Source organism: Dermacentor silvarum, chromosome 8 (genome assembly GCF_013339745.2).
Source record: "Dermacentor silvarum isolate Dsil-2018 chromosome 8, BIME_Dsil_1.4, whole genome shotgun sequence".
In the NCBI taxonomy this organism is placed as follows: domain Eukaryota; kingdom Metazoa; phylum Arthropoda; class Arachnida; order Ixodida; family Ixodidae; genus Dermacentor; species Dermacentor silvarum.
This window is the reverse complement of record NC_051161.1, coordinates 33755584-34164015: the sequence shown is the minus strand read 5'-3', so window position 1 is coordinate 34164015 and position 408432 is coordinate 33755584. Positions and strand designations below refer to the sequence as shown.

Genomic DNA, 408432 nt, shown 5'->3' with positions numbered 1-408432 from the left:
AGGAGGCAATTATTTGATAGACTTTTATTGCATGGCATGTACACTGCTGGACAGCTTTGCAGCTCTGACACGACCCGTCGATGACCAATTTCAGGACAACCGAAATTTCAGGTACCGTAAATTGCGCCGTTGGATAATTTGGATTCTTGATGCACGACCCCATGTTATTCGACCACGCCTAGGAGGAGTAAGACATATCGAGCCGACACCTCCTCGAAAGCTAAACAAAAAGCGAAGCCCAGTTATTCCAGTGGCCGTCGATGACGCCCAAATCACAGGGAAAACTACGTGCTACATAGACTTCATTATCGTTAACATGTCTAACAGTGTTAAGAGGCTCTATGACATATAGTTCAAGTACCTCTGCACGTTTCTCTGTAAATGGAACTCCTCCTAATCGCAACATATTTAGCCAGTCCCTTGAGGTCCCGTTTATTGAACTTCATCTTCATAAGATAACATATATGATCGCAGCCAGTTCCTTGTGAGGCTTAGACCTTCGACCGCTAATACCTTATTATCAGAGAACATTCATAAAGCAGCAAATTTTTCCAATTAGATATACGAGCTATGATTGCACCTGAGATAGCTGTAAAAAGCCTTGGTTGTCTTATTTATTAGTTATGTTGTTCAATCAATAATATCTGTCGGAGTAAAATTTACATAAGAGAAAGAAAACAAGGGAAAACAGGGAAATTAACAAGAGAACATAATAACTTGTTTTGTTGTTGGAGCCAAGTTTTGAGCATGAATACGATGAGGCAGATCACACAGAGGTAACGAAGAGGAAATCGAAATCTATAACGATGATGATAATATACAGGGGAGTACAAAGTGCATAATAAATGGTATGATATGGTAAAACTTTATTATGGTTCTTCAGAACGCGCGTCAACACGCAGCGGGCCGCTCCCACGACGGTACAGAAAGGTGGAGCCACTCTGCTGCGTCGCGGGCCCGATGGAAAACCCATAGCTCTGCTTCAAGATCGGGGCTGCTTAGGGCAGCCTACCATTCAGACGACATGACGCCGTCGCCGTCGCCGTCGCGTAACGCGGGGCACCGCCAGAGCATATGTTCCAAGTTAGCTAGGCCTTAGCATAGCTCGCAAACATTGAACGATTGTATCTCTGGATAGATTCTATGTTACAGTGCGGGGTTAGGGCATGCCCCGACCTGGAGTAACCTGAGTGTTAACGCCTGTGGTCTGCCTAGTTTCCCATGTAGCGGAGGATATCGTCTCCGCCTCGTTTGTTGCTCACTTCTGGCACTTACCCACTACGATCACGGCACTCGCGCACCTCACACAACCCAGCAGAAGACAGTGGCAGCCACGCCAATCCCGGAAGTGTGTGCAAGGAAACCTTAGCTTTAACAGAAAATACAGCACACTTCAGCAAATCCTTCGGCTCTGAACTAAAATTTGATCCGTTCTCTTACACAACAGTTTTTCTGTAGCCTGAATAGGCGCCATATGTCATGGAACTTCACGCACCCACCTTCGTTTCTCAGTTGCTATGGCGTTCTGCTTCTGAGCACAAAATCCACGATTTGCTCTCCTCAGCAGCGGCCGGAGTCTGTTGCAGTGTAATGTAAAAATGGTCGTGTACTTGGATTTAGAGGCACGTTGGCGAAACCCAGGTGGCCGAATTTACCGCAAAGGCCCACATTATGCTGCCCTCATCATAGCTCGTGTTTTGCTTTAAGACGTTAAACCCCTGTTATTGCTTTCATTTGAACTTAACGTTATTTTCTTTACACCACGCACGGTCGAGCACACATGCATAACGCCGTGTAATATGGTCTGCTCTTCAGTCACCTAATGAAAAAAGAAAACAAATAGGTGGTGCATCCATCCTTCAGAGATGATTCGTGACTTCAACGATATATTGGTAATCGATCTGATGGTTAGTGCGAAATTGTTGATCATAAGTCTTATATAATGGTAACTATGAAAGGTGGCCCATAACCTGTGACACGCACCCATTGACACAAGTTGGCATTAAAGATGTTTATTCAAGAATGGAACATACCCTGTGGAACATGCATACTGATCAAAGTTGGCGTCAAAGAAGTTCATTAAACAGCAGCCCATAGCAGTGGTGCATATCCCGTGACACATGTTTGCGGCAAACAGGTTCATTGAAGAGTGGAACATACTCAGAGTTACACACCCATGCAGTGACCCAAATTGGTCCATGGGTTGGTTTCGAACTTGGGTAACCAGCTGTGTTCCACTGCGAATGTGCCGCTCAACGATGGCCGTAAAGGTCCTTTAAATTCATCCGATGCTGAGCGGAATCGAAGCCACGTCACACTGGTTCCTCAAGGACAGCAACATGAGCACGTGGCACCACAAATACACTGGGTGTGTGCCGCTTTTCAATGAACCTCTCGACAACTTATATGCCACTGAGCTTGCGCCAAGCGAGGGAACAATTCTCAGCGTTCGCAAGCACGTTGAGAATTGGAGGCACTTCTCGTATTGCAGGTCACGCGTGGATTTCTCGGCAGCGCCTCGAAGCTGCAGCGTGTCCATAAAGGAGGAGGAGAGATGAACCCGGTTGCGGCATGACGCGTTCTTCGGAGTTCGCACGCATCGGCGCGCCATGTATTTCACAGGCCGCACGCAGGCTTCGACGCGGCGCCGTCCTAGATGACGCCGAGTGTTCTTATAGAAGCACGCAATTGGAATTCCACTATAGTCCGCGCTCCACCCATAACTCGTTTCGACAGTGGCAATACGATGCGTGGGTATACTGATTGAATGCTAAACGCATTATCGCCAACAGTAATCGTGCGATGGGTTCTGCCAAAGGTTTGCATTGTAATCTCGTAATTATGGCCTTCTTTCTGCTATTTCTGGCGTCTTCGTGACAGCTTCAGTGCGTCATGATTTCAAAATAGCAGCAACGTTGTCCGGAGTAACCTCAACAGCTTCAACTGGACATTTTTTTAAACTGGGGGAGCTGATTATATCCATTGGCACAGCCACGGAGCATGAGCTCAAAACAACTTGTAGAAAGAACAAAAATATACTCGGCGTTTCCTATGCTAACCACAGACGGGGGCAAAACAGGAGCCCTATACCATTGCGGGATCTCTATACACGCCGGAACGTACGCACACAAATCAGAGGGCGCTCGTTCGCAGAATGCTACGAGTCAACTACAAATATTATTCGAAATATATTCTAAGCGAGAAGTCATTACGACAACACAGATATAAAGCACTATTATGACAGTAATAAGCTGAACTCGCACTAAGAGTCCCAAAAGTCACTCTGCCTTCGAGACGACTGCGAATGGTTGGACCTTTTACTGTCGCAGCTGGGTCGCCTCTCGTCTTGTTTGCGGTAAGCTTGCGGCTCCAGCGTCATCTTCGTGTGATCCACACTTTGGCTGCGTGTGGCTGAGATCCTTCGTAGGTTGATTGTGGGGCCCATGTTTTTGCCCGGCAACCAGATAAGCGCCGTCAGCGAGAGGAACATCAGGCACGCCGCGATGGCCAACGCGGCGTCCTCCCGACCGACGCTCCTCAGCCCCGATGCGAATGTAGCGCAGACGCCACCCACTCTGCCGATGCCGATGCGCCAGCCCATTGTTGTCGCACGTACAGGAGTCGGGAACACCTCGCACACACAGACACCCGCCAGGACGTTGACCGCCAGTGGCTTCGGCTGGAATGAAGAGCAGCTGGGCGAGCACCGCGATCGGGCCCTCGATGGTCGCACTGAGTAGGCAGACGACGCCACCGAGGAGATCGCAGCTCCATATGAGCAGTTCGAGAGGCTTTACCCGACCTATCAGTATGTATGCGAGCATAGTCGTCAGTAGGTTTGTGGGTAGCGACAGCCAGCGTGCCCACGAGGCGGGAGTCTTCAGCGATGACTGGAGCAGCACAATGTACGTGAATGTGGCAGAGAAATATGTGACGAACATGATGGGCGCTCGAATAGGTATGTAAGTGGCCCACGAGTTCTCGCCGCGAATCACCGTCGTTCTCGCACGCACATCGCTCCTGAGCCCCTTCGCCTTTAGCTTGTTCAGCAGACAGGCCGCAGTGGGCAGCGGGACGCTGTTCATCTTCGCGGCCGCCAGCATTACTGCTTCCGCTGACGCCATTTTTCTGCTACAGATGAGCCAGCGTGGAGACTCGTCTGCGAACCAGAACGTGGTGAATGCGACGGCTGTGGGCGCCAGGAAGATCGCTTGGAGCAGGAACCTTTCCAGGTTGAGTTGCCTGACCATGTCGTACCACAGCTCGCGAGAGCAAGACGGCCGAAAGAGTGACCGCAACATTGTACGTCGTTCGGTACTGGTGTCTGGTTGATGAACCTGAACGCTACGTACACGACCTACGTGTCGGCAAAGCATCCACCCAACGTGCCCACAATGAGCGTGGCGGCGGACACCAGGAGCACGGGCCGGCGACCGACGCAGTCCACCAGGTAGCCGGCAATGGTGGGCAGCACGACGGTACCGGTGATGTACACGAGATCTATAACAGCGATCAGAGGCCGTCGGTAGCATACCAGGTTCCAGGCGCTCACGATGGTCCTTTTCTCATTCTTCGGATCGTAGTCCCAGTGGTCGCAAGCGACCACGTCGGTGTCGTTCGGGTCGCCTGGATTTTTGTAGACGGTGCACTGGCAGGGTCTGCCGTCGCCTCCAGAGGAATGGCCGAGTTCCTCCAGGCGGCGACGGACAGAGTCCAGTCAGCAGGCGGCCGGCACCAGTGGTCCACGTCGTCTGATATGAGATGGAAGGACAATATGTTGACATGCACGAGGAACGAGAGGACGAAAGTGAGAAAGAGCAGGCGCTGCTGGTACAGGCCGTGCCCAATCGCATCGAAGCAGTCAAACGATTCGCTTATGTCGAGGTCGAGGGCAGCCAAGCGTCTTCGAAAGAAAAGCGCCATCTTCGACCTTTTAGGTCACGGGTAGGCGCGTGTCGCGTGTCAGGAGACATGCCTCGCGAAACGTCGTTTTCGTTCACCGATTCAAAAATTAACTCCAAGGCAAAACAAGCCCGCTACCTAATTAGGGTGTTGGGGTGACAAAGGAATGATGAAACTGGGATAAAGCGAAGGACGTAGCTAGTCATATTTGAATATGCATAAGAAGCATTATGCAGCGTTATTTTGGGGCGATTACTTTTTACGCTAGAATGAGCATAGAAAGCATGGGCTAAACTGTCGGGCAAATGCGAGAAAGAAGCTCTCATTGGCTCTCGTGGGCTGAATCTCGCGAAATTTTACGAAAGTGAAGCTATTGACGAAAGTGAACACCCGGGATTACGGCCCCTGGTATGTGGTCTCCTAGAAAGAAAAAAAAATCCAGCGCGTGTTGCATAAGCTCCGTTGTTAAAGTGAGAGAATTCAAGCCGGATACAAAGCCATGTGTTGCAATCTCAGCAGGTAGAATTGACACGCACGTCCATACTTGCTGCTGATGAAGCCCTGAGGGCACGCCACAGCCCTGCATCTCTGTTGTGTGCAGAAGGCTCGCTCTAGGGGGGCGCCACTAATCGGCAATATATATATATATATATATATATATATATATATATATATATAACACTTCCCTACTCCAGATAGTTTCTAGGGCGAGTAACCAGACACTGGCTTCCTCACACGTTGAGATCTGCGTAACAACGGCGAAGAAGCAGTGGTTTGAGGCGTCTCAGGGGATGTTTGTGCCTTGGATACCGGCGTCGCTTCAAACTCCATTGGTGATCCCTCCCTGCTCACTTGTTCAGTCTGCGTATCAGGCGATAGCTGCGTTGGTAGCATACTGTCTGGTGGGCTAGAGTAAGGAGGATGAGAACGATCATCCGGTTGGAAGTGATCACCATGCCGATTACTGCTTGACCCATCTGCGAGTTCCACCTGAATGGAAGACGAACTTGTTGGCCTAATAACAGTGGCTGGCAACCAAGATGGGCCTGGTCTGAGATTCTTGTCCAGGCCGTGCGAACCACGTAGTGGCAACTGAGCGTCACGTGCTCCTTTGTCCTGATGTAATTTCTGCTTCGGCTGCTTCAACACAACACGACCTCGATGATCTGGGCACACGGCTTTGAGTGGTGTTCGTAGTGTCCTGCCCATAAGTAGTTCTGTTGGGATTCTGCCCGTTAGGCTGTGAGGTGTCATCGTCGACACCAGGCCCCCCACACATGGCTTCGGGCAAAAGTTTTCATTTTTTCGAGGCCAATGTGACCCTTATGAAGGATTTCTATTACTTCTCGTATAAGTAAAGTGGGAATGACCATTCCCATTCCCCACAGAAGGGAGCCATCCTGCAGGCTGAGCTCATTTTCACTAATCTTGTAATGTCTCCATTCCGGCTCATGGGGCAGCTGGCCACCATTCAGCAAACTGCCACGGATCCTTGACAAGACGGGATCTTTGCATGATGCCTGGTCAATGGCTGTGAATGGCAAAGCGCGGGGATATTTGCCTTCCAACGTAAATACATCCGCAGGAGCTTCCACGGGAAATTCTCATTTTTAAGGGCAACCGGCTCAGTCTGTCCGCATGACCTATGGTCTGTCCTGGGTGATATACCAGGGTGTAGTCGTAGGCGGACAACATGAGGGCCCACCATATAATTCTCGAGGAGCAGTGATCTGGAATCGACTTGTCATGGCTGAACAGTCCGAGTAACGGCTTGTGGTCAGTGACAGCTTCAAAATGGCTTCCCCAAATGTACTGCCAGAACCTTGTGAAGCCAAAGATGAGTGCGAGTGCTTTTCTGTCCAGTTGAAAATAGTTTTTTTTTTCAGCTGGCTATAGGCTCCTGGATCCAAACGCAATGGGACGCTCCATACCATGAGCATCCCGCTAGGACAGCACAGCTCCAAGCCCAAAAGGGGAAGCATCGCATGTGAGTACAAGTTCTTGCTTGGGATCATAATGCTATAGGACTGGGGCTGAAGTGAGAAGTCGTTTGGCTTCAGCTACACCGCCCTCTTGTTCTTTCTTCCAGTACCACGAGGCACCAGCTGACAGCAGTTGAGGTAATGGATGAAGTACCGCAGAAAAGTTGGGAATAAACTTCCTGTAATAGTTTACCAGCCCTAGGAAGCTCTGTATCTCCTTGACAATGGTTGGCACCGGAGCCTTGATGACTGCTTCAATCTTGTGTGGTGCCGTGTGTAGTCCACCAGCGTCAATGATCTGACTGAGGTACTCCACGCTATCCATCATAAACTTACACTTGTATTTCAGCTTGAGTCCTCTTGCTTGCATTCTTTGGTAAACCTTGCCAAGGTTGTTGAGGGGATCTTTGTCATCCATACCAGTCACCAGGACATTATTAAAGTATACCACGACGTGACGTAGGCCCTACAGGAGGGTCTCCATCTCTCGCTGAAAAATGGATGGCGCTGCTGAGACTCTGATAGGTAGCCTTTTGTATTGAAACAGCCCCTTTGGTGTGTTGATGGTAGTGAGCTTCCTCGAAGTGGGCTCCAACACTAATTCCTGGTAAACATCCTTGAGATCAAGTTTGGTGAACTTGACTGCAACCGAGAGCCTGGCCCACACCTTTTCTGCTTTAGGGATTGGGTACTTATCAACAACAGCAACCGGATTAACTGTCACCTTGTAATTCCCACAAATGCAGAGGCTACCATCATTTTTTTAACACTGGCGCAATCGGTGCTGCCCATTCAGATGAGGTGACTGCCTCCTGAATGTCTTCTCGCTGGAGTCTCAACAGCTCTTGATACACCGGGTCCACTAGTGCAAAAGCAAATGTACGACCCTTGAAGAAGCGTGGCTTTGCTCCCTCTTGGACTGACAGCTTAACTGACACACCCTGAAATGTTCCTAGACCACCTAAAAACAACATGGAGTGTTCGTCAATTAGTTGCTGGACGTCACTCAAAGCACAGACATCAGCGACATTGAAGACGGGTATGTTCAGTGCCTCAATACAATTCCTTCCTAGAAGTGATGGGGCTTCACCTTCCGCAATAAACAATGGAAGCACTCGAACGTGATTGTTGTACTTCGGGGACACAGTCACCTTACCAGTCACAGGTTGAGGTCACCACAGTAACTTCTGAGTTGAACTTTGGATGGTTGACAAAGTAGCGACGGAAATTGACAGCGCAAAGTTGATTATCCAATGACGAACACACTCGCCCCAGTGTCAAGTTTCATTCTGAATGGACGCCGCTGTACTTCCAGCTGCGCCGTGAAAGGTTTAGGTGCAGGAACACTGGGCCTTGGGACCAAGTTTCTTGGTCAGATAAAGAAACAGCGCTGCACTGTACTGACTTAGTTGTGCTGTTGTGCGAGTCGGCGACTGCATGTACACGAACCTGCTTGTTAGTGTTCTTTTTCTTAAATTGTTGCGTGGATGCTCTGTGGTTCTTGCCAGTGGCTCTGTGGTTCCTGTCTCGACTGACACACCTTTGCTAGGTGAATAAACTTTCTACTGTAACTGGAAATTTTACGAATGTGCGAGCATTCCGTGGCGTAGTGGGTGTCACCACACCGATAGCAGGTCACATGTTTTTTATCCGACGTCATAAGCGCATTTACATTCGCAGAAACGGCCCTTTCGCTACGCAGAACGACGTCAAATATGTTGTAATCTCAGCATGTGGAATTGAGATGCACGACCACACTTTTGGCGGTGAAGCTCTGAGGGCCCGCCACAGCCCTACATCTCTTTATAGCGTGCACAAGGCTCGCTCTAGGGGGGCGCCACCAATCGGCTGCATACCTGTATATATAACACCATATGTGAATTCAATTTGGCTTCACAGCCTAAGTATGTATATCCCGCACAAGCATTGCTCGAGCCGATCGCTCCAAAGCGATTCATTGGTTTTGAAAATTCGTTCATTCCTGCTCTCTGTTGCGCTGCTGATCATGAGATCGCGGGATCGAATCCCGGCCGCGGCGGCCGCATTTCGCTGGAGGCTAAATGCAAAAACGCCCATGTGCTTGCGTTGTAGTGCCCGTTAAGAACCCCAGGTGGTCAAAATTATTCCGGAGCCCTCCATTACGGCGTACCTCATAATCAGAACTGGTTTTGGCTCGTAAAGCCTCAGAAAGAACAAGAAGCGCAACCCGCGTTCACCTATAATAAAGTGCGGTATGTGTGAATAGCAACCACGACCTTAAATGTGGTCTTTCAAAAGTCGTTCAACAGTGATGTGTTGTCTTTTGCCTGTGTAATTCTCGCAAACGATGTTACAGTCAGTGCAATTACCAAAAACATTATACGAAAAAATTGTTTTTCTAGTTGTGGTAGAGCAGCCGCTTCAGAGGCCTAGGATACTTAATTCGAGCCCACGTAAATTCGTGAGCAATGTTCTCCCATTATCTTCCTTTCAGAGACCTCAAACGTTACGTTACAAGGACGTGTAATGTAGCAGGGGTGCCTGGGTACCATATATATATATATATATATATATATATATATATATATATATATATATATATATATATATATATAAGCGTCAGCTCCTACTTTATGAAATGCGAAGCATGTTAGGGTCCCGGGCTGTCGGCGTCGTCCTTCGCGATCACGCTCACAAACCACTGCTCAAGACAGGGTCAAAACAAGTGCAGATTTGCTTAAACCCGGTTCAAAATAAAGTAACATGATTCAGAATAATTTAAAAGACAAGAATACTCAAGCATTAAGCGGACTACTTTGCAGAAACTCGTTCAAACCGGTTCCGATACGCCAGAATGGTACCAGCGCAGCGCAAGAGACGGCGCCACCACTTCACAAGCGCTCGATTGCTTCGCACTTCCCCAGGATTCACGTAAGTGGAGCTGCATTGGCGCTGGATTTGAACTACACAAGTGCAGGATTTGAGCATAATTGGAGCTAGATTAAGCGCTGGAGTTGAGCAGAACTTGAGCAGGATTGGAACTGCATTTGATTTGGGGCGCATAATGATCTTGAAGTCGTTCCGAGGTAGCGGCGGCAGCCGGCGACTCTCGGGGACAGCTCTTGGCGGTCGCTGCGGACGCGGCGCGCGTCGCTGGCTTTTTTTTTTTTTTCTTTTTGACCACCGCCCATTGTCAGAGCATTTTATATCGGGCACTTGGCGATCCTGTAGATACAGGGTGTTTTACGTAACTTGGGTCAAACTTTAGAATATGAAAATGCCACGTATCTGGACAGAACCAAGGTAATGTTGTTTGCCGTCGCTTGGAAATACTCAGATCATTTTTTTGCATTTCACTGTATAAATGGTCTTAATTTAATTCATCAACTTCTTAAAATTATCATTAGATGAAAAGTGTCAATGAGAAAATTGTAGAGAAACATGAAAAACTCCCGATGCAGCTTTCTGGTGCTCTTTACGTGCAGCTTAAAAGTGTCCTTCCGAGCGTGAAAGAAGCCCGCGAATACACGCAAAGTGCCTCGAGTGGCCAGTCGCGCGGCAAATAATTTTGCGTGTATTTGGACCCCTTACATTACGCCGTTGGATAAAGACTCTTGATGCATGACCGTTGGTGTTTCGGCCACCCCTTGGAGAAGAAAGACACGTGTTTTTCTTTTTTGTTGTTGTTGTTGTTTTCGGACGTCGGCGGCGCAACCTCGAACGCCAAACAATCGAAGCCTAGTCAATCCGGTGACCATCGATCTAGACCAAATCACGCGACATGCTATTGTTGTTGTTGACCTGATTGGTCCTGGTGTATAGCCACAGTGGGGGATCAGCCATGAACGGGGCGGGACAAACTAGCTGCTACATTCATTTCATGATCCTGATGATATCTCATCTAGCAGTGACATATCGTTCATGTACTTCTGCACATTTCTTAGTGAACTTAAAATCCTGCTAGTTGTAACATATTTCACCAGTCCATTGAAGTTCCGTTTAACGTAACTCTACTTCATAGGAAAAAAATACATGATCGCGGCCAGTTCCTTCAGGGGCTTAAATCGTCGACCACTATATAATGCAACCTTTATTAACCTACAAAACTTTACATTTAAATATACCAGCCATGATTTCACATTAGATAGTAGCAAAACCCTTGGTTTTGTTGATGTATTGGTTCCCTTCTTCAATTGATAATATCGGTCACAGCAAAATTCACAGAACATATAGAAAAATCAAGCAAAAGCAGAGACATTAACAAGTTAGCCGAATAATTTGTTGTTGTTGTTGTTGTTGTTGTTGTTGTTGTTGTTGTTGGAGTCATGTTTTTAGACATCATCAACAACAATAACAGCAACAACACCAAAGACAAGAACAACAAGGTATTCGGTTATCTCTGAGCTTCAGGTGTAGCCACTATCAGTGTGAAGTATCGCTTTCTTGAAAGGGCATGTGTTTAATACATCATCTTGCCACGAATGAAGGCGCACATTTACAATACTTTTCGTACACAAATGCTTTTCCCGATTAGGCATCACCGCAGTGACTGCCGCGTTAACAATCTCAAGGCTTTCAAAGATCTCTTACAAAATAGATGTTTTGTTAAAATGGGCCAATCATTTGAGATTTAGCAAACTTGCCTCCACCAGCAGGACTTTCTAGCCATTGTTTGTTTTTTTTATGTACGCGTGACAAATTTAACAGTTATGGCAAGCGATTTGCACGAAATCAGTTTTTCGCAAGTCAAACGGACAAAACATTCCGCGCTGAAGAAGCGCTAGGGAACCGAAAAAGAAAACAGAATTTTCGTTACTGTTGAGCTTGCTCTACGATAGGTGGCGCAACGATACAACTGCTTGAAGTCATTCACTGCCTCAACGAGGAACGGGGTTGCGCCAACGGGCAGGCTAACAGGAATATTCCATTCGGACCGTTGCAATTTAAACACTTATGCAATCAAGGAATGCTCCCATAAAACAACTGCTGAACCGATTTAAATTAAATTTGTTCATAATTAAAGACGTCAAATTCTGTCAACAAACGGTCCCAGAATTTCAGTTGAGGCCCTGGAGTAGTTTAACTAAATAGGACGAAAATCGGAAGCGTTAAAAGAAAACATTACTCAGCGATTCAGTTTAAAAATACAAAAGCGGCCGCCGATTTCAGAGAATAGCAGTAGCGGAGGGCTCCAGAATAACTCCGGCAACCTGTAATCCTTTAATGGGCACAGGCTAATGCAAACTGCACTTGCATTCTTGGATTCCCTCGTCAAAGAATGCAGGTAGTTGCCTGCCGCAGGCAGGAGTAGAACCCGGGACGTTCAGATAGCACAGCATAATGCGATAACCATATGAACCAATTAGGCTTTATGAAATCGAAACCAACATCCTAATATCTCAACTGCGTACATCTGCCACAACAGAAATCGCAATTCTGTGAGCTGCGGCTAAGACAAAACCCATCAGAGAGCTTGCACGTGACGTCACGGATGAAGCTGCTCACCGTGATGGCGCCTAGGATGACGTCAGGTTATCCGCGGCAGTGATAGTCACTGCCGCGGATAACCCAATTTCATGTTGAAAGGAAAGCATAATTATGCGAGGCCCTTTCCCTACCGGCTGTGTTGGAAAATGTTGGAAACGGACGCATCTACTAACCGTGCTGGTTCACCAGAACGGCGCCTTGAATGACGTCAGTGGAAGTTCGCGCAAGAAAGATCCTTACATTGAGCACATGAGCTCTAGGAAGTTTTATGTACGGCAGAGCGATATGTATTAAATTTCTTCGCCCTTAAACACTGTTTCCTGTGGGGTTTACAGAACCACAAAATTCTGTTTCGCCCCACATTCACGTATTTCTCTCAATCTCTCTTTCCTTGATACGTTTCTGTAAACTTCGTGCCGCATTATTGTTAGAGTTTCTGTATTCCAGCTGAGTTTATAAGACATTTCACTCCAGATGTCATCATTCCAGAATTAAAGCTTACTGGAATTTGTCGTTTTCTTATAAATGCACGAAAGCTCGTTCCGATAAGGTCAGCGATTACCTATTTTGTAATTTCTGTGCTCCACATGTATATAAATATGGAATGCCGGAACGAAAAAAATACAATAAAGATTGTGCCGAAACTATCGAAGGTGATAGTAAAACGCAAGCGAATCGCCGAAGGCTTTTACAACACTGTTCGCTTTAGTGAAAGAACGTTGGCTTGAAGGCTCTGATCTTCACGACAAGTCCAAGTGGGACGCCCTACTGCAAAGCGCGGACTTTACGCACCAACGACAGGCCGTCCAGAGGGCCCGCTACGTCGCCGAGAGCCACCACTTCTCGGTTCCGTCATGGACGGAGCCACCAACTTGGTTGGGGTGGCTTCGGCTCCCCCCAATTTTTTTTCCTCAGGACCTTTCAATAAAGTTCTTGTCAACTGTCAACTGAAGGTACATGTTTGTTGCAGCGAGGATATGCAAGTGGCGTTTGTTGTTTTTGATGGCGGAATTACGCAGAGAACACGGCAGTTAATTAGCACATCTGTAGCTGAGGCATAGAGTGCTTTATATACATACAAGTGATTCGTTATACGTGTATTGTCTTCATTGGCATGAGCGCTGGCGTCGAAGGTGCCGACCATCCTTCTTTCCCGCCACCAACCCAGGAAGTGAGTGCGGGGGCGCGAGCAAACGCGCCATTTGCATCGGCGCCTTTGTGTTGGCGGTGAATGCCCGACCACCGACCATCACGAACATGGGCGAAACAGCCAAAGAAAGCTGCTTGATTAAATGCAGGCAAGATACATGGAGGCGGAATTGTCGCTAGCATAGGTAAGTTTACAAGATGAACCAGATGCATAGAGAGCCAGATTGCGATCGGGCAGGACGTAAGTAGCTTACAAATGCTAGGTGATTATTTGACGCCATCCCAATTTAAAACGGACGCCATCAGCAGTAATCATTATCCTCAACAGAATTGAGTCGAGGTAAAATGCTGAGTGGAAAAACATTCCAAAATGCGGCGATGAAGCTTTCTAGCTCAAACTTCCTCCAATCGCACAAAACGTTACTTGACTACCAAGTTTCATTAATCAATTATCTTTATCTGCCACGTAATGAAAAAAAAAAGTTGAAGACCACTGATGAATGATCCAACGCGTATTTTCCTCGTCGCTAACTTTGATCTGCGGTGGCTCGAACCTCTCGACCACTGCTGCCACGGCGGGATGCTGATTAGGAAAGGATAGCAAAGCATTCATTGGGTTATGTTACTATATGCGCGGAAAACAGCGATTCCACAACTCCTATAATGTAATCGGAGACGCATAATCGAACTGCCCACATCTTTCATTGAGCATTCGCCGCATTCACCTATACTTCGACCATATATTCGACGTTAGGTGATTGTTCTATCTTGCTAAATGCGAAATTCTCTTATAGTTAGCATGAAATTAAAGTAACCAGAAAAGCTAAGTTGTTATCGAATGTCTTGTATATTGGCACGCACCTACCTCAGTGTCGGCAGTACTACTTACTTGGAAGGCGAAGCAACCCAGGGCTAGGAATTATTTAGATCTTGTCATGGGCTGATTGGCGACCAATTGCAGGGCAGGAGACATGTTTGTCGGTACTCTTGAGATTCAGCATTCCGAACCGTTGCTGCGTATAGTGGGCTTTGTAGTATAACTTCGCCAATGACCAAAAAGAACTGTGTGAATGAATGACAAAGGCAGTAGAGCTTTGCGACCGTCCCGGGATTGTTGTCGCCGGAGACCGGACTGCTTCTTTATTGTGACAAGCTTCACCACCTTCCTCTTCCGGGTGAGAAGAGGTGCCGCATGGATTGCATATATCTTTCAACAGGCATTACGCCTTAAATTTTTGGGTATTATGTACAGGAAACTATTGATGAAAGGTATCAGGAATGAGAAATACCCCCCCAACAAAGCCTCAGCAAAGCAGACAAAGCTACCGTTCTTATACCAGTAACGAACAGGTGCATGAACTTCAAAACAAACGCTCACAACTGCTTGAAACATTCACAGGTTGTCTCGAAATGCACTAGAATGACAACTCTCTTTCACGGAACCTCCGCTTACGACAAAGTTTACGTGTATTCACCTCGGGTTCCAATATAATTCAAACGCATCTCCTGCAGTGGTAAGCGGAAAGCAAGATGCATGAAATTCTTATTGGAAGCTTCTTGATGCCGAAAATGAGGCAGATCAAAATTTCTTGCTGTAATGATAAGAGTAGAACATCCGCAAAACGTCAGTGCGTAGAACAGTGAATGGCAATTGCAGCGTACTAGATATAAGAGTTAATGATAACAGTAACAGTTCAGAGCAAACTTTTGCTCTGGTTCAACTCCGTATTACCTTGTATTACCTATTATTGCAATCATTGGAGAACGGCTGAGGATTTGTATACAATTTGAAAAGTTGAATGGAATTTGAGAGCTGAATAATTTCAAATAAAGTGAAATTCTACCATATTTTGGAAGTTGACCTTTTATTCGTTGCCTAAAGCTTTTTCCGAATATTGACGAAAATATGCGTAGTGAAAAAAAAAAAAGCTTGACCACCGAGTTTTGAATTTCGAAAATGAAGCACTGAAATGCGGTACATTTGTTAAAGGTTCAACTGAGATTGTTAGATTGCGTGCTACAGTTTAGCACAAGCCCTGTTGAGAAATCATTTGTATAAGTTAGGCTGGCGTTTAATACGCACATTCCATCAGCTGGATGTCAAAATTGAGGCAGTTTAAGCATCACCATTTTTTTCTTCATAATTGTTACCATGATTACCTTTTAACTGTTCATTTTTCTGCACTCTTTATAGACAAAAATGTTTGCTCCAAACAAAACTTGATTTTATTTTTCTCCTTTATATGCTGCAAAGCTTAGTAAATTGCTTTAGTGAATTACTAGCCATACAATTTCTACGTTCCATAGTATATAAGTAGGATCACACGAGGTAGAGTTTCCTATAGCAGAACATGGCGCTATGAGTAACCGCTTTGGCTGAAGACATGGTAGGCATTCCTCGTTCTGCAAACGACTGCAGCGTTTTCATTCGAGTGTTTCCTTATGGTACTGAACTCCTAAACGGAACTAACATTGGAATTCAGCAGTGAGGAGAGAGAATAAAAGGAAGCTTTTGCTGATGCTGTCCACAGTCGAGCTCGCATTACAATGCAGGAACTCAGCTTTATTATTTGTTCAGCGGCACTATGCCTTTATCTACTGGAGGCGATCACTGCAGCAGGCATCGAAATATTGAAAATACAGAATGTGCGATGATTGGAAATGTTATCAAGGAGATATGAATATTTTTCAGCAATGTTCGACGAGTTTAGTTCCGGTGAGTGACAATGCGTAAATGGCTGCTTTCGGCCTATGGAGAAGTAAATGCTGAGATTGTAAATTTGCCCACAAATATAAAGGAGCAAGTGTGCTATGTTCTTATAATATTGATTGACAAAACAATGGTCTTCGGGAGAATATGAACACATATCCGAAGATATCTGAAAATAGGGCACGAAGGGTTCCGTAAAACTTGTCGGAAAGAGCATTCCGGAGTTTTATCTGACCTTCGTTCAACCTGCGAAACCGTTACGTATACTTAATGTTCTCGGTGCCGAGTTAAGAGAACGCAACAGTTTTGTATTGAAGATAGGGTATTTAAGCTTGTAATATAGAACCGGTGTTGTATGACCACATGACAAGTGATAAAAAAACTAAACGTATAGGATCTCCTAAGGAGAACTTGCGTTTCACGAATAAGATATAAAGGGCATTTTCTTATTGAAACGCCTTTCTACATACTTACTGAGTAACATACCGTGTCGAAAACTGTCAGACGAAGAAATTCGTCAGCATTGGCCGGAATTGAGTTACGTGTTAATCAGAGAGATCATATTTGTCCTGCACGACAACTACACAGAGATTTCTATCAGAGATGACTAACTCCTGGCACAGATGACCATAGTACCAGCACAGTGTTCCGATCTTTACTCGTCAGCGTTTCTTAAGTAGTCTTCCGTAAGTCGCGAATTGGCTCATAAGTGACGAGTCGCTTGCAATTTGCATTCATTTGTTAACTGGTTAGCGTTATGAGAAAATACATCGCAAAAACCTGGAACTGTCCTCTTGGACAGGCAGTAGACTTCAGTGCTAGGTTTAGAAGTGCAAAACAGAGTTGAAATGCGAACTGCAAAGCAGTAATTGCAGCCTTTCCTGTAAATGCCGTGTAATTTTGCGAATAACGTTCATACGTCAGTTTTCGAAGGACTAACCAGAACATGTTGCTAGGATAGTTGATGCATGACAGTAAGTAAGAAGCTTATTGCACGAAATAGACGGTCACAAAGACAATGCACGGACAGACTGGGGCAGCGCCTTTTCAGTTCATGCGTCTATTCTTTTGTGGTCGTATTTCCCGGTACTAATCTACCAGTTTAATTTAGAAGAATTGTGGACGCATATTAGTGAAATCGAAATAATCGATGTTTGCGGCAACCGGCTAGGATCCTTATTTCGAAGTATTGAACTCAAAGTTACATATATCTCTTTAGCTAAGTAATTTTGCATTTGAAAAAACCTCTTCGTTACGCACCAACTATTGCCCATACCATAAAAAGTAGATATGCTACTTTGTTAATAAGGTTAAAGTGTAACCATTCCAATATACTCGTTTGATATTACTCGTTACAGTAATACTGGAGTAGCAATTGTGTGTATCCTAACAATGGTACGACGTGGCAGTTAAGAGATATCAACGTGTGGCTTATTTCTCCACTTCTTGTGGCGGAACAGATAAAAATACCTGACGACTGCACATCTTGCTCAAGATTCGCCACTTAAGCGCAGGCCTTTATAAGAAAGGACGTAGTTGTGTTGCACAAATGGTCATGAGTCATTAATGTGGCCGGAGATGATTTGACATTAGATGTTAATAAGCAATGCGAAATGCCACTTCACTAGCTGTGCAACATATGTCCTATTACACAGTCTCACAGCCACGAATTTCTTTCAGTCATAACAGAAACACAACAGTACACGGCCCGCCTATGCCGGGACATTGCTATATCCTGCGCAATATGGCAACAACTGGAACTATTTTCGTGGCAGGTTATCTGTCTTCGTGACAGCTTTGTCACACGGCCCCTGCCGGAGTAGAACATGGAGACAGTGTAATCATGTATGTAGGGAAACAAAGTGACCCTTCATAGCTTTCTCAATCCGAAAGCCCATTTTCCTTCCCCAACTAGAGAAAAATATAATCTTGTGCGAACTCCTAGACATCTTGAAGGGTTTACGGTAACGCGATTAAAGGACAGGACAAAGGAAGACACACAGGGACACACACGGCTCTATGTGTGTCCTGTCTTTTCATCGCGCTACCGTAAACCCTTCAAAGGTGCGTTACCAACAAGCCCACATTGCAACTCTCGCCTAGACATGACGCGCGAACAGCTCTGATCCAGTATGTGCAATTCAGCGCGGAGTTTACATGTTTGTTATAACGGGTACTTGTGCAAAGTGTCCCGCAGCTGAAGAGCAGGCCTCAGATAGGAAGAAAAAGTTTAACTCGGGATCACCGAATTTAAATAGTATGTAGCTAACCCCTGAAAAAAAAGTGAAATTGAACACGTGAATTGCATTCGAGAGATCATAGTGGCTAAACAGACTTGCGCTGCTAGATGTGTTAAATGATACGAAGTATTAAACGTGAAAGCTACTCCTTACATGCTAATATGTCAGATTAGAATCGACACATCGCGAATAATTTGTGCTTAAAAACGAATTGGGTGTTCCCTCTCATTTTTATCGCTATTGTATGCGCAAACAGAATATTGCTTACCTTCGGCCATTGAACTGAGTGTCATAAAACTAGTGCCGTTGAATAGAGGAAGTCAGAATATATCCACCATTACAAGCGAAGTGAAGGAATGACCTCAAATACTCTTCTCAGACAAAAATTGCCAGCAATTATCATTTTTTCTTTTGAAGTACGCTACCATGCTGGAGGCGAAGCGAATGCACTCGTAAAGTGAAATACAAGATTTATGCTGCGCATCCACATTACGCGATAAAAAGTTCTTGCGGATTGCGTGTTCACGCAATCATTACGAAGGCCGTCTTCTTAATCTTCATTTTTTTTCCACGATACACGCAAACAACACAAGAACTTGAGTGTTCCATGATATCTGAGAGCTGCTCGCTTTAGGTAGAACGCATCGGCAGCTTGTACAGCTCTGAAAGTATAATGTCAGCAGAACAAGGAGCCCATTTTCGCTTTATGCATCTAAAACAGATAGTGGCGTGTGGTCAATAATCCTATCTTAGTTTCAACGTACGTTATACGATAATGGACGTCTGGAAGTAAAACACTATCTCTTGTTCTTCACGGAATCAATGACACTATGCCCTAAAGAATCGTAATTGTATTTCTTGTACCTTACGTGTTCGTATTCTTCGTTCTGTTACCTCCCCAGCATCACTGACACGATGGCAGGCATGGTCCAAATTTCCTAGCCGAGGCTTTTCACAGTTTTATCCCTTGCCGCTTCGCAGGAAGCCCTACGAATTTATTGCGCGCGGATCACAGTGCAGCATGATGAGAGAATGACAACAAGTAACCATACGCGTTTGTTCTTTGTTTCATGACTCTCCTTGAGTGCCAAAGCAGTAAAAGGGGAGAAACACTGCTCGGCATGGCGCTTAAACCACTTATTGCACCTGTATTACGTGCAAATTCGCATGCGGCTCCTGTTCGCCTTTAAAGTTTGCAGTAATGAGTGCGTCCACTATAACGTCACGACAGAGAGTTGTGGCATCAAGTGCGAAGACGCTCTAGAAACCTCTAATACCTTTTATTAGTGCTGTAGCCAGTACCCGCAGCCAGTACCAGCAGCTAGCCCTTCAGGGGGAACAACCGCCTAAAATGATCAAGTGGTAGATAACAGTTTTCTATAGAAAACAAGAACGTCAGGCATTGCGCCGTAGAACTTAAAAGAAGCTAGCGCAATGCCAACGGTGTCCGTTCGATGGCGCTTGTTACCGATCCTCAAAGCGCATTCTTATACCCTAATCCTAGAAGAAGCTCATTCGGACTGTCCTCGTTTCATGGAGAACATTTATTATAAGTGGTGGTGTTGTACTGGAAATAACAAACCGAAGGTGCTATCTCAGTCATGGGTGTGTCGAACTGTTTCCTACGTACAGCCATTCGGTAGCCAAAAATATCTCTGCCGTGCTTATTAGACGTACTCAGCAACGCTAAGCCGTATATCAGGCGTCTGCAGTATTGCGCATTTGAAGAAGAAAGAAAGTAATGCCCTTCTACAGCAGATAGCTACGAACATTTCTTTTGGTGTTCATATTTAACGAAAAATCTCGAAAAAGAAAAAAAGAAGGTGAAGAAACAAAAAGCAAATACTTTGCGTGTAATGCGTCAACAGTGATAAAGGTATTGTATGTACATATATGTGAGTCTTGAGAGTATTGTGTATATTAAATAGTATGGGTGATTGTTTTTTCGTATCTGCTTCAAATGGTCCTATACAGCCCAGTGAGCGTGACGTTCAACAAAGAACATCTGTGCCTTTGTCACGCGAAGCGCTTTCACGTGCAAAGCTGCCACGAGTGGCCGGCAAACAACGTTTACAGTAGATGAACCTTCACGTCATGCAACAATATTTTCTTTGACCATTCTAAAACACTTCTTTAGCATATAGTGGAGGGAAGGAGTGTATTTTTTTCTCCCGTTATAGATTTCAAACAGGTTCGACCGCGATAAATATTCTTCGTCTCGTCAGCTCCTCGCATAGACGTTCAGAAACAACGGATTGTAGTATAGGCCTAATCAGACGAGAGAGCACAATAGGCGTGAACTAAGTCAAACACGCGAGCGACTCTCGCTGTTGCGACTACAGCAATTTTGGCCGGTTTTCTGTTAAAGGAGCTCTACAATAACAGATCTTGAACTACACGCTTGCGAGTTCGCGTGAGCTGCCGAATTCGCGTTCGCAAACTTCGTAACTTTATAGCGAGGCTATACAGTGATGCGCGTAGGAGAAGCTGAGACATCTCACCAGCTTCATTTGTGCGGCATATATTTAGCGAGTCACGGTTGTCGAGTTCTTACTGTTCCGCTCCGATGTTCTTTAGCAACGCACCAACAATTTTGGGCACGTCAGGACTAACGTGAAACTCCACATGCATCTGCAGGTTGAATGCGTTACCACAGAACTAGCCTTCATTTTGCCTTTGCCTTTTCCGGTTTCTGAAGATTAAAGCTTCTTTCAGATTTCTTGCTATAGCCACGTGGAGCTTAATATATTTCGTGACTGCTATAGCCTTGAAAGGGAACAAATTCCATTGCTTGTTCTCTGCAACGACGAATGACGAGCACTTGAATGTCACCTGCTAGAGCGTAACCTGTGCTAAAGCTCCTACCTAACCATCTAAAACATCTTCGCAAAGCCTTTTCAAGAGGCACCGATAACTGCGTTGTTAATTGTGAGCTTTGAGGTGTGTTTTAGGTGAATCTACTTAATCTACAGACATTTTTTTCTCTTAAGTCAGTTCTGCCACTTCAAGCATGTTTTCTTCTATTAACAACCGGAAAGATAAGATGGCAAAAACGATGAGATCAAGTTGTATCTAGATTCAAATTTTCTAAAAGTGTTTTAGTGCAAGGATGCTTTGCAATTTAGCTCAGATATAGTGATGAAGAGAAAAAAAAATGTGACAGAAGTAAGTGCAAGTCTAAACGAACAACAACACACACTCCTGCAAACGACCACAAGTCCATCCGTGGCAAATATTCCGTCGCTGGTGCTTACGATAAGGTACACCCCATCGAATTCGTGCCACTGGTGACGATCACACACACACATCATGAAGTGCCATACACAAACAGATTCGAAAGTTCCAAAGGTTCGATAGCGTCCGGTGACCAAGAAGGGAATAATATTCGCGAAATGTCTTTCAGTAAGCTATGTTAAGAAAAAAAAGAGGGAATTAATGAGAAGACAGAAAAAGCTGCATGTCACTCAGAATCATGAGTGCATCATGCTTGATTTGTCCAGACTGCGAAGCATCTAAATACGTCCACACACGTCCTACACACGCTGTGACCAGTCTGACAAATAAGCTAGACAAAAGCCGACGAGAAACTTGGAGTCACGAGCAAAATTGGCGTGCAGGCGAGCGAAAGAGAACATACGAAGTGTTCGTTCTGAAGAAGAAATTACCAAAGCGTTTCCGGTTAATGTTGTACCACTCACAGTCAGTAATTTCGTTTTGTCATCTTTCCTACAAGCTGAAGCCACTATATTGTATCCCTAGCCTAACACATTTTGTTCTCAGTGTACTTTATGCAGATCTTTATGCTGAGTCAGTGACTACGATATAACACAGTAAATGCGCGTTAGCACTACAGAGATTTTTGCCGTCATAAAAATATACAATGCACATGTCTGAATTTATCCCTTCTACCGCGAACAATATGCCCGGAGATTAACATGTGTAATGCCGCCGGCATGCTGTGAACTCCTTGTTCCACGTTGGCTTTCTCACTCAGAATTCTCATGTATATGGGTTAAACTTGACTCCAGACAACCACGTTGACATTATATCAATGGATACCTTCTCATACGACCAGTCGACGAGCAACACTACTTCATTCAATAGATGTAAACCATCACGTGCATTGACAACAATGCAGCTCGGTAATGTAGACTAACCATAATCGATCTTCGAAACATTCTTCGGTTGGCATTCGCAACACCGAAAACCATCAGCTAGCGAGTCTGTTTAGGGGCGTACCTTTCAACCAAAACGTTATGAACAAAAACGTGCATCGTAGCAGCATTTCAGCCGTTAATATCGCTTCTTTGTCACCCGAACGTGCGTGTCCACTATACCACGTCACCACAGGTGCCTAGTCATTGTCACCAAGATTGCTTGTGTCACCAGTGGCGACAACTCTTGTTGCCAAGACACGCTGTCCACGTTGTGCGGGTGCTGAAGACATGGCTCTGTGCACGCAGGCACACACACACACTGCCCGCAGAGGTGTAGCCTCGAAGTACGTACATTACGTGGCGTCCATGAAGCCATCTTCGTAACTTTTACCTCCGCGGGAGGCAGATAGTCCACTGCCAGTTGTCAAGGGAACAAAAAGAAGTCCCTGCCACGCGCGTAGCGAGACCATACATCGAAGTCCAGAGTGGATCACCTCGCTGGCGACCCGAGTCTCACCAGCGCCGGTGGCGGCACGGCGAGCGGGGAGAGACGTCGTCGCGGTGACGTCGGCGGTGGCGACGTCGCCCTCCACCCGCGCTCGCCGTCGTCGCCGCCACCTTCCGTCGCCCTCAAGACGGCGAGGGCCTGGGCGCCGCCGCGGGGTGGTGGATCGGGCAGCGACCACCACCGAAGTCCGGCTGCTGAATGGTCGACGTGGAAGCCGAGTGCAAGCTCGTCGACGGGCGCGCGCCCAGGTAGCACAGCTGCGGCACGTCGTAGTTCGAGGAGGAGGCCAAGCTGCTGCCGCCGCCGCCGCCTCCACCAGCGCCACCGCACTGGTGGTGGGCCCCCTCCGCGGCCCTGTGCTAGGAGTCGGTGCAGTCGAAGTGCAGCGGCGACTTGCGCATCTCGAGCATTTGCATGATGCCGTTCTCCTGCGCGTGCAGGTCCATGGCGCTCGGCACGTACGTGTTGGCGGCCGTCGTGGTCAGGCACTTGGAGCACTGGCGACGCAGGGCCGGTCGCTGGCGCGATGCCCGGCAGCGCACAGCGAACCGCAGCTCTTCGGCCATCTCCGAGCAGAGCGATTGCTGCGTGGAACAGAATAGCAAGTTCTGCGCGCCAGAGGGGCGTCCCGTTACGACCTGGCAGTCCGCTCGCACGGCCGGGGTCACGGAGCAAGAGGAAGGCAGCCTCGGCCACTGTCACAACGCTCCTTGAATATAGTGCTGCCCTAGCTGTCTCCCATAACCTTTGTTTTAGTTTGGCCTTTCATATATTGTTGTCACTTGGCGTACATTTTTACCTCCTTGAGTATACGAAATCACGCGTGTGGACCTCTTGGTGACCTTACAGGGCTTACTAATGTTTGTCTCTCAAATTTAGAGTTATCTCTAGCTTAGTTCGTAGCAGTTGGTCCAGGGGATGGTCATTACTGCGTTTTGTAGCAAAAGTGAAGGCACACACATTCAACGTGACAAACTTGGATATTGATTAAGGTACTAGTAGGAGGCTTAACATGACCCATAAACGCTTCCTCTGACGTCTATGTTAATTTTACCAGTTACCCTGATGACTGGTACAAGTGCTTGAATATGAAATAGCAGCGTGGTTTGTGGAGAAACATGAAAGCACATGCACCAGCGACGCAAAACATAACAGTACGTGCAGAGGGTAGAACCTAGTGGAGGCTAAGGTAGGGCGAAATGTCGGGAGAAGGTGGCTCGCAACGCTTTTAGTTAGCGGGACGCGGCTGATGCATTAAACATGGCGTGAGTTGGCAGTCCTGCATATCTTGCTCCGTGGCCCAAGCAAAACGCAAGCGAGAAAAGAAAAGCATGCAGCAGATTTGATATCACAGAGCATGGCAATGTTTGGTATTCTGAAGTACTTGGAAATAAGTTGTCCTTCATATTTGATGAGGAAAAACATGCCAATGTCACATGTTTCATGCAAATACATGCGAATAATTTGTCGTCGGTATTGACAGAGCTTTCTTTTTGGAATAGGCAGTGCAGCAGGATAAGTTCATCGTGATTGCATCCAGGAACATCATGTGTGGTTCTTGTGCAGCGCACTTTCTTTCAAACAAAAACTTTGTGTTGCACCATATCTGTTGATACAGCTAGTCTCTGCAAATCAAGGTCCTTCACAACACTGCTCTACTGCAGCAGTTGAGCTGTCACATTGCAAGCTTGGTGGTTTGCTTGGGATGCTCATACATGCAGGAAAAGGTGTACATTTCTTGCTTTTCATGGTGCTATAGGCTTGCGGAATCAGCTCAACCTTTGTGCACTTTTACAGAGTGGCAAATGCGGTACCTTCAGAAAATAATTTCTCATTACACGTCCCGAATAAGTATAATAGACTTATTTTTCTTCAACCCAAATAACTCTACCCTGATAATTAAGAGAACACTGAAGCCATGAGAAAAAGTATATTTTTTTAGTGGTATGTGAGGAGGCTCGCATCGGCACAAGAACAGCGGCGCTAGCACACAGGAGTATGGACTCCATATTACACTAAGATGGGTTCATTCATGTCAGGCTGCTTGATAGTTACCATTTTCCGGAGGTTTCTCTCGACCCATCTATCCCGAGGTAAATGTTCAATTTCGCTGCTCCGTTTCACCCCGGTTAAATGATATGCGTAATTCCATAAGTCAGCTTCCCAATGCATCTATTTGAACGCAACAAATATAGCGGACATGACATTACCAGTGGAAACAAAGCGTGATTACGCAGCGAAATGTCGCTGCCAGATCCACACACCCCATCTGTATTCTGTTCCTCACTATCGATAAACACAATATGTTTCTTTAGTACCACGAGCGTAAAGCCAGACATGTTGTTATGACAGTCAGAATGGACAAGGAAGCCTGCTTGAGGAATTTCGCGTATCTGGCGAAGCGGTGCATAAATAGAACCAGAAATGAGTGAAAAATTAAGGCTGACCATACCCTGTCTGTCTGAGCATGCTTGCGAGAGTTGATGCAGAATTCCATGATTGCGGTGAGGATGGCGACGGCGAGCCCGCAGAGAAGCACTACGAAGACTCCGCCAATGTTGGCGAGCCCCAGCGCGTTGGCCTTGCCCTCCTTGTTCTTGTCGTCTCGGTTGCAGGTGAGTCCGGGGCTTTTCCACCACTTGTTGTACAGCATTTGGATGACGCCTTTCTCCTGAAGGTCTAGGATGGCCAGAGAGATCTTGTCGCGCCAAGGTGAGCCTGAAGGTGAAGCAGCGCGCGCGAGATGCGTCAACTTGCTCCGCACAGCGTGCGGTACATGCAGATTCACTGAAGAAAGCAAGTTACAGGTAAAAAACTGGCGGAGCTTGCGCTGGAGGCGCAATGCTAAAGAGACAGCAGAGCTGATGGGCACCTAGCTAGTCCTGGCTTTTGGTCTAGGCTAAGCCCTACCAAGTAATCCCCAGCAATTTCCGGAATTTATTGATAATTGATTGATTATCGATTAGGTACTGAATGGCTACCGATTGGCTATCGCAAAGTATTGACCATGCATTTGGGATAGGCTTAGTACTACCAAGTCATCCCCAGCATTTTACAGGATTTATTGATTATTGATCAATTATCGATTAGCTATTGATTGGCTATTTATTGGCTATTGATTGGCTATCACAAGGTATTGGCCACGTATTTGGGCTAAGCTAAGCACTACCAAGCCATCTCTATCATTTTCCGGAATTTATTGATTATTGGTCGATTATCGATTAGCTATTGATTGGCTATCGATTGACTATCAATGAGTGAGTAAGCTTAAGTAGTGCCAACCCTGCTTAGCTAGACTTCGCGAGGCTCAGCTGCGCTAGTTCACAGGGGTATGTGCCGTTGCGCTTGGACCCTTTCTGCACGACCGCCAGGATCGGCCCACATTTTTGTGGACGGCTAACGGAATAACGGCAAACTTAAACAGCTCCGCTGTTAAAAAACTACAAGGAACAGTGGCGTCACCGAGATCAAGGTTTATCGTCTTGCCATTTATGCCAGTGCCATTCTACACGGCTTACGAGAGATCGTAAATAAGCTACGCTAAAGTGCTAGCCCAGTAATATTGATTTCAAGCAGGGCTTTTACAATGACAAAACATTTACACGAATAGATTTGTCTCCCGAGCGCTGCCGCCTTCGTGCTTTGCATGTGAGCGATGCACTCCCGTTTGTTCAAGACTGAGTAACCCCTCTCACGCCTTGTAACGAAAGGCCACGCTCGCCACTGTAACAGTCCAGATTACAATTCGTATTTCTCGGTACAATACTGAGTTACCTCGAACTCTTTTTTCGGACTTCACAACCAGCAAAGCCTCACTATGTGGGCTTGGAAATGTCTTCGGTATAGGCTACATACCCATAGGCGTGGCAATGCCGTATCCTTTGGAGTCTAGCAGTCCACCAACTTGAGTGAGGTTGCAATCGCGCTGGACCATGAAGTCGAGCATGGTCGACTCCATGAGGAAGGCGTAGTTGCCCTGCAGTACTCGCTGTACTCCATCCTCGTAGGAGCTGACGAACACTCCGGGACGGTTCTCCATGAACCGCCACATCTTCTGATACGTCTCAATCTTGGAATCCTGCCGCATGATAAAGGGTAACGTTAACGCCATCTTCAATATAGCGCAGCTACTTTTGCGCGTATAGGACACACCGACAACAGGAATAGCTTAAAGGTAGTGAGCATAGATGCAGGAAAAAGAAAACACATTAGTGAATTTTCTGTGAAAAAAGCATCATGTTTTTTTTTTTTTTCGATAACCTTAAGTTTAAGCACGTGTTAACTTTGCTTGACAGCTTTCACAAGCCGGCCTATAAGTGTCTGTGACGGGAGACGTTTTCAAAACAGCATTAACCAGCAACACAAATTCGATGAAGGGACCGTTCCTTAAACTTCTTAATAATATCTGATGCATGTCATATCTGTTCTTCTGGGTGCCAGCATCAAAATATACCTAAAGCAATTTCAGTGTTTACATTAGGAAGTGTTGCCAGCAATTCACAATGACCAACTTTTCTTGAACGTCTGCTGTTGTGGTAACGTTCTTGCTCGGGACAGCTTCACTACAACGGCTTGGAAGGTTTTCTACCTTGTTTCAATCAACGCAACTATGCAAAAAGCTACATTGCGTATGCCAATGGCAATTGCATACGATTTTAAAATAAAGATTAGTTGATAACTTAGAGGCCATGTATCCGTGCATTATACAGTTACTTCACCCAATCCTTAAGATTAGTAGCCTATTAGAGGAATGAAGAAACCATCTTTGTTACACTGCATCCATTCATTCTTTAATTTCTTCCATTTCCCTGCTACTACTGCCTTTACTATAACACGCGGCATATTATTAAATGGAGCCTACACGGCACATTTTCTGCCTTCCACACAGACCCCTTTGAAAAGTTGCCTTCGCGTTGTTGCGCGTGTAATTTGACATGCAAGAAGCAGAGCCCCGGCCACCACCCACCCTGAAGAAGGTCATGGTGGAGCCCGAGTCCAGGGTTCCGTAGGAGATCTTGCTCTGCTCCGCCAGGTCCTCGACGCTCTCGATGGGCGTGATCATGCGCTCGACGGTCAGGAAGGCGGCCAGGTTGGCCGTGTAGGACGAGATAAGGATGAGCGTGAAGAACCACCAGATGGTCCCCACGATGCGCGTCGACGTAGCCTTCGGGTTGAGGTCGCAGCCCTGGTGCATTAGGGTTACGATGGTGAACCAGAAGCTGTTGCCCAGGCTGAACTGGTTCTCCATGACGCCGGCGTCTCGCACGCACGGGTGCGGGGTGCGCCACTCGTAGGGGCTGAACCGCGCCACGATAAACATGGTGAAGGAGACGAGCATGTAGGCGGCCAGCACGTATAGCCAGATGTCCACGTCCAGGGGGCTCATGAACGAGAATAGCTTGACGGGCATGCCCGAGGGCAGCATGAAGAGGATGCCGATGCCTAGGTTCATGAAGGGCTTGGTGAAATCAATGACGGACTCGCGCGCGTAGTTGATGGTCATGGGCGCTACGGCCAGATCGGCGTTCTTGTCGATGATCTCCCGCACCATGCCGTTCCACTCGCCTGTGGTGGTGTTCTCGACGCCGAACTTTTTGTCGGGCACCAGGTAGAGCTCGTAGTTGAAGCCCAGCAAGTCGGCAATGGTGCGAAGGAGGTCGATACAGAAGCCGTCGAAGCGGTCGTTACCCGTCAGGTTCTTGTTCTGCTTCATCATCACGTACGGCCGTGACTGTGGGTTGGAGCCCCCGGATGGATGACGAGCAGCGTGTGAAATTGAAAGAAAAAGACACAACAAAGACATTGTAATTAATGGGCGTAAATTAGCGACGCGCGACACGAACATTGTGTCTTGGTTACACTAATATGTTCACTGGATGAAACAGTTAACCAGCCTCGCTAAGTTGATTGTTCCCATCGCCAATAACAATGAATGTTACCTGTTTTTTTTTTCGGTGGGGAACACTGAAAATGAACATAGCTAAGTCACGTGGCTTGTTTTACTGATTTAATGCTTACTTGTAAAAAATGGTACATGCTTCAATATACATCCTGTATATCGAAATCATTTGCCCAATTTACTTTTCAAAACCAACACAAAAGGACACTATTGCTTCTGCCTTTCAACGAGCGCATTTACATTTACAGTCAGCATTTGAAATAAGAATGCTTGTGAACAAGAACTTGAACAGCCTTTATAAAGCTTTCTAAGATTGTTTGGGGGCACCATGGCCCTTATGGTCAACAGAGAGAGTCATCACAGAGACTTGGATCGACGACCCCCGGCTGTTGACGTTCACAAAGAAGCTCTTAGAGGGCTGCCGCTTCGTCGAAAAGCGCGTCAAATCGGCCTTTGCGTTCCTCAGGGGTTTACTTGAGAAGCTCGAGGATGGCGTACTGCTGGGGTACTACTTGGCGCAGACCAAGGGAACCGTGTTCGCAATGATCGAGCACCTAGGAAAGCGCACGTTCTTTCTGGCGCTAAGCGTGTTCGAGATCCACAATGAGGGCCTGCTCGGACTCTTCGAGAAAGTCAAACAGCTGGTTGAGGCGCGCCGCCGCAGGGTCGGCGTCATAGCCTGCAAAATGCTTCGCATAACTTCGGTTCTCACGGTACGTGGGGTCTGCATAATATTTCGCACAGCGGTTTCCTAACAATTCTGTGTGATCGATCCCCAATGCAAAGATATTACCACAACATGAGTTTATTGTGGACGTCTAGAAGGAGGCGAAATAAACATGAAAAACATTTTAACTGCATAATCAAGTCGCCCAGTCCCTAAACTTTCTTTAGTGAAACACAGTGTCAGTTGCATCGTTTTCGTAAAGAAGAGTGTCATCAAATTTGCGTTTTTTTATCCCGTCTTTTACGTTTCAATACCTATTCTGCTGGAAAAAATGAAAGTACACCGATCTTACGTGCCACTCGTTCTTCTAGTCAACTCCATAAAAACTTGCCTGCGGACAAGATTGCTGGACTCAAGAGTGTTTACGTGCTGTTGAAGGAAGATTACTGCTTTTAGGCAGCCCTATTAGGAGCGTGGGCTAGCGCTACTAAATACGCGGGTCACCGATAACTGGCTTTTTACGCGCGCAGCGTCCCAGTCAAACCAGTCTAGGTTCAGGTCACGTCTATCAGTAGCCTGTCCCCGAAACGAAGCCCTGCCTTATCACCGCCCACTGAAGGGGTTAGTTTTGTTATAACGCTTGAAGCGTGAGTAGCTGCGGCGTGCCCTAGATTTGCGAGAAAGCCGATTCAATCAAACTGCCTCCAATAGAATAGATGTAGTACTGCAAACATATGCCGGGTGTTTCACGTAACTAGAACCAAGTTTTAAAAGTATTGATAACCTTAGACAACCAAGACCCACAACAGATTGTTCGTAGACGTCTTTACTTGCTCAGACCACTTTTTTAGTCCAGTTAAATTAGTTACGTTTAAACTAAGCAATTTTTTTAATATTAGTTGTATGGCATTGGTCGCATCTGAGAAGCTGTAATCGGGCTCAAAAAGACTCAATTAATCGTTTATATGCCCGCGAAATATGAAAAAAGAAAATGACGTGAATGAGTGCTTGGCGCATCGGGATTGCAGCACTCTCAATCGCATTTCTAAATGACGAAGCCCCTACACCCATCGAAAAACAAGAAAGCTAACGATCAGCCGTGGCGTCCAGCATACCTCCGTACCTTCGTAGTGAAGATATAAATTGGCCACGGTCCCAAAGGATAAATATAGGCAGGCGCTGAACAGGGATGCAGATATAGTCGTCGGCTTTCAATGAGCATGCTGGCTTCTTTCTTTAGAAGCACGATTGAAATTACCGCACTTCAGACGCGCAAGCACACAGTGACATTAATTGTTTCATAATTCGTGGGTTTTCATCAAATCTCGTGGGTTTTCATCAAAGACTCGCCTAGAAGGTAACCGCATGAAAACGATTTCATTAGGCGTTTCTCAGCACGCTATACAACTCCTCTATCGCAAATTACGTCCTAAAACTAATATTTAAAAAAATGCCTAAGAGAGGGAGAGAGATAAACGAGGTGGGAAATGTTAATATAGCAGAACTAATTTACCGACTAATCGCACTTCCACGAAAAGTACGAGTAAATCAAGAGGACTGCGGGCAAAAAAAAAAAAGAATTTCCGCCTTCCATTCACCCTGTGAAATTGGATGTACAACGAAGCTGTTGCCGACGTTACACAAGCGCCACCACCACAAGACGTCGCGCCGTCGAGATCAACGTAGCGTCCACGACCTCGTTCGCGCCCTTTCCATTGGTGCTTCGACGCCGCGGTGCAGGTTCGCCGCGTCCATACGCTTGTGCGTAACGCGCGTTCTCACAGTAATCGTGAATGTAATTTTTGTCATTTTTTAACACTGTTGCCCTGATATCGATTACGGTCACAGCTCACTCTACGCGACCGATGCAACGGACACAGCGCCCACTCATCAAGGACAGATACATCGTGTGCACACGTTCGTCACGCGCGCACGCATGGTGTGCCGGAGTGCAGCATATATCCTCATTCTAGTAGACGGTGCGCCTGGCTCAAGTGCGTTATTGAGCTAATTCAATTTCTCAAACCAAAGCCCGTCACAAAATCTGTAACGTACGTCTTACACTACACCTGCAGAACATATGAGGAAACATAATTATGTCATGCGGAAACTCAAAATTACGCTAGCTCTGGAGACGAAATTTTTCTTTGTCGACGCGGTGGTAAACAAAATTTAATTAAGTTATGGGATTTTACGTGCCAAAAACCACTATCTGATTATGCGGCACGCCCTAGTGAGGGAGTCCGGATTAATTTGAACCATCTGGGGTTCTTTAACGTGCACCTAAATCTAAGTACACGGCTGTTTTCTGAATTTCGCCCCACAGAAATGTGGCCGCCGTGGTCGAGATTTGATCCCACGGCCTCGCGCTTAGCAGCCCAACACCATAACCACTAAGCAATCACGACAGGTGCAGACGCGACGGTGTGCACGCACGGCCGCAGAAAATTTACTGGGGTTGCCATACACAGCTTCGCTGTAGTATACTTTTGACCTCGTTCGTCTAATGTACACCATTTTATTTTTATGGTTTGGTTCTACTAACGTCAAACACATGGTATATACCACAATATCAGGAGACGCAAGTCGGATGGAAAGAGCAGTGCAGGTGGATATATCCTCAGACGCTGTTATCAAGCAATGTACCCGGCGTCCCTACGAAATGAACGATTATATCTCACGGTATTTTGCTCGGCTATAGTTGGTGCATATGGACCGGTTCGACTAGCCAGCATAACGTTTCACGGGGACGATAGAAAGATAACGGTGTTCTCGTTTCCTATAAGTCGCGTCGTCCCCTTGTAACGTTATGCTGGCCGAACCTGTCGATAATATTTTGCCTATCTACTTCATCAAACATATCCGCAATGATATATAAGTATTACGGAAGTACTTTCTTGTTTTAAGCAATAGACTCCCGCAACTGAATAGCGTGTATGATGCATTGTGGTATTTTTTATATATTAGCGTTCATACAACTTTTCATATCATGACTGCTCTGTATTTCTGTTCTTGCCCCCCCCCCCCCCTTATGTAATACCCCGAAAGGGGCCTTTAAGGGTTATTAAATGATGATTACGATGACGATGAAAAAATCGTGACAAGATGTCACTTAACCTCGTGAGAACCGGCGTCTATCAGTGTGGACGTTTTTTAATAATTTTTAGAAAACAAACGGCACTGCCAAGTGTCCTGAACGCGCGTCCAGGACCGGTATTTTGTAGCGATGCCTTATGACTTATTCTATACTAGTCTTATCATCCACCGCTCACGGCCGGCTGATCCCATTGATAACGCGAGCGGACCGTCGCTCTGACCACTGACAAAGCGCGATAAGCGCGAAAAGGTATTAGCAGAGGAAAGGCATCAATACAAAATACCGGCCCAGTGGTGTTTGAAAGTAATTGCTGCCATCTAGCAAAGTTTGGGCCCAATGTGGCATAACTGAATAGCATGACCTCATTCCGAAAGAGCAGCTTAAAGCGTGAACACGTTTTACGGCACAGGTCCACTTGATTGTCGGCATTACATTCTTTGCACTACTCATCTCAATGTCTCATGGAGTGACGGTGTTGTTCCCCCTGAGTGGAAGCGTAGCCGTCTTGTACCAATCTTAAAGCAAGGAAAGTCTCCCCTTGAACTGAAATCCTATCGGCCTATTGCTCTCGCCAGCTGCGTTGGCAAGTTTATGGAAAGGATGATCCTCACGCGCCTCGAGTGGTTTCTTGAACATTACAATGTTAATCCAGACGCGATGACAGGTTTTCGACGTGGTCGTTCGTCGGTTGACAACGTCATTGATCTCGTGTGGTCGATTCAACAACAAAAATCATCCAAACGCATCTCGGTAGCGCTATTTTTAGACGTGAGGGGTGCTTATGACAATGTCTCCCATGAAGCAATTCTTGACGCGCTCGTGGCTGCTGAAATCGGAGGCCGCACTTTTCGGTGGATTCGTAGCTACTATGACCCAAAGGAGCTTCTTTGTAGTCACTGAAGATGGTCAAACTACCGACCACTATACCAACCGTGGGGTTCCACAAGGTGGCATTTTGAGCCCAGTTTTGTTCAACCTGGCTCTGATTGGGCTGCCGGAATCCTTGCCACAGCCTGTCAGTCTATCAATTCACGCAGATGACATCTGCATCTGGGCTTCCGGAGTAACTCGCCCGCAAGTTCGCGCAAGTTTACAAAAGGCTGCAACGATGACGTCTACTTATCTTCAGAGACAAGGTCTCAGCGTTTCAACAGAAAAATGCGCGTTAGTCGCCTTCACGCGAAAATCGATGGCCGAATATCCTGTGTCTATTAATAGCCAGCCTATTTTGTACAAAAAGAACCATCGGTTTTTAGGGATCACTGTTGACCGCAACCTCTCCTGGAGCCCCCATGTATCCTACCTAAGGAAAAGACTCCTCTCGATCAGTCACCTCTTCAAAGCCATCGCCGGAAAAGCATGGTGATCGTCGGTGCGTTCTATGCTGCAACTGTACAAAGCGCTTTTTATGGGTTTCTTGCCCTACAGCACTCCGGGGTTGTCAAGTGCCCGGAGGACTAACCTCAGAGTGCTTGAGAGCATGCAAGCTCAAGCACTTAGAACTTGTCTTGGCCTACCGCGATGCGCTTCAACAGCTGCAACAATTGCCATCACCAGGGAACATCCCATCAGAACGTATGTCGCCACAGACACCCTTCGAAATCATCTTCGACAACTTTCCCGACTACAGTCTCAACGCCTTGCTTCTCTCTCGGAAAGTAGACCAGATGCAACTTTTTCGGGCATTGTAACCTCCTATCGATCTTCTCTTCCATCGGACTTCACGCCTACCGCAATACCACCTTGTCCTTTGTGGTGTCTCCGGCAGCCACAAGTGCGGCTCTCCATTTCAGGAGTTACAAAGAAGTCCGACTTGCCAACTTGCGCCCTGAATCAAGCTGCTCTACATATGATGCATGATTCCTACTCTGATCGAATTCACATTTATGCAGATGGCTCTTCGACTCTGACCAGCTCTACTGGAGCGGTAGTTATTCCGTCGGCATCATTCTGCAAGAAGTTCAAGATCAGCCACGTCAAAACATCGACAGGGTCTGAACTTGCCGCCCTCCGTAGCGCAGTACTTTATGTGCACGAACAATCACGAAATAATTGGGCTATATTCTGTGACTCAAAGGCAGCCCTACAGTCACTTTTATCAGCTCTGCGCCGCAGCCCACATGAACAATTGGTAGCAGAGATACGAGTACGCTACCATTAAGCGGTGGTCAGAGGCCACGACATTGTATTTCAGTGGCTACCTGGGCACTGCAACATCAATGGCAATGAATGTGTGACAAAGCTGCCCGTGAAGCACATGACGAATATGAAAGAATCCCAATACCATTGTCAAGAACGGATGCAGCGCGGAACCTCAGCAGTCTTGCCCATACTATAACTCTAAGAAAATGGCATACACCAGAGTTTACCAACCGGCCCCTATATGCCATGGACCCACAGATGCAATTACGACTTTTACCCGGTTTTGAACGACATGAAGAAACCTTACTGTGCCGCCTGCGATTAGGAGTTTCTTTTACAAACTCCTATTCATTCCTAATTGGAATGGCGGACAATGCCAACTGCAGCACATGTGTTGTTGAGGAAACCACCAGACATCTCTTATGTGACTGCCCTAGATACGAAGAAGAGAGGATTGCCCTTCGGACTGCTTTGGGGCACTTAGACGACAGGCCTTTTACGGAGGAGAAGATCTTGGGCCCGTGGCCTCGTGCGTCTTCTATGTACAGGGCTACAAAGGCGCTGCTGCGCTTTTTGAAGTGCACAAGCCTGCATGACCGCCTGTGACGAAACTTAGCGATGAACGCTTGAGTGTAAATGTGCAAAGTGTGAACTGTGAACTTCTCTCTTCCTTCTCCTCTTTCAATCTCTTTTCCCCCTTCCCCAGTGCAGGGTAGCCTACCGGGCTCAGCCTGGTTAACCTCCCTGCCTTTCCCTTATGACTTCTCTCTCTCTCTCTCTCTTGCACTACTCGCAGCTCAACTAAATATATTGCAATGTGTTTTTGAAGGAAATCAGGGAAACTCAAAACAGTTTGTTTGGCGATCGGTGCAACTGTGTCTTTTGTTTACTACCACGTAAATGCCTTTGTCCACTATGGTAGATACTGGGACTCTATATAGTGTTTCTGAACTTGATTTCGGCACGCATGACTTAAATTTTGGTGCGTACAGATAAGTGGCTGCTCACTTCACCGCCCGAAGGGAACTCAGACTGCAGCAAAGATGACGATCCAGACGTCCCCGTAAATGATGTAGATATGTAAATAATGTAAAATGTAAAGTAACAATGTAAACCACTCCCAAGTACAACAACCCGAACGTTCAAAAACACTAATTTAGCCTATAGATGACGTCCTTTAGGTCTTACAAAAGAACGCTGTACGATGTCATAACTCGGACTGCTCCATGAAGACTCGACACCGTTACACATCCTGTGAAGTCCATCTCTGTATTGAGGTTGATCGAAGCTGTTTCCTGCAGTTTCACTTAAAGTGAACACCATCATGTGTCAGTTTTAAATATGTCTTATCTAGAGTAACAAAACAGAAAACATGTTGCATCAAACGGGTAGGAAAAAAATATGCGTGCAAAAAAAAAGAAAAAAAAAAAGAGGGCAGCTTGCACTAGTGACGCAAGGCTGAAGAAACAGCGTAGTTGGGGGTCGACCAAGGTTTACGAAGTTTTGCTAAGTTTTTGCTATACATTACTATGTTATGACAAGATTTTACCGAGTTTTGCTATTTATTGCAATGCTATGCTAAGATTTTACCGAGTTTTTGCTATTTATTGCTATGTTATGTTAATATTTTAACGAAGTTTTGCTATGTAATGCTATGTTATGCCAAGAATTTTGCAAACCTTCATCTCTCCGGGGTCGTTCTCGGCGGGAAACGCTTGCATGGTAACATTGCGCTTCTCAGTCTCGAACTGAGTTCAGAGTAGACAGGTTGACGTCAAACCACAGCCGATCGCAGACGCGGCAGCCGTGACCAAACTCGACGTTCAAGAACTGTCGCTGAAATCGGCCGTTCGCGCCTCCCATAGACTTGTAGGTTTGACGATGGAAGTTACTCATGACACAGTATATAGCCAGGATCCCTTTCTCGGCGCTTGCGATCACTCAGACAAGAGCGTTCCCTGCAAAGGGCGACGTACTCGAGATCTTCCGCTCTTCGCTGTCACTTTGACGAAGATTCGCCAGCACGGTATTCCGGGTTCGATCGCAGCAGTTGCATTCGTTCACGAGCAGCGGTGCGAAGGGCTTCCCTTAGAGCATCTTCTTCCTCGGGGGTTGCGTACTTCTTCGCCCAGCCCATGTTTTTAGGCGACGGAAGCGATGTGCTCGGCGCAGAAACACTAGGCAATGTGCCGCTGTCGTGACGTCACGGAGCTTTATTTTTATACGAAGGCCTCGAACGAAGCGGCGCGCAGTGACATCATGGCTTTTTTTTTTTTCTCCAGGAAAATTTATCCAGTTCCTAATAAGGAGCTATCCAGGGAACAGGCCACGATTTTACGTCAGATACAAACTGACTCTTTCCCCTGCCCACACAGATTGGCATATATTACGTCTTCCTCGCCTACACGGCTGTGTAAGCTTGGCGATGTACAGGAAGCGGCGGTACAGCGTGGCGCGGCCGGGCGCAGACATGCCAGGTGGTTGCTAGGCGACGCATAGTGACGTCCAGAGCTAGGCGCAGCGCGAGCCAGGCGGAGCTGTGCCAAGTGGTTGCTATAGGCAACGCAGTAACATCATAGCTCGGCGGAGTTTCAGCGAACGATTTGTAGCCGAACCTCGAGCTTAAACAGCTACGCTGTTAAAACGACTTTTTTTTTCTGTGCCACTACCTTATAGTTCCAGTGTCTATGCGGATAGACCTTGATTTCTGTTTGATCGGCAAGCAAGTGGCTGAACTAAAAGGAAGTGACTCTTTGAATCACTAATTACGGCTCTTCAAGGAGGCACTCATTGATGTACTTTCGTGGCATGTAGAGTGAATTTCACGCTACAACCTATGCAAAATAGATGTAAATTTTTCCGAGCTCGAAGCAAAGATATCCATCGTGGACAAAACTATAATTTAGTCCAAGAGCCCCGTGAACAAACAAGAACTCGGCGTTTTACGTTTTTGTACCGAAAGCGAGGCAACGAATCTGAACAAACTAACAAAGAAATATAGCCCGGAAACAACCCTCCTCCCTATTTATTTATTTATTTATTTATTTATTTATTTATTTATTTATTTATTTATTTATTTATTTATTTATTTATTTATTTATTTATTTATTTATTTATTTATTATTTATTTATTTATTTATTATTTATTTATTTATTTATTTATTTATTTATTTATTTATTTATTTATTTATTTATTTATTTATTTATTTATTTATTTATTTATTTATTTATTTATTTATTTATTTATTTATTTATTTATTTATTTCAACATACTGCAGCCCCGGAAGGCTATCGCAGGAGTGGGGAAATACAATACATAGAAAAGCCTAACAAAGAGTACTGAACGTCAGTGATTAGTAATATACAATAAAAATTCATCGAGTGGCAAAGATCTTGCGTAACCAGGCAGAGCATTCCACAATTCTATAGAACGGACAAAAAACTGTATTTAAACGCATCGATGTGATGGCGAAAAGTGGACATATTCAACTCATGGTGACGTCTGGTGATTGTAGGTCTAGCGGGCGCGATATATTTGCTAGGTAGGGGGAAGCGTGGCGAGTTGGAGTATAAAGAAACTTAAAGATTCAACGCGACGACGAGAAGAGATAAGTTGAAGACTAAGAAGATGGGAACTGGGTGAAAAATACCTGTCAAAGCGCGACGATAAATGAAGCGTACAGCTTTCTTCCGGACAGATTTAGTTTTCTTGATGTCAGATATTTTGTGTGGGTTCCATACGATAGAGCTATACTCCAGTATTGGACGAACCAGCGTTTTGTAAGTGAGGAGTCGTATGCTAAGTGGGGCTGAAGTAATGCGCTTTGGAAGTAGCCTAACCTTCTAAGTGCACGGTTGCACATGAATTCGATGTGATGCGACCAAGGTAAATCCTGAGTGAATAGAAGACCTAGATATTTATATCGTGAAACATCTCCTAGAGGGCAGCCATTCAATGAATAGGTAAATCGCGAAGGGAAAGAACGTTTGGTAAATGACACAGATACAGTTTTCTGGAAATTGATTTGCATCTGCCAGGTCTCACACAATGATTTAAATGTTGCAGATGAATCCTTAAGGATAACGTGATCATGAGGAGTTTTGACCGTATGGTACAAAACACAATCATCTACGTACATGCGGATTTTAACAGGAATACTGCTTGGCAGGTCATTTATGAAAATCAAAAACAGAAGCGGACCTAAACAGAAGCTGACGCCCCCCCCCCCCCCCCCCCCCTTCTCTACGAGAAGTATACTCTGCTTGATAAATTGACCAGGTGTTCAAATTTCAACTGAACTTTGTAAAATAGTTTACGAGAATAGCTGGCCATTTCCAGCTTTTTTTTTTCTTTTTTTTTTTGTTTAATTATTCTGATGTACCATGGCCCTTTCGCGAACTGCTATAGCATACTCAGGCGCGTACTCATAGACAATGGAAGACCAAGAAAACACAGCAACAGTTTAATCATCGCCACAATGGAAGCGAGAATTCCATTACACTCTCGTGAGGCCAAAAGGAATACGGAGAGCCACGTGGACCATGAGAAACATGCATATAATATGCGTTTTGTTGATGATTGAAATGGCTGTACTGGTATATCTGCATGCAGCTTGGTCGAGAGGGTATGTGCTTTCCTCATATGAAATGAGGGCTTAAAATCCTCTTTCGCAGAACCCCGGTCCAAAAATGGAGAACCAAAAAGGTGAACAAACATATACGTTCTTCCCTAAAGCTCATGCCCAAATTCGTTTTTCCAACTTCGGCCAGAACAAAAGAAGCGCGTGCAGGAAGCGAGAGATAAAATGACATCATTTCGTTACCCATCTTCTTCTTTGACAGGATCTAATTAAGAGAAGAGAATAAGTCCCGCGTGTTTCCATTTGCAGGACTAAATTTCAGAATGTACGCTGCGCCGCCGGTCAGTGAATGTCTTTTGTTTCGTAATTTACGACATTGATGCTCTCTGTAGCTTCGGCTTAGCCGCGGTATTACATAAATGGTCCAGATAACTTGATAAAAAAAAATAGGATAGAGAGGGTTTCCGTGAATCACATTATAAGTTTAGGAACCTAAAAGAATGTGCCACTCCTTTGTACCATCGTAATTAGGCTTAGCTTAAAGATAAAGAGAGAGAGAGAGCACCGGGAGCACACAGCAGGACGCATGGCAGGACCACATACACAATCGCTGAGGCGAGTTCACTACTAAAACTGCAGTTGCGCATAAATTGATTTCTGCGCCAGGGACGCATGTGACCGTGGTCCAGCAAATTTCGTCTCATAAAATATTTTCATTCCTCTACCAAAGTGTATAGGGTAGCAAATCAGATGGTCGTCAGGTTGACCTCCCTAACTTGCCGCTTTATTGGTGCACAGATTATTTGTCGCGTCGTTTTTACTGTTTCTCTTCTCCAGGCGCTGCGCTTTCGGAAAAGAACTCAAAATCCAAAGCACTAATGAGAATAATGATGCCTCCAACCCGTGGTACAGCACACTGCTCTAATATTTATCAAGATGCGCCGAGTGCGTTACTAAAAAAAAGTTATGGAATAGACGTCTGAATGTGTGTTGTGAAGCTAGCAGGTTGTCGTGTAACAGCTTGTCCGCTTTTTCTTTTTTTTGACAGTCATTATTTGGTTTAAGCAAACGTCTGAAGTGTCTTGGTTTTCTAAGCCGAACTCGTGCAAAATAGTTAATACACTCGCGCATCCCAGAGAGAGAGTGAGAGAGGAAAGACAGGAAGGTTAAGCAGAAACAAGTTTCCAGTTTGCTACGCTACACTGGGGTGGGGGATACAGGGGTTGGAAGGAGTGCAAAGAGAGAGAGATAGAGGGAATAAAGTATTCTCAAGAGCTAGGGAGTGTAGAACACCTTTTGTGGTTGCTACAAAACTCACTAACCAATTCAGGGAATCAATTTTTTTTTCTTCAGATGCATGTCAGCAATGACGCTGGATAAACAATAAATGCATGAATATTAAATTTTTAATACAAATCACCAGATAGCCCATATTAGGGTTACTTTATGTGTGTATTCTATATTTGTTGCCGATGTCGTCCTTGCCATAGCTCTGTGTTTGTACTTCAATACCCGTGAGGACCTTGTTTTAGCTATGAGGAATTGTTTTTTTCCTAGGTGCTTTTGCGTATTGTAGCTTACTCCACTGTCCCATAGTGAAAAAGATGTAGTGTGGAATGGAGGCCTGCGAGTGAGCAAGGCCATGAGAGGGTTTTGAAGAGGGTAATGTTCATCAGCCACCATATCCGTGTTTTTCCTTTGTTAACTTCCAAACACAGACCTATAATGAAATCTCAATCCGAATTTTGCTGCAGTCAAGGTGAATCGAACGTTCAACAACAGCGCAAATCTCGCACCCACAATCTGGCTATGGGACTACCGAAGCTACAAGCGTAAAAACGGAGCACTCAGAAATACAGATGTAATGCCCACACGCACCACACCGGATGTCATCACCATGCAAGAAAGAGGAACAGTGCCAGCTCAATGTGGGTAGAATACATACGCACCAACCCCTGGCAGCCGCATCGCTACACTCTTTGTCAAATCACTCACCATCATAGAGGTCTTTATTGATGGTTGTTATATTGATAATCACTTACAATAAGTCCTACCGAGCCAGAAGTGAGGACGAAGCCTTCAGATACACAATATGTATGATTGCGTATAGATACGGCTTTTGTATACAGCCCCCCCCCCCCCCCCCACCTTCCCCTAAAACACAGTGGGCACAATTCGACAATATCTTCACAAAAGCAAGCGCCATCGTCAAACCAAATAGCCTCGTTGTGGGGTACTTCAATGAGGCCCAGCCAGCCAGGGGCTACACAACCGCGTCCTACAAAGGCACAACACTGTACAACAACACTGGTCGTTCTTCTAGACCCACATAACACCCCCCTCTCCCCCCAAAGTAGCAACAATGTCACTAGCGACACCTCCCCAGAGCACACCTTTATCAAAGAGGTCCAACACGCCACTTGGAACAACTCGAAGGAAACCCTGGGCACCGATCACTGCACCCTGATCATGACGATACACATGGAAACAGCTCCCCGCCAGTCGCTTAGAAAGACCTAACCCACGCACTGTGACGCCTTCCGTAAGCAATGGACTGTCGCCCCATCCACAGGTATCACGGATCTTGAACAATGATCCATGAACTGCAGGCAACTGTAGATAGACATTCTCGGAAAATAACACCCAACACAGAAACACCAGCCATCCACCTACACCTTCTACACCTCTGGGAAGCAAGTCGCAGTCTCATCCGGGGTGGAAAGCGCCGAAAACATAACAAATGCCTCAAGCTTCTTATTGCCAAAATTGTGGCCATGGTGGAAACACATGCCACACAACTCACACACCACGTCTAAGCTGCAAGGTAGTACTCTCCTCACAGCCAGAGCATGAGCACTGGTAAGCCACCTCCTCGAGCCCAGGCAGAACAAGAGCGCCAGTAGACAAACGATCCAGCGCATCATATATTCCCATTCCGGCACAAACGATGATATCCTGGATGAACTACGTGATCACATAAGGCCCCCTCCTACTATGACTGTAAGCCCTGTGCCACACAGTGGCATCGAGAACACAGAAATGGATCAACCCAATAGCCTTCCCGAAATTCGGCAGGCTCTTAAAACACTCACAAAAAATACCACCACCGGAAAGGAAAAAGTCACTAACACAGTCCTTCAGAATTTGGAGGAGCCCTCTGTCCGAACCCCTTTCCACCGCCACAGGGAATAGGCACGCTTCCCACCGAATGGAAGCATACCAACATCGTCCTGCTTCCGAAATCAAGCAAACCTTCTAGTTTTGCCAATCTGTACGCCATATTCTTCACCTCATTACTGGAAAAACTATTCGAACGTGTTGTTCTTGATTGACCAGAACCTTACCTGGAATCCTCCAACATGCTCCCCAACACCATGTTCGGCTTCGGGCCCCACCTATCCACTCAAGATGTCCTCCTGCAACTGAAGGAAGAAATTCTAGGCCAGATAATCCCACGCGACCGCAGCGCGATACAAGCTCTCGACTTCAAGGGAGCCTTCGACAACGTCGCTCACCACGCCTATTTTCATAAATCTAATTTCCACAAACTGCGGTCACCGTACATAAACTACATTTATGCTTTCTTGAAAGATTACACGGCTACAATTGGCATTAACTGCAATCGTACCCAAACCGTCTCTACGCCCAACAAAGGCACAGCCTCAAGGAGCCGTTCTTTGACCCGCACTGTTCAACATAGCAACTATGGGACGTCCTGACAAACTCAACACCATACTCTGCATCAGATACGCACTTTACGCGTACGATATCTACATTTGGACCATACAGGGTTCTGTGGGAGAGAACAGGACGCCCTCCTACAGATTGCACAGGTCGTCCAACAGAACGATTACGAGAGTAGCGTCCAATGCTCCCCCGAAAAGTCTGAGCTCCTAGTCATCAGATAGAAAGGCAGACGAAAGAGCAAAACACCTCCCATCACACTCTCCCTAGAAGGTCAGATCATTTCCTTAGCTGCATCCACATCCTCGGCCTCCACATAAAGAAAGATGGCGACGGGACCCACACCTTCCGATGCCTCACACGGAGCCGCGTCACATCTCGCTACCTTAAGGAGGCAGGCATAGTAACACTCGTCCAAAGTCTCATAGCCAGCCGAGTGACCTACGTGGCCCCTACCTGCCACTCACAACACGAGAATTTGACAAGGTGGATATTAGTCATGGTAAGGCACACAAACAGGCCCTGGGAATCCCACCGGGCAGAGCCACCTCTAGAATCCTTCTAGAGTCGAGGCCCTCGGCATCCACACCACTGCACGAGATACTATTAAAGCGCTCCTGACCAGCCAGAGAGAGCACCTCACTCTAACAGGGCCAGAACCCCCCCCCCCTCCCCCTATTTCTAACCCCAGTATTGAGCAGTAGGATGCCCCGCTGTCCAGCTCCGACCCGCGGGTTCAGCAGCAGCTAGTGTAGTGGGCCCGGGAGGCAGGTAAACCCGCAGGAGCCCTAGATTGAGTGCCGCTTACCAGGCGCAAGCAGGAAGACCAGTAGGCTAGATTTTTCCTTATTTTCAATAAATTAATTTCCTCCTCCCATAATATATGCTGTTGTATAGGATATTTTTATATTCCTCAGCACTTTGCTTTACTTGCATAGTTTTCTTTTTTCAAAATGCGAGGGGCAAAAACAGTAAAAAAACACCAGTAGGACGTGCTCACCTCTATGGTAGTCACTCGAAGCGTGATGTTGGAGGTACCAAAGTCGTGGAAGGCATTGTGGTTGGTAATGTTGAGACCATCGCTAGTAGACCACTCACCTACCTGAAAAATTACGGTTCAGTAACTCAGTAAAAATCCCAGCGCCATGACATTGGTAACCTATCTATGTGAAAAAATAGAGCGTAAAAGGAAAAAAAAAGGCTGTCACCACACGTAAATCTATGAGGGTTTTCCTCTCCACTAGCTCCGTGCAATGGAGCGAGAACTACGGGCGGCGTCTATGAACTATCAATTAGAGCCAGCGATGTCTCTTGTCAATTGTTCGCTGTTAATCCTTCTGTGCCCAGATGGTAATGAATGGAAGGATAACGGAAAGATTAGCAGAAAACAATAGAGCAGTCTACTTTCTTTGACGAGACTCGAGTTTAGTTCTCGATCTTTAATGCTCGACGGCGACCATTATTGGAAAGTCTTATGCGAGGACAGCGTCAGAGACAAAGACATCAGCAGTTTAGTAGAGAGTTATGGCTCACGCCCATTGACTAGGTGACATAGTCGGTATAACATAGTGAAAGTTAGGGACGCGTTCAACTTTGGCGGGACAAGCAAATGCAACACATTACTGGTTCTTCCGTTGCCTCTCACACCTTCATCAATCTGGTGTTTCTTTAAAACCCTGGAGAGCATGTACGACAGCTATGTTGGTTTCCCTGCTCTTGGGGAGACAACAAACAAAATCTGCTATGGATGACCGCACTTGCCGTCAGGAAGATCAGCCTACTTGACTGAAATGTTAGCACAGAAGCGAAAACACAATCATCTTGTATTTTCGTGACTCTAAGGGAAAAAATGTGAGATAAATAGTACGAGTGCAGTGAGGCTAATACGACTAACTTTCGGTCTACTACCCTACATTGGGAGAATGGATGATAACGTGAAGATCAGATAACGTGAGAAAAAATGTCGCAGTTTCGCCCGAAAGGCGAAGCATCAATTGCGATAGCAAATTGGTAGAGAGCTATTCGGAGTAGGGATAGTAGAGTAGTTTTATCGGCCGCATAAACTTGGACACATTCGCTTTCTAACTGAATTGACAAGCGTGGTGTCATCGCGCACAAGCAAACATGAATAGATCACACTGAGTGACCGCAGACAACGACTGTCAAAACGCTGGCGCGGCCGCTGCAGCGGGCGAAGAATCGTGCGGTCTATCGCTTCAACGGAAACTGAGCGGCGAATGGACAGCGCATAAAGGTCAGAGCCGTGTGGAGACACGGCCGGGCTCGACTGGCGCGCGCGCTCGCTCGCTTAAGAAGCGAGTGCGCGCGCCAGTCGAGCCCGGCCGTGGTGGAGATAAAGAGACGGTGCGGGCGACGGCTACCACAGCCAGTGCAAGCGTATTTGTTGGCAGAGTAGAAGCTGCTCCCCCCGTCCCTCCCGCGCTGCCTCCCCGCTTTTTTTTTTTTTTTTTTTTTTTGCTTTCGCGTGGGAGATTGCGTTGCCAGTTCTCCTTGCGCTGGGTTGCAAGATAAGCATTTGGTGCCGTAGCACAGCGTCGCCCCGCCTCCCTCCCCCCCATACCCCCACGGCCTTTTGGGCGACAATCGCGTTTGCTTTCCGCCGTGCGTTGGCTCTCCGTGATAGCGCGCGTCCCCCGCGCGCTTTTACTCGTACGGCGCGCGGCGACGATTTTATCGCCCTTGGAATCTATACGGAACCTGACGGCGACGGCGACGGCGACGGCAGAAATCCCGTTGAAGTGTCCATATAATTGCTATCGCAATAAAAATGCAGAAGAGCCAACGAGACAGCGAAGCTTTGTGTGAGTCCATAAAGAGCCGCCGAAACACATACGGACACACAAACACACACACATACACGCACACACAAATTATACCGAGCCTTTTGTTAAGCGGAGTTGCTGACTACTAGTGAGTACGACAGACGCCTTAAACGCATCATGGTTTTAGAGGCAGCATAACCATACGTACGTGGCGCAATTAGAATTCATTCTATCCGCAATATACAGTGATGCAGCCTCAAACAGCGACAGCCTCCGCGCGCGCTGGGAGTCTGCGTTGCTCAGCTCGGACCTGCATCAGCAACTCTGGGCCGTCCAGCGTGCCGAGGAAGCCGACAAATGCCAACAACCCTTGGCCGAAGCCTAGACGGGGTCCAGGCCCACCCCACCAAATTGCAGGGCACTCAATAAAGTTGTTTGAATGAACGAATCCACAAGAAGCATTTACTTCCTCATTACCGTGCAGTCACGGATGCGCGAAGGCGAACTTTCTGGTTCTCTGCTTTTTTTTATTTTCCCCCACACGGCTGGCGCCACTGCTGCCATCTGGTGGTGGTGCAAGGAATGAGCAGCGCGCGTGCTCTGCTGTGATTGGTTGGCCTTTTCGGCAAGAAAACAGGCAGGCCACAGCCACGGTCACGAGACCTGGCGGGGTTCGCAAAAAAAAAAGTGGCTTTTAAAAAAAATGTACTCGGTAGACATGTCAGCCCACAGAAACCCCACTGCGTAGTGACAGGCGCAAACGCAATTCCGTGTTCCTACGAAAACCCAACAGCACCGAAAAGTGCGGTGCTTGTTAAAACAAACTTTATTTGGCTACACCGGGTGCTGGATAGCAGCGCAGGTTAAAGCACCCAGTGAACCTGCTATTGCTCTGATACTGCTTGTGTACATGTACTGCGGCGTGTAACACTTATATCATGATTTCGATTAACATCCCGGCATTTCAGTGGCCTGAAAATTCACAAGTGATATCGCACACGCGTATTTGGCTAACGTTACCTGGTAGTAGCCAAAGTCCGCGCAAATAACACTTTTCATGGATGATTCACACATGCTGCACAAAACGTTCCTTTTGTGCGACTTACTTTTTCTAAAAAGTTCTGGCGAAGCTTGAGCAAATCTAGTTTCAGGCTCGTCCGGTTCCCCTCGTTGAACCGGATATTTCCTGTCAGGCCATAGAAATCTACCTGTATGGGAGAAAACATAGCGGGGTTAAAGTAGGTTTCGGGTTGCAGAAAACTCAACTTGCATCGTTAGTGCCAATGGTTTAGAAATGCTTAGTTTACTGATCATTAAACCAAACCTTCAGCTCCGTCCCCTCCTTTTTGACGAAGGAAAAATAAAATGGAATGAATGAATGGGTAAGCGTGATATGGCCCCACCAAATGAATGTTTACCCTTTATTCGAATGCTAAGTATGCTTGGCGAAGCAATTATTTTATAATGAACCTTCTACGCTAAATAGGTATAAATCTTCAATAAACGAGAATAATCTTTTGACTAGCTGGAAATTATTAATAAAACAACTTAACGAAATAGACAATACAACCACGCATTATTAATTAGGACATTGGTAATTTCGCAGTCGAGAGCTAGAAACGATTATCGGAATAACAGAGAACCACATAAACATCAACATCAATGAAATGCAACTTGTTTTTGCCTGATTAATTTACCATTGCGCTTGAAGAAATGAGCATAAATCGCCACAGTAAAAAGTCCTACAGAACGTTTCCTGTCATCCTGAGGAAACTGCTGCTGTTTTGTAATGTAATTGTTTTTTGTAATGGCTATACTGCAGCATTTGATGCAAGCCTGACGTCTCACATGTGGCAGCAAAGCCTATTGCAAGAACCGGAAACTCCCGGTACAAAACAAAACGTTACGCTCACCACAGGAAGTTTTTGACCTATCTTTAGTCATAGCCTGCTGTCATTTAGAACAGGAGTATCTTTCTTGGCTTTCTCCTGCTTGGTGGTGGTGGTGAAACTTTATTTCCGAAAAGGGTCCTCAAGGACACCCGACTGTTTGTCAAAGTGTATGGGACACCTCCCACGTCGGGACGGGAAGCCCTAGGCTCTCCGCCGCTTCGCTTGATTGATTTACTAATTATGATTTTTACATACGTACCTTCGTACATACATTTACACATAGGGTGTTTCAGCGAACACTTTCAAAAATTCTTAGAAGTTGCCTGTGGCAGATAGCACAATTCTAGTCCTTGAGCCGGGTCTACTCGAAAAGGTGGACATTACATGCACGATAATAGGGTTTCTAACTGGTTACCTTATGGCACATATTGCAATTTACAAATTCTAGCCGGAGAAATACCAAGGCGGATCCACTTGGAACGTATTCTTAGGATGACACCAGTTTAGAGATATCAATCCCCGAACTTTGCCGAGAAATGCATTGGCGTTCCAGTTACTTTCTTAACAAAACGTCGTTTTATGCATTGGAACACAAACGTAACTGGAACGCCAATACATTTCTGTGCAAAGTTCGGGAATGAATATCTAGAAACTGGTGTCATCGGAATTCGTTCCAAGTGGATCCGCCTTGCGATCTCCCCAGCTAGAATTTGTTAATTACAATATGCCCCATAAGACAATTAATCAAAAACTTAAGTGAATTTTCATTAGTCGAATATGCATCTCAAATTGTTGCGCAAGTATAATGTCAGCCTCTTCAAGTAGACCAGCTCATGAACTAGATAGAATTGTGCTGTCAGCTGCCACAGACAACGTTTAAAAAAGTTTGAAAATGTTTGCTGAAACACCCGGTATGCATTAAGCTGGAGACGTTGCTGGCAGCGCGTGCCCCCTATAGGGCCAGCGTGGGCAAGAACAGCTCGCTCACCATGCTGATGAGGTTGAAGAGGCTGGTGCCTTCGGTCCACGAGACCTCGTCCTCGCATGAGACGTTGGCCGGGCGCAGCGTGGCGCTTCTTTGCAGGTCGTTGAGTCCGTGGGCGAAGGCGTACACAGCGTCAAACATGAGGGCGGGTTCCGTCTGCAGGTGGTGCGAAGGCAGAGGGTGTCTATACAATGCCGCCGGAATAGCAAGTGCGCATTCCCAGACGCTCAGAGGCTATGATGCTACGTCCCTGAGCAGGAAGCTGCTAGATTAATCAGGGCCCTGGCAGGCAAATTTAAACGCGGAATAAATACCGAGACACTCGCGTACTGAAATATGTGAAGCTCCGAATTGTCAAAATTACCGCAGTGCAGAGCCTTCCGCGACGCCCACCCCCTTCACAAACAGCCTTGGGATGTTAAACTCGAGTAATGTGACAGCTTTCTTGGATGCCACAGATATAATAGAAAACGAGTAAAGCAAATCAGCTGTCAGCAAGAAAAATTGTTTTGAACACATGCTTGACATATCTTTATAATATAAACACCGTGTAATACTCGTATACACAGTGATATTCGACGATTCGTTCGCGCGATCGAGTTGCGGCACGACGAAAAACGTCTCGCGCACGAAAATGGCAGCTAAATGGCGGGTATCTTGCCTGTCATACAATTTTGTATACCTTAATCTACTAGTCAACCACGCACCCACCTCTCAGATCGTCTACAGCATTTATAATTTCAACAATTTATGAGCATGTCTCGTGCCAGTGAGTATCTAAGGGGACACATCTCGCGAGAGAATCGACCATCTTTTTATTTCGGAGAGAACGGGCGCTGGTAAATACTTTGTGCAAATGAAACCATCGTGTGCATATGGGCTGTGGAGAATGGAACCGCTACAGAGAAGAAAGAGTAGAATTCTCTAAACGTGTTCTGGTGGCGTTCAATAAATTTCAAATGCCGGTCACTCTGTGAAAGCGTAAAATTTTGGCCGAGTCTGCCGCTGAAACTCTATTACGACTCTAGCCAGCGCTTTGTGCCAAAGCCCCCCGGGCTTCTTTCCTTGCTAGTTTAAGCAAAGGACACTTATTGAAGAGCCTTGTGGAAATGAGACTGGCTGACAGCATGATGAAACGCGCGAACAGTGCCGCCGGCGCTTTTGTAAGGGAAGCGGAATTCTATTACGGGATCGAAAATGATGGATTTCGAACTCTATTTGAGATTCTCCTTGAAAGTCCGCGGTCGCAAAAACGAAGCGCTCTGCGCCGGCGGTGCTATGGACGACAGATGACCAGGCTGCGTTAGTGACTCCAAATTTAAACATCTGCTTGGAATGCGTGGTTACAGAATAAATTATTGAATTCATTGGCAAAAACACAGCACAAAAAAGACACGCTAAATGATTGAAAACGAGAATAGCTCCACTACGGTACGTGAATGCTAGCCCTGTTTGTTCTTTCTTTTGAACCTCTAATCGTAAGTAAGACATTTACTCTTAAAGGCAAGCATATTTATGCTCAAGTTGGAACACAATTAGACGATGAAAGAAGCAATATGTCTATAACAACAGAGACCACAAGTCCTTGAGTGTTCAGCGCTTTGCATAATAATGAGCACGTGCATAAAAATGTGATATTTAAGTAAGCAGGTGCTAATGTACTACTTTTAAAAACAATTTTGGCCAGGCAATGTTTTCACACTGCAAGCCGATGTTGTAGAGAGAGAGAGAGAGAGAGATAATGAGATGGGAAAGGCAGGGAGGTTAACCGGAAGGTAGATATCCAGTTTGCTACCCTGCACCGGGGAAGGGGTAAGGGGAGACAGAAAGATAAAGAAAAATGCACACACATAGAAAGAGAGGGAGATCAGAAAAAAAACACACACACAGGCACACACACGACGTTGTAACTGTGGTAAATCCTTATGAGAGCAATATATTAGCAAGATCTTTCCAGAAAGGCCTTCGGTTTTAATAACACGGTTCTCCCATTAGAAACAGCAACTTCAACAACGCCGCTGACAAAATTACCTTCAAGAGAAAAAAACATCCCTCATCGCAAAACCGGTATACGAGTATTCTAATTGGTTCTCAGAAAACTTTCATAGTCAAATAAAAAAATAAACATTCTTTGGAGAAAACACTATCAGCATGGTAATATTTTATTGCTGTCGAATTTGTTCTTTGTATGTTAATTAAGACAAAGCAAAACAAAGAAATCTGATGAATAGTAAGGCGATCAGATACTTAGCTTGCGTCTTAGGCCACTTACTCTCTGTACATGACACGATTTTCTCAAAAACCGGAGCAGAGCTTTGTAGAAATTTGTAGAAAGTGCCACAATGCAAAATTACATGCTCGTCGTATATGTTCGTAACACTAATTAAGGTGAAAGTAAGTTATTCGATGGCACACGCCTCATATGCGCGAAGTTGCAGGATTTTTTGGGTTGAAGTAGTATGTAAGATATGGGCCAAGGAATAGCCTACACTGAACAAGGAGCCTTGGCGTCGTTTATGACAGGGTTACTATGCTCAGCTTATATCTCATACCCGGAAAGACTGTTTGTTAGCTTAAAGCCGCGGGTGCTAAGGTAATGTTTATAAACTTTGCATATCACGGTTAGGTATCGCAATGATTTAATGTTGAAATGCTAAACAAAATTCTGTTCATAACAGGTCGCCGACTTTCATACCGTATTTGTACCTTTCCCTTCAGCAAATATAAAAATAGCCTTGTACTTACGATTATCACGTTAGTACGGTTGAGGATGTTCTGCCCGAACGGTTGAAATTTTTCCATGTCTCGGAGTATGTTCCGAACTGTCTGGTTTTCCGAGTCAACCATTCGGTAAGCAGTGATGTTGACGAAGTTGTACTGGAAATCTTCTAAGTTGTAGGCTTCGATGTCCTGTGCAAACGGTGCAAGAACTTTTATAAGAGATTCAAATGCGAAACGCTGACCTTTTGAAATGGCAATGGTGTACGCTTTCCGAATACAGTCAGCATAGATACACGTGATAGCAAATGCGACGCCAGAGCAATTCATAAAATGTTACGCGTTCGAACAAAAATGCGATGCATATATTTTCAAGTTAATATTTACCGCTTATCCGAGAGCATATTCTCTGACGTGAGAGCAGCACAATTTTATCTTTTCACGGATGATCTATGTTCACGTTCGGTATCGCATTAGTGCTTTGTTTCTCTCTCTTGTATAGCTTCGTGTGTTAAATTAACGAGTAATTTACTGCACGAGGTTTTACGCAAGGATTCGTGAAACCTTGTCGCTAGCAAAACTTCATCCGCATGTTTCTAACATAACCAGAACATTATTATTTTTGTATCTTGCGTCTTATGAGGCATAACTAAACGTCTTAAACAGTCTTGCTGCTATCAAATGTTACGAGCTCCAGAGAAATTGACTGCGAAGTGCCTTCACACTCAAGCAACGCGTCACTTGAAAGTATTGAGCAAACAGCGCCGACTTGATAATTTTGTAAAGTTCTATGTACATCGCGTAGATAAAATATATCGTACAAAACTGTTTCCATTCTTAATTTGTGAAGCTATACTGAGACTAACGTCACACTTCGAAATGAGTTCGAAATGAGAAAGAAGGAACGACACGTGTGATAGGCATGCCTAGTTAACAGGGCTGAAGTTTTCAGTGCGCTCGTGTTTCTGAGGTCCACGGGCCTTAACAAAACTTTGTAAATATCTCTATTGCTTATGTGTGTGTTTGTGACAGCATGTGCTATATGTGTGTTTACGCGACCCCTGTGTATATCATGACTGTCACCCTGCACCTGGATTTGCCTGCTAGGCAATCAGCCACACTAATATCTCAAGCGTAACCTAGCATAACTTTAAGGTTGGTATATATATCTTTCAGTGCGCTGACGGTTAAATTTCTGTCATGCTGTTTTAAAAGCAGCAGGACATCCCGGCCACCAGCAGCGCATCGTTTTCATTTTTGATCTTGGTTTTAAAGTGTGCTGCCAAACGCCAGAAATAACTGCAGTATATAATAAACTGCCATAATATAAGCTTGCTGCTTATACATTCCTCTTGTATCCCATAGATGACTATGGCATGCTATTTTAGGCAATCGAAGCGCGTAATAAAGCGTCTAATCAGCCAAGCATCCCGTTTATGAAGAGTTGTCTGTGACTGCTACGACAAGTTTTCCTCGTGCAAAAAGCTAATGTGCATATATGAAAGATTACATTGTAACACGTATTAAAGGACTCTAAAAAATTATATGACTATGCCCTGAATTTAATGGCTGCTCTTTATGTTGTGGGAAAGCGATCTTTTGAGCACATAGTGGCTTTAAAAAGCAGCATTCCTGCAACTGAAATAAAAGTCACCAAGGCAGTTTTCGGCAGTCATCTACAAGCAAACATGTGTTCACCGAGCCACTTGCAAATTCATATTGTGTCTGCTGACCTGTATGATGTCAATTTTTCTATTAAAGATACAAAACAGAGCTTTTTATATGAGAATGTTCATTAGTAAGTTCGATGATCTCTTTAAGTGTGCCTACATAAAGCAGCCTGCCCGTCTGTTTAAAAAAGTTTTCTCTATTTTATTCTTGCATTGGGCACTGCAAGCATGCCTTCGTAAAACGATGGTTATCTTATCTCCTTTTACCCCCAGGCCATTCCGCGCTTTGTACACAGTGGGATACATGCTTAGAGTTGTTGCACGTGACAGGCGTTTCATGTGTACTTACGTAAGTAGCAAAGTGGTAGTGGTATTTGTAGTCGTTCATCTGGATTTGCAAAATCTGAAAAGAGAAACGAATGCATTGAATACCGAGAGAGTGAAGGTTGTAGAAATGACACCCGAAAGCTCCCCCGTAAGCTCACACATTGTCTCATTCATAAAGCTTTCAACACAACGCTTTCACAGCGCTGAAGGGGCGCGCAGTTTCGGCAGCCGGATAGCACTAAGTGCTGACTCCCTCCCAACATTGTCTGCTTCAATGTGCTTGTGGTTTTCAGCGCCTAACGGAAGTTCATTCGTGAAGCTATGTTATATTTTGCATCGTGAATATGGCAAATGTTTAAACTACTGCCACGTAAGTTGCTTGTCCCTTATAAGAGCAACACCACGCATTTTATTTTCGCATTCCTTTGTCACTATAGGATATGAACCGTTCTGCAATGCCCGATGAGCAATCACTTCGGGTTTCAGGAATAATTAAACGATGCAACACAAGAGTTTATATTCTGACACATCGAAAGGATACCTCAATAAAAATACAATGGAATGTTTTCTTTATTTTAGTTAAAAACTTGCCCTGAGGCATAAAACGAGGAAATGATCTTATATGTAAATTTATGGCTTCTTTCCTTCGATAAAGTCCCGCAAAGACATATGGTGTGACCATACTAGCGCAGGTGGTAGTCAGGTTGACGGCTGGGAGGCAAAGTCAGACATAATGTTAACACAGCATCTAATGGGGTCTTACGCCCTGAATTTGCAGATTGAGCTATTGAAGGATGCCGCACAGCTTCGGCGTCTGATGGCCTGCCCTTCTTTCGATATTCTGCCCTTCTAAAGTTCACCCACATCTAAGCACAGGGGCGCTTTTGCCCTCCGCACCCATAGGGATGCGACGGCGGCGGCGTTCTGCAATCGATCCCACCGGGTCGTGGCAGCAGCAAAAGGCCAAATCCACTTAGCAAACAGCGGAGGGTAAAGTTAAAAAGCAGAAGTTACATAGCACTCGCAGTTAAATGAAAACGATGATCCGTATGGGGCCGAGCGAATGCGCTTTTCAAGAGCAATAAAAAAAACTCTCATCGAAGCTAGAAGAAGAAAAACATATCCGGAACCGCAGGAACGATTTCTTCGAAGAGTGCGGTTGCCTTAGGTGCTTCTTCAAGAACAAGCTCGGTGTCCCCGCCGATGCCCGCCTTTGGTGACTCTTGGAGAAGCCCGTTCGGCAGTGGAGCGCGGTTGCTTCAAAGAACCGCGCTTTCCACTTGAGCCGGTACGAGAACAGAGTGCGCTCAATTGATCTAGTCAATGGCGAGGCGCGCGTTGTGTGCGCGTGGGAAAGAGGGGGGGGAAACGACATACGTGTACGCAATAAAAGTCACAACGCTGTTAGGAAGTTTCGCTTGGAGACCAGTCGTCGTCGCGAGAAAGAAAGACGGCGTGGAGAGCAAACGCCTAATTAACTTGACGATTGCCGTCCTAATTGCTGGCTGTGTAGAGAAGAGCGAAAGAGGAGAGAGCGAGCCACGTATGAAGCAAGCCTGAGCACTGCGCGGCTATAGAGTGGGATTCTAAAGGCGCAGTTTAGCAAGAAAGAAGACAGAGAATCGGAGGGAGTATGAAGTAAAAGAGAGAAGGGCAAGGGGGTGGGGTGGCGGTGAGAGAGCGCGAGTCAAAACATGCGAGGATTAAAGCGAAGCGAAGTGTTCAGGCCACAGGCACATGAACTGCCAGTAAGGTTTCTCGCTTCCTGTGTTCCCAAGTGTGTAAGTTAAATGCATACGCGTGTGTGCGCGTGCGTAACTAACGCGACCGACCCCCGCCTACGTTTGAAGAGCAAACTGCCCCAAAAGAAAATAAAGAGAAGGGCGATTCGGGGGCAATTAACAGGTGCCGTACGGTGTCGGGAATGCCAAATTAAGTTCCCTTGTTTTCTTTTTTCTTGTTTATTTTATTTTTTTTTTTTTTGGGGGGGGGGGGGGCGAAGTCACAAGCTACAGCTGGCTCCCTGCTTTTACGTCCACAGAGTGAGGTCGTTATTCCTGTTTGTCACCTAATCAAAAACGCAAAAAGTGAGAGCGAGCTCAGAAAGTGGAGGCGTAGAGTGGATACACATGTACTAAGGTTTTGTTGGTTGTTTGAATATTTTTCTCACCGGCGTCTGTGCGAATCCTGATACTTCTAGCGCCACTTCCCAGAACACGGACCTGGTTAGGTTACTGTCGCACATTTATATTCATTGAAGTGACATCAACGATATATATTATCGCCCCTTTTGGAGTGGTGTAGATAGCCTGTTGCTTCATGTTTTCTTTTAAAAAATTTATCTAGTGTTTGCTGCTGATTGTTCCTACGAGCAGCTGTAAAAAACGGGCCGCTTCGTAGACAAGGACACAGATGCGCCACATAACTTTGTTTATGATATGTGTCCCGTTTCCACATGGGGACGCTACCCTAGCTTTTCCAGCAATTTGTCCTTGCCACTGCTGACTTTAGTAAGCTGGGTGCATGCAAATGATTAGAAAATTGGGAGACAAATTTGATTTTTTCGGAAAAATACAGCAACGCCAGCACCTCAGCGATTTTGTTATTTTGGCTAGAAATTGATCGCGGAACGTTTCACAAGTGCACATGTGCTGCATTTTCATCTTCATTTCTTCCGCGCGCAGCATCAGAATGGAACGGCCTTTCCCACCAAATTGCAGCAATCTCTTGTCCATCAACTTTCCTGAATGGTGCAACCGATTTTATTTGTTAGTGACGTCATGTGGCTATATTGTAAACCCACCACTTATGTAATACTTTAAGAGGTCTTTAAGGAAATAAAGTGATGTGATGTGATGTGGTTACGGAACTGTGAATACGCTTGAAGGTTGTTTGAGTGCATTTCGCTAAACGGCAACTTTAACGCATTGGTTACACGTAAGCTATTACAGCGAATATGTCTTTGACTTTCCTTGCATCTTCGTCTGTTGTTGGTTATTTGCATGTATTGTCATCGCTAGAAAGTTGAAATCAGCCCTGGTATTCGGTTCACTTAAAAAAAAAATAGAAACAGACTCGGCCAAACTGAGTCAGTGACTCCCCTATGCAGCTAGACTGCAATTAGCCCCCTTCGCAGGACTTAACCACTCAAGTCATTCAACCGAACACGACACCGTTCTGAACGCCCCGTTCTTTCACGATTTTCCAATGCCAACTGAACCAATCTTTTAAGTCCACTGCAGGAAGAGGACGAGAAGCAGGAGGAGGGCTGTTGCCTGCTGCAGGCGGGCCTAGCCTTGCAAAAACTACCGCCAACTGCTCAGCCTGAATGCTACCTATCAACCGCGATACGGTCTGAAACACTTCGCAGTACAACTAACAACACCAGGTACCGAAATACGTTGACACGGAGTCCAATTCGCTGCGTGTTTTCTAAACCACCACGACCCATACGGCTCACCATTCACTTCCCAACCCAGTATCCGCAAAGGAACTTTAGGAGCAGCCGAAGCGCCTCCCTCCTAAATATCCATTCTCTTCGCGGGAGCAAGATACCACTTGCATTTGTGTGTGGTGCCGTCTTGCGCTTGAGTTCATCGATTAATTTCTTACGTCCTGCTTGAATTCCAGGACAGGTTAGTATGTAATGTTCAACGTCACCACTGCAGTTATTACGATGTCACGTGAACTTTAGGCTCGTCATTCGCAGAGAGAATATAGAGACGCTTGCGTAAATAACGCAGGCACTCGTACCGCTCTGAGGAATGCGGTGAGGTTTTCGGGTCGCACGTCAATGATCATGCTGTAGATTCCGCGGCTTTTGATGTCCATCAGCGTCGCCGTGAAGTTCTCTGCTCTTCGAAACAGGTACTGCACGTTCTTGGGTGGAAACGGCCGCACCAGCTCCTGGAGGCTGATGAGTGCTGCGAATTCAGGCGAGAGAGACGCAGTTATATTCTCAGCAGCTACAGATGACAACAATGATTAGAGGCACAGTTGCGGTGTTTGCTACTAGGTCAAGGTGCAGACAGAAGTGTACAATACAGGTGACGAGAGGTTATACGTGTCACCCGACTCATGAAGCATGTGAAAGTATCCCATCAAATAATTTCTTTAAACATTTGGCCACTTTCTTCCTTTCCGTTCTTTTTTTATTTACTCCTTCGTTCATTCGCTCGCTCGTCCGCTCGCTCGTTCGTTCGTTCACAAATATGTGAAATGCAAGTGGCAGTATTCGCATAGCAAGCAAAAGGCAAGGAAATTGCAATACGTCTTACGATTGCTTGCTAGATGTAAGGCAATCCTTTTTGTGTGCCTGATATTTGCTTTTTCATAATATTTCTAAATATTTCTACATCGTTCACATCGTACGTAAACAAGGATGCGCAGTTTTTCTTAGAAGAGAGCAGGGGCTAGATTAATTTTTCCCTGGGAATGAACACGACTGTTATTCACGAAGATATGACAGACAGTCAGTATGGCCAATCGTTAGAGAACAAGCATATGAAAAGTCGAGTAGATTCAAATAGTTGGGTGTGATTGCAAGAACTAAATGTACTATGTAACTGCTCGTACTGCAGTAAGCAAATATGAAGCAACGTTCTACCCACAGGCGATATATGCTTCGTGCGAACCACCGCATGTAGTACATTGAAGAGGTGAAGCACCGCTGATCGTGATCATTACATCTTTCGGTCGCATAGGCTCCCGGAGCCGGCCACACGGCACTGGAACTCTCATTTACCACTCTAGCGCACTCGACGACAGCCGAAATGAAAATAAATGAAAATGCCATGGATGATGGAAAGAAGTAGGAAGGACCATTGCGCCACACAGTTGAAGCCGAGAGAGCCGGCCCAACACGTGGTCATGTCGCGGTAAGCTTTAGTGTCTTCCACCGCTGCGCTAGCCGCGATCAGCGCACGTTCTTCCGAATAGGCAATGCGGGAGACCGCAACGTGCGGCTGCCGTATTTGCACGTTGCAACGAAGATGATAAATGCATGCGCTGCACCCGCCGCGGTGGACTCAGTTAGCTAAGGCGTTGCGCTGCTGAGCACGGAGTCGCGGGATCGAATCCCGGCCGCGGCAGCCGCATTTCGATGGAGGCGAAATGCAAAAAGGCCCGTGTGCTTGCAATGTAGTGCACATTAAAGAGCCCCAGGTGGTCAAAATTAATCCGGAGCCCTCCACTACGGCGTGCCTCATAATCAGGATTGGTTCTGGCACGTAAAACCTCAGAAAGAAGAAGAAATGCCATGCGCTGCAGTAAACGAACGAAGTTCTCAAGCATACCAGGACAAAACGTGCACAGAGTGGTTGGCAAGGGACCCAGACAATTTCGCGTCAGTTAAAATCTACCGGGAACCAAGAACAATGGGCCGAGTCCACCGAGCCTTGTCACGTGTTGGGCCGACATTTGGGGAGAGAAAAAAAAAAACACCGCCCAAGCACTCCGTACAGATGGTTAACCAGCGAAGCTGAAACGTGCGGCCCCGTTGTTTAGCAGTGGGTTAATCCCGACGCTGTATTGAAGCGTTTCTCAATTATTGGTTACATGTTTGTGTTTCTAGTGGAGCGTAAGTGCCAATGGCGGTTGGATGCTGCTAACCACGACGCCGAGCTAACTCGAGATATCGAACGCATGCGACAACGGCGAGCCGATAAGGCGACGTTGCGGGCAGAGCAGCGTCAACGTGGCAATGGCGGGAGCGCGTTCGGCGGGGCGAACGCCCACCTTCGGCGGGAGTTTCTCGAGCGGCACTCTGGCACTTTGGCAACGTCCACGTTGAAATCGCGAAGTGGAACGCAAGCGCCAATGGCGGCGGATGCTGCTAACCACGACGCCGAGCTAACTCGAGATATCGAACGCATGCGACAACGGTGAGCCGAGGAGCCGGCGTTGCGGGTAGAGCAGGTACGACGCAGAGAACGACGTCACTAACGGCGCTGCCAATGGCGCGCGCGCTTGCGTGCGACGTAGAGAACGACGCAACTGACGGCGCAGCCAATGGAGACGAACGCTTTTTCGTTTCGCCTAGCCATATACAGCTTGCGCTGTAAAAGTGAAGGGGATAACTTCACGGAAAGTTTCCTTGCAAAGGCAGGCTTCGTGACATAATGCTCCCTCCAAGATTATTTCCTTCCACGATAGCAACACTCGTAAATAAAGAGATAAGGCAACATGAAAAGACCCAAGCTTGGCGATAGTTCGTACCTGCTGGCCCGTTCGAGCTTGACCATGCCTGGTCATCGCATTACGATCGCCGGAGTTTACTATTTGCCGATCTCGGGCACATTTTTCTTGTGATAAGCGGCCGGAAGCGTCCTCGCGAATGTGAATGGCACCTTTCCAATTATCAACGCCATTCTACATCCTGCTCCTCGCAGCATGCCTACCCCTTCAAAGACAACATTTTGTTTATTCCTAGCTCATATAAGGCGAAGAGCCATCCTTTGCATTTCTTCAATCAATCAATCAATCAACCAGTAAATCAACCAATAAATTTATCAATTCATTGCGCCGCGGCCACGCTTAAAAGCCATTGACCGATGAAATATAATGTACATTCCCGCTATCGTGGCAGTTGTTCAAATATAGATCCTCTGTGCACTAGCCTCTTTTTCCTGAAGGTGCCATCATCTGAGAAAAGTTTGAAAGCAAAGTGCCTATCAGGTTTGATAACTCCACTCCTATGGTACGAAAGCTTGTTGTGAGAGTAGGTGTATTCGCGTCGCCGGCGCCGCCGCCGTTGTGTGGTCACGGTATCAAGGTTGTGCATGCGCGGTCCACGCGTATAGGTTTAGACGCTCTCCAGAGACGCGAAGTGTTTTTGGCTGCAAAAAACGACAAATCCAGGTCCCTTACAAAGGTTATACATGACATTCAATTACATCTCAACAGACCCTCTACTGGGGGTAATAAACGGTCAACAATAACGCAAGAGAATTCCTCTAACGATTTCTGTAAGGGGTGGACGCACGATGGCGCTCCGCTCAATCGCCTATGGAGCGCAGCTTTCCGCCTTCCGCCACTTATAATAATAATAATAATAATAATAATAATAATAATAATAATAATAATAATAATAATATTCCGCTTGCGCCACTTGCATCAAAGATGTGCGGACAAACTGCTTTATCCCTACATCCCATCCCCCACTGCAGGGTAGTAAACCGGACGTGCGTCTGGTTAACCTCCCTGCCTCTCCTCTCTTCTATTTCTCTATCTCTCACCCACACATCTGCGTCCTGCTGAATAGCTGTGTACACGTTCTGATATCGGGAAGGCTACGCACTTGAACAATGGTGGCTGCACAAAGAGAAAGCACTAACGTGTCTTTGACTCACAGATATCGTCCTGGTAGAGGACCGCGATGCGTGTCCAGTTGAGGTACTGGACCAGGTCTCGCATCGACTTGCCGGTGATTTGTGGGTCTGGGTGCAGGTTTACGGAGCAGTCCTTGACGTCAGGCTCCAGGTCCAGCCGACTTTCAATGTGTGGGATGTCCAGCGAGTCCGAGAGGGACTGGATGTGCGCGCCAATCATCGGATCGTTGGGCCCGAACATGGCCACCACGCCCGAGCTGATAAGGTTGCAGGCTGCGCAAAAATGCGACGAATGCACGGTGAGCAAAGTTGGCTATCTATGACGTGCAGTTCAGTTTCACTCGAACTAACCTCGCGAAACGTTATCTATAGGCAGTCTACTCAACTGATTAACATTCATGTTACTTGCCATTCATTCATGCCATAAAGCTGACAGGACAAGTTATCACTCATTGCCTTGTCATTATGCTATATCCTGACTGTTCAATACATTCTTCCTTCCACGTCTCCGAATATGCATGTATTATAAATTCATGTATCTAAAAACTATATTTCTTGCTTTTTTTCTTGTGTGGATTAACTGTCGTTCTTTCCGATGCTAGAATGTGATTATCGCTCTAAAGCGCCAACTAGTCATACAAGTCATATTAGTATATTGTTATCCTATGGGATTCGTGGAAAGCAAACTTATTTTTGTGCATACTTCTTTTTTGCATATGAAATATATCAACTTTACACTGATTCATGTTACTGGAAAGTATATTTGAAGAGTTACTTTATGACTGGTAAGCTGTCGAATTGTTCATTGTAGGCAATTTGTAGGAAATAACAAAACAAAGTGTAGAACCATTAGGTTTCTTATGTATAGATGCCTTGTAGACTCCATAATTAATGCCCGTGTATGCAGTTTTTGACAAGGATCCCTAACAATTAGCACAATTTTTTGTGAAAACCCACTTTGCAAGAGTTCCCGGAAATAACTGGTGAGTCAGCTGGTGAGAAAAGAGGGGGGGGGAGGGGGGGAGGGGGGGGACTAAAGGCAACAATTTGAGGACGAGAACAGCTCTAGCAACTGTACAACAAGCTCTAATAGTTCGTTTCTCTGTCTGAGCTGGAAAATAAATGACTTTGCCGTTTTGACATTTCGCAAGGGCTAAACTTGCATTTAATAAAGTAACGACCGAGACGGGCTTCACTGGTGGCAGTGATACATTTCCAAGTACCAGTGCGCCTAGTTGCATATTAAAGAACACTTTCGACAGAAGGTACGGACCCGCCAAGAAAGAGCATTGTGCAAAACAAGCCTATCACAACAATCAAAAATTAGCTGTCAGGGCAAGCCACGACACCCGAATGGTGTCGTAGCTATTTCAAAGAAAACGTTTATTTATGTGACGAGAATTATTCCCTGTAATATTTAACAACCGGAAGCTTCAGCAAATATTTGGTACAATGAAATGAGCGTAGGAACGAAGAATGAAAGAAAAGAAACATTACCGAATATTGAAGCAAGAGGGTTTCTGTTTTCCTTCAGTTAAAAACAACGACAGTGATATGTTTCTTTCTCCCCATCGTCAATCGGTGCAAATTGAACCGCTAAGAAATAAAAAAGCTGCACAACAACTTGAGTTCATCCCTACACAAGACAGGTTTAACGAAGCAAAGGCTCAAAAGCAGGAAATGGAGACGTACACGAAGACCATGCTGGCTGGAGCCACTAAGCCACGAACGCCGTCTAAGCTGTTTGTAGGGACGAGGATGCCTTAAGGTCTTTTGAAAATAGCTTCCTAATCCTCAGTGCCAACATACTCTTGGCGCATTCAAAAGAAGACACCAAAGCTCAACTTCCCTATGCAACAAAACAAAGCGAATTGAGACTTGGAAAAGAGACACCAGCATCCTATTTGGCCCGCTTGATGCATGCGACTGCAGTGTCCCTTCGTATCCAATGGCTCGGCATGTGCGTTCTTTCAAAATACACATGATCGTGCCAGAAACACACGCACACACACAAAGAAAAACAAAACATTTTATTCAAGTCCGACGGTAAGCTGTAGAGAATGGTGTGATGAACATAAAGGATTACGTTAGGAAATCGGAAGGGCCAACAGAATGCGCCAGCAGCCACTATCTCCTTAGTTGCCGACGTGAACTGCAAACTGAATTGATCCAATTCTTCGGACGAAAGCGGCGAGGATTACGTTCCTTTCCCACTTGAACGAGGCAGCCTGACTAACTGGCCCATATTTCGCTCCCCTGCCGAGTTCATTTCTTCTTTTTTTTCCTTAGCCTTAGTTACGACCACGTTTTTGTACGTTATATCTTCTGTTACGGCACACGTTTTTATACATTATCTTCTGTTACGGCATTCAAAGACAAGCGAATATTGCACTGCCGTTTTTGTAAACGAACACTTCGTTTTCTTTCTTTTATTTTTCTGCACCAGCTGATCTGCTTCCACGCTCGCAGAGTTATAAGAGTACGTCAAATGTCTTCAAGTAAATTCATGCTCTCTAAGAAGAAAGCAAGAAGTGCGGCAGCTCGTACAGAGTGCACAAACAATATAGTACGTAGCATACTCATCACAAGTCAGTGCTAAGTAGACGTCGTAATAAATTTAACGTAACGGTTGGACTAAGCGCTGACAACCCAAGGGCCGCGTCAGAGAGAGGACAATGAAAAGCAATAAATTTTGGAATGACTGTTCCACAAGGCCATCTGAAAAACGCATAGCACCACGGAGAGGAACAGCGAAAAGAGTACGATCGGCTACTGAAAGTTTGAAACGCAACGACTCTTGTGGTGACGACAACCCCATCAAAAAAGAAAAATCTCGCATCCACTCCGTCAATTCACGCAAGAAAACATGCATTTCTTATATATTGCGTTTGGAATAGTTTGCGCACTGCCTTGCCCATTTACTACGCATTTCCAGCGGCGACATATGCGCACTATATGTAGAGTTGTGCCTTGCGGGCGCGAAGTGTGCTGCAGCTTGCCTCTTGTTTACCAAAACCTCCGTGATTTGCGCGCACCAGCCGGCGGGCGCAAATCTCGGAAGCTATGATAACGACGCGAGAGCACCGACAAAGCTGTCGCACGAGATGGCTAGATGGCCTCTGCCGCTAATTCATGGATCGTTTGTGTACGAAATGTAGAAGTAAATTGAAATTCGATAAAGAATGCGATCAGTGATTGGCTGTTTAGACTCGGAATATCGCTCTAACCAGCGATCGGCAAGGAAGAAGAAATCACGCGTTCGCCTTCCTTCCTCGTTCAGGTCAGCGAGACCTTGCCAAAGCGGGATGCAGCGAGGTAGAAAGAAATTTAACTTTATTTAGATGATTAGAGCCCCTACTGCGCGCCTCCTACGAGTCGAGATAGGAAACTGGCAGGCCACTAACCCTTCGGTGAGTTTCAGAAAGATAGGAGTTCGGACGACAAAGGACGTTTAAGCGTGAAGGCGTGTTTGCTACGTGTTGAATGGCTGCAATCAAGGTTGTGCAACGTTCACCCAGCAGCCGCCCTTGTGCTTATCGCAGGTCATTAGAAAGTTGATTTAGCCGAAGACTAGAGATTCGCTTTGTCATAACTTGACAGCCAGAAGTAAGCAACTAAAGAAAAACACTCACACTCTGTTATCTTCTGCTTACAGCTAAACCTATATGTATAATATCCATATGCATCTTAGTCGGGCACCATGGAAGGTAGTGAGAGCCCCATCGTGAATTTAAAATTATATGTTTTAGTTGTGTATCTCGAAATGCGTCGTTGCTTTAAACTACGATATAGACTTGAAACAAAAAAAAAATCGAAACTCGTTAAAGACCCTTATAGGAGAACTCACGAAGTCACTTTTCATAGGTCAAACTAGCGGTTGCGAGAGTGCGACGCTATTTGTGTGAGAGCGACGCGACGCACGTCGAAGAAGCAGATAGAGCTGCTGTCGCATGGAAATGGCCACGACATGCGTGACCACGCGCGTATAGTGCACAGCTACAAATCTCTGCAGCGTTAAAAACATGTACTTAGGCCTTTCGTAACAACGGCCGCTTTTTCTTGCCTCCGAAATCCACGCCCATTGCGTCTTGTTGCGCAACCTTTCTGCGTAAGTGCTAGAAGGGATGGTTGTGCGAACTTTTGATAATTTTTTTTCTGGAACTCCATACGATAGCAGACGTGAGCCTTTAAGCTCCCTCCTGAATCTTCGCTCGAACCCTTTTCGGTCGTCGAAGAAGGGACCAAATCCTCAGCGAGAAAAACACTTTTGGTTGCGTCACAACTCTGCAAGCCTCGAAAGAAGGAAAGCGAACAAAAATAAATAAGGAAGAAAGAAGAGCGTACACTCTTTTCAGCATTGCACGCATCAGCGGGTTTCGATTGTGCACCAAGTCGTCGGCATCCCGCGGCGTCGAGTGTCTCTCGGCTGCTTCGCGTCGAGCTGCTCTTATACGATTCGAAAGGCGTTCCTTTCCGTGGTAAGGCGCACGCCGTGATTTGCATTCGGAACCTCGAGGGTGCCCTCTTGCAGGCTTGTTACCTTTCCGCAAGAGTCAGCATCCTGAGCACCTGATTGCTGTCCGAAGGACGCTGGTGCAAGCGGGAGGATTTGTCCCGTCGGGAGTAACACGCACATGCGTAAGGCTCCAAGCACGCGATAATCCGGACACTAAAGAGAAAACCAAAGCTCCAAATCACATGCCTTTTTTTTTTGGAAGCGAAGCTGTATATGGCTAGGGTTCCATGTATTTTTCGTGTTTGTGCGTGAACAATAAAAAAAAAGGAGCGTGGGCCAATCCCGGAGATGGCCCAATACCGGGTCGACCGCGGCGGAGTTGCAGCAGGCTTCAAGCACTCATCCTCCACTAATGATAATAATAAATAACAATACATGAAATAAATAAATCAAGATGCATTGTTTCAAGTCGATGGATATACTGGAATCGTTTGTCAGCAGCACATGGATCTCACAAGCAGGACGCTCTGCCATAAACGCAAAGGACAAAATGTGTGTACAGCCATACATCCTTGACTCGCAAGAGGAAAATGCCACCTGACTGTGGGGATGGCTGTGCCGTACAAACGGCAGACAGAATAGCGATATCCACTGTATATATATATATATATATATATATATATATATATATCCAGGTACACCCAAGTGTGATATCGAGAAGTTCACGACCACGCACTCTGCATGGGTTAGCCGTGATGGCACTGCCCCTGTGATCACCGTTGGAGGCTTCAATGTGGTCGTATCTCAAAACCAGACAGGAAATAGTTCACTCAGTTTGTGCTAGAAGAGTTTGGTTTGCCGCACCAATCCAAGTCACTCAACTACTCAACAGTAGTCGTGTATAGATCAACTTTGGCCAAGAATCTGTTATGGTTGTAACCAAACCAATCGGTGTATATCACGGTAATCACAAAGCTATCGTCACTGCCATTCCCAAATTACCAAAATAAATGCATGTACCCTTATCTAACCCTGTGTGATGTGATATAGCTTCAGTGGTCATCCAGCTTCACAGAGTGGAATGGCTCCTCAATTTTTTTTATTAAAATAAAAATAAACAGAGGAGTTGTCGTCGTTGGCTGGCGACGGCTACCGCTTTTTGCTTGATTGATAATATAGGATAAAAATAAATAAATAAAAGTGAAAATTAAATAGCTAGAAAGCTAAAATAGTAAAAAAGTGAAAATGAAAGTAAAAATAAAAAACTAAAAATAAAGAGACCTGTTACACACTAAGACTGATAGTCTCTTTTTAGAAGTTCTCATTTGCAGCGACGTCCGTGGATGTCTGGTGCATACGATTTAAATGCACGAATGAGCCAATTACTGACGACGCAGTAGAATAATAAATAATCGTCACAAATGCCGGTGTCTTCAAAGAAGCGTTCAAATTCTTTCATAGCTTTTCGATGCACTTTTGAAGGCCGTGAGCCTAACACCTTAACAACTGAGAAAGGTCGGTGTGGGTCAAATGAAAGCAGTTCTTGGTCAAGATGCTGTCTATCTGTGGTGCGCTTGGGAAAGTCGAGTAATAGTTGGTATACATCCTCGTCCTCGTGACCACACAAACATGTTGGAGGGATCACAAGCTTAATTCGTAATACGAAGTGCCATGTGTAAGAATTTCCGAGGCGAAGACGATGTAAGAGGGTGTCGATGCGTCGTGAAATCTGAGGGTCTAGCTGGTACTCAAGAGGTGGGCCAACTGCATATAAGATTGATTCTGTTGTGCTCTCTGTGAACCAGTTGGACAAACCCAGTTCTCGCTTGAGGCCTCGTAAGACGCGCCGGGTGTCCAACTGGGATATGAGAATAAGGTGAGTTTCAGAATTTTCGTGAGCCGATTTTGCCAACACACCTGAATATCATGACCCTAACATACCACGGTAACGTACCGCGTATCACGCAAAGCTAGAACCATTCATAATCTACCTCCATTCTCTACCTCTACCTTCTCTACCTCCACTACCATCCATAATGGAGCAAACGTTCAGCACCGTACCAAACATACGAGCTTTCTATTAAAATTGATCCATTATCCGTGTTAAGTACGTACATTCTTTTGGGCAACTGCGTCTATTATCTGGTGTTCCATTAAGTGAGCGAACACTATTTCTATGTTTCCATTATATCTGGGTATTGCATTCAGCGACGCACACTACTCCTCGATATGGAATGAACGATAGCGCCGAATGCAATGACTAGTGGCGAAGAAACTAGAGCACCTTCTATGCTGCTTCCCGTCCTTCGAAAATTAAAGGCTCCCACTTCGCACCGCTCTAAACCAGTTAGACCGAAGTCCTTCCTCGATGGACAAAATCTTGGGACCATGGTCTCGTATATCACAGCCGCAGAAGGCTACAAAAAGCGCTGCTGCGATTCCTGAAGGCAACCGGACTGATCGACCATCTGTGACGCAGCGTTGATAATTTACATTACGTTGGCAACCACAGTGCAGTTCAACTCGTGACATTCCCTCCTTCTCTTGATATTTACCTCCCCGTTTCCCAGTGCAGGATAGCCAAAAGAACTCAGTCCTAGTTAGACGTCCTGCCTTTCGCTTATCCTTCTTTTTTTTTCCTCCCTCGCTTTCTCTCTGTCTCTCTGCAAAAACTTTCCGACAATTCCAACAGCCGAGTACAAATCACGCTGTTCCTACAACAGCAACAAGCCAAACTTTCAACCCGACGACTGCACAAACGACCTCACTCCGGGATCGTTGCATTTCTAGCGGCATTCGCACGATGCTTCGCAACCACGTACACACCGCTTTGCCAGACGCTCCGTTCCGGCACCTGGCAGCAGATATAGGCAGATGCGCTCACACAGGCTCGGAATGACAAAAAAAGAAAGAATAGAAAAACGCGAAAATCGCGAAAAGAGCGGCCGACTTCCGTGGAATGCCGGTCACAGTGGAAACGCATCCTCTCGCTTCTCGACGCCCAGAACTGACTGCACTTTTCAGGCGCCTCACAGAAAACGCGCGCTCAAGCCAGGCGGGGGATTGTCGAGCGATGCGTCGAGAGCGACGCGGCGTCTTCAATCATCCATAATGGAAATTTTTCACCCCCCCCCCCCTCCTCCCCTCGCCGTGAAAAAAGAAAAGGGCGCAGGACTTATGCTACGGGGGGAGGAGGCGAAATAAAAACACAACAGCCCAACAACAGCGATAGAAAAAGACGGTAAACAAAATCATGGCACACAATAAAGCGCCCAGATCTCGGTAATGCGGAAGGAATGAACCGGGGTGAACACCATGGGAAAAAAACGGCGGGGAATAGCAGGGAATTTTTCGCGCGAGAAGTTGGGGCGTGCCGTTCGGTGTGATAGCTGGCGGAAGCTATAGCCTCCTTTTCATGCCGATGCCAGCTCTACCCAAGAAGTCCTACCCTTCCTAAATCAAGCACCTAACTCGTACTGCCTTCTTCTCTATCCCTCCCTCTTTTCCCCTTCTCCTTCTTTTTTTTTTTTTTTTTGCTTGGCGTTCAAGACACCGGCACCTTATCCTTTAATCACTCGGCAATTTAAGGGCAACTTCGGCTCTACGGAACCAAGGCGGTTGAGTAAGCCAGTGAGGGAGGGCCTTTATGAGCGGGCTGTTTTGGCTCTATAGAGTTCTTCTCTACCTCCATTCTCTACCTTCTCTACTACAATTACCATTCATAATCTACCTCCATTCTCTACCTCTACCTTCTCTACCTCCACTACCATCCATAATGGAGAGGCCGACAGAAACTCATGAAGTTTCACGGGAATGCAGAATCTTAGCCAGAATGCACTCGCTAATGTTGGCAAGCCTATCTTCGCAAGTTCATTTCTGGTATTGATCCGTGGTTTATTTCACATAATTTCTCGTTTCTGTCATTTTACTTTTCTCCCGATGGCAATGCCGATGACGAGCAGGTAAGACAGTATGCTTTGCATTCGCCCGCGTATATTCATGCTTGTTTGGTATGACCGGTAGCGCCGAATGCAATGGCTGTGCTGGCGAAAAAACTGCAGAACGCCTTTTGTGCTACTGTACCGTTTTTTAGCACAAGGAAAGCTTGCCATCTGTAACGCTCTAGACCAGCTAGACAAAAAAGGTTTCTCGCTGGCCGAGTTTCTAGGATCACAATCTCGCATAACCCAGCTGCAGACGGCTGCTAAAGCGCTACTGCGTTTCCTGAAGGCAAGCGGACTGAGCGACCATCGAGTGGCAGAACGCAGAGAGTATTTCATTACGTCGGCGGCTACGTACCTATTCACTTTCTCTCCTTCTCTAATCATTTTGTTTCATGTTTCCCTAGTGCAGGGTATAGCCGACTGGACTCAGCCCTGTTTAATCTCCCTGCCTCTCAAACACATTTCTGTACTTCTTTTTTATACATCGTTTGCTCTAAAGAGTTTAAACCCACTTATTGTGAGCGTGAATGTAAAGGTAAGGAACGGTGAATTACGCTTCGTTGACGCGACATAATAGAAAGTTTTAGATTAGAGGACGCAAGCCGCTTGCTTCCCCTAGTCTAAAGCTCTCTAATAACTACCATGTTTTTGCCAGCGTCTTGTGTGGTACCGATATTACTGTAATAAATTCAGCCTGTCTGTGGGCATGTGCATCCATCACTCTTTTTATCGTCCGCGTCAAATTCAGAACAATACAGATGTCGTACGAGGGAAATAACCCACGATAGTCAACAAGGAAAAAGCGACAAAGGAAAAAGAAAACCTGCAGCGGAACACCCAGCTTGGGACATCAATCACATTGAATGAAGCTAATGAAGGCGGAAACGGTGTTCCAACTTTGTTTACGGCACTTTTCTGTAAACCTTGCATAAATGCTTCAGTAATAAGATGAAATAAGATGAAAATATTTGGCATGGCGCCAGCATTACAAGAGGTTCAGAATGGATAACAGAAGCTCCGTCTCTTGTATACCTGTCAACTACACGCGCCTTTTTACCTAACATCAGGAACTAGCTGAGCTCATTTCGTCGACATACTTTTCTTCTATTAAGAGAGGCTCAAAATGAAAACCCAGCGTGCGCTGAAAAGGAGGTTGAGTCGCGTGCAAAAATTAGTTCCTCGTAGGACAACGCTGTCCCGCTTTTGGTCGGCGAAGAAGCAGGTTGAAGCTTAGGCTCACGGGAGCTTGGGCTTTTCTACATTGAAAGCTTACTTGCGTACCTGCGAAGAGCGTCGAAGCGCTTACTTCGCCGAAACGAGGGGCTTCCTTTATGCGCACGTCAAGAGCAGCACGAGAGGAACACGTGAAAGTAAAAAAAAGAAGCCGAAAGGCTCTCCGCACGACACGACTCCGCGCGTACAGCGCTCGACCCATACGAAAATTAATCGACGTAAATTGATGAATCTGAGCGCGTATTAGAAGAAAACAATTGCTTTACAGTAGCCTGTCGCTGTGCGTATGGCACATTTTCTTCCTTTTTGAAATTTTCTTCCTTTCAACGTTAGAATGTTCAAGGCGCATAAGCTGCATTATTTTGCCGAAATGAGCGCTCGCGCTTTTTACAGTGTTCAAAATGTTTTCTAGCGTCTCCATTTTATTAAAGCATAAAAAAAAGGTACCCGGTCGAAGTTGCTTACGAAGCGCTTCGAAGGTCGCTGCAAAATGACTTTGGTGACAGGAGCCTTCGCTAAAAGTTTTAACCTCACAAGAGCACGTGAAGAAGCTACACCGAGAGCTCGCCCTCCGCGGTACCCGCATCCAGCTTTTGTCATAAGGATCAGCTGAAACCGTAAAAAAGAATTAAAACAGAAAACCGAGTCCTGTCCACCAAAACAAAAGGAAGAAAAAAGAAACAATGCCTCGGTTTATACGTCACTCCGTAGGGCTCACCGTGCCACCCTAGCGGAGAAAGAATGGCAATTTAATTTAATTTCAAGACGGGCCGGATATCTCCATTGGTGGATCGTACATCACAATCAAGAGCTAACGGTGCGCCCATTCCTGAAGTCAGCGGGTCGCGCACGGCCGAGGGGCGGAGATAGATGTTCTCTCTTTTTCCGGGTGGATGTGTCTCCTTCCATCTGCTTCGGTAAACAACACAACGAAAAGAAAGCGAGGAAAAGAATACAAAAGTATAGGACGTGCACACGTACCACGTAAAAGTCGAAGAATAAAACAAAAAGAAACCTTCACAGGGAGTAAGGAAGCATGGCGGAAAACAATTGCAGGCTCGGAACAACGCGACAAAGAAAAAGAAAAATATTAGAGAGCGGTGAGATGCACCCATCTGGCCCCAACAGGAAAAAGAATGCACATCAAGAAAGCAGCCGGCTCTTGCGCGATCCGCCCAGTGAAACAAAGATTTATACGCCGGCACCAGTAAACCGTGGAAGCGGGGAAAAAAATACCGGCGAGAATTTGTCCGTTCACGCTTGGCTTAAGCGTGACTTGAAAGAAACGAAAAAAAATAACCTAACGGACGATTGAAGCGTGTGTTATGTTCGGTTGTTGGTGCGCAACGCCAAGATGGGTAGAATCGGTACACTCCTCTCGCAAAAAAAAAAAAAAAAAAAATCCGGCTTTCTATAAGGTACCGTGGCACATTACACCACCTTGCATCTTAACTATTTCCAACCACCTATACAAAGCCCGCTCTACGGTTCTGCGAGCATTTTGCCCCGCCGTCTACACAACACAGGAGAAATAATTCCGTTGAGTGAAACCGATAAAGGCATATTTCACTGCCTTATAGTTCCCTGTCCTGAGGCGGGGCGCGCAAGGCGCGAAAATCAAACTAGCTCCGCAACTCTAAGTGGCAAATATGTCATCGTTTTCAGCCGCTCACCGAAAGCGAGGAATTCAACTCATCAGTGCAACCGCACGCGCTTCTGCGTGCGTGTGTGTGTGCGTGTGCGCGTGGATGTGTGGGTGTGGGCGTCTTGGCTTGTCCGTGGGCTACAGTTCTCGGGTCATGCCTTGATTGACCTCTGAAATTGGATGAATGTCTCGAATTAGGTGCGATTTTCAAAATCATTTAAAGATGATTGTGCACGAAAATGTCACCAGCCTCCAAATTTGCATTAGGCAACTGTCCCCAAGGCCCTAATAAAAAAGATAATTAATGTACTTTGTTATTCAGTCTTCTGAAGCTCACGTTACTAGCGGCAAAGTAAGTCCGCCTCGCTTAGGCACTATTCTGCAAAAATGTTTGCTGCGCTCAATACTTTTTTGTAAAATATCTGTATTGTCTAAAAAAAAGACCTTATATATGAATATCCAGCTCCATTAATTATTTGAACTCACTCATCTTTTTATTTTCACGGTAAACTTTTCTTTTGTCCTTTCTCCAGCGGATTAATTCTTCTGTAGCTGCTTTTTGATGCTCCTTGCTATTTTTTACAGCTTTAGCGTTAAGGGCTCCGTGTCGCAGAAAATTCGGCGTCGGCAACCGGCGTCGGCGTGCGATGCCGACTCGGTGGCGGAAAAAATCATCACCAACCACCTCAACCACCCCAACCACTCCAACCGCGCAGGCCCTCCACGTGGTGCAAGGTTTCGGTGAACAAAAATTGAATTTCTCACAGTGAAATCCGTTAGAAAAATCGTAAAATACGACTTTACCATTCAGCCTCAGATTCGCCGTCGGATTGTTTACCAATCGGTGTCGGATTGTAATTTGAATGTACGAGAAAACTTAATTCTGCTACGAGGAAACTCAAACACAAACCCCTTTTCCAGCATTTCTACCAGACCTACAACCGCGCGTTCGTGTACTTTACTTGCGAAAATGATATCCAGATGGCGCTCGTATCCTAGGCAGGTCAAATTGGGACTTCGCCTGCTAATTCGTTTTGGACACGCGCGCGCCGTCGGGGCAATAGCAAACAATTAATAAAATAATAAAAAAGGTGCTACGGCCTTCACATTTTAATATTAAGATCACTTATATTGCCCCTGGAAAAACGTCTTTCCAGCAATGCATTTCTGTTTAAAAGTGAAGCCGACTTTAAGGGGATCGGTGTAAGCTTGGTCTTTGTAAGCTGGCTTTCCCACGTTCAGTGTTGCAGTGAATGAAGCCTACTTGCCGTATGCGAATGATGCAATGCGAACGGGTCCCGATAACGCTATCGCATTCTACTCTTAAAGGCGAAGCTTAAGCGTCCTCCAATTTTTTTTATTCTCCGACAGCAACAGCTAAAGGATGTCACAACCGTTGACACCTGAAAATCCCCCCCCCCCTCCTATAGCAACTCTATTACAATCGATAATTCCGTTGTAGGGTGTGCTAACTCGTGTGAACGTCAAGCTGAAATAGACCTGGACGGGAATAATATGTCGACCGAATGGGGGGAGGCGTGGGCATGAGACGGAGAGCAGTACAACTGGCTCCGCCGAATCGCTGCTTCATACCGCCTTCCGGAAGCCACGTAAGACTACCTGTGCGCCCGACCACAAAGCCGTCGACGGAGTGTTACGGTGCAGTCAGGCTCGAAAACGCACGGTGGAGTGACAGCTCAATATTCGATTCCCTTCCTTCCCTCGAGCGCCCTGTCTACGCTCACCGTATCCCTCGTAGCCCCAGTTCCAGTCCGCTTTGCAAAATCTGTGCAGTTTTACCGAAGCTGTCGCCTCAATCGCACTTTCAGCGATCGAATTCGGAGAGCCTCTGGCATGTTCAGCTCCTTCTATTGGCCAGAGCTCTGGGTCTGGCCATTACTTAACTATGCGTATTGGCAACCCGTGGGCGGCTGTTTTGTTGTGTTTTACATCAGCTACTGAGGAGAGCTTTGGGTACACCCATGCCTCGCCTGCACCATTTCTCGGTGTTCTACGGCAAATAAATAAACAAATTATTAATACAACAAAAATAATAAATATATATAAAACGTTGATGGGAATTTTAATAATGAATGCAATGTCGAAGTGGAGATTATGCTTGACGTCTGACGCCTGACCGCGCCGCTATCCACATGCTTTATGCACTTTCGTATCGGTAGGTTCAAGTTAGACGAAAGTAAGTTATTTCGAACACATGTACCACGGTAACGTTCCAGTTACAACGTTATAAACGTGACATTATGAATTAGGGAGCAAGTGCAGGTACATGTGACGTCCGAGTTGCTGAGTAGGGCACGTAATGTGAAGAGAGGTAACGTGGGGCGCGTTAGAATAAAAGAATGCAACCGAGTGTCGAGTCAAGTCGAGTCGAGTTGAGTCGAGGGTGGTCAAATCGAGTAAAATGCAAAAGGACTAGATGGAGCGATCAGACGAGGAAATTTTGCAACCATTGGATGACTTCGGCTCACAAAGTTCAGATATAATTAAATATCTCTGAGGTAGATAAGCCTTGGACTAGAAGTGACCTAAGTTAGGTTGGTGATAACAATGAGGATGACGACTAATTCTTTGAATGCATACTTCCAAAGAATAATAACTGATATGCGGCGTATATTAATGCTCTTTTCTTGTTTGTACTATTTTCTGAAGCTAAGTGCTAAGTAAGGGTGACATCAATTTTAAGAGTGTCTTTAGTCCGACATAAATGTCAAACTGTTGTATGAAACTCCTTATCTGTATGCGCGTGAGAACGTGCACAGTTACGTTATTAGTAACAATTACTATAGTAAGAAACAATCAATCGAACGCCCACACTGTTTTTCATATGTTTGTATATGTCGGCTGATCTTGTCACTTACGCCCACTCTTTTGACCCTCCGTCAAATGTGGGGACTCTGCAATGGGATCTCCGTCGTTGTATCGGTTAACCTTAGCAATACGTTATGTACATTTGTCCTACGCAATTATGCGATATTTCAGCTATTAGTATTCTGCTTCTCTGCATTTTTTTCTTAATTCCTCGATATGTATGTATGAAAAAAATACATAAATAAATCAGTAAATCACCTCTACCTACCACTTACTCAATGATCCCTCCGAAGAGCCTGTACGATATCGTAAATTAATAAAAATATATAAACAAAAAGAAAGCATAAGCAGCACGCCTGGTGTTTACGTTCCTGGTTAGTTAACGTCAGCACTACCGTGTAAAATAACTTAAGCCCTTAAAAACAAGCAAGTGTGCAAATCGATAAATCGATCTACAACTCACAACCTTACAGCCCAAAAGGCTGTAAGGTGTGAGCTTGAAACCGATTTGCACCCTTATTCGCTTTTAAGGTCGTAAATAATTTTGTATTTATATAGCTTTCAAAGCACTGCACTGTTTTAACGAGGCGCCTCCGCATAACGGCTATCTTCACCCTTTACTGGCGGCGAGCAGGGGTGACGGCGCCTGACTTCCCGATTCCCTCGTCGACAGCGAAGCGGGAATCGAAGACAAAAGCTCTCGGCTTTTCCCCTCTCGACGAAGCACGCCACCGTCTGGGACATCTTCTCCAGCAGGCTTCTCTAAGAATCCCCAGAAGGTATCGAGGAAGGGGGATGTACGGGGAAACCGAGTCCAGTTAGGGTGGCCGGGGAGTATCGAGGGAAGCGATGAAAGGGAAAGGTACTGTGAACTGGAAGTTCGGGTGGGTGGGATGAGGACGCGCGCAGCTCGACCGAACAGTCATTATCTTCAGAGCTGCGGTCTCGGAGCGTTGCGGTGAAGCCGGATCGGAAACGTTTCGAGCCGGATCAAAGACGTTCGCTACAGCGCCGCCGCGCTTGCGATCGAGTATGAGACCGTCTGTTTTCCCGTTTCTTTCGTTGCTTTTGTTTTGCCATTTATTTCCTCTCCTTTTGTCTAAGTCGCCACGTCAACATTCGACATACGGCATTCGTTCTCATTGTAGTCTGTTTATTTGATGCCCCTTCGTAACCAGGCCTACACTTTCTTGTGTGTGATCTTTTTCTAAACGCCTTTTAGTTCCGTTGTTACAGCGTTGGGCACACATAATATCAAGAGCCAGAAAAACGGAGGAATTGCCTTTTTCTCTAATTTGAGAGACTAACTTTGCGACCTTTAGCTCTTTCCTACGCCAATATTATTCCTAATCTGTATCCTTCGTTTTTAGCTGTTGCACCCATTTCGTCTTGAAGAAAAAAGAAGTGACGGCTGCTTTGCGAGTAATTCTGCTGAGATATTGTGAATCACGAAGGAAACAAGCATACTAAGCAAACATCAAACGAAATACTCTATCTGTGTAATTGAAGAGACCGCTGTAAAGAAAGTTGGGGTGGAAGTTGGCGGGGTTTGGAGGACAGAGGAACTCAGCACAATTTATGGAAGAGCGAATAGAGTGGCGGGATTTCATTGATATGCGAGACAAAATACGTGGTTTCTACGGCAACAATAATAATTCGAAGAGAACGAACAGACGTGGGGCTGCTACGCTTGAAGGGTCCGCCACCAATCATACCGCACGCGTTAAGAGCGATTCTAACAAAGGCGATGTTATTCCCGAACTGAATGGAAAAAAGAATCAGCGAAAAACCAGCGCCACCACGTCCGAGAAAAGTGTTCATTATCGCTGATTGGCTCTATAGATACATTTAATGGTCGATTAGTTATTTTCTTTTAAGCTGTATCTTTTTCTTTCTGCAAATGCAGAATCTTCGGGAAGACGGTGTTCTCTTTGTTCTGAGAGCCAGCATGCGTGCAAGCATGCAGTCTTATACCAATAACGATTGGCGGGCTGGTTCGCTGGGCAGGACATCGTCTTTGCTTGGTCGTCCGAACACGGTGTTTCTTCTACATCATGCACGTCTCACACGGAACTTGTTTGCGCACAAATGCTCCGGCGTCTAAACATAGTCGTGCATTCATAGCCTGTGAAGCCGCCCTTGTTTATATTCTTTTTCTTTTTTTTTCTGCTTTCACTTTTGTGAACTTCGACAACATGGTATGGTGGTATGGTGCGTAGCAGTGTCTTTAGACAATTACTTTATCTTCTTCTCTTCCGTGTAGTAGACTGTATGTTGATACATGATAGACTTGCGGAAGCTGAACGAGAGAAGTCTGTGCAACGCATGCTTTAAAGAAGAGGTATGTGAGGGGAGGGAGAAAGTAGGAGAGAAAGGGCGTGCTAGAATACCATACCTAGAGGACTCTGCGATTGTTCTCGCGTTTTGAAATTAACTTACTGAATTACGTTGAATCACAATAAGTGCTCAAAGAGACTAATATTCCTACTGTTTCCGAAAAGTCTCACGTATAAAAAAAGCAAGCATCGACAATTAGCAAGGCGAGAAGGAGAGGTCATCGTTGTAAGGGGTTCGACACCACCATGAGGAAAACGAAGTACATATGCAGCGCCAACTGCATACGAAGCCGAAACAAGAAGCTATTGTTGCGAAAGAGCTGAGCGGAAGCTGAGATGGAAAACATGATTATGTGGCCGCATTTCCACAGTTAAAGATAACATACTACAGATGTGTATAGTGAAGATAACCGAAGGGGCCTTTGTGGAACTCCAACATTCAGGACATACAAAGGAAAAAGAAAAGAAAACACTGCCAACCCGCATCCTAATTTCTGTGATGTAGACCGAGGCCATCCATTTCCCCATGTTCACAGAGCTAGTCTCAATTCGGCTTCAGTAAACGAGCGTGTTTGCACTCAAGAACAGCAGTTATAGTTTCCACCGTCGAATAAACGCGCTAGGTATAACTGCCCCGAGGAAAAACAAGAAACTAAAGAGACAGAAAAAAAAATCTGTCACATTCCCTCCCTATCTTACGTGGCATCAAAAAGAAATCTCCACATTATCAGATTATTCTAATCAGAGGCGGAGCGTTATTCCATTGGCTGGTGGAGATAACCGAAATAAGTCTTTGTGAAACTCGAACATTGAGCACAAACAAAGGAAAAGAAACAGGAACATGAGCCGCAAGGTTAGGACGGCGCCCGTAAGGTGCGGGACGAGAGCGTGACCCGCACAGAGACCAGCGAAACAGAGGCAAGCCGGCAGAGCGATTACTTTTGGGTGGTCGTAAAGCATTTCCGGCACGAAATTAAACGGACGCGTTCCCACAAGCGCGTCGCAATTACGCGCCAGCGCATCGAATCGCCTACACGGTGATACAATACCGAAGCAGATTGCTCACGTACGCGCAGGCCTATGCTGCAGTTCGCAGTAAACACAACAAACGCGCAGCAGAGAAGAAACGGAACAACACAAAAAACAGCCCACTCTTCGTGCTGGCCAACACAAATACAAAAACAGGAATGGGACACAGCATGTGCAGGCGACTCCGGTCCGATACAGGAACTTTCTTTCTTTACAACTACCCACCCACGAGAGGAAGCGAACCGTGGCGTAGAAGACGAATCAGGGAACGGCGTAGTCGTTAACGCCAGAATAGTTTTAGGGGAAGTGAGGGTGGTGTTGGCGGTTCCGCGTGTTTGCTTGTTCCTCTCTTCCCCAACCTTCTATAGCGAAGAGCTGGCTTACAACGGCGTTACCTCGACACCCAGCCAGCCTCTCCACACGTATAGTACCTCTGCCGCTCACATCGCGGTTCCTGTCTACGTCGCGACAAAAGCGGGAGGGATCCAACACACACACACACACAAAAGAAGAGATATTGCTTGCGCAAGGCGGAAGCCGGGAGGAAGCGTAAAGGAGCCAGGAAAGTGGTCTTTATTTCCGGCCACCCTTCTGAGCACTCTATAAAAACCTGCCCGCGGAAGCGGCGGTGGCCCACCGCGGAACCACCCACGCCTATATACGTCGCCTGCCTGCAGGGTTGTGGTGCTTCTTAGCAGACAAAAAGAAGGAAATGGTTACGAGGACAAGAAAACAAAATGAAGGCAGAAGAAAGTGGAAATGGCGCGTGGGACTACAGTGTGCCGGTGGTGCGACCTTTAACACACGTGGCTGGCCACCACGGTTCTGGCGACGTATAGGTTGTGTGGGGAAAAAATGTAGAGCGAAACAACGGCTGAGGCGACAGTATGCCACTAGACGGGGTGTTTGTTATACGACGAAAGACGACGCGAAACGGCGTGGAACACGGTTCGGCAAGCGCGAGCACCTTAGTGGGCCTTTCTTCGGGCGGTGCCTCGTAAAGAGAGGCGCGTTTTCTTCCATGCTAGCGGGGCAATAACGGGCCCACTCCCCCCCCCCCCCCCCTGGCAACCTGACACCTTCTTTAGTGACCCCCCGACCTTACGCCTCTGACCTCGGAGGGACGCTACAACGCGTCTCCTCAGGCCGGCCAGCCGGACGAGTGCGCGCACTAAAGAAAGAGAAGTGAGAGGTGATGTCCACTTCGGTTTCGCTGGAGGTGTCTGGGGGCCACGGAGATAGCCCACAAGATTTTTGGAGCAATTCCTGTTTTGTTTTTTCCTTTTCTTTGTGGCCCGAAATTCCCTTTTCCCAGGCGAGGTGTCTCCGGACCTGCGCTGAAGTGGAAAGCGATTGCTCGCTTTGTTTACGAGCTGCGTTACGCTGTTACACACTCCGCCAGAGCTGCTCAGGGTCCAGAGCGCTGCCGGGCAGTATATATATATATATATATATATATATATATATATATATATATATATATATATATTGTGGGTGGAGGAAAACGGCTTTAAACAAAACACTGCTCGTCCTCTGGCACGTGATGCCCCTTACGAGAGCTCGTATTCTTCGCGTCGTTATCTCTCTTCGCGTTGTAACTCTGTCGCAGCCAACACTTCTACGCATAGCACCTTCCCTGCATCGTGCGTGTATTGCGCCGTCTTCGTTTTCCACTGTGCGTCTAAACAAAATTTACGCGTTCAACCTCTGCGTTGATTGGTGTTCGTTCCCTTGCCGGGCAGTGTGACCCCGCAAAATGACCTGCTGTCCCGGGCGCCTAGTGGAGGGCATCGAAATCAGTGCCGCATTCAGCTCGAGCTAATGAAAGTAAATTCTTTCCTCCCATATCCTGCCCTCTACGGAGAAAGACACCGTGCACTAACACATTCCAGTGAGCCGACAAAGAAGTCTGGTAAGTAGGTTCCCTAATACATTCCAGGCACGGAGACCTAGGCTAGGTAACGACGTCATGAAGTACCACGACAGAAAACAACTAGACAAGCCGGCGTGTCAGATGTGCTGTGTAGTGTAGTTAGGGTTAACTGGGTGATCAGGAGAAGGGGTTGGAAGCGCAATCTTGCCGCTACGCCATTTCACTGCCTCGTGTGAGCATGATTTGTGGTTATTCGAACTTGATACAAACTTACCGGGAGTTTTTCGAAGCTGTTTATTTAGCGGAGGTCCCGTTCAACCCGCCATGACGCCGTCTTTTCATCCTCTTAAAGGATGTCTGCCCTTCCGCATTAGAAAGCTATGATCCGCTTTACGACCACTACTGGTGACCCACGTAAGGTCATACCGCGACTCAACTGTCCTCACGCAAGAAGGAACAAGCAAGTGTTATTGTACAGAGTAAGAACAAACCATCTGCGTTTGGCATTTAGGCCGTTCGTTTCCGGTACCGCTGTGCGATAGCGCTTCCCGCCGAAGTTCGATACGCTGAATTAACTTTCATGAGCCTCCGCGTAGATTTCTTTACCGTTCTTTCGTACTTGGAAATGGAAATTGTTATTTTTTTTTCCTTGGAAGCCTAGTGGATTTGTGAAGTAGGGTCATAGTATGAGATTTTGGTCAGGAAATTTCAGTAGCTTAATGTGTTTTACTCCTATCTCAAGGGCACTCACATCTCTTAAATCTGAGTGCGCTTGTCTTGTGTAAGCTTTACTGACAGCCAAGACAAGTGCGTGGCAAAGGGTTAGAAAAATAAACATTTCGCCTTGAGGTTCTAGTCGTTCGGCACTAGAAGTACCCGTTAACGTCCGTGGATGTTTGTGAGCGAAAAAAATGCTTTGAATGTGGGTAAGTGTGGCGGTTTTCTCAAGGCTTACTTTTTATTTTGTATGTTTTATGTCCGTGTTTTCGATTTTTATGAAGTGTAAAGTGCCATTAGGAAAGATGGCAAGGCACTGTAAGGAAATTTACTGTCTTTATTATTTCAAGCAATTTGGCAATGCACTATTCACACTATTTATTTTCCCCTTCTTCCTCTTGTTGAGTTTTCTGGGCGTGCCAAGCCCGCGCCTTTTGCCGGACGCTTGGCCCGACGCTTGGCGACGACATTGTGGTAGGCCGACTCGCGCTCAGCCTGCCGCTGCTTGCGTCACTGCTCCTTCCTTCACGCTTGGCGCTCGGCTTCTCGATCACGAGACAAACCCGGTACGTCCATAGCGCACACAGAACCCGGGCCAACTGCCTGAAGAGGTTAACCCAGCGCGCCTCTGCCTACCCTCCTCCTCCTCCGCGACGCTTCGCCTCCTTTCTCCTTCCCCGCTTCGCTCAACACCAGCTAGACTTTCCTCTAGGTGGCGTTGAGCGAAGACCTAGATTTTCGTAGACCTAGATCTAGACTTTCCTGCAGTACGGAGGAGTACGCTGAGCACGCTCCTCCAAACTTTCCCCGGCGCGCGATTCTCTTCTCCACCTCCTGGCGCCTTCCTCCTCCCACACTCGCTTCCCTTGCGGCAACACAAATAATATCGCCCATTTCACAGACGGGGCATGTACGCTTGCGCGTAGAAAACCTTTTCAGATAGCTCAATCGAAGGTGCGCTAGCGCGCGGGTCACCAAGCCAACCAATTTTTGCTGCTTCAATAGCGCACCTTCCATTGAGTTATCTGAGAAAGAACAGTTTTTCTTTTTTTTTTAGCCACGCGCAGAAGCGGGTTTAGATGGGTGGCGTCCCATGAGCTTCGCCACACGTGGTTGTTCCACGCCTCGTTAATGACACATGCATTTGTTTTTAGCTGTTCTTAGTTTTAGAGCGATATGTCTACTACTCCAGGTATAAACCCAGAATACGCCTGGTTCCGTAAATCTGACCTTCAAGCTCAGCCAAGGTCAAACTTGGACGTAGCCTGCCACTACCGGCGGCTGCTGCGTACGCCGCGTGGGCGGCCATATCTTAAAAGCGATCTGCGATGTGTACAAAGTGCGCCGAGTGCTGGTAGCTTCGTATGCGCTGTGCTTAGTTCGCGTTGAAGCATGACGCAGCATGAAGGTAAATTTGCTCGCTGCTGCTGCTGCGCTGAGCAGCGTCTGTGTCTTTCCCCAAAGCAAGCAAAACCATGCTATTGCTCGATAAACTTGGTTTAACCGCGTTCAACCACGGCAAATTTTCTTTTTTTATTTTCTTCTTTATTTCGTCTGTTTCACCTTACGTGAACATTGAGATGGCTCACCACCACGCGTGCGCAAGCATTAAAGTGCACATATATTCGCACCTCATATTACCAAAATCTTGTTGGAAGTAACCAGCGCCTCGACCTGTCTAATTATACTTTTTCCTCTGCTCGCACTGTTCAATTTTAATATGAAAAGAACGTGCTGTGCGTTTCAGCCGAGATGAAAACTAAAATGTGTCAATTAATGCACGCTTATTGTAGCTACAATCCTGCTCAAATCCTGCGCTTGTGTAGTTCAAATCCAGCGCTCACGCAGCTCCACTAACGTTAAACATGGGGAAGTGCGAAGCAGTGATGCGCCGGTGTTTTCCTTATGTTATTCTTGTGCTATTCTTGTGGTATTGCTGTGTTTTTCTTGTGCTATTATGATGAGTTTATGATGATTCCTTGTGTTATTATTTCATTAGCCTTGTGATATGGTTGGGTGTAATTTTATTCTGTTATATTATCATTTTTGTTCTTGTGTATTTTCTCTTGTTTACACTGGTATTGTGCTGGTAAAGTCTTTTTTGCTTATTAGCAGCGATTGATGCGCCGGCGCTGTCTTTCGCCGGCGAGGTATGCTGCGCGCTAGCTCGGGATTTGCCCTGCGCCTGCGCTCTTTCGCCGGCGAGAGCGCGTTGTCGCTCGATGCGCGCCTGCAGCTCGGCGTCCATGGCACAAAGGAAGTTCCGGCCGGAGCGCGCCAACTGTCCCTTTTCTCTTGCCACATGTCGCGCGCTGATTGGGTGCTGGAGTAGCGCTTGTGGGGTGGTGGCGCCCTCTCTGGCACTGCGCTGGTACCACCCTCCAGCGACTACAGCGAACGATGTCACGCATCTCGTCGGGAGAGTTGCAAGCCATAGAAGTGGCCTACAAGCACGCTACGCGTGATGCACCCCTCACGTCGAATAACCTACGGCATGCCCTACCTCGCGCTGAGGAATGCAGAAGAAAAACAATTCTAATACGCAAAGCCATTAAAATCGCCCGGGGGCTCCTATCCACGGCTGCGACCACGAGACTTTCTTTAAGATAAAGGTACACAACACCTGGTAAGAACGGGCTGAAGTTCACCAAGCCAGTCAATTAGAACGAAAGTTCAGTGCGATCTTACCGAAAGAAGATTGCGCCGAGCATCCGTAAATCCCTGTGCATAGCACCAATCCTACGCAACATGCACCCCACGTACCATAAGGAAAGAAGACAAGCCCGAGTGGATAGCCCTACGGTGAAGACACAGGGAAGTTCCGGACGCCAGATACACCAAGGCAGCCAAATACCCGCAAAGAAACGCTTACCCCTGAGCGTAGTAGATTCCCAGGGCAGAGAGCTAGCGTCTGCCACAAAACCCTGAGAATGCGGAAGAGGTGGCGATCGCCCTAGCGACTACAACGTGCATGGACGCAGTTGTCGTTTTTTTCCGACTCTCAAGCAGCTGTCAGAAACTTCGCTAAGAGTTGAAGCACCGAAGCACTAAGATCCCGTACCCACTGCCACCCGATTCATGGCCAATCCCCCGTAGTGCGTTGTGCTATATCTATAGGCACCAAACCAAACCAAACTCGTACACCTGCGTGACATGGGTTCCTGGGCACGAAGGGCTGGAGGGGAACGAAGTGGCACGCGCCGCGACCCGCGATCATGCTTGCCGGGCCAACCCTTCCTACTCTCGAGACGCCTGGCCAGCATCAGCAGGGGCAGAGATCTTACCTATCACCTACTCAGCAATCCTTCAACATCACAGGCTGGAACGCAGGGTGCACCCACCACCTCACCGAAGAATTAAACAAAGAAGAAAGCACCACACTCAGAAGACTGTAAAGTAACACTTACACCCGCGGCATACTCATGCATAGAATCTACCCGACACTACAAGGATATCTCTGTCCAATTTTCGGCGTACCGGACACCTTGGCGCGTCTGATCCTTGATTGCCTATAGCACCTAAACACAGACACATCGCCCGCACCAAAAGACTAACGCCAGACAAGAATAGGTGGTTTGATAAGAATAGTTTGAAATAGAATTTTATAGTTAATTAAACTAATACGAGTCCATCAACTAAATTTGACCGTGGCATGAAGAGGAATATTAAGATGTTAAGGCTGTTGCTGTTGTCATCGTCATCGTAGTCGTCGTTTTGTCGTCGTCATCGTCGTTGTTGTCTTTGTATAGCTTTAGGTAGTAGCTTTTTGTTATAGTTTAATAGTAGTAATAGTACAGCTACTACTAGTAGTAGTAGTTGCTATTGTCTTTTAATAAACGCCGCGCCTCTGTATATATTTACGGTATGCGCAAAACGCATGCTCGTTCTCACAGTCACGCCCCAATTCCAAGCTTATTTATTTATTTGACATTTCCGATAATCATTGACGTCACCTTTTCCTGTTTTCATAGATAATCCTGTTTTCATAGATATAGTTAAACTGATACAAATCTATAACGTCTCTTGCACTCTGACACGAACTGCATTTTTGGATGAAAAAGTATAGGAGATAGACAATACTGGCATGAGTTGCGCAGTCAGGTTATAAAAAACGTGTGCGAGAGAAAACAAACTACACCAAGAACAAAAAGCACGCAATAACCAGGAACAGCACAGCCAGCGCACGCCAGATGCCCTCATTAGGGCTCTGCGCAAGGAGTCTGATGCGCCGACAATGCCAGGAATTCGCCCTGTCAGGGAGCGCTCTGTCGAGGTGGAATGTCGCACGTTAATCTCTCGACCCCTGCAAATACTGCCCACCCCCCCTTTTCCGTGGCGCTCGTATCGCGCGAGGGCGTCAGCTTGCGAAGCATGCCCGCTATACGACCACGTGCTAATACCGCGACAGAACTCTTCGTCTCCGTACACCTCCCTCGCCCCGCCCTCTCGCTGTCTGTCTCGAGAACCAGTCCAGCTAGCCGTGTGACAGGTATATAACTTCTACGAGGATGTCAGGCGGAGCAGGGAAAACGCCGCGCCGAAGACACAGGCCGGAGTCGAAACGCGGCACCCGCTACACGCGAGGCCATCTAGCCGGGCTCTGTAAGTTGAGGGAAGAGACGACGGGAGGAGAATGGCCCCAAAGTTGCACATCGCGAACTCTTGGAGCGCTACGCACGAAGAGTCCGAGCTTATAGTGTCGGAGAGGGAGTGAGAGTGTTTGTTACGCAATGAAGTTGGTCCGTGAACACATCTGGGTAGTTATATGCCAGTAATGTCCCAAAGTGGGGCTGTGCTGGGCGATCACCCTTCATCACTCGCGGCTGCAGTTGGACTGCCGCCTGGTAGAGTTATTATTTCGTCGCTCTGCGAAATACGTCTTTATACAGATATGCGCTCGAGCTACGTATAGTCACATGTATGATGTCAAGTGACTAAGTATAGTCACGTGTACGATGACTATCTCTTTCTTGCTGTCTTGTCGATCTTGGTCATTTGAATCTGCACTTGCAAATATGTGCCTGTGTTTGCACCGGGTAACGCCTTCACTTTGCTTATACTGAGCGCTATTTTCGTACAGATGCCTGAATTCGCCACAAGCGAATTGGAAGATCCATCAAAGCATGCTGCGTCTGATCCCTCTATTTTGTCCGGGCTCAATGCTACTAGATATTCATCTCGGACGTCGATCTCACCTTTCATTATGTGTAACAGTTAAAGAAAAGTGTTAATTTCCGTTTCCTTTCTTTAGATTCCTTGCTTTTCGGATCATTAATATTTTCATAAAATGATGCTCCTCGATTGCCCGTATTCTTCACTGTGTTAGGCAATCACGCCAAACAAATGTGATGAAAGAGGTGCCGGTCAATTTTGCGCGAACACCTGTGTGACTCCTGGTTTGCCTGGACAAGTTCAGCTACCTCAAGAACATGGCACGCGGATTTTCAAAGTGATACACTATAGCTGAAAATTTGTAGACAGAAAGCAATCAGGATTATTGCGCGTGTATTTAACACAATTATTGGCAAATCCAAGTGGTCTCTACTGCGTCCACGCAGTCGTGATTGAAAATAATTTATTAATATTTAAAAAGAAATGTTAATAAGTAAGGAACTGCCAGAAGAGCAGCATACGGTTAGCAACCCCTCTCCATCACCACCATCCAGGTGCAAAACGCTACAGAAAGATGGGAGAGAGAACGTTGATTAGGACTGCATGACTCGCTTGTAGCTGCATGTGAAATTTGCACCTTGAGGCTTGCGCATTCGCCTATGTGCGTAAAGTCCCGCTATATGAAAATATCAGTGAATTTTTATCACATTATATACACTACTTAAGATTAAAGAGCAAATTGCGATTCTAACTCACATGCTAAGTAGACTGAATTCAAACTCATTGCACTGCTTAATAAGGTGAAAAGCGGATGTGCGACACTGTGTATGTATATCATGACATTGGGAAACACGATAACTAGTCGACTCCTAATGTTATTAGCGTTGCCAACGCAGCCTTTGTTAAGTCTCTGCAAAGCACATTTTCGAAACATCTCGGCAGAGTTATTCTTACAAGATTAGCTCTATGTTCCTTCTGATGACGCAAAAGAAGCGAACCCTTCGGAAGCAGGTTCTTTTTGACCTTAAACTCCATAGCATTTCCGGCAACAATTCCAATACCGGGCGTTAAAGCTCGTCTCTGGAACTCTCGACGAAGTAAGTGCGCTTCTGAGTGACTCACCCATCTTGGCCGCTCGGAAGCTGTTTCCCTTGGGAATGAACTGGATGTCGAAGTTGAGCGTAATGTTCGGCAGCAGAGTGCGGTCCTTGTTGATGCGGATCACGGCGTACTTGAAGGCCAGCTCCATAGCCGATGAGCGCTGGTCGTCGGTGAAGAGTGCCCCTGCACGACAAAGACAGACAAACGGCGTTTGTGACTGCGACCTTCTAGCGGCACAGACCGCGAGTACCTAAAATATAGACAACCGAAAAACAGAGAGCTTGCTGTTATATATATATATATATATATATATATATATGATAATGCCATGAGAAAGTGCCGTTAAATGATAACAATAGAGAGATGGATACAATCACATCCTTCGGGATATAAATTTAAGAAAATCCACGCACAGGCATAGCATTTCTGACAGGAACGTTCCGTGCGCACAACGTGAAAAAGAGGTGCAACGACACCAAGAGTGCTAACAATGTTTTGGTGTTGTGGAAAGTAACCTGCAAGGAAGTAACTTTTCTTAACGGTAATAAGCTGATAGGGCACGCACGCACGCACGCACGCACGCACACACACACACACACAGCACACGCACACACACCACCACACCACCACACGCACACACACACACACACACACACACACACACACATGCACACACACACACGCACACACACACGCACACGCACACACACCACCTGAACTGTTTACTAAACAATGGCTGTCATCTATAATCATTGTGATCAGGGTGCGCCTGCGCTCGCCGCCAAGTCTCATAGCCCCTACATGCCAGCGCATTTTCCCACCACATTGGTCGCACATCGGCCACCAAATTTAGCTCACCTAGCTAGTGAAGAGGAAATGGGCAAATGGAGAAACTGTGGGTGGCAACACAAGAGGCGAACTGAAGGCTACAACTACATATGCGGACGAGTAGATTGATCATGTTGGCTATATTTGAATTGGATACAAAAGCAGAACAAGCACCTTGCCATTTCTTGTAGAGGTTGTTGATGGCACGTATGCTCGGCGTGAGTATCGATCATAGACTGATGGATGGACCAGTGTATAAGACACATAATACGATGGCAAGGCGTTATACATCTTACATGGCGAACGTGTCAGTGCATATAATTAAAAAATCACACAAACAAAGTGGCGAATGAATCCATGTAAACTGAAGGGCTTTGTTCAGCTTCCTATGTTGGTTAGGGAGAAACGTTGCATCAAGCGAGATTTGGCTCGATCACAAGTGGTACCTCTATGACTCATCTGTACTCTGATTTAATGGCGCAAACGCAATGTGTAGTACAAGTGGCACACCTGCATCTGGGGCAATAAGCTGGCAAGAAAGAAGCGATTCAAAGCAACGTAACATGGAAGCCACTGATATCTCGGTTGTCAAAGGAGTGGAAATGCTTCCGGAACACAACGCGTCTGAGGCATTGAAGATGCGGCGAGACCAAAGGAAAGCTTAGCCCGAAAAAAAAAAAACCTTCAGAAATTTTTCGATGACGTAATAACACTCGATAAAGCGCTTCAGTTCCTGCTAAAACAGCTCGAGACTCTCTCAAAACTCAGCGGAGCGCGGCATTTTGGCGTCGTCGTCTTCGGAGGTTATCTCAGACGTGCGCTTGGGGACAAGCCATCGTCCGAAGCAAGTCCGAGGCAGCCACATCCTCCGCTGTCACCACGAAATAAAAAAAAATCACTCCCAGGAGGCACCGAGCGGGGCGTGTGGAGCGCGTAGCTGACAGGAAAGAAGAACAGCTAAGAAATTGAACAAAAAAAATGAAAGAGATACAAAAGTGCCTAAGCTCTCTTGGCGAGATCGTCGCGACAAGAATTCGCTCGCACATCGCCAGAAGCGGCCGACGTCAAGACACCGCCCCCCTTTCTGCTACACGGTATTTGTGATTGCGTCGTTGGACCGTGAAAAACGTGTATTCGAACGGAGATTCTTTGCTTGCCGACTGCTCCTGAGCTTGTTTCCGTGTTCATGGTTTTCTTCATTTTTTTAAATATTATTCAGCGTCTTTACCCTTACGTGTGTTTGTGTTCGTAGTGAAGAAAGGCTAGAAAAGGGGCATTTTTTCGCAACGCTGCTCGAACTGTCCTGTATACGGCTTTCGATGTATTCTGTTCCTTGTTGCTTCTTTTTCTTTCTTACTCTCTCTTTACCTCTCCCCACTCTCTCTCTCTCTCTCTCTTCGATTTTAACGATGAATTCCTCTCCGTGGATCTGCCAAAAAAACCGAAGCGGGCGGGGAAAATATTCGGCGGGGGTGGGAATAGCGGCTGCTCCTATCTTATGCTTGCCATCATTAATTTAGAGCTTTAGAATATTGCAAGCTGGTTGCGTTAGCGTTAGTGTGTAACGTAACGCTAACGCTGAGGTACGTTGCGGAGCGCGGACCATACACGTTTTATGACAGTGGAATGATAAACGCAAATGCGAATGGTTACGGCGCGTGTATAGATGTACAGACTCCTGGAACAAGCAAACTTAATGCAAACCGAATGTAACTCTTACGACTCTATCCAAGCTAATTCAATGCTGTATCCGTATCGCGTGCATGAATCCGTCGCTATGTCAAGCCAATCGAAGCTCACAGTGGTTTCGGTAGTCTGCATGAGCCCCAGCGCCGCTTACTTAAAGCGCATGCGCCTGTGTGAAGCAAGCCAACTCTAACGCAAAGTCCTGAAATTGATGCTACATGCTGTAGGAAAACTGCATTACTTCGCGCCGCTTTCAATTTGCGCCTGGTCCTTGCTTACGAAAGCACGCAACACTGGCACGGAACTATGGTCGCTAACTGAGTACAAATAATTTGACAAAGAAATTAAGCTTACCATTTTTACTTGACACTGCGATTTCATGGAAAGATTTCAACGACACGTTCAGTGACTAGTTAACAGCGACGAACATGTGTGCCAGTAGCTGCACAATGTTCATTGTAGCGTGTTGGATATGTTTCCGCAGCAGCATTATCATTTCGTACGCGTTACTTAACCCTGTTATTTCTCATTTTTGTTTTGCAAAGGAGAGTTGTGAAACGTGAGAACTGTCTTGGCGCGTTATCGCGCGCAGCCTCATCAAGGTTTCACCGTCGGTGTTTTTGCTCCCATATACGCATTCCGGCATTTCAGGTATATGTTTAAGAAGCTTAAATTGCAAGAGCGTTTGGAGAGTGCTTCAATTTTCTTGAGCTGAGGTCCCCGATGGAGGGCCTCCACCCTACACAGGGATCGTATACCTTTCCCTGGTCCCCATGCCCGATCAAAATAAAGTATATCTATCTATCTATCTATCTATCTATCTATCTATCTATCTATCTATCTATCTATCTATCTATCTATCTATCTATCTATCTATCTATCTATCTATCTATCTATCTATCTATCTATCTATCTATCTATCTATCTATCTATCTATCTATCTATCTATCTATCTATCTATCTATCTATCTATCTATCTATCTATCAAAAAATACGGGTCCATCTACCGGATGGCGCCGCAAACTAACATACCAAGCTTAACGTATGTAATGCTGTTCTGAGTTTTGGAACAAAACTGGATAGAAAACCATGACGTAACCAAACCCTTAAAGCATGCATAACCTTTCCGAGTTTTGGAACAAAACAGGACAAAACACCGTCGTACCTCGTCGAAGTAGGTGGAGAAAAAATATGACATTCGTGCGCTATACTCGCGGTTCAGCCACATCAGTGTTACGAATGAGGCCACATACGAGGCAGGGCCGCTGAGTCATCGCTCTTCGTATACGCATTACAGGGAGACAAACTGCGAGCTGTCCCGCCATGTATGAGACCGTCTCACTGCGCGTATAGAAAAGCAAAACGCAAGCGTACTCCGCTTGTCTCGTTCCTAACCGCTCATGAGGGTGCTATCAGCAGTCGACAGTATAGTATGGTACAACCAGCCGACACGGCGCTAACAAATTGATGATCCAGGCCTGGCCTCATCTTTTCATATCATTCGCCCCGGTGAGACACAGTGGCGCAGCTGTCTCTTCGTGTCGTTCAACGTGTGTATACGGGAGAATCCCGCGACAGATTCATACGTCGCCGTCACCGTCGACATTGCCGCCGACACGGACGTTACGAGTCCCTGGAATAAGAAGAGAGCGACGCGGTCGGCTTCGACTGCGGCGTCAGACGGGACGTCGCCGTGAAACATCTCCGCCGCGACGCCATCAATCGTCAGTCGTTCGCTGGACACGGTCTGCTTGCTGCATTCGAGGATTGTCGACGTGGGGAGGTCTCGTGCCATCACAATGTGGGTGGTGATGGGCTTGCTGAGTCTAGTCTAGGCACGAGTGGGCGGCCTGAGTTTCCCCGGATGCCGCCTTTCTGGCACCCTCGGAAAAGAGGACACCGCAATATATCTGTCAGTTTTTTTTTCCTTTCCGTATTGGCGCGTTTAATAAGTGCGGAACATCTACAGAGGTGACGTTCGTAACTGCATCAGGCGATTTATCTTCGATTTGAAATGCGTGGGCTCGCCAGCTCACGTACGAACAACCTCTAAACTATATGCGAATGAAGGAAGAAACTTCGCGCTCAGCATGCGTTATGCCGTCGGATACATGGTTCCCTTATAAATGTTCATTGACTGTGCAATCAAGCACCGCGCCCGAAGCTTTTGAACAGTACTACTCAAAAGGCCAAGTCTGAGTTACCAGTGTGTTGCTGTCGGTTTCGGCTGAACGAAGCAAAGTGTAAGCGCTCTTGTTCAAAAATAAACAAAGACTGATTCAACCTGGACGTACCATATTAGCGGCATTTGCACGCAAACGTGGCTTAAGAGAAAATGGATCGTGTTGGCGTTGCTTAAGACAGCGTGGTACATAACCACACAACGATGTCGGGGATTAATTAGCTTTAAGAGGATAGCTGCAACCACTATAATAAATGTACCTTTAGACGAGAAACGCTTTTAAAATCGGTCAAAGGAGGTCGCTTGCTAAAATCGCATGTAACGAAAATATGTTACAGTGTTATCGCTTTTATCTTTGCAACCGTGATGCGCAATTGCGTTACTTTTGTATTATTGTGTAGAAGAAAAAAGCCCTTACTCGATCATGTGTGCGTTGCATGCACAGATGACGCCCTTTTTGCGCTTCGCGTGACGCAATCGCAGCTAAACTTAGCCTCGCGCTCGGCGTTAACAGAGGCGTAGTTCTGCAGTGCGTTTGTCCATCCGAGCAGGAATCATCGCGTTTGAGAGAGCTCACTCAGCCTTAGTAGGTATAATCCTTCAAACTCAAACCGGTGCTCATCGGGAGTTATAAGGCGGCCTACAAGTGTGTAATTTGTTGCAGGAATTGCACGCTTTCTCCGCAATGGGTGCTCTGAGTTTCACACGCAGGGTCCAGAAATGGCGTGAAGGGACTCGGGCAGGAAGACAGAGGAATATCCAATCCCTCTGACCACGGCGGAACGTGTTCGTCTCCGTAGTGAGCGCAAATACAGGAGATTGAGGAAGGCCCCAAGCATCTACGAGTGCGGCGGACTCGAGTGGCGCAGACCAGCCTCGGACGCCACCGGGAGCGATCACCAATGCACTACAAATAGCACTACAATTGGGGAGCGAGCACGATTGAAAAATTAGAGCTAAATCTCCCACTAGCCGTAACATGAGTTAGGCATGTAAGCTTTCTAATGCGTGAATAAATGTCACTTGTGCATTTGGTTACGTCCATTTTTGTACCCCAGTGCCCACGCGCCCTTTATAGCGCGCACAAGACGTTTTACGTACCCCGCTGCGGCTGCATCTCTAATACAGCCAACCATATATTTTTACTGCAGAGCTCTGAGGCGTAGGGTCACCCACCTTGCCCTAAAAAAAATCAGGAAGTGAGCTTAAAAAGCAGTATGCATGCAAGTGTAGTTCGTATGGAAAACAGTCGCCAACCTTGCGAGCAACCATGTCGACTAAGGGTGACAGGCCAATGTCAAACAGTGGCCAGTGTCGAACAGATCGATGAATCTAGCCCCGTATTTTATGTGTAAAATAAGCTCGATCCCTCTCTGCTCGCTCGCATAAGTCTCACTCGGAGCTCCACCAGTACTAAAATCAAAAGTCCGTGCTAACTTATTTCGTCCTGTTTCTAGACCATGTACCCTGCGTTTATTAATTCATCATCATCCTCATTGTACCACCCCCATCATCATTATCATCGTCCCACTTTAAGTACACTGCTGGTCGAAGGACCTAAATTTACTCTTTACTTGTGTCAGCCAGCCCGAAACTTTATGCCAGCAAATTTCTTAATCTCATCCCACAGCCTGATTCTCCACCGTCCTAGACTGTGCCTTTCTTCACTCAGCAGCAGTTCCATTAAGCTAATATACCACCGGTTCCATGCGTTATATAATCTGCGAAACTATAAGCTCCCCTTAATCCCAACGAAACGAGCTTCAGTCATTTCTTCTTTAATCTATATTTAGCTCTAATTCAAAGCCAGAAGTCGTGCGGAACCAAACAACCAACCAGCTGCTGCGAATGCTCTCCCTATAAAACCGCACGACTGCATAGCGTAATGCAACGCATAAGAAAACAGCGCGCACCTAGCCAGAAAGCAGCCCGCCCATCCCTTTGTCTAACGTTCTGAATACACCGCTCCCTCCCGACAAGACCCCTCTACCCTTTTTACCCCCTTTCCCCATTTTCATCCTAATTTTGATTCTCTCCGTCATAAGAGGCATCGGCGAAGCCCCACGCTGTTGATCTCTCCAAACATTCAGCAGCCCCTCACTTTCCGGCGATACCGAGCGAGCAAACGCGTTTGCGCCTCTCAAAGCACCGTTCGGCCGATAAATAATGGAAACGAGACTTTCATGTCCCATTTATTCATTGCTTGTTTATTTTTTCTAGTTTCCTTCTTCAGCACCACCACGCTCGTTGTCACGAATTCGCACCCGAGGCGGAAACAACCAATAGCTGCGTATATATCTACACCACGAGCATTGTTTGCACCCCCCCCCCCTCCTCCCCAAATCCACTATATAACGCGTCCTCCGCAAAAACCGAGCCGGTTCGCGGAGTCCAGACGTGACGCCATCGGGACAGAAACACGTAGGGAAACGAAAAAACAAAAAATACAAGAAATAAAAACAAACAAGCAATGGGTGACTGAAGCGTCGAATGGATGATGGAAGTGGCTGCGCGGCTTCGATAGGGAATGGCGTCTGCGCGCGGTTCTCGCCCATTTGTTTTGCAGATAGGGATGAAGAGTGCTCTCACCTCGACCGACGAGTCTAGCTCGCGGTTGCCAGAGCGGGCGTTCTCTCGCTCGCCGGGCCAACGGCTTTCGGTCCGCGACCCCGATGCCCAGCGCATTCATCCCGGTTTGGCCCCCTTGGGCGGAAAACACTCGACCTCTCCTTTTCTCTCTCTCTGGCGATGCGCCGGCGGAGCCATTTGCGTCCATTGAATGGCCCGGGCCGCTGTTTCGCGGGCGCCGTCGTCATCGCGAGCGCCGGCGGCGCCGGTGATGTATTCATGAGGCGGGCGTGGAAGAACAGAACGGGTGGCGGAAGCGTTCGTAATGTCGTGGAAGTTCGATCAGCTCGGCGGTTGTCAGGTAACTTCAGAGCTTATTTCTTTGAAACGAACATCAATTGGGGATACTTTGTAGCCGTCAACGGCAGAAATTTTGATGATGATGATGATTTTAATGGCATCTCCTTTGAAATGGGGCTGCGAGAAATAGTCACAAGCCTGCTTGAGCTATCCAGGTTTTACATCAATTGCAGTGTATAGCATTTCGCCCAATCTCATGATGATGGTGATGATGATGATAGTGATTATGTTCACTGACGTTCCCTTGAAAACAGGGTGGTGACAAATACACGCCTAGCCTGATTGAGCTAATCAGCATTATATACATATATGTAAGTCTAGCATCGTGCCTGTGTGATCTTTCATCTCTTCATTAAAATCTTTATGTCTATAATGTACAGTTACCTATGCCATGTAACAACTTCGGCAGATGGATGGATGTATGGATGCTATGATCGTCCCCCTTGAAATGGGGTGGTGGGTTGCGCCAACAAGCTCTTGTTGTTATTTTGCCTAAGTCCTACCTATATTTTTGAGAAAACACAGAAATACAAACAATTCCATGCATCAAACTTTTTGAACATCTACTGAGAACTCTGTTTCTGTATGACTCCGTTGTTTGTGGTCTCCCTACTTTTCTGCTACCAAACCTCCAACCGCCTCTTACTAATCTCTGTAGTGGACATGTTTACTTTCCACCTGCTATCCCTGAACCCAAGGGCTTTAAGGGGGTCAGAGGAGCCTAGACTGGCCGCTGGGTAGATTTCTTCACATTCCAACAAAACATGTTCCATCGTTTCCCTAGCTTTATCGCAGCAAGCACATGCGTCTTCGTCCTTGGTGTACCTCGCTTTATCACTACGCGTTCTAAGGCATCCTGATCTCGCTTCGAAGAGCGGATGTGAGAGACCAGCGCCTCTAGTGGCAATGAGCTGGAAAAAAAACGTAAAATTGTGGGGTTTAACATTCCAAAACTGCGTAGCGGGTTATGAGGGAGGCCGTATAGTGGAGGGCTATAACGTGAAGTGCGCTGTTTGTTTAAGCACTCTCTGGACGCAGTTACCGTTGATCTTGGAAAAAGCAATATCAGCACAACTTTTTGGGGCAAGTCTATTTCCATTGGTGTTGCGGCAGATTATACAGGATGTAAGGCACGAGCGATATTGAAACACACAGCTGCGCTCGCATAAGTGACTCCAAATGAGGATATATCTGAGTAACATTTTAAGTACTTATTTAAACCTCGTGGTATCAACGCAAAACTTCGTACTTATGAGGAGCAGCCATGAAACGATTGCCGCAAAGTGCTGGTGCTTACGTGGCACGGTCTACGGCACAGTGATCGGGCCGATAATGAACGTCTTATCAGCAAATCCTCTCAAATTGGGTCCGATGCAAACTGGGGTCTTTTCCCTAAGAGCCCCCGAAGTAAAAGCTCATTTGGATGGCCGAGCGCCCGCTCATGGAGTGAATTTTAAGGGACGAGAGACTCTGCAAGTATATACCATTGAGGTTGTGAAAATGACTAAAGATAGGAGCAAAGTGCGCGCAACGTACTGCGCGCCGAAGAGGCTATTTCAAGCAGATCGTTTTACAGGCTATTCTATAGGCCTCATTTAGTGGAGTGTTCAGAGTCTTTACCGAAGGCACAAAGAATCTGCGTAATACTTATAGTAAGGCACGTAGGGCTTTTAGATTAGGCGCCTCCGGGAATTCGTAGGAACAAGTAAATAAGGATAGGGGTAGAAAGAAAGAAAGAAAAAATTAAAGAAAGTGCACGCAAATCGCCGATGCTGCCACTCGGGTTCACGCCATCTCGTCTCCTTGCCTTTCACTTGGCGAAAATTGTTTCTACTGCAAAGAGTTCAGCGTCTACGCTTAGAAGCTTGAGACTGAATTAGTCCCATAGTGCTTAAGCTCCGTCACTCTGTTCCGAACATTCGGACAGCTCTCCAAAAGGTGGCACGAGAAACATGTCATTAGGAGACAAGTAGAAGCAAGACGCTGATGATGCCGCGATAAGAAGAAACAAAAAAACTTAAAAGAAAAGACGGAAAGTTAGAGGAGGAGGAGGGGGGAGTGAAACACGAATGAGCAAATTCTCGACGAATTCCTTCTTGGGCGCGGACTCCTTAATTTATTTGCGCTCGACCGCTTACAGTATCGCCGGCCTCGTCAAGTATCTTCGCTTTTTGTTGGTGTTGCGATTTTCTGTTCTCTAGCACACGACCGCCATGGCTCTCTGGACAATTTGCGAATTGCCGGGGCTTCGGGAGAAATCGTTCGGATCTCTACGCGGTTGCGCAAAGAGCCTTGACCTAAGTGCCGCATTTGCGCGATGATAGTTCGCAGCCGAATTCCATGACTCGCTTTGGGTGCATGGCCGGGGATATCAGCCGCGTAAACGATGTCACCGTTATTTCTTGTCGTCCTTTTTTTTTGTGAGCATGCGTTAAAGAAAAATGGAGACTGCAGGCGCTACCAGTCATCATAAGCAGGCGCTGGCCTGCAATATACATGCAATTTAGTAGTAGGTCTCTGTATTTTTTTTTCCTGCGCGTTGTGCGTGCGTGCATGCGTTTCGTAATGTGACGTCGATGCAACGAGGCTTTCGTTTATTCTGCCTATGAGGATCTTTGCTTTACCATTTTTTAAAGAGACATTGTCGATATTAACAGCTCATGTGGTAATGGGGATAACAATCTCAACATCGAGCAATCATTAAATAAATTGTAAAGTGGATGCGGTAGGCAAATTGCTGCATTTTGTTAGGTTCCTCCCTTTTCCACTGCGTGTGAAGCACACAAATGCTTTTATTGGACAACCGCATGACCAATTTGACTGGAATTCCTTTTACTTGAAAGGAAATAAATTAAGTTACGTAACCGATGGGAACAAACGTTACCTGTAACCGCCAGTGTTAGAACAAAATTGCTGAAAGTAGGCCAAGAGAAAGAAAAGAAAAAAATGAAGCACCAAATTAAAACTTCTTTTAATGTGCACTAAAAACTGTTGTTGTGAAGGGAGGAACATTTGTTAACAAAACCTGTTGCTGAGCTAATTGTTTCATGACTTAAGTACAAAACGTACGGCGCTGGGCAGACGAGGACGAAGTCATGCAGGCACAAACGACGCCAGTATATGTCGTTTGTGTCTCACTTAGTCCTCGTCTGTTTGACGCCATACCTTTTGTCTGTAAAATATTTGTTACACCTTATAAAGTGGACAAACTTAATTCAGAACTCCGCAGTTTCTCTATAAAGTCTGTTTTGTTTGCGCGATGTTTCAAATGTCACATTGACAATGTATCCGTACATTTCAGAGGAGTGCTGGTGCAATAACATTTTTAGGCATCCTAGTTAGGGTAGAGAATGTTTATATCTGTTTCCTTTCAGGAGCTGATAGTTTTGAAAGGTTAGTTGTTGATGTTTAGGTAAGCCTTGATCACGTTTTGGCAATTTTTGTAAATGAATACGGGCACTAAAAAAAAGTGATCTGCTCGAACAGCCTCAACTATTTTACTTTTTTCTTTGATATAAAGCAAATTACACTCAAACTTTTACAGCAGTTTGCCGTCACAGGAAGTACTTCTGAATAGCTGAGGTAGAGGGTAAACCTTCGTATTAAGTTATGGCGCGCAGCAGTGGAAGGACGCGGCTGCAGAGAGACCAGCTTTAATGAATAGACGACCACGTAGTGTGGACAAGCGGGGCAGTGCGCCATAGGCTCGAGCTATAGGAAAGACGGAACGCGCGCCTGCCACAATCATCCAAATGAGAAGGCAGCTATGCAGTACTAAACGGTCGACCCTCCTAAATGATCAGTGAGGGTGTTCGATCATGGCGAGTAGAAAAAAAATATACAGCACGAAACTAATCCTTCTTCGCTTTCTTCTTTAGCCGTCACTTGACTCCAAAGCTTGCCGATTGCTGGGTCAAAGGCGAGGGACACTCCGGGAAACAATTTCCCAGCGGGACGACGCCATGCAATCGATAGTGCGGAGTGCTAAACGCCTAATCGCTTAGAGAAGCTGGTAGGGTGAAGGATGAGCTCGCTTGTGGCGAGGAGTCGAATTTTGCAAGAAAAAAAAATATTTGCTTGTTCATTGCGGAAGGTGTGCACAAGCGCAGCAAAGACTATCACAGATGTAGACTCTCTCTCTCTCTCTCTCTCTCTCTCCATTTCACGCTAACGCGCACCCAAAAACACAGGCATGCGTGACGCCTCAAGCTCTGCCAACGGCAATTTACTTGATTAGGCCGCAACAATGCTGCAACTAAATTTCCCTAGGCACGCACGCACACACGCATAAGCAAGCACACATACATGCACAAGCAGGCACGCACGCACACATAGCTTCTGCGTAATATTTAGGCTGCGCAAGAGGAATTTTCTATGTGCTCTCAATGTAGTATTGCCAAAGCAAGCGTACAGCCAGGAAATATATATATATACATCCTGAATTGTGTCTAGGTAGTTTTGTGCCAATCTATTTACGCTAGCAGACAGTGCTTGATACGCTACGAAATATTCCACGTCGAGATGGAATAACTTCCCGGTTGCGACGGCGTTTAGAGGTAGAAATAAGTGCACTTGGAAAGTCAAGATTGCAAAGGTGAAAAAATGCGCCGTTCATAAGCCTAGCACCGATCGAGGAAATGTATCAAACTCTAAAAGACTCCACGAATGATGCGGATGAATACAATGGCTGTACACGGTCATCGTCCCAATCAACAACGCGTTTCGCTCTGCCACATAAATGCATGAAACTAGTACGTCTGCGGAAGACACGTTGCGTATCAAGAGCGACTACAAAGGCACAGAAAACCACAGGAATACCAACCGTTGCCTTCATGGCCATCACTGCAAATTCCTTGAGCTGCGTCCTTATTTGCTCCCCCCCCTTCTTCCTATGTTACGTATACCGCACTCAGATTCAATGCTTCGATTCTAACATACCCTTCATGCATATCGCAAGGAAGGCAGCACAGTTTACGAAATACATTTAGTCAGACAGAGATTAGAACCTCGAACAAATTAGGCGGTTGAAGAGATAAGCTCTCGCGGAAAGTCGTGACAATACAGCAGCACTGTGTCAGCCATTTTTGTCCGAAAGTGGCCATTAAGGAGGAAACACGATATTACTGCGCGTCGCTAATGGTCGATTTTTTTACTTATACTGGACAAACACGGCCTTTCATTTATAGATGGCCTTGCATTCAGACTCGTTTCCTTTACCACGCCATGGAGCTCCGGGACTAAAAACGGCAAGACTAATGATTGTTCGCTTCCGACTGTGCATGAATATTTTCCGGATGATTAGAGGGGTTTTATTATGCCGTGGAGACCCGATAACTGAGAAATGGAATATTGGTCGACCGCAGAAGCGTTTAAATATATTCTACATTGGCTTTTATTGCATATTCTGAGCTCACTTCCTCTGAATGACCGATGTGTCAACTTGACTGTCGAACATTTTGCTTATTCAGGCCACGCGAACGCAGTTTATTCTGCAACTTGCACATAGCATGAAAGTAATGACCACGCATCCACTATTGGAAAATAAATATAGGAATAGAACTACTCTTATTACATCATCCACATCATCAATGCAGTACTATATGGCTCTCCTCACCGAATTTCCCATATCCATATAGTACTTTGCACATCTGGCCCACGCTACGAAAACGAATAAACCCACCCCTAAAATACGAAAGTATTTACCTGCAAATAAATTTACTATCAATGAGAACAAGGTTACATAAACACCGCGTTTCGCAACAACACTTTCTTTTTCACTGTCTCCTCCTGTAATCGCAGGCTGAGCTGCATGACAGATGTTGTACAATTCAGTAATAAGGGCATGCGGGCACCTCTTCCTGTTTTATAAGCAGGCAAGACAAAGCTTGTTTATGCAGCATGATCTTGAGCGTTACAGCGCAAGCGCATTGAGTGTTACAGCGTGTTCTTTCCTGCTCCGGTTTGCACTGCGGTATTCGAGACGTCCCTGCTCTCCTCGACACCCCCTCGTGGCGGTAGTTCTCAACCGCTCCATTTCGTATTTTACTATACCAACCTTACAACTCCTCTTGGCATTACAAATAACTTCGGTTTCTGTCTCACATGTTTGTTTTTTTTCATCAAGAAAACGTTCTACGTAAAGGCACAGACTGAAACGTTTCATTGCATTTTGCTTAATCATTTACCGCACACTATTCTCGCTTTCTCCTCCCTTTGGCCACGATCTTTGCGATTTTCTAGTTGAACTTTATCTGCTGAGTATTAATTACCTGTGACATTACGACACGTTTCTCGACGTCAAGTGCGTGAACGAAGTCCTATCAGAGGTTATCTGACGCTGACAGACGTCAAGTGCCTAGTACATTCGCAAAAAAAAAAAACTAAAGTTTTTCCAGTCCAGTCCTGATTTGTTAATTTTTTTCTTACTTTTGCAAGTCTGGTTACTTTGTTACTCATTCCTTTATTTCACTTACGATCGATTGCTTTTGTATTTTCATTTATATTTTTTTCTTTTCCTGCTACCCCAGTAAATTTGAGCTATCTTTGGAAGACAACATGATCACCACCGCCATCCCTACCACCACCGAAATTAACTAGTGCAGCGGTGGTCACGTGGCACGTAGCCCGAAATGCACAGACGATTAAAGTTCCCCGTAGGCGCTCTACACTGGTAGCGTGGAAAAGAACCTCGCACGTGTTCTGCTTGCACTTCCTGTCAACCGGAGATAGCAGCGGCCGGCGTTCAGTCTCTATGTCAGCTGCTTCTCGCACGCCCCGTCATTCCTAGATGTTTCAGAACGCCAAGTCAACTTCCCCGACGTCTTCAAAGCGTTTCCTACACTACTTACATCACAAAGTTGTCTTACAATCACCACACAAATGATTCGCGTGGCCTCGCACTTGCTCATTTTCGTCATCATTGCTTCCTATATCAGTCAGCGCTTAATCTACAAGCACTCGCCCTTCATCCGAAGGCGCTGGTTACCGATGAGCGCAGGGCATCGTCAACGTAGCACGAACACGAAAACGAATAATGCCTTTGTTCAAGTCCTCGCTCGCTCACTTGCGAAGAATTTCTCGTGTTCTGGCTTCCTTTGCTTTACTACGTCAGTTCAGCGGATGTATTCTATTTACAACACATTGCGAGGTTGGTGAAATGGTCAAGGCCTGAAGAAGAAACTACAATAATATTGCGAAAGTTTCTTTAAAATGTAGTTATTGTCACCTGTAAGCCCTTGAATCATCGAAGGCCTACTGTAACACCAATCCCACAGCAGAACGTCAAGTTTAATTGCACCTACGCGCTATCTGCTTTACAGAAATATATGTCAGAGTGCTCGAACGTACTAGTTGTTTCACACCTGCTCGATTACGCTAACTTGCTGTAACTGTCATCTATACACGTTAAACTATCGTTACGTGGTCCTCAGCACGCAAGAGAAACAAAAATGCCAGTCTTGCCAATCTGCGAAAATGACTCTAAAGCTTGTTTCAAGTTATTTCCAAGCGAAAGAGATAGATAACTTGTATTGCGAGCGACGTTTGCGCAAGGCCCAGACGGCATCGTCGACAGCGCGCAAGCGTCGATGTGTACGCCCGGCCTCCTTCCGTAGCAGCGCAAATAGGGCAATTGAGACCGGGTTAGGGCAGTGTGTTGTCTGTGTGTGTATATATGTGTGTGAGAGAACCGGTGGCACAGAATCACGAAAGCATACATCGGCATTTGGGCAAAGGTTGCCGGTGGTGTTAGCCCACTAATTCGCGCGATCACCGTGCACCGATCGACCCCTCTCTCTACCGTAATGGATGGAGGGGACGGAGGGAGCGCAGCGGCAAACGCTTAGAAAAGACAGGAAGAGAAATCAGGTGCGTGCGGCGGATCGTCGGCACGCTTCACCCAGAAGCGCCATTCCCGTCGGCAAATATTGCCCGAGCACTCGAGCGAGCGAGGTGCGCTTCCCGCTTCGGAGGACTCGGCAAAAGCGCTCCCGATTGCGCGCACTCGTATACCCCAACCTCCTCGCCCAATACCTTCGCCTTCCCCTTCTTCACTCACCGCCGCTCCCACTCTTCCAAGCTCCTCTTATACCTCGAGGCCGGCTCCCCATTTTCTCTCAGCCTCGCTTCCCTCTCCACCATGACGATCCCGTTCGCACTGCTCTTCATCGGTCCATGGCTTGTCTGTGTAAGCGCCCTCCGGCCGTCACTTAGGCGACTTGTGCTCGAGATCACTTAACGCAGGTGGGGCTGCCCCGTACAAGTCGGTGCCCGGTTAAGAGCGCGTGTCGACAGAGCCCTTCGCCAACGCCGTCTGCTGGCGCTGCAAATATTCGCGTAAGCATACGTATATCTACGCATTCCGGCGCTGGCATTCGTATAGCGCTTGCGCTGTCAAACGACGCTGAACTCCACCGCTTCTGAGCTAGAGTTGCCCAAGATTTTTCCAACGACAGCAGTGTTGGCTGCATTCTATTTCGAAATACTGCGGCACGGGAATGGAACGTATACTGCCGGTGTCAGCCTATCAGGATCGCGTTCATGCGAACGCACGCCTCTCTGCGCCGTGTGTCCTAACACGAAAGCACGCTGTCTGCTCTGCCTCAAACACGGTCTGGAGCGCCGCCTAAACCACCAGATTATTGCTGAAAGCTGGACGAGTTGGCTGCCGCCATCATGAAGCATAACTACAGCGCTCAGGAAGACTAAGCACAAACACGACCATAGCCAAGGGTACGAAAACTATAAGCAGCCGCGACAAATACAAAGTTTGCTTGCTTCTGCCCACTTCGTCACTGTCATCGTCGTCCGACCGACAGTATGCCAGTCCCTCTTTTGTTTCGCGACACTCCGCCCCGGGGTGCGAGCGCCGACTCGGTGCTTGTCAGAACAGAACAGAGGTGGTCGCGACGTACGGCTTAAGGACGCGTACGATAGCGGAGGTCGGTCAAGTAGACAACGCTAAATCAACTACTAGTTCAATTTCGTAAGTAACGTCGGCGACTTGGCGTAAGACTCTCTAGGGACCATCGTAGCGGGACAAGAACTTTTCAGAGAGAGCGACATGGTTGGACGGAGACCGCAGCTACACAGGGGAATCTGCAACGTAACAGACGTTCCTGTGACAGCGATCACAAAGGGCTTCTTGAGAAGCTTGGGACACTGTGAGCCGTTGACGACCTATCTTACGGCCTGCGTCGGCTCGTGCTACGGAATTGCAAACGCACGCAGTGAACGAACTTATAGCAGCGGGAAGTGAAGTATCGAAGAATAGAAAAGGCTCGCGTTCACAGAGAAGATAAAACAATGAATAGCCGGAGGTGTCGGGCCAGACGTGGCCGAACGTAACTAAATGCAACGAAGCGTCCCAGTCGGGGCGCTGGGTGGAAACGTAGATTCACAACTTAATATGGAAATTGTTGCCATACCATAGGCTTCCTGCACGACCTTCAGCCCATGTTCCCGAGCTTGGGATCAGTGTTACGGTCGTGGAAGGCTCTTGGAGTGCTTACGTCCGGCCGTTGGACGGAGGCACTCCTAGCAGTCGATCGAGTAGACTACGACTTCCAGGGGTTTGATAAGTTCAAGGAAATCTGCAGCTGCGTATCACGATGTGCTACGTTTATGTATGACGTCACCTAGCATACGATGACGCATCTGCTCAAGACACGTGCCACAAGCGCGATACGGGTAAGCCAACGGTGTTTTTCAACAACGCATTGTAAACATGATTGGTTCATAGTGTACAAACGTTCTCGTCACGTGAGTTTGCGCTCTAGCGCGGTTCACAGCGGCAGTTAGTAAGATGACAGCATGACAGGGGTGAAGAAAAAAGAAAGGCTCAACGAACTGTCGACGCCTAAAGAAAAGAAAGTCGACGTACATGGTGGTTCAAAGGAATTAGATGGCTAAATGGTGATTATATCTCTCTTTTCTGTTTCTTTCTGTCTGCTTCTTATGGTCATCATCCCCTCAGTTCGTATCTTATTCGTATCGTGTTTCACGCGCAATCACCTCGACCTTGTCTTTTTTAAGCGTCGACACTTGGTTGACCCTTTATTCTTCTTCTGGAAGTGGCTACAAGATAGCCAGATCCCTAGATATGCCAAACCCGTGTGAAGCCAGCAAAGAAGATTTTGTCTCCAAAAACGAGAAGTACTGGGAAACGTATGTATACTTTCTGTTTCTTGCTGTTGACTCAATTCTTGTTTTCCTCGGTGTTGGGATCGTCGCGCAGATTCGCGTGCCTCCTGCGATACGTTGTTCTAACGTTGATCAGCCATATTCACCTCGTCAAGGACGGTGGCTTTTCACGGTTTCCGCAGGCTGCTTTCTGTAGATGCCGTGACGTAGTGGGGCAACGTGAACCAACACTTCACCATACCACGCGATAAAGCGATCTGCCTCTCTCCTGCTGCCGAAGTAACTATGCGTTCAATTGCGAGTGGCACACTTTCAACCTTGCATTGAGCAACGGCCACTCAATTGCCTTTCAATGGGTACCTGGACCCTGTGGCTTGGCTGGCAACGAGCTAGCTGAAATAGACTCTGGCAGGAGTTTTCGCCTCCAGGCTAAAGTTAACTGAAGCCATGTAAGTATGCTTCACCGGTTTCGCCTGAGCGTTGCGGTCACTTGACGCTACGCACATCTTATCGGCAGTGCCGACAGCCTGAACTGTGAACGCTGCAAACTGTCTGAGAATCTACAAAATCTGCTTTGCGACTCCCTCTCTACGTTTCACAGTGGTGGACGCTGGATTCTACCCTAGCAGGCATCGGTCGGGAAAAATCTCATCCGTTCTGCTGAACGGATGAGAGGTGACTCTCATACGTACGTGCCCATGCAACAATTTCATATACAATATGACTATGTATACGAATGGAAAATAAAGCGTGATGAGAGTGGCTTGTGTAAAGAAGGAGTGAGCTTTAATAGGAACCCTAATACCATAAGCTATCGTGTTTCTTGATGTATGCGATATGATCAAAGTAGTTAAGGTGCGGATGCAGCTGAACACCAAGAAAACAAACATTGTTGAAAGTAGTGATAGTATGAGCCTGAAATTTTATCTAAGGAAGAGCTGACTTGTCCTCAAAACCATAAATTTAGTTTTTGTAGGATTAACAAATAAGCAGTTTAGTCGGCAACAGCGGACTACGTGGTTCAGAGTATCATTAATTTCAAAAACTAAAGCAGATAGGTGCTTTCTGCAAAGTGTTATTGTGATATCGTCAGCATATAAAACACAATGAGATAACTGAGTGCAATTACTAATATCATTATTATATATAATGAAAAGTGAAGGGCGTAAAATGTACATTTAGGGTACATCCTGGATTGTTATTTTAGTTTCAGAAAATGAAGTTTGAATATACACAGTTTCTCCCTTGTCATATAAAAAACTCTGTAGAAGAGTTAGCGTAGGACCAGTCATTCTATACGCCTCAAGCTTCTTAATTATACGTCATGATTATTGGTATTGAAAGCTTTCGTGAAATCTAAAAATAACGAAGCCACAAAATATTCGGCATCAAACTAACATGGTCTGGTAAAGAAAGAAAGGCTCAACTCGTTGAAGAAACCGAAATAAATCCAAATTGACATGATGTCAACAAGTTCAACTTTGACAACTAATCAATAAGCCGCGCTACAAGACCCCTTTCACAGAATACCGGATAAATTAGGGCGGTAGTTAGAAATTGTTAGTTTATCACCTTTTTATAAAAAGGAATATTCTTTGCGTTTTCAAATACCTAGGAAATATGCCATGCATAAAAGTGCGATTTATAACATGCGTCTGAGAGCGATAGAGAGAGAGAGAGGAAACAACTTTATTGACTCATAAATGTGAGTGGTGTATATGGGTGGAGCCCCTTTTCCAGGGCCCCACTGGCTTCTGCGACTCGCCAGGCATGGTCGAGGGCCGCCATCTGGCTTCCCAAGTTCAGTTCTCTTGCGAGTTGCACAAAAGCAATTATGAGCCGTCATCATTTTCTTTTCTCTCCGTTCCTAAGTTGCCGGTTTGTTTCGCTCATCAAGATTGTTCATCCGTAAAACGATGTTTGTCGCGTGCCATTAATCCCTTCCAGCGAATCCGTTCATTTTCGCTACGCGAGAAAACTCCGCAGCATTGCGAGCCATGCATAATAAAAGGGTGTATCGTCTGCGCATTCAAGGTTCCTTTCGTGGCAGGATTTATCACGCCACAGATCTGATCGAGGGCTGAAGCAGCGTGGCCCATACATGATCTGATCCAGCTGCTCTGCGACCACGTCACCGCCGCGGATTTTCCAGGGATCTCACCATCCACGTTTCATTCGTGGTAAAAGCAAGAAGCGAGTAACGAAGGCACAGACGAATACACTGAATGCCTGCAGATCTCTTTTCATCGATCGGCCTTGGAAGGCAAGTGAGAATAAGGTCCAAATCCTCCTCCACCAACGCAGAGGACCAGCTTTCATGATCTCACGTGTCACAGTTGCTCTGCCTCCGAGACCATCGGTGAATGCATGGCATGTTCTACTCGCTCTTTCATAGAAGGGGACGTCAGTAGGCTTCGGAAAAGAAACTAAAAGCGACAGCAACGAAAGGATGCCCCAGAATTCCCTTTTGGATGGCCGCAGGAGCATGGAGGACGGGAGAAAGGGAAAAAGAAAGAAGTAGAAATAGAAGGATCGCCATTTGGTCTGGGGAGGCAGGCAGCCACCGTGCCCTTTTTTCCCGTTTCTACGCTTCCGGTCTGACCACTCAAGCTCTAAGTAGGACGAGGCGAAGAGGCAGAAAACGGAAGGCAACCAAACACCATCCATCCTATCGGCTGCGAATGCGACTCCAGTGAAAGACGAACGCCTGTGCTTAGCGCGCCGGCAACAGCACACGAGACGGCAACGCCCCGGTCGATGGGAAAGCCAACAAAGCTAATGCTCCAGCGTAAATACAGAGGCACGTAGTAGAAGATGATAAACTAAATGTAAACATTGGGCCTTCCCGACAGAGAGCCTTGGGGGACAGAGCTTAAGGCGGTCAGTGGATCCTTGAGCAGACTATGTCCACCTGCTTTCTTTTCCTCTTTGCTTCGTGCCTCTATAGCTGCAGTAGAACGGGTCTCATATGCTCAAAAGAGACTTCTTCGAGGGATTCTATACCTCAGGTTTGTTGACTGTGCTCAAAGCGAAGGCTATACAGTACAGCGCAATCAATGTCCTGATCCACCCATAGAGGACCGCCAAATCATGCCAGAAGCGTGTCAGGGTGATTACGTGCTGCGTGGCCGTAGAAAGGAAACGTAGCTAGCTCTCTATATTACTCGAGTCTCAAAAATAGAATACCAGGTTCGAGCTCCTATACTAAAGGAATATTCTAGTGGCATTACGCTGTCGTTCCGACGCACTTGAGGAATCCGCAGTGGTGTGAGGGCAACTATTAGCTTAGCTCTCATTTCGGCCATCAGACCGCAAAGCACTTCCGATAAGCCTGATCGTGTAATGTAGGAGAACGGCACTGTTTTCAGTTCTTGCACAATGAAGCCACTAAATGCGAGATTACCATTTTTAATGTGTGGCTTCTAATGTATGGGCGCGCAACCCGGAGACTAACAAAGAAATCTGAAAGTACGCTAAAGACTGCACGCCGAACAAGCCATAGAAAGAAAGAAAGAAAGAAAGAAAGAAAGAAAGAAAAAAAGAAAGAAAAAAGAAAGAAAGAAAGAAAGAAAGAAAGAAAGAAAGAAAGAAAGAAAGAAAGAAAGAAAGAAAGAAAGAAAACACACGCGCGTTTAAAGGTGAGATAAAGACAAAAGAGCTGAGTGAACTAGAGATAGAACGCTGGTTGACGATATTTTTGTATTGGGAAATGAAAAATAGCTGGACAGGTCATGCAGTGCGTAGGATATATAAACCTGAGGATATATGGTAACAAAATTCGCATCAAAGAAATGGTAACGCAGCCGAGTGAGGCAGGGAATAATAGATAATACATTACAGAATTTTCAGGTATAGCGCAGCGGCTTCGATTGGCGCATGGCAAGGATAACAGGAGATATCGGAGAAGGGCTTCGTCTTGCAATCACACCTGAATATAGGGGCTAATAATGCTAATGTTGGTAATGTTAAAGCTGTAATATCTTAGCGTGTCAAGAAAAATAGCAACAAAAAAATAAGAACAGCAGCTGCTGCGGTTCCGGAAACTTGATGAGGCGAAAAGTATGAGAGCAACAGACTCAGAGGGATGGTTACATGCGGTATAGGAGACGGGCTGCACATGCTTCCGGTGAGGAGAAGGCCCACGAAGTGTGGAAAGCCAACGCGGGATATAAAGAAAGGAAGTTGAAGACGCGCCCCTCTCCAGCGGAATGCCAATGAGCGCCGGCTGGCTGCGGACACCTCCGGATACACCCGGACACCCCCGTGAACATTTCAGCAGGCACCGGCATCGGTTTGGTGTTCCGGTAAAGCCTTAATGGAAAGCAGCGAGAGGACACAAGTAGACGTGGGTGAGTCGCTGCAAGCGGTACACCGCGTGAGCGTTTGCAGGGTAGCTCGCGGTACCGGGGTAGCATTTCTGTGTGATACTATAGTGGACAGTCGATGACGATGTCTCGATGCGTTATCTCTCTCTCCGTTCCGTCTTTTATTGCTTGTAACTCAGTCTGGTAGCACACTGTTTTACTGGCCAGAGTTCTCGAAAGACATTAACTCCACATTCCCCAACTTATCGGAGGCTGAGTTTGATCATTCAAAATGGTCATTTAGGTGCGGAAAGCTTAGCGCGAAGCCGATGATTGCGAGTTCGATATGTTGCAGTATTTTCCTATTGTGGAGAGTTCAAAAAACTTAGTACTTAGTTTGTTGAACTACCCACAGCGTAAAATTCACTGTAGCATGTGGAAAACGCAACTATAGGCGGCATATTCCGCACCTAAATCACAATTTTAAGTTGTGAAATTTAGGTAATAATATTGGAATTAATTAAGTAAACAATTAGTTAGAATAATTATTCTATTTCGGGAAGAATAACATTTCATTGTTGTTGTTGTTGTTGCTGTGGTTTAATTTTTGTTTTTGATTTCTGCGTGTGTGCAAATGTACTCTCCATGGCCATACATAAAAGTGAACGATTTGTTCAAGTCTTCCTTTATGCGGAACTGCGTTTCGGCATTCCATGGTGGCGCATCAGTGCTGAGTAAAGAAGCATTTTGCTCGAGCATGGTATGAACATCTTGTACGATTTTGTCGTTATTGAACTCGAAGAGTTTCCGTTCACCGCGCTTCAGTGCCCCTGTCGAATTTGTCTTCGTGTACTAGTTTTTTGTACGCGGCATTTCACGTGCACGACTGTTTCTATCGTTCACTACTAATGAACTACGGGCAGCGGTAATGTGCAAATCCAGTTGTCGGACGAACATTCACTCCAGCCCAGCCCTGTGATTCTAACTCAAGTCCCTGAGGCATGCCCAATTGCGGACTACGCGCTATCACGCAACATCCAATCTTGATAATTTGTGCAAGGCTTCGCCGGCCACGTAGGCTGACAACGGCGATGTCTGTGCATTCATTTCAGAGACCATAACGGGCAACGTACTGTATTGGACGAAGACGGCGATGTGGGAATCGTAAAGAAGCTGTTGAGAAGATGTCATAAACATAGTGCTGTATGTATATTGAATTTTTAGTGTCTATTATAAAATTTATATTCAGATACAATTGAATATCACGCATAATCTTGTTAGGGAGTCTTACCCGTGCACGTGTCTGCTGTCACAGTTAACGAATTTAGCCCTAGAGCAATCACTGAAGTCTGCTCATTTATTCCCGGTGACAAGCCATGGAGAGTTTGTTTCAGTCTTGTAATCCACTAATTTCACGCGCTAAATAATTTTTTCTTTATTTGTTATTCTTGATTTGCTTGTTTTCCTGTCTTCTAAGTGGGCCTTGCTTGGATATCAATCCTCTATAGCGCAGACCATTGTTCGCCGAACAGGGAGATTCTACATGCAAGCGGCTTGTAAATTCACCTTTGTCAAATTTTTGTTTCCCGACTAGCAATACCGGACGTTACTAAGGAGCTGCAGATCAGACACAAGTGCGAAGCCTGCAGTCTGCCCTTTTCACGAAGCAACAAAGTTGCGGAGGGAAAAGAAACCCTCTTTCTTTGGAGATTAGAAGCCTTCATGTCCGCTTAATCCTTCCTCATTTAAGCTCGATTTCCCACTGAACTAATCCTACGTAAGCCCCTGTCAAAATTAATTGGAACCGCTGTGCCGCCACTTTCTATGCTGCCTAAGGAAGGAGAAATGAAGTTGAGATAACAGCGTGCAAAAAGAAATGACAAAAACTAGAAAGAACGCAGAGACTGGCACAAGGACTTCGCATACGGTCACAGTAGCGTGTTAAACTCGTCGGTAATCTGCGTTTCTGTCTTGTTATATTTCGATGTGCTTAAACGCGCCATGTGAATCGTGTGAGTTCTGCCACACGTAGTGGGATTTAGATGAAAAATTCTTGATGAAAAACACAGTTTGCAGTGTTTTTGTGGATACCAGCACACCAAAGCGTGCGTGCGTGCGTGCGTGCGTGCGTGCGAGAGTGAGTGAGTGAGTGAGTGAGTGAGTGAGTGAGTGAGTGAGTGAGTGAGTGAGTGAGTGAGTGAGTGAGTGAGTGAGTGAGTGAGTGAGTGAGTGAGTGAGTGAGTGAGTGAGTGAGTGAGTGAGTGAGTGAGTGAGTGAGTGAGTGAGTGAGTGAGTGAGTGAGTGAGTGAGTGAGTGAGTGAGTGAGTGAGTGAGTGAGTGAGTGCTGAGGCGTAACTTGACCTTCTAAAATCCATCCGTCACTATCGCCATTCGTACCTGAAACGCCTGTCTTGATTTAGGTTTTCGTGATGCTTTAAATATGTCATTTCGCCTTAGCTGTGAAATCTTGTGATTTGCATGTATATTACAGCTCTATGTTTTCACATTAATATTCATTAAAGCTCGTCTATGCCAGAATTCCTGAGTTGTTGAAAAAGTCATGTTACCAATGTAAGTAAAACCTTCACTGCTATTCCCCTCTGAAGAGTACATGCCAATGCTTACCCTCTAGTGAGTGCATCAACTGAGTTATTTGTTGTGCTCAGTAAATGTGCCTTATATTTATATCTGTAGTGCAAATCCTGAACAGCCCGATAGTGGTCGATTTTATTTATGAACCATCCGCAGTCGCACAGTTTTAAAGAAATAAGATCACCGAGACTCAGAAATGCAATATCTTCGGCACAGTAGCTGCGTCTTTAACTATTCAAACGGGAAATAAACCTCGTCGGTTAATCAGTGCGTGTGTGATGTAGAATCTTGCAAAACAATATATGTTTCTGGGCACAGGTACGCACACGCGAATCGGTTAAAAAAGAAAATTCCAAATGACTAAAAAAAAAACAAAAAAAAACGTCCAAATGGCTAGAGAGATGTCAAGCTCGGACATGTAGGGTTTCTGTGTGTTTACATTTGTTTCCTTCTGGTGCTTCATGACTCTTTGCAGCGGAAGTTTCCAGCGCGCCGCCATCCCTCGATAACGAAGTAATTATTAAAGCACTTCCTTTCGCAGGCAGCTGAAGGAAAAAAAAAAGCGATCCTTTCTATCACAAAATGCTTTCATCATTACCGCCTCTCGTTGATTGGCTCTTGTTTTGTAGCAGTCTTGCCGAAAATAATATAAAAAAGTATTTAAAAGAAAATGCAGCGATGGAGCGGATGTGATGTTTCATGAGCCAATCTACAGAAAAGAGAGCGTTTTCAAGGCATTCCCGGTTTGATGCGCCTGTGGCTTAAGTAAAAAATATATAATTTTAGCAGAATTTTTTTTTTATTGATCGCGAGCGTAAATTATGCGCGAGTGATCCTGTCTTGATTGCTGTCTTTACGCCATAGCTTGCCGTAGAGGGAAGTAGAGGAGAACAGAAAAAAAAAGCAACGTTATTGCTTTGTGGTGTGGCTTCAACCAGCCTTCCACTCCACATGACGCTCGTTATGTTGTTTCATGCCCACGGTGGAATAACTTAAACGCCGCGAAAATATTTCTCCGACGTCCTTGATTGGGAAATTTTGGGCGAACCTTATCTTCGCTGATCCTTTGTCTTCGGCTATGTATTCCCGGGAGCATCGACATCGGCCCGTCTCTCGTGAGCCTGAGCGACGAACTTACAGCGCAATACCCGAGGAGCGATAAGCACTCGCGCGGTGCCAGCCACTTCGTAATCTTCGCGCTTCCGGCGTTCGTGGAATGCCCGTCTACATTAGCCGTTAAACGAGGTACCTCGTCACGCCAGGTGGAACATTCTAGCGGATAATGAATAAAAATGGCGTTACCTTTTAGAAATAAGGTTGAAGAAGCTGCGTTCCCGGAGCTGGCCACCGGTTCCTTTATTTTTATTTCATAGAAAAAAAATTATTAAATTCTGGGGGTTTACGTGCCAAACCTACGATCTGATCATGAGGCACACCGTAGTGGGGGGACTGCGGATAAATTTTTAGCACCTGGGGTTCTTAAACGTGTGCGCAATGCACGGTACACGGGCGTTCTTGCATTTCTCCTGCCATCGAGATGGAGCAGCCTCGGCCGGGATTCGATCCCGCGACCTCGTGCTTAGCAGCGCCACGTCAAAGCTACCAAAAAACCACGGCGGGTTTTCATAGAAGCAGTCGCTTGTACAGTGTCTCCCTTAAAACGACGCGTCTTTAATTCACCGCGAACGCGAGATTACCATGTCTCACTATCCACCCATATACTTTATTATCGCACCTCAAGCATGAAAAACAGTTTTAATAGAATTCGAAACGTTTTAAAGACAATCAACATATAAAGCCGAAATGCTGCACAGTAAAAAAATATTCAATTCTGCAATAAAGGTAAGCAAATTAAATATGTTAAGTACACATTACGATGCTTTACATGCGTTGATGATCAGTCAATTGTTTCTCTATATTATAACAGCTGCCTACTTGTAAACGTAATCCCAAATGACTCTGTTCCGACACGGTACTAGCCAACGGCTAGCAGGCCCCCCTGCCTAGCATCTCGGGACTTGTTCGTTGCTTGTTCGTTTGTTTCGACTAACGATCATTCACGCTCATTTAGTTTAGCGGCTATTGCATTTCGCCCCTGAGTGCCAGGTCACGGGTTCTACTCCCTGTCACTGCTACGAGATTCTGAGCGCTCAAAACGACCATGCGCAGATACATTATGAAAACCATTATTAAGTGTCATCCACTTCGGCGTCCCTGAGAGCGTGGCCATGGCACAAAACTTCTTTAAGAAAAGTAATCCAACCTACCAATAATTCAGCGCTGTCCTCTCTTGGAGTTCGCACGGTTTGAAGAAAACCCAGTTGTTTCGCTACTGCATTCCAGCATCGAGAAGTCTTGGTGAGCACGCACTCTTTTTTTTTGTATAATGTTATCTGTATTGTTACTTTAATGATATTGTCTATGTTAAGTTTCTCACACGTGGCATACGCAAGTATGCTTTGTCTGTACGTGAGCCATGTACAATGCATGATATAATTTTTTTTCTTGTTGCAACTAGCGTTATGCCGACGTTTGTGTAGGGTGGCCAGGTCCTCCCGAGTTATTTGATCAGCTTTGTTTTCCTGGTCTCCAGCAACACTGTTGCAAATAAACTGAATTCTTTTCAATTCAATTCAATTCAACTCTCGTGCTCTCACATGCGCGACCTTAGCATGTTATTTCTCTCGGGTCTCTATAACTCAGTCTATTCAGTTGTACAATGTTTAGCATTTCTAAAAGTTCATGCAAGGTATTTTATTGCAACGGCTATATAGTGAGCTTGTATTTAGCCTGATACACCACTAATAAACAATGCAGAGCGTAGTAACAAACACATACGACGTGGCGTACTTAATGAGAGCTTGTAAAAAACTTCATCATCACAATCCATGCCAAGGGCGATTTATTCGACTTGCTCATGTAACATGCTGATGTAAAACCACTCACACGAAAGCCAGGGCCAAGACAACGAAAAATCACGAAGTCCCTGCATACACACTATCAAACAAACTAATATAAATGTTTTTGCGGATACCTTTCAAGCATTATTGTTAAATTCTACCGATGTGTTCCTAGTATACCTACTGAGATATACTTCTGGGCACACTTATTGGCGTGCCTCATAATCAGAACTGGTTTTGGCACGTAAAACCCCAGAAAGAAGAAGAAGAATGGGCACACTTATTAATTAGTACTATTGGTTAAAGCTATCAGACACGTAGGTGCTGTGACGTTGCACTGCCTCTGAGATCGGCCCGCGTTGCGAACCACAATAAATCTCTTGAGAGGACACATATCATACATTGGTATCAGCATCGGCCCACCAAGTGACCAGCTCTAATTGCGTTGGGACCATTTTATTCTGTCAGACTGCGGGGAAGAACCAAATAAAGCTGCGCTTTAAATTTTCCCGCGAGAGCCCATTTCTGCTAGAGCCCAGTATTGCTACGTAATGCTCCCGCCTAGGTCCTGCCCTCTTCCATGGCTACAACGAATGTGGACGCAACTATTGATGGCTGTCTATCTATCGAGAGTATTGGAATGGAGACTCACCGGAAGACTCACCATTATCTCCACCCTCCCACACACTACCGTCACGGAATCCATCCTCACCACCACCACCATCCCCGCTGCCACCACCACCACCACCACCACCACCACCACCACCACCACCACCACCACCACCACCACCACCACCACCACCACCACCACCACCATCATCATCATCATCATCATCATCATCATCATCATCATCATCATCACGCAACCGAAATGTGGTGCCATTTATGGGGATTCAGCATAGTATAGAGGCCAGAAACCCAGATTCAGGGAAGTGTGTAGGAGTAGGCGGAAAAAATGCACTCTTATTGAATACGCGGCGTCCGAAGCCAGCAAACCCTTCTCGAACAATGTGCGACAGCATTCTGAAAAGGGTAAAAAATAAGCAAATTACTGACGAAAAAAAAAAACAAAAACAGAGAGAATGACAACAAAGCTATTTTCCTCCGCAGCTTTTCTGAACATCCATTCTCTCTGAGGCCCCCACGCTGAACAAGAACGCAGGGTGTAAAGCCTTAGATCCCTTAATGGCTTCCACAGATCGTAGCGCTTCCTTGAGCGGCATCCAAAATTAGCACCACATGCCGCGTCACGAAGTATGCGTCGCTTACTTGTACCACCAAGTCCCGAACATGGAACATTGGCTGGGCGTGGCATGTAAATCGCGGAGAGGGAAAAACAACCTGCTTTGTCCGCTTGACTTGGCTTGTCTATATAGTCGAGGGCGTGCAACAAAGCGGGTTCCGCCTAGACGTCGGATGCAAGAACGCAGGACACATGCGCCTCTTTAGTAGCTTCGCACCGTTAAGCTTTCAATAGGCGTCTTCATGAATAGCCCTGAGTAAAAATGTAAGCTGCAAAATGTTTTTGCACCCAACTTGCTTCCGCAGAAGTGGAATGTTCACTTCCAACGAATGCTCTCCGAACGAATAAATCAAAGAAAATTGACAGCGTCGGCTGTTTGCTCAAACAGCCGGTCCGCTGCTTCCGTGACCAAAGATGTCCCACAATTTCTAAACTGTTCATAACAACAACACGGATTTGACAATACTAAAACCGAATTTCGGCGAGCGCGCTTCCGAAGCCGTAGAGTGATGACGGCTACTATACTGATGCATATGACGGTACAACAATATTGCGTCACAACCCGAACACGCTCACAGTGATCTCGAAATGTTGAAAACGAAGACGTAAAACTAAATTGGTATAGCAGTCTATTTCCGAATTATCATAAACGTTGTACTTCACCCTGATTTACTTTTTCGTTTAGGTTTTTCTCTCTTCCCCTTCCCTTTAAACTTTAACGGCCGGCTTCTTGGCCAATCAGCCGTAGTCGGTGAGTGCCACAAGTGAGGAACAAGCAAGCAAGCAGGCAAGCAAGCAAGCAAGCATCCACTAAGGTTGAGGTAATTTTACATTACATGGCTATGAACAGATCATGTTAGGGCCGACAACTCGAAATGGTGGTGATGAATTGAGCTCAGTTGCTTTGTCAGTACTTCATGTAGACGTTTCGATAACCATGCTTCCAGCGAGCTGCGATTTAAATTGTATATTAACGAGAAAGCTCGAAAATATATAGAAAGAAATCAAGCAAAATCTATCTTGTGGCCAAGTATAAATATACAGCCTGTGCCACATAAAGGTGCACTAAGTGACAAAGGAAGCACAGGTTGCGTGACGTGTCAGTATTTCAGGCGAGACAGAACATACGTGTGAATAATCAAAATTACAGCATTGGCCTCGCTTCGAGTTATGTCACTTTCAGCAAAGCTCGTGCAAGATAGACTGTACAAAAGTATGGCATTCGAATTTTTCTGTATTCAAAGCGATATTTGCTCCTCATGTATTAGGAGGAACCTATGAACAACATATTTACAAGATCTCAAATTTGCAAACGTCAGGACCGTTCCTTGGCCACGATAAGCTGCCCCAGGAACCGCCAAACAAGGTGAACTAATATACACGACGAAAGTAGTTGGCCGATTGTCGTCAACAGCGTTCTCTGGCCACCATAATGCTGTCGCTGGAACACGAGAACGTGTCGGCGAAGTCCTTCGCGTGCAACAGAGGCGCGTTGCAAGACACGGCGTCCACTTTGGGGTCAACGTTCTTGTGGCAGAACGTGTTGGCGAACATAACGTAGAAGAACTGGCCGTGCGACATGCGCCTGCTCTTCCAGGCCGTCTTGGCGACCGCCCAGTCGGGCACGTCCCTGACGGCCGCGCGGATGCTTCGCAGCGCCAGCGCCGCTGGGGCGGTGGACTCGTACATGATCGGCGGCCCCTCGTTCCACTCGTTCGGGTAGCCATTTTCGTTCCGGCTCCAATGGCCTCGAGACGTGCACGCCTTGAAGGAGCGGATCTTCTCGGCGGTGAGCGTGCTCCAGTTCCGGTGCTCGAGCAGCAGTGCCCAGAGGCTGGCGGCAAGCCGGTACACCGACACCGGCAGGTTCTGAAGAGCGCCTGGCTTGTGCGAGACGTCCAAGTACCTGTTCGCGCGCGAAATGGACGATAATCGGACGACGCCCGAGAGTACTCGCGTTGGCTATACAATGACGTTCCGTGCACGGATGTTCACGTTTTCAGCATATACGAGGGTTAAGCTTAAAGCGAAAATGAGAGGTAATGCTCGTCATACTCAGGTGATTAACAGAAGTAGAACCAGGAATGCTTGTCACCCTTGTCGAAATGTTGGCTCCCACGACATCCCTGGTTCTATGAGTGTTAATCACTTCAAGCTTCCATCTTACTGTGACTCTGTTTTGCTTGGATCGTAATCTTCCGGGAAATCTTCCAAATTCTGACAATATTTGCGAAGTCGCATTGATGAAGAATCTATCACATTGACAAAGAATCTAATAACGTTTTTTTTTTTCTTTTGTGAAGCTCTGTTACAGGTTGTCTTGTTTAATAGATAGTAGAAATAAACACTCGGCCGATTAGGAGGGTTTGCTGATGATCGAAGAGGGTACGTGGCGCAGATGAATAACAAAAGAAATACCAACGCTGCGTTGAAAAACACTTTTGTTTTAGCCGATCTCTATTCCACAAGCCCTTATTATCAAGCTGCCTCACCGCAGTCTATACGTGAAGATGAATGAGAACATGGCGTGTGAATCTACTCTCGTGATCAGGGTATAGTCATCGGCTAGGGTGTTGGGCTGCCAAGCACGAGGTCGCGGGATCGAATCACGGCCACGGCGGCCGCATTTCGATGGGGGCGAAATGCGAAAACACATGTGTACTTAGATTTAGGTGCACGTTTAAGAACCTCAGGTGGTCCAAATTTTCCGGAATCCCCCTCTACGGCGCGCCTCATAATCAGATCGTGGTTTTGGAACGTAAAACCTCATAATTTAATTAATTTTTTAGGGTATAGTCATCCTCGTGACTGGAGATGCAGTAGGACTTCGTACGCCACGTTTAAGGGCATCCTCTAGAACTTGGTCTCGGCAGTAGGCACATTATGATTAGCATGCAGCTCAGTTACAACCCTATAAACTGATCTGAACTGTGTTCCACGTAGTTTTCACAAGCGACAATGATATGAAATACATTTCAGCTGCGGCTACGATGGAAACACTGCTTTACATGAAATCAATGCGGCGCCGCTACGCTGAAAACTTGTTGCGACGTCACTATTGAACGCTCTCTAACCACTTAATCAGTTCCTAAAGAATTTACATTTAGTATTGTCGCCAGGGGGATTTATAGCGAATTCGTCTACATACTAGCATATTCCGTTGAAATGTTACGGAACGCACGTGACATTACTGGTGTGCGCACGGAAACGCTTTACTTTGGCACGTGGAATGCAAAACCCCAAACATTTGTCGGAAACAAGTTACCGAGGCAGCCGTATACTTCCCCTGATCAGGGATCGCTATGGCAACCTTCACGCACCCTTCTTTTACACCTGCGCCCCATTTTTAAGTTATCGTAGTAACATTATGTGACATCTCTAGATGTTGCGGTCCTTGCCGTATACCTATAGAAGTCGGTGTCGATCGACATGTACTTCTCGGTGACCCAGACGGGCGGATACTCTTCGGTGTATCCCCTGCGGGCCTGCTCCATCACGACGCGGTACTCGAACTCGCCGACAGACAGGTAGTTCGACATGAAGAGCTCGCGGGCATCGGGCACATGGTAGTCGGCCACGTATCGTTCGCTAGGCAGCACCAGTTTCACGCCGTCGAGAAGACGGTCGGCCGTGACTTGGTCACCAAGAGCCACGATGTCACACGAGCGAACCTGGGGTCGGTCATATACCAGAGAGGTCACGTACGGCGTGTTCCAAAACTCTGGAGCCCACCACGACCTTGACATAGACGTGAAAGTGAGCTGCTGCTGGCACTACGCAAGCGATAACTGACAAGTGATGATACTCTGGAAATTGTTGCAGCTTTAGAGGCAGCTGTACTCTGAAATCAGGCAGGCGCCTGTGATAATAGCGCTACTAGAACACCTTGTAAGCTTCTACAAGGACAAACGTGAACGTCAACGCACACGAGTGGAGGAGAGCAAAAATGAAAAAGCTGATCAACCTAGTCGCTTTGCCATTAATAACGTTCCGAACTAATGTAACGCATTTTCCCTGAGTCAGCACAGCTAACGAAGCTAGGACAACGCACTGACCTGCACTCTCACGGCATCCCTGGCTTCGGCGAATGCCGAGCGGAGAAACAGGTCTTTGGTTTCGTCTGTGAGGATGACCGCGTACACTATGTTCCAGAGGACCCGGTGTTTCATCACGTGGTCGTGGCAGCGGACGCGGATCATCTTTTCCCTCCAGGGTCCCGTGATGGGCGGGTCGATGTAAAAACGGTTGAACGTCACCGTTGACAGGTACACGACCAGGTAAGCCAGCGATGTGGGCTGGTGCGCGGGTGAGAGCAAGTACGCGACTACGTCCAAAATGGCCTCGTCCCCGATGTATGATAGCGTCATTGCGTCGTCTACGTCCAGGATGGTGTCGAAGAAGGCCTCTTTCAACGTGCTCTCGTTAAGGAACGGAAGCCGCGCGTACAGCTCTCCGATAGTGACCATTTTCGTGGGTCGCTCCGGCCCCTTCGTCGTAGTCGAGAAAGGCATCGGACGCACATGTGGTAGGACGACGCCGGGGATTCCTCTGTCAAACTCGAACAGCTCCTTCAGCGAGACGTTAGTCGATGCGTACTCGTTGTACAGGCCAAGACTGTCCGCGAAGCAGAATTCGCAAGTGTCGTTCAGTCCTACCAGGGTCGCGTGGTGCCGGTACATCTCGAAATGCCTGCGCTCTTCGCTCGAATTCGAATCCGGGTGCAACAGCCGCGCGCTCGGTTGGGGAACTCTGAACCTGAATACGTAGGGCATGTCGCGTTTGACGCCCATGTCAAAAAGAAGGACGAACATCTCGGCTGGCGACTTCGTCGCGCGGATTTCGCCGAACCACAGCAACACTTCGGTGATTTGGAAGAGGAAATTCCGCGGCCGCGCGCAGTCCTTGAGGCAGGTCTGATAGAAGATGCTGAAGAATTTCGTGGAGGGCTGGTTGTGTACGGTCGTACTACGGGTCAGTGACTTTATGATTGCGCCCTGTAGAGAAAAAAAAATGAAGAGTACGACATACTTTATTTTCTAACATACGCGTCGGCGAACGCAGGAGCTGCACCCGTTGTGAACACTATCAGCACAGTAGAGGTGATTCCCTATTACAAGCTACCTTTTGCTCAGTGATAGAAGACTGTAGCCGCGCTGCCCACTGCCGCGGGTAGCAGTGAACGTAAGACTCTTCACAGTCATGAATGCATGATGTCGACCAGTTTTTCGCCTTTTTAGTTCTCTAGTTTTCTTTGTACCAAAAGTCGTTAACTTGCCTTGTGGACGTGTTCTACTTTTAAATACACAAAAACATCCAATGGTAAGTTTCCTCTTCTGGGACCTATGAAAGCAGGAGAACCCAGATAAAATGAAGGAGAGGCAACATTATGAATGATGTGATTGCAAGGACATTTATGAAGAAATGACATGTTTCAAAGGAAGGACTACATTAGGACATGTTTAGTGCACATGATATACCACTGGTAAGCACCTTTCGTAAAAAACCAAATAATCAGTAGCAGTGCTTCAGTGGTTACCTCCAAGACTACGAGGCACGCTGCACCGTAGAGATCCAATTCACCAACGACAATTAAGGGATCCTTAATATGCTCTGAAAGTAACACAAAGGCTTTTTACGCATTTAACTTCTGTTGGATTTAAACCAGAAATCGATCACGTGAACTCCTGCTCAGCCCCAAAGTGACAATGATGCCGAGTCACTCCAGCTCGTACGTAACAGCGCAAGCAGGGACGTGAAAGGTAATGGAAGGGAGAGGCAGCATGAAAAACTTTATTCGTTTGTGCCTGGCACTATCATACATTAGGATAGTTGATAAGGCCCATTAGGATTAATAAAACAACGCCGATAACACAAGTCACCGAGTTAGACACGAGACTGGCGAACAATAAACGACCGAAAATACGTAAGAAATAACACTACCTGGGCCACAATGTTCCCTGCCTGTGCAGCAACGCGATCACAAACACTAAGCCGACACTTGACTTATACACCACTACAATCAAGTGACGTCAGAATATAGCTTTATCGCTTTTTTTGGTCACGTGCCGCGAGGACAGCAATCACCCCCATTTTCCTCGTTAAGAATGCGAACTGCTTTATAAGGGCTCTCATATACGACCTTGCATTTGCGCTCGTTCCATGTTCACATCGGTGTCATGTGTTTTGCGCGCTGTTTTGTTATTCCTAGTCATCTGGCTCACTGAATAGGAGCAAGAGTACGGCGATACGAATACAAGAGACGACGAAGAACGGACTGTCCGTTCTCTACAGCGTTGGGAGCGTACCGACTGCGAGTAGATGTTCCTGTACCCCAGATCGACGCCTGTGCCGCAGGCATACTCGAAGAAGTCGTGGCACGGGTCCAGGGACTCGTTCATGAAGGCCACCAGGACGGGAACCTGCTCGGGACAGCAGAAAGGTTCCTCGCTTGGCCCGGCTGGAGGCGGTTTGGACAGGGCACGGCTCAGCAGCCACGCGACCGGGCCGCAAACTCCGGCAGCAGCGAGAAGGCCGATCGCCACGGCCGTACCGTGACCGCGTTGACGGACAGGCTGTGGAGGCAAGGCATCGGAAGGCTTCGTGACATCAGAGAACTTGGTGGCGTGGTACTTAGGAGCCATGGACTTTGGCAGCTGGTACCCAGCCGATGAAGCTTCTTCTTCGTCGTCGTCTTCTTCTTCTTCTGAGTTGAGCGTCACGCGATCTTGTCAGTGCCTTCGAGAAATGGCGCTTACCGAATGCGATGAAACGGCCAAGAAGGAGAAAGATGATGTTATTTTCTTTTCAACGTGGCACGCACCCACAAGGAAGATCGGCCACGCAGATCATAAATAAAATGAGTATCTATAAATAACAAAATTTGAAAAAAAGCTAGAAAAGCGACAATTATTGGATGAGGAAATTCAGCGAGAACAATTGGCTTTCTTTTATCATCTCGTCCTTCGTATACTACATATTTCGCCCCTCGGACAAGGCGCAGACTTACTGCTACCGCTTCCAGCTTCTCACATCACGCGTAAGTGAGCTCAAGGGGATAGGTTAAAGTGATGTCTTTATGCTTAAACCAAATTTGCTGGTCGAGAACTCTTAAGGTTTCGACTCCCTACGCCTTATTTTTTGGGGGGGATAAAGTTTTCCTTTTTCTCAGAAATGCCCTTTCTATCGACAACTTATGCAGAAAATGTAATTAATCGACATGCTCTAGCTTGTTACTGCCTCTCTGACAACGTTGATTCCATTCTAAGGGTTAACAATACCACTGCGATTAAAACGGAACAGTCAAATAATATTGGCGGCTGTTATTTCTTTGTAATCTTTTTGGTCGAAGTTCATTCACGGCATCCCCTTCGTCAGGCAGAAAGAAAAAGACCCCTTTTCTTTATTCCTACTTGCGTTTCGAGCACTCATTCGTAACTTCACCGTTGTTTTAATGTAGATGTAGTTGTCTTGCGATTTAATGGCCCATACCCATTCTGTACGACTGGCAAAGAACTAGGTAGTTTGAAATGAAATATTTGTTCCTTTTTGTTTTGATATTTCTTTACAACATCTCTGTTACGGCCATCAACAGCCGACTCCATCGTGATATCCGACGCAGAGTAAGCAACGAAAAAGAAAGCCCATAAAGCCCGTGCAGCCGCGTGAATTTCACGAGCGTGGCCACCCGTTCTCATACGTAACAGCCAGGCGTCGAATTTCCGAATCAATCCCTGTGGGCAAGATGGACACCGCCGTTAATCAGATGGACGGGCCCGAGACCCGCGCAGCGCCGAACCCTGACGTAACGGGCAACAATGGCCTCCACGCCGATGCCGTCGCCAAGGCTGGCAGCAGTGACAAGGTCGCAAACAACGCAGAGGAAGACCTAAGCCCCACCGATCTCAAGATGGCCGCTGTAGACACGAGCAAGTCTGTTTTCTTGATAGGCACATCCGTCACCCTACTCGTGGTCATCGTTCTCTCCATGATGTTCGTGTTTTTAGACAGGACGCGCGTGATCCCGATACAGGAGAAGAGCACATTCTGCTGCGACACGGAGGCTCGCCAAGTCATCGCGACCCTAAACACAAGCCTGGACCCCTGCGAGGACTTTTATCAGCACGTGTGCATGAGGGCAGCCGACATCGAGTCCACCTACGTGTCGCCCATGTTCAAGGTGGCCATCTACTGGAAGGAGGTCGAGATGATGGGACCCGGAGGCACGCCTGCTGGTCGTCTCATTTCGTCTATCAGGCCCCCACTGGGACCGGGGCAGCTGATGGAGCAGACGGACGTGAGCAACTTCACAAAAGCCATACTGAGCGTGCTCGGACATGTCCTGAAGTCTGCAAGTAGTACACCCGCCATGGTCGAGTTTCTGGCCGAGCTGAGCGTGGTCTACAGGGTACCCGGCGTGGTGTCACTCGGCTTTTCGACCAAGGAGGCCGAAGTCTCCGGGACAGCTCTCGTGCTCGAGCGTCAGACGAGTTGCTTTCCGGAGAGCGGCCCAGGACCCTCGGCTCAAAAGGCGCTGCGTCTGTTCAACACCGCGTTTGAAACGGAAGTAACGTTCGAGCAGCTCGTGGCATTCGGGAAGACAGTTGCCGCGATACGGTCCAAGAAGCAAACAGAGTCCATACGCGACGTCAAACACGTTGAGACTGCGCCGTTTCGAGGTATCTCTCAGCACCAGTGGGCCGACGTCCTCAAGCGGTTTGTCTTCCCCGTGCACCCCGAGGTGAAATACCTAATCCTAAGGCCAGAGGAGGGTTTGTCGGAGATTGTGGACGAGTTGTCCAAGCCGGACAACCAGCCCGCAAGCTTGGCATATGCGGTTATATGCGCTGCCAGGAGGGCATCCATGGACGTCACCGACGCCATCTTCGACTACCGCAACAGGCTGTCCTTGTGTCTCCCCAACAAGCTGCAGCTGTGCGCGCTCGAGGACATCGTGAAAGCCCAGATTGTCTCGAACGCCAACGACGACGCCCTCCTTCGCGAAATGATGGCTCGCGTACGCGACGCCGTCTTGAGGGACGCGCTCTTGTCCCACATATTCCGCGGCAGGGACCGAGAGATGGTGACCGCTGAGCTGTGGAGGCTAAAGCTGCTGCTACCTAAGGAGACCACGGGGGCCGCGAACGTGCCTATGCCGGAGAGAGTGAAATCTCAGAGCTTGGCATTGAGCGTGCTGCGGGCTCGCTCGTACATCTTCAACATCGCGCGAACCAAGGTGCAGCGCGGCATTCCGAGCCGCGATTTCCTGTCCGAAGTGCGTGTGAAGAGGCGGAACGACGTGCTGTACGTGCCGACCAACCTGTACGTGCAGCTAAGGTTTCTCTCGCAAGAAAAGCGCTTCCTGGCCCTGCCCATTGTCGGAGTGAGCATGGCTTCCGAAATGTGGTCTTTCCTCCTCGAAAGCACAGCCTGGTCCAACGACACGCAGGCAAACATCGCGTCCTTCTACGCCTGCTTTCGGAACTCGTACTTCGGCAGCAGAGACGACGGTGGCATGGCCACTGACATGGCTCACACGGCGCTGGGACTGGTGTCCGCGCAAAACTCGGCAGACAAATTGGAATGGGGCTCTCTGCGTAGAATTGACTCAACAGACATCACGCAACAGCAGCTTTTTTACTACCTATTCGTCTATAACCACTGTGCACTGGTGCCGATGGAGAAGCCCGGACCCGCGCTTAATGTAGCTCTGAGAAATGACCCCGAGTTTGTGCGCACATTCCGATGCGAAGCAAGATCTGGCATGTCACAGCGTGTGGCTTGCATGACTTAGCAGAGTCGCTTGTCTCCAATGAGCCAGTGAGCGTGCCCCTCGCGACTTTCAACTGTGTTTTAAGTCACCTTGCGAGTGCCCGCTGAAATAAAAACGGGCATCACCACCCTGTTTTGTAACTATCACTCTCGTTTGCTGTCTGACGTGCTTTTTTGAGCATTACAATTTTGATTTAGAGCTCATAAAATTAGGAACTCATCGTAATCATGTTTGCGTTTTATCCCCTAAAACTAAAACCAACAGGTCCCTCAGACAATCTACACGTGTGCGCTAGCCATGAAGCACTGTCTTGTTCTATTCAGAAAGATGGGCAGCGGAATCGGTAAGTGTTTGAGGAATAATGAACTATCAGTACTTCAGGCTTCAGTGCTAAAAATCGTCCTGAGCTGTCTGTGCAATGCGACGGACAGCTGCGACGTAAAGTGCCGTCACATTCGGGGCACCGTAGACGGAAAAGTAGGGCCCCTTGGATTGCATTAATTATTTGAAGTCCATACTTGCCGAAACAGCCTCAGCACCACGAGCAAAAGGAAAGTGTTTTCGGGGCGCTTGATAAAATTTGCACAGGTTCCCTTCCAACCCATAATTCCTACGACCCGCGTATTCCAATATTGTGCCCCATGCAGCGTTTCTAACTTGAGTGTGCAGTCATGCAATTTGATTCGTTTTTTATTTTTCAAGCGAAGCTCGTATTGGCTCACAAGTTTCGGTGACGTTGTAGTCACGCAAAAACTCACGTGTGGCGCATACCCGCACTGGATATGCGGGTATGAGCTAGGGACAACAAAGAAGGAAAGAGCAGGTGTGGGGTAAGCTGCGCCGGTGCCGAATAACGTGACGCGCGCGACCAATCAGGGTCGTTTGGTGTGTCGCGGGGAGCGAAAGGAAAGGAAAGCGGTTTGTCGCGCGCTCCGCCGGGCTTCCCTCGCCTCAGATCAGTTTCGGCGACCAGATGGGAAGACGTCGCGTGGTGCGTTCCGCCGAGGAGCAGGCTGCACTTGAGCAACGGCGCCGCGAACTCGCTCGGGAAAGGGCTCGTCGTCGACGTGCCTAATCTATAGCGTGCGGGCTTCCGAAGCCCAGGCGAAATGTCAGCGTCGTCTTGCCCTCCAGGAACCGGACAACGGTGGTGCACGCCTCGGCAACGCTAGCGCCAACATCCCCAGTGCGACAGCCACGTTTCGCGAAATAATCACCATTCCCAAACGAAGACAAGAACTCCGACTCAAACAGACTGCGCAGGGTAGACACATGCTTCCCAGTGTGGGCTTTTAATCATCACCCACACTTGTACCCGCCACACTGTCACTTCCACCGCAAACTAGGTCACTGCTAAAGATCGCACCACTCCCCAGACACATGCACACTGTGATTAATAAGGCTATAGGCAGACACAGCGAGTAGCATACTTCAACTAGGGCGCCACTCACATGGCACATATTACTATACAGATGCTAGTGTTCAAGACAAAGGCACTGCTATAGCGGTGATAGATCACACCCTTCGGACAATACACAGTGAATTAATTTCAAACACTGATATGACCACAGCAGAACTACAAGCGGTAGCAGCAGCGATACAACATCTCCCAGTAACACTTATCACTACACCCATCATATTTACTGCATCAATGTCAGCATGTAGAAAACTCATACATGACGACTTATACCTAAACATATCACACAACAGTTACAAGAATGTCTCCATTGGCAGGTACAGATTGTCTGGATTCCTGGTCATGAGGGAATGTTGGGAAATTAATGAGCTAACCAGCTTGCCTGCGATATCATACTCCAGGCTCCCAACATCCCCCGACCAAATCTATTCATCCCACCAACGCCTCCACCACAATTGAACCCATTTAGGGACGAGCGCAGGATATACCCTAAGCTACACCAAGACATTACAAGGGTACAGGGCACACTCATCCGACAAGCCCAGACGAACACCCTGCTCACTCCAGCACGGAAACACCTCATCCAAGGCATACTTACTGAAGACCTCCCTCACTGTAGCCACTGTGGTGCTTACCCTCTCAACACATCACATATCCCATGGCAATGCCATCCAAAACTACTCCCGTTACCCAAACGTTCATCCCTCCCACCTACCTTTTCCTCCGAGTGGCTGACCGCCGCAACCACCTTTCACGACCAACGATGCCTTGCGAACTTCATCGGCCTAGCGCTGAAGCACGCCGAAAGCGACGCCCTGGACTGAGGGCGTCGATGCATTTTTTTATCACAGAATAAAGTGATTTCTCTCTCTCTCTCTCTCAACGCGAGTTTCTCAACCGGAACTTAAGATCCAGCTGCAGTGCGTGTGACCGGTTGTGGTTCGAGTACAACCTGGTACTCGTCAGTGCAATTCGTTCCGAGGAACACCGAAGAAACACACGACAAGCTTCGCTTAACCCCATTTACTCGACAAGGGAGGGGCTGCTTTTTTTTTTTTTTCTAGTGCCATTTTATTCGTCTTTACAAGAAATGCTTGTAAAGAAGTCGAATTTGCTTCAAGGCAGTCTCCAAAGCTTGCAGGGCGTTCTTTTGGGAGTGGCTTCGCTCAAATCTGAGGACCTTTCTCCACCCGAACCATTTGGTTTAAAGGAAGCGGAGGCCTCGAAAAATAGGCCTAACGTCGCGCTTCAACTCGAAACGATTGTAGCGAGACGCAGCCGTCTAGCCATCTGCCTTGGGCTATACGCAATTTCTTCATTACGCTGAACCACATAGAGTATTGAGCGTAACTCTTAAGAAAAAATATAGACAGAGGGAGCACTTCGTTCTACACATTGACCCGAATGCGCTTTTCGTGAGGAACCTGAACTTGCCTCGGAGCCCTTTAAAACCTCCACAGGCCAGCAAGCATCGGTGAGCGGCGTAACCTTCACCAAGAAGGTCGGAGCTCAAACGGCGCTTTCTGAGCGAACCCCAAAGGTGCTGTAAAAGGTGAGACGTAAAAGAAAAGGCACACCTTGGCTTTCACCCGCCGTTTCCCCGCAACACCCCGACGAGGGCTCCAGCGAGGCGTAAAAGAAAGTGGCCCTCGTTTGCCATCTCTGCTTTCTTGATTGTTTAGTCGTTCGTTCGTTTGTTTGTTTGTTTTCCTTTGTTTGTTTATTTGGTTGTTTGCTTATTTGTTCGTCGGTTCTTCTCACAGATATTCTCTCTGCCCCAGCGTACGTTTCACGAGTTTCGACACGCAGAGGATGTTTTTTTCATCGGTCGTGGCAACTGGACCAGAACGCCCGTTTATCGGAATACTTTTCCACGCGCTCGAAGGATCCGTTTCAGAGAGCCGCGCACGGCAGACCAAGAAGAAATATAGAGTGAGCCCAGCTTGGCAAGAGTCACGCATTGCTGTAAACCATGAAAGCGTTTATTCGGCAACATTCCACTCTCCGTTTTCATACGTGGCCACTGCAGGCGCTCTACTGCTTATCCCTGTGGTCTTCGATTCCCTCATCTTGGCGGCCACACTGCTGCCAGAATATATGCGCGTCCGCCCCGATTTCTCGTAACCGGGATATTTATGCGCCATAAAGTTCCGTTCCTCGCTACCGATCCCTCCGATCTCTTCTCAGCTGTAACGCGTGCACAGAAATCTAAATTCGCAGGAAAATAAAGTCCACAAATAAGCGGTTTTATGAGCTCGCGTTTCCGACAGTGATCGGCACTTTACGTCCAAATGCGTGCAGTTTGATCGGGCTTAGCCGTTCTACCTATGCCCCGCTATGCTCGGTCGTATTGCAACGAAGCGCCATTCGAGTTGAGCACTGAAAATCGTGACTTTGGCACATCTTTGAAACTCTTCAATAAAAACTAATACGTGTCATGTTTAAAGAGTTATAAGGCACTCCTTCTTTAGGACGCATAGCCGTTCTTGCGTATCACTGCCGCATCTCTCGCAGGTTACAAATGACGAAGCAGAGTTCGCGCTTTCTTTGAAGCACTATGAGTACTAATGAATACCCACTGCGCATCCCTTAGACATTTGGACTTACTCGTAGAAAAATTCAAGTTTTGATGCGCACGGACTAAGCGTGGTTTGTGCAAAATATTTCAAAGAAGCTGCAGCAGTGTCCTGTATATCGAAAAGCGTATATTTTAGCTGCAGCAGCGCGGTTTCAGTAGTCATACGCGCCTGGAAATAAGCTCTCTCGTACATGCAAATGTTAAAAGTTAAATTAAATTATGGGGTTTTACGTGCCAAAACCAGTTCTGATTATGAGGCACGCCGTAGTGGGGGATTCCGGAAATTTGGACCACCTGGCGTTCTTTAATGTGCAACGAAATCTAAGTACACGGGTGTTTTCGCATTTCGCTCCCATCGAAATGGGGCCGCCGTGGCCGGGATTCGATCCCGCGACCTCGTGCTCAGAAGCCCGACACCATAGCCACTGAGCAACGATGGCGGGTCACGCAAATGTTCAACTAGCGCGATTCGCTGATTGTTTCAAGAATGGCTCTTTAAAGTTAAAACATACCACTGCCCTAGAAAAGGGGTGAAGAGCGGAGCGAAAATGCGGTTTGCGCAAGCCAATAACAGTAAAGTGTGATGAACAAGACATTGCGCACACACGAAGAAAGAGACAGAGGCAGGGTCGACACCGCAACGCTGTGGTCTCTTCCTATGTCCCTGTCTTCGTGTGTGCAGTCTTTTTGCTGGTCAAGGATGCACCTGTACGTGTCACTTGTGTTTCAATCTGCGCTCGCTAGGTGCCAGTGGTGGCTTTCCACCAATCCGCCGCTACGTATAGCATTGTTTCCGTTTCCTTTCATAGAAGACGACTAACGGTCGACCTTGTTTTCGGCTTCGAATCCGTTCGGTGAGATATCCGGGCCCTGCATCACTGCACATCTTTTGGCATGTTGTAGATGATGACGTACAGGAGCACGTTGTCGATGTGTCTGCTTCACACTTTGATCAGAGCATTGAGTGTTTCCTTTTCTCGTTTTTTTTTCTTGTTTCGTTCTTTGTTATCTTTTTTTTTTAGCCGAGAAGCAAGATTGCGTATATGTGTACATGTATACTAGGTGTACAACAGAAACGGCGATGAGCGTGAGCAGTACACCAATTTCCTTTCTATATTATTTTTGGCACAAGGAAAAAGAAAGAGTGACACTGTCACGAATAAATATGCCTAGAGAGGACGTTCGAAACAAGTACTGTAAAGACAAAATCAGATGCAATATTTTCTCAAAATGGTCCGGACATCGGTCTTCAAAGTCAAACTGCGGTTTCGTTCCACTGACGGCGTCGAAGGAGTTGAGAACCAACCAAGCATGAAGCCTCGTTTCGTGTCTGCAGCGAGCGAGACGCCAGAGTACATTTTGGACGCGTGGGTGGGTTCGAACCAAACGATGAGAGAGAGAGAGAGCGTTAAACTTTTGGCGCCTATGGCCGAGCGGTGAAGTTTGCGAAGAAATCTAGGCATGGGCCACGCTTCACTGAGCAACGTTAGTTCAGGGCATAGAGAGAGCGATACGAAAAGAAAAAGTGCTGAAGTTGTTCGAGAAATAAAACAGAAGCGGGGAATAAAAATAAGAGAACATCATTATTAGATAATTTTCACGCGGTCGTCTTTCTTGACTAAACGGATTAGTGTTGGCGTCTTGTTTAAACGGCGTTAGAATCAGTGTCGTCTCCTGTATGCATAAGATATCAAATGCGTGGTCGCTGATTATATCAGGCACGCAAAACTTGCCCGTTATCATTACTTTCGTTGTGAGAAAGAAAATATAGACGGTGAATTAACCGCGTTCAGTTGATACCGGGCGAAATTATGAAATAAATAAAGCGACATAAAGGTGACCTTTGCAGCCATAAAGTTGGTATAACGAACTAATACGAGTACCGTAGAAATGCACATAAACGGAAGACAGAAGCAAGCAAATAAATCGTGACGGGAGAGCGTTACTTACGTTATTCAACATCATCCACCGGAAATACCTATACTGTGTGGCTGACATTCAATTATCTTTTTTTTTTTTGGTTGGGAGGGCCATATAAATCTAATGCTTTATGAGCGACTATTTTAGCTTTGTTCACTACATATGTTCCATGGACTGTTTAGAGTATACATGACTTACGTATATCGCATATCAACGTTGGGAAGTAAATTACCGCGTACAACACCTCAAATCAACTCACAGGTTATAATAGACGCCGTAGTGTGTGTAATAAGTGTGTGCGGGGTGGGGCTGGGAAAAGGTGGTTTAAGTGGCGGGGGAAGCTGCACGGGTTAGTTTTGACCACCTGGTGTTCTGCTCTATGTGCGAGTGAAAGCATGCGAGGGTGAGCCGGCGATCGCGGCTCAAGCTCGTGTACGCAAGGGAGGAAAGCAGGGACGAAGCGCACCGTCTTCCATCACGCGCAAGGCGCGTGATGGAAGCCATCTTGAAAGCCATCTGTCATTTGTTGTTGGAAGCCATTTCTTGAAAGCCATCTGCGACGGAGACAGAGTCCGACGTGCGCTGTGTTTTCGCAACTTAGTTCGCGATGGTGCGAGAGGCAGCACGAAGGTCAATTCGCTCGCTGCTGCCGCCGCGCTTCCTCACTCCAGCGTTTTGACAGCGAGCTTCCGCGTTCATCGAGTGAGGCGTGTTCATGTTTGCTTGTGTGCGCGTGACACCATGCTTGTTAATTTAGTTAGTATGCCTATGTTTACAAGTCTATATGGCCGATAAAGCTACTATCCTTACTTCGAATAGCTGTCCACTAATTTGCTAGTGCAATCGATGTTTCGCCTTTCGGGCGAAACTGCGACTTTTTTGCATTCTGCCCCCCATATCAGGCATACTGCAGGGCCATAGAGTACGTGAAAGGGTAGCTCTTGACCGTCTGGTATAGACGTTTTCACGAGGGCGCTTCCGACGGTCTGGCGTCGAGAGTATGTGTCAGTGTTGCCTGTTTGGTCTGGACTGTGAGCTTGCCTTGCACTGGCATTGCGGAGTGGTAGCGTTCCTTCGATGTTACCGTTTATTTTTGTCGCGAATGACTTGCGCTTGTAAATAAAGGCATATACTAATCAAAAGTCTACAGGCCAGCGCTGTGCAGTTTATGGGTGCACAAACAACCAGCGGAAAATAAAGATTTTGGGGACTACAGCGTGCTCACAACACAGCACTCCGCGAGAGCACTGCCGATGTAGTATGTTCACGCTGCACCGGTTTCCTGCATCACCTGCATAACCTGAGGACTTGGCATTTCAGTCCAATATGAACCAATGCACACATCAGTTAAATAACGCATTTTTGTAAACTCTTTTCGGCACATTTCCCAATAGGTTGCGAGAATTGTCAGCTCTTCGATGCAATATTTTCTCGTATGCAGTGGCAGAGGCTACATTTGTTATTCTTTCAAACACGACTTCATTCCAGTGCCTTATACGGGGGTCCCACGGCGCACTTTTGATCGCGATCGAGCCTGATCTGGGTTGAATTTCTCGATTGCGATTGGCGTCTTTGGTCAATCTGCAGAAGGGAGCAAATCGCGGTTGAATATTCGGATCCATATCGGGCTCGATCGAGATCAAAAGTTGCCATGTGATACCGGTATAAGACAAATTGAAGCATTCTGCAAGAGAACTAGTCGGTAAATACACCTCGCTACGATCTGGAAAAATCGTGTCTTACGGAAGATGTATGCAGCCCCTATGTCCGCCAAAACATTGTCTAGGCGTTCACACACGCCCTGCGCAGCCCTGCACATAAAGGTAATTTCAAAATCTAGCCCCTCGGCTGTATCAATTGCGCTGGCATCTGTGATCACTGTCGCCCCGTCGGTTCATTGCAAGTACCGCGCAGCTCGAGCGCCACGCTTCTGCTTTGACATTTGGTTATAAGCACTCTGCGCTGCACCAGATTCAGTAAATGTTGCATGATTGAGCTGTTGAGTTGCGTCGGAAGCGTATGGAATAACCACCGTCTATCTACCAATCGCTGACACGCGTCGGCGGGCAGCCGGCGCCTGGTTCTAAGCATTGCCCGACAACTACGTACGCGCCTGCTTTCGCAAAGTGGGTTAACCCTCAACCGCGAAAGGTAATGGTGATCAGTATCAATCGACGACTACAGTCACATGTGCCAAGCAATAAGGTTGAAAAATACCGCTGATTAGCACGCCAGGTCTCGACGAAGCAGACGCGGCTGCCGCCGCTATCGACGACGAAAAGCCCCATCCACTGGTGGGGCTTGCTGCTGCCATTGCACTTCACACTGAGCGCTCACGCGAGCACGTGAAAAATGTAACAATTCAAACGGCACAAGACAAGCGAAGCGGAAGAAAACAATCGAAATAATGTTCGGCGAAGATCACACAACCGAAGTGCGGCTGGCCCGCTCTCGCAAGGCTCGCAGTCCAAAATGGCGGCATAACATGTTCTGACGCTAGATGTCGCCCGTGTCGGGCAATGGCGCTACTGAAACGTCGGTTTGTGAAAAGGTCTATAGTTGTGAGCTATAGCTCCGGCATTAGAGAGAATGAAGACATACATTTTGCGCACCCTCCGTAGTTCTTATCTTTTGGGGTTGCTGTATTTACTCGGAGAGGTAACTTGTAGTAATGTCGAATGAGCGATTCAGCTCATAACTGGAAGCGTGTTCAATACTCAGCGAGGCAGGTGTAAGTGGCGCAAATGGTGTAGGGCAAAAAAAAAAGCGTTGCTGAATTGACGCATATGTATACCGTCGCATGCCATAGCTAATTCGCCTGGCAGACACAAGCACTCCTTCTCGCCTATTCACTCATTCGCTCGCTCGCCCGTTTGGAATACTGGAGTTCTGCGAACAAGAACGAGGACACGACAACAGCGCGTGAACACTCAGACACGGCTTGAACTTCCAACAACAACAAAACTTCCCGTCTTGTTTGCATATCAACAACCCGGCATCGCAAACCTAGTCGCTCATAGGCGCTCATGAGCAAACACGAACGCACACACGTAGCCACAGGCACACGTTCGCACGCACGCAGGCAAGCACATACGCATCCACGCGTGCACATCACGTCTAGATTGCATGATACACGCAGCCCTATTTACGAAAACGGAAAGGGATCGCTAGGTAGCACCTACCAAGCGGAAAAGAGAAAGACGTGTTGGGGGGAAAATTTGCTTCAACTCTTACGTAATAGCGTTCTAGACGTGTACGCCACACCACGCTATCGCTAAAAAAAAAAGGGAGACAACTCACAATAAATGCGACAAGCAAGCAGGGCAAAAAAAAAAAAAAAGAAGCAAGGAAACGGATTTGAAACGACGAATATGTGAAGGCCTGAGTAGCCCGTCTCGCTAGGCGGCGTTGAACGCCTGTCGAGGGTCTTACTAGCGGGAAAGCCGCCGCGGGCTGGCGGAACACACCTTCTTATCGGCGTGGCCCAGCCCGGGAAATTAGGGCGTGCTTCGAGAGTGAGGCGGGGCTCTCTGCTCTTTTATTTCGACGGCTCTCGAAACACGCGATCGCTGCGGCGCCGTGTGTGTGCCGTGCCTGCGTAATCGAGTGGTGAAAAAAGCCCTTGCCGAGTTTCTTTTACATATTCTTCGCGCCACGGGCGCGTCGGGAGAGAGCGAAAAGCGGAGTTTGTTGTGCAAACGTGTTTGTAAATGATTACTTTGATGTTTGCAACGTCGAAGTACTCTCGTTTGGTTTCTTCACAAGCAGCGACCAAATTTTGTATTTGCTTCTCTTTTGATTCGGCAGCAAACACGATTTTTTCACTAAGTTATGAGGAGGCGTTGCGAAATTCGCAGTAAAAGACGGCTAAGATAAGATGCAGTGCGCCACTGCGGTGCGTTTCGAAACTTCGTTTTCACAGCCGATTATCATCTGCGCATGCGCTTCCCGGTTGAAGTTGCGATGCTAGTAGAATAAGCCTTCTTCTCACGTGATGTGGAGGCCGAGGCTGTGCTGATGAAAAATGGCCTAGTGGATTCGACGCAACGGTAATGTGAAAAAAAAGGGATTTTCATTTAACGGGAACAGAGCAATACTGTGTGCCACTGTAGCCCAAAAGCAAGCTGGATTTCGTGCTAATGGCTGTCAGAGGGGATTTATCGTCTACTTAGGTGGTGAAATTTCCGAAGTATTGAATAAGAATTGAATATTACATGCAAATTATCGCGTTCGTGTTCGAAGTGGAAATATTCAATATTTTCGAATAATCGAAACGGACCAAATATTGCGCAACGACCAACTGCTAAATCTGGTTACTGTGTGCTCCAATCGGTAAAGAAAGTAACGCAAGTTATCAGAAGTGAAACGACGATAAACATTTTCGAAGTAATGCAGAATAAAAATGAGCTATGCAGATTGTATTAGATTAGGTTCTCAAGTTTTAAGTGCCGAAACCACGATCTGATTATGAGGCACGCCTTAGTGGAGGACTCCTGATCAATTTTGACCACCTGGGGTTCTTAACGTGCGCACGAGCGTTTTTGTATTTCACCCCCGTTCGATTCCCTGGCCGGGATTGAACCAGTGACCTCGAGCTACGAAGGACAACGCCATTACCACTGAGATAGTGCGACCGCTGTATGATTTATGCAAACGCAGTATTGCGGTGGAAGCCGACATGAAAACCTGGGACTCTTGCTTGTAGTCTGTCATTTAGTGTTTTTGGCAGAGTAGTCATGTAGCATTTTTATCTTTTACGCTACAACAAGTGATGTTTTTATTGAAACTGGCTCTTTTATATGTGTCTAAGGCACATAAGTCCTTTTTTTAGCAGCTTTCTTTTCTTTTTCCGCAACTTCTTGTCTTTTTCCGGGAAACATTTATTTAGCGTTTTTTTTTTTTTTTTTGAAATTTAGTCATACAGTAGTCATTCAACCTTGGAAAGTTTGTTTGCAACCAGGCTCTAAAGGTGTTGCGGGGCTATTCTTGCTGTTTTTTAATGACAATTTGTGATCTTGTCTTGAAACCTGATCAATGGTCTCTGGTAGTTAGCTGTTTCCTTTTTTTTTTTTGAACTAATTAGTACAGGCGGGATACCTAATTATACCGAAATAAATCTTCCTGCTGCAAATATTTGCGCCTGCGTTTGACCATTCGGTATTTGGTATTCGATTCGGTATTCGATTCGATATTCGATACTTGCTATTCGTATTCGGTTCGTATTAGAGAAAATTGGTACTCCCCACCTCTAATCGTCTCGGACTGTTAACACAGTAATTGATGGTACAAGCAAATCCCCGAGAATAAAATCACAAGATACCATGCCACTTCAACAAACTGATGGTACAAGCAAATCCCAGAGATTAAAATCACAAGACACCATGCCACTTCAGCCAATGTTTTCCACCGTCTCAAGCGTGGATATTATTTTCCGCCTAACTTGCTATGCAGGGCTATGCAGGAATAAAAATTTGCGGGCGCCATTATTTCATGAGCTGCTGAAAAGCCCCGCCAGCAAGACCCTTAACTGAGGGAATCGGGCATCCACGCATTCGTTACCAACCTTCAATAAAGTATTTACTGCTCATGCTAGGGAAGAGTTGTATAAGCGCGGTTGACACCCAATAATTACTAAGTGCATGCATTACAACAATATTCTGAGGAAAACATTTGCACTGTCTATAATTTTATTGCTGCTAATATTGCTCTTTGGAAAGCGTTATTTTAGGGTGCTAAAAGGAGAGACACACACAGAGTGCCATACATGGCACACTGTGTGTCAGTGCGTCTCTTTAGCACCCTAAAATCATCTTTTCCAAATCGCACCAACTTGCCCAACAAGTTTTATTAATATTGCTCTTTTTCTACCATATTTTGTTACCAACTATAGAAGAAGAGACTATCTCTCTATCTATCTATATATATATATATATATATATATATATATATATATATTGTCCTGAAGCCTACGTAGAACATACACGTGATCTCCGTAAGAAACGACTTCTTTCCAGTAATAAGCAATGAGAAAATAGGGATTTCAACGACAAATAACATTTTCAACATTGAAGAATAAACAGATTTCAAGGACGAACGACATCAGTCGCTTATTTTACAAAGCATTCACACTGTCAATGTGGAAGAATAAAGAATGACTAGACGAGTTGAAAAAAGCAGGCTATGACTTCATTTCCTTTGTAGTTTTGTTAAAAGTAGACACAGAACAAAGGTGACATCGAATTTTTTATATATAGCACCCCATAGAGATCGCCGCTGACTGCGCTAAAAAGTAAGCAGTTTGTTTTAAAATCAAAAACGTTCGATGACGAATTATGTGTTTGAATAATTGCACATCAGTGAATTCAGGTTCATAATACTGCATAACTACAAGCTTAAGCAAAAAAAGGCAGTGGCAATATACTCAGCTTGTTCGATAACGCAGGCACATTAGGGCACATTTGCGTCGCTTCAAAAAATCATCTGCTTCTATAAAAATGTCAACGCAGTCAACGACAGGCTGCCGAGCAGTCAAATGCCTTCCTAAATGTCGATGAGCTCCTTAGCACACCTTCAACGTCTAGGCCTCGAGATCGGCTTTTCCACAAGTAGCACTGCTTGTACGCCCACGTCAGGTAGAACATCTTCGCCGCCGACAAGGACATCGACGCCACTTCGTAAGAAAGGAACCACGACGACGTTTTCGCCATTTCGGCCACTGTCTGGAGCCCCAGCACGAAGCCTACTAGCATCGACGGAGCCGCGCTGTTCGAATCATTCTCTTCGGTGAGAAGAGCGTCTTTAAGACACGGAAGTCTGACCTCCAGGCTGCTGAGGGACGCGTTGGCCCATCCTCCGTGGTCCAGCAGGAACCGCCACAACTGTGCCGCCATTTCAAATCCCAAAGTCGCGAGGATGGGTCCGGCGGTCTCTGGCGAGTGAAGCTGAGTCGCAAGCAGATAGAGGCCCTCGGGAACAAACAGGCGGTAGTTCTTCACCAGGACGGTGTGGTCCGTGAGTGCGGCCAGAGGAGGTATCCGTCGCTCTACCTTCGCCCGAAGCACCCTGAACTTATACGAGCGCGCCGCGAACAGGGCTGACGCGAACGAGGTTGATGGCCTGATTTCGGGAATGGCGACGTCCGAGACTGCGACATGGCTGGGGAGCCGTAGTCTCACTTTACGAAGAGCACTCCGAAGAACGGAAACGCTGCCCATACCCGCGGAACTGGCCCAGGAGGACACCTCGGTGAGCATGTGGTCGCGTACGCCGAGGAAGAGGTTGCGAACGCGCGCGTCGCTTTCGGGCGAGGATACGACGTCCGCCATGAACGCTTCTTCCAGTTCACAGACATCCAGCGCGCTGCAGGCAAACCCCAGCTGAGTGAAACCGGGTTCATCAAGGGTGCTTTTTACGGACGTGTCCACGTTGACCGCGGTGCACAGCGTGGTGTACGCGACGGTGAGGGGCTGATTCGAAGCCGCAATGAGTTCGTCGAAGAAGGCACTCAGCCGTTCCTCAGCCGCGTGGAAGAGTGTCCTGGTGATCGGCTCTATAGCGAGGATGTATTCCCTGACCAGCTCTGTCCACTCGCTCTGTGAAAGGGCCGAGAATGGGGAGTGCTCGATGGCAATGCCTTCCGTGTTTCCTTCTTCCGAACCGGAAGTGATGTCCGGAATATGGGGCTCAGTAACGTGTTTGTCGAAGCCGAATATCGAGGCAACCTGCAGCGACACGTTGAAGGCCGTGTTGAAGACCTTCAAGGCCACCGCGATCTGCTCCTGCGAGGCCGAGAAGAAACAGTCCGTGCGCCTCTCCAGCGTCAAGAACCTCGCCGCGTCCGATTCCCCCGACGAGACCTGCATGAAGATCACGGGCGGCGCGGAGTACTTGAGACTCATCTCGAACAGGAAGCGCGCCATCTTTACCGGGCTCATAAACGCTGAGACGGTGCCCGTTTCCACAATGGCCGACACGTACCGCGCCACGCTCCACGCATGCTGGACCTCCCTCTGGTAGCTTTCCAGGAGTCTCGTTCGGAAACGGCCCGCGGGGCTATGAAGCAAGGCTCTCTGGAGCATCTCGGTGTACTTCCAGCCCAGCGCGGCGCCCCAGAAAAATCCTGAAGCGTGGCGCGACTCGCCGGACCTGGCGCATACGTACTCGTAAAAGTCCTGGCACGGATCCACGCTTCTGTTGAGAAGCGGTACGATAGCTTTGGCTTCGACTCGGCAACAAAAGCCCGGCCGCTCTCGCACGACGGCCATTGGATGCCTGCATACGAAGAAGTAGACCATGGGAACGACCACCATCAGACCAGCGGCGGCCAGGGTCAAGGCACAGCAAATTTGGCCATTTCCAGCAGCATTGGTCGGGTTGGTCGGGGACGTGAACCTGATGGCTTCTTCTCCAACGACGGCGCCTTGCACCTCGACGGTGGCTGAACTCTGCACTACTGAGCTCATGAATATCTCGATACGAAGCTGTGCTTCCGCGTGATTTCGTAGATCGGTCAGCTGTGGGTGCATAAGAGCGACCACTATTTTCTTCTACTTCTTCTTCTTCTGCTCCTTAACCTTCAGCTTTACGGTGCGTAACGTCAGTGCGAAAAAGTTACCTGAAGTGTCAAACATACGATCAAAAGCAATGTGGTCATTTTACCGTGCGCAAAACTTGTAGAAAAAATAACCACGAACTTCCTAACCTATTGGAATCAATGACACAGCGAGCAGCAGTGAGGCAAATGTCTTGACAGATACGCAGAAACCGACACATCGTTTCAAGTACTAACAGGGGAAGTAATGCGTATACATTTTGATTGCAGGACAACCTTCAAGCCATAGTGGATAAAGCTCATAGATAATGTGACACCTTATTTATCACTATAAATTGGAATAGTTCACCCATTTCTTGGCCAATCCCCCATAGTGGGTAGAAGGCCACAAGAATGATTGGAAACAGCAACAGCTTGTGGACCTTCACCATCATACCTAAGCAGTGGAGTAAGGGTTGCTAAACAAGCATTGGAAGGGTATTGTTGGTTGCGGTCGGATCTAGCCTTGCGGAAATTGCCGACAATTGCTTCTCTCCAGCTTCACGGTTCAGTTGAGTTTCAAAAAAAAAAATCTAAAATGATGACGCACTGCTGACTAGAACATAGTGGAGACGCAGTAGATCAGTCTGCATGCGTATTGATAATCTTCTTGTTCTTGGTACTTATCTCATATCGTGAGCGGCTTCGCCACATATAGTAAACGCCTTTGTTTCGCACTTGTAGGTTTTTGTCACTATAGTGAATTTTCTGAACACTCATTTCCAGCTCAATTCTTTATGAGCACAAAGCAGGTAACTACCAACACAGACAATGTTGGTGACAATGAGCAGTACTCGCACGGCTGCACACCATCATAAAAGGTGATCTACCAATACAAATGTAAAGCTTTTCGAACTGAAAACATGCATGACAAATTAAAAAGAACGCAAAAAGTCCCATCCGTGGGAACCAGGTTGCGTTGAACGCGCAGTGAGAAACGTTTTATCGGGCATGAATACCGAGCAGAAGCGCTTTGAATACATGAACTGAGTCTACTGAACTCCAGGCGAAATTTTTTAACCAACCACACTGTTCATACAAGCACTAGCAGTCACTAGTGATTCACTAATAATTTCCGCAATTCGCCTTTTAGGGTGTGACGCGGATGAATTTTAGGCAGCGCCTGCAATTCATAATACTCACCTTTATTACTTTTATGATGTTTTGCTTTTGCTCACAAAAAGCTCACCTCAGCATCTCCAAATTCTCTGAATCGAGATTGTTCTCTCACCTCTTTTCTCTCGCTTCCTTACGCGCCATAAGGATTCAGCACGCCGACCACCGTGCCCCTGTGATGAGTGGGATGCGCGAACCAAAAGCGCCGTGGATTGTGAGATGAAAATATGAAGACAAAGATTGCGCATGCGGACGTGAGTCGACTGTGCTACAAAAGACGACGACGACGTCGAGCAGCGGCAAGCACGAGGACACGTGGCGCGAGTAAATAATATAAAGGGCAAATGATCCAATCTGGAATGCACTTTTCAATCAAGCCAGTGCTGACCAATCCCGCCTGTGGGTACGAGCCATGTTTTGAGGCTACGACAGCAAACCCACGGAGCACACTAGATCAATCAGTGGTAAACACGGAGCTCCGAAAATCACCAATCCGGAAAGGACACAAGGGCCAGAGGAGAAGAATATCGAGGTGCGTTGGCAGAACGCAGGAGAGTTCTCGTCTCCCAGCCCGTCTTCGTCTCCGGACTGGGAGACGAAGACGGGCTGTCGGGTTCCGGATCCGAGCCACCAGGACTTCACCCGACCAGGGCATCCTGCGAATCGGTTCCTGTCGCCGGGCGACTTCGCCAGTCCACGGAGTTTTCCACCCGAGGCCTGCGGACGCCTGTTGTGCCCGTAGGCGGAGCGTGAGTGGTCGGGCTACGGCCCCGAGTTTGGGTACAGCTGCCTGGCTAGGTCGTCCCGGTCTCCTGCCGCTTTCACCTGAAAGTTCCGTTAAGGGGGCTTGTGTCCTCTTGGCAAGCCGGAACCGCCGTGCACCAATCATGAACTCGTCGCTCCGCCACCTCACTGGCTTGGTGTGAACAGCGTCGCTCATTTCACACGCCTCGCACGCCGCCTGTCAACGTCGAACTGTTGCGTTGACTCGACCGCAAGCTTGCATTCGCGTTATGCCATAACTCTACTTAGTGTGTCGGTGATATTCTAATTTGAGTTGTAATTGTAGCTTGCTGTTAATATTTCCCTTAAGTGCTTATTCTTTCATACTGGTTATATTAAATGCCTCGTGTGTTTTCCTATAACGAACGGTTTTGTGCTTGATTGGCTGGGGTTCTGCCTCAGGGACCCGTTCGAACCATTAGAACCAGAACCAGCATCCCAACCCTCACTCTCCTTCGCCCACCAATTCCCAGATGGCCAGAAGGCCCTCAGGGCTTGCGCGCCAGACAACTTCGGAACAGCAGCACAAGCAGCAGCAGCAGCAGAAGCCACAAACGCAAATTAGCACTTCTGCAACCCACGCAGAAAAAAACATGACACCACAAAACCTTCGCTTCCCTTTATTTCAAGCAGAAAGGGGTTGCAGCATCTGTCGTCTTTCCCTGCCAAATCACGCCGGGTTATCCACGCAACACCCTGCTCGCGTCAGCCCCTCCAGAAAAAAAACAAAAACAAAACAAACAAACAAGCAGAGACACACGCAGCAGGGCCATCTTTCGGCACGGTGGCGTTTGCATAATAACCGCCACCGAGGAAACCGCAAGCATCCGAGTGCGAACCCCGCCCATAAACGGAACACGGGGGAAGAATGCCGAGCCACGGTTCGAATCACGCCCATCAGAGGCAGAAACGGCTTTTCACCTGCACGCACGCTCGCTTGCTCGCTCGTTTTGTGCCGACTGCGGCGATCGAAGCTGCTGGCTGCTGCCGCACCATTTCCACGGCTCGACGCGTTGCCCGACCCTAATGAATTGTAACGCGGTTATCTTTGCCTCCACGTTCGTTTCGAACCCGAAAGCTTTGAGTACGCAGTCGCGGCTACGCCTGCAGCATCGAGCGCGACCGCATGCTGTGGCGTGCGATCACCACGAACTGATGTTTCCGCGAACGGACGTTGTAGCTGTCTGCGTGGGGCAGTGGTTTTCGGCGGAGCTTTGCGAGCCAGGTTTGGTGGCGTGCGCCCCGACGCATAAGCCAGGCGCGAAATAATCGGAAAGAAGCCCGAATCTGACGGTGTCCAAATTTGGGCAGGCAGGAACGGTCATGCAGGACAGACGATGGTAACGATTTTTGTGGTGTTTTACTGTTAACACTTGCCGAACGTGCTGCATCTCTGCATAGGTGTTCTATCTATGCACGTGAGAGAAAAGCACGTGCATGAGTTACGGCCGAACGGGCTTATTTCAATTCACGGCATCTTTTCATTCGTTCCACAATATATCGTTCTGGAGAGGGGCGGCTACGTATTTTTTAGTGCATCTCCAATATCATTTGAGTGATGGAATAAACCATGAGAGAGAAGGAATTGAATATCGGAAAGGAAGAGGTCTCGTCCTGCGCTAGTATGTTCTGGCCTGTTACTTTGATCAGGAGAAGATGAAAAGTGGACAAAGAAAGAAAATAAAAAATTATGATGATGTGAACAGGAAGAAGGGATGGGTATATACAGTAATCGCGTACCACAGGTTGCTTTCTCACAGTCTGCAGAATGAGTCAAACCAGCACTCGGCAAAAAAAGGCAAGGCAATGAACAAAACACGAATAAATAAAAATGCAAATGCGCTCGAAGCTGTTCGTTTGTAATATCAGAAAGCATGGCATGATCTGAGGTAGTGAATTGCGCAGGTAAGTCTTGGCATCCTCCGTAGATGCCAAATGAAGCAATATTACTCACAAAGTTGGTGTAACTTGGGTAGTGAGACAGCCTATTTACTATTTACTGGTTAACCTCCCTGCCTTTCCTTCTCCACTCTTTCCTTCCTTCCTTCCTATTTACTAAGTGATTGTGAATTAGAACATTGTATAAATATTTTAGTCGCATCTCACTCTCACGGCAATTTGTAATGCAACTTGAAGGACGACTGTGACTTACTCTGTGGCCTAACGTGGTGCAGGTAGTGCGGATTCTGTTTGCTGTGTTTTAGTTTAAAATGTCATATATCATTCAGAGCCAGGGAGGAGCCGATAACGTAACATCTACCCATGTGAAATCAGATAGGAGACCAACTTCTATAAAATATCGATCTGCATGGAGAATATGGAGCACGTATAACTATACCTCTCCAAGATAAACGCAAAGTTCAGTGTACACTCCTAATGTTTTTTTCCTGTGGTCTAAACACAACTAGGATTAGATAGAAACGGCGGCGAGCTTCACTCTCGCGTTTTGCAGTTGTCTATAAATAAAGTGACCCTGAGTACGTTCAAGCTACATGGGTCGTGTATGTATATTGCTAGCAGGCGCATTGATATAGTCGCGTGTTAACAGGTATGCCTCCTTTAGAACCTAATGTTTTGTAATGCCAGAAACATCTAATTACTGTTCAATTTCAGGCACACGTCGCCATAAAACTCAGTGCAGGTGAAAACCCACATATTCCTACGCCCAACCATAGCGTTCCCTTTCGGTGTCGTTTAATTACGTTCTACTCGCCTCCACCTGCCTTTGAATCATACTTTACAACCACCTGATTGTTTTGGACGCGTCCAAGTTATCGCCTGCGTGCTTCCCATAATTTTTGACCAGCTGCCGCAGAAGGTTATAGTCACTGCCTGCACTAGTAATGGCTTCGATATTGGCTTGCTTTTTTCTCTCAAGGCACTAGCTATTCAACCAACGCGCGCCGCAATTATTGTCAGCATTCAGCACGTTGCATGCTACGCTTGTGCTTCAGTAATAACCATCTGATTTACACGTATTACCGGTATGTGCAGACGGCTGTAGTCTGCAAAACGGTGAAATTTGAAAAGTGGGCTTCTCCTTAGAAAATCTCTTATTGCGGGGAAGCGAGGATCGTTAACGAGTGCACGTGTAAATGGCCGTCTGCCGAGCGTGCCTGCACTGCCGTATCTGCACAAATCGAACCGTTTTTTTTTTTTTCTACGCGTCCATGACGACTATAGTTCTAGAGCGCTATCATAATCGAGCGAAATAAAACAATGCTTAGATTGATTTTTTTTTTTTCGCTTTGAGAGCAAGAGGCGGTTTTGATACCGGGGTGCTCGGATTCCTGAAAGTGCTCTAACGTGGACGGCCTGCTACCTGTGAGATATTGCATCACATACACGTCAAACGAAGTATGGCATTGTGCCTTTTTTTTATTATTTTTTCCCCTCTCGCGAGCGTTGACCGTGAAATGATAAGTTTCTCCGCTCACCGCTAAGCGCATACCTAAGGGGCTGTTCGACGACGACATAACCGATGGAGCCAGTATCCCGCGCTTATATTGCAGACCGCCTTCCCAGAATTTTCATTGGCCACGACTCATTAACGGAGCGCGCCGCAATCATCTCAACCTCCGCAACTCATCCCCGTCCAGCCACCAACCTCCCTCCTACCTTCCCTTTCCTTTCCCTTCTTCCGTCCACCGATATCTTCACACCCGGAAAACACCTTCGCAAGCGCGTCCCTGCGACCCACATCCTGCACCCCTGCGAGCCTTTAAAAACTGCGCTTCATTTGTAACGGTGCTGCAAATCGCGCGGCTCGCCAGAGCTTACGCGGTCTTTACGTACTCCCCCGAGATTACCTTTCCTCAATCTATTCGCTCCCTGATCTCGCAGGTTCTTTAACGCGCGAACGACGCCGCCGTGGCCGTGTGCACGCGCAAATGATGCGCGAGATTGCCTCATTTTCTCGGGCCGGACGCAGCCTAAAGACTTTTTTTTCCCCGGCCGTCAGCCAATGCGCAGCTGCTGCAGCTTCGGGGCGATGGAAGTTCTGTGACGGCGAATGGGCGCGCGTTCAATCCCGCTAGCTTTTCGAGACATCAAATTAATGGGCGCGCGCGGCCAGGCCAGCTTTTCCACCTGACTCTGTCTTCCATAGCTCGTACAGGCACCTGTCGGAAGGACGGAAGCGAAGCCTTTGTTCTCTTTAATTAATGAATTGCCATAGCTTATGGAAGGTTTCGGGAAAGTGTTACACGGTACTTCCACTCTTGCCGCATAGACTCGTGTAGGAGCTAGCTGCACTCCGAGATTCAAACGCAAACATCTTAGGGGATTTTTAAAATAAATTTTAAAGGTGTGCGCGGCCACACCCTAAGCGTCAGAAATTAAAAAGAGACACCAGATAAGTAATAAACGTAGCTTGGTTTTAGCTGTGCCGTGGCCCTATAGCACTAGGTCTGTGTAGTCTGTTGGGGTTATTCGAAACATATCCATCCTAAGCCTCCGACGTACATATATTATAGCTTTATTTTGTGAAGACGAATCTGCCAGCTCTCGTAGTCAAACCTCCTGCTGAGAAAACCGCACTTTTTTCGCGTAAGGACGGCACTTTGATCAGTTGCAAAAAAATTGCGCATAAAAAAAAATCTAAACTGGCTATCGCTGGATAGCAGACGGCATATTTACTACAGACCCCACTCTACGCGTTTCTGACGCATATACATTATAAAAAGGTATACACACAAATACAGGCTACGATTTACCAACAGGTATACCGTATAAAAAAAAACAATTCGCTTAGCTTTACGGAAGGCGGAAAGCTTGCGTTTTTTTCCTTATTCGCAAAATAAATTGCCGGCGGAAAATGTCTCGTTGTTCTACACTTTGGTCTACGTCAGCACACACGATATACATCCTTCACAGTCCGTTCCACATGTTGCAGTCGCAAAGTGCCTTCCGTAATACAATCTGGAAAACTGTATCAGGCGCGGCAAAACAAGAATGCACAACAATTTTTCCCACAGCCCATTTTGCATATAATCTAGCGCTTCGCCTGGTGAGTCAGATATATCCCCAGGCACTCAGAGTGCGGCCTGTTCAAGTTTTCGTTCATTACCTTTACAATGCATAGCGCGCCCTCTACTTCGTGACAGCCTGCTCACACAAACACATTTCAAGCTGTACTCTCGCTGGTTCAAACCCACGTCGACTGAAGACATCATTCGCTCAAAAATGATTTTTCCCCTATTACAGCGAAGCTGGAAAAGAGACTTCCACGGTCATTTTCTTGTGGTCACGGTGAAAGTCGGAGGCGGTGTGCTCGGCCATAAATATAAATCAAAGAACATTGAGCAACGCAACTTGCGCGGGAAATCCCGAATTTTCGGTTTGAAACGTAAGTATAAATGATAAAATAAATCTAACCTTACGTATACCTAGCTTGAATAGACAACTTTTTTTGCGTGGTTTGTTTCTTTGTCAATAATCCTTAAGTCTCGTTTCTCTCGTCGCGTTTTAAGGCACCACGTTAAAGGCCAGCAAGGAGTGTGTACGGCCGTGGCGGCGACAGGTGATGGCATGGTCCAGCAACGCAGCTTGCTCGGGAGCCTCGAAGCGGCTGTCTGACCAGCTTGTCGGAGATGTATCATCACTTGGCACGGCCAGCAAATAGACCGCTAGCACATCCGAAAGGCGTGAGAACGCGCTTAAACAGCTTCTCTGTCTTTTATGTATGAGAGCGAGAGGTATAAACGGGATGGGAAAGGCACGGAGATTAACCGGACAAGATTCTGGTTTGCTACCCTGCACTGGGGAAAGGGTAGAGTGGCATACATCTGCGAAGAATTCTCTCTCTCGCTTGCACGAACTTTCTTTCTCGCTAGCACGAACGAATTTTCACCCGAGCTCTCCAATTTGCATATACAGCTCTTATTCACCCCATTGAAACCCTACGCTCGTTGAAGATCTCATGACCTATAAGACCTGACCGTCATTGGAAATAACGCATTCGCACGATACACCGAACATAGGCTTCTCGGAACACGCGCAGACTCCGTGAGCCGATCCTCCAGCTGTACAGTCGATAAGCGATGAAAACGTGACCACGCAGCCTTATCAATATACTGCGTCATGTGAGGCTCTGCTGAAAGCTTTTTTCACTCAATATGATCTTTCCGACTCCCTCATACATTATTCCAGGCGAAGATGCAACAATCATCGGGCAATCTTAGATCTTCACTCTCCCTAATGACACAACCCTTCATCGCATTGAACTTAGACCTGGCCACCCCATTTGTCAGGTCTGCGGGCCGCAACCCTAAGTGCTACGCGCGTAATAGGAATGCCCCCGCGCCCTCTCTTCACGCCACATTATCACGCGTGCCGAAATTATCCCGTTTGTGCCGTACACCTGTGCTAGCTGGGTCGTGCCAACCGACGACCTGCGCCAGACCCTGTAACTGTTCCTGATGCACCCCGTCCGTCCACATCCGGGGCTCGATCGCGACCATCGCCTATTCATCACCGGGGAGCGCCAACTCCACAGGAATAGACGTCTCGGACTGAAGTCGTCATATAATAAAGTTTTCTTCAGCCGGTCAACCAGACATTTGTGGAGGCGCGCGCTATATTGCAGTACTTTCATTCATCTCTCGGCGCTCAGCTGCTTTCCTCAGGCGCGGAAAGCGCCGCAGATCAGCCGATGGCATTCTCCCATCTGGTTCAGTGCTGACGGCACAATAAGTAGACTCCGCAAATGCGAAGGTACGCGCATTTGTGGAGAGATAAATTAAGTAGATATAAATGAAGTAGAAGAAGAAAAGAAAGAAAATGCCGCGGCTACGAAAGAGCAGATGAAAGCAGCCAAATGACACCGCGGCGATCGACGCCAACAGATGCGCAAGTTTCACGCCTCGCTTTGCGGCACCGCAGCTAGAGCGAACCACGGTGGTGGGCGCAGCTTTCCCGGCCGCAATCAAGCGCCAATCTGCTCGAGCGGATCAATGCGAGGGTCATCGCGGTAATGGCGGGCAAATGTCGGATCGAGCGTGACCTTCTTCCCCAAGGTGGCGCGCCCGTCCGATGATCGCACCAGTGCGAGAGAATGTAAGCGGGATGCTTGCATGGCTGCCATTTTTTGGGGGATGAGCGATTGTGCTACGCAGCTTCAACAGGCGTCCGCTGTCGTGTCTAGTGTTTTTTGTTGCGGAAGGCTGTCTTTGTTCTCGCAGATAATGGCAAGATCCCACTCGTTGGTGTATAGGCAAATAATCGTGTGATAAGAACAAAGGACTGTGAGAATATATGAGTATGCCTGAAGTATCGAAATACCCACCGCTCTCCAGTTTCTACACATTTACGATTGAAGGAAAACATGTTTCCTCTTTCTCTTGAACGTGTAAGGTAGCGATACCGCTCCTGCGCGCGCACACCCCTTCATAGCCACAAATGACTCTGCTAGCCGACATAACGAAAGTATAATCTCTATGCGCATGGAAGGAAATCCTTTACATAAAAAACACCGCCCAAGCACTCCGTACAGATGGTTAACCAGCGAAGCTGAAACGTGCGGCCCCGGTGTTTAGCAGTGGGTTAATTCCGATGCTGTATTGAAGCGTTTCTCAATTATTGGTTACATGGGTGTGTTTCTAGTGGAAGGCAACCGCCAATGGCGGGCGGATGCTGCTAACCACGACGCCGAGTCAACTCGAGATATCGAACGCATGCGACAACGGCGAGCCGAGGAGACGGCGTTGCGGGCAGAGCAGCGTCAACGTGGCAATGGCGGGAACGCGTTCGCTAACGACGTCGCTAACGGCGCTGCCAATGACGCGCGCACTTGGGTGCGACGTAGAGAACGACGTAACCGACGGCGCAGCCAATGGAGACGTTTATCGAAACATGGGACGAACGGTTTTTCGTTTCGCCTAGCCATACACAGCTTTCGCTGTGACAAGCAATGCCTTTAGCACCTCCCCCACTTCGCCCCTGCCCCCCTCAAGCTGGAAACCCTGCAGCTGCTATAGTTACTAGATTGCCATATCTTCTCACGCAAGCAGTTCTTAAATTCGTGGACAGTGTAACTCTCCGAATTAACGCAAAGAAAGGTCGCATGCAGCAAAGCTCCCGGCACCATGCCCCACAAAGAAGCGGCTTAGGTAGAACATCTGTCTGCATGTTTCCCCGCAATATCGTCGCATAGAAAAAGTCTCTCTGATGAGCGCAAGACCAGGAGCGCCGCGGTAGTCTTTCAGTCTGCCGTGAATCTGCGTAGCCACACCTCAAAATCCTAAAACTCGCGCTTGTTGTCTAGGCATCATGTATACTACAAGCCGTCGCTTCCTGTAGCTCTCTTCTCGGCATGCACAGCCTGACGCGAAAATTTCACGACTCCTTGCTCTTCCGCCCTATGTTCCATAGTATTTTCTCTCAGTATGACCGGACTTTGCCCCACTTCGGTACTCTTACCTGCATTCCTCTGCAAGGAAGCTTTTATAACTGTTAGGCCTCATTATACGCTAATTCTAAAACGTTTCTTACTTCTGCTCACTTAGTAAAGTTTTTCCTTGGAGCTTACTCGTCGGATACGGAAACTCCAAAGCTGCTGCTACCTGCATGCTCCCTTTCGCCGCTCTTGCACAAGTTCTCCAACTAGCTGTTTGCACAAGTTATGCATCCGCGTGCGCGCTGTCACCAGCTGCTGGCACAATTTGAGACGGCAGCCCGGCGTGAAGGAAAGGACGACCAAGAAAAAATGCTGTTTCAACGCCGGCATGCCAGTGTTACCTGACCAGGTCACATGTTGCTCTCCTCTCTGGTAATGTTCTCATATGAAACCGGAAAAAGGAGGCGTCCACGCGTCTATATATTAGCACTCAAATTTCAAGGTTACTTGACGAACTTGTTTAATTTTTACTGATTAAGGACTTTCTCGCGATATTTATGACCGGTGTCAAAGCCCTGCTTTGGTAAGGACTGGAGAAGGGAACCTTCACGGTACGTTTTCATCTCGTATCGGTACTTAAAGGTAAGCGCCCCGACGTACGCGGTAAAAGAACCTTGAAGTACGGTTTCTGCCAATCGTTTTCTAAATTCGGAAACTTCGAAATACCTTGCGGCCGATTCAGATTAAAAGCTGTGGTGGCACATTTCGTTTACCCCGAACCCCAGCACGCAATATACCTCACGTCGTCAGGAAACATGGTTAGCCTGCGAAGTACTTGAGGTTTGTTGCAACTGCCACAATGAAAACGAGCGAACAACATACGAGCAGCGAAACGAACAATTCAACTTGAGATGTAGGTGCCTGCCTATGTGCTGGCAGCATTCTCTGCATTACAATAAAGAGCATTCTCTATCTGTGTCAGTCTTAGGGGAAGTACGCGTATTTCGAAACAGTTTCAGCGCTCATAACCCCTTAAGTTCCCAATGAAATTCCGCGGATTAACCATACGTTAATAGATACTTGCCTAAAGCCTAAACTCGGCTACATTTTCTTCGTAATATAAAGAGACGTTGGAGTGATAGCGCATTGAATAATAACGAGGAACGTTTTGGTAGAGGAGCGATAAAAAAAAAACTAAGCTAACTTGAAGTCAACGTATACGCTTTAGAACTGAAAAGTATACATACTGTGCATTTAAGCGTGCGTCGTCCGTACTGTATCTCTCTATATTAGGGTGTGTGTCTATGAAGGAAGGAAACATTTTTCCGGTCTCATGTACCCGAGAAGTTTCGCGGTTGCTAGTGCATGACTGAAAATTTACATAAATTGTTTAGTAGGTAGAAAAAGACGTCATAAGGGCGAGGTGTGCCTACTGAGCGTGTGCCGTTAACAGAACAATCATGCTGCAGCCGAAACGGCAGATACAATAGGTTGCTTGGTTTACAGCGACGCTGTCAACAGGTCTGCGTGTGCAAAAGCTCAGCTCCCGAATTTGATGCAAGATCACTTCATTCGATGTAAAGGCTTACACGTATTCACTTGAGCATGCATTTTCAGTAGATGAGTTATCGATAGGCATCATTTTAAAAATCAGTAGACTTCCCGGTAGTTAATAAGGGTTTCTCAAAGATTGGCCGCTGTGCGTCCCGCGTCGGCCCTGTGTACGCTTGCAATGCCCTCTCTTTGTCGTCGTTCCAAGCGCTTGCGTGTACAGTTTCCTTCAGCTCTCCTGGCGTGGCGGTCCCGTCGCGCGTGTGTACTTTCCGCCAAGCGGTAGTCCCGTCGCGCGTGTCTAGTTTCCTCCGGCTCCACGAGGAGGCGGTAGTCTTCCACGCGAATGTATGCCGCCGATCAAGACCGCCGATCAAAATAATGTGTGTGTGCGTGTGTCTTTTTTCGGGATGACTTCCGTTGCAAGGCCGCTCAAGAGAAATAAAATTTGCTCATACCTTTGATCGAAATTCTGTGTCACCTCTATGTCGTGTGATAAACTGCTTCACTGGTGGAATGGCGCGTGATCTTGTCTTTTCGCACCTGTCATGGGTTTAATATTAAGTCCCTTAAGTGCCCAACCCGTAATGAAAGTCGACAAGTAGCAGATGTCTTGCTTTCGTCAGAATGAGGATGTCTTGCTTTCGTCAGAATGAGAAAGGCTTTCGTCAGAATGAGACCGTCAAAGCCTACTCAAGGTATTTACGCTAGAATCTAGCAGTATGCATCCGTCGCCCATCAAATATGCAGAACATAGTTTTTTAATACGACTTCAAAAGGTTGTTCACTTTTCGTCATGAGTACAACGTCATGAGCGTCAAGAAAGTTAAGCTTTTGCATGGTTAGCGCTTTCGCTCGGACGAAGCCGATTCAATCCGAGTCCTTATCTCGACCCCTGTTCGAGGTCCGATCTCTTCCTGTCGCGAACGGGGAAATAACTTCCGGCTTCCTAGCAAGGAAACACGCCGCGGCCGCCACCACCACTGCTGCCATAACTCAAGGCTGCCCGAGAACGCTCACTAAGGTTGCTTCCGCTGAGACGCCACTTCCGCTACCGCCTCCGGAGATGGCCCTGAACAAACGCGAAGTAAGAACGCCAGCAGAAGTGGGAGCGTGCGGTACGAACGTGGAGAAGGTCACAAAGAATGAACGGAAGCCAGCCCGGAGACCGGAAGTAGACTTGAACTGCTGAGCATTATGGGAACAGTTTCTCCCGTAAAAACACATGGCGCAGCTGTTCCCCTCCAACAATGCCCAACTTGCGTTGTTTCCTGCGCCGAGATGTCGTTTTCTATACATTCGTATACGTCTTTCTTTTTTTTTAGCATCTTCGCTCATTTGTAGCCAACAAGGAAACTGAGGCAAGTAGAGAACGCGTATCATTCCCTTCAGCACACGATGTTTTAAAGCTTACGCGTATTACGACAAACGACAACAAGATCTAGCGGCTTGCGCTTCTAAACCACGCGAGGTTGGTTCAGCAGATCGTTACCTATAAGTCAACAGGATCGCAGAGAGAACCAGCAATTCGTTAATGGGGATTTCCATGTGATTGTCTTGATAAGGCTATTTTTTATCCCAGCTAAAAATGGCCTTCTGTATTCCTCTCCCGAAAATAGAAATTAAGAAGATAATAGTAACGTACTATACAAGGAAAATCAAATTCTCAAGTGTAGCTCAGAAAATCTCGTTGTTTGACGCCAATATGACATATTTCAAGCCAAGAGGCCGGAGTTTGTCTTGAATAAACAAAAAATGCAGACCCTGCCCATGTCGTGGAAATAGGGGTAAGCGAAGCTTGCGGCAAGACAACGCTGTCGCAGGTGTTCCGCTTCGTTTGCCCTAAACTTAGGGTCCGCGGCTCTTCGCCGACGTTTCGCGTGTGCTTTGGAAGCCCTCACATTAGAATCGGCACGTCGACGACGAGCCCTTTCCCGAACGAGTTCGCGGCGCCATTGCTCAAACGCAGCCTGCTCCTCTGCGCAACGCACCACGCGCGTCCTTCCCATCTGGACGCCGAAACTGATGTGAGGCGAGGGAAGCCCTTCAGAGTGCACGTCAACCCCCTTTCGTTCCCTCTCCCTACACACCAAACGACTCTGATTGGTCGCGCACGTCATGTGATCCGGCGCCGGCGCAGCTTTCCCCACATCTGCTCTTTCTTTCTTTCCTTCTTTCTTCTTTCTTTCTTTCTTTCTTCTTCTTTTCTTTCTTTACTTCTTGTCCCTGGATCATACCCGTATTGGTAATGCGGGTATGCGCTCCACGTGACTGTTTGCGTGACTACACCACCACCGAACCAGTAATGTAATACAAGCTTCGCTTGAAAAGTGATTGGTCACTGAGCGCACGACGCAATAAATGAGTGATCACGCTCTAGACAGAAGTCACGGATTCAAGTAACCAGATAATGCTGGAAGTTATATCCTCATGTTACTTTTGTATGTAGATAAGTAATTGCCTACAGCTCCTCGCTATAAGAGCAATAAGCACTGTGCACGCCGAAGATGGCATGCTGCACAGCCTTACTACACATCAACCGTCTAGAACGCCTTTGCAAGAGTCTATGCCCATAATAGCAAAGCAGTCAATGGCGCAGCCAACAAACTAGCTCGGCCATTGCGAACGTTAAGCGCATTAGCGCGCATTCTGTTCTCACTTTAGTTTGCAAACTTTCATAAAGTTGTTCGATGCCCTGTACATTTTATTGAGGGGAAGAAATCCTGTCTGATGTAAGCTCGCTTTCTCTGCTACGCTTCTCAAGAAGGCTCCAAACAAGCCGAACACTAAATACTCGCTTACACCTTCTTAATATAAACAAGCCCAGCGTATACAGAAACGAAATTTTCCTACTACGCTCAATATGGCCACCTAGACTCATGCGCGCAAAGCTATCACACCGAGTTCTCACGGTATAACTAACAGCAAGAGATCCTTCATGGTCATCTGAGCCTCGTAAAGTAACATTCTTTATTCATTGGTAGCAATATTAGGACTATGGTCATGTCCTAGCAGCGTTGTGTTTTTTTACGTGTTGTACCTAATGGCCACCAACGTTCCCATATCTATGGTGGGAATATTATATCTGAAATACAGAGCCCTAACACATGCAACTGTCTCGTGTACCACTTATACAACAGACACGTGCTTGCTTTCTCCCTTTGTTTGCTTTTCTTAATATTGCACAAACTTGAAAAGCTATGGACGATCATAGGTCACGGTAACTGATAGCAAAAAAGAAACAAAAAAACGTACACAAAAGAACAGAGCAAATGTACCAACAGACGTCAAGTTCCCTTAATCTACAACGCCATCCGCTTCCCGCATGACCACTCGTCGAACAAATTGAGGGTCCGATCAGAGCGATGTTAATGGGCAGCCGGCGCCATTCCCGAACGACGCCGCATAGAGAGAATTTATCGGGGCCACTGCGAGCCAGGCATGAGGGGCACGTAAATCTTTCGAACGAATCAATACGAACCAATCAGGCAAATGAACACGCAGCCACCATCAGCGAGGCTAGTAGCATCCACTCTTCGCCGGCAAACAAGAAGGCTAGTAAGAAAGGGTCAAATATAGAAAAAAAACATAGTTAAAGAAACAGCTGAGAAGCTAGAAGTCAAATAAACACGAAGTCGAGGATGCCTTAGCTCGCTGGGTCATGGAAGCGATGGCCATGATTCCCCCGGGGACGATGCATACGCACAGAACGCGATGGCAAGGCTGAAGCGTCTATACCATGGAGATACGTGCAACACGTGATGCATACGGCTACGTCATCCCGTACACCCTCCACCACATCCAAACCCACTTCTCCTCAGAGGCGCACGGTGCTGCACAACCGCCAAGCGAGAGAGTTTGTTCAGAGTCCTATCTAACCCACTGCATAAACACGGGCACGCCAGAAAGAAACAGGCACGCTCTCTCGCTGATGCTTCCGCGGGGTTTCTTTTTTGTCATAGATTGAGCCTTGCGTGTCTTTCTTGTTCGTTTTGCCACGAGAATCTTAGAGCATCGAGAGTCGCAGCCCCGGCCCAACAACGCTCTCTGCTCTTTCTCGTCCGGGCTGGTATCGTATCGCCGCGAGTGTGCTTGCTGCGAGGGAGAAGCTTTGGCGATAAGAGCGTACTATACGTCTCTGGCTTGTCGGTCGCGCTTACTCGGAGAGCCTCGTGTTTGCATCATACAGAAACGCGTGATTCAATAAGAAGATGCGCGAGTTTCCGCGAGAGGTCCTTGACGGCCAAGGATGCCATTGCGCCGATAGCGTTCTCGGGCGCGCAGTTCCTTTACTGTAACTTCACCGCAATGTCTAGGATGTATTCGTGGTCTCTTGTTTTGCGCATGTTCGTCAGATGGTTCTTGGTGTGCTCACATATGTGTATTTTTCTTACTACGGTGCCTGACGTGCGCTGCTTTGTGGCGGGTTCTTGAGAATCTAGGAAAAACCAGCAACTTCAATGTCGGAAGCCGATTAACGAGGTGTTTGGCGAGAGTGACGATCGAAATAGTGCCTCCTACCTGATCCGCTGTACAGACAGACAAATGAGACCCTTGCGAAGGCGAGAGCATTAAATTACCGTCACAACGGAAACATTACACGTAGGGCATTCAGTTTGTGTGACCCCTTTGTTATTTATTGTTTACTTATTGTGAAGTGATAACACACTTTTGTTTTAAAGTTAGTTTCATTTTTCTCAGCTTCATTCGCCGCCTTTCTTGATCGGCATACTCGCGCGGCCATAATAAGATATGTGAGACATAGTTTGTTAGCCAGATATGTTCTGCGAAAATGCGCAGATACAATCACGAAAGCAAAAGATGTCCACCTTAATGTATAAAGCCGGCACACAACGTACATGAGACTAAACTGCTCAGAAGTAGAGCTTCTCAATCTATTCCCCACATCTTCTCAGAACTCATTAGGTTAGCCGGTGCTCTTGCGTTTCTAGTCGCAGATTAGTTCTGCGGACTTATGTTCAAGCCGTGCCATCTCTTTACCACGTTGCTTCAATTAATTTTGGGTAGGAGAGCCAGCGTCGTGGCATTTATTCAAAGCATATAGCTCTTTTACGATAGCACTGTGTTCCCAGTAACCTTTATCCGTCCTGTGGAAGAACTCGGCTGGATCTTAGAACTGTCGAAAAAAGTCGCAGTTCGATTAACAAGCGTGGTATCAGTGAGCACAGACAAACATGAACACATCACACTCGACGACCGCGGACACGCTGTCAAAACGCTGGTGTGAGGAAGCACGGCACCAGCAGCGAGCGAAGTGACCTTCGTGCTGTCTATCGCTTTACGCAAACTAAACGACGAGAACACAGCACGCACAAAGGTATGAGCCGTCGGCGCACCTAGACTCTGCCCCCAGTGCAGATCGCCTTCAAGATACGGGCCACGCGACTGCGCGCGGCGCGGGCCATACGCACTTGCTGTGCATAGCGCGCGACGGAAGAAGGTGCGCTTCCTCCCCACTTTCCACCCTTGCGCGCGCGAGATTGAGCCACCATCGTCGCACACTTTCACTCGCACATACAGCATACGGCGTGCGGCGACGGTGTTATCGCCCTTGGACTTTATACGGAACATCACGGCGACGCCGACGGCGACGATGACGGCAAGAATGCGCCTGGAGTGTCCATGTAATTGCATGTAAACAGGACTGTTCTCGCCATCTCATCGGGTAACAAAATTTAAAGCATCTATTGTGTACTTTGATGTGCAGTTAACGCTGTTCACGCAGTCACCTGTCATTTCTAAGCTACGCCTCTAGGCAGCGCTGAAGTTCACTTTTTTCGTGGCTTCCGAGTTATCGAAAGTTATGGCAGCGGGCTGCAAATGAAACCTTATATCTTGTTCGTTATCGTTGTCATCGCTTCCCATACTCTCCTTCTGTACGTCATTCTCTTCGTCGGTGCGCTCAGGACCCGTCTAGAACTCGGTCATGCAGGCACACCTTTAAGCCCTTCGCTCCCTAGGAAACCCCTGCCTCTCTCGTACCCTGACGGGATTCACTCGTCACACTCTTTGTCAGCCCGTCGTGACGCCACCAACGGCGAACAGGCGCCGTGAGGCGTGTCGCCAACGTTCAAGCGAGGACAGGCGCCGTCGCAGGAATCAAAGAGAGATTAATTGCCCCACGTGCCAGACGGCGGCACTGAGCGAGCCACTTTTCATCCAGGCGAGTATCGATCGTCAGACTTAGCGAGAAACGAGTGGGTCGGCAACGAAGGATGGGGGAAGAGAAAGGCCGCAGTATAGAGGCAATGACGAGTTGGACCGTGAAATATGCGACGCATCTGCGGCGTCACACGTTTTGGTCTGTCAAAAGCTGACAAGGGCCCCCTTGCAACACCTGATCGGGCCCCAGCGGTCGATCTCACAGCGTGCTGCGATCTGACATGTATGATGTATACATCATACATGTGTAGTTTGGTTAGTGATTTCCATCGCGAAAATGGCAGAGCATAGACATTAAGAAATACGTGCACCAGTTATACAAAGTGTTCCAGATAAAGTGTACCATGCTTTTACTGCTATTGTCACTATTTGGGAACTTGACTCAGTTTTCGGTACGTCTCTGCGTATCTATATATTCATTTATGTATCTATGTAACAATTTTTCTATGCATGTAAGTCCGCACCTAATCTCACTTCTTTCCCGCCAACTTGAGTCATTGGGTAGTCCGTGGTCAAATGGGTAGACCATTGGGCTGCTGTGCTGAGGAAACCGGGTTCAAAACCGAACCGTTGGTTCCCGCACTGCGTAGATTCGCAAATAGTTCCGGCTTTCTTTCTTTCGTCCCTCGTCCTTCCTTTTCCGCACAGCCGACCAATTTTCGCGTGTCAGCCGTGCGCTAAGCAGTCACAGGGTGGCCAGCGGGCTTTCCTATGCTCTTTCTTATAGCGATAGCAATTATACGCAAACTCAAGTACACAGCTGTTCAGCATGCGTAGGAATGATGACCGATGGGTCCTGCCTAAAGTGAATTCTTTTAGCTTAAACGACGTTGCGGCTTTGAAAATTGACCATTTTTGTCAAAGTATTGCTTTCTAAATGACATGCGCAATGAATGGTTAATCACCTGTGCAGAAACGTCGACATCGTGCGTTTAGAAAAATATCATTGCTTCAATATAACAAAGATCAGACGTCATCAACACCACATTTGACCTTATAGCGTTTCTGATTGGCTCAAACGGACAAGTTCTACACAGTCCAGAACACTATTTTCATCGAATGGTCACACTGGCGGCTTCCCAAGACTTCTGCACCGTTCTTTCACCCTAGCGGTCATTGTATGGAACGCCTATGGTTAACGATCATAACAGGAGTCCCAGCTCGACCTAACACCGGAGGCTTGGCACGCATTGAGGCAAGAACACCCCATATATTTGAGTGCTAGGTTTTTAAGACTGACAAGACGTCTACCACCGGCGCTGTGCGTAACATTGGAGCTGTTGTGGACGACCAAATATATAGTATAGAGTCAGACGACGCGAGCGTCCGGTCATCGGCGCCATGTCGATTTGTCCGTGCCGCTTGTGAGCGACCTCATCCGACCAACCGAAGAGCCTCGCCAGCACTGGCTGCAAGCTTCGCTGTCCAACACCAATGCACCGTGAAAAAGCGACCAGCGTCGCCTTCGTGTCGTCGGCACTCCCTGGACACGCCTAGAGGCCTATACATTTTTTTTTCTTTTTTTTTTTTTTGCTCCCTCTCTGAAAACCTACTAACGTCCTTCTCGTCAAGTGCACTACTTCTTCAAGGTGAATTTCGTTTATTCCGGCGTTATTCTTTCCTCGACGCCAATGAAATGCCGTCGGACAAGACTTTAGTTCAGATTTCGCTTTCCATTTCAAAACTTCTTCGCCACCCTCAAGGCCCTTCTTTCACCGCCTCCGATGTCAGACTTCTTGAAGTGGATGCAATAAAAAGGGACCCTTCTACAGTGGCGCCACCTCAGGAGATTATTTTTCCCACGCCAAAGTATTTCGCACAACTCGTTACTTTTTGTAAACTTATTGCTTGAAGATCTAACACACGTGCCTTCTTCATTGTCATTTCTTTCCTGTCTTTCACGCTTTGTGTTCGCTGATCCTATCGAGTCTCTGCAAAGCGCATTACAATGCTGGACTCGCGCGAGTTCGACCTGTATTGGCTGTTGTCTAGCACTTTCGAAATTTTTATTTTTTCTCCCGCCCTGACATAACAATAATGAAAGAAAAAATGGTTTAGACTTGTAAGAGTAGAGAACACTAAGAACCTTCTTTGTCTCTTCTCCTTTTGAGCAAAGTTGCTCTCCTATGTCCCTTTGTTTCATTCACTCGCCGTTTCGTTCGCCAGAAAAGGGACAGCAGTCGTCAAAACACCATTAGCGCCTGAATTCTTTTCGTATAACGATGAAAAAAAAATCGTCTTCTAAGTGTGTATACGCCCCTTTCTGTGCTCTCTCATTGAATTTGCTATTTCGCGTTCCGCGAGACTTTCTTGCTGTGTCACTTCTGTCCTCTTTCTAAGTTATTGATTCAAATAATAAAGCAAATGTATCTTATACTAAACGCAATTCTCACTCATTCCAGAGTTCTAGCTTCTCTTTCAACCTATATGAAATGTGTGATAGTTCTCTGTACGGTCATCTTCTAATAACAATACAAGACAAAATTACACACACGCACAAGCACCAACACATATCTCATTCCCTCTTTTTCATCTCTCACCATCTCGCCTCGAATAGTATGACAGGCCGGACGCTGGGCTAGCATCTCGAGATAGCATTAAACTTTCTTTCTCTCTTCTTCTGAACTTAGACAAACTTCGCAAGGTTACTCAACACTTTCCTTATATTTCACCACAATTTCCATCATTTCAACATGTTTGTTCTCTTACAATGTCACAATTCACTAGGTATACTGTGCTATGTTTTCATTTACACCAGGAATGAAGCAAATGTTTTTAACGTAAACTGTACTCTCTCTTGTTACGTCTTTCTGTTTCGTAGTTCTTTTCGCGGTTCTTGGAGTTGCCGCACGTAAGTTTTGTATTACTATTTAAGATCCCCAGAAATCTACTCTGCGTTTCTCGCTTCCTAATTGGTCATTTCTTCTATCATCTGCGCTAACTTTTATCGTCTGCATCAATAAAAGCAAATACTTGCTGTTGTGTTTCGCGCGGCGTTGGCTTGAGCTTTACAGCACGAAATAAAGTGCAGGCATACGCTGTTAAGGTCACTATTGGAATGACCTCAGCCCTGAAATGTGGAGGTTTCGACTATATGAAAGCATATAGGACTACTTCTCTTGGCCTAGTTTGCAAGTGCCTTGATCTCACATTGGAATGTACAATAGTCGGGACATTAAAACGACTCTCTTGCCGCTACAAATGCGGCTAAACACCCACATTCCCCCTCCTTGATTGTGTGTTTGATAGTGATGATCAACGAGGTAGAAATGTCATCGAGAAGGCTTCAGGATAATTACGTAATGGTGACTGCTATTCAGTGTTCCCATATTTAGCGTACGTTGCAAAAGTATACAGATATCAGACGTTTTCATCCTAGTGACAGCGCAACAAACCTACATTACATTCGAGCATTTTCTAGAAAGCCTCCAAAAACCTTTTACGCTGTGCAGACCCCGCTGGGACTGAAGCCTTCGCGCCCTAAAAGCGTCGAGAGTTCGTAAACAACCAAAGATAGCAGCTACGGATCCAACCTTTCGGCGAGATGAACTACGTTGGTGTACTCCCAAAGGAGGCAGGCTATTTCGTGTACTCACCTGCGAAAAAGATAGAAAAGGAAATGTGTTATTAGCGCAGCGAATCCTCGGGCCGCACAAAAGTACACAAGACATATTGAAGGAGAACACGTGGCAGATAACCCTCATGGCAACAACAAACAAACATAACCGACCACGTGCAAGAAATCAACGCTGCACTCAGCGATCCCAACAAAAACATTTCACATACCGACAAAGCACGAACATAGTTCATCGCTAGAAAAATAAGCTTTTTTGAGATTACCCAGCTGGCAAACACTGGTACTGGCACAAAACAAGCAAGAAACCGGGCGTGAAAAGTGATATAGCATAGGCAGAGGTTGCATGGAGCAGTAAATGTTATTTTGTTATGGAAGTCTAAGTGGGCAGGCAACAACGAGACGTCGTCAAAAGGAAACAAAGTTCATTTAACGTTATCGATATTTTTTTTCTTACTTCAGTAATATCCGGTGTGGTTAATAATATTTTTTGTCCTTTTTCTAGCCGCGGTTCTTTTCTTTTCGCTTTTCTTGATCTCCTTTGGCATGCTTGTTTTGCTAAGTGCAGAGTTTTCAGGCTGCACCCTAACGCACCTTCTTTGAAATCCCGGTTTTCAAGTCTGAATAAGTGGGATGCTAAAAGGTTAACATTCGCAACATGAGACTAGCTATAGCATTCGCAGGAAGACAGACGGCTGGATTTACACATACTCTGTGCTTCTCTAACTGCACTGAAATTTCACTGCAGGAGTGGGTCCCTTTTTGCCCAAGCGAGTGAGACAAAATGAAAGTTAGTGAATGACTTGGCAAATGCTGAAATGAATCGTTGGTTAGTTCGTGAGTTAATTCGTTCGTTCGAAAGTTAGTTAGTCAGTTAGATAGTTAATTTAGTTTAGTTAGTTAGTTAGTTGTGAGTGAGTGAGTTTGTTAGTTAGTTAGTTAGTTAGTTAGTTAGTTAGTTAGTTAGTTAGTTAGTTAGTTAGTTAGTTAGTTAGTTAGTTAGTTAGTTAGTTAGTTAGTTAGTTAGTTAGTTAGTTAGTTAGTTGTGAGTGAGTGAGTGAGTGAGTGAGTGAGTGAGTGAGTGAGTGAGTGAGTGAGTCAGTGAGTCAGTGAGTGAGTCAGTGAGGGAGTGAGTGAGTGAGAGTGAGCGAGCGAGCGAAACAAATGAATGCTTGTCGGCACGAACTGACATGGCCGAGCAAAATATTGATTGCATGATACAAATTGCGCACGGGACAAGCTGTAAAATGCGAGTGCGAAAAATTGGGAAAAGCAGCTTTCTTGAAATTCCGAGTCTGAGCAGCCTGGCTAATGCAGGCCTCGTCCGCCCCGCAGATTTCGTTCAATGAGACAATCAGGGTTCGCTCATGCGAAACCGGTTCTAAGAACACTGGTGCGAGAAATGAAGGAATTCGGACAATTGCTGGAACAGAGATCGAAACACGAAAAGAGAGAATTCGGAATAACGGAGCTCTCCTGACATGGAAAGAGGACTGAACAAAAACACGGAAAAGCAGCAGCGGAAAGGGGAGCATCCAAGACAAATGCGCCTGATTTCGAGATGGGCCAATCACGCATACGAGATCCGAGCAATCCTAAGACGCTCTCAAAAAATGTCCGCTTTCTACTCTTTTTTTTTCTAAGTTTTCCTTCGCGAAAAGACAGAGAAGCTCCCTTACTGCGGTTGTGTATTCGCGTTGCTGAAGGTTTTGATCTGCTTCTCATAAGAAAAAGACACCCCAGTAAGATCTCCAAAGCACAACAAAATAATTTGCACTTCGTTCGAGCTGCTGTATTATTTTTTTTTCGCCGCTGTATCTCAGCTATTCGGCGCACTCTACATCTATTGGTACTGTTCAATATGCTATACCCCCTGCGTGAATTGTTATCTAATCAAACCATCTTTGGTTGACGTTTATTGCCCTGTCAGGTCGTTTTTTTTTTTATTCCTTCTATACAGTCGAAGGCACTTATACTTTCCGTCAATATAAAGTGGCACTTTAATTGAGGCCAAATACCGCGGCAGCCAATAAGGAGAGCGATGAAGTCCAATTTCCAAACATCAATTTGTTCCGGCTGTCGTTGCCAGTAATACGACATGCGGTGCCTTGAGATTAGGAAATTGCCTGCATATGCCAAACAAGGAGCCGCCAAAGCAAGGGGCGGAGTGTTAAACCTAACCCGAAACTAATGAGAAGCATGATCGTTCGGATCGACGGAGCCTTATGACACGTGTCCCTCTGCGCCAATGTATCGACTGCATAGCCTCAAGCACAGCTTCTCGCAGCTCTTTGGAGTCAGAATAAGCATTCTAGTCCAATACATAGCATAATTTAGAAGGCGTGTAGCCCGCAAGCAGTACCTAGGTGAAAGGCTAGGCTTCCGCGCAAGCTGCTTGATAGGATGACGACTTGCCATTCTCATCAGGGTGACGGTCCCTTACAAAATCATGGCGGGCCACCACATTCAGATCTTCGCACTGGTAATTATTATACCTACTAGATTTATGACACGCTCTACTGATAACGTTCAGTTGACCACCCTTCTGAACATATATGTCCTTGAAGATCTGTCTATGCGTGCATCTCCGCCGTTCAACTTGACGTTCTTGTTACAAGGACCGTTCACGTAACCTAACTGATCGTTTTTTTTCTTTCCTTCTTCTTTTTCTCTTTTTTTGCTTTTATGGTGATAATATTGTTTACCTTACAGCTATAAGTAAATCAGTCAGAGTGTCTGTGTCACGGTGCCATCAGCACCTCGGTTATTTATGCAAGAGAACTCTCGACAAAATCAATAAAGGTCGCAAAAGTTGGATGTAGCCACATGCCTGGGGCCTGCTACTCAAAAAAGAAAAGAAATATCCAGCTCTAGATTAGGAAAATAAAGTGAACCGCCACCTTACGAAAATGCATAGCATTTTCGTAAAAGCAAACCAAGATTACGCTGTGGCAGTTCTGGGCATTTGCTTACGCCTAACTTATTCACCTAACTTAGCACGACGTTAACCTGCTCGTCAAATTATGTGCGACCCGTAACTTGCACGACCGCCATACGCGTGCAAGACACACACCGCCAGAGAGTATAGTGCTCAGAGAAGAAGAAAAAAATGATAATAATATGCACGTTTCTTCATTACTTAAGCAGTCAGTTGGCAGTTAGTGCGCACGCTGTGACTGAGTGTCCGTTCAGCCGTCCCAGTTATGCACAGTTACGGCGACTTGTCACATTGTCACCTTCTTTCCCTCCCGTCTTTGCCAACGAGCTCCAGGACCGCAGATGCGTTCGGGGGACTATTCGTCCCACCGTCCTCAGCAAAGCAGGCCCTGTCAGTGACCGAGGGAGGCGGGAAAAGACGATGGTCTTGAGGGAGAAAGTCAGGGAGGCAGCGGTGACGGAGAAACTTAGTGGGGCGGCGCTCGAATGCGAATGGGCATCCCGCATTGTGCGGCTAATGTCAGCGTGGTATAGTCAAGGCTGTCTCGCATCTATAATGGGACGAGCGGTGAGGGAGAAAGAAAAGGCTGCGGAGAACGACCTCCCCCCATCGCGACGGGCGAGCGCGGTCAAGACTGTCGACGCTTACGAATGCGTCGCGGAAACAGGAGCCGAGGTGAGAGGATTCTGGGTGAATGCAGTCGCTATGTAGCGGTCGCGAGTGGATCAAATCTTGGAATTGCTTGTATGTTCGGGCGAAGTGCTACTCCAAAGTTTTCGAATATCTACAGCCAATAAAACAAAGTGGTAGATCCAACAGCGAACTTCCGTGAGCGATACTTAACAACGGGTTTTATAACGATGGCAACAGCCTAAACTTTGGACTGTGTTTACTGCGTTTAATATAAACCCAGGTGGATGTAGCATTTGGGTATGCTATCTCCTTGCCCTTCCATTAACGTGCTGCCAGCATTTGTGCACGCTGAAAAATACGTCATTCCTGCGTCTTCACTGAAAGTGCATACAGAAAAGTAATCCTTGTCCGCACCGTGGGGATTTGAACTCGCCTCTGCTCGACCCTCTATATCTAGTGAAAATTCTGTCACTCCACATCATCAAGCATGTCTTCATGAATGTCGGGACAAAGCGTGCGCACACATGGCCTAAAATCGGTATGCAGTATTCTTCGTGCATGTGGATTAATCGCCGTCTAATTCTGAAGGTGAACTCTCCTAAACGTTCGATTACCACTGCCTTCATCTAACTAATGGAATAATGGCACACACTGCATTACAGGTATCTTGCATTGCATTATAGTGCGCGTAATGAGCCTTGTAGCAATCGCTTCGCGGCCTGTCCTTTTATCCCAGCAGAAAATGTCCCAAAACAACGCCCAATGAGGCTCCACTGTGGGTCACTCCCCAGTATATAGAAAGCACGTCAATCTCTAGACCTGCGAGGTTGGGCGTCCTGGCCATGTCTTCCTTAAGCAGAACACGCACGATCCTACCCTGCTGCTAACGTTTGCTTAACCGCCATATTTCTTCGTTCCATAAGCTCGACTTAGCAGGCGCAGTCATTCGCTCGATCACAAATTCACTGAAGAGCAGGATCGCTTAGGCACGCAGCTACGCGTTCACTGCAACCAACGTAAAAACGCTAATGAAACAATCCCTGATTAGCATTCACAGCATACGGGAGTCAGCAAAGTTGGATAAAGCTGACACAACCGCCTCAGTGCAGGCGTTTTCTGATTATCAGCAGCGCACCTATAGCATCAGGCCGTAAACGGAGCTGAGATTAGGCAAACGAGGACTGCACCATCATAACGGCACTGCGACGCGCTCTTCAGAAGCGTGGTAGCTTGGCGCTAAGCGGAGGTTATGCGTGACAACGTAATGCGAAAGAAGAGAGAGAGAGAGTGATTGTGAACCACGCCGTGTTTCTCCCCGCAATTTACCCTCCCCCGCCAAACCCAAAGCGCGCTACGCCGACTCCATTGTGGCGAATAGCACCGCCGCCTTTTTTCCCCCCGACAAAGACGCCGTCGCCCATTTGCAGTTCGCGAATTAGTGCGCGACAGACAGCTACACTTTCGCGCCATTATGGTGCGCCGACGCGCCGCGACCATCGAGGACTGCCTGCAGCAGCGAAGACGCTCGCGACTAACTCTATCACTCGTTCGCTCACTCTCTTTCTCTCTAACCAACCCTCCCTCCCTAACGTCGCGAGTCGCACGAAGCGCCAGAGCATCCACTTTCTGCGCTGCCAAACCTACTCGCCTTCGAAATGAGGGTCCCCTGATGTGGCGCACGGTTTTGCATAAAGCTCGCCTACCTGCAGACAAACTTTTACGTTTGTGGGCGTGAAACTTAACGGGTATAGTGCACTGAATGGTCACACCCTTCGCTAGAACGCGTTGTTTCATTTGAAACGCAACAGGGAAACAGAGAGACTGATAATGAGTGTAATTCTGATGAAATATCAAAAGAAATATAAAGAACCGTGCACAACCGGATTTCAGGGGGAATAAGCTACACGGGAATCGTTAAGCACTCCCAGACACAATGAACTGAGGTGACCCAAGTAGTTTAGCACGTAAGAGCTGCACCTTACCTATAAGGGACGCCCTCATCGATAATGACGAATGAATTGCGAGCACGTCAGCTTGTTTAATGTGTACTGAAATCTAGGCACACTGGAGTTTCTTCATACTACTTCTGTCAGAGTGCAGTCGCAGTAGCCGAGACACAGCGAAGTCATTCAGCTACGGAATGCGACGGAGTGTAGGTGGCAAGAATACCTATATTGCACAAGTTTGGACAGTTGGTCTCAGTGCCTGCAAATCATGATGCCTAATCAGTGGTTGTAATTGGGCGATAGGGATGGAGGCATGCATATACATGTTAAACGAGAATGCGTGTTTTCGTAAACTATGTTGGTAAATAAAAGGTATGATCTCATCCAAAACAGTTAACGGTATTTTATAGCGCCTTCGATTCTTTATGCGGTGTTCGGCTTTTGAACAGTGTGAGTTGTTCTAGTGGTTCTTATCACACCTGAAGTCATTGAGTTGAGAAATGTGCGTCAGCAGCAATTCATACAGTACACGTGGTTATAGTAAGCCAGCATAACACCATTATCAAAACAATACCTTTCCGTGGTGATAGTCTTACGACAAAGTGTCGCGGCAAAGTGTTGCATGGCTACGGTGAATCTTTTGTGCTGAGTGTAAATAGAATGCGCAGAAATAAACATGCTCACTAATATCGGCCCAAAGCTAAGCAATGTGTTCGAAGACTACACACGAACGAGAAGCCCTGTGAATTTCACAGACTAATAAAAACTGAGATATATATGACCAAACTATATTATTACAAGCTTTACAAAAAGGAAAGTCAAAATACGTCAACTGAAATATACGCATTCAGACATGAAACATGATCAAATATTTATTGATATCTGCATTGCCGCTTTGAAAATCAAAGGCTATCACTCAGCACCACTGCGTTTGCCTGCTTGGCAACTTCATACTGCCACAACAACGTCGCAAGTGAGTGCCTTTCGTCCACCTAATAGCTTTGCTTCAAACTGAAGTCAGTGGTGCAAAAGTCGGCCCACTCAACGCCACTAACGCAGCTGGTGGTCCAAGCTGCTGGCGGTCCAAGCGCACACACTCTCTATGTTGTCTCCCAACGACCACACTTTACCACTCCACCACAAAAAGTAAAACCAAGATCGCAACCACGGCGCGTAAGCTGAATATTCGTAGAAACGAACTCGTTCAATTCTATCAGGACCTTCCTTTCAGCAATTCACTTCCAGTTTCTCGTTCCCGCGACATCTGCGCGAAGCTCTTTAACGCGCTTGTCACCACGTGGTCTCTGTCCTTATCTGTCAGCGAACTTAATGAAAGCAGCCATATAGCAGAAAAAAAAAAGATTCAATGAAGTCGACGTCAAAGAAAACGTTCCTCTTTCCTTAGTCGTCGGGGCTGTGTCTTCTCCGCGTCGCCAAGATCCCGAAAGAAGCAGCGCATGGGCCGAACATTGGGGTTCAGAATATTTGACGATGAATCAAAGCACTGATCGCCTTCTTCCAGCTCCTTCATTTCGCCCTCTCCCTTTTTCTTCCCACTCCTTGTTCCTTCCCTGGAAGACGGGTCCCCCCGTAGTGACAGGGTGATGACGGCCGTTCGATATGAACAATAGCAAGCTACGTCGCTCATTTTTTTTTTTTTCATTATTGATTCTTTTTCGCAACTTCACGCCTGGGCGGTGTGTTGTTTTTTTTTTTTTTTTTTTTTGCAATTGGTTTACTTCGCCTGACACGACGACCGCGACCCCAATACACTCCGTCGAAGCGGCAGCCGAAGCGATGTTCTGTGGGAAAAGAAAGGGTGGCGATGGGCTTGCTTGCTTGGGGGAAGGGAAGGTGGGAGTGAAAGGGGGGGGAGGGTGTAAGAAGGGGCACCAACCATTGTCTTAGGAATCGATTCTCCGGGGCAAGGCAGCTGTTCGCGGTTGCCCTTTATGGGGCAATTCCCGGCCACGCTCAATAGTAAACGAGCCACCCGCTTCGCTGCTTCGTCGTATAGTCGATACGGAGCCGCTTGGCTCCGCGTTCCGGCGCCAAGTCTAAGATGTCTTTCTCAGCCAGCACTTTTTCCGCTGGGCCTCCGATATGGGGTTTGAACTTTAAAAACAAAGAAAGCAGGGGAAAACAAGCAGGTCTGTAATCGTACGACGGGTCGTAGCCCCCGCTCCTGAATGTAAATGCGTATTTTCGTGGGATTTAATATTCGTTTTGCCAAGATGACTGGCAGCGGCTTGAGCCCGACTTCCTTGGGCCTTCGCGAACTTAGTTTTTCGGGGGGATTCTTCGCTGGCTTCCCGTTGCTCGATTGGACCCTTTCAGCGCACAAGTTTCGCATAGTGCTGACCGTTATGGTACTGGTATACTTTCTGGGTGTCGAGCTTGTTGGTTCCCGTAGCTTGTTCGTGTTTTTCTCAGCTTGGACGTGGCTACACCTTCTGAAGAGCAAATTTAGGCAGCCGTAGCGAAAACCTGGTGACAAATAAAAAAAAATCAGTTGGGTCCTTCTTGGGGAAAATACAACCCTGCATGGCATTATCCGTTTCCTTTGTTCACACCTGTGGAAGGCGTGCAATGTAGCATTTGAAAGCTTTAGTGTGCAGCTGCCACTCTTTCCTGGACTAATAAAGTTTAAAGCTAACTAATCTATGTTCGAATTGGAGCTTGTCCCACTTGGTTGTTGTTGTTGTTGTTTTCTTTCGTTTTTTTTTTTCGCTTCGATGGAAGTTTGAAGAACTAGATATATTCTACAAGAATAGGGAAAACACGGGGAAGGCAGGAGACAGAAATTCAAGCCGACGAGGAAAACGAGAACAAGCTGGAAGCAGTAGCCAACGTTTCGACAAATTGACTTGTCCTTTTTCAAGGACGACACATGCTCTCCTCGGCACAGTATATACAGGTACGGTTCTTCTAAAGGGGAGACAGTGTAAGGCGGGTGGGCGAGGCAACGACCGAGGGGGTGTTAGCGGCGAAGGTGTAGAAGTGAAAATAAAGGTGGGTACTCAACGTCGGTGGAGGAATGTGAGGTAGCGCCGTGTGTCAGCCGGTTGTCCTGTCAATGTATATAGGTTCCTTTTTTTTCGTAGAAGGGGTCTGGACAACGGAAGGGGTTTATCAGCTTCGCTGGAGGTGATATTCCTGATTACCCCCAGCGGAGGTGATCGCTATCCTCGTCTTTATGCACTCACACAAAGCTTCGCTGTATATAGATTCCAACTCGTTGAATCTGAAGCATTTCTTTTTTCGCAATTAAGCGCCCGGACAGTGAATATATGCACCATTATCAAAGCTTTTACAGGTACGACCATCCTGGGCAGGGTTAAAAATGTCGCAGTTTCACCCGAAAGACGAAGCATCAATTGCGATAGCAACTTTGAGAATACGGAGTAAGGATAGTAGTTTTATCAGCTGTATAAACTTGGACATGCAGCAGCACCAGCAACGCGCAGAACAGGCGTCGACGCTGTCACCGTTTTGCCCGCGTTCGCACCGAACGCGCGCGGCGTTGGTGACTGTTGCCAGGGCCTCTGGGGGCGACTCGGAGGTTTTCGATGAAATTATAACTGGAAATTTGTCGAGCAGCGTCGGAAGTCTTTACCACCTTCACGCCTCGCAACGTTTTAGGGGCGAAGCACCTTAGGGCCGAGCCTTGTCCCTCGTCGTCCGTTGTCCGTAGCTCTGGTTTGCATGAAGACCGCTAGGGGCGCTGCGGTGCACAAGAACTATATAAGCGCTATATATACTGTACACATGTACAGTATATATATATATATATATATATATATATACGGGGGGTTCATGGTTACCCGAATGATACCCCGGTGCTTCGCCCACTCATCATCATTTACTTCGTGGATATGTGGTGATTTTTTATAACACGAAAGTGTTTTATGCCGGGGTCCACCAAGACTTCACTGACGTATTTCCGTCACGGAAATACGTCAGAAATACGGCGACGTATTTCCGTCACGGAAATACGTCATAGAACATAATACAAAGAAAGAAACCAGAAGAAAAAGTTCCACAAACATGCAAAATTTGGAAATCGAACCCACGACCTCTCGGTCCGCGACGATAGATCGCCGAGCGTTTAACCCATTGCGCCACAAACGCATTTGCAGAGAGCTACACAGACGCGCCTTATATATCTAACACTCCTCCGTGTACCCGCGCTCTTGCTCGGGGCGGTGCCGCCGCCTACGAGCAGAAAAGAGAAGTACTGCATTATGACACTAACGCGCACCGACAGTGAACGCTTCGGTGGTCTCAGCACTACGACGCCTCGATGCCAGCATTCGAAGGGACGCTGGCATCAAGAAGCACTACCAACGCGTTCTCGCAGAAGCACTACTAGGTGGCGTTCACCGTACTCAGCACAGCGGAGCGTGGCCTCCGCAATTAGCTCTGAAAATGTTTCTGAAGTTGATCGCGGAGGCTGCAATTACGACGCGCTGTACGCGCTGATTTGACTCGGTGACGATTCAGTTACGTGCTTTGTCTTGCGCGTTGTATTAGTGTGTCAGTTACGTGCTTCGTCTTTCGCGTTGTGCTAGCGTGTGCAGCGTAGTGCAGCTTCCATATGCACGACGGTTGCTCATGGTCATCGACGTTGGTAGTCGTGATGGAGGAGACGTGCCACCAGGCGTCAGCGTGGGTGCATCAACGCCTAAGGGCGCTTTAGCCACAAAACACCAATAGACATTATATATCAATGTGCAATAAACATTACACTACTTCTGTGAAGACACGTTTCACTTTCGTGTTCTATACCGATTCCTATATAAGAGGGATCAACCACATTTTTTATATATAAATACGCATTTGGTGCCGCAGCTAAACGTCGCCTCCCCTCCCTCCCTTCCTCCCGTCCCCCCCCCCCCCCCCAAATCCTTGCGCGCGACGGAAGAAGTCACGTTTGCTCTATATATATGGTGATTGTAAATGAGGAAAGAGGCGATTAATTCTGCAGCCCTTCAGGGAGCACGGCGCAGGACGCGCGTTTGTTCTCCGCCGTGCGTTCGCTCCCCGTGAAAGAGCGCGTCCCTCGCGCCCCTTCACTCGCACATACAGCTTCCGGCGCGCGGGGACGATTTCATCGCCGTTGGCGTCATACGGAACCTCACGGCGACGGCGGCGACGGCGACGGTAACGCCGATGGCAGAAATCCTCTTTGAGTGTTCATATTGTTACACGAAGGACGAGTCAGTAAGAAGAGCAACTATTTACAAGTTATATTTACAAGAGCGGTTGCAGCGCTGACCAGTTACATTCACCGCGCGAGCCCAGCTCATTCTTCCTCTTTTCTCGAGTGATGGCGCCAGCGCGCCTCGTTCAGACAATCAAATACAACACCCGTGTAGCATAATCCCCCGGCGGCAGAAGCGACGTCCCGGAGCGTCTAAATGTCATCACTGGGAGGGTGATACTGCTTCAGTCGTGTAACGTGCACGGTATCACTGGACTGGGAAGCAGATGGGGCGTCAGGGGCAATCTCGTAGGTGACGGGAGTCACGGCACGAAGCACTCGGTATGGGCCTGTGTAACGAGACAGCAGTTTTTCTGACAGGCCGACCTGACGCAATGGAGACCATAGAAGCACCAACGAACCAGGCGGGAAGTGCACGTCTCGGTGTCGCCGGTCGTACAAATGCCTTTGACTCTCCTGGGAGTTCAGAAGGCGGTCACGGGCAATTTTCCTTGCGTGAGCAGCGCGGGCGACGGCATCAAGTGCAAAATTCACTGGTGGGTGCCGCATGAAGAGGGAGGGTTGTGTCGAGGGCAGTGCTGGTTCTCGGCCGAACAGAAGGAAAAATGGCGAATAACCAGCTGTGTCGTGGCGCGAGGAATTATACGCAAATGTGACAAACGGTAGAGCGAGGTCCCAGTCAGTGTGGTCTGAAGAGACATACTTCGCGAGCATGTCTGTGAGAGTGCGATTGACACGCTCCGTGAGGCCATTCGTTTGTGGATGGTATGACGTGGATAGCTTGTGCCTCGTGGCACAGGACTGCAGGATGTCCACGATAACTTTTGACGGGAATGTCCGGCCACGGTCTGTGAGAAGTTGTCGCGGAGCTCCATGTAATAAAATCACGTCGCGTAGAAGAAAATCGGAAACATCTGTGGCGCAGCTTGTAGGGAGCGCTCGGGTGATGGCGTAGCGCGTGGCGTAATCTGTAGTCACAGCGATCCACCTGTTCCCAGAGGTAGAAAGAGTAAAAGGACCAAGTAAGCCTAAACCAACCCGAAAGAATGGCTCCGCGGGAATGTCGATTGGTTGAAGGTACCCAGCAGGGAGCGTCGATGGTGTCTTGCGTCGCTGGCATTTCTCACACGCAGCTACGTATCTTCGAACGGAGCGAGCAAGCCCTGGCCAAAAGACGCGTCGGCGGATGCGGTCGTAGGTACGTGACACACCGAGGTGATCGGCAGTGGGGAGGTCGTAAAGTTCGTGGAGAACAGCCGAGCGAAGGTGTTTAGGTTGCTATCGCCATAAAAAAAAATTGTCGCAGTTTCACCCGAAAGGCGAAGCACCAATTGCGATAGCAAATTATTTGAGAGCTATACGGAGTAAGGATAGTAGTTTTATCAGCTGTATAAACTTGGACATGCAGCAGCACCAGCAACGACCAGAAACACGCAGAACTGTTGTCGACGCCGTCGGCGTTTTGCCCGCGTTCGCACCGAACGCGCGCGGCGTTTTTATATAAATACGCATTTGGTGCCGCAGCTAAACGTCGCCTCCCCTCCCTCCCTCCCGTCCCCCCACAGCCTTTCGCGCGACGAAAAAAAGTTGCTTTTGCTCTCTATATATGGAAAGGAGGAAAGAGACGCTTAATTCTGCAGCCATTCAGGGAGCACGGCGCAGAGTGCTCCCTGAATGCAGAGTGCTCCCTGAATGGCTGCAGAATTAAGCGTCTCTTCAGGGAGCACGGCGCAGTTTGGCGCTGAGCCGTGCTCCCTCAAGGGCTGCAGAAGATAGCGCCAACCTTTTCCCTTTCCCAACGAACCACGTACTACTACGGCGCAGCACGCGTGGCGCTGAGCCGTGCTCCCTCAAGGGCTGCAGAAGATAGCGCCAACCTTTCCCTTTCCCTCAAGAACCACTTATCATCAGCACGCGCGTTTCCTCTCCGACGTGCGTTCGCTCCCCGTGAAAGCGCGCGTCTCTCGCGCCCTTTCAATCGCACATACAGCGTCCGGAGCTAACGCCGCTTAGACTAGTCTAGGTGGTGTTGCCGGAGCGCGGCGACGGTTTCATCGCCGTCGACGTCATACGGAACCTCACGGCGACGGCGACGGCAGAAATCTGCTTTGGAGTGTCCATATAATTGCTATCGCAATAAAACAGCATATCTTTCTACATACCTATGCATTTGTTATATCTAAGGAACAAACTTTACTCGCGTTTCTGCCTACCTGTGTTAATTGGAACGAAAACTACAATTATCGAATGCCTGCACATCCAAACCATATCAATAATTCATTCACGTATTCCAAGGAAACAGCAAACAGACTAGAGTGAATAGAATAAATATTTAAGGCACGCTACAGCGTCCGCGTTCGTACAAACGCGTTTAAGAAAATTGAATACTACAGACACGTTACGGACTTAACGCAAGTGCCTTCCATATTCTTTTTATGCGTACTTTCCAGAGGTACCTGAACCTTTGCGATACAATATATATATTTGGTGCATTTTGTTGTCATATCTCTCTTCTTCTTCCTCTCACACAACGTCTATTCGTGAGTGGCACGTGCAGAGGTACACAAGGAAAAGAAAGAAACAACAATGTTCGGATTCACATAATTCTTGCTTCAACCGTATGCCGACCACAAATTATGCTGTTTTTTGTTGTTGTCGTTTTCAATCCCTCGGTCTTGATATTTTCCTCGGCGATTCTCTTCTGCCATTGCCAGCCGCACCATTTGCAACACGAGCAAAACGCGGTTTCGAATCGACTTATTTGTGCGCAGCGTTCGGAGAGAACGCAGTAGCAGCGAACCTTGTTTTACGAGTCGCGTTCTAAAACGCAAAGGCTTCTTTTCCAAAGCAGGAATGCGGGTTCAGGTGGTTTCGATGTTGCTCTAGACGCAGGGCTCGCTTTCCTTGCTGTATCTCAGTAATTCAGCGCTCCTGTGGCCTAACGGATAAGGCGTCGGTCTCCGGAGCCGAAGATTGTGGGTTCGAGTCCCACCAGGGGCGTTTCCTTCTTTTTTAAATTTTATTTCTGTTAATATTATTATTTTTTTCCAGGCACAAGTCAGCACAGTTTTTCAGGGCCTTTTTGTACATAGAGCTCAGTTTGCGTCTTCCTCGAACTCGGGAAAACGAATGTCAGCGCTAAGCAAAGAACATCAGTGCCGAGTGGCGAATATTTATTAATATTTTGTATTTTAGCATCTGCTTTTATTATTGCGGCACAGACAGATGACGGATAGATTTACAATTGCCTACGCGGCTGCAAATCCGTGGCGGCAAAATGCAATAGCGCCCGTGTACTTGGATTTTGGCGCACGTTAGGGGGTTAAAATTCACCCGAAGCTCACCACCAAGGCGTCCATCATATATCCAGCGTTGCTTTGGGACGTCAAACCTCATGAATCGAATTATTCCTTGAGGTTGAGTTTTCCCGTGGTCACTTCGGACGTGATAGTTAAGTTCACGCTACGGATACGAATGCTCATCCATATCTTTCTTTCTTGGTTTGTTTTCTTTAATGCGATAGCATTGTGCGGGACGTTACCCGGCCTTCTTTATTAATTTAGACACTAAATAAAGCGGGTCCATCAGGGAGGCAGCGCATCCGAAGGTATGAGTATAGGCCCATCCTGATATACCAGTGCGTAATACTGTATGTGTCTTCGCAGGGCCGAATGTGGTTTGTAATGTGGGGCGACTCCGGAAGCATTGTAATATACGGCGAAATCAGGAACAAAGGTCGATCCTGATAATTATTTTGCATTAAAATCACTCAGGCGTAGCCTGAGGGTCTGTGAGTGATTTGTTTGTTTATTTGGTTTTCATTGTCTCGAACTTACGTCAGTGGCCGCAACTTGGAAGAGTAGTTGGAGTGGAGAACTGCGGACACTCGAGTTGCCATTACGGAGCGCACAGAATAAATCAAAAAGTGGGACATCAAAATGACTGAGGACGGCACAGAACGTTGCTACATCATACGGAGATAAAACTTCAATGAAGATGCCACACAAAAACTTCGAGCTCAATGAAAGACCCCACGCACAAATCTTGAGCCAGATCGAGTGCTTAGAAAACGATTCGCCTCGTAGGGATACCCGCTTCACAGAAAGCAGAGACAACCGGTAAACTTTGCTTTCTCGGCGGACGAGCATCGGATCTTCCTTTTTCTTGATCTTCATTACACGTCCCTCCACCGCGCTTTTGTTTCGTCTCTCGATTTCTACGCGCTCTAGTCGTTTGCGCTTTCTGTATCGTTCGTTGGCGCATCAAAACAAACCGCCACTGCTTTGTAGCTAGCTGTTGTGCTAAAGGAACGACGTCGAAAGCAGCTTGCCGCCGCCGGCCGGAAAGATAGCGCTAGCAAATGTGTTGTGAATCGCGAACCAAACTAGCGTGCGAGCTTTGTTTGTACGAGTTTCTACGTGTTTCTTTCATTCTCTCGTGTGTGTACGTGTGGGCACGCACGTCTGTATGTACCTGTGTGTGGGTGTGTTTGTGCATGTGTGCGAGATACCATTCTCTGGCATGTAAAAAGGAAACGAGGGAAACAAGACAGTTACATCAGCGCATACTGCGACTGCACAAAATTAAAGAAACTGAGATTAAGGCGTACAGGTGCATTTCGTAATAACTTTCGAAAGAACCACATTTTCTTTCTTTTTTGTGTTCTTTGTTCTGTTTTCGAAGGAACGGAAACGCGCGCAGTTGTGCTGCTTCCACACAGCCAGTGTCTATGAAGATAACACGGAAGCTGGGTTAAGGGATGGGGGGTAGAAGTAGAACAAGCAAGTTAAACTTGACACTTAGAACAAATAAAAGCGGTGTACGTAAGCGAACATCAGGGGAGAAACACGTTCGGAACAGGAGGCACCACTTCGTACCGCCACAGTACTCCCAGTTCATTATTATCAGGTCGCGTCGCAAAGCACGAAGAGCAACTCGGAACGCTAGAGCTACACACGCGCACTCGGCGTATCGGCTCCTCTTTCTGACGCTGGGCAACATATATTTCCTCTGGTGAGAGACAGCACAAAGATAACGCGGGAAAGAAAAAAAAAGAAAGAGTAGCTAGTGGTAGACAAAAAAAAAAACGAAATGTTCTCAATGCCGAGACAGTGCAGCTTATTGAGATAGGCGAAGAGAATGGAATGGATACGAAAGGAAAAAAGAAAGAAGAAAAAGAAAACCGAAGAGAGTCCAGACAGTGCGCGTCGACGTTGGCTTCGCGTACACACTCTGAGAACAAACCCATAGCGCAGAGCCGGCGGAGGCCGGTGTCAGCGGGTGCTGTAGGGACCGACTCCCGGGGCTCTGTAGCGCAGGGCATGAGAAATGGCCGCGGTGGAAACTGAAGGGAGAATGAGAACGAGGACGAGAAGGAGGTTGAGAAAGAGGAAGAAGTAGAGAAAGCACAGGCAGGCGGAGACGCAACATTGGCATGGGAGAAGCGGGTAGGGGGGGGAGGTACCAAGCCAAGGTGCGTATACTACTACTAGCACCATTACAATCGTCGAGGTAATACCGCCGGCGTTCTCCGTGCCTTAGACGGCGGCGTTCGCTCGAGAGGCTCTGGCTTCCGAAGGCACGGCGTGCCCGCCTCGACTTCTGTAATAAGAAGTGGCCCCGAGTCGTACCGCCTTGGAAGGCTCGTAAATCAAGCAAGTGGCCGATATGAATCACCTTCCACTCGCTCTGATACTCTCTCTCCTCTCTTTCCTCCTGTACCCTCTCTCTCTCACCTTACCAGCGCGCTTGTACTAGCAGGCGCTCGCCTTCGTGCTTGAGGCGTTTTCGGGGGCCTAGGAAGCTGCTTCGCCAGATATCTCCCGCAAAAAAAGTGCCGCTCGCATTCCTCGTTTGTTGTAACTGCCAGCTCCCTATTTTCGCTTATTTCCTTATCAGTATTTCTTTTTTTTTTTCGTTTGGTTGTTTTTACGCTCATATTCGTTGTCGCCTTTCTGCGCATCCAGCAACCTAAATTACCGATTTGAGAAATAAAAAGAAAATACTGAGAGGCGATTCACCGGCGCCGATTTTACGATTACCTCACGTCGCGTTCGAAGTGCGCTCGCCACTTACGACTGCGGCGTCGTAGCCGTGGTACATAGCGAAAATCTTGATGTTGGCAATAAAAATGTGGTCATTTATCGATGTATTTTTCTTCTTCCGGATTTTTTTTTCTTCTTCTTTTTTTCTACATTGCGGAACTTAGGAATAGTAGTGGCATATTATTCTTTGCACATGCCTATCTTCCTCTAATGTCATGTCCTGACGATGATTACATCTTGGCCAAGTGAAATGAATTTTAGATGTGGGATTGTAAAGCAACTCGATATTTTTATGATAACACCAAGAAACGGAGACTTTCAGCATCTCAAATAGCCAGAAATAGGTGTCGTTTTCTCGAAAATACTTTCAAAGAGATAGAGAGAGGGAGGGAGAAAAAAAACAGAGAGGGTTTTGCAGTGAGTATACTGTGCCCATCAAAGGGAAGTAATCTGTGTCATTTTCTGCGCTTTTCCGGAAAAGCTTCGCAGACAAATCACGTATGTGGAGTCACACGGAGCCTATAAAATCGACTTTCAACGAAGTTACAGCTAGTCTATATATCAGGGCAAATAAGGTAGGAATTAGTAAGAGCTATGACAGAGGCAGACGTAGTTAAGGTAACGGCTAGCCGTTTCGACGTTTACGTTTCCTACAAGTTAGATTAAGTCAGCCGCAGATTTTAGCGTCTACGGTTGTGTTCCTCTTATTTAGCGTTTTTTTTTTCAGTGTATAAGTCGTTAGTCCCAAAACCAATATCGGATTGGAGTGAGCTCGTTCATTCTTCAACTATTGCAAGAAGCACAGCACTTAAATCCAAGGGAGTGCTGGAGGGCATTAAGAGCACTAAACTGAAAGAAACTGCAAGCTCTACCTCAAATGTCAGCGACCACAATATTAACTATACCAAAAAGAGACAAATGTAGCGCACCTCTGTTTTAGGAGAGTGTCCACTGCGCGTTTATGCGAAGGGCCCTACCGTCACAGGTCTCAAGCTATACAATTTAACTTCGGGCAAGATGTGATATCACACTAGGCAGGGGCTGAAAGTGAAGTTATGTCAGCCAAAGAATGTAGTAATAATGAAAGGAACGAAATTCCAACTGCTCATTACTTCTATTTAGAAGACGATGTTTTGTGACGCACAGGAACACAGGGCGCTGGGACACGTGCTTTGGCTTGCTAGCGCTCCTGATTCTCCAACTCCACCTTCCGCTTCTGTGCCACGTTGTGAATCAAAGTACAGGCTCATAAATCTCATGACGACGACCACAGGTTCAGCACACATTCATTGCATGTCTCCTTCCAACCCATTTTCTTAAGGTATACAGGCGGCTCTTCCTTGTGAGTTTTCATTCTTATTTATTTCATTCCCTCTGTGTTTCTCGCGTACCGCCTCGTTAGTTGATTCTGTGGATGTGCATGGCCTCAGAGATCCCACCAGTACCGCTGCCATCTTGAAGGGCACCGGCTGTGCGTAGTTTCCTACAAAAATCACTAGAGGGAAACCTGGCCCTGCTGCCTACGTGAGCTGCAAATATGGTGATTATGCCAGTGTGCGAATGATATGAGTAGTAATGGTTTGCATAAACTTCGTTTGTCTAGCTTCAAAGGACATTGTGACCTGGCAAATTGATAATTTCTAATAATTTGTTTCGTTTTGTTTTAAATGCAAAAATCCGCAGTTATTATGCTTGTGTACAGAGGCTCATTAACTCTACGCGTTCAGAAAACTACAATTGCTTTGAAATATAGAAATATAAATATAGGTACCAGAATGTATGCAGCCGCAAAAAAGAAGACCAGACAAAATCAAGTGGTACTTTCAGATACCATTCACATGGTATCTCAAAGATTGCAGAGCCACATCTCCCCCCTAGTAATTTTAGCAGAAAAACGAAGCATGCTCAACAAGCGAAAAATGTGTAGGACTTTATGACACCTCTATTACTTGAGTACGAACAACTGCTTCACACGCTGACCTCCTTAAAGGAACCCCGGAAGAGGCGCTAATGAAAATTTCGATAGATATCTCTAAACAGGGCTGTCTCTGCAACATTCAATAGTTGTATCCAGTGACTCCGTTCTTGCAGCTTCTTCGGAAACTAAGCAGCGTAAGTGCGACCAGGAACAAAACCACAAGGAGTACCACACGCCACGCATAAACACCCTCTGTTTATTGTGACTGAAAAGCCTGGCGGACAAGCGCAAGACAAGACCGTGTCAGCTTAAACACAACATAGCCGCAGTGTCTGAAAGAAAAGAAGAAGAAGAAAGAAAACACAGAGAAAAAAAGGCTGAGGACAAATCGTCATTCTACAAACATTTGGCAGTTAGGCGAAATAGTAGAGACAAGCAAAGTGTACATCAAAAGAACTGCACGAAAGTTATGTTCACGGAATCAACGTGCATGCGAAAAGAATACGCGATGCGTTTCATGAACATCCTGGAATCACGTGACTGAAACGGTAGCTCAGTAAATGTGATCGGGGGACAATAAGCAGGGTGGAACAGAAGACCAGTGAGTGTCCAAAACTTCTACTTTTTGCCTCTCTCTCTCTCTTATTTGCTTTGAGACACATTCTCCTAACCCAGAAGGTACTCGTCTTGTATCCAGTGTAAGACGCGCCAGCAAGGTGGGGAAGCTTGCTACATGCAACGCCGGCTGGTTTCCCAAAGGAGCCTCCGAGCTCGACTAAGCCAGACCTCTACGGGTACTACAAGTCTGGGCGCTTGGAGGTTGTCGAGCAACGGCCTTCGCCTCTGTCGGTTTTCGAGCAACCTCCTTTCTCAGCCACTCTACCTTCAAGAGTTTCTGAGCCACTCGCGGCGTTCCTTCGCGACGCTGGCCTTTCACAGCACGCGCACAACTTGTACACCGCCCGAAACAACGAAAGTTAGGACGCCAGGAAGCGAAGTTGGAAAATAACTCCTCCTCCTTACCCTCTGCCCCCCCCCCTCCCTCCTCAGCGGCAGCCAGCAAAAAAAAAAAAAAAACGTAAAGCGTAGTTTCCATCGAAGAGGAAAAGGGCGGGGATGAGCTTGAGGGTGAGGTTTATCTTGGAAACGGAGGTAAGAGGAGGTGTGCGCGTGTGTGTGTGTGTGTGTGTGTTTGTGTTTTTTTTTTTCTTCTTTTTTTTTACCTGTAGGGGAAGGGGTGAAAGTCGGGATGCGGGTGAGGCTGAGGTGTTAGGAAACGAGGAGCGAGAAGGCACCGGGTTTCTCGAGTGTCATTTCTCAAGCCACGAGGCGAGCCAAAGCCGACGTAATCTCTTCGCCAGAAACCGATCCCGGAGAGATTGGGGGCTCGCACCGAGGTTCTGCACTCTCGCGAGCATGCCCGGGACCTGCATGGCGTTGCTGTTTGCTGCTCTCTTGCTGGAACTCGCGTGTCTCGGGAAACCCAGGGAGATAGAGATGGAGAGTGGTGCGGGGGAGGGGTACAGAAAGGGCTGTCGTATACCCGAGGTAACAAACGCACGATCCCCGATGCCTCAAGACGGTGTCCTCTTAAAGAAAGGTATACAATACAGCGAAGAGGCATTAACGTAAGCACATACACAAAAGAAAAACAGAATAAACATGGAAGATCAGCAGGAATTCAACCTGCTAGCTCGCTGCCTACCCAGTGAGCGGAACGCCACTAGCAGATTTATTCCGGGAGAAACAGAATAAAGAAATAAAACCTACTGGTACGCGGAGGGTACAATACAAACACAGTCAACGAAGAGGCGAAAGGCGCGGAAGAACAAAAAGTCAATAAAAAATACGAAGCGCACGTATGTATGAATGGAAAACAGTTCAGATTCTGTAGTTTGGCAACACGGAGAGAAGCTAAAGAGAAAATTGTCCCAGAAATGATGTCTGAAGGCTGTTTATGAAAACTCGGTAGCATTTCTACGTTTCGCCATGTTTTAATACAACTCGGAAGTCTGTATATGTTTACTGTGACTAGATCTACGATGGTGAGCGTTATTGTGGTGCTGAGTAGACGCCCATGGGAGCGACTATATCTGGGTGAAAATGTACGGCTAAATAGAATACCTGTAGCTTAAGTGTATACATTTGTTTGCCTTTTTTCAATACTTGTAAAATTGTGCCCGTGATCTTTACAGGAGGGTATTAAGTTGGAGGCTTACGTTACATCACTAAAGAAGCGTAATGTTGCCTGTTAAAACCATCTTGTGAACTAGCTTGCAACACAACTTTCATACTTTATTTAAAGGCGATGCAATGGAGTCGTGGAATAGTGGTATAGCGACGGTATTCTGAGGCACAGTTTATTTATTTATTTATTTATTTATTTATTTATTTATTTATTTATTTATTTATTTATTTATTTATTTAATTATTTATTCTTTATTTATTTATTTATTTATTTATTTATTTATTTATTATTTATTATTTATTATTTATTTATTTATTTATTTATTTATTTATTTATTTATTTATTTATTTATTTATTTATTTATTTATTTATTTATTCGGCGAGTTCTCTTATCGCGCTGAGATTTGCCTGTCGCGCTCATGTAAACGCTAGCCGGTCGTGCTGAGCAAACGTCGAGTCGGTCATTTGCAGCGCACATCTAAACAAGGTCAAGTCGAGTCAGTGGTTCGCAGCCAGCAGCGATTGAACGGTCACGTCGTCTTACACCTGGCTTCGAGGCAGGCTGTAGCAAAAAAAGAAGAAAAACATCTTAATGTAAATGCTGTTGAGTCGGTCTGTCTGAGCTCGACTTCTGACTCGACCTGCTAGCGTTGGGCTCCTGTAAACATAGTCATATCATCTCAAAGCGCTAGATTCCACAAGTTAAGGATGAAAACGAAACTGGTGCGGTCTCTTTATTTAACAGTAAACTGTTGCTATGCGACGCGGCGTTCGCGCCAAGCATCTCGAAACGCTGGCTTGCACGATGTAAAGAATGTTAGGGTGGTTATTTGTTCGCGCTAAACATGCGTTTGTGGTCTAATAGGTAGAGCATCGAGGACGCTACGCTGGAGCACAATGTTCAATTATCTTCATCGGACACGCAAATTTAAATCGACCAGTAGTGTGTCGCGTGTCGCCTTCCCTGATGTCCATGTCAGTGTTCTCGGCTGTAAACCTTTCTTGCAATGCACAACCAACGAGCACAGGCAAGCGTCATTCTCATTCATCGATGCACGCTCACATATAATCTCTCTCTCTCTCTATAGCCCACTTATTCTGCAAGAGTGCTTTTTTGCCTCTGTTTTCTTTCCTTCTGTTTTTTTTTTCTTGAGAAGAAAACGTGTGTGGGTCCCACCGTACCTACTTCTATGTAGGACGCTGCCGAGAAGGGCAAAAATACGAAATGAAAGTTGCGGGCGCTCGGCCAGAACCGCCTTTGCCAAAATGCGCACAACTTTCTTCCCCTTCTGGAGGCAAAACAATTAAATACTATAGGAGATGCTCCCCAGCGCCATCGTTCTGCACAAAGAAACACATTTCTAGCGAGTTTTTTTTTTCAAACATGGAGAAAAAATAGGCAGATAAACCTGCGAAGATAAGTCGCTTTTCTGGCGTCGTCACCGCCTTTTATTGCTAGCGAAAGAAACATGCATTTGGGCTCCCAACCTTGGCCTCTTGCATTTTCACTCATACCACAACGTTATTTTCTATAGAACTGAGAAAAAGAAGAGAAACAGAGACACAGCAAACTGCGCCGAAAATTCTGTGCAGTGATCCTTATGGTAACACTCAGGCAGAGTTAATGAACCGGTAGGAATCGGTGTTAAGTTTTGGTTTGTTGCTACTGATTGAAACGGTTCACCACTCTCAACATTGCAAGCCAACTTTCTGCGTCAGTGTCTCACCACCTTTTGTTTTGTAAAACAAGATATCGGCACCCACTTGCATTTGGCGAGTGGATTTCAAATTGACTCTGGTTAAACTACTCCTCTACTGAGATGACATCGAAACAAATCTGCCATTCAGTGTGTCCTGGAATCACTTAGGACAACTTGCAGTGGTACAATCTTACCCTACTTATCTGGTTAACCTTTCTTTTGGGTAATCTATTCATCTATTGCAATTACACAGACACCATAGAGACACTGTTCCTCCTCCTGGCATACCCTTGGTGCTCAGATCATGGCCATCAAGCGTCTTCAGGAACCAGGACAATTTCTAATCGAACAAGCTTGCCCTATCCTTTCCAACCCTATCCTTCGATTACTCCGTTGGTGAAACAATAAAGCCAATAATGAGGGTAGGCTAATGGCGTGGAAGGTAGCACCACCACACGTGCCCTGGCTACGGTTGCGGCCAGAAGCACTTTGTTAGGAAGGTCACTACAGAGTTACGTCTTTTTAAGCGGCACACATGGACATACGACAATAGACACGTGACGCGACGCTATAGGAACAGTGGTGGGTGGCATACGTTTCCATCTTGTTGGATAGCTACCATCACCTTTAAATGTGAGCAGCCACTTATATATCGTTGATATGCAGAAGTTTGATAAAACCACTGCTTTCCCCCTTCCCCTCCACCCTCTCCCATCCCCCTCGTGAAATTATTACCCGCATGGCTGAGCTGCGCGATTTGATATGACGCATATCCGAACGGTTTCGTGCGATGTGAAACTTGTCACTTAACGTATACAGGAAACCGAACAGTAGGAACAAGTTCCAGGTAAACTCGCACGTATTTATCAATTTAGTTATCTCGCAAAATGGGCATGAGCGACGAAGAGCTACATCAGCAACGCACTCCTCTGAACGTGAGATCTCGGCGTTCCATGCGCTGCGCGCCCTGTCGCCGGCCACGACAAGGAGAGTGGGTTCGTCGTAAGAAAGGCCAGGGACAAGGAAGAGCCGGCGGAAAGTGACAAATACGAGTGTGCCGCGCCAAGGAGAAATAAAGAAGCCAGGCCTGAAAAGGGAACGAGCTAAGATGGCCAGAAAAACAAGAGCGCCCCGCAGAGAGGAGATGGGGTAAGAGAGAGAGAAAGTCCTCACTCGTTTCTTTGTGGGAAGCAACTCGAGCGTGAATGACGTAACAAACGGCCGCCCCAGTCCGGCGGCATGTTGTCGCGGGCAAAGAAGGGCCGAGGAGGTTCCGTCGGCTGTGACGGCAAACTACAAGAAGCCCGGAGCAAGCACGCGATAAGCACGAATAAGATAAAAGCATCGTTAGAAAGCGAGAAAGACAGAGAATGAAAAAAAAAAGTAAGTCGGACAAAGATGTGATGGGCCCTATATAAACTGTTTCTCTATTTATTTCGCGACTCCCTTCTAGTTATACCTTTGGAACGGAGCCACGAGACGCTGCTGTTAATCTTTTTTTTTTCTTCCTCAACCGAATTCATCCGCCACCCTTTTCACTTTTTCTCACACTTCTAAGCACCCTGCACTTGCGCTGAGTAGTCGCCGTATTTCATCTACTCCTGACTATCATCATGGCGTTACGCACAGCCGAGCAGACACCTTTCTTTTTTTCTTGCTCTCTTTCACTTTCTTCTTTGTCTCTTGAATGCTTTCTTTTTTGGGTAGCTAGCAAAAGCAGAGCGTAGGGGAGGTGGTACCAGGGGGTATACACCTACAACACTCAACTTTCTCTCTCTCTTTCAGCCTGGTCCTTCGCGAAATGGCGAAAACAAACACACATCGCGGTGACGCGCTGGCAAAGGCAGTGGCGTCATCAGGTCTGTCGTTGTTCCCTCCCATGCTACCAACCTCGGCGTGCTCTGTTTAGATACGCTAGATTTTCTTTTTGTTGTTGTTGTTGTTGTTGTTGTCGTTGTTCGTGTTTTCAGGCTCTTCCTTTGTCTTGTCCGCCATCTATTGTTCTCGTGCGCTTCCCGGCGAGCTTCGTGTACTCACACACACACACGCATACATACAGACAAAAAAAAAGCATATGTGGGCAGTGTAGAACGCTCCCACATCCTCAACATTAGGTGCTCCTCGCGTACATCATTAGGCAGGGTCCACTGCATTAGTTAGCGCGGGTTGTTTACAGCAGGTTTAGCAGGCCACGTTGCTTACATCGCTAGTGCTTTGTCTCGTCTCTCTCTCTCGCTCCATCTTTTGATCGTCGTCCAACTCCCGTCGTCGTGTCCTCATTTCTTTTCATCCCGTGTTCCCCCGGAAATCTGCGTGCCCTGCCATCGCAGGAATGAATTTTTAAGCTCCTTTCGTTCCCTGTTATGTCCGTCATTTAACCTCGCCGACACAGCGCATTCGACTTTTTTCTTTTATTCTTTTTTTTTCCTGATTTCGCTCGCAATTATTCGTGTTCGCCCTTTATAATTGGGCGCCACAGTTACCCGGCCTGTCGCGCCTTTCATTGTCGGTTGTATATTTAAGCTCCACACTCGAATGTACGCTTAATACAACCTTTCTGTAATCTAGCTACCTGCTCAGGCCTTCGCGTTCTGCTGCCTCCATAGCTCTGCTTCCATAGTTCCCTCATTTCAGCAAAGGAGCATCTTTTTTTTTTTCTTTTACGCCAGGGGCGCTCGCTTTATTCTCCTCCCGCTCAGCGCCGTGAGTCGCAAGATGCAGAAGCTGAAACAACCACTCCGCCCTTCACTCTCACTTCGCTCCATCCTCTTGATGCGGAGAAAAAAAAAAAGGCAGACCGTTAAGTTGGCGCAACGGGGTGAAAGCTACGTAAAAGACAACCCGTACACTGACATAGGACGCTGTTGGGTGACGATGTTTCCAGGGCCCGGACGAGCGGCATCGAGCATTTTAACCCTCTCCGTCCCGTTAATTCACTCCTTCAGCGTAACAAGCGAACCCCTCGAACTAACTAATCTAGGAGAGAAAGATACAGCCTTCCGAGTCTTCCGGCACGTACTTTTAGGTACAGACCATGAAATGGTAGACGCTGTAGATGTTTTAGACGTCTTAAAGGCTTGATGCCTTTAAAACTAGAATAAGCGCGTGTCATCTCGCTTGTGCTCGGAGCGAGGAAAGGGCCGGAGACAAGATAAGTAAATCGAGAATGATGCAAATAAACATGTTGTGAAGGCGCAGTAATGCGTAAACGCAATTTGGGTGCGTCTCAAAGGCTTTTGTTTATACAATCCTCTCCGTTCTAGCCCCCCGAAACAAGATACAGCATGGAGCCGCCCAACGTTCCGAATGAAGAGTTACAGTGACGATGTCTGTTCTTGCGCCAGAACGATGAGAGCATTAAGAGGTGTTTAGACGTCCTGGAATATTATTAGAATACGAGGAAGATGTGGACTAGAATAACTGCGTTGACGACGTAGGCAAAAGTTCGCGTCTGGTTTCAATGTCACTTGAACAGAGCAACGCAGACGCAGCTTTCAGGGCGCCTGAAATGCGTTGAGTTTACAATTAATCATCAGTCAATCAATCAATCAATCAATAAATCGAGTGAGTGAGTGAGTTTCAAACCTGTGACCAAGGTTGTAAGCACGCCGCATCCAACCAAATTCTTGATAAGAAATTTATGTTCACGCACGAACTTTAAATCTCGGGACAGTTGGCGCAGGTAAATATTAATTACAAAGATTAGCAGAAAAAGATCACGGAAAGCAACCGCGAACTATTTGCACGAAGAATGGAGAACGTCTATACGGCTGTGGGGGGACCAAACTTAACTACAGTGCTAAATTGCGGGGTAGAGACGTTTATCAGCGAAGTCAAAGAGCCCGAAAACACCCGCTAGGGACCCATATTTATTGATCTGCTCATTGCTTCATTAGTTAAATTGCCGATTTAGTGCCAAGAACATAAACCAAACACCAATACGACATCTTTCTTTAGAGGCAATTCTAGTGCCCCCAGCTGCCATTGCTGCATTGAAGCTCAATGGGTTTTTCCCTTAATGGCACCCGCACAAATCGAGTCTGCCAATCTTATCGTGTTCTGCAAATACGGGCATTCGCCCCAGTAATCCCATAGTTAGGAAAACGAACAGGCTAGCTACAGCAGGGCGCCTGAGCATCGTTTACTCCACATACACGACGTCATGAAAGAAGAGTTAAATGAACCGTTGTTAACATGATCGAGATTCTGTATACATTTATGATCTCGCTTTCGGAAACGGTCGAATTCAAAACAGCTCAGCGTCAAACGCAATGCGAAAATTTCAACACAGCCCCCAAAAAAGTGCACTGTTTGTGCGTTGATGCTATCCGAACGCAATGTTCGAAGGACACGCTCCATAAACCACATTTTTTTTTTTTTGTATCTAATGACACGAACTTGAAGCGAGATGTAGCGGCGCAGTTCATTGATTTCCTTCGCTCCAGGCACCGAACTAGTTTTTTTTTTGTCTTTTTTTATCGTTACATTTTGTTCTAAACAAGCAATAACAGCTGCGCCAGAGAAGACAGTTACTCCTGTAAAAGGCTTCTTTCCGTTGTTGTTTTTTTTTAACTAGTTCGGCAGATAACGAGCACTAAAGCACCGCAAAGCAGATTTGATCCAAAATCAATTTATTGTAGGACACGCAGGAAAAGACACGGTGATTTCCAGTGTATTCTTCTGAAATCTACGTCGGAGAACATTGCCGAGCCGAGTTGACCGCGCCACACTAATCACAGTTACACTGTAACAAAAATCAGGAGCCGTTTTTCTATCTATCTATCTATCTATCTATCTATCTATCTATCTATCTATCTATCTATCTATCTATCTATCTATCTATCTATCTATCTATCTATCTATCTATCTATCTATCTATCTATCAGCTATGCCCCTTACCACCTCAGATCCGTACACGTAAAGTCACGGACACCGGGAAATTCGATCACGGACGCCGTTGACCTGCATTCAGGCTGGCTTCGATAAGTGTAGTTTATGTCATTGTCGTATGTGGAGGGAGAAAAAAAAATGTGCTACGCAGTCACGTGTCTCAGTAATGCGAAGTGTAAATCTTATCCACAAACGATAGCAGGTGAGGCTAGTTTATCTTTGGAATACACTAGAGGCTATTTTCGACACTTTTCTGAATACTACTTGAGAGAACGGACAACGCCAAAAACGTTGAACGACGGTTCTATTTTTTTAAGCTACGTCATTGATATATGTTAGCGCCCTTAAGCGGCGTCGGCTGCACCTTTTCACATAAAAAGAATATATACTGAAATCGAATAACAAGCCGGCTCTGAACATATGACAGCTTAAGTAAGGGGCCATGAATTCACTAAAAACAGCTCACAACAGACATCTTACAAAACGCACTCGAACGTAAATTGATCTCACATAAATGCAGAAAGGGCAACTCAACAAAGTGGTCACATAAAACACACTGAAATGTAAAGTCAAGTAACGCAAATACAATGAAGACAAATAATGTTTCAAAAATTTTTAGCTTGAGCAAAATATTTCAATACATAGTCATTGCGTCTCGAAGTTTCGTCATACAAGAACTAGTGCTTTCAGGGCACTCGCGCGAATGTATAAGGTGTTAAGTATACTCCGCGGAAATATCGCTCTGTGTCTTCAAACTTTTTCAACCTTCAGCGTAAGGTGGAGAGACACAGCAGTAAACATTTTCTGCTCTTTGCGCGAGAAACGCGGAAACCGTGGAGGTTACATCGGTGTCACCAGGAAGCAGCAGTTACATACCCAGAGAGAAAGCCGCCAGATATTTTTTTTTCTAATTGGCTCCTAGTAGCGGGCAAAATGAGCAGCATGCTCATAAACATGAAAAAGATGAGGCCATTTTATATATTTACCAAAAATAAGAGCGTAGCTGTGAATAATTGAACAACAAAGAACCTATTTAACAGACCTAACGCTGTATATACAGTAATATAATAACAGAAAAACTAGCCCGCACGCAACATGGGGCGCTTCTGACGATTTGGAAACTGAGGAAGCTACATTTTCTTTTTACTCCTCCTGCACATAAACAATCCAAAATGAACAAAAATGTTACTTAAAGAAGCTGAAGATAAAATAAATGTGTGAAGTTAGGAACTACATCACACGAAAATTGGAGGTCATTTCAGCCCAAGGCGCAAACTAAGGGGACCCGAGAAGACACGTTCTTTTTTTGTTTCTTTGCGAAAAAAAATAAAAACAGAGAACAAACCACAGCCAAACAGCGTCAAACAAGGAAGCGATTCTCCGGGGCGTTCTGTGCGAGGCGCTCTTATTTATTTACACCCCCTCAGGCGCAGGCTCTCTTCCCAACCACTACCGGCAGCCGGTCAGCGTATACGACTCCTATTTTCCTCTGATAGACCCTATACCTCCGGGCACCGTGCGTGCGCACACACGTAAGCACATATAGACATAAAGAAACCTAAAGGCTTCCTTTGTCGCGTCTCCGGTACATACACGGTCCGTCCATTCGGTCTCCGCTCTGACGTCGCTGCGTATACCGTTCCGCTACGGCTGTAACGGGGTCAGGTAGGACGGCGAATGTCTCTCGTCTCGCGGTGATACTTACACGGGCGCCTGCTTCGCGTCTGTCCTGTTTCTCGTTATCCGTCTCTTCCACGGTTTCCTGCGGGCAATGATGTTACCGAACGGAAGGCTGCCAGCAGCACCTTCCTTCAGGTTGACCGGTTTGGGTCTACCCTAAACGGATTCGGCGATCGTCGTTTTCGCCAAGTTGCTTGGAAAAGTCTCGAATCCCTCGTTAGATTTTACAGCTTCTCTGTAGATCTGTATCTCCTTCTTTATCATTTTATATTTATATGTTATTGTTTAGAAAAATGGCAGTTTGGTGTACAGGTATGTGACCGTTGTTAGAGAGAACACATTAGCAGAGCATGAGCGAATTTCCCTGTGTGGCAGGTCCGCAAGATTCGAGCTTTCCTGCGGGATGACCACTGGCTCTACTCACTCTACCGGCACGGTTCATCAACAGTGCTTTCACAGGCACCGGAAAGCGCAGCACTTGCAAGGCCTGCGCGTTCTCTCTAATCAACCTGTACAATCTCGCCTTCATGACTCATTTAGCACTGTTAGTCATTGCAGTAACCTGAAATAGCATGTTCATATATATGCGTAACTCATGTCGGAAACCAGAAAAGCAAACAAAGAGCTATCGCCATCAGCACGGCAGCGTTGTAATCAATGAGGATTTTAAAAAAATAATTTTTCTCAATAGGTGTTATGCATTCGCGCACCTGGAAAATCGTGTAAAGAAACGTCATTTAGTTCGTCATTCAGTTAACTAATAGTTAATTTAAACCAGCTTTTTGAAATAGTTCTTTTAAATGAAACATTGCACTAGCTCAGGGGTATTTTTAGACAGGACCCGTCATTTATTTACACGTATTTAGCGGTAGATATCGGATTGTCGGCCCTATTCTATCTGATCAGCCTGCCTTTCTTTCTCTCGCGAGATCTCGTTCTGCCAGCAAAACCCACGACGAAAGCCGCGGCCCGAGGAACGCGCCAGCGGGAGAGAGATGGACCGGGAGAGAGAAAGGGAAATGGAGGGAGCCGCCATATTGTGTTTAGTACGGCCCGCAGGTATTGCATTTCTTCTTTTTTTTTTCTGGCTGAGGCCGCCCTGTCTCGGAATACTAACACGGTTTCCTCACACGCCGTGCTCGCCGTCCTCCTGTTGCCCCTTCCGTTGCCTGTCGCGTCTGGCTCGAAAGATTTCGTGACGTTTCCTATCTCGCACACCGTTCTCTCTCCCCCTCCTCTCTTCTTCTTCGCCCCCCCCCCCCCCCACCGCACACTCCCAACCGTTAGACCGTGTCTCGGCTAATGGCGTCCTAAACGATTCCGACGAGGAACGATCTGCTGGCGCCCGCATTGCGATACGCTGCCCACGGATACAGTCGCTGTCGTATTTCCACGTGCCGCGCACACATGGCTGCCAGCGAAGACACCCGCCGTCGTCTCGTCTGCTTCTGGAACTGAGCTAGGCCTAAACAACAGACGACGAACAGAAATGCGATGACGTTCGGGGGAAAAAATATATCTGCAGCACCAAAAGCGAGGCGGGCAGAAGACAACGGCAGCCATGTTTGTCCGCGCGCCCCTATTCCCGCGTCTTCGAAGCGGCTCTTCTCCCATTGGTAGCCTTCTCACGGACAGATCAGTTGTGGCTGCTGCTTCTCTTTGTTTATTGACTTTCTTTGCGGGGGCCCTTTGCCTCCACCGGTGCCGTAGTGGGACCACCATGTTTCGTGCCGTCCACTTCCATTTTCGCTGGTGCTGCGACGGTGGGACAGTTTCCGGCCTGTCGTTCGGGCTCTGATTACGCCTTCTGTTTAGATTGGGAAGCAATCTACACAGAAAGCGGGCCAACCTCGTCATTAGATGGGTTCATTAGAGCTTTAGTGACCGGGCGATCGCGAGAGTGTTGGTAACAGGCCTTCTTGTTTGGGAATTAGAGGCTCGCTGCCATCGGGGCAGTGAGTTTGGAACAAATGTAGCACTTTTGCTAAGACGGCATAAAAGATTTACCTTAGTCGGCTTGTTATCCCCCACCCACGGCCGCTTTAAATAAATAAAGAAATATATGAACGGTTGAGAAACAGTTATTACATTTTGTTTGTTTAGCAACAATGAGAGGAAGACAGCGTCACTTATTCGTACGGAAGCAGAAGTGAAAGGCGCTGTAATTTAAATATGTTGTCCTTGCCAGTTTTTTTTTTATGGTTGTATTTAGTGGAGAGTTTATGTTTTGCCATCGCCGATCGGGTTTATAAATATGCGCTTCGATGCCCAGTACCACCTTTGATGATGAAAACGACGCTAACTATCATCAATGCCTTTCATCCACACATGCATATTATTATTATTATTATTATTATTATTATTATTATTATTATTATTATTATTATTATTATTATTATTATTATTATTATTATTATTATTATTATTATTATTATTATTATTATTAGAATGGAAGAAAAACGCTAACCTTCTCCCAAAAAGTAACAGCGCATATTGCATGTTACCGTAACATGTTAAAAGCAACACCGCCTCGCTTCCCTCCCTAAGCCTGTCCCCTTAAAGGAACTACCCCTTGATACCTCAATAAAGCTACAATGTAACGCCTTTTGACGTTCAAGAGGGCCAAACGGAGCAAGTAGATAAATATTAGAAGAATCTATGATGAAAATATATCATCGCTATTAGACTTCCAGATCACATGACAGGATTTCGAAGGCGGCGATGCACCATGGATGCAATTTTGGATATCGTCACCTGTGTTGAACATGAACGAGCTAAAGGAAATGTCACAATAGCGGTTTTTTTATACATTAAGCGAGCCTTCGACACAGTCAGTCATGCTCATATCTTCTGTGGTCTGCTAGACCACACAAGCGTCTCTGGAAGGGCGCTACGGTGGATATCCAACTTCTTGAATGGCAGATCAATATTTATTCAAACAAGCGAAGGAAAAAGTTCCTTTCATCATCTTATTCAAGGAGTCCCACAAGGCAGTGTCTTAAGCCCGTTCCTCTTTATTTGTGTAATGGCGGATTTACCACGGAGACTTCCACCTGCACTACACTACTCTATATATGCGGATGATGTTTGTATTCAAGCCTCTGGTTCATGTGCTAGCCTTGTTCAATCAACTTTGCAGGAAGGCCTAAACATTGTGGACAAATTCTTAAAATAAAGAGGAATGGAGCTGTCTTACAGTAAAACGGCTGTGCTACCCTTTACCAGAGGATGCCTAAAAGACTTTCAGCTGTGCCTTCAGGGGAAACGTTTAGACGTAGTAAAACAACACAAATTTCTGGGGGTTATACTAGAAAGACAACTTTCTTGGAATGCTCACATTAAAGCACTCGAAGAACAAATAAACTCAACAATGAATGTCCTTCGCCGCGTAGCAGGCACGACATGGGGAGGGTCGGTTTCTTCACTACGGAAAGTACATAATGCACTTATGAAGCAAAAAATAGCTTATTCTTCACCTGTTCTGCATGGAATCTCCCGTTCATCTGAAGAGCGACTTCAACGATTGATAGCTAGGAGCCTTAGAGTATGCTTAGATGTTCCCCGAGCAACCTCAAGTTCCCTAGTAATTGCAGAGGAACGTCATCCTCCATTCCCTATTGTGAGGGCGGTTGAAACCTGTCGACACTACTTTCGCGTTTCAGTGCAGCACAAAAGGCACCCACTAGCAATTACACTTATTGAGATGGACAGGGCGAACATCAATACTGTGATTCAGGTGCAAAAAAACCTACTACCACACAACGAGTTGTGGATCTCAGATATTTCCTACCCTCCATGGCGACTTGTCGCCCCAAAAATTGAACTTTCGGTTGACGGAATTATTCGCAAACGAGACATGTTTATGCTGCAGCCCAACAACTAGCGCTGTACCAGATATACTTTCGGTACCCTGGATATATTCAAGTGTATACAGACGGTTCTTGTCAAACAAATTCTTCTACAGCTGCCTTTGTCATTCCAGAATGGAACCAAATACAGACGTTTAAACTGTCTGACACGACGTCATCAACTACAGCAGAGCTTTTTGCAATATTGTCTTTGTTACGATAGCTAAATTCAACGCAAAAAGGGAACCAATGGGTCATCCTTTGTGACTCACAAGCAGCTTTGTCGTCACTTCGTAGTGGCATCAGCAATTCCCAAAACATGGCGTTAGTTTATGAGACATTAAAGGAGCTCACAAAGGCAAGTGAAAAAAACTCGCACAATAATGTTCCAATGGATACCTGGCCACTGCAATATCCCTGGGAATGTTGCAGCAGACATGGCTGCTATACAAGCGCATATTAATACCGCGACATACGGTCTCCCTCTAACGCAAGGAGAATTGCGGCACATACTAAGACAGATCTCAGTCCGTGGTTGCAAAGCGACATGGTTTGATCAGAACTCTGAAATCTTCAGATTTATTTCACATTGGTCCCTGCGCTTCAATTCAATATCCCGTCCACATTAAATACAACCAGAGCCTTTGAAACACTCATTCACCGTCTGCGGCTCGGTACCGCGTACACAAAAAATTTTCTACAAAAAATTTCAAGAGCTGATAGTCCGGAATGTACTTGTGGCCGCGCGGATCTTCTGTTAGAAAGTCCGCGACACGACACACACAGACAACGTTTAGCACGTTATTTAGAGACATTAGACCGCAGGCCCTTCAGCCTCAGGAAGATATTAGATCCTTGGCCAACGTATTCGTTGCAAAGACAAACGTTAATGACCCTCCAAAGATTTCTAGAAGCGAGCAATATTCTCGGAAACTATTTAAAAGAGTGTTTATCTGTGACAAACTCACTCTAAGGTCAATTCGACACCTGGGTTCATGTACTTTCATTTGAATCGAATCCATGCTATCTTATGTGCCGTGATTTTAGTATAGTTACGCGACCGGACTTTGTTTACTTTATTGCACCTATGTGACTGAACTTTGTGGGCCGTTTTTCTGAGTGGACTTTCAGTTTTAGTGTACTTAAGTGACTGGATTTTGTGTTTAACTGAATGCACCTTTGTGACTGAAGTTCGTGTTACTGTGTTTCTGAGTTGACTTTCGATATTAGTGTGGTATTAGTGTAGCTATGTGACTGTACTTTTTGTTATTGAGATTTGGAGTTGACATTTAATTTTAATGCGTGTAGTTTAATTTTTTTTCTTTCAGTACCTCTATGTGAAAAGGAGTAGCCGGGGCCAATTAAAGGCGTCAACATCTCCTAAATATCATATAATAAAAAAAATAACATCGCTACAACAGTAAGGCACGCCTGCAGTGGTGCATTGCGCTGTATAGCCTCCATATCGCGAAGTGTGCTGTCGACGTTGTAAACATGCCAACGCTCTCCTGCGTGTGTGAGTGTGTGCCCTCATGTGCGCTATCCACTCCCCTCTACAGGGCATCAAACCGGGAGGAATTTATCCTTCGCTTTTTCTGAGCTTGGTTGTTTTAGTTATTCTAATTCATCATTTTAATCAGCCGCAGCAGCACCAGCAGCAGTTGTTTAGGTCCACCTCCGGGATGAAGACCTCCCCGTGTAACCTCAACCAGAATAAAATAATTTTAGCGATTTATCACCCCAAGACTGCCCAATGGGCTATGAGACTCGGTGGTGCAGGGCTCTGAAATGATTTTGACAACCTGGGTGTTTTATCGTGCACTGGAAGCGCGATAAACTTGCACTTTTCTGCATTACGCCCCCATTACAAGGTGGCCCCAGCAACAGGGAGCCAAACCTATGACCTCGTGCTCAGCAGCGTAACGCAAGCACCACTGAGCGTGGCGGGTAACCAGAAATAACCGCTGCCCTACACCGGCAAAACCAATTCTAATTTCGTAAATGCCTTAATATCAACGTACCTGTTTCCCCTGCCGCCCCTTTCTGTGCTCGCCGTCGCATCTCCATTTGCCTCATGTCATATGCAAGTGGCACCGTCCCAATCGACCGAAAACGATGTGTTCGAAGGCCATGTCCTTGTTACCTAATGTTTCCTCTCCCGCAGGCCCGTGAATAGCCTACGGCTGTGGCAGGAAGACAAGGGCTTCGTGATCGGCCTTCCCGATCGATCAACTTCGCGCTTATCACTTCCAACATACGCCTATTGGCCAAGGCAGCGTGGGAAGGAATGTAGTGGGCGTAGGCACGCTTGTCACTCCCGTGTTTCTCACGTCCTCGTTTCTGCCAGGCACATTGACAGCATGGGCAAAAGAAACAGCGTGACGTCAGGAAGTGCTTCTCGGAAAGGTGAGGTACCGCGCTGTGTGCAACGTCACAACCATGTAGACGCATTAGTTAAGGCCGAAGAGAGATAAGCAAAGCTGGATACATGGACATCAGCGCGAACAGAATATGCGGTTTGTTATCCTACTGTGAGAGTTATTAGGCTGACGTAAAATATTAGAGGATGGCTAAACATAAAAGGTGGAAGAGGCAGAAAGAAGAAATAGGAGGTATATGAAAACAAGATAAAAAGGCATCACGTTGTAGTTTGCGACGTGAAAATGGAAGCTTTCGCAAAACAAGACTGAAGGGGCAGAGAGACCAGTGAGAACACTGTATCTGATTCCCTGCCCTACACTTGTGTATAGAAAAGATAAGTTAAGAATACTTGCTTGGGTGAATAAGTAATTCGTGCTCGAATGACACAAAACAAGTGAAAGACAAAACAAGCGAAAGGCCCACGTAAACTGCACAGACTCATGGACGAGCCAACTCTGCGTGCCTGTGCATTTCGATTGTATTGCGTTCTTGCGTGTAGGCTGTTATTCTTTACCCTCGCATAAAAGGAAACAAGGAGTTAATAGGGTTAAAAGTATGAAGAACGAAGGATAACAATAATTTAAGATATGTTACGCTATTTGCTCCACATGCGGTTTGAGTCTATAAACAAATACTAATTTAAATTGTCATGTTTAATGTCCCGATTTAGGCTCTGAGGAACGCCGAATCGGAAGGCTCCAGCTTAATTTTGTCGATCTGGGGCCAATGTTAGCTAATTTAGAGGAAACATATTTTTATTTTATTTAAATTAATTAGACGCGTGCGCCCAGAACACGGCACGTTCGCATTCTGCTCCTCATCACAATGCGGTCCCCGTGGTCGGGATTCGAACCCGCGACCGTGTGCACAGAAGCGCAATGGCATAGTCACTGAGTCACCATGGTGGTAAAGAATTAATAAACAAGCCGCATAGGCTCGTTTATTCCAAACGCGAACATATTTGCAGAGCAACGTCGCTCAACCGCAGCACATTCATTTTTCTCTTTCTTATTGTTTTTTTTCATCCTTTTACGGGTTCCGCAACGTACTCTCGAATAAATGTAACAAAATTTGAATTCTGCATGGGACACATTTCCTGCGCCGAGCCATGCGGGACTCATTTTTGGCGAGGACAAACGTGATGAATGGGCTCCATATTCGGCGAGAGGGCATAGAGAGAAAGCGGGGCGTGGCGCAGACTTCATAATGCCTCCTCTGAAAGCGTCTGAAGGTATTACGAGATCTTCAAAGAGAGGGCCCCGCACATTCGACCGGTATGAAACACGATATAGCACTCCGCTTCAAGAGCGCACCAACATTGCTAACAATTGCGCCGCACACGGCTCCGCTGTGTATTATACGAGCACAAAGGCCCCCGGCGACAGCAGGTTTTCAATTCAAGTAGAGTTCTCGCGGATGCAACGGCCGAACAGTGAACTATGGACCTTCCGCATTCATCAGTTACGACTGGCAACATTTAAGAAATCTTCTATTGGCGAATTTCAAAGTGATGGTGTCAGAATTCGTTTCTTTTCTGACCGGTGGCGAAGAAAGTCTTATGGTTAACGTACCAAAACTTAGGAATTCTGAAAAAAAAGTAGGGCGAGTGGTTGGCAGAACTTCGCGTAATTACTTCGTTACAACGACAGAGAAATCAATGGGCAGCTTGGAAACAACCTTTGTGTGGCTGGCCGTAATTGTAATTCTCATTGCTGGTTGAAAAGCACGCGAAGGTTTAAGTTATTTTTCGTTACAGGCTCTTCGACTATGAAAAAAAAGGCATTAGAGAATAAGCACCATGTTACGACCTCTCCACAGTTTCAGTGACGATAGATATATGAACATATACGTTTGTTCGTTATTCCTGGAAATAATGTAAAGTGAAGTGGGAAATTGGCTTATTGCACGGACCCTTCATTTTAACAAATATCTAGATTTTTAAACGTTGCGAGGCTTGAAGGCATGCAAAAATTTCAGGGGAACCGATAAGCCAACCCCGAACACATTATCGGCAAGGTTTCGTCAGAGCAAATAAGAGCAACGTTTGTGTGTCTTCCAAAAATACTTGCGCCATAACATTCCAGCTTTCCGTGTTTCGTGTCTAACTTCCTCGTCTCATACTTAATTGTTCATATGTTTTCGCAACACACAATAGTGACACTTGGTTTACCTACGCATCCGAGACCTTACACTTGAGCATTAACTGCAGAAAACGAAATAACCATGTGAATTGCGCTCGGATATCAAAGTATCAACGAAAAGCTTCGTATTGTGTCTCTTTTTAACAACTCTCGTTGCCTCCTTTCTCAAATTGTCACCTCTAAATTTGCCACTGATTATTGCTTCCAAGATTGAGAAAGGACCCGACGTCGTGTTTCAGTGGCTTCCGGGTTATCATTGCGTTATCTCCGGCAACGGCCACGCCGAAGAAGCTGCTGGGAAAGCACACGAAGGAGCAAACCTTGCCTCTCTGCCTTTATAGAGGACTGACGCAGCCCAACGCCTAAGCAAGCTAGCGCACAGTACAACATTGGAGAAATTGCACGCACCTGAATTCGCCCAGCATCGGTTGCGTCCTCTCGACCCATCTATGCAACTGCGGCTGTTACCTGGACTTCCACGAAGTGAGAAAACAATGCTGTGCCGCTTACGCTTGGGCGTTGCATTCACCAATGCATATACGTGTTTGATTGGAATGGCTGATAGCGCCGAGTGCAATGCCTGCTGTGTCGAGGAGACCATAGAACACCTACTGTGCTGTTGAATTACTACAACCGCTCATGGCATGACGGAATTGTTCCTCAGCAATGGAAAATAAGTCGGCTTATACCGCTACTAAAACCAGGAAAGTCGCCTTTAGACCTGACATCATATCGCCCTATTGCCCTGGCAAGTTGCGTAGGAAAAATAATGGAAAAGATGATCCTTACACGCCTAGAATGGTACCTTGAATGCCACAATATATACACTGACTCAATGACAGGCTTTCGGCGAGGCAGATCTTCAATAGACAATGTTATCGACCTGACAACGTACATACAGCAACAAAAATGCCTCAAGCGCATATCAGTGGCGCTCTTTCTTGATGTGAAAGGGGCGTATGACAATGTCACACATGAAGCGATCCTTGAGTCATTATAGACTGTCGGAATTGGTGGCCGTATGTTTCAATGGATCAGAGACTATTTGACCAGAAGGTCCTTCTATGTGCAGAACGAAAATGGCCCCTCTGCCAACTATTATATCTACGGCGGCGTCCCACAGGGCGGGGTATTGAGCCCTATTCTCTTTAACCTAGCTATGACTGGCCTTGCTGAACTATTACCCAAGACAATACACCTGTCGATCTACGCCGACGATATTTGTCTTTGGTCTTCTGCGGTGACTCGTCTTCAAGTGCGCGCAAGAATTCAGCGGGCAGCCACCCTAACTTGTTCGTATCTCAGAAAACAAGGCCTTACTATGTCCATCGAAAAATGTGCGCTCATTGCGTTTACGCGCAAACCCATGACACCGCACCCTGTTTCTCTCAATGGCCAGGCTATTACATACCAGAAGTCTCACCGCTTCTTAGGTGTGATTATTGACAGGAACCTTTCATGGAGCCCCCACTGCATCTACCTGAAGCGGAGACTAATTTCGATTATACATATAATGAAGTTCCTGTGTGGAAAAACTTGGGGAACATCGGTGCGGTCCATGCTGCAGCTGTACAGAACACTGTTTCTGGGCTTTTTACGATACAGCTTGCCGGTTTTAGCGAACACATGCAAAACAAATATTCGTACCCTCCAAAGTTTGCAAGGCCAGGCTCTGCGGACATGTCTTGGACTTCCACGATGCGCCTCGACTCATGCAACAATCGTGATTGCTAGAGACTACTTGATTACAACATACATTACGGTTGACAACCTCAGAGCACACATTCGACACCTGTGTCGCGTACCCAGTCATCACATTGCTGCTTTGGCGGCACAAAGACCTCAGGCCACGTTTTCGAAACTTGTTGCGACACATCGAGCCTGCCTTCCATCGGGATTTACACCAGCAGCAAGACCACTGTCACCCCCGTGGTGTCTACGACAGCCACAAGTACACCTCACGATTCCGGGAATTACGAAAAAGCTCCGTCATTCCACGGTAGCTCTACGACAGTTGACATTGTCATTGCTTAACGATGCATATGAACTAAGAACGCAGGTTTACACCGATGGATCTGTCTCAGCCACCAGCTCCACAGGTACTTTTATCATCCCGACCTTACAAGTCACAAGCAAGTTCAAACTGTCCCACATAACGACTTCTACGGCAACAGAGCTTGCCGCCCTACCGTGCTGCTGTTAATTACATCGCAGAAACACCACCTCGAAAGTGGGCCATTTTTTGTGACTCCAAGGCAGCCCTTCATAGTCTGCAGTCAGCATTACGACGCAAGACACATGAACAACTGGTGTTTGAGACCAGAGAGGTTCTCCATCAAGCCCTCATGAACGGACATGACATCATCTTTCAATGGCTGCCGGGGCACTTTGGCATCGTCGGTAATGACCTTGCCGATGATGCCGCCCGGTCAGCCCATAAGGAAACTCTGACTGTTCCTATACCCTTATCAAGGACAGACGCAGCGAGGGGTCTTCGTTTAGTCGCTCAAACCGAGACAGAAACATCATAGAGCAGCCAGATTTTTACGAACTGTCATCTCCACCGGCTGGATCCTACACTGAGGCTACAAATTCCACCGAACTTACCCCGCCGTGATGCAACTTTTTTACTTTGCCGCCTGTGGTTAGGGGTGGCTTTTACGAAAGCGTACTCATTCCTTCTGGGCATGTCCGACACACCAATCTGTGACTCGTGCAACTGTGAGGAGACGGTGGAATACGTGTTGTGTTTTTGTCATCTTTATGAGACCGAACGCGACATTCTCCAGAGTGTGTTAAACAAATTAGACAGGAGACCGTTTTCAGAGACAAAGATTCTTGGACCGTGGCCCCACGCGTCGCAGGCTCACAAAGCGACGCGGGCATTGTTAAAATTCATGAAGTCGACTGGCCTCAGTGACCGACTGTGAAGTGTTGGACAACCGCACGTGTTCATACTGCGAGTACTTTCTTCCCTCTCTCTCCTTTCTTTTCATCCCTTTAATCCCCTTCCCCCGTGTAGGGTAGCAAACCGGACGTGCGTCTGGTTGACCTCCCTGCCTTTCCTTTCTTCTTTTTCCTCCTCCTCCTCCTCCTACTGTCCATCATTTGAAAACGTCGGACATGACCTGCGCACAGCTCTAAATCAGCTGGATAAAAAAACCATTCACTTTGAACAAGATCTTGGGACCATGGCCTCGAATATCGCAGCTACAAAAGACCACAAAGGCACTGCTGCGATTTTTAAAACTACCGGATTGAGTGGCCGTCTGTAATCCGGACTGAGTGACCGTCAGTGATAGAGCAAAAAACAGTTACCACGTCGGCGATGTCCACAGTGAGCTTTCTATTGTTCTCCTAATCTTTCCCTCCCCTTTTCCCTTTCCCCAATGTAGGGTAGCCAACCGGGCTCAGTCCTGCTTAAGCTCCCTGCCTTTCATTTATCATTTTCTCTCTCTCTCAAGATTTGGTTGTAATAATAATAATAATAATAATAATAATAATAATAATAATAATAATAATAATAATAATATACCCATCATTATCATCGTTGTCATCGTCGTCGTCGTCTTCTCCTTCTTCATTACCACAATTAACATCACCACTGTCATTGGCATTGCAGTTCACTTATACCAATAAATTCACGTTTGCCGGAAACTTCCTCGTTTTCGTTCCAAGTACTTATCTTCTGAGCATCCGTAATTTGCTTTTACTAGCGTTCACGAAAGCTGTAGTGCCGTGCTCGAACGTCTTCGCTTAGCGATAGAGGCGGTGATAGAAGCGCACATTCGTGTTGCGCGCCGCCGATGTCCCACGCAACAAACTCGTTCAACAAACAAAAACCACAACGGAAGCTTTCTAGCCTGCGCAGCCCAGTTGAGAGCCACATGCGAGCAGTGAAGACTGGCGATGCCCTGCTTCGGGATCATTGCTTTACTGGCGCCCGCTTGGAGCACTATTAAAATCTTTTCCAACGATAATCACCGAGCATCCCGAAAGGTGGGAAGCAGTAAAAGGGGGGCTCGAGTGCTAACAAATGCGCGCTCTTAAGCAGATGCGGGTCAGGGCACAACAAGTCTTCGAATGGCGCAAGGACGACCCGGGCTAGCGTTCTTCGCGAAGCTGCGACGATAACGGAGAACAAGCAGCGTAACGAGCTGTCCAGCTACAGCAATCACAAACAACACTAGATAAGAGATAGAGAACGTCAAAAGGGACCTCAGACAGGAAAAAAAAGAAAGAAAAGGGGAGCACTCAGGGCGTCAGGGCACGTGTACCGTAGGAAAGTGGCAAGGCAAAGGACGGCAAAAGAAAGCAACAGGCCAAGCTCGTTCGGGCACCCAGCTTCAAATTAGGCAATCATCCGGGACCCTTACGCGACATGCACGGACGCACGCAGAAAGCATTTTCCTCTCGTACACTTTTTTCCCGCTCTCTTTCTCTTTATTTCTGCGTTAGCGTTCTTTTTTTTTTACGCTGCAGTGCGCAACCAGCACAAGTAAACATCACGTCCTGCGCGCGCGGAACAAAAATTAATTCCCTCTTAGCAAACGACCGGGCAAAGCAAACAGAAACGCGTGTTAAACACAAAAGAAAGAAAGCGATAAAAGGATGAGAGCGATCAAGCCAGGGGCAATGGAGTCCGGCGGCACAGATACAGCTAAGCCACACGGGTGCGTGTGCCCCAACACTCTCCAGCTCTCGGTCCGCGCGCATCAGCTTGCCGCTAAGGCGAACGGCACGTACCGCTGATCATTAGCGCGACGTGATCCTCCTCTCGCCCGATTTTCCTCCCTCACTCACCATCCATTCTCGGCTGTGCACCAGCGGACAATGCCATTGTTTTTGGTTCAGCGACGCCCGTTGTTATTACACATATACACACACAGACGCACGAAAATATACCCCCACATCCTGATGTACACCCCCCTTTCCTATACCCCGGTCGGACCAATGCACCGGCACCATGGTTTCACTCTCTCTCTCTCGGCTCATCATTCGTTCTTGCTTCCTCTGCACCCTGTGCGTCTTTTGCTGTCGCTTCAGGCCGCTCATCACGCGCCTGAGCCGGCTGCCGCATGATTGGTCCGGCGCGCCCCGGAGCTGCTTACGCGAGCTGGATTTCGGAAACGACGCCCGGTGCCTCCTTCGCCCCCAACTTCTTTCTCGCCTCCTCTTTATTTCAAACCCACCAGCCCACTATAGCACCGCTCGCTGCTAAAGAACTCGGGCTCAGCTCGCTGTTTCATGGGAAGATGCTGTGCTGCATTAGCGTCGTCGTTCCTCGGGCTATATGTGACTGGCCGCGACGCCGCCGTTGCCATAGCGCCCCGTCTTTTGACTCCCCTTCTGGTCCCTTTCTTAATCCTCCAGCTGTCGCTTTCTCACAGTTTTCCCAAGCTCACTCTCCTTTCCTCCACGCACGTCTTGCCCACATTGCTCGTTAATGCCGTTTTCTTTTTGTTAGCCATCCATAATTCTCAAGCTGTATCATAGTTCGCCATTGCAGCTTTATTATTTTACTTTTCAAACTTAAAGGCTTACTTCCTTTGTTTTTTTTTTTACTTTTTTCGTTTACTTTCAGAGTATTTGTTGGGGCCGCTGTCTATGTATTTTCATTGACGTTAGACCGGCTTAATTTGACGCGTGGGTGTCCCTGCGTGTGTGTATGAGAGACTGAGGAATGAGAGAGAAAAGGAGAGAGCGTGGGCGTACGTGATAGGCCGCCGTCGTTAGCGAGCTGACGAAGAAACCTAACGATGGACATTGACTTCCTGTGTATTTTTCTTTCTTCCGTATTTTTTGTCTTTTTTTTCTTTTTTTCGTGTCAAGTGTGGCGAAGATGGATCTTGAGCTGCCAGTCATAATCTTTCGGTATCATGAATCGGTGGACGGTACCTATAATGAATCTAGTTTACGACGTCTCGTACCGACATGCTCCTCGTAAGCACGTTCGTTTGTCCTCACAGCGATAGGGTGTGGTGGTACTGTGATTGTTGTTTCTTAACTAAACTTTACCGATGAGAATGCTGGCGAAAAGAAAGGACGCCATTCTTCAGTGGGTTAACTTATAGTAATGCAACGTAAAGGTTACGCATGATTGTCTTTCTGAACATGAGCGAAATCTACTGAGTCACTTCACCTCCTTCTGTGTGACGTATATCTAAGTGCATTTCAGATGCATTTTACGTATGTATCATTCCTCAAGCACCTGTCTCGATGGCTAGTTGTTAACTGTAACTTTGCTAATAATGTTACACTTAACTGCGGATTTTGGTATATATCGCACTGGCAGCAGTATCACAACGCTATGACTTAATTTATGTGGGTACCCAGCGCTGACTCTCGCGAACGCTTACGAAGAGGCCACGGCTAAGAGCGTCACGAACACAATGCTCCAGAAAGCTTTAAAAAACTTGCTTTCGTGATCGTGCTCTGGATGAGCGTGCTTGAGTGTGCGTCTTCGCTTTCTTTGCCCGCTGTCCTTTGCCACTAGTTCGATCGACGAGTGCTCAAGCTCCAACCATCTTCATCAAAACCATAATTTTCTCCGGCGTCTCTTCTAACCGAACCCTACCTTACGGCCTGTTCCTTCAGCGCGAAAACAAACAGAACGCAAAAACGTTTCCTAATGGTTCGCGGTGACACAAGATTAAGGACACGCTTAGCAACACATTGCGAAAAACACAAAAAAAGAACCCCCGGAAGAGTAAAATCAAGGACAGAACCGGGAACACTGTGTCCACGACGTTCTTTCGGGACATTTCCTCCGCGATCTTCCCCTCTCCTTTACTCTCTCTCTCTCTCTCTTGTACTTCATCCCTGAGAGAAAATCCTCGCATGGAGTGGAAAGGGTTAAAAAAGAGAGAGGAATACACGAGATGGGATGGGAGGGGTTGTGGGTAAGAAGAGGCAAAAAGCAAGAGGGGAGTGGCACGGATGAATTCGGCGTCCCTACCCCGCCCGGCTGCTTTCCGATGCCGCTGCCTTTTCTGCCCTCACGCTGCGAGCTTTCCCGCAGTGCGTGTCAGTGGCGCGCGCGCGCCCCGTTCGTGTAGTAATCAAAGATCGATCTCTGGTTTGGTCGCTGGCCGGTCGAAGGGGAAATAGATTCTCGTCCAGGATCGTTATGAGTGCCTCTCTCAACTGAGCTCGCTCGCTTTCTTGCTTACTCGGTACCACTTACTTTCTTTTTCCTTTTATATTACTACCAGCACGCCCGTTTTCCTGATTGATTTATGTATGTGCGATCACGTGCCTCATTTCATTCCCTACGACGAACATTATCAAGAAGAAAAAAAAACGAAACGAAAAAAAAAAACGAGACAAATAGACAGAAAGATTGAGATAGGCGCATGCAAAGACTTTACAGAAGAACCACATCGAAATCAATTTGGGAATTTCTTGCTCAACTATTTCCATCCTTCTGTCCTGAATGAAAAAAAAAAAAAAAATGACCAAAATCTTGCTGTGCGGTAAAGCTAGCTCTACGCTGCTGCCGCTCTGGAAATGACTATTACATTGAAGCGGCTCCATTTTTTAAGCAATCGACGGGTTGTCCAGGAAGCAAGCTCACTACAGAAAAGACTGCAATTGGAAGTAGGGCTAAATGAAAATGGCAACGTATAATTGCAGTTCTCTTCCACCGGGGCCCTTCAATCTTCATCACAACTTTGCAGAATTCACTCCCGAGAGACGTTATCGCGTGATTTTACATGTGCGTATTTTAAAGGAGTAGCCCTTACTTTGATTTGAGTCTCCCGCTTTTTCTTTGCCTTATTTTTTTTTTATTCATAACACTCTGGCAGAAGTAATGTCGCGGTGACGACTTGCAATGAATATTGATGACGCAAAATAAGCGGCAGTAATTGAAGCAATTGCGGGAACTGTCATAGAAACAACAGTAAAAAATTGTTCGAGCAGGAGCATTAGAACGTGTCAAAAGTTTATAAAATGAGAGCATAAGAAAGCTCAAAATATGCGAGATGTCTCGCAGATTGTAAACTTCCCCACATATAACGCAACGTGCGGCGAAGCACGCTCTACAGGAACTGTCATCACGGGAGGAAGAGAGCGACAAGAAATTAACGCGATAAAGAATTTAGAAACACACATGGAAAATAAACGCGCTTCATCACACTATAGCCGTTCTCTCATATATTAGAACTATTTGTGTTTGTTACCCTAAACGTTAATCTTGGCCCTATATTATCATACCCGCTCAACTACGCTGCCATAATGATTGTCTACTAAATATTTCCTTATGTCTCGCATTCATATTGGTGTTGCCTCTTTTTTATCATGAGAACCTATCAGAAGTTTGAGAAAGTTATTACCATTGCGTGAACCCAATATTCGCAGCAGTGACGCCTTGAGCTCTTGGAAGGAGTACAGTTTAACATATATAGAAGAAATAGATTAAAATGGAGTTAAGTGGTGTTGCAAGCGTACAAGCGTGGGAGGAAAAAATTGATTTACCTGGGTAGTACTGTTGAAGCACGTCATGAATTCTCATATTCGCCAGCCTCGAAGCATTGCACGATGCGTCACTGTTCGCACGTGGTTTTCGTTGTGAAAAAGCGTTCCGAAATTGGCATGCGTTTTAATCCTGGGGCGCTATAGCGTAAAATGATTCCAAACTGTTTTGATTCCAGTTTCTGCAATCAGCCTCCATGATTCGTCGAAACATTTTTGGGCCACTCCCAACTTCGCCTGTCTGTCACGCGACGTCACGAAAACCGCGATAGCTCCCCATCTGTTATAACGTCTACACACTGATTATGCATGATTAAACCGCACAAAAGAAAAATAATCATTCCTGATTCGACGCCTTTTCGCCATTAGCCCTCTGCTATTGGTCCAATGTTTTCTGGCTACGCCCACTTCGCCTGTCTGTCACGCGACCTCACAAAACCGCGAAAACTCACCACGTCAAAGTGACGTGTACGCGAAAAAATTATATTAATATGCCGAACAAAACTGAAAATTTTTCTGAATAGCCACTGACTGCCCCGTTCCGAAAGGAATAGAAGATGGCTGCCCGCCGATCGCTCAGGCCCTCGCTACTCGCACCTGCCGGTGAGCATGTATTTATTTGCGCATGATAAAGCTTTTTGAGTGGCAGTAAAACGTTATCGAGCACTTTCGGCACGCATACGACATTGCTCTGCCAACTCTTCCTTGCTGAAGATCCGTTTTAGCGGCATTCTTATCCTTCCGTTGCACACCGCCGCGATTTTCGACCAGCCACCGCAAGCTAAGTAAGGCGAAGTGGACCAATCGGAGAAGCCGGCACCACGCTCTTCATGCGGTCATCTATTTTCACTGTGCTGGCTCGGCCCCATCGAAAACCTCTCCACTAGAGCGTGCTCCTCGCCTCTTGTCAGCCAATTAGATAAGAAAAACCGCTGAGTGTAGACAATGTTATTGGTTTTGTAGCAAACAAAGGCGTACCTCCTATAAACGAGGAGAGTGTTTGATTGGGTTGTTCAGACAACGCTGCGGGTCACCGCCCGATGCTTGCGTCGGTGGTTACGTAAATTTGACGTCAGGAATTTGGAATCAAAACAGTTTGGAATCATTTTACGTGACAGCGCCCCTGCTCTCATATGAGTACAGTAGCATGGCGTACTTGGCCAACATTACGCCTGGTACATAACAAGGGGCTTCGGTAAATAAAATCATCCACAGATAATAAAAAAGATTTTCCCCTCATGCACTTACTTTATGGACCTGCCCCCACTCGCAAGCACCCCTCGAAGTTTACCTGTCAAGAATACCTCACCGTTTTTGTTCCGGCATCCCATTGAAGCTGGCTCACTCACTATCCTTCGCTAAATGTAATTATTTGTCCTAGGAATCAATGGTATCCCATATCAAAGCCGTCAAGCCCTATTCAAACGTTCCATATGCCATTCCAATAATATTTTTTTTCTTTACAGTTTTCCTATAGTTCCGTAGCGTCTACTTCTTTTCGGAGTGTCGGCTCGAAGAAAGGAGAAGACGATGAAGTCGGGCGCGCGTGGTGTGCTGTTTGTTCCCCGATCGCCATGTTTTCGCCAGTGTGAATGTTAAAATATATACGAGCGTATTACTATGTAGCGTGACTGAATGCGTCACTCCTTTACCAACAAGTGGTGACCTCGGACGCTTTCGACCTTCACCCTTCCATATATCCGCTTCGCGCACTTCAATTCCTCTGCAACGCTCTTCATTCATAGAGGCAAGTTAAGTCGCATCCACAAGACGCCAACGCTTCTTCCGCCGCTTATGGTGTTGCAACCGTCACACCTTTACCTACAGCTCTTACGAAGTGTATGCCGCATGAATCCCGCTTAATTATCATAAAAACAGTACGGAAAGCATATGTAATTATTGTACTGCATACGGAACGTCTTAGTAGGGCAAATTCATACGTAATCGGGCTAGGTGATAAATAAACACATTTATTTCGGGGTACCACCAGTGATGTTTTTAAGAATTTATCGTTTTCTTTTGGTGCGAAGTACCCAAAGTATCGACCCCAGTTTTAACATTCGGTTAATAAAGATAATAACAGACTGTAATTTCCTATTGAACAGCAGCCGGAGCACATTAAGATCTCGTTTTAAACACTCGGAACAAGATGGTAAGCCAATAATCAATATGGCGGAATAATTAATGGAGACCAGAATTAGCTGATATCGCCACTGTAGCTTCACCGATGCCTGAAGCTTGAGCTCTCATTGATAAAACTCACCCGCCATGGTTGTTCAGTGGCTATGGTATTGGGCTGCTGAGCACGAGGTCGCGGGATCGAATCCCGGCCACGGCGGCCGCATTTTGATGGGGGCGAAATTCGAAAACACCCGTGTACTTAGATTTAGGTGCGCGTTAAAGAATCCCAGGTGGTCCAAATTTCCGGAGTCCCCCACTTCGGCGTGGCTCCTAATCAGATCATGGTTTGGCACGTAAAACCCCATAAGTTAATTTCTTTTCACTGATAAAACTCATTGAGAAACTACCCACTACACGCGTTTAGAATATCCTGCCACTGCGAACTGCAGTGTACGTATGAAATTAAAGGATAAAATGCCATCGCATTTATAGCGGTGATCTGGTCATGTAACAGAGCACGCTGACCTATCTCGCACAGTGGCACCGCGGACATACTCTTAGTGAAAACATAAGGTGCTTTTGTAAAGGCGGTCATGAGAATAGAAAAAAAAATTACCCGGCCGGAAGCTTTCAGCCATGCGGAACAGAAACGTGATAGACTCGGAGAAAAATAAGGAGAAAAAAGTCTTGCGATTGTACTGAAGAAGAACGAGCAACGAATCTACGCGATGAATAACGCCTAAACAAACTTCGAGGGGCTGAGCATAAAATTTCTCAAAAGCACTCTCACTCACTGCGTCTTTGTATTATCAATAACCAATCACGGTAACGCTACATAATACACAAACACCAAACACAGAATAAGATAGCGGTTTAATAGAATCGCTAACATTTCCGCGTGCACATGGTTAAAGTCTGTACTAAACGGCCTGAAAGCAAGATTTCTGATATGGTCAAAACCGGGCCACGCGCAGGCACCTAGGAGAAACCATGATTAATTATGCGTAGCATTTGATAACCACTCCTTGGCGGTGTAGGCATGGCTTTAAAACAGAAACAAAGCACGCAAGGGGCCCACTGGAGGCAAATGAGATTGCTTCTCGATGCACTCCTCCTTCCTCATCTCTGGCCTTGGCTACCAGCCCGGACAAATCCTGTTCTTTGTGTCAGAGTCAATTTAAGCGACCCAGCCGGCTAAGCGAATTTCGGAGACCGTTTCGTCCAAGCTCAGTTCATTACTGTCACTACGCATTTCGCGTTGGACTTGCTGAGAACCCTTTAGAGCTTCGTTTCTTGTTTGTTTGTTCCTTTTCTGCATTTTCACGGTAGATAAGTGCACGCTAGCAAGCAAACGGTAGAGTGATTCTTTCAGGGAGCGGGTTAAAAGCAGCGTTAGCGCAGCAGAAAGGCCAGACCGCTCTTCTCGTAACTCTTTGTTGCGGGGGGTTAGCAAAAATAATCACGACTTTATAGCTGTTATTTTCCCTACTGCCCGGGGGTAGCTGTCTTTATATGCCATCATGCTAGATAATGGTTCACTCTTGTTACTCCCAATTTTAGGCATAAGTAACAGTGTAGCTTTACCCTTACGCCTGTGGTAGGAACATTTTACTGAGAAAGCAGTTAAAAGGTCGGAACTGAGTTTGTCGTGTCTGTCCGCTCTTTCCGTTACGTCGTTATTGTAGTGTCGTCAGGCCAGCTCCTCCTCCTCACTTTCACCCTCGCACTGAGGCGAAGAAAAACAAAACTGTGCCTACCACCGCCGATTGAATGCGCGACCCTCCGGCAATGCACAGTTGGGGAGCCGGACGCGACAGCTAGAGGATTTGTTGCCAAATTGTTGTGTATTCATGTAAAGGGGGCCCAAACGCCGTGCTGTCCTTTGTGCTAGCTATGCCGCAAGACAGCAGTAACAGTACCCGCCCAGACAGCAGCCATGCTTATGAAAGTCCGGGAGGGTTTGCAAAGGGAATTTTGCTTTAAGAAAAAAAAACTATCTCGCATCACTGAACTTACGCACGAGGCGGTGAATAGGAACATTGTTCGCGTACTTATGATTAGGATTATTTTTATTATGAGTTAATCATCACCAACCATGTTCGTTCTTTTTGTATTCTCCTCTCCTGCCCAAGACAAAACAAAAAGGAAAAAGAAAGAGTAGAGTAGGTAGGACATGTTGTGCCAAGTTTTGCTTCCAGAGCGACACAATGTACCGCAACAATAGAACTACAATGGATGACACATATAGGTCACAACGCCTGTGACGTGTGTCTATGTTCTTTTTTTTTCTTTTTTTTACTTTTTCAATTAAAATACATTTGCATGGAAAGACACGCAACCCACAACGCGGGCATATGCGACTTTTTTTTTTAAAATAAACATTGTCCTCTCTTTAGTTACTGCTGCGCGGCAAAGCATGCAATTTTATGGCTTGGTATGGCACAGGCATACACGAATCCCCAATGAGTACCACCAACTTGTGTGTCAAACTCAACGAGTGCGCTATTTTCCCGACTGATACACGCCTCTATATAAAACATATTGACTGCCGCTACTGTTTACGCAACCCGCATTTCAAGTGACAGCAACATTACGAAAGTTCAGCAACGCGTCTAATAAAAATTTCGCGCGGAAAACTTTACATTGAGATAATGCACGTAGACAATTTTGTAATGTAAGCTGTAGCGCTAGTCAAAAGAAAGTTAGACGCATCAGACAAAAATATTGGAGCTAAGTTTTGTTAAACAAAACTCGGCCACCTGACTACCCGCTCCTCTTTCTATTCATTCGGGTAACTGTTCAAACATCTTTACCTGCATTACAGCATAGCTTTGTGTTTATATACAGAACCATCACGTGCGAAGCCTAAGCAGGTGGACGCAGAACAAACGTACACATAGACTCTGTTTGCGCATTGCTGAAGGAGCCACAGTCACGCCCGCCGATTATCGGTTTGTCCTTTTGGAAAATGAGCAAAAGTCAGGAGTTAGAACGGCGACTTCAGTAAACAAAGCGTTCGCACGGGCTTCACGCAACCGCCCGTAACAAAGCAAGAATAAAAACGGGCTACACTTCTCCCCATTAGCCAGAGGAGTGCCCTGGCAACCCTTTTCAACTGCACCAATGACCTACGAAGGCGCACTGTAGGAGGAAGCCGAACTGCAGCTATTTGTTTGCTTTTCTCCCTTAGGTAGATAACAAAAGGAACACGAATAAACCCGTCACACGTGGAAGCGGCGCCCGAAAGCCCGAACGTGCGCGCAGCCCTGGGACAAACTTAGGGCGACAGTCCTCCCAGAATTGCCGTGGGCACCGAAGTACGCACTTGGCTTTGATGACGACGGACGACAAACAAAAGCGACGTAAACGTGGCGGTCTCTCTTCTCGAAGAAGTGTACGGAGTTTCAACACACAAGAACGCTGAGAAGTCTAACTCGCGAAAATAAAACTTGACGAAGAAGCGAAATCGCAGCTCCCATACCACTATAGGTGGCGTACTCCTCCCCCCCCCCCCCCTCCCCCGCCCGTGCACCCTCTTCTTCAATAAGTGGAACAGTTGGAAGTGGGGGAAGGTGTCGCAGCTTGGTGATAAAAAAAGGCGAAAGAAAGAAAGAAAGAAAGAAAGAAAGAAAGAAAGAAAGAAAGAAAGAAAGAAAGAAAGAAAGAAAGAAAGAAAGAAAGAAAGAAAGAAAGAAAGAAAGAAAGCGCCTAGGATGCTCCATAAAGGAGACGGGAAAAACGTGAACCTAGCAGAAACAGCGCTTTGCTCTCAGGCTGCGCAAACCATTTATTTAACGTCCGGCTAGGAGCCAGCGTGCGCGCGCACTTCGACAAGCGGTGTACGCGCTCGCTCCCGTGACCTCCATGTCTAGCCGCGTCCGTCCCTCAGGCCTCCGAGAGTTTCAAACGCGCCCCGCCTCTCCAAGTGCCCTCCTCTTCTAACAGTCCCAACGCTGTTTACTCGCAGCTCGCACTTCAGGGGCCCTTTCGCCTGTCCCCAAACGCCCTTATTGGGGGCCCCCGCTATACAATCGAGACCTACTGGCCTAGCACTCCCGCGCTTCGCTAAGGTTGCAAAAAGAACCAGAAAAGAAGAAAAGTTGAGCGGGCGTTTCTTGCCACTTTGACTACATTTCTTCTTTCTTCGAAGTGAAACAACGCAGTTTGAGCGGGAATAAAAAAAGTAAAGCAATAGAAAGAGAGACAGTTTCTGCTTGCGCGGCGGCGTAGGTTCGAATGAGGGAAAGCCGCCGGAGACGCCGGCATAGAGATCGTTTCTCTATCGCGGAAAGACCTGGCGGCACCCCCGAATGGGTCCCCGCGGACCCGCACACATGGGAGACGTACACGGTTCCAAAATTCCCCAGATGCATGGGCATCTAACTGGAATGCGAGCCTCCCCTTCTTTGTTTATCTTTTGTCTCCCCGAACGAGAAATTCAACCCCCCCCCCCCCCTCCTAAACTCCTTAGAGCGAATTTTGTTTCGTCCTTTCGTCTTTAAGTTGCGTATGGCCTCAAGTTAGGTGTACGTGAGTCGGACGCACTGGATAGGTAAGGGAGGCGGGTAAGGAAGCCAAGGCAAAGCGAACGACTTGTTTTCAGCGTTGAGTGCCCCACGTGGCGCCAGATGGTCCGGAATCAAAGTTCTTCCTTTACGGCCGAATAAAACGCCTCGTGCCCCGGCCAGTACAACTGCCACTGGCTCGTAACAGCCGATCCAGTCACTGCTCCGAGTTGAACAAGACGCCGGTCTAGTAGCTGGCTGTAGAAGCCATTCGCTTTGGGTCGTTGCGCGATACCGTAAAGTACACCGACAAAAAAAAAAAAACACAGCGAGCTTGCAGATTTCGTAAGAGCGAACAACTATGGGAACGTTGACCCACAAGAAACATAGGTAATGACAAGACTTTGCAGCGCAGTTGGTTTGGTTACCACTGATTGGTAGGCCTCGGTTAAACGAATGCTTTAATGGCACCGCTAGAATTGAACAAGAAACTATCTGTGTGGTTTTTTTTTATCTTCCAATGAACTACTCTACAAAGAATAACTACACATTATCTAGAGGTGAAACAGAAACAGACCTCACCTTGTTCTGTGTCGCTTAGGACGCTTAAAAGATATTATGCACGATGGTCGACTGTTAGGACAAGGAGGTCTTTATCAAGCAGTGCAATACGTCTTCGACGTTCTTTCCACTTCACGGAAGAGAAAGAAACGACTTACATGACAGGTTTTAGAGATATTCAATATTTCAAGGTGTTCGCGGATGCCTCCTAGTAAAATTTCAGCTGCCGTGCGCGTTTGAGCATTAGCGAAGAGTTTCCCTTAAGGCCAGGCGACCCCGTTCATCAAGTCGACTCCCCCATTCTCCCCATCGCTTTTTTCGCAGCCACCATTGCCTGCGCTTTTGAACGAGACGAACCAAACAATGAAAGCTCTAGAGCTTGCTGTACAATCTACGCGCAAACCTGGAGACGAGTCAGCGTTTCTCTCTCTCTTTCTCTCACTCTCTCATTTTTCCTGTCTTCTAATTCATCATTTTGTACAACTGCTCGCGATACGCTATACCTGCTGTTCTGTGGAGTTGAATCACCCCTTGTTCTACGCTCCCGCTTCACTGCGCTTCCTCGCAGGTCCTTTCTATCCAGGGTGTCGCGGTGGAAGCGAGCGCGGCAAATCCCGAAGGGACCGGGTTAAATTAACGAGTGCCTTCCACCACTTTTTTTTTCTCACCTCTCTTTTGCGCTGCCGTGAGTCGGCGTTTCTCGCAGCATCAGCTCACGGTCCGGAAACCTGAAGCTAGGAGCGAGGGTCTCAGGAAGCGAGTTAGCACCGCTGTTTCCGTTCGAACCAAGCGAGAAAGGTCTATCACCGAAGATAACATAAAAAAGGTAACAATTAGAAGAGCGAAAGAACAGAAGGAAAGCGCTGAGAAGGTGCTGCAGGAAAAGACGAAGATAAAACAGGCTGAGAAAGACGAGCCCAAAGGAATCACTTCCGGCGGATTCTGGACGGCGTCGCGCGTACGCTCTCTGCTGACTGGGCAACTGTGCTGTCGCCTGGCGTTCCTGCGAGTCCCCGCAGAGTTCGACTAACGTTAGCGTACGGCGGCCTCGGCGTTTGCCAAGGAACGCAGTGACAAAAGAACAACAGACACAGAAAAGAGCAAATAAAGCAACCCGCAGAGATCGCGAAACAAAGAGGCTCCTTCCGCAGCGCCGACCGAACCCCGCTAGCCTTGCAGGCAGCGGAGCAGTAATTCGCTTATGCTCCGTTCGGCGACGTCAGGACGGCGGCAGACGCGAGGCGAAGCTAGTCGGGACAGTGAGAAACACCGGCTTCTACGCGTTAGTCGACGCTAAGTCAATTTGAATCTGCACGCGACGGCGGACAATCGCTACGCGGGCTGCGGCTCTTTCGTGACAGGGACAAATGTGGGACAACGGAAGTGTGGCTACGTTTGCCTATAGAGTCGGTGCGACGTTGCAGACGAAGGGCTGTGTGTCTTTGCTCATCGACTGTGAGTGCAACTAATGGCGCGTTAGCTTATCTCAGAGCAATCTTTTTGTTATTTTCATGCCATTTGAAGTGCGGCAGCCATTCGCGATCTCAGTGTAGGCCCTGTTGGACGCGAATGGCACACAAAATCACAGGACTGCATGCTACATGCTTCAATACTTTCAACTGACACTTTGGAGAACGTGGCATTCGTCGAGTTCAAGAGTGGTAAAAAGCACAGCTTACGCACTTTAATAATTTTGCATACTGCTTGTGTGCGCCTGTAATCGGAACGCCTTTTCTGTGACCTATTCCTATTTTTATTTTTTTCTCTCTCTGTGCCCTCTTTCCAATCCCTATATTCCCCTCCTCAGTGTAGGGTAGCAAACCGGAAATTCGCCTCTGGTTAACCTACCTGCCTTCCCATTCTCGCTCTCTCTCTCTCTCTCTCTCTCTCTCTTGCAGACTGCGATTAGATCCACTTTCAAGGAGTTGAAAGTCTTACTTGCTTCGGTAGAAAACGGGTCCTCAAAAATGATATCGCGCTTTTAGACTATCAAGCTCTCCAGCCTCCGCGCACCTTGCTCCAAATATAAGCAGCTACACATACAAGGCCCAAATAGAAGCTACACATTCCCCACAGGTGCAAAGCTCGTTGAAATCCGTTGTTATAGGTCCTGTTGCTTCTGTCTCTTCTTATTTATTTTTATTGAATATATACATCATAGTAGTAGGTAGTGGGTGACAAAGGGCTTGAAGGAGCGGGGCACCAAAGTGGCATTACATACAAGATGCATTGAATGAAGAACTGTAAAGTAAATATGACAGCAGCAGAAGAGGTATGGAAGAAGGAAAATGAATTAAAAAGAGCGGCCATGTTTGAAAACGACATTCCGGTACAAAATAAAAAAAGTAACTTAAAGCCGAACTAGGAAAATTTCGGTCATCATGCAATAAAGTCAGGTATAAAAGGAAAGAAGACTCCACGGGAAAAGCTACAACAAGAATATCTACACATCTTTTAGGCAGAGGAGTAAAGTACAATCGCACACTAATTGTATAAGCCCGAACGATACGAAGTCCCAGCAGTCAAAATAACCATTCTCTGGAAGTCTCATGTTCATTGCAACTGCGCGGTAGACCCCAGACGTGCTGCTCGAGGCAGCCTTTCTTTCTTCACATATTTAGGCTTGTTTAAGCAAACAACATGCTTCTGCAAAGAACAGAAAAAGGTTTAAGCATTTTTCCCAATTCTACAAGACTCAGTAAGACTCAGAGTAAACTAAAAACAAAATTATATATACCTCTAAGAGAACCGTACAGGCCATTCACAGAGAGACACCATTCTCGCATTACCACCCAGACTACGCATATAGCCTACGCATCCAGACTACGCTTATACCACCGGAAAACAGCGCGAGCACTTAATTTTTCATTGCTCTTCCGAAGCATTATACTTCTCTGATTTCGCGTCCCGGCCAATAACCGAGGCGACCCACATTAACGCGGGCTATTTTAGCCACGAATTTCACGATAGACTCTACTATTTTGGAGCTGTCGGAAGCAGCGGAACCTTTCGGCAGTAAACACAAAAATAAGCTATCTGCAACGTAAACATAGCACAGACCCGACCATCTCTCAGAGCGGGATACCACCGGTGACATCCAGCGTCACCGCCGCAAAAGCCACACTGGCCGTCCGGGCGGGTTTCGGCATATGAGCCCGTAATTATTCAAAGGCCATCCTGAACAGCCTCCAGGCCTGGAAACCCTTTTAGCCCTTCGGCCCTTCCTATAGAACGCAGGGCAATGGCGGCCGCACATCCTTTACCCCATGCGTAAATGAGGAGGGGGAGGTGCTGTATTTTCATCTCCCGGTCATTACTAAAGCCCGGAGGCTTCACCTCCGGTTTGCCAGCGACCGACTATTCATCATCGAGAGGCCAAGCCAAGCCAGGCCGAGCCATTGGCCGCGGCACGTGAGACGAGGAAGCCATGGGGAGGGTGTTGATGAATAAGAGCAGCAAGAAAGTGAAAAGAAGGTAATGCGCTGGGCGATCCATTAGGATGCCATATACAACCTCAGCAGGCCACCGCCATCTCTTTCCCTCTTGGGATCCACCTCTCCCCTCTCTCCATACTTCTTTTTTTCTTTACTCCAGTCTTGATACCCAAGACTTTGCTATTCATCCCGGCGAGCGGCGGCGGTGTAGCGTAAAAAAGAAAAAGTGCGATATTGTACCGCCAGTGGTTACCGTGTTGTTGTAACCGACATATGATTTTCAATAAACGTATGGCTCATCTATGTCCGTTTGGATTTCAAAGGTCTTCTCATCTCCTCAAATGTCCTGCACTGTGGCTGACTGCAAGTAAGGCGAAATTTACTTCCTAAGCCATCGCCATCGCCACCTTTGAAAGACTTCCAAGCCGCGGCGCATCATCACACGATTTTTTTTTCTGTCTTTATTTCTCGCTTGCTTGTTTGCGTGCTTGCTGTCCCTCTGGCTATTCTTTTAGCTCTGGCTTTTCGGTATACGAAAAATTTGTACCAAATTCGGTCAATTTTTGCTCTCAATGGCTGCTGCTCACCGCCTCATGCTATAGTTATGGCAAGTTTCACTGCTAAGCCACACCCTTCTCGCGTTCTACATCTACTTGCTCGCTTTCCTCATTTTGCGTTCGGCTTCAAGGGGCCCTTCGCCACGTTTCTTTACTGCAAACAAGAGAGCTCTCGGTAGATCGCATGGTGACATTCCGAACTACAAAGCACTTACGCCAGTGTACTCCGCAATAACCACGCAAAATTCAAACAAAAGCCCTCGCATTCTTTTCCTTAAAAGAGCCCGCCTCTCTGCAAGCAGAGATGACGTCATAGGACGCGTTTCCAAGTCACAAATCACACCTTCAGCGCACAAATGGCAAGCATTAACGTGAGCAACTCGGGGATTCACGTGAAAATCAGAGCGCGCAAGACCACCATTTGAAATGCTGCGTGGAGCAAGAAAAGAAGCGATAGAAATGAAAAAAAAAAACTGCGGTAACGTTAAACAATGTTCTTGCGACGTATTGTTGACGTGTTGAACCCTGACCATCCCGGGAATGTAATGTCCTGACAAATGGCACTGCCCTTGACAACTACGGGTGACAACCTAAATACATGGAAACGCTGCGCGCATTTTTTCTCAAGTCTCACTTTCGCAGCCTCGTGTCACAATAATAGTATACGTGCTCTAGTGTTTTAATCAGTCTTCGTCGTCCTGTTGTTAAAAAGGAATGTACGTGGAAGACAAATGTATACTCAATAAGAAGGATATGCTGATAGAAGGTAAGCGTGTCGAGGAGGGAGATAATGTTGCTAACTCTAGTGATTACTTTCCGTTATATACAGATTAATTTTTTTTTAATCACATCGAACGCACATATTGGAATCTCTATGAAGCGCGGCTTTAGGAAAAAACACCAGCCCTTCCCCTGTCAAGAAAATGGAGGTAAGCGAACCTTGCCGTGTGTGTATCTGACCTTCGTCAGGGTAACGTTCGGAAGCCGTCGCCTCGGGATTCTCTGCTCGTCGCTGACGGCGGGCCTCGGCTTCGGAATCCCTCACCCTAGAATCGGCACGTCGACGACGAGCCCTTTCTCGAGTAAGTTCACGCCGGCGTTCATCAAACGCAGCTTGCTCCTTTGCAGAGCGCACCACGCGTGGCCTTCCCATCTGTTCGCCGAAACTGATCTCAGGCGAGGGAAGCCCGGAGGAGCGCGCGCCAAACCGCTTTTCTTCCATGTCCCTAGGGCCTCGCGACACACCAAACGAACCTGATTGGTCGCGCGTGTGTCACGTGATCCGCGTGTAGCACATTCGATGCGGGTGTGCACCGCACGTGATTTCTTTCTTTTTTCTCTCTCTATGTCTTTCTGTCTTTCTTTTTTTCTTTCTTTTTTTCTTTCTTGTCCCTGGTATGTGCCATTGAGCTTCTGTACTATCGCCAGGATCGGCCCACTTTTCAGTTAGACACCACCACCACCGCCGACACTTGTGAGCCTATAAAGATTCGCTTAAAACGGTTAAATACATTTTATGATACCAATGGCGATGCGTGCTATATTGCTTACTTTCATCCTATGCAGCTTGTAATCTCATGTAGCGTTTACGTTCATTAACCACAAAATCGCTGCTTCATTTTCACGTTTATGCACTACACCGCTCACAGTTGAGCTATGCCAATGTGTAAACCGCTTATCAGGCAGGTAGGTGCACAGCATTAGACGTCTACGCTGCGATGTGACTAGGAAGAAGGTGATGCGTAGGGCTTGTCGAGGAAAAAATTGGCGAGACTGGTGAAGGACGCTGACGGAGACTGGTGAGCGACGCTTTGAGAATGGAGAAATTTGTGCCGCAAATGGGAGCCTCTTTATTTGAAACATTTGCAGTTCTAGGGCAAAGTGACTACTAGCAACGAAGTGGCACAAAATTAAAAAATTTAAAATTTAAAAATAAAAGCCAGGACATCAGATATTAACATCGGTGAATACTCCTAAATTTATCAACAAATTAATGTACATTGTTCCAAAACAAGCAATTCTGAATTTATACGCCCTATTTACCCCTTGTACAGGGCGAAGATTTTACACACAATGCATTGATATATTATCTAATTAAGAGTGTGTTCCTCCGCTATCTATCTATCTTTCTATCTATCTATCTATCTATCTATCTATCTATCTATCTATCTATCTATCTATCTGCTCTCCCACGTGCATAAAAGTCTACTTTCTCCATATCCTCATTATTCCCTTTTCTTTCTTTCTTTTTCAAACGAGACTATTCTTGCGTTCTCGTGGCGCCAATTCTCGGAGGCGGGTTCCGTCCTCCGTTATAGTCAGCGCAGAGCCGCAGCTTTCCGGCTTGCGTGCCTGCTTGTCCGACGGGCTGGCCAGCACTCGTGGTTCGTCGGCGTAATGCGAGAACCGTGGGTCGAATAGCTTTCGCCGAGGCTCTTCCGTCCCTTTTTCCCTAGTCGTCTCGTTTTCGCCCCGGCGACCCCCGCAGCCGAGTTCGGCGTTTCATTAAGGCTCTATTATTAATGGCTCTCTGCGCGCAGACGAGCAAGCAAAGATCCAGAGAGCGAATGAGCGTAGAGATGGCCGGAGCGAGGAAAAGAGACGAACAGAGAACTCATCACCCACAGCCGGCGTAGCGGCTTTGCGGCACTGCCGCGACGATGCTATCGCGAGCGTCGTGGATTCGCACTCGGGCGCTCTCGCTCGAAACATTGTATTTCGCTCCTGGCGAATGTGCCCGGTATTGGCAAAAAAAAAAAAAAAAACGCTTCACACACTTCAGTTATGGCAGGGCTCAACTTGTTATCGGTCGTCATCATCATCATGAACACCGGCCTATTTTTATGTCCACTGCACGGCGAAGGCCTCTCCCTGCGATCTCCAATTACACGTGTCTTGCGCTAGCTGATTCCAATTTCCACCTGCAAATTCCCTAATTTCATCGCCCCACCTAATTTTCCTGCCGTCTTCGACGGCGCTTCCCATCTCTTGGCGCCCATTCTGTAACTCTAATGGTCCACCAGTTATCTTCTACCCTACGCATTACATGGCCTGCCTAGCTCCATTTCTTTCTCTTTATGTCAACTGTAGTCTGTCCATTGCAGTCTGCAGTGACCTCGAAACTGCAGCAGTATGGAGGAACCTGGACAAAAATGTTCAAAGCTAACCACACAGTTTGACCTTATCGGGAATAGTTCAAAGCCGAGCATCAAAATCTAGTCGCAGAAAAATAAGATAATGTCTGTAGTCTTGGCTGGAGAAAAGGCTTGTGCTATTGTTAATCGGTCATCGGCGACTTGTGATAGCGCATTAATTTTGGCAAGGTAGTCACAAGGAAGACAAGCCTTTGCAGTAGAAGTTTAAAAACGGAAACCTCAGACGGTATTTGGCAGTATTTCTCGATTCGGGAAGAACAGCCTATCACCGTACTAAAAAATCATTGCGCAGAACAAGTACATTCCGCTAGTGATCACCTAGGAAACCGACACTCAGAGGCAATGAAAGAAGACGCTGCGAGACGCGACACAAGCGATTTAAAGGATTGTGATATGTGTAACGTTAAAAGGTATAATAGAAAGATGATTAGAAGGTAAACAGAGTTGCACGCCGGGGGAACGTCTGGTTTGCTACCCTACCCACTGCGCAATGAATAAATAAATGGAAATGGAGAAAAAAGTGAGACAGAGAGAGAGAGAGAGAGAACACCACCAGCGTGCGCACCACGACGTGTCTAGAGCAAAGTTCCCACGAATCCCCGTCTACGACGTGCATGTTGGCCGGTCGCTTGTATTACCAGAATTACATGACTGATCCAAACCACTCGAGAACATGCGTTACCTCTCAAATTTCACTGAGCCGCACTCGGCAAACTGAGAATCGCACTACGTGCACGTTTTGCTTCAGAGGCTCACCAGCAAGGGAAGAGTTAGATACATCTAGTATTTCATATCGGGACGGGAAGTATGTCAGAGAGCGCACGCGTATAGTATGAAAGCAATTAACGGATGTAAGCGGGACACTCGCCTACCGAGCGCGATCTCGCGACATCGCCGCCAGTATTACGCAGAAACTGCGCGTGGTATGCTCAATTGAGCGTGTCTTAATCGCCACTACGCCGTCCCAGACGCCGGGTCATAATCGATAAAACTGCCCTACCAAAACACTCTGCGATCTTTAATCCTCTATATACGTGCTCAGGAATGCGAGTCTCCCACTGTCCAGGATGCAAGTTACGTGCAGTGCAGCGGAAACGGGAGTCGCGCGCAGCGCGAGCGGCATCCGGCCGCACCGCGTCGAATAACCATCGATAGCTGTCTAGAATAGTCAACTGCTAAGCACATTAACCCAAATGGATCAGTAGACAACGATGTGTATCACGATTTTGTGTGAGAATGCGGCTTAGCGTAGTGTCTACTTCAATGTATTACCACGTGTCCTACAGATGTACTATATGACGGATCTCAAGCATCCCAGCAATGAACGTGACACTGGAAATGATTGAAGGCCTTCTGATGTCGAGCTGCTTCCAAAAAAAAAATACACAGGTTCGCACGCTTCTATCAAGCTCGCTTCTGCGGCAACAGTCCTTTCTTCAGATAAGAAATGGAGATCATAGCCGAAGCTACAAATTAAGGAAATCTTCATTATGACTTTCTTGAAATTGACTTAGAAAATGCAGTACATTAAGATGACGCTCTGCAAACAAGTGCCGCAGGCTGCGACGGTTTTTTTATGTCGCTGTTACTGATCATTTAAAACCTACTTAGCCTGTACGTCAGATACATTTCGCCCTTTACGAGTATTTATTGTTTTATGGCATCGTGTAGGCTGTAATTCAAAATAATTAGAAATCCAGGGAAAACACGGTGAATGCGGGAGATCGAAATTCAAGACTGTGAGCAACACGAGAGCAAGGGGAGAGCAAGAGCCAACATTTCGACAAGTGGACTTGTCTTTTTTCAAAGCGACATATGCGCTCCTCTGTATCGAGGAGAGCATATGTCGCCTTGAAGAAGAAAAGTCCACTTGTCGAAACGTTGGCTCCTGCTCTCACCTTGTTTTGGTGTTGGTCAAAATAATTATAAGTATTTTTACGCTGCTATTATGCTCTAAATGAGAAGAGCTAATTACATAAAACCCTGCTTACTTATGTGCATTTCGCAGATTCATTGAGGCTACTTCGTTTTGGTCTTGTACATGTAAAGCAGAAGCAGCAGGAGAACAAGTAGTGTGCAGCTCTGAATGTCTATATATGAAACATTAATTTCTGCGAGTATTAGGCATACCTCTACATGCGGCTGATCCAATGATGCACCGAAGTAGGTACCTTGGGGATCAAGTTCGGACTATTCCCTACGGCGTGATCAACATGCCCTACAGAAGTGTGCGCTACTCGCACACCGATCTATGCGTCGCACGGGAGGATCGTTTAATGAAGGCATGCTGCTATGCGTGGGGTGAAGACGCTTGGTGTCGGCACAGAGTTTATGCCTAGGTGCGCTACTAATTGAAAATGACGACAGCATATCTAAACACGTATGCAGTCCGATTAGTTGCAGCGAAACATTAAGCTTTAAGACAAATTATGAAGCATGGAAACAGAAGTGAAAGACATATTTTAGTGGGGCGCATTCCCCTTGAAGATACGCGACACCTACTGCAATACAAAACGAGAATTAAGGAAACCAAATAATCCGCAATAAACTTTGCAAAGTGTAAATAACTAGGTTTGCACATTCAACTTGCTGGACCCGTCCAGGCGAGCCTAGTTACACGGTTCATGGAGCAAGCTTCGCAGTGTACGATGAAGTTGTGGGAAATTTCCATCCTCATAACCACCCACCATGGTAGCTTAGTGGTTATAGCGTCACGCTGCGGGGGTTGTGGGTTCAATCCCCGCCACGGGGATCGCATTTCGATAGTGTCAGTATGCAAAAACGCTCTTGGACTTAAGTGCAATTTAAATAACCCAGTTGGTCATAATTAATCCGGAGTCCTCCCTATGGTGTGTATCATAATCATATCGTGGTTTTTGCATGTAGAACATAAAATTAAATTTTGCAATCCTAATAACTGTGTGCAATGTTCATATATATATATTCAAAAATTGAAAAGTTACGAACCCTGTTGAATGTTCGCTGAAACACATTTTTTTTTATGAATGCGTCAGATAAAGTGGAAATGTCACCATTATCACAACCGCGCAGGTCGAACCAAAGACATCTAAATGAGGAACCGCGCTTCACATCACAAAAATTTACGTTCCCTATATGTGGGTTTTCCTAGACAGCTTTCAATGACAATTTGCCCAGCCATTTCCTTGTACCTGACCCACATCACGAGAACGCTTGCCTTATCTCCCGCCCAAGATAAGAAGTTCTGGCATAACGACACTGAGAACATAGGACCTCGTTGCACGTTTTAACGTGCCCCGACAAGGTCAACCGTTCTCTTATTTTCATTATTGAGGATGTTTTTCACCTCGATAGACTGACGACGCGAGCTAGAGCCTTATCTTACCACAGCAAATTGCTCAGCCTGAAGCCCGCGCTGCTCTGAAATAGTGGAACGAATCGCGCACCAGTACTCGTCCTATCGGAGCCTTCGCGAGAAGAGAGCTAACCCTAATCAATCCTTCGCCATTCACAACCAAGTGATTCCCCCCCCCCCCCCCCCCCCCTAGCTCGGTAACTAAGAGCAAAGCGCCCAACTTAAGCACAAGCAAGAGCGTGCCCCCATGGCGTCGAAAACGTGTTGAAGACCAGGTCCCCCCCCCCCCAAAAAAAAAAAAGACTATAAAGAAGAGAAGAAGCACGTCTTCCCTCGCGGGACCGAGGCATCCAGCAGACGCGATCGGAGCAGCTGGACAAGAGGCAACCGGAGAGGCGGGCACGACAAAAAAATAGGGGGATTAGGGAAGCAATGGAAAACATAAAGCACGGAGAAAGGGATCCACATAGATGCATCGAATGCCCGACGGCCACACAATACGCTCTCTCGGTGGGAGAACGCGTTCTATGGGCCTAATCATGCCGAACCTCCCGACTGCTCCCCCATAGTCGACCACGCCGCGAAACCCGTGAAGTAAGCGGAACGTCTATCTAGCGCTGTATTCGCCGCGCTCCCTTTTTCGGAAGACGATTTCCGCGCTCTTCTCTTTGTTTGTTTGCGCACGTGTCTGCGCGTATGGGGGAAAGAAGGAAGGCGCGGAGAATAGAAGGAGCAAGGAAAGGGGGAGCGAGCTGTGGGGGGAAACACAGGGAAAAAGAGGTCGACGCGTACGAGGCGCGTGTCTGATTCGCAGAGTAAATGCCCGGCCCGCGGTGTAGACAGATCGCTGACGGACAAACAGTCTTGGTTAACATAGGGGGCTCGGCCGGGGGTTCTGCTCTGATCCCTACTACGAGGGGACTCGCGGAAGGGAGAGGCTTCTCCGCTGACAAGAGAGAGGAAAGAGAGGAGCGACTGATTTGATGGAGAAGAGATGTGTTGCACGGGGAAGAAAACGTCGTTGACCAAAAGAGAGAATGCAGCGGCGGCGAGACACTTGGCTTCCTTTCATGCCTTTTCTCCTTGGTTTTCGTCCTTTCTTATCTGTCTTTCCCGCGCTTACTTATCTATTTTTACCTCTTCCTTGTTTCCTCCGGCTCTCCCTCGCTGACCCTCGCGGTGGTTCTCCGCTGGCATCACGAGTTTCGGCGATGCGTAAAGCTGATCTGCGACCCGTCGGCGGCCAGAGCTCTCGGCCAAGAGCGGCTAATGGAACTACACCCGCTGGTCCCAGAAGCGGCCATAGCTGGCTGCCAGTATCATTGCTGTCCCTCATTGGGACTCGGAGGAGCGCGCTTTGCCTATACAGCCTCGTCCAGAGCATGGCGGCAGGGTCGGCTTCCCCACGCGCGAATCTCCTATGTAGAGCGCTGGTGGCGCAGCGGCCGCCCCTAATCAGCGTGCCGTGCGGTTAATGATCTTGAGCCAACCTCCATATGGGTTCAAAGGAACGCCGGCCGCTCGAGACGTGTTCTTTACGTCTATAGTTGCTACCATCTTTTCCTTTTCTCTGTATGGCAAAGACGTCGTCCAGTCGTCTTTAACTTTGTTGATGCCGAAATTTTCCACACGCGCTTTCGTTTCTTTCCAATTTAAAAAAAAAATACGAGAGGCCAGTCCTAGATGTGCTACAATAAACTGCTTGTTTCGATATTCAATTTCGAAAATAACTTAGAAAAATGGAAGGCTTCCATGATTCGTCAGGTGATTAACCACGCTATAATATGCCTGTTGAGCGCCATTAAGTGATTCAAAGAACGCAGATAAGCATTTCTATGTTTGTATCGAAATTGCGCTACTTTCCCTGCGTGCAGCCCTGTAATGTTCTGCAGATATTACTGGTGCGCTATTTTTTGCTGCTCCACGCGGCTCTTTCTGTCCATATAATTCCTAACTAAATATTTAAAATTATTTTGGTTGGTTACACTTTTTATTTGATTCCTTCATGAAACATACTTCAACCATAATAATAATTGTGATCAGGTATTAAAGCGCATCCACTTAGTAGCATGGGTGACATGCATCAAGAACCGGCATGCCTGGAGCCCTCGCTTGCCCTTGAATACTAAAAATAAAACACGCCCACAAAAACAAGGCTAATACAAAGTTATTTGGTGAATGTTGGTTACTTAAAGACCTAGTCGGTGAAAGTAACACAATTTCCGATACTTGTTGACGACGTTTCATCAACACAAAAAAAAACCTCGAAAATGAATGTCTCCTGCACTGATTACAGGATACATTGCAGGCGGCTTAATAGTGCACATGTTAAGGATTATTTGTAGTCTGCGTTCAAACAGGTAACATATATGTGGCTTTTTAAAGGACCGCTTCATTTCCAAACTTTTGTGGGGAGGGATACGCCAGAATGGGCTTAACTAACGGGCTACGGTTTGCGGTCTCATAATAAACTTAATTTCATCGAGAAACTGCGCCCGCGAACCGCTCATAGGAACAAAGTGACTTTAGCGCCACGTGCAAAACTCTCTTGTACTTCCTCCTTTTTTTTTTAACTCAACCGTTTCCTTAGTTTAAACAAATCCGGAAAGAACAAGAACAGGGGAAATAAGTCATACAACGGCCTTCCAGCATTATTTGCTCAGCAAAACGATGGCGAAGGGTGGCTCTCGGTGCATGACTGATTAAATTATACGCCACGAGCGTTCATCTTACTTGTTCTTTTTCGCCGGCCTTCTCAGCGCTGCCTTCGCCTCAGAGGTCTTGCCGCGGATGAGGGGCCGAAATCCCCCCACGATTTGAAAAAAAAAAAACGAAAGCCGCTTACGCTCACATCTCCCATGCTCGCTTCTCACGAAACGAAGAGACCCTGTCATGATATAAAAGATTGGATAGAAGGTGCGAGAGAAAAAAAAAAAACATCCCCGGGAAAAGCAAATATATGGACTTCCTCTCTCTGCTCTTCGACTTTGCCTCGGCTTGACTTGATTCGAGACAGAACTGAGCGCGTGGCACAGCCGGAGGAAAATACGGTTGAAAGTAAACACGGCGGAGGGCCTGTCGCGCGGATAAAAGTCAGCGCGGGATCCCCGTTTCGCGCTACGCGGAAAACAATGATGAGCGTTAGCGAGGAGAAAGGAATACGCGAGGCTGTGGGAAGATGCGGTTGTCCTGGAGGCTGGGAGTAGAGGGAGAGAGGGTGGCAAGCGAAGGAGAATAGTGCGCGCGAGACAAGCTGAGCATTAGCGGAAACGTCAACCGCGGAAACGCGAGAGCGCAGGCGCTAGAGATTGAGACGCGAATACATAGCGCGCCGTCTTCGCGGCATTTTGATTTGCATGATTTGTTCCTCTCGTTTTCTCTGTTATTATTCTTCTCTCTTGTTTCCTTACTTTTAACTTTTTTTGTTCACCGTAAGGCGCTCGAGAAAACGGGGAATATTTAGAGGAATAAGAGACGAGGAAAAAAAAAAGGGGGATTGAGACGAAGCCGGCGACGATTCGTCGAAGCGCAGTGTACTCTTTTTTATTTCTCTCTCACGCTTCATCTTTTTTTTAGTTTTCTCGCAATGCAAATAGGGCGCAAACCTCCCGGTAAATGTACGAGTGTGCGTGACGTCTTGAATATTCTGGTGCCGAAATGTGCTTTTTTACATTCGCAGATGGGATCATGGTTCGGTTTAAGGCTACGTCTGGATAGTTCTGTTCTCGTTAGGCCTATTCTTCGGCAGTTATTTATTAGTTTGCGAACACAAACAAAAAAAGGAGGAAGAGAAAAGAGACAGGCTTTGTTTAAAGTGACAATTATATGGCTGTGGCACGCTTTTTCTGCCGTTGTCAAAGCGCGTCTAGGAATTTTTGGAGTGTCTGTGTTGTTTCATCTTCATGCGGTCCTGTTGCTAGCGCCATTATTATTTTTCTCTTTTTTTTTGCCTTTTCTTCTGTCGAAATGTTGCCTAACCAACCAGCTCAACTTCACGCTCTTATACTTTGTATGCATTTGCAAGCCATTTGTTCTTTGTCTGCAAAAGACACCATGACCTCATAACACGTGCCTCATTTTAAGTTAACACGGTATAAGTAGGTTTACATTTGTTTTCCCGTCTCTGACTAAATAAAGCTCGCAACTAGAGTTGAGAAGTCAGTCTGTAGTGCTGAATTTCTCATGAATACCTGATTTTCAGTACTGCCCAATACATCCCGTCGGGATCAATAAAACCTAGTGAAGCAGACTCGAAAAAAGGGTACTCATAAAATATAAACCCGACGCTTAAATATAGGCATTCGCACTGTAGAATATGCTGCTTATGAAGACTATAGAATTGAGGGTAGAAAAATATAGACTAATAGAAAAAAGTTTTGAGAAGCGGTTCTCGCCAAAAAAAAAATGCATCCTCTAATATTGCTGAGCTATCTTCGCCTTGTTTGTGTGTCATTCTGTTAGCTTCCTGGTGCAGCGCCCATATTTTGCATTCGGCACGACAGGAATGTAGTATGGCATTTCGTGTGATACGTCATTTTATAGCGATGCTTTATTTCCCTCCTCCTTCGACTTCCTTCTTGCTGCTTCTGGCTGCTGTCTTGCCAAAAATACAGCAACTTGAGCCCCTGGGTTTGTGCCACAAGGTATGTGCACCCGAATAGACAACTTGGGCCACTTGTGTAAGTGAAAATTGGTATATGTACGTTTTTAAGCCAGTACCCCAGAAGAGGTATGTGCCGCTAGGAATGAGATGAAATGTAAAGGCAGAACAAGAGGCCAGAAGGGAAGAAATCGGCAACGGAAAATTGAAGATGTCGGCTACGGAGGTGAAGGAGTCGGCAACAGAAGCAGCCTTGTGTGGGAAAATAAGTTAGGCGAACGAAATGGGACCAGAGCGTGCATTGAGCAATGAGTGTTGAGGTATACGTAGAAGTGAATATGGTATGGAAGGGAAGAAAGCTTCGCTTATAACCTATTCCCCATATGTGCGTGGGATCCGCCAACTTTTTGTTGTTGAGTTTTTTCTTTCCTCATTTGGAAATAGATCTGTTCTAAGTGATTTCGAGTAATTGCTGGGCCTCTGACGTAATACGAAAAAAAGAAAGTCTAGTGCTTATGCCGCTTTGCTTTCTTCCGTTTAAGTATTGGCAGTTCGTTTTTCTCACACAACTTCAAAATGTTCCTAGATCTCTTTTATTTTATCATAGCCTCGTAAACTTTCTTCATTGACATGCGCGCGATATGTCTCCCCGCAAGAGGTACATTTACGCTGGTGGACTTCGTTGATATTTGCTGCCTCTCATCGATAGTCATCGGCAACGCACCAGCGTCAGCAATGCCACTAAGAAAAAGTGTGCCTCTGCGTACGCTCACTTACGTCCTACATCGTGTTCCATGCTGCAAGGGACAATTCAGAAAAGGAAGCGCTTCTGCACGCGCCGTCTGTGGCACACAAAAAAGAAGAACCAAATGGAAAGAAACGGGCAGACGCGAGCCGAAAATGAATAAATAAAAAAAAAACTCACGCACAGAACGGAAGCGCGGCAGCAGAACGCCAGAAGACGTGGGCATAACCGAGCCCCGGCGTGGCCATAACTCAATAGCCCCGCCGCCTCGCGACCTCACGAACGGAAGGAAGAAAGCGCGCGGGACGATACAAGAAGGCCGGAGACGAGACGGAGGCATTCTCGCCACGTACGCCGTTACATCGCCGGGCCGCAGTTTTCATAGCGCCTCCTCGTGTTCCTGCTTTTCTTCGCAGGACAAAAAAAAAAAAAAAAAAAAAAAACGCGCACGTGAGCTGGAGCCCACGTAGGGCTCCAGTTCCCGCGTTACGCGCTGGCAGACCGGGTGCTTTCTGGAGACGAGCTTCCGACGCTGTAGATGCATATTTCATTGTTTCTGCGCCCCTTCTTCATACGGCACCCATAAAAACTTGATACGTGACGGCTCCCCCCCCCCCCCCCCCCCTCTACGCCTTTCTTGCCACGTCGACTCACAATGCAGCGATAACGCCGTATACAGCATCTCAAACAGTTTCGGGCGCCCTGTTTACGTTAGCCTCCGGTGCAGGTCTCTGCGTTCCCTGTTCTGCCGACCTGACCTATGCTTCGGTGTCGGCTATCTTTTTTTTTTTTTTTTTGTCATTTGTCGGGCGTCGATGTTATCGTCCACGGCTGCCCATTGCAGCCCTGTGTGCGCCCATCGGAAGATAACCAAAAGCGGAGAGCCTTTATTACTCTGCTTTTTGACCTGATGCAAGAAGGAGCGTCGGAGACTGGACGGTGCGCCTGTCAATATCAAAACACCGGAGTCTGACAGGTCAGCGGGAAGCGAAATGGAGCACCTGGTGTTGGGTCCGTAGCGATCACGTCCGATGTTATACGCGTTGGCCATAGGTGAAATAATGTAAGAGTGTTTGAGGATCAAAAAAATTAAGAAATAAGAAAACTTGGAGGACGCCTAAACTTCGCCTTTAAGAGTGCAACGCGATAGCCTTGCGCTAGCATGATACCAACTTTAGCTTGCAAATTACCGCATGTAATCCCCCACCTAACTTTCTGCCGTCCTCGAATGTGCTTCCCTTCCCTGGGCATTCATTCTGTAACTCTAACGGTCCACCGCTTATCTGCCCTACGCATTACATGGCCTGCCCAGCTCCATTTCATTTTACAGCGCAGCTGTCTATCGCTAGGATCCCAGCATTTCTTCGCAGTGTAGCGTCGACAGAAAACAGTGGTCGTTCGGCTTCGGTGGTCGACATAAAACAGCGTGGTTATGGTTCGGGATGATTTTTTTTCTGACGGACAGCACCGCTGACGGCGGACGCCGACACCGAATTTTCTGTGACATGGGGATCTTAACGCTCTCGCGTTAAAAGTCGCATTTTTTTTTTTTTTGCCGAAACTTGCGCGAAGCACTGATAGCGGTAGGTACCGCATTGCTATACGCGTGGTGAGATTTGCTCTGTTTGTCGCCGTATCAATTGCGTCACGTTATTCTCTGCCGTATTCAAGCATGTTTGCCTTCCCTCGGCACCCATTCGTTAATTCTAACTTACAGACTACCGGCTGTCTGCTTTACGCATTACATGACCTGCCCAACTCCACTTGCTCTTAAAATCGACTAGTGAGAGAGAGAGGGGGGGGGGGGGATACAGGGAGGTTAGCCAGACGCACGTCCGGTTTGCTACCTTGCATTGGGGGTAGAGGGGATATAGGGACGAAAAGAGAGAAAGGAGGAGAGAGAGAGATAACTATTTTCGCGCACACGTGAAGATGCACAGCAAGTCTGTATACAGTCGCAGAGTTGTCGAATCGAGGTTCTAGGTTGAGGTTGGAGGTAGTATCAACTAGAATATCAGCTAAAGCCATATTTGTTCTCTAATCAATACAGCAGTCTTCGTGTTTCCTAAAGTAACGGCAATCATTGTTTAGTTTGTTTTGTTCCATGGTGGCCCTTAGCTTCTTATCAAGCTTCACTGCTCTCTTCCAAGTAAGCTTACGCAAGAAAGAAGGTTCGCACGAAGATACACAGACGTGCAACGTTTAAGCAAAAAAATATACTTTCGGTTGCTGGTAACTGAATGCATCGAGTTCTGCACGGTTCCATGTTAGCTGACACTAGTTTTTGACTGTGGCTGAATTGACGAAAGAGAAAAAAAAAAAGGTTCGATACGAAGCTTGTTTTCGTATATGGGGGGAAGCGCAGTCAAAGACAGCAGAGAATTAGGTGGTGTGATGAAATTAAGAAATTAACACACGTAAGATGGCACCAATTGGCGCAAGACAGGAGTAATTGGAGATCACTGAAAGAGTCCTTCGTCCTGCAGTGTACATAAATAAAATGATAATTTTCATCATCATCATGCCGCGAACACCGTGTGGTTCGACTCTACGAGTTTCTTGACCACGTGAGCATCATTGCACTTCGGGCAAAAAAAAATTAAAAATCATACACACTGTTTTACTAACTAAACATTAGCGCTGAGATAATCAAACAAGAATAACAACGTTAATAAAAGCCCGTTGCAGTGAAAAATGATTAGCAGCAAGGCGTTTCTTGAATAGGAGTTTCAGACCGAGATTATTCAATGAATGAATGAATTCATGAATGGAAAAGGCATCTCCTTTCTGCTTCCGAAATAACGCAGACCAACATAAGGCTGCACTTCGGAGCCGACCTGGGCGCTCCAAGAAACACCAATACGTGCACTCTCCACGCTCGCTTTATGAGCAAACGTGAGACGACCTACAAACCGGAGATGATGCCACTCCCGTCGGCTACCGACCGACCCGTTTCGTAAATCCGCGCTCAGTCGCAGAGGCAGCAGAAGCGGCGGCAGCGGTCAGAGACGGGCAACATGAAAACGCAAAGCGAGGAAGAGAGGCTCTCCGCGGCCCGCCTGCCTGTAGAGGAGCCTCTCCACACAGCGCGCGTACACGCCGCGCAGTTCCGCCCACGTAAGGGCAATAACTCTTATTAGGGCTGCCGCTATACGAGCAACGGGCGAGCACAGAGCTCTCCGATGGCGTAGTAGTAATAGTCGCTGCCGCCGCAACGCCATCACGCGGCCGACGCGAGCGCGACTGGCGGGATATCACGAGTCACAGAGGATAAAGCAGACAGTGGGGAAGAGATGAGGGTAGAAGGAGTAAGAAAGGGGGGATGCGTATTAATAAAGAATCCCCCTCGGGAGCGCTACGGAAAGTGTGCGTGTGTTCCGCGGCAGAGGTTTCTTCCCCCATTTTCCTCCTACACGTCCGCACCCACCCGCGGACTTCCTTCTTATAAAATATTGCGTAGCGTACGCGGCGGAGTTTGTCCGGCGTCGACGGAGCTCCACAGCTCAGGCTAATATTAATACGCCCACTCCTCTGACCGACCGGCCCGCGGCGGCCGCTACTCCAGCAGGCTGAAGCCCCCTGTGGACATGTCTTAGGAGCGCGTTATTGTGGCGGCGAGTGACTAGCGAAGCCCGCCACTTCGTCATACGCAAACTACTTCTATTATTTATTTACAACACTGCCAGTACCGTTGCTAAACCGTAAGGTATGGGAGCAGTAGTCGTGATGGTTAGCAAGTAATACAGCAAAAGATAAAGTGAGTGCATGTCGCGAATATCCAACGGAGAATATCGTATTCACGTGGCACACACATGAAATATGCGAGTCATAGAAGTTCCGCTTGTCGGGCTGTCAACACAGTTCTCAAACCACACAGACGTGGTCAGCGTAACGATTATTCTCTTTCTAGCCTGAGTGGGTAAACGAAAATGCTGCACAATGATCAGGTGCATGGCTACACGTGTAACCTAATGTTAAACCATCTCAAATTACGGCCAGCTTAACCAGGCAGGCGCGATATTCGTTATGCGTAATGCAAGTGAGAGAGCCAGGTAAAATCTGCATTTATAACCATAACACTGGCACTGAACATAAACTCCAAACGCTCATCATGCCGGCTCATAGCTCCGTCACCTGGTATCAGAAGCTGGTCCCGTGTACTGTCACGCATAAAGCTCGTTCTACGCACAGCATTTTGTCAGACCCTATCTATTACCTGATAAATCAAGGCCACGGCAAAACTGACCAATCTCACCGGATTGAGAACCCCTGCAGAGCTATCATGGTGGCTTTATGATTCTGGTAGCACGGAAAGCAGATGCCACTGTGCTAACAGACACCGCCTTCCCCATTAAGGAGAATTGAGAAAGACCTTTTTTCCATCAACACATCTTCAAATCCTTGAAATATATTTTTTGCCTTCTGAATATTTTGTGTCGAAATTCGCCATAGTTCGCCGTAACGCAGTTCCTTACGCTTTAGAGCACGTTCGAACTTTCGCCAGTTTCTATAGATTACTTGTTTCCATGCATAGTTTTCAGCAACACTAACGCATGAGCAAAGCGTCGAGGTGTATCAATATCTATAGAGCACGCTTCGAACATTCAGCGTCTTTATTCATCATCACCGGATCATGTGAAGAGGCTGAACTTCACTGAGTGGATCAGTCGATTTGTCTTCCTTCTAAGCGTAAATTGAACGCAGCTTTTTCTTCGCAGCGGTTGAAAGAGAACAATAAGTCACTCCACATCTACGGCTCCCACTCTCGGCACTTGGCTTGCCTAACGCCTTCTGGGAGTCGCGAAGACTGTCCACAATAGCGTCTCGCCAGCGTGCGTTGCACTATGTTTAACTTTTCTCCGCTGCGTCCTCCGCACATGATTTACGACGCTTCACGTCAACGCTGGCTTTTTGTTCTCCGTCCTCGGCATTCTTCGTGTCAGCGCGAACTTTCTTCGGCTACACGTAGCTGTTCGCAGCAAAGTTGGGTCCCATGCGACCGAGTGAAGCCAGAGGCCCTGAGAAAGTATGTTTTACAAGCGGCATCTTACGACTGCTTACAAAATAACGCCTACTAGTGACATCTAGTGCTCCCACATTGGTCATAACTGGCGAAAGACGCACAAACCTCGAAGTGTGGGGAAGAGACAAACAAAGCTGTCGCTTTAAACTTAGTGTACCTCAAACATCCCTTCGCTGTAAACGAATTTGCACCCATAGGGTGTAAGGGTGGAAGTTATAAACACAAAAAGCACCCTTAAGGGTGCAAATCGGTTTACAGTGTTGCTTACGCTGTTCTCGGGTGTTTCTTTGGCACAACCTAAACGCGACGAGTAATAATTTTAATAATAATAATAAAAGTAGCAGGCATTTTTGGTAAGGATTACAAAAGCTTCTTCAAGCAGCAGTACAGGTATTTAACGCTTCTACACAGTGATGTGGATCCGGTTGCGCAAAAAAAAAAATTAATGCGCTGGTAATCTTGATACACTAATTTAGGTCGATAACGATGGCTTTCATTAAAAGATCTGACGCATCAGTGACCCATGTCTCGATATGACATACAGCTGGAAAGGGAGAAAAAAAACATTACTAGCAGTTCTGGGGCAAAATTCACAAATATTTTCGTTCGTAAGTAATCTTTGCTATTGGCTCGCCGTGTTCGATAATAAAATGTGCAGCATCAGAAGTGGATAGAATTTTCTCTACGAACAATTCTAGCCTAAGAGCCTTTCGCGACTGCGGGCTCTGGAACTTTCGCAAGGTCTTTCTCGCCCGCAACACGTCGCCAATGAGTTTGACCCGTTAATGGAGCTGCAATAGTGCGTTCGATAGCACATGAAGCATCCGAAGCATTAGCGCTTCCTCTCACGAAATCGAGATGGCAGTGGGCCAGCTTCCGGGGCGTCTTCTCGAAGCGCGCTTCCCAGATGCTAAGCGACATGGATATTGCTCGGCAAGTTCGCGCAAGCCTGCAGTGGGCGTCTGGCCACGAAGAGCTGGCAGACATCGACTCATATTAAATTCAGATGAAGTGAAGCGTAACAATATGACATGAACGCAAGAATTAACGACAGACACACAGCGATCAATAAGACCTCATCACCACCCTCGCAGATTAGGTCGATTGCTCGTAAACTTGGCAGCCAGGCACCTAATTCACAAAGCTTTTCTTTCGTAAGAACTTTTTTTCTTCTTCTTACTAGTCGGTTGCCTTCGCTAATATGTTCGCTGTCAATGTTGGGCAGTTTTTCTTATTATTATGTGCACTTTGGCGCCTCCCTATATTTCCGTCTATTCCTACTTCCTCCTTTTGCTTCTTATGAACTTAAATATCGTAAGAACGTTTCGTGAATATGGGCCCAGATCGATAATTCCGTAACGTCTATCCTTATGCGAAATGAATAAAATAAACCTGACAAGTCACACTGTCAGCCAACGCCCTCGGTGATTACCATATAGCTCATGGTATGGGGAACGGTGCGGGTCGGCAGCCCACAGTACGGCCAAATACTCTCGGTGTGTACGAATCCGCGCTCGCAGTATGTGTTAGCGAACTTCGCGTCGTTCCAACTTTCAACGTTTGCTTACAGTATAGCATTCCATTAATGTAGATAGATAAATATTTTAATTTTGCATTAAACGCATCTACCTACTTCCCACGAGAGTGTGATAGTACCTTGTTTGTTATTCTACTTATTTTCTTTATTGCGATGAAGACTTGCCTTAAGGCATATTGTTTGGTTTGGGTTATAGGTGTTCTGCAAATCAAGTGCTGCACATGGATTCAAGCAGCACATTGTATTATCTGTTAACATGTGCCCAGGCATCATAGCTGGTCTTGTGATTCTCTCTCTTTCTTTTCTAAAGTTGGGAAGAGAGACGAAAGAAAGACGAAAGGCAGGGAGATTAAGTAGAACGGAAAATCCGGTTTGCTACCCTACACTGAGAGCGATCAACAATAGCATGACAAAACAATGATTTATGAACACAGTGCGCAGATTGAGGAAGTGCGAATAGCCGTTTCTGTCCAAGGTGTTCGGCCTTGCGTACATCTCTGCTCAAACATTTCAGTCTGTGTGCAAACAAATCTCGCAAATGTAAAAACATCGTCTCCTCTATGCTTAATATTCTCTTGACACAGAGCATCTCCACGAACGTGTACTTCCGCATATGAAAATACCAAGGGGCAATGATTGTCTAAGACATCCACATCTATATTTATATCACGTTAAAGCATGTCTACTTGCTGCCCTGCATCGTTTCTACACGCATTTTTTTTTTAGTTCCGGAACCACTTCATTGAGTGAAAGCAACGCTGACAAACAGTTCCGGCATTTCTAATCTCGCCTGAATAAATAAGTCTACCACTATAGTTCTTCTTGCGTTTTCGAAATGGTGTACCACCACACAGCCACGGGTGTTGAAAAAATAATGTAAGGTTTAAGCGGAGCTAGAACATGACCAAAAATTAAAAAAATATATATTGCGGCAAGGAACGAAATAGAAGTTTGAAGTTAAGTTTACAGCTGTCTTGACGAAGCGTTTTCGGGAAAATGATGAACATATAGAGGTACGGTGCCGGCTATGTCAGGGCGGCCTGAATGCAATCCATCACGTTGGTAGCGAAGGAGATATGAGCGTGTCTGAACTCTTACGGGCAATGCAGCTTTTTTACACGAAACGGCTTCTGTACCTTCCCTTTCTGCCTTAACCTTTATATTTACTGTAGAATGTTAAGTATTAAAGAAGCAAAAGAAGAAACGAAGCACCGTTTTTCACTTTTTTTACTACACAATGTGAACTATTAAAGCAGGAAAAGAAGTAGAAAGAAAATCAGCGTTCTTCAGCAGCGAACAGCTTTGCCGCTGAAGATGGAAACTCTGCAGGGTGTATCTCACGTACAATCACAATCACTCACCCTTTGACAGGTCACGCGATGTTTTGTTGGTTTAGTTCCTTCCTCGGAACTAAACCAACAAAACTAAATGATGAATCATCATGGAAACGTTGAAACAGAATTTCATGTTGAGAGGAAACTCGGGGAGTCATTTATTAGGCATTCGCGACACGTCGACGTCTCTATAAGTTTGAACTCGTGGATGCAAACGTCGACCTTCCACATTTTCAGCACGCAACGGCCATTTCGAGCGTGCTTTGAAGCCTTGCTGCCTCCTCAAACGTATGTAAATGCAGAAACACGAGAGTTTTGGATTGAAGCTGGTGCTAAAGCTGGAACAATAGAAACGCGTGCATTAATTTTCTCACGCGAATTAGCGGTAAAATTATTGACGAATATTGAACGCCGCTAAGTGTTGACTAGAGCAACAATATGTTTCTGCAGACTATGATTATTTAATTACACCCCTAAAAGGGATACAAGGCGAAGAGTTTCCAGAAAAAAACTTAATCTGTTACATAGAGTACGGGCTGAATGCAATTTTACAATTTTACCATGCCTTTTACAGTCATTAATCAAGGAGATCAGTAGTGAGATCAGAGTAATTAGTATATTGTATTTCTGATTATCATGCAAATATTTATGTCTGCTGCTGGTATAAAGATTATTCCGTAAAAGTTATCGCTGCGTCTCTAATATCCTATTTTTAACAATTTAATAGTCTCAAACAAAACATGCGGTCTATAGAACACCGCAGTTCTGTTTTACCCACTAACATGACCGGCCTCAACTCAACTGTTTCCTTTATATTTCAATTCGAATGACAACTACCCACGTTTTCTGTCCAATATAATGGGTGTTTCTGCGCTGGCTTTAAGTAATTAGAAAAATAACGTGTAGTAGATAGCACAATTTTAATCCTTGCGCAGGATTGCTCAACCAGGCGGAGATTATTTGCACGAGAAATGGAAATGCATAATCAGAGACTTGCGTATTTTTTTATTTACGTAATTACTTATTACCTTGCGGCACATATTGCAATTTACAAATTGCCGCCAGGGAATTGGCAAGGCATATCCAAGAACGAATTATCGGCATGACACCAGTTTCGAGATAATAATTTCCGAATTTCGCGTAGAAACACAACGGTGGTCGAGTTACTTATGTGCTTCAACACATAAAACGGCATTTTGTTGAAAAGTGGAACGACAGTGCATTTTAACGTAAAGTTTGATGTCACATATCTAGAAAGCAATGTCATCCACAGAATTATTTTCACGTTGATATGCCTTGCAATCTCACCGGCTACAATATTCAGTTGCAGTATTTGCCGTAAGCTAATTAGTTTAAAACTTAATTAGTGACTTTTTGTTATTTAGCCAATTATGCATTTTTATCTCTCACGGAAGTAATGTCCACTTTTTTGAATAAACACGCTCAAGGACAAGAATGTTGCTATAGCAGGATACAACTTAAAAAAACAGCAGTTGACAACAAAGACACACGAACCGCGCGCGGTTGTGTTAATTACTCCGGCAGCCAATCTCAGAAGCAAACAAAATCGTCCTCATGTGACCTTTTCAAATGTCATCGTACTTGATACGACTGCACTCGTCGTACTTGTACTTTCTACTATAATCGACGAGGGAAAAAGTATAAAATCATGCGCTTATAGTTTTATTTTTGTGGTTACCGCCTTATTTAGGTAAGAGGGAAAGCTTGAAGTACGAACTATTTGCAGCGTCGCAGCGGAACAGTGGCTGGTGGTTATGAGGCCGCGGGCGGGGCTTCACTGCAGACTTAAGTTGCATCCGACTATACCTGTCATATGCTATTTTTAAAAACACCTGCTACACTTCCGAGTGCCTATCTATTACCCTTGCAACGTCCTCTGCTTAAGTTTTGCTTTGACGGGACGACTTTGGTTAGGTTAGGTTTAGGAACACTTTTGTGACGATCGCACTTACTTTGCTAGTATACGATCTCGTCCGCCGGAACGTTACATATCACTGCAAAAACAACGCAGTCAGAACGTGCGATATAAAGCAGGGGGGAAAAGATAAATTCAAGAATTAACGGCGTGTCGGGACATGTGCATGTCAGTGAGGTGTCCCGGAGCTCCATTGTCCTTCACTGACTGCGCACGCACGGGCGGTTTTGCGGAGACGAGCGAGGTACAGGCGGGTTAAAGCCGGGTTAAAGCTTCTCGCGCTGGCAGCGCATCGTCGCGTCACCGCGGATTCCCATACGCAGTGCGCTCGGAGCAGCGCGTCGACAAAAAGTCGCCCGCTGCAGCGCCCGAGAAAAAAACGCTTGGTCCGCGTAATGTGACGCAAATGAAAGTCGCAATTAGCGAACCCATCCCACTGGCTCCTGCTCGTCGTCCTCCTACCCGGTTTTCTTCAGGCTTCGCTGGATCTTACATCTGCGTGACATCATCGCGTCCTCCCTCCCGTCTTCGCAAACCACCGTCACTCCGCTAGACGCCAACCACGGCCGCAAAAGCCAGCATGACGGGGGCAAGGCGCGTGCCGGCGAACTATATTCATCGACCACCAGAGAGAAAGAGAGAGCGAGAGAGGAAAGAAAAGAAACGAGAGAGGTGGTGAAGTTAACCAGAACAGAGAACCCGGTTTGCTACCCTACATTGGAAAACGGGAAAGGGGAGGTAGAAAGAAAGAAAATAGAGAAAGAGAGCACAGACACATGATCACAGCTGTACCCATAACTGCACAATATCACAGCCCATGATCACGTGCAGCACAACAAATACCGATTCAGGCGAAAGCCGTTTGTGGAGGGCTGTTGTCCTTTAGGAACTGTTGTCCTTAAAGGACTGTATAGCAGCGGCTTAGTCGCCCTCTGCTGCGATGACTTATGAGGTCGGCATTCTTAAACGGTTAGCTCTTATAATGGTCTGGGATTGAAGCGACCCAGTGCACGAGAACGTACACGTGCTATAGCTGTGATCTTCGGCAGCTGGGAGATCGTGCGACGCGTCCGTTGCTGCCGATGCGGATGAGCTCTGTCCATTAAAATGAATTCAAAAGACGAAGATTAATTAATCATTCCCATATGGAGTAGCATGCTATGTGTTTCGCCAAACAAGTCTTTCCAGGATTCGTTAGAGAATGAATCCCTGCCCGTGCTGCCCTCTTCGGTTCGTGCATGAGTCCAAGCAACTGGGTGTTGCCTCGACTGATGTCTCCATGGAGGGCCGACCTAATCTACCTACAGCATTCTCTATCTGCACATAAAATTCCATTCGGAGACAGCACCATTATTGCAAAAATATTGCGACAACAGTCATTATCTTGCATAAATATATATGCACCACGAGACGTTCTTCTTTAACAAGTGAGTTTCTTAATTGATTTTTATACTATCAGCGCGACAAGGTCGAGCAATCTCACTAAGTGGCTAACTCCAGTAAGTGAAAATGAGTCTTCTAATCCGTTACATTATTACGCACACAGCAAAAGACAAAGTTCATTTTCGTCTACGATGGTTGTTATTTAAGCGAGAGATATATATATTTTAATGACAAGGAAGACAGAGAAGTCGACTTGAGCTGGTGCGCTCTAGACTGCTACTCGTTATTAAAAAGTTTCAGACAAGACATCAGCCAACGCAATTTGCTCCCAGGGCACTCGAAACGCTGAACGCGAGAGTTCGTCCGCAATCTTAACTACGGTAAAACTATCACTGCACAGCGACTAATCGCTAACCAGGGCTGGACGAGTAACTCGTATTTTCGTACTTTTTTTATTCAACGTCGACATTTCTGAGCGCGCGACTCCGCGAGGTGTCCATTACTAGCGCTCAGTGAAAAGAAGCACATAGACGAAGGAGGGCTGGTTCAACAGGGAAGCGGGAGCTCGGTTTAATCGCTTCGAAGCTGGAGCCGTCGTAGGGCTAATTACACCTGCGTAGTGCGCCGAAGTCCTACGCCGTCGTTTCTGCTGCAAGCCTGCGCACGCAGTTTCGTATACGGATTTTGCGAAGTATCTAACGCGACGCCGATTAACCGGCCCGTGAAAAATCCCACGCTTGCTCCCTAGCACAAAATGCGAGCTAGGCGCTGTGAAACCAGTCCACGAGATTGCATCTATATAAGCAAGAAGACAGACCGGTGAAAGTGTGTACATCAAGCATCTAAAAATAAAAAGGGGTTCGCGCGTGAAGCGCATTTCTACCGAGAGATAAGTTGAATCTCCCCTGCATTATCTGGACTAACTCTAGCAAACTGAAATTCTTGCGTCCTGGTACTTCGTCACGTAAAGCTGTAATCGTACCGAGCAGACGACGCCTTCGCATTGATCAAGCTATTGCAGTTACGTAACCTCGAGGCAGGGAAGTTTCGTATAAAAGACAAGATGTCAGCTATAAAGATAAAGTGAGCGCGCAATTAATTATTCGTGCATGCAATAGAAATACAAGCTCTCCATGTTCGCCATTTGCCTCCCGCTCGAACCTTTATGATATGCCTTTATGGTAAGGGCGTCATGGATGAATAAATGACCGCTCAACCATGAGAACAGATAAATGACCGCTGAATTATGAGACCAAGGTTTAATACTGCCTATGAGAGAGTATCATTATGATGATCAAGTTTCATGACCCAGGGTATTAAACATATACTAAACGTTTCTTGCACGGACTACAAAAAAGAAAAATGAAACAACACGAAGACAATAGCAACACCACTGGACGGTGCATAAGTACGTTCCGTATTCGCTCGGCTTTATTAATTACCAGCTGAAGTTATTCAAACTAGAAGCGGTGATCACTTACTGCGCCAGAATGGCCAAGTCCTGTTCTGGCGAGAGAGCGTGTTTTGTGGGTCAGCGATGAACCTTGCAAGCGTGGCTTCAACCAATCTACGATGACCGCACTTGCCCCGCGGCAAAATTTTCCCGCAATTACGTGGCTCTTCGGGGATCAAAAAATAGCGACACGCATTCTGACCCCGGACTTCGAGCACAAAAACAAGTTGCGCCACAAATGCAATACGTCCTGATCTTCGACACACTTGAGGGTGTTGTGGATCAAACGACCAGGAAAGAAGGCACGCCTCTTCCGCCGATACGAAGTTCCTCTTCTCTCGTTGACAGTCCAACCCGGGGGCATCATGAAGACATCATCTATATTGGCCATCGCAAAATATTGATGATATCCTTATGATGAACCCAAGCGGAAATCGTTGACAACGAACGAAGTCGCAGCAGTACAGCCGTCATACCATATTGACAGCTGTATAGCGCCGCTTGGGTTGTGCTTTGGATCGTAAACTAGCAGGTTTACATCCCACGGCTCCAGGAAGACCTTTTCTTCCTTATTAGATGGGCTCAGAAATCTCGCCGGGCTTTTATTCGGCGCCCGCAAAAAGAAAACAGCTAGCTGGTCCGGACGTCAATGAGTAGTCAATCACGATGATTCCCCCATACTGTACCAAGTACTGGCAAGAAATAATAGGAATCTTCTAACGCCTCAAATTTACGCTGGAGCAATGAAATACATATTGATAGAGGGTTTATAACTATGTTTTACCATCCGACATCCTTTAAAGTAGAAATGAATTTAATTATAAGGCTTATATTTGTCGTCGTCGTCGTCGCTTTGGTGGAGGTGTTTAATTCGAAGGAGATACAAGCCATATACGACCATTTGCAGAACATTTGCAAACGCTAGTCGTTGTGGAGAGGCAGTCGATACGGTGAGGCCTTATTGAAGTTGTCAACCATAGCTACGACGCCGTTTCTTCGCGCGACCAAGAGTAATTGTACTCGCCACACAAACATCATGGAATATAAATTTTTCATTGTGAAGCCCGTTTTCGCAGACGTAGCTCCACGACCTGATTGTGGCTAAGTCAGCATTAAAACCAGTTAGTGCGGGTACACCTAGCTACAGTGTGCGTGCGTGCGTGCGTGTGCGTGTGCGTGTGCGTGTGTGTGTGTGTGTGTGTGTGTGTGTGTGTGTGTGTGTGTGTGTGTGTGTGTGTGTGTGTGTGTGTGTGTGTGTGCGTGCGTGCGTGTGTGTGTGCGTGCGTGCGTGCGTGCGTGCGTGCGTGCGTGCGTGCGTGCGTGCGTGCGTGCGTGCGTGCGTGCGTGCAACTCCAAGAGAGTGGGATTGCAGTAAACGACAATACGAAGTCTCGCAACATAAACCGCGACCCAGAACGAATAACAAAGCATACAACGCTGCGCGGAGTGAGCAAACAAAATATGCGACACCAACGAGATACGGAAGCAAACAAAAACACGAGACGGCGGGACAGCGAAGCCAGAGCGACCAGAGAGCAATTTTCATGCGTCACGCGCCCCGCGACGCGAAACTGTCGGCTTGTCTACATCGCCTGCGTTGCCAAGCGTATAGAAACAAGCAGCTGGAGAGGAAGCCCTTCTTCTGCACGTTTTTTTTTTTTTTTTTTCATTTGGTCAGGTCTCGCCTCTTCGAAACACTCTCGAGAAAGCAAAAGCCCTGCGCAGCGATCCTTGTGACACCGACGCCCTGCCACACTGATGGTGGAGCTAGGTCGCGAGTCGTCGGTTTCGAAGAGGGAGACAGCTTCGCCAGGCAGAGGGGGGTAGGGGGAGAGAGTGATGCTGCTGTTTTGCACACGAATAGAGCCACAAACGCTCACACAATCACTGGCAACAACAAAAGCTATACTACAACTTCTACAACGTAGAGGCAACGTTTGTAGACCAGCCGGCCGGCCTCGCGGTGGGTGGCCGGAGGCAGAAAACACTTTCCGGGCGCATCACACGCTCAGGCTTTCACGCGCAGTATCAAACTAAAGGTAGAAGAAAGAGAGAGAGAGAGAGAGAATAGGAGGAGAAGGAAAAGAAAAACAATGTTTCGGGGATCCCACGAAGCCCTCGAGGCGCACTTTGAATGAAAGCTGGAACGCGACGCCCCGGAGGTTGTCGACGCGCGCGCGCTCGCCCACTCGCCTAGCGGTGCACGATGCCATGGCATCAGCGCGACGCCACGCTCGGAAACAGCGCCGAGGTTGCTCGTCGCGCTTCTAAAAGCACTCCGTGACAGAGGATTGTTGACTTTCTTCTACCCTTATTTTTGCTACGTTTTCCCCCCTGCATCTCCATGCAATGTCGCTTTCCCTGCTGCTTGGCCTCTGGCTTTGTTCGAGGAGCGAACACCGGAGGCGAAAATAGGGTAACACGAGCTGCACATCGGTTGGCTATCCAGCGAGCTCCGGGAAAGAACGGTGGTACAACGACAAACAAAGTCAACGAAACGGTGAACGGGAATAAAAATAAAATGCGCGACTGCAGCTCCGGAGGAACGAGAAAAAAAATATAGAAAAGGGCAAATAGCTCAGCGTATGCGGCACAACCTGGCGCTCGGGGCTTCGCCATTGGGCGTGCCACCGGATAGCCATGGTGTTGGAAACAAAAAGCCTGCTTGTCACATAACAGCCGCGTAAGACGCCAAAGCCGCGGCGTCTCTGGCGTCAGACCGTGGGTTAGACGGAGCAGATTGTCTCCCGGCGGGATTTCACGTTCGCAAAGCCCGGGTTAAAACTGCGTCTTGTCGCTGCGGCATGCCTTCACTCTGGAGCGGAGGATAGAAGAAACACGGAGCGTGCGATGAGCGCAACGCCACAGAGACCGCATGTTTGGAAACAAGAAAGAAATCTGAAAGGGGCATTGGACTTTGAACTCCGCCATGCGTTCAGAGACGCTGGGTTTCGGAAATCAAGTGCCGTCGGTGCATTACCCTTTTAACTTTTAACTTTTATTGCGATAGCAATGATATGGACACTTCAACCGGATTTCTGCCGACGCCCTCACCGTCGCCGTGAGGTTCCGTATAAAGTCCAAGGGCTATAAAATCGTCGCCGCACGCCGTATGCGCGAGTGAAAGCGCGCGGGGGACGCGCGCTATTACGGAAAGCGAACGCACGGCGGAAAGCAAACGCGACCGTCGCGCGAAAGGCCGTGGGGGTATGGGAGGGAGGGAGGGGGGCGGGGCGACGCTGTGCTGAGGCACGAAATGCGTATCTTGCAACTGGGCGCAAGGGTAACTTGCCACTCAATCTCCAACGCGAAAGCAAGAAAGCGGGAAGGCAGCGCGGGAGGTATGGTGGGGGGGGGGGGGGGGGGGGATCAGCTTCTACTCTGCCAACAACTGGGCTTGTACTTTGCCCGCTTGTGGCGGTCGCCCGCACCGTCTCTTATCTCCACACGGCTATGACCTTTGTATACGCTGTGCATTCGCCGCTCAATTTCCGTTGAAGCGATAGACCGCACGAACCTTCATCCGCTGCGGTGGCTGCGCTTGCTGCCAGCGTTTTGACGTCGTTGTCTGCGGTCATTCCGTGTGATCTATTCATGTTTGCTTGTGCGCGCTGACACCACGCTTATTAATTCAGTTAGTAAGCCAATGTGTCCAAGTTTATGCAGCCGATAAAACTACTATCCCTACTCCGAATATCTCTCTACTAATTTGCTATCGCAATTGATGCTTCCCCTTTCGGGCGAAACAGCGACATTTTTCTCATACCCTGGTGCCAGCGAGATAGCGTAATTCTGTACGTTGTGTTAAGCGTCGTATGTCGCTATTTGTATTATTTCATTTATCATCGCAATCAACCGTAGTAGCATTGTAGGTGTGTGTCTAGGCTAAGCTCTCCACTTCTCATTAAAGCGCCTCTTTCTCTCTCTCTCTTTCTCTCTCTCGTATATATACGTAGATAATCAAATAACTTTTCTCCTTCACAGTTTACATGAACATCATTACCCCCAATAAGTCGACCACCGTTCTGACTAGTCATACCCGACCAATCAACCCGACCAATCACGACCAATCACACAACATAGCCCAGCTTTGCACCTTGCAGAGGTTTGAGTCGATTCCACTTGGCAAACGGTTAAATGAGCGCCAGGCAAACAAGCCCGACGCAGCGAAAAGGACCCTATCTGCTTATATATACTCAATGTATGCTCAATGTATACTCAATGTATACTCAATCAATATCCCCAAAAAATATAGTAGGGCGCACAAAATTTGACGCATTTTATGCACTGACACGTCCGCCAGTTGCTAAACGGCTGCACTTTTTTTTTGTAGCGTTAGCTACACTGGCCTAGCCAAGCCCGTTTCGCGCGGCACATCAAGAGCCGTGCTGCGCATGGAAGGATCAGTGATGTCACACGGCTTGAGCACCGGAGCCACCGGAGCCGGCACCTCTCGCGCACTCCGCCGCCGCCGGTCTGCGCATTCCAGAGGAGTGACGTCGTAGCCGTGGTAGACGCACTGGCGCCGGCGCGCGCTCGCTGTGCAGTCGCCGTCTGACACTGCGCTGGAGCTGCTGCGCTTCTGACTGGCGTTTGCCAGTGTGGTACAGCCATGGAGAAGGAGAGCGCAAATGCTGCTCAACAGCGCAGAAGAACGGAGAAGCTTGACTCATCGGATCCCGAAGTAGTTGCCTGGCAATTAGCAGTTGAGCGTAGGAGACAACCAGGAAAGCTAAGAATAATCAGCTGAACCTTTGCTAACGCTACGTATATCCTGGCATAGCCGAGCTAAGCCACTGCAACTTTTTTTTTCGAGTGGTACGACCCTCAAGCGGCATTCAAGCAAAGTCAAGAAAAGCACAGTTCGGGTCACCGTCAAGCTGGGGAACCTGTATGAGCCCATGGTTTCATATCAAAAAGCATCGCAGATACTGACAAAGAAAATAAAACAAAAGTAATAACTTTCTTAGCCCTGTGCGCCGTACATCGGCCAACAGTTCACTTCATATGGCGTCAATCACAGCACACGCTTCATGCCTCTCGGTAAACCATATCGAAACGAGAAGCCCAGTCGTTTCGGAATATGCAACAAAGGCAAAATGCGCCATGCGAGAAAAGAACGCGCAAAGGATAAGAGAACGTCAAGCCTAACTTTATACTGCTGCAGTCGAAGCAAGAGTGAAGGCAATAAAATGATTCACGTCGAGCAAGATGTCACCGGTAGACTTACCTCCAAGGAACTTTCGGGAACTCCGAGCGGTAGAACTTTTTTGCGTAATATTTTGCTTTCCGATCCCCGATACAAGCAGAAACCCACACAAAGGAGGGAAAAAAATATCAAAGGAGAGATCAGCAAATTATTCCGGCTATCATTCTGCTTCTCCCAAACTTGCTCTTTCCTCTTCTTCCGGAATATCCGGAAATACCGGCCGGGGCTTATGGTACCGAAGGTTCCACTTCTGATCCGAATTTCAAATCAAACTGCCTATCCCGTCAAAGCAGCTTGGCTGTCTCGTTCTTCCTCCTCACATTTTTGCTTTTCTGCGAGAATGTTTCTACCTTGCTCAAATTCCTACGGTCGAAACAAAGAACGGGCGGTGTACGACGTTGCTGAACTAGCGAGAAATAGATATATACGAGAACAAAACGCGCAGTACATATCCTGAACAACAAAACAAGAAAAAATGAAAACTGCCCACCAAAGACGGCTGATGCGATCTAGCCCTGGCTGGGGGCTTTTGGGGCCAGGTTAGTTGTTTTGTGGCTAGATGGCACACGTGTTCTTTTGTTTCCTTTTTTTATTATTGTTATTATTATTGGACAAAGAGTAATTCAGCCTCGAAATTCCTGACTTCAAAGATTCGCATTATGGGACGAAAGAAGCTTCTCTCCGCTCGCCATCTTTCTTTTTCGCCCAGCTATCTCTGGATTGCTCGCGGCTCGAAACAATGGCGCGCCTTTATAATGGGCTGCCATTTATTCTCGCTCGTGAGGTCGGAGTATCTAAGGGACATCAACGGTTTTGCGGGCACTGAAGACGCCTTACTTAAAGCACAGCGAATGGTGCCAGTGCGCCAATACATTACGGCGCAGCTCGTTTATTTGCGGGCTTCACAGCATATGTAAATTACTTTACTCGAGAACGAATGACGCTCGGCTGCCGCGCGTACGATGGTTGCCGATTTGTACGAGTCCTTACAGTGTAGTACGTGTTGGCATTTCCCCTTCGATCTTAAACCAGCCCTCCTTCCCCTCTCCCCTCCTCCCCCTTCTCTTCCCTCACCCCCACGCACACTTTCCTCGCCTGGAGTAGAGTGTTTTACGGCAGTATAGAACAAGTGGTGAAGATGGACACGCTCTAGTACAGTTGCTCTGACAATGTAAAACGAAACGTACAGAAAGAAGTTGCTGTCTTGCCGTTGCTATAAATGAAAGAAAACCGCGCCTTTGCTATGGCGTTGCGTTGCTAAGCTCGAGTTTGCAGGATTGATGCCGGCATCGCCGGCCGTATTTCTGTGGGAGCTAAATGCGAAAACTGCTGGCGCACTTAGATTTAGGTGCACGTTAAAGAGCCCCAGGCGGTCAAACTTAATACGAAACTATGGCATACCTCATACTCAGATCGTGATTTCGGCACAATTATTTTTTATATTCTCGCTCCTTATCTATTCTCCTCCCTTCCCTCTCCCCAAGCGTGGGGTAGCCAACCGGGCACGTCCTTGATTAACCTCCCTACCTTTCCCTTCTCGATTCTCTCTCTCTCGGCACGTAAAACCTAAGGACTGTTTTTTTTTTTTTTTTTTTTTTTTTTTTTTTTTTTTTTTTAAGGAAATGCGTTTCGAAGAAGGTCCTTTCTCGTCCTCGTGAATCGTGATCGAGACAGTATAGGAATACAGAAGCAATAAGCTGAAACAGGCGTCTTCTGGCTCAATGCCGCTCCTTTCAAAGTCTATATGCATACTGAAGCAACGGTGCAGCCTGCATAGCGCTTCAAGCCAAATGTGCTAATTTACTCCAAAGCTTCTTTCTCGAAGTTCCTTAATATCCTTTGTTCCTTATCACTTTCGAGACTGCCACTTCCACCCGCTCAGAACGAGGTCGAGCCAGGCACGAGCGGTGTGCGCTCAACGTAAATCTTCCAAATATATTTCCCAGCAAAGCAGCGAGAACCGAATTTAGCGGGGATTTTTCGCGGTCGTCTTTCATATCGAAAGCGTCGAAAGCGTCACCTCCATTGCCTCCCACCACCACTGTGAACCTTTTTGCCGATGGTATCCCACAAGCCTCTAGGGCCCTTTTTTTTAATTCATTTGTGTCTATTCTTTACCAAGTGACTACGCAAAGACACCTAGCTTTATCATTCCGCAACCGCGCCGTCATGTTTCTAAACGCGCTAAATCGAACGGAGATATAAACAAGTAAGTATTAAAGCGGCTGAAGAAAAAAAATGGGTCTAAGAACGACAATAAGCAGTAAATGGAGGCGCGAAGCCCGCCTGGATTCCCGCTTCAACGAATGACGACACACAGCACCTTAAAAGAGTGTTACAAACCCTGTATTAAAAAAAAAGAGGGGGGGGGGGGTGGCGGGGGGCGGGTGCAGCGGTGTTAGAGCAATGCACATAAATACGCCACCCTTGAAATAGATATCACAGGATAAGTCGTCAAGCTTACCGCACAGAAACAATCAAACCGCGAAGAAGCGTAGAAAGGCAAAACGAACGCTAAGCTTCCCTCCGCCATATCACTAACTTCCCGACAGTCCGCTTCTTAAAACCAGAGCGGCCGCTCCCATAAACTCGCAGCCCCTGAACACCAGAGGTCGCTGCGGTCTCGCTGGCTTTTCTTTCGCGAGTCATTCCCGAAAGGGGACAAACTTAGCCCAAGAAGAAAACCCTTCGACGAAGCGTTACGTACACACGTTCGCGTTTCTTCAGAAACCGGCCCTGAGTGTCGCGGCGTAAGCCGCGCTTCAAATTCCGTCGCCATGCCCCGAGGACCATTATTTCGACGTACCCCTTCCTCCGCACCGTATGTCACCTCACTCAACCTCCTCTCCCTGCTTCCTTCATTCGCGTTCCAGGGAGGAGCTCTAACAGACGAGGACGCCTGTTAGGAGCAGCAGCAGCAGCAGCCCTGATCCAGATAAGTCTCCGAGCTGGCACCGCGTAAAAACGGTGTCTAAATCGTCCGCAAGGGGCTTACGTTTTATCTCGTCGTCGGAGGGGAAACGGGTCGTGCAAGATGGCGGCGCCATCGCGTCCCCGGATAATATATAATGCGTGCTTGTCTGCGCTCCGCTAGCATGGCGCTGTTCGTGCTGTCGTCCGGTTCTGTTCTTTTCGCCCATTCATTTCTTCGCTTTTCCGTTTCTTTTCCTTTTTGTTCTTGCTGTATCTACCCACGCAGTTTTTAAAACCATTTGTCTCGAAGACTTCTAGACTCCGCGCCAACGGCAGGAGCTTTTTGACTGTTAAAGCTCTTTCAACTTTCAACCACCCTCGTCTTCTGTGCCGTGTTCACGTGCAGATCGCAAGTCCTGATTTGATTGCAAGCTACCAGTATCTATGTTCAGATTAACTGTTCAGCCCTGTTCGGGCAAAAGTTCTTGAATGTTTATGTTCGGAACATTTGTATACACGGAGCCATGCACATAAAAACAAAACTTGCATAAAAGAAAAAAAAAATGCGCATGGAAATCGCGGCTGTTTGTGTTTGACGAGCCGTTCCCCCCGCCAGTGTGAGCAAACAACCGACCACTTTACAAAATTCCTCAATGTTTCATGGACTCGTTTACCCTAGGGACGCAGAGGACAGGGTAATGGCGGATAGCAAACGTTCTTCCGTGTATACGTGCATAAATAATGGATTTGGTTTAACCTAATTAGCAGTCGAGTGCTAGTTAACTTCGGTATGTAGGCATGTGCTGACCGTGCTGTGTTTCGTAAACCATGCTTCAGTCTAGAAGCATCAGCAATACCAATCAGTATGCCCATAGGCATTGATTAACGAGATTTTTTTATCGACGTGAATAAATTACGAGATGTTGGAACGAACATATAGTACCGGCGCCTTATTTTCACGTAGGTGACATGATAGTGCATATGCAATCAATATCACAAAGATAAAAATACATATATTAAAAATAAAATCTGTGGTGTTACGTGCCAAAATTTAAGAAGAGTCGCCATTGTGGGGGACTCCGGAAACACTTTCACCACCTGTAGTTCTTTAACGTGCACTTACATCTAAGCAAACGAGCGTTTCTGCATTTCGCCCTCATCGAAAAGCGGCCGCCATTGCCTGGATCGAACACGTGACCTCCAGCTTAGCAGTGCCGCCCCATAACCACTGCGCTATCGAGACGGGTAAAAAATTAAAATTATGAAATCACGCATTATAATTGTAAGATAGGCTACAGATACGGTATACAGATACACAAACTGTCACGAGAGAGAAAACTTCGTGGTAAAGTTACACAGCATAATGTCGCAAACACTACAAATACAACACGGACACAGAGAATGCCGCATGAGCGAAAAGTGCGTACAATGTCTACATATAGCACATACATACAGTGTTATTTTTCACCAGGCCTAACTCGCGTGCATTTCTTATCCTAGTATTTTCCGGCAATGTAAATGACCTCCAAAAGCTCTTCAAGAGCTTCAAGTCTCGTAATTTCTTTACATTTCTGGCGTCCGCGACAGGACTAAGCTCCTTTCTTTATCATCATTAAGAGTTTCTCCTTGTTTGTGCGTCGTGGCTGAGGAGTGGACCAGGAAAAGTTTCACTTAGTGAAGAGTTAGGATGCCTCTAGATGAACTGGTTTGAAAAGGAGCTAAGCTCCGACAAATATCAACTAGCTGAAGATAGAGAAGCGTCGCGAGAGTCGCGTTCATTTGAGCATGCTAAAGGTGTAGCGCGAGAGCTGCACTCCCGTGAAGAAATACTGAATAAAACAGGACGATTCAGTACGTGAGCTCCGGCTGCGATTATTACAGCAGCAATCACACACGCTCGCTTCAGAAGAGCTAGGCAAGGACGGAGCACTGGAGGGGGAAGAGGATGACGCGGTGCTCGGAAAAAAAGCCGACCATCGGGCTGGTCAATCGCGGTGTCAGTCGTTGTGACGTCGTCAAACAAACGGGGCTAGACAATTTAAAGCCCCCGACAGACAGGTGTAGTGACGTGGATGGCATGCTGGGAAGCTAGGTTTTGAGAACGCGCAATATGAGGATAGCACGTTTTTGATTATTCGAAAGCAACACTCGCATTGTGAAAGACGCCGCAGTAGGCATTTTTCGGCAAGCTGGGGTTCTTCAAACTGCACCTACATCTTTGTTCACGAGCGATTCGCCGTCGCTGGAATGTTGCAGGGTGTCAAACCCGCGACCTCGTGGCTCAGCTGCACAATACCTCAACCAGCGCGGCGGGATTCCGTGTGTGTTTACGCGTTAATACGCAACACCGTAGCAAATTTAATTACCGCTACCACTTTCCTGTCTTTCTCTTCTTGTTTTTTTTTTTCGTTGATTATTCCAGAAAGTGCTTTTGTACCTCAACACTTGCATGAGTATACAACTACATCTTCTTTCCGCAACTGTAACAATACACTAATTCTTCAACCGTACCTTATTTTTCTTTTCCGAAAGTGATAATGTCGATGTTCACTCAATGAACACGGTTTCGCCCTTAACAATGTTCTCGCCTCAACTGCAGCAATCAGCGTCTTCCCTTACGCTGTACTGGCGTAGGAGCTACGCTCCAGATAAACCTTGTAATGAGTAGTGCCCCCCGTAGGAAGATATGGGTAATTACTATAAGATGTAATCCTAGTTGGGCAGCGGCGCTTCCGTTCAGATTGCAGCGGATAATTGGGCTAATTACCGGAACGACAGAACCTAAACGCGCGCAAGCACCGAAGTCCTCGCGGAAACTAAAGAATAAATATAATCACTGAAATTCCCCTCCTGTCCCGTTCAATGTGTCCTACATAATATTACCGCAAACAAATACACACAAACAATAAAAAGAAAGAAAGAAAGATTAGACGTACTTTCGAAGAAGCAGCCGCCTAATTCTCTGAACTAGCCGCTTTTCCAGTTAAAGCGAATGCGTTCTCCTTGTCCCTTCAGGCGTTATTTCGGCGCTGTCATCTTTACTTCGAACTTTCTTTTTGTCCTTCCTTCGCGAGCTCTTTTCATTATTCGCGTTACACGCTCCAGATCCGGTAAAAGGCCACAACGAAAACCACCAACTTTCCGCGCTTCCTAATGACTTGAGCCGTTTTCGCTCGAAAAAGAGAGAGAGAGGAGACGTTCAGAGAGATAAGGAAAGAGGGCTTCATCCTCAAAAACACTTCTTGCGCGATTAAGTATAATTATAAATCAATTAGTGGACAATCTTGGTCCGCTTCCTGTCCCAGGCACAGGCCTCCGAGAGGAGAACGACCGTCTTTTTTAGTTATTTTTATCGTTTTTATCTCGAGTAAGATTAGGCAGAATCCATCGTCGCATCGAGCTCCTTTATCTTTGTGTCGTCTGCTCCTTCTTTCTTAAGGAACAGACGACAGGCGGCAGTGGGTCGCGAATTTAGTTGCGGAGCAAAGATTCGGGGATGGTGAATCATTATGCAGCGTCGTCTTGGAGCGAAACTTGCAGGAGCCGAAATTGCGTCAGCGCTCAGGCCCATGCCATTACTCACTCGTTGATTCCGGGGATTTTGGTTTAGTGTCAAACCGCTACGACCAGATCCCCCTTCGAAACCGTTTTGGAGAGGCCATTTCTGTCGGAGGGACGTGACATGAACACGTTGTGGTTAAGGCGCCTTTCGTTGGTGAAGTTCTCCGTGGTTTCTTTCGAATTGTTCATTTACCCGAGCACAAGAAAATAGACCGTCAGATGTGGTCTTGTAGTTCACCACCACTCCTTTGCTTTTAGCTTCGAAATGGTTTGGCAATGAGGTGATAATGGAGTGAGTGCTTTTTCTATAGCTTTCTAATAAAGAGCTGCATTAGTACCCAGCCACTGACCTATAAAATATTTCCGCCAGAATTCGCTGAAACACACGTGTCTTTGTTTAATACGGATTTTCCGCGTAAAGAACTTGTTTTTACGTATGTAGAAGGCAAATGTGAGTGCAGTTGTCGCAAAGATTGAGAAAAAAATTGGTCGCAGGCAGAACATCACGCCATCTTATTCGTCCGTTATGGCGTAATCTTGCTACTGTAAACAAAGGTCGATCTTCTAGTAGTTCTAACAATTGTCTACTTGCACGTCTGCATTTAATCAAGGTCCACAAGGCAATGCGCTGACAAGTGCTATCAAAGTTTGTGCCCATTTTCGCCGCTGTCTAAGTGTGGTCTCCCTGCTTTCAAAACAAAAAACACCAGTTTGTGCACTTTCTATTTCGAGCATGCAACTCTCAGACGTCTTGTTCTCGGTTGTACACATGCGCAGATTCCCAACTACTTATTTTGTTGCGCATGTGCGCTCAGCTATAATGATTAATCACGCTCCGTTCATAGTCTGCTATCACGTACACTGCAGCAGCATTTTATGAGCAGCGTATCGCGGAACTTGGTCGCTGGAGAAGCTAGCCGGGCGTACCTTGAACCGAAAACCCCAATTTTTAACAACCTTTCAGCGCCATTTGAACTCTGCTGTGAAGCACGCTCTCACCGCGCGAACCAAATGTCGCCAGTAAACGACAGCACCAAGAAATGGCGACATCACGCGAACGTGTGCGCACTTGTTTACTACTTGTCTACTACTTGTTCCTGTTGATTTTGCCTAATTGAAGCATCCGAATATTAGACAACATAAGCCTCGGTTTAGATATTGTTACGGATGTAAATAAAAATGAACATTAAAATACAGGATGTATATAATTTTAAGTTTTACAAAATTTAAAAAAAAATGTCTGTGGCAGCTAGCATAATTCTTATCGTTGAGCTAGGTTATTCGAAGAGGCGGACATTAGTAGCACAAGAAATCGAAACACATATTGAACTAATTAACAAAAATTGGCTAATGAACTTCTTAGTTAATTACATTACGACACATATTGTAATCTACTAATTGTAGCCGGTGCGTTTGCAAGACGCATCCACTTGAAATGAATTTACAGGATGACACCAGTTTCGAATATTATTTCCCAAAGTGCGGGACGAAATACATGGGCGTTCCAGTTACTTTTGTACTTCAATGTATAAAACAGCATTTTGGTAAAAAAGTAAGCGGAACAGCAGGGGATTTTTACGATGAGTTTGATGGCGCATATCTCCAATCTGGTGTCATTCTGGAAATTCATTTTCAAGTGGATATGCCTGACAAGATCACCAGCTAGAATTCGTAAATTGCAATGTCTTAGTTAATTAGAAGTTAATAAGAAGTTATTTAGTGCATTTTTGTTAATTAGTTGAATGTGTGTTTCGATTTCTCGTGCTACTAATGTCCGCCTCATCGAATAACCTTAGCTCAATGATAAGAATTATGCTACCTGCCACAGGCGATTTCTAAAAATTCCATAAAACTTAAATTTAACACCCGGTATATTCACAACAAAAAAAGAGGAAAAAAAAAACACCTGCAAAGCAGCCAACTTGTCAGATAGTCTGTCGTCAAAGCTCCCTGTCGTCTCACTTCTTTTAATGACCGACGTCGGCGCTGTCACAATGCTCGCAGTATCGTGACAATACGAATGGATAACAATGTGATATGAATGGATAACTTGTCAATAAAGGCGTCTGCTTATATGTGAACGGATAACCGGATAACATCGCTCGTGTCGTGCGGTCTTCCTTGCCTCCTCGTCTACTTTTTGCGCTGAAGTCTCAGCATTAACAATACATAAGAAATCTAGTGAAGGCCGCTAGCGCCACTTACAGTAGAAAATTTCACCATCAGCTTCACACGCATGAAAACCGACTAAGAGATTATTTGCATATAGTATATACACTTTTCAATGTCGCACGTGTTTGCACAAAGTTCGATTCACTGACGCGTTGAGAGCAAACTTAACGCCATTCGACTGCACCTCGAATTAGCCATTCGCCTCGAATACAACAGCAAAATGTCAGCGAAAGCTCGCATGCTGGGGCTCGGTAGTAGCTCGCTCAGAGCGCGTCGTACGTCCTGCATCACGTTGCTATATAGCTAAGCTCTTGCGAAACGCCCCACGCTACAGGATCGGGGGGCGGGTGGTAGCCGAGCCAGCAAACGGGAGACGGCGTTCCTCATTAAGCTAGGCGTCAGGAACGACGCCTTTCCCGGCAGGAAAGGGAACAAAAGAACGGAAACAAAACAGGCGTGGATAGCAAAACAGTACTACCCTTCACTAGGCTATCGTTGGTGGCTTGTCGCGCTGACTGCTGCAAGTTGCGAAACGGAACCTATATGGCCACGCCGGAAGGAAGGAAGGAGGACAGGAAACGGGATCGGGTGCATGGGAGAGAAGGGTTCGGGAGTGGGTGGAAGGATTGGAGGTAGGGGCGATACTACAGGGTGAGTAGTGTGTGTTCCGCTGGTGGCAGGAGCATAGGGCTTTCACGCCGCTGTCCGGGAAAACATTTCTGCAGACGCAAGCTCGCCAGTGCGAAAAACGACACGGCTCAGCTCGACACACGTCTGTCCTTGCTTTAACCCCCCCGCCTCTGCCTTCACCGCCTTCAACCAGTCTGACCTCTTTGCTGTTCCCTTCTCCTCCCTGATTAACGTTTGTCGGATCGGGAATACCCAACCTTTACCTCACTCGTGGCCTGCCTTCGAGAAACAACTCGCCCTTCCCCGCGAGCGATTCACTCACACTACCGGAGATTGTAAATGTCCTGTCTCAATATCTTGAGCCAGTGTTACATATCCTTTCGGTGTAATAGATTGCGCAGTATCTAATATACGGTAGCTGTGATTAGGACTGGCAGGCGCAAAGCTTGGCACACTCCCCGTATGCATACACTCTTGCGCGCGCCGCAAGTTAAGTTCAATAAATTTAAGAAGAGAATCATTGAAATCATTTCGCAGAGATTTATGCGCTCATACTCAACAACTTCAATAGAAAATATCCTTGGACCATGGCCTATGCATTCTTGCATGCAAAAGGCCACAAAAGCCCTTCTGCAGTTCGTGAAGGGTACTGGATTATACGAACGCTTATGACACCGCAGATTCCTCTGTGACTGACTGTGCGAATGACTGACTCTGTTATGTTTATTTTCTCTCCTTATATTTTCTACCCCTTTCCCCCTCCCCAAGTGTAGGATGGCCAACCGGGCACGTCCTTGGTTAACCTCCCTGCCTTTCCCTCTTCGTTTCTCTCTCTCTCTCTCTCTCTCTCATTGTACACCTCTCGAACTTGCTTGTCGGCTTTCAAGGTTGAGCCCCATAGGTGAGTACTGGGATAGAGTACCTGTTCTAGACATGAACAACCTTGGCACGCGCACTTTTGCTATGCGCCGTGCACAGTGCTCCAAGTTGAGCACAGAAGCGGGCGTCGAGGCCAACGGTGCGGAAGGCGCTAGTTCGGAGAGCGGAGTAAGTGGCCGCGTAGATCGTCTATCTTAATTTGTGTGAGGCTAACGTTAAGCCCTTGGACAGCAGAAAGCACTCAAGTCTGCTAGGTAAAAAAATTAAAGCATAATAAAAAAGTATATTTAAAAAAAAGCTAGGTGCGGACGTGCTATACTTAGTGGTACTCCTTTTAATTTGTGTCTCTCCTCCCCCACTCTCTTTCTCTCTCTTACGCCGTCATTTGTTTTCCTTTGCTGTTTCCGTTCCTAACTTTGCTGCCTACGTGAAAGTGAGAGTAATCAACGAACTTTGGCCGTCAATTTTGCTGTACGTTCACACGTGCGGAACGTTTTTCGGTAGTTAATGAAGCATTTCGGTGGAGTTCTACAGCGCACGTCGTCTCCCAGGTCACGGCTCTAGCTTGGGTACTCACTCTGTCGCACCTTGTCCCAGCTACTGAGGGCACGAAACATTAGGTTCGCGCATGTGTTCCGAGCGGACAGAACGCGCTAAATTGTGTAGAAGGCAAGCGCGACTTCAAAGTTTCTCTGTTCATGTTCAGAGCTGGACTAACAAAGTAAGACTGAATGTGAGTAACGGGTGTGCGCAAAACATTCCCCAGTATCGCCTTAAAAGCCCACGCCACAAAAGCTGTTTAGTTATGTAGGGCTTTATCATGCAAAAGCTACTGAGCACAATTTCAAGGCTTCGTCCTGTGCTCACGTTAGATAATGTAACAAAAGCTTTTTCCGGTTTCAATTTTTGTATAGATTGATTGATTGATTGACTGACTGATTGATTGATTGAGTGATTGATTGATTGATTGATTGAGTGAGTGAGTGAGTGAGTGAGTGAGTGAGTGAGTGAGTGAGTGAGTGAGTGAGTGAGTGAGTGAGTGAGTGAGTGAGTGAGGGGTTGATTGATTGATTTCTTCCCTCCCGTTCTAAAGCATCGCCTGCAGTATGACAGACGTGGAGAATTGGTGAGCGGTTTCAAAGTAATTGCGCCACCATGGTTTCTGCTATTTGCACCATAGTGACGTAGAATGAAATTTTAGTACGTATGTATTTCGCTTAACATCAAAGTAGGTGCTGGTTTTCTTTTTTCTATACTAATATTGGTTCAGTATGTTCACCTCCTATGTTTTCTCATCTATCTATCTATCTATCTATCTATCTATCTATCTATCTATCTATCTATCTATCTATCTATCTATCTATCTATCTATCTATCTATCCAGTTGATTGATTCTTCATGGTGCTATATTGTGAGTTCTTTTAATTAAGTGCGCAAGCAGCGAGAAATAAATTAAGCAACACAAAACTTGAAAACACATGCAAGGCGGCATCGAATATAGCGCTGTGCCGCGTTCCAAGTTTTTGCTGTCGTAACACACCTCATTTGTAATATTTTTTTTTTGTATCATTCCATGTCATTTTTTATTCGAGTTCCATTGTCCTAAGCGTACCAGCACCCCTTCTATATTGTTGACTGACGCAACTCAACCTTTATATGTCCTTCCACCTCGGAAAAATTGTTCGCGACGATACGAGAAAAACAAATGATGCTAAAGAAAACACCTACGCAACCGAGTACACAGAAACCAAAACTAAGTCAAGAAAGGACAAACATATTTGAAAACTAAGCAAGAAAGCATTACGAATGGAAGAGACGATGTCCGGTAGCACTTTTATTTGAATTTCGTTCCGCATTACCTTTTTCTCGCTGCGAAGAAAAAAGCAAAAAAAAAAAGAAAGAAGATAGCAGGAAGAAGGGGTCTCTTCAAATTGGTCCCCCCACTTTTGTGCGACCATGGGACCTCCCGACGTCTTCGTATGGGCCTGTAAAACTATATAGCCCAGAGCGGCACGTTGTGAATGATTCAAGATTGCTCGAAAATAAAATGCGGTTGTTGTGAACGCTTTCTTACTTTATCTCTCTTTCGTACACTGTGCGAGCACAGATGCTTCCTCTCCCATTGATGGCAGGATGTGGCTTGTTGGCGGTGACAGTATTAGACTTGAGAATTGTGTTCTAAATGTGTTTGTGTGTGGAGTGGAGGAGGAGTAGGCATTTGGCTTTAATGAAAGAGAGGGGTTTGCCAGTGCGCCTAAGATATTCTTTTTCAGTGCGGACTGCCGGCCACTCTTCGATACATTCGGACGTGTTCGGAATCCTAAATATTCGATAGCGCTTTTGCGTCATTTGTCTACACTTCTTAGCTCCTTCCTCTAGTCTTCGTATTCTTTCGCTGGTCTCTAGATTGAAATGCGTTTCTTTAAACTTCTTTCGACACTTCATACATTGCTTGTTTTGCCACCATTTCGAAACGCTTTCCGTGGCGCTGGTAAGACGTCCTTTCTTTTTTTTTTTTTTGAACGCGATTGCTCCGGACTTAGAGGCTATTGCAAGCGAGATACGCCTACCAGTGTTGTTGTTTTTTGCATGTTGTTCTTAGTTACACCTGATCTACGTATGTTTTGAGCCACTGAAGGGGAACATGGCGAGCAAGTTCATCTTCCAATGCTCGACGAAGCGAAAGAAACTCAACTTCGTTGAGGTAGAAAAAAAGCTCACCGGGCTTGCTTCGTGTCATAAAGCACCACATTTTACATCCACGGACGCGGTGTTTTGCATATGTTTACGCGCATGACTGCCCAACAACTGCGTTCGGCCCTTCCCTGGGAGCGCGTTATTGAGAATTACGACGAGCATAAGTGCTTGCATAAGTGCTTGCATCGGTAATGAGGGCATAAGCAAGTGATTGCGTTTCCTTCAATAAGAAAATGAAGCAATCAAAAGTGGGCAGAAATATCTTTAGATTCGATTGCTATGTAAACGGGGGTGTACGCTGTTTGCTGCTTCTGTTGGCTATCTCGCTGTTACGCTCCCTTGCGAGCTGAAATCTTTATTTCTTCGCTCGGTTTATTGCCTCCTGCGTCTTAAACGTCTCGAAAATTTAGGCATCCCCGGCTACGGCGGCCGCATATCGATGGAGGCGAAATGCGAAAACACCCGTGTACTTAGATTTAGGTGCGCATTAAAGAACCCGAGGTGGTCAAAATTATTACGGAGTCCTACTTTACGGAGTGCGTCATAATCAGATCGTTGTTTCGGCCCGTAAAACCCCATATTTTTTTAACTTAGGCATCAGCTAATTGCGCTATTTACCAGCTGTCGACGCTCTCTCAACTGCCAAAAATTTGTGCTTTCCTGGAGCCTCGGCTTTTCTGACGAAACTGAGGCGACGTGGCCGTTCTGAACGCTCCTTTGCTTATTACCCGCACGCGAGGATGCGTAAAAATACGTGGACATCGTCGGTCGTTTCGAAAGAATATTAGATCGCGTTATTTCGACGAAACTGAGGCCGTTTTCTCGTACTGCTCCGAATGCAAATTCACCCTGGAGCGATTCCAAGGTGATCGCTTGAGGTGGTCACCGAGCCGGATTTCTTCAGTCTTGTGCGCGGAAGTGGTGATTACCTGTCGCGCGAGCGTTCGGCTTCTTATACCCTCTTTCGCAGTAATGTACCACTGGACTGGCAGCTACGCACGCATCCACCAATCGGGAGCGAGATATGCAGACTTCACTTGCACATGCGCCGTTTGTTGTTGGACTCCCAGCACGTACGCCCGTTCGGTCTTAAGTGCAGACTAGAGCATACACTCTAGGGACTGAGCACGTAGCATGCGTATATGGCGTCCACGCCATTGCCAAATTATTGTGGCAAAAGAAGGAAAAACATTCTTTAGAGGTAAAAAAATGTAATGAGGTCAGCTCGACGCGTTAAGTTCTGAACTGCCACTTGACAGCTGGGTGGCGTTAAATGGGAAAGAATGAGAAACAGAATAGTGATGACGGCAGTGTAGAGAATACGATCATGCAAATTACACACGCTAGGAGCTAAATCGCTCTCTACAGCTTCCTGATTAAGTGCATTCCTTGTTAGAGAAGTGCACTATCAACTTTAAAGCTTCAAGAGCAACATTACCCTTCGTGCTACGGGGCCAAAATAACACGTTCCGATTGTACCCAATGGAACGGGTGCGACAAAGAGTTCACTGCCGAGTGACGTTTTCCGGCGTACTGAAGGGCGTAAGCGTAATAGTAAAGTGCTGGTCCAGAGTAAGGATGTATAAATAAATTTAAGAAATCAAATGAAATAATAGTATGAATAGAAAGTGCTGCGCTGCTTTATTCAATTTAAATGAATTTGAACTTCTTTAATTGCCAGAACTTTTAAGAGGAGGAAGAGACTGAAGGCAGTGAGCGCCTGACAGTAATTTCCTCACATACACGAGCAGCTGTCGAGCGCGTAATGTACAATGCAAACATTTTTTCCTTACTTTCTTTATCTATACTTTGCTGTCACTTTACCTCCCCCTCCCCTCTCTCCCCAGTGTAGGGTAGCAAACCGGATCTTCCCATCTGGTTAACCTCCCTGCCTTTTCCCTTTCTTTTCTCTCTCTCTCTTGTAATGCAAGCAATCTTTGAATAAAATTACTTAAAGGGGAAAAAAGAAAGATATTTACTGTATAAGTTCAAAGCATAAATAAGTGAACAAGACAAAAGCAAAAGCAGTATCTGAGAAAAATAAAGGCAGTAAAAGCAGTATGCCATACAACCTTCGCGTACCTCTTTTCCTTCGCTGTCTCGTTTACTCTAAACAACCGGTAAATTTGAGAGCGCTAGCTTATCACTTTTTTTTTGTAAACCAGGCACAACATGAAGCAACAGAAAAAGAAAATGAAATAGAACACGAGGGGGGCGCGGGCGGGGGGGGGGGGGGGGGGGGTCGCAACAACGGAGACTGCTTGCGCAAGGTTACTAAATAGCGCAGCCAGGCGGCGTCAAAGTAACTCCCGCTTACTCTCCTCCTTTTCTCTCTCTCTCTCTCTCTCTCTATCTCGCTCTTCCTATTTGAGCCTGAAATGTGTGAGCAAACTCTTTGTCAACGGCGTCCGCGCGCCCACTGCGTCGACGAGATTAGCGAGCACTGTGGTTTGGTCCGCCACACGGGACACAATGGGAAACGTCCCTTCGCTTTTTCGCCAGAGCGACGGCACTGTCGGGCGCACCGTTTCACTCTTTCCTCCTTCCTTTGTGCGCCCAGTTGGCAAACACGACGCGGTGGTCGTCAGAAGCGAAGCTAAGAGAGACCCACATTTGTAGCCTGTGGCTTGTCGCCGACGCCTTGCGTGCCGCCGCTTCCTCCCTTTTTTTCAGTTTCGCTCCCTTTGTCTTAGACGCCGGTTCGTTGTAGTAGTGTCAGTGATTTCATTTCCGTGCACCATGCTGGCTTTGTTCGTCTCGCCACTGAGTGTGCGGTGCAGGAAGCTACAAGGGCGCTGCTGCGTTTCTTGAAATCCGCCGACCTGTGGTACAGCTTGTGCCCATGTGACGAACTGTATAAGGTGCGTGCGAGTTCGAATTCCCGCTGTCTAGTTTATTTCTACCTGCTTTCATTTTTTTAAATTTTGCATTGGTACACGCTAGAAGGACTTTCTAACTATGCCTTTGCGGCGTCGCAATAGGTTTGTCGTTCTGTTATCTTCCTGATAATTATCGTCACGGTCATCGTCAAGCCAGCGATAAAAGAGAACGTCGAAGAAAGCATTTTCAGGAACGGCGTCGCATAAATCGGACGAGGGGAGGAGTCGGCATTCTCAAAAGATTATTGGAAGATCGGAAAGGCGAAGGCACGTGAGTCGGTGTTGAACCGGAAACCTTCAATTCCTAAACCTGACGCTCCCACCCGGTACAAGACCAGGTCAAACTTTAGACGCAAAAGGCAACATTGACTCAAAAGCCAGAGGCTGACGCGTTACGGTGCACGATCCAGCATCAGGGTGAACGTAGTTAAGCGAAGCCTCAGGCACGACGTGAAACAAACAGTTGGAAACCATCGAAGTGCGACAGCGCGATAGCTGTCTGATGTTCGCACAGTCCTGGCGTCGCTGCAACTTCGGCAACGCTCATCTGGCGTCATCCGCAGTCGTGGCGGCATCTCATCTGTTGCACTGTACGAGTCCTATAAGAGCGCGCGTAACTTATCGAAAAGTACGGGAATGCTTGAAAATTAGCTTCAGTTTGCGACCTACAGTTGCTCGTGGAAAAGGAACTTGTCATTGTACTCTTTCTGTAGAGTACGATAACAGAAAGTAATACTTTGTGGCGAATCAGATACTGTTTATGTGACCGGACATGGGCGCTTTGTTGAGATATACTCAATAAAGCACTCAAATCTCGTGATAAATAAAGATCGAGGAATTTGTTGAGAAGTGCTCCATAGACTAGTATGTAGCAAACCAGCCGGTCATTTTCCAGTAAACACCCCTGCTTTTTCCATCCCACTTTTCTCTCTCACTCACTATTCTCACCCACTCACTTCCTCACTCACTAACTCACTCTCTATCTGTACCAAGCTTTTTCGAAATAAGACGAACGCCTGGAAACAGTGTACAAAGTCATACGCTTTCCTCCGAGCCCTTAAGTTCTTCATCACTAAGAACGAGGCTTATCTTGTCACTTCTTTCTTTTTCACCAGACAAAATCACAGCGGCGAGCAAATAAGTCGCTCATCCGCCAAAGCATCTTAAGTAAGTAAGTACAAAATTCTGTCCGCTAAAGAAACATGTAAGTAACTTCTGAGCTCCGTAATCTTTCTTAATATCCCGTGGGTGGCAGTAATATTACATTAGTCCTGAAACTACAAAGTTTAAGGCATCCATCTCTATGACGCCACTTTTGTTTCGTTATGAAGGACTTAAAAAAGAAAATACGCTTTCATTTATCTTGCTTATTCGCGAGAAAAAAACAAACGAGCATGAAAAAATGTATGTGTTCATGCATCTCGCACCTCCAACGCTCTTAGGAAAAAAAGCTTTGCACTTAGGGTTTATTGTGTTCTCTTCACTGCCAGACGGTCTGAAGCAGGCGCACTTATCTCATTAAGGTGGGCACTTTGCTTCAGTTTTCGCGAAACCGGCGAAGCCTTTCGTCTCACCGAGCAAGCATAGCAGTCTGAAGTATTTGTAGACGGTTTACTGCCGAGGTAAATGAATACAAATCTCCTACAAAGATTGTAGTAACACGGTAACTGCCAGTGACAGCATCCCCAAAGATTCAGAAGCTGCCTAGATAAACGTGTCATAAGTTTTAAAAAAATAGAAAAAGAATTACGCACAGTCTAATGCACATGTTGGAATCTATGTGAAGCGAATCTTTAGTGAAGCGGTTAATCAAATGCTGTGCAACTTACGGCATCGCGTAAAATTCGCCCTGTGCGACTTGCAATCTCGTGCAACGTTTATCCACAACTAAGGTCATTACTTTTATGTAAAGCATTTTTTTTGTTTGTTTATGCATTACGCCGCTCACAATCTATCCCCAAGAGAGAGAGAGAGATTGAGAGGGGAAAGGCAGGGTGGTTAACCAGAGGCAAGTTTCCAGTTTACTACCATGCACTGGGGTGGGGGATATAATGGTTGGAAAGAAGGCAAATAGACAGTGTAAACACCAAATCAGGCAAATGCACGTACGTGACACCAGCGAATGCTTAAAGCCTATAAACGACCGGCAAAACTTAGGGGCACGATATTTAGGAGTAGGATATTTCACTTGGCGTGGAATACTTCAGTTCGCACGTGAATGATGAAAATAAATGTGCAAGCCGATATTTTAGAGCGATAACTGTTACGCGTACTTTCCAGTTGCATTCTATAGGTGTCGACGGGTGCCATCGTACAGACCGTTGTTCTGGTACCAGCCAGGTGGTGAACATGCTCATAGCGCCATGCCAGTGGCTAGTTGGTCATTTATATTTAAGCAGGAACAACGATAAAGACGATGGCACAGTTGCGAGAAGGCGCATAGCAAGTCATGTCACAGCGCAGCGTATTGTCTATTTACGCGCCTACACCACGTCCTTGTCGTCATCGACGTTCCAACTTGGAAAACCCTAAAATAATGTGCTTACAATATTTGGTAGGAACTAGGCATTTCAGCCATGGTCAAATTTTGGACCCTCGCTTCTAAAATGTGACGTTGGAACAATTAGCGCAACCAGAGCTTCCACGAAGAGGGAGAGTCATGATCAACAATCGTGTCCATGAAGAAATGTTCGTGGTACGCGCTACAAAGTTCATAAAAATAATGAACCAGCCACGCGTGGTGAACAAATTTGAGCGAAGCGAGTAGAAAGAAGTGAAAGTTGGCAAAACAAACAGCAGTAAAGGAAAGTTAATCCTCAAGCAAAAAGCTATCATTACTTTGCATTTTGGGTGAAACCACTACTCTTTTGCTACCATCTATAAAAAAAATTAAAAATAAGAAAAACGAGGCCATGGGCGGCCTTGCATATTCTCATTTATTAAAGTGACGTTTCTGTACCTCGTATCTTTTTTGCGACTTCGTGCTCACTGTGACGCGCTTGCGGGCTTTAAGTACACCTCGACTTTTCTATTAGATACCTCCATAGTGGAAGAAGTCTGTCTATAACGCTAAAGATAGCAACCACGATGATGGTATCAAACCTCTGTCTGCCACAACATCTGCCCAATGCTCTAACCATCAGGCCAGGATCGCATGCGTGCTTCTTTTCTCGTGCCAAGATTGCTCTTTGAAACGTCTAGCGAGTGCGTCACCTGCCAATTTCTCGCATTATTGGCTTGTCGCAGCTAGCACTTGAGCTAACTCTTTGAGCTAACCTCTTTGAGACACTGTGTTATACTGCACAACCTTCAGAATCGGCCTGCTTTTTTATTTTTTTTTTTTTTGTCACATGGATACCTCTATACAAACGTAGGCATTTATTGCTATTGCATAAACAAATGTGCACGATTATCTGTAACCTAAACACGAATATGATTGCAGTTACAGATAAAGCGCGCCGCATATTTGTTCTTCTCTGTAGTTTGTATTAAAAACTCACAGGTCTTCATATACTGCATACAAGCGACTGCAATGCTATGGCATGATGGCTGTCCTACAAATCCATGATTATCAATCAACATGCAAATGAAGTTTCTCCTCCTCCTACGGTCACCCGTGACTTATTACGACACGGTGGTTTAGCCTACTGATACCGCGAACCAACCCGTTGCACCCTTTGCCTAGCGACGCCGATTACCTGCCTATTACGACCTTATGGCCTACTCATTCTGTCTGCTTTTGATTTTATCATCTATGCATGTTTCTACCCATTGTGGCTATTACTTTCCAGTGTCAGTATACGCTACTAGTAGCAACCACAAAACGACTGCTGCATGAAGCGCAAAGTGCGTTGATAAACGCCAGTTCTAATTTATCATTTTTTCGTGTTTCTGTCCTATTACAAGATATGCTAGGGCACATTTTGTGTACTGTTGTCTGGATAGGTGTCAGGACACACACGTTTGATGGCACCGCCTGCGTGATGGGTGCGTCGGCAGTTTTGCGTCGACATAGCGACTGCGGCGTATAGTGACTGTACCATATAATGTTATCGCATTAAAGCGCAACTATACCAAATCTCCTTCCTTACAGAACGAACCTAGCGAAGCTAACGTGATTAAACAACTCGTGCCAAAAGCCGAGCGCACTCAAAGGACACTACGTCAAGAAATCAGGCTAATATTCTTTGCAAGATTGAAACAAATAATTTTTTTTAAATGAAGAAAGAAAGAAAGCACTAAACCACGAAAGCAATTCGAGAAGCGCTACACGCGATGACATTGACCAAGAAGCTTAGGTTAATGTGATTCTCCAATCTCCTTAAAACCGCGAGATGGGAGAGCCTTTCAATGACGGCGGACGAGCCGCTTTCGTCAGCCGCGCTGGAAACAATAATACGTAAGACGCTCAGCGAGAGCCGGCGACTGCGTGATGTCGACACGCTGCAGCTTCTTCGGTTCGCATCGGTGACCCGAGAGACATCGAGGCACTGTCTTTCAGAAAGCCGCTTCACGACCGGCGCCGTGCTGACGGTCTCTGAGAAGGAGTTGTGCCGCTCAATAGATATCCTCAATGGCATAAATAATTTGAGCCCAAGCCCGCGATTGCAGACTGAATAAAAACAAAATGAAATGTGAATACTTGAAAAGCGTGGCAGTAGGCTAAAACGAAAGCTTACGTAAATCGTTGGGCACGCATAGGCGACTTCGACAAAGCGTTAGAAAGATCACAGTTAATTAAGCAGTAGATAAAGAACCGGCAGTAAAGGGCGCGATTTGAGGGTGGTGACTGATATGGACCTGTGGGTTGCCCAAGAACACCATCGGGCAAAGACCCCGTTTAATAGTCACTTTCTATTTCACTGTATACTTCAAGTAAAGCCTTAATCAGTTTAGCGCAGAATTTCTGCAGCAAATAATAGAATGTACGTGTAGCTCAAAAGCGCAATTGAAAGCCGAGCGTCTTGCGAAAGTGACGCTAAAATATCATATAATAATTTTAATAGCATTTATTAACTATATGAAGGAATGCAGAGCAGGGGTGGACGGATCCCCGGCCATGGCAGAACAATCGCAAGAGTTATAAGAAAAGATAAGTTCTAAGTTATAAGAGAAAGAAAGACAAGGAGGTTAGCCAGTGTAAGTACCAGCTGGCTACCCTGTGCTGGAGAAAGGGTTAAAGGGAATAAAAGGTGATAGAAGAAAGAAATAAAAAAAATTGAAGTCAGAAAAATTCGCACAATAACGCGACCTTACGCGCTACAACGTTCAAAGTCGGTCGCAAAATTCACAAGCCCTTAAGAACTTCAGCAGAGCCCTTAAGGCCTTGAGTGCCGAAACCCGCCTGGACCAGTGCCCTAAAACTTTTTTCCTCTGTGAAGGGGCGATCGTCAAGTTTTTCAAGCGCAGTCGCGAGCACTTTTCTTGCCACATTGTAGCGGGTACAGTCACATAGGAGGTGCTTGATTGTCTCCTCGCAGCCACAGTTGTCGCAAGCGGGGCTGTCAGCCGTTCCAATGTGGAAGGAATATGCGTTCGTGAATGCCACGCCGAGCCACAGGTGGCACAGAAGTGGTGCTTCCGCTCGTGGTATCCTTGGTGGAAGACGGCGTTGCAGGCATGGATCCAATCTGTGGAGGCGCGCGTTGCTGAATTCACTGGTGTTCCACAGAGTCTGCGTAACCTCGCGTCCGAGGGAGCGAAGCTTTGTGGCTGCGTCTATTCTCGACAGTGGTATTGATATAATAGGGGCACCATCGTGTGCCGATCGGGCAGCGTCATCCGCACTGTGATTTCCCGAAATTCTTCGGTGATCCGGTATCCACTGGTAGATCATGTTGTGCCCCTAGGTTGACTTCTTTGTTTACGGTCAGCATGCTGAAAAGTGCAAACGGCGAGACAAGAGATAAACGAACTGCAGGGTTGTGCTTAACTGGGCAGGCTGGTTGATTTAAAAAGAGATAAAACCGCGTAGAAGACAGGGCGAAGACAACAGAGACAGCGTTGTTTCTGGTGTCTGTCGTCCACACTTCGTCGTCCCGCCTTTTGCGCTGTTCTATTCTCTTCAAGACCAATGAACAGCGAGCTCACTCAGCGCATCAGTGGTCCTCTTCGTGTATTTGTTGTCCCGCCGTCTGCACTGCTCACCATGTAGAACACTCACATCGTGCACGTACACGCAACTACACAACTACACGACGAACAAACTACAAAATCAAGTAAGTGCAAGCTGGATTACAAGTTTTGAATAAGGAAGCGCGACAAGAACCAATTTGGAAGAGGCTGCTTCAGCAAGAACAACATAGATTAAAAATGAGCGCATGTGGGTGTGCAGCCTTCACGTCCTTGTCTTTACGCGCTGTTATTCGTTCACTGTGAATCAGAATAAACTAGCCCCCGAACAAGTCCTAACAAATGAGCGTCACCGCACGATATGTATTGACGCTATCCATTGTAAGTATAGTACACAGCTATCAAAGTTCGCTTTATTACTCGTCCTACCAATCGCTTCTCCTGTGAATCCTGACTTCGAGATCCGGGATCTAACGCTCTAATCCATTCATTCAACCTCGAGTTATTTGCGACTGACCAAGTTGAAAGAGAGTCTCACAAAAACAATATATAAATATATATATACAATAAATGAATACTCAAGGGGGAAGTGTGCGGCAACCAAAATAACTTCCACCGCGAGCAAAGCAAGAAACGTTGCAAAAATAAAAAGAAAATTAATAAACAAACCAATCACAATATGTTGCCCGCGCCGACTGACGAGCTCTGCGAAACAAAAGACTTGTGGGTCGGCGTGCGCGTAGAGTTTGCGTAACAAAAGGTTGGAGAAGGACAGGAATGCGCGAGAATGCACGAACCCCGCTGCTCCAGCACAGGCGCGACTGTGCAAAGCAAAAGAGAGGAAGAACGAGAAGCATGCACAACGGCGCCGTCGACGACAAAGCAAACAAGCGCAGTCTCACAGAGGCAAGATGGGCGTCCGCTCGGGGTCATTCATTCTCATCTGGGAAATGCACTTAACAGAGTAACTCCCTGCGGCATCTTTTAGGGAGCTCGGGACACACCGACGAGCGGCGCAAGGGACTTTCACGCGCGCCGACCGCCGCATACGTAGGGTCTAGCAGGCACCGCACAGGCCTTAGCCTCCCACAGGGGAACGGCGCGCCGACATCGAAGCCGCCCTACGTCTACCAAAAAGAAGAAAGAACGGGCGAACTCGCGAAACATACAAAACGAAACCTGCTCGCACGGGGACTCAGAATAAGAGCTCAGAGGCAACGCGATAAACAGCCGCTCGCCCCACTCGCGCAACCAGCCAGCCACCTGCTATGAGGCAACGCAGAGGAAAGAGCTACGTATCCGGACAACAGCGGGCTAAACAGCTACGCACAAACGCAAACCAGACGAAGAAGCTACCGACGCGCACCAAAAGCAATCCAAGCAGTGTGAAAATAGCATAGGGAATAGGGAATCGGGAGAACAGTCTGAAAAGAGAGAAGGAGAGGGAGACAACACGGGCTTAGGAGCTATGCACAAATGCAAACCAGACGAAGAAGCTAAGCACGCTCAACAAAAACAGTCGAAGCAGTGTAAAAATTGAATAGCGAATAGGAAATCGGGAGAAGAGTCGGGAGAACGGGGAGGGGGCAGTTTTGGGAAGAGAATTTGGCAGAGTTGGGGAAAGGATGGGGGAGGGGGGGCAAGAGTTAGGTGCTGCGTAAAGGAAAGCGAAGTGGGGCTGAGGGTGGAGGTAGCCAGATAGATACAGAGTCCCCAGTCCCGAAAAAGACAGGGAGAGAAGGATAGATAAAAAGTGGCGGCGGACTTTGTCGCCGTATGTCTCCGAACGAGAGCGAACGCCGATGCCAGGAGTGAGAAGTAGAGATGCTGGAGGACCGGGTGAATGTGAAAGAAGAGCTCCTTCAGCCAGGACCATTGATTCCCCTTTGGTTTGGTGACACAAAGGTTTGGCCAAAAAGGAAAGGAAAGGGCCAAAGGAAGAAGGGGAGTGTCTGGAGGTAGAAGAGGCGCTGCACGTTGCTCCCCTCGGGGGACGCCCAGATTGTGAGAGCGCGCAAACAGCCAGCCAAGGAAGAATGCACTAAGCTGGATCGGAGAGAAGCATCGGACGCGGCCGGCGAAATGTCTAAAGAAACACGGAAGCAAAAGTCCACCGCGAAAAGACTGGGGCAATCGGAAGCTACATAAACAATGCGAAATGAGGCAACAAGGAGAGGGGGTAAGAGAGAGGGAAGTGGCGAGCACAATGGTGGGGGAACACGAAAATACTGTGGGGCTCAGGCAAATTTAGACAAAGGCCCTCGATGAATCCTCGAGACGTGACTCTCGGTCGAAGAAAGTGCCTGCCCCCTCTGTTGTTCGTGCCTCTGCGCCGCGGAAGCCTCTTGTGCGAAAGGCTTTAGGGTAAGAAATGTCACTTCAATGAGGGAGAAACTGTGGCCGCGTTTTTATCTTTTCCTTAAGTTTTTTTTTTTCTTTATCAAGCTAAAACCCTAAAGTAAGAGAGCACTCAATGTATCTTCAAACTATGTCACCTCCTTCAAGGTTGTAGAGATCCTTTCTTCTGCCGTTGACATCCGGGTTCTCGTCGACTTTAGTATAGACTTGGCACAAAGTTAAGAACAGCCGTGATTCCAAACTTATGTTTCATATAACGGGCATTTCCTTTACCCCCGCGAAAAGATAATAATGTTTGACGAACAGGTAAAATATATCTCTACTAGTATCTTCGACTTGAACCCAATAGCATACAACTTCATCTCTTCCTTGCAGTCCAGAATGCCGCTAAAGATACAGAATATTAACTCCTAGTGACGCTTACAGAAATGCACGCCTGATTTGCTTCTAGTTGACTGCAACGTTTGACAAAACGGCCTTGGCAGGCGCGATGAAAGCGTCCTGGAGAATATCGCATTATACGGCAAGACCAGCCAACGAAGAGAGCTTCCTGAGAACGTCCGTTGCTGGTTGCTTTTCAAAATCTCCGTGAGATTCACTCCATCTGCAAGAAGACGGTGCAGCTCTTTCAAAAGTGTCTCAGGCAGCGAGTAATGCGATTGGGAAGAGAATTTTCCGAAGGACGTCCCGCTTTGGAAGCGACACTAAATCTGGAACTCTTCTCGCAGTATTTTATATATGACAGAAGCTTGACGGGATTCAAAACCTAGAAAAAGAAAAGGAAGAAAAACGCTGCAGACGTTTGCGCCATCCGTGTCATCTCTTCATAATGTTTAAGTTTTGCTGCTTGAAACGATTCCTAATGCACCATTCTCCGTTCAGTGCTACTCTAGCAACTCCATTACTGAAATCCGGATTGGCAAGACCCTCGCCTATATTTGTTGTGTATAGTTGTTAGAGCAAACGTATGGGTAGGGTTGTCTAGGTGTGTCGTGAAATCCACCGCCTGTGTGTATTTTTAGTTATGGTATGCAACGCACTGCATTAGCACGCGCACGTACACGCACGCACATACGCACAGGTTGGTCGTTCAGCTTTCGTATTGCAGAATTGGTTCTAGTAAACTAGCAGCAGTATTGCGAGAGTTTACTAGAACCAATTCTAGTAGTTCTAGTACTAGAACCAATTCTAGAAAAGGGAAAGAAAAAGGGAAAAGAATTAGGAAGATAATGGGTGATGATGACGACAGAATGAAGCTGCAAAACAACAGGCAAGTCTATTCAAAGCCTAGAGTCCATACCCGTACTAATAAAAACTCAAGTAAGGCCTGGATCACCTGGAAATTAGGCTTACAGTCACGCCAAGAGCCCAATATAACGTCATCTGACAACGGTTGGTTGTCGAGGTGGGCAAGATCATCAATCAAGCTCTATTTCTTTTCAGCGTACTGAGGGTAGTCACACAGGGAATATAGCACATGCTTTATACTGTACTCATACACGGGGTACAGCTCATACATAGTCCGGAGAATCAGTGCTTCGCGTGAGGCTTTCGTATCGGCGTACACTTCCCCCAACCTCAGTTCTTTTTACTTACTGCCCGAAAGAGGCCTCGACCTATAATTTAAACATATTCTCTCTCTCTCTCTCTCTCTCTCTTTCTCTCTCTATGTGTGTGTGTGTGAGTGTGTGTGTGTGTGCATGTGTACGTATGAATGTGTGAACAACGAGAGAACAGCATATATCGGCGTTGATTAAGGGCATGCTCCAACTTCGCAGGTTCAGCACCAACGTTTGTTGCTCGTACATGAAGTATGAACAATCATTCTAGTGTGCTACAACTTCCACGACGTTTCAAAGAGTGCCCTGCGACATTCATGCATTTCGAACACATAAACAGCCATTTACACTTGCGCCAAGCTTCTGACGCCGTACCAAAGAGAAGGCTTATGTTGTTCTTCTGGTGAAGATGCGCAGTGGCGCATGTCACCAACAGCGTTTCCCAAGTTTTTCTGGTGAGATGACAGGTACACAATATTTGCAGCTGTCTGTTCAATACCTCTCCGAAGGTAGTACAGACGCACGCACCTCACTGAACAGCATTCTCAAAAGTGACTTCGCCGCAGTATTACTTATTATGCGGCAAAGCCCGCTTTCCTCAATTCCTTTGGTTTTACAGGCGACGTGCTGCATGTTCGAAACCCTTATGCTTGTCTGTAACGGATAAATTAACATCGCTACCGTAAGCTCGCTATCCGCTGCGCGTACAGCACGCGGAACTCCCATGATGATTTCAGCGCCCAGCAGTGGGACTGTGGTGCAACAAATGGGGACCTATTCGCAGCATTGCCGCTGAGGCGAACGCATCGATGGTAGGACTGAAGCCAAGTGTGATGGTTGCAGGTGGTACGAAGGCGAATATGAACGAGACAGTTTTTGAGCACATTGGACCCACATACTGGGAAACTGAGTAGCACTACAACAGCAAATGCGGACAAAAAGTACAGCACACAGCGAAGTGCGCTGCTGTACATCCTACCGATCATGCTCCTTTTATAGCTACCCAGTTTCCATGTTTCACAAAATATGATGCATATCCGAGCACCTCGAAGGCTGTAAAAGATAATCCAGAGGCATTCAGATTCAAGTAGAAGGCTAAAGAATATATCTGAATGGAACGTTGGAGGCGGCCAGAATCAAGGCGTTTTTAAACAATAAGGACAACGTTTCTGAATCCTACCCAAACAAGGCATGGTAACGTGAGCGCGTCAGGTTCCACCACATTTGTCGCAGCAATATTAGATGCTCAGTAAGTTTTAATCTCAAACAATATACTAAAAGGCTCAGAGGTGCTTGTACAACTTGCGTTTCTTTGCCTTAGAGCAAAGCCTCTAGGCTAAACCTCGGCGCAAAATGTGTCAGCTCGAATTATCACATTTCATTCGCCGCTAATTCACTTCACACATTGCAAAAAAAATTTAATACATTAAAGGCAGTCACAGTAGCTTATAACACAGATTGGTTTGCCGTCATTCGTGGAGAGATCACAATATATTCGCAAAGAACTTTCGTAGAACGGCAATGACATAAAAAGTGAAGCGTGCTGAATATCTACATTGGCGGCCTCGAAGAAATAGCGTCGCATTCGCAGCTTCATGTGTTGAAACTTTTGTTCTCCGATTTGCATTTCTCTTGCGAAATTCCGGCGCGCAGCTTGCGCTCACACCCAAAGCTGACGTTCTATTTCGCTAACTCACCCTAACACTGTCGCAATGACAGCAGCCCATACTGTCTCACAACCTGTAATCCTGACGCCATATGTTCTTCCTTTCTTTTTTACTTTATTTCTTTTACTTTCCAGCTGGTAAGAACAGAATGCCACATACAAAAATCGAAAGAAGTTCAACTATAGTTTGGACTGTCCCGTCGGCTCCGGAAATTAGAAAGGAGCGAGAAATTGAGATTTCAACTCGAACTGCTTTCGGGTTAAGTTTTATTTTTTTTCTCCCCGACTTCCTACTAAACCTCCCATTTCTTATTGGAGCCTTGAGTTCTCTGCACTTTTTTTTTTTGTTAAGTGCTTTCATGTCTCATTCAGGGTTCCCTTCATGCCCACATGCCATTGATTTAGATACATTGCACGTTTGTCAGAAGCACAAGGTACTTTGAAAAGAACTTTCTGTTTTAGTTTGTAGCAAGGCGTGACAAGCCTAAGAAGCACAAAAAAGATCGTTAGATGCAATAATTTCGAAACAAAAAAAAAGAAATGTTAGGATGTGCATAACTTCAAAGGAAATAAAACCACTTGCACAGTCGCCGAGGAATAGATGTGTGCATTTTAATAGATAGTGTACCCTCATGGACCAAGGAAAAGGTAGCGGAGAAACCATGAAAGCAAATAATCTTTTCGCACCTCAAATTTCGAAATATTTTTCTGAAAAACATCTTAACTTCGCAGGTATCATTCTGCCAGAAGCTTCTTGAATTCACATTTATCCCTAAATAGTTACACTCGGTAACGGCAGAAGCTCTTGTTATCTCTACGTCCTCAATCTCCAAGCGAAGGAGATCCAGCAGTTCCCGCTCTTATACTCGTACATTCCGCCTCGGCCTAAATTAAGTTTTCATCGGCAGCCGCTCTAAAGTTTTCTTCATATTAAAGGCAAAAAAAAGGAAGTTGTCGAACTGAGTAAAAAAAATAAATCTAAGAAAGCAGCACTATAAGATTCTACGTTCGAGGGAACAGGTTTTTTGGAAGCCTAATACGAAGTGTAATCATGTTCGAGACACGTAATTCGAAAGCGAGCTTTTTCATTATTAGTATTATTCACCTTTACCTTCGGTTCCAATTTCCAATATCCTCTGTCTGGCTTCGAGAGGGAGCGAAAAAAGAAATTAACATAAAATAAAGTTGCGTTGAAGACTGGTTGTAAAAGAAACGTAGCTTTCCCACGGGCCCCGCATGATTTGGAACCGATTTGGGTGCGCTGTGATATTGGAATGGTTAATCTTAAGCTTAATTTAACGATATTAAAGCAGGCATAAACTAAGAGCTTTGTAACAATCGTTGCCAAAGGTTTCAACGCAGCCGCACTTAGCTGCAGGCAGAACATGTTTTCTGAGTGCGATACGTTATCACGAATAAGATATTTTCCAAGATCATATTAAGTAAACCGGATAGCGCTAGCGCTAGACGGTGAAATTACATTAAATTTCACAGCAAATTACGAAACTTCCTAAAGTTGAAGTTTGGGTGAGTTAATATGGCATACTTGCTAGTGGGAAGCACATTGAATCACATAACACAAAGAAGTATGTGTGTGTGCGTGCGTGCTTCCGTCTTCTTTTGTGTTACGTGATTGAATGCGCTTTGCACTATCAAATGACGAATGTGCCAGAAATTTCGTCATGTAAAAAAACTACGTGAAAGTGATCCTTCAGCGTACATAAGCAGTCAAGTCTACAGTCTTGCGAAAAGTGAAGCTGTCATGATTAACAGTGGTAGGAACAAAGAATGTCGCCTAAACCAGCACTTCAACAACGGAACGTTTCTTCCTCAGGGCAGGTCCCCTTGTCGAAACATTGACTTCGGCAACATTTACTGCTCTACCGCTATTAATCACTACAAGCCTCCGTTTTCCTGTGAACCGCTCTCTTGTTTTGAAGCTGTCATAGTGCTCGAACTTGGCAATGACATTCACTTTCTGCAACCTCGCTTCGTTTGTAAGTAACCAGGTAGCGCCATAGCGGGAGAAAGGTAGACGTCACTAGGGCGTAGAAACCGTGTTCTTCAACGGCTGCATGCCACTGACACCCCCGCTATTCAGAAAACCCTTATGCATAAACGCATCTCTGGCACTAAAAAGTGGATCCAAATTCAATCTGCATGTTTCGACATTTTGCAGCGGTTTCTTTTTTCTCTTTCTTTTTTTTTTTACTTGCTCTGATACGTTCTCTATGATTTAATAAACCGCTGGCAAGCGCTGAACAAAAAAACAAGAATACTAATATTAGATAGAATACATCATGCTCACACGCACATGCGCAAAGCATTCCGGCACAGCTGAGTCCTTCGGCGCAAGACGTGAAAAAAAAAATCATGCGTTTCGCGATAATACTAGTATTAGTTCGCAATTCCTCGCCGATTAACCACGATGCAGGCAAGCATGTTTCTTCATTTCCTTATATTTTCAGTACTGTGAAAAGCTGCACCAGGTAGTTAGGAGATCATCCTAAAACACGTATTCTAAGTAGAGTGCCTCGAAACTAGGAACTTCTGTCGCTTTATGGAACTTTTTTCTTAACTTTTGTTTCACGTATTTCTGCGAACCGCTCAGTCGTCGGTTGTAACCAAAGCAGACTCGCGCCCCATTCCAAATATTACGACTGCATGGCGGAGGTTCCCAGCACACCAGCGATAACACTAATAAACGTAAACATTCCCCCAATCCCCTCGCAGTCATTTCCCTCTGAGCTTTCTGATGTTTTACCGTATCCCACGTTCCTAATACGAACGACTGCGCTCTAATTGCCATAGCCTCTGAGAGATTAAAACTCCAAAACTTCCTTTTCCGCGTTATCAAGAGTAACGTAGAAGAGAAAAAGAGGTGTATTAAAAGCACGCGTGAGGAATTACCCTAATATCGAGAGGCAAAGCCGCACAAATGGTTCCTGCTCTCGCAGGCTTCTGTGAAGAGATTAAGACTCGTAGAGTAGTTCCCGCTCGGTTATACAGTCGATTTGTGCTAGCGATGGGCATAGAAGCGAATCGATATTACCTCGTGGTTTGTTTCTCTATGTCGTAATTTCTTTACTGTATAGAGGCTCATCTATTATGTGTGTCAGTTACTCTGTTGCTGCTAGTTTCGAACGAAATACGACAAGTAAAGAAAGGACATATAACTATTGATTGACTGGGCTGCCCTAACTACGCAGTGAACATTTTTATTTTATTTATGTAAGTGTTCCCGTCTCGATAGTTTGTCTTGGTCTTGTGCTTTGTTTATTTTTATTGTACGCTTCGAAATTGTCACTATAGTCAAATCGCAACGTTTTGTGCATATATAGTTTCTTGTACGTTTTGAAAATCCGCGTTTAGGTTTGTTCGTGGGCCATATTGCACCCGTTTACGGAAATGTCTACCTTGTAACGTGCTCCAGAATATTCGCATTACGCAAGTGCACACTTTCTGGAGGCATAGTGTACTTCAGCTCTGTTTCCTTAAAATATAAAAATTTTATATTGACATCCACCACTCAGTTCAGAAAAAGGGCCTACTTGGGGATAGTCCACATAAACCAGCTTCTGGTTCAAAAAAAGCAACACGCTTAACCACTAAACTTTTCTTTTAAATGTTTTAGGTATTCCCACGTGTGGCAATATAGGTATTGCTAAGTCATGAAATATATCCATGGGGCCCATCCATCTCGTATTACGGGTAGCCTACAAAACACGTGATTCTTCCGACTTCTCCCTCATCGCTGGGAGAAAACCGAGTACGGAACAAAGGAAACGAAGTCCCCACGGAACGACGCCGTTCCCCTAATCTCTCTTCATATCGGTGTTGTTTTCCAGGACGCGAAGCAGGCAGCGAAGCAGCGGCATCGTGCATGAGGCACCCCCACCAAGGCCCTCACGACGAGACGGACAAATCGATGAGCAGAGTGGGTCGCCGTTATACCGAGACGCCGCAACGCAGTCGGGAGTCCAGAAATCGCGCGAGAAGTTCTGCTGGGTCGTGAGAACCCGACGTAGGGAAGTATGAGGGGGGTCTGCAGCTCAGGCACGACGGGCGTCAGGAGAGGAGAGAAAGGGAAAGGCGTGTGGGGTTATTAAGGACGGCCGGGTAACGGAACGAAAACAGAGGGAAAGAAGGGCACAGAAAAAGACGCAGATGATAGGAAGAAGTGGAACAACAATGGGCAGCAGCAGAAACGGATAGAAGGGCAGCGAGCGAATAAAACAATACGGGATCACGCGTCGAAGTATGAGCCGTCGTACCTCGACTCCTAAGGGAGAGGGTTCGGCGAGGTGCATGAAAGATGGCTTTCTAATGCCTTCCAGCCAACGCGGCAGCTACTCTCTATTACACATGCAGCAACAACGGGCCACCATATCGATTTACCTCCTGCGGGCCCCCTTCTTAACCCCTCCCCCCCCCCTCTCTTTCACTACCCCCATTCTCCGGGGCTCGCCGGCGCTCGCTTTGATCCTAGCATGAGATTTGGTCTCGGCGAAACACGCACACACACACACACACATGCGTGCGAGAGAGAGACCAACCGCACATCGCAACGCCATTGCACCTACGCGCAAAACTTTTTTGCGGATCCCACCTCCTGATCATGCGTGCGAGACTGCTCAAAGCGAAGCCCTGTGGTGGTGGAGACGGGAGGAAAGCCGAAGCCATAAATAACGTTCCTTCAGGCTTCTTTCTGCTTCCTTTCTTTCGTGCATCTATTATGGGTCTATTTTTTGCAGCTGTAGCAAAAAGCAACGACGAGATAAAGCAGCCGTGCATCAGAGTATTTGCATATCCGACTTGCTGACGCCACTAAGCCACAGCGGGCTTATCAAAACAAAAAAAAAGCACGCTCGCTCGCGAGTATTAGGTTCTGGCGGGGAGCGAATTGCTGCGCGGAAAGTGTATTGTTGCGTGGAAGATAACACCAGATGCTAGCGTAAGGGCAAGGTATGAGCAATGTATGTTCGTAAGAGCAAAGTATGAGAACTAGTTCATAAAGATATGCCACGCAAAGCAGACACCAAGCGATATGGCTGAAAGCAACCAAACAACCAGCCCATTTCTATAGAATAGCCCGTGGTTTCCATGGTGGACTGGTTGTCGAATAATTTAGGTTGATAATAGAGGGTTTCTTTTTTACAGATCGTTATCTGTCGTAACTGTACTTCGACAAAATCAAATCAGGTTCACTAGAAGAACTGTTCTATGATAACGAACATTTCTCATGGCCACGCTAATCACAAACATTCTACGCAATAATATTTGGGTTTTTCGAAATGATTTCGTTGTACTGTTCTGCAAACCCGTGATCAGAATCGGTTTCACTGACGTAGCACGATAAGTGAACCGCTTCAGGCGTTTCTAAGTTAATCGCACTCAGAATGTATCTGGAATCGCTACATCATAAACTGTGTTGCTACAGCAAATTAAACAATACAACTCCACCACTCAAAGGTAGAGCGATGCTTTTCATAAGCACTTGAAAACTTAACCATTCTTGAAGTAGTTACGGTAATTCGTTCAGCAAATATGAAGCTGGGCTTCGGTTACCCACATGTAAAGCCTACAATTCCTGGCTGGGGAAAATATGAACATTCTCGCACGACTGGCTCAACAGCAACCATTTTAATTTTCAGGGAATTCTTAATTTCGCATGCAGTGAAAGTTCGACATCATCACTATCCGAGCACTCAGTGGTTGACCGATTATTTCCTCAATCGCGCTTGAAGGCCACCTGTGTCTGCTTGAAACCACACCTCTGCAGATGATACTGTGCTATCCGCCGTGGTTGGCCACTGGCTAAGGCGTTGCGCTGCTGATGTATCCCGGTCGTGGCGGCCGCATTTCGATGACGGCAAAATGCAAAAACACTTGTGTACTTAAGTTTAGGTGCATGTTAAAGAACCCCCAGGTGGTAAAAACTAATCCGGGACACTGCCACTACGGCGTGCGTCACAGTCAGATCGTGGTTTTGGCACGTAAGACCACAGAATTTAGTAGTTTTTTTTTAATGCGAAAGCATTATATGCTCTATGAAGCGGAAAATCCGGCATCCGTTTTTAGCATCCGATGGTACTAGAACTCACGTGGCCAAGTGATGACGTCACGTTTCCGGCACTGGACCTGCTGCGGCTCGCACTGTGAAATCCCATGGTGAACAGCTATGGCGTCACCGTGGACCACTCCCAACATTGGATTAACGTGGGTTAAAGTGGATTAAGTAAATTAAGGGGAATTACACTGGATTAACGTGGATTAAAGCGGATTAGGGTGGAATAAAGAGGATTAAAAGTGAATTGACAGTTGATGGTTGACAAGAACTTTATTGAAAGGTCCTGAGGAAAAAGAGTGGGGGAGCTGAAGGCACCGCAATCAAGTGGGGTAAATAAAGGTGGATTAATTAAGGTGGATTAAGGTTGGTACAAATTAGAGCAAGTTGGATTAAGATGGAGTTCTAATTTAAGGTAATAACTTAGACAAGTTCTAATGCTTTCGCATTTAAATCACCTAAGGATACTTAGGTGACTGTGAATGTTTTTGCGCAAATGTGCTCGTGCAGCCTACATTTCATGTGAGGACTATCTCTCAGTTACCTTCGTAGGCACGCCGTGTCTAATTGATGTCCCCGTTGCTCTACACCAGCGCGCGTGCTCTTGGCCAGCTCTTGTGAAATCAGGAGTAATCGGCGGCAAGTCAAGGCAGCAACGTATCTTGATTTCTACAAAAAATAGTCAGATCAGACATTCAAACCACAGTATGTGATCTGCACGGACGGGGCTGTTTACACCCTTGTATTATCAAGGTCAAGTCATCCGCAACCTTTCGGTACTGTGGCCTTGTACTTTTTATTTTCTTTTTGTCCCCCCTCCCCCCGAAAAAAAAATTTAAGCGCTGTGCATTCATGGCAATACGCCTTCTACTACAGACAGACGACCCTCCCAGTCAGGGTCGCAGCGGCGCCGGAGATAAATGTCGGGGCGTGCAGCTTGAAAAGCGATCGCAGTGCCCCTTCCGGGCAGGCTGGTGAGGAGGGCAGCGGAGCGTTACTGAGATGCACCGACAGGGGTTCCAAGGTGACCAAGATGCATAGCCCCGAGCGTTTTATTCTCCCTTGCCCTCTTCTTTTTTTTTCTCTCTCTCTATTCTTCATATAGTTTTTGTTTCATCAGCGACCCCATATATTTAGGAGCCTTCTTCGTCTCTTCGAGGATCAAGCGAAGCGAAGCTTGTTTTTGCGATGAAAAACGGTTCTCCCGATAGCTCAGTTCTCGCGGAAGGACGCTAAATGTTCTTTCCCGGTGATAACAAAAAAAAGAAAGGAGACGGAATATTGTTCTTCCGGTAAAGAAAACAAATCCTGGGACCCATCCGAAACTAAACTCATTCAGGCGTGCCTCGACGTAGCGCAGCAAAGCGGAACCTGAAACGGAAGATCGATAGCTGACACGATTCGCTAATGGTGCTGGGATAGTAGAATCAATTGCCCAGAATGTCGGCTTGCATCCACGAACTGAGAGCAGTGTATCTTTCGTGCGCTAAGTGTATCTCCTTCGCTCAAACTAGTACTCCGTGCCGTCCTGGGAGGTTTCGAGTTAAGCGTGGTTGTTTTTCTTAAAGCACAAGTAGTTAGGTAAACAAGTAGGAAAACTGAAACGCACCTTTCAGTCGCAATAACGGTCGCAGCACGCTCGCCCGAGCTGGCGAGCGAGAAAGTGACATATTTTCAGCACCGCCTGTTCTGACATGATCTTTAAACAATGCATGTTCAACTGCATGTTACTAGGATGGCATTAATTCGACAACATCGTTACACTCATCTTCTATTCTCAGGTTGTTCAGTAAGGCTTCGCGTTGAAACGTAGCACTTATTTTGCCGATTCAGGTCTTCATTGGTTTGTCTTAGATCATCTATGGCATTACCAGGGCAATGTCATCTGCAAACTGCTGGTTGCCGAGATGTCCCCCACTAATTATTGATAATAATGCTTCACAGTCTAGCGTTCCGACTACTTATCGAAGAGATACGGTATAACAATGGAGAAACCGTTTCTCGCTGCGGACAGCTTTCTTGACTGATATATTCAGAGGTCACCTGTTTGTTCGCTTGTGGGCGTAATTGTTGCTGCCGCTGTTGTCAGTACAATTCCTGGCGACATCAAAGTACAGCGACTTCCTTGCAAGGTTATTAGTCTTATAAATTCCAGCGTCTAAACATAATTCCTGACCTTAAATTACTCAGGGCTATTAAAAGCCAAAATATGAAGTTTTAACAGCTTTCTGTTTTTTATTTCTTTCTATCCTGTCCATAGCTTCACGAAGAACGCCTTCGAGATAAGCATTGTGAGACTTTAAGGGTGCAATCAAGCACATCTGCGACGAGAAATGCATATCTTTAAGACAACGCTGTGTGGTGAAACTTACATAATGAAAGCTTTTATTATGATACAAGTGACCTAACGAATTAGAGAAAGACAAAAGCGCTTCTAGGTTGTTGTTTTTTTTTCTTTTTTTTTATGGGCACTCCGTAGAATTGGTGGTCTAAGGAGACGAGTAATGTATTCTATAATACGAGTGGTTCTCTTAGTCTTGTCGAACTCTTTCGGTGTCCATATGAGTTCTCTAAGCTCTTAAATGTGTTCCTAAGATGAATATTTACATCAGGGTCAACTTCAATTTTCTGTTTTGAATACACGCGAAACGTAGATGTGCTATGATTAGCCTACTCAACCGATTTGAATAAAATTCGCTGCCTTTATGATAAAAACTTCAATTCTAGTGACTGTAGGAAGCAGAATTCTGATCTACGACCTGAAGGTTCTTCAAGAAATCGACGAAAATTGTATCACGAAGTTTCGAAAATAGTAACTTTGCACCAAAAAAAAAAAAAAAAGAAATCCCAGTTCTGTAAACTGCATCTGTTAGGGCATCTAAAACCGGCAAATATTTTTTCTTGCGCTAGCTAATAGCTTACGCAACATTATTAACATTTTTACGAAGGTCTTGCAAAAGTATACTTAGAAATTAGTGATCAATTTCAGAGTAGTGTATAATAACAATCAATTTTGAGCACTTAAGATGTCTCAACAAGTGAAGCTTAAGAGTGTTGTGATATCGTGTCTTGTTCATTAGTTAATGTGATGAAGGTTTATGCTTAAGCTTGTTTCTTCTTGCGATATTCAATCGTTTTTATAAAAAAAATTGATTACCCAAATAAACATAACGCTTCCTGCTTCCGGCAAGGTTCTAACTTTTTCTTTTACATGCAACCGACCTCATCATGTTCGACCCAATGGATGACGAGCGACACGATTTCTCGGCTCACACGTCTTTAGACAGCACCTCCTGAAGTAAAGCTTCCCTATTAAAACTCACTGTGTGGGCATGAACAGCCATTGAGAAGTCACGGCGTTAGGGAAACATTAGGGAATGCTTCACACTGGGTTAACAACCATCAAATTCGCACGTGAACATTCTTAGTAAGAGCTCAAACAGAAGAAAGTATAATTTCTTTCGCATAAACAAGGAGCGTATTACAGTGTTGTTTCGAACATGAAATCGGAACAAAGTTTCCAAACTGTGCTAAATATATTGCCCGCCAACGAGTGTTTTATAACTCACTCATTACACGATGCTAGAAGGGCGAGCGAAACATCGCAACGCTCTTAACGATTACGTGTGTTCCTGCATGGCTGTCTAATTTACTACCCGCTCCACCGAAATGGTATGTTGTGAAACGCGTTCCGCCTACGCTAACAGGATCAGGAACATTTTAGCAACAATAATATAAATCCCAACGGACAACGGATGAAGATAACACCTCTGCGTGTTGCAGAACAGCAGCGAAGCACTCCAACTCTACTATGGCAGCATATTTATATAAATTACGGAACAGCCAGAAAACCCTTTATTTTGCCTCATGAGTTACGCCCACACGACGAGAGACAGTCGACGTCACAAAACATAGCGTATGATTTCCAAACTTCTGTCGTTGCTGGAAAAGCCATATAGTCAAAGCGAACTCAACTCTACGCATTAGTATCACCGAGTATGTCCAAACTCTCGCGGCCTGGGCAACTAAGCAAAAGGGATACCAACAAGTTGCAAGTGCGAGTGCACGACCATGAACAAGTGACCCCCCCCCCCCCCCCCCCCATCCCCCGCCCCCCGTTCCAGAGTGCAAGCAAGCGCACGCACGCGCACACAACAACACAAATATAAGCGTGTACGCGGCACACGTGCAAGCTGTTGGAGATACACGGGCAAGAAAACAAAGCACTTGGAAACAACGCACGGCATACACGACGGCGGTTGGAACACGGCGACAAACTCAAAGTGCGAAGTGTGATTCCGCGCGACGCCGACCTTCGAGCGAGAGCCGCCTACCAGCGCCCTTTCCCTTCTACGATCAAGTCACTGTAACCAAAGGACGGAGTCGGATGTTTGGGAGAGGGTTTTGCGAGAGGGTGGGCTCTCGTATTCCGAGGGGGCTCGTTCGTTATTCAGGACGGACACAGAAGACCTTTCAGGGAGCGACTGCGGGGGCAATCCGGCGCGAGAGGCAGCAACTTCGCGACGTGCTGCGCTTCCGAGACGGTGCATCATTGAAACAAATGACTCGAGCAGCACGCTCCGCTCTCCGGGATGCGATGCGTTGGCCCTTCTCTCTGGCTCAACCACCTGCAGAGCCCAGCCTGCCTCTCACCTCCTTTCGCGCACTATCGCTTTTTTTTTTCCTCCCGCCCTGTATCAGGCCGTATGAGACAACTTGGCGCGACAACGGCAGCAGAAACAAAATAAAAAAATCCTCGTATTGTTTATGCTCCAGCTTCCAGACTATAGTCGCACTCTCTCGCTGTTTACGCCTGCGCGTGTGAAATCTGTGCAATGCCGATGGAAAGTTTTTAGTCTCGCGTCAGAAATAGAAACTAGAGCTGGCTGTGCGAGTGCGTGCCGTGCGTGCGTGCGTGCGTGCGTGCGTGCGTGCGTGCGTGCGTGCGTGCGTGCGTGCGTGCGTGCGTGCGTGCGTGCGTGCGTGCGTGCGTGCGTGCGTGCGTGCGCGTGCGTGCGTGCGTGCGTGCGTGCGTGCGTGCGTGAGTGAGTGAGTGAGTGAGTGAGTGAGTGAGTGAGTGAGTGAGTGAGTGAGTGAGTGAGTGAGTGAGTGAGTGAGTGAGTGAGTGAGTGAGTGAGTGAGTGAGTGAGTGAAGTGAGTGAGTGAGTGAGTGAGTGAGTGAGTGAGTGAGTGAGTGAGTGAGTGAGTGAGTGAGTGAGTGAGTGAGTGAGTGAGTGAGTGAGTGAGTGAGTGAGTGAGTGAGTGAGTGAGTGAGTGAGTGAGTGAGTGAGTAAAGCAATACAGAAGAAACTGGGACTGAAGCATTCACGGCCTATAAGCACCGAGAGTTTGTAAACGATGCGAATCCAACCTTTCGATGGGATGAGATACGATGGTTTACTCCCAAAGGAGGCAGGCTGTTTCGTGTACTCACCTGCGAAGGAGAGAAAAAAAGTGTTATTAGCACCGCGAACGTAGGGGCCGCACAGAAGCTCACATGACAACTTGAAAAACAACATGTAGACAACCTCATGGCAAGTGCACTGACTAATTACCCGAACACTGGTATAAAATCAACGTTGCACTCAGTCGCAGCAGCAAAAACACATCACTTGCCGACATGGTATGAACAGAGACCGTGGCTAGAAAAATAACGTCGTACATCGCAGAGTGGACCAACACGGGGATTCGCTTAACACAATAACAAAACCAGGCACAAATGTGATAGAACAGAGAGAGGGTGAACGCAGCAGCAAATGTTACAAACGTTTTTTTTTTTTTTTTAGAGCGCAGCTCTTAGGCGCCCGTTAATGTGACGAACGTCTGCGTTGCCCCTCGTAGCCGAGCAAACAAGCACAGCGAAGGATGAAAGCGAACGCGGGGCGCAGCGGGAAATGAAAGACAGCGATAGCGAAGAGAGCGCGAGGAGTAATGCCGAGGAGGAGGGTATGGCAAAAGCGTGAGAAGAAAGGCGTAGTGCCGCGCAAGACGGTTTTTGCGGCGACGATGGCTGCGAGATGGCGCCAGAGTAGCGCGCGCCGTTTGTATGGAAACAAAGTGCTGCATGAAAAGAGGTCTCTCTGCGACGGCTGCTTTGAATCGCGTCCACGCGTCACCCACGCGCTGCCTCTCGCCGTCTCCCGATTAGGGAGGCAGTCGCTCCACACTGCGGCATGTTTGCAACATGCCGCACGATACCGATTGTCCGCACCAGCCAATATATCACGAAATGAACACACGTATACAGCTGTGCTCAAATTTTGCGTTAGGGAGTATCGTAATCGTCGGTGAATTTTTTATCGAAATGCAAATGACCAGAAAATTACGAGAGGTCATAGAAAAGAAACAAAATTCATTTCTTTATGTCATCATTCTTTTTCCTTTGTTCCGTGATATATGGTACGGTCAACAATATTTTTTTCTCTTTCTTGAACACGCTGTCACTTTCTTTTTTTTTTTACGCGTCAGCATTTGACTGTTCATGCAAGCGAAAATCCGTTTGTCGTCTTGTGTATGGCAAAAGCGGGGAGAGGCGTGAAGAGGAGGCCTCAGATAAAAGGGGGCGGGGGTGGACTGACGGAGGCAGCGCGCGCAGCGCGCTGGAATGCGTCTCCGCACAGTTGGCGCTTGGCCGTCAGTAGAAGCACTTTAAGTTAAGCCAACTCTCCGCGCTTATCCCTAGATCTAGGGTTTTCTTGACGAATATAAGGATTTGGCGTCCTAATAGCGATATCTCGGGATATCTATAAAGAGTCTGACCAGCTGCAAGCATACTTCCCAACAGGCGATTCATACACTTGGTACCGCATTTTGTAATCATTTATTTCAATTATCACTCTTTTTCAGCTTTTGTTGTTGGATAGGATATGCCGTCGTAATCCACAGAATTGGCAGCTTGGCGCGATCGGTATGATAGGCAAAAAATAAATAATTACAATGTGCGACAGATTTGATTAAACATATTCTAAGCACTACACGAAGAAGCGTAAACAGTTAACGACTATAGACTGTTTCCTATTTTGTTTCTGTACTATTGAACGCTGTCACTCATGTTATTATTCTACAAGTGTGTATTTTGCCCTGCCAGGAGGGAGAGCCAAAGTGATTTCAATGTCATGACCGCTCTCTAGAAGTTCGGCATTGCAAACGAATAGCGGCATCAGTAGACTGGAATACACTCCGTAGCCTCTCAGAAAATGTCAGGGCTTTTCGTGTTGAATACTGCTGCCAAACATGTTTTGTCAATATGAAATCAATGCAAAAAGTGAGTTGTTCAAAGGCAGTTAAGTTCACTGCGCTAGAATTGCTGTCTCTTTGTATCGCCGTCTTTTGATATTGTTCTGGTACCAACGCCTCTGGGATTTTGGAGCTGGGAATGCTTCATGGGAACATATTAGAAAATATGAATGTATGTCCGCCTTTCCACCATTCTTAATATGAAGGGGCGGATACTATATAATAATAAGTCGCAGTTTCTCCCCAAAGGTGAAGCATGAATTGCGATAGCAAATTAGTCGACAGCTATCCGAAGTAAGGATAGTAGTTTTATCGGCCATATAAATTTGTAAACATAGTCATACTACCTAAATTAAGAAGCATGCTGTCACGCGCGCACAAGCAAACATGAACACATTTCACTCGATGACCGCGGAAAAACTTGCTGTCATAACGCTGGAGTGAGAAAGCGTCGCAGAAGCTGCAGCGAGCGAATTGAACCTTCTGCTGCGTCTCGCATCAACGCCAACTAAGCCGCGCCAACACAGCGCACGGTGGACTCTGGCCCCGTCGCAGATGGGTTCGAGTGCAATGGCCCAGGCTGCCCGGAGTAGAACGCCGCCCCCCCCCCCCCCCCCCGCTTCCTACCCTCCCCCAGAAGCCGTGCGCGCGACGGAATACAGCGCGCTTCCACGTCGATTACCTTCCCTGCGTGTGCGAGTTTGAGCCGCCATCGCCGACTCGCCCTCGCACGCTTGCACTCGCACATACAGCATACGGGACGTGGTTATTTTATCGCCCTGGGACTTTATGCGGAACCTCACGGCGACGGCGACGGCAGGAATGCGCCTGGAGTGTCCAAATAATTGCTATTGTAATAATAAATACCTTCTCGGGTAAACTGAAGCCAATACCAAGTGCGTGAACGATTATGCTTGTGAATTGAATGTTATAAAAGTTCGAGTTAATTTGTATAACGACCATTGTAGCACGAGAAATGCTTAAATAGAAAGCATTAGTGTGTGGAGTGACTATTGGAGCTCTTGTAGTCGCTTTTCGCATTTGTATCGCCAGTATTAAATGCAACCCAACGCGGTGGACCATTAACACATAAAAAAATTACCATAGATACATAAATTTGAAAATTTTTCTGCCAAACTACGAATTTTGGGGAGCTATTCTAGGGATATCTCGTCGCAAGAGGTTGGCATCACAGTGCACTTTGCTCCCGGCCAAGTTAATACACAGGACGTGGAATCCGTTAATCACTTTTGTGACTGCGTCTGTATTCTGCGTGCTGTATAGTTACAAGTAACGATGGGAGGCCACGCCTTCTGCGGGGAAAAAACTAAGTCTAACGCATTACTGTCGCATGAAGCCCATTGGTCGCCCCTCATTTACTTCTTCCTCTTCTTGAGCGTGATTTTTTTTGCTAAGCACAGTGCACTGAGGCCCAGTAACAGGCCTACTACAATGACCCCGTTTGCTTTAAAACCGCGAGATTTTCTTTTACGAGAGAGAGAGAGAGAAATCATTTTATTCCGCAATAAAAAAATGCATCGATGCCCTCAGTCCAGGGCGTCGCTTGCGGCGTGCTTCAGCGCTAGGCCGATGAAGTCCGCAAGGAATCGTTGGTCGTGAAGGGTGGTTGCGGCGGTCAGCCACGCGGAGGAAGGGGTAGGTCGGAGGGATGAAGGTTTGGGTACGGGGGCGCATTTTTGGATGGCATTGTCATAGTATATGTGATGTGTTGGGAGGATAGACACCACAGTGGCTACAGGTAGGGTCGTCTTCAGTAAGTATGCCTTTGAGAAGGTGTTTCCGGGCTGTATTGAGCAGGGTGTTCGTCTGGGCTTGTCGGATGAGTGTGCCCTGTGTCCTCGTAATGTCTTGGTGTAGCTTAGGGTATATCCTGCGCTCGAGCTAAAAGTGCAATACCTACAAACAATAAAACACGCAACGGCATACTAGCTCGAAGGTTCAGAATAAGGCAGGCGCTTAGATTTAGGCATATTCTGAATGAGCCATAAAACGATTCAGTGAACGACGTAGCAAGCACGTAAATGAGTAAGTGTGTGAGCTTAAGTCTGCGCATGCGCGAGGCTGCATGTGGCATGCGGGCATCTCGATCCAAGCTTCTTTTTAAGTTGACCTAATACAGCAGCAGCCGGAATCCTCTTAGTAAAATCATATTATACAACTATATGAATGTAAAGAAAAAGGCATTCGGTTATCAGACACACCAAGCAAGCAAAATTATTTATGGCTGCTTCTGTTGCCTTATAGATCTCGGAAACCTCAGGAAAAATTTAAGCCAAAACCAACGCAAATACCTTAGAAACCAGAGAAGCTTGGCTAGACTGCGTGCCTTAAGAACCGAATGAAGCGCGCATATGGAAAAATTAAGCGGGAAGAAGTCAAACAAGGCGTAATGCTGGTGATGCCTTCTCAGCCGATACGTTTAGTTGCACGTCGGTCGGCTAAGTGAGTGGAAGCGGATGTGACGAAAGGGATGGTACGCTTCTGGTCAACGTTATTTTCACTTCGCATATTTCTCGATTGCGTGAACCCTGTCGATCCAGTGAGGTGTTCAGCGCACCTTACGTCACGCAGGAATCAAAATACCCCAAAAAGTACTCGATCAAGTACACCAACCCTAGTTTCTAAATGCGCTTCGCCTCCAAGACTTTGTGTAAGATTTGGAGCCACGTTGAGCAGCAAACTGGATGCTTGTCTGGTTGACCTCTCTGCTTTTCCTCTCCTTGCTTTCTCTCTCTCTCTTCTCTCTCTCTCTCTCTGCGGGAGCCACGTCACTATTACGAATGCTCGCAAATATGAAAACGCTGCTACGCCTCTTTGTAAAATTCCGCTTGTTCGCGTCTGAATTGACTTTGAAATGACACTGATCATAAGTACAACACTACAAACTTATCTGTTTAAGCTTCTAGATCACGTAAAACTCGGCCGGTGCTCACTTATACGAAACCAAAGTAACAAAGGTAACACATTCACCTAAGATCAAGTTTCGCATGGTATTCCTTCGGCCCCAGTACAGACGCTCTATTTAATAGAGTTGAGATTACTGCGATTTCTGTTTTGGTACAGAGCTATGCAGCTGAAACGTTGCGACTGCGATCAGTTTCTAAATATACCAGTCTGGCGTCCTATAAAAAGAAATCTGCCTCTAACACACATTAGAATTTAGCTTCTTTTTCCAGTGTCTTCAATTCAGTTCTGAAGCATGATATATCATGCGCGTGATGTTCCAGCCATTGCTTCGCAAATGCATGCGATTTCGACGTTGTACTCACCACGTGCTATGTCGAGGTACTAGGCACGCAGATCACGCCTGCTTGAACAAGAGAAATAACGAACGCTGCATCCAACAATCACGCTTAAGCAAGCAGGCGGCTGCGCTTCAAGTGTGCGTGCTATCAAGCTCGATCGCCCGCTAGGAAGCGCGCGATAAGCCAAAAACGGGACCGAAACGGCGCGTGATGCGCACTCGTCCGCGATGCGACGTCGAATCGACGAGACGGCAGTAGTGGCAACGTCTCCGAGTCAACCCTCCTCCGGGACCTGTCGCCGAAGAAACTAAGTTTTTCCTGATTACTCGCAAAGTCCCAACGGCAAGCTCGAGACTGGCTTCCTTTTCTTTCTCCCGCTTGCCCCCGCACTCAACGTTCCCACGATACTTTGCATCCCATCTTCTTCCCCTTCCACTTCTCACTACTTTTGTTTGTCTTTTAATCCTCATCCTCGTCTTCGCTTTCCTCCTTGCAGACTCGTTTCGAAATTCGCGCACACTAATTACGCGAGAGCGCGGTTCCGAGCGGCCGTTGCTTGTGTTTCCCTAGACGACGTTGGAGAGCCGCCATCTGCAAGAGTCGGTGCCGAGAGAAAACTTTTCCGAAGGCGTCACCACATTTACGTTCGTTTTTTGTTTTTTCTTGCTTCTCCTCTGCGTTCGTTTGCATACATATCTCTCTAGCCATCTGACATTCGGTTGTTAACCGCAGCCACGTGCTTGCGTCGGCGACATTCATTAATCGTAATTTCGGGGCCCAGATATGGCAATGAGGCGGCAAAATATTGCCACTATGTTTACAGTTTTTCTTTGTTCTCCTATCGCTCCTTTATTCACTGTAATTCGGAGTTCCCCGCTCAGCGACAAGTCTCAATTCCCAGGGGACGATCCTAAGATTCCAGCAAGCAACGCTTGGAGTTTGTACTGCGTTTCCCATTAAATCATAATTCTTACTCTGTCTTTACCAGCATTTTCCGAATTTCCTTACCCGCAGCTAATTGGTGGGATAACAAGTTAAGAAAAGATTAACTTGAGCCCTGATTTTGTCTTTCTTTTCTTGCTCCCTACGACAACTTTCGATAAAGGTCTTACGCTATAAGCAACACTATTATTCCTGACTAATTGCTGCAGTAGAAAAGTAGTGACGAAAGATGATCGGATTCACAACACCAACAAATAAGTATTCGAAAGAATGCTATAACCATACGAATCTATCCAGCTTTAAACTGATCTCAAGTATTTTTCCCCTGCATGTGCTCACAACCATACGGTGTTTACGGGGGTTCATTTTGTTTCTGTGAAACGCTGTCGGTTCTCGTGTTTATTTGCCGTCTTACTTCTCGTAGTTCTGAGTATACTGCTGATCTTTCCTCGATCCCAGACGTTCCTCTCTCTTTCTTTTTTAACAGGCATTCGAACCCGTGGCTTGTCGGTGATTTGCTCTTTCTGAAATGCAGTAAACAGGTTAGCGATCCTCTCAACACTTTCTTTGCTGTTGTGCGTCCATGCTTGCGTGTGTATGTGTTTATCTGCAAGGGGGACGGAGGGGAAGGTAAATATTGTAGTTTATCGAAATGCAAGAGATAATGTTTGTTCAGACAAGCAAAAGAGGTCAGAAAACGAAACAGAGTCGTTTGATTTACACTTTCTCCGCATGCGTAGCAGTGCCATCATTTCTTAGCACAACACAGCCACAAGACGTCGAGCACGTCGTCGTCATTTCTACGCACCGCTCACGAATATTATTTGCGAAATTAAGAACTCATAACTATCGACACCTACCAGACTCGCACAAGCAAAAACATAATTTTGTTTTCCACTCACTACGATATCTAGGATTTCCGTGGTTTGATAGCCACGTAAGGCGTGCCGGTTAATGTTTCTTCTCTGATTGGTTCTCTTACTTTCAAATTACATCCAGGACTCAGGAATCTTCGACACAATAAAAAAAACGTCGCATGCAAGAGCTAGAACTGAGCAGCAAAGGAACCAAACCGCAAGCAAGAATCAGAAGTACTGAGCTCGTACGTATCAATTAAATAGGTGGCTAGGGAGTGCTACGCGACGAAGATTAGCGGTGCCGAGAAAGAAAGAAAAAAGAAAAAAGCAGCTGACGACGCGAAGTGAGTTTGTCCGTCCCAAGAGGACTCCAGCTGAAATGCACCAGAGTGCGAGGCTAATTATAAAGATTAATGAACTTGGTCCCGCGCAAATCTCATTGGCGACTTGCAAGTCCCTGAATCCCAGTCGCAGCCTCCATCATCTGCTTCTTTCCATTCCGGTCACTTTGCTGCGGAAGTGCGCTTCTCGGCAACGCTCTCTATTTTCTTACTTTATACGTGTGTGTGCGTTTGTGTCTGCATGTGCTTTGTACCAGGGTATACAGAGGAAATTTGTCCCATGGACACGCGTGACGCAATCTCTTCGTGCGAGGTGAAAGAAAGTTTGGCAACACGGGTTAAAGAATATACTCTTTTACGATTCTACCAAAATAACCTCAGTCCCAAAACCGGTGCCTTGAAGAACTATAACTGGTTAGAGTTCGCTTCTAGGTTATTGGACGAGGCACTTAAATAGCGGCAACACAGAAGCGACACGGCGCGACACAAAACGAGAATCACACAAATCCAGTACGGTGCTCTTCGGTCCTAATTGGCACTATATTTTAGGCCATACGGAAAAGTGCAGAGAAGACGACTCCATAGAGTTTAATTGCTGTTTCTCTCCGTTTTGTTTCTCTTATATATGCATGTACTTTACATATAAGTTGGTAGAAATTACGGTCGGCGCTTATTATTTACGCTTAGATATTGCGGCAATTTCTATCAGCCATTTCTCCTGTCTAGTGTAAACTCAGAGATGAAATTACGAGAACTGCAGCACAATTAAACACGAGGACGACACAATGAAACAACCAGGACGAGCGTTGTCCTGGTCATTTCTTTGTGTCGTACTTGTGTTTTACTGCGCTGCAGTTCTCTTAATGATGTACCAACACGCCCCGCTCGCCACGTTAATCAGAGATGAAACTTTACTCAAAATTCTTCAAACTTTATTTTGCAGTACAATCTGTTATTGAGCTCCCAGTACATGAAATATCTGCTCGTTGCTGATCGTATCGATAACGTAGATTGTTCAGCAACGTGCAGATAATTACTGTACTGGGAGCTCAATGCTCGTTGCCGAACGTATCGATAACGTAGATTGTCGTTGTAGTGCACGTTAAAGAACCCCAGGTGGTCAAATTTAATCTGGAGTCCTCCACTACGGCGTGCCTCATAATCAGAACTGCTGTTGGAACGTAAAACCCCAGAAAGACGAAGAAGAACGTACATTGTTGAACTTTATACTCTTGCAATTAGAAAATTAGCAAAAACATTTGTTATGACGTTTCATGGTTTTTCTTACTCCGCTTAGAAATTTCTTACTCAGACATTTGACAAAGTCATATGAAAATGTATTTCAAATGCCCAAAAACCTTGAATGAAAGTTGCACAGAACCTGCTTCGGACAGCGTAATGGAGGCGGCTCCTAAACAATTTCGGCCACCTGGGATTCCTTATAAGTTGTAAGGAACCCCACGTGATCACACTTGTAATAAGCTACAACAAGCGCAGAAAACTCGTAGAACGAGTGCTTGACATCCCATCTCCTTTCGGTATGCGATTGCTGTAACCAGGAAACCGAACCTGTGACCTACTGCTCAAGCGATCGGGGGCAGAATTCGCAAAGCTTCTTTCGAAAGTGCTAATTCGTTCGTAAGTGTTATTTGTCCTTGGCTAGCCACTTTAGATAATAACAGGATCAGTATCAGGATTGGCTGAAATTTTCCCTTCCGAACAATTCTAGCGTAAGGATTGATTTTTGTGAATACGGGTCCAGTTCTGTAGCCACACAGTCAAGGTGACCCATTCAGATGAAGCAAGCCAACGATATATTCTGCTGTGTCTACGAGCATTTACATCGTCGGCCTCACTTAAGTGAAACGGCTTGCTTGTACACTAAAGCGCTCACAGCAAACTGGAAATTGGAAAGAATATCTCTTATGTGATCGTCGTTTATAGATGTGTCACTGCGTCATCAAACCGGAAGCCAGTTATGCATTCCCCTAAGCACCGTCGACGCCCAGTACGTGCGATAATCAGCAACAATTGAACTACTGCTGCTTATAGAGCGGACGTGTCACATTCGTCGTATGACAGATTTCTTACAAGGCAGAATCGAAACTATGAATTACGTGCCTCGAAAGCTTTATTTTTTGATTTACGCACCCACACACTTCATGACATGCTGTATCATTACAAATTGCCTTCACCTCTCTCATCCTTTTGTCCCGTTAGTGTTCGCAGTCGGATATTCGAGTGCAATTCGAGTTACGAAAGTACACTCCGTCAGTGCAATTAACAAAGCGGTGTAGAAACGTGTCAATGGCCCCCGCATCTGATAGTGGCTTCGGTTGACTGAGAGTGCGGATCAGACAGCGCGTTGACAAATCTTCGTCGGAGGAGCCGATGCAATCTGAATCGCACAAAGAAAAAGTGTCTGTCCGACAAAATCATCGTCTCGGTACTTAGTCTTTGTGTCGGTTTTCCTATTATTTTTGTTTCTTCACCCGTTTCTAAGACAATGGTAACGAGTCATAAAGTAGATTTAGCGGGATTTCGATCATACACACTATAGCTTAAACTTGCTTTTTTTTTTTCCTTTTTTCTTTTTTTTTCTTTTTTTCCCTTCTTCGAGGACATCAGTCAGTCTGTGCACACTGACGTTTCAAACCCGCTTGAGTTCTGCTCTTCAGTTGCCAAGTCACATTTCACTTCAGCTGTGTGTGGTTCGAAACGCACGTTGATTGTAAAATCATACGGAGAACTCAAACTCTGCAACCTCCTCTCTCTCTCTTTACCCTCCCTGTTCGAACTCCAGTCTCTCCCAGCGTAGCGTATACTCACGCGTATCAACGAAAGAGAAACACTTGACAGAGTGAAAAATAATGCCTCTTATCTCAGTGGTGTTCTTCTTCCGGTTTGTATTTTTCCGTAAATATAGAACGCTTTATACTGTGCCACAGAGCCTAGTGACGCGCGCAGATTTTCACGCTCACGCCCTCCGTCGCGATCGATGAAGCTCAAATCGTTAATTTCGCTCAAGCTTCGTTATTTGGAGGCCAAATTCCTCTCTTGACCAGGCCACAGTTTATGCTGTCACCGATTGCCGCTTTTATTACGGCGGCGAAGCCGTAGCGCTTGCACCCGCGCATAAAGCCAGCGAGATCCCCGTGCATTTCGAGCATTCTTAACGCCGGTCGCTTCACTCTACGACGAAGAAAAAGAAATGAAAAATTGCTACAACAGCCCGACAGTTAAATGTGCGATCATCGTATGTATATATATACTTGCTTTGTTCAGTTGCGAAAAGGCTTGTAAACATACGAATAAGGAAGATCTTCACGCTGATTCTGCACAAGCCACTCTGAACATTCCTGTTTCGGGTAATAAAGAAAAAAAATTTTAAAAAGGCAGGACGCGAGGGCGACGTTTCAAGCACGCTACACTAAGCGGCGCTAGCTGCGAGCTAGCCGCTTAATTAATGCCTACAGGCGACGCCAGCCGGCTTGATTAAAATTCTCTCGTTCCTTCCGCAAATTAAGGCGAATGACATAGGAGGCCACCGGATTTATGTCACGCGTGCCTAGCATTTTCGTTCATCTCTTAATTTCTAGCTGTCTGTATCTTTCTTGCTGGTTTTTACTTCACGCTCCTGAGTCCCGCCGCAGAACATGTCTGCCGAAAAGCCAAGGCTGACGGGAAGCTTTTCTCATTTGGAATTTGCATACACAGTGTCGTTTCTTTTCTTTCCTTTTTCTTTTTTTTTTAAGCGATAGCTTTTTCACACCACCTCACCCACTTTGGAAGGATGATCTGATAAGGCAAAAAAGATTGGCAGTTTCGTCCGACAGGAGAAACATCGACAGCGATGGGAACGTTTAGTGGTGCGCTCAAGCTCGTTGGTCGGCGTTCTAACGATACAGGAGGCGGCATGTTGGGTCGACGCAAAGCCCGAGGTAAGTGCTCCTGTGCATCAGTAATCCTCCTGTGCATCCCTGGCTACGTCTTGCGTCTTGAGCACGGCCTGCGTCTTTATGTGTCTGCTGACGGGACCATGAGGTTTTCCGTGAATCATGAAATGGCATGAAGACAAGAATCGTGACCCTTAGAAAGAAATATCTCACGTCCTTAGACATTCATTTTCGATGATTTCTGCACCAATTTTTCCGACCTTATTTATTCGCAGCCTCTGATAAATACTCAGTCTCACAGGCCTGCCAAAGTTCAGAAAAGAGGAGCTTTTTGTATGTCGTTAGAAGCTGGAAAGACCGACAAGTTCTCGTACGACTTCGTTTGGCAGAGTATACGGGGTATTTTTTTGCTCAGCTAAATAAAAGAGCACTGGAGACGCGAAAACGGGTTACGATGTTAATGTTCTTAACGTACATTCAACCAAACAAAAGTAAGTAAAGAAACACAGCAGTACCCGTGCAACTTGAACAACCTAGCTGCCACGAATTTCAGGTAATGTTCTTACCCGTGCCACAGCGTATAGGTGATGTTTTTTCGTAAGAGCAACAAATTTATAGGCTTGCCCTGGAGATCGTGGAAGACGTGCCTTTTCTCAAGTTTGCTGTCACAACGCGAGGCACGCCCTCGTGCGAGCCTTGAAGCATAGGGATAGAGACAGAGGTATAGTAGCTTTAATGGAAGTTTCAGAGGTCAAGCTGGCCATAATACTTACGTGCTTCGCCGTATGTAAGAGTGGTCGAAAAATGGCGAAAAACACAATCCATTAACAAAACATTACAACGTACGAAAGTGCGTTCACGAACTCAAACCTACACACATAGCCTCATTGAGCTGTGAGGAGCAGCACTGCGTTTCAAAGCTCTTAAATTTTGTGTTCTTTATAAAGCCCTGAAGTACAGCGACTATAATAGCTTTTTTAAACACTGTAGGATAGTTCTTCCGGGTAACGTTTCTATTATGTAAGGCATTCACCAAAACAATCCTTTCCTCTTTGTTGTCATTACTGCGTTCGGTAAAAAAAAAAAAAAAAAACACGGATATCAACCGGTTCTGACCAATGGAAGCTGAAATTTCTACGCTCTGAATTTGAGCAAGATTTCTTTACTGGAAGAAAAGCTTTCACAAAAGGTGCCAGTTCGAGAACTTGGCTTCTATTGATGAGAGAGCTAACGGGGTCCGCTCTTGTGTTCAGGCTTAAAAACACGTTTGCTTTTTCCTTGTCTGCTGTTTTCATGGCAAGCTTATTAAAGTGAAGCATGACTCTGTACTGAACTTTCTCTATATACCACGGGCAACTTATACGTTACGGTACGGCCTGTCAGATGCTAAGATGTTTGCTTGCAGCTTGCTGATAAGCTGCTTCCTTTCATTTCATTTTTCATATTGCAAAACACTGTGACTATGTTACGTAAATGTTTAAGTGACGCCATCTTGGGCTGTTTACGCTGCTGTTTTCTGTCATTAACAACGAAATGTACGTTACTATAGTCGATTTTCAAGCGTTAAAATAGTACTGTATAAATGCTCTCAGTATTTCGTGAACATGTTACGTGATTTCAATTCGCATAAAATTTAAAAATTGTTTGTGTAACAGCCCAACATGGTGGAGCTCATGAATGGAATATAAAATCATCTATAGGAACGCCTGCTGCAGGTATTTTTGCCATACGTAGAGCCCGTTCTTTCTTTGTTTGTTCCTTTTTTTTTCAGGTGTTGCTATTATTCTACGTAATGCACATAACCAGCGCAGAGATTGCAGGGTTTTTTTTTTCACTTCGCTGTTACTGCAAGACTTTATTTATTTTATTACAAGTGCTAAATAAAGGTTTATTCATTCATTCATACAAGTGCCTACATTGTTATGCCTATATAAACGTGCTTAAGTTACGAGCCAAACAGCGGACACCTGCTGCGTTCTTAGATAAGTAGTGTTCTCTCTCTGCCTCCCTCGTTCTCTAAGCATTAAAAGAACTATGAATTACGCTGTCTTATGAAGGTTGATATTCAAGCTAACCTCCCTATAGCAGTACTGATACAAGTCTAACCTGCCAGTGTTCTTAAACAGTGTTCTTAAGCTCAGCGCCCGTTCTACTGTTTGTGTATTTTGCTTCATCGTCCATATCGGTGTTTTAAGAACACCGTAAAGATGAACCAACTCTCAAAAATCAAGGTACTGTAACTTTAACCTGCACTTCTTTTTTGTTCATTTTTACCATTCAAACAAATCACTTTTTAAAAAAACTCACGTAACTGAGGCTGTCCAAGGAGCCTTTGTCTTCAGAGAAAAAGCTTTATAAAATTAAGTCAAGGCTTCCTGCAGGCGTAAGCTATGTCTACTTGTCTTCAAAATTTATCTGAAAGCTTATTTCAATTACCGTATTTCTTTTGATCTTCCCTCTCATTTTCTATTTCTTTAAGTTATTCCGGCTACTCTTAATATCTTGATCTTCTTTAAAAAATATTTGTCGTAAGGAGGCCTCTGCAACTCCTCTCTTTATCCGGAATAATGAGAGGTTCAAAATTTATTTTTATTCCAGAAGTCCCTGCGTTACTGGCGTTGTTCTACACGTGTTCGTACTAAAACATAGGACAAAATAAATACATATGAGCGCACAGCACAGTGAAGCAGTGTCGTGGCTTTTTAGGGAGAGTTGAAAACGCCCGGCCATTTATTCTTGTTCCATCATACTTTGCCATTCTTTGCTATTCCTTCCCGGCATGGGGTACAACGGAGGGAAGAGAAGGAGCCGAGAGTTATAACGATAAATGGCAAAAGGCAAAAGACAGATAAGCGCTGCCAGCAGAGATTTAATTAAATTTTCGCCGACCGCAGCCAAGCAGCGTGTCGGGAACAAGGCGCGGCGAAGGTTTAGGCCAGGAGGAGAGCCGGCAGGTAATTGAGAATTCGGAACCACACGGAGACCGAGTGAGCGACGGCTAAAAGCCCCGGGACGAAATGGCGTGAGCGAGAACCAGCGGCTCGGCGCGGCACCTCGCCATGCTTAGATGGCTGAGTCTCGGCAGCTCGCGCGGCTAGGCCTAAACCGCTGCCTTAACGACGTGCTTGGCAAGGAAGGAATGGTGTCTAACAGGTTCTCTCAGCGTCCTCCTTGGTCAGCAGTTCACCTTCAATCTCTTTCTCCCTACTTTTCTATCTATCTATCTATCTATCTATCTATCTATCTATCTATCTATCTATCTATCTATCTATCTATCTCTATCCATCATCTATTTGTCTATCTACCTATCTATCTATCTATATCTATCTATCTATCTATGTACCTCTTGTCTCTCTCTTGCTTTCGGTCCGTCAATCTCTTTATATATATATATATATATATATATATATATATATATATATATTCACTTACCGCTGTACCTATATACCTTTCTTTTTCTTTCTATCTTTTCACCTCCTCTCGCTCTCTTTAATTATTTAAGCTGATAGACCATTTAGACTACCCAGGTACTTGTACAAGTCAAATTTTCGCGCACATACTATGGATAAAGCAAATCGGGATAGCCAGTGTTAGTAAACAGAAGTGAGGGCAGCCCGCTTCAGCTTAACCGAAAGTATGTGAAAGCAAGCGGTGATTATTATTTTTTTAGCAATGTCGAAGTTCATCATTAGCATAGCCAGAGCCTGTACATTTTAGAACGCGATGTCGCACGCCCCGTTAGGATTAGTCGCAACCAAAGAACAGTTCAACCACACTTTGGTATCTCAAGCTGAAATCGCATCATGGTGTAGAAAAGTACGAGTGGCGCAGCGCTGGCTTCCTATAGCTGTAGCGGGTTGAGGGCCACAACAATAAAATCCCGGAAACTAAATCTAAGATGCAGCACCTCTAAATATGCTGCCTTACCGCAAGAGAAATAGGATATTATCATTCGTAAGCCTCACCACAGAGAAATTGTCCAAGATTGTGACGAGTTCTTTTTGGTTTAGACGTGGACTTTCTGGCATCTACATCTTCGTAACAATGCAAGATCCGTATTTTGTAACGATAACTTTCCTGCGCATTCTATACATTTTTTTTTATAACGCGTCACCCCAAGGGGCTAATCCCGGCAAATAGCAGGGCCGCGACTTCGTGTGATCCAATGACAAAGAAACGAAAAAGGCAATGGTACACGAAAGGAATCCCAATAAAATACTACGGGCACAAGTTTCGATAAAGGTATTATCTTTCCTTTCTACGAACCCCGGTACCCTGCTCCGTCTACGTAGATCTGAACTTTCCCCGGATGATTTGATTTCGAACAATCCGATCCACCAAAACCTCCTTACTAGGATGCGTAACTCAGAACTTTGTTCGTTCGGATCAGTTATTCAAAAAAATATATAAAAAAATAGCAAGGCCTGGAACTCGCTCAACTCAGCCCGCAAAGTCAGCTCTAAGCGAAGCTGCAGCCATGTACTATACGGTGACGGTAAGCCAAGCGGTGACTCGGTCATCGCTTATGGCTCGCCGTGCGCGCGCCCTGTGGACGACAAGGCGAGCGCGGCTCGTCGGTCCGGCTCCACGATCCGTCTCCATCCTTCTTCGGCAAACGTCATTCTGTCCGGTTGCGTCTGTGTCGCTGCTAAATTGCGATTCCGCACCGGCGCGCGCTTCCTGCCGCCTATACTCCCTTCCATTCCCCTCTCCCATTTGTCGTTCACTGGTACTCTCCCTCTTGTTTCACGTTATGCGCAGACACTGGCGGGGTGGAACTGGGCATCTGGCCGCCGTTGCCGTTATTTTCCACCGTTTTCCGGGATCCCAGGAAATTGTATGCAGTGCGAGTCGTTTTTCTTTTGTTTCATGCTGCCTCTCTGCATCACTTGCTTTTCGCGCGAGATTAGGCCACGCGTTTCGAGGGAGCGCTTGCACTGCGTCGTCTCAGAGAGCATTGCGGTGAAACTGTGCGTAACGTTCTTCTTCCTTATTTTATGTTTGAACAAAAGATCGAAGGTGAAGTGGGCGTAGTTACTCCAGTGGGATAGTACATAGTGTTATTTGTGTTTCATTTTATGTACTGCAAGTATGGTAAGACGTGCAGCTTTTACTTCACTTCTTTAACAGCGGAGCTGTTCTTAGTCGAGCGTGCGCCGTCGATGACGGCGCCGTCACGCAGGAGCAGAGCCGGAGAGATCACGTGACCCGCTCGCCGGGAGGAGAGGAGCCGACCAATCGGAGCGCGCGCCGGGGAGGAGGAGCATAGGCGCCGGGGTAAATGGCATGTGTGCGCACCGGTGCGCTCTTCGCACGACGCTTGGCTCCCGGTCTTGCGGTAAAGACCGCAAAAGAGTTCATGGTATGTACGGTATGATAAACTTTATTCAGGTCCTGAACATCAACCCTTAGGATGACGCAAGCGGCTCCCATGTCGGGACCGTAAGGTTTAACCTTACCGCCGTGTCGTGGGCCTTCTGTACGGCCTGTACTTGATCTAAAAGCACTCCACTGTGAAGCACTCGCCGCCACCAGTCTCTTTCCTTGTCGCAGTCTGTGAAAGCCACAGGACATTGCCAAAGCATATGATCCATAGTAATGATGTCATTACACTAATCGCAATTGATTGGTACCTCTCTTTCTGGATATAGCTTGTTAATAAAGTTTGGACTAGGATAAGTTCTTGTCTGTAACAATCTCAGAGTCACCGCTTGAGCTCTATTGAGCTTAGCGTGTGGCACTGGGAATTCCCTTCTGTTCATGTAGTAATGCTTCGTGACTTCATTATATGTAAGTAATCGGTCCCTGTTCTCCTCCAGCATATTAGTGGGGTCATGGTCGCGTAGTGCACGGATAGTAAGTCCTCGTGCAGCTGCGTTAGCCATCTCGTTCAAATTCCTCCGAGATGGATTGACAGACCCCATGTGTACAGGAAACTAGCGGATTTCGATCCCTTGGCTGTCCATCTCACCGATCAGCTGGGCAGCCTTTTGGTTACAAAGCCTTTGTTGTAATAGCCATTGTCATAGCCAGTGTCTAATAGCCATCTTAGAGTCACTGTAAATTCGCATCCACTTATTATTTCTTAAAGCCAATGCTATCGCTACTTCTTCCGCGACGGTCGCTTCTTTAGTCATGATTGTAATAGCATCCCGAGTGAGTCCATCTGCATCTACTACTACTGCCGTAAAGGCTTTCTTTATTCTGACCCATGCAGCATCTACAAAAGCCGCATGTTCTCTTTCCTGTTCTCTCTCCTGCAGGAGAGCTTTGGCCCTTGCCTTTCTTCTTTCCAGGTTGTGCACCGGGTGCAAAAGAGTTCATAGTTGATTCATTAACTTGGTTTGAATCGGAGGGCTATAGAAGCACTCTTTTTATCCTCGTTGGGGACTTCAACGTGGATATAGTTAAGAAATATTGGATAATCGAAAAAAGAAAAAAAAGCGAAAAAAAAAGAAACATACGTGACAATCGCAGAAACAGAACGACCACAGCTCCACTGTTTCGACAGATTTCGCTTAGTGGAACTGGCTGCATTTTTTTTTACTCGTACGATCAGAAATTACTAAAGGACTCTGGCATGACCAATGTTATCATCGTGAATCGCCAAAGAGAATTGAGAGCACTCTTCCAGCACACGCCAGGTATACAGGTTTGAAGAGCCACCGTTTTGGTTGGTGTTTCTGAAGAAGGAGGATGTATGTTGGTGCCATTCTGACCATTGCCGAAGTGCTCATCTCCAGCAGGGAAATCAAATTATCTCATTTTCACCGCTAACGAACTATAGCAATGCTGAGCATGATGTACAGTCCCTAGAACGTTATGCGTGAACTTGGAAGTGTTTATTGCAGTGGTGGCCAGAATGTTATCACTCGTTAAACTATCCATAACGTAGCAGTTATCCCGGCCACGGCGGCCGCTTTTCGATGGGGGCGAAATGCGAAAACACCCATGTACTTAGATTTAGGTGCACGTTAAAGAACCCCAGGTGGTCCAAATTTCCGGAGTCCCCCACTACGGCGTGCCTCATAATCAGATCGTGGTTTTGGCACGTAAAACCCCACAATTAATTAACGTAGCAGTTAAACATAACATAGCCGATAAACTACGCGTAATGTGCTCGTTCCAGACCGAGTGAATTTCCCCCTCCAGTTTAATGAAAATGTGGTATTTGAGCAAAGTTATTACTTTCTAATGGGGCTCATCATCCGAAAGCTACACCTCAGTTAGGAAAAATTACGGAGTGCAGGACTTCACAATGATGTCCGCCTAACAAGGCTATTCGAAGTGCATCAATATCTCCGAAAAAAAAAACAATTTCTTTTTTTTTCGATTTTAACACACATCGAAATTGCTGCCACCGTCCAGCACTCAAACTTCTGACCTCGTAATCAGCCGGACAACGGCATAGCCCCTAAGTCACGGCGGCCGGTTAAATAGTTGAGTTTTGGAAAAGTGACGAGATTTTATTTGGCAAGGTTTTGATCTCTTGCATCGCGCTTTCTGTGCCTGGTGCACCAGATTTTGAAAACTTCTGAGATTGATCCCCTCTTTTTACTCTTTGGGCGTTCTCTCTGCATCCTGCGTAGCACTATGTCGTAATCAATTTAGGACTACCTTAAACGTATTACGAAGTGGTAATAGCTAGTTCTTGTCCGACATGATTGTTATCTCTCCCAGTAACGAAGACACAAGGAAGGTGTACGCAGACTCCCGCTTGGCTCACTTGGCTTGAAGGTCCGCTTGGCTCCCGCTCATGCTTTGTTCTGCATCGGCTTTCAACAACGAGTTGGCAGGTTCACTGCATTCCTCTCATTTGGATCCATAGTGCTGTCCGTGCACGTACCATACCCGCATATCCAATGCGGGTATACGCCACACGTGATTTTAGTAAAGCGAAGCTTGTATTGCCTCACAAGTGTCAGCGGCGGCGGTGGTGGTGGTGGTGTCACGCTTAAACCCTATCAAAAACTGTCGAAAACTCGCGTCTCGTTCACCTGGTATATACCAAAATCGGCATGGAAGGGTACGAATGTATGACTAACATGACTTATAGGTCATGACATCAATAGCATCACATGCTCGTCAGTTGCATCACGATTATCGATAACAAAATCACGTGTGACGCATACCCGCATTGGTTATGCGGGAATGAGCCAGGGACAAGAAAGAAAGAAAGAAAGAAAGAAGAAAGAAAGAAGAAGAAGAAAGAAAGAAAGAAAGAAAGAAAGAAAGAAAGAAAGAAAGAAAGAAAGAAAGAAAGAAAGAAAGAAAGAAAGAAAGAAAGAAAGAAAGAAAGAAAGAAAGAAATCACGTGTGGCTCATACCGGGGCCGCACATTTCAGCTCCGCTCCCAGAGTAGAGCAGGTGCGTGGAAAATTGTGCAGGCGCCGGATCACGTGACCCACGCGATCTATCAGGGTCGTTTGGTGTGTCGCGGGGAGGTAAAGGGATGGAAAGGGGGTTGGCGCGCGCTCCGCCGGCCTTCCCTCGCCTCAGATCAGTTTCGGCGGCCGCGTGGGAAGGACGCACGTGGTGCGTTCCGCCTAGAAGCAGGCTGCGTTTGAGCAACGGTGCCGCGAACGCGCTCGCGAAAGGGCTTGTCGTCGACGTGCCGATTCTAGCGTGAGGGCTTCCGAAGCCCAGCCGAAACGTCAGCGAAGAGCCGCCGACCCTAAGTTTAGGGAAGACGAAGCGGAATGCCTGCGACAGCGTCGTCTTGCCACAAGCGTCCCTTACCCCCCTTTTCTCGACAGAGGAAAGGCTGTGAATTTTTTGCATTCCACTCCAACTGAAATGTGGCCACCGCGGCCTGGATTGAACCCGCGAGCTCCTGCTCAGCAGCGCATCGCCATATCCCCTAAGCTACCACGTCGGGTGCAGTTCTACCACAGAATGCGATCGCGGCTAACATTTCAGTTCAATGCCTCAAACTGCTTCAAAGCCAGTGAGACGGCTCACATCGGGAGTGCCTCGCCATTTAAGTACTCGAAGAGGTAGGCTCCCTCACACTTGGCTGGGTGACGCTAGGCAGAGACACATTGATCGTGCCTCGAGGCCGTCCCATTGTACCGGCGTCTACTTTCGTCGCCGATTTGAGACACCCCGAGAAAGTGTCTCCGGCCGATGTCGGGGAAATTCGATCCGACACGTGTTCCTGTCACCGGAGAGCACCGCCTTGTCAAAGGAGGCGACAGCGGTCTTCCTCGGAAAACTGTTTACACGTTACCATTCTCCACGTCTGTCGGCGCGGAAGATTGTTCGTGTCGAAGCAGTTTGCGAAATGTAATCGGTTGACCAAGGGTAGGGTCGACACCCAACGTTTTTTCTTGTCTTTTCTCTCTCTCTCTCTCTCTCTCTCTCTCTCTCTCTTAAACGTAATGCCATCCGCGTATAACTTTGTGCTTCCTTGTAACTCATCCTCCCACGAACGCTTATACCATGTTTGTTCTGTGAGTGAGTTCGCATCCACCATCGCAGATGGTACTTGTAAGAATCATATGAGTGAACACGGCACTTAATATCCAGCGTGTGAAGATACTTGATCCACCAACAACCTGTCAGTATAACACCTGCAGTTGAATTGTTGTTCCTTGTTTTAGCTGCGTTTTTCTAGGTGCCGTATACATCAGTACTGAAACCTATCTTTCTTATACACTCGAACACTTTTTTCAACGCGCGTTTTTCTTGTTGCTTTGATAATGTTGTTACGGTGCATTTGGACAGGACCGTGCCCGTAAGAGAGAGACGAAGAACTGGTAGACGGTCTTCTGAAGCTGTGACCTTTGTACCGGCCTGCGCGTTTACCGCTAACCTTTCCCCATGTAAATACGTTTGTGCATCGGACTTCCTCTTCGTCACATTTGGTGGAGTTGCGGGGTAACGACTCATAACGGAGCTTCGCAATGGCCGCCGCTTCGGTTCTTCAACGATGTCGCAGGAGACAGTCTACCACTTCTTCTTCGTATCTCTCTTGCGCGCGCGGTCCTGTCCGAATGCACCATAACAATATAGTTGACCTTATGTTTTCTATTTAAGACATTCGATTCATTTGGAGTATTCGACATTAGGCTCAGTCGTTATTTATATTTCTCTTTAGGAGGTACTGAACGTAAAGTGAATAGGAAACATGTCTACAGCGAAGTGCAACAACATGCGTTTCTCACGAAGCAAAATATTTGGCAAGATGTCTCTCAACAATTTTCGCATATTAGCTTCGCTAAATGTTATTGTAGCTGGTTGCAGTAATATATGTCTATTTTTCTTCCCCTTGTAATGAAAGTGGTGTGTTTACAGTTAGGCATACTGTCACACGTTCTTCTGCTTCCCTCAAGGCCAGTCGCCGTTTTAATGCGAAGCTGTTAAGGGCTCAGTCTCCGATGGGCGTGTCCGCGTGTAGAAAAAAAATCACAGCATATCCACGGGGTGAATGATGATGAGTGGGCGAAGCTCCGGAGGGAATCATCGGATCTCCCGCTTAAGGGGACGCTAGCACAAACGCGTTAGAAACGTGCAGTACTCTCTAGTAAGGGGGAGCGGCCACAGCGTCTTACGCAGCCATTTACACATGCCGGAACGTGCACCGCGTTTGCCGACGCCATCACATGACTGCTGAGAGAGTATACCCCTCGTATTCATAAACGCTCCTCGACTTGAACTTGACTTGCCACCGCCTTGGGCAGCGCGTTCGAAACGCGTTGAAGGTAAGGCGGAGAGGCCACAGCGTCTTACACCAGCTTCTTACACGGGCCGTAACGCGCTGGCACAAACGCGTTAGAAACGCGCTAGAAACGCGGCCTTTCGTTAATGTTGGGTATTTATTGCCATCGTGGTGCGTGTGTCTATGTGCGCTTCGTGGCGTAGTGGTTAGCGCCGCGCGTTCGGAAGCGAGGGGTCCCTGGTTCGATTCCGCGCTACGGACACAACTTTCGGAATTTTTTTTTTCATAAAACGCCGGAAGCGTTCTCCGGAAGCCGGAAGCTGGCTTCCGGAACCGGAAGCGGAACCGGAAGCGGAAACGGAAGTGGAAACGGAAGCGGAAGTGGAACCGGAAGCGGAAGTCGGCTTCCGGTTATACTATACGTATACATATATATGTATATATGGGTATACATACATATACGGACACACAACGCCATCTATTGAGCAATTCATAAAATCTCACCAGGCACTACCTTGGAGGTAAACAATGGCTGCTACTGGGAATGAGAGACAGCAGAAGTCGGCTTTTAGCTAACACTTACACTTCTACTTCTACTAACGTTTCCTACTGGAACATGCCAATGGCTGCTAATGGGGAATGAGAGACAGAAGAATTCGGCTTTTAGTTAACGCGCACGCTGCGAATTTTTTATTGTTCAACAACGCACAGGAGAAATCTCCCACCGGCACCACCTTGCAGGTCAAAGCGTAAGACTGGTTACGCACTGCGACTACGACGAGGGACGAACGGGTGCCGCTTTAAGGAGCTTCGCCCCTAAAAACTCTCATTGGCCGTATGCTGTATGTGCGAGTGAAAGCGCGCGAGGGACGCGCGCTTTCACTGGGAGCGAACGCACGGCGGAGAGCAAACGAGACTTCTTCCGTCGCGCGAAAGGCCGTGGGGGGACGGGAGGGAGGGAGGGGAGGCGACGTTTAGCTGCGGCACCAAATGCGTTTCTTGCGACCGGGCGCAAAGGGAACTGGCGACTCAATCACCCACGCGAAAGGAGGAAAGCGGGAAGGCAGCGCGTATATTTCAGTCTGAGGAGATTTAAGATAAAAGGCATGCGCTGCCAGTGTTTTGTTTCATGACATTCGTTTATGGGCTGTCATTCTCAAAATCTGAGGAGCTGTATAAACTTGTACATGTAGTAGCACCAGCAACGCGCAGAACTGTTGTCGACGGCGGCGGCGTTTTGCCCGCGTTCGCACCGAACGCGCGCGGCGTTGGTGACGTGTTTCTGAAGAACGTGCCAACCTTTGCCGTACACCCTATGGCGGTGTACCGTAGCGACCATAAGGCCATGGTCCCTATGGTCACTAAAACCTCCGGGTCATATATATTTCTGATTCTTTAATAGTTCAAATGACCTATTACACGATCACGTCTTAATAGTCATAATTGGAAATGCATAATTCCCACCATATTACAGCTTCGCTAGTCTTCCATCTCCACCTCAGTGGAAGGGCTGACAGTTTATTTTTTTTCTCCTTTTTTTGTTAACGCCGTAACGAATCAAATGAGTTATTCTGCCTATTTTGTGTAAGTTGTACTTTCGGTGAAAATATTTCAGATGTTTCGAGGGTAAAAATGGCACAGCCCCAACACGTCCTTAATTTCCCTCCGGGAATAAAAAGGAATGGCGGCGTGAATTATTTATTTTTGTTATATTTATTCATAATCCTTTATAAGGTTCTCCCCAATCTTCATTGTTCCTCTCACGTCTCGTGCTTTTGTCTTTTTCTTTCTTTTTTTTTACCACGTGCTAAAGCCAACTGATGTTTTCAACATCCGCCTCGCTGTTAATACATCGTGCCCCAAATATTTGTAACGCGCGTAATTCAAGTTCATTGAACTTACGCCATTAGTTATGGCATCATTTATTTGCCGGCAAAGATCATCGTTCCTGCTTAATTTCGTTTCCAATTACGCTCAACTGCTTGTTCCTGGTCTTTTTCTAGTTCTTCCTCGATTATTACTCCTCATTCTGGTTAGGGGGCCAAACACTGTTAATTTGTACCTTGCCTTATCTTTGACAAACCCCAATGAAATTCAAGTTTGGAAACGAGTAAGAAGAATAAGGGAGCCGAAGGGTTCGAATACAAGTTTGAAAATGTTATCTTTGAAACCTCTACTGCACGTGAAATAATCTGCTTAGCACTACAAAAAAAAAGAAAGAAACAAAAACTGAGAACACCGACCAAGACACCGGTATGAAGAAGATAGATATTAGTATAATCGCGGATCATTGCAAAGACATTCTTTTACGGATTGTACGAGCATTCATATAAGACAATGAGCGCTTACTGATAGAAAGAGACGATCGTTTATCGATAGTTAGCCTCTTTGTCTAAAAGATTTGAGTATAGCCACGGAGCCGTTGCGCAAGATAAGAAAACAAAATGCGCGATCGTTAGTACAATTTTTTCTCTCTTTTTTGTATAATTAAGCAAGTAGCGCGCTGTGCGCCCTAACGCTTTTTCCTTCTAAAGAAACAAACTACGAATCAGGCCCGGTTCGGCGCATTTATGGATAGCTTTGCGGCACCCACTCTGTAACTTATTGATTTGCTTTGCCAGTAGTGTAAAGAGTATATATAAGCAGAATATCTGGCTCCCCGTGTTGGGGACGTATTCTCGGACAATCATTTTCGGCGATATAATTGCCTTCGCGGGACGCAGTGTTCAACCAGCCAATCACAGTTCACCCGGTTATGCTTAACCTACCAATACGCCGCACTGAAAGTGATAATGCCAAAGGCGATCGTCCGAGAAGTTTTCACGGGAGACAAATGTGGTATGGAAGAGATGTGGCGCATAGGCACTGCCAATGGAGCCAACATGGTAAACAAAAGCGCACTCTTGCTACGTTACACAAACTCCATGGGTGCCCTGGCATCTTTTCATAAATTTTTCTTCATTTCCCAAAGGGTACTGGGCGAATGCAAACGATGATCAAATAATATATACGTAAAATATCCGCAGCTGACTTCTTTATTTGGACATTTAGTTTTTTGCTATTGAAAAATGCTAGTCTTCTCTTTTTTTCTTTTCGAAGTAGATTTCCCTGTCCACCACGCAGCTTGACAGCGCACTAAGGTATGATATTTTAATGATTTTACCGCTAAACGGATTAGAGTAATTCTGGGCGAAAAAAAATTGACCGACGATTACGACACTCCCTAATGCAAATATTGAGCGCAGCTGTTTAGGTGTTTTGAATTCGCGATATATTGCGGCAAAGAATTTGATTCTGAACGACAGGGTGCTCACGGCGGCGGCGCTGAGCCTCTGTTCGGGCATTTCGTTTAGCAGCAACGGTAGACGCAGCATTTTCACCGGTTGCGTCGCTCATTGTTCCGAAAGAATGCGTGAACACAGGAACGCGTGGCTCGCGCGGAGCGCATTCTCTAGCGCCGGCGGCGCAGGCGAAGTAGCGCATGCGCAGTGGGTCGGAAGCTCTTTGTTTCCATATACGGTATCGGTGGACACACTCGCCGTATGTCTGGTCGCCGCCGTAAAGCACGTCTCGTGCGTCACTCCGCTTTCCTCCTCACCCTTTCGCCATACTCTCCTTCTCCACTTTCCTCCTCATGTTTCCGCCGCAGCCTCCCCCATCGCGCTCTCTTCACTCTCGCCGTCTTTCATCCCCCTCTGCGCTCCGCGTTCGCTCTTTCAGCCTTCGCTGTGCTCGTTCGCTCGGTTACGGCGAGAGACGCCGAAGATCCGCGCAGGCACGGACGCCTAAGCGCTGCGCTCTCAAATGAGGGGTAGGGGGCAAGACTGTATCAAACACTAAAGCAAGCTCGCCCACACTGCTGTAAGCGTGGGTAAATTAAGCAAGCAGTGACAGTCCGTGAAGCAAAGTGGCAAGCAACAGCGACGCAGCTAGGCAAAGAGCAAAAAAGAAAAGATGAACGTCGCCTCGATTTATTCTCCTTTCCTTTGTCTGCTTCCAATGCCGCGTTCCGAAGATCGGAGGATACATGCTCCCACCACAATGTTCAGTAAGATTCGATCAACAACAAACGCAGAAAGCGTAGACAATAAGAATGAAGAGGAGGAATGATGGCGACAAAACATACAAGTCGAACTGCATTCAGAGTTATCGTTCAAAGAAGAAAAAAAACACGCACAGTTGCGAACAAGTGGAAAAACGGAGGGCCAGGCTTTCTCAGCTCATTTCCTGCAACAACGGTCTTCGATAATGACGCTGCGAGGATCATAAAAAATTGGCTCTGGGCCGAGCGTAGTCTGGGATCATAAAGGCCACGCTGATTCCTCGCCCAAGACAGAAACATCGCTCGGAAAGAAAGAAGGAGAATAGAAAAAAAAATGCGGAGAAATATCTGCAGTTGGAAGTCGGAAACCGGAACTCCGTCCATATGGAAAGCTTCGCAGACCTACCCGCTTCCACAGGAATTGGGCCACAGAAATGAAGCGTTTCGTATTGCAACGCGCACGATGTTGTCTATCCTTCGAACGATGGTGGGAAAATGCGCACGCGGCCACATATACTCCTTCTCTTTGAACTTATCTGTGCCGAAATTTGTGACTATAGTAACACCAAAATTTCTCTAACCCCAGTATTAACAGATGAGCTCGGTTCGAGCATGTTCATCGACTCTTCCGATCGGATGGCAACGCCGCAACTCAGCTGAAGTAGGCATCGCGCTTGGGTAAGCTCCTCGGTAAATCCTGAGTTTGAACTATAATTTCGTAATAGAGCACTTTCAGCGTCTACTGCAAAGACGTGAAGCGGAGGAGTGTTTCTCAAACAACATTTCATCGATGTAGCCACCGAGGTGCGTTATGGAGGCGGAGAAACTGTTTCAACGAAGGAGTGGTGCTGCCTTCTGCTTCGTGAAATAGAGGCGTGTTTTTCTGTAGGGGGTAAGAAATCTTCACATCAAGCATCCTTAGCGAGAAAGAATGTCCGTGATGCGTTGTTCAAAGACAGATTTCGGTACCTTGTTCCGCAATTCAGACAAAGTGAGAAGGCAATAATGGCGCACACTGTCAGAAAAAGGAAACAGATTTGATTGATTGATTGATTGATTGATTGATTGATTGATTGATTGATTGATTGATTGATTGAGTGAGTGATTGAGTGAGTGAGTGAGTGAGTGAGTGAGTGAGTGAGTGAGTGAGTGAGTGAGTGAGTGAGTGAGTGAGTGAGTGAGTGAGTGAGTGAGTGAGTGAGTGAGTGAGTGAGTGAGTGAGTGAGTGAGTGAGTGAGTGAGTGAGTGAGTGAGTGAGTGAGTGAGTGAGTGAGTGAGTGAGTGAGTGAGTGAGTGGAGTGCGCGCGCGCATGCTGTCGCATTTCATGTCACTGGATAACATGTCACTGGATAACTCGAACCCCTGCTGTCGTGTTCAGTGATACACAAAAAAGTACACACTAAGCCAATTGCGCAAGATAAAAGAGAAAAATCAAATGTACTTAAGACAAAACAAAAGAGCAAAGAAAAGGTGGCAAGAACCGTAAGGTTAATATAGCAACGTCACGCAGAAAGCTACGTTATCGCAGAACATTCCCTGCATAGCAGGCCACAGCGTGTCCGGGCAAGCGCGTTACCGGATAGATATGACGCTTCTCCCAACTTGCGGATGTTTTCATTTTAAACCAAAACCCCTGCGTTGCCGTGAAACGAGAATGAGTCCTTGATTCGCGACGCGGCATCTATCCTATACACAGCACGGTTTAATTTCCTGTAGTGCCACCGAAGTTTCAACATCAGCTATGCACGTTGCCTTCGTGACATGTTAGACGTGTTGCTTCTGAAGGATTACGTGCTATATTATTTGCACAGGCTGCACAAATAAGCTAGCCTACTGTTAGTTTTCGGTTGTCGCAGCTTTTTTTAATGTCGATCGAGGGGCCACGGGCCTAAATATGTTAAACGCTGTCAATTCTACTACATGTAACCAGGTTAAAAATGCATGATTCCACTTGAGGGCTTCTGCAACGGCGTGAGATCACGGCGCCGAAGTTACCTCCACATTTGCCGAAGACAGCAAGTGGGCAGCGATCATTAGTTGCTCCTCATTTCCCCACAGTATGCACGTACGTATATGTGTGCGCGTGTGTCTAAAAACGACTGTCTCTTAACAAGAAGGTTGATCGACGCAGTGCTTACATAGATTTCACCACTCCGCCGAATAGCGGTGCCTCTATAATTTCAGCGAACATCCTTATCTTTGTGCCTGGCAAGAATGACGCATTCATTAAACGAAGGGATGCAGCCGCACTCCTGACAGTGAACAGATTACGCAATTACCGCCATGGTAATTCTTTGCATTCAAACTATGTTCTCTTAGGCAGTCATTAAGACAACGCACCGTTTGTCCAATGCATTTCCTACCACAGGGCAATAGTAGTTCGGTACCCCGCAGCCTCTTCACAATTAACAAAACGGTATCGATGCCTCATTGTAGCAACCAGTCGCGGTATTAAGGCATGGGTTTGTTAACCGACACACTTTGATAAGTTTATCTGGTGCAGAAAAAAGAAAACAAAAAAGGCAGGCGTGTAGAAGCCCTAGATTGAAGCGGATAGTGCACTAGAACGAAAAAGTTGCTACGAAGGCTCTCCACCAAAAATTTTATGCATAAATGTGAAATGACCCATTGAGCGAAATGCAGTTCCACTAACGTGAAACCTGGGGAGGTGCTAAGCATGCAGTGATGCACCGCTAATGGGCTCTATACTACCTTAAGCAATGGCTCATAGCCCCGTAAACGCGGCCTCCCCATTACGACGACAGAAGTGAAATTCTACGCTGGAATTATGAGCGGCAACGCAGCCAGCTGTGGAAGACGAAGACGACGACGAACGCGTGAGCAATGGCGAGAGCGCGTACCGTGCTCGAGCACGAGCCGCTTGCTTTAGAAGACGACGACGACGAAGAACGTGGGAGCAGCGGCACGATCGCGTGCCGAGCGCGAACACGAGCCGCTTGCTTACCGTGACTACGGCAGGAGACGCCGACAACCCGGGCGCATAAGGTGCTTCGCACCTAATAAGATACTATTAATGCGAGAACATTACTTGGCTAATTGTGCGACCCCACCGTCATCAGAAAACCATGGCAGAAAAAACGGCGCACAAATTAAGTCATCTTCACCTAACTAAAAATAGAAGTGGCCACGGTGAGCGTTCGATCATCTCTGCCCCACCGCCACTGCTACCGTGCCGCAGCCGAGTGCGCTAACTACTACGCCACCGTTGCATTGCGCCACCATTGCATTGCGCCACCATTGCATTGCGCCGATATTGCAACAGGGGCCGTATTCTGAAACGTTCGCCTAGGCGAAATTTCGCCTAGGCGAAATCAGCATGCGCGCTGATTGGCTGGTTGAGCAAATTGAATGACGTCGGGCTCAACCACCCAATCAGCTCATCCAATTTTGCTAAAACAGCCAATCGGCGCACGCCTGAAAGCGAAAAAAGAAATTTCGCCTAGGCGAACGTTTAAGAATACGGCCCCAGGTGACAGTGATGAATATCTTCGAGGGTGCGCATATGGCTGGGCTCTGCCTGGTGGCCGATTCACTAGACGGCGCACTGCGCAGTGCAAGAGTGCGGCGGATTGGGCAGCATGCCTGGTCGCATGCCTCAACGTGCGTTCTCTACCGAAGCACACGGGTGACGAGGCGCACGATGTGAACGCCAACGGGGGGGACATACTTTGCCTCACGGAGACATGGATGAGGCCGGATGACAAGAGGCAGATCACGAGATACTCGTTCGTGTTGCGTCTTTCAGCGACCGGACAACGTTGCCACCTGCGTCGCCATATAAGCCAAGCCAGTACTTCAACTACGACGCGTCCAGTTCGGACACTGCTTCGGTGCTGACGGGGAGACGTGCGCTGTACAGTTCGTCGAAACGGGACTCGTGTTTGTGTGCGTAGACGTGGCGCCAAATCTGTTTCAAATGTACGCTGCGGCACGTCCATGCTCGTCGTAGGAGACTTCAATCAGGACGCACGTTCAGCGCAGCAGCACTAAACTCAGCGGCATAACTAAGCGACACACTCAGCGACAAGTAATGCGGTCGCATTTACACATCATGAGAATTGCTTGAGTGCCCCCATAGCTTTATTTTTTTTAATGCGTTCAACGTTAGATGAGGAGCTCGTGCAAGATTTTCTGCCAATGCGTTGCGCACAATTACGCTTAGAACAGCTAACTTGCAGTCATCTGCTGTTTCTTTAACCAAAGCGCGTACGTTATACGCCTGACCATTACGGGAGCAGGTCCTTCGTCGTAACTCGAAATGACACTGAACTCTTACTGGAGACGATCTTGAAATATTTGTTCTTCAATTCCTATCATTTGAGTGCCATTTGAGCTATATAGGTAGCCATTTAAAGAAAGCCCTGGGGAGCCGTTTCAACGGAAACACAGAAAACTTACGTAACTGCACATATATATTCGTGCAAATGTACTTCACGGACCATTCCATGCGCTCTTTTTGCTCGTTGACTCAATAAAGGTCGATCTTGCTTCGTTCTAGGATCTCTCGCGGTAGCATCGGCGAGAATTTCCCCAGTGCATCATCGCAGTCGTTTTCGAACTTTAATGTCTCACGTCGGAGGGATAATCGCGTTACGTAACTCTTTTCTCTCTTTTATCGTTTTTGCTTTACGCGACCACCCGGCGTCATAAAACGCTGCCCATGAAAATTTATACCCCCCGTCCTCTGTAGTTCGCTCTTGGTTTAGTTTTTCATTCCGCCGAGCTTTTTCTGTTTTTCTTTTTTGCTTCTGTTTCTGACGTAGCAGGTACAGTAGGTAGATAACAAGTAGGATTACTCGCATTACTTGCGCAAGCGGTCGTAATGCGACTATATCCCCATCCCGTTCCGTTTTTCGCAATAATTGCAATCCTCGCGTTCAAAGCTGCGAATTAGGGAGCCATATTGCGATTTTTTTTTCGAACTGAGAGGCATATGAACAGCAGGGGGGGCAAGCTCAACGAAGCCTGTGCAGAAGGAAGCGAAATTGAGGAGGTCGTGTTTCTGTGTCGCGTTATAAAGCAAAGCTCTTGCTTCCAAGTATTAGCGACCAGTTCAGGGGAGGAATATCGCCATCACTGGCTTATCGGTCGGCCGGAGGTTCGTCCTTTGTCGTTAGCAGACACATTGGTTTCTTTTTTATGCGAATAGCATTCTTGGCATTGTCAGACCAGTTTTCTTTCTGGCCATTTAGCTATCTAGCTATACCAGCTAAACATGTGGGGCCGATCCCGAAGATAGTGCAGTCTAGCGATGTAGGCCGTTCACGCGGGTGTAGTGCCGCTGGGTACAGGCCACTGGGCATGCGCGGACTTCGTGGTGGTGCCACCAGAACACGCAGCGCTTCCAGAAGGAAGCACGAGAGAGGAGCTCAGCTGCGGCACACGCTTCATGTATGACGCGATCTGTGCATTCACACAATCGGATAGTCATCGTAGATCAGTTCTGGCCGAATTGTCCTGCGAAGTAGCAGAATCTTAGGGAAAAAAGAAAACTTATAGGACCGTGCCTTCTTGCCAAGAAGTTCTGCGCCAGGTGGCGTCATTGATGCTCTAACTGCTGCGATTTTCGTCTGCTACGCTGAGTGCGCACGAAGCTTCCTTCATCGCTCTACATTGCCAGGCGATCGCTCAATAACTCGGTCATCTCGCCCTACAGCACTAAGTCACACAACGCATATCATGACAAATGCACCTAGTGACAGTTCTCCTTTCGCAAATACAACCGGCAAGTTGAATGCGCGCTCACTTTCTTGCGTGATAAGTACTCCGATGTAATCCAACTCAGCGTTGGACGCCTACTGGCTATCGTCTTTCCCTGTCGCACGTCTGCCGGTCTCATGGGAGGGAGCCTAAATAAAGCTAAATCTATTACTAATTCTGAAGGAAACGTCCGGAGTTCGACTCCCCGTTGTGATGGCCGCATCCCGGTTGTAACAGAATGCAGAAGTGTCCATGTACTGAGTTCGCGATGCACGTCAAAAGATCCCAAGCGGCGAAAAATAGCAATAAACGCACTAATATAACGTCTATCGCAGCCAACAGCAATTTTTACTAAGTAATACTGCTTCCAAAAACAAGCAAAAGAAAGCCAGGACTCGGTTTCAAGTTATCTCCATGTGATAAAAAAACCGATGTTACCATTAAGCCTGCGGACGTGAAAAGTAACTTGCAGAAGCCAAACTAATGAAAGCCCCAATTGCACCCCAAAACGGCAGTAGATAGCCAGACAATGTCGACAAAGACAATGACAACCGCACGACGACAACGGCAATGACGGGGCCGAGAGCGCCACGACGTTATCGGCAAGACGGCTTACGTGTGAAAGACCAGGATTGAATGTTGGATGGAGGATACGGTCATGATAAGCACAATGATAATACTTAAGAAATACGATCGTGAAAGAGGGGGGACGTACCCTATTACTGCTATCTTGGAAGCAAAGAAATGTGTGCGCCTGAAGCCATTCCTTCGATCCGGGTTTTGCTCCAACAGCGGACCCGCTGTTCGGCACTGAGCACTTAGATGATAGCGCGAACACAACGGCTCCGAAATATATATGTTCGCCGCAGAACCCCGAGACGCAAAAGCAAGGGACGGAAGAAGCAATCCTGAGAATGCGATCGCAGCTAGTGCAGATATTTGTTGCAAGAAATATATGAGCCTGAGGAAAGTATACGTAAACTTAACTGCGCGAATAAGGCATGTTTCTCTCCTAGATGATTAACAACGCTTCGTATGTTTCTTTCTTCCGGTTTTGGTATTTAGACTCTACTTCGAGCGATTTCACTTATATGAGACAGTCAATTTTCCAAGAAAGAACTTGATCAAAAACAGGGCTTCTCTCTCTGTTAATTCTTTGTTGTTTGGATTCCTAAACTTTTATATCATTAGATTCTCAGCGATAGTTTTGCCGCTAGTGCGCTTGTGGAAACATCGCAGAAAGATGCAACAAAGTTATGCAATCGGTGCATCTATAAAAGAAACGTAATAACGAAAAGCACAAAGATAAAGAAAAAAGAGCAGAGCTATTGATACTATCATAGAAACAAAGTTGTCCTATAGTTTCAATCCGATAGTTTCAAGCTGCCCTATATATAGTCTCAACACGTTCTTCTAGAACACACGTAATCATACGTTTAACAATGATACGCTGTCGCCCACAATTTCGCACACTTTTGCCCACTCTTTTATGGGAATTCTCTAATCCATTTTTCAAACTTATTTTATAAGAAGGTACAATAGCTCTCTCTCTCTCTCTTTCTTTCTTTTTTTTTTCCCTGTGTCAGTTATGCCTCCCTATTTTGGTACAAATTTCATGTTGTAACTTGTGCGGAAAATCTCTTAAATAGCATTCAATTTCTTATTTCTCCCGTGTGGGTGATTCAACTAAACGAAGCTAGATAAGGCAGGGAACAAACCGCGCTTAAGACGAGACGGTGAGAGCATGATAAACAAGGTGCTGTTTTTTCCCGGCCTAATGACGTACTAAAGGGCCCAGTTTAACACATTCCTGAAGCTAGATAAATAATCAGAAAGCAAGGCGAGTGGAACGCAACTTCAAATATTTCAAAACGCTTTTTCTAACTTTTCACCTAAAGTACTTTTGTAATGAAGTCATTGGTCCGTAGTCCGTAGTGTACCCATATTAATTTTGACAAACGTTCCGTGGACTCCGCAATAAAATGTTGCCAATATCTATAAGTGCTAAATATGAACAACGTTTCAAGGAAAAGTCGATAGCCATTTTACATATTTTCTCTTCAATTTAGACGCCTCTTTGTACTACAAAATTAATTTGTTCTTTGCTTCTCTCTGAGCGTTCTTACACTAAAGATTTTGTACGGACGTACGCGATAAGAGATTATATCGATAGCTTCAAGTGTGACTGGGCGTCACTTTACTTCTTAGTTTCTTTCTTTTTCTTTCTTTTTTTGATTTTTATTAGCGGTAGAGTGAAATTGTGATATCCCAGAGCGAGAAAAAAGCGAGGGCTGTCGCAGCCAATAAGCAGCGAGCGATTAGTCGGAGCAAATAGAATATCTCAAATGCAGCGTCATCATTAAAAACTGCGGTAAACGACTCAGGGCGGCGGAAATGAAGCGCCCGTAATTGGACGAAAAGATAAGAGCGTTTTGTTCTGCTGACGTAGGGGGTGTTCTTAAAAGAGCACGGCGCACGACCGAGCGATTCTGAGTTACGAGGACCACTCCGTCACTACTCCCACAGTACCCTAGCCCCCGTCGCCCTCGTTTCTGCTTCGTTCTTAATGAAGTGGCAGTCCCAACGCACTGTCACGCGGGACCCGTGATTTCCGTTCATCCGCCTCTCATTTTGCTCTCTTATATTTTTCTCTCACCCCAAAAAAAGAAAGGGGTGAGAGATAGAGAGAAAGAATGGAAAGAGTGGCCGGTACTACGACGCCAAACTCTCCTAGACCCACCGTATAATAAAACAAAACAAAAAGAAATACAAACGCCCCCCCTGCACCCTCTCGTCCCATATTTCTTTCTGTCTCCATCGCCTCTCTTTCAAGAATCGCCCCCTTTGTTCTGCATTCGACGGAGCAAACCGCCGAGGAGAAGTCGCCTGCCGCCGGCGCAATTTTCGGACAAATCCCAGATAGAGACGCGATCGGGAGAGAAGAGGCGAAAGGAAAGCAGCAGCGAAGACGCGAGACAACAACTCGGACTCCTCCGGCCTCTTCCTCCTCATTGTCATCCTCCGCATCCAACAGCGACCGACGCCGCTCTGAGAGCAAACGAAGAAGGAAGAGGGGGGGTCACCCAAGACAAAGTGGCGGCGAGGCGACTTCGAAAATCAATTGGCCCGGCGACGCTCGCTTCCTCGACGTTTCCAAGTCCACCCCCTCTCTTTTCCGCTCTCATCCTCTTCTAACCTTCACCCGTGTCTCTCTGGCTAGCCCCTCGCCATGACCGTTGCAGTGCGCGGGACAGGGAGGCAGTTAGAGCAAGGACGCCGACCGGAGCCAAGACACGGCGTCGCGTCCTCTTTCGGCGTCTCCCCTCCCCCCCCCCCCCCCCCCCTCCATTTCTTTACCCGCACTTACTCTTTCGGACTGGTCCCGCTCGCCAGCCAGTCCATTGTGTGAGTGCGCGACGGGGCACCGCTTCGGTGTGTCGCCGCCATTGAAGAGACGGCACCGTGGCGTTTGACGGGCAAAGGATGATCTTTGAGCCAAGAGCGCGCGAGAGAGTTTCATTTTACACAAAAAGTCTGTCGCTGCGACTAGATGATGGTGCGGAATGCCCGTGACCACGGGCTAACGTCGCAAGCACATTTAACTCTCTTTGAAGCTATGCGAATGAAGCATTCATAGTGAGCAACACTTAGCTCCCTTCCCCTTATCCACTTCACCAAATAGGCCTACAGCCATTATTTAAATGTATTATTCTTTCTCTCTGTCCGCGAACTCTCCACCTCTCTCCTAGACCAACCGCTTCAGTAGCTAAATTCACAAACCTTTTTGTTCGTACATACATAATGTCATTGACCAGCCGCCTCCGCTAATAAATTTTTAAAAATGGGACCAAGTTGGGAAATTTTGGTTACGTCAAAGTGATCTTTGGGGCAAAGTTATAGAAGCATTGTGGGTCCATTAAATGGTTGGGGCAAATCACTAAAGTTATGTTTGCAGGACATAAGGGACATATACGTGGAATGTACCACTGCGTCGTCTCAGAAACATTAGATGAATCAAGATGAAACTCAGTAAGAATGGCGTGCGTTCTAGGAGAAACAAATTGAGGAGATTTCTAAATTATAAGTGCACTGAGAGGCGCCGTGCAGGAACTTCCCGAATTTACACTGGATACCGTAAAACACACCTTCGAGCAGCGAAATAAATTTTAATATTGTCTCCATAAGTAAATATATAGGTCAACACGTTTGCTTGAGACTGTTCACACGTATACGCGAAACCGTCTTCGCTCATATTCAACTTATGAAAATATCTAAGTTCACAAGCTCACTCTTGTAAGCTTTCGCTCGCATCACTACTGCATACGGCGCCCGGCCGCAATGTTATCGCACTTGTACTTTATACGAAACATCACGGCGGCACCGGCGGCGATGGCGGAATTTTGCCGGGAGTGTCCTTGTAGTTGTTACCGCAATAAAAAAAGACAAAAAGAAACTGTATGGAAAGACTATCATTTAGCTCCGTTAACGCAACAGTAATCACCTTCAAGTCGATTTCGACTGTTCATGCGTGAGACAAACTCAGTGGCGTTTGGCGTACACGAAAGGTGAGAAAACCTAGAAAATACTCCCAGCAACGATAAAAGGCAGCAACTCGAGCATCGAACCACGGTGTCACGGACCGAGCGAGGAGGTTCGAGCGGGCGAAAGGAAAGGAGCGCCGCTTTCATTGCGGAGTCGATCCATGCGCAGGGAAACGACATTCGTCGACGTGTGGCATCTCCCGCGAATAAAACATTCCCGTGCTTCCTTTCTCCGTGCAGAGGTCGCGACAAAGCGCGCTGGATGTGCCGGCGCGTCGGCGAACGTTCCCCGCCGGTGCATTGTTCGCGGGCGGTCAGCGGCAATACTGCGCCGCCGGCCAGTCTGCCGCCGGGATCTGCCGTCGCTGTCGTTGTTGTGCTGTCAGCCCACCGGTGGCAGGGATGTCGCCACTTCGACGCCACCCAAAGCGCTTTGTATATAGAGAAACATCAGTAGGAGACTAATGGACGTCACCAAGAAGGCGCGACGTCATCAGGCGGCGGCTTTTCTTTTTTTTTTTTCTTTCTTCTTTCCGAGTTTTCTTTTTCTCTCTTCGGCGATCCAGCTTTCTTGTATACTGCTAGAAGGCACGCGCATTCCTGGTCAGTTTTTCAGCTACGCCTACTTCCGTGTCTGCGGTGTTCGACGTGGTGCTCATGATGACACTATTGTTCGGTGATGGCGGTATTGAACAGCTCAGTACTAAAGATGTTACGGATAATAGCGGATCTGTGCTAGCGGGGCGACTCTCGCAGAAGTTTAGTAGAAGCCACACCGAATGCATTTGTGCCGTATTCGGCATCGGCGCTTCTGTTCCACCAAAGCACAAAGCCCGCGTTGGGATCAAGTCTGACTCACGCTCCTCTGACTGCAAACCAGAGCCTTATGCAGTTTTTGCTCAGAGCAGCAATGGCACGAACTTTTGCTTCACTTGCGACTGGCGCTTGTTCGTTTTAACGTTTCTTTGTTGTGTTTCTTAACGGATGTTGCTGCTCTGGACTATTCGTCATTTCCTCCGCCGGGAGGAAATGGGAATTATGGGGTCAGGGTGAGGTACCTAGGTCGTAAGTGGGTGACTCAAGTGTTTTGCTTCTCTGCTACTTCCCTGATGGTGACGGGCGTATCACCCCTCGAAATCCCAGAAGGATACCCGCACGAAAATTATGGCTCTAAATCCGACTTGGAAAGGGCGGCCATGTCCGCGTGAGCTTCTGGAGAACTTTGACCCGTTCTAAGTATAGGTATGTGGTCGTGTTTCCACTATGACGCAACCTTACTGTGCCGCTGTTGGCTATAGAACGGCTTTTACTAAAGCCTACTCATTCCTTATTGGAATGTCAGACACACCCATCTGTGACTCGTGTAACTGTGAAGATACAATCGAACACTTGTGTTTTTGTGATCGGTATAACATCGAGCGCAACATTCTTCGGTGAGTGCTAAACCGGCTAGATCATAGACCGTTTTCAGAGACAAAGGTTCTTGGACCATGGCCCCGCGTGTCGCAGGCATACAAAACGACGTGGGCATTACTACAGTTTATGCGATCGACTGGCCTCAGTGACCGATCGCAGGCGTGATGGGCAGCTAGCTCCACGTATTCGTACTGCTACTGCCTCCCTCCCTCCCACCCCTTTATTTCTTTTCAACCATTTACTACACTCCTTCTGCGTAGCGAGCTCGACCCGTACAAAAATGACTGTTGATTTTCTATTGACGTATTGTTGGGGTATTGTTGAATCAACGGACTTTCAACAAAGTCTCTAAAGTCTTTGAGTTCGCTCAACAGTTGCACAATGATATTACCATTGAGAGCTTCTCAATAAATAATTTATTGAGTAATTTGTGTTGATTTTCGTAGTTGTTTTTTTGTTGTGTAGCAGTTGAGTTTAGCATATACTAATTAGGACTCGCATATGAAGGCGACATTTCAAAACTTTATTAAGAAGCAATCTTTGCCTCATTCTTGTCACTTTGCGGTAGGTAGGTAGGTTCTAGTTTGGGCTCGCTTTCGTAAAAAGAAAACAGTGTGTGACCGACTTTGGCACCGAACGTTGACCTTCGAGCGCAGCAGCCCGGTGCTCTAACCTTTGGCCACGAGCGCACGCGTACGTCTCTCGTTCCGAAACCAGTAAGCGCTTTGAATGCTCGGCGCCGGCGCCCCATGTAACTTCCTCGTCTTCTTGCGACAGCTCGCGCTTTGAGGCGCCATGTTAGACTGTACTATGTCCGGGACCAACCCGCTTTCGTAGCCGTTTACGCTACGTAGAAACTGCGACGTTGAACCATCTTCATGATCGCCCACGAGTGACTTGCTCGCCGGCGTACAAATGCCATCGTCGTTTTAACATACAACATATGGCATAGCCATAGGTGCGATCCAAAATGCGCACGTTTTAGGGAGCAAAAGAATGTGAAATTCACTCGCAAACACGGTGACTGCGTGCATGGGGAGTTCCCCAATAGTAGACACGGCGGCAGCGCGGATGGTGGCGATAAGGCAGGCGCCGACAAGCGACGACGCTACCTTTGAGCATCGGACGCGCTGTGCGAGCCGTAGGATGCAAGCGCGCACAGGCTGTAAACAAACACTTCAGAGGTCTTAGAATTTCCTGTGCCGCACCCTGTGTATCGAAAGCATAATACATTTTTTTATCCAACGGCCGTGGTACTAGATATCAAACAACGAACGCGCTTTGAGGGCACAGCGCGTTGAAAGAGTTTCGGATTCAGCAACAGCCGCAACATTACGCAGCTAATCGCTGTCTCAGCGGCTGCTCCCGACACTCGCCTTGCAGAAGCATGCGATAAAATTCTTGCCATGGAAGCCTCCCAAGCCTGCAGCTCTCCTATGTTCAGTGAAACAAACGAAGGCCAAAGAGAAATGAAAGAAATCAAACAGTTACGCGCCCACGTTATACCTTACTTTTTACCGCGTCATCTTCAAAGATGCTGCAAACTAGTTAAACAAGTTGTTGTTCATAAAAATAAAGGTATTAGTAATAACTTTTACTCATAGGTGACGCAATAAACGCCAAACCAGTGTTTGAGCATGAGTGTTTGAGTGTGTGCGTGCGTGCGTGACTTTATTGTGAGCAGTCTTTTGCAACGGTATCCAGTATGCCCTTAGTTTCGTAGTCGCAATCTTGTTAATCGTATTATTTATTTTTTACGCTACAAATTAAGTTTTCCTTCAAAATTTATTATGTTTTTTATGAACAAAAATTATCAATCATTAGTTATAGATTTTAGTGGTTATATTTAGTAGGAACGATTTTATTAACTTAATACGATACTGAGGCTGTGTGACCGCTTTTCGACTCTGTCACTCGTCTGAACTTGTGCGGTGGTTCGTGCCGCGCGCGCTTTGTTGGAAGCATTTTTCTTTTGTTTTTGGACATCATGACGCAAGTTTTAGTGAAATTGCTCTATGATGATAAGTGGGATGTTTATCCGTTGAAGACGTTTGCTGACGCAGCTACTGGTCTTCGGGTGATGTTCGAGCCTGGCAGTTTTGATGAGTGTCGCGGCAGAATTCATGATGGAAGGAAGGCGAACAAAGCCGCAGCCTGACTTCTGCACACAGGTAAGTGATTTCGTTTTCTTGAGCACATAGCCGCGTTTCTTTTTTTTTTCACTTGGACGATCGTCAGATGTTAAGCACACCGTTCACTTTCTGCAGGCAAACCGCATGCCCTGGAGCGATAGCGCGCGAAGCTAGCGCTTGCTGCCGCCGCGCACATTTTCTCGCGTAGTCGTTAACTGCGCCTCTATTTGCGTTGTGGCTAATGTCGCGGTGTGCTGCAAAATATATTTCGCCTTTTCGGTATGTGCGGAGAACAGCCTACCGATAAGTCCTGCATCGGCGCGATGATTACACGGATACACATCGTAAATGAACAGTGGCGTGGTGGCGACGTCGGCAAAGCCGCCGACGGGCTTGCCTTATCACACATCGCCACCCCAACCGCAGTAAGCATATTTATCAAACGTGACGTGTTGCCGTTTAAGGCGTACTGCACGCTTTTAATAGGCGATAACTCAAGCGCGCCGCCGTTCTCTGATACCTCTTTGAGCTGCAGGCCGACTCGAATGTGCGTTGCTTGCAGAAACGAAAGGAACACAGACGGCTCATCGGCGCCTCAAGCTAAGCGCCGCACTCGAGCACCGTTAGCGCGGCGAGGAATGGCACGTTCATGAAGATAGCTCACTGCACAGACGCAAGCGTGCAATGCGCACAGGACGCGTACGCAACGCGCGGCACACAAATCGCGCGGAATGTTCTTAGCCACGCAGCAGCGGATACTAAGCTTCAAAGAAGCGGTGCCGGTTCTCACTAGCACGCTCGCGCGCGCATTGCTCTCGGCGAACTTTTAGGTCTGCCCTGCTGCTCCCGAAGATTCGAACTGCTGCTTGGTATCGGCTGTGTCTTTCGTGTTGTGAGAGAGCCGGGAATATATTTCACCGGTGTGAAACAAACATCGGTGTGCGTATCTTTGGTAACATTTACTGTAACAATCCATTTCATCATTTTCGCGACGGCCCTCTTGAAAGAGACGCAAATTTTTAATTGCCAGTGTAGTGCGTACTAATATTTAGTGCATGGTTATGTATATTGTGTGACAGATTTTTAATTTGCATTATCTAATTCTGTCTACATTCCCTTCTCTACAGGTTACACATGCACCAAATGCCCAGGTGCTAACGTGTCGTTCGTCAAGAACAGCTTGGCGTCGTTTCTCGCAAGAGACATCCATTGATCTGCGGCTGATTCACCAGGAAGCTCGCATCTCTGTTGCCACTCTGCGTCAAGTGGGATTTTTAACTATTTTTTATTCTGCCCTGTGGTGTACGCTGTGACTCTGTGAAGACTTACTTTCATGGACGCTGTGAAGGCTTACTTTCGATGTGTTCTGCCTTTTAGTTGTAAAGAATTGGCTACCTTGTGAGTGGAGGTAGTTCCTTTTTCTTGTGAGAATGTTTATCAGCCTAACCAAGTGGTACATGCGTACTTGAAACAGCAGCACAGACGAGGATAATGAAATAAGTAGGAACACATACAAGCGCCGACTCAACTAGAAGTTTATTCTTGAAGACAGGTTGTAAACACACTGGAACTTGACAAAGATAAGAAACCATGTATGCGTGGCCTTTGTGATTAAACAAAATTGTGTTTTCTGCTGTAAGGGGTAGAACGAACAATTGTTTCATCACAAAGACCAGAACACAAGAGAAATTATGGAAGCCTTATTTATTGATTGCAAAGAAGACAAATGCATAAGCTATCTGTTGCTCTTAATGGGAAAGAGTTGGGATTTTTAAAAGAGCTCTCCTTGTTTGGTGGTATCACTTATAGGACATCTTTCACTGTTTTTTTTTTACCTGCATATTTATACTACAAAACATGTCTTTCGTTCCTTTTTTTTGTTGCACCGGGCTGTCTGCCACGCATGCATGGCTATTTCTTTGTCAAGTTGGCCAGTGTGCTTAATATCTTTGTCGTCACGAACAAACTTCTAGTTGAGTCAGCATTATTGTGTGTTTCTACCTTATTTCACCGTTCTCATCTTTGTTTGAGCTGTTTGTAAAGTATGTACACACACCAAATTACCAAAGTATCCGTAAAATTGAGATACATGAAGTTATTTGCACTATTCATTTCTGCAAGAATGGTATAGCTGCTCATCTCGTTTGTTCTTAACGTTGTTGTACAGTTTTTGTAATATATAGCTTGGAAAGACATTTTCTGTCAGATTAAATATGCATGTATGTCACTTTCGATATTTTTTTTCAACATGGGTAGTGCAGCTCCTTCCGTCTTTCAGTTACTGCTTTGTCGCAACTTTTATATATTTTATGCAGCGAAATGCTGGTGGAATTATATTTATGTGCGCAAGTGTGGTAAATGGTGTTTTGTATGTGCATTTTTTGCGTTTTTTACTAGCTCTCCAATCTGGCTGTACAGTTATTGAAACCTTTTCTCATGCTTTATAATGAGTCGTTCTAGGCTCTTTGATGATGCAGGTGACCATTTATTTCACTGTTGGGAATTGTGTTAGCTGTGTGTCACTCCAGTTGTCTGTGTATTTTATGTCACTTCATTATATCATTGAAAGTATTAGCCTTGCATTAGCTTTTTATTGACCGAGGTACCAGTCAGTTGCTGTGTAGGGTGAAAAAGGCCCAAAGAAATGATTTCATTAGCTTTGTTCAAGTCCAGAAAAATATTCACTGATGAGCTCACTAAATTAGAAAATGCCACCAGGAAACTCTTCCGCACCCAAAAGTAACACATGAAATTAAATACTGTTCACACTAGAGAGGGAAACAGCGCGAAAAAACTCGACAAGAAGGGAGACACACACCAGCGCTTCTTGTCCCTTCTTGTCTTGTGTTTTTTTGCGCTGTTTCCCTCTCGAGTATGCACTGACTAGCCCAAGCCTCTACTGTCTTGAAATACTGTGCAGTTCTTGACTTATGCCAGGGAGGTAAGCTGCTTTTACAGCACAAATGTTTTAGAAGTTTACCTCTGAAAAACACGATTCAGGTGCTTTGTATATATATACATGAAGTCATTTGTTTCCAGTTTACTTGTTATTTTGCCTACTCACAGGTAGCCGTAAACCCTTCTGTGAGTGTTTACTGGGTGTGTGAAGCATTTTACTGTAAGGTATCCAGTGGTCTTCATTTTTGTATTTATGCATGCAAGCCAAGAGTTCATGTGTTCAAAGTTACAAGGGTATGCTTAAGGTCTGCCTTTGAGTCACTTGACTGTTGTTTTTACAAAATATTTTTTGCTGCTGTAATTGTGAAATATAATTCTTTCTGCTGTAATAAACTTCAAGTTCAGTGAGCATTCGTGTGTATTCTTATCTTAATTCAGCGTTCGCATCTCTGTTTGAGCTGCTGTTTGTCAAGTCTGTACATACACGAAATTGCCAAAGTGCTCGTAAAATTGTGACACATAAGGCTATTTGCATTGTTTATTCCTGCAAGAAGGCTATAGGTTTCCATCTTCCATTTGTTTTTAACATTGCTGTACATCTTTGTAGGTCAAGTTCAACGAGTCCCTTAGGTAGCTAATAAGAGTGATAACTTTGTAAAATTTATCAATTTCATCCATCATCATCGTAGTTTTAAACCCACTAAGTTCTACTTTGCAGTTCTCATGACCCTGCTTTGTGCTGTGCTGTACAGGCACAGGAAGCTTTTTTTATGCTGTAAGTGCAGGTGGTGTTGTATATCTTCCAGAAAAAATTGTTGCGAGTTTAACTAGGCATGTGTACGCTTTTGCTACATTTTTTCAGCATGTGTGCTATAGTTCTGCTCCCTTACACTTAATAGCACTGTAGGCACTAGCGTATGTCTTCAGGTTTCATACAGTTGTGCCTTATATACTGTAATAATGTGTCATGTGCACGCTATATTACATATTAGGGTACATGAAATATGTCAGTCGCTCCTTTGCTTCCGTTCGGATTAGGGAAAGTTATGTGAAGAGGCACCGGGGCATGCAAGTGCAAATAGCAAAGCAATTTCAAAATTAAGTGCACTAAAATGCCACAAGCCCAACAAAATATCAATGATATTTCAGTGGCAATTTTCGAAATATCAATGCCATCTCAACAGGCGCACAATGTACTTTTCAATGCTGTGTCAATAATCACTCAACAAATGGTCAACAGAACAATCACAACAGCATTTCAAGACTGCATCAATGGAAACCCAACAGAAATTCAACAGAAATTACACAATGATATGTCTAAGCACAATGTGCTTTCAATACTAACTCAACAACTATTCAACATTGACTTGCCCAATTGTGTTTCAATAAAATTTCAGTGGCCAATATTCAAGAGCCCTCAACACTTTGCTCAATGATATCCCAACAAACTCCCAATGAATGCTCAATACGATACTCAACATTGACCAATGATATTTCAATGCATTCTCAACAAAAATTTTTGTAAGGGAGGGTAGCAAACAAGACGCGCATTTGGTTGACCTTCCACGACATATTACGATAGGGCTGGAAAGAAATAAACGTTTGTGCACCGATGTTTTCGTGCGCCCTAAATAACATCAGGTGGTCACAACGCCTGAAGCTCTGCTCTGTACACAAGTATACAGATCGCACACCAAAATCGATAGAAATGATGAAAATAAGCATTTTTAAACCTGTCGCATCCCTCTAGAAATAGTTCTGATTGAAAAATTTGCCGCAAATTCGAATACTATGTGTAAGGTGTTCCAGTGAAAATAGTTGGAAGGTAGACATCTTGGTGTTTTCTCTCGGCACCAGTGTGTCTTCACGTAGCGGGTTAATTTCCTTCGTTGTTTCTGGCAAAGCTTTACGCCAGGCATGTACTTCAAGCGGCCGCACGGGCGCTTTTGAAGTAATATGGACATGTAATTGTCAATGTTCTCATACTTAACGTTACCGCAGAAATTTCACGTATGGAGGCCACATATTGCCAACTCGACAAAACTCACGGAAGATAAATCGAAAAATATTCATACTGCTTTCCTGTCTTGCTGTAATCTGTCCTTCTGCAGTACCTATTAACAAATGTTGAGATGCAAGAAATGTGGTAAAACTTAATTTCAGATGCGCAGACTTACTTGGCGCCCTGAAAAAAAGATCTTACGCACCACTACGGCGTCTTAAGGCTATGTGTTGCTTTATGGCGTTAAAGAAACGTCACTCAACCGAACTTCCGCAGAGCATCTCACCACGTAGGCATCGGTAAGCAAACGGCCCACGAATGGCTTCTATTTCTCTTTCTTCGCCTGTAAAAGGACCCCCCAGCCTGTTGGCCTAGCTCAGTGCCACGCTCACGACGCTAAGCTCGCCTCTATAGAGAGCTCTAATCCCCTGAGCTCAAATCCTGTGCCAGAGCACATATGGGCGTCTGTCACACGGTGGAGCCCACCGCGAAGAAAAGAAAAAAAGAAAATCGGAGAGAAGCAAACAAGCTTCCTTTGCAGGAACGACACGGCGCAGTACAAAGAGAATCCACGACGACAATTTTGCAGACCCTACTCTCCTCAGTTCTTCGTCTACAAAACATACTTCTCCTTCACCTCATTCTATTATCTTTTTTTTTCTTTAGGAACAGTCTGGACGCAAATTAGATTGCGCACCGGTGAAGGATATGGTGGGGCGCTTCCTACAAAGTCTGTCGTTTCTGTGTTAATAAGTTTTTTTTTTTTCTTTGCCTGTTCTCGCTTCAGCCCGCCGTGTCCTTACACGTGGGTATTTCTTGAGTCCCCTGTCAGCGACAGGCTCGGAAAAAAGGGACTTAGAACGTCAAACTTGGTTACGTGGGAAAGTAGAAAGACGAGCCTCTCGCACTTTGTATTCTTTGCAGTGCGCGCTGCTGCGCGAGCAGCAAGCAATAACGTGAGAATGCGAAACGAAGGAGCTTGTCAAACGTTTGCGGGAAGTTGCAAAATCAACAAAAGGAGCAGTCGTGCATAGCGAAGCGATAGAATCCACCATCTAATTGAGGTAGAGTTTCATACAAGGTAAGACCAAACTCGAAAAATTACATTACGCTCAGATTTGTGCTGCCCCCACCTCCCTCCCCAATCTGGCTCTAAATTACTCAATTCCATTTTTCCGTAGCTGCCAAGATGAAGAGTTCCCGAAATGGTGAATTTGGGAAGCTGGGCGCGCCTCAATTGTGACGTAATGCAATGACGTGATGTTCTCCCTTCTCTTCCCTCTCTTTCTCTCTCTTTTTATCTTTACGACGGCGTAAATACCCACGCTCAAAACTGACAGATGAGGGGGGAGAAGCTACTCCTAATATTGTGCAATGAAAGCTCTCCTGAAGATATGTAAGCTCTAAGCGAGAGCAGCAGAGGTGTTTACAAGCCTCAAAAAAAAAAAAAAAAACGAAGTGCCAGTTCACACGTCCAAGAATACGCTTTCTGTGAAAAACCAAAATGTCATGCGGAGGTTGAGGGCCTACCACATTGAGAAAACGGTTCTAAAAAAATGTTGTAATCTTGCTCGGCTCAGTTTATTGCTCGTGTTCTTGAAAATGGTAGTACACAGTTTGTCTCTTTTTTTAAAGGGAAGGGGGGGGGGGGGGGGGGGGAGTCATCAACGTGTGGCCTCTTGTTCGGTATACGTGACGTAGCTGTGCCCTCTCCGAAACTTGAGAACAGGGCTGTGCACACAATATCAACCCCTCAGTGTAAATACTTTCACTCACACTGGTACCCTAAAGGCCGCGTAAGGCATTCATTGCGATCATTCTTGGACAATCTCCCCGAATGGTTCCACTTGCGCTGCTGGGTAGTTGCCCGAATTGACAATCAGAACAAAAGGCAACGAGTGAGGAAGTAAGCAAGTCGGCCGCAAGTAATTTAAGGAAGCGAGCTACCGAGAAATTTAAGGAGTCGGCAACAGCAGCAGCCGACTGTAGAGAAAGCAGCAAAGTGGACAGAATGGGACCAGAGCGAGGACCGTTGGTATACATGAAAGTGAATAAGGAGAAGCGATGGTAAGACATTTCAGTAAGCATCAAAGAAAGCTTGTCTTTAATTCAATTACCCACATATATGCATGGGATTCGACATTATTCTATTAAGTTAACACTTGTGTTTCGAGTGCAAACAGATGCCAAGATATATACTACATAGAAACAGCCATTCTATGACACAGTTAAGAAATCCGTGCTATCCAGCCCGCTACGTAACGCACTAAATTTATTCGCTGCACTAAGACTAAAAAGAACAAGAGCGCGTTTCGTAATTATCCGAAATTTCAAAGACAGACGACGAGTCTCATCTCGCCCAAAACTCGCCGCGCTCACCCTCCGAGTTGCGTAACGAGGAACGGATGACGTCTGACGATGACAGCAGCTACGCGAACATTAACACCTTCACGAAGGCCGCTGCCAAATGGAACACGGGAATGTAAAATCAGGCGTAGATTTACGTCTCGTATCTGGAAAATGACACCGAGACACGGAGACAGCCGAGAGGTCCCGGAGCGCGCCGTTTCGGGACAGATACCTCATTTCCTGGGAACACCCATTCCGGCCTCCTGTACTGTCGAGACGCGTCGTCAGGCTTAACGCGAGCCTCGTTTTCGGAGCGACACGACGTGTCGTGTTTTCCGAAGCTTGTGCTATACGCAAAGCACGCCATGTCTTTGGCCAGGCGTCACATTTTCGTCGTCCAATTAGTTTCGCATGCGGCTCTAGTCCACGAGCGATGAAGACACTTCCCCGCGCATCAGAGTAGCTATTGTGCTTCTCCACTCATTTTCCTCGTCTTTAAAAAAAAACTAAGCTAGTATTTCATAAGGAAGCCACGGGGTGTCTTGCTAAGACAATATACTATTGGGGGAATAAGAGCGGGAAGTCAAGGATGAACGGTAATTACAGTTTTCGTGTTAATCGAAATTCAAAGGAATAAAAAAATAAGGGTGACAGAGAGAGGCTGGCGGCAGTGTTTAAAAAAAGACGAAGGAAGCTAGGGTATCTCGTAGACTCATTCGGCTATTGAGGATAAAATATATAAGTGCGGTAGACTATTTAGAGGTCCCCTGGCTCAGTTTGCTGATTCCAAACAAAGATGTATGCGTAGACGACGCTGCGACGTTCGTGTCTGCGACATAGTACGCCTACACACGCCCGCAAAAAGAGCTTAAAATTCCAATGAAAGCCCTCCCACACCCTAATTCTTAGTCAAGCCAGTTGCCTCCTCGCCGGCAAAAATGACGCCACTGGTATCGCCTCCACGTCACACGTCCCCCCCCCCCCCTCCCCCTCATTGCACCAATAGCCAGCAGCAACTGACACACCAGTATTCAGTGTTCGCATTGCCAGCCAGCAGCAACGCGGACCTGACTTTATTGCTTTGGGAAGCCCCGAAACGTTTGGAGCTCGTTTTCTAAAACTCCGTAAGGATGCATGGAAACATTCACAAACTTATCGACTAATTTACCAGGCCAGTACTATCAACAAAAGGCTTCAGTTTGCCGATCGTGCAAACACTGCAACTTAAATTCAAACATGTGTGCAATTCCGAGCAAGAGTTCGCGCCTAGCTGCGAATGATGGCCACGCGCGCACGCATGTATTTACATACGCAATACGTCTTACCTGGTTTTACTATTTCCGCCAGTCTCTTTCCTTCAGTTGTGTTTTCTCTCTCTCAAAACGTCTCAGCGCTCTCGGTTTCAACCTCACCCTCATGCAGCCGTCGGCAGTGGCGCCTGGAAACGGCAATCCCTGTTCTATTCCTTGTAGTCTCCTTTCCCGAATCAAATCTGTCTCTATTTCTGCTTGCACTGCCCAACGCAACACGTCGGGCCATGTCAAAACCGCGAGACGGCAGCGTATGTTTCACGCAAACAACACGGACACCGCTATCTGAGCCGCACCAAGCCGACGCGCATAAGGCGCGTGTGTTGCGCTCGAAAGTATGCACATGCATAAGCGGTCGAATTCACACCGGAAAGCCGGCTTCTCTGGGAGAGTCAGAAAGGTTTGGCGGGAGCCCACATGCTGCAGTGCTTTTCGTCGTGTTTTATGCAGTCGGTGCCTAAGGACCCTTCTCGGCTGAAGTCTAGCTTCCAAGCCCTTGTCATTTCACGGGGGCTCACATTCAAAAGTTTCGATTACATTTTCGTTCTTGTAATACAGTGCTCGCAATCTCTTATAAAGACTTGTTCATACAGAACTGTCGCTTTGGTTACACGCAATATACGCAAATAAAAGTAAAGCACGGCCAAAAAGAGAAAGAAATACCAATACTTTCAACTTTTATCACCACACCAAGAATCATTTTCAAATACTGGTAGTGTTACAGTCCAGAACCTCTTCCACTTACCCGCCTTGCATTTCCCACCCCTTTTCTATAATCTATATCTATCTGTATCTCTCGAGTGCAGCACCTATATTGCTTTCAGCTTCAGTATTACTTTCGTGATTCCATTTTTCACTTTTATTTTTTTTACTTTTTTTTCATTTTTTACGCTTGATTTAAATCGGTGAAGCCAACAAACCGTAGTGAAATCAACAAATCAGTAGCGGCCATTTACGCAGGTGCTACTCTACATATTTCTTGCGATACATTACATGACAAGCAATTTACATAAAAATAAGATCTTGGAACCGTGGCCTCGTGCGTCTGCGATGTGCAAAGCCAGAAAAGCGCTGCTCCGTTCCTAGAGATTCACCAGACTATTTGACCATTTGTGAGGGACGAAACGATGAACGCTTCATTGTGTCTGTGTGCGTGCAAAGTATGAACTTATCTTCGCATTATCATCTTTCACTACCCTTTCTCTCTTTCCAAGTACAGGGTAGCCAACCGCGCTCAGCCTGGTTAACATCACTGCACTTCTCTTATTATTTTCCCTCTTTCTCTCTTTGAGACATCTCTAACGATGATTATAAGGGCACGGAGGATGCGTGACCTCTCTCTCTCTCTCTCTCTCTCTCTCTCTCTCTCTCTGTTTGCCTTTATCGGGCAACTCCGAAGAGTTTGGGCAGATGATGTCGTTAAGCAGACAGGCGACAGATGATAAAAAAACGAACGCACGGCCCGAGATGTACGTATTTCAAAATTTTACAAAGGCCCAGGATGCAGCAATGCAGGGCATTTCAGGAGAAGAGTCGAATGATAGGGTGCTGGTTGGGAAGGGAGGGTTTGAATGGCTGAGCCGCGCCAAAGCAGAGCGCAGGAGGCGGGGAACAGAAAAAAAGAAAGGAGGGGGGGGGGTTACCGTCGCTGGATGCAAACGGAGAGATACTCCCACCGGCGAGCAGTCACAGCTCGCCGGGTTCGATAGCGCCTGCGCTTCTTATGAAATGTCATCAATTTCGTACAAAATAAACCTTCCCTCAAGCTCATCCATCCTCTAGATTTTCGGCATGTTTGCCTTAGCCCTAGAGTTATGTTGTTTTCTGCATGACCCTCTTTTTCACTCTGCCAATTTCGTACTTATTATGTATTGCTTTTTGTTGTTGTTGTTCTTTCGTTCTTGCCTTCGGCTGAGCGTTTGCAGTTCGTCTCAAGAAGAAACAAACGAAGTGCTCTAAATACCCCCGTTCAAGCGTCCAACTATACGCGTACAGTTGTCTCTCGTCTTGACAAGGACTGCCGAGGTTACAGTGGTTAACAATGGGCGAAACGAACGCCGTTCGGTGTGGAAAAAATTTCATCGCGCAATTCAGCGAGACTCCTATACGCACTAAACTTGGTGGAACCTTAGCGAAATTTGCGCCTTCACGTATACTGTATATCTGAAATCTCTGGCAGGAAAATGATACGTTTCGGAGTTGTTCAAGAAATCAAGCGTTCCTGCAATAGTCACGCTTGGCTAATAAGCGTAAGGAACTCTCGTTTCCTTGAAGAGGTGTTGGGAAACGTGACTAGCATATTTCAAGACCTATGAAGTGACGTTCAATTTAGCATTCATTTAGTGTTTAGATGCGCAAGATCTATAAGCAGGTCCTACTCAAGACGCCTTGACAATTTTCTGGCATGCTCGCTAGAACACGAGCCGATTCCCCACTTCGCAAGTTAATTTGCATTGGTCAAAACTAGTATTTCGTTCTCACTGTAGTTCCACGAACACGACATGACCTAGGCGACGCCTCAAAGTTGAAACCTTAGATGCTCAGTCGCGTAATAGAATCTGGATCTTCTCACTTGCCCCTCATATATCTCAGGCTGCTTTTTGTATAGTACTTCTTTTGTGTTCTCCGTCTTCACCATCACGTCCGCCTCGCTGGTCACTTGATTCATTAAGCCTCTCTGCCCTTAAATCTTACGCACTGAAATTCTCCGAAAAAAACGTCCGCCCTCCCATATGTGGGGCGCTGTTTCTCTTTACCTATAAAATAAACCGTTATAAAATCAGTGCTCAGTAGCTATACTTCGCGATCAACAAATGGTGCCAGGCGAAGGCCATTTGTAAGGAGACGCCGTTTGTCTCCATTTTAAGAAATTAAGGCAGCTCGGCCCCCATCGCTCTCAATGCTTCCACTCTGCTTTTGAGGTCTTGATCGCCGGCCGCTCGCCTGTAAATCAATTTATTTCGGGGAAACGCTTTCCCCATCTGTAGTTGTGCCCGGCCCGCCTTTCGGGTAGGCTAGCTCACCGTTCGGCGACCAATCACCAAATTCGATTACCTGCTAGTTAACGACCTACGTCTTTTATTTGAACTTTCCATGTTTAAGTGCCATTGTTACTTATTTTATAGAACGCTAGTAACTGCCTTCATCACTGATGGCCTCGTCAGCTGCTGTGGAACGAAATTGGAAACTCATCGAACGAAACAATACTTAACTGGCAACAATGTTAAGGAAGGAAAACTAGCGATGCTATATTTAACTGGCAGCAATGTAAATGATGGGTGCTGTAGGCTACTGTACGTTAGCGAAAGCGCGTCATCTAATATGGGAAACTTAAGCGGCTTTCACTGGGGCGTCTCTCATAGCCCCAATGTTGTTTCTGGGTCATCGAACTCTATGATTACGTCAGTCAGTATATCAATCAATCAATCAGTCAATCAATGAAAACAATATTGCAAGAAGAGTGAACGCACGTTCTATGGAGTTTACAATGAAGCTACCTTCGCATTGCTAGCACAGGTGATTTTGGCACATTACTGGTTCTTCTTCTTCTTCTTCTTCTTTCTTGGGTTTTACGTGCCAAAACCAGTTCTGATTATGAGGCACGCCGTAGTGGAGGGCTCCGGGTTAATTTTGACCACCTGTGGTTCTTTAGCGTGCACTACAGCGCAAGCACACGGGCGTTTTTGCATTTCGCCTCCATCGAAATGCGGCCGCCGCGGCCGGGATTCGATCCCGCGACCTCGTGCTCAGCGGCGCAACGCCTTAGCTGACTGAGCCACCCCGGCGGGTAACATTACTGGTTACCTGAGGCCGCACGTCAGTGGTAAGAACGTCCCGTGGTCACGAGTAGAGAGGGCACGTGGGGAAAGACTTGAGCAGCTGGTACGCGCGATGCACGCTGTGAAGATCGTACACGCTTTGTTACCGCGAACGCTTAATTTCAACATTGATTCCGGTAATAACGATTTCGGACACTAGCGTCCCCTGTGTGTTCGTGTATGATTTCGCCGAGACGTCAGTCATGGTGCCTCAACCGTACGGCCCCGTCCGCACTGTTGAGTTTGCGGGGGAGAGACCGTGTCGAATTTCATCATCTGCACGTTGTGCCCTCATTGACTTCAAACACACGCGATTCCTTCGCTTCGATTATAGCAAAGGCTACGTTTACGGGCCAAGTCGTATGAGTGACTCGAACGGTACCCCTTGAGAGAGCTCCCCGACTCGCTTTACATCCCATTTACACTTGCACTACTGTGCTCCAAGTATGGAGTAGACAGTTCCGGCTGATATTGACACCATGGTCACTGCGCTCTCCTGAATTGTCGACAAGGAGTAGACAATCAATGTCACCTCAAACGGGAAGTTCGCGAATAAGGCATGTCACATGATTAAGCTAGTCAAGAAATCTGAACTTAAAGCTAGGCTCGAGAACCTGCACGAGGGTACCTGGAACAAATACTACGAAACAAAAATGTATCATGCTGCAGTCGAACGATTGCCATACCGATACAAGGCGTTTGTCAACACAATCAACCGAGCAGCGGCGTATGGGATCCAATTTCTGTGTGCACTGCTGTGAAGGCATACCATGAAATACTTGGAGGACGCTTAAGCTTAGCCTTTAAGGCGGCGGTCCCACTCCGGCGGCACGAGCCCCACGTTTTCAGTACTTTTGGAGCAACCGTGGCGGCTCTTCTACTTATATAGGATATAAAGTTGTCGTATATACCATAACAAAGCTTAATTCTTGTAGATTCTAACTATATATAATATAAAGAAATTGATTGGTGTGATTTAGAAATAAATGTTCAAGAACAAGCATGAGATACATGGTTTTTGCGAACTGTGTCTCAGTTGTGACCATATTTAGAAGAAACTACCGCACTTACTGCATTGCGGCTTGCTCTGTAGCTTTAGGACATATTTATCTAGTTCCTAGACGTAGAAAATTAATTTTTAATTTTTACTTTTTGGATAATTTGCTTTTGAATATTGCCAAATATTGCAATCTTCTGTTGTAAACAGCCCGACAACTACATGCTCAAGGAAACTAAATTTTAGGTAAAATAGAGATCAAAGTATTTTCATTTAGGAGGCAAAATTTCATTCGTGTAACTTTATTAGTTTTCCTAATAATGCGGCCGAAAATAAGCAATATTTAGAATTCTGGTTTTATTTTTGCCCAGTTTTGCGGGAAGGTAATAAAGCTGCGAAGCTGCGCTTTAAAACTAATAAAGTTACATGAATGAAATTTTGTGTCCTAAATGGAAATTCCTTGAACTCTACTTTACCCAAAATTTAGCTTCCTTGAGCATGTAGTTGCCGGGCTGTTTACAACAGAAGATTGCAATATTTGGCAATTTTCAAAAGCAAATTATCCAAAAAGTAAAAACTAAAAATTAATTTGCTACGTCTAGGAACTAGATAAATATGTCCTAAAGCTACACAGCAAGCCGCAATGCAGTAAGTGCGGTAGTTTCTTCTAAATATGGTCACAACTGAGACACAGTTCGCAAAAACCATGTATCTCATGCTTGTTCTTGAACATATATTTCTAAATCACACCAATCAATTTCTTTATATTATATATAGTTGGAATCTACAAGAACTAAGCTTTTTATGGTTTATACGACAACTTCATATCTTAAGTAGAAGAGCCGCCACGGTTGCTCCAAAAGTACTGAAAACGGGGGGCTCGTGCCGCCGGAGTGGGACCGCCGCCTTAAGAGTAGAACGCGATAGCGTTATCGGGACCCGTTCGCATCGTATCGTTCGCATACGGCAAGTAGGCTTCATTCACTGCAACACTGAACGTGGGAAAGCCAGCTTACAAAGACCAAGCTTAAACCGATCCCCTTAAAGTCGGCTTCACTATTAAACTGAAGTGCATTGCTGGAAAGACGTTTTTCCAGGGGTAATATAAGTAGTCTTATATTAAAATGTGAAGGCCCTAGCACCTTTTTTTCATTATTCTATGAATTGTTTGCTATTTCCCCGACGCGCGCAGGTCCGGTAGAAATGTCAGAGTTTCCTCGCAGCAGAATTAGGTTCTCTCGTACATTCAAATTACAATCCGACGCCGATTGGTAAACAATCCGACGGTGAATCCGACGCCGAATGGTAAAGTCGTACTTTACCATTTTGATGACGGATTTCACTGTGAGAAATTCAATCTTTGTTCACGAAAACCTTGCAACACGTAGAGGGCCTGCGCAGTCGATGTGGTTGGATGATTTTCTCCGCCAGTCGCGATCACACGCCGGTTGCCGACGCCGGATTTTCAGCGACAAGGGGCCCTAAACGCTATCGCGTTAAAATCTCTGTAGAACGAATAGCGTTTCCTCGCAATTGCGCCGGGTAAAGATAAGGGGCCGCTAAGTATAGCTACTGCCCGACAAGGACACAGGAGACAGCATGAGAATTTGAAAACAGTTCAATTATAAACTTGTTCACTTGTTGTTGTCAGCATTGATTCCCTTAGTCAACACTAACAAACAAAATACCCACTTCTTTGCTGAAAAGCACTCGGCGATACGAATGAATGCTGCCAAGTCGGTGCGAAACCGCTGATGGTAGGCAGCCGTTCAGTGTTGCCCTACCAGTATGCTTTCCTAAACGATGCTGTTAGGTGCTCTGGTAAGCTAAGCTGCGCGTCATGAATATTTCTTATATAATTCATATAGGGCGCAAGTTGGAGTATGCTAGCGCAAGACATGGGTAATTGGAGATCGCAGGGAGAGGCCTTCGTCCTGCAGTGGACATGAAATATAGGCTGATGATGATGAATTCAAATAGGCCATAAACAACAAACGATGTCCGTAAAGGTTTTTGTTCACAACGTCGCCCTTTTAACATAACATCCCGATGAAATGAACACGGAGATAATTATGCAGAAGCAAACTTTTGCTCACTGTCATTGTATACTGCCGCTACCGTGTTGCACGAGCATGCCGCATATGTATAAGGGACTAACGAATAAAAACGGCACCTTTACCCCCAATGTCAGTTTTTGCGAAGCAAGGCTTGCTGGTGGGCCTCTCTAAAGCGCGTTCTCTAAAAGCGGCTTCCTGGGTCACAGTAGAACTCATGTATGCAAAGGACCACCAAAGCTCTACCAAGCTTCTTGAAAGCAAGTACACTTTTCGAATATATGTCATTGTTAGTGCACGCTCCTCCATTTGCTCTCGCGCACAGGCTCTCTGTCGAGGAAAAAAATTACTCAACATCTAATATCTGAATTTGTCGATGAATCAGTTCGCGCAGCCAACTCAGTCCTTCACTGGTGCCGCGAGCAACTTCTTTTCATAACCGAATATTTCCAGTCATCTTAAATATTAGGAAGGAAAGAGACATAATGCTGGTCTTTAAATGATTTATACTTGGAGATGAATTTACAGACCAAGTAAAATTAGTTGAAAATTAGAAGCGTGTTCTCCTCGTATTTTTTTTTTCTACAAGCGCTAGAAATATTCGGTAATGTAACGTTTGCAACTAGCCAAACCTTTTTCCATTAGCCACTTGTAATCAACAGGCGGTGTCAATGGCGCTTTCCTTGTTTTGCAAGTTTGGGTAACACGCTTTAATCATTGATTGCATAAAGACACAACGTCAAAACTTTCGATCATGCTGTGACACCTGTGTTCACACGCGCTCACCAATCTCAGAGGCCATGTGCACCTCACCGTATGTACTCAGAACGACCACCATGCACCGCACGAACTTGAACTTATTCAGTCTCCCGTTTTTTTTTTTTCGTCTTTTTTTACAATTTTCTAACTCCTTTTTTGGGGTAGAAAGATAGAGCATAGGTGCTAATTTGTCCACCTGTACACCCCAGATAAGTCATAATGTTTTGCCGCTGTCCGAAATTTACCAATGCCTTTGCAAACGCTTCACTATAGCCGGTGCACTTTCTTCGCTAAAGACGAGTTTTTTTTTTTTTTTTTTAATGGTGCAATCGCTCTAACGACACTGGCTTCTGGCAGCGCGTTCCGAAGGCCTGTTAGTGATAGACCATCACCCGCGTGAGCCTCCGGCTACCCGTTAACACCAACGGCCTGGTATGTGAGTGATCAAAAGAAGGAAAGGACGCTAAGCGGCCTGGTCATATGGTCATCCGACGCAGGCGACATAGGTCTTGACTTGTTCTAAAATATGTCTTCACGAAGGGCCTGTTGGAACTGCTGTATTGCTGCTAACGTTTGATAGCGACGCGCGCCGCGTCTTAACCCGCGTGTGGCGCGATACGGTGCTCCTAGCGGCGGCGTTGTAGCAAACTGTATAAACCAGACCACGGCCGGTGTGACGTGAGACGCGCGCTCCAGACCGGCCATACGCAGACCAATGTTGGCCCAGCGCGCGGCCGAGCTGGAACAGTGCTAGCGTTCCTGCGAGCAGGGAGTTTTAGTATAGCGGAAAACGCTTACGTTAGCGTTAGCGTGCGACGCAGCGCTAACGCAAAGAAAGGCTGCACTGCGTGGTACAAGGTAGTGTTTTAGAATAGCGGAACGGAGCAAAACGCTAACGCTAACGTAAATACACTTGGGCGCCATCTCGAGGCGGATACAGCAAGCATGAGCAAACCCTCTCGTTAAGCCTACTCCGCTGCTAATCGAGAACGTATATCGAAAACGCCCATTTGTCACCTGTACGCCACTGTCGAAGCACCATCACACAAATCTAAAGTAAACACGAGCATTAGTGGGGAACGAATGAGCCGAACAGTGCAGGCCGATGACTTGATAAATCCGAAGTGGATGGCTCTCGCTTCATCTTGCCCTACGTAAGGAATCCCTTGCGTGCGTTAGCGTTGAACGCTATATTCCGGAAATAGCGTATGTACGTAAGAGTTCTGGCTACGTTTACGTTCTGCGCCTGCGGAGTTTGCAGCATGCATTGCTAACGCTAACGCTAAATCCTTGCTTTTGCTGTTTTTCGCTATACTAAAACTCCCTACTGTTCGGCAATGATCGAGTTTACGCAGCTGCCCGATCTGCCCATGACGGCGTCAACTGCGTTGCCATTCCTCTTTCGAGAGCCTACGCAGCGAAAAAAAACTTTCCGCGCTTACGCGTGACCTAACATTGGTTCAGCGGAATTCATCCGACTTCACAAGTACACGCCTTCATACCCTGGACCCTAATTTACAACTCCGTATTCCGTCCGACCTTCCACGACGTGACTACACCCTTCTATAGTCTGTCTATGGCTTGCAGTAACGTTTTCAAATGCGTGCTTCTTTCTTGTGGGAATGGCCAATAGCCCACTTTGTGACTTCTGCGGGTGCAGCGACACAATCGCGCACCTTCTTTGGGAGTGCCCTCGCTTCAACATGCAAATAGCAGCCCTCTCAGCCACGCTAGACCAACTGGACAAGCGCCCAATAACGGAAAACATCATCCTTGGAAACTGGCCTACACGAACGTCAGCGCGAGCCGCTATGGAGGCACTGCTGAGTTATATAAAAGACACCGGACTGTACACTGTGTGACGTAGGATTGGACGTTGACACTGTGTCCCACTACGAACGCCTTCGCAGGCTGCGTGACAGTGCCCACAAAAACAGTGCGGTTTGGGGTGCGTGGTTTTTCAATTTTTTTTATTATTTTTCTCTCTGTCACTTTTCTCTCTGTCACCCTTTACCCTTCCCCCGGTACAGGGTAGCCAACCGGAGATAATCTTTGGTTAACCTCCCTGTCTTTCCTTTGCCTTTCTCTGTCTCTCTCTCTCTGCTGCGCGGCCGTGCATAGCCACGGCCGGTCTGGACCGAGCGCCTGGTCAGACACCAGACAAGCGCTCCAGACCATCTGGGTCCCTTGCTCCAGACAATGGTCTGGATCTATCGGGACATTGTTGTACTGTGGACATTGTCCAATTCTACCATATTGTCAAATTTGGCAATGTCAGCATTTCTGAATCAATCAGAGAGACCGTATAGCAGCGCTCTGGGCCTCTACAATCGGTTCAAAATGCCGCCATTACAGGAATTTGACAATATGGCGGAATTTGTTGACGATGACCAGAATAGCAACTCATCACGTGCTCAAGCGCGCGACACGCTACACCGCGATGCGCCTTCCATTGTCAGCAACTGCAGCGCCGCCGCTGACGGCGTCACGCAGAAAGGCGCGGCCGTGCCACTCTGGCCATGCCGGCCGCACGCCGCCGTCGACTCTCACCGCGGGCCTTCCATCGCCACCACACGAAAACTGCTACGAAACTCTTCGCAACAGGTTCGCTGTAAAATAGCTGTGGACGTGGTGGTTATAACGGCGTCAGCTGCTAAGTTTTCACTGTAGAGTGTCGTGCCCGGTTCCCTCCGGCGAACGACATTGGAGTCGAGATGCTCAACGTTCAGACGATGACCGACGATGGGATCCGAGCGAATAATGCAGGATTCGCAGAAACGTTGGTGCATATACTATAGTGAAACCGCCATAAAGATAGTTTGATGAAAAATTAGAGGCTGCTAGTACGAAACATTGGGAACTTGTACAGCACACTGCTCGGTTAGAGGCGAGTGTTTCCAAAATTTGTAAACCAACTTTGCGAGATAATGGGTCATTCATTTTAGAACAGCGCCAAAAAACACGGACTAGGGAGAACACGGCACGAGCGCTGACTGCCAACATCTTTATTGAAGCCTGCGCAAATATATACTATTCGCAACGGGCAGAAAGAGAGAAAAAAAAGAAGAAAGGGAAGGTGAGTCATCGTCTGTCAACTCTTGCTGCGCATGCGTCAGAAACATCATCATCATCATCAGCCTATATTTATGTCCACTGCAGGACGAAGGCCTCTCCCTGCAATCTATAAAACTATACAAATGTAACAATACACATAGCGGACACAGGCCAAACTGATTAACTTCTAAGGAACTTAAGTTCCTTAATGCAAAGAGCTATAGAAGAGGCACTTACACAAGTGGCACATAGCTGACACATTGAAAAGGCCTCAAAGATTTCCTTGACCATCTGATCGCCGTACCTTCTCAACAGACGTGTGTCATCTAGGAGGGGTGAACAGCCACACTTTGCACAATGAACAGCCAGATTACTACCAGTCTTAATCTTGACACAGTAGGCATGCTCACGCACGTTCATTAAAACAACGTCCCGTTTGCCCTATGTAAGTGCAGCTGCAAGAGATAGGAATGGAATGCACTACATTGGTATCGCAATCTACAGGCTTGGCGACATGTTGCTTATTGCGCAGTCCAGGTGTTCTCCGGCTCTCGTTCAATTTCTTGCACAACCTTCCCAACTTGTTAGTTGCGGTAAATACCATCTTTACACCAGCCCGGCTTGCGGCTTTCTTGGTGGGATGGGACACACCATGTATATACAGGATCGCAACAGTCTTGGTTAAGTCCAAGACTGTTGTCCGTGTTTTGACTCCCATGTCCGTGTTTTTTGGCGCTGTGTTAAAATGAGAGAGAGAGAGAGAGAGAGAGAAAGCATTTATTTGGACTGTCGAGGTCGTTGCTCTTGAATGATGCGTACCAACTAGCTCGCACTCAAGCCGTTCTCAGATAATGGGGTCAACTACAGCTGACTGAAACATTGCACATACACACGCCGCGCGTAGCACTTAAGCAAACGCCGTAGTGACCGCGGTATTATTGTTGTTTTTCACGCACAAGGCATAGACGCAAGCGTAGATTTCTCACCAGCATTGCTGCAGGTTCGCCACTTGGCATACCTGTGTTACTAATATTGCACGCACAGCCACGTTACTGGCAACGTCCCTTGTGTTACAAAAAAATAAATAATTAGTTAATTAGTACAACGAGCAACTTCTCATAGCAAGCTGTTTGCTGCACAGGCAGACCATCATAAGCCGATCCCAGCTTCAAGGAAGAACGCCACTGTCTTTCATCTCGCACAACTCTACGACCGCACGATCTATTGTGTGGAACGACATCAATACAAGAGCTCACTCAAGAAGGCCGCGAAGGATGCTTGGCCTAAATATACGGACATCCCAGCATCTACACTCGTCTAGACGCCCCACGGATCGTAGAACAAGCTGTCAAAAGCATCCGGGACCGTGCCAACACCACTCTCTACTTGCTGCAAACGACTACTCCGATGTCGAGCTGAGCACACAATGTCACCGTCATGAAAGTATACAACAAGCCAGCGAAGACCGAAGGGCAGGGTGGCGTGTAAGGAGAGGGGTGACGTTTCCGCGCTGAAAACTGACGTGAACGTTGTTCCACGACGCCCCAGACCGGCGTCCACCGTGCCCCGCGCCACCTCGGGGCCGGCTGCAAAAGAAAAGCGCGCGAAACGACTGGAACGAGATACGTCGTAACTTCGCCTGCAAACAGCGCGGCCGACGGGCCAATTTCATCTCCGGACTTTACGGGGCTTATGAAAGTAATCTGCCTTTAACAAGAAAGGCGCGATCGATAAACCTCATAACTCAGCTCCGGCCGCTGTCTTCAGTTTCTTTTGTTCGCTCGACGGGTATTGCTGCTTGTTCAATTCAACGTCCTCGTTGTTTCAGTTTATCAACTTTTTTTTTTCTCTCTCTCTCTCTCTCTCAGCGCGCAGGTCAACTGCCTCACGTCATTTTGGGGAGGAGGGAGGAGTTGGGGAACGTGAGATTGTCGGCAAATAAGCTGAGGCAGCGTAACCCTATAGTGGCCCGGCCTTCCCTGCCATTTTGTGTTTACCTCTGCGTCAACGCGAAACGTGAAACGCGAAAGCCGGTAGGGAATAGAAAGACACGACGAAAAGATGAAATGAACGAAACGGTTCGCAAACGATGTGCCGGCGAACAGGTACAGGGCCCAATCTGTGGAGACTTTTGCTCGAAATGAAGTAAGACAATGGTACGTTTTGACATTGCGGACTCGTATAGGTATTTCCGGATTGTTGCCGCTGCGAACGACGACGTTTGCGCCCACGAAAAATCTTTGTGCTGCGTGTGCGCGCGACGTGCACCAGGCCCCGCGCGGATCGAGGGAAACTTTAAACCACGCGCTTGTTTTTCGAGCGGGGAGGGCGACAGGAATTGTCCTTCGCTGAATCGTAAAGGAGAAGGGGGGAGCAACTGCGGAGGTACACCGTGAGGTCGTGAGGCAAGCTCGTTTACGTCAACTGCTGCGGAACTAAAACCGACAAGATTTCTTACTCCGCAGGAAAACGAGAAAAGAAAGATATATCTCTCACCTGTGCATCATATCTGGCGCACCGCTATATTGTGTGTGCGCATCATGTAACGTCATGATTCATGATGAGTAACACACGGCATGATTAGGTTATAACTTTCATTGCGGTCTGTACTTTACGTGTTTTGTTTGTCAGTTCATCAGCAACGTGAGTAATTTATGTATTAATTTGTGTGTTTGCGTTAACGCATTCATGTTGTAACCGCAAAGCCCTTTGGAAAATATTTGTTTGTACTTGTGGATAAGCAACGTGGTGTTATTTGTTATTGTTATGCCCTTTCTAAAGTGTAACTTTGTGAATTTCGCATTGGTCACTGTGCTGGTGGACTTGGATGCATAAATGTTTGCGAGTGTTTGCCTGTTCTTGGACTCTGTTTCGGTCTTTAGCTATAGTTTTGTTTTTCCCCCTACCCTAAAGCGTGGAGAAAAATTCACGGCACTGCAAAAAACCGCCAACTTCTCCTACCTCTATTAGAGTAAAAATATTCTGCGAATATTCTGCTATTTCCTTGAGTATCAAAATCATATAGAATAATCACGAGAATAATGCATATAGAGTACATATTGCCCGTCATAACGAAACGAAACACTTAGACCTATCTTTCTGCTGTTTGCTCTGTGGTTCTCGTGTTGTAGAATCCCGCTCAGGGAAATTTGTAGATCTCAGCGCGTAAACACACAAACAAAAAATACTGATTTCAAACAAATATCTGGTGTTACCCTTAATGACATGATGCGCCGTATATGCCTTAGACCCTCTCCGGAATATCGGTGCTGCACATGCATACCTTTTAGAAAACTGAAAAGCTGCTTTATCCAGCTCCAATTACGTGCGTTACACCGATGATGAGACGAACGCGTCCTGTTTATACGGTGCGCCCCCATCTCAAGACGACGATAAACAGGGGGAAAACAGTCTGGGGAGGAAATCTGTTTCACAACTCCTCAGAGATTTACAATAATGAGCTCTCATAGGGGCGGCCCGCATCACTTTTACCTTCGACATGCGATGGTTTCTCGTTTCCCCAGCGGTTGTTCTCTCCCGTAATAAACTCCTGTGTCGCGCCCTCGGAGGGGGTGGGGGAGGCACAGTGGCGGTTGCCGCTTACTACAGCAATGGCCTCCAAGATTGCGCGGCGCGACAGCACACGCTTCTCGATCTCGGAGGCAATGCTACCTACGGCATTAGAGTTTTCGTCAACAGTTACTAGAGAAAATACGGCGCTAAGACTATGGTAGTTTAAAATATGGCAGTGCATGGCTTTGCCTAAACTTCGTCCTCCTGTCTTCAAGCGGCTCTATAGCTCTTAAAATTGGTCCTTTTCAAAAAATAAAACATTGCGTTATAAGCGTCACATTTCAGAGCGATCATTCGCTCTGAAGAAACCCATTGCCATTTGTTTTTTTGTTTTTTGTTTGTTTGTTTTTTGCGTTTAGAAGTACATTGTGACATCGAAGTGAAAGAGAACGAGGGCGACCAAAGACGACGAAAAACAACGTGGCCTGGCTCTCGAGCTGTCTTCTATCTTGGTCACTGACGCGAAACACATCGCGAAAGACACTTTCCGTGCAACGTGTATCACCGTAAATATATGATTGCTTGAAAGTTAAGAATGAACCATAGTGGGCAGAAAATTTAGAAAACATGAACCGTATAGTAACAACGCCACAAGGATGTCTGAAGTCCCAAGCGCGGACATTAGACAAATCCATAGACCCAACAATCATTCCCATGGTAGCTGAGTGATCGCAACGTCAGAGCTCCGTCTAGTAAGTTTACCCTATAGGAAACTATACGGCTACAGCGACACGACACGGAGCGTTCGACGAACGAGGAGTGACGAAGCGCGTTTGCGTCGGCACAGCATCGTCGAAATCTCGCTATCGGGCACGCATCGGATAAGTCCTAATGAGATTAATGGTTTCGCTGAGTCGTGCGCGCCGCTGAAGCGCAATTCCTCGGCGCGCCGTATAGGCAAACAAACGCTCGCAGCCGGGCCACGGCGGGTATACGAGGAGCTCTGGCTTCCTCTCCGGAAAGCATCGCAGCCTTTTGTCCGCAGGCTGTTATATACTGAATACAGGGTGACGTTACCACGCGCGAAAGCTGGCACGCTTTCCGGAGCGTATCCTGCAGCCGTAATTAACTTGGCTGCGAGCACAGTAGTGGAGCTGCGAGAGCAAACTGCAGGGAAAGCGCGTAGAGAACGCGGCGAAACGCTCGTGTCAAGTTAATCGCGCGATCGACGAGGACATCCCGATTACCAAGCCGGGCCCAGCGCCTAGAACATTTGGCGAGGCCGTCGCCTTGTGTGTCCTCCTTTTTCTTCTTCTTCTTCTTCTTCTTCTTCTTCTTCTTCTTCTTCTTCTTCTTCTTCTTCTTCTTGCGGTTGTCTTCCGAGACCAAAGCAAAAAGACGAGCAGTGACGTAATGCCTTTTTCAAAACAGTACCTTATTAGCGATTGGGCTGTTGCGAAGAGGAATGATGCGTTGTTTGCTCGAATGCCACGGTTAGGTGTGCACTGCAGAATGTTCACGCCTATACTGCAGTATAGTGAACCAGTGAAATGCGAAGAGCGGGAATACGTGGTTTTCGTACAATCTAGCGAAATGCAAAGGAGGGCGCGAACATGCGCGACTTGATTCAGCAAGTATCCTGCTACACATAGCACCAAAGGAAAAGTTATGTATCGATGTGAGCGAAGCTTCCTGTGCTGTTTGCGTTCATTGACGACATTTGGTGGTGATGTTGACGGCCGACGACAGTCGTCGTGACGTGAGGTTAAACGTTACGCTGCGTGCATTACTTGTGTTTGTCTGCGCATAGTACACAGAACATAGAGCGAGACGTTTTTTGGTCGAAGCGTTGTTGCGTCATTGTTCATAGCTTGAGGGAAAGTCAGCCCTCTCATTCCCTCGCAAGGCGCGTCGCATCGTGACTGGCGTGTTGACTAGAGGACAGCCGATTGCGTGTTGTCGTCTTGACGCTGCCGTGCCTTAGCGGCACAAATGGATAAGAATTGAAGGTGTAGCTGCGAGCCCCCCCCCCCCCCCCCCCCCCCCTCTGTTGCCGCTCACCCTATAGTGACGAGGCTGGTTGGGACATTCATTTTTACTGCTATCCATGAACATCTAAAACCGTACAGCTAGGGCCGGTTTGGCTGCACTTAAGGCTTTTCATTGAAAGGCCATCTAAAGTTTCGTGTTTTCCTGTTGTATGCACATTACTCGCTTTTCTTGTTTCTGCTTGTTATACTTAGTGTTCGACAAGTGATAAAGCAAGTACACCAGTATAAGTCTATTGAGAGAGAAACGGGCAGGCCAAATAGAATTTCAACATCGCAGCACACTTCAATATGCCACTTCAGAACAGCTTCATTTGGTACCGCGTGTTTCTGCCTTTTTTTTTTCGGAGCAATAACACGGCGCCTGCAGCCGAAAAAGCGAGCGTTATCGCACGCGAATAACCTTGTGTAAAAAGAAAGTTACCTCTCGTGCAGCAATAAAAGTGGCGGAATGCGAATCCATTCAGAGGCGAGATGATTATAACGCTAAACGGACAAAATCCAAACAGCGAACACGTTCCACACGGCGCCCCAGGAAAGCCACTTTTAGCCGCCCGTAAATGAAATGCAGATTAGGCGGCGCGCGACTGCGCAGGCAAGGTTTGAGGCCTCCTCTGCCCATTCTCCGAGTTGCGCGCCAGAAAATTAAAAAAATAAGAAAATGAAACACGAGTGAAACACAACAGAACCGAAACGCGGCATTGGTGGCCGATGAAAGACGCGCCGAGAGGAATTGTTGGAGGAAGAAGCAAGAAGTGGCGACCAAAAAAAAAGAAAGAAAAAAAAACGGAAGAGAGCTAGGAAAGGTGTCAGATGGAAGTTGTGGTATTCGCGTTTTCGCCTCCTCTGAGTGGGAATGAATCAAGCGGACAATCGACGAAACACGGCCCCATATACGCGCAATCGCTGACAGCGTGCCGCGCATGCGTAATGCCTCCCTTTCTCGTCCCCTTCCTTAAATTTTTTCTTTCTTTTTTTTCTCATTTTGTCTATTCCTGTATTGTCCTGTCTTGATTTCTTCTCCGCAATACATAAATGCCACCTCCCTCGCCTCGCTCGCCTCGCTTTCCGCACCTATTCTCTCGCGCGAGCATGCGCTGCCTTCCAAATCGCGCCAGCCAATTTCATCCACGACGTTTCCCCGCATTCAGAGCTACGTTGTACAGGCTGACACGAAACAACGAGTAAAAAAAAAGAAATTCGTACTCATCCAGGCTACATAAGAGGGCAGAGAGAGAGAGAGAGTATCGGACATTTTTGTTGATCGGGTACGAGGTGCGTTTGTGCTTTGTGAGAGCGCAAACAAAAAAAAAAAAAGTGAAAGTGAGCGTCCTCTCTTCCGTCTTCCATTTTACTGCATTGTATAGAATGTACTACGCGCCGATGAAGAGAAGTCGGAAAAAGACCGGCTGCGCACAGCTTATAATTTCTCGTTCGCGTTGCTGGCGCTTGTTTTTCTTTTTCTTTTTCTTTTATTTTTTCGGCTGCGCTGATCGTATTCACAGGCGGTCGTACGACGTTCATGTACCACGGGCGTGTTATGTTGTTCTTTCCCTTTCCTATCTTCGTTTCTGTCCTATTTTCCCCCAACCCTCCAGTGCAGGTTATTCAACCGAGTGTACTTCGGGTTATTAGCGGTGCCTTCCAATTGCTTGTACGAACGGCGCAGAGGCGCTTTCGGAACTTTGTGCAAACATGACATCTGAAGCCAAGAGTGCCGGGCACATGAAGCTAAATTCGCAAATATTTTCGTTCGCAAATGCGGCTTGCAATCGGCAGGCCGCATTCGTTAATAATAACTAACATATTAACAAAGATAACGAGCATAAATATCAAACAGTTCTAGCGTAAGAGCCGTTCTTTGAATACGGACCCTGGACTGTGCGACTGCCTCTAAATAAATGCGCTGCAGGCTCTCGCGTCCGTTCGTGCACTATCGTTGTTTCTTCTCATCCCTGTGTCCATTCTTGTTACGTCGGTTAATTAACGAAATGACTAGTAGAAAGCATCGCTTCACTCATGTAACAGAAGTTTGTGCTTAGGAGGAGAAATATTGAAAAGAGTGGATCCGTCGGCAACGCGCAATCTGTCTGCGAGCATTTATTCCACGTTCCTTACGATGTTGTCCTTGTTATGCATGTCTACTAGAAGGAATAACTACCATCTCCACGCAAAAAGCACAGTGAGCAGTCTCGTTCTTGTTTCGCTTAGTATCAATTGAAACCAAGGCATCCCTTTTAAACTTCATCCACGTCAGTTTTGACATTGATAAAGTGTTCTCGCTTTAGTGAGTTGGTTGAACGTTGTGCCGTATTCCATTCCAGTTATAATGAAGGTCTTAAACAGTCCTGATATTTACCACGTTTATCGCGTTCGTTAAGCATGCATTCGCATACAACGCTTTCTCGTGTAAGTTAACAGAGGAAGGCGTTTCAATATTGGACTGACGACAAAACCTGCCTTCAATAAATACCTCGAAAGGAAAAAGACAGCTTCGAACATATTATAATACCAATGGTTTCCGCGTTTTAAGCGCAGTAACATAGCAGCATATTTTTATGCAATGGCCACATAATAACGGAAGGTATTACGAAGAGTTAATCATGACAAAGCACTGAAAAGAGTGCTTAACAGCTTATTAATATCTGTAGAATCTCTATCTGGAAACTTAGTTCATTCGCAGGTGAGCGTGTTGCCGGCGTCGACAGCCACTCGCCTGCGCTTTGCGTCAAACTTCTCGCTCTTTCAAGCGTAAGCTCCCCAGAATCGGTGGACCTTTACTTTTCGTCGTACATAAATCTGAAAACTAAAAAATTCAGCACCACGCAGGGAAAAGCGTAAAACTAAGGAAAGAAGAATCTGACAAATTGTTTTGCATGCACCGGTCTTTGCAAACGCTCTGCAGCGCTGACAAATCTGCCTAAGCTCAATATGAGCATAAGGCCTGAGGGTAACAAATCATTTCTCGGAAAAACACCGTGGACTCTGTGGAATACTAGAGAAAGCGAAAAACCAACGTTGCAACATTCGAAGTATGCTCTGTGTCAGCGCATGTGTGTCTCGAGAGAAAGAAACAGAAAGCGAATAAAAGATTTTTTTTTTTCAAGCGACGGTTTGAAAAATACATTCAACAAGAGGGCCAGAAGTGGAACAAGAGGAGAGGTGGAGAGGCAAATTTACTGCAACTATTGGTTTTTCGTTCTCTTCGCGAGTACGCCACCCACTCGGGCATTCGGTGTGAGTGAGAAGGAAGGAGTTTTGGAATGCCCTCGTTTCATCGAGTGTTTCCGCGAGCCTGCGCAGAAGATGCCGTCTGCAAACGAAAGAAACGTAACCATACATATGGCCCTCGAATGCGCGAACGAGCAGGCGACAGCAGTTTGAATGATATGCGAACAACAACAACAACAACAACAACAACAGCCGAAAGAGGACTCACTGCATCCGTGTGCCGAAGTCAAAGTTCTACGCCCCGCCGCTGCTGCCACCGTACATGAAATATGCCGCTTCGGGTTGCGTCAAAGAAATAGGGTTAGCGGGAGAGGGGAGAGAGAGAGGCGGGGAAAGAGGGGAAGAGTTCATGCAGAGATTTTTGCGAAACCGCCAGTGCGCTGTGAAACTAGAGCCCGCGCGAGTCGCTTTGTGTGGTGCGAATGCGAAGCGATAAAAACAAAAGGGAGAAAGCCAACGAAGAAAACGAGTGAGATATCAGCGTACATTTCGAATAAGCCGCTGCTGCAAGCCGGTGTAGACATGGGCTTTGCGCAACTCCCATGCTGAAAGGATCCGAGAAAAAACGGCATTTCATTTTCGCCAACTGTGTTCCTTTTTTCTTTCTGTTGAGACGTGCGAGGGTTGCCGCGTCGCGCGCACGCAGTGAAAATCGTTGCGCCGGGGCGCGCACTTTTGTGCGCGTGAATAAATGAACAGTAATACGTCCGGCGTGACAAGGGCGGCTATCAGCTACAGCATGCACCATCAGAGACTGGTGTATCCAAGCTCAAGCAAAACAGCCTGCCATCGTCGAAAATGAGATTAACAGATTAATAAAAGTTTCATTTAGGGTTGGCTAGAAGGCCTAAAAAGCTTAGCATCAATCCCCCTTTTTTTTTTTTTTTTTTTTTTTTTGAAGGGGGGCATTTACCAAGAGCTTCGGCAATGCGTGTTTGCGGTTTGTTATACGCAATTAGGTACTACATTACACATAAGTAACTCACAATATATAGAATACGTGCATAGTTCGAAAGTTTATTAATGCATACTGCCAGTGAAAAATAACAATGCACGAAGCTACAGAACGCTGCACTAGTCGTGCTTAGCTTAAGCTTGACGAAAAAATATAAACGTTGCTCCTAGCTTCGAAAAGCTAATTAGCTGTTCACTGTCAAACTGCAAGAAATGCGTGCGCATGGTTGAGAAAGCTAGGCATTGTAAGATATTGTGGAATACAAGAGTGACGACAATCCTTTCAATTGTGGATGTCGCGAGCGTTAGTTGCAAGCGAGAGAAAGAATCAAGCTCAGTAGTGCTTGGGTGACTAAACGCCGATGATAGGAGTTTGCACCCGCACTTTACACTGTGCAAAGAGTATTGGGGGAAGGAGAGAAACACTATTTTACGTAAAGGTCATAAACGTAGATAAGAGCTGAAGGTATACGGACAGGGCAAGTATGGCACGTTATCGTGCTTACTATACCCACCCCTTTTCCGTTGTTCACTGCGCTTCAGTTTCGCTTAAACCAGATTCTGGAGGTCATGCGATCGTGCGAAATGTAAGGGATAGCATACGACGAGGGATACGGGGCAGACAAGGGCAGCTAGGATTATATAATCTACCCTACGGCGTTGTACAAGACCAGCATCTATAAGCCTCTGAAGCTTTGTCAAGATAAAGCTAAACACAGCGCAGGATTAAGGGAGCCAGCAGCGATATCGCCTTCTTTATTCTATGTCTAATATCATTCCCATAAAATATGTATGTTCACACCTCGCTTTAATCCAACCTACCATTTCTTCCTTCCCGGCCAACTTACCGCATGTAAACCCTTTTAATCACTAATTCCCCTTTCTCAACAGATTCCGGTCTGTCGTGTTATGTTCAGAGTGTTACATTATGAAACTAAGGCTGCTCGCCTGAAGTGTTATTGTATATTCATGGTGCAAAAATACTTCTACACTAGAGTGTAGAGCTAGAAGCAGAATGTTCAAATATGCATGCGCGAAACTCGAAAAACTAAAAGTAGGACGGTGCTGATTTACATGAACAAAGAGGAACCACGTGGCCCTCATGGGCATGAACAGAAACCATCATTATTCCATACAGATTTAAAGAACCAACCAAACTGCGTGATAGTGACAGCACACTACACTGAATATTTCTTTTTTATATACGTAGGACAATCTTGCTCGACAGTTAGGAACAGGCAAGCGTCAAGCTGAATGCTTTCGTGAGCTCTGAAAGGCAAGCAAGTCTACTCAATCTTTCCAGTCTATAAAAAATAAATAAATCATACAATGGAATGTTCCGTCAAGCAGTGCTGGTGTTCTTTAATGTCTCACAGAAGCGCTTACCTTCCTGTTGAATCTGTTGTTTATATTCTGGTTATCTTCATTTTGCCTAATAAGTAGAGAAAGCACATTTCTCTCTTTCTATCTCTCTCTCTCTCTCTCTCTCTCTCACACACACACACACACACGCAGCGAAAACGAGCATATTCTTGAGGCTGCTGAAAAAAAAAAGTTTGAGTCTCTTAACCACGACCAAGAAAAGCTGCATACAATGGATGAATTCTTGACGACGTCGTGCCGAACATTCGCGATCCCTGTGTTTATAATACTATTTGATTATAGAAATGCGATTATAGAAGTACGTGTATTTTTCTCACGTGCTGCTTTTTATTGTTTCCATATCTATTACAAGTACCACGTGGTTTTCTAAGCGCACTACGTCCGCAAAAAGGTACCGTAAGACAGTGATTACTCGAACATCTAGAAATATCGCTGCCCATTCGAAGCGAGTTACAATTCCATAGCCCTCCTTTCCGGCTTCGGAGATTCGGAAGTATCTGACATACATTCCTAGCGCGCTACACTTCCATAAAAATCTGTAATTCTTGATTGCGCTATCAGTTACGAATACTGCTTTCTGTTACAGTGCGGTTTCGCAGCACTCGCGACGGACTATTGGTTCATATGATTCTTTTTTTAGGTTCTAAGGTGCTTGGAGGGCTTGACAGAACCATGCCCTTAAAGATTAAACGAAGAAATAGCCAGCCACCCACGACATACGAGCTATTGAAACAGCGCAGGGGATCTCGGAACGCAGACCACACGCGAGCTCAGTATTTGCTAGTCGGCATATATGTCCTCCAAGCACGCGAACCGGTGATACGAAAGGTGTAGACTCTGCACTTGAGTGAGCGAACGAGAGGCTAGCGTTTTTTGCCCTTGTAGCACGGACGCTTCTTCATCGAAAAAGGGGCAAAAAGAAACATTAAAGCAGTCTTTCGTGGTCAAAAAAATGAAAAATGAAATCTTAAGTGCATTATGACTCGTTAGCATGAGCAAACGTTGAGGTAGAACTATGCTGCTGGCTCTCTCCGAGCTGGTTGACTTAGTTAAACGCGCTAACTATACCATACGCCATCGCTCTAGCTCGTTATGGTAGTTTTGCTTCCCTTTGGTGTCTATCTTTAAGCGGTCCTTATTCTTCTTTTTCTTCTGCAGCCATTTCCGGGCTTTACTGACTTTAGGATGCGGTGCTGCATATAATAATTCCTATTACACGTGTCAGAGTGTAAAAATGATGCTATACATTCTTGCGCGCGATTAGTTTGAAAGATCTCGGGGGTCGCATTCTTGATAGCTTGTTTTGGGCGATACGCACTCTTTTAACGTGAAGCAACGTCCAGGCAGCGACACGGATCATGGCCAACTTGTTACGCGTCCACGTGAACCTCTGCTGAGGCGAACGTCAACTACGCCCTACCGCGACTGTACATTGTTTATAAAAACGGATGCACATTCATTTGCTAACAATCGGCAGTTGAGCATGCTGCATATGCGTTTACGTTTTCCTTGTAACTGACCATAACTGCGGTAAGCCGGGAGTAATGCGCAGGCGTAGCCACACTTGGCTTCACCCCCCGTGTAGCTCTGATATCACTGCAGCCAACGGGCTCATCAGTATACTCGAGTGCTACTCTACATGAAAATAAAGCTCATGGGAAGTACGACATCGTTACATCTTATTCAGATAGCGTAGCTCATACAGTCACTGGCTTTCAGCGTTAGTTTGCCGTCATATGTGTCTTTCTGAATGTTTAGATCCACGCCAGATAGCCGAGTAAAAGCAGCGTTGGGCTCGGCCATTCTTTGTGAGGAAGATCCCCTGGCAACGTCGAATTCTGGTGCCCCGTTTTCCCTTACCCCTAGCGTAGGGTAGCAAACCGGACGCTCTTCTGTTTGACCTCCCTGCCTTTCCTCTTCTTGCTCTCTCTCTCTCTGATGCCCAGCCTTTGCCGCAAAGCAGCGCAGAGGCCGTATTTTGGGGAAAAAAAGTTGTTTCTTTTCCATTCTGCCTTGGCATCTTGTAAATATGCATATAATTTTCTATTGTACTGTTCTTATCAGTCGCGCCGCATCTTCCGCCCCAGAGATAACAGCGCCGTGGCGACGTCCGACCAACAACGAAGAACTAAAGCAATGGAAAACTATACGAATTATTACAAAATACGGCCCCATGTCCTTCAGTGAGGTCGTTATGATGTGTACTTATCAGAGTTCGAATATTACAAGTTGGTACTGATTCGATCTTGGGGGGAAACTTAAATTGTGGAGTTTAACGTGCCAAAACCACTATATGATTATGAGGCACGCCATAGTGGGGTACTCCGGAATAATTTTGACCACCAGGGGTTCTTTAACGAGCACCTAATGCACGGTACAAGAGTGTTTTTGAATGTCGCCCCCATCAAAATGCGACCGCCGTGGCCGGGATTTGATCCCGTGACCTCGTGCTTAGCAGCCCAACACCATAACCACTACGCCACCACGACTGGTGCATTTTGAAGGAAAGACGAAGCAAAAAATAAAAAATAAAAATACATGTGTTGGAGCTGACTCGCAACATTCTTCCTCTGTGTTAAAGACCTTTTTATATATATATATATTCCTTTGCGATGTGGACTTACGAACAATGTAGCCACTAATTGGTAGAAGTAGCGCTTAGTCGACCAGTAGTTCCCTGTGCACTTAAACCTACCCACCTAGCTGTGGCCCGATTCCAACAAAATCAGCCAATTCTGGATCAATACAATGAATCCTTAATAGCGGTAGCAAATTACAAATATTTAGCGCTACCGCGGAATCTTTGTTGATGTTACTCATGGTAACGTGATGTGTCTCTGTCTACCACGCTGTCGAATTCCCCACTAAAGCTTTACATGTGCAGGTGTAAGCCGAGCTTTCGTGCTTAATGCAAGGATGTCGAATCTTCTGATATAAGCTTGCGCCTATTTTGCTAACGGTATGCATGCTTTTAAAGGAATCTGAATAGATAGGTAGACCTGCCCAGCACCTTTAATAAGCGATAGCATGGCCTTCTGGACTTGCTTTCACTACGTATTCGCTTTAATCTCTCTGCCTCCCCCCCCCCCCCCCCCCCCGCTTTTCTCTTAGTTTTTTTTTTTTTTCATCTATATTTTTTTTTTCAGCAAGCTGTCTGAGCCGTGACTGGAAATAATCGCATCCGATTTTACATGACTAAATTGTTGCTACAGGGAGGTTGATGTTGAAACCCACCGTTTTCGAAGTTATTAATGCCGTATTTTTTTCTCTCTTCCTTGCGCCTCTGTTACGAATTGGCTCTGCGCTCAGTAAAAGATCAGCTGCGAGTCAGAGCTAGTATGTCTTTCTTTCTACATTACTTAGCTGCGCTGTTTGAGACCCGCCGTGGTTGCTCAGTGGCTATGTTGTTAGGCTGCTGAGCACGAGGTCGCGGGATCGAATCCCGGCCCCGGTGGCCGCATTTCGATGAGGGCGAAATGCGAAAACACCCGTGTACTTAGATTTAGGTGCACGTTAAAGAACCCCAGGTGGTCCAAATTTCCGGAGTCTCCCACTACGGCGTGCCTCATAATCAGATCGTGGTTTTGGCACGTAAAACCCCATATTTTTTGCGGTGTTTGAGTAAAGATGCATCCGTAACGTATCAGCCTCAGTTCAAGCCAGCTCGATCACCAACAGCAGGCGCTGACTGTGCACTGAAGTCCTTATCGATAAGCCTTGGCATACCCTAAAATAAGAACTCACGAAAGTGAAGTATTTTGCACACCTGCTTCCTCTCCAGGACCACTATCTTGTACGCGTTCGAAAAGCCGACGTTCGCTTTCGTCTCACGCGATTGTCCAGGCCGCGCCGATATCGCGGCCTAGGCCAGTCTAGGCCAATCGCATGAGGCGAAACCGAACATCAGCTTACGAGATAGCTAGATAGATAGTACGAGATAACCGAACGCGTACGAGATAGCTGCCCAGGACACCTAAGAAGACGCGCCCTAAGAAAGAAAAAAGACCACAATGGTGAATGCAGCCACTCACCGATCTTGATGACGGATCTGGCCGGCGCGGCGGCTTCGGCAGTTTGCAGCGCGAGAGGGTTGGCCAAGAAGAAGAGCGTGGCCAGCGACTGCCAGGCGACCAGGACTATCCACAGGGGCTGCCAGAACAGGCGGCGCGCTTCGCTCATCGCTCGGCCGCCACACTCCCAGCTCAGCACATCACGTCCGCAGAAGCAGCAGCAGCGGCAGCAGAAGTCGGGGCGCTTTCCTGCACGACAAAGTCGAGGACGCGGAGTCGTCGTCCGCCACTGCGAGTTCAGTCTTTGCCTCGTCCTCAGTCAATCACCCGCGCGCACACGCAAAAAAAAACGGAACGTCAGTGGTTCATCACGTGCCCGGCTCAAAACGGCGTTCGGGTTTCGATGACACCTCGCACGGTGTGCTCTAGTATATCGTTCGATTCGATGGTTTGTTATCGAAATGAGCGGAGTCACTACTCTTGCATCTTCGCTGAAACCAGCTGCCAGGGTGGCCACTTGGTAAGCGTCTGGTGCGCCCCATGTCCTTCACCGCGTAGCATCATGGTTCGATATCCAGCGTCGAAGTCTGTCCGCTCGGCTACACGCCTCGTTTCCGCTCTAACTGCTTTTGCCAATTTTGCTTGTCTACGGTTGCCACGTGCGTCTTCTCAAAGCATGGGAATCAACTGCGAATGGAGCAACAACGTTCGAACGACCGCAGACCTGTGGTAATCACTCTTCTAAAACTTAAGTACCCTATTTTCTTCAAACTAGCTCGCCGTAAGAACTTTAGCTGTACACGGCGACACCGTCGCAAGAAAGGGATACGCGACGGTCAGGCTTAAGGTTCCGGGAAACTTCGGTTTCGGAGCAAACGGCCACAACTTGTCTGTTGCGCACTTGGTGAAGCGCGAAACGGGTTTAAGACGCTCACATTAGCCGCACTCAGGTGCCCACGACGTCGAACGACTTCTTAACTGTGCGATCGATGTAGCGTTTGGGCACGCTTTGACCTGGGGCAAGGGGGGATCTTGCGAGGAAGGCAAAAATTGTTTGTTCCCGGAATCCGAAGCCCAGCGAAGTGGCTTGGTCGTTCTAGTGGACACGGTGAGCAGTGCAGTTCGTTGGATTTCAAAGAGTGGCGCGTAACAAGTCCAGTTTCATGGCGATTGCGAAGCCTGACTGGAAAAGAAGTCCGAACTGCTGTTTGTTTTTTTCACCGGCGTGGATGGTACGAAGAGCTTAAGCTGTTGTTTCTTTTCTTATTGGGTGCCTTATAACAGTTTTGCGCGAGCGCGGTACTGAGAAGAGCAGCTTTTTCTTCTGTCTCTAAGCTGGAGTCGGCAGTCGCTGGCGTAGCGGTAGATTTAGCTCTTGAAGCCTCTCTGGTTTGCATGGGTTTCTGAAAAAAAAAGAAGTTGAAAACGCAAAGGCATTGTCAAAATAAGTACTTCGCTCGAGTTAATGAGCACACTCATTTTTCGTAAAACATAGCACACTCGCAGTGACATTCAAAACCACTCAGGTTTCGGTCGTCATTCCCCATGTTTCTGCCATGCGTTCCTGGACATTGCGCAAGGCACGGATCTTCTCAGTTTAGGTTCAAAGCCACAGAAGCCCACTCTCGTATTTTCATCAGTGGTTAGAGAGTAAATTTAGCGTTTTCTTTCCGCACGAATTATTTCCCCCGCGCAAGTGCGCATAGAATGCGTAGAATACGACAGGGACATTGTTTAATATAAAGACTACAACGGAGACGACTTGAAAGGGACTTTGAATAGTCGGCCTTAACAATTTCATTCTAGGAAACTTGCAGCGTTCACCATAGAATTTGTGGAGGACATCCCATGTTGGAGGACGTGTGTTGTAATGCCACTTAAGGTGCAGTACACGCACGCTGAAATTAGGAATTTCTACATTACGTTTTAAGTGATCGAGAAGAGAAGAACTGACTCCTTGAAGCACAGGACGGAGGACTCATTTAGCCAACCAAGAGAGGCTTGTCTGCAGTAGTTTAGAAAGCACGAACTAATGAACGATGGAAAGAAAGAAAGAAAGAAAGAAAGAAAGAAAGAAAGAAAGAAAGAAAGAAAGAAAGAAAGAAAGAAAGAAAGAAAGAAAGAAAGAAAGAAAGAAAGAAAGAAAGAAAGAAAGAAAGAAAGAAAGAAAGAAATGCCTTTGGAAAGGGGGCTCAGGACATCCGAACACCCTCTCTGGATTCGCGCATGGCACTCCTTACCATTGCCTTCGCTAGTAATATGCATCATCATTGCCTGAAATTGGCTCTTACTAACAATTCTATCGTAAGATCTTTTTGTGAATACAGGCCCTCATGTCCACATCACCACCCACCAGCGATCATTGAAAACTAATCTCTAAGGCCATGCTTTGCCCAACTAAAAATGCTATAGACGTGACAAGAGAATGTTATAGCCGCCATGTTTTGCCAATCGCTCACTGCGATGGGCGTCTGTGAAGCAAACTTCGCGTTTCCTTTTCCTTCTTTTTTTTGACAAACTAAGAAAGTAACGGCGGCAATTGTTCTGTCGAACAATTCGAACCATAAGTGCGGTCTTGATGCGAAATTTCAGCAAAACCGAAGCAGCGGTTAAAGCACATTTTTGTTCTTAAGTTGTTAACGGAGAAACGCAGGTTTCTGTAAGCATGACATTTTCTTTTTGCTTTTATTCGTCACACAAGGAACAGCAATCCGTCTTAGTCGCGTCATTACTCTAACTCGAAAGGGAGCCTCCCTCGTAGCATCTCTCTAGGATAATCATATAAACTGAACTCCGGACATGTCACAACGCTATAGATTATACCCTGTCACCCAGCTAACGTTAGCCAAGCTATTCAAAAAAAGATTATGAAATTATGGTGCAAGACACAATTATAAAACATACCGTGTTCGGTCGTCAGAGGTCTGACGACCGAACGCCGTATGCTCGGTCACCGTACGTGTTCGGTCGTGTTCGGTCGTACGTGCTCGGTCATACGTGTTCGGTCGTACGTGTTCGGTCGTCAGACGTCTGACGACCGAACACGTAGTGTAAGTCTTAAAATTGTGTCTTGCACCGTGTTTAGATATTTTTCCCTTTCTTTTTTTGTAGTTGAACAGCTCGGCTAACGTTAGCTGGTACACTCTATATATGCGCCACGCAAGTCTAGGATAACTATATGTTAAGTACTTATATGGTTCGTTACCTAATTACGTATGCGCACTCGCATTCGCACACTCGTCTGCACAACTGCGAACTTCTGTGCGCATCCTCGGACCATTTCGAGTGCCTTTATTTGTATTTATGGAACTTTATACGTGTTCGTGGAAATTTCAGCGTGTTCACGTACTGTCTTTGTGTGGCTTAATTCCTAGACTAGTGGGCAGAACTTTGTATGTGTTCACGCCTGACTGTATCCTGTGTTTTTTTCAGCGCATTTTATGATTTCACTTTGTTTTACATCAGACTGAAAGTAACCGGTGCCACCTAAAGGCATCAACCTCTTCTTTTAAAAAATATCTTGTCATTAAAATAAATTAATAGACAACGAATTATTTATCCTTCGTTTCCGCGGACCTTTCGATTCCTCCCCAGCTTGGCCAGTGCAGAATACCCTCTTCTGGAGCTGAGTTTCAAGAACATAACTAAATTTGCGCTTGGATGAGCGAGGATAAAGCGCAAACGATGCACTGAAGAAGAAAAATCCCGCTTCACACATTAGCTAACTGCTACGTCTCGAAGCTATTCCAGTGCCGATAGGCTGTGACTAATTAGCCTCGTAATCAGTTTACCGCCTCGTTAGCACGACTGTTTTTCTTGGCCCCCGCATATGCAGTGCCTATATCAGGAACTCGAATGGAATAATGGACGTGTCGAGCTCATCTATGTAGCGCATAGTCTGTCAACTCGAAACAATGTATCTTGCTTCTTATTCACACTGCGTTGCCTATGTTTTTATCTCTGCTGTAGTGATTTTCTAGGTTTCACCCGAGCATGCTGTTTACGTTTTTTGCCTAGCAATTGGAGACAGAGGGAGAGAACGCAAGAAAAGGAAAGGCAGGGAGGTCAACCAGACAAGTGCTCGGTTTGCTACCCTACACTGGAGATAAGGGAAAGGGGGAATAGAAACAGGGAAAGATTACAGTATCGAGTCTAGTCGGACTAAAGTTGTCCGGAGAGAGAGGCGTTGGACGTCGCAGCGAGGACAGATAGGTGCTCTAAGGTTTCCTTGCACCTGCAGGAGTCGCACGTCGGGCTATCGGCCATTCCAATACGATACAAGTAAGCGTTCGTAATCGGTACTCTCATCCACCAGCAAGGACTCCTAATAACGAATATACGAAGAACTCGGTGGCGTATTTTATCGGTTTGTTGCAAACAATATCAAGCTGCGAAAACAACGCCTTGTCACGTGTCCGCAACTAATGAATTCCGTCCATAGACATCACAGTATCTACCGTATATATACTATACAATTGAAATTCATACGGACGTTATTAAACTAAACCACTATTGAACTAAATATTCAGTAGAGCATAGCTGTGCTGAGATAGTTCTTTTTGCTTCAGCTGTGCTGCGTAATAACCATACAACGTTGTTTTAAAATTACGTTCACAATGAACTCACTGTGTCACGTTATGGCTAGTAGACCAATGAATATATATATTTTTCGATCTACGTCTCACTATCGACAAGCTTCATGTTTGTAAACGAGAAACCTACGACGCCGCTAACGCGCAGGCGCATAGTAGGTTTGACATTTCTCGTCAAGCCACTTCAATTCCAGGCCGCGGTAATCTGCTGCATAGCTTTTTTTTTCTGTATGATCATAAAGGGCTCAGGACCAACAGCGTCTGCCTTAACCAGCAAGTTCGCGATAGGCGACGGTAGCCATAACGTCATGGCCTGGGGCAGGCCTATATTTAGGTGACATTTTGGCACTGTACCACTCACCTCGGGTGATGATTTTGACTTATTAAACTTTTCTTGATTCATATTGTTCTGAAAACAGTGCGACGACAGAAACTAAGTCCAACTGAGGCTCTAAAATACTATGCAGCGACTTGGTTAAAATAAGAAATCAGAAAGTCGTTCAAAGACGCAAGAGCGATGTAGACAAACCCACGCATAATAAATAATTACTATGTCACACAGTATATTAGGCACGGTACTGACTGCGCGAGCACTCGGTATAGCGCTAGATTTCTCAATAATATTAATATGATGATGTATGTACGATGATACTAGCACTAGTATGATAGGTGTTTCCGACTAATACCTGGTTGAGACATAAGTATGGAGCACTATGACACAGCCTTCCTTGTGGAGTACGGAGCCTTCCTTGCGCTAGGCGTTTTCTATAGACGACCGATCGTAGATCGCTCGCCGTGCGTTATTTTCTGAGACAGAAGCCATTTGTAACTATAGGGGTTCGACCAACTACCGGTCTGAGCCTAACCCGTCTTATGAGACCATTTACGTAAATTTCTTGACCACTATGCTTTTTCAACCTCGCAGACCTAATTACTTTCCCGCGTTCTGAGAACACTTATCACAGGCAAAGCTCGTAGCTCTGCTCACTTAATTCAATAAATAGAAAATAAATAGTCCATCACAAAATGTCACCTACGGTACTTCGCCGTCAGCCCACTTTCTCACGCGTTTGCGCAGGCAGCCGATAGGCCTTATCCTCCAATTTGAATAAAAGTCTCGCAAAAAAATAATGTTTATAATAATAAAGTTCTTTATTCACAAAAGGAGAACCAGAGATCACTGATTGGGGAGGGGAGTACAGAGTAGGGTAAACAGGCCCCCACTCTCGGAAAAAAGCCGCGAGATGTACTTTCATGGCTTCAACAAAGCACGGGCAAAGCAAGTCTACAGAACTGAAAACGATGGCAAGCAGCTACGTATTTGTTTGTAAGGGCTTCCTCCTCTGTGTCAGTTGAGTTCTTCTTTTTTTTTGCGCTTAACGCAACTGAACTGTAGGTATTGCATTAATCTAATGACATGCCCTACACTGCAGGAAATGGAAATGCAATCTCTCCTTGTGCCATCCTTGTACTGCAGAAGGTGAAGCCATAAACAAAAATCAAAGCCCCAAAGAAAGATGGTTGAACGCGAAGCTTTCGCCCATGCAAACTGAATCAAAGTCTATATGTCCAAAGCCAACGACAACGCAACGAACCCAAGAAATGCTGAGCGACCCGATGCAATGCATACGTGATTTGATTGCTTGTGTAGGATTGCATTTTTTTAACGTTGAAGTTGAATGAAGATACATTTCGTTAAGTTGCTGCATAGCCTTTATTTTAGATCCTGTAGCCGTTGATTACACGCACACACTCACCCTTTCACAGACTGCTCTACACTTGCACAGTACTGCCTTGTGATCGCTGTGGTAGACGTTCAGAGGCTCTGCCGTTGCCGATTCACGGGATCGGCCTTACGGGCCCGATCGCGCTCGCGCTTACGTTCGCGTACGGCAGCCTCTTCTTCTGCCGTGCACTGCACCCGCGGCCTACCCATGGTGAACGCCGGGAATGTATTGCGTGACGCGCGTAATGCAGCGCAGGTATATACAGTTCGTCTGGGTAGCGTGGCGTTGCAGTCCACATTGTTCTTAACGGTACAACTGCGTATGCAAACTGTAGTGTTCTACGATTGTGTGCGCAGATGCGGAGATTGTTCTATTGTGTGCGCAGATGCGCAGATAGTTCCATTGTGTGCGCAGATGCGCAGATAGTTCCAATGTGTAAGTTGGCTTTCCTGCAGTGTGCTTTCAGCACTGACGGACGAATCAGTGAGACATAAAAACCTTCGCATTAAAAAATTTAAACTTCTTACTAATGAAAGGTAATATCACATTAAGTTATCCATGTTCTTTCTTGCAACACGCAGTTTGTCGCATCGAAAATATAAGGAGTAAGCATGGGAAGTATCTATGAGATGAATGAGCTTTCACAACGCTGGAACATCGTATGATTTTGTTTCTACTCGATGACCTATTTTTAGCAGATTGCGTACCTTCATTGCGGCTTTGTCGGGAGTATCGAGTGGTGTAAGCATGTTGACGTTGTTCTCAACAAGTCTGAAAGCTGGTATCCTTTGTAAGGATTCATGCTTAAAAACAGAAAACTGCGCGAAAAACACTGGGACAAAGAAAAGTAGACAAGTGTTGTCTACTTTAACGTGTCCCTATGTTTATCGCGCTTATTTGTTCTTAAGCTGTGTGTTCTCGGCTGACAGTCTTGTAACTGTCATTATACTTCTTGAGGTAGACAGAGAGATAGAGAGAGAAGTCATAAGGGAAAGGCATGGAGGTTAACCAGGCTGAGCCCCGTAGGCTACCCTGCACTGGGGAAAGGGGAAAAGGGATTGGAAGAGGAGAAGGAAGAGAGAAGTTCACACCCTGCACATTTGAACAGTTTTCTTGAGATAAATGTCGCAGCCACCTTCGGGCTGCCGTGGTAGCATTGTCGTCATCGTATACGACGGCGCTCTAGTACCGGAAACACCTTGTCGTCATTTCCTATTCCAACTACAAAAAAGAAAGTCGTATGAAAAGCTATTCTGAAGTCATCGGCTCTCCGAAGCAGAACGTAGGCTTATCCGAAAGTTGACGTGTCTTGTTTATTCTGCTAATCCAGAATTTTTCTCGCATTTCTTGAAAGCACCTTTCAGAAAATAAGGCAGAGCTGATTTACGATTAACAATTATGGCTAGCGATGAGCGCATACACAGCTCGTCTTTAGACGGGCAGCATTTCGCAGGTCATCTAAGCGGGGCTGTGATTACAGCAAGCGAGGCTAAGCGATCGGGCGCAAGGCTACTGTGACACTGACTGAAGTCTCACGAAACGTACCCCGGTGCTAGTTATTGCTGTCATAGCTCTTTACGTTAGGCGAAAGTGCATTTTCTTTCGTATCTTGAAGGAGGCTTCGTTTCACTTCCACATCGACTAATGCGCTGGGGGCGATAGAAGTTTCGAACTAAAATAAACCTATACTGACACACGCAACTACGTAGTGTGATGAACTTAGAAAATTTGCAGGCATAGAGGTGGTACTCAGCTGGTGTGGGATAGGGGTAAGTTGAGGTTGCCGACAGGGGCCTTAGCCCTGCAGTGCATATAAAAGCTGAAATTTAAAACAATTAAATTCTAGGATTCTAAACGCCAAAACCACAATCTGATTACGAGGCATGATGGGGATGGCATAAAAAATTATGATAGTGACGATGTACATGCTCGCGATGGTAAGGAAGATGACGACTTCTGAACATCAAGAATGAAAAAGGAAGAATTGTGGAGCGCGCGCAATCTCAGACCTCAGTGGGAGGTCAATAAAGCGACGTCCAATCGCATGTCCGCACTCTGTGCATACATTGAGGCAAGGTGGCACGTAACAGAAAGAAAAACGACAAAACATTAAAAAAAATATTGAGCAGAAATCACTCATTCGATAACTTACCATTCAAGCTACAAATTTTGAACTGGCTTACTTCTTTGGCTTGCAAGCTCCGTTACTACGGACTACATTTCCCGCCCCAATAAGTGAAGTTCACTTTCATACCACACGCTCCCAGGGCGTTCGTATAGTTGCGTAATTTTGTTAGCCGCCGCTACGCTGCGGAGTGTTGGGCGTGCGTTATAATTTCCCGCACCTGCCCCACTCCACGATAAACTCACGCGGCTATGGCGTTACAAACGCCGGTAGCAACCATCAGCGCTACTGTATCACACGCGGCATCGCAATTTGCCGACGCTTTTGTGCGCTGCGCTCTGCTCTTGAGTGTAATAAGTTTCGCTCGCTTGGCGTGACGCGTCAGACGAGAAATTTTATCTTGATTCTGAATCACATTTTGCGCCCACCTCGAAGAACCTCTCCTCGTACCAACCACACCTTAAAGCGAAGCTATCTTCGTCAGCTGTTCCGCATTTGCCAACTACTCAGCCCATGAGGCTTCAGATGAGTCTGGATTGAACTGAGCCAGCCATGGCTGGCCGACAAGCCGTTCCAAGATGTACTGCCGCTCAGGAGAAGGCGAGACACGTGGGGACTCCTGACCGCAACAGCCTCACTTAGACGGTGACGGTGTAACAGGAGAGCTACAGTACGCTTTAGCGTGATCAACTGCGGGTGAATAAGTTAAACCTCAGAATGGGGAGCCACCGTTTCTACTACGGGACATGTCGATCTGACGAAGACAAGTCCGTTTGAAAGACAATTATCCTGTCAAAAGAGAGGAGTAGCCAGCACCGACTACTGGCACCAACATCTCCTCAAATACAGTTAATAAAGAACATTGACAAGTCCACTTGTCGGAACGTTGGCTCCGGAGGCACCCCTTATTCGATCACTGTTGATCATTCCAAGTCCAAACCTTGCTTTAAAACTCTGTCTCGTTTTGAGTGCGCTTTTATTACGTTATATCCGCATACGCAATACCACCTTTCCAACACTATTACAGTCCAGTTGTTACCTCTCTCTGTACCAGAGCGCGAGTGCTATTGGCAGGACTAGCCCATATAAGTGTCAGATGCTAAGAATAAGCCAAGCGAAGAAAATGTGCCGTTGCGACTTAGGTGGTGGAAAATTTAGACCACTCTATTGCGGCGTTGCTCGTTCAAAATTTCTTGATTGGACTATACGCTCGAATGTTCAACAAAATAAAGAAAAGAAAGCTTGCATCTGGCAGAAGAATACAAGTGCCAAAAGAGGCAGCCTGTAAGAAGACACTACATTCCCTTCATGGGGAGCTAGCGTGCTGTTCGTTTGTCATTCACACACATTTGTATTTTACTGCGCCTACCTGAGACGTAGAGCAAATGACGTTCTAAGCGCCTTCATTGATATGCTTTACATGAGACATGGAGAAGTGGAGTTGCAATGAAATCTAATGGTATTCGTGTTCATTTTTTTTTCTCGTCACATTTTGTTTTATCAATTAAGCTTTAAATTGACGGCATTCCCACTATAATGCGACACAATGTTAACCTCATGACTTTGTCAGTATTATGTTAGCCTTGGGACCGTTTAGCCTTATGACGCAAACAGAGCTGACCGAAACACAAACCATTGAAGTTGACGAAGTGCACCGGCTCGTGCGGTCGCTCTACCCTATCAACTGCTGTCATGCCACTTTAGATGCAATGCAAATAATCGCCGCAAATGTACAGCTCCAAACCTTCTTCCCCTTTTGGAATATGCTTTGGAAATATGAAAACGTGTTCCGATTTCATATCTCCAATACCACATATATGAAAACACCTGTGCGTATTAGCCTGGACCAATATTGATCGCATGGGAACCACCTTCTGAGGCTTATATTTCAGGTAACATCACTTCGAAACGAGGTTGTGCCCACCGGTTCAAGCGTACGCTCTTTAGCACAGTCATTCGAAGTGCTTACCCCCTACGCAACTAAATTATGCACAAAATAAGCAATACAATCCAACAAATGTCCTGATAAGGACAGCTGCTATTGAAATACTATATTTTTCGGAAATATTTCAACACGGACAGCAGCGTTAGCCAGTCTATGAGGGTCGTGTCTCTTCTGGTCAGTCCTGATGATACCTGGAGACCTAATCCAAGGTCCAGAGAATGTAGTAACGTATTTCTGAAGTCGGGCTTGTGCCAATCAGCTAGCTTCCTGTTGGCGTGCAAATATGCGAAATCTCCTTTCAGCATCCGTCCTTGAAAGCGGGATTGATAAAGACTGGGCTTCTCCGCGAGCTAATCAAGCCACTTCGTCAGCACGTTCATTGCTGATAATGCCACAGTGGGTCGGTAACCACTGAAAAATGACGTGGCTTCTCTTCTCAGCTAAGTCGTGCATCGCTTCTGCAATGTCAAATACCAACTGTTTATGTGGGCCCCGACGTAATGCTGACAATAAACTCTGCAGTATCGCCTTCGAAAATTGACCATTTGTGTGGATGTTCGCCATGAACGAAGCGATGTGCGACAAGAAGGGCGGAAAGTCCTGCAGCTGTCGACGTTTTCCAGTGAGATATCTTAAAATTTATCGTGGGGGCTTTAATCGGGATGGTAACAGCTGCTGTTGAGCTGTTCGGTGGAGCGAGCCGTCGGTGTATGTGTGATTGTACTCGCTGTATCTTTCATATAAGAGGAAGATGGTAAGCTGTTTAGAGGTGGCGATGACAAGTCTGCTTTATTCTGGATACCAGATACAGTCAGATTGTGGAGTAGAATGAGACATTGAGGAGGCGTCGAAGGTTTCACTACAGCTTTGAAGCCAGATGGTAACGACTCACTCTGAGCTGATGCAGTTTTGCAGAACGAGGTACGTGGTCTCTTCGCGGGTACTTGTGCGCACTTGTGGCGTTTACGCGTAAGCCCAAGGCATAATGTAGTATATCAATCAATGGCGAAACTTACAGTACGGGAGGACACACAAATCATAAGGTCTCTCTCTCGGGGAGCTCCCAGGTTTCGTAGATGAAGAAGCGGTTGACAGGCATCTGTCATTCTTTTTTCAAATTCTTTACTGGAAAGAGATGGGGAATGTCTGTGAGCGGTATGATGCAGTTATATAGAGCGCTTTTTCTAGGTTTTCTGCAATGCAGCTTTCCCGCCCTGACCAACGCAGACAAAACAAGCCTACGTTAGGCCCAAGGTATCCAGGTTCAGGCTTTTCGTAGTTGTCTAGGCCTTCCTCGATGTGCATAAACAAGGGGAACTATGGCGATCGCTCGAGATTACCTCACCACGACGCACATTTCAGTTGCGAGACTCAGGGCACACATAAGGCATCTTGCCCGGACAGCTTCTCACTCAATGCCTCGCTGGTTATGGATGTGGTGATGTGTTGGTGGTGATGTGTTTTTGTATGGTGGTGTGTTGTAGCTGCAAGCGGATTTAACCTGGCAATCGAGGCTGGCAATAGCTCCGCCTGAGCGTCTCTTACGGTGTCATTGGGGTATTTACAACCTGTCGAAACGATCAGTGTCTCTCAGAAACGTAAGAAGGCGTAAATCTTCCTTTCGGGCTATAACGGATCCTTCTGGAATCCTTCTGGATCCTTCATGTGGAAGGCCTTTTTTCGGCAGGTTCTCAAGAAGAGCGTCCCTTTCAGCATGGTAGCTTGGACACGACCACAGAAAGCTTTTGATTCACACACTCCAGCCTGCTTTCTTTAATGTGTGTCCGCTCTTTCTGCGATTATCTTTTTGCGCCTCTAATCTCGCTACGTCGTGCAGGTTTACTTACCTCGTTCTTTCTCTCTCTGAATCTACGCTTAGTGGCGCACAAAGTTTTTTTTTTTTTCAGAATGTCTCGGTTACCGTTTTTATTAAGTGCAAAAAAAAAGAATACGCTTTTCCTAACGTGCACTCATACTGCTCTTTTAAAGAGTCGTTCTACGGCATAGTCAACATGTAAGCACACTCAAAAAAAGAAGAAATTGAAAAGAACGCCGGCAAAATGGCGGCGGCATAACTTTCAAACTTACGTCGTCGATGGCGGCCGACGCCTCGGAGCAAATGTTCTCGTCAGTTCACTGTGAACACCGCAGCCAGAACGGGGAACAACGGTTCCGAGTCCAACGCAACGCAGTCTTCCGATCGGAAAGCAGCGCAGGGATTCCACAGGTGGTTGGCGCCGAAAAGGGGCTGGCAAAAGCAAAAGCGCGCGCGTTCCTGATTTCGCGGCAGAAGCGGCGCGCTGGTTTTGTTCACTCGATGGAGAATGAACGAAACTATAAACTGGAACAGACAGAAAAGCTAGGGAAACGCTAACGGCGAGCGAGAACAAGGTGACGGAGACGCGAGAGAGTTAGAAAGATTACCTGTTTCTACTAAGCGCTTTTGTGGCTGTTCTGCCTAAGACGTTCGCCACGCAGAGACCACACCTACGTCATAGGTGCCTTCATCGTCGCCGATTTCGAAGTTCGACAGATCGGAGATTGAGAAGAATGCCCGGTCGACACCGAACAGCGAGCTAGGATGAGCCATGGACGAACAGAATTTCTTCCTAAAGTCGATTGCTCAGCGTACTTTTTTTTTCTCCGCTAGAAAAAGAAATGCGCCTATATTTTACAAGCAGTCGAAAACCAGTTCCAACATTGCTCAAGTGAAAAGCCAAAGTTAACAAATAACTTCACGAGGCCAGGCGAGTGCCGATGGCTAATACCTGTCTCTCCGCACTGCAATCATAGAAGATTTATACTGGTCACTGCGACAATGTATCGTTCTGCAAAGGCGGATAAAGAGAAGTATTGAACGCGCGAACACCTCTGACTAAACAGCACACCGAGAACGAGAAAAAAAGAAGAAACTAAACAAAAACAAGGGCAGTTTTAGCAAGTCTGAGCCACTGCGACCAACAACAACTAACGACCAGGGAAGGACGACGGAAGCTGACCGCTAAGCGGACCTCTATCAACCAGGCACCATGCACCGCAGTGAATAGGAACACCGGGGTCGCAGGCGATGCAAAACGAAACAGGGGAAAAGAAAGTAACGAGAACACTTAATCGCAGCAAAACGATCAAGCTGGACGCTGGAAGGACCCAGCCCGGGGTTGTGACGAAGGGGGCCGAAACGAGCCCGCAGAGTAGCGGCAGAAACGAAAGGAGGCAGCAAGTGGGTCCCGTCACGGCGGACGCATCGGGCGACGGCGAGCTACGGAGACGTTCGGACGAAGGAGCGCCGGCGGCGGCGACCAACCCTCCCTCCGCAAAGAGAGGCGCCGGAGAGTCCCTCGTAGTCGCGCGGCGGCTCCCGGAAAACTCGCGGGCGGTATCAAAAGCGGGAGATGCTCGCCTCTCCCGTGGCTAGTCGGGATGAGGCTAGTTCCCGGATCTGCCGCCAGGAGTTTTTTAGTCGCTTCCCCCTTCCAACTAGGGACGTGCCGTTAGCGGCGCCGGGCGGCCCGGAGGCATCGCCGAAGGAGAAGCGACACGTGGCCTGGTAGCGGCGCGCTCTCACGCCCGCCGCTCGATGCGCATGCGCGGAAGAGGAAGCGGAGGAGAGAGGTAGGAGGGCGTTGGTATAGCGAAGCTGGGACGCCGCCGCTCCTTCTTGCTCCCGCGCCTCCACAGCCCGATCCGTGGAAGTAGTAGTAATAGCCTCGGCAAGGCTTTCCCAAAGTGTCGCTGTCTCTGTTAGGACAGCGGGAAGAGGACGAATGCAGGATGTGTGAGGACGACGAGCATCTCAGCCTTCCATTTTATCGTGCGGGAAAATTTTATATTGCTCTAGAGCAGGTCTTATTACCCACCTCAACTTGTTCGTTTGAAGTTTGTCCTAGTTTTCAAACTTGGTTACTCCCAGAATCCCGTGGCCACGCCTGTTAGAGTTCTGTGTGCGCTGCGCTACCCGCAACGTTCCGGTAGGTCCATCTCGCGTACAGACCGACCGTAAGCTCCCACGACTCCTGAGCAGTCATAAATGATCCACGTGTATTCACTCGTCGTCTTCCGACTATGTTTGTAAATCTAGTGTTGAATGGCACCACCGCAGTTTCGCTGTCAAGTTTTGTCAGGCGGTCGTGTTAGAGTCGCACGCGCAACATCGCCTTTCGTTCTTTTGTGTTTGCTTGTCTTTGTTTTTGTAGTTGTTTCTTTCTTTAAATGGAGGACAGATAAAGTTTGGTTGGCCAAACTAGCGCCAAAAGACAGGTAAGAACGCAAGTAGACTCATTGAACCGTGAAGTGATTACCAATTTTCGAGGACATTATTAATAGAGAAGATGAAAGAAACTTGAGAGAGTTGGACTGCGGGGTGTTGATGGTACTTAGTCTTGTGAATAAAAAAGACGGAAGGGGCCGACACTCAATATACCTTGTATTATGAACCCTGTGATGAGCCGCCAAAGAGCCAGATGGCGTCATCAAGTACAGGAACAAGGATCGGCTACTTGTATCAAGTAAAAGAAAATAATTTGTCCTTTGTTCGACGCTAATCCCTCCGTGATCTTCTCCCGGGAGAATTAGCATCGCACACTGAACAAACCCTTACAGCTCTCTTTCCTGATCAGCTGTCGCTGTTTGTAGCTTTCACTGTACTGCATAAAAGTCATGAGAAGGACTACCCATGTCTTTATCGGCAATTAAAACGTTTACCCGCCGCCTAGGCTGCACAGGTATGGCGTCATCCCGTTCTGTGAATAATTGAGGACTCATTTCGCAGCTCAGGCCGCATTCCAATAGGGGCGGCTTGCACGATAACCTGCGTTTGTACAGACCCATGCAAGTCAAAAAACGCGTGGGGTAAAAAAATATTCCAAGACCTTCAACGCAGCTTCTCCGGTACCCCACATATACGTTCGTCCCATGTAAATGTTCACTAATAAGTCTTATTACTTTTTAAGGTGAAAGCCTTAGGTGTCTATGTTGACGGTGCCCTTGGCGTGCCCTTGGCGTGCCCTTGGCGGTGACCTTGGCAAAACTGCGCCGTGACGAATAATGGCCGACGCGGCAAAAAATGCTCGGATTGACGTCACATTTCTCAGAGAGGTTCCTGCAAACAAAATAAATTTGTGGCTTTGAAAAGAAAATTTCGTACATTTCCGTCTGGGTGAGAATCAAACCCGGGCCTACGGATTGCGAGACGAGCACGCTTCCCTGTATCCACGGCTGCTCCACGGTTCTTGCTTACTAAAGGTGGGCCTAGTGCGTGCGTGACTGCACACATCACGTCGCAGCCATCTCGCTGACTAAAGGTGTAGCCTATTGCGTGCACTTACGTGCTGCACTTCAGGTACTACTTAAGTGTTCGTATGTGGCGTTCAGGAGGTCGCCTTAGTGCCGCACGTGTACTTCCCATTGCGGCTCGTTATGTCTTGCAAGAAGTCCAGCCCCGACTGACTAACTTAACGCATTACCAATATGTCTTACAAGGAAGTCTTACGCCGATTGGATAACTTGATGTATTACCAAATGTGCAGCACGCTTTCGCCTTCTTGTGTTACAAGAGTGTAACACCTGCCGAACTTTTTATCTGCTCTTCATGTCCACTCATTCGACATGAGGCAGTCGGTAAGTCAAGCTAAAATAGCTAACAAGTTTTACCGATTTGTGGTAGTCTGTACATCCCGTATAGTATCACTTTTAATGCCTCCTCTTCATCGCGTTCTGCTTGATTGCTCAGGTTATGTGCATTAAATACAGTGCTTCGAAGATTAGCTTCGAAATGGCCACCAGTGGTAGCAGACCGATATTTTCATTCATATACTGCGCAAGCAGTCGACGTCGTGTGTTCTGCGTACGCGTAAGGGTACGCCCGTTTCCTTTCAACAATTGTCTTTTCTCACTTTTTTTTCCCCCACTGGTTTTCACCTACCCGCATCCTTTGGCGGAAATTCGATTACCTCATGGCAAACAATGTTGCGTTCGATAAAGATGTCGGACTTTATCTCTTTATCGAAATACTTTTTATCTATTTGTATCGTTACATTTCTTTTTTTTTCTGTCTTTCTCTGGTCTAGCTCTCCCGAAAGAAAAGTAACTGTTTCTGCCGCATTGTGACGTCTTTCCGAGACAAAACATTCCGGTTTCGTAATCTGCATTGCGGTTACTTTTGGTTTTGCTTCCACTTTCTTGTTCTTCCCCAATCAATAACTGCAGCTGGAAAATTCTTACCGGTTCGGCTGTGCCCTTCCCCTGCCTAGCGTCGTCCTCACGAGCGCCTTTCGATTATTGGGCGCGAGGAAAAAGGAAGGCGCTGCAAATAATGGCTTCAGTACGTCTGGCAATGCAAACTTTTTCACTCTATACAGACGCTGTAACGTCTATCGGCTGTCTCTGCGCTCTCATGTTCCACACATTTTTTTTTTTCGTATCCACTTGCCTCAGAGACCGGCATTATTTAATGGGAGATGGAGATGTATGCCTCACCGTTAGCTGAGCATGCTAACCCAGATGGCATTAGTGATGCATGAAACGACGAAGTCGCACACAGTACGCATGCGCACAATCACGCGCACGTAACCAGCACAAACGTACACGGTAACAAGCATCTGGAGCGTCTCGTTCGAGCCACGGGAGTCAACTAAAAGATAGTTCAGTGCGCTGCCAAAGCAGCAAATGAATTCGTGTCTGTCGACCACAAGTGCGCGCGGCGTGTGTCGGCCACTGGGGTTTCAGCTTTGCATTGGGGTTTAATAAGCGAGCCCGATTTGCACGGCTCCTCGCCTGACCCGTTGGTCAGTTTGCGTTCAGATTTCATGGGTAATTTGGATTTCGTCGCGGCTTTCTGATTATTACTGCGCGTGGATGCTATATGTACCTATTTCATCGCAGATCGATCAGAGGTGCTCTTCTGGGTCTTTTCCGGTTGCGCCATATTGCCAAATTCGTCATACGTTAGCGGCTTTTATTGGCTCACAAGGTGCCCTCTGTTATTGGCTCACAGTGCAAAAAAGGCGGAATTCAAGAAACATCGCGGAATTCGAGTGTCCGAAATAGCGCACCCGAGATACTCGTCGTATGCGACGATGATGAACTGGCAATGCTCGAGACCGTTACTTTACTAAGTGTTAAAGTAACGCTGCTGCCCTCCGTCATGGGATACCTAAATGCCCGCCACCATGACGACGGGGTGCTCTCATCAGTTGTATCGATCTTTCTCTTCAGTTGATAGACGCCGCAACCGCTTCTCTGGTTGAAAAAATGCTGAATGTTTCGTCCGATCACCGTGTATATTAAAGAAACTGGGCAAGTGTTGCCTCTTTGCATATAGTACCAAACAATCCAGCGAGAAATCAGATCTATCTCCGTGCGACACTTGAGCTCGAATAATCTGGTAGTTTAGCGAGGGACCTTATAGTGGTCTATCTTGTCGGCGTACGATTCCGTATTGTTTCAGGTGCAGTCCTTCGGTGTCACGTGGCGTACGACGGTTCGCCTGACGTCGCTGTTGTTAATTTTTAGACCGATGAGGTAACCCACCAACACTAAAGGAAAGTTTGAGTTTTAACCACCGACCACAGCTTGAAGAGAGTGCCTCTTACCTCTTCGACAAAGACAATGCATGCTCGACAATGACAATGCGACAAAAACATGTTCGACGACGAGGAAGATAGCAAGAAGTATAGAAACTGCTTGCTCAAGAAAATTTGCACTTTGAGAGGAGAGCAGCTACTTGTATTGAGAGACGTACGCATTGAAGAGAAAAGAACGACACAGATATCAACACAGCCCACGCTATCCTTACGCAATAAACATTAAATATTCATGCATCCTCCTTTCTCCAGCTGTTCAAAGTTCTACTTTTTGTCGGCAAATTCTATGGCATTCGAACCCGCGACCTCGAGCTCTACAGCGCAACACCATAGCCACAGGGATACCCTGGCGGGTCAATGCAAGGTTCAGAAAGACTAAAGCAAATGAAAACCACCATTTGTCAGATTCCGTATGCGCAGCGCCCCTACTTAGCACAGCCCATTTTATTCGCTTTTTAAGAACATAACGCTTATCATCTAATTTTACAGACTCTCTGAAGCAGCTTACAATAAAACTGCCTAAAGTGACTATCCGCATAAACCAGCATCAATCCATCAGTTACAGTGACTTATCTCCTACGTTCGCCTAATATGTCAGTTTGTCGAATAAGAATTTCTAGAAATTTCTTACAGCTTCAGCATTAAGAGAGCCATCGACGGATCAGAGCAAATCTTTGAATTTTTTTTCTCTGATAATAATTGCGATCGCAGACGTCGGTGTTGTGCTTCATATTGGCCTAAGTAGTCGTCAACGCTCTTCGTTAAAAAAAAGTATAAACGACATTGCAAGCCCCGTGACGAAAAACGTGTGCTGGACACCTGTCGTGCTGACGCTGCAAATAACAAAATAAAAAGAAACGAAGGGCACTGTCGCTCTTAATTTCTTGTGCTTCGGAAAAATTGAAATACCGGCACGGACCCAGTACGCAAACCCGACGGCAAGACCTGGTCACGCGCGCAGTGTCATCAAAACGGCCTGACGAGGACAGCTATATACCCCCACAAAACGTGGACTGGGAGAAAAGTGGCACGTTCCCGAGGATCACGCAGGTCCCATCTTCCCAGAAGAGACGTGATCGCACAAGCGAGTCATACACGCGGGGAACATCGTATACGCTGCATCTCATTAGCCGATCGTACAGCTGTGCAGACGAATGACCCCGGGTCGCAGCAGACGATCGACAGAGAATAAAAGGAACGCGAACGCGGCAGATGAAAGAATATACACGTCTGCAGGCACAGAGAATATGGCAGACGATGATCACGACGTGTCTTCTATGCTTCTGCTCGCTTCTTCGTTTTCTTTTTTAGGGGAAGCGAGATCTTGTCCCCGCACTCAATACAAGATGGGCACAACGGGCGCATAAATCTGCTCCTAGTGTGGCGGCGATAGTGTGAAGACGTTCGACGACACCCCCCCCTTTCTCCCACATAACTCCGGTCGAACGTTTATGAGCCTTTTGCTGTCGGGATCGAGCAACTTATCTCGGGAGTCCGACGCCAAACCTGTCTTTTCTGACTTGCTTTTCGCGTGTTTGTTCAGTTTGTCGAGGAGCACGATCTTGTCGCCTGCCTGCTTGGACGTTTACGAGCTTTCTTCCAGGTGCTATTGCACGAGCCAGGCGATGACGGCGAAGGCAATAAAATGATACGATGACAGGGTAGAGAAGTATTCGCGAAACGTGCTATAGCCTAGAGCTATATTGTAAGGCGACAAGGCATTCGACACGAGTTTGTACTGGTTCGCTTACTTAGAGACGTGCTCGGGACTTACACTCACGTTTCTGAGCATTCTTCAAAACGTTTCCGCGCCTAATGTGTCGGGTCACAATATTTGCTTCATTCGCTTCGGGCACCTCTTATGGTGAATTACTTGAAGATAACGAACACTAGCTGCAAGACAAATCACAACGTTCGCTTAGGTATGCAATAAGTATTTGCTAAATCATTGCTCTATTATTCACGTTGGGACACACGCAAATGCGTATTGAAACTGGGCAAGCCACAAAGTCACGTCTATTTGGCAAAAATTCTGAGACAAACCCAATTTTAGAGCTACCCGTACTCAGCAGGTCAATCATATCTCGCGAGGAAGTCATTCAGGGTAATCTGGAACATTTATTTATTTATTTATTTATTTATTTATTTATTTATTTATTTATTTATTTATTTATTTATTTATTTATTTATTTATTTATTTATTTATTTATTATTTATTTATTTATTTATTTATTTATTTATTTATTTATTTATTTATTTATTTATTTATTAGAGCAAACGGCTGTTTTGCATCATTATCGGTGTGGTATCAACTAGCCGAAAGGGTTCAAGGGACTGACTGTGTTGTCAGAATGTGTTTTGAGACGTTGATGGAAACGAAATGACCATGATTTGTGGTGACAGAATCCAGTACGCTGTTCGCGATTTAAGTAGCAATTATAATTTTAAATTAGCAAAGAAGACCTGAAAAACCAGTGAGTGGCGCGCGACCTGGCGGTGAAGACTTGGTACTGCGGATGTAGTTTGAGGTGTATAGTATATAGGAAGTCGGCTGTTATTAAGCACAGCGTACTTATTGCTTAAAATTGCACATCCTATATTATTAGGCTTTGCGCTTTACTCTGCGCGTATTACGAAGTAAAGGAAGTGCACGCTAATGAGCGACGCTGCCTTCGTCACCTTTATTGCGGAAAAGTTACTTTTATGATGCGTGAAGGTAGTTATGGACGTACGCGTATAAATAAATAGTGTGCAGGCTTCTATGCAATATCTCAGCAGTGATCGACAATATAATACTAATTAAATGATTCTTTTCAGAATTGACGCTAGTGCAAAGTGTGATCGACTCCTAGGGGCAACAATTAATTAGTAAGCATGTGCTCGCAGCAAGGTAATTTTGAAATAAAGAACTACATATTAATATATTCCTAATGTATGCTTGCATTAGGCGACGATTCCACCTTCGGCTCACTCCTACGAATAAAGTTTATTTCTCCTTGTCCTCTTATTAAAGTTTTACATCCATCCATCCATCCTTGTCCTCCTTGAATATGGAGGGAACCACACTTACTAGGATACACTTGGTTTCACGCTGATAATGTGTTTACCCTAAGAGTAGATTAGCTTGTACTTCGAAGGGCGTCTTTCTTCCGCCCCAACGAGCAACTTGGCTTAGCGCAATTAAAATGCCCGCATACGCTGTTCCTGCTCGAGCGCACCCTTTCGCACTACTTGTCTGATAACGATGATGATTATGATGACCTCTAAACTAGAACAAATACCGACTAAGATAGATTGGTCAGAAATCGAGCATCACGAGCAATAAGGCATCATTTAAAATACTTATAAAGCTCAATAAATGAAACCGAGAGTAGGAAAAAAATATTAAAAAGTCTGACTAAGCATTCGAACGCTGATGAAGTAATTTGTGCGTTCCGCTGCCTGGGCCAAATGCTCTTTTATTCTGGGCTCTTTTATTCTATTAACTCTATACCCACGAAAGACCAACCACACTGCGGTGGCCGAGAGACGGCCTTCGTAGTTCAAGCGGATAACAATTGCTAGTTTCGATCGCAGAGCGTTACACACCGAGGAAACATTCGAGAATGTTGTTACTATACGCAGTCTGGCATCGCGCAGCCATGCAAGGAGCCGGAACGAATGAATAGACGGTGCTAAGGGGCGGGAAGTGGCTGACGTTGAACTATAACAGATACGTTCAATTCAAGCGCTAAACCAATTCGAACTGGCGCTGCACTCTCTCAGAACCGTACTTTAAGGTTTTACGATGAAAAGGTAGTTTGTTGAAAGTGAAGGGCTTGCTTTATTTCCTCTTTTTTATAATTTCGTGCCTAAAGAATAACGGGGACGACGTCATCGCAAAATAAATTTCAAAAAATGTAAACTATCGAGCATTTTGGACATTGTTTTGCACTAAAATATCCGAAAAGTTCTCGGGTTCACTGGTAATTTGTTTTTCTTCTTCGAATGCAATGTACTCTTTCTCTGTGGACAAACAACTGTCTTCAAGGTACATATATTACAGCCTTACCAAAGAGGTGTCATAGCGCTAAGGTACAAATGCCATAAAGCACCGTCTACGTTCGCCTTTCCTTCTTTTTATGTTGCGTGCGCCGTTTAAATGGGCCCTTAAACACCTTTTATCGAAGTCGAGAAATGCAGTTTTACGTTGAACCTACACTATTTCAGAAGTACTTTGCAGCAAAAACTACTTCAATGCGTTCAGCAGAACCGGCAATCAATGATGGCCTTTGATCCCTTTCGCGGTGCTCCTGCTCCTTTTTCATTGTCTTCCACTGCGAAGGCTACGGCGGAGCTGGGTGTGCCCACAACGCTAGGTCACCGTGGCGTACAAATGAAAATTGACTTTGGACTGTTCACGTAAACGGTACTACTTCCGACTTCGGCGCCAACGATGCGCCAAACTCGGAGGCTATCCCTCAACCTCAGTTTACGGTTGAGTTCACAGTGTCTCATCCCGTTGACAAGGTAAATCCACATGGTAGCAAACCTTTGGACGAAAAGCGGTCCTGAACCAATTGTGAGCGACATTAACAAGGGCGGTCACGGGAGTTGCGATTAAAGTGCGACCAAGGGAGGGGAGGACACGGCCAACTTCTGAAGAATTTTATTCTTTGCGATGCAAACAGTGACGCCTTCGTCTGCTACAGTATAGCTTGCTGTGGCCTTCGAAATATGTGCACAGACACCACCAATCTCGGAGTACGTGTGGAGATTCGATACTTAGCACAAATACTTGCAGAATTTCAACTTCTGTCGCAGTAAAATATTAAGCCCAGTGGATACGCCAACTTCTGCGTGCAATTTGGAATACCTCATAAAAACAAAAGCATTTCTCCCTTCGGTGCGCTCGCGGCTTCATTTTGCGTCATTTCAGTTTCACGTCTTCGTTACATTCCGTGGTGTTGCACGTCTCTTACAACAAATAATTAAACCGATATACGCCGACGTAATCAGCCAGCTTGCACGACTCTGACTATCGTTCCTCAAGGCCGTTGCGTGGTGTACATGGGTGCAGCGGTCATTCCGCAAGGAGAGCGAGCCTCCTTCGTAAGCCCTAGTCATGCCGGAATTAAGTATAAACGCACTTATGCCACCGAATCACCGGATCCCTTGTTACCAGAACTACAAGCCACACATGATCTCATCGAGTGTGTCAGTGCGTTACCAACCGTAAGAGAACTTGAAATGTACACTGACTCGCTCGGTGCATTCAAGGAACTGAAGAAAGTTAGAAAGGTATTCCAAATCTGCCAAAAAATACATGAGCTAATCAACTCGCCCCGCTTCAACACTACAGTGCATTTAATTCAGGGCCACAGTGAGGGTTCCGTTCAACAACTTGACCGAACACTCACCATCTTTGTCGGACACTCCGCCAGCCTAGCTTCTTTCCGATGCCCGAGCTCTCCTCCAAGTCCAGACATGCATTCTCCCCAACGGGACACACGTTCACTTATATATACCTCCGTGTGTCTGCTTCCTTCTCCGCAAACTTTCCCTGGTGGAGGGTGATTGTCTACGGGTTGGTGTAGCCCCGACAACTGCTGTCATCTGAGCCTGGGGATCTGCTAGCGACAGCTCTGCAACGTGTCCCGAGTGCCTAGCTCCTGTGTCGACTGCGAACATTCATCGCTTTTTTGCGGCTGTGCCCAATCGATGCGAATCATAGGAAGGGTGACTTGCAAAAAAGCAAGATGACTTGCAAAAATGACTAAATTGTTGATTCAGAGGGATGATGACTCCGCAAAAAAGTGTTGAGTCATGGTCCGAGTTTGGTGACTAATGGATGACTTGCAAAAATGACTGCATAATATGGGTTCAGAGTGACTCAGGATATTAGGCACAATGTGCTCAAGGAGTCCAAGCTAATGTCTTCGAGAGGACTACGCCCGTTCGATAACGGACCACAAATGCACTAATTGCTGCAGCACCTGCATCCCACAAGGCTGCATGCATGTATTTGATGCCCCTTTTGTTCGTGTTTTTTACTACATATGCCATACGTGAAATCCCTCAAATATGAGTTTCGTGTGTCTCAACAAAGAGGAGGAAACTTGCATCCACCAAATTAGGCAATGCGGCGTTCACTAAGCCGTTCCTATGCAAAATTCAGCTACATGATGTTTTTCGAGATTGCATCCAATGTACACTTTACAGACAGCATCCGTGGGCCGCAGTCTAGCTGCGTCTCGACTCACGTCTTGAGCTGCAGGACGTTACCGACCCATGAACAAACACTAACTGTGCATTGCACTCGAAAAAGGCTCCTTGAATGACCTCGAAAGCCACGGGGCTGAAAATCTCCCACAGTGAGACTGGAAATGTCTTTAAGCATGCGCTCGATTTTGTTGATTGTAAGAGCAACATCGAAAGGCTCAACGTTTGATGTTCTTTTAAAGACTTTTACATTCGGTAACAAGTGAGGCCTGCGGCCAGGGTCGTTCTTGTTCAAGCCACCGTCCCTATTTTCATGCAGCGCCAATTTTTCCCATCGTCAATTTTTCATGCGAACGCCAACGCAAATGTCCAATCACGAGCTGAAATATCGCGAAGTTCGGGACTGATGTTCAGCCTGTTCGAATTGACGGATGTTTAACGACTTATTGTTCGGACCCCTGCAGGAGTACAGAGTAAAGAGAAGACAATGTATAGTGTGTACTATTACAGAGTTTTCTCCTAGGTGTCAGACAGATGCAACAGCATGGTAAATGGTCTGGAAAAAGACAGGTCTGCGGAAAACAGTCTGTAGAAAACAGGTCTGGGAAACATTTAGAGTAACGGCAGTAAGACACCCTGAAACACCTGAATGAGCAACTTTCCACAGAGGCTATAATGCACATCACTTATATTAAACATATATAGCTCATCAGTCAAAACATGCTTTCTGCTTCAACAAAAAAATAAGCAGCACCCATCTCACAATCGATGTCGATGTTAGTGCGTTTGGCATTGAAGCAATGTATCGACACAACATATTGCCGCCGCTGAAACGTGCTATGTACGATGCGTTTGTGTAGCCTGGATCCTCTCTGTCGGTACCGCCATGAAGTCCCCGTGTGGCGCATGTGTGAATATATATTCAGAGAACATTTTCTTACTATGAATAACGCGGGGTCGTTTCCACCCAACACCGGAAAAATTTGAAGGTTTCTTTCTTTTGTAATTAAATAATGGAGCATACCCAGTTGGTTTTGCTGCTGACACTGCTGATGCTGCTTGCTCGCCTTGCTTGGCTTGCTTGACTCTTGTGTTGTTACCTCGAATATGCCGTGGATGCGACCGTGGACAGAAGTTTCTCTATTTATTTATTTTTTCAATTCTTTTGCAGCCTAAAGCCGGCGTGAACACAAGAAGGTGAACTACGGTGTGAGAAGAGAGATTCGTGGGACTAGCAGAAGAAGCAGGGGCCAAGAAAAAATCATGACAGCATCTTCTCATCACTAGCGAAAGAGGAGGATGTACTGGCGACAGCGCCTTTTGCCTGCGCATACTTTTCCCATCAACGTTCCGAAGTTCATTAAACCCTGTGCACGTACGGTGCAAAATTCGATGCCTTAATTTATGTTTCACGTCGTGTGTTCTTCTAAGCTTCTTGTTTTCTACAGGCTGGACCTTTTTCCTTGCGTCTTGTCGCCTGTGCTCAAGTGTTGTTAGGGATAGACAGCGCGTTCCCATCTCCCTCTCATGTCCTCAGCTTCTTCCGTTCATGAAGCTTGGCCTTTTCTCCGGCAAAGATGTGAGGGAATCGTCCAGGCCTGTTTCCACTTATACTATGCTTTTGTTTTCCTTGGTCAAAGTTGGTGCTGGGTCGCGACATGCCTGCGTTTAATCTTACTGCGCGTACTGATTGCGAGGAATTAGTGGCCCATTGCCGGAAGATGAGGCATCCTGATGGTGAAAAGAGAATAACAGGAAGGAAAAAATATCTGTGCGGGACCTAGCGCACTATGGGAATCGATGTTATGCGAAACATTTTGCAGGTACTTGTCTGCAGCATTGTTTAGACAAGGAGAACCAGGAGAACCAGCGTGTTTATGTAAATCGAGTAGTTGCCAGTTACCCGAGCATATGTGTGTGGGACGATAGCAACACGACGACAACCAGGTTGATGACGATCCACGGCAACGGCATGATTTCTACTGCAGGCCGTTAGACACGAATTAAAACATGCCGACTTTTGGGTTCTACATGGGTACTCAGCGGACGATAGTCAAGGAAGCACGGATTGATAAGTGCTATACAATCGTACGTATTATCGCGCTCAATATCAGTTGCAACACGCGCATACACCCGTCAGTGACAAGTGCCATTTTTCTTGTAAACAGGGTGCTACCAGTAATCAGAACGGTGTTCAGCAATTTTTTTTAGACGTTGCCATGCTGCCGTATACGGGCTCAGCACGGAAGCATGGCAGCGCCTACACAAGAAAAGAAACGGATTCTCGTTTTGCAGCTCATACTGAGCGCGATAGTGCCTATGTTTATACCACGTGGTATACGTTAAAACTACGATAGTCTTTGCACTCCAGCGAATAAAACGTTAAGAGGAAGCTTTAGCTCGTGTGCTCCTATCTGAATACATGTAAAGGAGAATTCGATTTTTCTCGGCAACCACTGCATAAAATTTGACGAGCTTCGTTGCATATAAAAGAAAAACTTAAGATGTGGTGACTGTTGGCTTCGAATTTTTTATTTAGGTCGTCAATGTTTTATGACAAATTGGCAAAGATCTCAAATTTTCAAAAAACGAAGCTATCAGTGTTTACAACGCTGTAACTCAGCAATAAAAAATGATATCACAATTCTGTCCATTGCAACTAATAGTACATCTAAAGCGGACAAATTGGAGATGTTACACATGAATCTAAAAAAATTTAGTAATGTGGAAATGCAGAACCTTTGTACACAACGTAACGAATTCACGTAAGATATAAATTGGCCTATCGAATTTGTCCGCTTTGAATGATCTAATGGATGCCGTTTACAGAACGGCGATAGCTGTTCTTGATGCAGAGCTAATAATTTGTAAATTTCGTTCTTATATTTCTTTCGAACTTTCAAATTTTTGAAAATTCAGGCCTAAATAGAAATTCCGCTTCAAATTGTCTTAACTTTGTCTTCCAAATGCAACAAATTTCATTAAAATCAGTCCAGGGGTTATCTCGCAAAAGCGTTGCTGCGTTTTACATGTGTTTGAATATGGCGCGTCGGAGTTGGGCCCGAGCTAAAGCTTCCTCTTAAAGCATGGTTAACTTGGGCCGATCATGAAGTCGGTACAACGTCGCATAGTTTCTACATAGCGTTAGCTGCTATGCTACGAGAAAAGTACTGGGGCATGTGGCGCGAACCCGGACATATAGTGCAGCCTAACAGAAGGCCTCAAAGCGCCAGCTGTCACGAGAAAAGAAGACAAGATGGTGACACGGGACGCACAAGCCACGTGTTTAAGAGAGCTGGCTGGCTTTGGAAAGAGAGACTTATGCGTGCGATCGTTGCCTAAGGGTTAGAGCGCCTGGCTGCTGTGCTCGATGCCGAGGTTCAATTTCAACATCCGTCGTGCATTCATTTTCTTTCTTTAAAACTACGCGAAACAGGAACCCACGTACCTACCGCAAAGTGCGTGAAATGAGGCAAAGAATGCTTCGCATTAATAAACTAACACTAAACGCGCGCATACTATAGTCCGACGTAAAGCGGACGCGCGGCGCCAGTTACGCTTCACCGACGAAAAGTGGACGCGCTGTACATTCTAGCGTCACGGCACTCCCAGAGTGACTAGCGGCGCTTCCGCGTGCTTGGTACGGAAATAGAACATTTCTATTTAACGCCGACACCACTAGACCTGAATGCACACCACGCTAGTTTGGCTGGCCGGTAGCATGTCGGCATACAGTTCGGATACACGGCTGTATGAATTGATGGAAAAATGGATGCATGGATGGATAGGTGGATAAACTTTATTTAGTCTATTTGGAAGGTGATTTGGCTCCTGGACGTCCGGGAGCTCCCTGACCGACATCTCCAGATGGACTCTGTCCACCAGCCAGAGCTGGTCATCGGGGCAGGTGGCCTGAAGAGCGGCCTCTCACGATGAAAGGAGAGTTGGGGTCTATCACGAAGGGCTAGGGGCTGCAGCACAAACATGCGGAAGAGAGATCTGCCCGGCGCACCTGGCAGGTGGTGCAATGTGGACAGTGAAGACCTGGGTGAAATATGTGTGCCAGGTATGGGAGAAATAAGTCCACTGGTCTGAATGTGATACCAAGCCGAGGTCTGGTAAAGTGTGCGCTGAGTTTGCACCGTAGCCCGGCGAAAAAGCGCATGCTGACCACCCACTTGTGCGCATATGTTGTGGCAACAGCTGACAGCCGCGCTCCTGCAGACCACACTCGGCCTACCGAACTGTTCTGCACATGGGGCAAGCTTTCGGCCCTCCTGGTGTCGTCGGCGTGACGCGACCGACCTCGCCGGCTGCTGCCAGGCCCGCCAGAAGCACCGGACTATCTGCGCCTTAAGAAATGCTGTGAAAGTGTGATGTTTGGCACCCACGGCGACCTCTTTCCCGGCCACACTAGTTCAACGCAGATTCGGTATGAGTGGGCCGATCACAAAGCCCGTACACGGACGCGTGACGAAGTCAACGGTCGATGTACGAACGGGCGTCGAGAGCTTACCGGATGCGTGATCTGCGAAATATCTTTATTTTCTTGCAGCTTGGTCATTCAGCCTGAAGTCCTTGGACCAAAGGCAAATAGTTTTTAAGGCGAAGCTTTATATGGTTAGGCGAAACAAAAAAGCGCCTGTCCGTCGTCTATCCACAGAAAATTATCATCATCAACATTAGCTCGAGCGTCGTTGTCTTCTTCCGCAGCTGGCTCGTTGGCGCCCCTCGGGTTGCGCTCGTGCTAGTGCTCGGCACGCGCTCGTGTTACTGCTCCCGCGTTCGTAGTCGTCGTCTTCTTCCACAGCTGGCTGCGTTGCCGCTCATAACGCCAGCGTAGAATTTCACTTCTCTTCTGTCGTCGTAATGGAGAGGCCGCGTTTACGGGGGTATGAGCCAGTGCTCAAGGGGTATGAGCCAATGCTCAAGGGGTATGAGCCATTCATTGTCTTACGTGACGAATAGATTTAATTTTCAAGCAATTTAATTTCGAAGAATCGCAAGCGGCAATTATGGGCGGATGCTGCTAACCATGCCGCCGAGCAAACTCAAGACATCGAACGCATGCGACAACGGCGGTCTGCGGGCATAACGTAGTGACGTCGTTCTCTCCGTTTCAGCCGAACGTGCGTGTAACCGCATTAAGAAACACAAAGACGCAACCAATAAGTGAGACATACTTTAATGAACCATCGGGATTAACCCAGTCATAAACACCGGGGCCGCACGTTTCAGCTTCGCTGGTTAACCATCTGTACGGAGTGTTTGGGCGGTCACTTTTTGTTTGCAAATGTTATCTGCTATTGGCTGGACACCTTCGCTAATAATACGCCCAACATCACGACCGACTGGTTCTGCTCTTACAAACAGCTTTAGCGTAAGAACTATTTCATGACTGCTGGCCCGGATTTGCAGCACGCTCTAATATAGCGACCAAAAAAGCATTGCACGGTTTTACCGACTGTATGCAAATACTGCGAGGAAATTCAGTTTCACTTCGCTAAAATTTGTCCAACGAACTTCAGATGCAAATAGTGCCCCTAATTGGTCATCGCCGGCAAAACAAAGCCTGCCGCAACGGCACGCTGCCCTCACTAGAGAGGATAACCGAGGAGAGGGGAATGTGAGGAAGGAGAGTGCGAGGAGGAAGAAGAGTGAGGAGGGATAGATTCTTCGTACTCTCAGGGTCGACAACTCCCAAGCTCTTGGCGGTCGAAATCGATTATCCGTCGTCGGATGCGCAGAGAAAACGGGATCTTCTCCCCCCCCCCTCCCCCCCCCCTCCTTTTCCGATGAGCAGTGACGCGGAGGCCAAATGTTTCTAGCGAGCGACGGCACCGTATACTATACGGCCAACGTTTTGCCGCGGTCTCACGGTCGATTGAGTGGCGCGCTGTGCCACGCCGGACCCCCGAACAAGCCGACAACCTCCCCTCGACGTCATCCCGCCTTCGCCATCCACTTTCCCGAGTTCATACGAGGACCAAGTTCAGCGGCATTCCGTGCCCTGCGCCAAGGAAGGAAGGCTGTGGAGTCTGGTGGCGCCAGGAGAGTTCGCGCAGCCGTATACGCAAGCCTTCCGCGGACTCTTCAGTCCCGATGGCGACGTGGTGGTGTGGCAACCTCGAACGCTATGCGGCCACTATGTAGTTGTTCTCCGGGGTGCGACTCCGACTTTGACCCCGGAGCATCCTCCGCCTTCTCGCACCAAAGGGGGGGGGGGGGGGGGGGGGGGGGAGGGGCTTCGATTGGATGACTGTTGCAGCAAATGAGCGACAGCGGCGAGGCAACTCGTTAGCAGACTAAGCGAAAAGCGTTGAAGTAGAGGGAATGCCGAGAGTCATACAAGAGTAACGCTCAGATAAAACGTCACACAAAGGATGTTTAGAAATTTGCATTTTAAAAAAATATTTGCGCTTCGTTCGCTAACAGGCAGCGACTCATCGATACGATGTCCGGTTGTGGAATCTGCTGTCCATGTTACTGGTGTGCTGGACAGTTGTCCTGCTACAGTTGTCAAGCTACTGTTTTACTGAATCGGTAACTCATGTCCCTGCTACCGTTGCCCCGGACTGCTCTCCTGCTAAAGTTGTCCAACTACTGTTGACCTGGATAGGAAACTGCTGCCTTTGCTACTGTTGTCCTGCTACCGTTGTCCTATTACAGTTGCCTAGCTACTGGCATCCTGGACTGGAAACTGCTGTCCCTGCTGTTGTTGTCCTGTCCTGCTTTCTTGCTACCGTCGTCCTGCTACATTTGTCCAACTACTGTTGTCCTGGAGCAAAAACTGCAGTCCCTGCTCCCGCTGAACTGCAACACTTCCCCAGCCGCTGTAGTGCTGAACTGGAAACTGCGGTCGCTGCCACCACTGTCCTGGAGAGTTGTCCTGCTAACATTGTCCTACAGTTGTCCAGCTACTACTGCCCTGGACTAGAAACTTTTGTCCCCGAGATTAGAGCTGTCCCTTTAATACATTAAGTAGACACAAATTTTAGTCAACGTTTTGAAAGACGGGTGCGTGAGTTCTGGTCTCACCCGTGAATTAAAAGCTTGCCACTCTAGCATGCACCATTGGCATTACTCAATAGAGTTAGCGCCGCAATTTCTCTCGTGAAAGGAGACACTATATCGGAAGCCTCCGTGCATTCCAGTACCTATAGTTATCAGAATTTGATGCAAACGTAACGTTAAATCTAAGCACGTTTTATTTTCAGTAGCCCGAAAAAGCTGACGTTACACGTCGGCACCTGTAAAGCAGTGCGAAGAATCTTTGGAAAAGCGGAGACGTACGGACACGCACGCAGAAGCGCTGCATGTGTATAAAACACGTTGGCGGGTTAGTTGGTTGAAAATCATGATATAACGTGTAAGCGCGACTGAACGAGAACGTAGAAAGAAACAGACACACACAGACAGCGCTATGTGTATGAATTAACAATTTTTAACGCTGTAATGCTAAAACACAGTTTCGAAGCAAGAAAACTTGCAAACACTTTTTCATCTTTATTTCTGGCCATGAAGAGCACATTTCTACAAAAAAACATTTAAATATGTTCTATGTTCAAGCTTGCATACTCGTCTAAATGAACGAATGTATCTCCCGCTTTCTATTTATTTATTTTTTTGAGCTGTCAGCATTCGGGTCGACGTCGAGGCGAAGTTATGAAAACGTGCGGTATAGAATGTTAATTTGTTATGGGATAACAAGAACATCTGAAAGTGTAGCCCAGGCGGACGCATGAGAGGCTCTTTCTGTGGTGATAGCGCAACCGAGAGTTACAAACGCCTGTGGTGTTAGCGAGCAGTCAGTTGCCATGCCGAAGGTAAGTTTTCTTACATTCTAAGTGTCCATGGACTGTTCACTTTTTGATTATCAGCAGGGAATTATTGTTTTTCACTCGTACTTTATACAAATGCTTTGTTTGCTTCAAATCTGAGCCCTTTATATTGGGCTTTACAGGTGCAGTAATTCTACGTGGTTTACTATGCACAAGGCATGACGCAGTAACCAGTGTGGTTAGGGTACCCATTTGGGTAAAACACTGATCAGTAATGACTATACACGAGAACTATTCTAAGCAAGTTTGTTTCACGCTTGCACAACAAATTTCCCTGTCACAGAACATTTCGTAGCAGATTCCAAATGTGCAAATACAGAGCCAAACAAAAATAGAAGAATCTGACAAAATATAAATGTAAAATAATGGAACTTCTGGCTTGATTTACGATAGATCATGGCACCAAAGCACTTTAACGTGTCCAACGTAAGAGCGCAAATAGAAAGTAGCATAAAATGAACAATGACTGCTCAATTTCAAGGCGCAGGAAATCTTAACGCGACCGTTTGGCCTCAACAAGTAAAACGCAGTAATAGAGCTACGAGCAACGCAAGTCGTTGAATGGTGCAAGTGATACAGATTCCGACGGGCGCGGCGGTGTTACCGTGCTCGCACTATCAGCCGTAACCAGAACGAGGCGTGTTAGTAACTAATACAACTTCCATGAGTCGTGCACGCTGAAAAAGGGCACCCGAGATCTTACCACGCAAGTTGAAGCTCTCCCTAATCTTTGGCGGCACGCAATCTTTTAAAGTTTGCCTAAAACTCTTTCCTTTAACTCGTCCGCTACCACTAAATGTTTTCCCAAAATAAAGTAGTTGGAAAGCATGCGAGAATGAAAAATGCGGACGGCCTGAAATCTGTGCACCGCTTCGAGAAAGTAGAGGTCTAGTTGCTCATTTGCTCAGTGGCTTATTCAAATCTTTATGCATCGTTACATGCATCGCGTGTACCTACATGCTTCGTGTGTGCGTGTGCGTGTGCTGTGTGCGTGTGTGTGTGTGTGTGTGTTGTGTGTGTGTGTGTGTGTGTGTGTGTGTGTGGTGTGTGTGTGTGTGTGTGTGTGTGTGTGTGTGTGTGTGCGTGTGCGTGTGCGTGTGCGTGTGCGTGTGTGTGTGTGTGTGTGTGTGTGTGTGTGTGTGTGTGTGTGTGCTCCGGATAAATTTGTATCCCCTGCCACTCCGTTCAAGCCTTTGTGCTTTGAATAAGCAAGGATAGTTACTCGCAACAAAGGAGACGCCATCACACCATCACTATGTTAGCAACCTTCTAAAGACGCAGACCTCCGCATAACTTTTGTGCCAGAAATGAACGTGGCATGTAGACGAACTGAATGGAAATCGAACAAAACCGGCTATAAAAGGCTATAACACCACTTCCACTTGTTAAAAGCCCTATGCTATAGGTGCGTCAATCGAAATACTCTCCTGGCCACAAGTTCCCATTGACCGAACAGAATTCTGCGTAATGTTCTAACTAGGATGCAGTAACAGGACCGCTCCCACTCGGTATGCTCGTCGATCCAGAAATGAGACAAAAATAAGGTCATAACAATGCAAACATACACAGTATCTGTTCTTCAGAAAGCTAAGACCGTTGCGCCAGGCTTGGCTAAGGTCTATTGCAAGACAAGCAGGAAAAGAACAAAGCAAGCGAATGAGCAGGATCTAGGACAAAAAGAAACAAAGGACGAATGCGACCTAGACATGCAATATAAAAGCATGCGCTGACGGAGGCAGATGTTGCGGCCACGCCGTGGGATTGCAAGCCCACGTTGGAGATACGACTATTGCTACACCGAAAATCTGAGCCCCAAGTACGCCGAGTGACAAAGAAGGGTGCGCGGTGTAGTTCCTTACGAAGTAAAAAACACGTGTCGAAAGCGGGAATCGAGACAGCGCTGGGGGTGCCGGATGGAAAACAATTTCCTGCCAGTGCGAACCGGATTCCTCTTCTTTCCTTTGGCGGGACCCTTTGTTCCCTACATTCCCTTCTTCCCGAAAGAACCGGTGCGCGTTCGAATTTGCCGCGATATGTTTTTTTTGCGACCGAGCAGACAAAAAACTGCAGCAGAGAAATGTAACCCGTGCTGACTGAATTGCGAGAAGAGAAGGAAAGAGCCATAAGGTATCCGGGCACACTAATACATGTATGCTTCCAATCTGAGTTCTTTCTTGTTTTTTTTTTTTTTCACAATTACTTGAAAACTGTAAGGTAAATATGGTGCCGCGTGCACAGCCACCTGAGACAGCCTGAACTGTTTATATTCGCTTTCAACGGCTTTGAAGTTCTAAATGATTTTACGTTGCTTTCAGGTTTGGCGAGGAATTTTTTTACAGGAATAAAGGCACGGTCCTGTCAGCTCATGTGTGCAGTGTTACCAGACACCTTTGATTATAGCTGTCCATCTATAGAATTCCCACGGCTGACCAATGTTAACTAACAGCCAAACTTGCGTCCATACAAAAAGTCAACACTGCTGTCTTGTTCTTCTGTTTTCTATTTTCCTGCTTGTCGTGTTTTCTCTTTGTTATTCATCTATGTGTTCTTCACATTTTCCTTCACGTTACTTCGTCGCCTTCATTTTGTTCGCTTTTACTCTTCCTCTCTTCTTATTCGCTCATGCTCCTCCTTCTCCTTTCCATTCCTATTTAATTTTCCTGTTTTCTTTCTCTTTCTATTTTCTTGTTACGTACGCCTCACCCTTTTTTTTTTTTTTTTTTGCTTTCTCGTGTTCTAAGTCTTCTCTGAGCTTCTTACGAGCTATTTTTTAATACACATTATTAGGCAGCCTATGCTCCGACAGCTTCATGACGTCGGTACATCTTAAACGGCAATAGCTCGCCATCTCTCCAAAAGTCAACCTCGTTGTCCTTGCGTGGAGACTCGAGTGTCGCTGCGCACCTTTCAGTACGGGTCTCATCCTGCTGTCTCATAACCACGACGAACCATCTCGCGCGTTTAATAATTACCCTACTCAGAAACTATTTCTATATATATATATATATATATATATATATATATATTCGAGCCCAGATGGACATAAGGTTGAATGACGCCGCGACAGGCAGAGCCGGGAAGCGGAGAAAGAAGGGCGGTTTGGTCACGTCGGGCATGTTACAGCGGACAACGACTGTCGGTGTGACTCGGTTGAACGCCAACGCACGAATGTACTTCAGTCGCACAACATGCTGCTAGAGCCTGCCATCCATCGTCGAGCGACGCTGCCACGTTATATATTGTACAAGAACGCTATGCCACAGCCGTGATGCAGCAGGGAAAGAAGAGGCCCACTTATTGTCACGGTGCTTCGAGCAGAACGGCCGACGAAGAAGATGACGCAGTGCTGCTAATCTAGACTATCCACCATACTGGCTGCGCTCAGGCTAGCTTGTAGGAAGAAGATGATGATGCAGTGCGTCTAAGCTAGACTATCAGACGTGATAGGCAATAACAACTATTTGCCATACTGGCTGCGCTCAGGATAGTTTGTAGGATGAAGATGACGCAGTACTGCTAAGCTAGGGTGGTTCATTGGCTAAGGCGTTGCGCTGCTAAGCACGAGGTCGCGGGATCGAATCCCGGCCACGGCGGCCGCATTTCGATGGAGGCGAAATGCGAAAACGGCCGTGTGCTTGCGTTGTAGGGCCCGTTAAAGAACCCCGGGTGGTCAAAATTAATCCGGAGCCCTCCACTACGGCATGCCTCATAATTATAATTAATAGTAATAAATATCATAATTGATATTTTACCACAATCCCGGTCTTCCCTCCTTAAACGTTGCTGCATTCACTGCGAAGCTTCCACCGTCACGCGGACCTAGTCTTGTGAAACTCCACAGAACGGTTTGTGGCGTGGGTGGAAGTAAATGCGACGCTTCTTTTAAACACCCAGTTCAGTCTGATCTTTCCAACGTGACAATTTGAAGCTGGTGCGTTCAAGAGTCCCCATAATCCCTTTAGGAAACGGCAGGTCTCCAGCTACTTCGCGGTAGCACATTTTCTTTTCTTTTTTTATCTGAGCCCCTGTTGCTTCTGACCACAACCTTCTCTGTACTGAAGAGTTTCGTCCTGGTTACTAAGGCTTAGACAGACTCAAATGTGTTGACACGCGGGCATAGATAAAGTATACCAGCTGTTGGTTAAGATCGTGGAGACCTTAGAGATAAAGAGAGAGAGGGAAAGAAAAGGGATGGAAAAGGCAGGGAGGTTAACGAGAAGAGCTTCTGGTTTGCTACCCCGCACGGCGGAAAGAGTAAGGGGAAATGAAAGAAGGAAACAATATCAAGCAAGGCCACGACAAAGAAAGAAAAACGAGGTAACGTGCAGCAAATACCAAGGACCTAGAAGTATAAAACGCCGGGGTAAAATAACTGTAATGCATGTCTTGCACAAAATGAGATTAACTTTCATTTTACGTGGGCTTTGGCAAGGTTACCTATGCTACAGAGCCAGCAGCCACCTAGATTACAGAAGATAAGCGCGACAGCAGCCGCGATGTCACATAAGTGGACCATCGTTTGCATTACCAAGCACGATAAGTGCACTAGCTCGCTAGTGCCAATTTCGATTTGATTGAATATGCGTACGCCTTCTTGACGTCATGGCTGAAATAAAAAAAAAACGTTTATGCTGTCGAGGTGGCGCTGTGATATCCCGCATGGCCTTTTACAACCATAATATCTCACTGGAAAGGAAGAGTTTCTCACGAAAATTACTACGCGAAAGTATGTGTATGTGAGCCAGCGCGAGAATTGTGCGTTGCAATACATGTATATGCCAAATATCCCATTATTCTAGCTTGAAACGGCTTCCTGATTTCTCAAAGTTACCATATTCAACAAAATATTGCGTTATATAAATGCAACGACTGGGAATAATTACGTGTAAGTGCAGAGCTTTAGTGCCTTCACGCATTTCGAAAAATATCACTTCTTGAAGATTTACAGAGAAAATACATAGTAAATAATGTCACGAGAACGCGTGAAGCCGCCAGGACGAGGAGTAGACAAATACATCATTTACATTTTAGCTGAGTAACTTTTAGTAGAAAACTATGGCGAAAGCATACGGTTTTTGTGCTTTCTGTGGCATTTTGCTCCGAAAAAAAGAGAAGCAGAAGCAGACAGGATTGTTTTGTAATTTGTGGTCATGACATGCGTGTCATGTAGGTCATAAAACAGCCGCCTACGTCTCGGTGCTCTCATGGTCGTTTCGTTAACTTGGTAGGCTGCCCGCATACTGCTTTGCATAACATCGATTCTCACAGGGCGTGGGATCTGCCGGCTTTTTTCTTTCGGAAGCATTCAACTACTAATACACTGTTTAATTTCAGCGCATCTGCCTTTCAAAGCAAACGATTGCCCTACATTCGACTCGCTACCTCTTCTGCAGTTTCCCGCTCTCTGTCTGCTTTCTTTTTTTTTTTTTTTTTTTTTACAGGAATACGAAGCACCTTTTCCAAGGGTGACCATTTGTTCTGCTTATTTTTCTTTTCTTTCTATTTCGTCGCGCATGCTCTTCTGAAGAGAATGTAGAGTGTTAAATGTATCACAACCAACGCTTCGTTTGTTTTAGTGGCGCTCGCTTTTACGACCAGGCGTCACAGGACATAATATGCTGCTGAAGCTCAGCAAGCGTTGACCCCTGGTAAATAACAGTTGCCTCTCTTCTTCGGGACAACATCAAACAATTTATACAATTTATATAACACCAACAAAAAAGAAACACAAATGGTCACACGTACAAAATATGGCGCCCTCTCCAGTGCAACCGACGCAAATCGTAACGTCGTCATCCAGCGCTAACGGCCTTAGAAAATCCTCTAAGCGTACAACACGAAGCTAACACGAAGTTATAATCGTTTCTGCGCGCAAACAAGCCGACGCGTACGGACAAAAGTGCCGGCGCGTCAATGAGATAAGAGAAGGGAGTGAAACAAAAACAAAAATTGCGAGTTTCTAGTTTTTTTTTTTTAACGACTCAGAGAAAACTACTAAATAGGCGAGGAAGAAAATGAACGCGAGTAGCGAAGCGTTTCGGATTGTGTTAGGACGCAGCAGCGTGGCATTTGTTGTATCGCGGAAGCAACCCGTACGGTACGGGAGGCGGTGGGGGTTAAAGCTGAACGGCTTTCCAATCAGACGCCAGAGGAGGAAGCGGTCGTGCAGAGAACCGGGTTTACAAGATGAGAATGCCGTCGCTTGGCTGTGTCGCTTGACAGCGTGCGACTCGCGCCAGCAAGAAATGCACCGCGTTTGGCATTCCGCTCATCCTCGCCAAGCTTCCGATAGCTTCTGGTCCTGACTCTGTGCCTCTTCTTTCTTGTGAGGCGCAGTTTTAGATCTGTCCCTCTTTATTTTACTTTTGCGACGACTTACAGTGGACTGATTCCTTCCTTGGCGCGCGAGATGGAATAGGCGTGCGTGAGATTGCGTGCGCTGGCAGCTTGTTTTCCGCAGTGAGGCGGGGGGGAGGTCTTTCACGTATCCGTTTCTCTTTTTTTTTCCCTCTTTCTTTTTTTGCCTTGTGGTAGCTGTTAGGAGAAATTACATACCACAAATATCATCATCACGAAATTGAAGTTCGAAAAGGCGACAGTGCTTGACAATTCTCGCTCTCCTACAAAACTAAGCATTGCATTAACTCGGGGCTGAACAGCACCCTGCTCAAGTGTGCAAGTGTGCCTAGGAAACCGAAGACTCAGTGCGGTGTCGGTGTATGTAAGTCCACGAAGGAAGGTCTCCATGGAGGCGTTTATAAAGGACCTTTGCATTCGTTGCCCCTCTTCTAGAATAATCTATGGTGATTTTAACAATCATCATTCGCTTCGGGGAGATAAGATTGTAGATTTTCGAGGCAAGGAAGTTGACGCAGCCGCTGATGCTGCTGACTTATGCGTGGCGAATGATGACAAACCGACTTTCTTCAGGTCGCCAGATTCATTGAGTGCCACAGACCTCGTGTTACATTCTACAGACTTTTTCTTATCATCGACAGCGGCCCCAGACAGGATGGGCAGCGACCATTTCCCGATCTTTCCCAACATCACCGTATTTCAGACTGCTGGTGGACAATTCTGTATTGTGACACGCTGGAACACTAACAGAGAAGCGTTGGATGAATCCTCTGGTGAGTTGTTCGCAGATATGCTGCGGAGAAAGAGAGTGGCTACTTCAGTGTTGAAACTGCCAGATCATTTTCCTACTCCGGACTTGAAACTGAAGAACCTCTAGGCAACGCGTAGCAGAGCGGAGCGAAATCTAATACGAAAAAAAAGAGAAATCCGTCTGCAAAAACTAAATCTAACAGGATAAACGCTGTCATCCGACGTCACAAAAAAATGTTAGGACGCGTTCAATGGCCTGCTTTCTGCGAGTTTTAATCAGCGTTTACTCCCATGACAAGGTTATGGGGAGTAATCAATAGCCTATCCGTAAGCATGTATCCGCACAGAATATTCAAAGCACTTGCTTTAAAACTGTGACTAGGTGCTTCATCGCGTGTACCTGATGAAGCAAGGAAAAGGTTTACAAATTCTTGCAGAAGATTTTGCAGATGTATACACATCTGGCAGATCAGCAGGAATGGCGAACCTCTCTGTCATCTCAACGTTCTATGCGATTGATACGCCATTCACATTTCGTGAGCTGGATTTGGCGCTTAGAAAATTAAGAAGACGCTGTGCTGTGGGTACCGATTTGATCAGCAGTCAGATACTGACAAATCTGCCATACGAACGAGGAAGTGCCCTTCTGGACATATTTATTCACGTGTGGAGCACAGGAGAGATTCCAGAAGCGTGGAAAACAGCAAAGGTGGTGCCAGTGCTCAAGTCAGGAAAGGATCCTGCAAATCTTTCCTCAGATCGGCCAGTATCGCTAACATCATGGGTATCAAAGTTGATATATATATAAACAAAAACGCATGGAATACACACCTATATATACAAAATAACATACATAAACCCCATGAATATGCACACAATAAATTATACTACCATATCAGCTATAAATTCATGAGTAAAGATAATTTCAATGTACAATAAACAAGTGAACTAAGGGAGCCTTCGGTATTTACACGTTGGTTACCTTTCTTTCGGTATTTGCATTCATTTACGATCTTTTATGAGTTCTTCTAGGTGTTTATTATTTAGAATATGTTTATCACCATTCCCTTTTTCCCTAGTAAAAGTAACCCCAAAAAAATCTACTTGCCGAATGACCTTGTGCACTGTAGAAGGGAGCGCCTACTAAATACTTTCGTTTTCTTTTTCCCTTTTTTTTTTCTTTTCGCGCGATAGGTATTGTCCAAGACATGGCGGCCATGATGCGCATCACTCTGCTGCAATAGCTTTCGACGCGTACAGCCCGCAAAATATAGCCTTCGAGATTGGTTTCTGGTATACGGAACCAATCTCGAACAGTTCTCGATTCTCGCAACTCGTTGCGAAAAAAACCATATAGCTTAATTTAATAAAATGCTGGGGTTTTACGGGCTAAAACCACGATCTGATTATGAGATATGCGGTGACGGGTAACTCCGGATGAATTTTGACCACCTGGGGTTCTTTAAGGAGCACCCAATGTTCGGTACACGAGTGTTTTTGCATTCCGCGCCCCATCGAAACGTGGCCGCCGCTGCCGGGTTCGAACCCGGGACCTCGCGCTCAAAAGCAGAACCCCATAGCCACTGAGTTACCACCATGGTTGAAACCATACAGATACAGCAAGAAAGGTGCCTTTCTTTTTTTTTTCTTTTTTTTTCAGTATGCTTTGGTGTCAATGTACGCACGCTGGCAAGTTCTTTTGGATACAAGTGTGTATAATTTTTTTCATTAAACGCTTTTTTGGCGGCAAGCAGCAAGAACGTAGCCGTGTCATGTTGTTCGAGTTACACGGTAAAAGAAATATCACTGCAGTAGGTCTCAGGAGTTAAACAAAAACTTGCACTGGGACCTCCTATGATTACATAGATAGAGTAATCATGCAAAGAGAGCAAGCAGTAATAGAAGTGCGAACATGGGAGAAATATAAATAATAAAATTTAGGTAAGCTGATCATATCTAAAAAACATTTAGGTACGTACGATAATAGTAGTGCTATAATTAATCAAAGCAGCAGCACGAGAACGAGCAGATAAACGACCCACCGGAACATGAATGATCAACTCGACATAACACACATAACTGAATCCATTGTTTAATATATCAAATAGCTATACAAAAATAAACGAAATGCACACTCTCGAGTGCCATTATAGTGTCGGAACTATAATATACCAACTAACCCACCTATTCATCCTATTAAAAATAACATTGACAGTTAATTGCCACATTCGAATGAGTTGCTCAATACCTTAATGACACGTTTCTTTGTGCGCGCGGGAAATGAATTACCATTCTGTGATGATCCTATTTGTAGGGGTAATAAATTCTACGTTATAGTAGAGTATCCTTTCTTTCTACATCTGTTCTTGCTTTCTTCCTCCCATGAACGTGTTCAAATTTGCCAAGTTTTTAGTTCCGATGTAGCCTCGGGGAGTACGGAGGCAGCGTACAAGAGAAGCAATGCAGCAACATGTGGAATCACGACACGCTGGATAGCCAACCGTGCTGTAGACGTTACTGCAAGTTGTCTCCGTGCCGCCAAACTCGATCGCGCACCTTCTTTTAGCGCCTTTGGTAATGCAAATTCTTTCACCGTGTATTGCAGCGGGTGCCACGAGCTGTAGTGAAATGCACTATAGGTTGTTCCAACACCTGTCTCGTTCTCTGTCGCCCTGTTCTTCCGTTCTCGGATTTCTTGCTTTATTTGTTTGGTTGCTGGTTTGCTTGTTTGACTCATTGTTTATTTTTCGTTTTCTAGCGCTTTCTTCTCGCATTTCTTGTTCATTATGCACTCGTTGAACCGAAGCTCGGTCGCTCCTCTCACTGAAACCGGTAGAATACGGAGTTCAGACTTTTTTTGGGTCGTACTTTATGCACGTCTTTTTTCACCATCGCCTGCCTGCTCCGTCTATTCTGCTTCTCTGCGCGAAAAGACGCCATTTGGCACTGAACAACAGAAAGCTGGACGATTCGGTGAGGATTCGGGTTTCGAAAAAAAAATAGGCATAGAAAAGAGGGGCACAAGACAAACAATAAATGGCAACAGAAACATCCTATAGCTTCGTACAGATCTACCTGCCTCTCCACCTATCATCTTGCTCGCTTGTTCGCACACTTGGTGGCAGTTATTTGTTGACTAGCGGCTTTCGAATGTTGCGTTATCTTAACAGATGACGAAGTTAAGTGAAAGATTAACTCACCCAAATTTACAGGTCATAATTTACAGGCTCGAATAGACAAACACGACTGTCAGTGCTTACGTCGAATTCGGAGTAATGTCTATCCTACAAGCTAAATCTCTTGTTTTTTTCTTTATTACTACAAAATTAAAGCAGAGGATGGCACCATTATTGCCAGCGTGTACTCCATTTCACAGGGCAAGCAAACGTAAACGTCCAAGAAGAAAGGTTATAAGCACTGGCGACAGACAAGTAGCATGAACATTGAGAAAGTTCTAACCCACAGAAAAAAAGTAAAACGACACAAAGAGACATGCGCAGTTCCATAGACTAGTGAAATTACACAATGCAGTCTGAAAACACGCACATACGTTCAGTTCAGATCTATACACAACCCGACACATAACATATATCAGCGCCCGACATGAGCTACACCCATACAACATACTATACAACCTGCGTTATTCAAAGAAAACACAGTAGTGGGGTCAAGTCCGATATGTTTAGTAAGAACCTAATATTTTCAAGGGCGAATCGCTTCCCTCACACGTCAATATGGGCCACTTTAGACATCCCGTGCGTTCATTTATCCAAAACACCACTCCAATGCCGCAATTGCCTGAGGCTGGAACACGTGAGCGCTGTGTGCGAGAACACGAGAGTTTGCTCGCGCTGCGCACAGCCCCACGCTGCAGACTCCTGTGTAGCCACGGTTCTCAAATGCCCCAATTGCATAGGGCCCCATGATTCTACCTCAAAGGACTGCCCGAAAATGATGAAAGAAAGGGCGGTCTTGAAACAGATGGCGGGAGACCATTCGTCTCGTCAGGAAGCTGTTGCGGCAATTAGAAAGCGACGCTCCCGACGCCGTCGGACTTCAAAGAACGCAGATTCCTCTATGAAGAGCGCGGCACATCCGACAATTCCTCCTCCTCTGCCCCCTAGGCCTGGCGGAGTCTAGTCTAACTCTGACAAGGTCGTGCCGGAGAACACCAGTACTGAATCCGGGCCCCCGCTACCAAAGCTACACCCACCGCCAAAGCAGAAGCCACAACCGAAGCCACAGCGAATACCCCAGCTGAAGGCCACAGCCGAAGCCACAGCCATGGCCACAGCCGACGGCACAGTTGAAGCCACAGCCGACGCCACAGCCGGAACCACAGCCGATGCCACAGCCGATGCCACAGCCGATGCCACAGCCGATGCCACAGCCGATGCCACAGCCGGAACCACAGTCACATCAAAGGATACGGTGCACTGCGGTAGAGTTCACAATGCCGACTCCTCATAAATGGCCCGAAGAATACCGGCAAGTGGTTGTGATGCTTTGGTCCCTTATAAATACCCTTCGTATACTCTTAAGCAAGCTCCATACTCCGTCAGCGCGAAGTGCAGTACAAGTACTGGATGCTCTCAATCCAGTGCTTGCAAGTCTCGAGTAAGCCCCATGGCTCACCCGCAGCCTCCTATATTCACGCAACGACCACTGGCCCTCGGTTCATGTCAGATGTCTTCAACTCACATCAGCTATGGGACTTGACTTTGGTGTCATGGTGCTTCGCTGCACACACAGTGCTCACTCTCTTCCTCTTTTTCTCTTTTTATTCCTCCTTTCCCTTACCGCCGGTTTAGGGTAGCAAACCGGACGTTCGTCTGGTTGACCTTCCTTGCCTTTCCTCTCTTTGCTTTCTCTCTCTCTCTCTCTCTCTCTCTCTCTCTCTCTCTCTCTCTCCAAAAATACTCATTATTGAAACTACATGTGCCCTGTCAGAACGCATCGCATAATTTTTAATTTAAACGAAACATTGCAAGTTTTAGTTAGTCTGCGATGTACTCGACAGCCTAAATCAAAGTTCTCCTCCGTCAATCATCAAAGTACTATCTTCATTTTAAAATAAAGAAGACCTATTCAAATGAGTTCTAAGCTTGCCTTTGAGAACATTCATCGTACCTAAGGAAGTTAAAAAAGGACGTAAAACGAAGTTGAGTCCAACCTCGGGCTTCTTCAAACGCGGAGAACATTTCATTTCTAACAAACGGAGCAAGAGTGACCGCTAATGTTACTCGCAAGAATAACCAATGGAACCGCAACTTTTGTAATGAACGGGCCATGAAAACTCTCACGAGGTTCCCGTTACCCATTATGGCTTCCCAGCAAGCGAATACGTTATTCCTGGGCACACTTTGCCGACATTCGCACTAAGGAAAAAAGTAATATAACACTCTAACGAGAAGACCATTATAAAAAATCAGCGCGCAATTTACTATGCAGATGTAAGAGTGAGAATGTCGCACGCTACAAAACAGAGAAGTAAGCGTTAACTGCTTTACGCGTATAATTAATTAGCGAGCGCCGTGGATTAAACAAACGCAAACAAATCAGGCATGGTGCATGGACGGCGATAAGGAAAAGTAATCTCCGCACAGAGATGAAGGAAGCGGGCGGAAGGAAAAGGGTGGCGGGACAAGTGATGTATACATGGGTGGATGGCTAAGCTTTAGCTGTTGTTAGCGCGTTGTCGCATACACGGCCTTTTGCTTCTGGACCTGAGTGCTCATAGCATTAAGCGCAGGTTCTTCAGCGAAGGAAAAACTAGAACACGGAGTAAAAAGCACGTCCTGCGTACACAAGGAGGTTATAAAAAGAACCTTAGGAGCGGCAGTGCTGGCGGCTGCCGAGATATTTGTATTTTGCGTGCGTGCGTGCCTCCGTTTGTGTGTAGGAGGAGGTTGAGGTCATGTTTGTGTAACAGCGTTTTCTGTGTTTGTTTCTTCTTCTTTATTATTTGCATGGCTGGCTCTTGGGCGGCCTGTCTTCTTACGCATTTTCATTTAATTCAATCAACAAGGACAAACCACAATTACAGGAAATACAAGTTGAGTCGTGTGCAAACTTATTCGTTCAGGAAACGAGAGAGTACTGCACCACTGTGAGTTTGCGCTAAAGCCTGATCGGTATTGTTCTTGCGATATTAGACTCAATTAAAAAAAAGTTAAGTGGGAATGAACTCATTGGTAGATAAAACAACAATTTAATCGAAAATGTGAACTTCGAGGCAGGCAGTAATGTTAGCCATATTGTTCAAATCTTTCATTTAAATCTCCGACAAAAAGGACACATGTACAGCAATATTCCAGTTTATGCTACACGCTACACTCTGTCACAAGGTTACGTGTGTGGATGTAGAGCAGTGGAAATAAGGTCATGCTCTGGCTCCCGTGACAGCGCGTGAGACTGTTTTCAAGACTATGCTCGAAACAGTGCTCGGAGCTGTGCTCGGAACGGCGTTCGAAACCGAGAAGACGACGCCACAGCTGCACAGGGAACTGTGTACTCGAAATGTCACGTTCCTGACTGGCTGAGGCCAGCTGCAGCTTCTGTTACATGAAACAAAGTGCCCATGGTAAGATGGCGTCTCGGGCTTCACTTTCGTAACGTCATCTCCACTTCTGCTACCTTTTTATAACTTGCTTTGCGTTGATACTACTGCCTCTGCTTCTGCTTCTTTTCTGCATACTCCGCTCCCTAACTCCTCTCGGCCTCCAGCAGAAGGGAAAACGGCTGAAATTAATGTTAATGCGACACGCAGCATTCATGGCCGCGCGTGTCTTCGTCGCCTCCCCCCCCCCCCCCCCCTTCGTCTGTTCACTCGGCGTGTACTCGTCGACGGGCTCAGCCATTCGTTGGCATTGTGCCTCTTTCTTTCCTTTAATCTCTCTCTTTCTAGCTCTCCTTCTCTCTTCTTTTTTTTACTCTCTGCTTCTCTTCCTCTGTATCATCCTCATCTCCTCCTCGTTACACGCTGTGGTGTTCTATTGTTCGGCCTTCCGAGGACTCGCCTCATTTCGGCCCACTAATTTCATTCATCCCGGTTGGACGCATTCTTTTTGCCCGCATTAGTCGCATCGTCGTCACGAATTTTTCTTCCTTCTAAATTATCTTACGACGCGAAAATTCCTTTTCGCCGCGAAGTTTTTCACAATGTACCACGCACGCACGGGTCTTTATACGTGCAGCCTTTGACAAAAGAAACGAATCTAAGAGCGTGATGTTGCTGGGTAAACGATGGATTAGCCTCCTCCTGTGTGGACAGTGTTCGCCACTTTTCAGCAGCACGAACCGCTGGCTGCTGATAAGAGCAATAGAACTTGTTTACGTAACGTTCGCAAGAAATCATATCTCACCACGGCGAACAGGAACCGCAAACAGGAGACAATAGCCAGCTCTGTTCCCTGTGCCTTTAAAATGTTGCCCCGTCATTGTGTTGCTTCGTCACCCTGCTAAGTCACCAAGTAGTTCCTTCTATACGTCAGCATTGTGGTCATCGTGAATACTTACGATACTTGGAAGGTCTGTTTTGCACCCACTGGCGCCTTAGCAATATCATCATGTTTCATGCGAAAAACCAACCACGAATGCTCATTTGGATCGAAAAAATCTTCCTCCATATATTCGCTTCCGAACCACAATACTAAAGTCGTCGACGTTGTTGCTGTCGTTTACTAATCTGTTTACTACAGTGTGTTTTCTTCCACCC

General features: G+C 46.5%; 1 protein-coding gene and 1 non-coding gene across 2 annotated transcripts; one reads left to right on the top strand and one right to left on the bottom strand.

Moving 5' to 3' along the window:
- Nucleotides 1-20964: 20964 nt before the first annotated feature.
- On the bottom strand, nucleotides 20965-375372 carry LOC119461001 (glutamate receptor ionotropic, kainate 2-like). The gene is made up of 14 exons (XM_037722174.2): nucleotides 374075-375372; nucleotides 361619-363000; nucleotides 87183-87344; nucleotides 60908-61159; nucleotides 57312-57481; nucleotides 53581-53634; nucleotides 51589-51753; nucleotides 48847-48999; nucleotides 47073-47174; nucleotides 44184-44285; nucleotides 28081-28845; nucleotides 26970-27192; nucleotides 25567-25832; nucleotides 20965-23698 (listed from the first exon to the last, which is right to left on the bottom strand). The coding sequence occupies exons 2-14, from the start codon at nucleotides 361764-361766 to the stop codon at nucleotides 23474-23476; spliced, it is 2787 nt and encodes a 928-aa protein (XP_037578102.1). The 5' UTR covers nucleotides 361767-363000; nucleotides 374075-375372; the 3' UTR covers nucleotides 20965-23473.
- Nucleotides 175449-175521, top strand: Trnar-ccg (transfer RNA arginine (anticodon CCG)). The gene has a single exon. It is a non-coding gene; the product is annotated as a tRNA-Arg (tRNA).
- Nucleotides 375373-408432: the final 33060 nt, after the last annotated feature.

Bases quoted from the DNA above. Each gene is read 5' to 3' on its own strand.
- LOC119461001 (XM_037722174.2), bottom strand. From the start codon at position 361,766: ATGAGCGAAGCGCGCCGCCTGTTCTGGCAGCCCCTGTGGATAGTCCTG. The intron at 87,345-361,618 runs GTGAGTGGCTGC...TTTGTCGTGCAG, and splicing joins CAGATCCGTCATCAAGATCG to GGGCACTCTTCACCGACGAC. The intron at 27,193-28,080 runs GTGGGTGGTGGC...ATCATGCGGCAG, and splicing joins CCACCATGACCTTCTTCAGG to GATTCCAAGATTGAGACGTA.